This window comes from Anomaloglossus baeobatrachus, chromosome 1, assembly GCF_048569485.1.
Source record: "Anomaloglossus baeobatrachus isolate aAnoBae1 chromosome 1, aAnoBae1.hap1, whole genome shotgun sequence".
Lineage (NCBI taxonomy): Eukaryota > Metazoa > Chordata > Amphibia > Anura > Aromobatidae > Anomaloglossus > Anomaloglossus baeobatrachus.
In genome coordinates this window covers 765,752,403-766,329,118 of record NC_134353.1, presented here as the reverse complement: position 1 = coordinate 766,329,118, position 576,716 = coordinate 765,752,403, and the positions used below count along the sequence as shown (strand labels likewise).

General features: G+C 46.0%; 1 protein-coding gene across 1 annotated transcript; it reads right to left on the bottom strand.

The window, feature by feature from the left end:
- Window positions 1-129,294: 129,294 nt before the first annotated feature.
- On the bottom strand, window positions 129,295-410,580 carry KREMEN1 (kringle containing transmembrane protein 1). Its single transcript, XM_075324324.1, has 9 exons — window positions 410,330-410,580; window positions 276,438-276,600; window positions 236,202-236,293; window positions 189,970-190,094; window positions 181,550-181,703; window positions 173,552-173,884; window positions 153,296-153,454; window positions 152,461-152,545; window positions 129,295-133,518 (listed from the first exon to the last, which is right to left on the bottom strand). The coding sequence occupies exons 1-9, from the start codon at window positions 410,406-410,408 to the stop codon at window positions 133,359-133,361; spliced, it is 1,350 nt and encodes a 449-aa protein (XP_075180439.1). The 5' UTR covers window positions 410,409-410,580; the 3' UTR covers window positions 129,295-133,358.
- Between the last annotated feature and the right edge of the window lie 166,136 nt (window positions 410,581-576,716).

The following is a 576,716-nucleotide window of genomic DNA, read 5'->3' as shown; positions in this document are numbered from 1 at the left end:
TGCATGCAAATTACTTAGATTTTCTATGTTCAGACTCTTGAATGAGATTCAGTACAAACAAAAATATTTGAAATTGTTTGAAAACGGTAAATATACAATAAACTAGGAAAGAGTCAGCACATCTGTCAGTATGGAGGACCTAATAAAGGGGTTAACCGGCATATTTTGCTTTTTCTTTTTGTAATTTCACTATGGGGCTACATTGGGGCAGGTAAGTAGATAGTGACTACTTACCTGCCCTGCTGTCAGCCCCTCTCCCCCGGCTCAAAGCAGTTACGTGACCGCTCCTGCCGTGATTTTGCTGCTTCCTATGATTTCATGTTAACAGGGGCAGGACCATGTTGACATGCAAAATAGCCTCTGCATGTTGTTGCCCTGCTGGGCGGGTACAGTGCGTGGAGTCCCCGACCCCCTTCCCCGCACCCTCCCACATAGCTGAGGCAGCAGCTGATGCATCTGAGGAAGCTGGAGAGATGCATACAGAGCTTGCGTCTCAGCAACGCCTGGGAATCTGTCCTCTGTCAGCTGTGGCCCCTGGACCGGCAGCGTTCATCAAGGGGGTTTCAGCTGACAGCGCTTTATATCAGAGGAACGATTCCCCGGTGCTGCTCAGATGGGAGCTCTGTATACAGTTAATGCAATGGTCAGCCGCCGGCCAATCAGAGGCAGCAGCTGATCACTGCAGAAGCTGCATAGAGAACTCGTTCAGCGCCCGGGAATCTGTCCTCTGATATAAAGCGCTGTCAGAAGCAGGACACCGACAAAACAAGGACAGGTGAGAAGGATTTGTCTTTGTCTTGTTTTTTTGCGTGTGTGAAGTATGGCAGAATAGGGGACACTACTACATGATGGAAGAGGAGCAGGGAAGGGGCCATTACTATAGGATGAGCAGGATGGGGCACAGTTCTATAGCATGTGCACAAGGATGGGGCACAGTACTGCAGGATGGGCACAAGGAAAGGGCACAGTACTATAGCATGGGCACAAGGAAGGGGCACAGTACTATAGCATGGGCACAAGGATGGGACACATTACAGGTTGGAGGCATTACTATACGATGAGCACAAGGATGGGCATATTACTACATTATATGTGCCCATATTGTGCTGTCATAGAGGTCTGTGCTGAGCAGAATACTGACAACCAATGGCTGGGCAGAGGGCGGGACTGGACACTGAGGCCGGGTGGTGCCAGCTCTGACTGAGGTTTGGCAACCAAGGTTAGGAAGAAGTCATATTTGCTAGAGCTGAATGTAAACAAAGAGGCTGCAGAGATAAAGGGATGATTCAAGAGGAACAAAAGTTAGAAAACAAAAAAAAATATTGTAGGGGTGATTTTATATGACAATACAGCACAGATTCTAATCTAGTTAATACAGCACAGATTAGCTTAAAAAATTTTTTAGAGTGTATATCGGATAATTCCTTTAAGTAACATCATTAGCCTAATACCCTAAAAGATTGTCAAATGTGTCTAGAAAGAGACTATTTGGTTTTGTGGAGTCCCATGCTGCAAAATGTAGACCAACCTTTATAGGGATGTCCATGATTAAAACACTTATGGTCCATTCTATTTAATAGGTTGGGCGCCTTCAACAATTCTCCAAACACATATATCCCTGTTGAGATGTGTAGTATGCCATTGAACATTATATGGCACACTGACAAACCCCATCGCTCTTCACGATTCTTCAACATTTATGAAACCTCTTGAAGGGTTGTCTAAGAAATGTGATCACATAAAAATAAATGATACACAATTAAATATGAAACCTTTTTCTAAATACCTTTATTGAGAAAACTCTGAATTCCCCCCTCCTGTGTTTCTGTAACCTGTCTGTAATTTCTCCCTCCTGCTCACAGCTGGGTCTTCCTCTGTGCACTTACACATGTATAAATATGGAGGCCCAGGTCTGTTATGACCATGGTCTGGGTGTGACTCCATAAGTGTGACTTGCTTAGTGGACAGCAGAAATATACCAGAAATGTCCCATAAGTGACCAGAAAGAAAGTACCTTTGTTTAACTGTGCTTCCCTTTGCATTCTTCCAAACTTAACTTCACGACGTTATAGTCTTTGCTCCACTAATCCTCACTCTCCTTCACTATCCTCAAACTCCAGCACTCCCAAACAAATAATTATCTCCCCTTCCCTCTTACCTCCCCACCTGACTTCATCTGCTGTCCTGCTCCTAAATCTCAGAACTCTCCGACTGAAACGCTAGACGTGCCGGCCGCTCTCCTTCTCCCACCTACTCTCTGTCTCTGTGCGTCTCCTTACTGCTGGTGACATATCTCCCAATCCTGGATCCCCACAGCTGATACCCCCAATTTTTTGCTTTCCCATTATTCCCCACCTAGTAGAAATTACCAAAATCTCTCCAAACTAAAATCCATTCCCTTGATGCCCACTTCGCCGCCTCCTTTCTCTGGAGCGCTCTGGAATGCTTGTTCTGTGGGCAATGTACTACACATCATTCATGACCTTTTTACCTCTTTCACTCTATCCTTCCTTGGCCTCACCGAAACATGGCTGATTCCTTCCAACAGTACCTCCCCTGCTGTGCTGTGACTTCACAACTCCTCGCCCTGGCACTAGACAGGTTGGAGGAATGGTTTTTTTCCTTTCTAACAACTGCAGCTTAAACCTAATCCTATTTCTACTCTCACTTATCCTCCCTTCTTCTGAAGTGCACTCTGTCTGCATCTACTCTCCCTCCAATCTCCAAGTGGCCATCATATACCGATCCCTGGGCCCGGCCACTACCTTCATCAACCAATTCTCCACCTGGTTTCTACACTTCCTGCTGACATTCCCACAATCATCATGAGTGACTTTAACATCCACACTGACACTTCCCAGTCGGCAGCAGCCTTCAAACTCCTGTCTCTCGCTTCATCATTTGGTCTAACTCAGTGGTCTACCTCTACCACCCACAAAGATTGACACACTAGATCATGGGTCTCCAATTCCAGTCCTCAAGGGCCGCCAACAGTGCATGTTTTCAGGATTTCCTTAGTATTGCACATGTGATAATTTAATCACCTGCACAGTTGATGATTCCAACACCCATGCAATGCTAAGGAAATCCTGAAAACATGCACTGTTGGCGGCCCTCGGGGATTGGAGTTGGGGAACCCTGCACTAGATCTTATCTTCACCCGCCTCTGCTCCCTATCTAACCTCACAACCTCCCCTCTTCCGTATCTGACCACTACCTACTGGTCTTTTCAGCCCTGCTCTCCCCACCTATCACGGTCATCTTCTTTGGAGATTAGTGACAGGCTCAGGTTCGAAGTCTCTGTTATACCATCTGAGACTATATACATTTACTGTATTTATTTTTTTACTTTTGGCATACAAGGAGTTAATTTCGGTGTTTTTTTTTTGTCAGCAGCAAGCTCATTATTTCTGCTCCGGTGTTTCCACTGATGACCACTCCCAACAGGGATAAATACCCTCTGCTCCCAGCAGAGAGTGCAGGTTATTCAGAATTCATTCTGGAGCTTGGTTTGGAGCGTGAAGGAGGGTTTTGATGCTGCTGCTGACGTCACCGCTGTCCTTTGTTGTTTGGTGTGGAAGTTACCCTGTTGGGTTACCATCTCCTTACCTCATTTACCTTCTGTGCACCTTTATTGTAGCCCCTTGGTGTTTGTTTTTGGTGCACATAAGTTTTGTTGTCCCCCCTGTCTGTGTTTGTTGGTGAGGTTTTGTGACTACTGTCCTGGCCTGTAATTGGGTGATGGGTGTGGAGGGTGTTACAAACGGGCTCTGGACAGAAGATAGGGACACTCTGGTGGCTCAGAACTGACTACCATTGAATGTACCTCTGGGTTGAGGGTCAGCTCAGGGTGCTACCTAGTCTGAGGGCCAGCTAAGGGGTTCCTATCCAGTCACATTCTAGTCAGCATCGTGACACCACCTCCTCCCCTTGTCAAGCAACTAGCCTACCCCGCAGAAACCTTGCACATCTTGACATTCACACCCTCTTTGACTTTATCCTACCGTTGTCCTCCATATCTTTACTCCATGACACAGACAGTGCCACTGTTTTCTACAACAACACTCCCGCATCAGCTATTGATTTGGGTGCTCCTCTCATGCATGGCAAATTGCAACAAATCAATAGACAACCCTGGCACAATAGCCTCACTAAAAAGCTTCGGTAAGTGTCTAGGGTTAAAGAGCGGCGCTGGAAGAAAATGCACTCTCAGGAAGACTTCACCCCATTCAAAAATGCAATTCACACATTTCGTTTGGCCCTCACTTTTGCTAAACAGGATTATTTCCCCACCATCACTGAAAGAACTGAAAGAGAACTTACACACCTTCTCTCGAAATAGCACTTCACCACTTGAGCACTCGACCCCATCCCATCCCATGTCCTCTCCAACCTCACCACTACACTTATCCCAGCCTTAACTCATCTTTTCAATCTATCTTTAAGCTCTGGTACCTTCTCTTCTGCTTTCAAACACGCAACAATCACACCCATCCTATAGAAACCATACTTCGATCCGACCTCTACTGCCAGCTATCGCCCCAGATCACTGCTCCCATTTGCTTCCAAACTTCTCGAACAGCATGTCTATGCTGAACTTTCCTCCCACTTCTTATCTAACTCACTCTTTGAGAACCTACAATCCGGCTTCCGTAAACATCACTCTACCGAAACTACCTTGACCAAAATTACTAAAGACTTACTGTAGTTACTGCCAAAGCTAACAGACACTTCTCTATACTCCTCCTTATAGAACTGTCCCCAGCCTTTGACACTTTTTTAACACGTTGCGACATCGCTAGCAATGTGCAGGATGATAGCACCCGCCCCCGTTGCACATGCGATATGTGGTGATTGCTGCCGTAGTGAACATTATTGCTACGGCAGCTTCACGCGCACATACCTGCTCGGCGACGTCGCTGTGACCGCCGAACAATCCCTTCTTCAAGGGAGAGGTGCGTTCGGCATCATAGCGACGTCACCGCGACGTCACTAATCGCACGGCCAATAGAAGCTGAGGGGCGGAGATGAGCTGGACATAGCATCCCGCTCACCTTCTCCCTTTCACATTGCCGTTGGGACGCAGGTAAGGAGATGTTTGTCGCTCCTGCGGGTTTACACACAGCGATGTGTGGAGCTGCATGAACGACAAACAACATCGTACCTGCGGTCGACCCGACATTATGGAAATGAACGTTACACAGATTAGCGATATTGTACGCTTCTGTGCTCGTTCATCGTCGCACCTAGGATTTACACGTTGCAATGTTGCTACCGGCGCTGGATGTGCGTCACTAGCGACGTGACCCCGACGATATATCGGTAGTGATGTCGCAACGTGTAAAGCCCCCCTTACTCTACTCCATCTATACATTTGGCCTGGGACAACTCATAATGTCTTGTGGCTTTCAGTACCACCTAAATGCTGATGACACTAAGATCTACCTCTCTTGCTCAGATGTCACCTCTCTACTGTCCAGAATCCCAGAGTCAACAGAAAAGGGGGAAGCCAGCACTGTTTGAGAATGGCATGCAAACAATTAAGTGAAAATTCACATATTATTCCAAATGTACTATAATGCAAAATAAGATTTTTAGCAAATAATTGATCAATTTTTTGAGCCGCCCCTGGCACGTCACAGCAAATCTCGATAAGGGGGTCCTACGCTATATTTAATATTTACATTGTGCCATGTGGCCTCCTAAATTCATTAAAACCAGAACCATATTGAAGCAACACACATACCTGTAACATTTCAGAAACCGCTTCCATGTACTCAAGGAAAGGCAACTGCAAAAGAAGGCAGTCCAGGTCCCAGCATGTGCAGTGAACGCCATGCACGCCGGGACAATGTCAGAACTGACCCTCACAGTGCCAGACCAGGGTCCATGAATGAAGGCGGAACAGGTCCAAGTATAAGGTGCTTAATTAACAAAGCCTGTGGAGAAGTGGGAGGTGGTTGAATGTGAACATCCACCAGATTTAGATTTGCCGTGAAGTGGCGGGGTGGTTTAAAGAATTGATCAATTATTTACTAAAAATCTCATTTTGCATTATAGTACAGTTGGAATAATTTGAGAATTTACACTTTTTTTTTAATTTTTTGCATGCCATTCTTAAACAGTGCTGGCTCCCCCCTTTTCTGCAGAATCCCGGAGTGTCTATTGGCCATATCTTCCTTCTTCTCCTCTCGCTTCCTAAAACTCAATGTGGGCAAAACGGAACTAATCATCTTTCCCCATCTCACCCATGTTCCCTACCTGGTCTTTCCATTAGAATAAATTACACCATGCTCTCACCAATACCCGAAGTCCACTGCCTCAAAGTAACACTCGACTCTGCCTTGTTCTTCATACCATACATTCATACTCTCACCATCTCCTGCCGTCTCCAACACAAAAATATTTCCAGAATACGTCCTTTCCTCAACTCCCAATCTATGAAAAAGCTAGTGCATGCATTCATAATCTCCAGCCTCGATTACTGCAACATCCTCCTTTGTGGCCTCCCTGCTAATTCTCTTGCACCTCTCCAGTCCATCCTTAACTCTGCTGCCTGACTGATCCACCTTACTCCTCACTACTACACTGCTTCTCCCCTATGCAAATAATTTCATTGGCTCCCAATTCCCCACCAAATCCAATTGAAAGCACTAACACTGACAAATAAAACAGTCCCTAATCTGTCTCCTCCATATATCTCTGAACTAATCGCCTTATATACTCCAACATGTAATCTCCAGTCCTCTCAAGACCTCCTTCTCTTCTCCACACTTATCTGCTCCTAACCCAATTGTCTCCAAGACTTCTCCGGAGTATCCCCTGTCCTCTGGAATTCACTGCCTCAACACGTCAGATTAACTGCTACACTTGCAAGCTTCAAACGCAACTTAAAAACCTATCTGTTCAGAGATGTCTACAGTCTTCTTCCCGAATATCCTATAGAATGTAAGTCCTCAAGGGAAGGGCCCTCTTTCCTCTGTACCAGTCTGTCTATTGTGACTTGTATATGTATTTTGTATGTAACGCCTTCTCTTGTACAGCACCATGGAATCAATGGTGCTCTATAAATAAATATTAATAATAATAATTTAGCAAAAGTCTATGCTTTTAACTAAATAGTTTCTTCAGGGAGGAAGTACACGAACTCTAGTGCCACATATTGGAAGTAGCAAACCTAAAAGTCAAAATTTACCCTTTAACAAGCCTTGTCATATGACCTAGGATTTATGCCAGAACAGAGACTCAATTTGCAGACATGGTGTTTCAAAGTCATTGAACCTTGTCATTGCAAAGTATGATAGCTGATCCGGCTGTATGAGTGGCTAAGATGGGGTATAAAGGGAAAGCTTTTATCCTTGTGGAGACTGACACACCAATCCGGCATGCCAATAATGAGGACACTTCAAATAGTAGTACTCCTCTGGGAAATATGCAAATTATTTCGGGAAGTAGATGAACTCTAATGCCACCTAGGAGAAAAGCTCTCATATGACAAGGCTTGTTAAAGGGTCAATTTTGACTTTTAGGATTACCTCCCCTAGATGGCATTAGAATTCATCTACTTCCTCCCTGAAGTATAGCAATCTGACAGTCAGGTGACCAAAGTTCACACTCTGGGGCTCCCCCTAGTGAACTCAGTTGAACTCGCTACCGGACTGTCGGACTGTTGTGCCATCGTGTCCCACAATCCGACAGTCCAGCAATCTGGCAGTCAGCTCACCAGAATTCATCCTCGTGGCTCCCCCACTGCTCACAGTGAATGCAGCTGAACACATTGCTAGACTGTTGGATTGCCGGACACGGACACACAGCAGTCCGGCAATTGGCAGCAGGTGAATCAGGAGAAATGACCACACGAGACGTGTCTCTATCCGGGAGAAGCTCGGTGCTCTTCTGAGCCTTGTATTCAAAACATAGCATATATATATATATATAATATATATATATATATATATATATATAATATATATATTATATCTTACTCGGTGCATCCACGTTATCTATTAACCAACCAGCTAGTGGGCATAGTTCATTCCTTGTTTGAACAGTCTTAGCAACATTCGTTAGCAAAACATTCAAGTGTGTCTAGACATAGACGAGAGTCTATGAATAGAACAATGTCAGTTATTTATTTGAAACTACAGATGGGTATCGCTTCTATTCATGAATGTTAGTTACTTATTCATGAACTAAAACTTATTCTACTTAGCCCTAAGCATAATTTGTTTTGGTTATACATTCCATTAATATTTCAATTAGGTATATGTGGAGAAGCGATACATAAAGCATTCAAAGGACAGATTATCTTATTATATTACACTGGACAAACAATTCATAGCCTAGCCCTTCACAGGGGGAGCCCCCGAGTGTGAACTTCGGTCATCTGACTGTCGGATTCACTGACTGCTGTGCTGCCATGTCCCACAACCCAGTAGTCCGGCAGCGGGTTCACCGGCAGTCACATTTGGTACCATGGGAACCAGACTGTAAACTCCGGTGACCTGACTGACTTCATCGCTTCTCACAGCTGGATACCCAGCTGCACTCAGTGTATCCCAGGAGCTGTGGCGATTTGTTTTCATTTTCCATCACTGCAGCTTCTAGATGTAGCAGTCGGTATTGTTGTGAGGTTGTTTTTGGGGGTTAACACATAGGTAAAAGAGGGTGTGTTTTTTATTATTTAAAATAAAGGATTTTTGTGTGACTTGTGTTTGTTTTTTTTTCTATTTTTCTTGCAGGGTTGGCAATGGGGGGGGGGGGTTCTCATGGACAACTCTCTATTACAATCCCAAGGCTTAATAGCAGCTGTGATTTTTGACACATCACAGCTTACATCAACCCCATATATTACCACAATTTCCTGGAGCGGGGATTCATTGGGTATACGCCAGAGGGCAGCCACCATCCAGGCTGTCTGGACTTCACCCTTTTGGGACGTGGTTCAGTCAGCCCACCTCTCACCAGGGCCCCCCGTGTCTGGTGCCGGGATATGATCAAGCGGGTCAGAATCACTTCTCCTAGGGGCTTCTCCTTATACCTCCCACAGGTGTGGGTGTCTCTATACTGCTCTATGAGACTTTCCTGTAATTTCCTGTCTTCCTAAGCTTTTTACTAACTAAGCTCTTCCCTGCCATTGGCTCTCCCTAGCCTGAGAGCACCAAGGGAATTAGCTTTCCCCATGTGGCCATCTAGTGGCCGTTTACCATAACACACATTAAGTAATACCAAATACAAAGAGTAGAACTATTCATCACAGCCAGTCTGCAGGTCTGGGGTGGGCCGAGCCCTGCACCCCCCTACAGAGAGTCTAGTGGCACATGACTGCAAGTATGTAAATTGCACACACTCGGTCTTGGGACTGCCCACTAGCATGAGGAATACAGTGGAATCGCGAGAGTCTACATTGTACACTGTCAAAATTCAGCAGTCTGCAGTCACAAAGAGTGACTATATACTTTTCTTGTTAGACACAACTCCTTTAATAACTAACTACATTTGGGCAAGGAAAAATTAGGGATCAGAAATTCAACAAACAAACTGTTAAAGAATAGATCACAATAATTCTCACAGGTAATGAAAAAAAGATTTTGGCATTTGGGGTTAGCCAGTAGTAAAAGGATTTATTATGCTCAGTAATATAAATAGAATACTAATCTTGTATATGTGATGCCTTTTATTGGCTTTCGAGACCTAGGTTTTTTTTTTATATTCTTGTGTTTCTTCAAATACTTTGTTATACCTTAGCTGAAGAAGACAAAGATGTAGCTTTGTCATATGATCTTATTTTTGTTTGCCGTTAAAAAGCATCATATCAGCAAGATTATTGATTCATATTCCTTTCTGAGAGAAATAAATCTCCATAGCAGATGTTATACAAAACTCAATAAGCTGTTTCTCCACTAGATGGCAGTAATCTCCCAGTAGGGGAAAATATACATCTAATCATAAATGGAGAATACCCCTCTTATTTTATTAAGTTGGATTTTTACAGAAACAAAACTACAGTTATATGCTGGGAATGTTTCATTCTTCAATCAATAAACTTAAAGCAAATATTTTACATATTTTTTTCAACTGGCATGACACACTGACCTTTATTCCTTCCTTACTATAACATCAATCACTATTTTCCCCAAGTCAGCAAAACCTGAAAGCAAGTTACTATTTTGTATCAATCAGCAATATAATAAAACTGGTTGTGTAGCCAAACAATCTTGGAAAGTGCCTCCTCTGTACACATCTACATATGAAGATTGCCTTACAGCCCTATTTAAATGAATTTCCTGGATATTTACAGAATCTGGCATAAAAATGTGAGCGTTTATTTTGTGCTTTATCCCTGTCCCTCTAAAATATATATATATATATATATATATATAATATATTGCCTACAAGTAGTATTCAACCCCCTCCAGATTTAGCAGGTTTGATAAGATGCAAATAAGTTAGAGCCTGCAAACTTCAAACAAGAGCAGGATTTATTAACAGATGCATAAATCTTACAAACCAACAAGTTATGTTGCTCAGTTAAATTTTAATAAATTTTCAACAAAAAACTGTGGGTCAATTATTATTCAACCCCTAGGTTTAATATTTTGTGGAATAACCCTTGTTTGCAATTACAGCTAACAATCGTCTTTGATAAGACCTGATCAGGCCGGCACAGGTCTCTGGAGTTATCTTGGCCTACTCCTCCATGCAGATCTTCTCCAAGTGATCTAGGTTCTTTGGGTGTCTCATGTGGACTTTAAGCTTGAGCTCCTTCCACAAGTTTTCAATTGGGTTAAGGTCAGGAGACTGACTAGGCCACTGCAACACCTTGATTTTTTTCCCTCTTGAACCAGGCCTTGGTTTTCTTGGCTGTGTGCTTTGGGTCGTTGTCTTGTTGGAAGATGAAATGATGACCCATCTTAAGATCCTTGATGGAGGAGTGGAGGTTATTGGCCAAAATCTCCAGGTAGGCCGTGCTATCCATCTTCCCATGGATGCGGACCAGATGGCCAGGCCCCTTGGCTGAGAAACAGCCCTACAGCATGATGCTGCCACCACCATGCTTGACTGTAGGGATGGTATTCTTGGGGTCGTATGCAGTGCCATCCAGTCTCCAAACGTCACGTGTGTGGTTGCCACCAAAGATCTCGATCTTGGTCTCATCAGACCAGAGAACCTTGGACCAGTCTGTCTCAGAGTCCTCCAAGTGATCATGAGCAAACTGTAGACGAGCCATGACATGACGCTTTGAAAGTAAAGGTACCTTACGGGCTCATCTGGAACGGAGACCATTGCGGTAGAGTATGTTACTTATGGTATTGACTGAAACCAATGTCCCCACTGCCATGAGATCTTCCCGGAGCTCCTTCCTTGTTGTCCTTGGGTTAGCCTTGACTCTTCAGACAAGCCTGGCCTCGGCACGGGTGGAAACTTTCAAAGGCTGTCCAGACCGTGGAAGGCTAACAGTAGTTCCATAAGCCTTTCACTTCCGGATGATGCTCCCAACAGTGGAGACAGGTAGGCCCAACTCCTTGGAAAGGGTTTTGTACCCCTTGCCAGCCTTGTGACCCTCCACGATCTTGTCTCTGATGGCCTTGGAATGCTCCTTTGTCTTTCCCATGTTGACCAAGTATGAGTGCTGTTCACAAGTTTGGGGAGGGTCTTAATTAGTCAGAAAAGGCTGGAAAAAGAGATAATTAATCCAAACATGTGAAGCTCATTGTTCTTTGTGCCTGAAATACTTCTTAATACTTTAGGGGAACCAAACAGAATTCTGGTGGTTTGAGGGGTTGAATAATAAATGACCCTCTGAATAAACTTTTCACAATTTAAAAAAAAAAGAAATAACATTCTTTTTGCTGCAGTGCATTTCACACTTCCAGGCTGATCTACAGTTCAAATGTCACAATGCCAAGCTAATTCCGAATGTGTAAACCTGCTAAATCTGCAGGGGGTTGAATACGACTTGTAGGCACTGCGTGTGTGTGTGTATATATATATATATAATATAATATATATATATATATATATATATATATATATATATATATATATATATATATATATATATATATTTGTATTCTTCACACTTGACATAATTTTACAGCAGTCAGTATCTCCAACACCCAGGCACCGTCTGTGCTTCCTAAGCCTCTCTTTTCCTCACTACTCGTTATATCCACACAGGGGTCCACAACTGCACAGGGGTCTCCCCTTCATGCCAGGCAATCAAGACATACCCCACCAACAAGGGGCGCACTGACTTCCGAGAGTGAGGACTTCTGGACTTTCCTGCCAGTAGATACCGAAGCCAGGCTCCCCAGCCGCCAGACTAAACCCCTCTCCTTGGGGAACGCGGTTCCACAATCTGGACCGGATCCCGCATGTCGCACCCGTAGGGTTGACCCATAGGGTCAGAATCATCAAAATAGGGGGATTCTCACAGCCCCATCTTCCTGGGGACTCTCCTACTGTCTTGTTCACCAACTCTCTCTTATATATCCCTGTTCCCATCCTCCTTCTACCTACCCAGGTGCCATAAAAAAGAAAGAACAGGGGCGCTGCTGTGTGTACCAGGGTGATTGGGATGAAAAAAGACAGGTATGAAGCACTCACCTGCACTAGTTGTGCTGGCAGGCACAACACTGGAGGAAACGTACTACAAACACTGTGGATGCAAGGTCTTGAAGTGGCTCTGTTGTCCCCAGCTGCCGTTGTAATGCTGATGCTTTCTCACTGGTTGGTACTGGTACTGGCAAATACCATACAGACCCCGGAGATAGAGGGTCTGTATGGTATTTGCTGCTGCACTGATCACAGACTCCCAAATCTGAAAACCAGGAAAGTAATAAAAATAGTGTGATGCCCGGGCGCTGCAACAACCAAGTCCACTTGGGGCTAAAAAGTTTTTCCTTTATTTAAACACAATGCGTTTCTGAGATGGTCTGTCCCCTTCATCAGGTATAATCACATTCTCATGTATTATCCCCTATAAATAGTGTATATAGAGGTAATTAAATTAATCAATTAACATAGAATGAAATGCCATAGGGCGCTCTCTTACATCCGGCTTTTCGCCGGTTTGCCGGTTCCAGCGCACACCAGTACAGTGTATACAGTACAGTGGTAGCGCGACAAGCATGTGACTGGAGCATGTGACCTGGAAGTTACAGCGCTGCCACTGTACTGTATACACTGCACTGGCATGCACCGGAACCGGCAAACCGACAAAAAGCCGGATGTGTGAGAGCGCCCTTAATGAAACCATGGAGAGGATTTCTAGATACAAAAATACATGTGTAGCACCCAACGGGGCCTGCAGTGCTACCCGACACCGTGCCAGTAGTATTTGGGGGTTACCATGATTGGCCTGTCTCGACTCCGTGGCCCCTTCGGCTACATGAAAAGAGGGTGCAACGGGGGTGAGGATTTGCTTTACAGCTCTACCTGTGGTGCGCAGCCAGGAATTAGCCGCCGCTGTGAGATGTCGCTTTCCTCCGGGGCTGATGTTACCGCAGCTCAGATAGTCCAGCTCCCCACAGGTGTAGCAAGCCCCAGGGAGGACGGTGTCGACGAGGGAAGGCGTTGAAGTGCGGGGCGACAGTAATAAGAGGCTGAGGCAGCGGTTGCGGGTCCAGGTCTTTTTACTCACAGTTCTTTGGATGCTGCTATCAGGGTACCAGCCACTGCCGTGCTGGGCCCCAACCGATCCCGGATGAATCAGAGGTCACCACCAGTGTTATGGAGCATGTGAGACTTTCCTCCTTGCGCCTTGTAGTGTGGATCCCCGTGGCGTGAACCTACTTGGGGATCCCAGTGTCCTTGGCTTTAGTTGCTGTCCCGTACGCAGGCAGCACAAAACTTGTTATGGACCCGACCGTGGCTGTGGCTAATGTCTCTATATGCTGCTGGTGCTCCGGGACTTTTGGTGGTGGGCAATGGGACAATGCTTGAGCAGACTTTGGTTGCAGACTCCCTGTTTGATGTCATGTCTATGGGTATTCAAGCGTTTGCGCATATTTTGTATCGTGTGGCCTACATACTGCAGGCCACATGTGCATTCCAGCATATAAATCACGTATGTAGAGCTGCTGTCCAGGAATTGTTTAGTTAAAAAAAATTTCTTGAAGAAGGTGGACCTTAGTATTTTACCTTCTGGGCCTTTAAAAATATTTAAATCCAGAAACTGGATCTTGGTCTCTGAGTATGTCATTGTAAAGGACAGTCCCCAAGGGATCGTTTAGATCCAATGTAACTGCAAATTTTTTTTTAATTAACCAATTCCTGAACTGCAGCTTTACAGACGTGATTTATATGCTGGAATGCACATATGGCCTGCAGTATGTAGGCCACACGATACAAAATGTTCGCAATCGCTTGAATACCCATAGACATAACTTCAAACAGGGAGTCTGCAACCATAGTGTGTAGAAAGCATTTTCTAACCAAGTGTGACGCCCTGGACTAGCCAGGTAGTCACAGACACAACATCAGACACACCCCTTCCCCGGATAGGTGACACCAGTCACACAAAAGATCCTTGTTGCCACCCTCCAGGGTCTGATGTCCACACCAGGTGGGACGGAGCCAGGCGGTTGACTCCGCCCACCGAGGAGTTTACAGGCCTGGAGGCGGGAAAACACAGCAGTTCAGTTCAGTGCAGTTCAGTTCAGGAGAGTGAGGAGTTGAGCAGACAGTGAAGGAGTGAGGAGGGAAAGTCAAGGGCAGACCTGGGACCAGGCCTGCCACGGACTATCTAGGTGTCTGGGTCGGAGCCCAGGCACCTCCAGCAAGGTCGACAGACGGTGGTGGCTGTCTGCAGGAGTTGGTGTACGGTTGGTGGAACCGTAGGACCGGGGTTGGGCGGTGGCCCGCCGGTACCGAACCAGGGAGCCGATTGGAGCCAAGCACCAGGCAGGGTACTCAGACCCCGACTAGGCTAGAAGCCGCCCGGATAGTCAAATTTGCTGATTGCGGTCTGGACCTCAGGGGTTCATTCCCACCCAAGTCCTGATTGACGGCAACAGCCCAACCATCCCGGATAAGTGCCACCGCCAAAGGCAAGAGATCCAAAGGGCCAGCACCTGCGGGCAAATTGGTTCCCACGACACTTACATGCCGGGGAGCGGACTACCAGTGTCCAGGCACAGGAGTCATTAACAACATAACATCGGTGCAAGGGGAACGACAGCCGCCACCAACCCGTCCAGGGAGAACACCGCAGCCGGCTGTGGGCCCCGTCCATTCTACCGTTTGGGTTACCAGAGACTTCCTTATCTTGTGTCAGAGTGAGTACACCAGTGCCGTCAGGCACCGCACCGTGAACCTGAGCCCTGCACACCGGCTCTCACCTTCCCACGGGCCCCCGGGACCATCGCCCCCTGCCCACGGAGGGGTTAACACCAAGCTGCATAACACCGTCCCCAGGAGGCCTAGTCAACGGTAGCGGTGGTGTCCACCATACAATCACCACAACCCGTGGGTGGCGTCACGAACTTTATCAATTCCACCAAGCAACCACCCAAACCCCTGTGTGCACCGCTACTACCCCTTTCAGAGCAACGTGACCCCTGGGTCCGTGAGAGGCTCGAGCCACCACCCGCAGTACACGAGCACGGACCCAAGCAGCTCGGCGGCCGCAGCCGAGGCCGCGGGGCAGTACACATCGACTCTTCTGGCGTCACGAACAGGATTGAGCCAGTCCACTTACCTGTGGAAGTGCGCCTTGTAGTCCCCATCAGCGGCGTCCCGCTGAAAAATCTGAAGATCCGCCATCTTTGGCGCGAAAGTTTCCCGCTCGAGTCGTCTTCTCCGAGGTGCGAAAGTGAAGCCCCCCCCCAAAGAGAGAAGTGCTGTAGAAAGACCAAGGTGGAGCGGGTGAGCCGGCAGCTGCTGATGCTCGCGGGAGGAGAAAAAGGAACATGTCGGCGTTCCCGGACGGGAGCGGAGCGGCATCCGTCACCGGAGTGGCGGGGCCTGAAGGTAAATCAGTCAGCCAGCGAGCGGCTCCCGCTCCGGTCGCAGGAGCGGACGTCCTGGGGATGCCAGCAATCCCAGCGATGGTAACAGAGCAGGCACCGGTAGGCCGCCTGGCTGCGCCTGAGAGGCCAGAATTGGAAGGCAGCGACTCCGATAGCAGCTCGGGGGATGATACGGAGTCCATCTGGGAGGATGAGGCCCCGCTCGTCATTGGCGTCATGATGGTCGCGATCTGCAGGTATTGCAGGCAGCCAGGGCACTTTGCGGGTGCATGCCCTGAGAACGGTCGGCCTTAAGACGGGGCCAGCGAACCGCAAAAACTAACCCCTGAAGTTCTACAGTTCAAAGTTAACGTTTTAAAGTTGAAGTTTTAAAAGTCCCGTTCCTGCATCACTGTCTCTCTTTGTTGAACATCCCTGAGTTCCCATGGGACTCCATCCGGTACGTCGGGTGGAAGGAGCCGGACCCTGCCTGACTTGTTGAACGCCACCGGGGTCGGAGCCTTGGTGGGCGCCATCAGGGGTCGGAGCCCCTGGTGGAGGACAGCAGGGAGTTAGAAGAGCGAGGGCAGTTCTATAAGTGGAGCCCAGTTCACCATACCTGCATCGCAGGCAGTGGAAGACGGGGTCTTTATGGACAGTGCCACCGTGAGTGAGCGTGGCATTGGGGACCCGTGCTGCCCTGTGGTGGACAGGGGAAAGTGGCTGGAAGAGGCTGCGTTGGCAGCGGAGTTTTACAAGAAAGATGCAGTCCCTGTTGGGACCTACAGTTTTGTTTTATGGTAGCAGGACCCGGCTACTGAAGTGCCCATCCCTGTTGGGACTGATGTTGTCCCCGTTTTATAACCCCCTAATTACTGCATGAGAAATCATGAACAAGGCCGAGAACTTACAGGCCACCCAATAACTTTTGGGTTTGTAAATAATGCCCAACTGCCCTTCTCGCTATTGCCAGTCTCCGGAGAGGCTGGTTGGAGGAAGGACCCGCAGCAGAGCTGGCTGGGGTCCGGTCACCATCTGAACCGGTGACCATCCTCCGGGTCAGGGGTCCCCTTGGACGTAGGGCTTCTGAATGGCTGCCAGGTGCGAAGTACCGTACCCGTTCCCGCTTGGGTAGCCTGGGCCCGTTCCTGGACTGGGGAAAAGGGGTGCTGCCCACTTCTTAGGGGCAGCATCAAGGTCGCAGGTTGCTTGAGTGGGAAAGCGGAAGGACATGGACCCGTTCCCTAGATGTTTTTATTATTTGCAACGTTAAAAGTAATGTGCCTCCCGTAAGGGATGATTTGAATATGCATACTGTTTGTTTTTTCTGTTTTATATATTTTCAGAAAATAAAACCGGTGATCGACGGGCAGCCCGCGGACGGACTACCCCTTTCAGAGCGACGTGACCCCCGGGTCCATGAGAGGCTTGTGCCACCAACCACAGTACACGAGCACGGACCCGAGCGGCTCGGCGGCCGCAGCCGAGGCCACGGGGCGGTACACAAGTATCAAAAAAAATCCAGATTATCTTCAGTTAACCATCCTAGAACAAATACCTGATACACCCCTGACCAGTTTAGAAAACTGATCCAAAGAGAGACATATTGGATATACAAATTAGCAACCCCTAACCCCAGATGGCCTAAATATTATTATTATTAATTATTTATAGAGCACCATTGATTCCATGGTGCTCTACATGAGAAGGGGGTTACATACAGAATACATATACAAGTTTCAATGGACAGACTAGTACAGAGGGAAGAGGGCCCTGCCCTTGCAGGCTTACATTCTATAGGATTTTGGGGAGGAGACAGTAGGTGGGGTGTAGGTTGGGTGGCAGCTCCGCACGGTGGTGGGGCAGTGGGGTCATTGAAGGTTATAGGCATTTCTGAACAGATGAGTTTTCAAGTTCCGCTTGAAGTTTGCAAGTGTAGTAGATAGTCTGACGTGTTGAGGCAGCGAGTTCCAGGAGACTGGGGATGCTCAGGAGAAGTATTGGAGTCAGTTCCATGAGGAGGAAATGAGAGAGGGGGTGTAATACTATTGTATGTACTGAGGATTTCGATTGCGTTAGGGCAATGACAACCAGAGACGAGTTCTTGGTGCAAAAGACGTTTTATAATATGTAACCGCAATATGTGCACAGAACAGAATATACACAATAATATATATGTAACCGCAATATGTAAACAGAACAAAATATACACAGTAATATGTAACTGCAATATGTGCACAGAACAGTATATACACAGTGGAACATAAACACAGTAAATACCTGCTGGGTTCAGAGCAAAGGGGAATTCCCGGGGCCACGCACTGGACTCCCCCAGGGAGACCGCCAGAAGCGAACCCCTATACAGGGGCTGTCCGGCAATCACCCCAGAAGGCCCAAATGTACAGCAGCCGGGACACAAAAGGGCAACAGATATAGTCCAAAAAATGTCCGTACGTGATGTGTGTCCTAGGGTGGATATGAACGGAAGGGGCCCGGGCAGAAGTGCCGACCAGAGACGGCAGACAGAGTCCGAGCACAGTTGCATGAGAGGTGAAGTCCAGAGCTGGTGTCAGGTGTTTCAACCGTATCCAAACAGCAATCAGGAGATGAGAGCAGCAGGGCAGGAGTACACAGAAAGCAGTATACTCAGGCAACTAGACTAAGCTTAGGGGCGGGATTTTAAACAGATGAACAGGAAGTAGGGCAACAGAACAGAAAACTCCATGTTAACAAAGGGCAAGATCCTTCAAAAGAAAACTGGAAATCCCGGAACTCTGACAGGGGGAGAGAAGGAGATCTTGGGAGGACCGAAGATTACGTTTTGGAGTGTAGCGAGAGATTTTTTTTCAGAGATATATGGAGGCGACAGATTATCGATGGCTTTGTAGGTCAGCGTTAGTAGTTTGATTTGCATACGATGGAAGATTGGGAGCCAATGGAGGGATTTGCAGAGAGGAAAAGCGGGGTGGTATTGAGGAGAGAGGTGGATCATTCGGGCAGCAGAATTAAGGATGGACTGGAGAGGGGCGAGCGTGTAAGCAGGGAAGACCACAGAGGAGGATGTTGCAGTTGTCGAGGCAGAAGATTATGAGAGCATGCACTAGCATTTTTGTAGATTGAGAATTGAGGAAAGGGCGGATTCTGGAAATATTTTTGAGTTGAAGACGGCAGGAGGTGGTGAGGGAATATTAATACTGAACAACGCAAGTAAAATTTAAAATTAATTAAAAAAATTATCACAGTATCATCCCTATTATTATCTTTTTTTCATTTTAGGCTTTTATATAATACTAGAAGGTGGCCCGATTCTAACGCATCGGGTATTCTAGAATTTATTGTGTAGTTAATGTATGATTTTTGTTATATATATATAGATGTTGTTGTGTGTAGTTGCCAAGTGTTTGTGTAGGGCGCTGTAAATGTTCTGGGTGTTGTCTGGTTGGGGGTGTGTGAGAGCGGTGTTGTTTGTGTGGAGCGCTGTGCGTGTGTTGCGTTGTTTGTGGAGCGCTGTGTGTCTGCAGTGTTATCTGTGTGTGGTGCTGTGTGTGTTGCGCGGTTTGTGTGGGTGTGGGGTGCGTGTGTGTGTTTTGGGGGGAGGTATGTTTTGTGCAATGTGTGTGTGTTGTGCGGTATGTGCGTACATTTGTGTATGCTGCAGTGTTTGTGTGTTGTGTGTGTGCGGCGTTGTCTGTGTGTGTGGGTGTCTGTGTAGGGCGGTGTTTGTGGTTCCCAGTGTGTGTGTGGTGTATTGTGCGGTGCGTGTGTGGCAGTGTGTGTGTGTTTTGGGGGGAGGTGTGCATCCCCATCGTGCTCCATCCCCCATGCTGCGCACCCCCCATCGTGCTCCATCCCCCATGCTGCGCACCCCCCATCGTGCTCCATCCCCCATGCTGCGCACCCCCCATCGTGCTCCATCCCCCATGCTGCGCACCCCCATCGTGCTCCATCCCCCATGCTGTGCACCCCCCATCGTGCTCCATCCCCCATGCTGCGCACCCCCCATCGTGCACCATCCCATGCTGCACACTCCCCATCGTGCTCCATCACCCATGCTGCGCACCCCCATCGTGCTCCATCCCCCATGCTGCGCACCCTCCATCGTGCTCCATCCTCCATGCTGCGCACCCCCCATCGTGCTCCATCCCCCATGCTGCGCACTCCCCCATCGTACTTCATCCCCCATGCTGCGCACCCCCCATCGTGCTCCATCCCCCATGCTGCGCACTCCCCATCGTGCTCCATCCCCCATGCTGCGCACCTCCCATCGTGCTCCATCCCCCATGCTGCGCACCCCCCATCGTGCTCCATCCCCATGCTGCGCACTTCCTCATCGTGCTCCATCCCCCATGCTGCGCACTCCCCATCGTGCTTCATCCCCCATGCTGCGCACCCCCCATCATGCTTCATCCCCCATGCTGCGCACCCCCCATCGTGCTTCATCCCCCATGCTGCCCACTCCCCATCGTGCTCCATCCCCCATGCTGCGCACTTCCCATCGTGCTCCATCCCCCATGCTGCACACCCCCCATCGCGCTCCATCCCCCATGCTGCGCACCCCCCCATCGCGCTCCATCCCCCATGCTGCGCATCCCCATCATGCTCCATCCCTCATGCTGCGCACCCCCCCATCGTGCTCCATCCCCCATGCTGCGCACCCCCAATCGTGCTCCATCCTCCATGCTGCGCACCCCCCATCGTGCTCCATCCCCCATGCTGCGCACCCCCCATCGTGCTCCATACCCATGCTGCACACTCCCCATCGTGCCCCATCCCCCATGCTGCGCAACCCCCATCGTGCTCCATCCCCCATGCTGCGCACCCTCCATCGTGCTCCATCCCCCATGCTGCGCACCCCCCATCGTGCTCCATCCCCCATGCTGCACACCCCCCATCATGCTCCATCCCCCATGCTGCGGCGCACCCCCCATCGCGCTCCATCCCCCATGCTGCGCATCCCCATCATGCTCCATCCCTCATGCTAAGCACCCCCCATCGTGCTCCATCCCCCATGCTGCGCACCCCCAATCGTGCTCCATCCCCCATGCTGCGCACCCCCCATCGTGCTCCATCCCTTATGCTGCGCACCCTCCATCGTGCTCCATCCCCCATGCTGCGCACCCCCCATCGTGCTCCATCCCCCATGCTGCGCACTCCCCATCGTGCTCCATCCCCCATGCTGCGCACTCCCCATCGTGCTTCATCCCCCATGCTGCGCACCCCCCATCGTGCTCCATCCCCCATGCTGCGCACTCCCTATCGTGCTCCATCCCCCATGCTACGCACCCCCCATCGTGCTCCATCCCCCACGCTGCGCACCCCCCATCGTGCTCCATCCCCCATGCTGCGCACTCCCCATGGTGCTCCATCCCCCATGCTGCGCACCCCCCATCGTGCTTCATCCCCCATGCTGCGCACCCCCCATCGTGCTCCATCCCCCATGCTGCGCACTTCCCATCGTGCTCCATCCCCCATGCTGCGCACCCCCCATCACGCTCCATCCCCCATGCTGCGCACCCCCATCGCGCTCCATCCCCCATGCTGCGCACCCCCCATCGTGCTCCATCCCCCATGCTGCGCACTCCCCATCGTGCTCCATTCCCCATGCTGCGCACTCCCCATCGTGCTCCATCCCCCATGCTGCGCACTCCCCATCGTGCTCCATCCCCCATGCTGCGCACCCCCCATCGTGCTCCATCCCCCATGCTGCGCACTCCCCATCGTGCTCCATCCCCCATGCTGCGCACCCCCCATCGTGCTCCATCCCCCATGCTGCGCACCCCCCATCGTGCTCCATCCCCCATGCTGCGCACCCCCAATCGTGCTCCATCCCCCATGCTGCGCACCTCCCATCGTGCTCCATCCCCCATGCTGCGCACTCCCCATCGTGCTCCATCCCCCATGCTGCGCACTCCCCATCGTGCTCCATCCCCCATGCTGCGCACCCCCCATCGTGCGCCATCCCTCATGCTGCGCACCCCCCATCGTGCTCCATCCCCCATGCTGCGCACCCCCTATCGTGCTCCATCCCCCATGCTGCGCACCCCCCATCGTGCTCCATCCCCCATGCTGCGCACCCCCCATCGTGCTCCATCCCCCATGCTGCGCACTCCCCATGGTGCTCCATCCCCCATGCTGCGCACTCTCCATCGTGCTTCATCCCCCATGCTGCGCACCCCCCATCGTGCTTCATCCCCCATGCTGCGCACTTCCCATCGTGCTCCATCCCCCATGCTGCGCACTTCCCATCGTGCTCCATCCCCCATGCTGCGCACCCCCCATCGCACTCCATCCCCCATGCTGCGCACCCCCATCGCGCTCCATCCCCCATGCTGCGCACCCCCATCGCGCTCCATCCCCCATGCTGCGCACCCCCCATCGTGCTCCATACCCATGCTGCACACTCCCCATCGTGCTCCATCCCCCATGCTGCGCACCCCCCATCGTGCTCCATCCCCCATGCTGCGCACCCCCCATCGTGCTCCATCGCCCATGCTGCGCACCCTCCATCGTGCTCCATCCCCCATGCTGCGCACCCCCCATCGCGCTCCATCCCCCATGCTGCGCACCCCCCCACCGTGCTCCATCCCCCATGCTGCGCACCCCCCATCGTGCTCCATACTCATGCTGCACACTCCCCATCGTGCTCCATCCCCCATGCTGCGCACCCCCCATCGTGCTCCATCCCCCATGCTGCACACCCCCCATCGTGCTCCATCCCCCATGCTGCGCACCCTCCATCGTGCTCCATCCCCCATGCTGCGCACCCCCCATCGTGCTCCATCCCCCATGCTGCGCACCCCCCATCGTGCTCCATCACCCATGCTGCGCACTCCCCATGGTGCTCCATCCCCCATGCTGCGCACTCTCCATCGTGCTTCATCCCCCATGCTGCGCACCCCCCATCGTGCTTCATCCCCCATGCTGCACACTCCCCATCGTGCTCCATCCCCCATGCTGCGCACTTCCCATCGTGCTCCATCCCCCATGCTGCGCACCCCCCATCGCACTCCATCCCCCATGCTGCGCACCCCCCATCGCGCTCCATCCCCCATGCTGCGCACCCCCATCGCGCTCCATCCCCCTTGCTGCGCACCCCCCATCGTGCTCCATACCCATGCTGCACACTCCCCATCGTGCTCCATCCCCCATGCTGCGCACCCCCCATCGTGCTCCATCCCCCATGCTGCGCACCCCCCATCGTGCTCCATCCCCCATGCTGCGCACCCCCCATCGCGCTCCATCCCCCATGCTGCGCACCCCCCACCGTGCTCCATCCCCCATGCTGCGCACCCCCCATCGTGCTCCATACCCATGCTGCACACTCCCCATTGTGCTCCATCCCCCATTTAGCGCACCCCCCATCGTGCTCCATCCCCCATGCTGCGCACCCCCCATCGTGCTCCATCCCCCATGCTGCGCACCCCCAATCGTGCTCCATCCCCCATGCTGCGCACCCCCGATCGTGCTCCATCCCCCATGCTGCGCACCCCCCATCGTGCTCCATACCCATGCTGCACACTCCCCATCGTGCTCCATCCCCCATGCTGCGCACTCCCCATCGTGCTTCATCCCCCATGCTGCGCACCCCCCATCGTGGTCCATCCCCCATGCTGCGCACTCCCCATCGTGCTCCATCCCCCATGTTGCGCACTCCCCATCGTGCTCCATCCCCCATGCTGCGCACCCCCCATCGTGCTCCATCCCCCATGCTGTGCACCCCCCATCGTGCTCCATCCCCCATGCTGCGCACTCCCCATTTTGCTCCATCCCCCATGCTGCGCACCCCCCATCTTGCTCCATCCCCTATGCTGCGCACCCCCCATCGTGCTCCATCCCCCATGCTGCGCACTCCCCATGGTGCTCCATCCCCCATGCTGCGCACTCTCCATCGTGCTTCATCCCCCATGCTGCGCACCCCCCATCGTGCTCCATCCCCCATGCTGCGCACTCCCCATCGTGCTCCATCCCCCATGCTGCGCACTCCCCATCGTGCTCCATCCCCCATGCTGCGCACCCCCCATCGCGCTCCGTCCCCCATGCTGCACACCCCCCATCGTGCTCCATCCCCCATGCTGCGCACCCCCCATCGTGCTCCATCCCCCATGCTGCGCACCCCCCATCGCGCTCCATCCCCCATGCTGCGCACCCCCCATCGCGCTCCATCCCCCATGCTGCGCACTCCCCATCGTGCTCCATCCCCCAAGCTGCGCACTCCCCATCGTGCTCTATCCTCCATGCTGCGCATTCCCCATCGTGCTCCATCCCCTAAGCTGCGCACTCCCCATCGTGCTCCATCCCCCATGCTGCGCACCCCCCATCGTGCTCCACAGTCACACATCAGACAGTATACACGCACACATCTGATCGCATACACTCACACCCCACTTCTGCCTGTGCCTTCCGGTGGGCGGTTCCAGCAGCTGTGCTGCACGCCGTGCTCCTCTGCCTTCTGCCGACACGCACACATCCGATCGCATACAGGCACACATCCGATTGCATACACGCGCACACCTGATCGTGTACACGCGCACACCCAATCGCATACACGCGCACACACATTGACGATAACGCACATATGCGCTCACACACTCACAACATCCGGAGATACCACATGCTTCCGGCCATGTGATCCTCCGGCAGGTCCTGGAAGGTCTCTGCACGCAAAGTATCGCCGCCGAGAAGCAAGCGATATCACTGGATGTTGTTGTGTGTGGATGCGATCTGATGTGTGTGTGAGAGTGAGTGAGTGTGAGTGATGTGTGTATGTGTCTGTTCTTATGTGTGGGTGTGTGTGTGTGTGTGTGTGTGTGTGTGTGTGTGTGTGTGTTCCGCCGCTGCAGGACCTTCATGCGCTCACCTGCTCCCGGTCGGCATCTGGTGAGTATGATCGGGGGTCTTCTTTCTTCTGTCTTCTCTCTTCTGCACGTGTAGCGGGAGCCGGTGTACGCTGGTAACCATTCTACACAATATTACCCGATGTGTACCATGGTTACCAGCGTACCCTGCCCCCCGCACGCACGGGAGCCCACACCAGCGTACGTCGGCAACCCCAGCAATGCGAGGGTATGTGTCGGCTGGGTTGCCGGCGTACGCTGGTGTGGGCTCCCGGGGGTACAGCACTCACCTAAGAGTCAGGGCTCCGTGTCGGTTCGGGGAATGTGTGCGGGGGCGGAGCCAGGGCGGGCGTGCAATGCGTGAGGGGGGCGGGGCGTGGCCGAGTTGCCAATGCCTGCAGGGGGGCGGGGCGAGAGGCCAATCCGTGTGGGGAGCGGAGCCTGGGCGAGCGGCCAATCCGTGCTGGGGGGCGGAGCCGAAGCGAGGCGAGCGGCCAATGAGAAGCTTGTCGCGGTAACGACAGAATTTTGGAGCAAGACAGACAGACAGAATAAGGCAATTATATATATAGATAATCGGTATTTCCACATTTGCACATTTTTAGTACTGTAATCGGTGTTGTAAAATCATGTTTCTCTGGAGGTGAATTGTTCTATGAACGTGTTTATTCATTTTTAATATTTTTCCACATATTTTATATATCTATTGTCTATGTTATGGGGTGACTAGCAGATTACGATAAAGGTCGTGAATATCCCAATCGCCAGTCGGGGTCCACCATACCCCAAGATGGTAAAGGAGCTGCTGGCAACCCGTAGGTCAGGCAGATAACACAGAGCTTCGTGGGTCAGAAATAATATAAACCTGATCCAAGTTCAACGTCACTAGGACCAGGACTATTGTGAACCCTGTTCATGCCACAGGGTCCACACACCCAAACCAGGAACTCCCCTGTTAGCACCACAGGGTTCCTGGGGTACACTGTCCGTGGGCGTAGGGGTGCACACCGCAACAGTCGGCACCGCAGCCCAATTAACTCCACTGGGCTGCTACAACAGGACTGGAATGATAGGAGGGAAGCGCGGCACCTGCCCTTAATGTGTCGATTCACGAATCTTGGCATGACAGGCACCGGACGTTTAACCCTACCTACCGTTTCCAGAACTAGTGGTTGTAGCCGCAATGTGGCTCTATCATGGGCATATGTGAAGGAGAATGAAGACTGCGTACCATGGTGCAGTCTACAAGCCCCTTTATTACCTAGGGTCTGCCCCAAACCCAGTGTGAGCCACAATGGCGCCTCCAGGGGCTAATAGCGGAGTGCCACATAATCAGTGACGTCACCAGCGGCCTATCAGCAACCGCTATGTCACTGATGACACAATGGCAGCTCAACCCCAAACACCCTACCAGTCATCGTCTGATGACCAATGGTGGGGTGCAGGTCTAGGGGCGGGCCTCTGCGAGTCAGTCCAGAGTGGCCACATCATCAGAACACCTAACGCTATCCAGCCTATCGGGGCCTGCCACCTCACAGACCTACCCAGTGAAGTCCTAACTGGACTTAGCCTCTAATGCACTTAGTGCCTGAGCATGCTCAGTAACCTGAACAACAGACTTAGTCTGATTTATGAGACTATCCGCCTGAGCATGCTCAGTAGGCACAACACAGAACTTGGACACAGAACGAAGTCCAAGTACCAGAGGCTTTTCGCACAAAGTGTGTGAGCATGCTCAGTAACCTGAACTGAGTGTGACGCCTTGGCGCTGCCAGGCGGTCACAGGAAAAAAATTCACCCAACATAACACCATCCCACATCAGGTACCATCTGCCACAAAATCATAGCCACCCCCCTCAGGGTAGGAAGGACACACCAGTGGGCAGGACCAGGCGGATTGTGAGCGCCCACCTAGGGGTTTTGAGGATCCGGGAGAGGAAACCAGTCAGTTTCCAAGTTAGTTGAGTTTTGGAATTCAGGTGGAGAGGAGTCTGTGACAGTGACAGACTGTGGAGGTCAAGGCTGAACCTAGTGCAGGGTAGCCAGGGTAGTGGCCTTGGTCTACTGGCTAGGTGGCAAGCAGTGGACCGTGTCCAAAGGTGATGGGAGTCCGGTCGCGGGAAATCCAAAGTGGACCAGGACAGGGTTGAAGCCCGCCGGTACAGACAGCGGAGATCCGGTCCAGAAACCGTGCACAGGCGGGATACCTGGACCCTAGTTAGAAGACGGTTGCAAGTCCCTTCTCTAATTCACCAGGCAGGGAGCAAGGTTTCAGACATTGCTTTAGAAGTGTTCGCCCAGATGGAGCGAAACGGCAGCCCACCGTGGGGGATAGGGTATCCGCAAACACCCACTGAGATCCCAAGGGTCAGTTTTCGCAGGCACATCTCCCAACCAAAACATACCGAGAGCGGACTTCCCCATTCCATACGTTGTTCAGAATTGAGGAAAATTACAGAGTGCCGGAGGAAGGGACATCGGTACACCAGCCGCGTGGGGGACCCGAGTACACCCGAACGCGGCAGCCGGCCACTGACACCTTGGTTTACAACAGACTTGTGTGCAATTATTCAACAGTGAGTACACCAACATCCCCCGGTCCAGCCCGGCGCGCCATCTCCGGCCTGCATCACTCCCCGTGTCCTGGACACTGAGCCTCGGGGCAACCACCACTACCCATGGAGGGGTTAACATCGAGCTGCCATTCCATCATCCCTGGGTGCTCCCCAACAGCAGCGGTGGTACTCCATATTACCACACACCGTGGGTGGCATCATGAAGTTTCTACAGCAATCCCCGTACATATACATCCCCTTTTATTTGAGTGTCCGCGCGACCCGCAGGTCTGGAAATCCTTCTAGCCACTGCGGATCCGGATTCGAGCAGCCCGACTGCTGACGTGGGGGTGGCACACTGAGGACTTAGCCAGGACTTATCAGGCTGAGCATGCTCACCAGGTGAAACACTGGACATAGGCTCTGCCTGGGGCAAATCGACACACACATGCACCCTAGCCGCCTCTCCACACTTAGACGTGGAGGAAGAAGCAGCCAGCTAGATGACCGGAGGCACGGCCAAAATGACGGCCGGCGCCTGGGCATAGCAGGAACTGCAGCAAACTCATTGTGGCTACGGCAGCACCAATTTGTAACAGTCTATTTATTTATTTTTATTTATATTTTTTTTTCCCCAAAAAAACCCCAAAACATTTTTTAATATAATTTTTTTAGATATTTTTAGTATTTTTTTTACAGGATTTATCACCATTTTCGTATTATCTACATACAAAATCTCTTTTGGCTTACTTGTTCCATTCTTAAGGTTTAGAATGGAAATGATTTTGCTTTAAGCAGATGTGTATATTAGTATATCTATATATAATTGCCTTATTCTGTCTGTCTGTCTGTCTGTCTGTCTTGCTCCAAAATTGTGTCCTTACGGTGACACAAAGCTGATTGGCCGCTGGGCTCGCCATGGCCCCCCCCCCCGCACGGATTGGCCGCTCGCCTCGGCTCCGCCCCCCCCACGGATTGGTCGCTCGCCTCGGCATGGCCCCACCCTCCGCATGGATTGGCCGCTCGCCCCGGCCCTCCGCACGCATCGCCAGACATAACCTTGCGCTGCTGGGATCGTGACGGAGTCGGTGTACGCTGGTAACCATTATACACATCGGGTAACTAAGGTCCCTTAGTTACCCGATGTGTATCATAGTTACCAGTGTACACCGGCTCCGTCACGATCCCAGCAGCGCCAGACATAACCTTGCGATGCTGGGATCTTGACGGAGCCGGTGAACACTGGTAACCATTATACACATTGGGTAACTAAGGTCCCTTAGTTACCCGATGTGTATTATAGTTACCAGCGTACACCGGCTCCGTCACGATCCCAGCAGCGCCAGACATACCCTTGCGATGCTGGGATCGTGACGGAGCCGGTGAACGCTGGTAACCATTATACACATCGGGTAACTAGGGTCCCTTAGTTACCCGATGTGTATCATAGTTACCAGCGTACACCGGCTCCCGGTACACATGTGCAGGGAGCCGGCATTATACTCCTCTCCCCCCAGGACTACTCCTCCTATTATAGTCCTCCTATTATACTCCTCTCTGAGTATAATAGAACTATTATAGCATGGGGGATGGAGCACGATGGGGTGCGCAGCATGGGGGATGGAGCACGATGGGGAGTGCGCAGCATGGGGGATGGAGCACGATGGGGAGTGCGCAGCATGGAGGATGGAGCACGATGGGGAGTGCGCAGCATGGGGGGATGGAGCACGATGGGGGGTGCGCAGCATCGGGGATGGAGCACGATGGGGAATGCGCAGCATAGGGGATGGAGCACGATGGGGGGTGGGCAGCATGGGGGATGGAGCACGATGGGGGGTGCGCAGCATGGGGGATGGAGCACGATGGGAGGTGCACACCTCCCCCCAACACACACACACAACACACCACACACACACACTGGGAACCACAAACACCGCCATACACAGACACCCACACACACACACACAACACCCAACACACAAACACCACGGCATACATAAATATACGCACATACCGCACAACACACACATTGCACAAAACATACCTCCCCCCAAAACACACCACACCCACACAAACCGCGCAACACACACACACACAACGCTACAGACACACAGCGCTCCACAAACAACGCAACACATGCAACACACATACAACACCGCTCTCACCCCCCGCCACACCCAGACAACACCCAGAACATGTACAGCGCCCTACACAAACACTTGGTAACTACACACAACATCTATATATATATATAACAAAAATCATACATGAACTACACAATACGTAAATTCTAGAATACCCGATGCGTAGAATCGGGCCACCTTCTAGTGTGTATATATAGATATAGTAGGTATAAGAAAACCCGGTGTACCGCTTGCTCCACGTGTTGCCGTATATTCCGTAGTTCAATCCCTGGCGAGGCATGGAAGAGATCCTGGTGCAGACTCAGTGCGCAGACCACAAATAATCCAAAGAAGAAAGAGAGTCGCATTCCACGAAGATCTCCATGTTATTCCATCTTTATTTTATAAAAGCATGCAGGTACAGGCGGTGGGGAGGGTGAGACAAGCCATACAACGCCGGACGACGGCGTGCCGTTTCGCTAAATCTTAGCTTCCACGGGTCCAGTGCAGATTGCCAAGCAGTACCGCCCTCTTAAACACAGATGGTGCGGATACTACTTCAGCAAGTGATTTAAAATGCTAAATGCAGGTATACGATTAGTTGCCGCAACAAGAACAGGTGATTTTTTTAGAAGTGTTAATATATAACAATCTAATGCGCATATCTCCTTATATGGGAACATAGCAAAAAACAAGTAGGTTCTCGATATGTCATTTCAGGAACAGATCATGATCAGACATTCAGATAATATAGCTTAATACGTATCTTCTTTTTAGAAGTATAACATATAAATATATTCATAAATGATAAATTAACTACTTTTCATTAGAGACGGATCATGATCAGATAATACCATTCATAAAAGGACATCGCAGTCAGTGTGCCATATAATCATCACATTCGGTTAGAAAAATATACTTAGAGGAAAACAGATAGATCATCCCTATCGTTCAGACCTAGCGGTCCCATTGCGTTTAAATCCAAATTCAGTCTGGATTCTTTTTGTAGTAGCATACGGTGTGTATCACCACCCCTGCTACTGGGGTTACCCTTAAGCAATCCTGCAAAGGACATCAAACAAGGATTGCTGTTATGACATTCCTGCATATGTTTAATAAGGCGTGCTGAGCCTACCCCTGATGTTATAGATTTACAGTGTTCTCTAAAACGGACATACAGGGGTCGAATCGTTTTTCCAATGTAATAATAGTTACAAGGGCAGAATATGGCGTACACTATATAAGTGGATTTACATGATATAAAATCGTTAACCCTAAGGTATTCACACCCCACTTTTACAACATCCCCCGTTTTGTGAGCCGAGCAATTGGACAATTCCCGCATCTAAAATTACCCTTCATTTTTTTCCGATCCAGCCAAGTCTTTTCTTTTGTAAGTACAAATCTATTATTGACTAGAAGGTCACCCAAATTCTGGCATCTTCTATAGGATACCTAAGGGCCTTCTTTTACTAGATCTCTAAGATCCTTATCATTCCTTAACAGATGCCAGTGTTTTTTTATACTAGATCTCACGGTGTCGAACATGGAGTTGTACTTGAAATTAAAAGCGCATCTCTCTCCGGTGACCTTATTGGGCATTTTTGTGGGCATTTTTTTGGAGACCTTTTCAAGGGATCTATCATATTTAATGGTCGCAGTTGTAGTCCTATCTAAAGCGGCTTCTATGATCTTGGAAGGGTAACCCCGTTCAGATAATCGGGCCTTCAAATCAGAGGCTTGTTCTTTAAACCTAAGGGGATCATTATTTATTCTTTTTAAGCGCAAGAACTGACTGTACGGGAGTGAGGTTCTGGTATGGGATGGATGAGTGCTGCTATAATGTAGCAAATTATTAACAGCTGTAGGTTTTCTATGGACCTCCCTAAGGATAGTCCCGTCATTTACTGTCAGTTTCACGTCCAGGAAAATTAGTTCCTGGTCGCCAAACTGACTAGTAAATAGCATATTAAATATATTACCGTCATTTAAATAGGTGACAAAATGTTCAAACTCTTGCTCAGTACCATCCCATACCAGAAACACATCATCCACGTATCTTGCGTATGTCTTTATATGTTTTAGAAATGGGTTACCGGATCCATAAATCAATTCATCCTCTAAAGCCGCTAGATATAGGTTTGCAAAAATGCAAGCTGCGGGGGTACCAATTGCAGTACCCCCGCATTGCAAATACCATTGCTCTCCAAATGTGAAAGCATTGTGACTAAGCACAAAATCGAACGCTTCTGCCACAAAGGTCACGAGAGAGAGATCTTGTCCAAAGTTGGTCAGGACTTTTTTGATAGTCCGCACACCCAGGTCTTGGGGGATCCGGGTGTACAGACTCTCAATGTCCAGGGATGCCAACTGGAACCCGTCCTGCCACTGAAAATCATCCAGCATTTCCATGAAGTCGCCCGTGTCTTTTATATAGGAGGGAATCATTTTAGATAAAGGCTTCAAAAGCCATTCAAGATATTGTGAAAGGGGTTCAGTTATAGATCCTATGCCCGAAATTATTGGGCGACCGGGGGGGGAGGGGTGGAGGATAAATCCTTATGTATTTTAGGTAAATAATACCAATGTTCTTTTTTTTGGATAAACAGGTAATAGTTTTTCTGCAGTACTTTTTGTTAAGATGTTATTGTTCACCCATTTAAATAAGAAGCTTCTCAGTTGTTTTACATATATCCAAGTTGGATCGCTAGGTAATTTTTTTATACACATTGGCATTATTTAATTGTCTTTCAGACTCCATTTGATAGGCTTTTTTTGTAAATAGGACTATCGCACCCCCATTATCAGCCCTTCTAATTATTATGTCCCGATTGTCCTGCAGGAGTTTAAGGACTTTAAGTTCTTTTTGAATTAGATTGTCTGCGGGTGGTATATACCTAAAGGCCCCTTTACACACTGCAACATCGCAAACGACATCGCTGTAACGTCACCGGTTTTGTGACGTAATAGCGACCTCCCCAGCGACATGGCAGTGTGTGACACGCATCAGCGACCTGGCCCCCGCTGTGAGGTTGCTGATCACTACATTCTTTGGTCCTTTGCTTCCCGCTGTGCAGCATGATTGCTAGAAAGTCTCAGTGTGTAAAGGGGCCTTTACAGCGACTTTGTTAGCAACATCCCTTTCAAAAAGCTGCTTTACAACGTCCCCAATGACTAGCTAGGTTGTTCTGCAGGTCCGTATCGCTGTTGCGTCGTTTTCCAGGTTTGCCTGTTTGACAGCTCACCAGAGACTCAGAGACTTTGTAGCGATCCCAGACAGGTTGGGATCGCTGGTGGGATCGCTAGAAAGTCTCAGTGTGTAAAGGGGCCTTAAGGGCTTCCAGATCTCTAATCACCAGTTCCTGAAATAAATCCACGCTATTGCCTGGAGTTATAGGAGGAAAGAACGTGGATTTTAGACCTTTTTTAAAAGGGGTAGGTGGAGTGCGGTCAGGATTTTTTCCATTAAATCAGTAGAGACAGTCCCAGGACTGTCTAAACTAAGGAGTAAGCGCACATCCTTCTCCAGGGAGGGTGTGCTCTCTCGGCCTCCGAAGAAACCAAGTGGGCCCACCCTACATTGCCGCTCTCCTATAATTTCTGACTGAACACTTTTTTTCTGAGTGCTATAATACTTTTTAAGATGTAATTTCCTACAACCCTTATACAGGTCTATTCGAAAATCTGTAAGATTAAATTTCTCAGGAAGGCAAACATTCAGACCCTTCCTGAGCACAGAATACATATCAGCTGTAAGAGGAAATGTTGTTAGGTTAAACACTGTATTTTTACATTCAGTACTTATTCCTTCGTTTTTTCTTTCTACATCCATTTTCTCATATACAGGTGAGTCTGGCAGGACACTTGCCCTGTCAGATAACCCATATTCACATTATATATATAGATATGCATGTATTTTTTTATCTAGAACTCCTCTCCATGGTTTTATTTAGGCATTTTGTCCTGTGTTAATTGATCAATTTAACTAATTTAATTACCTCTAAACACACCATTTATAGGGGATGATCCATGAGAATGTGATAACACCTGATGAAGGGGACAGACCGTCCCAGAAATGCGCTGTGTGTGTTTAAGTGAAGGAAAAACCTTTTGGCCCCAAGTGGATTTGGTTCTTACAGCGCTCGGGCATCACACTATTTTTATTACTTTCCTGGTACCCAGGTGGCAGGACATACGCACTGCAACACTGCCACCTGGTGGCGAATTACACAAGGCATTTACAGTTATACACAGACCATTTGTGTGTCGGGTACAGATGCAGATGTGGGCCTATCCCTTAACCCCCCTACATTACTTTAATTACTACAGGTCACATAAGCAACCATCAGGTATACGGCTGGCAAAGTGGGCAATTGCCCAGCCCATGGCTTGCCAAGGATAAATCAGGAGTTATCTGAGATATAGGCAATTAAGCTTACACTTCATGCGTAGAACAAAAGTCACTTTGCAAGCGTTTAGGCTGTGTCCGCACTTTGCGTTTTCACCTGCGTTTCAGCTGCTTTTCCGCAGCATTTTGAACTGCAGCGTTTTCATGCCAAAAGGCATGTGTTTTGATTTCCAAGCAATGCCTATGGGAAATAGGGATTTCTTGTGCGCACTTTGCAGTTCAAAACGCTGCGTTTAATTTGCATAATTTGGGGCAAAAACTCTGCGTTCAAAGAAGCAGCATGTCAATTGTTTTTGCCATTTTGGCTGCGTTTTGCTAACATTGAAGTCAATGAGAAGTTGCAAAAAGCAAGCAACATCAAAATTCCAGCGTTTTGCATGCTTTTTAGCTGCAGAAACCATGTGTTTTGGACTACATAAACGCATGCGTTTCTGACATTAAAATAATGGAATGATATGTCCCTTTACACACACACATAGTCCGACAATTAAATTAATGAAAAATATTAATTTATAGTTATTTTAGCGATAAATAGTATAAACCGCTATAATTATATTAAATATAACTATTTTGGTTATGATTTAAATAATTATATTTGTGTTCCCTTTTTTCCCCTTTTTTCATAGTGTTTGACTGTTTAAACTTTATTTAGCAGTGTCTTTATGTTCAAAATGCATCTGTCTTTAAGCAATGGAAAAGCATGTAAAAAGCGCTAAAAACGCGGCTAAAACATGGTAAAAACGCACGCGTATTTTTCGCGTTTCTGTGCTCAAAAGCAACTTTGGCAAAAGCAATTTCTGTCAGAGGATGCATTTTGAACTGCAACTACCTCGATGCAAGGTGCGCACACAGCCTTATAGTGGAAAAAGAATTCTCTGTGTATCTTACCTTACAGCACCTTCGTGTGTACCTGACAAAGCAAGGTCTCCCTAAGGCATCATTCAGATGTCCATTATTCACGTATGTGTTCTACTTGTGATTTTCATAAATAGAACTTTTACCCATTATAGTATTTGGGGGATGTTTGCAAATCTGTGTTTTTTTGTGGCGTATGTGTCCATGAAAAAAATCACAGAGATATGTCTGTTTTTCAACACCAGTATCAGGGTGCAATCTGTGTGCTGTCCATGATTAACATTGCAAAGGATAGTAAAAGCTTTTGTGGTGCCCCTGAGGCTTCAGTCGCCACAGAGGTACTGCACCTCAGCCAGAGGTGTGGTATTACATTCCTGGGTACAGAAGAGGTCATCCATCAGTTCACACAAAACACAGACACTCACTTAGCATTGCACCATTGCAGTTACCATTGGAACGCACAGTCCAGATCAGGCTGGGGGGGTGGAGTCTAGTTAGTGGGGGCAAACTGTAGAGAGGGAGAGTCGAGAAGAAGCAGTGGAGGAGTGAAGACCTGTGGTCTGGAGCTGGTGCAGCTTGACCCAGGCATAAATCAGAAGGGGTCCTAGGGCCCACGGCGAGTGCGCCAAACCCCCGTGGATGCGTTTCACATACAGAACATTGGAGTGGAGGGACTTGGCCGCAAAAGGGGACCCAGTTCTTAGACTAGAGGAGAAGAACCAATGTGCTCATCTAGTAAAACCGGAGGCTTGGGTCACGTCAAAGTCCGATGCCAAACCGGCACACCAATCTGCTGGAAGGTGACCACATAGGACCAAAAGGACCAGGCTGACAGGCTCCCCTTGTGAAGGATCCGTAGACACCGTCTGAGGGCACTGTGTGCGTAGGCGCGGGACAGGAGGTTGAGTTGTCAGCGCAGGAAGACGACCAGGGAAGGAACACATGAAGGGTGCATCGGTATTGACCTCAGAACTATCCAGGATTGACTAGAGCCCATCACAGTGAACCCCAACATTCCAAAGGCAGCATTTGATTGTCTGGAAGTGATAATCTGGAACCTGCCTCAGTGAGTAAAAACCTTTGAGCCTGCATCCCTGTATTGCTCTGTTATTCGCATGTTCCTCCAGCCCTGCACCCCCGCCATCATAGACTACTACCCCCATCCACCCTGAGGCCCAGCTCTGCCTGTAGAGAGCTATACCAACCAAGCTGCGCCATCATCTGCCCTAGAGGTCCCATCCCGCAGCGTCGGCTATCTCTGGCCGAGTACCACAGGTGGTGTCACGACAAACTACCATCCCCATCATCTTCCCCTTTTAACTGAGACCGCTGGGGTCACGGAACCGGGCCTTGCCACCGCAGCGTCTCAGAAGCAGAACCGCGGCCTGGTAACGAGTGCCCCACGGCCCTGGTGGGCGAGACACTTTGTCATTTATTATTCCATATGTAATAAACACTTATGAAACACTGAAGGCAAAAACTCACACACTGCCCAAACACTGTTGAAACTCACATCTAAAATACTGATGATACTCCTACCCTTTTTTTTGCATATGTGAAAAAAACATTGATGTCTCAATGACACGGTAGTGTGTATTCCAGATTTGTGTTTGTGCATCACTTTTGCATCTGTACTGATGGCAGGAGGAAACCTTCCCACTAGAGAAGAGCAAATTGAAATTCAAATTCAACCTGAGCTTCAAAAATGCGCTGTCTGAAATCAATCCCCAGAGCACCCACCACCACCCCATCACTAAGACGTTTGACTGGATTTTCATCCCTTAACTCCGGAACAAAACTATGTGATAAAACATCAGTTTTTATATTCTTAGTACCAGGGAGGTACAAGTCACAGAGAAATCAAGCCAAGTGCAAAAGAGGGCACACCGAGCCTGTCTAGTGTTCAATCATTTAGCGAGGTCAACAGACAGTCAATTTTTGTGATCATTAAAGACCATTACTCTATGCCTATTCTCCTTCAACCAATTCATTGAAAGCAGTCTTAGCAGTTAAGAGTTCCCAATCACCTATATCATAGTTGGACTCTGATTATGAGAATTTCCTAGCAAAAAAACCCCCATAAGATGAAGGTAACCTTTCTTCTGAGAAAGAACAGCACCCATCCCTAGAGAAGAGGCATCTACCTCAACCACAAAAGGCAAAGCAACATCGGGTTCATTAAGCACCAAAACCTTCAAATAAGCTGTCTTGAGAGCCGCAAAGGCATCAATAGCCTCAGTTGACCAAGACTAAAAATCAATACCTTTCTTGGTCATATCGGTGAGAGGTTTAACTATCACAAAGAAATTATTAATGAACATACAGTAATAATTAGCAAAACCTAACAACCTCTGTAAAGCTTTGCGATTAGTAGGTTGTACACAATTAAGGACGATTTGTACCTTAATGGGATCCATCTGAAAACCTTTAGCAGACACCAAAGGACCCAAAAACTGAATCTTTTTCAAATCAGATTGACACTTCCCTAGCTTGCCAAATAAGTGATTGCCATGAAGAATTTGAAGTGCTTGTCAAACATGCTCCTGATGCTCCTCATGATAATCTGAGTAAATCAAGATGTCATCCAATTTTATCACTACAAAACTACCCACTAAAGAAGAAAAAATATCATTTATGATGTTCTGAAACATTGGTCAAACTGAAAGGCATCACCAAATTTTCAAAGTGACTCTCGAGTGTATCTTCTACTCATCACCCCTGCCAACATGTATAAGGTTGTATGATCTCTCAGCTTCAGTCAGACCCAGACTATGAATCTGCCCTAGAGAGCAGACTCCAGCTGGGATGGAGAAACACTGAACTGCTTTGGCAGTTCATGTATACTGTGACTTCACTGTGCAGTGGCTGCTGCTTCAGGAATCTCCAGCAATTGTTTTCTCTATTTGCTAGAAAACAAAATTGTGAACAGCAGGTGGCAGCATCACAGACTGAGGCTGCTTCCTGCTGGACTGTGAGGAGTTTGGAGCTGGGACACCCGACTGTCACAATAACTATGGATAGCGAGAAACTGGGGCTCCTAAGCTGTCCCTCAAGCTAGGGAACCCTATGCTATCCCTACCCTCAGGGATACTCCTGATGGTGGAGAGGCCTGAGTTTCCTTCCTGGCTCTGCTCCTGACCAGTTGAGCTGATTCCCCCTCCCCAAGAAGGGATGGGACAGAAGTGTGATGAAACATACATATAAAGACAGACAAGGGAAAACCACAACTCTGTCACACAGCATGCACACATAAATGTAAAGACAATAAGAGGTTCAGGAGGAAAAACAAGAGCAGGAAGGGAGCTACAGAGCAACAGGGGTAAACTCTACAACCACACCAAGCAAAAAGAACAACATTCACCAGAAAGTCTGGGACACCACAACTCACAGAAGAGCATAGACACACACCAGCTAGCAGGGGTGAAAGGTTTCCACCAACACAAATAGGAGTGAAGCAGATGTGATAGGCCTCCCCACAACATGTTACCAAAAGAGCAAGCAGACTAGCAGAGATTAACTGATGCCGGCCTAGCTATGAATCAGTACACAGCAGGTCGATGCTCGAGTCTACCTGTGTATATCCCAGACAACAGAGAAACCAACGGGTGTAATGTCAGAATCTGCAATCTGAACAGCGCCCAATGCCCCATGACAGTCAAATAAGTTTGTGCAAAACTCCGTGTGACACCGACAAGATGTGGGTAACCGGAAAGAAGCCCAGGACAGCAGGCTAGAGGCCCACCATCTGCTGTCCTTGCTGCTGTACCTATCTGTATAAGCTGTATCTGCCGTATCTGCTGCTGCACCCATCTACACTAGCTGCACTTGCATACCCGCTCCTGCATCTATCTATAGCGGCTGTGTCTGCCGCATCAGACATCTTTTTTGCATTTGTTTGATCTAAGACTGTCAGTGTCCACACCCTTGGTGCCAGCTATCATATTACCGAGTCTCTCCAAGTGGCACCTGGTGGATACTCACAGCCCAGTCCATCCTTACCATCAGAGGCTCTGGTGAATACCCAGTGTGTGCCTAAGTCACACCCCTTAGGTGTATCGTGTGCTGCGACCCAGTGGGTCCACTCCCGCTCGCACCTGTGAGCATTACCAGGCCCTGAAATCTGCTGGCTCCAGTGCTGTTCTGCTTACCGGCCTGCAGCAAGAGATGGTCCGGCAGCAAGAACAACAGGACCAGATTCTGTCAGTGGATACCTGTCTGCCCACCTTGACTCAAGCGTCTCCGTCTGCCTCGGTTCCGGCTGCAGTCCCTACTCCGGCAGCAACTCCGGCTCCAAGCTTCGGCCCTTGTTTGTCTACTCCTCTGCGGTTTGACAATGATCCCTAACAATCCAAGAGATTTTTTTTTTTTAAACTCGTTTTATTTAAGGTTAAGTAAATCATTACATTGAGGGATAAATCAGCAAAATGTACAGTAAAAAAAAAAAATACCTGTAAACTGGTTGATAATCAGAGTAATATAGCATCAATAATCAACTCAACGTCTGTTACTTTCAGCATGGCCTTAGTACATTAAACATAACAAAGGTGTCAGCTCGCGAGGCATATCCATCCTGAGGCAAAAAGCCCATGTTAACAAGGAAAGTGCAACCCAGGTTTCAGGGACCTCATCATAATCCTGATACAGTATATCTTGGATCACATGTTTCTCCTTTCCTCTCACCGGAGCATTATTGATTATTATTGCAATAGTACCGACTGTAAGTTATCAGCTAGGGAACCGGGTGATCCTCCGGTCAAGGGCGATCCCAGCCATCTACCCCATATTTTGTCGAATTTATGTAATGAACCTCTTGTCTTATAAACAAATTGTTCTGACGGGATTATAGCTTTTACCAATGCAATCCAAGAGGCTCTAGTTGGGGGATGAGTGCCCATCCAATTTAATATAATGCCCTTCCGGGCCAGAAACAATACCTTTTTTATTAATAAATTTTCATCTTGGGACCAGGAGTGTACATCCACCACCCCAAATAGACACAGGATTGGGCACATAGCAACCCCTTTTTGAAGTATGGTGGAAAGAGTCGTTACAACCTCACTCCAATAGGAGAGAATGGCCCGGCAATCCTATATCATGTGCCAGAAATCAGCACCGTCTCTCCCGCATCTCGGACAACCCACCCCCACCAAATTATTCACCTTTTTCATCTTATTTAGTCTCTGGGGAGTGATATAGCTCTGGTATATTATATATAACTGAATCAGTCTATTATTAATTGCGGGAGAGACCAGCGTGTGGGATTCGACAATGTCGTCCCACACTACATCATCAATTTCAGGAATCCTGGCACTCCACTTCTCCCGGATAGAAAGAGGACTGTTCATGGCCTTGGCCCGAATAAGGGAGGAGTATAATTTGGAAATAAGGCCGCCAGGGCCCTGTGATCTAATAATTCCAATGATTGGAAAGGAAGAGAACCTAACCCCACGACCAGAGAACTGAGCCCGAAAGGCGTGCCTAATCTGGAGATACTGAAACCCATGAGATTCTGGCAGATCGAATTCCGTACGCAGTTGTGCAAAGGGGCGGAGTTCACCATCCCGGACCAGTGATCCCAGGGAGACTATTCCTCGATTCCTCCATTCGCCAAACCCCGGCAGCCCACAAAAGTGTGGAAGGTCCAGGTTATCCCATATGGGTGTCTCAGTTGGTATATCCTGAAATCCGAATATGGCTTTAGCCTCTTTCCAGATCCTGGCCCCTAGTTTGTGTATCGGAAGGATGCGGCCCTCAGGGGCCCTCTTGTGATCTGTCAATAGTGGCCATAGGAGATCCACCCCTGTGAACTCTGCCAGGAGTCCCTCCGGAGAACCCCTTACCCCAGAAAGTGTCCACCGACCCAGATATTTCAATTGTCCGGCCAGGTAGTATATGTACAGATCAGGAAGGGCCATACCCCCCATGTCCTTGGGTCTCTGTAATTTGACCAACTGGACCCTCGATCTGGACGTGCCCAAGACAAAGGTGATCATTAAGGATTCCAGGGACCGAAAGAAAGAGCGAGGAATCTGTACAAATACATGCTGGGTAATATAAAGACACTTTGGTTGCACTATCATTTTAAGGATCTTAATCCTTCCCGCCACTGAGAGCGGGAGTTGGCTCCATCTATTAAATTTCTCCCCGAGGTGTGATAACAGGGGGGCAATATTTCTTGCTATCATCTCCGAAGGGCTTCCCGCCAGTATAATCCCAAGGTATTTAAATGATCCACTACTGGAACCCTACATATGCGGGTGTTCACCATTTCCTCTCTGTCCCGGGACAGAAAGAGGAGGTACGACTTTGACCAGTTTATTGACAGACCCGAGAACTCCCCGAATCGGTCAATTAGTTCCACGGCTCTAGGAATGGAGGAATCCGGATCAGATGCGAACAATAGCAAGTCATCTGCATACAGAGACAAGCGTTCATCTCCCCTACGGTGTCTCACTCCCCGGTAAATTGGGTCCGCCCGAATGCGCACCGCCAGCGGTTCCATGGCGAGGGCGAACTGGAGAGGGGATAGGGGGCATCCCTGTCTGGTTCCCCTCCCCAAGGGGAAAGTTTCTGACACCCCGCCGCCCACCTGAATGTTAGCAGATGGGGCTTTATATATAATCTCAATCCATCTAATGAATTCGTTGCCGAAACCAAATGCCCGCAGTACCTCCAACAGGTACGGCCATTCTATAGAATCAAAGGCTTTGGCCGCATCCAGGGAGACCAAAGCCCAATCCTCCTCTAACTTGGTGCCCATCTGTAAGACCACCTGCGCCCTCCTCAGGTTATCCGAGGTACTCCTACCCGGAATGAATCCAGACTGATCCTCATGTACTATCGAGGAGATCACTTTATTGAGTCTAGTTGCTAGAATTTTGGTAAGAATTTTGTAATCAGAGTTTAACAAAGATATCGGCCTGTACGAGCCACAATCCAAGGGGTCCTTATCTGGTTTCAATAGTAGAACGATGGTTGCCTCATAGAAAGAATCAGGCAACCGTCCCCTGCGGAACGAAGCCTCAACCGTCTCCAGGAGGGCTGGAGCCAGCTCCCCCTGATATTTGTCAAATATCTCTGGCCCAGACGCCCTACCCCTATTGAGGGCTCCTATCGCCTCCACTATCTCCTCCATACTAATGGGCTCATCCAAGGCCGATCTCTGGGCCAAAGTCAATCTGGGAAACTCCAGATCTCGTACGTAATCAGCGATCTCCTCCCTTGACACGGTCAGCCTGGACTCATATAGGTTCTTATAGAAGTCCAGAAACACCTCCAGAATACCATTGACGGAAGTGACTGATTCACCGCTAGGGTCTCTAATCTTAAGGACCGCAGGTGAGCTATTGGATTGGTGCACCAAGAACGCTAGTAAACTGCTAGATTGGTTCCCTTGCTCAAAATATCTCTGGTTCGTGAAGAAGACATGTCTCTTAGCCTTATCTTGCAAGTACAAAAGATATTTCCTCCCAGCCTGTAGCCACTGAGATCTATTTTCCTCAGAAGGGTCCGAGGTGAATCTATGTTCGAGCACTCTATTTTGATTGGCCAATTCCTCCTCCTCTCTGGCCGCCTGTTTCTTGAGATAGGAGATAGAGGAGTGACAGCATCCCCTCAGATACGCCTTAAGCGCGTCCCAATAAGCCGAGTGATTCTCTTCCACGGAGTTCGTCTCAGAGTGTTCCCTGAGCTGGTCAGGAATCCTATCATTGGTACCAAAGAGTGAGAGCCACCAAGGGTTAATCTTCCGCGACACTTTACGAGATTTACATCCTTCCCATTTAATGCTTACAAATACCGGGGAGTGATCTGATACTGATCTGGGCAGGTGACATACCGATTGTATATGGGCACAGACTCTTTCGTTTCCACAGATGTAATCAATTCGAGATAATGAGTTTTTCCCTGGAGTATAGCATGTATATTCTCTCAGTACTGGGTTGAAAAACCGCCACATGTCGTACCATCCCACCTCCTGTAGGAATGCACTCAGTCTAGTTTGTATCGTAGGGGAGATCGGGACCTGTCGGGTGTTGAATCTATCCAGTCCTGGGTTATTAATCAAATTGAAGTCCCCCATGCAGAGCACCAAGGCTTGTGGGAATTGTGAGGCAAACTTAGCTGCCTCATACAGAATCGAGATTCTCATCGCAGGGGGGATGTATATGGCTAGGATCACTATCATGACCCCATCAATATGAGCCTGGATAAACACATACCTCCCCTCATTATCCTTTATAATCTTACCCGGGTCCCACCGCAGTACTTTATGGATTAGTACCGATACTCCCCTAGAATATGAGGAATGAACAGAGTGAGCTGACCATTGAACCCAAGGCTTCTGGAGCACTCTAGTGGTCTCCAACAATAAATGGGTCTCCTGTAAACATACAATCTGAGCTTTGGATCTTTTGATATGTGCAAATACTGCCGCCCTTTTCCTGGATGTGCCCAGTCCCCTAACATTCCATGTCATCAAGCTTAAAGCCATTGAGAGATATCACTTGCTAAATTGAATGAAAAAAGTCAAAACTTAACCTACAGTAGAACTGGGGTAAACGTACCCTTAAATACAAACAATCGGCTGCACTCACACAGCCGATAAGAACTGGTCCAGTAGTGCGACCAGGAGAGATTTTCCCTAGCAACGACTAGGGTGAACCAACGTGGCTAGATGGAGTACTTGGTACGGGGGTGTCCTCAAACAAGGACTTAAGCTTCTCCTGCAGTCCAATAAATTGAATTACCCTGCAACATAAGCTTTAATCGTGCCTGAAAGGACCAAGAATAGGTGAGTATAGAAATAAGGGAGAGGAAAGACGAGGAAGAAACAGAGAGGAAAGAAAAGAAAGAGAGAAGAAAAAAAAGAAAAAAAAAAACAGGGAGGGGGGGGACGAAGTAGAAGTGTGAAAAACAAAAGAAAGAGGGAAAGGAGAGGAGAGAGAGAGGGGAGAAAATGAGATAAGAGGGAGGAAGAGGGAGGGAGAATATAGAGATATGAGGAAGAAAGGAGTAACGGTGGGCAAAACTGGGAGGAAACTGGGGGGAAGAGAGGAAGGGTAAAGGGGGAAGTTGGAGAGAAGAGCAGGGAGAGACTTAGAGTAGGAGGGGAGTAAGAGGACAAAGAGGGGGTAGGGGGGTGGGATGGGGAGGATGGGGAATTAAGCAAATAAGAGGGGAAGGGGGAGGGAAGAGATGGAAGTGTGAAGGAAATGAGAGATTTTGCAGGTAATCTTAAGTTATAAGATATTATGATGTATGGTAACCTTAGAAGCTGAATACAACTCTAAAAGCAAAATTCAACAATATGAACTTAAGTGCGTTGCCAACTGTTGCGAACCCAAAGGAAAGTCCCATGTTGGATCAAAAAAATACAGGATAACCCAAGTTCGCTGGAAAGTGTTCTTGGTGCCGCAACTGCGGTCTGGCCCAAGTCCCGCCTGATGTCAACTCAGACCGGTCCCACAAGCGACGCACCTGCGACCTAGTGATCCGGAGCTCAAACTGGGCTTAGCAATGATCGCAGTAAACGCAGGCCACATCGCATCCCAGGCACGACCTCAAGCTGCCCAGACCCGAGAAGGGCCGACCTGGAAACCGGCTCAATGGAAGGCCAATAATAATCGCACCCAGTAGCTCACATGCTTCCGGAGGGCCACAAGCGCATCAGCGCATCCTGATAAGTTCATCAGCTTCTCAACGAACTGGAACCAGGAGATCAGGGCGCGGGCGCAACTGCGATCCCGACCCCGCTCCACTCACATGACAGAAGAGGTGTAGAAAACAAAACTATTTCGTGCCTTTGATAACAAGGGACGCCGAGTACCTGCATAGGATGATCATAAAATGATCACAACAGCGATTTCAGACACGACGACCCAGGAATTAGGATCGCATTACCGACCTCACTCCGGAGAAGATGAAATAAGTGGATCAAAGCCGCGACGCCAACACAACAACGACCCTCCAGGCATCGCCTGTAACTGTAACGCATCAGCGCTTCCTCTTCAGTGTGTTGATCCAGTCAATCGCCCCCGCAGGAGAAGTAAAGAAAAGGGAGCGCTCTTGATAAACCACTCTGAGACGGGCTGGGAAGATCATGGAGTAGGCAATTTGATGTTCTCTAAGGCGTTTTTTCACTTGAATGAAGGATGCCCTCGTTTTCTGAAGAGACGCAGAGAAGTCAGGGAAGATCAATATGGAAGCGTTGTTGTGTAAGATCGGGCCCTTGCATCTCGCCGCACCAAGGATCGCATTTCTATCCCTGCTGCTCAGCAGTCGGGCCAGGAGGGGTCTGGGCTGCGCTCCAGGGGGAGGAGGTCTGGCCGGCACCCGGTGGGCTCTTTCTATGGCGAAGGCCGCTGACAGCGTCGCATCAGGGAAAGTTTCGGAGAGCCATGTTTCCATGAACTTACATGGGTCGCTCCCTTCTGCTCTCTCCGGCATCCCTAGGATTCTTAAATTGTTGCGACGCAGGCGGTTTTCCAGATCGTCAGCCCTCTGCGCCCAGTTGTTTGCCGTGCTTTCCAAAGAGGACAATCTGCCCGGCGTCGCTCTTGCGCCGTCCTCCAGCGTGGAGATCCGCTGTTCCGTCTCCGTTACCCGCTCTCTCAGATTTTGCAAATCCAGCCGGAGGAGACCCACATTGATCTTAACCTCCTCAATTTTACCCGTCAGCGACACTTTTTAATCCTGGATCGCTGCAAGTAATTGCGAAGTAACTTGCTGCAAGGTCAACTCCTGCGATTCCTTGGATCCGGCCTCCATGTTCTCCTCCTCCTCCGCCTCACTGGCTTCCCGCTCTGCCTGTTTGCCGGCGCCATCTTGCTGGGAGTCTCGGGCAAATTTCTTCAGCTTCTCAGCCGCCGCAGCACTGCGACCTCTACTCCATATTACCGCTCAGAATGATCACCGCACCACAGGTAATCCGTAGGTGTATTTAGGCACCAATTTCGGCAGGATTAATAGTATATATCAGCGTTGGACTGCGGAGCTGCTCTCAGATGCGACCGCTCATGCTGCCTGCTGGCCACACCCCCCACAATCCAAGAGATTTATAAATAAGTTGCCGTCATAATCTCCTGCCTCGACTACTGCAACATCCTCCTCTGCGGCCTCCCTGCTAACACTCTCACACCTCTCTAGTCCATCCTTAACTATGCTGTCTGACTCATCCACCTTACTCCTCAACACCACCCCACTTCTCCACTCTGGAAATCCCTCCATTGGCTCTGAATTATCCACTGTATCCAATTCAATCTACTAACACTGACCTACAAAGCTGTCCATAATCTGTGTACTCAGTACCTCCGAACTAAATTTCCGCTACACTCTAAGGCGGGATTTGCACGCTGCGACATCGGTAACAATGTGTTGCCGATGCTGCAGCGATAGTCCCGCCCCCGTCGCACGTGCAATATCTAGTGAAAGCTGCCGTAGCGATTATTATCGCTATGGCAGTTTCACACGCACATACCTGCCGTGCGACGTCCCTCTGGCCGGCGACCCGCCTCCTTCCTAAGGGGGCGAGTCGTGCGGCGTCACAGCGACGTCACACGGCAGGCGGCCAATTGAAGTGGAGGGGCGGAGTTGAACAGGATGTAAACATCCCGCCCACCTCCGTCCTTCTCATTGCAGCCGGCGGCAGGTAAGGTGAAGTTCCTCGCTCCTGCGGCTTCACACACAGCGATGTGTGCTGCCGCAGGAGCAAGGAACAACATCGCACCTGTCGCTGCACCGGCATTATGGAAATGTCGGAGGCCGCAGCGATGATACGATAACAACGCTTTTGCGGTCGTTCATCGTATCAAAAAGGTTTTACACGTTGCGATATCGACTGCGACGTCGGATGTGCGTCACTTTCGATTTGACCCCATCGACATCGCACGTGCGATGTCGCAACGTGCAAAGCCGCCCTTACACGTAATCTCCGGTCCTCCCAAGATTTTCTCTCCTCCTCACTCATTCGCTCCTCCTCCAATCGCCTCCAAGACTTTTTCCGAGCATCCCCTGTCTTCTGGAATTTGCTACCTCAACATGTCAGACTATTCGCTACACTTGCAAGCTTCAAACGGAACTTGAAAACTCATCTCTTCAGAACTGCTTATAGTCTCCAATGACCCCACTGCCTCACCACTGCCGGAGCTGCCGCCTCACCACTGCCGGAGCTACTACCCCACCTACTGTCTCCTCCCCATTACTCTATAGATTGTAAGCCCGCAAAGGCAGGATCCTCTTTCTTCTGTACCAGTCTGTCTTCTGTAACTTGTATATGTATTTTGTATGTAACTGCTTGTCATGTACGGCACCATGGAATCAATGGTGCACTATAAATAAATACTACTACTACTACTACTACTACTACTAATAATAATAATTAATAATAAAAAAATCAATGCTCCTTGCACTTTGAACTTTTGCCCCATCAATTGATCTCTGACTAGTCCAAAGTGGCTTTTATGATGTCACACCTGACCAGTGAAGCTCTTGTTAGGATCACTTATTTGCCATAATGAGTTGATCCAATTATCCAACTTTCTTGCTCCTTAGACACCACCAGGGGAGTCTCATCGTAGGCCAGCGTGCTGTTTGTTTCTGCAGCCTGTTTTCCAAACTGGGCTGGAACAATGAGGCACTGGTGGCTGCATTCTGAGAAGGACAGTCCGGTAGGATCAGGACAAACTGGCCGGCCATGATGTGCCTTTTTCCCTGGAAGACCTGGTATCTCTTGCTATCCACATCAATCTCAGGTTTCAAGAACGATCCAGAGAGATGAACCGTGGCAGGAGGTCGTTGTGCTTGGCTCCTTATTTACAGAGACATATTCCCATGTTCCCGATACTCTCTCAGAGGCCATGGAGGTGGATAAGGAGCATCCGGCAAAGCTCTGCAGAGAGATCTGTGGCACCAGAGAAGGGTGCTTCCACTGCGGACGTCCTGTTCACCTGATCAGTTTCTGTCCTAGAAAGCCCGGAAACTTCCAAACCTAGGGACTGTAGGATAGGCTACCTTAGGTAAGAATCAAGTCCTCTTCATCCTCATTCATATCCGTATCTAGTAGCAACACCCGATTCATTGAGTCAGCCTTTCTGGACTCTGGGAACTTCATACAGCAGCTATTATGGATCAGTATCGTATTCCCATCCATCGACTTCAAGTTCTCATTGCAGTGACATCCGTGGATGGAAAGCCTCTCAGTGAGGCTATCCAGTTCGTCACCGAGCAAGTTGAGCTTCGGGTAGGAATGCTGCACATGGAGTAAATAATTTTCCACATGTTACAACTGATGTCGCACCCTCTGCTATTGGGTCTGCCATGGCTTCAGATGCAGGAGCCTAGTTTGAACTTGAGATCTTGGGATGTACCCAGATGGGCTCAGTCCTGTCATGAAAAATGTCTCTTTACAGTCCAACCTGTCCATTGATGCTTCCTTAAATTATATGAACATTGCCAGTGCTGTATGCTGAAAAACAGCCCCACACCATGATGTTCTCACCTCCAAATTTCACGGTTGGTATGATGTTTTTGGGGTTATATGCATTGCCTTTTTTGCCTTCAAACATTGTGTGTGTTATGGCATCCAAAGAGTTCCATTTTGGTCTCATCTGACCAAAGTATATTTTCCCAGCATTTCACAGGCTTGTCTAAATGTTGCTAAGCAAACTTTAAACGTGCTTGAATATGCTTTTTGTTCAGCAATGGAGTCTTGCATGGTGAATGTGCATGTAGGACATGGAGGTTGATTGCATTACTTATTGTTTGCCTTGAAACAATTGTAAATGCTGATTCTAGGTCTTTTTATGTGGGGTCCTGGGTTCTCCCTGTGTTTCTGTGGGTTTCCTCCAGGTACTTTAGTTTCCTCCCATACTCCAAAGACATATTGATAGGGAATTTAGATTGTGAGCCCAATGGGCACAGTGTTGCTAATGTACAGTGCCTACAAGTAGTATTCAACCCCCTGCAGATTTAGCAGGTTTACACATTCGGAATTAACTTGGCATTGTGACATTTGGACTGTAGATCAGCCTGGAAGTGTGAAATGCACTGCAGCAAAAAAGAATGTTATTTCTTTTTTTTTTTTTAAATTGTGAAAAGTTTATTCAGAGGGTCATTTATTATTCAACCCCTCAAACCACAAGAATTCTGTTTGGTTCCCCTAAAGTATTAAGAAGTATTTCAGGCACAAAGAACAATGAGCTTTGGATTATCTCTTTTTCCAGCCTTTTTTGACTAATTAAGACCCTCCCCAAACTTGTGAACAGCACTCATACTTGGTCAACATGGGAAAGACAAAGGAGCATTCCAAGGCCATCAGAGACAAGATCGTGGAGGGTCACAAGGCTGGCAAGGGGTACAAAACCCTTTCCAAGGAGTTGGGCCTACCTGTCTCCACTGTTGGGAGCATCATCTGGAAGTGGAAAGCTTATGGAACTACTGTTAGCCTTCCACGGCCTGGACAGCCTTTGAAAGTTTCCACCCGTGCCGAGGCCAGGCTTGTCCGAAGAGTCAAGGCTAACCCAAGGACAACAAGGAAGGAGCTCCGGGAAGATCTCATGGCAGTGGGGACATTGGTTTCAGTCAATACCATAAGTAACGTACTCCACCGCAATGGTCTCCGTTCCAGACGAGCCCGTAAGGTACCTTTACTTTCAAAGCGTCATGTCAAGGCTCGTCTACAGTTTGCTCATGATCACTTGGAGGACTCTGAGACAGACTGGTTCAAGGTTCTCTGGTCTGATGAGACCAAGATCGAGATCTTTGGTGCCAACCACACACGTGACGTTTGGAGACTGGATGGCATTGCATACGACCCCAAGAATTCCATCCCTACAGTCAAGCATGGTGGTGGCAGCATCATGCTGTGGGGCTGTTTCTCAGCCAAGGGGTCTGGCCATCTGGTCCGCATCCATGGGAAGATGGATAGCACGGCCTACCTGGAGATTTTGGCCAAGAACCTCCGCTCCTCCATCAAGGATCTTAAGATGGGTCGTCATTTCATCTTCCAACAAGACAACGACCCAAAGCACACAGCCAAGAAAACCAAGGCCTGGTTCAAGAGGGAAAAAATCAAAGTGTTGCAGTGGCCTAGTCAGTCTCCTGACCTTAACCCAATTGAAAACTTGTGGAAGGAGCTCAAGATTAAAGTCCACATGATACACCCAAAGAACCTAAATAACTTGGAGAAGATCTGCATGGAGGAGTGGGCCAAGATAACTCCAGAGACCTGTGCCGGCCTGATCAGGTCTTATAAAAGACGATTATTAGCTGTAATTGCAAACAAGGGTTATTCCACAAAATATTAAACCTAGGGGTTGAATAATAATTGACCCACACTTTTATGTTGAAAATTTATTAAAATTTAACTGAGTAACATAACTTGTTGGTTTGTAAGATTTATGCATCTGTTAATAAATCTTGCTCTTGTTTGAAGTTTGCAGGCTCTAACTTATTTGCATCTTATCAAACCTGCTAAATCTGCAGGGGGTTGAATACTACTTGTAGGCACTGTATGTAAAGTGCTATGGAATTAATAGTGCTATATAAGTGAATAAATATTATTATATTTTTGTAGCTCTCCACAGGTGGTCATTGACTCTTGAACAACTCTTCTGATAATTCTTTCACTCCTCTGTCAGAAATCTTGCAGGGAGCACATGGTCATGGACAGTTTATTCTGAACTTATGTTCTTTCCACTACTGGATTATGGCCCCCAACGGAGCGCACTATAACCTTCAATCGTTTACAAATTCTTCTGTAACCAATACTATTAGTTTTGTGGCAATAAGCTTGTGAAGGTCTTGAGACAGCTCACTGGTTTTACCCATCAAGAGATGTTTCTTGTGTGGCACTACGTTTATGAGATATCTTTTTTTGTAGGCCATCAGTTAAGCCTACTGATATTATTTTACGCTAAGTGTCAGGATTGCTTTCTAATTAGTGATAGATTTCATGAATTTCCATTACTTTTTTTGCATCTCTCTTTCTTCATGTTTACTACTTTTTCCCTGTGCCATTTCTCATAATTAAGCATAACTTAATTTATTGACATCTATGGTCTGATTTCTTTGCCTTTGTGGATTGGATGGGTTGCTATTCACATCTGGTGAGAAAGTTATGTCAATATCATCTTTTGAAATATATCTACTTAGAAAATTGGTGATACAGTATGTTCAGTACTTATTTTAGCCACTGTATATGTACACAGTGATATTTCTGTGATGCATTTGTTTATACAACCAAGGTGGGGGCGCCAATGTTATAGCAAGAGAGTGAATTTACAAAAATCTGTATTTTCAAAAATGTTGATTTTTAGATTTTTTTTGCATTTTCGAGTAGAATTCAATTCCACTCAAATAAATTGGCTCACATCTAGTGGTCACGCCAAGTATTAATTTGATTAAGATTTCTCTTTTAATCAATCACTTTGCATTTTATTAATTGCTAGAAATAAACTATTAAAACTTCTATTTTTAAAGGTATTCTTTGCTGCATTTTTCCATGCCTGACCAAAACATTATTGTAGTTAAAATCCTGTTTCACTAGCACGATTAGTAATTATTATCATTATTATTATTATAGCGCCATCAATTCCATGGTGCTTTACATGTGAAAGGGGTATACATAAGAGGGACAAGTACAATAATCATAAACAATACAAGACACAGACAGGTACAGGAGGAGAGAGGTAATGCAGTAATGCAGATATAGATAATCAGCTCATTTAATTAATCATTTTTTTCTTTATCTTTTTGTCCTTAACAGCTCCATAAGTAATTGTACACATGGCCGTAAGCCAGCCCAAAGTCTCAGTAAAATCCATTCTCTAGTTGTGTACCTGGACTGGTCTAGACTATCCAATGTTCCATTCTAATTGGTCTCTTCCCCTGCATGTCATCTGACTCTAGGTCCTGGCTCCTCTCAGGTTAAGTGCTTCTCTTTTCTGAGGTATAAGTCCTCTTTTCATGAGTCAGAAATGTGATCTTTTCTCTCTTGTTTAGGTACAAAACATGGGACGGGGCAGAGAAGTCCCACAGTTCTCAATATACCATGCTTTTAACTCTTAATATGTGGGTATGTAGTATTTTAGACTGTTTAGTCCTGGTAAGACGATACGTTTGGATTTGCAGACTTTACTATTCACCTCTTTTTTTCACAAGGTGTTTTAAGACAAAAAGTAAGGCATATCAAGGAACAAGAGAACGTTTCAGAAATATCATCATGTAGAAATACGTGGAAATAGTGGTTACAGCCAAGAAATGCAAGCATTGTGGTAAATAAGGCAAAATGAAGCCTTCCAAGTGTCTATTATGTAAGCTGTTAGAATTCCCTTCCTGTGCATTGGTATTGAGGAGAGGGCAGTGTTTGTCTACACCCGGCCAGAACAGCCTTTTCTAGTCCAAGCGACACATTGTCAAGTTACAGTACATTAAAGGGCCTCACTAAGATTCACCGTGTCTGAGCCTTTCGTTGGCGCTATTTGTCGGGTCTCCCAGGTGTGTAACTGCAAAAACACCAAAAATGCAGCTGAACTCCAAAAGCTCCAAATATTCACAATAATTGCATCTAGGAATTATTGTAAATTCTATTATTCCTATTTTTACCATACATCAGTTTCTTAGTGCACATTTAGATTAAACTATGGCTCTGCTAACAACAAGGCGACCTCTTCAGATTGACCTCTATAGACTTATCTCTCTTTGGCTAAGGCCTCTATTATTAATTTGGCGTAGTAAGATATATTCTGCTCTAATTAAATAAGCCTTGAACAGAATGGAGTAATACAAAACCAACCCTTCTTTCTCCTGACATACTAAGGTACTAGAAATGTCAACCCCATCTATCAGACTTATGGAATATCCAGCACATGTGACTTATTCCGAACACTACAGGTTATCACCTATCCATAATATATTTGCTAATTGGTGGGGTTCTGACTTCTGGGACCCCCTATCAAAAAATTTCTCTAAGATGTCTTTTCTGAATGGAGTGGGGGTGACACAAGCATGCCTCTACTCAATTCATCCTTCATCATATTTGACTATAATGCTTTAAAGGAGAATATTGTAAAAATGGATATGCTTATTAATCGTTAGCACACATGTACCGCCCCAGCGCCAGCAGCCGGGCTGCTGCTCGGGTCCGGATCTGCGATGGCTCGAGGGCTCTCTGGACCCGGGAGGGGCTACGCGGACACCCGAAATGAAAGGGGGTATTTACAAGGGGTTTTGTCGTTAGAGTTCGTGACACCACCCACGGTGTGTTGTAAGATGTAATACCACTGCTGCTTTGGAGAGCGCCCAATTGTGATGGTATGGCAGCTAGGTGTTTAACCCCTCTGTGGGTAGGGGGAGAATACCCCGGGGCTTGGTGGTGGTGAGAGGGGAGCTCCGTTGGGGAGGAAAGGGGCACTGCGTACTCACTCAGTCCAATAACACTGACACCGACAACTTGTAAACCAGAATTCTTAGCACCGCTGTAGCAGGGAGGGAGTACGCTGGGATCCCGTGCCCGATGGTGTTGCTTGTTAGCCTGTGACCTTTTCCTTGGCACTTTCTTTACTGGTTGGCGCCTGTAGTGTAAAACTAGTCGGGTCCCGCTCACCCGTATGGCTAATGGAGTGAGCTTGCTCTCAGGGTTCATGCTTGGGATTTTTTGGACTATGTATTGGGAAAGTCCTATCCCCCTCGTTGCGCTAGTACCCCAATTTTGGAGCGGGTGGAGGACGAATCGTGAAGTCTTCACCCTCGTCGGGTAAATTACCAGGATGCTTGAAGCTTCTTACCGGCCTAGGGTCCATGTACCCCGCTGTGTCCTGGCCCGTGCCCAGAGATGGCTCAAGGCCACCGGCTGCCCTCCTCGGCAGTTCCTTGCCTCTTGACACGATCCTCTGCTACCGGGGTTCCAACTCCTTTCAGGCCCAGACCAACATCTGCCACCTAGTAACTGAGGAGCCCAGCTCCTAACCTCCTCCAACTACTTGTGATCTCTCCTCTCGTGAGTCACCACACGACTGATCTGCTCCTGACACTCCTGACCCTCCCTTACCAACCCCCCAAGCGGCCCTATTCCCTTCAGGCTACCCATTTGTGTGTCTGGTGGGTGTGGTGCAGAGTGTTTCTAGGATTTTGATTGGCTTGTTCTTAGCAACACCAAAGGCCAGGGACCCGTAACCAAGGAGGAGATGGACACCATGCAGAAGGGCAGATTGCACAATGTCCTGTGACGACCTGATAGACCAGGGCGTCACACACAGCCTGATGCAAAAAAGGATGCATGACTCAGATTTCAAGAAACACCATAGAGGCAATAAAAATTATCACCTTCCCAATCAATCCAGTAGCACTTTGCCTGGGGCATTGAGGACACGTGTTGTGAGTGAGCCCATTAAAACAGTGAGATTTATGTATACAGTTTTCCAAGTCATATGGTATAAAAAAAATGTGTGTGTCACGGGTGTGTCACGCCTGACAGGCAGTTTTGTAATTTCCTTGCTGTAAAAGGTTGCAGCGTTTAGCTACCCAAGCAACTCTCTGACTTTCCCTTTTCCCGTCTTGGGGTTTATCCCTTTCTCTTTAGGACCCTGCAGATTTCCTCACCTTTTCAGCTGTTAACCTACAGCACTTCCTTTTGTGTCTTTAACTACCCTCATTCCTCCTTACTCTATGCTAGTGACATGTCTAATACCCTTAACAATTCTTCAGTGCAAGCAGTCAGATTGTATTCATCTGGAGAAACTTTGTTGTTGTTGCAGTTCCTCTCCCTGAGTCATCTGGAGATAAGTTATTTGTTTACTTTCACCTGTGTGTGTTCTTTAGAGCTTAGTGGAGTTGACTAAGTGCTCATTCCATTTGTTTCCCTACTTAAGGCCTATTTCAGGGTCAGCCAGGGTCAGCTTGGTGCATAAGTGCGGAACCTATCTAGGGTGGTGAGGGAAACCAAAAGCCAGCTGTAGGTTTGGTCAGGGGGTCACCATCTCTCCCTTCCCTAGACACAGAGTTTCCCTCTTGCCATTCTCTTCGTTTTCCCCGTGACAGTGTGTTGTATTTTGAGGTGCTGGACAGTAGGCCTCACAACTGTAGCTAGGAAATGGTAATTTTTAGTTACACTGTGTAGACATTAATTAGGCAATTTGTACCTTTGAGGATTAATTTTGGTTTTGAAATCTATAGTGCTGTTCGTCATGAAACCTAAAAGTACAATATTGAAGAACGTAAAAATGAAGTTATATCTTTCTTAGGAAAATATCAATGTGTGTAGAATTATTGGACAACTGTTGGTCAACTATTAGTGTGCAGAATTATTATATAACTAAATTAAAATGTACATTTTCTCATCTCAGTTGTTTATATGTTAACTTTAGAATACTAATAAAACAACACAAAATGTGCAAATGTTCATTTCTGAAATTAAAAACAAAATAGCAGTGACTAATATAGCCAGCTTTACTTTTCAATAACAGCCATAAGCCTTCCATCCAGGGAGTCTGTCAGTTTGTTAACCTCTTCACGACACCTGACGTACTGGGTACGTCATGGATCGTGTCACTGTAATCCCCGTGGGCAGCCCGTGATGATCCGCGCATATGTCAGCTAATTTGAACAGCTGACATGTGCCTGCCAGGCACGAGTGGATGCACGTTCCACCTGCGCCTATTAACCCATTACATCTCGCTGTCAAAATCTGACAAAGAGATGTAACAGAGCGCCGCAGTAAGTATTCACTTACCCAGTGCCATCGTAAGTCACATGATGTGGTCACGTGACTTCCGATGGTTGCCATGGTAGCACAGGGTCATGTGATGACTTCTGTAGCTATCATGAGTCTATTTTCTTTAACTGCTGGCAGACTACAGTGTCTGAAAGGAGAGCTGCCTTTGTGCAGATCAGAGCAATGCTGCTCTGATCTACAGAAAGGAACAAGCAATCAGACTGCTGATCCTTGTAGTCCCCTAGGGGACCTAGTAAAATAAAAAAAAAGTTAAAAGTTTTAAAAAATTAAAAAAAATAAAAAAAACATTAAAAATTAAAGGGTTAAAAAAATAAAAAATATACTCATATTTGACATCACTGCGTTCAAAAATACCCGATCTATCAAAATAAAATCAATTAATCTGATTGGTAAACAGCGTAGCAGCAAAAAAATCTAAATGCCAAAATTGTTTTTTGGTCGCTGCAAATTGTGCGCAAAATGCAATAACAGGCGATCAAAACATAGCATCTGCACAAAAATAGTATTGTAAAAAACATCACCTTGAGACGCAAAAAATAAGCTACCACTGAGCCATAAATCCTGAAAAATGAGAACGCTGCAGGTTGCGGAAAATGGCGCACAACGTGCAACACATTTGTTGTACAAACTTATGATTTTTTTTTAACTATTTAGGTAAAAGGAAAGCCATACATGTTTGGTGTCTACAAACTCGTACTGACCTGAGGCATCACACAGATACATCAGTTTTAACATATGGTGAACACGATGAATAAAATATCCCAAAAAGTATTGTGCAATTTTTTTTGCAGTTTTTCCACACTTGAAATATTTTTGCTGTTTTCCAGTACACTATATGGTAAAACTTATGATTTCATTTGAAAGTACAAGTATTCCAGCAAAAAAACAAGCCCTTATAGGCCAAGATTGATGGAAAAATAAAAAGTTAAGGTTCTCGGAAGAAGGGGAGCAAAAAGAAAAACAAATGGAAAAACGGAAAATCACCCGAGGGTGAAGGGGTTAATTTCTTGACGATCAACGTTTTGGGACAGCACAGGCCACAACCTCACAGAACTGGACAGAGAGGTGACTGCTTTTATTCACCATATATCTCAGGTTTAATAATAACACACAAGTTCCCAACATAGTTTAGGTCAGGTGAGGAAGGGGCGCTGTCATTATTCTTTCATCTTTATGGTCTTTACTGGCAGCCAAGCAGTGGAGTACTTGACACATGCGATGAAGCATTGTCCTGCATAAAAATCATGGCTTTTTTGAATGATGCAAAGTTTTCCTATATCATTGCATGAAGAAAATGTCTTCTAAAAACTGTCAGTAGGTTTGGGAGCTGATTTTGAGTTCATCTTGTTTGCAAAAATGTCCAACTAGCTCATCTATAATTATACCAGCTCATGGCTGTACTCTACGTCAAACTTGCTGGCGGGAGTCAAAGTGGAATTCTATGCCTCAAGCCCCGATCCCATCCATCTGGTCTGTGAAGAGTCACTGTCATGTCATCAGTGCATAAAACCTGTTGAAAAATCTGTCTTCAGATATTTCTTAGCCCCGTCTTGATGTTTCAACTTATGTGAATTGTTCATTGACAGTCAGATTCAGCCTCCTTTACTTTGACCATGTCACTGAGCACCTAAGATCTTGAATTTCTGGGCACACCAGGGAGGTTACAGTTCTGGAATATGACGGCACTGAAGAACAATGGTTTCCTGGTCAATTCAGATTTGATTCTTCTCAAGTCTTTGGGAGTTAAAGTACATCTTTTTTTGTCAACAAACCTTTTGATTAGTCACAACAAAACAAAACCAATATTTTAACAATTTCAAGAGTGCTGCATCACTGTGACACTTTTAACAATGTTTTGACTTTTCAGGGTCTGCAAGCTGTAGTGGCCTGTTGTTAGACCATGCCAAGAACAGGGTCTAAAAGGCATTTTGTTAGTGTAAAGCCACTTTACATGTTGCGACATCGCTAGCATTTGCTGGCGATGTCGAGCGCGATAGCACCCGCCCCGTTGTATGGCCGATATGTGGTGATCACTGACATAGCGAACATTATCTCTACGGCAGCGTCACATGCACATACCTGCTCTGCGATGTCGCTGTGACCGGCGAAGCGCTTCCTTTCTAAGGGGGCGGTTCATTGAGCGTCACAGCGACGTCACAGCAGCGTCACTGAACCGCTGCCCAATAGAAAAGGAGGGGCGGAGATGAGCGGGACGTAACATCCCGCCCACCTACTTCCTTCCTCATTGCCGGCGGCTGCAGGTAAGGTGATGTTCCTCGTTACTGCGGTGTTACACATAGCGATGTGTGCTGCCGCAGGACCGACGAACAACATCGTACCTGCAGCAGCAACGATAATTGAGAAAAGGGGGGCATGTCACCGATTAGCGATTTTGAACGTGTTTGCGACGATTCAAAATCGCTCATAGGTGTCACACGCAACGACATCACTAACGCGGACGGATGTGCGTCACAAATTCTGTGACCGCAACGACATCGCTTTAGCGATGTCGTAGCATGTAAAGCGATAGGTCTAACGCATTGCAATACATTTTCATTGCAATGAGCTAGACTAGTGATTGGACTAATACAATTATCAGTTCCTTAAGTGGACTATCTAAAAAAGTAAAAAACTGTTTTAAAAAATTATAAATAGAAACACATAAAATAAAGAAAAAAAAATGAAAAAAAGTTATGCAAATAAATGCACATATTTATGCAATAAGAAAAATAAACAAAAAAAGTACACATATTTGCTATTTCCACACAGAGAATGACATGATATAGTAAACTATTGGGCTATGTGCGCACTTTGCGTCGAGGTAGTTGCAGTGCTAAACTCATCCTCTAGCAGAAATGTTTTTTGCCAAAGTTGGTTTTGACCTCAAAAACGCGATAAATACGCGTGCGTTTTTACCGCGTTTTAGCCGCGTTTTAGCGCGATTTACATGCCTTTTCATTGCTTAAAGTCAGATGCGTTTTCAATACAAAGACACTACTAAATAAAGTTTAACCATTCAAACACTATGAAAAAAACGGAAAAAAATGATAACAAATATCAAGATTATTATCAATCAAAACATGGCTTTTTATTATTAAAATGATAAGTTTGTGATAATAATTATGCATAAAATTAGATTTATTTATGGATTTTCTTAAAAATATTTGTCGGACTATGTGTGTGTGTAAAGGGACATATCATGCCATTATTATTTTGCCAAAAACGCATGCAATTAATTAGTCAAAAACGCATGTGTGACGCCCTGGACTATCCAGGTCGTCCCAGGTAGACACACAACAACACCACACCACCTTCCCGGTTAGGTAACACGAGCCAAACTAAAACCCTTGTCACCACCCTCCAGGTTTGATGTCCACACCCAGGGGGACGGAGCCAGGCGGTTGGTTCCACCCACCGAGGAGTTCACAGGCCAGGAGGCGGGAACCTAATTAGTCTTGCTCCGGCTCTGGAAGAGTCAAGTTCAAATTGAAGCTGAGTAGTTGATAGTGAAGGAGGGAGGTTGAGTACACAGGCAGACCTGCGCTCAGGCCTGCCAAAGACTACTGGTGGCTAAGTTGGAGCCCCAGTCACCATTGGCAAGGAAGCAGACGGTGGTGGCAACCTCCAGGAGACCGGGAAAACGACTGGTGGAACCATAAGGGACCGGGACAGAGTAGTGGCCCGCCGGAACCGAACCGGACAGCCAACTGGATACCGGAGCACCAGGCAGGGTACTCAGACCCAGCACAAAGCCCTGAACCGACAGGGCCGAGTCGAATCAACTGATTGCGGGCTGGACTCAAGGACCTACCCCACACAAGTCCCTTTAGAAGACAACAGCCCAACCATACCGGGTAACGCCACCGCCAAGACATAGAGACCCAAAGGGCCAGCGTCTGCGGGCAAACAGGCTCCTCCGGCATATAACAATCGGGGAGCGGACTACCGGTGTCTAGGCACAGGAGTCAAAACATTTACACAGAGGTGCAGGAGAAAGGTGGAGACCACCAACCTAGTCTGGAAGAAGCTACAGCTGGCTGCGGGCCCCGTTCATCACTCCGTTTGGTTTACCAGCGACTCCAGTGTTTTGTGTCAGAGTGAGTACACCAGTGCCATCAGGCACCGCACCGCACTGCACCGCAACACTTCACCCTGCACCCCGGCCCTCGCCTACCAGGCCCCAGGACCAACAACCCCTACCAACAAAGGGGTCAACAACTAGCTGCGCCATTACACTCCCGGGATCCCCGCACCTTCACCGCAGCAGTGGTGTCCACAATCACCACAACCCGTGGGTGGCGTCACGAACTGTCATTCCAAGTCAAACACCCAAATCCCCGCGTGTAGCGCCAACTCCCTTGCAGAGCAACGTGACCCCCGGGTCCGTGAGAAACTCGAGCCACCACCTGCAGTACGAGCACGGATCTGAGCGGCTCTGCGGTCGCAGCCGAGCCCGCGGAGCGGTACACATGTTTTCTGCTTAAAAAAAGCATGTAAAATGCTAGAATTTTGATGTTGCTTGCGTTTTGCAACTTCTCATTGACTTCAATGTTAGTGTGTCGCCCTGGGCAAGCCAGGGGACACAGATAACAACACCACTACACCCCACACTCCAGGTAGGCACACCTGCTAACCAGAAATCCTTGTTGCCTCCCTCCAGGAGTCTGTGATGCACACCAGGGGGTGGGCCAGGCGGTTGGCTCCGCCCACCAAGGAGCTCACAACTCTGGAGGCAGGAAGTAACCAGGCAGAAAGCTCAGGGAGGAGCAGGAGTCGAGTCAGGGACATGAAGGAGTGAACAGCAGAGTAGCCCAGGCAGGGGCTAGAGTAAACAACAAGAAGTGAAAGCGAAGGAAAGGAAAGTGAAAAAGGAGGAAAGCAAGAAGTGGAGACAGTGCAGAGAGTGTGCAAAGCCTGAGAGCCCAGCTGTGTGTAGGGCTAGAACAGCAAGGTCAGCGACGGCGGTGACTGTCCGGAGTGGGACAGTTCGGAAGTTCCTGGAAGGACCCCGTTGGCTGTGTGCCCGGTGGTCTGGAGCAGTGTTCCGAAGGACAGTCAGCACCAGGGCAGGGGCCTCTCGGACCCCGGCAAGGCTAGGAGTCGCCCAATTTGCCGAATCCGTCAGTGACGGGGACGCAGATCCCCCAACAACAAAGTCCCGATTGACGGCAACAGCCCGACCATTAACGGGGAGACACCGCCACCGCCAAGGCACCAGTTTCCCCAGGGCCAGCGCCTGCGGGCAAAGTGTAGAGCTCCTCCGGCCCAGATTGCAGTCGGGGAGCGGGTAACCGGAGGGAATCCACCGATACCACCAGACCACACAGGTGCAAGGAAGAGAGAAGTCACCGTCACCTACCGGGAGTGCAGGTGCAGCCGTCTGTGGGACCGTCCTACCAGCCGTTGGTTTACCGTACAAACTGTGTCCGTGTCAGGCTGAGTGAGTACCATAGTGCCGCAAGGCACAGCGCTGCCCCCGCGTCCCTGCGCCCTCCAGGCCCTACACTTTACATCTCTCCACCGGGCCCCGGGATCACCAACCCCTACCCACGGAGGGGCAACACAACACCTGGCTGCTCCCATCACCATCCCCGGGACCCCCACACCGAGCAGCGGTGGTGCAATCACCACAACCGTGGGTGGCGTCACGAACTATAACCCCAACAAACAACCCCCCTTTCACTCACGGGCGAGGAGTGCCGCTCGAGACACCCCGGGATCCGGCCCGCAGCTCGAGCCACCAGTAGCAACTGCCGGACCCGAGCAGAAGGGGTGAGCGCGGTGTGCTGACACCCTCCTCCCCGCCCGCGACAACTTGGCGTCACGAACAGGATCTTACCGCTCTGCCGTCTGGTAGAGGTGCGCCTTGTTACCGCCGGAGGTATCCGGCAGAAAAATTTCAGAAGCCGCCATCTTTGGCGCGAAAAGTTCCCGCTCGAGCGTCTTCTCGAGCAGTAGAGGCGCGAAGGCCAAAACCCCGCCCCGAGAGAGGAGGGGCCGGAAAGAGCTAAGGGGGACGCGATGGCGGCTGGCCGCATGTAGCTGCGGCTATAAAAGCAGGGACGCCAGGACTCTGCAAATATCCCGTTCCTGGAAACAAACGAACCAGCCGTCATGTGGATGCCGTCCCGCGACACCGTGCCCCCCGCGCCTGGGACCGCGGCGTGGGTGGAGATCCGGACCGCGCAGCTCTACCAACGGCTGCAGGTAAAGATGCAGCTCCTCATGGAGGAGTGGGAGACCGACATGGCGGACGTGGTGGCTGCTATGTGGAGACGCGAGGCAGAAGAGGATTTGGAGGAGCGGGTAAGTGACCCACGCCCCTGTATTCCTGAAGGATCGGCCGCTGCGGCTGAGGGGCCCGGCCGGCTCCCGCTCACCCTGCCTCTCTCCCCGCTACCCGCGATGGTGGCTGCCGCCCCGCCACTAGGCCCGCTACCTGCCCAACCGGTAGCAATACCCTGCCTGGCCGCTCCGGCGGACCAGCCGGCTGCAGACGTCCAGGACGGCCCTGAAATGCACCAAGGGGAACCGCTAGAACCACGACCCCTTAACAGCGTGGTGCCTGAAGTCCCAGTAGAGACTGTGCCAGACCCTGAACCCGGGACTGTGGCTTGGATGAAGGCCCGGGTGATACAATTCCACCAACGACAGCAGGATCAGATCTTTCGGATGCTGGAGCAGTGGACCAACGTGGTGGAGGAGCTGATTACAACTGTCCCGATGGGCGAAAGGGGAATAGATGTAGCAGAACCGACTGGTGACCCACGTCCCTATGTCCTCCCAGGACCGGCCGCTGCGGCTGAGGGGCCCGGCCTAGTCTCGGCCTATGCATCGCCCTTGCCGTCACTGATGGGGCGCCTCAACATAAGCTCACCTACTCTACTGTTCCATGCTACTGCAGATGGGGATGAAGTGTTGGATGCTGGAGACCAGGAGGCTGCGGCAGCTGGCGGCAACCCGCCTGACGCAGAAATAAGAAATGACGACTCCTGCCCCAGCTCCGGGCCCGCTGTTGCGGCTGAAGGAGCAATTGAGCGTTCCCGCTATGTGGGGGACCCTGTGGTTTATCATACTCCGAGTACCGGTGGAAATGGGTACCGGGTACCTCTGTCGCAGCAGGCATGTCAGTGCATGTTTGATGTGTTGGTGGCAGAGGATGGGTCCGCCTTAGTAGAGGAACTGGAGTAGGGCAATGGATGCCCGCAGCACCGTCCCCGTTGGGACCACCTGTCTGTTTGAAAAAGTTTGAAAGTTCTGCAATGAAAATGAAAATGATCCGAAGAAGTCACCTGATTTGTTGTTGATTTGCAACCGGCTGGAGCCGGCACCGTTGTCCCCGTGGGGACCGTTTAAAGTTTAAAAATGCATGGGAACTATCCATGGACAAGCCCGTGAACTCTGCAGGGCAACCACAAACGTTAGTGGCTTGTAAATATGTTGGGTACCGTTACCGTTTCCGCAATGCCGCCTCCGGAGAGGCAGGTTGGAGGGAGGGCCCTGAGCAGAGCAGGCCAGGGCCCAGCCACCAAAGGGACCGGTGGCCACCCTCTGGAGGGCAAGGACAGATCCCGCTCGGGTGACTTGTGCTGGACTGTGGGTCAAGGGGTGCTGCCTGGGTTTTAGGGGCAGCATCAGGGCCAGGTTGCTTGGGTGGGAGAGAGCGGAAACCGTGACCGTACACCGTTGAAACGTTTAAAGTAAATGTGCCTCCCGTCTTGGGAAGAGTTGATTGAAAATGCTTATGTTATGTTTAACCTGTTATCCCCTTTTTACAGAAAAATAAAACCGGTGTAGGACGGCAGCCCGCGGACGGTCTGCATTTTGCTAAGGGGGAATGTGTCGCCCTGGGCAAGCCAGGGGACACAGATAACAACACCACTACACCCCACACTCCAGGTAGGCACACCTGCTAACCAGAAATCCTTGTTGCCTCCCTCCAGGAGTCTGTGATGCACACCAGGGGGTGGGCCAGGCGGTTGGCTCCGCCCACCAAGGAGCTCACAACTCTGGAGGCAGGAAGTAACCAGGCAGAAAGCTCAGGGAGGAGCAGGAGTCGAGTCAGGGACATGAAGGAGTGAACAGCAGAGTAGCCCAGGCAGGGGCTAGAGTAAACAACAAGAAGTGAAAGCGAAGGAAAGGAAAGTGAAAAAGGAGGAAAGCAAGAAGTGGAGACAGCGCAGAGAGTGTGCAAAGCCTGAGAGCCCAGCTGTGTGTAGGGCTAGAACAGCAAGGTCAGCGACGGCGGTGACTGTCCGGAGTGGGACAGTTCGGAAGTTCCTGGAAGGACCCCGTTGGCTGTGTGCCCGGTGGTCTGGAGCAGTGTTCCGAAGGACAGTCAGCACCAGGGCAGGGGCCTCTCGGACCCCGGCAAGGCTAGGAGTCGCCCAATTTGCCGAATCCGTCAGTGACGGGGACGCAGATCCCCCAACAACAAAGTCCCGATTGACGGCAACAGCCCGACCATTAACGGGGAGACACCGCCACCGCCAAGGCACCAGTTTCCCCAGGGCCAGCGCCTGCGGGCAAAGTGTAGAGCTCCTCCGGCCCAGATTGCAGTCGGGGAGCGGGTAACCGGAGGGAATCCACCGATACCACCAGACCACACAGGTGCAAGGAAGAGAGAAGTCACCGTCACCTACCGGGAGTGCAGGTGCAGCCGTCTGTGGGACCGTCCTACCAGCCGTTGGTTTACCGTACAAACTGTGTCCGTGTCAGGCTGAGTGAGTACCATAGTGCCGCAAGGCACAGCGCTGCCCCCGCGTCCCTGCGCCCTCCAGGCCCTACACTTTACATCTCTCCACCGGGCCCCGGGATCACCAACCCCTACCCACGGAGGGGCAACACAACACCTGGCTGCTCCCATCACCATCCCCGGGACCCCCACACCGAGCAGCGGTGGTGCAATCACCACAACCGTGGGTGGCGTCACGAACTATAACCCCAACAAACAACCCCCCTTTCACTCACGGGCGAGGAGTGCCGCTCGAGACACCCCGGGATCCGGCCCACAGCTCGAGCCACCAGGAGCAACTGCCGGACCCGAGCAGAAGGGGTGAGCGCGGTGTGCTGACACCCTCCTCCCCGCCCGCGACATTAGCAAAACGCTGCCCAAATGGCAAAAACAATTGACATGCTGCTTCTTTAAATGCTGAGTTTTTGCAAAAAAAATATGCAAATTAAACGCTGCGTTTTTAACAGCAAAGTGCGCTCAAGAAATCACCATTTCCCATAGACTTTGCTTGAAAATCAAAACGCATGCATTTTGGCATTAAAACGCTGCAGTTCAAAACGCTGCGGAAACGCAGGTAAAAATGCAAAGTGCACACGTAGCGTTACACTAGTTAAACACTTCGGTGAACACCTTAAAAAAATAAGGTGTCAGAAACTATGAGAAAGTTGAACGTAACTAAAAGTGGTATCCCTGGAAATGTCATCTTGTCCCATAAAAAAAACAAACCCACACTCAGCTCTGTAAGTGGAAAAATAATAAAGCTATAGCTCTCAGACTATAGAGATGCAAAAATAAGGGTTTTTTTTTTATAAAATTGTTTTTGTTGTTGTGTAAAAGACTTAAAACATAAAAGAAAAATTATAAATGTGGTAACTGCTGTTAAAATGTTCATTCTGCTTCCTTCAGATCACAATACCTTTCGGTTGACATTTATCCTGTGCTCTATGCAAAACACTTACTGTATATCGGAGTTGCCATGTAAATCTCTAAAATATGTGATTCAGATGGAACCCCGTGACGCAACATTCATTGTAAAGAGACAGAGGGTTCACTTTGGACTGTATCTGACCTATGATCTAGTGTTGTCCATCTTTTTAAGTGTAGAAAAAAAACAGAGAAAAATTGTATAAAAATACCCTGACTATAAATAAATAAATTGCAAGTGCTTAATAACAGGGTACTTAGTAGATACATTTTTGCAAAAAGGTAAGAAGCTGTCCCACCTCGTCAAGGTGTACCCATCTGGGACGGTCCCTAACCAACTAAAGTTAAAAACATTTTCTATACCTGACTTGTGTCTATCAAAACTCCAATGTGAATGGTAACAAGTGGTCAGCTGGGTCCTAGATTAAATACACAGCAAAGTGGGAAGCAAATTGATTGCGCAGTCTCAGTATAAAGAGAGACAACCTGTTATTAAGCACTTGCAATTTATTTATTTATAGTCAGGGTATTTTTTATACAATTTTTCTCTTTGTTTTTTTTCTAGTCTTGAGGCTGCCATTCACATGCTTGTAATGTTGCATGTTTACTGAACATTTGTTACAGCTCAGTTTCTTTTGGTGTTTTTCATCTTTTTAAGTGTGCAGAAAAGTGCAGCCAACCACAGATTTATCTCCTTCTGAGAAGGGCACCAGTGAACAGAGGCTAGACAGCATAAAATGAATGGATCACTCGTGGATTTTATCTGAATAACATCATTTGGATGTATCGATGTAAACCTTCAATGTAAATGCTCAGCATAGAGGGCAGGATAAATGTGATCCAAAATGTTATGCAACATGTTCTCAAAAAAGTTTCAATTAATTTCACAACACAACAACCTCCCACTTAAGTCTGTCTTCTGTTAATGGAAATATCGGGGGTTTACACTTTACTAGTAGCAGAAAGGCGCTGGAAAAGCGCTATAGCTCCTCTTTCTCCCAACCCCCAAAATAAGCCCAGCGAAATCTCTGCTCCCAAATTTAAAGTGCCCTCTGATGCAACAATGTGTCTTAACCTTAGTTAGCCCCTACATGTTTGACAGTACTGTAGCAAGGAGAGTTTAATCTTCAAATATTTGACCTTCTTCTCCCAGAGACTACATATATTTGGCTTCTCAATCCACGGAACTAGCGAGATCAAAGCAATTTTTTTCATTTACTTGCACGGTTCAAAACTTTCATTATAAATACTCATGCTTTACTGTTAGAACACTTATTATGGGCACATGAGCATTATTTTTTTATTGGGTTTTATATCTTTTAATAAGCTTGTATTGGAGGTCATGTTTTAATTGGGATCTGTTCCTGCTATACCCTATATAGTGTCTCTACTCTGTTTCTTGCTGGCTGTATTGCAATTCTTCTTTGTAATTATAGCCAAGTCTCACACTGAGTGTATAGGCTTTCCCAGGTTTGGAGTCAGAATGTTTTTAAAATTGTACTAGAATTGAATAACATCACTTGCAGAGGTGTATTGCAAAGCTTTCTTGTAATTTTAGCTACATCTCACACTGAGTGCATAGGTTTTGCCCGTTTAGGAGTCTTAATGTGTTTAAAATTGTAATAGAATTGAATAACAATCCCGCCTCCAAGTCTCTTTCAGGGTATACTGCAATGCCTCCTTGTTATTTTAACTGAGACTCTCTCTGAGTGCATAGGCTTTCCCAGTTTAGGAGTCAGAATGTTTTTAAAATTGTACAAGAAATGAATCACAATCCCCTCTCTACATCTGTTCCAGGGTGTATTGCAATGAACCCTTGTCATTTTATCTGGGCCTCTCTCTCAATGCATAGACTTTACAAGTTTTGGAGTCAGAATGTTTTTTAAAATTATACCAGAATTTAATCAGAGTTTCTCCTCTACATTTATTGCTTGCTGTATTATAGTGCTTCCTTGTAATGTTAGCAAAGCCACACGCTGAGTGCATAGGCTTTCCTAGTTTAGGAGTCAGAATGTTTTTAAAATTGTACAAGAATTGAAAAACAGTCCCCTTTATATGTCGCTGCCAGTGAGTATTGCAATGCCTCCTTGTAATTTTAACTGGACCTCTCTTTGAGCGCATAGGCTTTTCCAGTTTTGGAGTTAAAATGTTTTTAAAATTGTACCAGAATTGAATCACAGTCCACCTTCTATGTCTTTTCCAGCGTGTACTGGAATCCCTACTTGTAATTTTAGCTATCTCTCATACAGAGTGCATAGACTTTTCCAGTTTGGGAGTCAGAATGTTTTTAAAATTGTACCAAAATTGAATCACAATCCCCACACATCTGTTCCAGAGTGTACTGAAATGCTTCCTTTTAATTTTAGCTAGGTCTTGTACTGAGTTCATACGCTTTCCCAGTTTGTGAATTGGAATGTTTTTTAAAACTGTACCAGAATTGCAATATCCTTTTGGATAGGTTTTGCACTTAGTGCATAGGATTTACTAGTCTAGGAGTTTCACTCTTTAAAAATGGTAAAAATATGTTGCCTGAGGCCCTCCTCTACATGTCTTCCAGGGGATATTGCAGTTCTTCCTTTATATTTTTGGCATCCCTTCCATTAAGTGCACAGGTTTTATGAGTGTAGGAGTCTCACTACCTAACCGTTTTAACAGAATGTGTATGAGGCCCTCCCTTGTATATAATACAGGGTGTATCGGAGTCCTACTCCCTTCCAATTTTTTCCAGTTTTTGCATTGTCAGCATAGGCTTTGTGAGTTTCAGAGTCCCTCCTTCACAAATTAAATATGATGTGCCTGACCATGTGACGCAGGCTATATGTCCAGATAAGTTGGTAAAATGCAATGTACAAGTACAAAACCACAAGAAAAATACTATATGTGAACTTAGCATAAGGGATTTTCCTCTTTTTTAATTTGCCTTATATATAAGGCATTTTACAGGAAACAATCTTTCCTACCATTTTTTTTTCCTGTAAAATCCCTTTTTTCTCTGTTTTGTGTGTTTTATTGTTTTATGATTTATTGTGAGTCCAAGAAAGTGGCTTAATTCTCTGACCACATTGTTCCCAGCAGCAACCTGGATGTCAAAGATGTGTCCAGGCATCTTCCCCATGTTGTTCCCATACCATTTGAGTGCTGTTTTCATCCATTTCAGTGCTTTTCAAACATTGTGAGAGCGTCTTCCTGAAAAATGCTCGAGTTTTCCATTGACTTCCATTATACTCGTTACTTGAGACAAGCACTCGAGCAGTTTTTTAATTCAAGTAACGAGCACCCAAGCATTTTAGTGCTCGCTCATCACTATTAAATACTTTTTTTTAAAAAATGAAATTCAGTGGTTGAAAGGCAAGGCTAGCAACTGAGGAGCAAAACCAAGGACAAATAGTACAAGAATTTTTACATGGTACAAAACTACACTTATATTATAATGTATCTCTTAAAATAGTTAAATATGCAGGTGTCGAATAATTACATCCAACAAATAACCTAATACTATTAAAGCGTTTTATATTAAGAGGTGGCCATAATCAGAGCCGCCATCAAGCAATACTGCCTTTACTACTACTTATAATCTTTATTGCTATGGCGCCAAAATATTCTACAGCACTTTACAATTCAGAGGTTCATATACAAACAAACATAATAGACAGTTTTAGAAGATACAATAATTAAATAAAGAATAAAGACAACCTGCTCCTAAGAGCTTAGAATCTACAATCGAGTAAGGTGGGGGTTACACAAAGTTCAAGTGCTTATTTACAACGATGGTCCAACCATCTCCAAAAAATGGCGGGATTGATAAAGGCTGCATGAACCAGTCATCAGCCAATCTTTCTAATGCTTTGGGTACAGTGGAGTTTGAGGGAGAATTAATATTCTAAGAAATAGTGGAGGGGATATGTATAAATTGACTTTGATTAGGGCACCCTAAAGAGATATGTTTTTAAGGAGCGTCTGAAGCTGTGCAAGTTGGGGATCATCCTAATTTCTTGGGGTAGAGCATTCCAGAGGACTGGTGCATCTCGGAAGAAGTCTTGGAGCCAGAAGTTGGAGTTTCGGATTAGTGTGGCTGTTAGTTGAAAGTGGAGCACTTTGTCACTTAAACAGTCCAGGTGATTTATTCACATCCTCCTGAACCCCGCAGTGTAATGGGCCACAGCCACTCTCCTGCAGGACAACAATGTCTCACTGTCGGTTTAAACTGCCGAGTTTCTATACAGTTCATTCTCTGGCGTCAGCCAGTCCAGATCACCTTTTCTGAGGGTGTTACATGTCAGTCGCTTTGTAGGTTTCTACGTCTGCCTTCATCCAGGCTCGACCTCCATGGAGACTCTCTCACTGGGCTCACTAACCAGGTCCTCAGACCAGCTTCGTTTGACAGCACCTGCTGTCAGTCCGGAGCCCCAGTAGACTCTGTAGCTCCCTGGACTGTCAGATCCCTTTACTGTCTCAGCATGCACATGATTTCCTGACCATGTGCTTTTAGTAAGATGGCTCCCACCTACTCACAGCGATCATGTGACAAACGACAGCTCTATTAAATCCCATGAGACACATGTATGGAAGGTATGTGGATGGTCAGTCCCGCCCATCACTTCTGACCATCCCATGAACCCAGCCCTGAATCTGTAAAACAATCTTCATGGAACTACAAGTCCCAGAGAAAGAAACATTCTGGGTTCAGATCGTAGAGAATTTCCGCTTCTTTGACACATACTGGCCATTTACCACATTGCCGGTTGCATCCTTACAAAATATATTTATTTATTTAGGCTCACATTGCTGCTCACTTTTCTGGTCCATTTGCTTCTCACCTTCATCATCCAGTATTTGTCACATGTTCTGATTGCTGCTGATTGCAGTGAACTCAAGTTGGGACAGTTCTGCATATGCGTGTGCAAGATTAGAGCATGTCTTGACATCATGACATCGTGCTCTTAGACATGCTTCTGGCAGTGAGAAGAAGATGCTGGGAGGATCGGATTGAGGAGCAGTGGAGGAGATGACAGAGAGGTGAGTATAAGGATTTTTTACATCCTAGATTTTTTATGCTCTGGGGCCTGAAAAGACAAATAAGAGACATTAAATCCACTGGGAATAACTTTTCTGTGAACTTTTTGGGAAAATCTGTGCGAACAGGTGAATTTGAATTTTGCCTGATCTGCTCATTTCTAAATTTTAGTAGCCTATATAGTCTAATTCTGTAGCGTGTGGTTAAATAGGCTGTTGGTTGCCATTTCTTTTTCCCTAGCCACATTGGTTCAGGTTATTTGGACATTTATAAAGCTTTGTTTGCATTAAAGAGCCCAAAATTGGTTCACTGCAGTCCTAGCAGACCTCAGAGTATATACGTATATTCTGAGTTCATCTCTTGCCCATCCAGAAATAGCTGATAACAAAGTGACCTTCTACTAGGATATCCAGTAACCATTGTTCGTAAGGATGCAAATTTCCAGCAACACCACACTATAAGATATATGAAGCATTTTGCAAAAGACTTTCAAATAAATGAGGATTTTGTGTAAAGGCCACTTTACACGCTGCGACATCGCGCTAGCGATCGCACCCGCCCCCGTCGTGCGTACGTCATGGGAAAATCACTGCCCATGGCGAACAATATCGCTAGTACGCATCACACGCACATACCTTCCTAACGATGTCGCTGTGGCCGGCGAACAAACTCTTTTTTAAGGGGGAGGTTCGTGCGGCGTCACAGAAGAAGAAGTGGAGGGGCGGAGAGCAGCCGCAGTAACGTCACTCCCACCTCGTTGCCGGAGGACGCAGGAATGCTGTTGTTCGTTGTTCCCGGGGTGTCACACGTAGCGATGTGTGCTGTCTCAGGAACAACGAACAACCTACGTCCAAAATGAGCAATGATATTTGGGAAAGGAACGACGTGTCAACAATCAACGATTTTTGCCATTTTTCAGATCGTTAGGTGTCACACGAAACGATGTCGCTAACGACGCCGGATATGCGTCACGAATTCCATGACCCCAGCGATGTCGTTGTGTGTAACGGGGCCTTAATAAAAGACAAAGCAAGGCCAAGATTAAAGATCCATGATCCAAAATAGACTCCTCCGCTAGTAGCACAAATTCCCAGCAGGATAAATTTAAATGGTTTTCTAGTCGAGAAATGCAGGTATAAATTACTATAAATAAAGTAGAAGTTCCGCTTTAGGAAAAAGGCATATGTATTTCACCATAATATTCCTGGGAACATTATCCTAATAGTAAACGGAATAATCCTCCACCTGACAATAGAGTTTAAAAAAAGACATTCCTTCCTTCTATTGCCCCACCCACCCCTCTTAACAAAAGCTGGAAGGAGACAGTGGCTGAGCATTCCATCTTTAATCATAGATACATTTCAAACACAAGTTCTATGTCTGAATGGCACCGGTAAGACAGCTGCAGAGCAGCAAATCCTCGTACCAAACAGCACAGTGTACACAGCGCAGTCAGCTTTGATGTTATTTCCAGTAACATTTACATCCAGTCCCTAGGAGACGCCTGGTAATAGGAGAGCGCACCCAGCGAAGAAGAGAAATTATTCTAAAGTCTTCTCTGCAGAAAGATGAAAACAAGACAAGAAGCAGCTCGCCAAGTTCTCTTTATATAATGCTGTCTCTATAGGATCTGTCAATCATAAATGAAAGGGGAGACAGACCATTTATAATACCCAATTGAAAACTTACACTTATCTGACATTTGTAACCCAAGGCTCAGCCAGAATTCCATTACTAACCAGAATTATGCAAAATATGGATTTCTAAATTATGTGAATAAAAGTTATAGCCAACTTGTATATGAAAGATTTATATGAAACTGACAATCATTCTTGACTTGCTATAAGTATAATCTGCTGGTTAAGATTATGCATACTCTTTAATATACTGCAGTATAAATAAAAACAAATGCAACACCAACTCATACTTGGCAACACTCACTCCAAAAGATTTCTAGTGTGTGATGCCAGAACGCTCCACCATCATCCTCATCGGATGTTGGTCCATCATCCAATCACAGTCAGAAGACTAGAATATGGAAAGTGAAAGATATTTAGAGGAGGTATGGTCTGTCAAAAAGGCCGTGGTTAGTAGGAAACTTTTCATGTGGAGTATGTTACAGAATCAATGTCATTATAATGGGAAAATCGAGGCTTCTGTGCAGTCTTGAACGATGCATGGTTTTAGACTAGCTGCTGCCTGTATTTCCAAAGCTCCCAAACTTGTGGGAATTTAACAAGAATATAACAAGAATAGTGTGATCAAGAAAAAACCTTAAGTGAAAAGTGATCCTATAAATGTAAAAACGTAATTGCTAAAAGAAAAGAAGGCAGAGGAAGATGTCAAGAATAGCTCTGGCAAACAGTCAGTTCACAGAAAAGCAAATTGCAGCCGATTACAACACTGGTGCTCCAACTATTATGTCCTAACCAGAGGTGAGCAAACTTGTTTGAAGAAGGTTTGCAAATCTAAAATTCGGCACGTACCTTGCCTATTTGGATTCAGGTTCGGATTCCCAAACACTTTTTTTTCAAATTGGTAAAATTCAGCCTTAGTTGGGTAACTGTTCCTATTTACACTATTGCAGAGACCATCCACTTCTGGCCCCATCATAGCCATGTCAAGTATTGGCATAGCAATGCTTTGCCAGGGAAATCACTGTAAAAAAAAAGGAAGCAAACTGGGTAAAGCAGGACATACTTACTAGTCTCCACATTGCTGTAACACTACTTCCCTGTCTGCTCATTATCCCTCATTCACTGTTTCCTCCGCCCACTGTCTGTAACAACATCTGTGATTGGCTGCAGAAATGTATAAATTGCCGAACAATCAGGTTCAATTGCAGTGTCAATTTAATAATGTGAATGTTCATACATACAGTTGTGCTCAAAAGTTTACATGCCCCGGTAGATATTTTGCTTTCTTGGCCTTTTTTCAGAGAATATGAATGATAACACAAAATCTTTTTTTTTCCACTCATGGTTAGTGGTTGGGTGAAGCCATTTATTGTCAAACTACTGTGTTTTCTCTTTTTAAATCATAATGACAACTAAAAACATCCAAATGACCCTGATCAAAAATTCACATACCCTTAATACCGGGTATTGCCCCCTCTAACATCAATGACAGCTTGAAGTCTTTTGTGGTAGTTGTTGATGAGGCTCTTTATTTTCTCAGATGGTAAAGCTGCCCATTCTTCTTAGCAAAAGCCTCCAGTTCCTGTAAATTCCTGGGCTTTCTTGCATGAACTGCGCGCTTGAGTTCTCCTCAGAGTGGCTCAATGATATTGAGGTCAGAAAACTGAGATGGCTACTCCAGAACCTTCACCTTGTTCTGCTGTAGCAAATAACAGGTCAACTTGGCCTTGTGTTTTGGATCGTTGTCATGTTGGAACGTCCAGGTATGTCCCATGCGCAGCTTTTGGGCTGATGAGAGCAAATTTGCTTCCAAATCTGACCACCGTCACTTTATGAGGTAACACAAGTGACCTCTTTTTGGAAACTACAGCTTTCAAACATTTTATCTAGATGTGTGTTGAGCACCTTGAACCCGTAGGTGCTTCAGTGACTTTTATAAAGTTGAATCATGAAAAAAAAGAAAAATCATATTTTTCAAACAAAAATGTTTCTTTAGCCCAAATTTTTCATTTTTACAAGGGTAATAGAAAAAATGTAACCATACAATTTGTTATGCAATTTTTTCCTGAGTATGCCAATACCCCAAATGTGGTGGAAAACTACTGTTTGAGCAGATTGCAGGGCTCAGAAGGGAAGGAGCACCATTTGACAGTTGGAATGCAAAAAATTGGCTGGAATAGACAGCGGACTCCATGTCGCATTTGCAAAGCTCCTGATGTGCCTAAATATTGTATACCCCACAGACGTGACCCCATTTTGGAAACCATACCCCTCAAGTAATTTATCTGGAGGTGTGATGAGCAGTTTGAACTCACAGATGCATCACAGAATTTTATAACATTGAGCCATGAAAATGGAAAAATATTTTTCCTCAAAAATGTTTACTCCCAAATTTTTCATTTTCACAAGAGTAACAGGAAAAAATGGACCATACAATTTGTTGTGCAATTTCTCCCATGTAAGGCTGCTTTACACTTTACAATGTATCGTGCGATCGCATTTGCGATCGCACACGCCCCCATCGTGTGTGCGGCACGGGCAATTTCTTGCCCGTGTCGCACAATGCTGTAACCCCCCATCACACGTACTTACCTTCCAAACGACCTCGCTGTGGGCAGCGAACATCCACTTACTGAAGGAGGAGGGACGTTCGGCGTCACCGCAACATCACACAGCGGCTGGCCAATAGAAGCAGAGGGGCGGAGATGAGCGGGACGTAAACATCCCGCCCACCTTCTTCCTTCAGCATTGCCGGCGGCCGCAGGTAAGCTGCAGTTCATCGTTCCCGGGGTGTCACACGAAGCGATGTGTGCTGCCCCGGGTACGATGAACAACAGGACGTTTGATTTTTAGAAAATGAGCGACACGTCAGTGATGAACGAGAAGTCGAGTATTTCTGCTCATTCAGAGCTGTCACATGCTACAATATCACTAACGGTGCTGGATGTGCGTCACTTACGATGTGACCCGCCGATATCTCGTTAGATATATCGTAGCGTGTAAAGCCCGCTGTAGTCAGGGATGAAAGTCTTGGCAACCTTGAAATTGTCCCAGAAAATGAAATATTTCTCTTAGTATATTATTGCACTTACACATGTTTTGTTATAAACATGTTTATTTCCTTTGCATGTATTGGTACACCTTTAAAGTGGAATTTTTTACCACCGTCCTTTTGCAAACTGCTCCACATTTCTCATGTTTGAAGGGTGCTTTCTCCCAACAGCAATTTTAAGATCACTCTACAAGTATTCAATTTGAGACAGGAGAAAATGCATCATAAAATGTATTACCGTATTTTCCGAAGTGTAAGATACACTTTTCTCCCCAAAACTGGGCGTAAAATGGGGGTGCATCTTAAAAAATAGATATGGCGTTCTGGAGCAGCGGTGGTGGAGTGGGGTCATAGAAAGCAGGGTTGGCGATACTGAGGGCTCTGAGGAGCAGTGGAGTGGCTCAGGAGGGTCACAGGATTGGCTCAGCAGTGGATCGGTGGTGGGCACTATTGATCTGCCACCTGGCTGCGGGGATGTCCCTGCAGTGGAGCGACCTAGGAGGGTCACAGGACAGGGTGTCTTGGCGGCAGGTGCATTGAGCTGACTGCAGGCTCTATTGAATTGCCCGCGGTTAATCCGATGAACTTAGAGAAAATGGCCGCAAAGGTGGCGCGTGTGCAGATTGACGCTATGGACTTCAAGAAAATGGCCACAGAGCCCTATCTACGTGCGCGATGCAACTGCGGCCATTTTTTTTGAAGGCTATCACATCAACTGCGGGCGATACAATGGAGCCCGCAGTCAGATCAATGGCACCGAGACACCCTGTTCTGTGATCCTCCACTGCAGTGACACCACAGGTATATAAATAGCGCCCGCCGCCGCAACACCATCGAGCCCACAATATCGCCAACCCTCCTGAGCCACAACACCCCCTCCTCTGAGCTCGCAGCATCGCTCTGCCTCTTGTGACCTTCCTGAGCTGCTCTACCACTCTGCCTGGTGAGCTTTAGGATTAAGATGCACTAGAATTATAAGATGGACCCTCATTTTAACATTAAAAAATATTTTTTCCTATTTTCCTTCTCTAAATTTGGGGTGCGTTTTATAATCCAGTGTGTCTTATAAAACAAAAAATACGGTACTTAATTCCTACTGAGTATCGCAGTGTAAAGTGGGCTTTACATGCTACAACAAATCTAACGATGTGTCGGCGGGGTCACGTCGTAAGTGACGCACATCCGACATCCTTAGTGGTGTTGTAGCGTGTGACAGCTACGTGCGATTGCGATTGAACGTAAAACCGTTCATCGCATACACGTCGTTCATTTCCTTAAAATTGCACGTCAGGTTGTTCAATGTTCCCGAGGTACCACACATCGCAGTGTGTGACACCCCAGGAACGATGAACAGATCTTACTTGCATCCCGCGGCTCCCGCCGGCAATGCAGAAGGAAGGAGGTGGGCGGGATGTTTACGTCCCGCTCTTCTCCGCCCCTCTGCTTCTATTGGCCGGCTGCCACGTGACGTCGCTGTGACGCTGAACGTCCCTCCCACTCCAGGAAGTGGATGTTCGCCGCCCACATCGAGGTCGTATGGAAGGGTAAGTTCGTGTGACGGCAAATAATTGTTTGTGCGACACGGTCAACAAATTGAACGTGCCGCACATACGATGGGGGCGGGTACGATCGCATACGATATCGTATGTGATATCGTAAGGTGTAAAGCAGGCTTTAAGCTCAATTTCAGAGTACAGATTTGGCTAGTGCCATTTTACAAACTAAACCTCTTAATGAAATCATGTAGAGGGGCAGAGAACATAATGACACCACATATGTTTCATAAAATGTTATACTATAGGGCAGTGAAGAAAAAATAATTACCGTATTTTTCGGACTATAAGACGCACCTGACCATAAGACGCACCCTGGTTTTAGAGGAGTAAAATAGGAAAATAAAATTTTAACCAAAAAATATGGTCATGACACACTGTTATGGGGCGAGGATCTGCTGCTGACACTGTTATGGGGGTAATGTCCCCAAATTCTTTACTAAGGTACCCCATTCTGATAAGGATCCTCCTGCCTTGTATATGATCCTGCTCATATACCCCCCATCCTGCTAATAATATACCCCCATCCATCCTGCTCATGATATACCCCCATCCATCCTGCTCATGATATGCCCCCATCCATCCTTCTCATGATATGCCCCCATCCATCCTGCTCATGATATGCCCCCATCCATCCTGCTCATGATATGCCCCCATCCATCCTGCTCATGATATGCCCCCATCCATCCTGCTCATGATATGCCCCATCCATCCTGCTCATGATATGCCCCATCCATCATGCTCAAGATATGCCCTCATCCATCCTGCTCATGATATGCCCCCATCCATCCTGCTCATGAAATGCCCCCATCCATCCTGCTCATGATATGCCCCCATCCATCCTGCTCATGATATGCCCCCATCCATCCTGCTCATGATATGCCCCCATCCATCCTGCTCATGATATGCCCCCATCCATCATGCTCAAGATATGCCCCCATCCATCCTGCTCATGAAATGCCCCCATCTATCCTGCTCATGAAATGCCCCCATCCATCCTGCTCATGAAATGCCCCCATCCATCCTGCTCATGAAATGCCCCCATCCCTCCTGCTCATGAAATGCCCCCATCCATCCTGCTCATGAAATGCCCCCATCCATCCTGCTCATGAAATGCCCCCATCCATCCTACTCATGATATGCCCCCATCCATCCTGCTCATGAAATGCCCCCATCCATCCTGCTCATGAAATGCCCCCATCCATCCTGTTCATGAAATGCCCCCATCCTGGTAAATGGCGTGTATCCTGTGGCACAGGAAAAAAAAAATAAACGTTTATACTTACCCTTCCTCACTCCCTGAAGCACCGATCTCTGTCTCAGCTGCAGCGCCGCTGTGTGGAGCCGTCACCGGTGTCTGCAGCATCGCGTCTTCCTGTCTGTGCCGGCGGTAAGCTGATGGATTCTGGTGGATACTAGCGGCGCGCACAGCGATGACGTCATCGCGGTGCGCGCCGCTAGTGTCCAGATCAGCTGACCGCCGGCACAGACAGGAAGACGCGATGCTGCAGGGGGGCGGCTCCACACACGGTGACGGGTGAGTACACTGATTCACTGCACCCCGCGCTGATAATGATGTACGGGGGGCAGTGAATACAGCCGCACATGATCTCTCCAGGCTGTAGTTGCCAGGGGTGATCACGGCCGGCTGCTAATTATGCACGCACCCCCCCCCGCCCATCACCCCGCCCACCTCTAAGCGCCAGTTTCGCTGAGAGATGATGGGCGGGAGGATGGGCGTGCATATGTAATGAGCGGGCCCACGTGGTCATGGCAGGCTGTTACAGCCTGCTCGTGCCGCCGATGACCCGCTGCACCGCGGCACCCTCATTCCCCTCAGCCTTATAGTCAGACCATAAGACGCACCCCCCACTTTCCCCCAACATTTGGGGGGAAAAAAGTGCGTCTTATGGTCCGAAAAATACGGTATATTGTTACCACTAAAATTTTGTTTTAGCCCCAGATTTTACATTTTCACAAGGGAAAAGAGGTACAAATGGATGCATAACTGTTGCACAATATTTTGTGAACATGAAAATACACCATATGTTACTATAGAGTACTGTTTGGCCATACAGTGACAATCAGAAGGGAAGAGCACTATTCGACTTTTGAAGAACTGGGTTTTTTAGGATAGTTTGTGGGCTCCACATACAGAGCCCCTAAGTGCCAGAAGAGCAGAATTCCCTCTCAAGTGTCCCCTATTTGGAAATTACAGACCTCTAGGAATTCACTGAAATTCACATATGAGTGTAATGAGGATTTTGACTCCATGGGCGTTTTCCAGAAACCAGCAGCAATGGATGTTGGAGAGTGAAAATGGAAATTTGTCATTGCATTGCCAAGTATATTGTTTTTCCCGTACATTGTGCCCAGCTTGACCTTGTGGAAACATGCACCCAATAAATAAATTGGGTGCTCCTCTGTTCAGAAATAAAAAACATGTGGATGCTAACTGCAGTATTTGCCCCTCATCAGTGTGGAGTAAGAAACTGGCTAGTGGGAGCAATGCCTAGTAGAAGACCACATAGGTACAGATGGTTGAACTCGGGGAGATCAACATCCAACACCGTGGAGACACCATCACGTGTTTCTCAATGCAGTGACACTAGAACAAGGCCCCCTGGGAAAATATGCAAAACAAGAATGCTGTGGAGACACCATCACATATTTCTCAACGCTGGCAAGAAACTAGCTAGGTCTTTCCCCGGGAAGGAACAACCACGGGAAGGGCAGTCTCCAGTCAAGGAAACCGCCTATACCAAAACATGGTATCCATCCACAGACAGCTGTTTCGGGGTATTTGCCCCTCATCAGTGTGGAGTAGGAAACTGGCTAATGGGAGCAATGCCTAGTAGAACACCACATAGGTACAGATGGTTGACCTCGGGGAGATCAACATCCAACACCGCGGAGACACCATCACGTGTTTCTCAACGCAGTGACACTACAACAAGGTCCCCTGGGAAAATATGCAAAACAAGAATGCTGCGGAGACACCATCACATATTTCTCAATGCTGGCAAGAAACTAGCCAGGTCTTTCACCGGGAAGGAACAACCACGGGAAGGGCCGTCTCTACTCAAGGAAACCGCCTATACCAAATACCCCGAAACAGCTGTCTGTGGATGGATACCATTTTTTGGTATAGGCGGTTTCCTTGACTGGAGACTGCCCTTCCCGTGGTTGTTCCTTCCCGGTGAAAGACCTGGCTAGTTTCTTGCCAGCGTTGAGAAACATGTGATGGTGTCTCCGTGGCATTCTTGTTTTGCATATTTTCCCAGGGGCCCTTGTTCTAGTGTCACTGCGTTGAGAAACATGTGATGGTGTCTCCGCGGTGTTGGATGTTAATCTCCCCGAGGTCAACCATCTATACCTATGTGGTCTTCTACTAGGCATTGCTCCCACTAGCCAGTTTCTTACTCCACACTGATGAGGAGAAAATACCCCGAAACAGCTGTCCGTGAATGGATACCATGTTTTGGTATAGGCAGTTTCCTTGACTGGAGACTGCCCTTCCCGTGGTTGTTCCTTCCCGGTGAAAGACCTGGCTAGTTTATTGCCAGCGTTGAGAAACATGTGATGGTGTCTCCGCTGCATTCTTGTTTTGCTAACTGCGGTTTAGGCACACTATGGGGCTCAGAAGGAGGGCATTTGGATTTGTGAGTACAGATTTCACTGGATTTCTTTTAGAGGGCGAGGAACCATAGTGCTTTTCCAGAGCCTTTGTGCTCCCAGTAACATGGAAACCCTTACATTACTGTTAACAGAAGACTTGCCAAAGTGGGGACTTGTTTTTTGTGTGTTGAGAAGAAGCTTTTATTCGTGGCATATTGGGGTACAGAACATTTTAGATCAGTTCATATTTATCCTACACTCTACACTGAACACTTATGTGTTGCCCCTGGGTATATCAGGGTGCCACAGGGAACCTACCCCCCATAGTTCCAGGTTCCTAAGAAACTGGTGTCACTACCATCAGCACCACAAATCCCAATCACACCTCACATCATGACCTGTCAGACACACCAGTAGGTTGGTCAAGCTGGAATAGGGCCACCCACCTAGTGGTCAGGCAGGCTGGTGGGAAGGACGAAGAAAAGAGAGTAGTGAGAGCCCTCAAAGAGTGAGGAGCTGGAGTAGTAGCTCCCAGGGAGCAAGACCAAGGTTGGGTCGCAAACGGTGGTCCGGGACCGGTGGCAGTGACATTGGAAAAGGGTGCGGTGGACATAGTCTAGGAGGACTATCGGCATCAGAAACCCAACAGGACTGACCGGTCTGAGCACGACGGGGTACAGGACCCTAGGTCAGGAACTGATTCAGCGTCCTGATAATTAACCTGGGAGGGAGAGTATCTTCACGAACTTCCCTAAGAACTCAGAGATTGAAGGCGTCAGCACACCGTGGGGGATAGGGTTTTCCAGTAAAGCAGCCCACTAAAATCCCAAGTGCCAGCCATCAAGAGCACAGCTACACTAAATATAGTGAGCAGGGCCCTAACAGCTTCAAGCCAAGGGGCCACAACAAAGAACTAAATTGTGCATGGAGGCGGCTCCAGATTACCAAGTGACACCGGTGGGAGCGGACACCTGGACCGGCTCCCCGTAGTGACTGTGATGCACAGAGACTTTGGTTTATCTTCGGTGTGAGTGTCTGCTTTATAATTCTCATCCAGCACCACAACTACCCACAGTGAGTACCCTGGTTCCCCTGCACCCTGCGCTCCCAAATATCCCACCAACATGCGAGAGGCCAGGGCCTTCCCTACCTGCGGAGGGACTGACACCTTGCTGGTCCACACCATCTGCCCCAATACTCCTTCCAGCAGCGACGATACTCCCACTACTGCAACCCGCAGGTGGCGTCATGAACTTCTCCCATGTTTCCTCTTTCAAGGATCGGAGTGTCTGCGGAGCCCGGGTCCGGACCCTTCGAGCCACGACCACCCCGGATCCGAGCACCCCGGTCTGCGCTGGGGCGGCACACTTACATTGGGGTTTCCATCTAAATATACAAAATATGAGATTCAGATGAAACCACAGATGAATCAATTCACTAATGAGGTAGCAGAGACACTTGGGACGCTATACAGACTTTGTTTAATGGTATCTGGTTTTTAAGATGCGCACAAAAGTGGTAATTAAGCCACACTTTTATGCACGCCTAAAAAGACGGGCATGGCTTGATCATAGGCCAGAGAGAGTCCAAAGTGACTCCTTCTGTCTCACTATTGGAATGAGTCACCAAAGTTCCCATCTGAATAACATAGTTTGGAGATTTACATGGAAACCTCAGTGTAAGCGATCAGCGAACAGCACAGGATAATTTAAGCCACATCTTACTGCGATCTTTGGGATGCAGAATAATCAAATCAACGTCAGGTCAAGAATTCCTTTTATTAATGTTTAACGCCATTCACAATACTGTGTAAGTGCATAAATGGCTTTGATCCAATTTAGGAAGAAGATGGCACTCACCAGATATATGACAGCTGAAGCACTTTGGAAGTGCGAAACGGCCGTCGTCGGACGTGTATAGCTCTCCCTCCCCACCCACCTGCCCTGCACATGTAACCTCCACATCCGAATAAATACGTGTTTACACAGCATATATCTGGTGAGTGCCATCTTCTTCCTAAATTGGATCATATATCGTCTTTTTTCATGTGCACCCCAGAGCTGTTTTTCTGATTCACACTGCTATATGGACTTGGCATGATTTGTATATAGTGCGGAGTGGTGCCCTGGGTCTCTCTCCTTTTATAAATTGATGCATAAATGGCTTTATTCTTCGGACAGTACAATTACAACGATACCAGATTTTTTATATTTTTTTGTTTGGTCACTATCACACACATAAACCCCTTTCTTTTTTTTTTTTTTCTTTTTTTTTACAAATGTTATTACATTGTTGCTCATAGCATACATTTTTTGTTTAAGGTTTTATGGTGACATAATGAATATCTCATATTACAATTGTTTTTGTGTTTTGTGTGGTGTAATACACTTATTAAGTGACATTTATGACTTTTTAGCCTTAGGGGTTAACAAGAGATATTAGATTAGCCAACGAGGAGCGGGGCACCATTTTTTGTGCTGTTTTTAGGGTGCCAACCTCCACAACCAAGTAACGCGGATATAGAGTGCCTTTCAGGAATACCATAGTGGATGCACAATCATCATATAGTGACCCCCTATCACTCTATTCCCCTATTAACTTTCATTCTCCACTTCATGTGTATATTTTATGAACTTTTTCTTGTTTTGGAATTTTTAATGTATCTATTAATTACTATTTCAAATTAAGAGAATATTTTCTTTGTAAGACTGATTGCTTTGGAATCCTTAAACTAGTCATAAACTACTATTACTCTGATTTTGTTTCCTATTACAATTACAACTTACAATGGACTCCAAGAAATTCAGTTCCTTAATGCTTTCTGGATGTTTGTGACTCAGACATCTATTCAAAGTATAGATGCATTCTTTGTGTTCATATGTGCAAAATGTCACTTTTTCCTTTACAGTATTGAGATTATAAAAGTGCTCGTCTGATTTGACAATGTTTATAATCCATTTTACATCTAGGATAGCACACTTGTCACCTTGGAAGTTTATAGTGACTTCATTAGATGTGAAATGCTTTACAGTTAACAATTCTTCTTCTAGACTGGGAACATACAATACGTCTTTTATTGGTATGTCAAAATTTTGTCTATTTTTACTGGAGCACATGAATATCTCATGTCGAGAACCATCTGCATTTATTCTGCTTCCATCAGTAAAATGCCTCCGCTCTTTGCCAGTCATTGCACTGGTTGCCTATCTGTTACAGAATCCAATATAAACTTATCACTCTCACTTACAGAGCTCTCCCCGGTTCCGCACCACCCTACATCTCGTCCCTCATCTCTTTCTATCACCCCAACCATGCCCTCCGCTCTGCGAATGACTTAAGACTGACATCCTCAACAATTCGAACCTCCCACTCCCGTCATCAAGATTTCTCACGAGCTGCGCCTCTGCTCTGGAACACACTATCAAGAGAAATCCGATTAATTCCCAACATCCACACCTTTAAGCGGGCCCTAAAAACGCATTTCTTTAGACTAGCCTATCAACTCACTGCCCTGATCTAATCTAGTCCCTTTCTGCCCTTCAAAAAATTTACTTCCAGTTCTCGTCCCCTGTACCTGTATAAATTCTCACCGACGGGTTCATGCAGCTGCTTTTGAATACCCTATTAAATCGATGGCTGGACCATATATAACAAGCTTTTCTCCCCCCCATTCACCTTCTGTGTCTCCCCTATTTCCTCATAGACTGTAAGCTTATGAGCAGGGCCCTCACTCCTCCTGGTATCTTAATTTTGTTATTTTGTATTGTCTCATATTGTCTGTACCTGTCCCCTCTTAATTGTAAAGCGCTGCGGAATATGTTGGCGCTATAGAAATAAAACTTATTATTATTAAGATAGATTGTATCCTTCTTATTTAATTCTGTGAAAAAAATGTCTATTAGTGATGAGTGGACACTAAAATTCTCGAGTGAGCAATACTCGAATCGAGTAGGTCAGGAGCTCGGATGGGCTCTATTCAAGTAGTAAGTACAATGGAAGTGAATGAAAAACTCAAACATTTTTCTGAAAGACCCATACATGAGGACTTGGGGGGCAGTAGAGTCAGTTGGAAAAAAGTGCGCTAATGGAATGAGAACAGCATGGAAAAGTTGCATGAGCACATTTCTGACTCCCAGATTGCTGATGGGAACAATGTTGTCAGAATATTCTTCCACTTTTACGGAATAACAATAAAACATACAAAACCGAAGATAAAATGGATTTTACAGGAAAAACTGTTAGGAAATATTCTTTCCTGTATAATGTTTTGTATATAAGGCAAAATTAAAAAGGAGTGATAAAACGCATCCTCCACCCTTAACCCCTTCACCCCCAGATGATTTTTTTTTTGTGCCCCCCTTCTTACGAGAGCTGTAACTTTTCTATTTTTCTGTCAAACTTGCCATATGAGGGCTTGTTTTTTGCAGGACAAGTTATATTTTTAAATGAAACCATAAGTTTTACCTTATAGTGTACTGGAAAATGGAAAAAAAATTCCAAGTGCGGAAAAATTGCAAAAAAAAGTGTGATTGCATAATTGTTTTTGAGGTATTTTATTTACTGTGTGGTAAAACTGATGAGTCGGTGTGATGCCTCAGGTCAATACAAGTTCGTAGACACGAAACATGTATAGCTTTACTTTTATCTGAAGGGTTAAAAAAATTCAGACGTTTGTCCCAAAAAAGTGGCGCACTTTTTGCGCCATTTTCCGTGACCCGTAACTTTTTTATTTTTTGGCATCTATGGCTCAGTTATGGCTTATTTTTTGTGTCTCAAGCTGACATTTTATTGGTACCATTTTTGCACAGATGCTATTATTTGATCGCCTGTTATTGCATTTTGCGAAAAATTTGCGGCAACCAAAAAATGTAATTTTGGTATTCGTAATTTTTTGCCGCTACACCGTTTACTGATCAGATTAATTGATTTTATATTTTGATAGATCGGGCATTTTTGAACACTGCGATACCAAATGTGTGTATATTTTTTTCTGTCTTAACCTTTTAATTTTCAATGGGTCAAATTGGGGGTGATTTGAACTTTTAGGTTTTTTTTTTTTTTTTAATTTTTGAAAACTATATTTTTACTTTTTTTTTTAATTTTAGTAGTCCCCTAGGGGACAATAAGGATCGGCAGTCTGATCGCTCATTTATTTCTTTTGATCACAGCTACACAGCTGAGATCACCATAAATACTCATCTCTTCAGAATAAGAAGAAAAGAAGTGCCATAAATGAGGGATCACCAAACAAATAAATCAATAATTATAAATAAGTTTATTACATGTTAAAAACATTTTTGTGTCACACAGCACCTATGGTGTGAAACAACCATAGCCAAACCATTAAAAACATTTAAAACATGCAAAAGCACACAAGAAAACCAGGTGATCCCCAAAATAAAATGGACCAGAATTGAATAAGCTGGCTAGTATATAAAACCAACACACAGTAAATGTTTTAAGGAAATACAAAACACACAATGAATTAGCAAAAAATACATTACAATAAATGCATTTAGATTTTTCCAAGTTGAGGCCCCCCTTTTTTTCTATTTGTCATGAATTTGGGTATTAGAGAGGCATTGTGGCAGAACCAGGCAGGCGTTTGGTGATCCCTCATTTATGGCACTTCTTTTCTTCTTATTCTGATCACATGCTTCTAGTGCCAGGGGTGATCCCAGGGGTTGGTGCCCTCCTCTCTTCTTAGTATATGGTATATTGTTGACAGTGTTTTACACTGTTCTGGAGTGTGGCACAATCCTATTGGTTATTATAATTAACATATTTTTCGGTCGGGCACAAAGTTTCAGCTTGAGGCCCCCCTTTTTTTCTATTTGTCATGGATTTGGGTACTAGAGAGGCATTTTGGCAGAACCAGGCAGGTGTGCTTTTGCATGTTTTAAATGTTTTTAATGTTTTGGCTATGGTTGTTTCACACCATAGGTGCTGTGTGACACAAAAATGTTTTTGACATGTAATAAACTTATTTATAATTATTGATTTATTTGTTTGGTGATCCCTCATTTATAGAACTTCTTTTCTTCTTATTCTGATCACATGCTTCTAGTGCCAGGGGTGATCCCAGGGGTTTGTGCCCTCCTCTCTTCTTAGTATAAAATACTCATCTTTTGTTACAAGCAGCACTCGGCCGCTTGTTACAGGAAGTGAGTCATGTGAGCTACAGGAGTCATGACCCTGTGCTACCATGATAACCATTGGCTCACAGTGATCACTTCACGGCGCCACTGATGGAGCCGGGTGAGTGAAGATTTACCAGGGCGGGGATTTAAATCGCGCTGACACATTTTGACAGCACAATTTAAGGGGTTAAGAGGCGTGGGTGGATTGCAGATCCACTCGTGCCTGCGAGGCGCATATGTCAGCTGTTCAAATCAGCTGACATTTTTGTGGATCACCAGCGGCTGCCCGCAGCAGCCGCAGGTGATTACAACTATATGGCTTAGGACGTAATGTTACGGCCCGCTGTAATTAAGGGTTTAATAGCAATTTCTCACCATATTTCCCTATCACCTATGACTATAGTAGATGACATAGTAGAGGGGGAAATACCACTGGTAGTAACTGGTAAATGTAATTTTAACATTTTACTACTATATCTGGGCATGTGGTATGTGACATTGTCAGACAGATCCTGTTTAATTTATGAAACTCACAAAGCCTATGCATGAACAATGCAAGAACTGACCAAAAATTAGAAGGAAGAGGGACATCAATACACCCTCTATTAGACATAAAGGCGAGCCTCATAAATATTCAGTTAAAGTTGTTAGATTTTATGAGTTTTGGAGTCTCACTACCATGCACAAACTGCAAGGGCTGCCAAAAATTAGAAGGAGAGAAAACACACTGGAAGACATGTAGAGGAGGGCCTTAGGAAACATGTTTTCCCCATTTCTAAGGAGTGAGACTCCTAGACTGGTAAAACCTATACAGGTATTGCAAGAGCTGAAAAACAGTTTCCACCATTTACATGTACATATGTAATAGAATTGTAGAGGTAAGCTTCATAGACACCTTGAAAAAATTATGAAGGGAGGCATCACACCCACCCTAGAAAAATTAAGAGCAAGGATTCCATGATAACCCTCTAAATCTTTTGGAAGATGGCCGCCTGTTACCTTTTAAAATGTAGAGCAAGGGCTTCCTGATGACCCTCTAAAAATTTGGAGCAAGGGCTGCCTGATGAACTTGTAAAAATTTGGAGCACGGGCCATTTGATGACCCTGTAAAATTTAGAGCCAGAGCTGTCTAATGACCCTCTATGAATTTTGAGTGAGGGCTGCATGATGACCCAGTAACAATTTTGAGCAAATTTAGGACAAGAAAAAGAGGAAACCATGAACTGTTTACCCCTTTTTTTTGGATGGGAAGGGTAACATGGATTACACAAAAAAAGTAACATTTGAATTTGTTTTAGGTTCTGCTGCTGTCATCGGGTGGAGTTAAGAACTGCATTTTCAGTTGACAGGTGGATGCGCCTATCAGTGATAAGGCCCCTGGTGGCACTAAAACACTCTCTGACCAAACGCTAGCAATAGGGCAGGCCAACACTTCAAAGGTGTAGAGCAGGGGTGGGGAACCTTTTTTCTGCCAAGAGCCATTTGGAAATATTTACCAACCTTCAGGGGCTACACAAAATTATCAACTTAAAAATTAATACTGCTGTATTTGGTCAAACAATGAATTAACTCACCCCTACCGTGGTGGCTGGAGCTGCTTCTCTTTGGTGCGGCTGTGCTGTTAGGTAATATTGGTATTGTATTGGTCTGGATTGCAGTCAACTCTTTGTGATAATAAGATTGGTAAATCATATACATCACATAGGAGACACAGGGACTGCTGTATATACATCACAGGAGACATGGGAGTAGATATATATCACAAAAAGGGCTGGGGGCATGTACAGCATAGGAATGGCAGGGGGCATATATATCACAGAAGGGCTGGGGATTATACATCACAGCAGGGGCTAGAGCATCTATACATCACTAGAGAGGCTGGGGGCATAGACATCACAGGAGAGGCTGGAGCATATACATCACTGGAGACATGTGGGCTACAGTATATACATCACAGAAGAATCTGTAGCATAGACATCACAGGTGAGGCTGGGGTGCATAGACATCACTGGAGACATGGGGACTACAGTATGTACATCACTGGAGAGCCTGAGCATAGACATCACAGGAGGATCTAAGGGCATATACATCACTGGAGATGCTGGGGGCATATACAGCACAGGAAATGCTGGGCATATACATCCCAGATAACGCTGGGCATATACACACAAGAGATGCCAGGACATATACATCACAGAAGGGCTGGGGCATATATATCACAGGAGGGGCTGGGGCATATACATCACAGAAAGGATAGGACATATATATATATATATATCACCAGAGGGTTGGGACATATACATTACAGGAGGGGCTGGGAAATATACATCACAAGAGGGGCTGAGGCATATAAATCACAGGAGATACTGAGGCATATACATCACAGGAGGGTCTGGGGCCAGGGCCGCCATCAGGGCATTACAACTGTGACTGTTGTACTGGGCCCGGTGAAGAGGAGGGCCCATCCAAGCCTGGGGTAATTATTTATCTTTATGAAACCTCGGCCCCCCCTCTTCACCAGGCCCCAGTCACAGCTGCAGCAGAGGGGCCCAGTGGTGTCGCTTCAGCCACTGCACACATGGCTAACTTGCACATGAAGCCCTTCTAAGGCATTGTATGCAAATTAGCCATGTGACCAGAAGCAAGGGGAGTGGAGTAGATCAGTGAGGTGGCGTGTCATCCTGCGGCCCCACCGTAATGAGGTCATCACTCTGCGACCTCATCAAGTGTTGCAGGAAACGGGGAGGTGGCGAGGACATAGCATCCGGCGGGCAATGGTAGGTGCTCCTTGAGCTGAAGATCCCAAGGGTGGTGGGGGGGCCCATCCAGCTGAAATGCATCGCAGCTCAGAGAGGATGCGGCGTGAAGTGGGAGCCAGGGAGGATGAGTAAAATGTTTGTTTATTTTATTTTTTGTGGCAGACAAACCTACAAGGAGAGGCCCTGGAAGGGGATATATACAAGAAGGAGGTCATATATACCAGGAAGGGGATGAAAACCAGAATGGAAACATTATACCAGAATGTGCCCAGGAGGGGGGTTATGTATACACCAGGAGTGGCCCTGGAAGGGGACATATATACAAGAAGGAGGTCATATATACCAGGAAGGGGATGAAAGCCAGGATGGGGACAATATATCATAATGTGCCCTGGAGGGGGATATCTATACACATCAGGAGGGGCCTTGGAGGGGACATATACAGTGCCTACAAGTAGTATTCAACCCCCTGCAGAATTAGCAGGTTTACACATTCGGAATTAACTTGGCATTGTGACATTTGGACTATAGATCAGCCTGGAAGTGTGAAATGCACTGCAGCAAAAAAGAATGTTATTTCTCTTTTTATTTTTTTTTTAAATTGTGAAAAGTTTATTCAGAGGGTCATTTATTATTCAACCCCTCAAAACCACAAGAATTCTGTTTGGTTCCCCTAAAGTATTAAGAAGTATTTCAGGCACAAAGAACAATGAGCTTCACATGTTTCGATTAATTATCTCTTTTTCCAGCCTTTTCTGACTAATTAAGACCCTCCCCAAACTTGTGAACAGCACTCATACTTGGTCAACATGGGAAAGACAAAGGAGCATTCCAAGGCCATCAGAGACAAGATCGTGGAGGGTCACAAGGCTGGCAAGGGGTACAAAACCCTTTCCAAGGAGTTGGGCCTACCTGTCTCCACTGTTGGGAGCATCATCCGGAAGTGGAAGGCTTATGGAACTACTGTTAGCCTTCCACGGCCTGGACAGCCTTTGAAAGTTTCCACCCGTGCCGAGGCCAGGCTTGTTTGAAGAGTCAAGGCTAACCCAAAGACAACAAGGAAGGAGCTCCGGGAAGATCTCATGGCAGTGGGGACATTGGTTTCAGTCAATACCATAAGTAACGTACTCCACCGCAATGGTCTCCGTTCCAGACGAGCCCGTAAGGTACTTTTTACTTTCAAAGCGTCATGTCAAGGCTCGTCTACAGTTTGCTCATGATCACTTGGAGGACTCTGAGACAGACTGGTTCAAGGTTCTCTGGTCTGATGAGACCAAGATCGAGATCTTTGGTACCAACCACACACGTGACGTTTGGAGACTGGATGGCACTGCATACGACCCCAAGAATACCATCCCTACAGTCAAGCATGGTGGTGGCAGCATCATGCTGTGGGGCTGTTTCTCAGCCAAGGGGCCTGACCATCTGGTCCGCATCCATGGGAAGATGGATAGCACGGCCTACCTGGAGATTTTGGCCAAGAACCTCCGCTCCTCCATCAAGGATCTTAAGATGGGTCGTCATTTCATCTTCCAACAAGACAACGACCCAAAGCACACAGCCAAGAAAACCAAGGCCTGGTTCAAGAGGGAAAAAATCAAGGTGTTGCAGTGGCCTAGTCAGTCTCCTGACCTTAACCCAATTGAAAACTTGTGGAAGGAGCTCAAGATTAAAGTCCACATGAGACACCCAAAGAACCTAAATAACTTGGAGAAGATCTGCATGGAGGAGTGGGCCAAGATAACTCCAGAGACCTGTGCCGGCCTGATCAGGTCTTATAAAAGACGATTATTAGCTGTAATTGCAAACAAGGGTTATTCCACAAAATATTAAACCTAGGGGTTGAATAATAATTGACCCACACTTTTATGTTGAAAATTTATTAAAATTTAACTGAGCAACATAACTTGTTGGTTTGTAAGATTTATGCATCTGTTAATAAATCCTGCTCTTGTTTGAAGTTTGCAGGCTCTAACTTATTTGCATCTTATCAAACCTGCTAAATCTGCAGGGGGTTGAAGACTACTTGTAGGCACTGTACAAGAAGGAGGACATATATACCAGGAAAGGGACAAAAACCAGGATAGGGACATTATACAAGAATGTGTCCAGGAGGGGGATACGTAGACACCAGAAGGGGCCCTAGAAGGGGATATATATACAAAAATGGGGATAAAAACCAGGATGGGGACAAAAATACCAGAATGTGCCCAGGAGGGTGATTTTATATATATATATATATATATATATATATATATATATATATATATATATATATATATATATATATATCCACACACACACCAGTAGGGACCCTGGAAGATGACATATATACAAAAGGTGGACATGTATACCAGGAAGGGGACAAAAACCAGGATGAAGACATATATACCAGAATGTGCACTGGAAAGGGATATACATACCAGGATGGTCCCAGGATGGGATATATATACCGGGATGGGGACAAATAAACTAGGATATATGTACCAGGATACCAGGAGAGTCCCAGGATGGGGACATATATTCCAGGAGGATGACATATATGTTAGGAAGGGAGCAATAAACCAGGATGGGACATACATGCCAGGAAAGGCCCAGGATGGGGACATATATACCAGGATGGGGATGTATTTTCCAGGAAGGGGACAGATATACCAGGAATAGGACATATATATCAGGAGGACATTATACAGAGGGGCAATGTGTGTGTGAGCATATATATAAAGGGGGCAGCATGTGTAGGGGTAGTATACAAAGGGGCAGTGTACCTGAGAGATATTATACAGAGGGGCAGTGTGTGGGGGGATATTATACAGAGTGGCAGTGTGTGGGGGGATATTATACAGAGGGCCAGTGTGTGTGTGAGGGGGATATTATACCAAGGACCAGTATGCGTGTGGGAATATTATACAGAGTAGCAGTGTGTGTTAGACATTATGCAGCAGAGCAGAGTGTGTTTGAGAGGGATATTATACAGAGGAGCAGTGTGTGTGTGGGGATATTATACAGAGGAGCAATGTGTGTGTGGGGATATTGTACTGAGGAGCAGTGTTTGGGGGGATATTATACAGAGGAGCAGTGTGTGTGGGGGGTATACAGAAGAGGAGTGTGTGTTGGGATCTTATACAGAGGAGCAATGTGTGTGGGGGGATATTATACATTGGGTAGTGTGGGAGAGATATTATGGAGAGGGGCAGTGTAGAGGGTATATTATGGAGAAAGGTGGGGCAGGGGGTGTATTATTAATTTTCTGAGGGAAATACTTCATTTTCTGGAACAACTTCAAAGGTGCTAATACTTTTGACCATGACTGTGTGTGTGAGTATATATATATATATATATATATATATATACAGTGCCTTGAGAAAGTATTCGGCTCCTTTGAATTTTTCAACCTTCTCTGACATTTCAGGCATCAAACATAAAGATAAAAATTTAAATTTTATGGTGAAGAATCAACAACAGGTGGGACACAAATGTGAAGTTGGCCGAAATTTATTGCTTATTTTAAGCTTTTTAAAAAATAAATAACTGAAAAGTGGGGCGTGCGATATTATTTGGCCCCTTTTAAGTTCATAGTTTGTAGTGCCACCTTTTGCTGCGATTACAGCTGCAAGTCACTTGGGGTATGTGTATATCAGTTTTGCACATCGAGAGACTGAAATTCTTGCCCATTCTTACTTTGCAAACAGCTGGAACTGAGTGAGGTTTGTTGGAGAGCATTTGTGAACATCAGTTTTCTGCTCTCTCCACAGATTCTCGATTGGATTCAGGTCTGGACTTTAACTTGGCCATTCCAACACCTGGATACGTTTATTTGTGAACCATTCCATTGTAGATTTTGCTTTATGTTTGGGATCATTGTCTTGTTGGAAGACAAATCTCTGTCCCAGTCTCAGGTATTTTGCAGACTCCAACAGGTTTTCTTCAAGAATGGTTCTGTATTTGGCTCCATCAATCTTCCCATCAATTTTAACCATCTTCCCTGTCCCTGCTGAAGAAAAGCAGGCCCAAACCATGATGCTGCCACCACCATGTTTGACAGTGGGGATGGTGTGTTCAGGGTAATTAGCTATGTTGTTTTTACGCCAAATATATCGTTTTGGCATTGTGCCCAAAAAGTTAGATTTTTGTTTCATCTGACCAGAGCACCTTCTTCCACATGTTTGGTGTGTCTCCCAGGTGGCTTGTGGCAAACTTTAAACGACAATTTTTATGGATATCTTTGAGAAATGGATTTCTTCTTGCCACTCTTCCATAAAGGCCAGATTTGTTCAGTGTACGACTGATTGATGTCCTATGGACAGACTCTCCCACCTCAGCTGTAGATTTCTGCAGTTCATCCAGAGTGATCATGGGCCTCTTGGCTGCATCTCTCATCAGTCTCTTTGTTTGAGATGAAATTTTTGGGAGACAGCCGGGTCTTGGTAGATTTGCAGTGGTATGATACTCCTTCCATTTCAATATGATCGTTTGCACAGTGCTTCTTGGGATGTTTAAAGTTGTGGAAATTTTTTTGTAACCAAATCCGGCTTTAAACTTCTCCACAACAGTATCACGGACCTGCCTGTTGTCTTTATTGGTCTTCATGATGCTCTCTGTGCTTTAAACAGAACACTGAGACTGTCACAGAGCAGGTGCATTTATACAGAGACTTGATTATGTGCCACCCCCGCGATGACTCGAGGGGTCTCCGGACCCGGGGGTCGCGCGGCCACTCGATGAAGGGGGGCTATGTACAGTGGGGTTAGAAGTTCGTGACGCCACCCACGGTGCGTGGTAAGATAAGGTACCACCACTGCTGTTAGGGACACCCGGTGGTGGTGGTAAGGCAGCAGGATGTTTAACCCCTCCGTGGTGTCACGGCCGGGCGGTCGGGCAGACCCAGGAGGTGGATCCACTGGACCGAACTCGAAGATGGTGGTAGGGAGTCCGGCAGCTGAAGCACTGATGGGCAGCAGAACAGTCCGTGCAAGTGAAGGCAGCGGAGGAGTCCCTGGGACCACGGAGTCACAGATGGTAGTCCTGGTGACGTAGCTCAGGTTCGGAAGCCGAGATGATATCAGGCGGGGTCCGGAACCTCAGGAGCGAGATGACGGGTCACCGCAGGGATCCGAGATGGTACGGACTGTCAGATGGCAGACGGACAGTGTGCGGGGTTCAGGATACGGCTGACTGGATGGCGAGGCAGGTACGGCTCTACAAAGAGAGATAGGTGAGTACAGGCACATAAACACCAGGAGACCTGACTCCTAGCTCAGGGAACACGAAGATCAGGCCCCGCCCCCTTGGACAATACACCCCTTTATACCCTGTACCTGATTAGCCTCATTACCTGTTAATGGACGCTGGCCCTTTAAGAAAGGGTCAGTGACCGCGCGCGCGCCCTAATGCGCATGCGCGCAGCCCGGGTGCCAGAAGCCAGGGAAGGAGGCTGAGAAGAGGACGCAGGAGAGCCGGCCAGGTCCCGGGAAGCCGTCGGGCGCCGGGATCGGGGACCAGGGGGCCTGGGACGGACGGAATCCGGGGGCTGAGGAGCGGGCAGCGTGGCAGGTGAGCCGGGGAGCGGGGATGAGGACCCGGGGAGCGTGACAGTACCCCCCCCCCCCACGCCCCCCACCCCGCAACCGGGACATGAAGGCACGGATAAGAGGAGTGCCCACGTTCTCCCTGGGCTCCCAAGACCTATCCTCAGGACCATACCCCTCCCAGTCCACCAGGAAGAACTGCCGACCTCGAACAGTCTTCATGGCCACGATATCCCTTACCGCATAGATGTCGTCATCGGCAATAGGTGGAGGGGCCGGACTGGCAGCATCGGAGAAGGGACCAAGGATAACCGGCTTGAGCAGGGAGACGTGGAATGAGTTGGGTATCCTCATCGTGGCCGGGAGCTGTAGCTTGTAGGAAACCTCATTGATCTTGCTGAGGACTTTAAACGGCCCAATGTAGCGAGGACCCAGCTTGTATGATGGTATCTTCAGGCGGACGTACTGGGAAGCAAGCCAGACGAGGTCTCCAGGAGAGAAACACGGAGGGTCCAGACGTCTCTTGTCGGCGTGTCTTTTCATCCGCAGGGAAGCACGCCCAAGGGACGATTTGACAGAGTCCCAAATGTTTGCGAAGTCACGGGCTACTGTATCTGCAGCAGGGACATCCGAAGAGGGGGATACAGGCAATGGGATGGAAGGCTGAAGCCCGTAAACAACATGGAAGGGAGAGCTGGAGGACGACTCACTGAAGTGGTGGTTGTGGGAGAATTCAGCCCAAGGTAGAAGGGCGGACCAGTCGTCATGATGGGCATTGACGTAGTGACGTAAGAAAGAGGTCAAGATTTGATTGACCCTCTCTACCTGGCCATTAGACTGAGGATGGTATGCAGATGAAAAGTCCAGAGTCACTCCCAGATGGTTACAGAGAGCCCTCCAGAAGCGGGAAGTGAACTGAGTTCCTCTGTCTGATACGATGTGTAATGGAAAGCCATGCAAGCGGAAGATGTGTTGTATATAGGCGTCCGCGAGTTCCTGAGCAGAGGGCAGTCCAGCCATAGGGACGAAATGGGCCATTTTAGAGAACCGATCCACCACGACCCATATGACTGTGTGTCCGGATGACAATGGCAAGTCCGTAATAAAGTCCATAGCTATGTGTTGCCACGGAACTGAGGGTATCGGTAGAGGCAGAAGACGGCCATAGGGCAGGTGTTTGGGCGTCTTGTTCCTGGCACAAGAGGAACAGGCAGAGACAAAGGCGGCGACGTCAGTGCGAAGGGATGGCCACCAGTAATGGCGTACAATCGCACCCCATGTTCTCTTCTGGCCTGCATGGCCGGCTGTTTTTGAGGCATGACCCCAGTGTAACACTTTTAGCCTGTCGGTCTCCGAGACATAGGTCTTCCCGGGTGGTATTTGGGCCAGAGTGACGGGAGCCACCGGAACAATCTTGCTAGGAGGGATGATAGGTTGGGTAGTCTCTTCCTCCTGCTCCATGGGCATGAGGGACCTAGACAAGGCATCGGCGCGTACATTCTTGTCCGCGGGTCGGAAGTGGAGCTGGAAGTCAAACCTGGCAAAGAATAAGGACCACCTGGCTTGCCGTGGGTTCAGTCGCTGAGCGGACCGCAGGTATTCCAGGTTCTTGTGGTCCGTGTAGATGGTCACGGGGTACACTGCTCCTTCCAGGAGGTAACGCCACTCCTCCAGAGCTAGTTTGACCGCCAATAATTCTCGGTCACCGATGGTGTAATTCCGTTCAGGTGCTGAGAAGCTCTTAGAAAAGAAACCGCAAGTCACCATCTTCCCGGAGGAGGATTTTTGCATGAGCACTGCTCCGGCTCCTGAGGAGGAGGCATCCACCTCCAAGGTGAACTGGCGGTTTAACTCCGGTCGGTGGAGTACGGGAGAGGAGGCGAAAGCTCGCTTCAAAGAGCAAAACGCGGCGTCGGCCGCAGGTGACCAGTCCTTTGGTTTAGCCTCCTTTTTGGTCAAAGCGGAGAGAGGAGCAGTCAGGGCGGAGAAGTGCGGGATAAACTGGCGGTAGTAGTTGGCGAATCCCAGGAACCGTTGGATTGCCTTCAGTCCAGAAGGAGGAGGCCAGTTGAGTATGGAGGAGACCTTCTTTGGATCCATCTGCAACCCAGTACCCGAGATGATGTATCCCAGGAAAGGAAGAGAAGACTGCTCAAAGACGCACTTCTCATATTTGGCGTAGAGACGATTCTCTCTCAGTCTTTGTAGAACCAGCTTTACGTTCTCTCTGTGGGTCTGGAGGTCCGGAGAGAAGACAAGGATGTCATCCAGATAAACTACTACACAGAGGTAGAGGAGGTCCCGGAAAATGTCGTTCACCAGTTCTTGGAATACGGCAGGAGCGTTACACAGACCGAAGGGCATCACGCAGTATTCGTAGTGCCCGTCGCGAGTATTAAATGCGGTCTTCCATTCGTCCCCAGAGCGGATACGAACTAGGTTGTAGGCACCCCGAAGATCCAGTTTGGTGAACACACGGGCTCCTCTGAGCCGGTCGAACAATTCGGGGATGAGCGGTAGGGGGTACTTGTTTTTTATGGTGATCTGATTCAAGCCCCGGTAGTCAATGCATGGGCGAAGGTCACCCTCTTTCTTCTTAACGAAGAAGAAGCCTGCTCCCGCAGGAGAGGAGGATCTCCGGATGAATCCCTTTGCCAGGCTTTCCGTGATGTATGTGGACATGGCCCTGGTTTCAGCTGGAGACAACGGATATATCCGTCCTCGAGGTGGTGTTGTTCCTGGGAGCAGGTCGATGGCGCAATCGTAGGGACGGTGTGGCGGAAGTACCTCAGACTCCTTCTTGTCAAAAACGTCCGCGAAGGACCAATAGGCCGAGGGCAGTTCCGGTAGGTTCTCTGGAGCCGGGGGACGTCGGATTGGTTGTAGGGACTTTAGACATCTCTCATGACAGGCAGAGCCCCAACGAGTGATTTCGCCAGTACCCCAGCTGACTGATGGTTCGTGTGTCCGCAACCAAGGAAGTCCCAGCAGGATTTGATGGGACATGTGTGGAAGGACGTAGAGAGCGATGTTCTCGGTGTGCAGAGCACCTATACGCAATTCCACCGGCTTGGTGATCCAGGAGATGGTATCAGAGAGGGGTCTCCCATCCACCGAGGCAATCACTAGGGGCTTATCGAGGGGAGTAACAGGCAGCTGGTACTTGTCCACCGTGGCCTGCTGGATAAAATTGCCTGTTGCTCCGGAGTCGAGGTATGCCTCAGCCGTGAAGCGCGTCTCTCCTGTTGACACTTGTACCGTCCACATAACTGGGTCTGAGAGAGTCCCAGCACCTAGGGTGGCCTCTCCTACCAACCCTAGGCTTTGGAGTTTCCCGGCCTTTCCGGACAGGAGCGTAAGAGATGAGTGCCCTCTCCGCAGTAAAAGCAGAGGCCTTTGGCGAGCCGCTCTGCTCTACGTTGGTCAGACTGTCGTACTCGGTCAACCTGCATGGGCTCGTGGACAGGAATCCCAGCTGTTGATGAGTGAGGCACAGAGGACTTCTGTGGAGGAGGGGAGTGCCGTACTGCACGTCTCTCACGATACAGCTCTTTGGAGCGTTCCTGGAAACGAATGTCCACTCGAGTGGCTAGGGCAATCAGGGCATCTAGGGTGGAGGGCACGTCACGGCCCGCCAACTCATCCTTGATGCGACTCGAGAGTCCTTCCCAGAAGGCGGCTGTCAGGGCCTCATTATTCCACCCGAGTTCAGAAGCCAAAGTACGGAAACGGATGGCATATTGGCCCACCGTCAGTGTTCCTTGACGTAGGCGGAGGAGGGATGAAGCAGACGCAGAGGCGCGTCCCGGCTCGTCGAAGGTGCTGCGAAAGGCCTGCAGGAAGTCTTGAAGGTTCTTGGTCATGGGGTCCTCCTTCTCCCACAAGGGGTTCATCCACGCCAGCGCCTCGCCCTCCAGATGAGACATTATAAAGGCGACCTTGGCTTGGTCAGAGGCGAACAGATGTGGCAGCTGCGTGAAATGAAGGGAACACTGGTTTATGAAGCCCCTGCAGGTCTTGGGATCTCCAGCATAACGAGGTGGTGACGCCAAACGGAGACGGGAAGCATCTGAAGAGGCTGCCACTGGTGCGGGAGCCATGGCTTGCCTAGCTGGGGACCTGGGTGCCGCAGGCGTCATTGATGCTTGTAACGTGTACAGGCGGGTGTCCACGGAGGTCATAAATTGCAACATGCGGGTCTGGACTTCATGCTGACGTTGGAGTTCCTCTTGCAAGGCCGCTAGTGCTGCAGCGGGATCCATGGCCTGATCTTACTGTCACGGCCGGGCGGTCGGGCAGACCCAGGAGGTGGATCCACTGGACCGAACTCGAAGATGGTGGTAGGGAGTCCGGCAGCTGAAGCACTGATGGGCAGCAGAACAGTCCGTGCAAGTGAAGGCAGCGGAGGAGTCCCTGGGACCACGGAGTCACAGATGGTAGTCCTGGTGACGTAGCTCAGGTTCGGAAGCCGAGATGATATCAGGCGGGGTCCGGAACCTCAGGAGCGAGATGACGGGTCACCGCAGGGATCCGAGATGGTACGGACTGTCAGATGGCAGACGGACAGTGTGCGGGGTTCAGGATACGGCTGACTGGATGGCGAGGCAGGTACGGCTCTACAAAGAGAGATAGGTGAGTACAGGCACATAAACACCAGGAGACCTGACTCCTAGCTCAGGGAACACGAAGATCAGGCCCCGCCCCCTTGGACAATACACCCCTTTATACCCTGTACCTGATTAGCCTCATTACCTGTTAATGGACGCTGGCCCTTTAAGAAAGGGTCAGTGACCGCGCGCGCGCCCTAATGCGCATGCGCGCAGCCCGGGTGCCAGAAGCCAGGGAAGGAGGCTGAGAAGAGGACGCAGGAGAGCCGGCCAGGTCCCGGGAAGCCGTCGGGCGCCGGGATCGGGGACCAGGGGGCCTGGGACGGACGGAATCCGGGGGCTGAGGAGCGGGCAGCGTGGCAGGTGAGCCGGGGAGCGGGGATGAGGACCCGGGGAGCGTGACACGTGGGTAGGGGTTTTTTGCCCCGGGAGCCCGGTGATCGTGGTGAAGGGGTGCCATTGGGGAGAAAAGGGTTTCTGCGTACTCACTCAGTCCAAGAATACTGACAACTACAGCTTGTAAACCAGAATTCTGAGAACCGGTGCAGAAAAGAGGGAGCACGCTTGGATCCGTGCCCTTGGTGTTGCTTGTTAGCCCGTGATCTTTTCCGTGGCACCTTCTTCACTATTTGGACCCTGTAGTGTGGAATTAGTCGGGTCCCGCTCACTTTATGGATAACGGAGTGAGCTTGCTCTCAGGGTTCACGCTCGGGATTTTCTGGACTGTGTTTGGGAAAGTCCTATCCCATCGGTGCGCTAGTACCCCGATTTTGGAACGGGTGAGGGATGAATCCTGAAGACTTCACCCCGTCGGGTAAATTACCGGGCTGCGTGAAGCTACTTCCCGGCCTAGGGTCTGCGTACCCCGTCGTGCCCTGGCCTCTGCCCGGAGATGGCTCAAGGCTGCCGGCTGCCCTCCTTGGCACATCCGTGCCCCTTGACATGATCCCCTGCGACCGGGGTTCCAGCTACTACCAGGCCCAGACGAATGTCTGCCACCTAGGATTCCACTAAGAGCCCAGCTCCTCACCCTTCACTCTCCACTTCACAACTCTACTCTCTCCTCTTCTTGACACTTCTCCCCTCCCCTTACCAACCCCCTAAGTGGGTGGCCCTATTCCCTTCAGGCCCCCCAATGGTGTGTCTGGTGGGTGTGGTGCAAAGCGTTTCTAGGATTTTGACTGGCTTGGCTCTTAGCAACACCAACAGACAGGGATCCGTAACCAAGGAGGATGTGGATATTGTGCAGAAGGGCAGATTGCACAATACCCTGTGGCGACCTGATAGGCCAGGGCATCACAATTACACATAGGTAATCATCATGAGTCATTTAGGACAACATTGGATCATTCAGAGATCCTCAATGAACTTCTGGAGTGAGTTTGCTGCACTGAAAGTAAAGGGGCTGAATAATATTGCAAATTTAAAATAAGCAATATATTGTGTTCAACTTTACAATTATATAAGTATATATATATCTACACATACATATATATATATATATATATATATATATATATATATAATACACACACCCACTTTTTTCCAAGAATGGCAGTGAGTGCGGAAGGTTTGAGGGGTGCAGGTGGAGCTGGGGTGGAGCCTGAGCGTAGTCTCATGGGGACCCCAAACTTTTGCCAGTATGAGGCCCTGAAATTCCTAGTGGGTCACAAACGGCACTAGAGGGCACCAACAGCACTGGGGGGGGGGGCATGGACAGTCCTGGGGGAGCACAGCCATCTGTAGGGAATCATGGACATCAATATGGAGGCATGCACAGCACTGGGGAAGTACAGACATCACTAGTGGGGCACAAACATTACTAGGTGACATGGACATCACTAGGGAGGCACTGAAAGCACTGGCGGGTACGGACATCACTGGGAGAGAACAGACGTCACTAGGACGGCATGGACAGTGTTGAGGGCACGGGCAGCACTGTGGGGCACGGACAGCGCTGGGGGGTGCACAGCACTTAGGAGGGCCCACATCACCTGGGGGCACAAAGCACTGGAGGGAGGGTACATAGCACATGGGTTACACAGCACTGAGCAGTCACACAGCATCGGCAGCTGGGAGGCATGTACAATACTTGCAACGTTCAGACTGCTGCTCCTCCTCTTCAGTGTGAGTGCATTGCATGCTAACCCCACCCACAAAGTATTCCTTCAGCATAGTGGGCAGCGCCTAATGGTATGCGCACGTGTGCCGCCCCTGCAGCCATAAAACCGCTCGGATCCGGGGGTTGCTGTGGCTCGAGTGACTCCGGACCCGGGGCTTCCGGCCACTCAAATGTAAAGGGGGCTATTTACAAAGGATAAGAGTTTGTGACGCAACCCGTGGTTCGTGGTAAGGGGACTAACGCTGCTGCCGATGGGAGTACCCGGGGCAGATGGAGTGGGGTAGCCAGATGACGTTCCCTCCACGGATAGGGGAGGCCCCGGGACTCTGGATTGTGGGGTGCAGGGGAGCGCAGGGCTAGGCGGTAGCAGGAGATGACCATGTACTCACTCAGATGGTGTCGGCGATGGAAAGCTGACTCTGACAACAAGGAAAACCAAGTCTCTGGTTGCCGCTGCCCTCTTGGGGGAGCCTGTCCGGGTATCCGTCCCCTCTAGTACTGCTGGGTGGTCCGGAGCCAGCCTCCGTGCACAAATTTGAAGTGTTCTGTTGGCCCGTTGGCATAAAGCTGTTTGGGCCTCGCTCCCTACTGTTTGTAGCGGAGCTGTGCTCTCAAGGGCTCACGCTTGGGATTTCAGTGGGCTGCTTGTATTGGAAAGCCCTATCACCCTCGTTGCGCTAGTGCCCCTGATCTCTGAGTTTCTTGGGGACAGTCCATAAAGTCACTCTCCTCCGCAGGAGGCAGACAGTGGTTGCTGCCTGCAGGAGCCGGGAAGATGGCTGGTGGAACCGTAAGGGACCGGGACAGGGTAGTGGCCCGCCGGTACCGAACCGGGGAGCCAACTGGAAACCGGAGCACCAGGAGGGGTACTCAGACCCAGAACGAGATCCAGAAGCCACTGGACCACGTCGAATTCACTGATTGAGGTCTGGACCTTAGGTCCTTTCCCGTCCCAAGACCCGAAAGATGGCAAGAGCCCACCGAGGGGGATAGAAAGCCACCGCACAGGCAGAGAGATCCCACGGGCCAGCGCCTGCGGGTAAAAGGGTTCCCCGATACACATCACGCCGGGGAGCGGACTACCGTTGCTGAAGCATAGGCAGTCAAGTTCTAACACAGAGGTGCAGGAGAAAGGCGAGAACCAGCAACCTGAGAAAGGGGCAAAGCGCAGCCGGCTGTGGGCACCAACCACCATCCTTTTTGGTTTACCAGAGACTCCGGTGTATCTGTCGTAGTGAGTACAACAGTGTCCTTGGGCCGCGCACCGCACCACACCACACCATCTTGTCCGCACCTCACAACCACTGGGCCCCGGGACCATCACCCCCTGCTCACGGAGGGGTCAACACCAGGCTGCATAACACCGTCCCCGGGAGTCTAGTTAACGGCAGCGGTGGTGTCCACATTCATCACAACCCGTGGGTGGCGTCACAAACGTACACCTTTAAACTCCACGGCCTCGGCCGTGAACCTTCCCCACCGAAATCCCTACACGTAGCGCCAACTCCCTTTCAGAGCAACGTGACACCCGGGTCCGGGAGGAGCTCGAGCCACCCACCGATGAGCACGGACCCGAGCGGCTCGGCAGCTGGCCGAGCCCCGGGGCGGTACACTTGTGCAACCTTGCCATGCTTCAGGGACGCTGCCAGGTTTTAGCCATTATCAAGCACAACTGTTTGGTTGTAGGTTCAGTGGTGATAGATACAGATCTGTCTGGTCTGTTATAGCTTTCAACAACTCTTCAGCAGTGTGCTGTTTGTCACCTAAACAAAGGGATGCAGGAATTGGTGTGGGAGGTGAAAGAAACCCTGATGGAACTAGGGCATTAGCATTGATAGCACATATGCCATTCAAGGGTTTGACTCAGTCCCTGCCTCCACAAGGTTCCCCACTCAGTGTGCCATCAGGAAAATGTAGCGTCCCTGACCACAAGCACTTGTCCATGTGTTGGTCATTAAGTTGACCTTCCCAGTAACTGCGTCGGCCAGGGCACAGGTGATGTTATAGGACACATGCTGTGTAAGGTGGGGATGGCACACTTGGAAAAATAGTTTCAGTTGGGACAGAGTACCACTCCATGAGGTTGCTGAAAGCTTCATTGTTCATAGGCCTAAATGGCAACATTTCCAGGGTAAGCAGTCTGGAAATATGCCAATTTAGTGTTTAGGCCTGTGGGTGGGTGGATGGGTATTTACATTTGTGTTCCAAGCCATGGGTTAGGGACAGCTGAATACTGCACTGGGACAAAGAACCGGACATGATTGCTGATGTTGCTTGCAAATGTGCAACGACATGTGCAGGACGGGAGGCATCTGTGCTTGCGTCCTTAACTGGGGATTTGCAAGCATGTAACACAGGGGAAGAGGTAGTGGTATCACCTGCAAACACTGATTGTGGACCCAAATGTTCAGCTTACCTAGTTGCGTGCTTTGATAACATGTGCCTGAGCATGCTGGTGGTGGACAGACATAGTGGTCAGGCCTCTGTTGATCATTGTACCACACAGATTGAAAATGACCATTCTTTTATTGTCTGCACTTTCATGAAAACAGCACTATACTAAGGAATACCTAACCCTTGGCCTGGAAAGTTGCCGTCTGTGGGTGCTATGGGGACCAGTTGCCCGCCTTCTCCCTCCAGCCATCCCATTGCCTCTTCCTGTGTTGTGGTGCTCTGGTTCCCTCCACCTCTGCACTGCTGTCCCCACTCTGCATGGCACCTTCCCGGTTTGGGTCAGCGACTTCATTGTCCACCATCTCATCTTCTACTTGCGCACTTTGGTCCTCCAGATTTATTAACTTAACAACACTACTTGTTGGCAACTGCGTCCCATCATCTACCTATTGAAACACTAATCACCATTCTCCACCTTCCGTCTTCTTCTGCTGCTCAAATATGTGGGCATCACTACACTCAATCTCCTCATGTCTGTCTTGAAACGTGCACAGAAAGAGGTCAGAATCAATAATTGGAAATGTAAAGAGCTCTTCAGAGTAGCGTGTGGGGTAACTTGTCTCCTGAGGCTCTCCATGGTGGGAGGAAGGAGTGTCACGGTGAGGATTGTGTGCTCCAGACTCCTGTCTACAGATACTGGACTATGTGGAAGACAGGATTGGGCTTGTAAACATGATGAACACATCTACCATCCAACTTATCACCTGTTTTCACTGTTCTGGCTTCAAGAGTGGAGTATCTTGCCCCACTGCAAAGTGGGACAGGAATTTAGGTCTCGTGGATGAGCATGTTGGTTCTCGCATAAGATTTGATCATGCGATGTGGCCAGCCAATCACAATAATGCCAGTAGTCAAAATGGCTACGGCATTACCTTGTATGGCAGGCAGTCCCGCATGTTGATTGGCTGTGTAAAACCGCAAAATATGTGGGGTAGAGATTTGAGCATGGTGCTCAATCACCCGCAATGCTCGATCCAGTATCAAGCAGTGGCAAGCACACTTGTTCATCACTAATGTCTGTCTATTCTCATGTGATTTATTGCTCTGAAGTTGATGCACAAACATGGGAATGATTATTTGTCACTTTAAAAGGCGCCATTCTATATATACACTTGGATCATAGGTTCAAGCTTTATCGTTTGGTAGGTCTTGTTTCAAAACTGTCTTTGTTGTTCTGCTGTCCATATTGTGTCTTCTTTAAAAGTTACTTGTTATGGCATCTGAAACATGCTCTATTTTTCTTCTTGTGTGACCTTGTATCCATCACTTTAAGAGCGATTCCACTGTCACTTTCGGTGGTGTCCTGCATAAATTCTTTTCTCCTCTTGTGCAGCTTTTGCAATGCATTCAACATACCATTAGCAGTGTTCTCTTGTCTGAAGCCCGCTTTACACACTACAATATATCTTACGATGTGTCAGCGGGGTCATGTCGTAAATGACGCACATCCGGCATCGTAAGGTACATTGTAGTGAGTAACAGCTACGTGCGATTGCGAATGAACAGTAAACATTCATTGCACGCACGTAGTTCATTCCTCATGAATTGAACGTCAGGTTGTTCATCGTACCCGGGGTAGCAGACATCGCAGTGTGTGACACCCTGGGAACGATGAACAGATCTTACCTGCGTCCTGCGGCTCCCGGACAGCAATGTGGAAGGAAGAAGGTGGGCGGGATGTTTACGTCCCGCTCATCTTCGCACCTCCGCTTCTATTGGCCGGCTGCCGCATGACGTCGATGTGACGCCGAACGTCCCTCCCACTCCAGGAAGTGGACGTTCGCCGCCCACATCGAGGTCATATGGACGGGTAAGTACGCGTGACAGGGCTTAATCGTTTGTGCGGCACATTCAACAAAATTGAACGTGCTGCACATACGATGAGGGCGGTTACGATCGCATACGATATCGTATGCAGAATCGTAACATGTAAAGCCGGATCAGTGGATGTGGATCAGTTGATCAATTTACAGCAATATGTTTATACTAGCTCTTGCTTGTCTCTTTTTCCAATCCCACTCTTATTAATCCGTGGTAACTCTGTAGTTATGTCCCACAAGCTACATCTGCCAAAGGGGTGTACATAGAAATCGTGGAACCCCATAGCAGAAGTCTTAATTTCCCCTCCACAAAAAAAAATAATATATATTCACTGGGGGTCATAGAAGAGCATATCTCACAACTTTGCAGCACTTACAAAGTAATTTTGACACTATTGAAGCCTCTTAGTGTTCCCTCATACTGAGATGCACCTATCATCGCCCCCATAAATTTGATGCCAACAAAAGTGCCCCAAAAATATTCCCACAGTGAATTATTCTATAGTACCCTCCACATTCACAGTATGATGATCCTACAGTACACCCCTGTCAGTGATTCCAGCATAATATTATGGCCCCCACACAGCCTTCCAAACAGTATAATAGCCTCCACACAGTGCTATTGTACCGCCCCCGTGCCAGCGGCCGAGCCGCTCGGATCCGGAGCTGCGGTGGCTCGAGGGGTCTCCGGACCCGGGGGGGTCCGCGCGGACACTCAAATTAAAAGGAAAGGAGGGGGGAATTATGTACAGAGGGATTTGGAAAGTTCGTGACGCCACCCACTGTGCGTGGTAAGATGGTGTACCACCGCTGCTGTTGGTGGGGGGAGCCCAGTGGCGGTGGTATAGCAGCAAGGTGTTTAACCACTCCGTGGGTAGGGGGATGGTGCCCCAGGGCCCGTTGGGGAGATGGTGATTGGGGTGCCGTTGGGTGGAGGAAAAGGGGTTTTTCAGTGTACTCACTCAGTCCAGGAATAATGACACAGACAGCTTGTAAACCAGAATTCTGAGCACCACTGCAGCCTGGAGGAAGCACGCTGGGATCCGTGCCCTTGGTGTTGCTGTTAGCCTGTGGCCTTTTCTGTGGCACCTTCTCTCTAATTGGACCCTTAAGCTTTAAACTTTTCGGGTCCCGCTCACCCATATGGCTATCGGAGTGAGCTTGCTCTCAGGGTTCACGCGTAGGATTTCTTTGGACTGTATGTGGGAAAGTCCTATCCCATCGGTGTGCTAGTACCCCAATTTTGGAGCGGGTTGGGGATGAATCTTGAAGTCTTCACCCCGTCGGGTAAGTTACCGGGATGCGTGAAGCTACTTCCTGGCCTAGGGACCAGGTACCCCTGCCCTGCAGACCGTGCCCCTTGACGCGATCCCCTGCGACCGGGGTTCCAACCCCTACCAGGCCCAGACCAACGTCTGCCACCTAATAAGCTTCATGATCATGAGCCCTGCTCCAGAACAGTGAGAGTCACATTTTTCACCTCCTCCTCCTCTCACTCCTGTTTCACTTCTCTTCACTTTTTCACTTTACGCTTACCAAGCCCCATATGGGCGGCCCTATTCCCTTCAGGCCCCCTAATGGTATGTCTGGTGTAAAGTGTTTCTAGGATTTTGACTGGCTAAGCTGTTAGCAACACCAAAGGACCAGTATCCGTAACCAAGGAGGAGTGGATACTGTGCAGAAGGGCAGGTTGCACAATACCCTGTGACGACCTGATAGGTCAGGGCGTCACACTATCACACAGTATAATAGTCTACACACAGCCCTCAAAACAGTATAATGGCTCATATACAGTCATCCAAAAAGTATAATTGAGCCCTGCAAATAGTATCATGGCTACCACACAGTGATATCACACAGTATAATAGACCCCACACAGCCATCCAAACAGTATAAGGGCCCATATACAGTTATTCAAACAGTATAAAGGACCCCACAGAGCCCTGCAAATAGTATAATGGCAACAACACAGTATAATGGCCCTCGCACAGCCCTCCAAACAGTCAAACAGTATCATGGCCTATATACAGCATCCAAGCAGTTTAATGGACCCTACCCTGCACACAGTCCTCAAAATAGTATAATGGACGCCACACAGCCATCCACACTGTATAATGCCCTGCATACAGTATAATGACCCCCACACAACCCTTGAAACAGTATAATTCCCCCACATAATATTCCAAATGGTATACAGTGCTGGCCAAAAGTATTGGCACCCCTGCAATTCTGTCAGATAATACTTCTTGAAAATGATTGAAATCACAAATTCTTTGGTATTATTATCTTCATTTATTTTTCTTGCAATGAAAAAACACAAAAGAGAATGAAACAAAAATCAAATCATTGAACATTTCACACAAAACTCCAAAAATGGGCCAGACAAAAGTATTGGCACCCTTAGCCTAATACTTGGTTGCACAACCTTTAGCCAAAATAACTGTGAACAACCGCTTCCAGTAACCATCAATGAGTTTCTTACAATGCTCTCCTGGAATTTTAGACCATTCTTCTTTGGCAAACTGCTCCAGGTCCCTGAGATTTGAAGGGTGCCTTCTCCAAACTTCCATTTTGAGATCTCTCCACAGGTGTTCTATGGGATTCAGGTCTGGACTCATTGCTGGACACTTTAGCAGTCTCCAGTGCTTTCTCTCAAACCATTTTCTAGTGCTTTTTGAAGTGTGTTTTGGGTCATTGTCCTGCTGGAAGACCCATGACCTCTGAGGGAGACACAGCTTTCTCACACTGGGCCCTACGTTATGCTGCAAAATTAGTTGGTAGTCTTCGGACTTCATAATGCCATGCACACGGTCAAGCAGTTCAGTGCCAGAGGCAGCAAAGCAACCCCAAAACATCACGGAACCTCCGCCATGTTTGACTGTAGGGACCGTGTTCTTTTCTTTGAATGCCTCTTTTTTTTCCTGTAACCTCTATGTTCGTGGCTTTTCCCAAAAAGCTCTACTTTTGTCTCATCTGACCAGAGAACATTCTTCCAAAACGTTTTAGGCTTTCTCAGGTAAATTTTGGCAAACTCCATCCTGGCTTTTTTTACGTCTCGGGGTAAGAAGTGGGGTCTTTCTGGGTATCCTACCATACAGTCCCTTTTCATTCAGACGCCGACGGATAGTACGGGTTGACACTGTTGTACCCTCGGACTGCAGGGCAGCTTGAACTTGTTTGGATGTTAGTCGAGGTTCTTTATCCACCATCCGCACAATCTTGCGTTGAAATTGCTCGTCAATTTTTCTTTTCCTTCCACATCTAGGGAGGTTAGCCACAGTGCCATGGACTTTAAACTTCTTGATGACACTGCGCACCATAGACACAGGAACTTTCAGGTCTTTGGAGATGGACTTGTAGCCTTGAGATTGCTCATGCTTCCTCACAATTTGGATTCTCAAGTCCTCAGACAGTTCTTTGGTCTTCTTTCTTTTCTCCATGCTCAATGTGGTACACACAAGGACGCAGGACAGAGGTTGAGTCAACTTTAATCCATGTCAACTGGCTGCAAGTGTGATTTAGTTATTGCCAATACCTGTTAGGTGCCACAGGTAAGTTACAGGTGCTGTTAATTACACAAATTAGAGAAGCATCACATGATTTTTCAAACAGTGCCAATACTTTTGTCCACTCCTTCTTATGTTTGGTGTAGAATTATATCCAATTTGGCTTTATGACAATTTTTTTTATTTTTTTTCATTGAAGACAAATTAAATGAAGATAATAATACAAAAGAATTTGTGATTGCAATAATTTTCAAGAAGAAACTGAGTATTATCTGACAGAATTGCAGGGGTGCCAATACTTTTGGCCAGAACTGTATGATGGCCCCCTAAATAATCCTCTTAATAGTATGATGACCCCCTAAATACCACTCCAAATAGTATGATAGCCCCTTATACAGCCCCCCAAATATCATGGTGGCTTTCTAAAGAAGGAGAATAATCGGAAAAAGTCCAGCTCGTCTGTTCCTTTTCTGGAGACCAGGAATCCTGACTGTGCATGGACCAAGGAGGAGGAAGCCAAGCTCCAAGATCATCAGATGAATGATCTTGGAGCTTGAGACAGAATAAGGATGTGATATCCGAAACGCGTCCTCCTGCTCTATACTTCTACCAGAGATGATGAACTTTTATCTATGACCAAATAAATTTATATATTTTTAAAGAAAAAATTATTCAACTTGATTGCTGGACTATACCTTTTTTCGGCCCTCCAAAGAACCCTTCAAACAGTATAATGCCCCCCCCAAAGTACTTATTGATTTAAGAAAAAAAAAATTAAAATACTCACCTCTCCTAGTTCCACTGTTGCTCCGGTTTCCACATCGCATTTTCTGAAGGCACAATATAGTGATGTCATCATGTCTGCTGCACTGAGACATCAGACACACAGGCACAATGATGGAGGAAGGAGGTGCCAGCGCTGGCACCGGGCTCCCCAACTCACGAGCCCCATAGTGGCCACCTGGTCTGTCGGCATTGACGGTATGCCACTATCTGGACCACAGCATTTCTGCTTTAAATCTCTAAAGATGATACTTATCATTATTGAATTTTCTGCCTCTTTTTTGTGTATATACTAAAGGCGGCGTCACACACAGAGATAAATCTTTGGCAGATCTGTGGTTGCAGTGAAATCATGGACATTTTGCTCCATTTGTACACAGCCACAAACCTGGCACTGATTGTCTACAATTTCACTGCAACCACAGATCTGTCGCAGATTTATCTCTGTGTGTGACAGGGCCTTAAGTTTCTTCAATTGTATGAAATGTTGCATTGCTCCTTCTTTCTGCCAACAACATTGTATTTGATTGTCACTCAGGAAACTTACCATCAATATTAGGCTCCTTTCACATTGCGTTTTTCTCTACGTCCACAGGTCCCGTCGGGGCATCCGTCCGGACCGCACCTCCCCCACTCTGCAAAGCGTGCTCCGGACGCATGCGCCCGACAGGGCCATTCACTGTTATGGAGCGAACTGCGTTAGCGTGTGCTATCTTTTGTGCCATTTTTTGCACATATACGTTTTTGCAGACGGACACCCGAACGTAGAGGAGTACGTTCGGGTGTCCGTCTGCAGAAACATATATGTGCAACAAATGGCACAATACAGAGCACACGCTAACGCAGTGCGCTCCATAACAGTGAATGGCCCTGTCGGGCGCATGCGTCCGGAGCACGCTTTGCAGAGTGGGGGAGGGGCGGTCCGGACGGATGCCCCGACGGGACTTGTGGACTAGAGAAAAACGCAATGTGAAAGGGGCCTTATTCTTAATTTTGTGTTGGGTCAGGTGCAAACTCTGAGACATAAGATGAAATCTGTGAGAGACAAATAAATGCAATAGCAAATTTCTCATAGGGCACATACCAAAACGATGTACATTTTTTACTTTATAAAAGGCATCTATCACCAACTTACACAATATATTATATTAATAATATACTGTATGTGTACTATATATTATTCAATATATGTCTTAGATCTGATGAAGCTGGTGTATTTAAAATCAGCTTAAAGAAAGAATAAAAAAATTACTCAAAAATGATTACACAGTCACTTTGACTAGGATTTTCAAGGTAAATACACCAGCCTCATTAGCTTTAAGAGATATATTTTATAATGTATACAGCTGGTATTGTGAATGAAATCTAGGGACAGATTTCCATAGAAGGGAATCTGTCACCAGGTTTTTGTTACTTCCTCTGATAGCAGCATAATATCGGTTCCGAGACCCTGATTCCAATTATGTATCACTTAGTTTACTGAGTGCAGCAGTTGTGCTAAAAATCAGAGTTTTTAAATGTAGCTCAGAAAGCTAACCCTGCGGACACCAAAGCTTTCTGAATACATTATATAGTGACAGTAAGCTGCTAATCGGTGCTGGGCATGGTTGGACCATGTCTCCCGCCACCTAGTACAGGCCATGTTAATCTTCTGCTAATAAAACACTCATTGTATGGAAACAACAGCACACAGCCTAAAGGCCCCGTCACACTAAGCAACATCGCTAGCAACATCGCTGCTAACGAACAACTTTTGTGACGTTGCTAGCGATGTTGCTGTGTGTGACATCCAGCAACAACCTGGCCCCTGCTGTGAGGTCGTTGGTTGTTGCTGAATGTCCTGGGCCATTTTTTAGTTGTTGCTCTCCCGCTGTGAAGCACAGATCGCTGTGTGTGACAGCGACAGAGCAACAACTAAATGTGCAGGCAGCAGGAGCCGGCTTCTGCGGAGGCTGGTAACCACAGTAAACATCGGGTAACCAAGAAGCCCTGTCCTTGGTTACCCGATATTTACCTTCATTACCAGCCTCCGCCGCTCTCACTGTCAGTGCCGGCTCCTGCTCTGTGCACATGTAGCTAGAGTACACATCGGGTAATTAACCCGATGTGTACTGTAACTAGGAGAGCAAGGAGCCAGCGCTAAGCGGTGTGCGCTGCTCCCTGCTCTGTGCACATGTAGCTGTAGCACACATCGGGTAATTAACCCGATGTGTGCTGTAACTAGGAGAGAAGGGAGCCAGCGCTCAGTGCTCTCTGCACGTGTAGCTGCGTGCGCTGGTAACCAAGGTAAATATCGGGTTGGTTACCCGATATTTACCTTAGTTACCAAGCGCAGCATCTTCCACGCGGCGCTGGGGGCTGGTCACTGGTTGCTGGTGAGATCTGCCTGTGTGACAGCTCACCAGCAACTCGTGCAGCGACGCTCCAGCGATCCCTGCCAGGTCAGGTTGCTGGTGGGATCGCTAGAGCGTCGCAGTGTGACATCCCACCAGCAACCTCCTAGCAACTTACCAGCGATCCCTATAGGGATCGCTGGTAAGTTGTTTAGTGTGACTGGACCTTAATACGTTGACACATCCCTAAAATCAGTATCTCAGCCCTTATCTCATGCTGTCCTCAGATTAAATAGCAAAAATTTGCTGACAAATTCCCTTTAAAAACATAAAATTCGGTCATGTCATGATAAATATGCTTTAATTATTAATTTAATTTTGCATTAACAAATATTTTTAAAATTCTGTTTGGATCACTCTAAACACTGCTATCCTGACTTGTGTCCCATGTTAAATATGCTTGTATATTGAGAGGGGTATAAGTGTGTCAGGGCAAGACTCCGTAAATAAGAACAGCATAGTTTCCTGGTGCTCCACTCTTGAACTATATAAAGGCATTTTCTACATGCCTGTAATTTTAAAGCACTGATACTGTGAAGTGATCGTTGACACTGTGTGCTAGTGAAGGCTTACAGTCTGTCAAAGGGTCTTAAGGTTCTTTGGCAGATTCTTAGGTCATTGAGTGAAGCATCCACTTCACAGAAAACTCATTGGGCCACTCATACTCCCAAAAAGCATGCCAATGCTATATATAACATACATAAATATATACGGTAATGGTGACCTCTGTCTCCCAGATTCAACTTGTAACCCCAAAAGTGTGATTGAGACGATCCTCAGAGATCAGCATGGCCCTATTAGTGTAAGCAACAACCAACATGGGAGAAACAAGTGGAGTCGCTATTCTACATGAAATAATCAGAATTAAAAGACAGGTTCCATCAATCTGTAAATTCCCTAACAGGCAGTAAATATAGTTTACTTTCTTCCAGTGTCTATAAAAAAAATAATTGATTTTTTTTTCAAGCTGGCGTGATGATACAAGGCGTTGTGATAGTAATTATCACTGTTTTACATCTCCCAGTAAATGCTGACAAAGAGTTCATATAAGTATTCAGCCTTAGGACAAATATCACTTATAATCTGTTTAATTAATTTTGATTTCATCATTTATCCAATGTATGTTTCATAAATTGTTCAGAAACCAGAAAAATGACAGTTGGTAATCCTGATTTTAAGGAAGAGAAGACATCATGCTTTTAATATTCAAAATTATAGGAGTTTTTTTTATTGGTACAACATAAAAATATGAAAAATGTAATCTGTAATTAAAGGTCACATCGAGAGCAAAATAATAAACAGGTGATAAAATGGGGAGAATCACTCTGAAGCTGTCTATATAGGCAACAGATACAGCCTCGCTCTCCTCGCATGGGTTGGGTGTAAGATATTCTTGATCCACATCATTTGATGTTCAATGGTTGCTCTTTTATTTACCTCTTGTAAAAAGTGTTCATTCCATGTCTTTGGACATATTACACCCAGCTGTCTATGTCCTCCCTCGAGCCTTGCCTCCAGGAATGCACAGATGGGAGTGTTTACTCTGAACAGGGATGTAGATCCATGTGCTTCTGGCTCCATACTGTCACCACACTTTAGCTCTTGAAGAATTAATGAGGTTGGAAGAAGCAATTATAAATGAACAGATGAGCCAACGGGAATCGCAGAAATGTTTATATGCTGCTAGAATAAGAAGATGAGTAGACGAAGAAGAAGGTAGACTTGAGATTCGTCAGTAGTTGCCATTCAGCTTCTAGTTGTAGAATGATATGTTCCATCTCATGCGTGTCAACATCAAAGAGATTGATGGGAAGGTCAAACAAGTGTAGAAAGATGAATGACCTCATAAGAATAACGATGAGGCCATACACACTAATCCTGCTCTAATCAAATACCGAGCAACGGGCCAATTGTTTAAAAATATTGCCTAGTCCACAGTAAATATGTTTTAATTAACTACTCAGCTTGTGTTCCGAACTTCAAGGATCAAAGCCTCGGATACATGAAGTTTGCTAACTTGAGAGTACTGATAGCAATATCTACTCTATAAACAGGATACAAAAGATAGCCATACACATCTGCATGAAGTTAGCCAAACTTGCCAATTCCTTGGACCGGCTCACCATTGTTATATACAGGGCTGGCTCCGGGTTTTTCAGGACCCTGGGCGAAAGAGTCTTAGTGGGCCCCATCCACACATAGACATGCACAAATACATACACATACAGCCATACGTACACATATTTAAAGAGAAATTTACAAAAACACATATAAATAGACATAAATTTAGACACACTCATATACACTGACATACACAGATATACACATCATACATGCACACACAGACACATTAGCGATATTTCTAATATTGGGAAGTCGGCAACAGCCTCATTCACATCCCCCACTGTCTCCATCCAGCTCATCCTGGGCATGTGTCTGTGCCACGCTGATTGGAGCCGTCACTAACAGACATGGCCGCACATGAAGCACAATGACACTGCTGTATATACATCGCAGGAGAGGCTGCAGACATACACATTACTGGGGGGCATACATATTACTGAGGAAAGGGGTATACAGCAATGGGGGGCATACAGCTCCAGAGTGGGGCATACAGCTCTAGAGGGGGGGGGAGTGGCTCTGGAGTGGGGGGAACAAACAGCTCTAAGGTGGGGGGGTGACATGCAGGTCTGGGGGTATACAGCTCTGAGGTAGGGGGTGACATACAACTCTGGGGGGTATACAGCGCTGGGGTGGGGGGAAATACAGTTCTGAGGGAGTATAGAGCACCAGGGTGGAGGAGACATACAACTCTGGGGGTATAGTAGTATGCAGCCCCCATATTCCTCCATATAGTGTTATGTAGCCCCCATAGTTTTGCATATAGTATTATGTAAAACCCATGTAGTATTATGCAGCCCCCATATTGCACTATGCAGCCCCCATATTGCACTATGCAGCTCCCATATGGCACTATACAACAACCATATGGCACTATGCAACCCCCATATGGCACTATGCAAGCAACCCCCATATAACAGTAAACAGCCCCCATAGAGCACAATACAGACTCAGATAGCATTAGGCACCCTCATGTAGTATACAGCCCCCATATAGCAGAATGCAGACCGATATAGCATTAGACACTCTCATATAGTATACAGCCCCCATATAGCACAATGCTGACCCATATAGCATTATTCACCCTCTTGTAGTATACGGCCCACATATAGCACCATGCAAACCAGATAGCATTAGGTACCTTCATGTAGTATACAGCCCGTATATCGCACAATGCAGACCCAGATAGCATTAGGCACCTTCATGTAGTATACAGCCCACATATAGCATAGTGCAGACCCAGATAGCATTAGGCACCTTCATGTAGTATACAGCCTCCATATAGCACAGTGCAGACCCAGATAGCATTAGCCACCTTGATGTAGTATACAGACACCATATAGCATAATGCAAATCCAGACAGAATTAGGCACCTTCATGTAATATACAGCCCCCATAGTTGTCTAGCCACAGTGATTGAATACATACTCACGTTTCCTCGTTCCCACACTGATCGGTCTCCTCAGCGCGTCCATTACTGTCGCTCGCTCTGACCTCACTGCAGGCGCGCAGTGATGACGTCACCACACTCCGCTGCTGAGCTGTCAAAGAGCCGACAGACACAGGGGGAGAATGGTAAGAGAGGGAGGGCTCCGCTCCATCTCATCATTCATTACTTTCAATTGTATCAGCAACTGCGATGCCGATACAATTGAAAGTGCGATCCACGGCGGGGGGGAGGCCAGTGACAGCGCAAGCACCGGGCCCCCCTGAGTAGCAATGAATTGTCCTGCCACTGTGAGTGGGCCTCCCTGGCAGCCCAGGGCCCCGGCATTTGACCAGGTTTGCCGGGTGCTGACGCTGGCCCTGGTTATATACATTAGATGTGTGCTAATGGTTGTTTGGTTAATTTTTTTTGTAGAAGTTGAGTTAAATTGGATCAGCATTTTGAATTATGACAAGACAAATCCTTTTGTTCTCACAAGGAATGAGCTGCCACCAGAGGTGTCAGCACCTTACTCTCCTCTCCCCATTGAGAATGCAAGCACAATTGGTTATATCTAGGCTGGAGTGTGAGGAATATTGGGAGGAATACTTGTCACCTGATTGAATATTTGGTCAAAATCTACTGAAAGTGGAAGTAGACCTTCATCTGCTACATTAGCTATAACCTACAGAAAATATCCTACCCACATGGGCATACTGTTTGAGGTACTTCAAAGCACTTTTTTTTTACACTGGATTTTTTCTTCTATCTTTTCTCGCACATACATTTGTATTGAAACTGACACACATTTTTGGATTTCCCATAGTTTGCTGCTTCATTGCATTTAGATCTTTCAATCATAGGAGAAAATACCTCTACCCTTTATTCTACAGTCTAATCCCCATAGTTTCAGAAAGTTGTTTTCTCTGATGAAGCCCCCTTGAGACTGGTTTGGGCAGCATAATTCCAGAGCCTGGCTGCATGAGAGCAGCCAGGTATGTTTTTTCCTGAATCTCTCTTGTGTTTCAGAGAAAATAGTTTAAAGATCTAGCTATGAGTGACAAGATGAGTCTGATGAGGTTTCTCCCTGCCTGTGTGTACATAGTGAGAGACTTGTCAAGCACTTAGGCAAGGCAAGGAGAAGCCACATAGGACACTACTATGTTCGCTGGTGTTGAGGCAGCGAGTGAGAGTGGACCCACTGGACCACAGGGTAGACTCGGGCTTACCCTGATGTGGAAGGGGGTCAACTAAGTGCCTAATGGTGAGGATGGGCTCGGCTGCCTATAGATGTCAGGTGCCACTCCCAGGGCTGTGTCCAGGACTGTGGCAGCTGACCCCCAGGGCAGCGACAGGCTCAAGTATGGATAGGCAGAGTCTGGTACAGACAGGATGGCAGGTGCGGGCAGGTATGAAGGGTACGGCAGGTACGGGTTAGTGGGCACAGGTACAGGTAACGGCACAAGATATACGGGACTTAACAATTATATAGCTAGATGGATACTAACTAACTGACTGTATTGCTCAGATACCTCCCCTAGTGGGAGGATGCCTTAAATATCTAGTGATCTATATCTATAGGCTGATAGGCACTTCTGAGTAATGGTGCGCTGGCTCTTTAAGAGCAGGGAAGGTACGCGCTCCTTAAGCGCACTGCCACGAGAGCTGTGCGGCGTCAGCAGGGCCTGGAAGCTTAAGGCAGCAGGAGCACACATACACAGCAGTGTGAAGTCGTGGAGGGCCTGGCCGCGGTGGTGAGTATGTTGGAGTTCCTGAGGGGACGCCGGCATTACAGATTCATTTTATTTCTTGGTGTGTTTCAGATATACATACCTGGATGAAATCGTGCAACCAGGCTCTGATTCATGCTGCCTGAGGTTTGGGCAGTATAAATCAAGAGACAGATTCTCATTAACTTTTTCAAGTAGAAAATAGTCACACAAGCAGTAAATCACCAAACTATTTTCATATCAAAGTGCGTAGAGACACCCTTAAGGAGTGGACCCATACTGAATACTTTAATGACAAGCGTATAAAGACTACTCAGATTCCTTGTTAGTTACACTTCAGTACATGATAATACTTTAACAAAATGGGACAGTAAATCCTTCTGTCATCATTTGACATGTATTTTTATTTCCAGACTATCGAAAGCACAATTAACAACTGTTGGAACATGTCTCTTTGGTTTACAATAGTGAACGGAAACACCTTTTCAGATAAACTGATACAATCTTTATTTATAAGAATTCTTATGTTTGAAAGAATATATCATTGTCTACATACAGTATAATGACCTGTTGGGGACATCTCTTAATATGAAAGTCTTGTTAAAATACTATTTCCAATCTTTGCCTCTTAAGAGCAGTTGTGGATGAATACTACAGCAAGAAAAATGTAGACTGAAATACATATTGATAAAATCTTATATTATTTAGCTTGAAGAATCCCATAAACGTCTTCTTTCCACTTCTTGGAAAAACACTTTTTTAATGTCGTTTTTTTCCAGGTGAAACCAGAAGTGAATTAAAAGGGAATACGAAATATAGAAGAAAGCCTTTTACTTCTCTCTTCTGGATGAACATCTGGCACTGACTAAAAAACTGCATAAAAAACTGCAGTGGTATTTTTCCAAAATACGCTTTGTGGGAAACCACACCAAACAAGTTACTGGACAGGGGGCTGGAGTTTCACTTAATAACTAAGGGAATAAAATCATAACTTTATTTGAATATTGGAGAGCAGCTTTCATTCATCTCTCTTTGCTTGTGTATATAGAGGGATTTTGGTCAAACACCTTGAAGTTCTGCACTCACCTTCTCAGGATTAATTACAGTGCTGTGCTTTGTTTATCCCTTTTGGAATACTGTAACATTAAAGTGAACGTGTCAGGTCCCTTATACCCTCCTCCAAGCCAGCAGTATTCACATTTGCACCTCAAAATTCCCTTACCTGGGTTTTTCATATGCAAATTAGGGCCTTGACTAGTTGAAAGGGCATTATTTCCCCAGACTAGTCTGCCCTTTTTCTATGTCTATGATGATAACATGATTTGCATGAGTTACCGCCATTTCAGCTCCTGGAAGTCTTGCACATGTGTGTGGCTCTCTTCAGAAGTGTCAATGCGCCTCAGAAGCCAGTGTACACTTCCCGGCTTCATTAGGCACAATGGACATGATCAGAAAACAACTTCTGCACTTCCCATCATGCACATTTGTATCTCTCTGAAGCCAGGACATATACACCCAGCTTAAGAGTCAAGCTGACGCTGCTGAATTGAGCCGTGCGCATGCGCAAGGTTTCCAGGCACTACGATGACGTCGGCTCATGGAAATCATGTTATCTTGTCCACAGTAGCATGATAATATGGAAAGCGGTCCAACTAGTCTGGGGAAACTACGCCCATTCGACTAGTCAAGGCCCTAATTTGCATACAAAAAACAAAGGTAATAAATTATTTTTTTTGTGCTTTGATTTTAGAGAATGATGTTATATCAGGCTGGTTAGGAAAGGATTTTGAGGTGCAAATGTGAATGCTGCTGGTTAGGATGGCATAAGGGACCTGACAGGTTCCCTTTAAGGCCGGTTTCCCACATCCGTCTTTTTGCCGTTTTGCCGGATTTGGCGCACGCTAGTACAGTGTATACAGTACAATGGCAGCGCCGCAACATCTGGGTCACATGCTCCGGTCACATGACAGCATGTGACCGGCACTTGTCGTGCTGCCATTGTACTGTATACACTGTACTGGCGTGTGCCGAATCCGGCAAACCGGCGAAAAGCCGGATGTGTGAAACTAGCCTAACTCATAATATCTGCCCATCATCACAATGAATCTACTGGATTGTATCTTATTGCTGAATTTTGTCTTATTCAATGATGTAAGGTATGTACAAAAATAATTCCAAAGCACATCATTCATCAGATTTCTGAATTTAATCAGCATACATTATTAAAGGGAACCTGTCAGGTGCAATATGCACCCAGAACGTTGAGCAGACATTATCTTATGCTAATGAGCATGCTGGAGACTAGTCCCAAGGGTGCTTCTCCCCTTAGCTAGTCGGGCCACATAGAATGTAAGCATGCCCCTGTGGGCGTACTAACATGCTAATGAATATGTCGCGACGCCGCACATACCTCACTGTTCATGGCAGCCGGCGGAGGATGGATGCGCAATGGGCATGATCCGAAGTCCTCAGCACTTCTGTTCATGTGCACTGTACCTCACTGAAGCCAGGAAGTTTACACCCGGAATCAGTTTAGTGTGTGTAATTCTCGAAGCCTCAGGTACTCTGGATCATGCGCAGTGCGCATCCATCCTCCACCGACCGTCATGAACAGTGATGTATGTGTGGCGTCACTGCGTATTCATTAGCATGTTAGTATACGCCCACAGTGGCGTGCAAGCATGCTATGTGGGCCGACTAGCTGAGGGGAGAAACGCCCTTGGGACTAGTCCCTGGCCGCATTAGCATAAGATAGATCTTTACAAATACTTTTTCTAAAGATCTGTTTATCTATGCTAGTGTATACAGGGACGGTTAGGCAGGGATTAGAAATATACACCCAGAACTGCTCATTGTTCTGGGTGCATATTGCACCTGACAGGTTCCCTTTAAATAAATCACATGTGACAAAACTTTCTTATTTAAAGAGTTTGACAAAATGGCTGTATTACCTTATAATTGGGGATGTGGTTGTGTTCATAGTTAGCCAATCACATTTAAACTCATGTTAGGCGTCCTTCACACATCCATGTCTACGGGACGTGTGGTGTCCATTTTCACATGTACAAAAGACACAGACACACAGAAAGCCATTAAAATCAATGGGCTTGCATACACGTCCGTGTTTTGACACAGACCATGTGTCGGTGTGGAGCACGTGTGTCTGTATGCTCCACTCTGTGATTTGTCTGTTTTGTGTCAGCAGCACAGGTGTAAAATTCTACTACAAAACACTGCACTCTCATTGACATGAAATAAAGTAAAGTAAATCAACAGATTCGTTTTTTTGCGTGAAAAAATAAGTGTATTTATTTATACAAAATTTGTGGGAGGGACTAAAGGACGTTTCGGCCCAACCTGGGCCTTCTTCATACCAAGTCACAATAGAAGCGCAATTTTCACTAGGGGAATCCTTCTTTTCTTATTACAGAAGTTATTATGGGTGCAAAGCCAGTGGAAAATTCCACCCAGGAGCAAATGGTTGAAATAATCTGTGTATAAGCCCTTGCTTGTTTTCACAAGTAGTTTATTCATGCAGTTTGCTCTATGAAAATGAGGGATTTTAGTGACTCGTGGTCCCTTCAATTTACAGTATGAGACTAAGGTCACATGCATGGAGCATTGGTTTAAGGATATAGAGGGCTTTTTCTCTGTTTGTTTGGAGGCATAAGCGTAGCGATGGGTAGTGAAGTCCCCTTTGTGGCCGTCTTCCCAGACTGTGGCACAGGTGTCACACTGATGTGACCCATGTGACATCAGTATAACACATACCGGAGAAAACACCTGTCCCTTAAAAAAAATAATTCTTAGACTTACCTGTCTCTGGCGCTGCTGTTGCTTCCGGGTCCCGCTCATTATGTTAATGCATATTCACTGCACTGACCGCAGACCTGGAAGTAACAGCAGCACAGGAGACAGCAGCATCAGAGACAGGTAAGTATACAAGTTTTTGCTGTCCGTGTACTATCTGGATGTCACATGGATAGCACATGAAAAGCACATGGAGAACATACACATGGACACTTGGACAAACATACTGACCTGCCCACTGACTGTCACACAAGTACGTTAAATCCACAGACGTGTGAAAGAGGTCTTAAATAGTAGTCAATACACAGCTGACAATTTATAGTGATTCTGATTAGCTACATATAAAGTTTAACTCTACTAGTAGGATTTTCTTGACTTGTTCTTTCCGTATTTTTCGGACATTATTCGGTGCATAAAATCCACCCTGCTTTTAGAGTAGAAAAATAGGAAAATAAAATTTTAAGCAAAAAACGTAGTCATGGCACACTGTTATGGGGCGAAGAGCTACTGCTGATACTGTTATGGGGGTAATGTCCCCAAATTCTCTACTAAGGTACCCCATCCTGGTAATGATCCTCCTGCCTTGTATATGATCCCCATCCTTGTATATATGTCCCTCATCCTGATAAAGCCCCCATCCTGATAAATACCCCCATCCTGGTATAGCCTCCATCTTGTTATATACCACCATCCTGATAAATACCCCCATCCTGATAAATTCCTTTATCCTGCTATATACCCCCATCATGCTATATACCCCCATCCTGATAAATACCCTCATCCTGCTATATACCCCCATCCTGCTATATACCCCATCCTGCTATATGGCCTGTATCCTATGGCACATAAAAAAATAAACGTTTATACTCACCTTTTCTCACTCCCTGCAGAATCGATCATCTTCCTCTCTGTGTCAGCAGCAGTGTTGCTGACCTGTGTGGAGCCGATCACCGTTCCCCTGCAGCATCTAGATGTCCTCCTGTCTGCCGGCTCGCTGATGTGTGTGGAGAGTGGTGCGCACAGCGATGACGTCATCCCTGTGCTCACCTTCTCTACACAGATTAGCGGGCCAGCAGACAGGAGGATACCGTGATGCTGCAGTGAACGGTGAGTATACTTATTCACTGTCCCCCGTGCTGATGATGATGCGCAGGGGGCAGTGAATATAGCCGCACATGATCACTACAGGCTGTATTTGCCAGGGGTGATCACACAGGCCGGCTATGCGTGCACCTCCCGCCCATAATCCCGCCCACCTGTCAGCACCGGCTTCAGCGCTGAGAGATGATGGGCGGGAGGATGCATGCATATGAAATAAGCAGGCCCACGTGGTGACGGCAGGCGCTGCTACAGCTTGGTCATGCCGCCGATGACCCGCTCCACTGCAGCACCCTCATTCCCCGTAGCTCTACATTCAGACTATAAGATGCACCCCCCCACTTTCCCCCAACATTTGGGGGTAAAAAAGTGCGTCTTATAGTCCGAAAGATACGGTAGTTGCATTTTACAGCAAAAGCCATGGTGCATAAACACATTACATCACAACAAAAGGCTCTCATTGTTGAAAATTGTCAGTAAGCAGAAGGGTACAACATTTTTTCCAAGGCATTAGATGTACCATGGAACACTGTGGAGGTATCAAGAAATTATTTAACCCCTTCATGAGCATGGACGTACCTACACATCTTAGAAGTCAAGTGCTTCCCTACCATAGGTACATCCTGGTGATCGCACAGGCATTGGCGCCGTGCCCACTATAGTCACCACCGGGGAATCAGCTTTCCTGGCAGCTGTCCCTGGCTGTTTTACCCCTTAAAAGCAGTGAAAGAAATAGATTGCGGCACCTAGGGGATTAGGAGAAGGATTGCGCTCCCTCTCCCATCTGATCAGGACCCTTGCGATGTAATTGTGAGACCCTGATTGTCATCATGATGACCACTTTATCACCTGAATATAGAAAGCCTAAGTGATCATGTCTGCAGGATGATCACTGAAGCTTTCCACAGTGCAACTCTGGCAGATGCAATATACTGCAGTGATCAAGCATTGCACTATATTAGTATACCATATACAGTAGGTGCTAGTGATGGGCAGACTCACAGATACCTGAGATCGGTGGGTCTAACCAGGTTAATAAAAAAGGAAAAAAACTGTTTGGACCCGGAATTGATCCCGGATATCTGACACATCAGTCTATGGGGACCAGAATCTGGAGCTTTAACATGGTGGTAGAACGGATGGGAGGATTGGAGCAGGCATGTTATACTTACCGAGTGTCCATGCGGCTCTAACGCTACTATCACGGTCCTCCACCTGTGACAGCAGGTAATCTGAACTCAGGTGGGGTCACTGAGTTTAATGAAGTATCCTGAGGCCAGGTTACCTGTGGTCACAGGTGGAAACCTCCAGGTGTGACCACAACTAACCTGAGTGACTTCACTGCTGACCACGGCTCAGTCTCTGCCTGCAGTTACAGTGTGCGGACATGTTCTTTGGCTGCTTGCTGTAATTTCAGATTTAGGGATTAGTGGCAGCTGTGGGTTGCCATTAACCCCTTATTACCCCGATTGCTACCGCACCAGGGCAATCAGGAAGAGCCAGGTAAAGTGATGGGGTGCACTCCTGCATTTCCTGGCAGAAAGGTATGCGACATTTCTGGGCAGCTGCAGGCTATTTTTTGGCTGGGGTGTTCCCAATAAACATGGGTCTCCCCAGCCTGAGAATACCAGCCCCCAGCTGTCAGGCTTTATCATGGCCTGGTATCAAAATTGGGGGTCACTGCATGCTGTTTTTAATTTTTTTTTTAAATAATTAATAAAAGAAAAGCTGCATTTGGTTCCTCCTATTTTATACACAGCTATGATAAACGCGGCTGGGGGCAGCAGCCTGTACCCATGGGCTTTCACTCTGCTGGGTATCATAATATCGGGGCACCCTAAGCCAATTTTTTAAATTTACTTATTTTCATATCATGATAGACGCACATAGCATCTGTGATTGGAAGCATCAGACACACTGTAACTCAGGGTGGGAAGCGTCTGACTGCATCCAATCACAGACGCTGGTGGGTGGGGAAAGCAGTGGATATGCATGAAGGCTTATTCATGGCCCTGGAAGCGAATGAGCGGCAGTGGAAGCAGTTACAGCTGTGCCAGAGCCTCAGTAAGTATGAAGCTCTTGCTCCTATCCCCCTATCCTTTCTACCACCATTTTTAATCTCCACATTCTGGTCTCCGTAGACTAATATGGGGACCGGCATGTGGCCAAATAACTAGTATTAATTCCGGGCCAGAACCGTATTTTATTTAAAATCTGGTTAGGTCCGCTGTTATCTGCGAGTCCGCCCATCACTAGTTGACACACACAAGTACATATTCATAGGTTTATTTCTTGGGAAGTTGAATGTAGTCTATTTGGAAGCACTGGAATGGGTACAGAGGCCTTGGTGTGTGTCTCATAGGCGTCTTGGTGGTGCGTTCCACGTTGTTAAGTGCATAGGTCAGACAAGTTTGAACGTATTTGGCTGACACATTATGGGTGTCAGGTCCAAGCATTCCTACATGAACAGTGTCCTGGAAAGTGGATTGGTCAATGTGGGCCAGTTGAATGGCCACCAAGGTCTCCCGATCTGACCCCCTTAGACTTTTATCTTTGGGTCATCTGAAGGCAATTGTCTATGCTGTGAAGATATAAGATGTGCAACATCTGAAACAACGGATTCTGGAAGCCTGTGCTAGCATTTCTTCTGTGGTGTTGCTATCAGTGTGTCATGATATTCAGTGGGGACATGGTCAAGACTGGTGGGGGCATGGCACTTGCGGCACTGGCCAGAGGGGCTGCACTGGCTTGACTGGGCTCTAGGGACTTATAGTATGCAAATGGATTAGGGGCTTAGGGATAGAAGGTTTATCAGTTTCTATGTGTCAACTGGTTAAGCCACATACAAAGTAGATCTCTGCCCAGTTTGTGTTCTGATTTCTGCATATGTAGCACCCCACGGGGCAGGTGTTTTAACCTACTCGTTGCCGGGCCAGGGGTGCAGATTCTCTGCGTCGTCATGGGGTGGCCTGGCCCGGTTCCATTGCCCCAAGGCATATAGGAAGGAAGATTGAAGGTTAGTAGGGAGGATGGAGGTAGTAGTTGGGAGGTAAGGAAAGTCTAGTAGGATCGAGACGCCACCTGTGGTATGTGGCCAGAGATGGGGACCGCCACTGCAGGGTCTCTCACCGGGGCAGATGTTAGGTGCAGCCGGGATGGTGTCGCTCCCTACAGGCAGAGCTGGATTATGGCTGTGGCGTCGGTTAAAGGAGAGGCAGAGACAGGGACTGCGGTTCAAGGTGTTTTCACGCACAAGTCTTTCAGACACTGCCCGAGGTACCGCCACGATGGGCTCCAGCCAATTCTGGATCCGTGAAAGGTTAAGTCCGGTGTGTGTGTGTCAGCCTGTGAGCTCTCTCCTCCTTTTGTGCCCTAAATATCGGATCCCCGTGGCGTGAAGCACTTGAGGGTCCCGGTGCCAGTAAAGTGTGTCCTGTTCTGTATGCTGATAGCGCGGTTCCATTATGGGGCCGGTCCTCAACCCCAGATCCTATGTGCTATTTGCTGCAGACTCATCGGATGGGTCTGGTGACTTTCTGTAGCCATACCCCGCGACCCTTGCAGAGTTGGTAGACAACTTGGAGTATGCCTGCCCTAGGATTCTGTATCCCGACAGCGCCAGTCCTGTGGAAGCAGCTGCCCTGCTTCTCCCCAGCGACTGTGTGTTGAATGTCTTGGCCCACAGAGGTGTGCACGGCATGTCCACTCCACTCTGTGCCTGAAGCTGAACTCCCTGTGGTTGTGGTGCTGTGTGGTCTGAGCTGATGCCCCCAGTTGCTGCCATCGGCTTGTTCCCTACTCTCACTAGGTCAACCTGCTCTTCCCACTGTGCTCATAACTCCTCCTGATGGTTGCTTCTCCCTGACCCTGAGTCCCCAGTCCTGAGGATTTGGGTAACCCCTGGTGTGGTGGCGTCCTGTAAACCCACCGCTGTAGTGGCCCCCTACTGTGATCCGACCCTGGCCCAGTCCCCATTGGGGAGGGCAACCCACTGTCTGTATGTTTGTATATGTGTAAACCGGCCTCAACCTTCCTTGGACCTAGGATGAGTGCTAGGGTAGATGCTGGGGTGGCCATCATGAGGTATGGGACCTCTTGCCCACTAGTTCAGTAACCCGGGAGGCAGGGCACCAACAGGGGAAGTGAGGAGCCATCTCACACAGCATTCAGTTAGCTCCTGGCGCAGCAAGCGGCAGGTCAGATGCAGAGAGAGACAAGCAAAGACACGGATAGTTCGGGGCCTGTGATCTAGAGCGGAAAGCTCAATCCGGGTTCTTAGGAAAGAAGGGGAATCTCAGGGTTCGCAAGGAGTGCACGGCCCAGGAGCTGGGGTGGAGGGAAACCGTCGAAAGGTGACGCAAAGAAGGAAACACTGGCCTCGACCTCCGAAGTATCCAGGATCGGCTGGAGCCCATCACAACATAGCTCGGTACTCCAACGGCAGTGTGTTTTCAGTAAGTAAAAGAACTTCAACTGCGCACTGTGTCATCCCATCACACCGGCGCTCGCATCCTCGCGCCTCTTTGCCATAGGCGACTACTACCATCTCTCTGCCTGTGCAGAGCTGGACCATCTGAGCTGCGTTGTCATCCGCCCCAGAGAAGTCCTGCAGCGGTGGCTAATACTGGACGCACACCACAGGGGGCGTCACGAACAACTACTCCCATCGTCCCCATCCTCAGCTTTATTAACACCACCAGAGTCATGGAACCGGGTAAGGCCACTGCGGCGACCCAGGAGAAGAACCGTGGCCCAGTGACTGGTAACCCCGAGACCCAGTGGGCGCATCATATTCCCAGTATAAGGAAAATTAGACACAAGTATAACTGAATATATCTGACCACTACAATACATAACTCGGCGGAGCAATGTTCCTGATACCTTATTTCTGATTTTTCAAACGTACACACTCAGCCAATGCAAGATCAAAATGTGGTAGCAGGGTGGGCTTACATTTTCCAACTTAAGGCCTTAAATGACCACCTGTCGGCTATATACAAGCTAATTAGCGGTTATTTAAAGGGGTTGTCCAGGTTTAGCAAGAAAGTCTGCAGACATGTGAATCATCTCAAAGTGCACAGTGCATGCTGTCAGGATTCTTCTGTGCCGGTGGTGAGACCAGGTGGTCATTTGATCGCAAGCATACGATATGCATACTTCAGGCTACATTCTGACTAGACATGTGTAACACCCCGGGGTCGAAGGGTTTTCACCCGACACGTTGCCGGGCTGGGGATGGAGATCCTCTGCGTCGTCATGGGCTTGCCTGGCCCGATTTTGTGCGCCGAGACATACAGGAGGGAGGGAAGGCGGTGGACGGGAGGAAGGATGGAGGATGGGGGTGGTCGTGACGGATAGGAAAGTCTTTCATGATAACGACGCCACCTGTGGTACGCGGTTAGGGATGGGCCGCCACTGCAGGTTCTGCTCTCTGGGGCTGATGGTGAGGGTCGCAGCCGGGATGGTGTCGCTCCCCACAGGCGGAGCGGGGTTACCTGGGGGAGGATGATGGAGGACGACGAGGATAGTGGTAATCCCCGTTGGCACCGCAGCGCTGGGTGACCATGACGGCAAATGAGAGAGAGAGACAGAGGCTGCGGTTCCAGGTCTTTTACTCACAGGTAGTTCAGGTGCTACCCCAGAGTACCAATCTCCACCACAATGGGCTCCAGACGATCCTGAAGGTCATGTCCGGGGTGTGTCAGCCTATAGGCCCTTCCTCCTTTGATGCACTAAGTATCAGATCCCCGTGGAGTGAAGCACTTGGGGATCCCGGTGTCAGTAAAGTGTCCCGTTCTGTATGCTGATATTGATACCCAGTCATGATAAACCCAACAGCCGAGGATGGTATTCTCAAGCAGGGGACACTCATCGTTATTGGGCCCCCCAGCCTAAAAATAGCAGCCTGCAGCCACCCAGAATTGTTGCATAGTTTTCTACCAGGAGATGCAAATTTGGTGCTGAACTGTCTGCATTATATTTCTGCACCATATTTGCATCTCCTGGCAAGAAACTGCAAAACTGAAGCCTTAATGGGAATATGTCATAAGAAAATTAATTATTGTTTTAATTAATATTTTATATGTAACAATTCTCTCTACAATTTAAAAATTGATCTTGCAATTTCACTTTCAACAGTAAATTCATCATGTTCTGTAGACCTCCATTTTAGAAGTAATCATCATCAACAGGCAGGATTCCAGTAAAATACCTAAATATAGCTAACACAAGATATCCTCATTTAGTGTTGGTAATGGTCACACTGACCTCTGCACAGGGCACATCTTATAGCTATAAAACCTTTTCACCTCTTAAAGGGATTATCCTGGACTTTTTTTTTCCCTTATAGGGCTACCTGCCTGTTCTTCCACCTTTAGAGTGGTCACGGACGCCATGTCGGTAAGTCTTCTGCTTCCTGCAATATTACATTAACACAGCAGTTCCTTCTCTTCCACTCTGCTCTGTCTACAGGTCCCTGCTGACAGCATGCTAGTTGACTACTGGCTCCTCGCTACCTCACTGTGGGAAACTGTCTTTCAATCAGCATGGCGTTGGCAATGATGGTTTGTCAATAGAGCAGAGCGAAAGAGAAAGAGCTGCTCTGTGGACATGAGGCCAAGGAGAAGCAGGAGAATCACCACCTGAGTTAGGAGAGATCGGAACAGGGCAGAACAAGGCGAAAGATAGCAACTTCTGGAGTGTAAGTTCTTAGCATCATAGTAAAAAAACCCCAAAAGTAATGAATTACTCCTTTAACCCTTTCTGCACAGTGGTTAGAAAACTCTCCCATAGATGTCAATGAACATCTCCTGCACATGGCTTATGTCCAAGTGGCTTCAATTCCATCTCGCTGCTTTGAAGTATATTTCTAAATGATATTGACATAAGATCAAGCAAAATTCCTCCAACCACAATCGAAGACACAAAATAGAACATAAAAAAAATCTGGAATAAGAAAAAAAAAAAAAAAAAGATTATAAAATAGTATATTTCAGTATCAGATTTTAATTGTTACAAAATATAAGTAATACATTCTCTTTGAATCCACAGCTTTTATTTTTATCTCATAAAGAGATCTTTGTGAATGGCCAAGGTATACAGTGATCCTCCAACAGCCTGTATTTTTAAATTTTTCATATTATTTAAAAAGTCTCTGCAATATGAGACACCTTAAGCTCATTTAATAGATAGTGACAAATCTACACATCATGTACAAATCATGTTGTCTTACGACCCAAAATTCACTCCAAAGTACTGGGCACTATGCCCTGATTCATTAAAGGGAATCTGTCATCAGGTTTTTGCTCTCCTGAGTGCAGCATAATTTAGAGATAGAGACCCTGATTCCAGCGATGTCACTTACTGAGCTGTTGTCTGTTATTTTGATAAAATCACAGTGTTTTCTGCTACAGTCCTAGCAGTTATTTAAATGTGGAGCTCCATAACCCCACCTTAAGGCCGCTTTACACGTTGCGATATCGTGACCGATATCGCTAGCGTGGGTACCCACCCCCATCGGTTGTGCGACATGGGCAAATCGCTGCCCGTGGCGCACAACATCGCCCAGACCCGTCACACTACTTACCTGCCCTGTGACGTCGCTGTGACCGGCGAAACGCCTCCTTTCTAAGGGGGCGGTTCGTTCAGCATCACAGCGACGTCCCAGCTGCGTCATTGAACCGCCGCCCAATAGAAGCGGAGGGGCGGAGATGAGCGAGACAAACATCCCGCCCACCTCCTTCCGTCCACATTGCGGGCGGGAGGCAGGTAGGGAGAGGTTCCTCGTTCCTGCGGTGTCACACGGAGCGATGTGTGCTGCCGCAGGAACGAGGAACAACATCGTTACTGCTGCAGCAACGATATTCGAGAATGGACCCCCATGTCACCGATGAGCGATTTTGCACGTTTTTGCAACGATGCAAAATCGCTCAAAAGGTGTCACATGCAACGGTATTGCTAAAGCGGCCGGATGTGCGTCACAAATTCCGTGACCTCAACGAGATCGCTTGAGCAATGTCGCAGCGTGTAAAGCGGCCTTTAATCTCTCATTGGCAGATTTCTGCCCATACACAATGGCAGCTTTCTGTTTACAATCATTGGTGGGGGTGGGATTATACAGAGCTAATGAGTATGCTGGCCTACCTAGCAGCAGGCCAAGTAGTCCTCTGATTAAACAGTGATTTTATCAAAACTACACTAAGCAGCCCAGTAAGTGCCACATTGCTGGGATCAGGCTCACTGCCCCTATGTTATGCTGCTGTCAGCTTAAGCGGCAACAACAGATTCCCTTTAAGACTGGTGTTTCGTACAACAGTCTAAAGGCCCTGTCACACAGAGATAAATCTGCGGCAGATCTGTGGCTGCAGTGAAATTGTGGACAATCAGTGCCAGGTTTGTGGCTGTGTACAAATGGAACAATATGTCCATGATTTCCCTGCAACCACAGATCTGCCAAAGATTTATCGCTGTGTGTGACGGGGCCTTTAATGATAGATAGGTGTGCATAATTAAGATGTGCAGAATTCATAAAAAGAAGCACACCATTTAATGAATTTGGCTTATGTAAACAGTGACGTACACCTCCCCAAAAATGCTACTCCAATCGGGGACTTGGAGAAACATTTTTGGCATAAGAAATGCTGCTCCTTTTGAATTATGTCGTTGGTGGATGTAGCCACTCCTTGTCCTTGCTGCTCCCCATTTCCTCCAGTTCTTGCACCCAATACTGGTGTGAAAACTACAAAACTTGTATAATTTTTGCATAGCCGCTGGTTGTGCAAAATAGTGTGCAACATTTCTCAGTGTATAATTTGTCTGGGGTAAACACTTTGATGAATCGGGCTCTGTGTGACTCCTGTATGTCTAAATTGCTGTTTGCTGTCTGATGGTAAATATAATCCGTCTCTAGAAGAAGAAATACCAACACGGGTCACAGGAATTGGGAGCGGGTCTTTGTCTCTTCGCTCCTGTCTAACAGCATGCTGGCATAACAAAAAGCTGGGCTTTCATTTCAAGTTAGGCAAACCATTGGGCAGAAATGGCATAAAGTGAGGAAAATTAAGTTCCTGCAACTATAGTTCTGATGAAGAGGAACTGCCCACTCAAAAACACAGTGGGCAGCAAATAACAGAGCATGAGAATCAGAACAGTTCAGGACATAGATTGGTATGTGCACCAAAAGTTTCAACTTGTTGTGGGGAAGAATGCCGAAAAGACCATCCGTTTCTACAGGTTTTGTGGAAAGGACCGGTACACTTTAAAGGGAACTTGTCACCCAATTTGGCGACTATAAGCTGCAACCACCACCACTGAACTCTTATATACAGTATTCTAGAATGCTGTATATATACAAGTGCCCAGGCCGCTGTGTAGAATGTAAAAAACACTTTTATAATACTCACCTAAGGTGGGGTCCGTACCGATGGGTGTTACTGCTCTCTGGTCCAGCGCCTCCTCTCTGCAGGGATCGCCGTCCTCCGACATCTGAGGCTCGTGTGCAGGATGCATCCTAAGTCATGCATTGAGGTCCTGCTCAGGTCAGATCAAAGTATTGTAGTGCTAATGCGCCAGCGGTCTTTAACCTTTCATCACGCCTGCGCATTACAGTACTTTGGTCTTCCCTCAGCAGAGAAGATCAAAATGTGCCTGCGCAGGACCGCAAGGTTGGCTTGTGTGGATGACAGACATGTTATGAACACTGGGCTGGGAAGGAGGATGGAGATCGCAGCAGAGAGATGGCACCGGACTGGAGTGAGGAGGCGCTGGACCGGAATTCAGCGACACCCATTGGACTGGACTGCCCCCTTAGGTGAGTATTATAAAAGTGTTTTTTAAGTTATACAGCCTGACCTAGGCACTTATATACAGAATTCTTGAATATTGTATGTAAGAGCCCAGTGGTGGTGGCCGCAGCTTATAGTCGCCAAATCTGGTGATATGTTCCCTTTAAATCTTCAAATTTTTTAAGAAGACTCACAATATTACATTATTGTATCTAAAATGAGATTTTAATGACTGAGGGTATTTCTTGGTTGATCATATGGTTAGGCAATAGGCACTTATGTAGAAAGACTGACGAGACTTTCTTGGAGGAAACCTAGAGAGACATTAATGACTATATAATCAGATAACCAATGGCTAGGCACAACATAAAAGATCAGAAGCTTTATCTGAACAGGCTTTATGAATTATGCAGACAAACATTTCCAAGACAGACAGTGATATAAAATGCAGATTTAAATTATAAACTGAAAAGCGGGTACAAATATGCACATTCTGATAATAAGTTAGCTAGTGGCCCCATAAACATTGACACTCATTTCATGCAGCATTAAAAAGAAAAAAAAGGAACAAAAGGAAAAAAAAAAAATCCAGAAAACGAAAACACCCATGCATGATGTAGGGCAATGAAGCTTCATGAATGGTCAGTCCCATGTAAAGTATCCATTCATTCTGTGCAAGAGACAATGTAAACTCTAGAATGAGGGAAACTGTTCTTGTTTGGCTCATTATGTGATGGTTCCAGCTTTGATTTATGTCGTTCAGAAGTTATGGAAAAATATACACAATACAAAAATCCACCTTTACTGTGGTTGCCCATGATGCAGTCAGAAATCCAGACAATATTTGGAGCTCCATATTTTAAGTTCAATGTTCATAAATATATTTAAAAAATATTGAGGACCTGAATGTACATCAGATATCCCTTTCAAATATGGAGTGCCCTGCTGTGCAGGGTGAAGCGTGATTGTATGCAACGCCTGCAGCATTAAGCTGTTGTTCCTTCTATCCCACCCCAATCACATGTTCTCTTTGACCTGCACTGAGAGTTAAGAGGTCCAAAAGACCTTGGAACATTTGGGATGTTCCCTATTGCTCTTTTAACTGGAGAATTTATGTGATCATTTGGGTCCCAAAAGCTTCTGGTCTGGACATTCACATCTCCTTGTTATCCATTTCAGAAGGTCATAAATATATAAATATATATTTATCAAACCAATTCTTAAAAACAGAGATGGTAGGAGTCTCCTAATGTAGCTCTGCAGATTTGAAACGTCTTGACCAAAGTGCAAATTATTCTCCTACTAATGGGTTGCGATCATCATGAGGGCCCTTGATCTTCTTTGGGAAAATGGAAATTGACGTGGAAGGTTTGTAAAATATGCTCCATATTTCTCCTGCAGATCCTCGATGGCAACTGTCAAAACTGGTGGGTGATGCCAACCTCTGAGACCTTAAGGAAAGAAAATAATTGTTAGACTTCAAGTGAAATACGAATTATGTATAATGTCCCTATTTTTCATAACCAGCCAAGGTAAAGCAGACAGCTGCTCGCTGGTATAATCAGGCTGGGAAGGCCCATGGTTATTTGGCCCTTCACAGTTTAAAAATACCTGCCTACAGCAACTCCAGAATTGCCAATCAGGGTAATATTTTTTGTGGTTGATGTCAGCTGTATATCAGCTGGCATCAAACCCAGTGGTAAGCAATGGAGAGGCGTCTAGCAGAAACGCTCATTATTAACCAGTAAGTATAAAGATAATAAAACACACATTAAAATACTTTATTTAAAAAACACTCCAACTCTTGCCCTGGTTCACCAATTCAATTAAAAAAATAAAAAAGAAAAAGCTATAAAGGTCCAAAGTAGTCCTCCAAATCCAAGATAGTCCACAAATGGGAATCCAAAAGGCATCAAAAGAGACAGGTAAAGAAGTAAAAACAAGAGAAAGTCCCTTGTTCACCAATTCATTATTAAAAAAAATCCCCACAGCTCTGACGTAATCGATGATGTTCAAACGATTCTGTCGCACAACCCATGAAGCTGGTTCTAAAAATGACGCTTCATAGATCCCTTCCAGTTAGACTGCACCCTGTGATACCCGGTGACTATGATGAGTGCAGCCTGATCAGCAGTGATCTATGAAGCGAGGCTCCATACAGAATCGATCGATATTGTGTAAATACCATGGACTGCGTCAGAGCTGCGGGGATTGTTTTCTAATAATAAATTTAATAAATAAGCCAGGGAAGGAGTAATAATAAATAAGTAATAATAATAAGTAATTATAAGTATTATAATATAATAAATAATAATAATAATAATAATAATAATAATAATAATAATAATATAATATAAGTATTATAATAAGTAGTAATAATAAGTAATAATAAATAAATAAGCCAGGGAAGGAGTCTTGCGAGGATAATTTGCATATTCCCAGTGCCTTCTGGGATAAGTGAAGAGTCACCGCGAGCTCAAGGAGAACCGGGTTTTGGCCGTTACAGCCGGAAGGAAGACTTCTGAAAGCCAGGGAAGGAGTCTTGCGAGGATAATTTGCATATTCCCAGTGCCTTCTGGGATAAGTGAAGAGTCACCGCGAGCTCAAGGAGAACCGGGTTTTGGCCGTTACAGCCGGAAGGAAGACTTCTGAAAACCGCGCGCCGCTAATTTTAGCCTGTCTTCTTCATTGTGAGCGTGAGTGAGCAAAGTGTGAGCAAAAGTAAGTGTGAGTAGAATTGTTTGTATTTAGTTGTTTAATTACTTAACATTTGTTTAGTGCTATCCCCATTAGAAAATGTGCTCCACTATTGCTAATGCGATCCAGTGTACATCTTGTCTCATGTATGCAGTCCTTGAAAAGCCGTTCGAGGGTGCATACTGTTGTTCGAGATGTGAGCAAGTTGCACATTTGGAAGCCCAGATACTGGATCTAAATGAGCAGCTGGCAACTCTGAGATGCATTAGCAATATGGAAAGGAGTGTGCTGCTCACTGAGCAGCAGCTTGCTGGGTCAGATGTGGGGGAGGATCGTAGTAGGGAGCGGCAGGACGGTGGGGTAGGTAGCTGGGTGACAGTTAGAAAGGGGGTAAAGGGAAAAGTGCTAGGAAGGCTAGTCCTGAACTGACACACCCCAATAGGTTTGCAAACTTGGCAGATGAGGGGGATGTCATTACAGGGGTAGCATTGCTGCAGCAAGGCATGACCTCTGAATGCCAGAGGAGTGTCTGCTCCAGTAAGGGGGGGAATAGGAGTGCAGGGCAGGCAAGACAGGTACTGGTAGTGGGGGACTCAATTATTAGGGGGACAGATAGGGCAATCTGTCACAAAGACAGGGATCGCCGAACAGTGTTGTCTTCCTGGCGCTCGAGTTCGGCACATCGCTGATCGGGTTGACAGATTACTGGGAGGGGCTGGGGAGGACCCAGCGGTCATTGTACACATTGGCACAAATGACAAAGTTAGAGGTAGGTGGAAGGTCCTTAAAGATGATTTCAGGGAATTAGGTTGTAAGCTTAAAGCATGGACCTCAAAGGTGGTATTTTCGGAAATACTACCTGTGCCACGAGCCACACCAGAGAGGCAAAGAGAGATCAGGGAGGTTAACAGGTGGCTCAGGAATTGGTGTAGGAAAGAGGGTTTTGGGTTCCTGGAGAATTGGGCCGACTTTTCAGTTGGCTACAGATTCTATGCTAGGGATGGGCTGCATCTTAATGGGGAAGGTGCAGCTCTGCTGGGGCAGAAAATAGCTAGAAGGTTGGAGGAGTGTTTAAACTAGGAATGGGGGGCGAGGGTATTCACTTTATAGAAGGGGAATGTAGTGCAGATAGTGACCAGGGCACAAGTAATGAAATTGGGGGTGGTACGGGGGGAAGGGTTAGGACAGTTAATACAGTAAGCAGGAATACAGGTACAGAGTCATACGTAACGTGCATGTACACTAATGCCCGAAGCCTCACAAATAAGGTGGAGGAATTAGAATTAATATTGTTGGAAGAAAATTATGATATAGTGGGGATATCAGAGACATGGCTGGATGAGAGCTATGACTGGGCTGTTAATTTACAGGGTTATAACCTATTCAGGAATGACCGTACAAATAAGCGAGGGGGAGGTGTGTGTCTATATGTAAAATCATCCTTAAAACCCATCCTGCGTGACAACATATGTGAGGGTACTGAGAATGTAGAGTCCCTATGGGTGGAGATAAGGGGGGGGGGAGAATGAATAATAAAATACTGATAGGGGTGTGTTATAAGACGCCGAATATTATGGAAGAGGTAGAGAATCACCTCATAAAGCAAATTGATAAAGCAGCGAGTCTCGGAGAGGTAATTATTATGGGGGACTTTAACTATCCTGATATAAATTGGGGAACAGAAACTTGCAGTTCCAGCAAAGGAAATAGATTTTTGATAACAATGAAAGATAATTACCTTTCACAAATGGTACAGGACCCCACAAGAGGGGGAGCACTACTAGACCTTGTACTAACCAATAGGCCAGACCGCATATCAAATATACAAGTTGGGGGTTACTTGGGGAATAGTGATCACAAAATAATAAGTTTTCATGTATTCTTTAGTAAGATGTCTAGTAGAGGGGCTACAAGGACACTAAACTTCAGGAAAGCAAATTTTAAATGGTTGAGAGATGATCTTAGTGCAATAAACTGGGATGATGTACTAAGTAATAAAAGTACACAAAGCAAATGGGAGACTTTTATGAGCATCCTGAATAGGGCTTGTGCAGAAAATATACCCTATGGGAACAAACATGATAGAAATAGGAGGAAACCCCTATGGCTAAATAGAGCTGTAAGGGAAGCAATAAAAGAAAAACAGAAAGCCTTAAAAGAATTAAAGAGGGTAGGTAGTGATGAGGCATTATATAATTATAGAAAATTAAATAAAATATGTAAAAAGCAAATTAAGTTAGCTAAGTTTGAGACAGAGAGACTCATTGCGAGAGAAAGTAAAAATAATCCTAAAATATTCTTTAACTACATAAACAGTAAAAAACTGAAAAGCGATAGTGTTGGCCCCCTTAAAAATAGTCTTGGTGAAATGGTGGAAGGGGATGAGGGTAAAGCCAACCTGCTGAATGACTTTTTTTCTACGGTTTTTATACAAGAAAATGCCATGGCAGATGACATGACCAGTGATACCATAAATTCACCCTTGAATATTACCTGCTTAACCCAGCAGGAAGTACGCCGCCGCCTCGAAATCACTAAGGTTGACAAATCTCCGGGCCCGGATGGCATACACCCCAGAGTACTACAGGAATTGAGTTCTGTGATAGATAGACCATTATTTTTAATCTTCTCAGATTCCTTAATAACAGGGCCGGTACCGCAGGACTGGCGCATAGCAAATGTAGTGCCAATATTCAAAAAGGGGACAAAAACTGAGCCGGGAAATTATAGGCCGGTAAGTTTAACCTCTACGGTTGGTAAAATCCTTGAGGGTTTCTTGAGAGATGCTATACTGGAGTATCTCAAGAAAAATAACCCTATGACAAAGTATCAACATGGGTTTATGAGGGATCGATCCTGTCAAACTAATTTGATCAGCTTCTATGAAGAGGTAAGTTCAAGTCTGGACCAGGGAAATGCAGTGGATGTTGTGTATATGGACTTTTCAAAAGCTTTTGATACGGTGCCACACAAAAGGTTGGTACATAAAATGAGAATAATGGGGATAGGGGAAAATATGTGTAACTGGGTTAAAAACTGGCTAAGTGATAGGAAACAAAGGGTGGTTATTAATGGTACGTACTCGGACTGGGTCTCAGTTCATAGTGGGGTACCACAGGGGTCAGTATTGGGCCCGCTTCTTTTCAACATATTTATAAATGACCTTGTTGGGGGCATGCGGAGTAGAATTTCAATATTTGCAGATGATACTAAACTCTGCAGGGTAATCAATACAGAGGAGGATAATTTTATATTACAGGGAGATTTATGTAAATTGGAGGATTGGGCTGAGAAGTGGCAATTGAAGTTTAATGTAGATAAATGTAAGGTCATGCACTTGGGTAGAGGAAATAACATTTATGATTATGTACTTAATTGTAGAACACTGGGTAAAACAGGCACAGAAAAAGACTTGGGTGTATGGGTGGATGGTAAACTTCACTTTAGTGGACAGTGTCAGGCAGCTGCTGCCAGGGCTAATAAAATAATGGGATGTATTAAAAGAGGTATAAGTGTTCATGAAAAAAATATAGTTCTACCTCTGTACAAGTCACTAGTGCGACCGCACTTAGAATACTGTGTACAATTCTGGTCACCGATATATAAGAAGGACATAGCTGAACTGGAGAGGGTGCAGAGAAGAGCGACCAAGATTATTAGAGGAATGGGTGGGCTGCAATACGAAGACAGGTTATTAAACTTGGGGTTATTTAGTTTGGAAAAACGAAGGCTTAGGGGGGATCTAATCACAATGTATAAATATATGAGGGGACAGTACAGAGACCTTTCCAAAGATCTTTTTACACCTAGGCCTGCGACTGGAACACGGGCGCATCCGCTACGTCTTGAGGAAAGAAGGTTTAATCATAATCACAGACGAGGATTCTTTACTGTACGAGCAGTGAGACTATGGAACTCTCTGCCACATGATGTTGTAATGAGTGATTCACTACTAACATTTAAGCAGAACCTGGATGCCTTTCTTGAAAAATTTAATATTACCAGTTATGTATATTAGATTTTATGACAGGGTATTGATCCAGGGAACTAGTCTGATTGCCGGATGTGGAGTCAGGATGGAAATTTTTTCCCCATTGGAACTTGTTTGCCACATTGGGGTTTTTTTTGCCTTCCTCTGGATCAACATGTTAGACTACGGGTTGAACTAGATGGACTTAGAGTCTCCCTTCAACCTTAAAAAAACTATGAAATTGGTGAAGGAGGGACTGTCTCTTGTTTTTATTTCTTTACCTCTCTCTTTTTAAATCTTTCAGATTTCCCTTTGTAGACTACATCGGATTTGGTGGACAGCTTTGGATCTTAATGGCCAGCTTTGGATCTTAATGGGTTTTTATAAACAAATTGGTAAACCAGGGCAAGAGTTGGGGAGCATTTTTTTAAAAATAAAATATTTTTGTGTGTTTTATCTTTTTACTTAACTGGGTTAATAATGGCAGTGTCTAAAAGACGCCTCACCAATACTAACCCATAGGCTTGATACCAGCTGACAATACGCAGCTGACTTCAACCCCCTTAAATAATACCTGGATTGCCACCGCAATCAAGGGCAATCAAGAATAGGTAAGGTGAAGTGCCAGAATTAGTGCATCAAATGTAATGTTTTAGGGCGGCCTATCACACTCCCTAATCAGATTCGATTCACATAGTCCCTCTACAACTTCTCACAACATAACTCCACATCAAACTCCATGGCACCCAAAGGCATCTCAAGGCTCTGGCCCACTGGTCCAGGAAACCATTATCTATCCCCCATTTCCGTGAGATGGCTGGATTGTCATTGTAAATAAACACTTGAACCTTGCCTCTCCCCCCATCTCATTGTAGATTGTAAGCTCTCACGAGCAGGGTTGTGTTTTTTCTTTTTTTTTCCTCTAAATATTGTATTTCTATAACTGTTACTTGTTTGTATATGATCCTCCTGAATTGTAAAGCGCTGCGGAATATGTTGGCGCTATAGCAATAAAGATTATTATTATTTATTATTATTAATGTTATAATTCTGGGGCAGCTAAAGGCTGGTATTTTTAGCATGGCCAAATAACTATGGACCTTGCCAGCCTGGTAATTTCAGCCTACAGCTGTTTGTTTACAATGGCTGGTTATCAAAAATAGGGGGCACCTCATGCTATTTTTTTTAAATTTATTTATTAGGGTGAAAAAGGCTAAAAACACCTTTTAGTGCCTTTCATGTGGCACTAAAGGGTGTTTTTAGCCTTGTTTGACCTAATAAATAATTAAAAAGAATTATGTGGAGTCCCCCCTATTTTTGATAATTAGCATTGGTAAAGCAGACAGCTGGGGGCTGATATTATCAGGCTGGGAAGGTCCATGGATATTGGCCCCTTCTCAGCCTAAAAGTACCAGCCTGCAGCCACCCTAGAATTGGCACATCTCTTAGATGTGCCAATTCAGGCACTTTGCCTGACTCTTCATGATTACCCTGGTTTAGTGGCCATCAGGATAATATTTTTTGGGATTGATGTCAGCTGTGATGTAAGCTGGCATTAAACCCAGGTAATGGAGTAATGGAGAAGCATCTATCAGTCATCCCCACTGCTAACTTGGTAAGTGAAAAGAAAAAAAAAAGAGACAAGAGAAAATAGTTAATTTGAATAAAAACTCCCCCACACTGTTCACCAATTTATTATCATAAATATTCCCATGAAGCTCTGTCATGGTCCACAATCCATGAATGCAGCTCACGCAACTGAATAGCAATAAAGCACAGCTATTCACAGGTGCTGGGTAGTGATGACAACGCACATCGGCGTTACTGGGTCTCGCTGAGTACAGCGTTGAGCGGGCGGCGCTGATGAGCGTTGTAGTCACTACCCTGTGCCTGAGACTAGCTATACTTTACTATTATTCCCAGTCACCAGAGCTGCATTCGTACATCGTGCACTACGATGGAACTTTGTGGGAACATTTTTGATAATAAATTGGTGAACGAGGGATAGTATGGGGGAGTCATTATTCAAATAAGCTATTTTTTTCCTGTGTGTGTTTTTTTATTTGCACTTACCGGATCAGTAATGGGGTGCTTGATAGTCGTCTCTCAATTACTAACCCTTGGGCTTGACGCCAGGTGACATTAGACAGCTAACATCAACCCCCTAAATTATTATCCCTATTGCCACATCTCCAGGGCAATTGGGAAGAGCTGGGTAAAGCTCCAGAATTGGAGATCTAATAGATACGCTAATTCTGGGGTGTCTGCAGGCTAGTATTTTTAGGATGGGTATGGGCAAATAACCATGAACCTTCCCAATCTGGTAATATCAGCCCCCAGCCATCTGCTTTATCTTTGCTGGATATCAAAAATGGGCTGAACATCACGTCATTTATTTAAATTAAATATTTATTTATTTATTTAGGTCCCAGCAGTGACCTGGGCATCAAAACGCCTTTCTCATGGTGTTTCCATCCATTTCAGCTATTTTCCTGCCTCCCCAACCCTCTAGTTAGGGTCTTTTGGAAAAATGCTTGCTCCCCATTGACTTTCATTACACTCGTTACTCGAATTGAGCCCGTCCGGGTGTCCGACCTACTCGATTTTAGTAACAACAGCACAACAATTTACATGAATATTTATCTCTTGAGTATTATATTGTAAAATATACTGTATTAATAGGACATGCTGAGATCTTATGAATTAATATGTACACCTCTCAAGAGCTACAGCTAATCTCCCTTTGTTATATTTTGTCCTTTTTGTGCGCATGTTTTAGATATTTTCTTCCTGAAGGCAGTGATTAGTTTTCATTACTGGTATCTGCAGGATTGCACATGCATGTTTGGGGGATATTGGGGGGGGTACTCATGTTCTGGACATGATATAGTCATTCAGAAAAGTAGTTCAACACAGCATTTGGACTCTGCTCAGAAAATCTGTGTCATGGATTACTGCACTATGTGCAGAATTATTAGGCAAATGAGTATTTTGATCACATGATACTATTTATACATGTTGTCCTACTCCAAGCTTGAGAACCAACTGCCAATTAAGTAAATCAGGGGATGTGCATCTCTGTAATGAAGAGGGGTGTGGTGTAATGATATCAACACCCTATATAAGGTGTTCTTAATTATTAGGCAACTTCATTTCCTTTAGCAAAATGGGTCAGAAGAGAGATTTGACGGGCACTGAAAAGTCCAAAATTGTGAGATGTCTTGCAGAGGGATGCAGCAGTCTTGAAATTGCCAAAATTTTGAAGCATGATGACCGAACAATCAAGCATTTCATGGCAAATAGCCAAAAGGGTCGCAAGAAGTGTGTTGGGCAAAAAAGGCGTAAAATAACTGCCCATGAATTGAGGAAAAATCAAGCATGAAACTGCCAAGATGCCATTTTCCACCAGTTTGGCCATATTTCAGAGCTGCAACATTACTGGAGTATCAAAAATCACAAGGTGTGCCATACTTAAGGACATGGCCAAGGTAAGGAAGGCTAAAAAACGACCACCTTTGAACAAGAAACATAAGATAAAATGTCAAGACTGGGCCAAGAAATATCTTAAGACTAATTTTTTTCAAAGGTTTAATGGACTGATGAAATAAGAGTGACTCTTGATGGGCCAGATGGATGGGCCAGAGGCTGGATCAGTAAAGGGTAGAGAGCTCCGCTCCGACTCAGACACCAGCAAGGTGGAGGTGGGGTACTGGTATGGGTTGGTATCATCAAAGATTAACTTTTGGGACCTTTTCGGGTTGAGGATGGAGTGAAGCTCAACTCCCAGACCTACTGCCAGTTTCTGGAAGACAACTTATTCAAGCAGTGGTACTGGAAGAAGTCGGTATCATTCAAGGAAAACATGATTTTCATGCAGGACAATGCTCCATCACATGCATCCAACTACTCCACTGCGTGGCTGGCCAGTAAAGGTCTAAAAGATAAGAAAATAATGAAATGGCCCCCTTGTTCACCTGATCTGAACCCCATAGAGAACCTGTGGTCCCTTATAAAATGTAAGATCTACAGGGAGGGAAAACAGTACACCTCTCAGAACAGTATCTGGGAGGCTGCGGTGGCTGCTGCACGCAATGTTGATCTTAAACAGATAAAGCAACTGACAGAACCTATGAATGCTAGGCTGTTGAGTGTCATAAAGAAAGGTGGCTATATTGGTCACTAATTTTTTGGGGTTTTGTTTTTGCATGTCAAAAATGTTTATTTCTAAATTTTGTTCTGTTACAGTTAGGTCCAGAAATATTTGGACAGTGACACAATTTTCGCGAGTTGGGCTCTGCATGCCACCACATTGGATTTGAAATGAAATCTCTACAACAGAATTCAAGTGCAGATTGTAACGTTTAATTTGAAGTTTTGAACAAAAATATCTGATAGAAATTGTAGGAATTGTACACATTTCTTTACAAACACTCCACATTTTAGGAGGTCAAAAGTAATTGGACAAATAAACCAAACCCAAACAAAATATTTTTATTTTCAATATTTTGTTGCGAATCCTTTGGAGGCAATCACTGCCTTAAGTCTGGAACCCATGGACATCACCAAACGCTGGGTTTCCTCCTTCTTAATGCTTTGCCAGGCCTTTACAGCCGCAGCCTTCAGGTCTTGCTTGTTTGTGGGTCTTTCCGTCTTAAGTCTGGATTTGAGCAAGTGAAATGCATGCTCAATTGGGTTAAGATCTGGTGATTGACTTGGCCATTGCAGAATGTTCCACTTTTTTGCACTCATGAACTCCTGGGTAGCTTTGGCTGTATGCTTGGGGTCATTGTCCATCTGTACTTTGAAGCGCCGTCCGATCAACTTTGCGGCATTTGGCTGAATCTGGGCTGAAAGTATATCCCGGTACACTTCAGAATTCATCCGGCTACTCTTGTCTGCTGTTATGTCATCAATAAACACAAGTAACCCAGTGCCATTGAAAGCCATGCATGCCCATGCCATCACGTTGCCTCCACCATGTTTTACAGAGGATGTGGTGTGCCTTGGATCATGTGCCGTTCCCTTTCTTCTCCAAAGTTTTTTCTTCCCATCATTCTGGTACAGGTTGATCTTTGTCTCATCTGTCCATAGAATACTTTTCCAGAACTGAGCTGGCTTCATGAGGTGTTTTTCAGCAAATTTAACTCTGGCCTGTCTATTTTTGGAATTGATGAATGGTTTGCATCTAGATGTGAACCCTTTGTATTTACTTTCATGGAGTCTTCTCTTTACTGTTGACTTAGAGACAGATACACCTACTTCACTGAGAGTGTTCTGGACTTCAGTTGATGTTGTGAACGGGTTCTTCTTCACCAAAGAAAGTATGCGGCGATCATCCACCACTGTTGTCATCCGTGGACGCCCAGGCCTTTTTGAGTTCCCAAGCTCGCCAGTCAATTCCTTTTTTCTCAGAATGTACCCGACTGTTGATTTTGCTACTCCAAGCATGTCTGCTATCTCTCTGATGGATTTTTTCTTTTTTTTCAGCCTCAGGATGTTCTGCTTCACCTCAATTGAGAGTTCCTTAGACCGCATGTTGTCTGGTCACAGCAACAGCTTCCAAATGCAAAACCACACACCTGTAATCAACCCCAGACCTTTTAACTACTTCATTGATTACAGGTTAACGAGGGAGACGCCTTCAGAGTTAATTGCAGCCCTAAAGGCCCTGTCACACACAGAGATAAATCTTTGGCAGATCTGTGGTTGCAGTGAAATTGTGGACAATCAGTGCCAGGTTTGTGGCTGTGTGCAAATGGAACAATATGTCCATGATTTCACTGCAACCGCAGATCTGCCAAAGATTTATCTCTATGTGTGACGGGGCCTTTAGAGTCCCTTGTCCAATTACTTTTGGTCCCTTGAAAAAGAGGAGGCTATGCATTACAGAGCTATGATTCCTAAACCCTTTCTCCGATTTGGATGTGAAAACTCTCATATTGCAGCTGGTAGTGTGCACTTTCAGCCCATATTATATATATAATTGTATTTCTGAACATGTTTTTGTAAACAGCTAAAATAACAAAACTTGTGTCACTGTCCAAATATTTCTGGACCTAACTGTATATTGGTTTACCTGGTGAAAATAAACAAGTGAGATGGGAATATATTTGGGTTTTATTAAGTTGCCTAATAATTCTGCACAGTAATAGTTACCTGCAAAAACAGATATCCTCCTAAGATAGCCAAATCTAAAAAATCCCACTCCAACTTCCAAAAATATTAAGCTTTGATATTTATGAGTCTTTTGGGTTGATTGAGAACATAGTTGTTGATCAATAATAAAAAAATCCTCTAAAATACAATTTGCCTAATAATTCTGCACACAGTGTATGGCCATTTAGATACCAGTCACTGCTCAAAATAGAGCACTTTTTATGATTTACTGTAAAAACAGAGGCTATATGAGATCATTGCACATGTAACATATTGTGTAGCACATTGACAATTACTGATTGCCAATAAAACAAAGAGGTATTAGGGTGCTGTATGTTTATACAGTTTATTTGAATTGTGCTCCAGAATCTACATGAAAAATTGTTTCAAATACTCTCTGAATAAGCTTGCTATTAACTTTAGCAGGAAAAACGCCTATAGTGCACATGAGGGTGTTTTTGCTAGAAAAAAACAAACGCTACACATTTCACTACTGAATAAAATGGAGAACAAAAACCAAACCCAAAAACAGTGGCAAAAAGCTTAGTTATTTTTTGAGAAGCATGGGTTTTTCAGTTAGAAAATTCCACATAAAAAAACCCCCACATGGACATACCTTTAGGTATACCGTAAATGTTTTGGGGTAATATTCTAGGTTGCCAGCTTATCTAATATTTTATATTTCCATGTTTGTATTAAATTTCAAGTTGGAATGTTAAATATCTACTGTAGTAAAGCAAATTCCCAGATTCCTCACACCTAGAGCTACACTCAGGGATCATGCGCACGTTGCGTACTTACATGCATTTACGCTGCGTACTGCACTGCAGCGTAAATGCATGCGTCCTGCGTCCCCTATGAAGATTGTGCATGACACGTGCGCACAATGCTTTCATGAACGCAGTGATTTGGGTGCTAAAATTTTGACCCAAATCTGTGCGTTCATAAAAGCAGCATGTCAATTATTTCTACGTTCTGGATGCAGCTCCCATCTGTCTATGGTGGGCGCAGCAGCCATAGCGCATGAAATCAACTTTTAACAAAAATACTGCATCCATTACACTGTGTTTCTGCAGGGATTTGAAGTGTACATGTGCTGTCAAATCGCTGCAGAATATTCAGCAGCTACGTGCGCATGAGCCCTAATCCATTTCTTTAGGATTCCATTGTCCCTGACAGATTCTATTCTGCTTTTGGTGCTTTATTATGGGTTTGTGTATTGGATGAGTATTTGCCGCAGATATTTCTGCACCAAAAACCAGAGTGGTAGGAAAAATTCTGAATAAAATAAGAGCAACTTTGACGTGTATTTTCATGCATTTTTGCTTGAATTTTCTCTCATTCATTTGAATGTGTGAAAAGCGCTGCAAAAACGGTGAATGAATTGACAGAACGCTGCAGATTTCAAAAAGAATTTTGATTACTTAAATCAGCAATGAAGAAATAAGCAACATGTGCGTAAGATTTCAGAAATATCCTTTCCTGATACTGTAAAGTGCAATCTTTTTACTAGACTGGTTTACATTACTAAAATGTAAACCAGCTAGAGCCCACTGTAAGCTGATAGCATTTTGTATTGATCATTTACAATTAATTAAATGGTTATTCCAAAAATATCAAGTTGTCTCATTTGTCTTGCTAATTGCTGGAAGGTCCTTAGAATTAATCTCAAGAATGGGGCTCTGGCAGGTCCAGTTTTAGTGGGAACCCTGTGGAAATTGCCCAGTTTGCCCTCCGATAATGCTGGCCCTGGGCTCTGGAACTACAAGAACAATTGGAGGTGCATATGCTTTCCTTTCCTTAATTCCTTATCAATAGTTCTGTGTAAATCGTGGATTATAGCGATTTGCTATTTTCAGCTATTTCTAAAGTGGGCTTTACACGCTACGAGATTGCTACAGCGATCTCGTTGGGGTCACGGATTTTGTGACGTACCTCCAGTCGCTGTAGCGATGCCGTTGCGTGTGACACCTATGAGCGATTTTGCATCGTCGCAAAAACGTGCAAAATCGCTCATCGGCGACATGGGGGTCCATTCTCAAATATCGTTACTGCAGCAGTAACGAAGTTGTTCCTCGTTCCTGCGGCAGGACACATCGCTCCGTGTGACACCGCAGGAATGAGGAAGCTCTCCTTACCTGCCTCCTGGCCACAATGCGGAGGGAAGGAGGTGGGCGGGATGTTACGTCACGCTCATCTCCGCCCCTCCGCTTCTATTGGGTGGCGGTTCAGTGACACTGCTGTGATGTCGCTGTACGAACCGCCCCCTTAAAAAGGAGGCGGTTTGCCGGTCACAGCGACGTCGCAGGGACGGTAAGTAGTGTGACGGGTCCAGACGATGTTGTGCGACACGGGCAGAGATTGGCCCGTGTCGCACAACCGATGGGGGCGGGAACGCACGATGGCGATATCGGTACCGATATCGCAGTGTGTAAAGCGGCCTTAAGACAATGAATGAAATGGAAGTCGAGCATGCACACCTCTGGATGGATCTGTCCTCACTGGGCGTCCCTATGGTTCAAACCCAAGTTATCTCCTTTCTTATAGATAGGATCCAGCTTACTAGCTTGAGAAAAACCCTTTAAAGAACTGTCTAAACTCCTTTGGTGAATCTTGTGAATAGTGAAATAATTTTGGAGTGAATTTTGAGAAGATTTGGCTTAACATTCATAAGCAAATAGTAATAATTTACTGAAAATCACTACAATGAACCTCCAATCAGGTAGCATGTCCGGGACTATATTTAGAGTATACACACAAAATGTAGTCATTGGCTTCCATTGACCTAAAGTGTTCCAGAAGGGTATGAATTTAGCACATGGTCACACAAGTAGGTACCAGCATAAATATTTTAGTATGCTGCATTTTTCAGTTTAAAGCCATCTTGCCATGAAATGTATAGAGTGCACAGCTTGATTGCAGTCTTTTTAGGCCCAAGCATCAGCAAATGTGATCACTAAAGAGGCACGATTTGTCTCAGAAAATACAGAATTTTGGCCAAGGTGAAGGAAAAGAGAGAAAATATTTCACGAGGAAGGAATAGCATTGACTCTCTTACTACGCCTGCACAATGAGATAAGGAGGACATGGATTAAAGTTCCTGGCCAATATAATACCTATCTCGTCCTTGAGACTATAAAGAAATGTCATTTCTGCTGAATTTATGTTTGAGCCATGCCTTATTATAATGGCCATATCAAAATAAACTGACTACTACAATATGAGTTGTAAATCCCAGGCAAGATGAGATTTATGCTCGTCTTATAATTCAATTAATTTGGTTGCCAGATAGAATATTAGCGTTTGCCAACATTATTTAAGGCACAATGCCTCATGAAAGAAGTGACCTCTTAAAGAATTATGTGGATTCTGTTTTGAATAAGAAGTAATGTGATCAAAATATTTTTACAGCATGCTACTAGTTTGAGCCAAAATAACTCACAGTATTTTCATTTTGGTCTATGGGATTCAGAATCCTTCCCGTAGACTCTTTGAAGAAAGAATTTGAGGAAGAAAACTATTGCATAAAACTATTATTTCATATTGAACTGGTCACTGTTTAACCAGTAAAAATAGCAATTAAATTCCATTATATTCATGTGAAGCTATAGAACTTAAGAGTTCTGCTGACAGCCTTTGCTTCTGAGCTCCCACTTATATGTAATCCCAGGATTGTGTATGTATTTTTACTAGTAAGAGCAATCTTTCTACCTTATGACCATCTTTCCTGTGTCATCTGCCATTGGGAGTCAGCCAGGGCACCCACCATACACATTATATAGTTGACCAAAATTTGTGGATCAGCCAGTTATATAGACATAGGAGACGTAGCTGCTCTATAAGTCAATGTTCAGGGAAAAATGTCCTGGGTAACTCGCCAACCAGACTACTGTATTGATAAGGGACAGAGTACAACTCCATGCTATGCTAATCTCTTTAAGAAGAATCTTAAACAGGTTATCCAGGCTTGTGAATCCTCACAGCGTGTACAGAGTGCACTGTCAGGATTCTCAAGTGCCAGTGCTGAGAGTGTGTTGTGACTGCAAGTATGGGATTTATTAACCAGAAGAGAGAGCTGGGAATCATAGTCTGCACATATAGTAATAAGGCATCAAAACTGAAATCTTGCATTTAAAAAAGTTTTTTTTATTTTACCAAAAAATATATTATTAGCAAGATTGTAAATACATTACATTAAATAGTAGTTAATTCACATACAGGTTAATACAAAAGGGGATCCTGACATAATGCACTATGGTCCAACACCAAACATGGCAAAATTACAATATCCTATAATGTTCATAGAAGAAAGCCTCACATATGGTACAATCATCAAAGACATATATTCCAATATCAAAAACATAAATGCGTTGTGGGCATTCAGAGAATCAAATAAGGATTAGTATGCATGCTGCCGTAGGAGAAGGGGAACTTCAAATGATCATTATAGTGACAAAGTCACAAAGTAAACTGGTTATTCCCCGACAACACATGCAGCCATACAAGGTTAAACATAATTACCCATGTTCAGGCGGATGCCAGTGTGGAAAACGTGCCCCGACGCGCACGTTTCGTTAGCTTCCTCGGGGGGCCGTGGTGATTACTCCTACGGCAGCATGCATACTAATCCTTATTTGATTCTCTGAATGCCCACAACGCATTTATGTTTTTGATATTGGAATATATGTCTTTGATGATTGTACCATATGTGAGGCTTTCTTCTATGAACATTATAGGATATTGTAATTTCTCCATGTTTGGTGTTGGACCATAGTGCATTATGTCAGGATCCCCTTTTGTATTAACCTGTATGTGAATTAACTACTATTTAATGTAATGTATTTACAATCTTGCTAATAATATATTTTTTGGTAAAATAAAAAAAACTTTTTTAAATGCAAGATTTCAGTTTTGATGCCTTATTACTATATGTGCAGACTATGATTCCCAGCTCTCTCTTCTGGTTAATACGATTGTTTATTGGGTTTAGTCTATCAGAATAAGTAATGATTTTACATTTTGTCCTTTTGCGTTTTATTCAAGTATGGGATTTATATGTGTCATGGGTTTGTCTCCCCTGCCACATGGCTAGGGTTTGGAGCCTTCTCCTGGGCCTCGTTTCCAGAGCCTGGACCCTTTAAATAGGATCATCTCTGGTGAACTGACGCTGGCTATAAGCTATGCTCTGCTCTGCTGTGATTGCTGGTCCTTGTAAGTATTTGATCGTGATCCTTCTCCCCTGTGCTCTCGTCCTCTGTCTGTGTCTCATCCCCTTGATCTCCGTCTGTCTTCCCTGACATACCTTCGTTCATTTCCTGCCCGCTTCTTGTTCTCTCCCCCTCCTACCTCCCCTATTTGGTTGCTTCCGCCGGAAATGACCTCGGCCTGACCCCGACCTTTCTCCTGCGCGTCCCTCCGGTGTTCTTCTGCTCCTCACGGTGTTCAACCTGACCTGTCTGACCATCCTCCTCACGCCTTGTGGCATCTGTCCCCCCTGCTGGTGCTGTAAGGTATTGCAGGAGCATACACTGTACTTCAGCTCCCCGGCTGATTCTGCACAGTACAGTTCTATCCATCAGGACTCCAGCTCCCTCTGCTGGTGTCCTGACAATATGATTTTGCATACCCTCTTCTGCAGCCGGCCTTAAATTGATGAGGGATAAACATCTTGAAAGTAGTCATTTCTGAAGATGGGTTTCTGACTTATCATTCATGACTGTAGTGTTTGTTAACGGGATGAACATTGAAATCTAGGTGATACCTACGAAGGAGCTAATTTGTATATTTTTCCTATAGATCATAGTCTGTACTCAGCCAGCATCTTCCGGTGCCAAAAATGATCGGAGCTGAGCAGCGGTTGCGTCTATTAACACCTTAAAAGTGGACATTGGCATTTATAGGGTGTGGTACACGGGCTCTGTTCCGATCCCCTTTGGCATGATTGCAGGGTGCCAATTGGTTGCCATGGCAGCTAAGAGCCCACTTAAATGGGTGGTTCACCCATATTTTTTATTGTCTATTTCGATATTATATTGAGAAAAAATGTTTCTCTCAAATACCTTGTGTTGGCAATAGTGACCGTGAGAGGCGCTATTGCAGACCGCTGTTCCCGCTCCAGTGACGTCACCGTCAAGTGCTGCACACGTCACATCTGTGCAGCCGGCTGCAGATTTCCTCACTCACTGAGCTGTGGGCGGTGTTTCACTGCTGTCACAGCACAGCGCGGTGTCACACGTACTGATGTGTGCTGCCGCAGGAACGAGGAACAACTTTGTTACTGCTGCAGCAACGATATTTGAGAATGGACCCCCATGTCACCGATGAGCGATTTTGCACGTTTTTGCAACAATGCAAAATCGCTCAAAGGTGTCACACGCAACGGCATCACTAAAACGACCGGATGTGCCTCACAAATTCCGTGCCCCCAACGAGATCGCTTGAGCGATGTCGCAGCGTGTAAAGCGGCCTTTAGTGTATAATATATAGTACCTAAAGTTACTTAAAAAAGTTCTTTAAAAAAATTAACAAAAACTTTAAGTCCGATATATAAAAATATAACATTTCTTAACCCGTACAGTAAATCCTGTAGTTGAAAAGAAAAAAAAAATAAAACAGAACTGCAATTATTATTTATTGTATCTCTGAAAAAAAGCTATAAAAATGATAAAAACACTGCATGTATCCCTCTAAAAATTGCAGCATCAATATACAGTATACACCATCTTTCCACACAAAAAAATAAGCCCTCATATAACTCAGTTGATAGAAAAGTGGAAAATGTATGAGTTTCAGAAAATGATGACAAAGTTTTTGAATGCTTTTTTTTGCCACTTTTCCCTAGAACGCATACCTGGGGCCTCGCAGGCCTACTAGGTTACTTGTTTTTTATGGTAGATTTCTATGGTTGCGCGTTCTTAAGTAATGAAGAAAGTGGACAATTTTGAGATTTGCGTTATTGTGCTCACCTGGAGAATCATGATATATCTACCATTCAATGTACGCCGTGGAAACAAAATCCCCAAAATAATGCTGTCGGAATTGCAGGTCTTTTTGTTTGTCTGTTCACTGCTCATGGATTTTTTTCCCGTTTTTAATTACAATGTACAATAAAATGAACGATGTCCCCCAAAACTACAACTTGTCCTGCAAAAACAAGCTCTCCTACATCTATATTGGTGGAAAAATAGAAATAAGAGTAATAAAAAACAAAAATGAAAATTAAGTGCGGCGGGAAGGGGTTAAGGAGAATCGGTGCTTCATCACAGTTCCATAGAAATAAATTGAGTGGCAGCATCACAGCAAGAAGGAATGGGGAATCAGGACACCTATTCTAGTGATTGTGGTGGTCCTAAGACCGAGTCCCAATGCAATCAGACATCTAATACCTTCTGGATAGGTGATGCTGATGATACGTTTATTCAGAAGGTAAACCCCTTTACAAGGTAGAAATATATATTAATATGATTAAATATTGCAGTATATCTTATGGTAATGTACCAACATTTTTCTGTCCTTTTAGCCTCTATAGCTTTACACTAACAAGAAATATATAAGCAAATAAATGACTTACTTTATATTTAGATGAAGAAGTGCTTTAACCAATATGGCAATGATGGTTAAAATGAGCAGAGCTGTCAGTGCGTAGATTGTCCAACCTACAAAAGAAAGAAAACATGATCTATACATATGGGCCAAATGGATATAATTCTTCTACCTTGAGAGATAAAGTGGTTGTCCACAACTTTAACATTGATGGCCTCTCTTTACGATAGGTCATCAGTGTTGAATCGGCTAGGGTCTGACACCCTGCACCCACACCGATCAGCTGCTCTCAGTGACAGAGGTGGCAGCAGGCGGACAAAAATGCTTAGTTCCAGAGCTGCTCCATCTTCTGATAGTGGTCATGGATGGGTACTGCATTACTGCCTCCTATTCATTTGAATGGGAGATGGATGTACAGTATCTGGCCGCTATCAGTTGACAGAGCAGTTCTGGAACTGAGCAATTCCGGCTGCCGCCAATGGCACCGAGAACAGCTGATCGGTGGGGATGTGGGGTGTCGGACAAAGTACGATCAGATATTAATGACCTATCCTAAAGATAGGCCATCAGTGTTAATGTAGTGGACAGCCCCTTTAAGTTAAGTGTCCCATTGAGGCTAAAAGCAGTAGTAATAAGAAAATGATGTGGATATTGACTTAGATATGGAGGAAATATGCAGCTGAATTTATGTTTGTTCATGTACTGACTCCCGAGGAGATGTGTACTGCTAATAAATTTTGTAGTGATCCGATCCACTGTAATTTGAATTAAAAAAAGTGAATGTTTTGCAGCTGATATTTTGTAGCATAACACTTGCAGATCCACATGTAATAGGAAGAATCAGATGGTTGGAAAAGTCTTACCTGGCACTTGCCCAGTTGGCCGGCTAGGGCTAGTTGTTATGACATACAGGATCTTTGAAGACCGTGCTGCGTTGATGCTGAGGTTGGCTGTTTGAGTTATCAGCTCTGTCTGTGTCTGGTTGGATGATTGAGGCTTTTCCATGCTTCTTTCCATGAACGCTGTCCAATGACGAATGAAAGGTCATCAGGAAGGTAACGTACAATAGATATAGATAAAGTATATATAGTACAGGGCTTACTAGTTCCACAGACTTATTACACAACAACATTCTTGTACCTAAGTGTACTCTTACATTACCACAGCTGTAGAAAACAAAACGGTGCAAAATCCAAAGCCGTAGATACTGTTGTGGAATTTCTTACAGAAAATATGTGAATTTGCTGCGTGTTTTACCCTTTGCACTGCAGAGTCTTAGGTGAGATGTTGGCACTCATGGAAGAGGTCAATTCAATATGGAGACTTATCTTCAAGGAAATGCCCCATGGGAAATAAAATATGCATAGTAGCTCATACCATTCACCAAACTGGAGAAGATCTCTGGTTTCGCTGCAACGAGCCACTCTTCACATGGAAGAGGGTGAAATATCTGCATAAAATGCTATAATGTGGAATCAGCCAATTTACAATGCGGATTTTCCTCACAGCACATGAGTTACAAGTCTGCTGCTGCAATACGCAATCGAAAATACCATTCATTCTGACCAATAGCTCATATACCGATAATGCCAAATCACTCATTGGCACACGGGTTCGTCTGGTCACAGATCCAGAGTTTTGTCCAGAAAGAAAGAAAGAATTCCCATGACACATTATGAGCTTGCTGTTGATTCATATGACATTTAGTCTCTTTTTTTTTTGCTATAGGTCTATTTGATAGAAAATATCTTTTTTAAAAAAGTTGTTTATGTTTTATGTATAGATAATTTCACTTTGCTATTTTATTCTTAAATTTCGGTATTCTTTGATGTTATTATCCTCTCCTTGGATTGGTGATCTATGCGTGTAAATTCTTGTCATGCAGATGATCTATAGCATATAAGGGCTAGTTAATGAGTGTATCCAGTCAATGGGCTCTCTGTCTGCACATGGACCCATAGCCAGTGTACATGTACAGATGTAAATCACTTGCAAGGCCACATCTTTAATATGGGATCCAGTTTTGGACTCCACATTTTAAAAAGGACATTCAGAAGTTAGAGTCAGTTCAAAGGCGGGTAACTAGACTACTACAAGGGATGGAAGGCCTCATATCATAATAGGTTGAAAAAGTTAGATATGTTTAGCTTAGAAAAAAAGTGTGTGGTCAATATAAAGGACTGGCACATGACTTATTTGTTCCAAAGACAATACTAAGGACCAGTGGGCATACACTGCGACTGGAAGAAAAGTGATTCCGGCAGCTAAATAGGAAAGGGTTCTTTACAGTTAGAGCAGTCAGACTGTGGAATGCCCTACCACAAGAGGTAGTAATGGCCGATACTATAACAGGTTTTAAAAAAGGGCTGGATGATTTCCTCAGTACACACAACATTGTTGGTTATAAATGACTTAGTGACCAAATGTAGAACTGGTGGAGGAAGGTTGAACTAGATGGACCTAGGTCTTTCTTTCAACCTAAGTAACCATGTAACTATATAACTATGATGATCAGCATTGAAATAAAAACTAAAATTCGCACCATGCACTGTTAAGATGTAAAATGGACCAGAATGATATAGGTAATATTAGCTCTGATGACCCTCTGGAATATGGATTGAGATATAATTTGCTAATGGTACTGGCCCATTTTTCTATATGGCTTTCTGATCCTGCACTAAATTGTAAATTTTTCAATGCATTAAGATGCTTTCATTTATTTTATGCACAAAGGATCCAATAACGATGTCAACTGTCTGTTCCCCTTGGTTGAGAGTTGAGAGGACATCATATCTAAGCTCTACTTTTCTCTATATATTTACCCATTCTTCTATCATTATTTGCATCTAATAATGGTACTGTAGCACCCACGGGGCAAGGGGTTAGCTTTTCTCGTTGCCGGGTCGGGGATGTCACGGGTGACCCTTTGCCCGGTTTCATGGCCCCAAGGTGTACAATAAAGAAGGGGGGAAATGGTGATGGAGGTTTGTCTCAAGAGGCCACCTGTGGTATGCGGCCAGGGAATAGTTGCCGCTGCTGTTGCTGTCCTCCGGTGCGGATGGTTGTAGCAGCTAAGATATTTCTGCTCCCCACAAGTGGAGCGGGCCCCGGCAGGGGTGGGATTCAAATTTTTAACAACAGGTTCTCTGTAAAACCTACCCATTTGAAAACCCACACCCATTTGTAACCACACCCATTTTGTTAGCAACACCCATTTTCACGCACTTTCCTCAACCAAAAAATACAAGTAATTTAAAGTATAATCTATTTCCTCTTCTTCCCCTCTTATACCTTCTCTCCTGTGCAGCACCAGATGTTCCAATCACTGTCTGTCATATTGTATTAAATGTTTTTTCTACAGTTTTTAAAAATGATTACTAAAGGAGCCCTGCTAAAATGGGAATGGGCGAACTTCCCCATACAGATCTCATCCCATGTGGCCTCTTTCCCCCTGCAGATCCCATCTCATGTGGCCTCTTTCCCTTGCAGATCCCATCCCAGTATGGCCTCTTTCCCCCTACAGATCCCATCCTATTATGGCCTCTTTCCCCCTATAGATCCCATCCTATTATAGCCTCTTTCCACCTACAGATCCCATCTTATTATGGCCTCTTTCCCCCTACAGATCCCATCCCATTATGGCCCCTTTCCCCCCTGCAGATACCATCCCATTATGGCCTCTTTTCCCCTGCAGATACCATCCTATTATGGCCTCTTTCCCCAGCAGATCTCAACCCATGTGCTCCTTTTCCCCTGCAGATCTCTGTCCCATATGGCTCCTTTTCCCATATAGCTCCCATCTTATGCAGTTCATCTCCCCATATAGCTGCCATCTTATGTGGCCTCTCCCCATATAGCCACATATAGTTCCCATCTTATATGGCCTCTCTCCCCATATAGCTACATATAGCTCCCCTCTTATGTGGCCCCTCTCCCCATATAGCTGCCATGTTATGCGGCTACTCTCCCTGCATCTTCGGCTCACTGAGCACTTACCTGCTCCAAGCAGCGACAGCCTCTCCTCTGTCTCCCGTCCTCCACGGCACTCTGCACACTGATGCTGAAAGGCGGCAGTAGGCGGAGCTACCTCCTCACACTGCCGTGACCTCTCTACAGCGTCAGCTCGTCGCTGCACGCCGGGTTAGGGAACAGACAGGCTCCACTCAACCCGGACATGCGGCGTTGAGCTATGGGGATTGATTTGTGTTAGAGTCTTAAAGAGACACTAACACAAATGAATACAGGGAGGAACCGGATCGCCAGAGCTGTTTCTTGCCGGTTCTGGGAACCGGCTGGTATTTTAACAACCGGTTCTTCCGAACCGGACAGAACCGGCTGAATCCCACTTCTGGGCCCCGGGGAGGATGATGAGGGGAGTAGTGATGGCAGGCGCTGAAGCGCAGGGTGCCGGCAGGACAGGCAGACAGTCTCTGCGTGCTCAAGGTTTCTTTTACTCACAGTCCTGGTTTACCCAGGAGATGCCAGTCACCGCCGTGATGGGCCCCAGCCGATTACGGATCCGTTGGAGGTCAGAACAGGTATAGTGGACGGTGGGCTCTTCCTCTTTGTGCCTTTAGAGATGGATCCCCAAGGCCTGAAGCTTCTTGGGGACCCAAGTTTTTGAAAAGTGTTTGCTCCCACCCCATATGCAGGTGCCGCGGGTCCATGGTGGGGCAGGACTTAGTTCACGACTCTGGACCCTATTTAGCACTGTGCTTTGGGAGCTGTGGTGGCCGGAGGGACATACAATCCCCCTGGTCTGCAGATTTTGGTGGGCAACCTGAAGTCTAATCCACCCTAGGATTCTGCACCCTGCTCCACGCCGGTCCCGAGGGAGCAATGAAGCTCTCCCCTTGGCAACCGTATTGACTCCGGCATCCCACCAGAACCACTGGTAAAACCAGTCTGCTCTCTTCCTCTCCTGCTGAAGATCCCCTAACTGTTGTCTTGCTCATCACTCCCCCTAGTGGCTGCTCCTTCCCCGGTTCCCTGTCACTAGTGGGTGGCAGCCCCCCCATGTTTGGTGACTGCCTTAAGACCCTACCCTAGCTGGTCCCCAGTGGGGAGGCCAACATAGTTGTGTGTATGAGTTTGTGTGTGGTGGAACCGGCACCGACCTCCTCTGGATCCAGGATGAGTACCGCACCTTAAGTGAGGTGCAGTACCCTGTGGCGACTGAAGCCTCTGGGGCGCCACAATTCCATAACCTACAGTTATATTATTATAATGCTAAATGTTTTATTAGTCTATACCTAGGAATAATTAATCTCTATTATTACTTAACGAACTCTGATGAAATATTACTTCAGACCTGATCATGGTGATACCACAAGGTACCTTTTGTGATTTTTTAACATCTTGATTACAAGCCCCTATCGTGAGGGTCCACAAAAAGGCTAAAGGAAGTCTTTCAGAACAAAATGAGTATCCAATCAAAACTTATTCCCAAGTAAGGGACATAGTCCTAATGAAAATTGTACCTTTATGGTTTTAATTCATTGGTAGATTGACTCAAATTCTTTCTTTATTAAAATATGCCAATTAAGTGCTGGGTGCACTCTTGGTTTGGCCAAGTGGTTCCTTTTCAGGTACCCAGGATCACCAGGTCATGCCAACCATGCCCCAAACACCTCATTAGTATTTTGGAATATAGAAGGATTAATGGCAAATACAGAATAGGATTTCGAGGTAAAATTTTTAATTAGGGCTATGTCACCTACAAGGTGCTGTGATTAGTTTTGACATTTTTTGCTCCCATTAAATCACACGTTCATTCTTCCAGTACCAGGCTAATATCAGCGCCCTGCTAATTACCTGCACTACTCTTAAGGGTACTTTACACACTGCAATATCGGTACCGATATCGCTAACGAGCGTACCCACCTCCGTCGGTTGTGCGTCACGGGCAAATCGCTGCCCGTGTTGCACAACGTCGCTAACACCCGTCACACATACTTACCTGCCTAGCGACATCGCTGTGGCCGGCAAATCGCCTCCTTTCTAAGGGGGCGGTTCGTTCGGCGTCACAGCGACGTCACTATGCAGCCGCCCAATAGAAGCAGAGGGGCGGAGATGAGCGGAACTAACATTCCGGCGGCCGCGATGTTGTTCCTCGTTCCTGCAGTGTCACACATAGCGATGTGTGCTGCCTCAGGAACGACAAACAACATCGCTACTGACCAGACAACGATAAATTGTAAGTGAACGGCCTCTCACAGACAAACGATTTTTGTCTCTTTTGCGATCGATTAAGGTTGCTCATAGGTTTCACATGCTGCGATGTCACTAACGACGCCGGATGTGCGTCACAAACACCAAGACCCCGACGATAAATCGTCAGCAATGTCGCAGCATGTAAATGGCCCTTTAGGGTACAATAAATAACTGTAACTGGATATTCACTATACACTAGGAAATACAGGATCGGAAAAAAATACTATTCCACAATGGAGCTGCACTGGGAATCAGATTACAGGAAAGGTACAGACTGAAGCCATCACAATCACTTCAACTTTGATGTGACAGACTTGGATAAAAGTATTTTATTAAACACTCAGACAAGACTGTTTGCACATTCCACGAGTATCTGTGTATATAAGTCTGTTCTTGTGGATAGTATAAGAGCAGTGGGCTAGTTAACCTATTATTGTCAGTATGGTGGTTGTATATTCCACAGTCCTGCTGCTTTCACTAGTGATGACAGAGCTTTACAAACATCACCATCAGTATATTTGGTCAAGGGGGTCATCTGATGTGCAGTAACCCTAGAGGCTTCCCTGAGCACCTCCACGGTGAGAACCACTACAGCCTTTATGTCTCTAATAAAATAAGAAATTGCTTTCTTTATCTTCTTTTCATAAACATATAGAATTGCCATCTATACTTGAAAGGTTTAGCATCTGACTAAAATGCATGTTAAAAATACAGTGGGCCCGGAAAGTATTCAGACCCCTTTAAATTTTTCACTCTGTTTCATTGCAGTCATTTTGTAAATTCAAACAAATTCTTTTTTTTGCTCATTAAAGTACACTCTTGACCTTGACAAAAAAGAAAAAACAAATGTAGAAATTGTTTGCAAATTTTTTAAACAATAAAAACTGAAATATCACATGGTCATAAGTATTCAGGCCCTCTAATAGTCGGGCCTTTATGGCAGAGAGGCCCCATTGAAAGCTTCTCCTCAGTGCAAGACATATGAGAGCCCGTATGTGTGGAGAAAACCAGGCACTGCTCATCACCTGCCCAATACAATTCTAACAGTGAAACATGGTGGTGGCACCATCATGCTATGGGGGTGTTTTTCAGCTGCAGGGACAGGACGACTGGTTGCAATTGAAGGAAAGATGAATGCGGCCAAGTACAGAGATATCATGGAAGAAAACATCTTCCAGAGTACCTCAGACTTGATCGAAGGTTCACCATCCAACAAGACAATGACCCTAAGCACACAGCTAAAATAACAAAGGAGTGGCTTCAGAATAACTATGTGACCATTCTTGACTGGCCCAGCCAGAGCTCTGACCTAAACCCAATTCAGCATCTCTGGAGAGACCTGAAAATGGCTGTCCACCAGCAAGCAAGAATGTCAGAGGATCCCCAAATCCAGGTGTGAAAAACTTGTATCATTCTCAAGAAGACTCATGGCTGTACTAGCTCAAAAGGGTGCTTCTACTCAATATTGAGCAAAGGGTCTGAATACTTATGACCATGTGATATTTCAGTTTTTCTTGTTTAAAACATTTGCAAAAATTTCTACATTTGTTTTTTTTCTTGCAAGATGGGGTGCAGAGTGTACATTAATGAGAAAAAAAATGAAGTTTTTTGAATTTACCAAATGGCTGCAATGAAACAGAGTGAAAATTTAAAGGGGTCTGAACAGTTTCCGTACCCACTGTAAAGGCTATAAATGGTTGGCTTTTGATCAGAGAATAGTGATGAGCGAGTATGCTTGTTACTACTCGGTACTCGCACGAGTATCACTGTACTCGGGCTACTCGGCGGGGACCGAGTAATCTCGCGATACTCGTGCTGTACTCGTGGTCTTCATCCCTGCATGTTGGCGCTCTTTTGAGAGCCAGCCCTCATGCAGGGATTGGCTGGCAGACCACTGCAATGCCACAGCCCTGTTAGTTGTGGAATTGCAGTGATTGTCCGGCCTGCACAGCGTGACCGAGCCTTTATACCGGCGGGCGCGCTGTGCTCTGCACACAGCCATCTCATATTCCATGCTTTCCACGCCCACAGGCGCCTATGATTGGTTGCAGTGAGACACGCCCCCACGCTGAGTGACAGGTGTCTCACTGCACCCAATCACAGCAGCCGGTGGGCGTGTCTATACTGTGCAGTAAAATAAATAAATAAATAATTAAAAAAACCGGCGTGCGGTCCCCCCAATTTTAATACCAGCCAGATAAAGCCATACAGCTGAAGGCTGGTATTCTCAGGATGGGGAGCCCCACGTTATGGGGAGCCCCCAACCCTAACAATATCAGTCAGCAGTCGCCCAGAATTGCCATATACATTAGATGCGACAGTTCTGGGACTGTACCCAGCTCTTCCCGATTTACCCTAGTGTGTTGGCAAATCGGGGTAATAAGGAGTTAATGGCAGGCCATAGCTGCCACTAAATCCTAGATTAATCATGTCAGGCGTCTCCCCGAGATTCCTTCCATGATTAATCTGTAAATTACAGTTAAAAAACACACACACCCGAAAAATCCTTTATTAGAAATAAAAAACACTAACAAAGTCCCTCATCACCAATTTATTAACCCCGACAAACTCTCCATGTCCGGCGTACTCCACAGTCCTCCAGCGTCGCATCCAGCTCTGCTACATTCAGGTGACAGGAGCTGCAGAATACACCGCCGCTCTGGTCAGCTTCACACAGCAACTGAGGTGAGTAGCGCGATCAGCTGCTGTCAGTCAGGTAACTCACGGCCACCGCTGGATCCAGCGGTGCCGCGATTAACCTCAGTGACAGCAGCTGATCGCTATACTCACCTCATTTGCTGCATGGAGCTGACCGGAGCGGCGGTGAGTAGCGTGATCAGCTGAGCTGTCACTGAGGTTACCCGCGGCCACCGCTGCATCCACCGCTGGATCCAGGTAACCTCAGTGACAGCTCAGCTGATCGCTATACTCACCTCAGTTGCTGTGTGAAGCTGACCGGAGCGGCGGTGTATTCTGCAGCTCCTGTCACCTACATGCAGCACAGCTGGACGCGACGCTGGAGGTCCGTGGATTACGCTGGACATGGAGGGTTTGTCGGGGTTAATAAATTGGTGATGAGGGACTTTGTTAGTGTTTTTTATTTCTAATAAAGAATTTTTCGTGTGTGTGTGTTTTTTAACTGTAATTTACAGATTAATCATGGAAGGAATCTCGGGGAGACGCCTGACATGATTAATCTAGGATTTAGTGGCAGCTATGGGCTGCCATTAACTCCTTATTACCCCGATTTGCCAACGCACTAGGGTAAATCGGGAAGAGCCGGGTACAGTCCCAGAACTGTCGCATCTAATGTATGCGGCAATTCTGGGCGGCTGCTGACTGATATTGTTAGGCTGGGGGGCTCCCCATAACGTGGAGCTCCCCATCCTGAGAATACCAGCCTTCAGCCGTATGGCTTTATCTGGCTGGTATTAAAATTGGGGGGACCGCACGCCGTTTTTTTTAATTATTTAATTATTTATTTCACTGCACAGTATACACACACACACCGGCTGCTGTGTTTGGGTGCAGTGAGACACCTGTCACTCAGCGTGGGGGCGTGTCTCACTGCAACCAATCATAGGCGCCGAAAAGCAGGAAAGCAGGGAATACGAGATTGTTTAATCTCCGGCTTTTTCAAAAGAGGAAAAGCCACCGGAGTTTAGTGAACAGCTGTGCAGCGCCGCGGCAGTGATCGGGGAATGGTAAGTAAGAGAGAGGGGGGAGAATAACCGATAGACTGTGAGAGGGGGACAGACAAGACAGAGAGAGACCGACAGAGCGAGACCAACCAACGGGAGATAGAATGAAAAAAAAAATGACCGACATCGCTAGTAAAAAGCACAAAACGTGCGTTTTGGACATCGGAGTGCCACACAATGTTTTCACATAAAATCTTTCATGTATTAATCTCAAAAAGTAACATACACCAGCTCTATCTCACTATTGGGTATGTGCCCTTAACATTTCCGCCATGAAAATTCATTTTGGTGTCATTTTGGAAGGTTTTCTGGTGAGTCCGTAAAAATGGCGTAAAACGCGGACAAAATTGTTCACAGCTGTGACTTTTGAGTGATAAATGCTTCAAGGGGTCTTCCCCATGCTGTTGCCATGTCATTTGAGCACTCTTCTGAGACTTTTGTGACATTTTTAGGGTTTCTACATGCTGCCGGGGGTCATTTCACAAAAATACTCGGGTCTCCCATAGGATAACATTGGGCTCGGTGCTCGGGCCGAGTACACGAGTATCTTGGGATGCTCGGCCCGAGCCTCGAGCACCCGAGCTTTTTAGTACTCGCTCATCACTATCAGAGAAGTCAATATGTCTGATACACTGGCAGAGGCAGCAATATGGAGCCTTCATCACATACCGTAGTAAGAATAATACATGTCACCACTCCCCCTGTCTGGCCACAATCTACTCACATTGTCTTCCCTTTCTTCTCCAAGTACACAATCACCCCTCCACAAACTATCATACCCACACAGAAATCTCAAACACCTTGATTTACACTCATGTTCTCAGTCCCTTCTCCCTCTTCCAGACATTGCTTATTTACAAGATGCAGATGCTCCTGCCACTTTACATAACACCATAATCTCTGCACCTCTCGAATCGCCCACTCCCTCATGCATACTAAAACTCACACGTTTAACAAGCAACCTTGGTACATGAGCCAGACTAAAGAACTGAGATGGGCATCCAGGATTGCTGAGGAGAGATGGAAGAGGTCTCATTCCACCAAACATTTCATCACATACAAATAGTCCCTCACCACTTTCAAGTCTGCACTCACTGTTGCAAAACAAACCTACTTCTCATCCCTCATATCCTCCCTATCTCACAACCCTAAACAGCTATTCAACCCTTTCAACTCTCTCCTCCATCCCCCGATGCCACTTCCCTCTCCATCGATCTTAGCTGAAGACTTTGCTTCTTTCTTCAAGCAGAAGATTGACAATATCAGAGCAAGCTTTGGCCCACAATCCCAAAAGCTCATCCTCATATCTACTCAGCCCACTTCCTCCAAATCCAGTTTCTCCACCATGACAGAAGATCATCTTTCCTCTCTACTCTAAAGATCACATAACACCATCTGTCCACTTGACCTACTCCCATCCCACCTCATCCACAATCTCACCACAGTCTTCAGCTCAACCCTCAATACAATAGGATAAAGAGTTGCACACCAGTCACAATGTATAGGGGAATAATGAAAAGCAGAACTGCTATGGGAATATTAGACTGAAAAATACAATGGACTATCTGAAAAAAGTGAAAAACATGAAAATGGTATCTGCGTAACTGCTATGAATAATAGGCATGAGAGATATTTAGCCATTGTATTGATCAATGCAAAGGAGCCCCAAAACCAAATGCCAATGTTATCTTATTGTTTAGTTGTATATTTTTGAGTCTTGCACCCTGTTCACACCATTGGTGTTCCAGACATACATTCTTTAGTTAGTATGCACTTTTTGTCTGAGAACCCTATCACAAACAACTGGTGTATTCCCTTAATGCTTTAAACACGCCTCCATCACACCCATCTTCAAAAAGCCCTACCTTGACCATTCCTCTGTGTCAAACTATCGCCCCATATCCCTTCTACTTTATGCCTCAAAACTACTGGAACAGCATGTCCATCTTGAATTGTCCTCACGCCTCTTTTCCTGTTCCCTTTTTAACCAGCTACAATCTGGCTTCCTACCACATCATTACACTGAAATTGCCCTAACTAAAGTCACCAATGATCAACTAACCACCAAAGACAAACATTACTACTCTGTCCTCCTCCATCTGGACCTGTCCTATGCCTTCGACACAGTGGACCATCCCTTTCTACTACAGATTCTCTCATCTCCGGGAATCACAGACTTGGCCCTATCTTAATATATCTATATGTAACCCCAGCACTCAAATGAAGTAAGGAAAGACAAAATTTTGGATGCAAGTGAATTTATTTTGACAGACTGCAAAAGGTGTTGCTCTAGTCGAGGTCCACTAACGTTTTGGCTTTTACGCCTTTCTCAAGGTAGTTGCGTTATGCACACAAACAAGACTGCGCGGGTCACATAGGATGACCGTATCAAAGAGGTAGAAGCAAGGTTCTTCACATTTTGGAGAAAACACTCGCAGTGGTGATGTGACAATGAGACGAAATATAGCTGTGAGAGAGCGCCTGCAGAGATTACCCAGGGAACGCGATATGTGCGGTGGTCATGACAGCAGCGGCCTGACACCTTTCTTCCTGTTCCCTTTTTAAGCAACTACAATCTGGCTTCCGACCACATGATTCCAACGAAATTGCCCTAACTAAAGTCCCCAATAACCTACTAACCACCAAAGCCAAGCATTACTACTCTGTCCTCCTCCTTCTTGACCTGTCCTATGCCTTCGACATAGTGGATCATCCCCTTCTACTACAGATTCTCTCATCTCCGGGAATCAAAGACTTGGCCCTATCTTAGATCTCCTCATACGTAACCAACCAAACTTTCAGATTCTCCCACGCTCACACCATTTCCTCATCTCGCTCCCTATCTGACAGTATCCCCCAAGGTTCAGTTCTTGGACCACTGCTGTTCTCCATCTACACCTTCAGCCTGAGGCAACTCAAAGTCCCACGACTTTCAGTATCACCTCTATGCTGATGATATGCAGATCTACCTCTCTGGACCTCACATCACCTACTTACTAACTAGAATCCCATAATGTCTGTCTGCTATTTCATCCTTTTTCTCTGCTCGATTTTTAAAACTGAACATGAACAAAACAGAATTCATAATCTTTCCTCCTCCTCATTCAACCCCCACAACTTAGTCCCACATGCTCGCTGCTTTGGGGTAACTTTAGACTCTGATCTCTCCTTCAAGTCACACATCCAAGCTCTTTACCTCCTGCCGCCTCCAACTCAAAATATTTTCCGGATTCGTACATTCCTTTCCCAAGAAGCTGCAAAACCCCTAGTGCATGCCCTTATTATCTCCCGTCTGGAATATTGCAACCCACTGCTCTGTGGCCTCCCTTCTAACAATCTTGCTTCCCTACAATCTCTTCTAAACTATGCTGCCTGAGTAATCCACTCCCCCCCCCCCCCCCGCTACTCCTCGATCTCTTCTCTCTGCCAATCCCTTCACTGGCTTCGTATTACCCAACAACTCCAGTTCAAAACCCTAACCATGACATTCAAAGCCATCCAGAACCTGTCTCCTCCATCCATACAAACATCTGTGACCTAGTCTCCTGGTACTTATCTGCACGTAACCTCCAATCCTCACAAGATCTCCTTCTCTACTCCTCTCGCATCTCCTCTTCCGCAATTGCATCCAAGATTTCTACATGCATCCCCCATACTCTGGAATGCTCTGCCACAACATATCAGACTCTCACCTACCTTGAAAAGCTTCAAAAGGAACCTGAAAACACACTTCTTTCGACAAGCCTACAACCTGCAGTAACCCTCAGTCTGCTATAGCGCTGCACAACCATCTCTACGCTCATCTACTGTATCCTCACCTATCTCTTGTAGACTGAGCCCTTGCGGGCAGGGTCTCCTCTGCTCCTGTACCAGTCTGTGCATTGTTTTGTTTATGATTATTGTACTTGTCCGTATTATGTGTACCCCTTTCCAAATGTAAAGTGCCATTGAATAAATGGCGCTATAATAATGAATAATAATAATAATGTCTAAAGTCCCCCATATATATTACATAAAAGTCAGCTGAACCTGCTGATTTCAGCAGGACCAAAGAGACCCTCAACAGATGATGTTAGATAAGAGAAGGAATTAAAGTTTCAACAGCCGTTTCTATTGTCTAGTGCAGTGTTTCCCAAACTCCAGTCCTCATGGCCCCCAACAAGTCATGTTTTCAGGATTTCCTTACTATTGAGCAGGTGATGGAATCATTATCAAGGCATCACCTATGCTATATTAAGGAAATCCTGAAATCATGACCTGTTGGGGGCTGAGAGGACTGGAGTTTGGGAACCATTGGTCTAGTGAGTAGAGGAGTCTGGCAGCAGCTCTCCGATACAAAACACAGGAATGCTCAGCCGAAATGAGCTTTCTTGTTTATGGGGGAAGAAGGAGAGACCAAACTATGGTTCTTCCGATCTCTAATGTATAAAAAACTTTGACCATAGTGTCAAAGACATAAGAGGGCCACTATGCAAGAACAGTATACGGCCCTTTACTTTCCTATATTTCATAATGATGCACAATTCCCCCTGCTTTGGAGGTAGAAATGGGCCCCATTATCTCTTGGACCCCTGTGAAGCTGCACTGGTTGTACTAATGATATATCCACCCCTGTTTAACTTAAAATATATTAATTTTCACTGTAGTTATCTCTGTATAAATTTTATATTTGGAAGTAAAAATGTAATGCCGCAACTAATAAATAATTTTAATGATTAATTTGATGAAACTCATGTTTCAGGAATCTTGAAATAATGAAAACATTTTAAATTCAGTTTGAATACGATAAATAATGAAATCTTCTAAAAAAAGCTATAGTTGATAACGCGTCAAAAAAATATAGAAGCTAGAGAAAAGTTTAAATGGTTTTAAAATAAAGATTATTGGATCTTAAACCACTGCGTGCTGGACTTCAGACTATCATTGGACTTTATAGAGTTGGTAAGGGCCCACAATCAGGAATGCCCTATTGTACTTGAAACATAGGTTTAAAACGAGGTCAACTCTGCTTGTTGTGAAACCCACCATCACAGCCATGTGAAAAGCTTCCTATAGACTGAAACATGTCAGAATACATTTTCTTCTGATGGTAACGCAACTCCCTGTTAACCAACCTGTGTTAAGGACACCAGGTGGGACTTAAAAGGCAGATCTTTATGCTTGGCTGGTTACCTGGAATGCTAACGCTCTATTCAATAAGGGATCATTCTACAGTCGTCTTACAATAACACCCTTAGATACCAGACAATAATGTTCCCTACAGCTGCCGGTTCCTTCATTTTTATAGGTTGGGAGGTGCTTATTGAAGGATAATTGACCTTACAATGGGAAAACTCACTCAAAGAGAAAAGAAACTTTACACCTTGGATGCTATTGAAAATGTCCAGCAACAGAAGATCTTATAAGTCACATACGCATTCTTCTAGTAGTAAAAGACCGGACTTGTTTCACTCCAATGCAGTTTGAGCAGCTGTTAAAACATACATGACAAACTGTCTAGTGCTTTAAAATAATGGCTGCAGATGCACATATAAAATCTATGTGTTCCACAGCCATCTGCTCAGATCCTATGTGACATAATTTATGCTTTAAAATTAGAGCTGGAAAGCAATATGCCTATTTGCATCACATATTACATATCCAATTTTTCTGTCTTATTTCATAAAAAAGAGCATGTTGGATTAATCTAAACCTAGAAGACACCTGTCATCTAACCTACTTTACAAGTTGTGTTTTGTTCTGGGCATATAGATGACTATACAGATTTAAATTCTGAGTTTAGAAAGATTTAGCATATTGTTACCTTCAGAATATCAACTTCTTTTAATCTAATTTTGGCTGAAGCTGCTATTAACCCCTTCCAACCGGTCGATTTTCCGCTTTCCGTTTTTGTTTTTTTTGCCACCCTTCTTCTGAGAGCCGTAATGTTTATATTTTTCTGTCAATATAGGCATACGAGGGCTCATTTTTTGCAAAACGAGTTGTACTTTTAAATGAAACCATAAGTTTTACCACATAGTGTACTGAAAAACGGCAAAACAATTCCAAATGCAAAAAAATAGCAAAAAAAGTGTGATTGCACATTTGTTTTTGAAATATTTTATTCATTGTGTTCACTATATGGTAAAACTGATGGGTTGCTGTAATGCCTCAGATCGATACGAGTTTGTAGACACCAAACATGTACAGTTAGGTCCAGAAATATTTGGACAGTGACACAATTTTCGCGAGTTGGGCTCTGCATGCCACCACATTGGATTTGAAATGAAATCTCTTCAACAGAATTCAAGTGCAGATTGTAACGTTTAATTTGAAGGTTTGAACAAAAATATCTGATAGAAATTGTAGGAATTGTACACATTTCTTTACAAACACTCCACATTTTAGGAGGTCAAAAGTAATTGGACAAATAAACCAAACCCAAACAAAATATTTTTATTTTCAATATTTTGTTGTGAATCCTTTGGAGGCAATCACTGCCTTAAGTCTGGAACCCATGGACATCACCAAACGCTGGGTTTCCTCCTTCTTAATGCTTTGCCAGGCCTTTACAGCCGCAGCCTTCAGGTCTTGCTTGTTTGTGGGTCTTTCCGTCTTAAGTCTGGATTTGAGCAAGTGAAATGCATGCTCAATTGGGTTAAGATCTGGTGATTGACTTGGCCATTGCAGAATGTTCAACTTTTTTGCACTCATGAACTCCTGGGTAGCTTTGGCTGCATGCTTGGGTCATTGTCCATCTGTACTATGAAGCGCCGTCCAATCAACTTTGCGGCATTTGGCTGAATCAGAGCTGAAAGTATATCCCGGTACACTTCAGAATTCATCCGGCTACTCTTGTCTGCTGTTATGTCATAAATAAACACAAGTGACCCAGTGCCATTGAAAGCCATGCATGCCCATGCCATCACGTTGCCTCCACCATGTTTTACAGAGGATGTGGTGTGCCTTGGATCATGTGCCGTTCCCTTTCTTCTCCAAACTTTTTTCTTCCCATCATTCTGGTACAGGTTGATCTTTGTCTCATCTGTCCATAGAATACTTTTCCAGAACTGAGCTGGCTTCATGAGGTGTTTTTCAGCAAATTTAACTCTGGCCTGTCTATTTTTGGAATTGATGAATGGTTTGCATCTAGATGTGAACCCTTTGTATTTAGTTTCATGGAGTCTTCCCTTTACTGTTGACTTAGAGACAGTTACACCTACTTCACTGAGAGTGTTCTGGACTTCAGTTGATGTTGTGAACGGGTTCTTCTTCACCAAAGAAAGTATGCGGCGATCATCCACCACTGTTGTCATCCGTGGATGCCCAGGCCTTTTTGAGTTCCCAAGCTCTCCAGTCAATTCCTTTTTTCTCAGAATGTACCCGACTGTTGAGTTTGCTACTCCAAGCATGTCTGCTATCTCTCTGATGGATTTTTTCTTTTTTTTCAGCCTCAGGATGTTCTGCTTCAGCTCAATTGAGAGTTCCTTAGACCGCATGTTGTCTGGTCACAGCAACAACTTCCAAATGCAAAACCACACACCTGTAATCAACCCCAGACCTTTTAACTACTTCATTGATTACAGGTTAACGAGGGAGACACCTTCAGAGTTAATTGCAGCCCTTAGAGTCCCTTGTCCAATTACTTTTGGTCCCTTGAAAAAGAGGAGGCTATGCATTACAGAGCTATGATTCCTAAACCCTTTCTCCGATTTGGATGTGAAAACTCTCATATTGCAGCTGGGAGTGTGCACTTTCAGCCCATATTATATATATAATTGTATTTCTGAACATGTCTTTGTAAACAACTAAAATAACAAAACTTGTGTCACTGTCCAAATATTTCTGGCCCTGACTCTATACGTTTACTTTTATATAAGGGGTTAAAAAAAAATCAGAAGCTTGTCCAAAAAAAAGTGGCGTACGTTTTGCGCCATTTTTCACGACCAGTAGAGTTCTCATTTTTCGGGATCTATGGCTCAGTGATGGCTTATTTTTTGTGTCTCGAGCTGATGTTTAACGGTACCATTTTTGCACAGATGCTACATTTTGATAGCCTGTTATTGCATTTTGCGCAAAATTTGTGGCACCAAAAACCGTAATTTTGGCATTTGGAATTTTTTTTGCCGCTATGCAGTTTACCGATCAGATTAATTGATTTTACATCGATCTTCCATATCTGCTGATCACAGCTACACTGCTGTCAACACCAGATATGCTCATCTCCTATCTCACACAGCTTTTGGCCGGGTGAGACAGGAAGTGAGTCATGTGAGCTACAGGAGTCATCACATGACCCAGTGCTACAATTTCAACCATCGGATCCACGTGATCACGTCACATGACTTCCGGTGTCGGGTGGTGAGTAAACGTAAACCGCAACCGCTATTATAATGCCTCTGTCACAGTTTCAAAGTGGCATTTAAGGGGTTAACAGGTACGGGCAGATCACGGATTTGCTCGTACCTGGTAGGTACACATGTCAGCTGTACAAATCAGCTGACATCTGCGGATCCCTTCTGACTGCCAGCGGCAGCCATGGAGGATTAACATTATTAGTAATTTCCCTTTCCTCCTCACAATTTCCAGTCTATCTGTAAGACAACTGTCTGCTGCAGTAGTACTCCACTACCAGTGCTGTCTGCATTAAGTGACTAGGAATGCTGAAGTTCACCCTTAGGGTATTCTCACACTGGAGTGTAAGGCTGGGATCACACGTAGCGACGCACCAACGATCCCACCAGCGATCCGACCTGGCAGGGATCGTTGGTGCGTCACTACATGGTCGCTGGTGAGCTGTCAATCAGGCAGATCTTACCAGCGACCAGCCATCAGCGACTCATGTAACGATGCTGTGCTTGGTAACCAGGGTAAATATCGGGTAACTAAGCAAATCACTTTGCTTGGTTACCCGATATTTACCCTGCTTACCAGCGTACACTGCTTACAGGCTGCCAGTGCTGGCTCCCTGTATATGTAGCTAGGTTGACATCGGGTAACTAAGCAAAGCGCTTTGCTTAGTTATCCAATATTTACCCTGGTTACCAGCATACGCTGCTTACACAGAGTCGGTGCTCGTTGGTCTCCCGCAGTCAAACACGCCGATGCGTGTTGCACAGCGGGAGACCAATGAGAAAAAAATGAACCAGAACAGTGTGTAACGATCAGTAATTTCACAGCAGGGGCCAGGTCGATGCTTAGTGTCACACACAGCGAGATTGCTGATGAGGTCACTGGTACGTCACAAAACCTGTGACTTAGCAGCGATCACGCTAGCGATCTTGCTATGTGAGAAGTACCCTTAAGTTTCCGGTCTGATTCCATCCCTGAAAAGTTGGCTGAGTGGAAACCGTATGGGTATTCTTTCGTTGTGCGAGTGTATGATTTTTTTTTCTCACCAGGCATCTGTATGCCATCCGTATCCAATGCGGTTTTTCCTCAGCAACTTTTATTCTACAGTCGTTTACAGGAAAATTTACAGTGTCCTATGCTGCAGAATGGTAATGTATCTGTAAAAAATACAGACAGCATATGGATGATCTGTGTGCCATCCGTTTTTCTCACACCCATGGACTTACATTGATTGATAGATGAGTGCAGTCAGAGCACGCTACGATTTTTTTCTTCATTCCAATTTAAGCTGAGGAAAAGCTTGCAGATCTGCTCTGTCTCTGACTAACATTGGTCCGAATGCAATGAGATTTTTTTTTCACACATTGCCCTCGTCCATTTAAACCCCAGTGTGAATGAACCTTTTATCTAAGCTCCTGTCTCCACTGTTGAAAATGGAAGGCTCCAGTGGAATGTAAACACTTCTGGTTTCTACACAAATTAATATTTAGAAAACCTTTCAGAGAAAAACAGTGTAAATTTATATCTTGTGTACTTTTATCAATTTTATAATTATTGGTAAAGGAATTGTCCACCCTGTTTTTTTGTGACAAAAGACCTACAATACCTAAAAAATAATAAAAAATCCCATACTGACCTACTGTTCCTTTAAAGGTCCACTGTACCACTGCCTGAGTTCCCCACCCATCTTCTCAACTCCTCTCTTGCGTGGTCGGCATACCACAACCTATGCTAATAAGTGACTTTTGGCAGTCACGTGCCAACCATGCTATAAGTGGAAGAGAGGAGCGCAGCGGGGGCACAGGCAGCGATTCAAGGGAGTTGTGGGGATCATTAGGTTAATATGTAATTTTGTAATTTGCAAATGTCACATAGATCCAGCAAACCGCATAAGGTGGTAAACAGATAAGTTGTTGTTATATTTCTGTTAGACTTTAAGCAGAGGACAAGAAAGCAAATGTATCGTTCTTTGATTTATGATGTCAATGAAACATATAATAACAGGCCCAGAACATTCAAACCCCAAAGTCTTAAAGGGGACTAACCACAAGGATTTTGCTATATGAAATAATGGCAGTTTCATACTGGCACTAGGACATTGTATACAAGCATACCTTTTGTTGAAAGATCGGATGCTTGGTTGCTTAAATATCTTTAATCAAAGTTACAGAAGCGGCACCTTTGATTGACCTGTGCAGCAGCCTTTGTGGGTCGGGTCTTCACTGCAAAGTCATCCTCCTGCTTCCTCTATGACATGCATCTCTCTATTTCTGCATCTCTTTATTGAAATATCGCACTTTGGCGCCATTGCTGCTGTGGTGTAGCACGATCTTTGGCACCATTTTATTGAAGACACTCTGGAGAATACTATGAGTGGCATCGACATCTGTGCAGACTTTTTTTTTTTTTTTTTACATTTGCGCTCATGCCCCTGCCTTTCATAGTCTTTTCTGCAGCGCCTTCAATAAAATGGCGCCTGAGATGATGGTACTCACATGCGAGGACACCAACACCATTTTAATTTAGACATTACTGTGGCAATACACGCATCATCCACAGCAGCAAGGGCGGTGCTGCGCAATATTTAAATAAAGGGGCAAGCCAGGAGGATGCAGGAGGAGATCTTTACAGTGATGACCCAACCCACAAAGGCCGCTGCACACGTCAATCAAAGTGCAGTGCATTTCTGTAACTTTGATTACAGATATTTCATCAACCAAGCATACAATCTTTCTACAACATGTATGTCTGCTTTCAGCATCTTAGTGCCAGTATGGCACTGTCTTTACCTCATATAGAAAAATCCTTGTGGTTGGTTCTCTTAAAAGACAAGTAAACACATAAAAATGACCCTATAATAATCATAACTCTTACCTTGGTATACAAGTGCAAATCCTTGTGCCTGATTGATGCGATCAGAGAAGAAGTACAAGATGACAAAATCTAATGAGATGTTGAAACTCTGTGATGGGTGGTTCCTGCCATCAAATCGTACCAATACCTGCTTGGTATAGCCATCCAAAAGTTCCACCATATCCCGTGAGTCTTTGATGTCAAAGAAGGTAAAGTTAAAACGGATTAATGTGGCTCCAGTAACTTGTATTGTCCAATAACAGGCTTTTCCTGATCCATATGAGTCTGGAAAATCCGGGGAGTAAATAACAGCAGCTTCCTTGGTGTAATTCCCACCGCATGCCCCAATAAGTGCTGCAAAGGGAACAAGGTGGTACATTTTACATTATTTTTCATGTATATACAAGTTGCACACCAAATTTATACAAATGTGTCCCTTTACACTGCATGCAGTTGTTATTGAGATGATGGTAAAGGCAAGCAAATCTGGCTAGCTCTGTCCCCCTTCCCTATAGAGCTATATGACTCCCTTTGTCTAAAATTGTAGCTATACAAGTGTGTGTAATATATATATATATATATATATATATATATATATATAAATATATCTATATATCTATATATACATACATATACATACATAAATAGATACATAGATCGATAGATACATACATGCTTAAAGTTTTTTTGTCGTAAGAACTTTTGATAGACAAGCATTAACAGGGGACTCCGATTTGATGTTAAATATGGAGCCCTTCTACTTTATGTACATTAATGATAATACTGCCGTGGATAAATCACATCAGATGTGTTTTTAATGCGATCTACCAAGATGTGTTTAATAAGTTGGCCTTTAAACCCCTGAGAATCAGTGGAGAAAGCTTACAATACACCAAATGCTTGGACTCACTTTGCCCTTTTTTGCTTAGCAAATGTTTATACAAACAAATGTTTCATAAAAATACTTGATGTTGAAATGTGCAGAAGAACCTTGACTTAACAATTGCATAACTCAAATATTTGAATTTATGTTTTTAATACTGAGGCGCACATTTAAAACAGTATGTTATATGTGCCAAAGATTATGGGCGCAAACACAAAAATCTGTGTCCAGACAAATGTTTTAAAAATGCCAAGAATGCAAAACTTGAAGAACCTAAAAAGTTCAAATATATTTTTCTTGCAGATTAAAATTGCTATCTTTCTTCCTATCTGAAAGCTACAATGAAATTGAATTGTATAAAATTATTTTAAAAAAAATTAAAAATGACTAATAAAAGATTAAAATACGTAAGAATAGACTATATACCTTTTAATCCGTTTGTGGGGTTATTCAATTTACAATATATTTTTGTTAAAAAAGTTATTGAAAATAATCCCATCACACGGACGCCCATCATTAATCTGTGGAAGAACCTTTAGTTACCACCCGGTAAAATGAAGCATTAGGTAGCACATATTGAAAGCCTGGTTACAGCTGTCGACGTCACCGCTGCAGTCTATCAACAAAAAAATGGAGTAGCGGCAGAGAGGGATCATTGGACCTGGGATATAAATAATATCTGAGTTCATTATTTTAACTTAGTTTAAGTCAGTGGCGATTAAAAACTTGTACGAGAAGATTAAGATGATATATTTTTTTCCTAGAGCGAGTCTTTCCATTTAGACATTCACTACTGTCTTCGCTATGTTCTTCTACTATGTTTCTGACACTTAACTTTAGGACAAATGTCTTTGCCCTGCTTATTGTGAAGCTGAAAGAATCTGCTACACTAGGAATGCCAAGTCAGGAAATAATTATATTTGGCAAAATTACCAAAATCACTGAGTGAGAAAAATGATTGAAATCCATTGTTCGCCACCCCACCCACCTCTACTAAACACCATACAACAATCTTCTGTTCTGGTTTCATGCCCTGGCCTTCAAGGCTGTGAACCAAGAACTAAATTCAGAGCCACATACTTGGCTTCCCGCAAATCGAAGGCGTGTGTGACCACAGCTGTGTCCTTCTCTTGAAATGTTCTTTCTCAATCTGACCCCTAAGTACACAATGGTCTGCCCACTCTCTCTAACAAGACTGCACCGCATTGTTCTCACAGGCAGTCCTTTCAGAGCCTGGAAGCAAGAAGCAGTAAATGTTTACTAGAAATGACGGTATATCTGTACCACAATCTGATGTGGCTTTTGGACACTAAGAAGCTCCAGAGGATTTATGACTAACCAAGTTTGGATTGAGGCTTCTTTCTATTGTCCGATGTGAAAGGTTACACATAATATTTATAGACGGGGAATAACTTTCGGCATACATTTCTCTATACACAATACTTGTATGTGTACTGTATGTATATTAACACCTAGACTTTTATTATGTAAAAAGGTACAACCTGTTCTTTATGTCCTTTCTCCAGTTGCCACTCGGCCCATAACATTGTTCACAGCTATTATATCTTTTCAGAGGCAGTGGTATGAAATGACGACAGCTCGGAAATGCTTCAGACCTGCTGCCGGCAGCTGTTGGTCTACATGCCAGGCTGGTGAGATATCTATTGTTAGATCTGCTCCCAGAGGTTGTAGCCTTTTTTAATTTTGTATGCAGGATCCACATTGTGATGCTGATCCTATGATCTCCTTTTGATGCATTAGAATTTATGCCTTGCATAAAATATAACTCTAGTAATGTTAATCCCAAAGACAGATGAAGAAAAAAGTCACTCAGTTACTACGGGGAAATTGCTGTAATAGTGATGCTAAGGATTGTTTCAATTTCGTCTTCAGGATTTTCATATCAGACATTTTTTATGCTATTGTTAAATGTTTAATGATAAACTAGAAACAAGTGGGGAGCGTTCCAATGGCAATATATAATCCTGCTTTCTGTAAAGTGACAATATTAGCCTATGATTAGTTACATGTATTCATCAGCTGCAGGTCTACCCAGTCTCCACAAAGGAGCAGTTTTGCTACAAAATCACAATGTATGAACAAGGACCTAAAGGGATTTTCTAATAACTTTGTCTAAAGGTACAGTCAGATGGATGTATAAGACGTACAACGATCACATCAAAATTCTCAGACTGGCCGAAGGCTCTCCAGACCCAGGCGTGACAGCTGCATAAAAATACATACTGTCACACTCGAGTCAGGAGAGTCGGCCGCCAGTCCAAGCATTGCGATGGGATCGTTGTCCAATTTATACGGCTGTCTGTCTGTGCCTTAATTCAGACAATTTCTTTTTGTCAGACATTTCCCAAAGAATAAGATAATAACATTGTGACTGGTCAAAAATCTCTTCCAGCCTAATAGGGATCCAGTCAGCTGATTCATACTGTCCAAATCACAGGCTGCAAATATCAACACCTGGCTGCACAATTGCAGTTAGGTATAATATTCTGTAAATTGCTTAGGCGTTTCCGAGAAGATATAATTAGAAGATCCGGTCAGCCCAGTTGACTGACAGGTTTGTTGCTATGAAATATTCAAAGTGCAGTCATGCAGCCAGGCTCTGTTTTGTGTTGCCTGTGGTTTGGGCAGCATGAATCAGCTCACATAGTCTCTCTTCTTCCCAGGAATTAACAGAGTTGTGTGAGATATGTAAAATGCTGCACACAGTCAGCAGAAGGTCTGAAACAATGGTTGCTGGCCTTACTGGTAGGGCTTATTCTCAAGACAGTATTTTTTAGGGTTTAGTCTCTGAGTGCTATACATGAAAAATGGACCTCACTCAGACTATTGTTATTCATTGAGGCAGTGGAGATCACCAATTTTCTTTCACTGACTGAAAGCATGCTCAATTCTCTGGAATTCTGATGAGACTCACCCATTAAAGTTTAGGGGTATGAGAAAAAAAAAGGGTTTTATGGATACGTTGCAGTTGTGTAACATAGGAAACTGTAAATGGTCTAGTAAATTATTAATAGAGGCTTTAAAAAATAGATGAAACTCTGAACAATTTTTGATTATATGGTCATGCGCCGCCCTCACGCCCACAGGAGCCGGGCTGCTCGGATCTGGACTCGCTGTGTGTCTCGAGGGATCATCCGGACCCGGAGGTCACGCGGACACGCCGAATGAAAAAGAAGGGGGGGGGAACGTATTTGTACGGCCATGGCCGTATTCAGTTTGTGACGCCACCCACGGTGTGTGGTGAAGTGGGACACCACCGCTGCTGTTGTGGGACACCCGGGGGAGATGTAGTGGCAGCCGGATGTTAACCCCTCCGGGGGTAGGGATGGTTGCCCCGGGGCCCAGTGTCTGTGTAGGGTATGGCAATGGCAGGGGCCTGCGCGCTCGGACGTACCAGGGGATGTTTGGTTACTCACAATTAAATTAATCACACGAGTCTTTTGGTAAACCAAGGTGCTGGTGGCCGACCGCCGCGGCCGGTTGTACTCTGGTCCCCCACCTGCGCTGGTGATCGCCGTCTTTTCCTCTGCACTAGTTTTGGCTGTGTGTTTGGACTTCCCGGTATGGAACACGGGAGTCTGCTCCCGGCTTTTTGTATACCTGAGGAGCCGTGCCCGCTGACGCTGACCCGTGGGATCTATGGGACCTGGCAGTTGCCCTATCCCTCTCTGTGGGTGGTTGTCTGCTTTTGGGACTTTGGTTGGGACAGGACCTATAATGCTGCCCTCAATCGGTTAATTAGCTAGGCTGTTGGTTCCGGTCCTGGCTTCAGGGTCCGAGTACCCCCTCTGTGCACGGTTTCCGGTCGGGTCTCCGGTGACGGTACCGGCGGGCTCCAACCCTGTCCCGGTCCACCTCGTATCTGCCGAGCCATCTTCCCGTCTCCTGCTGACAGAGACCTCCGTCTGCCACCTAGCCAAGGCACTAGGGCTCCGACCCCGTTACCGTTCAACTTGAACTTCTCCTCCGCTGATGCTACACCTAGCTCCAGCCTCCACTCCTCTCAACTTGAACTACAACTTCATCTGTTTGTTTTCCCGCCCCGGGCTGTCTAGACCCCTAGGTGGGCGTTTCCTAACTGCCTGGTCCCGCCCACTGGTGTGCCTGTCTTGCCCTGAGGGGGGTGACTAGTGTTTCAGGTCGGCTGTATGTGACCCTGTGGGGGATGGTGTTATGCGGGGGCCTAGTGTGTGACTAACTGGTTTTTCCAGGGCGTCACAGTCATGTGAATGAGCCCTTATACGGATTACATTGGCTGCAGACCTCACTGTCCACATATCAAATATGACTCCTGCAACCAATCACTGGCCCCATTAGTATATGGGCTGAGACTGGGGAGGCCAATGATTGGCTGCAGACGTCATGTGGGGCATATGGGCTGTGACAGCTACAGACAATATAAACTGTATACCAGGAGAAGCAGCAGGGAAACATCATTGAAACAGAGGGCAATTATTATATCATCTTTTTAGTACCATTGCTGCTTGTATGCAGCATTTTACATATCTCAGAGAATCCCTTTAAAGACTCCCCAAACCCACTTTGTCTTCACCCAGTTGTCATGCACAGAGTCCGGCATACGGCCAAACACACAACTTAAACGGTGAAAACACCATGACAAGACAAAGGGTACATCAGGGACACTTTAACAATGGTGGGCAGTAGCACTAGTGAGAGGGAAGATGGACACCTCCACTTACCTACCGCTGTACCCTGTACTCCTAGTCAGTCCCTATACAGGTTCCTCACCTGTGGCCAAACCAGAACCTAAAGCCCTGAGACGACCCTACAATAGTCCCTGGCTAAGGAGTGGGCAGGTGAAGGATGCTAGCCTCACCACTGCACTGAAACAACACACCAGGAAAGGAAGACAGATAGGTGGAAAAACAACAACAGTCAACACCAGGACTGCAGCAACACCAGCAACTAGAGAGAGTAACAGCAGCTCCGTCTTCCTCCAAGACCAGTATCCAAATGAATCAAGAATAACCAGCACCTTCTGCTGGTAGCAGAGGGTATATAAAGGGACTGGGAGTGGTCCCAAATTAGAAACACCTAGGATGGTAATTAACCTGCTAGCAGTCAAGGAATACTGCCATTAACCCTACAACTGCCAGAGGAAAGGAAAACACGAAATGTGCCACTTAAGTCATATAGCAGGGAGAGAACCGTGACACCAGTCACTAAAGAGACTTAGATCATTATTTTGATGGTGGCCCCAAGCCCACTGACATCTAGAAAATAGTTACACAGGATCAAATCACATACTCCCCCTTGGCACTAAACACTTTCTTATATATACTCCTCTCCACACATTTATACCAGTGTGGGTACTTCTTCTCAGCTCCACACCTTGTCTTTTTTTCTTCCTGTACCCACACCAATGTTGATACCTACTCCTGTTTAGCCTATAGCTGGGAAAATCACCTATCTATACTGTATATATAGGTGCATCTCAATAAATTACAATATCATCAAAAAGTTAATTTATTTCAGTAATTCAATGCAAAAAGGGAAACACATATATTATATAGAGTCATTACACACAGAGTGATCTATTCCAAGTGTTTATTTCTCCTAATGTTGATGACTATGGCTTACAGCCAATGAAAACCCCAAAGTTATTATCTCAGAAAATTAGATTATATAAGACCAACCGAAAAAATTATTTTTAACTCAGAAATGTTGGCCTACTGAAAAGTCTGTACAGTAAATGCACTCAATGATTGTTCGAGACTCCTTGTGCATAAATTACTGCATCAATGCGGTGTGGCATGGTGGTGATCAGACTTTGGCACTGCTGAGGTGTTATGGAAATCCAGGTTGCTTTGATAGCAGCCTTCAGCTCATCTGCATTGTTGGGTCTAATGTCTCTCATCTTCCTCTTGACAATATCCCATAGATTCTCTATGGGGTTTAGGTCAGGTGAGTTTGCTGGCCATTCAAGCACAGTGATACTGTGGTTATTAAACCAGGTATTGGTACTTTTGGCAGTGTGGATAGGTGCCAAGTCCTGCTGCTTGTCTGCAGAGGGAAGCAAGAAGTGCTCTAAAATTTCCTGGTAGATGGCTACACTGACTGGTCTTGATAAAACACAGTGGACCTACACCAGCAGATGACATGGCTCCCCAAACCATAACTGATTGTGGAAACTTCCCACTAGACCTCAAGCAGCTTGGATTGTGGCCTCTCCACTCTTCCTCCAGACTCTGGGACCTTGATTTCCAAATGAAATGCAAAATTTACTTTCATCTGAAAACAACACCTTGGACCACTGAGCAGCAGTCCAGTTCTTTTTTGCTTGGTCGAGGTAAGATGCTTTTGGTGTTGTGTATTGGTCATGAGTGACTTGATACAATGAATGCAACAGTTGTAGCCCATGTCCTGGATACGTCTGTGTGTGGTGGCTCTTGAAGCACTGACTCCAGCAGCAGTCCACTCCTTGTGAATCTCCCCCAAATTTTTTAATGGCCTTTTCTTAACAATCCTATCAATGCTATAGTTATCCTGGTTGCTTGTGCACCTTTTTCTATCACACTTTTTCCTTCCACTCAACTTTGCATTACTATGCTTGGATACAACACTCTGGAAACAGCCAGATTCTTTAGCATGGCCTTTTGTGGCTTACCCTCCTTGTGGAGTGTGTCAATGACTGCCTTCTGGACATCTGACAAGTCAGCAGTCTTTCCCATGATTGTGTAGCCTACTGAACAAAACAAAGGGACCATTTTAAATGCTTAGAAAGGCTTTGCAGGTGTTTTGTGGTAATTATTCTAATTTTCTGAGGTAATGACTTTTGGGTTTTCATTGGCTGTAAGCCATAATCATCAACATTAACAGAAATAAACACTTGAAATAGATCACTCTGTGTGTAATGACTATATAATATATGCGATTCCCTGTTTGTATTGAATTAATGAAATAAATTAACTTTTTGATAATATTCTAATTTATTGAGATGCACCTGTATATGTCCACTCTAATCTTCATTTATCAGCTGATTTTTTGTCTTTTATCATCCAGTTGCCTACATTAAAATTGAATATATGTATTTGTATTTTAAAAATAAATGCAAAAGAATCCTCAAAACATTATTATAATCTTTGGATGCTTACAGTCAAACAGGATGATACGCCCGTCCCCTCCGCATGGCTGTGTATGATCCCCAAAACAGACACTGTTGCAGTCTGTGCTTGGCGTCTCTCCATGTTTTCTGTAATCTGCATTATTGCCACAGAAGCAAGCAAACCCAGACTCTAGTCCTGCATACTGGGAAAGAGAAAAGAGGAATATATTAGGAGATTATCAACAAATACATGTGACATTATTGCATACTTAGGAATATACTCGTGATAATTTCCATTCATATTGGCATGCCATTAATAATGGTGGTAATGTCCAATTTTTTCCTTCAGAGAGGTGCAGCCTGCAGGGACCCGAAGCATTGCTCTGTTTAAATGAATGAGGCTGTGAAGAAGAGCAGCACTTAATGTTGTGGGCTTTTCATTTTTAGGATTCTGCAGCATCCTATTTTCCATTTTCCTTTTTTCCTTCCCTTCTTCCAAGAGCCTTAAAGAAGTGGTTCACCCATATTTATTATTGGCTACAACAATATTATGTTGAAAAACAAGGTTTCTCTCAAATACCCTGTGTTGCCAATAATACCTGTGAGCGGCGCTATTGCAGTCCGCCATTCCCCATCGCCTGACCCCCGGGCTCCATGACCTCGGGGATCTGATGATATCACGTCGAATTCCTGTTGACCTGACATCACCGCGGCCGGCCGCAGTCTCCATGAGTCACTGGGCTGTGGGTGAAGTTTCACCGCTCACCACAGCCCAGCATCCCTCCTGCTTGCGCGCTCTGCAGTGAAGGAAGAGTGAGCAGGGAGGTGCTGCGCTGTGACGCTGGGCTGTGCTGAGTGGGGAAAATGCCAGCAAAAGCCCAGTGACTCAGAGACTGAGGCCAGCCGCGGTGATGTCAGGTGAGCAGGAAGAGCGGTCCGCAAGAGCGCCACTCACAGGCACTATTGGCAATACAAGGTAGTTGAGAGAAAACTTGATTCTCAACATAATATTGTTGTGGCCAAAAATAAATATGCATGATCCACCCCTTTAACATTTTTATTTTTCCGTCAATATAGCCATATGAGGGCTTGCTTTTTGTGGGACAAATTATTTTTTTAAATTACTCCATAATAGTTTGTGACTTTTTTATTTTTCACTATATGGTAAAATTGACCAGGCAATATGATTTTCAAGGTCAGTACAAGTAGATTCAAAACATGTATAGTTTTTTTTATTTAAGTGGTAAAAAAATATAAGTACAGTTTTTTTGCATGTGTCGCCATTTTCCGTTACAAGTGAAAAGGTTTTGTTACCGTGTTAGCCAGTTGCAAAATTATTGAATGTTCTCAGTAAGAGGAACAAAATTATAATCTTGTGATACCTTTTAATGGCTAACTAAAATAACATAAAGTGATGTTACAAAGCAAGCTTTCGAGACATCTCAGGTCCCTTCCTCAGGCATGGTATGACAAAATATCTGAAGAAACACAAATATATGCACAAACAGAGCAGAGGGATGGCATAATAAAAGACATTTAAATAAACGCTTCAGTGCTTCAGCAGGACACAATAAAACCATATGAAAGTTGTCATATTAAAAGGCAACTTCAGATCACAGAGCCATCGCAGGGTCTGGGAATACAAATTCATTACAATGTTTAACTCTGTGGACACATGACTCAACCTGTCAGGAGGATTCATCGCCCATTACAAAATCTGAGGAGTCTATTCCAGAGACTGACCAGACCTCTGATCCTATATGGATATTGGGACAATAAAACTCTCACACCACTAATCAAAGCTAATTAAGGATTCATTTTCTAAGCTCGGTGTTTGTTTATTTAAATGTCTTTTGTTATGCCCTCCTCTGCTCTGTTTGTGCATATATTTGTGTTTCTTCAGATATTTTGTCATACCATGCCTGATGAAGGGATGTCTCGAAAGCTTGCTTTGTAACATCACTTTATTTTATTTTAGTTAGCCATTAAAAGGTATCACAAGATTATAATTTTGTTCCTCTCACTGAGAACATTCAATGATTTCGCCATTTTCCGTGACCCGTAACATTTTCATTTTTCAAGATCAGCAGCTGGGTGAGTGCTTATTTTTTATGCTCTGAGCTGATATTTTTACTGATGCCATTTTGGTGTAGATGTGATGTTTTTATTGATACCTATTGCATTTTATCGCAATGTTGTGGCAACCCAAAAACCCTAATATTGGTGTTTTGATTTTTTTTCTCATTATGACGTTTTCCCGATTGGAATAATTTATTTTAGGTTTGGAGAGACTGGACATTTTTAAATGTAATAATACCAATTATGTGTATGATTTTTTTTTAATGGGGCAAAAGAGTGCTGATTTGAAGTTTTGTGGTTTGTTTTTTTTCATATATTTAAAAAATGTTATTGTTTTTCCTTTTTACAATATTTAATAGTCCCCTTATTGGACTTGAAGCTTCGATTTTCTCATCACTTGTGCTATACAGAGCAGTGGATCAGCACAGCTCTTTACAGCAGAAATCACGATCTTCTATGAACGCCCACTCGCAGCCAACGTTCATAGGAGGATTGTAACAACAAATACAAGGGTCATCAGCTGACCCCTGGCTGTCATGTCAATGGATTGGTGCCCCACGATCCTGTCACGGGCACGCCGATAAGAGGAGGGTATGACGTGTCCCCCTACTGGTGCATGTTAAATCCAGCTATCAGAGATTGACATTTGGATTTCTCCAACCTATCCATGGCTGTTAGAGACACATGGTAACTGATTAAATCAGCTGGTTTGTGCAGGGAAAGATGTGGGCTTGGTGTGTGAGCCCAGATCAAAGCCAGAGACATGAATTTTGAAATATATATACATCAAAAGTTGTGAAGGGGATAAAGAGAACTTATCAGCACAATTTTGTAATGTAAATATATGGCGCTGTTATACTGATTAAATTGATACCTTTGGTGAACAAATCCACTTTGTTGTTGTTTTTTAATCAACGTTTGAAAATTTCAGTGCAGAGAGGCTGGACTATAGAGAGGGTCTTCTCTTCACTGTTTGTGATTCCCCAGCCCCTCCGCCTGAAGAGGAGATGTCAAACAGAGGAGGGAGGTCACTAAAAAGTAGTGACTTGTGATTTAAAGACTGAAAGTATACAGTGGGGCCGGGGAATCACAGAAAGGGAGGAGAAGACCCAGAGTACAGTCTGGCCCCTGTGCACCGAAATATCTTAAGAAGAAAATTTCAATTGGTGATTAAAGAAGAACCACAAAGTGGATTTCTTTACCAAAGGTATCAATTTAATCTGTATTAAAGTGTCATTACAGCCAAGTCTTTACATTACAAAATTGTCCTGACAAGTTCTCTTTAAATGTCAATAAGATAAGTAGTGATATATTGTCCAATTTGCTTCTACTGCCAATATTCACACATATAGATTCCCTATAATTATGAATGATATACATGGCCGCCCCACCATAAGCTATTTCTAAAACCGATATCTTCAAGCGTTTCAGAGTAGCTTTTGGGATGGTTTATGTATTGTCTATACTTTTGCTACACACCTGAAGAGTTACTGTTTAGATTTTTTTTAATCGATTTAAACTCTTTAATGAAAATGTTGGAGATATCACTTGAAAATGTTTTGGAATGACATTACACAAAAATGCAGTTTACGTTGAAAAGATTGAGAATGCAAAAAATTGCTGCACTTTTAAAATTAGCAACTTATAAATCAACGTTGAAATATTTACTTCTGGTAAATGTTCCCCACAGCCTAATGCTAAGAAATACGGCCTCCTCTGCATTGTGACTGTAAATGTCAAGTCAAGGAGGACACTATCGACATAGTGATTTACTCATGTACAATAAAAAAATGTCTGTCATCTTTACACCTGTCTTTATTTTAGCTTTAGGTAAAAAATAGCTTGTATGTGACAGTACAACTCTTAGGGTATGAACACAAGTAGTATTGCTTCATATGGATTTTGGCACATATTCCTCCCATTGATTGCAATAAGAAATATTCACTGTCATTTATGGATTTTCCTGCTTTGGATTTGAAAGCTTCTTAAAGGGAATTTTTCAGTTGGATCAACCTCCAAAGCCATCTACATGTACATACAGGTCCTAGAAAAGTTAATAAAATTATACCTTGATATCTACAACCAATGTCTTATTCTAGTTCTAGAGAAATCTGTTTTCCTTACATGTAAATGAGTTGTTAAAATCTATGGGGCAAACATAGATCTGAATAGGAATCTGCCTCCAGAGATTATTTGAAATGAAACGGGATGTTACCAGTGTGAGAAATGTAATGACTGACAACTTGCTCTCATAATTATATATGGCTCTTCAGGGAGATCGGAACTAACACAGCACAGCAGAGCTAATACAGTACAACAAATGTGAACTTTGTCTCATTAGATATATTTGCAGCAGCACTTGTCCTCTTAGAGTGCTGGTAGCTCTGCTGCAGAGCTGTGCCTGATTACAACTAACACAGTACAGCAGAGTTGAATCTTCTCTCATTCAAACACATTTGCTGTGAAGTCAGCTCTGCTGTACTACCCCTGCCCCCCACAATGGCTGCCTGTGAAAAGGAAACTGAGTCACTGTGATAGGACAACTGCCAATGTTTTTGTAATAAGGCAAGGACCACTTCTGCTGTACTGTTAGCTCTGATCTCATGACACACTCCCCTTTCATTTAAAATAAGATACATTTCCGATCTATAGATATTGCCAGATATTAATATGTTTAATAAGTTTATTTTTAACAAAACTGTGATCATTAGTGAGGTATGAGAAATGGTGATGTAGACTGGGGCTCTAAAACGACTATTCCTACTGACAAGTCACTTCATTGTTCCGGCTGTTTTACAACAGTTAGCATTTTATATGCATGAATCTTCTGTAACACCCCTGCAGTTTTGGTTCACCTGCAGCATGTGTGTGTAATGACTTTACAAACATCATCCATCACCACAATAACCGGCCTGAGTGAGTACCTGCATTCCCCCTGCTTCCAGCAAGCCTGTGCTCCCCTGCACCCCACTATCCAGAGTCCCGGGGCCTTCCCTACCCGTGGAGGGAAAATGTCATCTAGCTGTCCCCATTCCATCAACCCCGGTACTCCCATCGGCAGCAGCGGTACTCTCCGTTACCGCACACCACGGGTGGCATCACGAACTGTATCTACCCTGTAAATAGCTCCTTCTTCATTTGAGTGTGGCCCCTAGCCTCCGGGTCCAGAGACTCTCGAGCCATGTGTAATTACCCCTGGATCCGAGCGGTTTGACCGCTGCAGGGGCGGAACACCTCAAACTTGGCATCACGAACAGGATTCGGACAGGACCCACTAACCTGGGTGACGTGCACCTTAAGTGGGCTTTATACACTACAATATATATATATATCTAACAAGATGTCAGCGTGGTCACGTCGTAAGTGACGCACATCTGGCCTCGTTAGTGATATCGTAGCGTGTGACAGCTATGAACGAGCAGAAATACTCACCTTCTCGTTCATTGCTGACACGTTGCTCATTTTCTAAAAATCACACGTCCTGTTGTTCATCGTACCCGGGGCAGCACACATCGCTCCGTGTGACACCCCGGGAACGATGAACACAGCTTACCTGCTGCCACCAGCAATGCTGAAGGAAGGTGGTGGGTGTGATGTTTACGTCCCACTCATCTCCGCCCCTCCGCTTCTATTGGCTGCCTGCTGTGTGAAGTCGCTGTGACGGCGAACGTCCCTCCCCCTTCAGGAAGTGGATGTTCGCCGCTCACAGCGAGGTCGTTTGGAAGGTAAGTACGTGTCACGGGGGGTTACAGAATTGTGTGACACGGGCAAGAAATTGCCCGTGCTGCACAAACGATGTGATCACACGACAAATTGGAACATGTAAAGCAGCCTTTAGAATCCAAGCTGCGGTGTCAAAATCCCGTTCCCGCCAGTTTCTGCCATCTTTGGTGCCATAATGCCATCTTCCAGACCAAAAGCACGTGAACCTGAAGCCCCGCCCTTCGTCTTGAGATGGTCGCTGGAACCAGAAGTTCCCAGGGGTCCCCAGCGCGAAAGTGAGTGGCTGGAGAAAACCAAGGGGGCGTGACGGGATGTAGCAGCGGAAGTAGAGCAGGGACGCCAAGACTCTGCGATAAGGTTCCTGGACACCGCAGAGGCAAAATGTTTGCGCCAGTGGAGCAGGAATCCACCCATCCTGTACCAGGGACCGCTGCCTGGCTGGAGCAAGATCTAGCCCGGTTCTGTGTCCGGGTGCGAGTACAGTCCCTTCAGCAGCTGGTGGACTGGAAAGCGGAGGTATGGAGAATGGTGGCAGCAGTATAGGCCTATGAGAACCAGGCCATGCACGCAGAACAGCGTTGGGAGATGGGAATGCAAACCCCCTCAACTTTACTGACCTGCCCGGAGCCGGAACCTGTCTCCAATCTGGTTGTGGAGCACCAGCCAGTCCGGCTCCCTGAAGTTACAACACCGCCGACTACACTGCCTCCGATCCCTCTTGTGGACCCGACCTCCGGGATGTGCTGTGGATGTTCCTGCAATGCTGGTCCCGGAGGGTCTAGCGAACCTAACGGCCCTATGCAACCATAGCGCAACTACAGTAAGCTACCCGAATGTTTAACTGTTCTACTGTTGCAAGTTAAAGAATGACTATTCCAGGACTTATTGCCCTTGTTGAACCTTTCCATGTTAATTGGAGAAGGCCATCTGGACCTCCAGGTGGAGGGTAGCAAAGGAGTTAATATTTCAAGAGGCACCATCCTTGTTGAACCTTCTTATAATGCTTTGTTAAAAGTAGGAAGGCCATCAGGGCCCGGAGTGGTGTGCCACGAGGAGGTGGTACCAGAGGCCCTCAGTGGAGGATGGTGCAGAGGGTAACAGCTGTATGGGATTACCCGCTTTGTCTGAAGGACTGAAAGCAGCTGCACCCATCACCACGGACGACTACAGGGAACTCAGGACAGTGCACCGTGAGTGAAGGTGGCACTGGGGATCCGGGTGGTTGGGGTTGCGGGTTGAGCGAAGGAAAGCTGCAAGAGGAGGTTGCACCAGCAGCTGTTTCTTAATGTTGTTGTTTCTGCTCGGACTTCAGCTCCGTCACGGAATACAAGTAGGAAGCAGCGGGGTTAGGTTGTTTGGGTGGCGGGTTGAAGGGAATGTGGACGCCGTGAGTTTTCTTTTGCAACATTTAAGAATATGCCTCCCCTGTGTGGGATGAGAAACTGTCATTAAAAATGTTACCCCTTTTTCTCCTTACAGGAGGAGTTTTAATAAACCTCAGTGTGTCCTGCAGCTCGGGGACGAGCTACGTTTAACCAAGGGGGAATGTGACGCCCTTGCACTAGTCAGGGTGTCACAGGGAACTGCACTCCTGTCCTTATAGTGCAGAACCCACCCTCTTGGGTTACAGGTTCCACCCAGTGGTATTGCTAACAACTGCATTCAAATCCCAGTCCACACCCACACCAGTACAGAACAGACAAACCCAGTAAGTAGGTCTAGAGAGGAAAAGGCCGCCCCCTGAAGGGTTAAGCAGACTGGTGGGAGGTGACAAGTCAATGAGCTCCAGGGGAGCAAGGGGAGAGGAAGTGTAGTAAAAACTCTCAAATGGAGAGGGAACCGGGGGTTGGAGCCCCCAAGAAAAGTGAAGTAGTGGCCTGCATAGTGTGAGGGGCCGAGGAGTCAAAGCTACGGAGAGATCGGACTAAATTGGGACATAGCAAAAGCAATACTGTTGGGAGCGGATACCTGGACGTGCTCTCCTTCCCAAGCAGCAGTGGTGCACTGGGACTTCACCTGCAGCATGTGTGTGTAATGACTTTACAAAACATCATCTAGCACCACGATAACCAGCCTGAGTGAGTATCTGCATTCCCCCTGCTTCCAGTAAGCCTGCGCTCCCCTGCACCCCACCATCCAGAGTCCCGGGGCCTTCCCTACCCGTGGAGGGTAACATCATCTGACTGCCCCCCCATTCCCTCACCCTGGGTACTCCCATGGGCAGCGGCAGTACTCCCTGTTACCGCACACCATGGTTGGCGTCACAAACTATATCTCCCCTGTAAATAGCCCCTTCTTCATTTGAGTGTGGCCCCAGCCTCCGGGTCCGGAGACGCTCAAGCCACGAGTAACCATCCTGGACCCGATTTGTTTGACCACTGCAGGCGTGGCACACCGCTACTTGCACACTTTAACACTTGTGCTTACCAATGATGTGCCCCACTAAGTAAATATGGTAAAAATCTGCACCTATATACGGAATAAAAATTGCCCAACAGGTCAAGTAATGCTGCAGGTTTTTTATTCAACGCATGGGTAAGATATTATAAAATGTCAGCCAACGACCAAATAATAGAAGAAAAAGTGTGTTAGGTCCATGCCCTAAAAATAACAACATAAAAACCCCACTACATATTATATACTAAACATAGATGTTGATAGGCAAACCTTATAGCGTTGTCTCCGACACATAGTAATGCAGGTTTGAATTGTCTGCTTGTTGGACGTCTCAGTGATGCCGGTTAGAGGAGGTGGGTTCCCATGGTCTTTGAAGCATCCTAGGTTCCCAGGCACTACAAATTAATTAAAAGAAAGTTCAGTTTCTCAATAGAAAGCAATTAGCATTTAAAAGAGATCAGTCATCAGATAAAACTCTATTGTTATCTGGCGTTTAAAGATGCCTTACTGCATAGAAATTAGTGGGTGAAATTGGAACTTTTACATCGGTCCTCCAATTCTCAGATCAGGGAGACTGATATACTTTCTTTATACTTATTGTCAGACTTTTCTCTACGATTATCAGAATTGTAAAGAATCTAATGTTTTCTATTTGTCCGGTTTTGCAGATTTGTGATATTTCGGGCCTGACCTGTTGGTGTTTCGACACAACGTCTGTAGCAACCAGCACCCCCGAACAGAAAAAGACACTTTCTATTTAGTGGCTCTAGTGGTCAATGAAACTATAATGAAACAATACATTTTTAATACCCTCCATCTACTCAGGCCCGAATATTTTGAAAATGGTGGGTACATATGTAACTCACAAGACTTTCTGCTTACTAGTGACCACACTAGTTTCTATATGTAATTCCTTGTACATTTTTTGCCCCCATAGCAGCAGCGGACACAGACAGAAAAGGGCCCATGTAGGAGTAGTATATGGTCTTGATTATGACAGAAGCTGCTCCTTTGGCAGTAGAAATGGGCCCCTATGCGGCTCTACAGGTTGCACAGATGATATGTCCACCACTGCCCCATTGGCAATGTCAATAACCCCCATCACAACAATCACATACATCAAAATGTTAAAAATACTACATTTTTCAAAAAACAAAGCACTTTTTTCTTACGTATCTGTCTAATTTCAAATGTCACCAAACAAACAGCTCTACAAAGTCCTTCAGTCATCACAACATGACTAAATTATTTAACTACTATACCAAGAGACAAACAGTACAAAAATTATTGAATTTATTGACTCCATTTCTAGACCTACCATAATAGAAATGATCGATACTGATTCATAAATGGCTTCTAAAACTTTTTCTATGTACTGTACACACATTAGTTGCTAACTTTAAAGATGTTTGTTAGGCCGCTGATATAATCTGTAATTAGGCTGATAATTCCCCACAACATATCTTTACTTTACTAACCTTATCATCTGACATTGCAATTGATATTTTCAAGTAGCAGGTTCTCGCGACACTTGTAGCACAAAGGGACCAATTAATTGTAAAAGAACATCGCTATTGGCCCAAAGGTTACAGAGTGTATATTTCTGCCTTGAGATTAAGTGATATAAATGTCTAGAATAAACCAGACAGCAAGAAGAGGCAGCAACAAGTCAGAGTAAAGAACAAATAAGTAATAAAAATATCACATTCAAAAAAGTGCAATATTGCATGGACTAAATTCAGCTGAATGCAAGACATTTGTCAATTGATATACCACATATGAAAAGTCAGCTTGTGCAGTGGGAATATAGTCTGTGGAAATAGGGGACTACAGTTTATGTTGAGTTGTGCATTACTTTTCCTTCTGGGTATTTTGGTATATAAGTGCCCTATGCTATCTTTATTCCCAGGGATACCAATAATGGTGGGGATGCCTGAGTCTCCTTCCTGGGCCGGCTCCTGATCAGTCCTGAACGGTTTCCCCCTCTGCCTCCCCAAAGTGAGGGATGGCACAGAAGTTTAATGAAAACCACAGATAAAGACCGACAAGGGAAAAATTCAAAACTCAGTGTGCATACACATAGGTAAAGACAATAAGAGATTCAGGACGAAACACAAGAGATGGAAGGAAGCTAAAAAAAAAACAGGGGTAAACTTCCACAACCACAACAAGTAAATAGCACAATCTGGGACACCAAACCACACAGACCAACAAAGAAACTGTAGCTGGCATGGGTAGAAGATTTCAACCAGCTTAAATAGAAGGGAAGCAGATGTGATTGGCCTCCCTTCCATATGTAATCAAAAGAACCTAACAAGCAAACTAACAGAGATTAAGGCCCTGTGCGCACTTACCGGATTTTGCCGCGGATTTTCTGCGGATTTGCTGCATGTTTCGCTGCATAAAATGTTCATAACATCTCTGCAGTGAATCACCAGCAAATCCTATGGCAAAAAAAAATCCTGTGCGCACTAGTCAGATTTTGACAGCTGCATGTTTTGCTGCGGGATTCCCGCAGCAAAAACAATTGCATGTCACTTCTTTTCCGCACGTCGCTGCGGGATTTCACTAATCTAATGTAAAAATCACGCAGGGAACATCTTGCGGAAAAACCGCACCAAATCCGCATCAATTCCGCACCAAATCCGCAACAAAACGCGACAATTCGCATGCGGATTTGGGTGCGGATTTGATGCGGATTTTTTCCACAGGTGATAAAATCTTTGAGAGCCTGCGGAATTTACGCAAGGAAATTCATTTCCCAGTGCGCACATAGCCTAACTCTTGCTAGCCTGCCTATGATTCAGCTCCCAGCATGTCAATGCCCGAGTCTGCCTGTGTTGATCCCAAACTCCAGAGAAACCATTGAGCGGAGTGTCAGTATCTACAATGTGAACAGAACCTGATGCTGACATGACCGTTGGCGACGTTTGTGTAAAGCTGACTATAACAAAAATCTTTGTCCAGTTTCAAACACTGTTTAGTAGGAACAGCTGACCATATGATGTGCATGGGGGTCTCCCACCTCTCCCCTTAGAGATAATATAGGAGGACAGAAGGATCTGGCAATATAAGTTGAACCTTTTGTTCACAGGAGAGAGAAGCCACTCTGACAACAGTTTCACTGCCTACCCTCATTGAGCCTCCATGTTTATGGGGGACAATGAGAGAGACGGCTGTTGACCACATGGCTTTAACTGACAGTTATATCATGAGGAGTTGAACTTTAAGATGTTTGAGGCTGAGTCCACAGTTTTTATATAGTGTTTTCTGCATCTATAGTTTAGCCAAAAGCAGGAGAGAGGTCTTCTCAGTCAACAATATATGTAAAGCCTTATTAGGCCTCACATTTTGCATACAAATGCCTGCATGCAAAAATCACATCCATTTACAAAAAGAGAACTGGGCCCTAAGCAGTTTTCAAAACTTAACTACGGATGGCCTATGCTTGGACGCCTCGCCAATGAGAATAATTGAGAGCCTATAGTGCTGGAGTTGCGCTGCCGCAACGTCATGAGTTTACACAGGCACAGTGAGTGTATAAAAGGGACTGAGCTATTTTCCATAGAGAAGTGGAAACTGTCATGTGATGGTTTCTACTTTTGCCAATCTACCCCTGGAAGAACTCTCCAGGCACAGGGCAGCAGCAGCGGGAATTTTCACTTTTATAGCTATTGTGTCTGTACAGAACACAGTTAGCTGAGTGATACCACCACTTTCATTCCTTTGTTTCACCAGCGATATTGCCCTCTTTGTGTCCGCTTCTGTCCCTTTCTAGATTTCTTCATATACTGGACAGAGGCACCTCTATGAACAAACTGTAATGAAGGGTCACAGCACTCCATGGAAAGCCTTAAAGGGAATCTTTCAGCAGGATTTTGCTTCCTCATCTGAGCGCAACATTATGTAGGCAAAGAGATCCTGAATCCAACAATGTCTCACTTAGATTACGGGCTGCGGCTGTTCTGACACAATCAGGATTTTTAGATTTAGCCATCTAGCAGAGCTGAGAAAGTTACCCTGCCCACACCAGGCTCTAAATAGATATTGGATATAGGCAGTGGGGAGTTGGCATGCGGACTGCTGTGTGCATGAAATTGTAGTCTGAGCAGTGAGAAGTCCTGCTGCTTAAACAAACATAGCAAGTAAACAATAGATCGGACCTTGACAAGACAGGTATCCCTGAATTCTATGTTTTAACCCTAGCAGCAAGCTGTGTTCAGCTTACATAGCAAAAACCTGCTGAAAGATTCCCTTTAACAGCCGAGCCGCTCGGATCCGGACCTTCAGTGGGTGGCTCGAGGGTCTCCGGACCCGGGGGTCCTGCGGTCACATCGATCAAAAGGGGTTTGGTGGTTTGGGGACGTAGGTGTATGGCCGGAGCCGTGTTTGAGTTTGTGACGCCACCCACGGGATGTGGTGAAAGTGGACACCACTGCTGCAGTTATGGGGCACCCAGGGGAGATGTTATGCAGCAAGTTGTTAACCCCTCCGTGAGCAGGGATGGTGGCCCCGGGACCCGTTGGGGGTGTTTGGTGGTGCCAGGAGATGGGCGGCCGGAGGGCACTGATGTACTCACTATTAGTAAACACACGAGTCTCTGGTAAACCAAAGTGATGGTGGTCAGTGCCCGCAGACGGCTGCAGTCTTGTCCCCCACCCGGTTGGTGGTTTCTGCCTTTCTCCTGCACCTGTTTTGTGATGGTGGACTACCTGCGTTTGCAACTTCATGAGTCCGCTCCCCGGCTTGTGGTTGCCTGAGGAGCCCTTTGCCTGCAGACGCTGGCCCGTGGGCTCTCTGTGCCATGGCGGTGGCTTTCTATCCCTCTCGTTGGGCTGTTGCCTTCAGTCGGGACTTTGGGTGGGACAGGACCTATAGTCCTGGCCGCAATCAGTTAATTAGCTAGCCCCCAGTAGCTTCTGGACCTAGCTTCAGGGTTGGAGTACCCCCCTTTGTGCTCCGGTTTCCGAGTCGGTTCCCCGGGTTGGTACCGGCGGGCCACTACCCTGTCCTGGTCCACCTCGGTTCCACCGAGCCGTCTTCCCGGCTCCTGCAGACAGAGGCCTCCATCTGCCTCCTAGCCAAAGGTACCAAGGCTCCTACCCTGGCACATGTCAGTTAGTTTCAGGCCTGACACACGGGCCTGCTTCCACATAACTTCACCTCCACTAACAGACTCCAGACAGAAACTGAACTTTCCTGCCCCAGGCTGTCTGAGACTCCTTGGTGGGCGTCTTCCAACCGCCTGGTTCTGCCCCCTGGTGTGTCCATTAAGCTCTGAGGGGGGTGACTAGGGTTTTAAATGTTTGTCTGCTGTCACCTTGTTAGGGGACTGGTGTAGTGCGGGGCCCTATCTGTTACTACCTGGCTGGCCAGGGCGTCACATATATACTTCTGAATTTTTTCATGAGTACATTAATACCAGCATTAGTATAAAAGAAGTCATTTTAATCCTCAACTACACTATGCCTATGTGGCTTAATTTATTATTCAGAGATGACACACACAGATATGTGACCAATCAGTTTAATTAAAATATCTGTTGGGTGAACCAAAGTCATGAGTTATATGCAGACCGACCAGTGGCAAAACCAGATACACGTAAGAGTCTGCTAACAATCTGATAGCTAGGCCAACAGCAGAGAATCCGAAAATAAAATGGATCTGCCTATAAAAGAAGACAACATTATTTGTTATATTCAGTAGCATTCCAGTTTCTTCTCTTGGAATTATTTGAACCTTATGATGTTTTCATGCATATAGAAACCAAATGGATTGTGTTCTTGGGCAGATAATTGTGCGTGACTGTGGCAAGGTTGCCTCATTGGAAATGCATGGTCTGTATTGTGGTAGCCTAGCTTATATTAGTTGTTTGATGGATACCACTCTACTTTCCTATCCATGGCTATTACCTGCCCATAGTATAAACATCTTGATATGGAAGAGTTAGACTCTTGTTATAATGTACTGAATTTAATTATCATATTTGACTTGACTTTGACGTCCTTTATTCTAGGAAACACATTTTTAGTATTTGCTGTGAGTGCGGAATGCGTTGTGTCACTGCTGTTCAGAAATGCTATCTTCAGCCTAGACTGGTGCATTCTACATTGCTGGTCCACACCTTTTCTGCTAGAGGGTTTGAGATAATTCTGCTACATACCAGAGATTATTATATAAACAAGTAGATATGCTGTGACGCAGATGCTTTACAATGTGTTCATGAGATCATTTTGCAGCTCTTTTTTTATTAAGAAATTTTGACATACATCAATAGAATACAAGGCAGTAAGATAAACACTGAAGAGCAGACATCGCTGGCTCTGCATCTGAACTGGATTGAGTTTTTACACAGATACATAACTTTACATAGGAGGCCCAAAAGGATTATCACGCAAAAGAAGGAATCATGTAACAAAAGTGCATTTCTGTGTGATGGTTGAGCTGAGTTTAGTCTGAACCTGTCAGCACTCATGATCACTGAACCAAATCCTCCTCGAGCATGATAGGAAAACTTTCATCAATCTGCTGTGATCCTCACATACGTTTAGGAATCCTCCAACTCTTCTCAGATGTTGGTTACAGCAGTGACCTCCAAGTCTAATCACAGAAAAAAAGTCAACGATGTTTGGTCTTCTGGCAAGATCTTCTGACACAAAGCAGCATACCTCTGTCTCAAGTAACCTTAAATATTCTTTTGGTCAAAGATTTTAGACCGTTATATAGATGATGGAAAAGAAGACAGGTAAAGACATTCATACTTAAAAGGGACTGGTCCACCATCACAACTTGTGACCTAGGTGGAAAGGATTTGAAAACTGGTTTAACCATTGAATATTGGCGATTCATTTTGATGGTCCTATCCTTTTAAAGAAATTCTTCAGCAACCCCCAATAAGGCATGGAAATCGATCATCTATTTGGTGGGGCTGGACAATCATTAACAGAGTACAGGAGTATCCCTAAAATCCCCTGATGGCAAGAGAAAAGCATGAGAAGCATAACATAATTGTGCAGTTTTTACTGAAGTTAAGATGCCGCCAGTGGTCAATGAGCGGGCATGTGCATTATGCATTGGTGGACAACTTACTGAAGCATATGAATAGATTCTGGACTGACTGATGAAGCAGAGAAAGTAAAAAACATTAAATTACGTAAAAAAACCTACAAATCAATTAACTTTTCCAACGCATACTTCACACATGCTCATAAAAACACATCTGTTTCACGTTCCATTTTGTCCATCCATGTGTACTTGTGTGCCATCCATGTGCACATTTGTTGTCCATGTGACATCTTGTGTGACAAGTACTGCAAAAAATGCATGTCACTGAAATTAATGGTTGTTATGTGTTAAAGATCTGCAAATATGGTATATAGATAGATTGATAATAGAGAGATGATAGATTTTACAACTATTAGCCAAATAAATAAAAAATGATGTTGCGTCCCCCCATTTTTGAACAAAATCAAAGGTAAAGGAGACAGTTGTGAGCTGATATTATCAGGCTGGGTAGGTCCATGGTTATTGGACCCTTCCTAGCATAAAAACACCAGCTCACAGCCACTCCAGCAGTGGTGAATCACATTGGAAGCACCAATTCTGGTGTAGTGGCAATCAGGGTAAAGGTGCTGGGGGTTGATGTCAGCTGTGATTGTCCAAAAACCCAGCTGGTATCAAATCCTACTGTTAGTAACGGAGAGGTGTATATCAAACACCCCCATTACTAACCCAGCTATCAAAAAAAAGAAGCACACCAAAAAATACTTTATTGAAGATAAAGCACTCCTTATTCACCACTTTACAAAAAAAAGGGTTAGTAATGGGGGTGTCTGATAGTGATCAACATCTCTCCAATACTAACACTAGGACTTGACGTCTGCTGTATTTTTAAACAATTCACAGCTCATGTCAACCCCAAAAGCCATTATCTCGAATGCCATTGCACCAGCCAAGGTGAAGAACCAGAATTGGCACATCTACTGTGCTGCTCCACTTTTGGGGCAGCTGTGAGTTGGTATTTTTAGCTGGGAAGTACCCAATACCCATGGACATTCCTAGTATGATAATATTATTCTGCAGCTGTCTGCTTTACCTTTGCTGGTAATCAAAATTGTATTTATGTATATATTTGGTTAATAACTGTAAAATCGGCAGACTGAAGCAAGCAGTGCTCTAATATTTCCTGGTAGACGACTGCGCTGACTTTGTTCTTGATAAAACACAGTGGACCTACACCAGCAGATGACATGGCTCCCCAAACCATCACTGACTTTGGAAACTTCACACTAGACCTCAAGCAGCTTGGATTGTGGCCTCTCCACTCTTCCTCCAGACTCTGGGACCTTGATTTCCAAATGAAATGCAAAATTTACTTTTATCTGAAAACAACATATGGACCACTGAGCAATAGTCCAGTTCTTTCTCCTTGGCCCAGGTAAGATGCTTCTGGCGTTGTGTAATGGTCACAAGTGGCTTGACACAATGAATGCAACAGTTGTGGCCCGTGTCCTGGATAAGTCTGTGTGTGGTGGCTCTTGAAGTACCGACTCCAGCAGGAGTCCATTCCTTGTGAATCTCCCCCAAAATTTTTCAATGACCTTTTCTTAACAGTTCTATCAAGGCTGCGGTTATCCTGGTGGCTTGTGCACTTTTTTCTACCACACTTTTTCATTCCACTCAACTCTCCATTAATATGCTTGGATATAGCACTCTGTGAACAGCCAGTTTCTTTAGCAATGACCTTTTGTGGCTTACCCTCCTTGTGGAGTGTGTCAATGAGTGTCTTCTGGACATCTGTCAAACAAGTCAGCAGTCTTCACCATGATTGTGTAGCCTACTGAACCAGACTAAAGCTGGTGTCACACATAACGACGACGACAACGACGTCGCTGCTACGTCACCATTTTCTGTGACGTTGCAGCGACGTCCCGTCGCTGTCGCTGTGTGTGACATCCAGCAACGACCTGGCCCCTGCTGTGAGGTCGCCGGTCGTTGCTGAATGTCCAGCTTCATTTTTTGGTCGTCACTCTCCCGCTGTGACACACACATCGCTGTGTGTGACAGCGAGAGAGCGACGAAATGAAGCGATCAGGAGCCGGCACTGGCAGCTGCGGTAAGCTGTAACCAGCGTAAACATCGGGTAACCAAGGGAAGACCTTTCCCTGGTTACCCGATGTTTACGCTGGTTACCAGCCTCCGCTCTTGCTGCCAGCGCCGGCTCTCTGCACTGTGACATGTGGCTGCAGTATGCATCGGGTAATTAACCCGATGTATACTGTAGCAAGGAGAGCAAGGAGCCAGCGCTAAGCAGTGCGCGCGGCTCCCTGCTCTCTGAACTGTGACATGTAGCTGCAGCACACATCGGGTTAATTAACCCGATGTGTGCTGCAGGAGAGCAAGGAGCCAGCGCTAAGCGCGGCTCCCTGCTCTCTGAACTGTGACATGTAGCTGCAGCACACATCGGGTTAATTAACCCGATGTGTGCTGCAGGAGAGCAAGGAGCCAGCGCTAAGCGCGGCTCCCTGCTCTCTGAACATGTAGCACAGCGACCTTATGATCGCTGCTTCTGCTGTGTTTGACAGCTAAGCAGCGATCATAACAGCGACTTACAAGGTCGCTGTTACGTCACCGAAAATGGTGACGTAACAGCGACGTCGTTGTCGCTGTCGTTTAGTGTGAACCCAGCTTAAGGGACCATTTTAAATGCATTGGAAGCCTTTGCAGGTGTTTTGTAGTAATTATTCTAATTTTTTGAGATAATGACTTTTGGGTTTTCATTGGCTGTAAGCCATAATCATCCACATTAACAGAAATATAGACTTGAAATACATCACTCTGTGTGTAATGACTATATAATATATGTGTTTCCCTTTTTGTATTGAATTACTGAAATACATTAACTTTTTGATAATATTCTAATTTATTGAGCTGCACTTGTAAGTTTGCCAGCTAGCAATAGTTTCCTTTATCTTTAACTATTATTTAAAACATTACATTTACAAATATTAATATGTGTCTGTTAGGACACTGAGTACATAAACCACAGTGGGAGATATTTAGTAAGGCCTGCCAGCTTTAAGAAAAGCCACTCTGGTTTATGATGCACCTGATTTATTAAAAGTTGCACACCACATAATAAATTCATCATATCGCATACTGTGTGTACTCCAGAAATATAAATCTACACCAGCCACATGCTGTCACAGGTTTGTACTACAGCTTATGCCATTTTCTGGTGTAAACTATAGTAAAGATATGACGTGTGCAGTGGAGAAAGTTTAAACATTCATAAATTATGATGTCCTAATGACGTGCGACAATGTGTGAGGTTTTTTTTATGACCGTTTCTGGCAGGAAAAGTATAAATGAAAGTCACTCACAATGTCCAACAGGCAGTGAAAAGCAAATGTCAGGGACTTTGGTTGTACAAAAAGGTAATCTCTTGAAATTGCGCCAACAGGGATGATGTTGATTATAGGAAGTCCCAACCTGTGGTTTCTCTGCTTTTTTTAATCACTTGCATTTTTTTTCAATCACTTCCTTTTTTCTTCTGGTATTAACTGCAGTTTTCATCGTCAAATTCAACAAAACGTTGGGTGCAATTTGGAAATTTGGCGGGAAAAATGAAAAAAGGCCTTTCTTCCAGTCTTGAACTAGTTTCTTGTTTCCTGATGTGAAAAGTTGCATGTTGACGCAAAAAACTTGGTAAAAAATGCAACAAAATTTGGGTAAACTCAAGAATACACTTTGGGGACTGGAGTGAAGTTGCACCAAATTTTGAGACTTTTTAAAAAGTAGCAATCAATGAATAAGGCTAAAAAATCTGGAATTGCTACACTCTGCCCACAAAGCGGAACCCCCCCCCCAGGAGAACACATGTAAAATGGAGTTCAAAAAGGCACAAATTGAATAATGAACTGGGTGCACATAAAAAACCTATATAAAAACAAGTGCAAAGGCAATGATAACTTGTTGTCATAGTGTTCTGTCATCAACTGGGTCTAATGTTTTAAAAAATGTTTACCGTTAATGCACTTTTTTTCTGTTTGCAATTTTTTGTTTTCTTAAATTTAAAAATAATATTTTAGAGGAACAAGAATAAAATAGAAATGTGGAATATCAAAGGGAACCTGTCAGGTCCAATATGCACCCAGAACCACGAGCAGTTGTGGGTGTATATTGTTGATCTCTGCCTAATTGTCCCTGTGTACACTAGCATAGCTAAAGAGATCTATACAAAAAGTATATTTCTAAAGATCCTTTATGAGATGCAAATGAGCACAGGGACTAGTCACAAGGGTGTTAGTTCCTGTGCTCATTCTGCCCTCTTAGTATGTTAGCCTGCCCACAGGGGTCCTCAGGGACGTCCCAACATGCTATTCAGTTCCACTTTACCTGCGGTGATGAGCATAACTGTGTCCACTGGCACCGCTGAACTGAAGTCCCGACACCTCCGGTCATGCACGCTAGATCTATCTGAAGCCGGGGTGCATACACCCAGCTTCATACTGCGCATGACCGGAAGTGCCGGGATTTCTGATCAGCGGTCACAGAGGACACAGGTACGCTGGTGATGCTGCACTGAATAACATGTTAGCATGTCCCTGTGGGTCCCTGTGGGCGTGCTAACATACTAAGAGGGCAGAATGAGTGCAGGAACTAATGCCCTTGCCACTAGTCCCTGTGCTCATTAGCATATCATAAAGGATCTTTAGAAATACTATTTCTATATGTTTCTTTATGTATGCTACTATAGCCGGTTACAGTTAGGCAGGGATTAGAAATATGCACCCAGAACTGCTCCTGCTTCTGGGTGCATATTGCACCTGACAGGTTCCCTTTAATGGAATAAGTGTTAGTCATAATAGAGAATGATCTAATATTTGTGCCGATATAATAAGGTCGTAGCGGTATTCACTGCCCTCCAAAAATTCAGATAAACTCAGTGCTGATTGGCCAGAAAAGTGTCAGCATTGGTGACTGTCCTTGAGACGATATTTCTTCTAGCTGCTTATGAATGCCAGGCTCAACTCAACTCCTGGCAGGGGGGATAAAACCACTTAGTGGAAGTTTTTCTAGCTGAGAGGTCCTGCCGGGATAAAGCTATATGCCTCCACTCGTTCTAGCCTCCGTTCAGAACAGTTACTACATTATATCACCGTTACGCATCTACAACTAAAAGTAAATGACAGGTTACAGCAACGATAGGCTTTGCCTGCTTATTGTAAAATGTAATTATGGGTTTATATAAACAAATGCAGAATATAAGACTTGAATTACACCATGGAATTAAATGAAATCTGTTCTCCACTTATTATTCATCCAGATATATCTCTATAGCTGGTTTACGAAGGTGCTTTCAGGACACTAGAAATCGCATCCTCCTCTCTCATTCATTGACTATTTATTTAGTGTTGTGCAACATAATCTAGATGCATGCCATCCCGTTCTAAATAAACAATCAAGAGAGAACAATATTATATGTCGCTTTCATAGATAAGTTTGCTGATATAAGAATGTTATTGCACATTAGGCAAACCTCAAATGAAAACACGTTCACTGCCCAAACTGACAAACACAATTATTCTACTGTAATTGCAGAGTGGATATTCCACTAAAAACAAGGGCTGTGTACTTGTTACTTGTATATTTAGGGATATATTCTCATCTTTGCAATTCACTGAACAGACCACTTCCTAGTTAAAATATGTAGTTGTAAGGGGATGAAATGTAGTTAAGGGGATTTCTTCCTAAAACCAGTTAAACACCGTTCCCAAAGGGCCAGTCAGCTGAAGACCATAAATACTAAACGACCAATTTATTAATTAGAGCTCGAATATTTTGAAATTTAAAGGGAACCTGTCATCAGAAATTTGGCTTTCAACCTAACTGTTTCCCCCTCTGCAGCTCGTGGGCTGCATTCTAGTAAGGTTTCTATACTTTTTGTGCCCCCTTTTAAACCAAAATAAATACTTTATAAAACTGTACCTTTCGGTTTGAAAATCTTGTAAATTATCCATGGGGGCGGGCCGTGTGGCGTCCGTTGCTGTATCTTACGTCCCCCATGCTCCAAATCATCCCTCAGGACGCCGCCCACTGCGTCCGAGGTCCCATGCACGACGGGACACCTGGTGACGTGGTCGCACACACGAGAGTATGGGCGGCGCTGTGATTGCATCGTGGGTGCACTATCTCCTCTGTATGTCGCTCAGATCCTCCGCTTCTCCTGTAGTTGCCTGCTCCGCTCCTCCCATCTATTTCCTGCTGCAGGGTACGATGGGAAGGAGGTGACGTCGGGCCGGCGCAGAACGCTGGAGGCAGTGGGGAAAGGGCGGGCACGAGAGTATGGGCGGGCACTTGCGATGCAATCACAGCGCCGCCCACTCTCGTGCGTGCAACCACGTCACTAGGTGTCCCGGCGTGCACGGGACCTCGGGCGCAGTGGGCGGCGTCCTGAGGGATGATTTGGAGCATGGTGGACGGCGTAAGATACAGCAACGGACGCCACACGGCCCGCCCCCATGGATAATTTACAAGATTTTCAAACCGAAAGGTACAGTTTTATAAAGTATTTATTTTGGTTTAAAAGGGGGCACAAAAAGTATAGAAACCTTACTAGAATGCAGCCCACGAGCTGCAGAGGGGGAAACATTTAGGTTGAAAGCCAAATTTCTGATGACAGGTTCCCTTTAAATACAGCAGGTTTGGCAATTTTTTTATTTGCAGCAAAACAACATTTCCTGTAAACTCTAACTGAGTTGTGTGATAGTACTCCAACTGCCCTATAAAGATGTGTATACCTCTCTGAGGTTTTCTAGAACTGTATCCAATCCATTTTGCACAAACATAGCCTTAATCATGTAAAAGTGAGCTCACCATAGAAACAGATGGTAACCTGGTAGTAACCAACAGTGAATTTAAAAACGCAGTGCAATGACTTTTCATGCATTTAAAATTAACAAACAGTCCAAAAATTATCCCTGTTAATCCACATGTGATCAAACGGATCATTTTGTGCAGAACACTGACTAAAACTGATGGTGTCGTTGTCAGAGGTAACATCATCCTACTGTGACTAAGACAAGCAATGTCCCATACACTGCCAATGCTTTGAACTTTTGACTTTCAGGCTTGATATCTCACCATCCACTACAGCTTCCAATGTGAGACTACCATCATTTTATAGAAAACTATCTTGACTATCTCATACATAAATTTGACTTGCAGCTATTAAGTACATGATTGGTTATGAAGATTCTTGTAATGTCACTAGATTGTTACCGTTTTGATACTGGTGATGGAAAAATGTTTTTTCTTCCTATATACTACAAATTACAGCCGTATCTCACCTTCTCTAATAACTCAGTGTTATTAGGTTGATTCCCAAGTGAAAGGTCACTGGTTCAAATTGAAGACAGAGCAGCCATGAAGAACATTTCACAAGAAAAGAAAAACAGCATCATCCAGCTCATCGAAAGCGGTCTCATGGCCAAGAAAGTTGCCAAACTGCACCATGTGCCATGAAAGTTGGGAAAATACGAAAATAAGTCTGTCCATCTATTCACAAGCCAAGAGGTGGAAGTCCAGGCATAATATCAAATTCAATAAGTCACCTCGCCCCAAGGTTTATCAGTTCTGACTCGATAAACATGGCAGTGGAGGTGGCTTGTATGCTTCCCAATAGTGAAATCACATATATCTATGAACGCACTGTGCGATGCATGTTACACAAGTCTAGAATGGTGGCCTCAACTTAAATATTGTCATAATAAGTGTCGGCTCGAGTTTTCCAAAAACTATGAAAAGTGGGCAGGAGAAGATTGGAAACAGTTGACTTGGAGCGAGGAGACCAAATCAATAGACTAGGCTCTGATGGGTGCAAATGGATCTGGAAAAGCAAGGGAAAAAGGGGCTAATAGATCGAGAAATTAAAGGATCTGTCACAGAAGAATTCAGGAAGTGTTGAAAGCCAAAGGTGGATTTACAAAATACAAAAAAAAAGTTAATTAAATTTACACTTTTAGGAGCAAAACAGTAACAATGCAGTAATGTAAAAAAAATCTACATAACTAATCATATGCTAAAGAGTTGCAAGTCAAATTTCTATATGAGATAGCCAAAATGATTGTCTATAAAATGAAGGTAGTCTCCTGCTCAAAGCGGTTGCAGAGAAAGTTGTTGCACAGATGGCTTGGGCCAGTTATGGTGGTTAGGCTTCTGATGCTGCTGGCAGCTTCCACATGGTATACATTTTTTCTTTTACATTGCCTTACTGCTTCTCTTACCATATATGTTTTACAAGACTATAAGTATTTTTTGACAATCTTTTCAGCCCCAATTATTTAATTCTTGCCAGGACATAATAAAAAATGCTAGTTAAGTAGCTACATGTAAAGAAAGCAAACTGTTACAGTAAACCGCAGTATAGGTGTGGCATGCACGGTTGTTAAATTGGACTAGTAAAATTGATGTGCAAAAACAGACATGGTACATGGGCATAAAGGGAGCACAGTGTGGTGTATGTAGATGTAGAATTCAACTTAAAACAGATGTGCAAAAATGAATCTATTGTGTGCAACACAAACACCTGATAAATTAAACAGATAAGATTTAGATTTTAGGCAATTTTCTTTTCTATTTTTAAAAAGCAATTATTCTTCCTTCGCAAAAATGATTGCCCAAGAAATGTAAAAACTCAATAAAATTGCTTGTGACAATCATGCACAGTTTGAGACTGGTTTCAGAATTCAGCTTTTTTTCTATAAAAAAAACCTATTGTGCTGTCTTGTTTCTGCTTTCTAGTGCACAAGGAATGAAAAAAAGTGTAATTGTACTTTAAAGTCTGTAGGAAAAATGGTAACTACACCATTTCACTGTTCAATTACACTAAGTATGGAACTTCTGTTGCTAGTATCTCTCCTATCTGCCCTTAACAATTGAATCTGTTTTAGTCACAAACTACTAAATTACCTTCACTTTTTCAGTTATTTTACTTATTACTGTCAGAAATATTTGTCAAATTTTAGAGCTTCCTCTTCTCATCTCTATTAATGAATTTACAGCTTTGACCTACTCTCACTAGCTCAAAACCACACTGAAATGGCTGCTTTATTCCCTGCCTAGGCTTTTATGCAGACCAACATAATTCCTTTTGGTTAACTGTGCTATGGTATGTAATATGATAGCTGCAAGGCATTATGCGGAAGCCCAAAAGTTGTGCTTGAGGTCATGACAGTCTTTTGTTACTGATGCAAACCTCTGAAATTTGTGAAAAGGCCTTTTTTAGGCAATTCAAGTGAACTAAATTGCAAATGGTTCAAATTCACCATGACCTGCAAATGTCATACAATTTGAGTTGAATTCAATTTATATTGAATAAATTTAATTAGCTCTAGTAGCAATAAAACTCTAATGTGGCGGTCGTGTTCCTGCCCCTGAATACACCAACTGCGTCAATGTCTTATACTGTAATGTGAATAATATCTTGGGTTTTTTGTAAATATTGCCTTACGTGAACTGTAATGTAATGTGATATATTGTAATGTCCTACTGTGATATGTAATGTTGATTGTAATGTTGATGGTGGCATGTGTATTGTAGAGTATAATGTAGGATGTTTTGTAAGTTCTGCCCTGCAACACACACCAGGGACAGAAGTAGTTAAGTGTTGGGACTAGCCCCTAGTCAAGCCCATGACTACCGACCAGCTGCATTCTGAACTTGTAAACTCTGCTTTGAAGCTAGCCGGATTACTGGATCCAACCAGCTTCATTGCCCCTGCCCTTCTTTAGATGCAGAGGCAAAGTTACATCAAAGAGGGCACAGTTCGGGCCAGTGGCTCAGCCTTGCTCAAAGTCTAAAATGTTAGCAAGCATGCATTGTCCCCAGCAAGCCAGAAGCTTGGAGCTTATGAAGCAGTGCTCTCCTGAAGACAGAACATGGGACACCATTTCAGTCATGTTATGATTTCACCTGCAGCCTTTAAGGATTTGACACTGATGTAAAGGAATGTGGTATCCACCTTCACCCTGCAGAATTTGCCATGTGTTCGCTATTTCCTCTACACTAGTATGTTTACTTTCCTCTATACCGTATGTATACTCTGGTAAATTATAGCCTGTGTAATCTGCACTCCTGGAAGACCTGGTGCTTTCTGCTTTCCTCCCTTTCCACACTCAAATTTTCCCCCTATAAAAACTTTCTTGCTCCTCTCTGTTGGTACTTCTTACACAGAAAAACTGGGGAGTAGGGGAAGCTGACCTACATCAGAATTTTTTTCACAAAGTTTTGCATGTAGGAAACAAATGAACAATTTAAAAGAAATCTGTAGAACAGCATCTATTTCCTTTTAAGAGCTAATTAACAGGTAGTGCAAATCACCAATTTTCTATTCAATTTGCATTATGAGATTGCCACTGAAAAGAAATTATCCTTGGTATTGACTTCAGCTTCCGCTTCAAATTGTATTTTCTTATTAAGTTAGGCTGTGAAATGTCTTGCAAAGCAGCAAGTAAAATTTGTTACCGTAACTTCATGGACTGGCAATTATTATGGGCACAAAAATGAAAAATAATGGCTGGAACAATATTATACTATTACAAGTTTTACATACAATGGTGAAGATTTATCAACAAGGCAAAAAAATGGATAAAGGTAGAAATGGCGCATATACTGTAGCATCAAGTTTATAAATATGGTGCATGTTGCCTAAATCACTTGTTGCAACTCCTTATACCTTTTTGAAACTATGGACCACATTTATTATTTATCATTCCATTTTTTTTTATGAAATTATTTATTAGTAGATGGTTTAATTAATATCCCTGAATGTCACTGATGTTTAAAAGGAACCTGTCACCAGTATTTTCCCTTATAAGCTGCGGCCACTACCAGTGAGCCCTTATATACGGCATTCCAGAATACTGTATATAAGAGCCTAGGCTGCTCTGTATATTGGAAAATACACCTTTATAATACTAATCTAGGGGGTGATCTGGTCTCGGTCCGGCTCCTCCTCCATCTTGTGCGATCACCATCTTCCTGCCCAGCCCCGTGTGGATGACGTGTCTACATCATCTACACAGAGGCCTCCATTGCGCTCCTGCTCCTGCTCCTGCACACTTTGATCTGCCCAGCTGAGGGCAGAGCAAAGTACTGTAATGCGCAAGCGCGAGGAAAGGTCTACAATACTTTGATCTGCCCTCAGCCAGGCAGATAAAAGTGCGCATGCGTGGGAGCGCAATGGATCTCTCTGTGTGGATGATGCAAGATGCATCATCCACACAGGGCTCGGCAGGATAATGGCGATTGCACAAGATGGAAGAGGCGCCTGTCACAGGGTATGTACAGATGGAACAGTGGCTTCTAGTCTGACCCTAAGGCTGATGCCCCTGCTATGTCCCTTATCTAGAAGGTAGGCTCCATGGTAGCCAGGTTGAAGCTCCAAGTGTGACCTTGTCTCTTGTTCGAGCCCTGATACTACTCTCCCCCACCCTGGGAGTGGTCCGGAAACCCAGTAATCAAAACCCTACAAATAGGCAAAGACAAGGGTAAACGAAAACTCATACACACTGCACTGCATGAAGGGGGACAGTATGTGAACAGGGGAGTAACGCAAAAGGGATAGGGAATTAACGCACAACTGGAGGACACACCTGGTAGATCACCATATAACAGAATTACCACAGGAACCAGGAAGTAAAGCTATATCCAGCACTGAGCCCCAGTATCCACATCCTTATAAAGGGTAAAGGCAGCTGGTGATCAGCAGCAAGAGCTCCCAGCAGATGATTACAAGCCAGCAGGAATCAACTCCTGCAGTACTGGAGAGCAGTGAATCCGAAACCCATGACAGGCTGGGCAACTAAGTGATCCTAGGCTGTTTGTCGGACTCTGAAGTGTGAACTGAGTCTAGCTCCGCCATTACACCCGACGAGTGAAATGTTGAACACCACACGACAGCACCGGACCGAGAGCAGTAACACCCATCGGACTGGACCGCCCTCAAGGTATTATAAAGTTGTTTTTTACATTATACAGCACGGCCCGGGGCTCTTATATACAGCATTCCAGAATACTGTATATAAGGGCTCACTGGTGGTGGCTGCAGCTCATGAGGGAAAAACTTGGTGACAGGTTCCCTTTAATTATTTCTTTAGTTTTCTAATGTTGAACAAATAAAGAATGTAAGTGATCCAAGGTAGTGAAACAAATCATTAAAAAACAGTCTTCGAGTAAATGCAGATAGTATGAAATATTGATAGATTTCTGTCAGAAGCATTACAGGAAAAAAAAACATTTATGAGTGTTATTAAAGCAAAGTGTGACATCCGCTGAATATTTAACATGTGATGTATTTTAGCAGATTTTGATCTCTTCTGGTTGTTCATCTTGTTGGGTAGAAGCTCGATGGTGGGGGTCAAAGAAAGGACTGACTTCATACTAGTCACTTCCAGGCCAGTAAGTATTAAACAGGCGGCAACATGAGTTTCACATTAAGAATGGGAGGGAATTCTTCACAGACTCTCATACCCATTCCGTCTCTGGAGATATAGTTTCAGGGAAAAAAAAATAAAGCAGCTGCTACTTGTCAAGGAATTGTTCTATGTATTGGACTTTTGGATTATCCTAGTAAATATGAAAATATCCTTATATAACCTATAGGTTGTTCCTCTCTAATTAGCAGCTAAGGGTATAATGGCAGTTGGGATATCACTAAGGAAAATATTGAAATGCCTCCGATTATATATGTAGTCACCTTATATAGCTATATCTGTTACCTCATGTGCAGGGAATTGCAAAATAGTACTTAGGTATTCATGGTTATGACCACTCATATAGTGACAGGTAATTAGGTTAGTTGCTTGTGGTCATAACCATGGATATCTAAGCTGTAATGCCCTGCACATGAGGTAAGAGGACTAGCTAATCAGGAGAATTTGACTACATTTCTAATTGGAGGTATTTGCTAATATTATTATTACTAGAAGGTGGCCCGATTCTACGCATCGGGTATTCTAGAATTTACGTATTGTGTAGTTCATGTATGATTTTTGTTATAGATATAGATATATATATATATATATATATATATAGATGTTGTTGTGTGTAGTTACCAAGTGTTTGTGTAGGGCGCTGTACATGTTCTGGGTGTTGTCTGGGTGTGGCGGGGGGTGAGAGCGGTGTTGTATGTGTGTTGCGTTGTTTGTGGAGCGCTGTGTGTCTGTCGCGTTGTGTGTGTGTGTTGCGCGGTTTGTGTGGGTGTGGTGTGTTTTGGGGGAAGGTATGTTTTGTGCAATGTGTGTGTTGTGTGGTATGTGCGTATATTTATGTATGCCGCGGTGTTTGTGTGTTGGGTGTTGTGTGTGTGCAGCGTTGTCTGTGTGTGTGGGTGATTGTGTATGGCGGTGTTTGTGGTTCCCTGTGTGTGTGTGTGTGTGTGTTGGGGGGAGGTGTGCACCTCCCATCGTGCTCCATCCCCCATGCTGCGCACCCCCCATCATGCCCCATCCCCTATGCTGTGCATTCCCCATCGTGCTCCATCCCCCATGCTGCGCACCCTCCATCGTGCTCCATCCCCCATGCTGTGCACTCCCCATCGTGCTCCATCCTCCATGCTGCGCACTCCCCATCGTGCTCCATCCTCCATGCTGCGCACTCCCCATCATGCTCCATCCCCCATGCTGCGCACCCCCCATCGTGCTACATCCCCCATGCTGCGCACCCCCCATCGTGCTACATCCCCCATGCTGCGCACTCCCCATCGTGCTACATCCCCCATGCTGCGCACTCCCCATCGTGCTACATCCCCCATGCTGCGCACCCCCCATCGTGCTACATGCCCCATCGTGCTACATCCCCCATCGTGCTACATCCCCCATGCTGCGCACTCCCCATCGTGCTACATCCCCCATGCTGCGCACCCGCCATCGTGCTCCATCCGCCATGCTGCGCACTCCCCATCGTGCTACATCCGCCATGCTGCGCACTCCCCATCGTGCTACATCCCCCATGCTGCGCACTCCCCATCGTGCTACATCCCCCATGCTGCGCACTCCCCATCGTGCTACATCCCCCATGCTGTGCACTCCCCATCGTGCTACATCCCCCATGCTGCGCACCCCCCATCGTGCTACATCCCCCATCGTGCTACATCCCCCATGCTGCGCACTCCCCATCGTGCTACATCCCCCATGCTGCACACCCGCCATCGTGCTCCATCCGCCATGCTGCGCATTCCCCATCGTGCTACATCCCCCATGCTGCGCACTCCCCATCGTGCTACATCCCCCATGCTGCGCACCTCCCCATCGTGCTACATCCCCCATGCTGCGCACTCCCCATCGTGCTACATCCCCCATGCTGCGCACTCCCCATCGTGCTACATCCCCCATGCTGCACACTCCCCATCGTGCTACATCCCCCATGCTGCGCACTCCCCATCGTGCTACATCCCCCATGCTGCGCACTCCCCATCGTGCTACATCCCCCATGCTGCGCACTCCCCATCGTGCTACATCCCCCATGCTGCACACCCCCCATCGTGCTCCATCCCCCATGCTGCGCACCCCCCATCGTGCTACATCCCCCATGCTGCGCACCCCCCATCATGCTACATCCCCCATGCTGCGCACTCCCCATCGTGCTACATCCCCCATGCTGCGCACTCCCCATCGTGCTACATCCCCCATGCTGCGCACCCCATCGTGCTACATCCCCCATGCTGCGCACCCCCCATCGTGCTACATCCCCCATGCTATAATAGTTCTCCTATTATACTCAGAGAGGAGTATAATAGGAGGACTGTAATAGGAGGAGTAGTCCTGGGGGGAGAGGAGTATAATGCCGGCTCCCTGCACATGTGTACCGGGAGCCGGTGTACACTGATAACTATGATACACATCGGGTAACTAAGGGACCTTAGTTACCCGATGTGTATAATGGTTACCAGCGTTCACGGGCTCCATCAAGATCCCAGCATCGCAAGGTTATGTCTGGCGCTGCTGGGATCGTGATGGAGCCGGTGTACACTGGTAACTATGATACACATCGGGTAACCAAGGGACCTTAGTTACCCGATGTGTATAATGGTTACCAGCGTTCACGGGCTCCGTCAAGATCCCAGCATCGCAAGGTTATGTCTGGCGCTGCTGGGATCGTGACGGAGCCGGTGTAGAAGCAAGCGATATCCCAGGATGTTGTGAGTGTGTGGATGTGATGTGTGAGGTGTGTGTGAGAGTGAGTGTGATCTGATGTGTGTGTGTGTACTCACCTGGGAGTCGGAGCTCCGTGTCAGTTGGGCCAGAGCGAGCGTGCATTGCGTCAGGGGGGCAGGGCCTGCAGAGAGCCGGGGCGACAGGCCAATCCGTGTGGGGGGGCGGGGCCATGGCGAGCCCAGCGGCCAATCAGCTTTGTGTCACCGTAAGGACACAATTTTGGAGCATGACAGACAGACAGACAGACAGAGTAAGGCAATTATATATATAGATTACACCAACTACATATTGGGATAGGATGAAATACACCCTTTTAAGTTGTGATATTCCGGGATGCTTTACGTGACACTCAAGTTATATGGTGTTCTTGTTACTCAGTTGTTAACTGTGTTAAATACTTTAATGGACTTTATCTTCATAGCAAATCCTGAATATATAGTATTTGTATAAGCACAATTATTCCCTTTGTGAAGCACTCCTACCATGTTTCCCCGAATATAAGACCTCCCACAAAAAATAAGACCTAGCAGGAGTTTTCAGGGAGGCTTAAATATAAGACATCCCTCGAAAATAAGACCTAGCCGCGGTCAATAATGAAGTGTCATGCAGCGGTAAAAAAGTTAAAGACACTGCAGGACACTTCATTATAGACAGCGGACACCCCCTAAAGAAAGAAAGAAGAGAGAAGCCCCCCGATTATACTCACGCTGACTGGGAGCAGGTGAGCACATCAAGGTCCTGCGGCGGAACACACACGCACACACACATCAGATCACACACACACACACAAACACACATACACATACACACACACACACATAGACATACAGATCACATACACACACACATCAGATCACATACACACACACACTACAGATCGCATCCACACACTCACCACATCCAGCGATATCGCTTGCTTCTCAACGGCGATACTCTGCAGAGCAGTGACCTTCCAGGACCTGCCGGAGGATCACATGGCCAGAAGCACGTGGTATCTCCGGATGTTGTGAGTGTGTGCGCGCGATTGTACCGGTATGTGACATATCGTGAGTGTGTGTGAGTGTATGCGATCAGATGTGTGAGTGTATGCTGTCGAATGTGTGACTGTGTTCTGATGTGTGAGTCTTGACCAGACGCAGGGGAGCACAGCTTCTGGGAGATCACAGGGAGGAATGATGTGATGTGTGTGTGTGTGTGTGTGTGTGTGTGTGTGTGTGTGTGAGATCTGATGTATGTGTCAGTCAGATGCAGGGGAGCACAGCTGCTGGGAGATCACAGGGAGGAATGATGTGGAATCTGGTGTGTGTGTGTGTGTGTGTGATGTGATCTATGTGAGTGTCAGCCAAATGCAGGGGAGATGTGCAGCATACGTGCTGGGAGATCACAGGGAGATTTGGGAGCCATACAGATGCCCGGGGTTGGTAAGGATGACGATCCTGGAAAGGGGGGTCTGCTTTTTGTAGGGGGTTAACTTACCCCCAATCATGTCTCCTCGAGAATACGACACCCCCTAAAAATAAGATCTAGTGCTTTTTTCAGGACAAAAAAAAATATAAGACAGTGTCTTATTTTCGGGAAACAGGGTATAACATTGGTGCTAATCATCATCTTTTGTATATGTCCAGAAATCCTGACCAATATGACTATTAGGCATTAGCATGCATTTTCCTGCAGCTTGAATTTATAAATTGTACATTCACATACTCTGCTACAAATAGCCACCATCCTTCTCTGGTAGAGCGTTTTTCAATGACAATTTACTGTGTCCAGTGGACCGATCCTCTACTGCAGCTTTCAGGGTTGGTAATTAGAGAGTCAAGCTGTCTGGTTGCACATCATAATTCTACAGTTTCTACTTCTTCGCTTTTCATTTTCTCACTTCCGTTCACCGCTAATGAGGGTTACCTCATTTTGGAGGAAAATTTAAAGGAAGTTTTGTCTCCTAGGACACAGATTATGCTATAAAGACTGATCCAAGAATACTTTAAGAATCATCCCCATTGATAAAATGGCTAATTTACTGTATCAGGAAAAAGCATATATCTTAGTATTGTACCTTATTATTAAAATATCCTATGCTAATTATACGTGTCATTTCTAATGAACCTTGAAAAGTACCTTGAAGAAAAACTTTGTGTACAATATTCACAGTTAATGTGAATAACTTTGTAAATAGTTTCCTATACACTTACTTATTTAATCCATTCCATTCTACATTTGAATTGTGAATTTTCTCCATATTCCCACGCTATGGACTGGTTTCTTCCAAATTAAATAAACTTAAGAGTAATTATCTCCAATGAATGCAATATTCTTCTAATATCTCCATACTATGATTCCATCTGGTCATATGTGTTTCAAGTAAAATAATAATCTCAATCACAGATTGTTCTGCCATCAATGTTATTCTAATAAGCATCTAAAACTAACGAGATGTCGTTGGGGTCACGGAATTCGTGACGCAGATCCGGCCTCGTTAGCGACGTCATTGCGTGTGACACCGCAGGAACGACCGGTAATGATCAAAAATACTCACCATATCGTTGATCGTTGTCCAGTCGTTCCTATCCCGATTATCGTTGCTGTTGCAGGTACGATGTTAATCGTCGTTCCTGCGGCAGCACACATCGCTATATGTGACACCGCAGGAATGAGGAACAACATTGTATCTGCGGCCCCACGCAATGAGGAAGGAAGGAGGTGGGCGGGATGTTCGTCCCGTTCATCTCCGCCCCTCCGCTTCTATTGGGCAGCCACTTAATGAGGCCGCTGTGACGCCGCACGAACCACCCCCTTAGAAAGGAGGCGGTTCACCGGCCCCAGCGATGTCGCTAGGAAGGAAAGTAGTGTGACGAGTGTTAGCGATGTTGTGCGCCACGGGCAGCGATTTGCCCATGGCGCACAACCGACGGAGGCGGGTACGATATCGCTGCATGTAAAGCCCGCTTAACAATCAGAAGAATGCTACTTATTGTATCCTGATCTTTGTAGAGCCCAACTTTCACACCCATGAAGAACCACAATTTAACCACAATAAAGACATACAGTGGCTGAAATTAACATTTTGAGGTCGTTCATTCTTGCTTCGCCAGCCTACCATTTCTTTACTGTCAACTAGAGTTAAATAGTTTGTTGCTCATAATTACAGCGCATAAAGTAAAAATGTTGTCCACTGGTTTAGGCTCCGAGCCACCAACTCAATGACTGCATTGTACTCACACGGCTGGACTATCCCTTCAATGTTCCAAACAATTACGCCATGCGCCCAGTCTCTAAGTTAATAATAAACCCAAAGATCCACTAAAAGACATCCAAACATCAAGCTGAATTCGAGCCAATTACTTGGCAGTAACTTTTAGGTCTTATGGGTTAATTCACAAATAATTTCCTGTAAAGTGATTTTTCTCTGGAAACGCAACAAAAACTTTGTTGCTATATACATTTTACGGGTAATTATTAACACTAGTTATTTAATTTTAAATGATTTATGATATATTAAAGCTAAAAGTTAGAAATGAAGAAATAATACTTACACGCGTGGTCAAAATTGTTGGTATCCCTTGTTTAATGAAAGAAGAACCCACAATGGTTAAATAAATTACTTGAATCTGACAAAAGTAATAATAAATAAAAAAAACTATGAAAATGAACAAATGCTTTCAACCATGCTTTGCACAGGATATTTTAAAAAATAAAACTCATGAAATAGGCCTGGACAGAAATGATGGTACCCCTGAAAATAGTGTGACAAAAGGGAGATGTTAAATCAAGGTGTGTCCACTAATTAGCATCACAGGTGTCTACAATCTTGTAATCAGTCAGTGGGCCTGTATATAGGGCTACAGATACGGTACTCACTGTGCTGTATGGTGACATGATGTGTACCATGTGACGTCCCAGGGCTGTGGGGTACTCATCCCTGGGCGTGCGATGCGCAGGGGGAAACAGTCGTCTCTGGGGGGGTCGGTCCGATAAAAAAGGGGTGAAAAATAAAAAGGAAATAAAAATAAAAGAGTTCTCGACTACGCCACTTGCGGTGTGCAGCCAGGTTATTGAAGCCGCCACTGCAGAGTCCTGCTGGGGCTGGTGGAGTAGTGCATCTTAGGTGTTTTGGGCCCTCCGCAAGCGGGGGCAGGCCCCAGCAGTGGATAATGAGGGGGCAATGATAGGGGACAGTCAGTATATGTGTGCAGAAATGAGAAGGAAACAGTCCACACCGGTATTGCAGTTTCAATTTGCCTTTACTGGAGGCTGGTACCTGGACCCGCTGGTGCCAGTTACAGGTGTTCCCGCTCCCCCTGTTCTCCGTGCCAGCTGTGACCTGGGTTAGCTGTCCTCCATGCACACTTGTTGTTGATGGGCTCCCGTGGCCTAGAGCTTCTTGGGAGTCCCTTCCTTTCAGTCTTGGTTCTATTGCAGGCAGCCTGGACTACTTAAGGGGTTCAGTCCCTGGTGCCCTCTTTGCTGATGATGCTTCAGACTCTTTGGGTGGTGAGGGAACCTGGAAATCCCCTCACCTGGAAGAATTAACAGTTGACCATAAAGTGTCCTGCTGTCCTAGGGACTGCTCCCCACCTTGTGCTGAGTCCTGTGAACCTTGGTTCCAGACTTCCACAGGCATCCCGCGGTTCCTGGAGTATACCACTTCCACAGGTAACCCACGGTTCCTGGAGTCCTAATTCTGTACTCCACAGTCCCTCACTCCTGTTACAGCACTCCAGTGTTACTTCAGGTCTTTTCCCTTGCTTTCTGTACTTTCACTCTCCTTGACTTCTTCCTCCACACTCCTTCACTTCTGACTCTACACACTGCTACCTCACACTACTTTACATCACTCTACTTCCTCCCGCCAACTTCCCAACTGACCGCTCACCCCTCCCCCTAGCTGAGTCGCTCCCTACATATTGGGTGGCAACTAACCAATCAGTGCTCATCCCTTTTACCTGTTACTAGGTAGTCTCCCAGTCTGGTGTTGGGGTTGTGTATGGCCTGAAGGTGCTGGTGTGTTGACTGGCACGGATATTCTGGGGTTTGGGTTTCCACAGGTTACATTTTGTGGCACCTGATACCTCAGGGATGCTACAACCACATTCAACATGGACGAGAGGAAGCGAAGGAAAGAGTTATCTCAGGAGATTAGAAAGAAAATTATAGACAAGCATGTTAAAGGTAAAGGTTATAAGACCATCTCTAAGCAGCTTGATGTTCCTATGACTACAGTTGCACATATTATTCAGACATTGAAGATCCATGGGACTGTAGCCAACCTCGCTGGACGTGGCCGCAGGAGAAAAATTAATGACAAATCAATGAGACGGATAATACGAATGGTAACAAAAGAGCCCAGAAAAACTTCTAAAGAGATTAAAAGTGAACTTTAAGCTCAAGGAACATCAGTATCAGATCGCACCTTCCATTGTTGTTTGAGTCAAAGTGGACTTTATGGGAGATGACCACGGAGGAAACCATTGTTGAAAAATAATCATAAAAAAGCCAGACTGGAATTTGCCAAACTACATATTGACAAGCCACATAGCTTCTGGGAGAATGTCCTATGGACAGATGAGACAAAAATGGAACTTTTTGGCAAGGCACATCAGCTCTATGTTCACAGACGGATAAATGAAGCATATCAAGAAAAGAGCGCCATCCCTACTGTGATACATGGAGATGGCTCTGTTATGTTCTGGGGCTTTTTTGCTGCATCTGGCACAGGGTGTCTTGAATCTTTGCAGGGTACAATGAAATCTCAAGACTATCAAGGGATTCTAGAGAGAGATGTGCTGCCCAGTGTCAGAAAGCTTGGTCTCAGTCGCAGTCATGGGTCTTGCAACAGGATAATGACCCAAAACACACAGCTAAAAACACCCAAGAGCTAAGAGGAAAACATTGGACTATTCTGAAATGGCCTTCTTTGAGCCCTGACCTAAATTCTATTGAGCACCTTTGGAAAGAGCTGAAATATGCCGTCTAGAAATGGCAACCTACAAACACGAGACAACTGGAGCAGTTTGCTCTTGAGGAGTGGGCTGAAATACCTGTTGAGAGGAGCAGAAGTCTCATTGACAGTTACAGGAATCGTTTGATTGCAGTGATTGCCTCAAAAGGTTGTGCAACAAAATGTTAAGTTAAGGAGGAGGAGGGTGCCATCATTTCTATACAGGCATATTACATGAGTCTTATTTTTTTTAAATTCTGTTGAAGCATGGTTGAAAAGCAATGTCTTATTATATGCAAAATATGACAAATACCCCCTCATGCCCTTTCCTTCCCTACCTTTCCCTGAGTCTCCCCTGTCTAAAAGTCTTGTCAAACTTGTTGAAAATTTCTGAATTGTAACTTTACACTTTTATGTTTTAAAATGAAAACTCTTGCAAATAGATAAACAGTTTATAAAAAAAGAAAAGCAATGTCTGACCTTCATTTGTTCATTTTCATAGATTTTTTATTTATTATTACTTTTGTCCGATTCAAGTTATTTCTGTAGTTTTTCTTTTATTAAACGAGGGGTACCAACTAGAGCTGATCGAACGCCCCAAAAACCGGGACCGGCGAGTCACTGCCAGATTTTAAAAAGAGTCCGATCCGCTCCGGAATCTGGTGCCTTTATAAGTCATTGAGGACCGGATTAAAAATGTTTGTGGAGGGGATAGGGGGGTAACAGCGAGCGCAGCATACTCACCGAGGCGCTGTCATGGCGGCACTCTCCTTCCGGGTCACGCTTTTGCCTTCCAGAGCCGACAATTCAATATTCACCTACTTTGCCCGCCCACCGACGCATGTAATTGGTTGCAGTTAGATGTGCCCCCATTGTGAGTGGCAGCGTGTCAGCTGACTGCAACCACTAACAGGCAGCAGGACGGCCGGTAGGCGGGGAAAGCAGTGTATCCCTCGCAAGTGTGACTGCGTTTTTTTTATATATATATAAATAAATAATTTAAAAAAAAAACATACGTGCGGTCCCCTCAATTTTCATCCCCAGCCATGATAATGCTGGCTGGGGGCTAGTATATTCTCAGCCCGCAGCTGCCTGGTATTGCCACATCTATTAGATTAGATGTGACAATCCCGGTGCGATACTGGCCCTTCCCATTGGCCTGGTGCGGTGCCAATCGGGGTAATAAAAGGTTAATAGCACCGCATAGCTGCTACTAAACCCTAGGTTTGTGATTGCACAGGCGTCTATGAGATACCTGCATCACACAAACCTGTAAGTGAATGTAAATAATCACACACACACAGAAAAATCCTTTATTTGGAATAAAGTACAAAACATGCACCCTCCTTCAACACTTTATTAACCCCCAACACCCTGCAGCTGCGGCGTAATCCACATGAGGTCCCACGACGACACAACCAGGTCTGCTACATGTTACAGCTAGCAGCCATAGAGAAGACTGCCAGCTCTGACTGTAGCCTACGACTGAGCCGCAATAAGCGATGACTGTCAGAGGCTGGAGGGCGCGTCAAACTATAACCAATCACAGACAATAGGACGGTCGGTGGGAGGGGAAAGTATTGCAAGTGTCTGCGCTACTGTCAGAAGAGTGCTGCTGTGCTGGTGATTTCAGATTCATACGGGTCTGCGATGACATCACCCGACACGGCCTGCCACTGTCTGAACATGATCGTGCATGTACCTAGAAACACATGCACACTCCTGTCAGAAGTGTGCAGCTGTGCAGCGATGTCATACTCGCGGAGTCCCTCGCAAGTGTGACTGCGGCCTAAGAAAAACCACATGCGGCTTTTTTTTTTAATTTAAATAAATAATTAAAAAAAAAAAACAACGTGCAGTCCCCCTATTTTTAATCTCCAGCCATGATAACATCAGCTGGGGGCTGGTATATTCTCAGCCCGCAGCCGCCCGGTATTGCCGCATCAATTATATGTGACAATCCCGGTGCGATACCGGCCCTTCCCACTGGCCTGGTGCGGTGCCAATTGGGGTAATAAGAAGCTAATAGCAGCACACAGCTGCTACTAAACCCTAGGTTTGTGATGGCAGAGGCATCTATGAGATACCTGCATCACACAAACCTGTAAGTGACTGTAAGTAATCACACACAGAAAAATCCTTTATTTGGTATAAAGTACAAAACACACACCCTCCTTCACCACTTTATTACCCCCAACACAGACCTCCAGCTCCGGCGTAATCCACACGAGGTCCCACGATGACACATCCAGCTCTGCTACATGTCACAGCTAGCAGCCATAGAGAAGACTGCCAGCTCTGAGTGTAGCCTATTACTGAGCCTCGATAAGCGAAGACCGCAGCAGAGACTGTCACAGGCTAGGGGTGTGTCTGCCTGCAATCAATCACAGATGAGAGGATGGCCGGTGGGCGGGGAAAACATGGAAAGCTGTGTGTATGCGATGAACAGTAGAGGAAGTGAATGCGCGACCCGGAAGCAGTATGGGGCCATGACACCGAGTCTCAGTAAGTATGAAACTCTAACTTATTTCTTCTTTCCTTTATTTTTACTTTTATTGCCGAACCGGGATCGTGCACTTGGAATTCCACGCCTGAGTCCGGCACTCAGGGAGCGTTGAAACCTCGCGGATCTGGACTTTTACAGTACCAACACATTTGACCATGTGTGTATTATTGGTAATACTGGCACAATTGATTGCTATTCGACCATAAAGGCAACCATACGTTGCCATCTATGATGGCTGGATAGCTTTGCGACAGTTATGCCAGTGCAATCTACGTGTCACTCAACCAAAAGTTTTACATTTCCAATAGGCTGAAAAAAAAGGTACAAAATGAAATGCAAATATTATTATCTAATAATGATTTTATGATAAAAACAACAAAAGATACAGCAATAAACTAAACATTTGTTTGACACAAATGCAACATACATGTGACCAAAACTTTGCTAAGAGGGAATTGTTCAGGATACCTGCTGCATGTTTGGTAAGCGATCAGTCCTGTGTAAAATATAAAATCTGCACTGTAGGCTCATAATGAATACAAAGTAGGGAGAGACGTACAAAATGCTGCAGGCTACAATTTGGCAGATGTACACCGTTTTTGTATAAAGAGGTAATCATACCTAGCCAGCAATAAATATTATAGCATTCAGTAAAAAATGAGTGTTAGCCATTATTAAACATAGGCATAAATCCTTCTGTTCTTTTAGAAAATCGTTCTAAATGACATTTTCCCTTCATTTCTGAGACAGGGAGTGCTTCATTGTCCCTCATCCCACCCGATCACTATCATAGAGCAAATAAGTTGACATAGGTCATAGATTTGGCTCAAAACAATCAAACAGATTCTGCAGTGAGAGGCCAACAGCAGAATATTAAGGCTTCAAATCTGTCAATTTCAAAAGCCAAGTTGAAATAATTTTAAAGAAAGTCTAAAAAGTCATGTTTTGTTATTGTGGTGATGCGCCATTGGTGTTGCTAACCTCAAGTAAGCTGCTCTCAAGAGAAATGCGGGTGGTAGTGAAACATTGTTTTTGTTCTGACCATCTTTATTCAACTGAGCACATTTTCTGACACGGTTCTAGAAACATCAATAAAATATGCTAAAAATGCTATTCCCAACGTCCTCAATCCAAAAAATGCAGTTTCATTTTCATTGGATGCTGAACAACTGCTTAAAGAGGACCTGTCAGCACATCTGATATCTGCAAATAGTCTCTTCAGAGAAGGAGACAGGAACACTAATGCCACCTACTGGAAGTAGCAATACTAAAGGCCGCTTTACACGCTACGACATTGCTCAAGCGATCTCGTTGGGGTCACGGAATTTGTGACGCACATCCGGCCGCTTTAGCGATGTCGTTGCGTGTGACACCTATGAGCGATTTTGAATCGTCGCAAAAACGTTCAAAACCGCTAATCGGTGACATGCCCCCCTATTCCCAATAATCATTGCTACTGCATGTACGATGTAGTTCGTCGTTCCTGCGGCAGCACACATCACTGTGTGTGACACCGCAGGAACGAGGAACCTCACCTTACCTGCATCCGCCGGCAATGCGGAAGGAAGGAGGTGGACGGGATGTTACGTCCCGCTCATCTCCGCCCCTCCTCTTCCATTGGGCGCCTGTTTAGTGACGTTGCTGTGACGCCGAACGAACCGCCCCCTTAGAAAGGACGTCGCTAGGCAAATAAGTAGTGTGACGGGTGTTAGCGATGTTGTGCGCCACGGGCAGCGATTTGCCCGTGACACACAACCGATGGGGGCGGGTACGCACGCTAGCGATATCGGTAACGATATTGTGACGCCCTGGGCAAGCCAGGGGTCACAGGTCATCACACCACCACACCCTACACCCCAGTTTGGAACATCTAAGCTAATCCAAAAATCCTTGTTGCCTTCCTCCAGGAGCTGGTGTTCACACCAGGGGGTGGGCCAGGCGGTTGGCTCCGCCCACCGAGGAGTACACAGCTCTGGAGGCGGGAAAACCAGGCAGATGAGTGTTAGAGTTGAAAGTGAAGTCAGCTCAGGGAAGAGCTTGAGAACAGAGTCCAGCTAGGGACGGAGAGGAGTAAACAAGTAGTTCAGTTTAGGAGGTGAAAGTGAAAGGAGGGAAGTGAAGGAGTAAACAGTGAAGTGTAAAGAGAGTGAAAAGTGACAGAAGTAAAGCCTGAAGTTGGTCCGGCTGTGTGCCAGGACAGTGTCAGCAAGGTCAGCAGACGGCGGTGATTGTCTGGAGGGTTGACTGCTCGGAGGTTGCTGGAAGGACCGCGGATGGGTAGTGGCCCGGCGGTCTGGAGCAGTATACAAAGGACAGTCAGCACCAGGGCAGGGGCCTTTCGGATCCCGGCAAGGCTAGGAGTCGCCATAATTTGCCAAATCCGTCAGTGAAGGGGACGACTGTCTCCCAACAACCAAGTCCCGATAGAAGGCAACAGTCCAACCGTAACGGAGAGACACCGCCACCGCCAGGGCACCAGTTTCTCAGGGCCAGCGCCTGCGGGCAAAGTAGGGCTCCTCCGGCCCATATCCAAGCCGGGGAGCGGGTTACCGGTGGGAACCCATCGCAACCAACATCAACTCAGGTGCAGGACAGAGGGACCGTCGCCATCACCTACTGGGGAAAGCAAGTGCAGCCGTCCGTGGGAACCGTCTTTCCAGCCGTGTGTTTTACCGAGAACTGTGTCATCGTCTCAGGCTGAGTGAGTACCACAGTGCCGCAAGGCACAGCGCTGCCCCCCCGCGTCCCTGCGCCCGCCAAGCCCTGCATCACCCACCTCACCACTGGGCCCCGGGATCACCAACCCCTACCCACGGAGGGGCAACACAACAACTGGCTGCTCCATACCATCCTTCCCGGGATCCCCATACAGAGCAGCGGTGGTGTCAACCAAATCACCACAACCGTGTGTGGCGTCACGGACAATAACCAATCCCCACACCCAAAATCCCCTTTCACTCACGGGCGAGGAGCGCCGCTAGAGTCCCCGGGATCCGGCCCATTGCTCGAGCCACCGAGCAGCAGCAGGCCGCAGCAGCCGCGGCAGCCGGACCCGAGCAGCAGTGGGAGAGCGCGGCGTCCCCTCCTCCGCCCGCGACAATATCGCAGCGTGTAAAGTGGCCTTAAGAGTCCATATCAATCCTTTACAGGGCCTTACCACATGATTTTTTATTAGAAGTGGTGTGCAACGTGCCTACGGGCTGGAACTCCACATTGCAAATGTAGGCAAAGCTTTGTCAGCAGCAGAGGGCATTAGTTGAATACTAGCTACAACATGCCCATCGGTATTTCGGTCAGCATTCGCACATATGAACTGATGAGTGGTCATGGATGCCTAACACCTGTGAGGTTCTACAAAACTTTGTGGATTCAAACAAGATGGTGAGCGGTGATGGTGCCATAACTAGAGTAGCCGTCCCGGTTCTGTGTCTACTCAAACACTCACTGCTCACAATTAAAGATGAAGCTTTGCATGTGGACCAGGTGGAAATGGATGAAGTGCACAGGGTGATACTAACCAACCAAGCCTCCTCTAATATTCGCGGCACAAAATAGGTTATAATAAGGAGGAGATAGCTGAGGAGTAACAGGAGGAACAGGAGATGATTGCCTACACTACAGAGGATACTCCCCACACAAGCTTCATCCTCTCTGTTCAGCGTAGCTGGGCTAAAGAGGAGGAGGGAGAGGAGGAGAGGGTGGAGGAAGAGGAGATGGATAGTCATCTAAGACAGTTTCATTCAACCCTCCCAGCGCCCAGGCCCTGATGCGCAGGGTAGTCTGAAAAGGAGGGAACATTTTTTGAAGATGGTGAAAGAGTACATAATTGACCATACCAGCATCTTCTGTGATTCCTCTGGGCCTTACAACTATTGGGTATCAAAGCTGGACAAGGTCTGAAGTGGCCCAAACTTTTCCAACCTACCAGAAAACAGAAGCAGAACTTAAACCCAATTGAAATGTTCCTTTTTTCAGGTGTATTTGTGGCACCCCTGAGGCTCCAGTCGCCACAGACTATTGCACCTTATTTAAGGAGCTATATTCGCCTTGGGTAAGTCGGAAGTTAATCATCGATGTTCCACATTCACACTTTACATACAGCTTAGGAGCCTTCTCATGGGAGGGATGGCTCAGGGTAGATATGGGCGTGGCCATCACGATGCATGGGACTTCCCCGGTCACTGAAGGCAGCCACCTGGGGGAGGGGTTCCACTTGGGATAGAAGTAGAAGCAACTCACACAATCGTCAGTCAGTTCACCTGGGACACCAGTTCTGGGACACAACACGATCACGACTTTCTTCTCTTCTCTTCACGGGGCCTGCGGCTTGGAGTGGAGCATTGAGCCCAGGTTCCTCACGGCTGGAAGGGCAACTCTAAAAAAGGACTTTCTTCTTTCAAACACCGGTGACTGCTTCTAACTTATCCGAGGTCGACGGGGCACATCACAGCACGGGACCAATACTACCCGGGCAAGTGGCACAAAGAGTGAGTAAAGACACCTGGAACCACAGCATCTGACTCTAACTCTTATTACTGGCACCGCCGCCCCATGCCATGGCACCAAAGGCCTTCGTCATCACTACTCCCCTCATCATACTTCCCGGGGCCCGCTCCACCTATGGGGAGTGATACCATCTTCAGCTGCTATTGCCATCCGGCCCGGAGGACAGCAACAGCAGCGGCGGCTAAACTCTGGCTGTGTACCACAGGTGGCGTCACAACAATCATCGCTCTACAACCCCCATCATCCTCCATCCTTATTGGTGCACACCTCGGGGCACGAAGCCGGGCAGGCCACCACGACATCCCAGACCACCACACCGGCTCGGTGACGAGTAAAACAGGGACGAGACCCATGCCTGACTACCCCCTGGGTGCTACATATTTCCATGCACCACTTCTCACCCAAAAAAAAAAGAGTATACAGTGAAGGGTTTCTTCTTTTCTTGTCCTCCTCCACCCTATCAACAGGTACATCATGCGTCATCAGTCTCGCTCAAACGTTTAAGAGGGTAAACAAGCAGGCCTCACTGAAAAGTTTTAAGAGGGTCATAAGTGGCCCTCCATAAAATGTTTAGAGGGTCGTCAGGTTGCTCTTGCTCCAAATTTTAAGAGTAAACAGGCGGGAATAAATCAAAATTTTTAGAGGATCATCACACAGCCCTTGCTTCAAGTTATAATAGTAAACATGCGGAGCTCACTCAAAACTTTAAAGTGGGTGTCGGATAGCCCTCGTGACAAATTTTAAGAGTAAACAGGCATCCTACACTCATAATTTTCAGAGGGTCATTAGGCAACCCTTGGTACAATTTTTTAAAGGATAAACTCTAACTCCAAATGTGAAGAGTGAACAGACGGCATTCACTCATAATTTTTTAGAGGGTCATCAGGTTGGTCCTTTCTCCAAGTTTTTAGAGGGAAAACAGACAGCCCTCACTTTAAATTTTTAAAGGCTCATCAGGTGACCCTTGCTCCAAATTTTAAGAGGGTAAACAGGCGGGCCTCACTTCAAATTTGAAAAGGATAAACAGGTGGCCCTCCCCCCAAATTTTTAGATTGTGATCAGGTGGCCCTCGCTCCAAATTTTAAGAGGGTAAACGGGCTGCCCTTATTCAAAATTTTAAAAGGATATACAAGCACCTATTGCTCAAAAATTTTAGATGGTCATCAGATGGCCCTGGCTCAAAATTTTAAGAGGGTAAACAAGCGGCCCTTACTCATTTTTAGAGGTTTATCATGCGACCCTCGCTCTTAGTTTTGTTAGGGTGTGTATGATGCCTGTCTTCATCATTTTTTTCAGGATGTGTATGAGGCCTACCTCTACAATTCTCTTACATATATAAATGTATACCCCCTGGGGTAAATGTTTTTCAGCACTTGCACTTAGTGCATAAGCTTTACCAGTCTAGGAGTCCCACTACTTAAAAATGGGAAAAAATGAGGCCCTTCTCTACATGTCTTCCAGGACGTAGTGCAGTTCTTCTTAATAACTTTTGGCAGCCCTTGCACTTAGTGCATATGCTTTATGAATCTAGGAACAGAATGTGTATGAAATCCTCCTTTATGTTAAATACAGGGTGTATCGGAGTCCCTCTTTTCTCTATTTTTTGGCAGTTCTTGCATTGTCTGCATAGGCTTTGTCAGTTTCACTCCCACCTTCTTTGAGTAAACAGGATATGTCTAAACATGTCACACACACACCGCATACCCAAATAAGATAGTTAAATCTTGAAAATTACATTTACCGATGACTACTGGTGGGTATTTTTCACCTCTACTATGTCATATACTGTATTCAAAAGCGAAGGGAAATACAATTAAAGATTTCTCTGCTAAGAAGAAGTTACTAATATTTTTCCTGCAAAATCCATTTTCTCTTCGGTTTTGTATGTTTTAGGGTATGTGCACACATCAGTTTTTTGCTGTGCAGCCTAATCCGGTGCATTTCTGAAAAACCGGATGCGGCAACAGCTGTCGCCGGATCCGATTTTTTCCCCAAAGACTTTCATTAGCGCCGGATTTTGCCGCATGGCCGTGTGTTCTCTCCGGTTTTTGCCGGATCCGACGTAATTGTCTGATACGGCGGCCGGAAGAAACGCAGACCTAAACGTTTTTTGTCTCATGAGAAAAATCGCATCCCGCCGCATCCGGCGCAATGCGGCGTAATATATAATAGCTGTCTATAGACGCCGGCGGGATGCGAAACAAAACGGAATACATGGACGGATCCGTTTTTTTAAACTGAGCATGCTCAAACTGGCACAACACAGCTATATAAAGCCCTCACTCCTCACTGTGATGACTGCCTGCCGAACAAGACCAATACTGCCTGCTTCACAACCCTGCCAGCCTGCTGAAAACCTACCAACCATCCACCTGCAGCCAGCCATCCGCCAGCCAGGAGGTCCCTATTTTTGAGGCACGTTTGTTTTGTACTATTATTGTCCTTGTATTTTAATAAAGAGCCATGTAGCTCCTCCATTGCAGAAAGAAAAGAGATTACAAAAAGAAATATTAAACTTGTTCCAAAACCTTTGTATTTGGTGTATCATTTTAAGGTAACTTTACATGATTGGGTTATTTCTCAAACGAAAGTACCTATGGTACTTTGGGGGTCTTTGTTTAAAAAAACATGGTGTATACAAATGGGGAAAAATGTTTTGTTTTTTTTTTTTTTTAAATTAAGGGTTTTTTAAACCTTACATATGTGTTATATATGTAATAAAAGGGGGATTGAGGGTTTTAACCCCTTCACGACCGGCCAATTTTTCGCTTTCCATTTTTTTTTTCCGCCATTCTTCTTCTGAGAGATGTAACTTTTTTTTTCAGTCAATATGGTCATGTGAGGGCTCATTTTTTGCTGTACTTTCAAATGAAACCATATGTTTTACCATATAGTGTACTGAAAAACGGCAAAAAAATTCTAAATGCAGAAAAATTGCAAAAAAAGTGCGATAGCACTATTGTTTTTGAGATATTTTATTCACTGACCGCAAATCACCTGAGTGACGTCACCGATGTTTGTGTGGATAATTTATTCTCTGCCTGAAGTTCACAGTAGGCAGTCATTGTTCTATGACAGTTTGCTGTAACTTCAGATGTAGCAGAGGTTGAATCCTTGTGAGATCTCATGTGGCATATGTTGGACCTAGGTGTTTTGGGGTTTAATAAAGGGGTGAAAAAGGGTTTTTTTTGCATTTTATTTCAAATAAAGAATTTTTTGGGTGTTTGTGTTTATTTCTTTACACTTACAGATTAGTAATGGGGGGTCTCATAGACATCTTCCATTACTAATCTACGCCTTAGTGGCAGCTATGAGCTGCAATTAACCCTTTATTACCCTGATTGCCACCGCACCAGGGCAATCGGGATGAGCCTTGTAAAGTTCCGGGATTGTCGCATCTAATTGATGCAGCAATTCCGGGCGGCTGCAGGCTGCTATTTTTAGGCTGGGGGCCCAATAAGCATGGGTCTCCCTAGCCTTAGAATACCAGCTCCAAGCTGTTGGCTTTATCATGGCTGGGTATCAAAATTAGTGGGACCGCATGCTAATTTTTTAAATTATTTCTTTAAATAATAAAAAAATCGCATGCGGTTCCTTTTATGTTGATACACAGCCAAGATAAATGAATTGCAGGGGGCTGCGGACTGTAGCCATGGGCTTTATCATGACTGGAATCATAATATGGGAGGACCCTAAGCCTTTTTTTATCTATTTATTTTAACTCCAATCTAAAGTGACATGCAGACAGGGTCTGTGATTGGAAGCAGCTAGACGCTTTCACACAGACTGGGGGCGCTTCTGATTTCAGCCAATTACAGACACCAGTCCTACTGGTGGACGGGGGAAGCAGTGAATATGGATTAGCGATAATGAGCAACCGTGGAAGTGGAATGAGCGGCCATGGGAGCAATTACAGCCACACTGGAAACTCGTTAAGTATGAATCGTTTGCTCAAATTCACCTAACCCTTCTACCACCATTTTTTAAGCGCCAGATTCTAGTCCCCATAGAATTATATGGGGACTAGCATCCGGCCAGATATCCGGGATAAATCCTGGCCAGAAGCAGATTTTTTTTTTAAATCCGGTCAGATCCGCCGGTCCCAGTAATCTGCAAGTCCACCCATCACTATGTAAGGTGCATCCAGGCATCTTCCATATGCTGTTTCCATTTCATTTGAGCGCTGTTTTCATACATTTCAGCAATTTTCCTGCTCCCCCCCAGCTATCCTGGTAGGGTCTTTGGGAAAAATGCTTGAGTTTCCCATTGAATTCCATTATACTCATTACTTGAATTGAGCCCATCCGAGTGTCTGACCTGCTAGATTCAAGTATCAAGCACTCGAGCATGTTAGTGTTCGCTCATCACTAATTATAATGACTGTAATAATAGACTGTAATTTTTCATCTGCCATACAGTGGGGAAAATAAGTATTTGATACACTGTTGATTTTTCAAGTTTTCCCACCTACAAAGATTGTAGTGGTTTATAATTTTTATCGTAGGTATACTTCAACTGTGACAGACAGAATCCCCCCCAAAAAATCACATTGTATGATTTTTAAATAATTAATTTGCATTTTATTGCATAAAATAAGTATTTCATACAATAAAAACAGAACTTAATATTTAGTACAGAAACCTTTGTTTGCAATTTTAGAGGTCAGACATTTCATGTAATTCTTGACCAAGTTTGCACATACTGCAGCAGTGATTTTGGCCAACGCCTCCATACAGATCTTCTCCAGATCTTTGATGTGTTGGGGCTGCCGACGGGCAACATTGTTACAGCTCCCTCCAAAGATTTTCTATTCAGTTCAGGTCCAAAGACTGGCTAGGCCACTCACTCCAGAACCTTAAAGGCTTCTTTCAGAGCCACTCCTTAGTTGTCCTGGCTGTGTATTTAAAGTCATTGTCATGCTGGAAGACCCAGTCATGACCCATCTTCAATGCTCTTACTGAGGGAAGGAGGTTGTTGACCAAAATCTTGTGATACATAAACCCATCCATCCTCCCTTCAATGTGGTGCAGTTGTCCTTTCCCCTTTGGAAAAAAGCACCCCCAACGTATGATGTTTTTTACCCCCATGCTTCATGGTTGGGACGGTGTTCTTCAGGTTGTACTCATCCTTCTTCCTCCAAACTCAGCAAGTGGAGTTGATACCAAAAAGTTCTATTTTGGTCTCAACTGACCACATGCCTCCTTTGGTCTCCATATGATCAAACAGGCCTGACCATCCTTACCCTGCAAGAGAAGATTTTGCATGGAGCCCCAAACCAAGTAAGATTGACAGTCATCTTGTGTTTCCTTCAATTTCTAATAATTGTGCCAATAGTTGTTGCCTTCTCACCAAGCTGATTGCCTATTGTCCTGTGGCCCATCCCAGCTTTGTGCACGTCTACAATTTTTTCCCTAGTGTCCTTACACAGCTCTTTGGTCTTGGCCAAGGTGGACAGGTTGGAGTGTGATTGATTGATTGATTGTTTGATTAATTGATTAATTGTGTGGACAATTGTCTTTTATACAGGTAACTGGTTAAAACAATGTCCAATTAATACAGGTAATGAGTGCAGAGTAGGAGGGTTGCTTAAAGAAAAAATAACATGTCTGTGACAGCCAGAATTTTTGCTGGTTGGTGAGGGATCAAATACTTTATTCATGCAATAAAATGCAAATTAATTATTTAAATACAATGTGATTTTCTGGATTTTTTAATATTCTGCCTCTCACAGTTAAAGTGTATTTACAATAAAAATTACTGACCTCTCTATTCTTTGTAGGTGGGAAAACTTGCAAAATCGGCAGTGTATCAAATACTTATTTTCCCCACTGTACACTACCCTCTTTCTCATTAGATTATATCTGCAGTTTCTGTTCCTGCTCTAGCTTTCCTGTCATGAAAGATTAATTCTTAATCATTACACATGGCACATCCTAAACTGATGTGTTCTGGCATGAAGAGTCTAGGAGAAATATTTTGTTCTTTGTACCACATGAAAAACATGGAAGTAAAAAATGATACTAGAAGTGGTTTTAGTTTTATGCTATGAGAGAGGATCAAGGTTGATCCAAAATGTATATTATAGTAACACAAATATAGTCCGGTAAGCAATAAATGTCCAGGTCTCCATGAGAAGCCACAGGTACCCTCAGAGGTTCAATCTTCTTCCTTCTCTATTCAAGTTCCCAACAGACAGCCTGAATCTCCCAGGTAAGCAGAAAGTTTACAGTAGGTGGATCTCACACCCCCTCCCCCGACTTAGGAACAAAAGGCTGGCAGGCGAGAAATTAAACCTGCAAATGGGACAATGTACACATAAGGAATACAGAATGGTCAGTGAACCACACCCAAACATTAACCCACACAAAATGGTACACAATCCACAATATTCCACCATCACAACCTCCCCTCCTTCTGAATAAGTGAGTATGCCATGAGGTCTACACAGACCTCTGGCCATCTCACTTAAGTCCATGCTACTCAGCTGTGGATAGTCTATGGTTCTTCTTGCCGGGACAGTCCATTAGCATTCTGGTGTTGGCTTCCATGCTTGTATTGGATGGAGAAGCTGTAGGTAGTCCCTTGTACAGCGATAGGGTTGGAAGGACAAGCTTCCCTTTGTGTTCTCTTTCACTCAAACTGTCTTTCCTGCACCCACAAATCGACATTGTAGATCTCCCACATCATTTCCAAGGAGAGTATCTGAAGGCAGGCCACTCATCACCCCAACCACACATTGCTTGATCCCAAAGCCAAAGTCCAGATCTACAGTCACCTTTGGGATATTCTTCCTTTGTCCTCCAGCCAGTTCAATAACAATCCCTAGTCCGTAATGTATTGCCTCTGGCCGAACCACCCGGGGAAGTAAGTGCTTACTTTGATGGTGAAAGGAACTCGGGGCTGTGGCTCGCACCCCATAAACACCTAGTGGCCTACCATGAGCGTCTGAGTCATTAGGCAAGTCAACTTGAAGGGGTGAGAACTCTTCCCACCTTGTGTTTAGCTGTAGAGAACCAACAGGTCGATTTGGTGCCAGGTCATTCCTCAATCGACCAGCAGGGCAAGTGTTTTTCAAATGCCCAGGCTGCCCACATTGATAACATCTCCTCTGCGTCGGACTCCTTCTAATGTGCATTCTTGAGAAGGCAGTAGGAGAACCTGGTGACAAAGGCCGGAGGCCATACACTCCAACAGGGGCATCTATGTTGCAGGGGTCAGCGGTAAACTCCAGTGGAGGTGGTGGTAACTCTTCCTCAGGCAGGATGGAATGCACAAAATGTACTAAACAAGATGGAGGTGCATGAGGCTCCCTCCGAGTCCTTCAGGGACAATTGGATTGCAGGTGCCCAGGTTGTCTACACTCATAACATCTCCTCTCTGTGATCCCACCAGGGTGTGGTCGGAACTGTTGGGGCCCAGGATTGTGAGCTGTGGTTGTCATCGGCCTGTGGCTGGTTGGAGGGACAGATATAACTGGAGAGGGCCGGGGAGCAGGAGCAGGCTGTGGCTTATTGTCCAGAAGCCCCCTCCATTGCGGTCGGATAGTAAGGGCCTCATCAGCCAGGGCTGCAGCTCCATCCAAGGTGCACGGTGTGTGCTCTCTGACCCACTCCCGTATTTCTGAGGGATACTTGTAAAGAAATTGTTCTATAAGAAATACCTGTATAATGTCTTCCACAGTGAAGGCGTCTTCCGCTTCCAGCCATCTCCGACATGCCTGGGACATCTTATGAGCATAAATCCTAAATGATCCCCCCGTGGTGCATGGGAAGTCTCGGAACTGTGCCCTATGTGAGTCTGGGGTGATGGCATGATAATCCAAGATAGTCTGTTTTACAATGTTGTAATTCCAGTTCTGCTGTGAGTCAATGGTGCGATAAGCCTCTGCCAGGCTTCCGTTCAGGAGTCCCACTAAAAAACGCACCCAGCCACAGTGGGGAACCTCCATCATGACACAGTGCTGCTCAAAGTCCTTGAAGAACCCTTTCACATCTCCAGAAGCTTCATCAAATGGCTTGAAGTCCGCCCGGGTGATCTGCACCGGCTCCTGGATCGCCTGGTTTACACTCCAACTCACATCACTCCCTGTGTCGGACTCCATTGCTTCTTGCCTCCTCTGTGCTCGGCGAGCAGCCTGCTCCTTATATTCCTGAGATACACCGGGGCCAAGAGCTGCCATCTCTTCTTCGAACCACACCACCCACTGGCTTTTTGGGGCAGGGATCCCCATACCCAGTGACCAGTTGTCACGGGGTCCTTCTCCCATATCACACGATCAACAGAGCGAGTGATGGCGGTACAATCCAAAGAGCATTTATTCCAAGCAAAGCAAATGGTCGATAACATAATTCACAAAACAGAGAGTAAAATTAGTCCAGTAACACAAATATAGTCCGGTAAGCAATAAATGTCCAGGTCTCCCTGAGAAGCCACAGGTACCCTCAGAGGTTCAATCTTCTTACTTCTCTATTCAAGTTCCCAACAAACTGCCTGAATCTCCCAGATAAGCAGAGAGTTTACAGTAGGTGGATCTCATGCCCCCTCCCCCTACTTAGGAACAAAAGGCTGGCAGGGGAGGAATTAAACCTGCAAATGGGACAATGTACACATAAGGAATACAGAATGGTCAGTGAACCACGCCCAAACATTAACCCACACAAAATGGTACACAATCCACAATATTCCCCCCTCACAACCACCTCTTTTCATCTTCCTGACAAGGGCAAATTTTATAACTCCGACCAGTGTCACTTTCAGGTAATAACTCTGGTCCACGTCAACGGATCTCAATTAATTTTATGATACATTGTACTTTATGTTAGTGGTACATTTCTGACAATATTTTTTATATTTATTTGAAAAAATATCAGATATTCGGTAAAAAAGTTTAACATTTCGCAGTTTTAAAACTTTTAATTTTTATGCCCTTAAACCAGAGAGTTCTGTCATACAAAATAATTAATAAATAACATTTACCAAATATATACTTTATACCAGCATCATTTTTGAAACATAGGTTTTTTGTTAGGAAGTAAGAAGGGTCAGACGTTTATCAGCAATTTCTCATTTACCAACAACATTTACAAAACCAATTTTTTTTAGGGACCACATCACATTTGAAGTGACTGAGGGGCCAATGTGAGAAAATACCCAAAAGTGACATCATTCTTAAAACGGCACACCTCAAACTGTTCAAAACCACAATCAATCAGCTAACTAAACCTTTATGTGCTTCACAGGAATTAAAGTAATGTGGAAAGAAAAGGTGAAAATTGTATTTTCCCACAAAAATGTGCATTTTTTACAAGGGTAACAGGAGAAAATGCAGTAAACATAATTTGTTCTGCCATTTATCTTGAGTATGCTTATACCTCACATATGGTGAAAAACTATTGTTTGAGTGCACAGCAGGGTTCAGAAAAGGAGGAGCCCCATTTTGACTTTTGGAAAGCAAAATCAGCTGAAATAGATAGCAGCATAAGTGGAGCCGCTGATGTGCCTAAACAGGGAAAACCCGCCACAAGTGACCCCATTTTGGAAAACTAGACCCTTCAAGGAATTCATCTAGATGTGTGGTAAGCACCTTGAGGTGCTTCCCAAAATTTTCACAAAGATAACAGGAGGAAAAAGGACACAAAAATGTATTGCGCAATTTCTTCTGAGTACGCTAATATCCCATATGTGGTGGAAAACTACTGTTTGTGTGCATGGCAGGGTTCGGAAGGGAAGGAGCATCATTTTGGCTGAAATAGATTGCAGACACAATTGGACTCTTGGAAAACAAATTTTCCTAGAATAGTTTGAGGACTACTTATAAAGAGCCATAAGAGCAGAATCCCCCCTTAAGTGACCCCACTTTGGAAATTCTCTGGGTATTTACCTACATGTATAGTGACAAGCATTGCAATGGTTACACCTGTCAGTGTTGTTGACCATGCTACAGGTATGATCATATAGGCTACCATAGCTGGCAAAACTTAGGTTACCACGACTGCCATTGGGCCCTCATGATTACATTGCAGGGTTCCTGATTTGGTGGGAGAGAGAGAACGCCTGGCTTCAGCTGTGCAATAAATGACCTGTAATAGATTCTTCAGAGGTCATAGGCTGCCATTGTTGTTGGCAGTAAAGATTTCTTTTACACAGGATGATGATGCGCTGCGAAGAAAGATGTTTTTTTGTGCAGCAGAAAAAATCATTGCACCTGATGATCAAGCGTTTTTCTCATTTATCAGATGATCGGCAGCCTGTTTAGACTGGAAGAACATTGAGAAACAAGCATTGCTAGGAACATTGGTTCACAATAACTTTGCAGTGTAAAAGGACTTTAAAGGGAACCTGTCAGGTAATTTATGTGTTCTAACCTAGTAGCAGTGTGATGTGTGGCCTATTAACCCCTTCCTACCCATCCCTGTGTTGTAATAGTGTGTAATGTAAATGTATTAAAATATGTTTTATTACTATGTGTTCTGTATGTAAATGAGCAGGGGCTCTAGCCCCATGGGCGTTACATCGCCTCGTGGGTGTTTGCATGCTTTCCGTGGTATCATGACACCATGGATTTACTTGAGTGATATCCCGTTGCTTCTTGAGATCCCGAGCGTACGCACTTTCCATTCCTTTAGCCTTGTTATCTGGATGCTTGCTTCTCGCCTTCATACGCACACTGTGCATGCTCAGAAGATTCCTGCAGTTCCAGTCATGCGCAGTGCGCGTCTGAAGATGAGAAGCAAGCACAGGCTGCGGGAATGGTAAGTGCGCATGCGCAGTATCTCCAGGAGCTGACAGTGATGTTGCTCAAGTAAATCCATGGTATCATGCCCACAGGGCCGTGATACCACAGAAAACATGCAAACGCCCACAGGGCGATGAGACGAACATGGGGCTAGAGCCCCTGCTCATTTATATACAGAACACATAAGTAATAAAAAATTTTTATACATTCACATTACACACTATTACAACCCAGGGATGTGTAGGAAGGGGTTACTAGGACACACATCACACTGCTACTAGGTTAAAACGCATACATTACATAAAAGGTTCCCTTTAAAGTTCTTAATGAAATTTTAATAGCATGCTACATCTGCTCTGATATCTTTTCACTATAAACTTGCTGTTGACTTTTCAAACAGAGCAAAAAAAGAAAACAAAAGAAGAGTAGAAAACAAAAAAACACAATGATGTAATAAATGTAAAAATACTGAACAGTATATATTAATGTTGAGATAGGTGTTTAGGATTACACTTGTGCTGCACATAAAATAAATATCCAAGAAGAATTCCCAAATCTCACACAAAAATAGGATTAAGAGGAAGATCTCTCCAGTCTTACTTCTACAGGTTGGAATGTCACAATATTTCCAGTATACGCCATCCTCATGTTCTGCTATGTAACACCAGGGACTGACGTCACCATCTGGGTTCCTGGAAAAAATACAAACTAGAATTAATAAAATCAGCATAGTTGAAGTAAGACACTAAGCATAGAACACACCACCTTAGGCCAGGGTTTACACTAGTGTATATCATCCAGTGCAAGAGCATTGTATGCTATACACTAATGACAAGGCTCAAACTCTTCTGCGAGCATGAGCCGAGTGTCATTCACCTTGATCCGATTCTCTTGCAATCAAGAACCAGATCACAGGTACGAAGAAGGTGGAGAGGGTTTTCAGTTTCCCTCCCCATATGAAAATAAAACTATATGTATATATACAGTGGTTAGCACTACAGTCTTGCAGCGCTGGGGTCCTGGGTTCAAATCCCACTAAGGATACCAACTGCAAGGAGTTTGTATGTTCTCCCCGTTTGCATGGGTTTCCTCCTGGTTCTCCCACACTCCAAAAACATACTCACAGGGAACCTAGATTGTGGGCCCCAATGGGGACAGTGTTGCCATTGTATGTAAAGTGCTGTGGAATTAACAGCACTATATAAATGAATAAATTATATATATATATATATATATATATATATATATATATATATATACACATACACACACAGTTCTGGCAGAAATTAAGAGACCACTGTAAAATTTTCAGTTTTTCTGATTTTTTTCTATATAAATATATTTTTGAGTAAAATGTAAATTGTTCTTTTATTCTATAAACTACTGACAACATATCTCTAAATTTCCAAGCAAAAAACCTTGTATTTATTTTCTGAAAATGAGAGATGGTCAAAGTAGCAAAAAAATAAAGCATGGCTTTCAGACCTCAAATAATGCAAAGAAAACAAGTTCATAATCATATAGAAACAACAATACTAATGTTTTAACTCAGGAAGCGTTCAAAAATCAATATTTTATCGAATAAACATGATTTTTAATCACAGCTTTCATGCGACTTGGCATGCTTTCTACCAGTCTTTCACACTGTTTTTGGGTGACCCTATGCCACTCCTGATGCAAAAATTTAAGTACTTCTTCTTTGTTTGATGGCTTGTGACTGTCCATCTTCCTGTTGATTACATTCTAGAGGTTTTCAATGGGGTTCAGGTCAGGAGATGGGGTTGGCCATGATAGGGTTTTGATGTGGTGGTCCTTCATCCACACATTGATTGACCTAGCTGTATGGCATGGTGCATTGTCCTGCTGGAAGAACCAGTCCTCCGAGTTGGGGAACATTGGCTGTGCAGAAAAGAGCAACTGTTTTTCCAGGATAACCTTGTCTGTGGCTTGATTCATACATCCTTTGTAAAGTTTAATCTGCCCAATTGGACCATAGAGGACTGGAGTAAGGTAATCATCTCTGATGAGTAATTTTGAGCTTTGCCCAACACCTGGTCATCTAATAGTTAGATGGAGACCTAGAGAGGCGTACAAGCCACAGTGTCTTGCACCCACTGTGAAACATTGTGGAGGATTAGTGATGATCTGGAGATGATTCAGCAAGGCTGGAATTGGGCAGAGTAAACTTTGCAAATGGCACTTATGTGCCATTGAGGAAACTCTTAACTGTATATTCCCAGCATATTTATCATGAGTGGAGCCCCTGGCATTTGAGCTTTGAATTTTGTTAATATGATGATTCTCCTTTTTTTAATTGGTTTTAATCATGTAACAAATGGTACAACTAACATTGATTATTTACATTACATTTTTGTTTGTGGTAGTCATTTTTATAGGATTATATAAAGCAGAATAAATGTATAAGCGTTTCATATATACTTGTTCTTGCAGTTAGATCAACATCTGACTAAAAAAAGTTAAGAAAAAAGTAATGAAACAAATAAGTTCCCTGAGGATCAAAAACTACCACAAGAAGCATGTGTGACTTTAACCTTAAGCTGGTGTCACACACAGCGACAACGACGTCGCTGCTACGTCACCATTTTCTGTGACGTGCAGCGACGTCCCGTCGCTGTCGCTGTGTGTGACATCCAACAACGACCTGGCCCCTGCTGTGAGGTCGCCGGTCGTTGCTGAATGTCCAGCTTCATTTTTTGGTCGTCACTCTCCCGCTGTGACACACACATCGCTGTGTGTGACAGCGAGAGAGCGACGAAATGAAGCGAGCAGGGAGCAGGAGCCGGCGTCTGGCAGCTGCGGTAAGCTGTAACCAGCGTAAACATCGGGTAACCAAGGGAAGACCTTTCCCTGGTTACCCGATATTTACCTTCGTTACCAGCCTCCGCTCTTGCTGCCAGTGCCGGCTCCTGCTCTGTGCACATGTGGCTGCAGTACACATCGGGTAATTAACCCGATGTATACTGTAGCAAGGAGAGCAAGGAGCCAGCGCTAAGCAGTGTGCGCGGCTCCCTGCTCTCTGCACTGTGACATGTAGCTGCAGCACACATCGGGTTAATTAACCCAATGTGTACTGTACCTAAGAGAGCAAGGAGCCAGCGCTAAGCGCGGCTCCCTGCTCTCTGCACTGTGACATGTAGCTGCAGCACACATCGGGTTAATTAACCCGATGTGTACTGTACCTAGGAGAGCAAGGAGCCAGCGCTAAGCGCGGCTCCCTGCTCTCTGCACTGTGACATGTAGGTGCAGCACACATCGGGTTAATTAACCCGATGTGTACTGTACCTAGGAGAGCAAGGAGCCAGCGCTAAGCGTGGCTCCCTGCTCTCTGCACATGTAGCACAGCGACGTTATGATCGCTGCTGCGTCGCTGTGTTTGACAGCTAAGCAGCGATCATAACAGCGACTTACAAGGTCGCTGTTACGTCACCGAAAATGGTGACGTAACAGCGACGTCGTTGTTGCTGTCGCTTAGTGTGAACCCAGCTTTAGACTGGAGAAGAAGGCATACTTACAGAAGCACTATATAAAGGGCATACATATAAATATAAAGGGCATAAGTCCAGAAATCTTGACTAAAGGAACAGTAAAAAGGTAAAAAAATTAAGCATTTTGAAAAAAAAATAGTTAAGCGGTTATGAGTAGATTCTCAAAAACAAGTGATAAAGAACACAAGGTATGATACCCACCATCCAAAGTAATGCACAGTCTATATCATAATAATATATACATTACACAATATGTAGCATATAAAGTGGAAGAACATTATTAACACAATGAGCCACTGACCCTTCGGGGTGTGGAAGGTCTCTAACTTCCTGCATCAAAACTGCATTCTTGATCACCAGTTTTGAGGAGTTTCTCCATGTCATATTATCCACTCTTTTGGGTTTTTTTTTTGGGGTTGCTTTTGGCGATATTATATTTGGTCAAATGCCCTTCATGGGGTTTTGACTCATGTATGCTGTCACAGTCAGGGTACTTTCTTTCTATATCCAGGTTTCTCAAAACCTACCCTCAACTTTTTCTTCTGATTCCAGATCCTGTGTTTTGTCTTGTCTCTTGAAAATGACCATGAGAAGCAGATTCAATATGAGCTATTGAGTTCCAATGACAACAGGACAAGAATGGAAGAAAGTGGTTTATTGTCAACCTGATTCATAGTCAACTGATTCCTTGCTCAGGACAACCACAACACTTTTTTATATTTGGTTGTTCTGAGGAAGAAGTCAGATTGATTTTGAATCGTGTTGACAATAAACTACCGTACCTTCTTTAATTCTTGATCTGGGTCCTCATTGGAACTCAGCAGCACTGATTGAATCCACTTCCCACGGTCATTTCATATAAATATTTGTGGAGCAGCTGATAATCTCGCATTGACAGTTCTTGTGTCAACACCATCAGGTGAGCACATCGCTGTCACCCCCACGTTCATACTTGGATCAGACTCTATTGTGCTGTGCTTTTGTTGTCTATTAATTCATCATTAGAGAAATCATTAAAAGGACATTTCACAGGATAAAATATATAAAGCAATTATCTTTTTAGACTTGCTTTGAATATATTCATATCATGGGTTTTCAGTAGTGGTGTTACTAGGCATTGACTTACGGATTGTGGTTATAGGTGTTATAGGTTTGATTAAGACTTGAGTTGTTGACTGTATTGGTGTTTATACTGGTTTTCCGATAATACATTAAGATATTTCTTTAAACTTTTTTAAGGAGGCTTCTTCAGACACTTCAAAAGATGAAACCTTCATAATACACAGACTACGATACACAAGCATCTCATCTCATGATAAAAACCATATTTTGTGTAGATATTAGAAGAAAAGCTCTGGACTGGAGCCAAGTAACTGTGTATTCAGTATTTAGAAGTAATAATGTGGTCAGAAATTGATATTTTCCATAACTTAAACCTGAATGCAAGATACATACTGCTAGCACTTGTTTAAAAGAACATTCATTAATCAGGAATATAATAGAAACAGCAGGTAATGGCCCATACAAAATCTCACTTTGTATAGCTCAAGCCTTTTGTAAAGTACTTGAGTTACGCTGCCTACACAGCTGAAAAGGGTTTTCTCAGTACTGCGTATTGTTAATGTTTGTTTCTAAATAAACCTGTTACAAAATGCAGAAAGCACATTGATTGACATGCATCTTCAGTATGGCAGTATGGATGGTCAAACATCTGTAATATATGGCCATACATCTGTGGCTGATGGTCATGTGTCAACAATCAACTGGCAAGCATTTAGAAATGATGGACATACATCTATGGATGATTGATATGTATTAACTACTTCATCCCTGAAGCCTGTTTTCACCTTCCTGCCCAGGCCAATTTTATCATTCTGACCAGTGTCACTTTACGTGTAAATAATTCTGGAACGCTTCAATGGATATTTTTTGCGCTTATTTGGGAAAATATCAGAAATGTGAAGAAAATTTGACAATTTTCACACTTTGAAATTTTCTGCCCTTAAACTAGAGAGTTATGTCTCACAAAATAGTTAGTAAATAACATTTCCCACATGTCTACTTTACATCAGCACCATTTATGGAGTACAGTGGAACCTTGGATTAAGAGTAACTTGGTTTGAGAGCGTTTTGCAAGACAAGCAAAGCTTTATAAAAATGTGTAACTTGGTTTAAAAGCAATTGCAATAAGAGCAAATACTCACTGTGCACACTTCCGATTCTGTCCTTTCACCGCGATCTGATCCGCTCTGGAGGTAACTTTCTGTCCATATGTACTGTATACAGTATACCATTGTACAGTATATACTATATAGCATGTCTATCAATTTGCATTTGTGGATACAGTACTGTAATTTCTTTCTGCTATTGCTTGTACTGTAATCTGCCTGTGCAGTATTATATCCTACCCCACATTTGGCTTAGTTCTGCCCTTATTTGGGTTTTTTTTTGTGTATTGCACTAGAAGAAAGGTTGTTGTCATATTTATACATCATTTTTTTCTGTATAGTGTACCTCCCGCAAACCAACAATTCCATTGTAAGCAAACATGCAGTATTATTTGTTTTATACGTTTTTTACTGTACTGTACAGTATTTTGTATCAGTGTACTTTAATCATTTTATATAACTACAGTACAGTATTTTGTATTACTGTAATAAGTTTATATAAATACAGTTAATGTTTTTGGGTTGTGCCACGAATTGTCTGTGTTTCAATTATTTCCTATGAGAAAATTCGCTTTGATATAAGAGTAACATAGTTGAAGAGCAGACTCCCGGAACGAATTATGCTCTCGTAATCCAAGGTTCTACTATATATATATATATATATATATATATATATATATATATATATATATACATACATACATATATTTTTTTTTGTTAGGAAGTTAGAAAGGTTCAAAGTTTATCAGCAATTTCTCATTTTTCCAACAAAAATTTAGAAAACCATTTTTTAAGGGATCACATCATATTTTAAGTGACTTTGAAAGGCCTAGGTGGCAGAAAATACCCAAAAGTGATCCATTTCTAAAAACTGCACCCCTCAAAATGCTCAAAACCACATTCAAGAAGTTTATTAGCTATTCAGTTGCTTCACAGGAACTAAAGTAATAAGAAAGAAAAAATAAACATTTTACTGTTTCTACAAAATTGGTACTTTAGCCCCAAATTTAGCATTTCACAAGGGTAACATGAGAAAATGCACCATACAATTTATTGTGCTATTTTTCCTGACTATACCGATAAACCCATATGTGGTGGAAAACTACTGTTTAGGTGCACTACAGGGCTCAGAAGAGAAGGAGTGCTACTTGACTTTGGAGCTCAAAATTGGCTGGAATCTGCCATTGTAGTGCTCAGTACATTGTAGTGCCCATAGATTGTGCCCAGTTCATGCTTTTGGAGACACGCACCTCATAACTTAAGTAGAGTCTTTTCACTACAGAAATGCCAAACATACAGATGCTAAATGTGGTTTAGGCACAGTGTGGGGCTCAGAAGGAAGGGCAGCATTTGGATTCTGGGGGGAGCCATAGCGCTTTTCCAGAGCCTTTGTGCTACCAGCAAAGTGAAAGTCCCCTATATTTCCATTGACATTTATTTGTAGATTAAGCTGAAGCTTTAATTTTGTCATTTTATATAAACAGTTACTCTGGACTCTGTCTGACCTCTGTTCAGCGGTGTCCTTTACAGAAGTGCACAAAACTGTGGTCGACTGCGCTTCTATGCACCATTGAAAAGACGGACAGATTAAAGGCCAGAGAGAGTCCAAGGTGATTGCCTCTGTCTTATTATAGGGAATGTTCCATTAGGGGTTCCAACTGAATAGCAGATATTTCAAAGATTTACACGTAAACCCTGGTGTAAGCACTTTTCATAGAGCGCAGGATAAATGTGAGCTGAGCCTTACTGTGATAATTGGGAGGAAGAATTAACAAATTATCAGCAGGTGAAGAATTGCTTTATTTATTTTTTTACACTGTTCACACTGTGGTGTAAGTAATTAGGCGGCTTTGTTCTTCGAGTCAGTGGGATTACAGTGATACCAGATTTATAATTATTGACACAATTTTCGGGCACACAACTTATTTTTGATTACTTTCTATTCTGGTTTTGTGAGGCAAAATAAACATAAAACAAAAGTTCAGAAACTGTTCTTTTGTTGTTTATGCCATTCACCGTGTGGTAAAATTAATAAGATGATAGGTTTATTCCTTGAGTCTGTACAATTGCAGCAATACCACATTTATATTTTTTTTATGTTTTGCAAATTTTACACAATAAAACAATCTTAGGCCTCTTTCACACGTACTTCCCCGCGGTATGTATTTGGCAGTTTTCTCATGTATCGGAGACACGTACACATGTAGACCTATGTTTTCAAATGGAGTTGGACACACGTATGTATTTACGCACGGAACGTGTGTCCGTTCCGTACATACGTGTGTCCGTGTGTTTCTCACGGCAACATGTCCGTTTTCGCATCACGGGTGTCACATGTAATGCAAACGGGTCACACATAACACAAACGGACCACACGGATGTGTTCCGTGTGACACGCACCGGAGAAAAGACATGTCTGGGAGAAAAAACCAAACCAAAAAACTTTACTTACCTTCTCCAGCCCTGCAGTCTCTGCCGCTGCTGTCACTTGCTGCTGACCGCCGCTCATTATGCTAATTCAATATTCACTTCACTGCGGCCAGAAGCTGCAGCAGCGGGGAGTCGGCAAGGCCGGAGACTGAAGATCAGCACCACGGACAGCAAAGCCAGGGACAGGTGAGCAGAAAGTTCCCATTCTCCGTGTGTTATCCCGGATAACACACGGAGAACACACGTAGGCAATAAACACGGCTCACGAAGGGCAAAACGCACTTCTGACACGTCCGTGAAAAATGTGCGTGGTTTTTCACGAACGTGTGAAAGAGGCCTTATAGAAAAAAGTTGTTTTTGCTTAGATATATTTTAAGAGCTATAGTTTTTATATTTTTCTTCAGACAGAGCTCAGAGGGGGCACTGCTTTTTGTGCGAGACAAGATTAATTTTTCTGCGATACCATTTTTATTTCCACAAAATCTTTTGATTGCGTTTTATTCCACTTCTTTTGGTGGTATGATGAAAAAGTATTTTTTTGCCACTTATTTTTTCTTTTTTAACATTGTAACACATAAGGGATTAACTAGTGTGACAGTTTTATAAAACAGATTGATCTGAACATAACTATATAAATGTTAATACTTATTTGTTTATTTTTGTTTTTACATAAATATATATATTTATTGGTATATTATATTTTCAATTTTTTTTTGCTCTATTTTGTGATTTAAAAAATAAAATAAAAACATTAAACCTTTTTTTTACCTATTCCCATGATGGGATATCAACTTTCCCAGCCCTGATCGCTGTTCTAATACTCTACAATTCTTTTCCGTTGCAGAGCATTAGATCAGTGACTTTGACACAGGCACGTGATGGTGAATGTGATGGTTAAAAAACTATTCTATGAAACATAGTCTAGTCAAAATTTTGGAAATTGTTCTTGTGTTCACTGAGATATTGATTCAAATCTTACTTTTCAAATAGGGTGTACTCATTTATGCTGATCATTGTATATCTGTGGATAATTGATATGCATCTCTGATTGATGGCCATAAGCAGTTTACTTACTTAAAGGGAATTTGTCAACAGGTTTTTGCTACCTTATCTGAAAACAACATAACGTAAGGAAAGAGACTCTGATTTTAGTGATGTAGTACTAAATTTACTAAGCGCAGCAGTTGTGACACAGAGATTTTTAAATGTAGCATGTACTGTACCAGAGCTCAGATAGCTAACCCTGTCCACACCACAACTTTCTGTGCATATTGTCTATTGGCAGTGAGCTGCTTATCAGAGCAGCGGGCATGGTCAGACAGCTGCTCGAAAGCCCTGTGGTCTGGGCAGTGATAATTTCCTTGTGATAAAACCATCATTGTGTGGTAACAACAGCACACAGCCTAATAAATGACACATCATTGAAATCTGCGTCTCAGCCTCCATCTCCTGCTGTTTTAGATTACATAGCAAAAACCTGCAGACAGATTCATTTTAATCTTAAACACAGACACACAAGTGTAAGCAAATTTTTTTATGCAAAATGTAAGAACCTACATTTATTTTAGTTTAATGTTCATCTAGAAGAATTTGTCATGTATCCTGCCATCTTTCAAACAGGTGTTGGATGATAACCTGAAAATATGAATGAAGAAGACATCCAACTTGTGTAATGTAATTTTTAGTAATCTTTTGATGACTGTCTTTTGTATGGGTTAAATCATGGTACAAATTTTGTGTTCCAACCTTCTTAAATTACAACATGAAGGTGAAAACTGTCAAGTTTAAGTGGAGTATGCAACTTTGAAAAAAAAAATGTAAAAAATGTGCAAGTGTGACAAAAATCACTGAATGGCACTGGGAATTTAGGACACACTCCCACTAGGGGAGGTGACTGATTAACACTCTAGTTTAGCTAGTTAGTGTCCAGTGCTCTAGGCAGCTACATTGTGTGCAGAATTATTAGGCATGTTGTATTTTAGAGGATTTTTTTTTATTATTGATCAACAACTATGTTCTCAATCAACCCAAAAGACTCAAATATCAAAGCTTAATATTTTTGGAAGTTGGAATGGGGTTCTTTTAGATTTGGCTATCTTAGGAGGATATCTGTTTGAGCAGGTAACTATTAGGCTATGTGCGCACGTGTGCGCTCTGCACTGCACCTAAAAGGTGCGCTTCAGAGCGCAGCTGAAAAGCTCCGTTCTGAAGCGCATGGTGCCGGCAGAGAACGTGCGCTCTGCATGCAGCTCCTGCCATAGACAGAGCAGGGGCTGCCGGCAAAGCGCACGGAAGAAGTGACATGTCACTTCTTAGAACGCGCGCTTCGGGCAGCAGTCGAAGCGCAGCGCTCTAAGGCGCCACGTGCGCACGGCCCCTGCACAATCTCCATACATTATGCAGGGGACGCAGGACGCATGCAGTTACGCTGCGCTATATGTAATTACGCAACGTGCGCACATAGCCTTACTGTGCAGAATTATTAGGTAACTTAATAAAAACTAAATATATTCCCATCTCACTTGTTTATTTTCACCAGGTAAACCAATATAACTGCACAAAATTTAGACATACACATTTCTGACATGCAAAAACAAAACCCCAAATAATTAGTGACCAATATAGCCACCTTTCTTTATGATGACACTCAACAGCCTACCATTCATTGATTCTGTGAGTTGATTGATCTGTTTACGATCAACATTGCATGCAGCAGCCACCACAGCCTCCCAGACACTGTTCTGAGAGTTGTATGGTTTTCCCTCCCTGTAGATCTTACATTTTATGAGGAACCACAGGTTCTCTATGGCCTTCAGATCAGGTGAACAAGGGAGCTATGTCATTATTTTTCATCTTTTAGACCTTTACTGGCCAGCCACGCAGTGGAGTAGTTGGATGCATGTGATGGAGCATTGTCCTGCATGAAAATCATGTTTTTCTTGAATGATACAGACTTCTTCCTGTACCACTGCTTGAAGTTGTCTTCCAGAAACTGGCAGCTTCCAGAAACTGGCAGTAGGTCTGAGAGTTGAGCTTCACTTCATCTTCAACCCGAAAAGGTCCCATAAGTTCATCTTTGATGATACCAGCCCATACCAGTACCGCACCTCCACCTTGCTGGTGTCTGAGTCGGAGTGGAGCTCTCTGACCTTTACTGATCCAGCCTTTGGCCCATAGATCTGGCCCATCAAAAGTCACTCTCATTTCATCAGTCCATAAAACCTTTGAAAAATCAGTCTTCTTAAGATATCTCTTGGCCCAGTCTTGATGTTTTATCTTATGTTTCTTGTTCAAAGGAGGTCGTTTTTCAGCCTTCCTTACCTTTGCCATGTCTCTGAGTATGGCACACCTTGTAATTTTTGATACTCCATTAATGTTGCAGCTCTGAAATATGGCCAAACTGGTGGCAAATGGCATCTTGGCAACTTCGCGCTTGATTTTCCTCAATTCATGGGCACTTATTTTGCGCCTTTTTGGCCCAACACATTTCTTGCGACCCTGTTGGCTATTTGCCATGAAACGCTTAATTGTTCGGTGATCACGCTTCAAAAGTTTGAGAATTTCAAGACTGCTGCATCCCTCTGCAAGATATCTCACAATTTTGGACTTTTCAGAGCCTGTCAAATCTCTCTTCTGACCCATTTTGCCAAAGGAAAGGAAGTTGCCTAATAATTAAGCACGCCTTATATAGGGTGTTGATGTTATTACACCATACCCCTCCTCATTACAGAGATGCACATCACCTGATTTACTTAATTGGTAGATGGCTCTCAAGCCTATACAGCATGGAGTAGGACAACATGTATAAAAATTATCATGTGATCAAAATGCTCATTTGCCTAATAATTCTGCACACAGTGTAGTTGTCAGGTCCCCTTCTCTGTCCTGTCCATCCAGTCTTGTTGGTACCTCCTACCTGTTGGTCCTGCCCTGTTGATACCAGAGACTGTGCCTGTCCACCCTGACTTTGCCTCCAGCCTCAGCTACCCCGGTGGACCTTGCTATACCAGAGACTGTGCCTGTCCAACCTGGTCATGCCTCCAGTCTCAGCTACCTCGGTGGCCCTTGCTATACCAGAGACTGTGCCTGTCCACCCTGGCTGTGCCTCCAGCCTCAGTTTCCCGATGGCTCTAGCTATACCAGAGAGTGTGCCTGCCACCCTGGCTGTGCCTCCAGCCTCAGTTTCCCGATGGCTCTAGCTATAACAGAGAGTGTGCCTGCCACCCTGGCTGTGCCTCCAGCCTCAGTTTCCCAGTGACTCTTGCTATACTAGAGACTGTGCCTGCCCACCCTGGCTGTGCCTTCTACCTCTGCCACTCCGGTGGTCTCACCCTTGCTAGTGACTCTGCCTGTCCATTCTGGCCATGTCCCCAGCCTCAGCCATCTGGGCGGTCCCAGCCTTGCTAGTGACTCAGCCTGTCCGTCCTGGCCGAGCCATCTGCCTCTGACTCTCCTGTGCTCCCTGTCAACACTTGATACTCTGTCTGCTCCTGTGTCCGCCCTTGCCCTGGGGGTCAGCTGCCACAGTTCCGATCTTTGCCTCACAAAAGGGTAGGCTCAGGGTCTCCCTGTGGTCCAGTGGGTCCACTTTTGCTCAACACAGTACCTTCTCCAGTGGTAAGCGTTACACCACAGCAATCACATACCTTTCTACTAATGTATCATGGTGCAGCATTATCAGAAATACCAAGTTCAGAAGCCGGAAGACTGGGATCATCATCAGTGTTCGCAATGTATCTGTACCCTGAATAGAGGTTTTCTAAAGATTTAGATTTAAGCTTCAATAATGAACTGAAATGCAATATTATCACAAATTTTACCTTTTTATTAAAAACTTTAAATGAGAAGTAGGTACAAAATCAGATGGATAAACTGATGAAGCAATACCAAAGTGTCAACCTTGTGAAATGACTGATCATTTCTAGTCTGTTTCTTGTTCTCTATATTAAAATATGAGCTTTAGTGAAATTTTAAAGAATATCTAAAAAAGTAAAACATACAGTATAAAGACACACTGTTTTCTGCATAATATGCACAGTATACAGCGATAGGTTTTAACAGCAGGGAAGTCAGGAGGTTTCCCCATGTAGATAATTCCACACAGCTGCCTGCCATGAAGCTAAAGAAGGATATTTTTAATAGGATGCCATAACTCATTTATACAGCAATCTATGCATGAGTGTCTGGGCTAATCACTGACAGATGGGCATGGGATTACTATCATCATCACTCACATTAATAAAACCAACTGTATGGATACAAATGGTTAATGGTACCCAAGGTCAGATGGTGAATGGTGCTTTCAAATGAACAAGATCAAATAAAACTTTTATGACCTTATCTCAATATGTGTGTGAATACAAACCATTCATGACGAGCAGCATCACAATCATGGTAGTGATATTGTGCAATATTAATCAGAAACCTCCAGAGTTTGTGTGTCTAATATGCTCCAGATTTTATTCTTGCAGCTGAGATGGTGAATGATTTTGGCACTGTAAGTGACCCCACATTTTATGCTGCAGTTAATAGATAATTGCACCACCTTCTCAGGACTTCAATCACTTTAGGGTAGGTTTCTGTTGCTCATAATTGGTGTGCTGTTCGGCTTCTTGTTACACTGAATTAAAGGAATCCTGCCAGTAGATTCATGCCGCCCTTCTCAGATCGATGGACAGGTCTTCCCTTCCCTGCCTATGTACATGGAGAGACCTGTCAATCAAGCTGACCTGGGTGAGGAGTAGCTGGAGGGAGTTGCTCAGCATGACTTCTTGAGTCCCACTCTCATTAAACTATATTTTCCCTGAAATGTAGGAGCAATTTATGTAAAGGGGACGCCTGAATTTCATGCTCCACTCTGAGATTCTTAAAAGGTTCTCTTTAAACAAAGTAATGTTTCTTGGATGGGCACATCTCAGTTCCATAAAATGATACATCAAGGGAAACACAAACTTTGACGTATAGTGATGAATATATAAACATAATTATGGGGAAATCCTTAACGCCTTCACAACCTTGGAGTAACTGGTCATCTCCCTTGCTTTGATGCGCGCTATCACACTGAGCCTGTATCTTTCCATGCACATGTCAGCTGATCTGATCAGCAGACATGTGCCTCTAAGGCTGGAAACACATCTATGCGAGTAAAATCGGTTCGAGTGGGCTGAAAAAAACTCAGCTGATTTTAGTTCACGTTAGGTGCGAGTGCAACGCAAGTGCGATGCTATTTCTGAATAAATTAATGATTTGGCTAGCGTGTGTAATGCGTGTGTGTTCCTTTTTCTTCCTCAGCAGCTGTCATCTGCCATTGAGCTCTGCTACATGGCCGCTGACAGCAGACACAGCCAGAGCGATGTAGCAGAACTGAATGGCCGCTGACAGCAGTCACAGACAGAGCCGCACGATCAGAATGAAGTCGGATGAACGTCACCCGACTTCATTGTCATCCCGCGGCTCTGTCTGTGTGGCATGCCCTGATTTCGGTCACCAGTGAATATCTCACCGGTGACCACAAATCCCCTCAGTGACTGCAGTGATCAGCGCCATCAGCGGTGCCGTCACTGAGGTTACCCGCGGCCACAGCTGAAGTCCTCATGCTGAGAGCAGTGGCCGCGGGTAACCTGAGTGACAGCTCCGCTGATAGCGCGACTCACTTCAGTCGCTGTGGGGAGCTCACAGAGAGCGGTCGTGCTCTGTGACCGCTCTCTGTCAGCTTCTGATGTAGCAGAGCTGTCAGCGTCGAGGGACCTCCGTGGATTACGTCGGACATGGATGGGTTTTTTGTTTACTTAATAAAGTGGTGAACGAGGGTCTTTGTTATTGTTTATTATTTCAAATAAAGGATTTTTTCACTGTGTGTGTTTATTAACTTTAATTTTCAGGTTAATCATTGGGGGTGTCTCATAGACGCCTGCAATGATTAATCTAGGATTTAGTGGCAGCTATGGGCTGCCATTAACTCCTTATTACCCCGATTGCCAATGCACCAGGGCAAATTGGGAAGAGTCGGGTACAGTCCCAGAACTGTCGCATATAATGTATGCGGCAATTCTGGACGGCTGCTGGCTGATATTGTTAGGCTAGGGGGCTCCCCATAACGTGGAGCTCCCCATCTTGAGAATACCAGCCTTCAGCCATATGGCTTTATCTGGCTGGTATTAAAATTGGGGGGGGGACTGCACGCCGGTTTTTTTAATTATTTATTTATTTATTTTACTGCACAGCATAGACACGCCCACTGGCGGCTGTGATTGGTTGCAGTGAGACAGCTGTCCCTCAGCGTGGGGGCGTGTCTGACTGCAACCAATCATAGGTGCCGGTGGGCCGCTAAAACAGGGAATACGAGATTGTTTAATGAGCGGCCGGCTTTTTCAAAAGAGGAGAAGACGCTGGAGCAGTGTGAACGCCGCGCTGGTGATCGGTGAGTATGAGAGAGGGGGGAGAGGGATAGACCGACATGGACAGAGAGTGAGGGACAGAGATAGTGACCGACAGAGAGAGAATAGAGACAGACAGAGAGAGAATAGAGACTGAGAGGGAGAGACCGACTGACAGAGAATAGTGATTGACAGACATTGTGAGACATCACTCGTTTCCAGTATTTTAGGAAACATGCGAGAAATGTATTTAGAAAATCGGATGTCACTAGGATGGTGTGAGTGCCGTCCCGTGACAACCGATTTTTTACACGCTCCCATAGACTTGCATTGGAGAGACTCACAGTAGAAACTCGCAAAAAATCAGCATGCTGCGATTTTTTTCTCAGTCCGATTTGAACTGAGAAAAAAAATCGCAAATGCGAGCTGAATCATTCACTAACATGTGTCCGATTCCAATGTGAGATTTTCTCGCATTGCTCTACTGTGAGAAACTCGCAAGTGAGAAGCAGCCCTAACAGCCTAGGATGGATCAGAGATCCACATGAGTCTGTTAACCAGTTAAATCCCGCTGTTAATCTCTAACAGCGGAATTTAGCATGCACCAGTAGGGGGCCGCACCATTCCCTGCTCCAATCGGCACTCCGGTGACATCAACGCAGGGCATCATTGGGTTGTCATGACAGTAAAGGGTTGGATGATGACCCCGGTGTCTGTCATGACACTCTTCCTGTGAACGACAGCTGCAAGCCGCCTTTCATAGGAAATCGTTATTTCTGCAATACAGTGTAGAGCAGATTCACTGCTCTGTATAGCATAAGCAATCGGATGACTGAAACTTCAAGTCCCCTAATGGGACTAGTAAATACAATAAAAAGTAAAAAAAAAATTAGTTTATATTTAAAAAATATATAAAAATCCACAAAAAGTTCAAAACACCTCCTTTTTGCCCATTGAAAATAAAACAATTAAAAAAATAAAAAATGTACATATTTGGTATCGCCACGTTCAGAAATGTCCCCTCTAGCAAACTATAAAACTAAAATAATCAGATCTGTAGACAGTGTAACGACAAAAAATTAAAAACTCCAGTCATCACACAGCCCCAGTTCGCAAAAAATAGAAATGTTACAGTTCTCGAAATATGGCACCAAAAGCAATTTTTTTTTTTTTTACAAACCTTTTTTACAAACCATGCATGTTTGGTATCTATGTATCTGTACTAACCTGGAGAAACAAAATCCCAACTAAGGTTTAACATTACGTGAACATGGTGAATAAAAAAAAAAAATTGTGGAATCGCATTTTTTTTGCAATTTCACCGCACTTGAAAATTTACTGTCCCATTTCCAGTACACAATAGGGTAAAATGAATGGTGTCATTCAAAAGTACAACTTGTCCTGCAAAAAACAAGCCCTCATATGGCTATATTGATGAAAAAAAAGTTATAGCTCTAGGAAGGAGGGGAAGAAAAAACAAAAGTGCAAAAACAAAATCACAAGATGGTGTAGGGGTTAATGCGGGATTCACTAGTTGTCTCTTGAGCAGCTCACATCTTTGAGGTCTACTTTCTGGTTTAGGTAATTACCAAAATGATTTATATTTGCCAAATGCCAAAATAATGATAGAGAGCGAGAGATTGTTTTACAGCTTTCTTATTACTTTCTGCAAAGTCAAAAGTTTGCATAGATGTCATTAGAAAAACATATATATGTGTCTTTTTAGATAGTGTAAACGTCTGATTTCAACTGTGTAGCGATAACAGGGCATTTGAACAAGTACACAGGTCAGACAGTGCGAGCTGTGATGCTGGGTGCAAAGGACTGTGATATTACAAGATTGATGAGAGCAGCTTGATCAGAAGCAAAGATGGGGTGGGGGATATGAGCATCGACCTACTGTACTGAAATGAATGAGCCGAGACAGCTGACTGGTATGTTAAAAGTTAACTTCCCTCCTGGAATGTTATGATTGCATACACTTGGCAAGAGTCTGAGCAGGGACTAATTGTTGAGATCAATGCAAATTCATTAAAATGAGTTGTACACTTTAAAAGACTTAGATCTTCTGCGCAGGCTGCGCTTTTTTTGCTTCGTTTTTGTGCGTTTTTTGGGTGCAGTTTTGGTCTCACAACTGCATATATTTCCTTCTCCAGCAAAGTCTATGAGATTTCATTGTTGCTGTGCAAATGCAGCATTTTGTTGCTGCGTTTTGTCTTTGTGGTGACCACAAAGATGCAGCATGTCAATTTTTTCTAAATTTTTGACAGCGTTTTGGAGCCTTTCCAATCAATAGATTTGACTTAAAAAGCACTGGACAAAAATGTTGTAAAAACTGCAGTGGCAAAAAATGCATGTCAAGGGAGTGGTTTTTTTTTAACCAAAAACTTACATCTTTGTGGTCACCACAAAGATGCAATGTGTGCACATAGCCTAAAGCTCTCATTGCAGAAGAATTAAAGCACAAACAAAAAGCAAGTCAATTGCAAACTTGCTGTCAGTGTTCCGGGATTTCCAGTTTTCTTCTGAAGGATCTTGCCCTTTGTTAACATGGAGTTTTCTGTTCTATTGCCCTTCTTCCTTGTTCATCTGTTTAAAAGCCCACCCCTAAGCTTAGTCTAGTTGCTTGAGTATACTGCTTCCTGTCTACTCCTGCTCAGCTGCTTTGGTTTCCTGGTTGTTCTTTTGGATCCTGGTGAATCACCTAACACCGGCCCTGGACTCCACCTGGTCTCATCGAGCTGTGCCCTTGCTGGTCCCGGACTCCATCTGCCATCTCCGGTAGGCACTTGTGCCCGGTCCCTTCCGGTCCATATCTTCCCTAGGACCCGCGTTCCACATCCTGTACGGACATTTTTGGACGAAACCTGTTGCCCCTTCGTGTCCCGGCTGCTGCGCATTTAGGCCTTCTGGGGTGATCGCCAGACAGCCCCTGTACAGGGGTTCGCTCCTGGTGGCCTCCCTGGGGGAGTCCGGTGCGCGATCCCAGGAATGCCCCCTTGCTCCGAACCTGGCAGGTATATACTGTGTTTATGTTCTTTTCTGTGTACATATTGTTGGTTACATATTATAAAACTTCTTTGCACCAAAAGCCCGTCTCTGTTTGTCAATGCCCTAACGCGATCGAAATCCTCAGTTCATACAATAGTATTACGCTTGCTTATTTTCACACTATGTAACTAACTAAAACTATTTAATAACTTGAAAATATTACTTTAATTTTGCAATTCTATTACCAGGTAACCCCCTACTTGCATTTTTACCTAAAATAACTCAATCTTCAGAAGGTATTCCATATTCTGTATTCTGTCTTAGGGTTCATTCGCACGTAACTGCTGAATATTCTGCAGCGATTTGACAGCACATGTGCGCTTCAAATCGCTGTAGAAACACTGCATAATTGTTGCAGTTTCTCTGTACAGTCATGGCCAAAAGTTTTGAGAATGACACCAAAATTATATTTTCACATGATCTGTTGCCCTCTGGTTTTTAATTGTGTTTGTCTGATGTTTACATCACATACAGACATATAATTGCAATCATATTATGAGTACCAAAAGGTTATATTGACAGTTAGAATGAGTTAATGCAGCAAGTCAATATTTGCAGTGTTGACCCTTCTTCTTCAGGACCTCTGCAATTCTCCCTGGCATGCTCTCAATCAACTTCTGGATCAAATCCTGACTGATAGCTGTCCATTCTTGCATAAGCAATGCTTGCATTTTGCCTGAATTTGTTGGTTTTTGTTTGTCCACCCGTCTCTTGATGATTGCCCACAAGTTCTCAATGGGATTAAGATCTGGGGAGTTTCCAGGCCATGGACCCAAAATCTCTATGTTTTGTTCCAAGAGCCATTTAGTGATCACCTTTGCTTTATGGCAAGGTGCACCATCATGCTGGAAAAGGCATTGTTGGGCGCCAAACTGCTCTTGGACAGTTGGGAGAAGTTGCTCTTGGAGGACATTCTGGTACCATTCTTTATTCATGGCTGTGTTTTTAGGCAAGACTGTGAGTGAACCGATTCCCTTGGCTAAGAATCAACCCCACACATGAATCGTTTCAGGATGCTTAACAGTTGGCATGAGACAAGACTGGTGGTAGCGCTCACCTCTTCTTCTCCTAATAAGCTGTTTTCCAGATGTCCCAAACAATCGAAAAGGGGATTCATCTGAGAAAATGACTTTACCCCAGTCCTCAGCAGTCCACTCCCTGTACCTTTTGCAGAATATCAGTTGGTCCTTGATGTTTTTTCTGGAGAGAAGTGGCTTCTTTGCTGCCCTCCTTGAAACCAGGCCTTGCTAAAGCAGTCTCCGCCTCACAGTGCGTGCAGAAGCACTCACACCAGCCTGCTGCCATTGCTGAGCTAGCTCGGCACTGCTGGTAGTCCAATCCCGCAGCTGAAACAGTTTTAAGATACGGTCCTGGCATTTGCTGGTCCTTCTTGGGCGCCCTGGAGCCTTTTTGGCAACAATGGAAGCTCTCTCCTTGAAGTTCTTGATGATGTGATAGATTGTTGACTGAGGTGCAATCTTTGTAGCTGCGATACTCTTCCCTGTTAGGCCATTTTTGTGCAGAGCAATGATGGCTGCACGTGTTTCTTTAGAGATAACCATGGTTAACTGAAGAGAAACAATGATACTAAGCACCAGCCTCCTTTTAAAGTGTCCAGTGGTGTCATTCTTACTTAATTATGACTGATTGATTGCCAGCCCTGTCCTCATCAACACCCACACCTGTGTTAATGGAACAATCGCTAAAACAATGTTAGCTGCTCCTTTTAAGGCAGGAATGCAATGATGTTGAAATGTGTTTTGGGGCTTAAAGTTCATTTTCTTAGCCAATATTGACTTTGCAAGTAATTGCTGTTAAGCTGATCACTCTTTATGACATTCTGGAGTATATGCAAATTGCCATTAGAAAAACCTAAGCAGTAGACTTTGTAAAAATTAATATTTGTAGCATTCTCAAAACTTTTGGCCATGACTGTACAAAAAAAGCCGATTTCATGCGCTATGGCTGCTGCTCCCACCATAGACAGAGTGGGAGCAGCATCCATAGCGCACAGAATAATTGACATGCTCATTTTATGAACGCACGAATTTTGGTAAAAAGTTTAGCACCCAAATCGCTGCGTTCATAAAAGCATTGTGCGCACGTGTCATGCACAATCTTCATAGATTGTGCTGGGGACACAGGACTCATGCATTTATGCTGCAGTGCAATACGCAGCGTAAATGCATGCAATTATGCAATGTGCGCACGAGCCCTTAGATTTGTTTACTGTTTTTTTTTGCTCTAAAACCACATATCAATGAGAAAGGTGAAATCATTTTGCAATTTGTACAGTAAAATTGGCAGCTCTAAAGGTACCCCCCTGCCCAAGTATAAAAAATACCTGATGTTTGTAACCAGTTGTTGGTCCTCTTTAGTGACCGATAGTCTTCCCTGTAAGACTGTGCATGCAGATAGCTGTCCATCACTGAGTAGGACCGCCTACTGAACTCATACGCTTACAAACACCAGAGATTAAGTTAATACTGACTATTTTCTAACAAAGCTTTATATCATTCTACTCAGCTTCTACTTGTTAATACCAAGCTGTCCACAGATCGGGCTGCTTGTACAAACTGACATGCTCCCTTTAAGACAATGTGAAATCTCTATCAAAACCATCATCAGTTAATCCGTAAAATTTTTGGATCACCTTATATCCGTTCAACGTGACTTCTAATGTATATATGTAAAAAAAGTACATTATTAACCCCACATTTGTGTTTTTTAGACCCCTCTTACACCAACCTATCGTGTCACTTTCATAAATGTGACGCTAATAAAAGCTTTTAGGTTGACTTGATACATTTTACAGATTAGACAAAATCAGAATATGAGCTATTGTTTAAATCAGACTTTTGTGTTTCATGTTCTTTTTAAAATATTTTTAGCAATGTTATTTTTTTTTCACATAATAATGTGCATTAAAAATAAAAAATAGAAATCCTGCAATTTTCATGTTGGCCACTGGGGCATTTTTAGACTCTAAAGCCCACTTTAAACGCTGCGATATTGTTACCGATATCACTAGCGTGCGTACCTGCCCCCATCGGTTGTACATCACGGGCAAATCGCTGCCCGTGGCACACAACATTGCTTACACCCTTCACACGGATTTACCTTCCCTGCGACGTTGCTGTGGCCGGCGATCCACCTCCTGTCTACGGGAGCAGTTTGTGCGGCGTCACAGCGATGTCACACGGCAGCTGTCCAATAACAGAGGAGGGGCGGAGATGAGCGGCCGGAACATTTTGCCCACCTCCTTCCTTCCTCATTGCCGGTGGACACAGGTAAGGAGATGTTCGTCGTTCCTGCGGTGTCACACATAGTGATGTGTGATGCCACAGAAACGAGGAACAACCTGCGGCATGCCCCACCAACGATATTATGAAAAGGAGCGACGTATCAACGATCAACGATTTTTGACGTTTTTGCGATCATTGATCGTCGCTCCTTGGTGTCACACACTGCGATGTTGCTAATGACGCCGGATGTGCGTCACTAACGACGTGACCCCGATGATATATCGTTAACGATGTCGCAGCGTGTACAGCACCCTTAAGTTCCTGTTCTTTTCAGGAAATGACATAAGTACATGGACCCTATCTTTTCTATTGAAATGTCAAATAAATCTGTGTCAAGGTTATTGTGAAGGGAGGGGGAACTGTGATATCATTTATTATGATTGGTGGGTCCTGTGTTACCTGTCATCCTGTCTCTGACACTTACTGAAACCTGTTCCTCAAAAGACAAAAAGTATGAGTCTAAACAAGCCGCAGTAGTCAGTGTGAAAACTGCAAGATTGATCATTTTGGATTTTGGATTTTTAAAGGGCTCCCTCACATCTGCGTATAAATCCACCGACTATAATCCAATAAAAAATTGGATTACCCTATGACCCATGTTTATTCATCTGATCTATAAGTTTTTCCTCAGCCCTGAGAAAATGATAACACATCATACTACGTATGTTAGCGTAAAACGTCCGAGACTCGCTAATACAGGTCAATGGGTGCAAGAAAAAGAAAAAAGAACATACCGTATTTTTCGGACTATAAGACGCACCTGACCATAAGACGCACCCTGGTTTTAGAGGAGGAAAATAGGAAAATAAAATTTTAACCAAAAAATATGGTCATGACACACTGTTATGGGGCGAGGATCTGCTGCTGACACTGTTATGGGGGTAATGTCCCCAAATTCTCTACTAAGGTACCCCATTCTGATAAGGATCCTCCTGCCTTGTATATGATCCTGCTCATATACCCCCCATCCTGCTAATAATATACCCCCCATCCATCCTGCTAATAATATACCTTCCATCCATCCTGCTCATGATATGCCCCCATCCATCCTGCTCATGATATGCCCCCATCCATCCTGCTCATGATATGCCCCCATCCATCCTGCTCATGATATGCCCCCATCCATCCTGCTCATGATATGCCCCCATCCATCCTGCTCATGATATGCCCCCATCCATCCTGCTCATGATATGCCCCCATCCATCCTGCTCATGAAATGCCCCCATCCATCCTGCTCATGAAATGCCCCCATCCATCCTGCTCATGAAATGCCCCCATCCATCCTGCTCATGAAATGCCCCCATCCATCCTGCTCATGAAATGCCCCCATCCATCCTGCTCATGAAATGCCCCATCCATCCTGCTCATGAAATGCCCCATCCATCCTGCTCATGATATGCCCCCATCCATCCTGCTCATGAAATGCCCCATCCATCCTGCTCATGATATGCCCCCATCCATCCTGCTCATGATATGCCCCCATCCATCCTGCTCATGATATGCCCCCATCCATCCTGCTCATGATATGCCCCCATCCATCCTGCTCATGATATGCCCCCATCCATCCTGCTCATGATATGCCCCCATCCATCCTGCTCATGATATGCCCCCATCCATCATGCTCATGAAATGCCCCATCCATCCTGCTCATGAAATGCCCCCATCCATCCTGCTCATGATATGCCCCCATCCATCCTGCTCATGAAATGCCCCCATCCATCCTGCTCATGATATGCCCCCATCCATCCTGCTTATGAAATGCCCCATCCATCCTGCTCATGAAATGCCCCATCCATCCTGCTCATGATATGCCCCCATCCATCCTGCTCATGATATGCCCCCATCCATCCTGCTCATGAAATGCCCCCATCCATCCTGCTCATGATATGCCCCCATCCATCCTGCTCATGATATGCCCCCATCCTGGTAAATGGCGTGTATCCTGTGGCACAGGAAAAAAAAAATAAACGTTTATACTTACCCTTCCTCACTCCCTGAAGCACCGATCTCTGTCTCAGCTGCAGCGCCGCTGTGTGGAGCCGTCACCGTGTGTCGAGCCGTCACCGTTGTCTGCAGCATCGCGTCTTCCTGTGCCGGCGGTCAGCTGATCTGGACACTAGCGGCGCGCACCGCGATAACGTCATCGCTGTGCGCGCCGCTAGTATCCACAGCTAGTGTCCAGATCAGCTGACCGCCGGCACAGACAGGAAGACGCGATGCTGCAGGGGGGCGGCTCCACACACGGTGACGGGTGAGTACACTGATTCACTGCACCCCGCGCTGATAATGATGCACGGGGGGCAGTGACTACAGCCGCACATGATCACTCCAGGCTGTAGTTGCCAAGGGTGATCACGGCCGGCTGCTAATTATGCACGCACCCCCGCCCATCACCCCGCCCACCTGTCAGTGCCGGTTTCGCTGAGAGATGATGGGCGGGAGGATGGGCGTGCATATGTAATGAGCGGGCCCACGTGGTCACGGCAGGCTGTTACAGCCTGCTCGTGCCGCCGATGACCCGCTGCACCGCGGAACCCTCATTCCCCGCACCCGCAACCTTATAGTCAGACCATAAGACGCACCCCCCACTTTCCCCCAACATTTGGGGGGAAAAAAGTGCGTCTTATGGTCCGAAAAATACGGTAACCCAGACCATCTGTATGGCATCGTATGTTTACGGATGCATTTGTGTCGCCAGGGGTTAAGGGGATACCCAGAACTGGGCCAAGGGGTCGCTTCTGGAAAGGGGATCACGGTGTCGTGACCCGATCTGTGCTCCCTGGTTCCACAATAAAAAGGGGGGTTATGTTCGTGACGCCACCCGTGGAAGGTGATCAGAGATGACCACCGCTGCTGCAGAACCTCCGGGGGTGATGGAAGGCAGCTTGAGATGGGACGGCTCCCCATGGGTAGAGCCTTTTCCCCGGGGCAGGGTGTTAGTTTATGGGGGGAGTGCAGGACAGGAGCACAATAAACAGGCAGACTCACGGTTTTGCAGTTTCTTTGTCTTCTACTGATGATGGTATTCAGCAGAGTACTGTCCACGGAGTCTGTGAGGGGTTCAGGGTTTCTCCCACCCAGCCGGGCCGTTTTGGCTTCCTTGCCTGCACTGTGTGTCTGTGGCCCTGCTGCTGTGTGAACTAGGCAGCCGGCTCTGCTCTGCTCCTAGGTACCGACCTGACAGGCAACTCGAGTCCTTCCTAGTATGTTAGTATGTTCCTGAACTCTGCGTTTGTTGCTTGTGTCTGTGGTACAGATAGAGAATGTGGAATCCTCACTTCTCTGGTGGTAACTGTACAGTATGTAACCTGCAGTCTCGGATCCAGCATCCGTTCTGTGTGCTCCACTGGGGTGAGCTCTGCAATGCTCTGTCTCCCAGGAATGTTCCTCTGTGTACTCTGTCTCCTTTCCTCAGACCCTCGGCTAGGCCTGGAATTGGTCAGTGGATCCTGAGGTGAGCTAAAGCCAGCTTCCAACCTGCAGATCCTTTCTCCTCAGTTCTCTGCACTGAACTTCCAAACTGAAACTACTGACCATTTCCCCTCCCCACCAGAATATACAGGGAAGCAGCTTGGTATCCCCCTTCTGGCCAGGAGGTCTTGGTGTTGTGTGTGGGGAGTTAACCCTTTTTGTTGTTACTGTGGCAACCCTGGGGTGCCACATTCCCCCTTAGTGAAAAACAGTACTCCGGGACTGTGAAACAAACAAGTTATCATAACAATTATATATATACAGAGTCTCAAAAGGAAAAAATACAAAAACCTTAAAGCTCAAAAAGAGTCCAAAATATTCAAAAATATATAAGTGTTCATACAGTATAGTCTCTGTAGGTACTGGGCTTTTGGTCTTAACATTGCAATTATATAAACATTTAAACAACCAAACGCTTCTTACAGGTGTCTCTATTCTGGTCGTAAGTGCAGTAGGCCTCACGGCCCTCGGGCCACCAACATGTGATCAAGTTGTAACTCTCCGTGCTGCCACCTTACACCACTCTTCTCTCACCTTTTCTGTACACTAAATTGTTACGGTTTTTCATATAAACATTATAACATATGTACATTTTATATGCAATTCCACATTAGTCTTTATATCTTGCTGGTATCTGACCCTGAGTACTACGCTGTGACCTGCGTACTGCTGGTGTACTGGGTGTACTTAGCATAATGGTGTGAGTGGAAGTGTACCTATTTGGTGTTTCTGGTACTTGTGAGGATGGGGGGTTGACTGTAGGACTGGCAAGCTCACTGGGACCAGGAATCTGTTCTTCCTCTACGGTTTCGACTTCCAGTTCTTCTTGTCTTGAGACTTCTTGTGGTACGAGTTCTGATGCTGGTTCCGCCACTTGAGGGAAGGCGATCATTGGGACTACTACTGCTCCATAGTAATTTGGCCATGTTTTTGGGAAATCTCCTAAGACTGTATGGAATACATCTTCTTCCTTCTTGACAGGTTGTACCTGTACGGGTAAGGTGACTTCTGGTGTCTTCAGGGTTTCAGGACACGGTTTGAGTTGATCTCTTGACACGACAGCTGATGTCCTTCCTTCATCCTTACGGATGAGACACACTTTGGGATTATCCATACTGGATGGTAAGACTGTATATGGGGTGGTTTCCCACTGATTATCCAATTTGTTTGTGTGCCGTTTCCTCTTGAGAACTTGGTCACCAGGTTGCAATGGGGTTGCTAGAGCATGCTGGTTGAAGGTTCTCTCCTGTGTTCCCCTAGCTTGTTGGAGACTTTTCTCTACGCACTCTTGTACTTGGTGATACTGCTGCTGACGTAGGGTATCCCAATTGGATTCTTGAACTTCCGCATCTGGCTTCAGAATTCCCATATCTAAATCAATTGGCAGTTTACCGGGCCTTGCACGCATGAGGTAAGTGGGGGTGCAGTTTGTAGAACCCACCGGGACATGATTGTACAAGTCCACCAAGTCTGCCAATTTCTCTGGCCATTGATTTCTTTCTGACTCTGGCAAGGTCTTCAACAGGTCAATCACAATATGGTTCATCTTCTCACATAAGCCATTTGTTTGGGGATGGTATGCTGTTGTGCGGATCTTTTTACAGCCATACATGTTGCAGAATTCTTGGAAGATCTGTGATTCGAAAGCTGGACCTTGATCTGCAAGGACTTGTTCTGGGTAACCATGGGGTCTGCAAAAGTACGTCTGGAATGCTTTAGCTGCTGTTTTAGCTGTAAGGTCTTTCACGGGTACCACCACTAAGAAGCGTGAGTAATGGTCCACGATGGTTAAGGCATAGACATAGCCAAACCGGCTTGGTGACAGCTTGATGTGGTCTAATGCGACTAGCTCGAGTGGTTGCTTGGTTACTATGGGCTGGAGTGGGGCTCTCTGGTTCTGTTGATCCTTTCTTCTGAGGTTGCACGGTCCGCATTTTCTACACCAATCTTCAATTGATTTTCTCATGCCAACCCAGTAGAATCTTTCTCTTAAGAGCACTTCCAACTTTTTCCAACCAAAATGACCAGCACCGTCGTGGTAAGCTTCCAGAACCATCTTGACGTCTCTCTTGGGCACGATGATCTGCCAGACCAACTCATGTGTTTTTGGATTGGTGTGCCTTCTACAGAGCTTCCCTTGCTACAGGAACAATTTACCTCTCTCCTTCCAGAGATGTTGCGTCTCAGCTGGGGCATTCTGATTAGGGTAAGCACCTTGTTGTGTAAGCAGTTCTTTCACTAGCTTCACAGCTGGATCACTGTCTTGTGTGTCAGCCCATCCGTGGTGTGCTAATGGGTTGAGAGTTGCCTGCTGTTGTTTTTGGTAGACACTTGGTTGATACTGTCCCACCTTAGGATGGTGAAAGCTCAATTTCTTCCAGTCCCTCCGGTTCCTCTTCCACGTCCCCCGAGTGTGGCATCCGAGATAAGGCATCTGCATTCCCATTCTTGTGGCCTGCCCTGTATTTGATGACAAAGTTGTAGTTTGACAGGCGGGCTATCCACCGCTGTTCCAGTGCACCTAATTTTGCCGAGTCCAGGTGGGTCAACGGATTGTTGTCAGTAAAGATGGTAAATTCTGCAGCTGTCAGGTAGTGTTTGAAACGCTCTGTTACAGCCCAAACTACTGCCAGTAGTTCTAACTTGAAGGAGCTGTAATTCTCAGGGTTTCTTTCTGTAGGCCGGAGCTTCCTGCTTGCAAAGGCAATAACTTTCTCTTTGATTTCCTGCTTTTGAGACAATACTGCTCCTAGTCCTACGTTGCTGGCATCCGTGTACAAAATGAAGGGTTGATGGTAATCTGGATATGCCAGGATCTCTTCTCCTGTCAGTGCCCACTTCAACTTCTTAAAGGACTCTTCTCTCTCATCACTCCACTGGAAAGGAGGATTTCGGGCTGCAGACTTCTTTGACTGTCCTACCAGGATGTCTTGTAGGGGAGCTGCTAGCTTTGTGAACCCTTTTATAAATCTTCTATAGTAGCCCACCAGTCCCAGGAATTGCCTCACCTCTTTCACGCTGGTGGGTCTTGACCAATCTCTGATCACGGTAACTTTTTCAGGATCTGGTGCTACCCCTTCTGAGCTCACGATATGTCCCAGGTACTGTACCCTTGGCTTTAGAAGGTGACACTTTGATGGCTTGATTTTCATGCCGTATCCGGATAAGGCTTCAAACACTTCTGCCAGGTCTTGTAGATGCTGTTCATAGGTCTTGGAGTAGACTATGACGTCATCCAGGTACAGGAGGACAGTTTCAAAGTTCTTATGTCCTAGGCAGCACTCCATCAGTCGCTGGAAGGTTCCAGGTGCATTGCAGAGTCCAAACGGCATATAATTGAACTCACAGAGGCCCATCGGCGTGGTGAACGCTGTCTTCTCCTTGTCAGCCTCTGCCACAGGAACTTGCCAATACCCACTAGTCAGATCTAGGGTGGAAAAGTAAGTAGCGGATTTTAATGCAGCCAATGACTCTTCTATCCTAGGTAATGGGTATGCATCCTTGTGTGTAATGCGGTTGATCTGTCGGTAGTCTACACACATCCTCATGGTCCCATCTTTTTTCTTAACTAGCACTAGTGGGGCTGCCCAGGGGCTACAACTGTCTCTTATTACCCCTGCTTCTTTCATTCCTTTGAGCATGTCTTTGGCGCATTGGTAGTGAGCCGGTGGTACTGGTCTATACCTCTCCTTTATGGGTGGATGGTTACCTGTGGGTATAGTGTGCTCTACCCCTTTGATCTGCCCAAAGTCTAATGGGTGTTTGCTGAATATTTGTTCATATTCTTTCACTACCCTGTATACTCCATGCTTTTGATGGGAGGGTGTAGAATCGGTGCCTACATGTAGTTTTTGGCACCAATCCTCCAACTTTCCCTCTGAGCCATTGTCTTCCGCCTGACTTGATGGCTTCAAGGGCTCAACGGTGGTGATGGCATTGTTATCAACCGTATATAGCTTAGCCATGGTAGCATACTTTGGTAGGGTGACCTCATCTTCCCCACAATTTAGAAGGCGTATTGGCACTCTTCCCCTGTGTACCTCAACTATTCCTCTGGCCGTCAGTACAGTGGGCCTACTGTCTGAGTACACGGGTTCTACCAGGGCCTGATAGTCTCGCCCTCTGATGCCTATTGCGGCTCTACACCAGACCAGCATTTCTGTTTTGGGAGGACTTACAATAGGTATTGGGTCACTTACCCTTGCACTGCCAATTTCACCTCCTGACATTTCTACCTGCTGCTTCAGCATCAAGGCTTTAATTTCCTTCTGCAGGATTCTCTGTTGCCCAGGTTTGGCAGTCTCGGCGATCTGCTGCAAGACAGTAATTACCTCTGCAAAACAATTTTCAATCACATTCATTCCTAGCAGCATAGTTGGTTCTCGCCGGTCAACATCAACAATGACAATACCCTGATTCTGCAATTCTACTCTCCCAATCTTAATGGTCATTTCTCTGAAACCAACCTGTGGTACTATTTCACCATTGCTAGCCCATATATTCAATGCAACATTAGATGGACCACTGCTAACGTCTGAATCAGCCCAGTACCTCTTATAAAGGACATGCGGAATTGATGTTATTTGGGAACCAGTGTCCAGCAAGGCGTTGAGCGGAATGCCATCCAGCACGATGGGGATGACTGGACGTCCCCCCACATACTTGTCATGCCAGGGTGAGGGACCTTGAGAGTTCATTCCTGAGGAGCGGCCCGCCTCCCCAGGGGATCCCCATTTAAAGCACATTCACGGGCAAAGTGACCTGGCTCCTTGCAATGGCGGCAAATGGGCTTTCCATCCGGCTGGTAGCGGTCGCTGGGTCGTCCTCTCGTCGCTTGGTATCTCCAAGGCCTCATCCACGGGACATCCTCCTTGCTGGTCGCCAGCTCAATCTTGGGTGCAGACTTGGATCCACGCAGCTTCTGGACGATTCTAGCCATGGAAGCAACAGTGTCTGTCAGGGCATCAAGCCTTTGATGGAGAGCCTCATTAGTGATGGGCTCCAGGTGGTTAGCAGCAGCCGCTGACATGGCCGATGTCACCGGCACTACTGGCTGCTGGGGTGCCACTGTAAGGTGTTGAACAGAGTCTATATCCCGGGGCTCCTCTACCTGCTGGAGGCGGATGGCTCTATCCTTTAGCTGGGCAAATGTTAGTCCTGGATCCTGGATCACCATCATGCTCAGTTGTCCCCGGTGGGAAGGGGATGAGAGTCCATCCAGGAATTGTTCTATCAGCAGCTTATCTGCTCCAGGGGCTAAGGCAGGTTCTGCTAATTTAAGTGCTCTGAGCGCCTCCTGCAAGTTTAAGGCAAAGTCTCTTGCGCTCTCTCTAGGTTTTTGCTTGCATCCAAAGAACCTCATTTTAGCCCGGCTGCCAGCAGTGGATTCAAAAGCTGCTTTTAGTCCAGCTATTATATGCTCTACAGTGTCCTTTGCATCGTCCGGCCAGGATGTAGCCTCCCGCTGGGCATTGCCAGTTAACTGTCCCATAAGCATACCAACACGCTGGGCTTCTGTCAAGGGGTACATGCTGTAGTAGATTTTTAGCTTTCCGATAAAGTCATTAAGTGTGTTGGGCTCACCTGAGTACTGCGGCAGTCACACTGCATCCGGGGTGTACGGCATCAGGAACGGCATGATAGGTGCCGCTGCACCGCCGGGTACAACAGCGTCTCCCTGCTGCGACATCTTTGCGCCCCCTTAGTTAATTTCACCAGTCTTCTTGACAGCAAGCCTGGGACACTTTTCTGCGTTTTCGTTCGGGTCACAGCACTGAGCGCACCTCCTCTGCAAGCGGTGGGCGGAGTCTTAGTTTAGGCGCGATGTTTTCCCGCGCGTAGCAGCTAATGGCGCGATTAAAGATGGCGCCTGGAAAATTTTACCAATGATGTTTTTGGATTTTTCCAGGTATCTTTGCAAAGTTTAGAGTCCGTTCTTTGTTGCAACAATTCACAGTGCAAGTTTTTTATGCGATGCAATAAGTCTTTACAGGCACATGTCACCCGGGTTGCAGCCGGGTCCAGTCCGCATCCTGTTCGTGACGCCAAAGTTGTGTCGCCAGGGGTTAAGGGGATACCCAGAACTGGGCCAAGGGGTCGCTTCTGGAAAGGGGATCACGGTGTCGTGACCCGGTCTGTGCTCCCTGGTTCCACAATAAAAAGGGGGGTTATGTTCGTGACGCCACCCGTGGAATGTGATCAGAGATGACCACCACTGCTGCAGAACCTCCGGGGGTGATGGAAGGCAGCTTGAGATGGGACGGCTCCCCACGGGTAGAGCCTTTTCCCCGGGGCAGGGTGTTAGTTTATGGGGGGAGTGCAGGACACGAGCACAATAAACAGGCAGACTCACGGTTTTGCAGTTTCTTTGTCTTTTACTGATGATGGTATTCAGCAGAGTACTGTCCACGGAGTCTGTGAGGGGTTCAGGGTTTCTCCCACCCAGCCGGGCCGTTTTGGCTTCCTTCCCTGCACTGTGTGTCTGTGGCCCTGCTGCTGTGTGAACTAGGCAGCCGGCTCTGCTCTGCTCCTAGGTACCGACCTGACAGGCAACTCGAGTCCTTCCTAGTATGTTCCTGAACTCTGCGTTTGTTGCTTTTGTCTGTGGTACAGATAGAGAATGTGGAATCCTCACTTCTCTGGTGGTAACTGTACAGTATGTAACCTGCAGTCTCGGATCCAGCATCCGTTCTGTGTGCTCCACTGGGGTGAGCTCTGCAATGCTCTGTCTCCCAGGAATGTTCCTCTGTGTACTCTGTCTCCTTTCCTCAGACCCTCGGCTAGGCCTGGAATTGGTCAGTGGATCCTGAGGTGAGCTAATCAAGCTTCCAACCTGCAGATCCTTTCTCCTCAGTTCTCTGCACTGAACTTCCAAACTGAAACTACTGACCATTTCCCCTCCCCACCAGAATATACAGGGAAGCAGCTTGGTCTCCCCCTTCTGGCCAGGAGGTCTTGGTGTTGTGTGTGGGGAGTTAACCCTTTTTGTTGTTACTGTGGCAACCCTGGGGTGCCACACATTATTATTCTGTTACATGGTACACTGTAAATGGTCCTGTAAATTATTGTAGAATAATAGTTGCTTAGAAAATAAAACGCATTACATACGGATGTCATACGGCTACTGAATGAGAAAAAAAATTGTAGACTCACATAGCACTTGCATGACAAATGGAATATGGATTTCAGTTGTCCAACTATTGGATGAAAATCAAACTGATTTTTTATGACCAGATGTAAAGGGTACTTTACATGCTGCGACATCGCTAGCGATCTTGTTAGCGATGTGAAATTCTAGATCGCAAGTGCGATCTTTCGAGATCGCACATAGGTCATTTTACGCATGTGCGATCTAGAATTTCACATCGTTAACGAGATCGCTAGCGATGTCGTAGCATGTAAAGTACCCTTAAGTGAACCCTTATAAAGATTGTGATAAGCAAAAAAAATCCACATTGCCAAAAATGTAAAAGTGAATGTAACACAAAAAGCAGATTTTAACAGGTCATTGTTGTTGTCATGCTGATTACAGCTTCACTTTAAGATCATGTTGAATAAATCTCCATAGTTTCGTAAAGTTGAATATACAACTTCTCACTTTGAATGCTTTAGAATAGATTTCAGGATTTCAGCAGAAACAAAAAAGTCTGCATTAAATTTTACAGTGAAATCAGGTAATTTACCTGGACGTTTTTGCAGCTTTAGAACCTCCCCCTTTTTGTTTTGTTTTTATTGGAACAATGCAATTTCGAACACCGAAATCGAATCATTTATAATTAGTATCAGAATGTTATTCACACTCTATAGGATCAATACTATTTTTTAGCTTAACTGGAAAATGAGAAATTATGTTAAGAGATTTAAAAGGGTAAAACTAATGTCCTGATTTCAGGTTATATCAAAAAGCAAGAAATACAAAATAGAAGGGATTACAGAATCAGCACAATACAAAACCCACCAAGAAAACATATCTGTATCACAAAAAACTACGGCCCTTTATTATATATATATACTAGCTGTAGTACCCAGCGTTGCCCGGAATAGTAACTGTCTCTCTCCCTCTTTATCTCTCTGTCTGTCTCTCTCTCTAGCTCCCTGTCTGTCTCTGTCTGTTTCTCTCTGTCTGTATCTCTCCCTGTCTGTCTCTCTCCCTGTCTGTCTCTCTCCCTGTCTGTCTCTCTCCCTGTCTGTCTCTCTCCCTGTCTGTCTCTTTCCCTGTTTGTCTCTCTCTGTCTGTCTCTGTCTCTCTGTCTGTCTCTGTATGTCTCTTTCTCTGTCTGCCTCTGTCTCTTTGTCTGTCTCTGTTTGTCTCTTTCCCTGTCTGTTCGTATCTTTCTCTGTCTCTCTTTCCCTGTTTGTTTGTCTCTTTCCCTGTCTGCCTCTGTCTTTGTCTGTCTGCCTCTTTCTCTGTCTGCCTCTTTTTGTATTTCTCTTTCCCTGTCTTTCCATGTCTGCCTCTTTCTCTGTCTGTTTGTCTCTTTCGCTGTCTGCTTCTGTATGTCTGCCTCCTTCCCTGTCTGTCTCTGTCTGCCTCATTCCATGTCTATGTCTCTGTCTCTTTCCCTGTCTGCTTCTTTCCCTGTCTGTCTGTCTCATTCTCACTGTCTTTCCACGGACATATTACCTCACACATAAACTTCTCATATTAAGAATGTCCTTCATTGCCTATAGCAACCAATCACAGCTCCTTTTAATAACCTGTAGCTCCCAGCTCCATTGACTTTAATGCAACCAGTTTTTTGGTAAAGAACTAAAGCGTGGGGTTATATTTTCCCCTCAAAACATAGCCTATGATGTTCCCTGAGTCAACTGAGGTGTCTGTGCAAAATTATGTGATTGTAAATGCGATGGTACGCATTCCTTTAGCGGACATACATACACATAAACATACATACACTCAGCTTTATATATTAGATTTGTGTAAAGTGAAGCCATGCAGTCAGGACATCAATAACCACAATTCTGTTAAATTTGTAATGTAATGTGGCATCATATAGACATCATTGAGTTTTCTGATTCGTCAAAATTGGTCAGTGTGATCATTGTTTTAGATCTAATTTTCATTTCGTGTTAGGTCGGGGTTTCATTTTTTACCATGAGTTTCATCAATGAAAAAAATAAAGACATTGCCAAGCCATTGCATTGTTAATCAGAAAGTTGTAATTCATGTGCTGTACTTGATTTTCACGGATCCATACACTTGTATGGGTAATTTTGATTTGTGAATTATGAAAAATATGAATAGAACATGAAAAACGGACATTTGAATGAAGCTATAATCACATCATGCTTGGTCTACACAATTGGGAATTAGATAATCATGTCTAATTTCTTTAAAAACAAAAGAAAAGAAAAAACAAAATAGCATCTGTCTATGGGTTGTGTGCTATACTGCAGCTCAACCATATTCATTTGAAAGTAGCAATAACAGAGAAAAGCGAATGGACAGTTGTGTTGTTTCTAAAGAAAGACTAAAAGATGAGATTGTTCAGAAGTAAGCGTGGGAGTAATACCTACTAGTGATGGGCATACTCATGGATACCTGGGATCGGCGGGTCCAACCGGGTTTAAAAAACCACGTTTCGGGCTCAGAATTGATCCCCGATATCTGTCCGGATGCTGGTCCCCATATATGTCTATGGGGATCCAAATCAGATGCTTAAAAATAGTGGTTGAAGGGATAGGGGTATTAGAGCAAGCGCTTTATACTTACCAGTCTACGTGAGGCTGTAATGCTACTTTCAAGGCTGCTCATAATCCTTTATGCATATGCACTATTTCCCCCACCCACTGGCAATCCCTGCATCTCTGTTTGAAGTCAGATGCGTCCCCACCCTGTGTGACACTGTGTACGACAGCCTTCAATTAGAGATGCTGTGTTTGTCTGTATTGGTGTAAAAATAAATAAATAAAAAAACTGGCATAGGGTCCCCCCATATTATGATACCCAGTACAGATAAAGCATACGACTACAGGTTGCAGCCCCCAGCCATGCTCTTATCTTGGCTGTTTATCAAAATAAAAGGAACCGCATGTGACTTTTTTATTATTTAAATAAGTAATTTAAAATGGCGTGCTGTCCCCCCAATTTTGATACCCAGCCATGATATATGCAACAGCTTGGGGCTGGTATTTTGATGCTGAGGAGACCAATGCTTATTGGGCCCCCAGCCTAAAAATAGCAGCCTGCATCCGCCCAGGATTGTCACATCCATTAGATATGAGAATCCCGGGAATTTACCTGGCTCATCCCGATTGCTCTGGTGCAGTGAAAAATAAAGGGTTAATGACAGCTCACAGCTGCCACTAAGCCCTAGATTATTAATGGATGGCATCTTTGAGATTTCCCCCATTACTAACCTGTAAATGAAAAAAAAATAAAACACAAGAAAAATCTTTTATTTGAAATAAAATACAAAAAACCCCCTCTTTCACCCCTTTATTAACTCCAAAAACATCCAGGTGTGACGTACTCCACATAAGCTCCCACGAAGATTCCAGCTCTGCTACATTACCTGGTATTTTTGGTCGTCTTTCCTGAAGAAGAAGATAAGTTTACTTCAAAAAGCACTAAATAAATTAACTTCTATTTTCAATTCTGATTTTACATTGGACTCCTTCACCCACAGCAGCACAGGATTGATCACGTTTTTATTCTGGTCTTCCCCTGGATTTTTTAAATTTTCAGATTTTAAAGTCTATTTTATATGTGTTTGTTTGTGTTTATTCTTTTATATCTATCATAGTAGGCATGCCTTTTGGTTTTTCAGATGTTTTCGGCTAAATGATTAATTACGACTTCTTAAAAATGTAACCTATTCCCCCTTTGAAGGGATTTTATGTATTTTTGTGCTAACTTTGAAACATTTTAGCAGAACATTGGACTTTTTGAGGCCAAAAGTTGCAAAAAAAGTTAGAGACAGAAATAAAGAGATTCTTTCTATTTTGTGCAAAATTCATAAACTTCTGTGGCCTTTTTGAACATTTTAGTGAAAAAGACATGAATGAATATCCCAAGACACGTGACTTAGAAAACATAAATGATGTATTGGGTTTTATTGCATGAATAGAGGCTGGAATTTAAACATTTGTGGCCATTATGGGATCAACTGGTGATGATGATTTTCTAAACCATCAGTAAGGTTGAGCAGCACAGTCCGGAGGTGATGATGTAGTGATTGTAGAGTTGCTGCATGACATGTAGATCAGCAAGGACCAGTGTAGGAGGGTATGCTGGATGGTAGAGAGTCAACTGAAGCTGGAAGAACTGAATGTAGCTTAGCCAGATGTGTAGATTGTACAAGAAAAATAAGCAACTGGTATCTTGTTGGAGGAATGCAATTACTTGTAAACTTGTTCAAGAAAAATTGTAGCTGTGGTCAATGCCTACAAAACCTGTAATGACCTTGGATGTAAATTCTGAAAGCTGGATAGATGTCAGGAGTAGCTTGGAAGACAATTAGACACCTGGCTGTCACTGAGTAGATGTCGAAGTTAAAGCTAAATGTCTGACAAACATATAGTAGCATTGCACTATGCTAACTGCCTGAGCCTACCTTAAAAGGTCTGTGCTGATGACATCAGAGGTGCTTGCTAGGTCACCCAAGCTCAGAGGGAGTCTTCCCTAGGCTAATGAAACAAAGCGGTAGGAGCCGGAACAGGTTAGTAACATTGGGTATATGACTGAATTAACACCCTGAGTTTAATCCTTAAGAGGTGTTTCCAAACAGCTTTGGCTATATAGTGCATGTTCACTTCTTAAAACCCCAAACAAATAGTAAACTCAGAAAAATTTCTTGAAATGTGCCAATTCCTTAACCCATGTATGTTTAATAGGTATTCATCCACATTGGTCACAATATATGGTAGGGGCATATTTTGGGGTGGGGCATGTGCTTGATGCCATGGAAGTGGACAAAAAGCAACTCTGCTTTGATTAGGGTGCTTAAGATTAGCTATATATCTCTGTGTATATGTGGTCAGATTGCCAAGGATCCAATCATACAAATTGTCACCAGCACTCTACAAACAGTCTTGTAAACAGAAGACTATCCATTTGGAAGAAGCAGTTCCCATTAGAAATATGTATGTGTGGATTACAAGTTTTCCTAGGTTTATTAAAAGAAGTTGTGAACAGGGATAAATGTGTATAATACAATATAATAATTAAAATGGTATTTTATTACCAAGAACATTCTTAACCATGTTGAATATTTAACATTTTGATTTAGGTTGTCATCACAAGTAACAGTTATCAAGTATTTATATAATAATAATAATAATAATAATAATAATAATAATAAATTGTACTCAACAAAGTTTATAGTTAATGTCTATTATATCTGAACGTAAGAAATCTATCAGTTTTTTTTAGTTATACCCTAAGGCACGGGCATACGGATTCCCGGGGGCGGCAGTGCTGGGGCTGCCACTCCGGTCTTGTAGTCCGCCAGCCCTTTAAATCACCACATGCACTGTTTGTGCGTATCAATGGACTCTCCTGTTGGCCATTGCCAGCGTGCTCAGGTCTTACTTTGTGGGCAGGTTTAGCGCTCTGCGCTTCCATCCCACAGCAGCTTCAAAGCTTCCAGAGGTGTCTGCCCACCCCTCTGCCCTCCGGAGCTGTGTGTCCTGCGCCTGCCTTCCGGCGCCTGCCCTCCGGCACTGTGTGTCCGGTGCCTGCCTTCCAGCGCTAAGTGGCCCGTTCAGTGCTTTGTGGCCCCCCAGTTCTACGTACTACCCTGCCACCAGAGTTGTGTGTAACTATCAGTGCTGTGCCTCCTATACTGTGTATCACCCCAGGTTTGTGTCCCCCCCAGTGATGTCAGGGCTATGGAAGCACTGTGTGGAACCCCTCCAGTGCTGTGTGCATCTACCCCAAGTGATGTCCATGCCCCTTGGTGATGTCTGTGCTCTGCAAGTGCTGTCTGTGCTCCCAGTCCACCCAGTGATGTCTGTGCTCCCCCCAGTGATGTCTGTGCTCTCCCCCAGGGATGTCTGTGCTCACCCCAAGTGATGTCTGTGCCCCCTCCCCAGTGATGTCTGTGCCCCCTTCCCAGTGATGACTGTGCCCCTCCCCAGTGATGTCTGTGTCCCCTTCCAAGTGATGTCTGTGCCCCCTCCCCAGTGCTGTCTGTGCTACCCCAGTGATGTATGTGCCCCCCAACTGATGTGTGTTCCCCCAGCCCCTCTTGTGATGTGTACGCCCCCACCCCTCTTGTGATGTTTACACCGAGCCCCTCTTGTGATGTGTACGCCCCCCAGTACCTATTGTAATGTGTACGCCTCCCAGCCCCTCTTGCATTGTGTACGCCCCCCAACCCCTCTTGCTTTGTGTACACCCCCAAACCCCTCTTTCTTTGTGTACACCCCCCAGCCCATCTTGGGTTGTGTATGCCCCCCCAGCCGCTCTTGTGTTGTATATGCCCCCCAGCCCCTCTTGTGTTGTGTTTGCCCTCAGCGTCTCCTGCGACTTATACATCACATTGGAGATGCTGGGGACATATACATCACAAGAGGGCTGAGGGAATTTACATCGCAGAAGGGGCTGGTGGCATATATATGTCCCCAGCCCCTCATGTGATGTATGTGCCCCCAGTGTCTCCTGTGATGTATATACAGCAGTCCCAATGTTTCCTATGTGATGTATATACATCAGTCCCAGCGTTGCCTATGTGATGTAAATGGCCCAAGCCCCCCCAGTGATGTATGTGCCCGCAGTGTCTCCTGTGATGTATATACAGCAGTCCCAGTGTCTCCTATGTAATGTGTGTGCTTCCAGCGTATCCTGTAATATCTATACAGCGTCGATTATGTGATGTATATTATTTACCAATCTTATTATCACAAAGAGTTGACTGCACTCCAGACCGAGACAAACCTGAAAAAGCAGCTGTGAGAAGAAACATGATTAGTATTACCAAACATCACAGCCGCACCAAAGAGAAGCAGCTCCGGCCACCACATTAGGGATGAGTTAATTTATTATTTGACCAAAAATAGCAGGGTCATTTTCACATTGATAATTTTGTGTGGCTCTCAACGGTTGGTAGAAATTTCCAAATGGCCCTTGGCAGAAAAAAGGTTCCCCACACCTGCCCTAAGGCTATGTGCTCACATGGCGTTTTTTTTGCCTTTTTTTATGCATTTTTCCTGCTTATTTTAATCAAAAACAAGGAAAAAGCATCCCATGCTTCTTTTTATTGCACATTTTGTTGCTTTATCACTACAGGGGATTACAGCACAGCACTTTGCCTCACACACTGTGCATAAGGCATGGTGTGTGAGGCTCTCCATAACTCTCCGTAGCTCAGTAACCCAGGGTTCACCCTGGAAGCAATCGGGTCCCTATGATCACATTACAGTGACTCAATTGCCAGGGTGAGGTGAGCAATTCCTCTCCCTGTCTTCTGAATGCTGTGATTGCATTGATCACAGTATTCAGGGGTTAAACTGCCAGGAGCGGCGTGGGTACCGCTCCGGGGAGTGAGAGCTGGGTTCTGGTGATCGCGGGGGTACAACACATGAACCCCCGCTATCGCCATGACTAAAAAAAAAGCAAAAAGAAGCAGAAAAAACGCAAGTGGAAAAATACGCAAAAGTAATAAAAAAAATTTCAGCAGAAAAGATGCACACAAAAAAGCAATGTGGGCACATAGCCTAAAAGTATTTCAGATGAATTAAGCCTCATGTACTTATCACACTATTCCATCATCTATAACAACAGTTTGCCAGGAAATACTTAATTCTTTAAGACTGATATATGAGGGAGGAGGACAGATTCATACAGCAAGTTAAGACACATCAATTCCTCAAACTCATCAACAACCAAAGTTAAAAAAAACAGTTTTGATGGCCCATATTATTGAGAGAAGCCCATAATATCCAGATTACAAGGTTGTAGGTTGCAATATTTAGACAGTCTGGTGCACACTCCAAGCAGCAGACAGACAGCTAGCCAAACACTGCCGTACAACATACTATTGAAATAAGTTTATTTCTTTGTCTATACAACTTCACGCTGGCTTCCACTGCTGTAGTCTGCGTTAAATGCCAAAGCATGGTCTAAAAATATAATTTTTTCCTTCTGCACAGTTGGCAACTCTACATTTACCAATCACAGATGCCAGCTCTTCGGGGCACATACACAGCGATTACAGTGAATAGCTCTGGAAATGTCTAGGAAGAGAATTATGCCCAGTAGTAAAATGGTAGCAGTGTTAGTCTCTTTTATGATGCGTTTGATTGGCAAAATAACTTTGAGCAAAGGTCTGATGTGGCGCTCGCTTCCTCGGTGGAGCCCACTGCTGATTCATTTTGCAGGTGCCTCTCAGAAGGTTCATGGAAATCAATCAAGCCTGTTTGCCTACTTTTTAGTAGAAGAACAAAACAGAAACACTGATCACCTATGCGGAGTTTGTCGAAGAAGACATTTACAAAAATAAAATGTTTCTTTTATAACTATCTAAAATAATATATAAAATATATAATTGTGAATTCTTTACCCCAATTGGCTCGTTGGCTTTCATACCTGCAGTAGTTGTGATCTCCCAAACCTCCCTCACCATTGGGGTATTTTAAAGTATTGTACGGATGTTGAAACGTCTCGTTCCAGAAGAGGCAAGGTTTCCCACAGTCCAGAGATGTTTGGTTTTGGGTTCCTCTGTAATCAGCCCCATTGACGGTGTAGCATTCTGGAAAATAATGAAAAACAATTTAAAAGATCATAGAATTTTTCCCAAATAAATCTTATAGTCATTTTTACAGGTAAAATGGCAAGTTCACCACAAAATCCAGAATAATTGCACCTCATTCTTGCTTTTTGTATGTCTTCATATTACTGTATTAATCTGCACCACGGCACCCATCTGGCAGAAAACCTCCCTTAAGCCTGCTTTTCACGTTGCAATTTCGCATACGATATCGTATGCGATTTGCAACGCCCCCATCGTATGTGCGGCACGTTTAATTTGTTGAATGTGCCGCACAAACGATCAACCCCCGTCACACGTACTTACCCGTCCATTTGACCTCGATGTGGGCGGCGAACGTCCACTTCCTGGAGTGGGAGGGACGTTCGGCGTCACATCGACGTCACGTGGCAGCCGGCCAATAGAAGCGGAGGGGCGGAGATGAGCGGGACGTAAACATCCCGCCCACCTCTTTCCTTCCACATTGCCGGCTGGAGCCGCGGGGGGCAGCTAAGATCTGTTCAATGTTCCCGGGGTGTCACACTGCGATGTGTGCTGCCTCGGGAACATTGAACAACCCGACGTGCAATTCGTCAGGATTCAACGACGTGTATGCGATGAACGTTTTAACGTTCAATCGCAATCGCACCTGTCATACACTACAATGTACCTTACGATGCCGGATGTGCGTCACTTACGACGTGACCCCGCCGACACATCGTAAGATATATTGTAGCGTGTAAAGCGGGCTTAACATACCTAAATTATCTCATCCACTACCATATATTGATTCAATGAAAATAATGATGACCACACAAAATATTGACTTGTTGGAAAGAATTTGGCCATTTTTGCTTAGGGGTGTACTCACTTTTGTAGCCAGCGGTTGACATTAATAGTTGTGTTGAGTTATTTAGAGGCCCCTAATTTACAAACTGTGTACTGACTACTTTACATTGTATCATGGTGTCATATCTTCAGCGTTGTCTCATGAAAATATGTAATAAAATATTTACAAAAAATGTAAGGGTGTACTCACTTTTCGTATATATGTATAAACCTTAACAGAAATCTATCCACTGCACACAAAGCATATTATATACTTGTTACATCTTTGAGCTGTTACATTTATTTCTGTTTCTACAGAAACATTCTCAAAAACATTGAGGGAGAAGACTTGGTATATGTGCAATCAACTGATTTTAGACAAGACAGAGTATTACATGCAATCAAGAACTATAAGCTTATGTAGATGCCTTGGAATTTGCATCCATTAGTGTTTTTAAATATACAAGGAGAACTAAAGAATCTAAAATGTCAGTGATGACAGCTCAGCATTTAGACTTTGAGGTTTGGTAATGTTTACAGCAAAAAAAAGTTTATTCAACATGTCTACAGCTAATTAGGACATTCCAAAACCATGGGCCCATTGCTTTATCCCTTTGTTTTAAGCAGCAAGTTGTATTACTTGTTACACCCCTATGGCAGCATGTGGAGGAACACGTTCAGCTCCATTTTTTGGAAATGCAGGACTTCTGGGCCACTTTAAAATATTTTAAATCTCAACTAATCACTACAAACGGGTTTCCTTCTAAGTCACAGTCTGATTTTGTAGCGATAAGTATTTGGATAAATAATGCTATTGTAGGTTAGCTATATTGATGACAATTTACACATACACATATTTTTTATAATACAATATTCTTTGTCAAACTGTAGAAATAATGTTTGGATTTATAAACTAGCGTACAAAGGGGTTGTTTAACCCATGGCAAAAGGGCATTTTTGCTCCCTTGGCAAAAATCAGCTGATAGCCGGGGTGCTGGAAGCAAGACCTCAGAAGATCAGTGGACAATCAGCAACAGCATTTATGTGATCACTGATAATAGAGAAGAGAAAGAGAAGACTCCTCTGACCATAAGAGATTACACTTTACAGGTGAACGACAAAGACCCCACGGATGAGAAGAGCTTACACTTTACAGGTGAGTGAGACAGGACCCTGCTCACCATAAGAGCTTACACACTACAGAATAAAGCGAGGACCCTGCTAACCATAAGAGCTTACACACTACAGAAGAGAGAGGGGACCCTGCTGACCATAAGATCTTACACACTACAGAATACAGAGAGGACCCTGCTGACCAAAAGAGTGTATGTGACACCCCACGGAGCTCGAGATTGGAGCTTCAGTTCGTACACTGTATACTCGTTGCCGGGCCAGTGGTTTGCAGAAGTCATGGCCTGACCCGGTTCCGTGGCCCTGCGGTGCACAGTAAAGGGAGGCTAGCAAAGATTGTTCCTTTAGAGGTAGTCACCGGTTAAAGTGGTGACTGGGGTCCCAGCTTCCTCCGCTGCAGACCCTTCCTCCAACCTTTCCTCCTCCAGGAGTGGAATGGATGATGTCGACTACGCCACCTGTGGTGTGCGGCCAGGGATAAGGCTGCCACTGCAGGGTCCCTCGCTGGGGAAAATGTTGGGGTGCAGCTGGGATGATATTTACCCCCCACAGGCGTAGCAGTCCCCGAGAGAACGGGGAACTGGGAATCGCCGGATCACAAGGCGATGACAAACAGAGTCAGAGTCACTGGTTTGCGGGTTTCTGATTTTGTTTACTCACAGTTCTTTATGTCGCACCCAGGATGCGGGTCTTTACTGCAATGACTCCGGTCGTTCCCAGGCAGGACAGAGGTCAAAGTCCGGCAGAGCAGCCTGTGGGCTTTCTGCTTTCTGTGCGCTCGTGTGGTGGTCCCCTCCTTGTCTCTGGAGCTCTTAGAACCCTCTATTCTGCCACTTGAAGCTGCGCTGGTTCAAAGGGGGCAACAAAATCCTCCCCTCTGTAACCCTCTTCTCCTCCATGCTACATGACTACCGGTCTCAGGCTCTCAACCCCTTCCCGGCTGGCCACCTTTCCCATACTAAGTCTCTGCTGACTAATGGACCTGGAGCCTCCTAACTGGCATCTTCCTCAGCTTAGGGGTCCTCAGCCATCCACTCGCTGGGTCCCAGGTAAAGAAAGGGTGTATGAACCGGTCTGGACCTGTTAGTTCCTCTGCTCTGCCTCCCTGAGAAAGATGCTCCCAATGAGCTGGTCACTGCCTGTTCACTCTCAGTGCTTTCCCAAGGCGTTCTAAGGTAAACTGAAACTAAACTGTCCCTTTTGTAACTTCCTCCTGCACATGCCCCCACCTCAGCAATGTTCTCTCTGTCTGTGTGTGAGGCTGTGTGGAGCTAAAACAGACTTAACCTCTTCCTGCTCAGGGTGGATGGACATTATAAAATACATAAAAATACAATACCCTGTAACACTCAGTCTCAGGGGTGCTACAGCACTCCAGAGCAAAACGCAACACTCCTGGGTTGCAAGAGAAAAATTACACCGCAAATAAAAAGATTTTTCTTAGTCAACAAATAACACGTCCCTTTTACTGGGACCCAATAAAGGAAAGGAAGAAGTAGGAGGAAAAAGAAGAAAAGAAGAAAAGGAAGGAAAGGAAAAATTGGCAAAAATAAAAAAAAAAAAAAAAATCAACAAGTCATTAAACATTCTGGAACAGGACTCCTTGTGACGCTCCAGGGCTCTAAAGGTATCCAGGTTTGGGGAACTAGAACGGCAGTCCAATTCCTGTGCGAGCTGCTGTGCTGGGCTCACCCTCCGGCCACCACTCGCCAAGGCTTGCACCCAGTCAGTCCATGTCACCTCCCCATCTTCCCCTGGTCCTGGGGAGGCAGGGTTCCTGGCTCCTAGTGTGAATGTCCAACAAAGGGGGTGGGCACTAGTTTTTCACGCCCCGCTGCAATCCCACCCACGAAAGGTGGGCAAGTCCAGTCTTTGTTGGTGCGCATGGTGCCCATCCCATTCTCAATGGACACCATTTCACAGTCCCAGTCCGGTAGTCATGGTGCCCACGGCCGCGGGCACTCATATAAATTAACGACACAGTCCAGTAAAAGCATGCAGTACCCATTGAATTGGGTACGCAATCCTGTCAACTACGCCAGTTGTGACACCCTACGGAGATCAAGATAGGAGCTTCAGTCAGTACCTTGTATACCTGTCGCCGGGCTAGTGGTTTGTAGAAGTCATGCCTGACTTCGTTACGTGGCCCCATGGTGCACAGTAAAGGGAGGCTAGCAAAGATTGTTCCTGGAGAGGTAGTCACCAGTTACAGTGGTGACTGAGGTCCCGGCCTCCTCCACTGTGGATCCTTCCTCTGACCTTTCCTCCTCCAGGAGTGGAACGGATGATGTTGACTACGCCACCTGTGGTGTGCGGCCAGGGATAAGGCTGCCGCTGCAGGGTACCTCGCCGGGGAATATGCTGGGGTGCAGCCAGGATGATATCGACCCCCACAGGCGGAGCGGCCCCCGGGAGGCAGAACGGGGAACTGGGAATCGCCGGATCACAAGGTGATGACAAACAGAGCCAGAGTCACTGGGTTGCGGGTTTCAGATTTTGCTGTGCTTGTTCAAAAGGGGCAACAAAATCCTCCCCTCTGTAACCCTCTTCTCCTCCATGCCACACGACTACCATTCCCAGGCTCTCAACTCCTTCCCGGCTGGCAACCTCTCCCATTCTAAGTCTCTGCCGGCTAATGGACCTGGAGCCTCCAAACTGGCATCTTCCTCAGCTTAGGAGTCCTCAGTCATCCCCTCGCCTGGTCCCAGATAAGGAAAGGGTGTATGAACCAGTCTGGAATAGGTAGTTTCTCTGCTCTGACTCACTGAGAGAGATGCTCCCAAGGAGCTGGTCACTGCATTTCCACTCTCAGTGCTTTCCCAAGGTGTTCTAAGGTAAACTGAAACTAAACTGTCCCTTTTGTAACGTCCGCCTGCATGTGCCCCCACCTCAGGAATGTTCCCTCTGTCTGTGTGTGAGGCTGTGTGGAGCTAAAACAAACTTAACCTCTTCCTGCTCAGGGTGAACGGACATTATATAATACATAAAAATACAATACCCTGTAGCCCCCAGTCTTAGGGGCGCTACACGTAGACACTACAGAATACAGAGAGGACCCTGATAACCATAAGAGCTTACACTCTACAGAATACAAAGAGGACATTGCTGTCCATAAGAGCTTACACTCTACAGAATATAGAGAGGACCCTGCTAACCATGGGTGATTACATACTAGTGAAGAAAAAGAGTATTCAGCTGATTATAAGAGCTTAGACTCCACAAGCAAACAAGAGAAACCCTCACTGATCATGAGAGTTTACACGCTACAGGAGAAAGAGAGGAATCCACTGACCACATAGAGCTTACATTCTACAGGAGAGAGGGAAGTAACAGGTAACTTTGGATATGTAAAATGACTCTGCTGTGCAGACTGTGCACCACTGGAAACCGTTGATCTGTGAAGGTCCGGGCACTGAACACAGTGCACTGTACAAGGTATGATAATCTGTAATAGGTTATATCAATATCACCTGATGAAGGCGATGGACCGTCCCAGTAACACGTAGTATGAAATGAAGGATTTTCAACTGTACTGTGGTATAATGGTTGGCAGTGCCCGACATTGCTCATTTTTTTCTTTTAACCATATTTCTGATTACAAATGCCAGCTCAAGATGCAAAAAATAAACCATCACTGAGCCCCAGATCTGCAATTGTTTTTTTCTTTTAAAAACATTTTCAGTATTTTTTTTCACCCCTTAGATAAAAGTAAAACTGTACATGTTTGGTATCTGCGAACTCGTACTGACCTGGGGAATCATATTACAAGGACAGTTTTACCATCTAGGGAACATGGTAAATAATAAAAAACTAAAAATCAATTGTGTAATTGCACTTTTTTTTTGGCAATTTCACTGCACTTTAATTTTTCTTTTCTGTTTTCCAGTACAATATGTGACAGAATGAATGCTGTCATTCAAAAGTACAATTCGTCCAGCAAAAATACAAGCCATCATATGGCTATATTGATGGAAAAATAAACGTTATGGCTCTTGGAAGAAAGGAAGGAAAAAACAAAAAAGAAAAATAGAAAATCACCGGGTGCTAAGGGTTTAACAGATGCTCTTATAAAAATGAAACCGTAAAGAATAATGGGCCCCCAATAAATGGCTTAGATGATAAACAATCCTGCGAACAATATTTCTATTAAGTCAAAACATTATAAATAAGATATGTTTCCAAAGACGGCGGGGTCCTAAAGGCTCAATTCCCATCAAATGAAGTCTCTTCTTGCCACAGGTGCCTGCTATTACCAGCTGATGTCGGCAGCGACAAGTCGTCTTAAGGGTACTTTGCACGTTGCGACATCGCTACTGCGATATCGTCGGGGTCAAATCGAAAGTGACGCACATCCGGCGCCGGTAACGACGTCGCAACGTGTAAAGCCTAGATGCGCCAATAAACGATCGCAAAAGTGCCGAAAATCGGTGATCTGTGTAGCGTTGGACATTTTCATAATGTCGCACCAAGGAGATACGATGTTGTTCCTCGTTCCTGCGGCAGGAGCGAACAACATCTCCTTACCTGCCTCCACCGGCTATGCAGAAGGAAGGAGGTGGGCGGGATGTTTACGTCCCGCTCATCTCCGCCCCTCCGCTTCTATTGGCTGCCTGCCGTGTGACGTCGCTGTGACGCCGCACGACCCACCCCCTTAGGAAGGAGGCGGGTCGCCGGCCAGAGCGATGTCGCAGGGCAGGTAAGTGCGTGTCAAGCTGCCGTAGCGATAATGATCGCTACGGCAGCTATCACAAGATATCGCATGTGCGACGGGGGCGGGTACTATCGTGCTCGGCATCGCTAGCTGACGCTAGAGATGTCGCAACGTGCAAAGTACCCTTTAGGTTTGAACCTCAATCAGATAAAACACTATATATTGCAATATGTCAAAATGTCAAATATATTCTATCTGTTGACTCATTTAACTCTTTAGATTTGGCTGTGATTATTTTCAGGATTTCTCTGTAGACTGGTTGTGCTCATTTCCATTAATTTGCAATGGCAAAAATAGACAAAAAAAAAGTTTTGGAATACGGTAGTAATTCTTATAGTTTTTTCACTCTGACATTGCAGAAAATGAATGTTCAGTTCTCTGCCTTAGTATGCCAGACAGAAGTGACAACATGACACGAACAGGGCACAAATAAGAAAAAGGTGTTCTCCTTTAAGAGAGAAAAAGAGCCACGCTTGTAAAAAACATACATTCAGTACTCATGACTAAATGAATCTGCCCGAGTTAAACCTGATCCTGTAATTAAATTTCTTTTTAATGTTTTCCTTCTGATCTCTTGTTCTCCCGCCCAGAAAGTCTTAGGATAATGGATTCCATGTCCTCTTCTCACACATCTGCACTCCATCTATTCAGCAGGTTGTGAGACTTTTACCTGTGAGGTCCAGACGTATAGTTTTTATAACAAGCTATTCCATGTGTGGATGTTTTTCTGGGAGGGGATTGAGCCCTTTTGTTCCTGTAATGGATGAGCAGCGCACGGAGTGCAGAGCCCAAAAGAGATTCACTCCGGAAGTCATTAACAGCTCGTTTGCGCAATTTTTGGGAACTGAAAATTGCTGCCCAGAAGGCTGCTGCCACTGGGCAGGTGATTAAAGGGAACAAGTGCTGCGGTTTTCGAAGATTCATGACATTAATATAATTTCATTTATCCGGCAGCTTCGTAAGTTTGGATAACCTTATTCATATTCTGAACTATAAATGAATTTACTTTTACAAATTATAACAGAAAAAAAATGGAATTTGTGAGACTGACTCACGTTTTGTAGCTCCCAACCAATTAATTTCTATTAAGGGGTAAAAGCCCTTGTAGCCTGGCATGGTACCTGCTGTAGTCACATACATGGGCTTGTTCTGGCAGTAGATCAACAGAAGCGTTTTGGTCAATCTGGAGTAAAGTTATTATGGGATTTATACTTTCTACAAACTTTACGTAAATAGTCTGAGCCACTTCTTCTCCCCAAAGCCTCCTAGACTCACCATCCACTCTGAAGAAAAGCTAAACTTGGACTTTCTTAGATCGTGAGATGTCAGGTTATACTCTATTTTCTTATACCCAATGGAGAGGGGAGGGTATAGAAAACAGGCGGAGGGAGACACACACAGATTGTTTGAATCTTTCTAACAATTCTTTTACATTGTTGCCCCAGTGCTGGATTCACATCTATACTGCTCAGTTGTACTGTAGAGAAAGGGTCCCTAACCATTGGTACGCGGACTAGGACTGGGTCGTTGAGGGTTTTGTTGCCAGTCCACGGTGTTGCCGCAGACCAGCACTAAACACGGACAGTATCCTCTGTGGCGGCTCAAAGCACACTCTGTGGGATGGGTGCTGCCCCACCTCATCACGACCCACATAATTTTCTCTGCAGGGAGCCATGACATTTAAAATATCAGGGCTCCCGGCAGAGAACATTATACGGAGCGTGCTGGGACAGGGCGGTGGGCTGGCCTCAGTAGACGCGACTCCCAGCACAGCACATTATGTGGGGCTGGTCAGTGATTTCGATTCAGTGTTGTGGCTCTTGGCATAGCTCCATGCGGGGACCTGGTGTACCGCACTGTACACCGAGGTCACGCCAGCACCCCCTGGCCCGCAGCGCTGTTTGGTGTATAGCACTGCTATGTAAGACTCAATGTACAGTGGTTCTACTCTACTCGCAGAATTTGCTCAGACAAAAGCAGTGACAAGAACGTTATGTGTGTCCAGCTCTCTTTCCCCTCCTGCTAGCTGTATGTTCTCCATATCCCTGCCACCATATGACCAAAGCCCCACCCTGCTCTGCTGGGCCATGGAAAGATGGCCTTGCTTGAAGACAGTCCCTAGTACAAAAAAGGTTGGGGACCACTACTGTAAAGATTCTGTCTGTGTCATTGGCGGACATAGTAAAAAAAGATCCCTGTGCAAGAACACTATATGGACCCTTTGCAGCCCAACAGCTCATAAAATTATAAAATTGAACCTGCTTTGGAGGTAGAAATGGGTCCTGACCTCTTAGGCCCCTACAGCCTCCCAGGTTGCACCAATGATTTCTCTGCCTCTGGTCTGTGTACTAACTAAGGATTAAAGAGCAGGAATCAAGCTCTCTCTGTGTGCTGTGCTTTGTATGGGGACATCATAGAAGCTATTCCATTCCCACCAGCTCAGAGTCAATTGTAAATTAATAGGTAGAGATGGAAAAGGGGAAGGCTGGTGAGAATTCAAGTCATATAATGGACTGAAGCAGGGCTGTATTTTGCCTTCGTGCTGCCCTAGGCACTTTAAGTGGTTGCGCCCCTTATTGACAACGTAAAACTGAGTTTTCGCACACGACATCTGTTTAAGGCAGATCTACTCTGTAAAACACTTGAAAAAGTATCAATGAGAAACAAAGGGCACTAACCCCCCCCCAATGGGGATCACCACAGGCACATCAAAACATAGCATGAGTATAAAAATATTCCCACCGTCCCCACTTATATACTGTGACTGTCACACTGCCCCTAATAAACTACACACTGCCCTCCCTTATAAATGATATCCACAACACCTTCCTCAATTATGAAATATGATCTGCACACTGTCCTCACATCATGCTGCCCCCTCCTCACAGTGTCCCATGCATGCTGCCCCCTCCTCACAGTGTCCCATGCATGCTGCCCCCTCCTTACAGTGTCCCATGCATGCTGCCCCCTCCTCACAGTGTCCCATGCATGCTGCCCCCTCCTCACAGTGTCCCATGCATGCTGCCCCCTCCTCACAGTGTCCCATGCATGCTGTCCCCTCCTCACAATGTCCCATGCATGCTGCCCCCTCCTCAGTGTCCCGTGCATGCTGCCCCTCTCCATGAGCTCCTAATGCTGCCTTCCTCTTTTCCATAATGTCACCTCCATGCTGCCCCATTCATCCTAAGACCACCACACTAACGCTTATGCTGAGACCCCCCACACACACACTACCCCACTCTTGATATTGACTCCCCTACATTGTTCCACTTCATACTGAGCCCAGACATGCTGCCCCTTCTCCATAATGAGCTCCCAATGCTGGCCCCCTCTTATTCTGAGCCCTTACACTCCCCCCCATCGATATTGTCATTGCTCTATCCCTCAACCCTTGTCCTCTGTCTCTAGCATTGGCCCCTCTCTCCCATTCCCCCAGCAGCAGCCGCTCTCTCCCGCCTTCACCAGCAGCCTCTCCACCAGCATCAGCCTCTCTCTCCCCAGCCTCCCCCAGCATCAGCCTCTCTCTCCCCAGCCTCCCCCAGCTTCAGCCTCTCTCCCCCAGCTTCCCCCAGCATCAGCCTCTCTCCTCCCAGCCTCCCCCAGCATGAGCCTCCTCCAGCATCAGCCTCTCTCCTCCCAGTCTCCCCCAGCATGAGCCTCCTCCAGCATCAGCCTCTCTCCTCCCAGCCTCCCCCAGCATGAGCCTCCTCCAGCATCAGCCTCTCTCCTCCCAGCCTCCCCCAGCATCAGCCTCCTCCAGCATCAGCCTCTCTCCTCCCAGCCTCCCCCAGCATCAGCCTCCTCCAGCATCAGCCTCTCTCCTCCCAGCCTCCCCCAGCATCAGCCTCCTCCAGCATCAGCCTCTCTCCTCCCAGCCTCCCCCAGCATCAGCCTCCTCCAGCATCAGCCTCTCTCCTCCCAGCCTCCCCCAGCATCAGCCTCCTCCAGCATCAGCCTCTCTCCTCCCAGCCTCCCCCAGCATCAGCCTCCTCCAACATCAGCCTCTCTCCTCCCAGCCTCCCCAAGCATCAGCCTCCCTCCTCCCAGCCTCACCTTCCCCCTCCCAGCCTCAGCCTCCCTCCTCCCAGCCTCAGCCTCCCTCCTCCCAGCCTCCCCCAGCCTCAGCCTCCCTCCTCCCAGCCTCCCCCAGCCTCAGCCTCCCTCCTCCCAGCCTTCCCCAGCTTCAGCCTCCCTCCTCCCAGCCTCCCCTAGCCTCAGCCTCCCTCCTCCCAACCTCCCCAAACATCAGCCTTCCTCCTCCCAGCCTCCCCCAGCATCAGCCTCCCTCCTCCCAGCCTCCCCCAGCATCAGCCTCCCTCCTCCCAGCCTCCCCTAGCCTCAGCCTCCCTCCTCCCAACCTCCCCCAGCATCAGCCTCCCTCCTCCCAGCCTCCCCCAGCATCAGCCTCCCTCCTCCCAGCCTCACCCTCCCCCTCCCAGCCTCCCTCAGCATCAGCCTCCCTCAGCATCAGCCTCCCCCTCCCAGACTCCCCCAGAATCAGCCTCTCTCCTCCCAGCCTCCCCCAGCATCAGCCTCAGCCTCCCTCCTCCCAGCCTCCCCCAGCCTCAGCCTCCCTCCCTCCTCCAAGTCTCCCTCAGCATCAGCTTCCCTCCTCCAAGCCTCCCCCTCCCCCTCCCAGCCTCCCTCAGCATCAGCCTCCCTCAGCATCAGCCTCCCCCTCCCAGACTCCCCCAGAATCAGCCTCTCTCCTCCCAGCCTCCCCCAGCATCAGCCTCCCTGCTCCCAGCATCAGCCTCCCTCCTCCCAGCATCAGCCTCCCTCCTCCCAGCCTCCCCCAGCATCAGCCTCCCTCCTCCAAGCCTCACCTTCCCCCTCCCAGCCTCCCTCCTCCCAGCCTCCCTCCTCCCAGCCTCCCCCAGCCTCCCTCCTCCCAGCCTTCCCCAGCTTCAGCCTCCCTCCTCCCAGCCTCCCCTAGCCTCAGCCTCCCTCCTCCCAACCTCCCCCAGCATCAGCCTCCCTCCTCCCAGCCTCCCCTAGCCTCAGCCTCCCTCCTCCCAACCTCCCCCAGCATCAGCCTCCCTCCTCCCAGCCTTCCCCAGCATCAGCCTCCCTCCTCCCAGCCTCCCCCAGCATCAGCCTCCCTCCTCCAAGTCTCCCTCAGCATCAGCTTCCCTCCTCCAAGTCTCCCCCTCCCCCTCCCAGCCTCCCTCAGCATCAGCCTCCCTCAGCATCAGCCTCCCCCTCCCAGACTCCCCCAGAATCAGCCTCTCTCCTCCCAGCCTCCCCCAGCATCAGCCTCCCTGCTCCCAGCATCAGCCTCCCTCCTCCCAGCATCAGCCTCCCTCCTCCCAGCATCAGCCTCCCTCCTCCCAGCCTCCCCCAGCATCAGCCTCCCTCCTCCAAGCCTCACCTTCCCCCTCCCAGCCTCCCTCCTCCCAGCCTCCCTCCTCCCAGCCTCAGCCTCCCTCCTCCCAGCCTCCCCCAGCATCAGCCTCCCTCCTCCCAGCCTCCCCCAACATCAGCCTCCCTCCTCCCAGCCTCCCCCAGCATCAGCCTTCCTCCTCCCAGCCTCCCCCAGCATCAGCCTCCCTCCTCCAAGCCTCACCTCCCCCCTCCCAGCCTCCCCCAGCATCAGCCTCTCTCCTCCCAGCCTCCCCCAGCATCAGCCTCCCCCAGCCTCAGCCTCCCTCCTCCCAGCCTCCCCCAGCCTCAGCCTCCCTCCTCCCTCCCTCCTCCAAGTCTCCCTCAGCATCAGCTTCCCTCCTCCAAGCCTCACCCTCCCCCTCCCAGCCTCCCTCAGCATCAGCCTCCCTCAGCATCAGCCTCCCCCTCCCAGACTCCCCCAGAATCAGCCTCTCTCCTCCCAGCCTCCCCCAGCATCAGCCTCCCTGCTCCCAGCATCAGCCTCCCTCCTCCCAGCATCAGCCTCCCTCCTCCCAGCCTCCCCCAGCATCAGCCTCCCTCCTCCAAGCCTCACCTTCCCCCTCCCAGCCTCCCCCAGCCTCAGCCTCCCAGCCTCCCCCAGCCTCAGCCTCCCCCAGCCTCAGCCTCCCTCCTCCCAGCCTTCCCCAGCTTCAGCCTCCCTCCTCCCAGCCTCCCCTAGCCTCAGCCTCCCTCCTCCCAACCTCAGCCTCCCTCCTCCCAGCCTCCCCCAACATCAGCCTCCCTCCTCCCTCCCTCCTCCAAGTCTCCCTCAGCATCAGCTTCCCTCCTCCAAGCCTCACCCACCCCCTCCCAGCCTCCCTCAGCATCAGCCTCCCTCAGCATCAGCCTCCCCCTCCCAGACTCCCCCAGAATCAGCCTCTCTCCTCCCAGCCTCCCCCAGCATCAGCCTCCCTCCTCCCAGCATCAGCCTCCCTCCTCCCAGCATCAGCCTCCCTCCTCCCAGCCTCCCCCAGCATCAGCCTCCCTCCTCCAAGCCTCACCTTCCCCCTCCCAGCCTCCCTCCTCCCAGCCTCCCTCCTCCCAGCCTCCCTCCTCCCAGCCTCAGCCTCCCCCAGCCTCAGCCTCCCCCAGCCTCAGCCTCCCCCAGCCTCAGCCTCCCCCAACATCAGCCTCCCCCAACATCAGCCTCCCTCCTCCCAGCCTCCCCCAGCATCAGCCTTTCTCCTCCCAGCCTCCCCCAGCATCAGCCTCCCTCCTCCAAGCCTCACCTTCCCCCTCCCAGCCTCCCCCAGCATCAGCCTCTCTCCTCCCAGCCTCCCCCAGCATCAGCCTCCCCCAGCCTCAGCCTCCCTCCTCCCAGCCTCCGCCTCCCTCCTCCCTCCCTCCTCCAAGTCTCCCTCAGCATCAGCTTCCCTCCTCCAAGCCTCACCCTCCCCCTCCCAGCCTCCCTCAGCATCAGCCTCCCTCAGCATCAGCCTCCCCCTCCCAGACTCCCCCAGAATCAGCCTCTCTCCTCCCAGCCTCCCCCAGCATCAGCCTCCCTGCTCCCAGCATCAGCCTCCCTCCTCCCAGCATCAGCCTCCCTCCTCCCAGCCTCCCCCAGCATCAGCCTCCCTCCTCCAAGCCTCACCTTCCCCCTCCCAGCCTCCCTCCTCCCAGCCTCCCCCAGCCTCAGCCTCCCAGCCTCCCCCAGCCTCAGCCTCCCTCCTCCCAGCCTTCCCCAGCTTCAGCCTCCCTCCTCCCTGCCTCCCCTAGCCTCAGCCTCCCTCCTCCCAACCTCCCCCAGCCTCAGCCTCCCTCCTCCCAACCTCCCCCAGCATCAGCCTCCCTCCTCCCAGCCTCCCCCAGCATCAGCCTCCCTCATCCCTCCCTCCTCCAAGTCTCCCTCAGCATCAGCTTCCCTCCTCCAAGCCTCACCCTCCCCCTCCCAGCCTCCCTCAGCATCAGCCTCCCTCAGCATCAGCCTCCCCCTCCCAGCCTCCTCCAGAATCAGCCTCTCTTCTCCCAGCCTCCCCCCCAGCTTCAGCCTCTCTCTCCCCCCAGCCTCAGCCTCTCTCTCCCCCCAGCCTCCCCCCCAGCCTCAGCCTCTCTTCCCAGCCTTAGCCTCTCTCTCCCCCCAGCCTCCCCCCCAGCCTCTCTTCCCAGCCTCACCCTCTCTCTCTTCCCAGCCTCCCCCCAGCCTAAGCCTCTTTCTCTTCCCAGCCTCTCTCTCTTCCCAGCCTCCCCCAGCCTCAGCCTCTCTCTCTTCCCAGCCTCCTCCCAGTCTCAGTCTCTCTCTCTTCCCAGCCTCAGCCTCTCTCTCTCTTCCCAGCCTCCCCTCAGCCTCTCTCTTCTCAGCCTCTCTCTCTTCCCAGCCTCAGCATCTCTCTCTCTCTTCCCAGCCTCCCCCCAGCCTCTCTCTCTTCCCAGCCTCACCCCAGCCTCTCTCTCTTCCCAGCCTCCCCCCAGCCTCTCTCTCTTCCCAGCCTCACCCCAGCCTCTCTCTCTTCCCAGCCTCCCCCCAGCCTCTCTCTCTTGCCAGCCTCCCCCAGCCTCCCCTTGCATGATTACAGTGGACAAAAAGAGGCATCGCAATTTGCAACGATCATCAACTAACCTGTAAGGAGCCCATACATTCTAGGCTCTGCCTCTGCCTTACCTGCTCCGATGCCCGCCGCCCTGCTCTGGCTGGCTCCTCTTCTGGCTGGCTCCAGCTGCAGACGCGTCCTCCTCCACGGCGTGTGTCATCTGCAGCATTGGACGCTGCAGCACGGGGCAGTCAGCTGAATGTCGCGCCCGCGCGCCTCTGACCCCGGAAGTGCAGGCCACGGAACTTCCGGGGTTAGTCAGCTCACTATGCCTGGCGCCCGCCATGTATTGAGATAGACAGCAGAAGTGCGCCTCCCCCCCCCGGAACACAGCCGAGTGTAACGGAGGGAGGGACGGGGGGCGGGGATGTAAAAAAAAAAAAAAAAAAATTATAAAATTTTTTTTTTTTTTTTTTTTTTTTGCTGCCAGAAACTGCCGCCCCCCGCAACGTGCCGCCCTAGGCACGGGACCACGGGTGCCTAGTGGCAAATACGGCCCTGGACTGAAGTAGTGTTACGTCTTATAGACACACGACTGCCTATTCTGAAAAGTTACTTGGAGCTACAGTATAGTTCCTCTGTAAACGTAACAGTCAATGGAACCCGCCTTGTTAGCAGTTATCACAACACAGTTTGGTAATTGAGACCAAGGATGACAGTGATGACGATTTACTCTCTATTTTCCTGGTTAAGCTCTAGTCTCATGAGGGTCTGGACTTTGTCAGGCCCTTAATAAGTTCACTGTAAATGGTCTGCAGTTACATATACTAAAAATAAGACTGGAATAACTGGCTCAGCTGGGCTAAAACACAGAGCAATCTATAGACAATGCTGCAGAGAACAGCGCTTGATTAGAGATCCCACCTGCCTTTAATATGCAGATACAAACAGTAATCAGGAGCAGTTTACAGCCACAGTATCTGCACATTTTTCCTTCACATAAAATAAAACAGTGGCATATAACAAACAATATGTAGCATCCAGTAAACCTCACAGACAACTAATAACAATCAGTGCTTTACTGATGTGCTTTTGGCTCCATCCTTTACAGTTTGTGAATGATCTTCTGATGAGCAGATGTAGGTGGCTCAATCTTATATGATGAAATCTCGTATATACAGAAAACAATATACAGCTGTTCTACATAAGTGATATGAAAGTCACTGTTAATTATCTTCAAATTAATTCAGAATTTGCCTAATTCTTTGTCCCTTTTATTCAACCTCACTTCTACCATAGGTCTAGAACATTTATATATAATCTCCATTTACGATGGTACACCCAGTAATCGCAACATCATTAGTCAGCAGTCTCATCTTGAACGGAGCTGAGGTGAGTATGCTCAATATTCTCTCCATTCATTGTCTACGGGACTGCCAGAAATAGCTGAGTGCTGTACTCAGCAATCCCATAGACAATGGGTGGAGCAGAGGGGAACATGCTCAACATTCTCTCCATTCATTATCTATGGGACTGCTAGAAATAGCCAAGTGCTGTACTCAGCAAACCCATAGACAATGAGTGGAGCAGTAGCTGAGCATGCTCAACATCCGCTCCATTTATTGTCTTTTGGACTGCAGGAAATAGCTGAGTGCTGTACTCAGCAATTCCATAAACAATGGGTGGAGCAGAGGGGAACATGCTCAACATTCTCTCCATTCATTGTCTATGGGACTGCCAGAAATAGCTGAGTGCTGTACTCAGCAATCCCATAGACAATGGGTAAAGCAGTGACCGAGCATGCTCAACATCCTCTTCATTCATTGTCTATGGGACTGCTAGAAATAGCCAAGTGCTGTACAAAGCAATCCCATAGACAATGAGTGGAGCAGTAGCTGAGCATGCTCAACATCCGCTCCATTTATTGTCTTTTGGACTGCAGGAAATAGCTGAGTGCTGTACTCCGCAATTCCATAGACAATGGGTGGAGCAGAGAGGAGCATGCTCAACATTCTCTCCATTCACTGTCTACGGGACTGCCAGAAATAGCTGAGTGCTGTACTCAGCAATCCCATAGACAATGGGTAAAGCAGTGACCGAGCATGCTCAACATTCTCTCCATTCATTATCTATGGGACTGCTAGAAATAGCCAAGTGCTGTACTCAGCAAACCCATAGACAATGAGTGGAGCAGTAGCTGAGCATGCTCAACATCCGCTCCATTTATTGTCTTTTGGACTGCAGGAAATAGCTGAGTGCTGTACTCAGCAATTCCATAAACAATGGGTGGAGCAGAGGGGAACATGCTCAACATTCTCTCCATTCATTGTCTATGGGACTGCCAGAAATAGCTGAGTGCTGTACTCAGCAATCCCATAGACAATGGGTAAAGCAGTGACCGAGCATGCTCAACATCCTCTTCATTCATTGTCTATGGGACTGCTAGAAATAGCCAAGTGCTGTACAAAGCAATCCCATAGACAATGAGTGGAGCAGTAGCTGAGCATGCTCAACATCCGCTCCATTTATTGTCTTTTGGACTGCAGGAAATAGCTGAGTGCTGTACTCCGCAATTCCATAGACAATGGGTGGAGCAGAGAGGAGCATGCTCAACATTCTCTCCATTCACTGTCTACGGGACTGCCAGAAATAGCTGAGTGCTGTACTCAGCAATCCCATAGACAATGGGTAAAGCAGTGACCGAGCATGCTCAACATTCTCTCCATTCATTATCTATGGGACTGCTAGAAATAGCCAAGTGCTGTACTCAGCAATCCCATAGACAATGAGTGGAGCAGTAGCTGAGCATGCTCAACATTCTCTCCATTCATTGTCTATGGGACTGCCAGAAATAGCTGAGTGCTGTACTCAGCAATCCCATAGACAATGGGTAAAGCAGTGACTGAGCATACTCAACATCCTCTTCATTCATTGTCTATGGGACTGCTAGAAATAGCCAAGTGCTGTACAAAGCAATCCCATAGACAATGAGTGGAGCAGTAGCTGAGCATGCTCAACATCCGCTCCATTTATTGTCTTTTGGACTGCAGGAAATAGCTGAGTGCTGTACTCCGCAATTCCATAGACAATGGGTGGAGCAGAGAGGAGCATGCTCAACATTCTCTCCATTCACTGTCTACGGGACTGCCAGAAATAGCTGAGTGCTGTACTCAGCAGTCCCATAGACAATGGGTAAAGCAGTGACCGAGCATGCTCAACATTCTCTCCATTCATTATCTATGGGACTGCTAGAAATAGCCAAGTGCTGTACTCAGCAATCCCATAGACAATGAGTGGAGCAGTAGCTGAGCATGCTCAACATCCGCTCCATTTATTGTCTTTTGGACTGCAGGAAATAGCTGAGTGCTGTACTCAGCAATTCCATAGACAATGGGTGGAGCAGAGGGGAACATGCTCAACATTCTCTCCATTCATTGTCTATGGGACTGCCAGAAATAGCTGAGTGCTGTACTCAGCAATCCCATAGACAATGGGTAAAGCAGTGACTGAGCATACTCAACATCCTCTTCATTCATTGTCTATGGGACTGCTAGAAATAGCCAAGTGCTGTACAAAGCAATCCCATAGACAATGAGTGGAGCAGTAGCTGAGCATGCTCAACATCCGCTCCATTTATTGTCTTTTGGACTGCAGGAAATAGCTGAGTGCTGTACTCCGCAATTCCATAGACAATGGGTGGAGCAGAGGGGAGCATGCTCAACATTCTCTCCATTCATTGTCTACGGGACTGCCAGAAATAGCTGAGTGCTGTTTTCCGCAATTCCATAGACAATGAGTAGAGCAGAGGCTGAGCATGTTCATCAATGCTCCATTCAGGACAGGGCTAAACAGTCTGAATTCCAGCAAGTTATCACCTATGCTATGGCTATGGATTTTTGTGTTGAATAACCCTTTATGACGGCTCTATTACTGTTATATGCTATTTAGGACAAATCCCTATAGTTCACAGAAGCTACAAACATTAGAGTTATACAAGATTTGCTAGCAATATTAAGTCTATCAGGGGCAGTAAGACAGCCATGGAAATTTCTTCATAGAAGAAAAAAATAGATTGCCAAATTGTACAAGGAATGAGTCCAAAGCCGGCATACACTTTGTGAATTTGCTGCATGTACAGGTCACAATGACAGCTTTTTTCTTTTTTTTCTTTTACCATACATATGGAATACCTTGAAGCATAAACAAACTGGCACACCCATATATACAATAAAGTCCAGGTAAAAGCAAGCACTGCTTTAGTTGATCTTGACCACTTGGGTTTAGGACCTCAAAATTAAAGGGGTATTCCAGGGATATAAAAAAAGGTTGTACTGTACCTGCACTCATACACTATAAAGCTGAGAGGCCTAGTACACTTCTAGTATCTTTAGATCACATGTAATTTAGTTATACAGTAGCTGCTCCTTACCTCTCACTCCTTCTATTTGGGACGTCACATCAAATATCATTGTGCAGCTCCATGCTGTATCCATCAGCCTTCTATAATAGCTGTCTCCGCAGATCAAGAACAAGGGGCATGATGTCTTAGAAGCTCCATGCTGTGATTATCAGTTGCCTGATGCTTCTGCAGTCTGAGAACAGGGGGTGTGACATCCTAAACCTAGAAGCTCCATGCTATAAGTATCAGTCTCCTGATGCTTCTGCAGTCTGAGAACAGGGAATATGACCTCTTAGAAACCCCATACTATGAGTATCAGTCTCCTGATGCTTCTGCAGTCTGAGAAGAAGGCTTTGTGGCCTCTCCTCCTGTTTTCTGCATAGAGGAAGATGTAGAAGGTGGTTGTGTTGCCCCCACTCCTACTGAGTTTTATACTGTTCTATATGTATTATGTCAAGTGTGTTTTATGTGGACTGTGCTGCTGTGGGAAGATGCAGTTTCCCAATGTAGCAGAGACAAGACAGTATAGCGGCTGGTGCTGGCTAGTGCTGAGACCTGGTAAGGTCAACTGTATGCTGATCTAATGTTACTGTCTTGTAATTGTATTAATGATGTATATGGTACTGTAAAATATAATTTGTTAATAAATGTTTTAGTAATGTGTGGTAAAGTGTACACTGTGTGCAGAATTATTAGGCAAATGAGTATTTTGATCACATGATAATTTTTATACATGTTGTTCTACTCCAAGCTGTATAGGCTTGAGAGCCAACTACCAATTAAGTAAATCAGGTGATGTGCATCTCTGTAATGAGGAGGGGTGTGGTATAATGACATCAACACCCTATATAAGGTGTGCTTAATTATTAGGCAGCTTCCTTTCCTTTGGCAAAATGGATCAGAAGAGAGTTTTGAGGGGCTCTGAAAAGTCCAAAATTGTGAGATGTCTTGCAGAGGGATGCAGCAGTCTTGAAATTGCCAAACTTTTGATGCGTGATCACCAAACAATCAAGCGTTTCATGGCAAATAGCCAACAGGGTCGCAAGAAGCGTGTTGGGCAAAAAAGACGCAAAATACCTGCCCATGAATTGAGGAAAATCAAGCGTGAAGCTGCCAAGATGCCATTTGCCACCAGTTTGGCCATATTTCAGAGCTGCAACGTTACTGGAGTATCAAAAAGCACAAGGTGTGCCACACTCAGGGACATGACCAAGGTAAGGAAAGCTGAAAAACAACCACCTTTGAACAAGAGACATAAGATAAAACGTCAAGACTGGGCCAAGAAATATCTGAAGACTCATTTTTCAAAGGGACTGATGAAATGAGAGTGACTCTTGGTGGGCCAGATGGATGGGCCAGAGGCTGGATCAGTAAAGGGCAGTGAGTTCCACTCCGACTCAGACGCAAGCAAGGTGGAGGTGGGGTATTGGTATGGGCTGGTATCATCAAAGATGAACTTGTGGGACCTTTTTGGGTTGAGGATGGAGTAAAGCTCAACTCCCAGACCTACTGTCAGTTTCTGGAAGACAACTTCTTCGAGCAGTGGTACAGGAAGAAGTCGGTATCGTTCAAGAAAAACATGATTTTCATGCAGGACAATGCTCCATCACATGCATCCAAGTACTCCACAGCGTGGCTGGCCAGTAAAGGTCTAAAAGATGAAAAAATAATGACATGGCCTCCTTGCTCACCTGATCTGATCCCCATAGAGAACCTGTGGTCCCTCATAAAATGTAAGATCTACAGAGAGGGAAAACAGTACACCTCTCGGAACAGTGTCTGGGAGGCTGCGGTGGCTGCTGCACGCAATGTTGATTGTAAACAGATCAAGCAACTGACAGAATCTATAGATGCTAGGCTGTTGAGTGTCATCATAAAGAAAGGGGGCTATATTGGTCACAATTTTTTGGGGGTTTTGTTTTTGCATGTCAGAAATGTTTATTTCTAAATTTTGTGCAGTTATATAGGTTTACCTGGTGAAAATAAACACGTGAGATGGGAATAGATTTGGTTTTTATTAAGTTGCCTAATAATTCTGCACAGTAATAGATACGTACACAAATCTAAAAAAAAAAACCACCAAAAATATTAAGCTTTGATATTTATGAGTCTTTTGGGTTGATTGAGAACATTGTTGATCAATAATAAAAAAAATCCTCTAAAATACAACTTGCCTAATAATTCAGCACACAGTGTATTAGGCAGATAGGCCTTAGGGTAGAACATAGGTTGTAATAGAAGTAGCAGAGTGGAGAATCTTAAATAGGATGCTTTGTAAGGTAAAGTATAGGCATGTTATGTAGATAGACTTTGTAAGGCTAAAGGGGGCTTTACACGCTACGACATCGCTAATGCGAACTCATTGGGGTCACGGAATTGGTAACGCACATCCGGCCGCATTAGCGATGCCGTTGCGTGTGACACCGATGAGCCATTTTGCTTCGTTGCAAAAACGTGCAAAATCGCTCATCGGTGACATGGGGGTCCATTCTCAAAAATCGTTACTGCAGCAGTAATGAGGTTATTCCTCGTTCCTGCGGCAGCACACATTGCTCCGTGTGACACCGCAGGAACGAGGAAGCTCTCCTTACCTGCCTCCCGGCCGCTATGCGATAGGAAGGAGGTGGGCGGGATGTTTTGGGCGGGATGTTATGTTATGCTCCGCCCCTCCGCTGCTATTGGGCGGCCGCTCAGTGACGTCGCTGTGACGCTGCACGGACCGCCCCCTTAGAAAAGAGGCGGTTCGCCGGTCACAGCGACGTCGCTGGACAGGTAAGTATGTGTGACGGGTCTGGGCGATGTTGTGCAGCAGCGATTTGCCCGTGTTGCGCAACAGATGAGGGCGGGTACCCATACTAGCGATATCGGGACCGATATCGCAGTGTGTAAAGCCCGCTTTAGTTCATAATTCCGTTGTTTTGCATCAGTCACAATCAGTTGTGTGACTGATGCAACAGATGCGTTGCAGTCTTGCAGATAGTGGCACAACTGATATGACTGATGCTGCAAAAAAAGATCAGCTGGTTTTTTTTTTTTTTTACTGTTTTACCGGCGGCAGGTTTTTGTGAACGATCAAAAACTGGCTTCCGGGCGATCAGCTGATCATTCACAAAAGCTGGCTGCCGGGCGATCAGCTGATCATTCACAAAAGCTGGCTGCCGGCCGATCAGCTGATCATTCACAAAAGCTGGCTGCCGACCGATCAGCTGATCGTTCACAAAAGCCGGCCGCTGGCCGATCAGCTGATCGTTCCGGCCACTGGAACTGGAACTGAATTTACAGTCGATCATGGTTTTTTACTGTCCGCATGCTCACAGTAAAAAAACAATCCGCCGCACACAAAAAAAGTTACATTCAGCATTGCTCCCACCTGACGGTCAGGCAGTAAATGACTGATCCATCACGCGGCAGATGCAATGCAGGGCCATCAGTCACAATACGTCACTAATAGAAGTCTATGGGGAAAAAACGGATTCCTGCTAAATATTTTGCAGGATACCATAATTCCTCAAGGCGACGGATTGTGACTGATGCAAAACAACGGAAATGTGAACTTAGCGAAAGTAAGAGATAAAGCAGTATCAGATACTTTCTGGTTACAGAGGGAGCTGAGAGCACAGTTGGGAGGAGTGACAGATGACCAGAGGGTTGGTTGTAAAGACAAACCTGTAACGTAGCAGCTCCTGTAGTGAAGACGTAACCTTCTACAGCTCACCTTCTGACTAACTTAGAAGAGTTCAGGGACATGCGAGAAAGTTGAGAGACTAGAAGCCGTCCAAGAGAGTGAGAGGACCATGGGCACCGTGGAGAGAAGAACAGGGGGGAAGTGGAGGCATCGGCCCGTTATCTGGAAGACTAGATTCCAGGCAGCAGGATCAGCCAGACGGAGTACCCTGGAAAAAAGCTGCTGCGGAACCGAATAAGTGTGGCCATGTCTGTTGTGAAGGTGGGAGAATTAATAAACCATTTACAGTTATTTTGGCAAGAGTTCTCCAGTGTCATGTGTTTATTTGTGCCCCCTGTTTTCAGTTTGGGGAACCATCTGGAGACTGATACTCACAGCTTGGAGCTTCTAGGTCATCACACCCCCTGTTCTTGAACTGCGGAAGAAGCTTTTATAGGAAGCTGACTGATACAGCATGGAGCTGGACAATGATGTCCCATACGGGAGGGGAGAGGGGTGAGGAGCAGCTACTATTTTATTGATTTACAAGTGTAGACGTGTAGTAGGCACCTCAGCTTCATAGTATATGAGTGCAGGGATAGTACAAAGTTATTTTTTTTTATCTCCCCAGAGTACCCCTTTAACTTGATTGGTGCAGACCCTCCTTGGAAGTAACTAAGGTTCAACCATGCCAAAAACCTAGCTCTCAGAATTCACCCCTCCTTTAATCACTTACATTTACAGCTTTGTGTTTATTTTCCACCCATCCTTGGAATGCCTTGCCTTGCCTATCAAGCTATCACTCAATACTCTAAGGGTTCCAACAAACTATATGTTTTCAAGGTTTCATTCTGCACTTCCAAATAATGTTTTTCTCCTGTTTTTTCTGTACAAATATGCTCATTTATTGAGTTGCTGGAAGTTTGCAGTAAATCAGCTCTGGTTATGTATTCAGAGCAATTATAAGCCACCACACTCATAAAAAAACTATAAAAAGCTGTGTATTTATTATGCTACTCTCCAGAGAGATCATATACATTACAAATAAGCACAGGAACCAGTCTATGCAGGTCCCCTCAGATCACAGGGATTTCCCAAAATCACAACCTAGGGGCAGGTCATCAATATCAGATTGATGAGAGTCCAGCTCTCGACATCCCCATTGATAAGCTGTGTAAATGGGTTTTGTAACACGGGCGAAGGCTGTTGCCTTAAGAGTGAATACCTGCAGACAACATTGTTCCAACTACTTCATTAGTTATTTTATGCATGTACAAAATTATACCGACACACAAATATGTGTTAGATTATGCTTAACCTTAGGCGGGCTTTGCACATTACGACATCGCAAGCCGATGCTGCGATGTCGCACGCGATAGTCCAAACCCGTCGCAGGTGCGATATCTTGTGATAGCTGGTGTAGCGAACATTATCGCTACGCCAGCTTCACACGCACTTACCTGCCCTGCAACCGTCGCTCTGGCCGGCGACCCGCCTCCTTTCTAAGGGGGCGGGTCGTGCGGCGTCATAGCGACGTCACACGGCAGGCGACCAATAGCAGCGGAGGGGCGGAGATGAGCAGGATGTAAACATCCCGCCCACCTCCTTCCTTCTCATAGCAGCCAGGAGGCAGGTAGGAGATGTTCCTCGCTCCTGCGGCTTCACACACAGCGATGTGTGCTGCCGCAGGAACGAGGAACTACATCGTACCTGTCTCTGCACCGGCATTATGGAAATGTCGGAGAATGCACCGATGATACGATAACGACGCTTTTGTGCTCGTTAATTGTATCATCTAGGATTTACACACTACGACATCGCAAGTGACGCCGGATGTGCGTCACTTTCGATTTGACCCCACCGACATCGCACCTGCGATGTCGTAGTGTGCAAAGCCGCCCTTAGTGTCAGAAAAAAGTAACAAGGAAGGACGCTGGCACTGCTAATACAACCAAATCTATTGAAAGCGGAATCGAACAAAATATTCGGATTCCATCGTCAGATCATGCGGTGCTTGGCTTTTGAAATATATAGCTTGATTATAGAAGGTAGAATATGGAGGACGTATAAGACGGCACTCACCACTGGCATGTCAGTTAAAGGCAACTTTATTCGGTCATACAGTAGGATGGCAAAGCAGAGACATTGATAGAACAAGCAACAGCTGTTTCGCATGATTACATGCTTCTTCAGGCTTTCCCACCACAGCTAAGAATCCCCATTTATGTAGGATACCCTAATACTTTTATTAATACCAACAATAAAAAACATATCACGGGGAAGGCATTAAAAACACATAGACAAATATAATGCAGTAAAAACCTGAGTCATTAATAAATTCTATTTTTATAGAAACGGAGATAAATCATTACGATCATTTAACTCCATCAGTCCCAAAGGTTCTGTTTGTTTTTAATAAAATATCTTTTTTCTAAGTAAAATGTTATGCATGTCACTACCTTCTTTATGTACTTTCTCAAAATGTAATCCCATAAATCACATACAGCTCTGTAAGCCTGCCTCATCTGACTAATATGTATGGCAGAACATTTCTCGAGTTATAGTTTTACCTGATGAAGTCACTCTAAGGCCCGAAATGCATTGTAGCGTTTAAGGAAATACCATAAAATATTATTAGCGTATATGGATTCCTGGATGATCCCAGGGAGTGCGACATTTCCCGTACCTCGCTTTTTTAAGCAATATTTACCTTTAAGAAATAATAATTTGTGATCCCATACTGTAATGTCTTTATACTCTTTTGCGTCCTCTCCAGCCCAGGATATGTATGATCAGACCATGTCCCTGTACGGTCAGACACATACATTACACAGTACACAGCAGGGACACATAAATAAGATTATCTCAGCACAGGAACATTTTTTTCATCACATGTAATTCTGGAACTTATCTTTATTACAAGATCTATTGATTAAAATGAACTTTATTCATGGGAAATCCCCTTTAAGCTTTATGAATCAGACAATTGATGTTGTGCCTTTTGTATATAGTAGATGCGTAACAATAACATTATCTTCTCCCTTGTTTTCTGGCTTAATAACTATATTCCTATTGGAACTAAGCCATCATGGGGCTTGTTATTCAACTTTAGTTACATTTGGTTTATGCCGAGTATTAATGAACAATTAACTTAAGTTTAGCAAAAAGATCCAACGCAAAGGTGGCAGGCAAGGGGGATCACCTTCAATGACCTCACTGCTTCACCACCACCACAGCTGCTGCCTCACCACTGTGCGGAATTGCCTCCCCACCCCCGTGCAGAGCTGCCGCCTCACGACCGTGCGGAGCTGCCACCAAACCTACACCCCACCTACTGTCTCCTCCCCAAAATCCTAAAGAATGTAATCCCGCAAGGGCAGAGTCCTCTTCCCTCTGTACCAGTCTGTCTATTGTAATTTGTATATGTATTCTGTATGTAACCCCATTTTAATGTACAGCACCATGGAATTAATGGTGCTCTATAAATAAATAATAATAATAATAATAATAATTTATGGTAGATGGTATACCTCCAGTAATTGAATTGTTATTCAGTATACATGGTTCCTGTACCTAATCTCCCACCAAGGTAAGCAACACTTCTCTAACAGTTCCTAAAAAGTTGGTACTCATGTTGAAACCCAATTAATGAACTGCTTTTTCACCCATATATGTATCTTTATTCACATTACTGTGACCTTCCACAAATGTATACCCATTTCATATGTAAAATGCCAGGAATAAATGGTGCTATAATAATAAATAAAAATAGTAATAAGTTCATTTTATGGATATATTTATATAAATTCACCTAAATTTGATTAAGGCTATGTGCGCACTTACCGGATTTTGCCGCGGATTTTCCGCGGATTTGCTGCTTGTTTCGCTGCAGAAAATGTTCATAACATCTCTGCAGTGAATAACCAGCAAATCCTATGGAGAAAAAAAATCCTGTGCGCACTTGGCGGAATTTGACAGCTGCATGTTTTGCTGCGGGAATCCCGCAGCAAAAACAAGTGCATGTCACTTCTTTTCCGCACATCGCTGCGGGATTTCACTCCATTGACTCAATGTTAATCATGAAATCCCGCAGGGAATAACGCAGGCAGCAAATTCTGTGCGGTTCACTGCGTTTTCCTGCGTTATTCCCTGCGGTATTTCGCGGTTTACCTCCGGTAATGTGCATCGCCTGTCTGCGGTTTTGCAGGGAAGTGATGTCATTACAGGAAGAGGAAGCCGTGCAGAGTAAACACACACACAGATCACACACATACAGACATCACAGACACATAGAACATAGACACAGACACATAGAACACACAAAGAAAGAAAACGGAAATATAGAAAAAAAAAGAACGTGGGCTCCGCTGCATATTTACCTTCCAGCCGAGGTAAGCACACAGCGGCGGCCCGGTATTCTCAGGCTGGGGAGGGAGAGGGGCAGGGATAATGTCCCCCGCCTCATTCCCCCTCCCGCAGCCGAGAATATCAGCCGCAGCTGCCCCGGCACTGTCGCATACATTATGCGGCAATACCGGCGTGTCCTCGGCTCTTCTTGCCACCGTGTAGCAGTGGTGGCAAGGTAATACAAGGGGTTAATGGTGATGGGGGACCACCGCCTTTAACTCCAGGCTTGATCATGGCAGCGTCTATGTGACAGCTGACATGATCAACCCGTAAGTAAAGTGAAAAAAACACACACACAGAAAAATCCTTTATTTTAAATAAAACAAACAAGCCTCGTTCACCATTTTATTAACCCCCCCAAACAAAGCTCCGGCGTAATCCATAGGTCCGACATAATCCACAGCTCCGGCTCCGGCGTCCTGCACTGCTGACATCCAGCCGCGACTGTCACAGACACAGCGCTGAATGCAGCAGACAGCAGAGGTAATTACCGGTCATTTCCCACGGCCGGTAATGTGAACTCACTGCCGACCGTGGGAAATGCAGCGATCTGTCCTCTATCTATCCCTCTATCTATCCCTCTGTCTATCTATCTATCCCTCTATCTGTCTGTCTATCTATTCTTCTGTCTATCTACTATCTCAGAATTAAATGACTTTTTTTTTTTTTTTTTTCAATGTGCTTTATTGCATTGAATGCAATAAAGCACATCCCAACCCGCACGCGGCAAAACCGTGGCAATACCGCGAATAATACTGCGGTAAAACCGCGGCAAACCGCGGCAAACCGCATGCGGTTTTCGGGTGCGGTTTCCCGCGGTTTTTTACCGCGGGTGCGGTAATCTTTGAGAGGATGCGGAATTTTCACAAGAAAATTCCATTTCCCAGTGCGCACAGAGCCTTAATTAGAATTCATTGGTAATCCAAAAATGTTCTCTCTTAGACAATAGAGACAAACAATCCGCAGATAATTCCACATCTGAAATAATTACAATGGTAAAATTCTTTTTGACCCTCCAGTTAGTCACATGCTCCAGATTCGCCTAGTATGAAGGACAAAAACATATCAGAGAAGGTAAAATGCGAGCCTTTCATCTGGTCTCAGCCAGTCTCATTTGATATCTTGTTGCCTAATGAGTGAACCCTTCTTTGTAAGCAATGACCAAATGCACAAGGGTTAACTATGAAGATGTAGACCCATAATGAAAGATAGAAATACAGTATAAGCAGATGGAAACAATGTGTCATACGCCATAAAACAGTAGATATTTAGGATGGTTTTGAGACAAGGCCAACCGTCTTGAAAGCAAAATACCCCTTTTTAGAAAGGTCCCTACACTCAGCCACATGATGAGGTAAAACATTTAATTACAGGGGTCTGCTTTCTCAAACCCGTAATCAGTGGAGAGTTCGTTTCCGGCTGAATTTTCATCTCCAAATATTTTCTTTTGTGGGACAGTTTCAATAGGGTACCGTACATAATCTGTGATTACAAACCAAGAAAGACAATTTTCCACCTCGATAACTGCGTCACTGCTGTCCCTGGGACACCCAGCCTGAGAGGTAAAAATATTTCTGAGTCATTTTCATCCTGTTATTTTTATAAAAGCCATATGGCTCCGTGTAATCTCCTATTTGCACTGATGTTCTTTTTTTCAGTCTTTGTTGTCCATGTAATAAAAAGCACTGAAGAATAAAATGTTATTCAAAGTCTCATCACTTACTGTCAGGATGGTGCTATTGGCTGAGTTTTATTGGTTCACATTTCACTTTATAATGAAACTTTGAGATAAAAGCTTGAAATGCACTTCTCATAGAATAGAACAGGCCTTTGTGTCGAGGGTCAGTGTGACATCAAGTTACAGTAAGAACGCGAGAATCTGTGTAGAGGGACCATAGCAATGAATCAAAGCACATATTCAATTTTCTATGCTGACTCTTCTATGTAACCACTGATATATACTATATAACTCCTTCCACTAAATACATCCATCCCTTTGATTGTCTGACCTGTCTCCCTGTAGCTCATCCCCTTTGTTGTTCACACCTGGTAACTTTCATATGTAATTAAAGATGATAATTAAATTTGGAGTCATAGTTCTATGAGTGCAGCTCCATCAAGTGCACCGGTTTAAAGTGCCCAAATGAAATATACCAGAAATGTGCCAGAAGTGAACAGAAGGTAAGAGCTACAACCAAATACTAGCTGCACTTTCCTTGCCATTTTTGCTTAATAACTTTTAATTATTTTTACATATGCCCTTACAGTCTTGGCATCACTAATACATCATCTCCATCACTGTCCCCAAATCCCAACAGTCATCAAACAAATATATATCTCTTAGACCCGTCGAAGCCCCACCCTCAGGGGGGAAATGGCCATCGTGTAACGTGCTGTCCTGTCTCACCCCCTCCCCGCTTGCCGCAGCATGTAACCTCTAAGTATGAATAAAATACTTTGATCATCGCACAGCAAAACTGGTGAGTGCTCGTTCATTTTTTCTACCTCATTGCCTATAAAATATATATCTCTTACCCCCTCACCTGACGTCATTTGCTGACCTGCTCCTAAACCTCAGATCCCACCTTTAAAATGCAAAACAAAACATGCACTGTCCATGAACAATGCTTCCACCTCTAATCCAACTCGCTCTTGGACAACCTACAATATAGCTTCCGTTCCCACCACTCCAATGAAGCTACGTTAACTAAAATTATTAATAAAATTCCGCCAAAACTAACAGAAAATTCACTAATACTCCTTCTCTTGGACCTGTCCTCTGTCATCGACACAGTTTGCCACTTCCTCTTACCACAGATCCTCTCATCCCTTGACATCAAAGACCTTGTCCTTTCCTTCATCTCCACATACCTCACTAACCACACATGAAGGTCTCACATTCCCACACTACTTGCTCATTCCACCCTCTCATTGTCGGTATCTCTTAGGGCTCTGTCTTGGGACACCTACTCTTCTCCATCTATATTTTTGGCCTGGGACAACTCATAATGTCATATGGCTTTCAGTATCATCTACACACTGATGACATGCAGACCTACCTCTCTGGCCCACATTTCACCGCTCTGTTGTCCAGAATTCTAGAATTCCAGAATGTTTATCAGGCATATTCTTCTTCTCTCACTTTCTAAAACTTAATGTGTACAAAACTGATCATCTTTCCTCCATATCCCACTTAACTCTCCCAGCAGGCCTTGTATCACAATTAACAACTTAACGCTATCCCTATAGCAGAAGTCCACTGCCTTGGAGTAACCCTCGACTCTGCCCAATCCTTCTAGCCACATATCCCAGTTATTTTCACCTGTTATCTCCAACTCAAAAATATTTACAGAATTCGTCTTTTCCATAACCAATCTATTAAAATGTTAGTCCATGCCCTCATCATCTCCAGCCTCAACTACTGCAAAATCCTCCACTGTGGCCTCCCAACAAACACTCTCTGACGTCTCCAGTCTATCCTTAACTCGGCAGCCCATTAGTCCACCTCTCCTATTGCTACTTCTCCGCTTTCCAATCTGCAAATCTTTTAATTGGCTCACAATTTCCAGATACAGTTTAAACTACTAACATTGACCTACAAAGCCATCCTGATATCCCACACGTATTCTCCGGTCCTCACAAAAGCTCTCTTTTCCACTTTCATGCATTTTTGTCACCCAATCGCTTTCAAGATTTCTCCTGTACATCCACCATTCTCTGATATTCTGTGCTCCAACACATCCGATTATCCTCCACATTTGGAACCTTTAGGCAGAACTTTAAAACCCATCTTTTCAAGAAAGCATACAGCTTGCAATGATTTCGCTGTCACCTCACCACCACTGGAGCTGCTGCAACCTCCAAACCTACTGTCTCCTACTGTCTCCTTCCCCATTATCCTGTAAACTGTAAGCCTAAAAGGGCAGGGTCCTATCCCTTCTGTACCATTATGTTAGTCTGTTCATTGTAATTTTATATTTTGTTTATAACCCCATCGTGTACAGAACGATGGAATCAATGGTGTTTTAAAAATAAATAATAATTCCAAGCTCCAATTATGTATAATAGAGAAAAAGGTATGGTTTTTGGGCGCTGGTGACATCAAGTAACTGAGGACCGGAGGAGTGTAAAAAGAAGATTTACTGAAACAACAGATTTTTGAGTAAATTTAACACTTTCATCAGTTACATCGGAAGAACCAAAACTGTCACTCGTGGAGGAGTGTCCACCCCCCAGCAACATGGAAGTAAAAAGCCTGGAAAGCTGTGTTCTGCTGAAGATATAAGTTGAGAATGACCCTTTAAGGCTTTTAGAAATCCATCCTCTAACTCTAAAATGGTACTATAGATATGATTTGTCAATGGATGCCGATATATTAATGTTAACATATTAAGCTACAAATCTATTGGATTTTTTTTACTAGAAATGTAATTGAATAATTATTTTATATTGGCGAAGTAGAAGAAATAGTTTCATTATGTTGTTCGTCCCAGGTGTGAAGAAGAAATCTTATTTGCCACAAAAACCTCAGGCAATAAAAAAAAGTATCATATAATTATAATGCTCTACTACTATGCTGCTTCATGTACAATGGTACAGCAACAGTAGCTTATTACATTGTTTGGATTATTTATCTTAATGTTTAAACATTAGAATCAAACCGAAAAGATACATCATTAAACCCCTGAAGATTGAAGAGAAATGCAATCTTGCATCTCCACGGCCTTGCTTATTCACAAAAAAAGTTGGGCTCCTTGGAGCTCATAAAGCACCTGGGTAACAGCTGTCATCAGATTGCCTCTCTTCTAAGCTACTGATGGTTTTTACTACAATAAAATTTAAGTTGACCTAGTGCCACCACTGCAACCATGAGGCATCGATGAGGTAGTAGGGAATAAGTAAGGTCAATTTTGTTATTTTTGGATGAACCACAAAATAAATAATATAAGTGATTTTGCACAATTACTTTTAAGATTTTAAGGCTTTAACAGTGATTCTCCAGTTTCATAAAATACTGTCCCTAGGCGATGTTCAGTGTAATAAAACATCAAACTATTACTTCCCCGGACTTAGGCGGGCTTTGCACGTTACGACATCGCAAGCTGATGCTGCGATGTTGCACGCGATAGTCCCCGCCCCCGTCGCAGCAGCGATATCTTGTGATTCCTGGCGTAGCGAACATTATCGCTGCGCCAGCTTCACATGCACTCACCTGTCCTGCGACGTCGCTCTGGCCGGCGTCCCGCCTCCTTCCTAAGGGGGCGGGTCGTACAACGTCAGAGCGACGTCACACAGCAGGCGGCCAATCAAAGTGGAGGGGCGGAGATGAGCAGGATGTAAACATCCCGCCCACCTTCTTCCTTCCGTATAGCCGGCGGCGGCAGGTAAGGTGATGTTCCTCGCTCCTGCGGCTTCATGCACAGCGATGTGTGCTGCCGCAGGAACGAGGAACAACATCGTACCTGTCGCGGCCGGGTAATTTTGAAAAAGTCGGAGCCTACACCGATGATACGATAACAACGCTTTTGCGCTCGTTAATCGTATCATCTAGGATTTACACACTACGATGTCAAAAGTGACGCCGGATGTGCGTCACTTTCGATTTGACCCCACCGACATCGCACGTGCGATGTTGCAACGTGCAAAGCCGCCCTTAGTGTCCAGCACCAAGTCTGCTACCCTAGACTCTGTTTATCTACTGATACCATGTTAACAGTTTTGCGGCCAATTACTGAGCTCAGCATGTTCTGCTGACAAAGAATGCTTCAGTCACTGAGCTCAGTGATTGGCTGCATTGCTGTCAATGTGATATCAGAGCTGTAGACAAACAGAACGAGCAGTGGTGGAGACAAAGTGCTGGACCTGGAGAGGGTGAGTAAAGCACAATTTCTTTGTTTTTACGCTGAATTGTACCTGTAGACAATAGTTTTCTAAAACCAGAAACCTCTTTAAGGCCCCCAAACACATTCAAGAAAAGAAACCTGCTGTCAAAGTATAAGGAGGTCTTAGGATTCAAACTTACAGCTGTTGATTGAGGAAGGATCAGGCTAGTTTCTTATTTTTTGCACCCTGAGCAGTGCTCTGTATAGCAAAAATCATGATCTCCTATGAAATCTGGCCAAGGGGTGGCATTCATAGATGGATTATGATGTCAGGCCAATGCTGTCATGACAACCCATCAGTGCCCCACAATCACACGACGGGCAAACCGATGGGGGGCATCAATGACATTCTTCATGTCTGCCCTTGTTAAATGCTGCTGTCAGTGATTGACACTGGCATTTAACTAGTTAACAGCCACGGGTGAATCTTGGATCCATGTGCAGGTGTTAGAGGCACTTGATGGCTGATTAAATGAACTGTCAAGTATCGGGAAAGATGTCAGCTTAGTGTGTGAACCCGCATCAAAGGCAGGGACGAGGCTGATAACGTAAATATATTCCTGTAGGCCCCCCATTAAAGGGGTATTCCCATCTCCAAGATCCTAGCCTAATATGTAGTTGGTTTATTAATAATAATAATAATAATAATAATAATAGTAATAATAATATTAGAAAATACCTTCAATTAGAAATGTAGTCTAGTTGTCCTGATTCACTATGTTAGAGCATGTTCAGGGCATTGCAGGACCTTAGGAATCCAAGGTAACGACCATACATATAGTCACAGTTCGTTAGTTGCTAGTGGTCATAACCATGGATGCCTACATTCCTGCAATGCCCTGAACATGAGGTAAATGACATAGTGAATCAGAACTATAGTACTTTTCTAATTGGAAATATTTGCTAATATTATTATTTCCCTTACTATATTTGGGATTGGATCTTGGAGATGGGAGTACCCCTTTAAGGATGGCATACAAAACACCAGTCAGGGACTTAATGTTACCTAGATATACTTCAATACATTATGCTACATTCTACATAATAACTCTGTACTATAAGAGAAACGGCTTGGCTTTTCAATACCAGAAGGTTAGCCGTCTTGCAGCTCTTGTCTTCCAATGGACTGCATGCTTTTATTTGATTTGATAAAATAACCAGATGTGTTTATTCTAAAATGCCCAAGCCTAAAGAATAAAGAGACTCACATTCCACTCTAATTTACAACAGTCTTTTCATGTGAAACATGGATTTTGCATTTACATTTTTAGGATCTCGTGTGTGGGCTGTGAATGCATTTTCATTTATGCTAAACAATGTTACTTCAAATGTTTAAGTCTTTCGTAATGGTAACATAGTTTATCATATGTAGTTACAAATCAATGACTACTAATAATTGTCACAGTCAATGGGGAAGCCCTGTTAAAGCATTTCTGTTGTTTCAGTGACTTCTCATAAGAGGTAATACTATTTTTTCTCCATGGTTTAGTTCTTCTTTTCACTTTTTGCAGAGTTAGTGGGGAGTGACTATCTGTAGGGATGTCTCCCATATACAGCACACAGAGACATGAGGAAAGCCTACTCCGATCTCTTGTAGAAACCCTCACAAGTGGAGAAACATGCGTAGTGTAGAGAACAATGCAAAGCAGTGTAGCTGTGTCTCCACCAATGTGTTGCAATTAAGGGAATGTTACACGCTGCGATATCGCTAGCGATATCGCTGGTGAAAGCACCCGCCCCCGTCGTTTGTGTGTCACGCGCAAATCGCTGCCCGTGGTGCACAATATCGTTAGGAGTCATCCCACGGACTTACATGCCTAGCAACGTCGCTGTTGCAGGCGAACTGCCACCTTTCTAAAGGGGCGGTTCGTGCGGCGTCACAGCGGCATCACTAAGCGGCCGCCCAATAGAAGCGGAGGGGCGGAGATGAGCAGGACGTAACATCCCGCCCACCTCCTTCCTTCCGCATTGCCGGCGGCCGCAGGTAAGCTGCAGTTCGTCGCTCCCGAGGTGTCACACAGAGCGATGTGTGCTGCCTCGGGAACGACGAACAACCTGCGTACTCAACAATGCAAGATTTTGTGAAAAGGAACGACGTGTCAACGATGGACGATAAGGTATTTTCCATCGTTAACGGTCGTTCCTTGATGTCACGCGCAACGACGTCGCTAACGATGCCGGATGTGCGTCATGGAATCCGTGACCCCAGCGATATATTGTTAGATACGTCGGTGCGTGTAACGGGGCCTTTACTGAAGCCTTCAGGGGCAGCATGTGTGGCATGCCGTCACTCCAGATGCTCCCATCTACTTTCTTCATAAACTTCCATGTGCAGCTTTTAACCTAATCCTTCAGTGAGCTGAAATTTCATGGCAGATATTAATTGATCTTTTTTTAGAGTGAATGAGTTTATGATCAGTTTTGGACAGAGAAAAAGTGGCTTATAAGTGGAGCAGGTTTTACCGTTTTACACACACACACGCACACACACACACACACACACACACACACACACATCACGAGGTTTCTTATAATCCCTTGTGCTAATATTTTATAAAGAAGAAGAAGAAAGGCACATAACAGAACACAAATCAATTCCCATGTACACACTGATAAACTAGAACAGAAGAAATAATATAATAAATTAATAGCTCACAATAAAGTGATAAACTGATGTGACCTGCAAGGATTTGGTCACTAGTGATCGTGACCACTAAATTTTTTTTTTTTTTTACAGAGAGTTGGATGGGAACAAGATCAGAATACAGATTTATTTTAAAAAAATAATAAAGTTTTGCAACCAGACTGTGTTCATTAAAACACTTGATGAAATTCTGCTACAGAATCTCACGTGGTATAGATGTATCTAGCTGTAGCTGTGTGTGTCGTCTGTATGTTACTACTGCTATTCATGTGATGCCCAATAGAAGCTGTATGATTCCAAAGATAGGATTGAATTTCATCTTGGGAAAAAAAAAAATCAGAAAAAACTATCCAAAAAACTTATGCCATAGGAGAGGATCTAATGCCATCCTGGACACTAGATATACCGACACATGACGTGAGCTTTAATATGGCAAAGCTCATGTACCTTTACATTGTCTACTACCAATCTCTAGATAAGGATAAGAACAGCCATATTGTTGGCCATAACAAATGTACTAGTATCACCTTTCATTTTGTACACTGCAGTGGCAAAATAATAGCTTCATAGCTGAAAAATGAAAGGAAAGCTATCAACAGATTTTTGCTATTTAATCTATGAGCAGTACGATGTAGGGTCAGAGACTCTGATTCCAGTGATGTATCACTTACTGAGGTGCTTGTTGTAGTTTTAATAAAATGAGTGTTTTATTAGTAGGAGATTATCACTGCAGGACTAGCTGTCTTGTGCAATGTAGTCCTCCGGCTCTGTGTAACCACACCCCCACCAATGATTTGCAACCTTCTGCCTATGCACAGTATGCACTGAAAGCTGTGAATCAGTGTAGTGGGTTGGGTTACACAGGGCTCAGCATTCAGAGAATTGCTAGATCTGAAGTAGAGAAAATGTGATTTTATCAAAACTACACTAAGCTCTGCAGTAAGAGACACATCACTTTGATCAGGGTCTCTTGGCAATGAAGATTCTATCTTAATATATTCAATAAGTACTTTTTGTCAATTAACCAAGAATTTACATTTTTTATAAACGATATTAGTATCAATGTAATTGAAAATACAATTGTGAATCCATTTCAGTGACAATAAACCTCTGTCAAGACAAAAACATAATGGAACTCCTTTCTGATGCACATAATAGGGGTATATGGAAAATAAATCCACGTGAGGATAATGCCCAGCAGATACTAGCGAGAATACAAAGCTCTAGAAGAAGTAATTATATCAGCTTTCTGAAAGTTAAGGGATGCGACTTCACACAGCACTGGGGAATTAAGACAGAAGGATTTAAAGAAAGAGAAAGATCTAGAATTAAATGAAATGACAGATCACTCCATGAGAAAAACTGAAGGGATAGCTGACGTGAATTACAGGATGACGTAAGGAGGAGACAAAGTTTGAAGCCAATCTTGTAGTTTAAAAGCCAGCAGCAAGGCTTTTAGCAATAATGAGAATTGTAATTTTATTCTTATTGCTTTAACCCCTCGGTTATGTAAGAATGAAGAAACCATTTTCTGATGTATGTAAGAAATTTTGCATTTTTGGAAATCCAAGGGACAAGCTCATTAGAGGAATGGAGGGTGACACGTCCCAGAACCCTAAATTGTGTTACATCCTTGAGAGAATTATAAGTACTGTAGGAGAAGAAGAAAAATCGGCACATCCAGCATAACATGTATTCTTTCTTTATTTCCACATAAAATTAGAAAACGTCCATCCAAAAAATGAAGACCCTGACGCGTTTCCGAAGCAAAAGAGTGTCCTTAATCATAGGCTTTGATTAAAGGCGCTCTTCTGCGTCGGAAACGCGTCAGGGTCTTCATTTTTTGGATGGACCTTTTTTTAATTTTATGACGAAATAATGAAAGAATACATTTTATACTGCATGTGGCGATTTTATTTCTTCTCCTTCATGTTATAGTCCATCTGGCGGACATTTAATCGTTGCACTCCATGGATGTGTAGTGACTCATTCCATTAAATTTGTGCATATGTGCATGTATTATAGTGTGAGTATATTATTATACTCACCTACTGCCACTTTCTCTGAGATTCAGTGCCGTTCTGCTCCTCTTCTCAGTGACATCACCACTATTCAGACACTTCAGGTCACACTACATTCTGTGTGACCTGACTGTGGCTTTTACAATGTAGCTTATGTAGCATAAGAACGAGCCTCAGTGCAAGCCTCTATATGTTTACACTATAAAAGAGACTTCTGGGCCAAACATAGAATATAAAGTGAGCCGGAGAGTCTGAAGACCGGTGATGCCATTGAGAAGAGGATCAGAACGACGCTGGATCTTGGAGAAAGTGGTGGTATGTTAGTGTAATAAACCAGCAAGGGGAGCTGGAACACCAGGAAAATGCTAGGTTGGGATTCCCCACTAGATTGCACTAGACTTAACAAACCAGCAGGAGGAGCTGGAGTGACAGGAGTTTTGATAGCAATCCTTTACTAGAGGGCACAAGTCTCCCCAGTGGAAGAAGTGGATGGTCATACTGGCCGGAGTCAGAACCAGGAGGTTGACAAGGTACTAGGGGTCAGACGGAGACAGAGTCTAGGGAGAGCCGAGTCAGGAAGCCGAGAGGGAACGTCAAAGACTGGGGGAGCGCAGAAACCAAAGTTTATTTACAAGCCAAAGTCGGGAGAGCAGGTAATAGCAGGGAGTACAGGAGGATGGAACAACAGAGGAGGGAGGATGGAAGTCAGAGAGGAACGGAGACGGTCAGGATGGAAAGCAGAGGGGACAGAAAGTCAGTACGGGAGGCAGGGAAAACGTACACAGGCAGGTCAGAAGGCGGGGGAGCGGACACAGTCAGGACGGAGGGTAGGGAGGACGAATGTAATCAGGACAGGAAGCAGGATCAGAACCTACAAGAGGCCAGTGGCACACTGCAGAGCAGAATTATAACTGGCACCGCATGAACGTAAGTGCCCTAAAGATAAAGGCGCCGTGGTCCTGGGAACGAGGCACGGAGGGGGGCCCTACCCCCGTACACGCTCCAGGAAACACTGACAGCCAGGGTCATGACAGGGAGTATATTAATACACTCACAATACATACCATACACACATATAAAGAAAATCTTCATGGGAGGGCTTCTTTAAATGGCTATATGTAGTTTTGAATACCAGCCAGCCATGTGTTTATGGATGATGTTGGAGCATAAATCACAACTGAGATGACAGTTTACTACTGGAAGTTCTCACCTCTATGTATCACTCAGCGGACTATTACATAAGTGTGTACTAAATAACTGAGAAGGGAAAAAATGGAATCAGTGCAATAAGTAATTCTATATTTGCCTTCTATTTAAGCATGGGTTCTTGGATGTTTTATAGATGATGTATCTATACCACTAGTCTTTAATGTGGGTTGTAGGATTTTTTTTATTTCAAGCTACAAAGAAATTCCCATCTGTCATTTTCTAGTTCTGCATTCCACTGGTTAAATACTTGAGGAATATGACAAGCATAATGCCAGATATTTACATACTGGGCAAAATATTCATGCATTAAACAGATCACTATCATAAAAAAGGCAATTTATCAATGGCCAACAGCAAGAAATATTAACCTGATGTTACAAATCATTGTAAATCACGCATCATCCACATAAAATAAAAAAAAAGTTAAACGTGATCTTACCATTATAGTAAAATGTCTGAAATTCGATACCATAGAATATAATTGCAGTAGTGCAATGTTTACAATTTCAGTGTGATTTTACCTTAGATATAAATTCTTAATTGCTGCATATCCCTATAGTTCTATATCCATTATCTTAAAAAAAACTGACCCATCCCACAAAAAAATCTTAAAACCTCTAATAAATAAAAAAATAAAAAATCCCACAACGATGTCGAGACTGTGCCATTTGACAGCATTTGGTTTAGACTGGGAGCCAGCAACGCTTGGATATCATCTGGGGAACATTTTGCTCAGTGCAGTTTACTACACGCTTCATAATATCTTATTAGAAAATGCTGTACCATCTGTGAGTGATTTTGTAACCAAAAATAGCCCCTAAATTTAGTCAGTCGTCTTCATCAGCCATTTCCCAGAAATTGCAGGAGCTACAATGGCCGTTCACCTCCCACACCAGGAAACTCACCTAGTAATAGTAACAATAATATTAACGATACGAAAATATGTTTAATGCCTAGAAAATAAATCTCCCTGGTGTTCTATATGGTTTGTAGATAGCTGTTATTTGATTCTATACCATCATATCCATTATTTTTGGTTTATGATTTTTAGCAGGTTGTACTTAGAGGATACATTACAATGTAGCTTTGTGTCTACCCAAGTCTGAAAAGAAATGCTGGACTTTGAGACATGTATTACCACACGGTTTTGTTACTAATGTAACTTTACTTTAAATGTTCTTCGAAGAAAATTAGCTAATTACTGTATTAACCCAAGAAATATCAAGCAAAGTCAATTAAGAAGATGTGACAGATCCTGCTGGCTGCCAAAGCAATCTGATCAGATGTCAATGCCAAGTTGCCTTCAGAGCTGTCTGCATTTAGTCTTGTTCTGGATATTTCACCTGCTTAAGAGGTCAACTGAAGAATTTATTGAAACAGGAGAAGGTGTAAACCCTATGAGAGGGTCATGTGGGGTCTGAGAGTTGAGAGTTAAAGCTTTTACGCCAAATCTACTAACTTGCTCCAAATTTTAAGAGGTTGTTGAGTCAAAGAGTATTGATGACCTATCCTTAGTAGAGATGAGTGGACCCATGGAAGTTCAGGTTCACAGGGTTCCGCCAGACTTTAGATACAGTTCAGTTTGGGCACCGGACTTGACATGAACCCCAATGGGAGTCAATGATTGGGCAATTCGGCTCTCCGCCCACATAAAGCCAGCCATATAAAGAGCACCTCTGAGGGAGGATATGTGTTTTTTTTTACTTGTTTTTTTTTGTACACACTACATCTAAAAAATTTGATTTTACCACCAGATAGAACCATTCAGAGACTGCAGCAGCTCACACTAGGCCAAGCACCAAGCATACCTGAGCACAACGATGCTCAATTGAATGGTTAGCATATGTAAAGCACCCAAACGCTGAACTTGGACACTGATTTTTTGTTTTAAAAGTCCATGTTCGGTATGAACCCCAAACTTTACAGTTCGGGTTTGGTCATCTCTAATCCATAGTCATCAGGGAATTTCCCAGCTATTGAAATAAGATCAGTTTGGGTTCAACACCCGGCAACTCCAGTGATCAGCTGTTATAAGATCTGCTGGAACCAAGAACTAAACGCTGTGAATTCAATATGTTGCATCTGGGTACTACAGTATACACTGACAAGCAAAAGAGTAACAATGTTTTGAACTTTTGACTTCCAGGCTTCATATCTCACCATCCACTACAGATTTGAGCATGAGACTATCTTCATTTTATAGACAATCATCTTGGCAATCTTATACATAAATTGTGACTTGCAACCATTTAGCATAAAATTAGTTATGCGTATTTTTGCCAAATATCAACTAATGCCTCATATAAATTTTATATACATTTTTTTGCACGTATCATATATTTTTGCAGGATGCAGCTAAGCCTATTAATGTAGGTCTTGTAAACTGGGGTCTTCGGTCCTGTGTGGTGCACTTATATAGTGCTGGGCAACCCGCTTAATCTAATAACAAGGGTGTTATTAATAGGCTGTAAGCCAGACACTGTGCACATGTGTGAATGGCGCACAATACAAGTCTATTTGTGTGCAATTTTAATACTAAGCAATCACCCCTCCATGGAGTGTCAGTGTGTGATTGGTTGCTCCATCAGAGTTTTGCCCGTCATCATTATTAACACTGGAAGTCCCAGAGTGGGGTCATTTAACATTTCTACCTTTGGAACCCAGAGACGGGTCGAATGACCTGAAGGATTTTAGCTAACATCCTATAATCACTGTCTTTTGTTCTGTAATTAAGACCATTACTGTCGCACCACAGGAGGTTGTTGTTTTCCATTGAGTTTAGCCATTTAGTTTCTAGTTAGTTCTATTCAGTTTGGACTAAGGGGTACTTCACACACAGCGAGATCGCTACTGAGATTGCTGCTGAGTCACGTTTTTTGTGACCTCATTAGCGATCTCGCTGTTTGTGACACTGAGCAGCGATCTGGCCCCTGCTGTGAGATCGCTGCTCGTTACACACAGCCCTGGTTCGTTTTTTTATTGTTGCTCTCCCGCTGATAAGCACACATCGCTGTGTGTGACAGCGAGAGAGCGACAATCCTGAATGTGAAGGGAGCAGGAGCCGGCGTCTGACAGCCTGCGGTAAGCTGTAACCAAGGTAAACATCAGGTAACCAAGGTGGTTACCCGATATTTACCTTCGTTACCAGCCTCCGCAGCTCTCACGCTGCCAGTGCCGGCTCCTGCTCCCTGCACACGCTAAGTTAAGCGGTGTGAGATGGTAACTAAGGTAAACATCGGGTAACCATACCCAATGTTTACCTTAGTTACCAGTGTCCGCAGCTTCCAGACGCCGACTCCGTGCAAGCGCAGCGTCGCTTGCACGTCACTGCTGGCTGGGGGCTGGTCAAAGGTCGCTGGTGAGATCTGCCTGTTTGACAGCTCACCAGCGACCATGTAGCGATGCAGCAGCGATCCTGACCAGGTCAGATCGCTGGTCGGATCGCTGCTGCATCGCTAAAGTGTGAAGGTACCCTTAGGGTCATTTGACCCTCTTTCAGGGCTTCAGGGGGGAGCTCGAAATTTCTGGGACTTCTAGTGTTAAGGGGTTTTGCTGCATCCTGTTACTGTATCAGATTCTGTGGCCTGTGCAGGTAAACACTGTTGCCCTTTTGTGAACTATTCTTGAATTTTTGGGGGAAAATGTAATTCCTCTTTTTGTGGTTTAGCTGACAGCCGGGGGTCTGCTGAAGACTTCCATGCTTGTCATAGCAGCACTCCTTTGAAAACCTGCCTGTGACCGTGCTTCAAAGGAGAACGTGATTTTGACTATATGCAGCAATGATCATAGCTTCAAGTAAAGGGGACTATTAAGAACATTGAAAAATTAAAAAATATGAAAAGAGAAACAAAACATAAAAGTTCAATTCCCCCCTCTTTTGCCCCCATTCAAAATAAAGATATTAAAATAGATAAAAAAAATATACATATGTGGTATCGACACATTCAGAAAAGTAAAATCTATCAAAATATAAAAATAATTAACACAATCAGTAAACATGGTAAGCAAAAAAATTCAAGAAAGCCAAAATTCAGTTTTTTTAAACGTAACAAGTTAACAAAATGTTATATGCATCCCAAAATGATATCACTAAAAACGCTGTCTCACCCCACAAAAAATAAGCCATCACACGGTTCCATTGACTGTAAAATAACATTATGTAACTTGGAAAATAATGACGCAACCACCTCCACCCCCAATTTTTTTCTTTACAAACCTTGGATTGTTTTTCACCACTAAAATAATAAATAAAACTGGACATGTTTGGTATCCCCCTAAACGTATTAATGTATAAAATGTACACCATAAAAACAATTCCCAAAAACCCTTGTCAGAAATGTGTTCTTTTCACAATTTCTCCCCATTCGGATGTTTTTTCCCTCTTTTACATTAGCTATTTGGTAAAATAAATGGTGTCATTCAAAAGTACATCTTGTCCTACAAAAGCAAAGTATGTCTATGTGGATATAAATCTAAAAAAAGTTATGTCTCTTGAAGAAGGGGCGGAAAAATGAAAATGCAAAAACAAAAATTGGTCCCATTGCCAAGGGGGTTAGAAATTATGATAGTGTCCAGTCCCTTCAAAGTCAGACATTAAGTAAACAATTATTGCACCTCATTAGCTGTCCAGATACATTACCAGGACCAACCTCTTCTTTCTGATCCATGTGTGGAGTTCACAGTTCACAACAGCCAATTCCAGGTTTAAAGTGATTATCCCATAATCTATTATTTTTTTTTTGCAAAGTCCCTGTAGTCTAATAACCTCTCTAAAATAATCTAACCATGGCTCAGATACTCGCTGGCTCAATCTTTTATCCTTTTCTGGCTCCACCTAGGCCATAAATGTGTCTCTGTGCTGTTCATTAGTTACTTCTCCAATCTGCTCTGTGATCTGCTCATGAACACAGAGAAGATATGGTGCTGTTTCTAAAATGTAAAGTGGGCTTTACACGCTGCGACATCACTAGCGATGTCACGAGCGATAGCACCCACCAGCGTCGGTGGCGCCTCACGGGATGATCGCTGCCGTAGCGAACAATATCGCTACGGCAGCATCTCACGCAATTACCTCTTCAAGGACGTCGCTGTGGCCACCGAACAATCTCTCCTTAAAGGGGGAGGTTCGTTCGGCGTCACAGGGGCGTCACTAAGCAGCCGCTCACCTCCCACCCTCCTCATTGCGGGCGGCCGCAGGTACGGTCATGTTTTCCGTTCCTGCGGTGTCACACATAGCGATGTCTGCTGCCGCAGGAACGACGAACAACCTGCATCCTGCAACAGCAACGATAATTGGGATTAGAACGACGTGTCAACGATCAACGATTAGATGAGTAATATTGATCATTAATAATCGTTCGTGCATTTCACACGCAACGACGTCGCTAACAAGGCCGGATGTGCGTCACGAATTCCGTAACCCCAACGACATCTCGTTAGCGATGTCGTTGCGAGTAAAGCCTCCTTAATTCTTGTCTGCCCCATCACCCTGTATAAAGGACTCTAACCATCTATGCTCCAATCTTTGTCTTCCCATTAGTCACTGTCTCCTGGCTCTAAAATCTATATTGTTGCCTATTGCAACCAATCACATAAAAACTTTCATTTTATCACAATAGTTTAAAAAATGAAAGTTGAGCTCCGATTGGTTGCTCTGGGCAACAAAAACAGTTTCTTTATTAGACATTATTCATACAGGCCCAGTTATATTTATAGGTGGGAGACATCCAATATGACAAATATGGACAGGACTAGTCATTCCTGGTACGTCTGCGCTTACATTGCTTTTTCTATTACACAGAATGGGTGCAGTTGGACGTTAGCTGTTCCCCCTTTGATGGCAGCAGGCACACAGTGCCCATGTGTAACGGGGTGCCAGGGGCGCCTCTGGGCTTGTAGTCGTGGCCCCTTCTGTCAGGCTTACCCCTGGCTTCGCCGTCACTATCGGGACGGGAGATGTCTTGGTGGGGCAGAGTGTGGTGGTGCAGATGTCGTCCGGCGTACAAATACTCTTCAGGCATGGTTTAATGCAAATAACAAACATGTTTTATTCTTCGCAAGTCTCCACACGTGGCAGTAACAAAACACAGTGCTGTGGTGCTTCCTTTAGCTGAGGGAAAGCCTGCCCTAGCGTCCCCTCAAGTGGGTGACTTGCCTGACTACTCCTCTTCGCCCGGCTCCCACTTCTGGCTACCCACAGCCCGGACCCACACCGGACTGCTTCACCCTACGAGGTTCCGCCCGCTCCTTTTCTCTCCGGCTTCCCTGTTCTTCCAGCTCCCTTCTTTCTTTCTTTCTTTCTTTCTGCCCACTCAGCTCCACACTCTGCCCCTGGCTGTTTCTTCTCTCCCGTCCCGGACACAACTCCCTTCAGCACACACTTCCTTTCCCCCTAAGCTGCCGGCTCCTCCTCCCTCCTCTACAGTTTCTATGGGGACAGCATTAACCACTTCAGAGAAAACCTGTGCTTCCTTGTAAGGGGTCTGCCCACCCCTTACATACCTCCCCTCTTTAAGCCTAAGCCTCCCGGCAAGGCACAAATCTAAAATCACATTTTAAAACTAAACAAAGTCATTTTAATGAAACTGCGAACATGTTCACCTGAGGGCACCCGCAAGGGCACACCAGTCCAGCGCCCGGAGTTCCTCCTGGAAGCTCCCGGTCTTAGTCGTGCCCGGAGGCCGTCGGCAGGCACTCCCGGTCTTAGTGGAGTTTCTGCCCGGAGGCTTTTGCAGCACTCCCGGTCTTAGACGTTAGCTGGCAGGAACACAACTCGGCAAAAATCTTCTTAACGACGCGGAGGGAGCCCCTGGCTCAGTCCAGCATCAGGCTCTCTTCCGGGCTCAGCAACTTGAACGGTTACAAACAACACACCTTCTTCCGGCTCAAAACAACGCCGGTGTTGAACAAAAAACAGGCCCGCCATCTTCCGGTCTTGAAAAGTCACTCCGGATGATATGCACGTTGCCATTCGGCTCGTTGGGCCTGCACGTACTCCGACAGGGACTGTCCGGGCAACCGGCGCAGCCTCCGGAAGGGCTCGTAGTTGGCGGGTTGCTCCAACGTCTCGGGTGGGAGAGTTCAGCTAGCACCGGTCTTTGCTGCGACCGCCGCCGGTATTGGCATTCCTCCCACTCGATTTCCTGTTGCCACTGTGCGGCCTCTTGTGTAGTGGGCCGCTCCGGTCCTCCTGGCACAGCCGGTAGGTTAAGGGTGGGTCCTTCCGCAGCCGCAGTCTGCTTCGGGCGTCCTCTGCCCAGGCTAGTCGCTACTAGTGCGGCTACCGCAGCTTGCTGTTTTCCTGGAGTCTCCATCTTGCTCGGAGTCAGCGTTTCTGGTAATGGCGTCGGGGTCAGTGGAGATGCTGGAGGAAGTGGAGGCGGGCTTACTTTTCCCGCTCTTGGGTATACTCCACCCCCAGTCTCACACATCAGGTCGACCCCTACGCGGCGATTCTTCTTTTTCTCTGGAACACCGCCCACTTCACATATCTTCCTTCGTGCCCTGGGACCGGCACCTCCCCTCTTTGGGCGGAGTACTCCGAACTTCTTTTTCGGCACCGGCCAGCCCCAGGCTCTTCTTTTGGCGCCAATTCTGCGCGCGCTTTCTGTGTCTTCACAGACAACGGCCATCTTGCCACCATCTTGTGCCCGGTCCAACGCCTCAGGCACTGTTTCTTCTTCCCACCATGGGACTGGAAATCTTCGCTGAAAGTCCGGATCAGGGGCCCTTGGCACCACTTGGTCTCCATCTTCTTGGAGCGGGTCCCCTTGCATACGATCCGGATCCTGCCGACTACGCCACATGTAATGGGGTGCCAGGGGCGCCTCTGGGCTTGTAGTCGTGGCCCCTTCTGTCAGGCTTACCCCTGGCTTCGCCGTCACTATCGGGACGGGAGATGTCTTGGTGGGGCAGAGTGTGGTGGTGCAGATGTCGTCCGGCGTACAAATACTCTTCAGGCATGGTTCAATGCAAATAACAAACATGTTTTATTCTTCGCAAGTCTCCACACGGGGCAGTAACAAAACACAGTGCTGTGGCGCTTCCTTTAGCTGAGGGAAAGCCTGCCCTAGCGTCCCCTCAAGTGGGTGACTTGCCTGACTACTCCTCTTCGCCCGGCTCCCACTTCTGGCTACCCACAGCCCGGACCCACACCGGACTGCTTCATCCTACGAGGTTCCGCCCGCTCCTTTTCTCTCCGGCTTCCCTGTTCTTCCAGCTCCCTTCTTTCTTTCTTTCTGCCCACTCAGCTCCACACTCTGCCCCTGGCTGTTTCTTCTCTCCCGTCCCGGACACAACTCCCTTCAGCACACACTTCCTTTCCCCCTAAGCTGCCGGCTCCTCCTCCCTCCTCTACAGTTTCTATGGGGACAGCATTAACCACTTCAGAGAAAACCTGTGCTTCCTTGTAAGGGGTCTGCCCACCCCTTACACATGTCCACCCTATGCAGTGATAATGGTACAATCAAACCTGTGCTACCTCACACACAGTAAGGAGAATAGTAGATATCTTCTGAGCATTTGTGACCAGGGATGGCCGAACCTGAACTGTAAAGTTCGGGGTTCCTACCGAACACATAGTGTTTGTGCACACGATCCTGAACACGAGCTTACTGGGAAGCTCGTGTTACAGTTCAGGTCCAGGGGCAGGAAAAAAAAGCACATTATTATACTTACATGTCTCTGTCTCCCGGCTGCTTCTGCTTCCGCGTGAGATCATTGCTGTGCCCCCCGGTAACCACCACTGACTAAAGGACCTTCCATGACGTCATAGCCATGTGACCAGTCTGGTGTGAATGTTGTGCAGACATTGGCTTACAGACTGGTCACATGGCTATGATGTCATTGAAGGTCCTGTTAACTTCCGGGGAAACAAAGGAATAGAATCAGCTCACCCAGACATCATGGAGACTCCCATAGAAGACAGGTGCACGGTGAAGCCGGCCCGGCTGTGAAACTCCAAGAAGAAGAAAATCTAGCACTCGTGTCCAAAAATTGTATAAAATCTTGCTTTTTTATTTAATTCATAATAAAATGGAAATGTATCATATCCATAGAGTATAAAAAATCCCCATACAGATGAGATGAGATGTCAGGGGGGTACGCGTTTCGAGCTACATGCTCTTAATCTCAATCCACAACTTCCGGGGGTATTAACTCTTCTGATTTTTCTCTTTATAGGTATATTTTTGAGTAAAATGTAAATTGTTGTTTCATTCTATAAACTACTATTTCCAGAAAATAAATGCAACATTTTTGCTTGGAAATTCGGAGACATGTTGTCAGTAATTTATAGAATAAGAGAACAAATTACAGTTTACTCAAAAATATACCTATGAAGAGAAAAATCAGAAAAACTGAAAATTTGCAGTGGTCTCTTAATTTTTGCCAGAGTTGTAACTATATATATATATATATATATATACACACAAAATATATTTGTATAAAAATAAATCATTACAAAAAATGACGTAGCGCTCCACGGAATTTTTGATTCTCAGCGCAGATAAAGCGGATGACTATGGGCTGCCACCCCCATCTGCATGGCTTTACCTTGGCTGGCAATCAAAATACAGGAAGCCCAATAATTTTTTTTTAATTATTTAAAAAATAATTTAAAAAAAAAATGATGGGCTCCCACCATATTTTGATCGCCAGTCAGGTAAAACCAGGCAGCTGGGGGCTGGATTCTCCGCAGCCCGCAGCCGTCCCTGGAAATGGCGCACTGTTTCTTAGCACCATTTCCAGGTGCTTTACCCGTCTCAACTAGCGTCCCTGATGGTGGTGGCACGCTGGGTAATAAAGGGGTTAATACCAACTTTGCATTCTCAGCTGGTACTAAGCCCGAAATTCATGGTGTCACGCCAAATTAGACATCGTCACCATGACTTTCTAGTAAATAGTAAAAAAAACCACAACACATAGAATTTTTTTATTGGAAATAAAATAAAAAAAAAACATTTAGAGACTCAATCTTTATTTAAAAAAAATCCTTAGTCCGACATAGTCCACAGGGAGAGCAATTTCAGCTCTGCTTCATCGCTCTGTACAGACAAGTGTCTCTACAGAGCGAGAATCAGGCTGACAGTGAGGGTATAATTCCACTTGCGTCTCACATTGCATCACCCTGCACGGCCTGACACTCTCAGGACACGAGTACCTCAGCCGCATGGAAATACATGCAGCCGACCTGCTCCTGTCGGGAGAGTGTGTGTCGTGCAGGGTGATGCGATGCGACACTCGCACAGTGACAGGCAACGTTCAGTTAACAGGACCTTTGGTGACGTCATAGCCATGTGACCAGTCTGTAAGCCAATGTCTGTACAACATCCACACCAGACTGGTCACATGGCTATGACATCATGGAAGGTCCTTTAGTCAGTGGTTGTTACCTGGGGGCACGATTGGACGCAGAAGCGGCCAGGAGACAGAGTCTGCAGGACGGGTCTTGGGACTTGTAAGTATAATGACAATGTTTATTATTAACTATATTCTTTATTTTACAGCCCCCCGCCCCATCGCATAACTGTAAAGCCTGAGTTCGGTGTTCGGACGCAAGTTTATGTTATCTAAGAACCCAAACTCTATTTTTACAAAATGTTCAGGCGAGGCTCTCGATCACGAGCATTGGGGGGTTCACCCATGTGACCTATTAGGAAAAATTACAGGGCATTTCCAATAGCCTCCAGGAAGGCAAAAGCCTCTGACATGCAAATTGTTTGAACTGTGAGCATTTTGACAATTTTAATTACTTTACAATTTTAAGCCATTGAGCTATTATTGATTTTGTGCGAATTGGATTTGATGCACTATCTTTTTTTGCTTAGCAGAAAGACAAACAAGTGGATAGACAAATAGCGCAATCAGCTCCCAAATGGTTGAAAGGTCTCTACAAATTAGGCCAGGGTAACACTGGCTTATAGCATCCGATGTGAGAGAATTGGATGCAATATCCTAATGACACTCAGCTCAAACTCTGCTGTAAGCGTGAGCCGAGTGTCTTTCTACTGTGCTCCAATTCTCTCGCATGGCATAAAAAGCTCACAGCTATGGAGAAAATGGAGAGATTAATTTCTCCTTGGCTGACTCGGTGTATGTTGGATGACATCAATGCAGTCCCATGGTTCACATGCACCCATAGACTTGTATGGATGCACATGATCCATTATACTGTACACTGCCAGTTGCAGCATTCAAAAAAGAAATCTTTTTTCTCATACCAAATAGGCATTAAAAAAAGAAAACATTGATCTGCACTGCTCCATACTGTAACATTGCAGCAAGCGCTATCCGATAAAATATCAGATAGCACTCGTCCGTGTTATACGGTGATCTGAGTGAGCCATTCTTATGTAAGTAATTATTACAAATGACAATCAAATTGATGCATATAGCAATCCAATGTAGCCCTTTCAGACAATAGCCACTAAACACTTTACTCAAATCTCACCTTTAGGCTGGGTTCACACTAGTAAACTTTACAGTCCATATACAGACCGCAATGCCAGGTCTAGCATTAGGTCTCCTGATTGGCGATATACAGTGTGTCCACACATATACTGTCCACCGCCATTAACTTGAGAACGGCAGCAGCTATAGGCATAGAATTGGTGTCTAGGTATAGTAAAGTATCCATGCGCTACGCAATGAAACCACCTATTGCGCCACCTGGTGGAAAACAACAAAGTTAGCAATTTTATCTCAAAAACGGAATGAGATATAGAAAAAAAAATTGAATTACAAAGTTGTAGGGCATCATCAATTCAATACGAATCGACACCTTGCATACAGAAATGCTATGATTAGAATGTGTAAAACTCACAAGGCTGCGGACATGAAGCAATACCTCATGGAGACCTTCCTACAAGTCATTGGGTATGGTGGCTGCGTGGAGTGGCCTCTACGCTCACCTGACCTGACCCCATTGGACTTCATTCTGTGAGGTCAAATCAAACAGCAGGTGTATGCAACCCCTCCACCAACATTGCAGGACCTACGACGACGTATCACAGCTGCTTGTGCAAACGTGTCACCTACCATATTGAACAATCTGCAGCAAGATACAGTATGCTGTCCAGAGTCCAGATGGGCATTGCAGCTGACGGTGGCCACTTTGAGCATCAAAGTTAAATGAGCGCCATATGTGTGACCAGCATTCAATGTTTTGGGGGGGTCATGGGTTTCATATCATAGAATTTCTGTATGCAAGGTGTTGATTCGTATTGAATTGATGATGCCCTACAATTTTTTAATTCACTTTTTTTTCTATCTCGTTCCTTTTTCGAGATAAAAATGCTAACTCCGTTGTTTTCCACCAGGTGGCACAATAGATGGTTTCATTGCATAGCGTATAGCTACTTTACTATACCTAGACACCACATCTATACCTATAGCTGCCGCCGTTCTCAAGTTAATGGCAGTGGACAGGATATGGGTGGACACACTGTAGAATCGATTCACAGGACTCTGGTCCATCGGTGGATGGGCTGCCGGCAAATCTCCTTATTTCCCAGCATTCCCAACTCTTCTTTTTATTAATCAGCACAACATCTTATGTATCGATTCTATGAATGTAATTTACCAAAGCTTGAAATCAAAGGGTCTGTGAAATAAAATTATACTTGTTTTAAATGGAAATTGGCAATTTCATGCTGCCCAAACTACAGGCAGGAAGACTCCGAGACTGACTGCTGCATTTCAAATAGAGAAAAATATAGTTGAGAGAATGGGGACAATGTGACTAGTCCAAGAGGCAGGTCTATTTTTCCCCTCCCGCTCAGCCAGGCTGGATAGAACAATAATTATGAATTGACATTCTGAAGGAGCATTGTTCTCAGATCTGGAACATACCTTAGCTGTGTACTAATGATGGAATGAACCATTGACTAATGAAATCAAAGCTAAGTCTGAAGAAGCCATATAGCCTAAAGCAGAAAAGAAGGAATCCAGCTCGGTAGAAAATAATCCAATGGCTTTATAAGAAGGCTGCAAGCTGTACTCCTCCAAAACAGTGTTGTTTTCAGACAAATACTTGGCGCTTTGCTGACAATAACTGTGAAACTTAAGTAATATGGTTCAATTACCAGCAGACCCTCTGGGCACAGTGTATAATAAATGATAAAAAGAAACAGTTGAATTCAAAACATTCTCAAGTCCCTTCAAGTTCCTGGCGGGCCGCTTGTTCTCTGGACCTGCTGCTAAACTGTAAAATTAACCTACAATATGGTGTGCACATGAAATAAATTAACTAATGCATTTTTGAAGCTGGAGACTGTTCACATCATTGAGCCAATTGAATTAGTATTTGAGGGTGAATGTCCAGTATTCACATTATACTGCACTATTCTCAGCAGTAAAGTGGATTTTGGTGCAGATGATAGTGGGTTCTCTCATCCAAGAAAATTGGGGGATTGAAAATGACACTCTGATCAAACTCGGATCAGAGTGTCACTATAGTGTGGTCCAATTCTGTCACATGAGGAGAAAATGAAAAAAAACATTTCTCCATCTAGCTCATTGTGTCACTGCACAAAAATTGGATTACACTCAGATGTCATCCAAGTACAGTTCGCTGATATCCACACACTCATTGACTTGTGTGGTTGAGAGTGATATGAATATCGGTACTAACTCAGACATGCTGTGATTTTTTTCCCCATAGAGACTCTGTCCAAGGAAAAGATGGGATTTATGTACGGTCCCATAGACTAACATTGGTCCCAGTGCGATCCGATGTTTTACTGGATTACCCTTGGACCAAAAGTACGATCGTATGAACCTGGCCTTCTAGGCAGCATGCTATAGGGTCATGTTCTATCGAATATTACTTCATATTCAAAAAAACATTGTGTTCAATTAATAGCATCTCATACTTATCTGATATAATTATGTGGGGGAAGTGGGGGCATTTTGTTGCTCTCTCTCAAAGCTCTCACCATTGACTGCTGACTGTTAGGCTTCATTCACACATCAGTATTTTTGCCTCAGTGTTTGTATGCCAAATCTAGATATGGAACTTACAGAGAAAAAGTATAATTGAAAAATTGTGTGTTTTGGAGGCACTAATTATAACAATAAATACTGAACAAAAATACAGATCTGTAAATGACGCCTTACACAGATTATAAGCAGTCAATTCAGTCCTTTACCCCAACGGGTTTAATAATCAAATATTCTTAAAAGGGGAATAAGACATGTCTGTAGTTATAGAGAGAGTCCACACAAGTAAGGGAAAACTGAGAAAACATACAGGAGAGAATTAACCTAGGATCTGAGTGCTACAAGACAGCAGTGTTAACGATTGATCTCACACGCAACGTCTAATTACCAAAAAAAGGTACGATTGTAAAGAATAAAGCTGATCAATCACTTATCGGAAAATCCACATAAAAACATTAGTTTCTTCAAGTACTTAAAGAAATCCATTCTTTGTGTATTCAAAAAATAAAAATGAAAAACATGTTCTCCTGGTGAGTATTACACATTTCAAAGCAAACGCCTGGGTTTTCAGTAATAACTAGACTAAAAATATGGGTCAAACATTCCTTTTTTAAATATGTAACATACATGTAAAATTATATAGCAGTATTGCAGGTTACATGTCATGTGTTCACTGTTTGCATACATCTAGGCATATACAGAGCGCTGCTGTATTCTTTTGTTTGTGTTTGATGCGGTCACAGCAGTGAGCACCTGTTCACACTTGCTTCTTTCTGTTAGGTGTTGCTGGTCAGTTGTTGTTTATTTAAAATATGGGTTGAATGTTTGTTTGACCATAAACAAATTTTGCCAATTCCTGTATAAACATGCATGTCCAGCTTGGCCACATGTGCATGTTTACCACACTGAGGAGAAGAAAATAACCCGATGCGAGACCCCTAAGGAAGATGCATATATCTAAGGCCGGTGTCCCACTTGCAATTGCCTCATGTGTATCTCGTGTAAGTTTCGCGGTGCATCACCTGTCACGGACTCACACACTCCTCACAGGAGCGGGTCGGTTGCATGTATCTCTATGCAGCTGAGTTGCTCCTGTGAACAGAGTGTGAGTCTGGTCCGGGTGATGCAATGCGAAACGTGCGCGAGATACACGCGAGGCAATTGCAAGTGGGACACCGGCCTAACAAAGACAAAGGATAAAGCATGTTTGGGTTCCTTTTTTTTGCCCTGACAGCAAATGTCGGGGAACTCTCTAAAAGTGTTCATGATCATGTCATTATCTGTCAATTTGGTCACTATTGGTGGGATCAGTCAACTTGTCGGTCATGTGTATGGCTAGCTTTGGACTGGATGTTTAAACAAACATAGCCCTACAGGATGTAAAGACTGGAGTAATCGCCTGACAAAATTGTACTGATAACTTATTGGAATATCATGGGATTTAAGAGTTAAAGGGCTACTGGTCCTAACTTTACAAAGCAACATAATGGTACTACCTGAACCCTACGTAGAAATCTTGTCTTCACTATGTTGTATTATAAACAATAATAAGTCAAGAATAGTTGTTCTTCGAGTTGGAATAAACATTTTTGCAGTATCAGTAATTCTTGACACATAAAAAAGGAGATAACATAAGGGAAGGTTGTCAAGTTATAATCACCTTCCCTTTGTGCCCTAATTTCTTTCTCTAGCTTACTAATACGTATAGATATGCATTGATGACCAGCACTCCAAAGGTAAACAGTGTGGATAGGTCATGCCTTTTGGTGGCCCATATCTTACCACCAAGAAAAGGAAGCGGAATGTCCAGCGTCTCAAAAATGGATCAGGTAAGTAGATAAAAACATGTTTATTCCAAATTGTTTAAAAGTTCATTCACTGCTCATTATACCATCAGAAAAAAATGGACAGTGGGAGACAATTGCCTTATTCATGGATATTCTTCAACAGGGAGAATATGAGCATACAGTGCCTTGCGAAAGTATTCGGCCCCCTTGAATTTTTCAACCTTTTCCCAAATTTCAGGCTGCAAACATAAAGATAAAAAATTTAATGTTATGGTGAAGAATCAACAACAAGTGGAGCAGAATTGTGAAGGTGAACGATATTTATTGCTTAGTTTAAATTTTTGTAAAAAATAAAAAACTGAAAATTGGGGCGTGCAATATTATTCGGCCCCTTTAAGTTAATACTTTGTAGCGTCACCTTTTGCTGCGATTACAGCTGCAAGTCACTTGGGGTATGTGTCTATCAGTTTTGCACATCGAGAGACTGAAATTCTTGCCCATTCTTCCTTTGCAAACAGCTCAAGCTGAGTGAGGTTGAATGGAGAGCGTTTGTGAACAGCAATTCTCAGCTCTTTCCACAGATTCTCGATTGGATTCAGGTCTGGACTTTGACTTGGCCATTCAAACACCTGGATACGTTTATTTGTGAACCATTCCATTGTAGATTTTGCTTTATGTTTTGGATCATTGTCTTGTTGAAGGACAAATCTTCGTCCCAATCTCAAGTCTTTTGCAGACTCCTACAGGTTTTCTTCAAGAATGGTCCTGTAATTCGCTCTATCCATCTTCCCATCAATTTTAACCATCTTCCCTGTCCCTGCTGAAGCAAATCAGGCCCAAACCCTGATGCTGCCACTACCATGTTTGAGAGAGGGGATGGTGTGTTCAGGGTGATGAACTGTGTTGCTTTTACGACAAACATATCGTTTGGCATTGTGCACAAAAAGTTCGATTTTGGTTTCATCTGACCAGAGCACCTTCTTCCACGTGTTTGGTGTCTCCCAGGTGGCTTGTGGCAAACTTTAAACAACAATTTTTATGGATATCTTTGAGAACTGGCTTTCTTCTTGCCACTCTTCCATAAAGACCAGATTTGTGCTGTGTACGACTGATTGTGGTCCTATGGACAAACTCTCCCACCTCAGCTGTAGATCTCTGCAGTTCATCCAGAGTGATCATGGGCCTCTTGGCTGCATCTCTGATCGGTCTTCTCCTTGTTTGAGATGAAAGTTTGGATGGACGGCCGGGTCTTGGTAGATTTGCAGTGGTATGATACACCTTCCATTTCAATATGATCACTTGCACAGTGCTTCTTGGGATCTTTAAAGTTTTGGAAATCTTTTTGCAACCAAATCCGGCTTTAAACTTCTCCACAACAGTATCACGGACTTGCCTGTTGTGTTCCTTGGTTTTCATGATGCTATCTGCGCTTTAAACAGAACACTGAGACTATCACAGGTGCATTTATACGGAGACTTGATTACACACAGGTGGCTTACATTTATCATCAGTCATTTAGGACAACATTGGATCATTCAGAGATCCTCAATGAACTTCTGGAGTGAGTTTGCTGCACTGAAAGTAAAGGGGCCAAATAATATTGCACGCCCCCATTTTAAGTTTTTTATTTTTTACACAAATTTAAAATAAGCAATAAATATTGTTCACCTTCACAATTGTGTCCCACTTGTTGTTGATTCTTCACCATAACATTTACATTTTTTATCTCTATGTTTGAAGCCTGAAATGTGGGAAAAGGTTAAAAAAATTCAAGGGGGCCAAATATTTTTGCAAGGCACTGTATCCATGAATAAGGCTATTTCTTGACGAAATGTGTAGGTTGTCTCCCATTGTCTGTTTTTTTCTAATGGTATCACAAGCTGTGAATTAACTTTTAATTAATTTGGAATAAACATACGGTACATGTTTTTATCTACTTACCTGATCAATTTCTTGAGAGTGCTCCTCATCTGTCAATTTTCCTGCTTAATATTTTCAGCTGTATCTTATCCAAAAAGTCGTTCAAATACCAAGAACATATTCACATAAATCTCTTTTGGAACAACAGAACAGCAGAACAGAGATGGAGGAAAGCAGCTTACAGCCATCATCCATGTTTTGTTTGAAAATATATTGTTGTTCTGCGTTGAAGCCAGTCATTTTCATGTGTTTTGATTTTCAGGACATTATTCTGTTCCAAATCTTTATCTCCAATATGTCATTTCACAAATATGTATACATTTCAGTAGCCAACATAGTGTTTTGACATATTTGATATCTACAGCAGGACAATCCAATTGGCAAAGTACTTCTTCAGTACAGGGCGGTGTGCCTGGGCACAAGTGTGGGGTTTTTTGTGTCTCCCAGTAATAACAATATATTTTTTCCTCCAAGTAATTTCTTGTTAATAGCTTTTCATACATCATTTAGTGTTATGTTCACAATGGTGATTGATCTTCCTACAAGACATAATAGACTGTGCTTAATATGATTTTTTCTTTTTAATTAAGGGAGTTAACTACAATGTGAAGTAAATGCATTAGCGCCGTGACCTTATTTTGCCTTGATTACTGCATATAAGACAATGGTTTTGGCAGTGGTTTCATGGAAACACATGGATAGTTATACTTTACTATTATGTATGTTCATTTTAAGTTACAAATAATAAATTACCAATGCAAATACATAGATTGTGTGAACTGGAAAGAGAAAAGGTGCAGATAGGATCTTACCCAGGTGGGGGGGCAACATGAAGTTAGGGCGAGTATCGCTCACCTGAGGTAGTTGTGAGAGTGACAACTAGTGTGAGCGAGTAGTTAGCCATTCGTACTTGCTATGCTTTTAGAGAATACTGTCCATATTCGTTACAAGTAGCGGGTGCAATATTAGTCAATGGGAAATACCAGCTAAGTAGCGACTAACCCGAAAGCCGTACTTTTCGTGCGAGTAGCGAATAGTATGCCTTTCGGGTTACTCACTACTTAGCGCGTATTTCCAATTGACTTACATTGTGCCCGCTACTTGTAACTAGAGTTGAGCGCGGTTCGCGGTTCGACGTTCTCCAGTTCTAGGCTCGAGTGATTTTGGGGGCTGTTCGAGATCGAACTAGAACTCGAGCTTTTTGCAAAAGCTCGATAGTTCTAGATACGTTCGAGAACGGTTCTAGCAGCAAAAAGCAGGGCTTTTTACAGCTACAGTGTGCAGGAGCCATCGCTGGCAGCCTGCCAGAAGCTGGTAACCAAGATAAACATCGGGTATCCAACCAAAGCGCTTTGGTTAGTAACCCGATGTTTATCCTAGTTACGTGCAGGAAGCCCACACTTCCCCGCTCAGCTCGCTCCGCCCCCTCCTGCCCGCGGCATGTACACACGTACACACACACACACACTGTTACGGGGGGCTGTCTGATAATAACCGAAAGGAGTATCAGACAGTCAGGGTCCACCGTGCAAAGACTTTGCTGCAGACTATGGCAGAGTGCAATACCTCTGTTAACTCACAGAAGGATATAATAAGTAAGTAAAGCAATTCCTCCCTTACTTGGAGGGTGTGTGGAATGATCTCTGTTAATAATCACAGAGACAAAGGCAATGTGTGTGAAATGGCACCTACCTAGGTCCGCTCTTCTAGTGGTGCAAAAGAGACGAACAGCAGCGTAAGCCGCACAAAGCTCCTACCTGCGTTCGCTCCACTAGTGTGCGAGGACACGAACCACTAAATATGGCACCTGCCTAGGTCCGCTCTTCTAGTGGTGCAAAAGAGACGAACAGCAGCGTAAGCCGCACAAAGCTCCTACCTCTGTTCGCTCCCCTAGTGTGCGAGGATACGAACAACTGCCAGACGCAGTATAAGGAACGTTACCCTAGCGGCAACGTCCACCTACGAGTAGAATCACAAGGCCCAGCCAGACCATGTGCCTCAGGCACCTGCCTATGTCCGCTCCCCTAAGAGGTAAGGATACGGACAGCAGCCGAAGCTGTAAGGTATAAGAACGCTACCCTGCCGGTAGCGCTCACCTAGCATAGACAGAGGAATGCCTAGAGGAACGCGCACAGAGCGTCTACTCATATGCATGAACCAAGAGGACTGAGCACCATGCGGCGTGTGTCAGGGTCTTATATAGACTCTGTGCCCCATCCAAGATGGAGGACACCAGAGCCAATCCGCTGCCAGAACGACAGGAGTGACGTCATGCTGGCCTATCACCGAGCAAGACGTCACAAGCACATGACCAGCGACCAATCGGCATAGAAGGTGTCAGAGACATGTGACCTTGTGTCAGCGATGATGTCACCCGCACATGTGCAATGGCTCCAAGATTGGACTTAGTCTCCGGCGCTCGCACATGTGCAGTAGCAAGAAATCTGGACTTAGTCTCCAGCGCTCGCACATGTGCAGTAGCAAGAAATCTGGACTTAGTCTCCAGTGCTCGCAGCAACCGTAACAGTACCTCCCCCTCAAGGGCCCCCCTCCCGGCGACGCAGGTAATCGGCAACTAAGTCGGGAGCATGGACAGCCTCCTCAGGCTCCCAAGAGCGATGTTCCGGGCCATAGCCCTCCCAATCTATCAAGAAGAACCTGCGCCCTCTAACCATCTTAGAACCTACTATGGCTCGTACCTCATAGCTAGAGCGAGAGGAATCAGAGGCAGGAGAGTGCACTTCACGAGCGTGAGGTAAAATAGCCGGCTTTAGCAGTGAGACATGGAATTTGTCATGAATCCTAAGATGGACAGGTAACTTCAATTGATAGACTACAGGATTTACCTGTCGAAGAACCTCATAAGGACCCAGGAAGCGAGGAGCAAATTTGACAGAGCTCACTCTAAGTCTCACGTGTTTTGCAGAGAGCCACACAAAGTCCCCTGGAGAAAAGACAGGAGCCGGGCGACGAAACAGATCGGACACCGTCTTCATACGGTCCTTAGCTGCTTGGATCAACTCTTGAGTCCGATCCCAAACCTCTCTGGCATTAGTTGCCCAGTCGGCCACAAGAGGAGGAGGTGCAGCAGCGGGAAACGGTACCGGTACCCTAGGGTGTTGCCCATTATTGAGTACGAACGGTGTCTGCCCAGTGGCCTCAGCCAGCGAATTGTTAAGGGCAAATTCTGCCCAGGGTAGGAGGGAGGACCAGTTATCGTGGTTCTCAGCAACAAAGTGTCGAAGGTATATAATCATAGATTGATTGGTACGTTCAACCAAACCATTAGTCTCCGGATGGTATGCCGAAGAGAGATTCAACTCAATTTGCAGAAGGCTACAAAGATCTCGCCAGAAACGGGAAGTAAATTGCGGGCCTCTATCACAAATGATACGATCTGGCATCCCGTGAAGCCTAAAGACATGCTTGAGGAATAGTTTGGCTAGTACCCTGGAAGATGGGATTCTCGATAACGGTACGAGATGAACCATCCGGGAGAAATGGTCCGTAATGACCCACACAAATCTATGTCCCTGTGAACATGGAAGATCACCCACAAAGTCCATGCCTACCACCTCCCATGGTCTATCTGGCACTGGTAAAGGATGCAAGAGCCCAGCCGGTCTCTGCCGTAATGGACGGTTGCGAGCACACGAGTAGCAGGAACCGACATATCTCTTGACGTGGCTGGCTAAGTGTGGCCACCAATACCACCTCTCCAGTAACTCTCGTGTCCGCCTAATACCAAAATGCCCACCCACCTTTGAGGTGTGGGCCCATGACAGTATATCATTCTGTCGATCAGGCGGAACAAAGGTCTTGCCCGGTGGGATTTGGTCTAACGTCACAGGGGAGAGCGTATGAAAAACCCTGGAGGGAAGGATAAGACGAGGTTCGTCAATCTCTTCCTGGGTAGAAAGCATAGAGCGAGACAGGGCGTCTGCCTTGTTATTCTTACTCCCAGACAGATAGTTGATGGAGAAGTGAAAGCGGGAGAAAAACAAGGACCAGCGGGCTTGGCGAGGATTCAGACGCTGAGCGGTTTGTAAGTACGTCAGATTCTTATGGTCTGTATAGACCTGGAAAGGATGTTTCGCTCCTTCCAGCAAGTGACGCCACTCCTCCAAGGCTAATCTCAAGGCAAGCAGTTCCCTATCCCCAATGGTATAGTTTCTCTCTGCTGGTGAAAAGGTTTTAGCAAAGAAGAAACACGGCCTTTTTCTACCTGCACCGTTCTTTTGATACAAGACCGCACCAGCACCCACTGAAGAGGCATCAACCTCTAAGAGGAAGGGCTTACTCTCATCGGGTCTTTGAAGAACGGGAGCAGTTGAAAAGTGTCTTTTTACTGCCTCAAAAGCCTGAGATGTCTCAGTAGACCAGGCTTTGGGATTAGCACCTTTCTTAGTCAAGGCCACCAAAGGGGCCACCAAAGTAGAAAAATGGGGTATGAACTGCCTGTAATAATTTATGAATCCTAAGAAGCGTTGCACCGCCTTCAAGGAATGAGGTTCGGACCATTGCAGGACAGCAGAGAGCTTCGCAGGATCCATAGCCAGACCCTCTTGTGAGATAATGTAACCCAAAAAAGGCAATGAGGATTGCTCGAATACACATTTCTCGAGTTTAGCAAACAATGAGTGCTCCCTTAAACGGGAAAGGACACGAACGACATCCTGACGATGAGTCTCCAGATCAGGAGAAAAAATCAGGATGTCGTCCAGATACACCACTACTGAGGATAACAGTAAATCCCTGAACACATCGTTTACGAAGTCCTGAAATACTGCGGGTGCATTACATAACCCAAAAGGCATGACGAGGTATTCATAGTGACCGTCTCGGGTGTTAAAAGCGGTCTTCCATTCGTCACCCTTTCGAATTCGTACCAAGTTATACGCACCCCGCAGATCCAACTTCGTAAAAACTTGAGCTCCTCTCAGTCTGTCAAAGAGCTCCGAAATGAAAGGTAATGGGTATTTGTTCTTTATTGTGATTGCGTTGAGACCCCGGTAATCTATGCAGGGACGCAAATCACCCTCTTTCTTCCGAACAAAGAAAAACCCAGCTCCCGCGGGAGAGACAGACTTACGAATGAACCCCTTCTCTAAACTCTCTCTTATATAGGTCGACATGGCCTCCGACTCAGGTATCGACAGGGGGTAAACCCTGCCTTTAGGTGGAACCGAACCTGGGATAAGGTCTATGGCACAGTCATACGGCCTATGGGGTGGAAGAACCTCAGCACCCTGTTTGGAGAACACGTCAGCGAAATCCAAATAGGGTGTAGGTATGGGAGAGAGATCAGTTGATGCAACCGCAACGACCTTAGGTGGTAAGGGAAGACATCGGGACTGACATTTCGAACCCCAACTAATAATGCTGTCAGACTCCCAGTCAATGTGAGGAGCATGAGTCCGAAGCCAAGGAAGACCCAGAAGGACGTCGTCTATACCCTCAGGCAAAACAAGAAAAGAAATCTCCTCTATGTGACCCTGAGACAGGGAAAGGCGCAAGGGAACTGTCCTCAATGTAATGGAGTCAGACAACATAGTTCCATTAACAACACGGACAGGAATAGGCGCCTCTAACATGATAGAGGGAATATTGTGTCCCTTTACAAATCCTGAGGACACAAAAATCCCGTCAGCTCCGGAATCCACAAAAGCCATAATAGGCCATGTATTCTCAGATAACGAGAGCTGACCTGGGATACAACACTTAGAGGGTGCAGAAGACGTCTCTAGTAACCCCCCTCTAATGGTTACTAGGCCAGGGAGTTTCCCTGACGACTAGGACACTTGTTGGCATAGTGCCCAGCCTGACGACATACGTAACATATAGGAGGACCAGACTTGCGTAGTCTGGAGAACGTATGACCTAACTCCATAGGAGTGGGAGATGTTTCAGATGCTGAGGAAGATGGTAGTGGACCCTCAACAACTGGAATAGCCCGATGCTTAGGGCGTGAGGAAGAGACCACGAGTCTACGTTCCTTATGGCGTACATCGATTCTCGTTGCTACTGTGATCAAGTCCTCCAGAGAAGCAGGGACCTCACGAGTAGCAAGAGCATCCTTGACATAGCCTGCCAACCCTCTCCAGAAGATAGGAATCAACACCTTCTCTGGCCAATCTAGTTCTGCCACCAGAGTTCTAAAAGCAATGGCATAAGAACTAGTGGATAACGAACCCTGAGATAGATCTAACAGTCTCAGGGCCGCATCATGGGTAACCTGCGGACCCATGAATACCGCCTTAAGAGCATCAAGAAAGTCTTGATGTCTCAGAGTAACCACATCAGAGCGCTCCCATAGGGGAGTCGCCCATTCTAAGGCTTTGTCCTGAAGTAAGGAGATGATAAAGCCTACTCTGGACCTCTCCGTAGAGAAGCGAGAAGAGTTGACCTCTAGGTGTATCTGACACTGACTAATGAAACCACGACATGATCTGGCATCGCCAGAATATCTGTTTGGCAGAGCAAGTCGAGGATCATGTGCAGATGTCACCATGGTCTGAGGTTTATCCTCTATACTCTTGAGCCGTGACTCAAGTACTTGTATGTAACGGTGTAACTGCTGATATTCTGCCATAACTGCCAGACCCTTGGCTCAGTCCTAATGTTACGGGGGGCTGTCTGATAATAACCGAAAGGAGTATCAGACAGTCAGGGTCCACCGTGCAAAGACTTTGCTGCAGACTATGGCAGAGTGCAATACCTCTGTTAACTCACAGAAGGATATAATAAGTAAGTAAAGCAATTCCTCCCTTACTTGGAGGGTGTGTGGAATGATCTCTGTTAATAATCACAGAGACAAAGGCAATGTGTGTGAAATGGCACCTACCTAGGTCCGCTCTTCTAGTGGTGCAAAAGAGACGAACAGCAGCGTAAGCCGCACAAAGCTCCTACCTGCGTTCGCTCCACTAGTGTGCGAGGACACGAACCACTAAATATGGCACCTGCCTAGGTCCGCTCTTCTAGTGGTGCAAAAGAGACGAACAGCAGCGTAAGCCGCACAAAGCTCCTACCTCTGTTCGCTCCCCTAGTGTGCGAGGATACGAACAACTGCCAGACGCAGTATAAGGAACGTTACCCTAGCGGCAACGTCCACCTACGAGTAGAATCACAAGGCCCAGCCAGACCATGTGCCTCAGGCACCTGCCTATGTCCGCTCCCCTAAGAGGTAAGGATACGGACAGCAGCCGAAGCTGTAAGGCAGGGGTGGGGAACCTTTTTAATGCCGAGGGCCATTTGGAATTTTCTACCAACCTTCGGGGGCCGCACAAAACTATCAACTTAAAATTACCCTGCTATACTTAGTCAAACAATTAACTCATCATGGCGGCTGAAGCTTCTTGTTTTTGGTGCGGCTATATTATTCAATATTGATCTTATTGCTTCTCACAACTGTTTTTCCACGTTTGTGTCAGCTGGGACTGCTGTAAATACATCACAGGAGATGCTGAGGGCATATACATCACAGGAGATGCTGAGGGCATATACATCACAGGAGATGCTGAGGGCATATACATCACAGGAGATGCTGAGGGCATATACATCACAGGAGATGCTGAGGGCATATACATCACAGGAGATGCTGAGGGCATATACATCACTGGGGAGGGCTGGAAGGAATATACATTGCTGGGAGGACTAGACATCACTGGGGAGGGCTGGGAGGACTAGACATCACTGGGGAGGGCTAGGAGGACTAGACATCACTGGGGAGGGCTGGGAGGACTAGACATCACTGGGGAGGGCTGGGAGGACTAGACATCACTGGGGAGGGCTGGGAGGACTAGACATCACTGGGGAGGGCTAGGAGGACTAGACATCACTGGGGAGGGCTGGGAGGACTAGACATCACTGTGGAGGGCTGGGAAGACTAGACATCACTGTGGAGGACTAGACATCACTGGGGAGGGCTGGGAGGACTAGACATCACTGGGGAGGGCTGGGAGGACTAGACATCACTGGGGAGGGCTGGGAGGACTAGACATCACTGGGGAGGGCTGGGAGGACTAGACATCACTGGGAAGGGCTGGGAGGACTAGACATCACTGGGGAGGGCTAGGAGGACTAGACATCACTGGGGAGGGCTGGGAGGACTAGACATCACTGGGGAGGGCTGGGAGGACTAGACATCACTGGGGAGGGCTGGGAGGACTAGACATCACTGGGGAGGGCTGGGAGGACTAGACATCACTGGGAAGGGCTGGGAGGACTAGACATCACTGGGAAGGGCTGGGAGGACTAGACATCACTGGGGAGGGCTAGGAGGACTAGACATCACTGGGGAGGGCTGGGAGGACTAGACATCACTGGGGAGGGCTGGGAGGACTAGACATCACTGGGGAGGGGCTGGGAGGACTAGACATCACTGGGGAGGGCTGGGAGGACTAGACATCACTGGGAAGGGCTGGGAGGACTAGACATCACTGGGGAGGGCTAGGAGGACTAGACATCACTGGGGAGGGCTGGGAGGACTAGACATCACTGGGGAGGGCTGGGAGGACTAGACATCACTGTGGAGGGCTGGGAGGACTAGACATCACTGGGGAGGGCTGGGAGGACTAGACATCACTGGGGAGGGCTGGGAGGACTAGACATCACTGGGGAGGGCTGGGAGGACTAGACATCACTGGGGAGGGCTGGGAGGACTAGACATCACTGGGGAGGGCTGGGAGGACTAGACATCACTGGGGAGGGCTGCGAGGACTAGACATCACTGTGGAGGGCTGCGAGGACTAGACATCACTGGGGAGGGCTGGGAGGACTAGACATCACTGTTGGAGGGCTGGGAGGACTAGACATCACTGTGGAGGACTGGGAGGACTAGACATCACTGGGGAGGGCTGGGAGGACTAGACATCACTGGGGAGGGCTGGGAGGACTAGACATCACTGGGGAGGGCTGGGAAGACTAGACATCACTGGGGAGGGCTGGGAGGACTAGACATCACTGGGGAGGGCTAGGAGGACTAGACATCACTGGGGGAGGGCTGGGAGGACTAGACATCACTGGGGAGGGCTGGGAGGACTAGACATCACTGTGGAGGACTGGGAGGACTAGACATCACTGGGGAGGGCTGGGAGGACTAGACATCACTGGGGAGGGCTGGGAGGACTAGACATCACTGGGGAGGGCTGGGAGGACTAGACATCACTGGGAAGGGCTGGGAGGACTAGACATCACTGGGGAGGGCTAGGAGGACTAGACATCACTGGGGAGGGCTGGGAGGACTAGACATCACTGGGGAGGGCTGGGAGGACTAGACATCACTGGGGAGGGCTGGGAGGACTAGACATCACTGGGGAGGGCTGGGAGGACTAGACATCACTGGGGAGGGCTGGGAGGACTAGACATCACTGGGGAGGGCTGGGAGGACTAGACATCACTGGGAAGGGCTGGGAGGACTAGACATCACTGGGGAGGGCTAGGAGGACTAGACATCACTGGGGAGGGCTAGGAGGACTAGACATCACTGGGGAGGGCTGGGAGGACTAGACATCACTGGGGAGGGCTGGGAGGACTAGACATCACTGGGGAGGGCTGGGAGGACTAGACATCACTGGGGAGGGCTGGGAGGACTAGACATCACTGGGGAGGGCTGGGAGGACTAGACATCACTGGGGAGGGCTGGGAGGACTAGACATCACTGGGGAGGGCTGGGAGGACTAGACATCACTGGGGAGGGCTGGGAGGACTAGACATCACTGGGGAGGGCTGCGAGGACTAGACATCACTGGGGAGGGCTGCGAGGACTAGACATCACTGGGGAGGGCTGCGAGGACTAGACATCACTGGGGAGGGCTGCGAGGACTAGACATCACTGGGGAGGGCTGCGAGGACTAGACATCACTGTGGAGGGCTGGGAGGACTAGACATCACTGTGGAGGGCTGGGAGGACTAGACATCACTGTGGAGGGCTGGGAGGACTAGACATCACTGGGGAGGGCTGGGAGGACTAGACATCACTGGAGAGGGCTGCGAGGACTAGACATCACTGGGGAGGGCTGCGAGGACTAGACATCACTGGGGAGGGCTGCGAGGACTAGACATCACTGGGGAGGGCTGGGAGGACTAGACATCACTGTGGAGGGCTGGGAGGACTAGACATCACTGTGGAGGGCTGGGAGGACTAGACATCACTGGGGAGGGCTGCGAGGACTAGACATCACTGGGGAGGGCTGGGAGGACTAGACATCACTGGGGAGGGCTGGGAGGACTAGACATCACTGGGGAGGGCTGGGAGGACTAGACATCACTGGGGAGGGCTGGGAGGACTAGACATCACTGTGGAGGGCTGGGAGGACTAGACATCACTGTGGAGGGCTGGGAGGACTAGACATCACTGGGGAGGGCTGCGAGGACTAGACATCACTGGGGAGGGCTGGGAGGACTAGACATCACTGGGGAGGGGTGGGAGGACTAGACATCACTGTGGAGGGCTGGGAGGACTAGACATCACTGTGGAGGGCTGGGAGGACTAGACATCACTGGGGAGGGGTGGGAGGACTAGACATCACTGGGGAGGGCTGGGAGGACTAGACATCACTGTGGAGGGCTGGGAGGACTAGACATCACTGTGGAGGGCTGGGAGGACTAGACATCACTGGGGAGGGCTGCGAGGACTAGACATCACTGGGGAGGGCTGGGAGGACTAGACATCACTGGGGAGGGCTGGGAGGACTAGACATCACTGGGGAGGGCTGGGAGGACTAGACATCACTGGGGAGGGCTGGGAGGACTAGACATCACTGGGGAGGGCTGGGAGGACTAGACATCACTGGGGAGGGCTGGGAGGACTAGACATCACTGTGGAGGGCTGGGAGGACTAGACATCACTGGGGAGGGCTGCGAGGACTAGACATCACTGGGGAGGGCTGGGAGGACTAGACATCACTGGGGAGGGCTGCGAGGACTAGACATCACTGGGGAGGGGTGGGAGGACTAGACATCACTGGGGAGGGCTGGGAGGACTAGACATCACTGGGGAGGGCTGGGAGGACTAGACATCACTGTGGAGGGCTGGGAGGACTAGACATCACTGGGGAGGGCTGCGAGGACTAGACATCACTGGGGAGGGCTGGGAGGACTAGACATCACTGGGGAGGGCTGCGAGGACTAGACATCACTGGGGAGGGCTGGGAGGACTAGACATCACTGGGGAGGGCTGGGAGGACTAGACATCACTGGGGAGGGCTGCGAGGACTAGACATCACTGGGGAGGGCTGGGAGGACTAGACATCACTGGGGAGGGCTGGGAAAACTAGACATCACTGGGGAGGGCTGGGAGGACTGGACATCACTGGGGAGGGCTGCGAGGACTAGACATCACTGGGGAGGGCTAGGAGGACTAGACATCACTGGGGAGGGCTGGGAGGACTAGACATCACTGGGGAGGGCTGCGAGGACTAGACATCACTGGGGAGGATTATATATCACTGGGGAGGATTATATATCACTGGGGAGGATTATATATCACTGGGGAGGATTATATATCACTGGGGAGGATTATATATCACTTGGGAGGGCTGGGAGAAATATAAGGACATTGCTAGGGGTTCTGACATACCAGGGGGGCACAGGCAGCAGTGTGGAGGCCGCAGGGGCACAGGCAGCAGTGTGGAGGCCGCAGGGGCATAGGCAGCAGTGTGGAGGCGACAGGGGCACAGGCTGCCGTGGGGAGGCCACAGGGGGACAGGCTGCCGTGGGGAGGCCACAGGGGGACAGGCTGCCGTGGGGAGGCCACAGGGGGACAGGCTGCCGTGGGGAGGCCACAGGGGGACAGGCTGCCGTGGGGGAGAGTGAGGAGCACAGGCTGCCGTGGGGGAGAGTGAGGAGGATGAGACGCTGCACGGAGCACAGGCTGCAGTGGGAATGCACAAGGAGGACGGGACGCTGCACGGAGCACAGGCTGCAGTGGGGATGTGCAGGGGCACACACAGGCATGGGAGCACAAACACACCTGTCGGACGCTGAGGTAGTAGCTTCTCTTCTGTGGAAAAAGAGCGAGTTGAGCGCTTACTCCACCCACAAAGTACGTCCTCACGCTAGCATGAGGACGTAAGCCATACAGGGTTTAAAGGGCCAGCAGCAAGCAAGACGCTGCTGCCTCCCGAGCTCTGTGGACTGTGGAATGTGCCCGGGGGCCGCAGAAAAGGTCATGGCGGGCCGCATACGGCCCGCGGGCCGGAGGTTCCCCACCCCTGCTGTAAGGTATAAGAACGCTACCCTGCCGGTAGCGCTCACCTAGCATAGACAGAGGAATGCCTAGAGGAACGCGCACAGAGCGTCTACTCATATGCATGAACCAAGAGGACTGAGCACCATGCGGCGTGTGTCAGGGTCTTATATAGACTCTGTGCCCCATCCAAGATGGAGGACACCAGAGCCAATCCGCTGCCAGAACGACAGGAGTGACGTCATGCTGGCCTATCACCGAGCAAGACGTCACAAGCACATGACCAGCGACCAATCGGCATAGAAGGTGTCAGAGACATGTGACCTTGTGTCAGCGATGATGTCACCCGCACATGTGCAATGGCTCCAAGATTGGACTTAGTCTCCGGCGCTCGCACATGTGCAGTAGCAAGAAATCTGGACTTAGTCTCCAGCGCTCGCACATGTGCAGTAGCAAGAAATCTGGACTTAGTCTCCAGTGCTCGCAGCAACCGTAACACACACACACACACACACACACACATGGTCCCACTCGGCTTACCTGCGGTGATGAAGCCCCGCCATCCCGACCTCAGCGCTGTCACTGTCCTCCATGGCCGCCGCTTGTAACATCACCTCTCGCTTCCGACCCGAGACTGACTAGCGGTGACGTCACGGGCCTCTCGCGATACTTGGTGTGAAGGCGCTGGTCATTGAACTAAGTGACAGGGGCTGTCAGTGTGCTGGAGATCAGCGCAGGTAATGTACCTCGCTGACAGCAGCACTTGTCATGCCCTGCAGTGACCTGGGCTGACCCATTGATGTTAGCTCAGGTCACTGCACTGCTCTCCCAGCCAATGGGGAACATCCTGCTCTTCACTGACTGGGACAGTGTGGATCGTCATGGCAACCCCTTGGATTACACCAGACCTGCATTTGTTTTTCTTTCTAATAAATTGGTTAAAGAGGGAATGTTTTGGGGAGTGTTTTTTCAAATAAAAATGTGTTTGTCGTCTATTTTTTTATTACTTACTGGGTTGGTGATGTCGGGTATCTGATAGACGCCTGACCTCACCAACCCCAGGGCTTGATGCCAGGTGACATTACACATCTGGTATTAACCCCATATATTACCCCGTTTGCCACCGCACCAGGGCGCGGGATGAGCTGGGGCGAAGCACCAGGATTGGCGCATCTAATGGATGCGCCACTTCTGGGGCGGCTGCGGCCTGCTATTTTTAGGCTGGGGAGAGTCCAATAACCATGGACCTCCTTAGTCTGAGAATATCAGACCCCAGCTGTCTGCTTTACCTTGGCTGGTGATCCAATTTTGGGGGGACCCCTACGTGTTTTTTTTTTTTTAAATTATTTATTTAATTTAAAATAACAGCGTGGGGTGCCCTCAGTTTTGGATTACCAGCCAAGGTGAGGTTGCCAGCTGTGGTCTGCAGGCTGCAGCCGTCTGCTTTACCCTAGCTGGCTACAAAAATAGGGGGAACCCTACGTCATTTTTTTTTTCATTTTTTTGGCTAAATACAAAGCTAAGCACCCCTTAGTGCCACATGAAAGGCACCAAAGGGTGCAAAATTACAAAATGCAGGAGAGTGGGACATTATGTGTCTTTCTGCCATTATAATGACAGAAAAGACTGATATGAAGTGCACAAGCACAAGAAAATCACGAGAGCGCTCTACGCTGTGAAAAGCAGTACAAAATGGCACTGGAGTGAACATGTGACCGCCTCATGTAGGATGAAGCTATGGATCCTGGTTAAATTTATGCATTTACCCTCATTCAGTTTTTTTGCAGTACACAAAAAAAACGGAAGGCACACGGATGACAAACAGATGACATACGGACCGTCTACGGAACGGAAACGGATGCCACACGGATGCACCCGTGAAAAAAAACGGACTGTTTTTTGCAGACCACAAAAATGGATCGGTCGTGTTAATGTAGCCTTATTCTGATCTGCCGTTTATAAACAGCAGGCAGAAATAAGTGAATAACGCCCCCCAGCGTCAGAAAATCTCCGGGGTTTCAGGGCTAGCTGAGACCCTGGAGATCATGATTCAGGACGGTTTTTCCGGTCCCCGCTCACGTGATCACAGGTATACACCGTACACCGATGATCACGTTACAGTAAATGACAGCGCTGGTAAAAAATTATTTATCTCCCATCTGGCATGGACAAACACTTCTCCACTTCTTCTCCACTTTTTCTCCACTTTTTCTCCACTTTTTCTACATTTTTTCTCCACTTTTTCTCCATTTTTTCTCCACTTTTTCTCCACTTTTTCTCCACTTTTTCTCCACTTTTTCACCATTTTTTCTCCACTTTTTCTCCACTTTTTCTCCACTTTTTCTTCACTTTTTCTATATTTTTTCTCCACTTTTTCTACATTTTTTCTCCACTTTTTCTCCACTTTTTCTACATTTTTTCTCCACTTTTTCTCCACTTTTTCTCCATTTTTTCTCCACTTTTTCTCCACTTTTTCTCCACTTTTTCTACACTTTTTCTACATTTTTTCTTCACTTTTTCTCCACTTTTTCTCCACTTTTTCTCCACTTTTTCTCCATTTTTTCTCCATTTTTTCTCCACTTTTTCTCCATTTTTCTCCATTTTTCATCACATTTTTCTCCATTTTTCTCCACTTTTTCTCCACTTTTTCTCCACTTTTTCTCCATTTTTTCTCCACTTTTTCTCCACTTTTTCTACATTTTTTCTCCACTTTTTCTACATTTTTTCTCCATTTTTTCTCCACTTTTTCTCCATTTTTCTCCACTTTTTCTCCACTTTTTCTCCACTTTTTCTCCACTTTCTCCACTTTTTTTCCATTTTTCTCCACTTTTTCTACATTTTTTCTCCACTTTTTCTACATTTTTTCTCCACTTTTTCTACATTTTTTCTCCACTTTTTCCCCACTTTTTCTCCACTTTTTCTCCATTTTTTCTCCACTTTTTCTCCATTTTTTCTCCACTTTTTCTCCACTTTTTCTCTGTTCTTTTTCTATGGTCGGTCTACCCATTAGCTCTGCCATGCACAGTGTAGCTCTACACCTACTGCACATGTTACTTTATGATTGACATCTCTTTCGTACCAGAGCTGTCTAAGTCTACTCTGACCCCATATTTGTCATTACTATATTGTCCTTGTACTGTATTATGACATTTGTATCATGTGTTTCATTTCTTGCTGTGTTGCAATTTTTTTGCTGCATCCCAATTGTACCTCTACATTGTTCGAGTTTATGTTATTGTTCTCTCACTCTTATGTGATACTGATTATTGTCATTTTTCATGATTACATGCAGATAAGTCCAATCTGACGAAGGATCAGGCTGAAACGTCATTTGTAACTTGTTTTGGACAAAAACATATATGCTTATGAAAAAATTTTTTTTCTTAATACGGACCAATAAAGAGTGATTTTGCATTACTATCCATTGTGACTTACTGACTTAGTCTGGTACAAGTAAAATATATCTTTGTACCGTGTTAGCCAGTAGAGATAAAAAAATTGTTTAAAAGAACAGAGAGTTCTCAGTGGTTGATACCTTTTAATGGCTAACTGAAAAGATGGTAATAATTGCAAGCTTTCGAGACTACTCAGGTCTCTTCATCAGGCATGGTATAACACAAAATCTGAAGAGTCACGTATTTATACACAACAGGACTTAGAATAGTGCAGTAAAAAAAAAAAAAAAAAAAAAAAGAACAAGTTATATGAAACAGAACTATCTCTATGGCAGGGGGACAAGCTGTTCTAGCCATAAATACTGCTGCAGTTCAGTGTGAAAGTTTTATTGTCCTTTGATAAGGGTCTGGTCCAGGGCTGTGACACGCTCGGATGGTCAGATGTTCAGTCTTTAAGTCCAGGACAAAGGAATGACACCTTAACATGGGACCTATTTCTTATATGGCCCCTGCCCCCATCTCTCCTCCTGCTCGCCCACCACCACATTCCTTAGGTAAAAACCCCCATCCCTTACTCCTTAACCCTTTCCTGGATCTATCACTGCCTCAGTCATGTACGTTACGTCTATCTGCCTTCACTCTGCTTGACTGATGGACTAGTGAATTGCGCTCCTGGTAATCTAATAAATAAGACACCACACACTGCGTGACATGGATTAAAATTTTGGCCACAGCAGCCCTTTATTTTAATAAGAAAAAACATCAATAAGAAAAAACAAGATTATCGGCCCAGAGATGTGGTTGTTATAAATCCCAGCCCCATATCCCCCTCCGCCGTGTACACCTAGCTCAAGGGGGAATCTGGGAATCTGACCATCCGAGCGTGTCACAGCCCTGGACCAGACCCTTATCAAAGGACAATAAAACTTTCACACTGAACTGCAGCAGTATTTATGGCTAGAACAGCTTGTCCCCCTGCCATAGAGATAGTTCTGTTTCATATAACTTGTTCTTTTTTTTTTTTTTTTTTTTTTTTACTGCACTATTCTAAGTCCTGTTGTGTATAAATACGTGACTCTTCAGATTTTGTGTTATACCATGCCTGATGAAGAGACCTGAGTAGTCTCGAAAGCTTGCAATTATTACCATCTTTTCAGTTAGCCATTAAAAGGTATCAACCACTGAGAACTCTCTGTTCTTTTAAACAATTTTTTTGACTTAGTCTGGGAGATTTAGAGTGCCGAGGTTACTCACTAATTTTATCTATTATTACCTCTGAGCACCTATATACCAGTGAGCAGAGCTTCCTCTACAGTAGTTCTCCTGATTAGGCATGCCCTTACCTCATGAGCAGGGCATTGCAGCTTTGGTAGCAACCATTACGACATGGACTCTGCTGCTGTGGACCCGGGGAGAGTGAGTGCAGGTTCATTGCACCCACACTCCTCACATGAAGGGTCCGCACTCCTAGAAAATGGGGGATACATTCCCTGAGTGTCTCCCCCCCATATTCTAGACGGTCCAGAGTCATCGTGGGACCCCTTTATTTTTTTTCTTACAATAAATTGGTGAAAGAGGAAATGTTTTGGGGACTGTTTTTTCAAATAAATTTCTTTTGTCGATTTTTTTGTTTTTGTTAGTACTGACAGTTTATGATGTTGGGTATCTAATAGACGCCATGACATCACAAACTGCTGGGCTTGATCTCAGGTGACTTTACAGCTAGTATCAACCCGATTTATTACCCCGTTTGCCACTGCACCAGGGCACGGAATGAGCTGGGGTGAAGCGCCAGGATTGGCGCATCTAGTGGATGCGCTACGTCTGGGGTGCCTGCGGCCTGCTATTTTTAGGCTGTGAAGGCCCAATAACTATGGACCTTCCCACCCTGAGAATACCAGACCACAGCTGTCCGCTGGTGATCCAATTTGGAGGGGACCCTACTTTTTTTGTGTAATTATTAATATTTATAAAATAATTATAAAAAAAGAGCCTGGAGGGACCTCCACATTGGATCCCCAACCACGGTAAAGCTGCCAGCTGTGGTTTTCAGGCTACAGACGTCTGCTTTACCCTAGCTGGCTATCAAACATGGGGGAACCCAACGTCATTTTTTTTTAAACTATTTTTTAAATAGAAAAAATTAATGGGCTTCCCTGTATTTTGATTGCCAACCAAGGTAACGACAGGCAGATGGGGGTGGCAACCCATAGCTGTCTGCTTTATCTGCGCTGAGAATCAAAAATACCGCGGAGCGCAATGTCATTTTTTTTAAAGATTTATTTTTACAGCACTGTGATGTCCAGCAATCAAAATACAGGGAAGCCCATTTTGTTTTTAGTTATTTAAATAAATAATTTAAAAAAATATATATGGGCTCCCGCTGCATTTTTTGTATTGCTAGCTAAGGGTAATCCAAGCAGCTACTGGCTGCTAACCCCCACTGCTTGGTGTTACCTTCACTGGCAATGGAAAATCCAGGGAAGCATTTTTTAATTTTTTGGCCAAAAAACTACAAAAAAAGGACGTGAGCTTTGCCATATTTTTGTATGCTAGCCAGGTATAGCAGGCAGGTGCTGGAAGAGTTGGATACAGCACCAGAAGATGGCGCTTCTATGAAAGTGCCATTTTCTGAGGCGGCTGCAGACTGCAATTCGCAGCAGTGGGGCCCAGAAAGCTCAGGCCAACCTGTGCTGCGTATTCCAATCCCCAGCTGCCTAGATGTACCTGGCTGGACACAAAAATGGAGCGAAGCCTATGTCATTTGTTTTCTAATTATTTCATGAAATTCATGAAATAATAAAAAAAGGGCTTCCCTTTATTTTTGGTTCCCAGCCGGGTACAAATAGGCAACTGGGGGTTGGGGGCAGCCGTATCTGCCTGCTGTACCTGGCTAGCATACAAAAATATGGCGAAGCCCACATAATTTTTTCAGCAAAAAACTTCTGCATACAGTCCTGGATGGAGTATGCTGAGTATGCTGAGCCTTGTAGTTCTGCAGCTGCTGTGTGTCTGTATGGAGAAGAGCAGACAGCAGCTGCAGAACTACAAGGCTCAGCATACTCCATCCAGGACTGTATGCAGAAGTTTTTTGCCCACCAAAAAAATGACGTGGGCTTCGCCATATTTTTGTATGCTAGCCAGGTACAGCATGCAGCTACGGGCTGCCTCCAACCCCCAGTTGCCCATTTGTACCCGGCTGGGAACCAAAAATATAGGGAAGCCCTTTTTTTTTAAATTATTTCACTTATTTCATGAAATAATTAAAAAACAAATGACGTGGGCTTCGCCCCATTTTTGTGTCCAGCCGGGTACAACTAGGCAGGTGGGGATTGGAATCCGCAGCACAGGTTAGCCCGAGGTTTCTGGGCGCCTCTGCTACGAATTTCAGTCCGCAGCCGTCCCAGAAAATGGCGCTCTCATAGAAGCGCCATCATCTGGCGCTGTATCCAACTCTTCCAACAGCCCTGGAGCCGGGTGGCTTGTTGGGTAATCATGAGTTAATACTGGCTTTGTTTTACTAGCCAGTATTAAGCCAGAGATTCTTAAGGTCCAGTCACACTAAGCAACTTACCAGCGATCCCAACAACGATAGGGATCGCTGGTAAGTTGCTAGGAGGTTGCTGGTGAGATGTCACACTGCGACGCTCCAGCGATCCCACCAGCAACCTGACCTGGCAGGGATCGCTGGAGCGTGGCTACACGAGTTGCTGGTGAGCTCACCAGCAACCAGTGACCAGCCCCCAGCGCCGCGTGGAAAATGCTGCGCTTGGTAACTAAGGTAAATATCGGGTAACCAACCCGATATTTACCTTGGTTACCAGCGCACGGAGCTACACGTGCAGAGAGCAGGGAGCAGCGCACACTGAGCGCTGGCTCCCTGCTCTTCTAGTTACAGCACACATCGGGTTAATTACCCGATGTGTGCTGCAGCTACATGTGCACAGAGCAGGGAGCAGCGCACAATGCTTAGCGCTGGCTCCTTGCTCTCCTAGCTACAGCACACATCGGGTTAATTAACCCGATGTGTCCTGCAGCTACATGTGCACAGAGCAGGAGCCGGCACTGACAGTGAGAGCGGCGGAGGCTGGTAACAAAGGTAAATATCGGGTAACCAAGGACAGGGCTTCTTGGTTACCCGATGTTTACTGTGGTTACCAGCCTCCGCAGAAGCCGGCTCCTGCTGCCTGCACATTTAGTTGTTGCTGTCTCGCTGTCACACACAGCGATCTGCGCTTCACAGCGGGACAGCAACAACTAAAAAATGGCCCAGGACATTCAGCAACAACCAACGACCTCACAGCAGGGGCCAGGTTGTTGCTGGATGTCACACACAGCAACATCGCTAGCAACGTCACAAAAGTTGTTCGTTAGCAGCGATGTTGCTAGCGATGTTGCTTAGTGTGACGGGGCCTTTAATGTCAGGCACGTTTGACCCGGCCATTAAGAATCTCCAATAAAGGGTTAAAAAAAAGACACCACACAGAGAAAAAATACTTTAATAGAAATAAATACACAGACACATTAGAGACTCCATCTTTATTACCCCCTGTCAGCCCAATAAATCCCCAATAAACCAGCGCTGATAAGAGGTTTTTAATAGAGGCTTAAATTATAAGCAGCAATTTCAGCGTTCCAAGTGCCTTTAAATGAATTTGAAGAAACTGCACTTCAGGATTGTAGTGACGATTGTAGTGAGGATGAGGTGCCCCAGCCCATTACTTGATGGGCTGGGGCACCTCATCCTTACTACAATCCTCACTACAATCGGGAAGCAGCGTGCAGCCTTCACTCCGTGAGTGATCAGTGCTGCTAGCGGTAACAGCGGTAACGCTGACAGACGCGTTACCATAGCAACGGTGCTCCCGGAGCCGCGATTAGCGGTGACGTCACCGCTAACTGCGTTGCTATGGCAACGGTGATCTCCGTTAATGACCGGCTGTGTCAGCCGGTCCCTAACGGAACGGGGAGTCGACCGTGTGCTAGAGCATATCGCCGGTACACGGCGATACACAAATGTGCACCGTGTACCGGAGAGATGCACTCGCAGGTCCTACATGACGTGTCATAGTCATGTGACCAGTCTGTAGCCAATGAGATAATAGCCACGTGACTGGTCACATGGCTATTTTGACGTCACGATAGGTCCTGCTTCTCTGCTGGCAGTGCCGGTCACCGGGAGGATTCAGCGATCATCGGATGGAATAGCGGCAGGAGACAGAGTGCAGGAGGGATCGCGGGGACCGGTAAGTGTTATGGCAATGTTTATTAACTGTTTGTGTACATTTATCATGCATTTTTATGTGTTTGTGATTGCCTCCCATTATAGCCTATTGGTTCTAGTTCGGTTCGTCGAACGTTCGACGAACCGAACTCGAACGGGACCCCCGTTCGGCGAACCGACCTCGAGCCGAACCGCGACCGGTTCGCTCATCTCTACTTGTAACGAATATGCGAGTAGCAAACAGTACTCGCTAAAAGCATAGCAAGTACGAATGGCTAACTACTCGCTCAACACTAGTCACAACTATTATATGTGCATGGATGGAGAGATTTGGACTGCAGCAGTCCCTATACTAGATGAACAGGATGACTTATGGAAATGAAAGCGTTAACACTGCACTGCCATCCAGGAACAAAACTCCAAAGGTTCATTGAAGATCAAAAGTGATTTCTAGTCTACGTGTTTCGGAGCAGGAAAGCTCCTTCTTCAGGAATTACAGATGTGATTGATTCCTGAAAAGGAGCTTTCCTGATCCAAAACACTTTGAATAAAAATCACTTTTGATCTCCAATGAACCTTGAAGTTTTGTTATTGGATGGCAGTGCTGTGGTAGCCCTTTCATTTCCATAAATGATCCAATACAAATACCTAGTATACATCCTAAATGATAACCTACAAAAAAATGGAGCAACCACTTCTTGGGAAAGCCATGGAGAAACGTGCAACAGAATTTCAGGGGTTTTCCTGGACAGTTTAACTATTATATATTTATGTATGTAAAATTTTGGCATTTTATATAGTTAACATGAGATGTAATCTATATACTTTATATGTTGAGGTTTCTTTTATTACTTTGTCTTCAATGTATTACCGCTCTTACCCATAGACCTTGTACTGGCCATGTATGTTGCCCCCATATCTGATGCATTTTTTCATGAACTTTGATTCTATGTTACCCCCCCTATATACTTTATGAATTTTTATACATTATATATTCAATAAAAAAATTATATAAATGTTTGAGTAGTTATTTGATTTTTAGTAGGTTATTATATACAGTATGTTACTGCCTTAAATTATAGGATATCATCCGAAGGTCAGCAGAAAAATAAATCAAAGAACTGTGAGACTAAGCAACAGATGGGTTAAAAAGATAAAAGAGGGAGTAAAACCACCTTAATTATGGCACTGCTTTTCTCCCCACCCATTATTTATGGGGGGAGGCGGTGTGCGGGATGCTGTTTAAGTGAACAGGACTTCTTTCCAAACCACTGCAGATGGGAATGGTTACACAGACACTGTAGCCAGATGCACAGTCTCTAATTTAGACCAAAGCATATAATTATCAAGCAGAAAGTCTGTAATGAAAGATCGAAATGCAGAAAGGAAGGAACAACCACGACCCATCAGTGTCAACAGAACCAGGAGCTCACCCTACTCTACAAAGCAAATGTCTGGTGTCTGTGGAGTCCATAATGTGCCCCTAAGTGCTGTAATAGCCCCTCTGTGCGTGTGACGAGAGCACAACCATCAACAGCCAAATGGATCTAATAACAGTGATTTGTGTAATAGGTAAATACAGATGATTACTTAAAGCAGCAGACGGCAAGTTGCTCGTTTTTTTTTTAATTCACAGTTGGCAGACGTTTAATACCCAGAAATTAAATAACTGCTGCTGAAGGATTCATAATTACAGCACAGCTTCAGGTACAAGAGCAATTTATCAAAAGGTTTCTCTATGCAAATCAAGTAACAATAATTTCAAGACATTTCAATTACATGTATACACGAACACTTTCCCTTCAAGGTAAGCCTGAAAAAGCTAGTTCATCATAATCTTACATATGAAGACGAATGTGAAACCTTATACTACTAGGGTATGTTATGTAATGGATTCGATATGAACTGATCTCCAGCAAAAAAAATATTTGAAATGAGTTCCAGGTACTTGTATTTAATCAACAGAAGTATTGGGACACCTACACATTAAACCTTAAAAGGGATCTGTCATATGAAATTAATCAGCATATAGGGTTAATCTGCAGGTTACCAACACTCTAAAACGATCTGGCTGCAGCACTGAAAGCCCAGCTTCCAGGAGGAAATGAACATTATGTCTCCCTGCAGCCTCTGGCTTTCAGTTCAACTGTTGGGCACTAATTAATAATTATGGATCCATTTTCACATCCCATTTTAGTTCCATAGGCATTAATATGGAATTATTTAGTACTTGGCAGCTAAATGTCTTCGACTCTTCTGAGAAGGCTTTGTACAATATTTTAGGAAGTTTTCCCATTCATCCAGAAGAGCACTTGCGGGTCAGACACTGATGTTGGAATTCATTCCAAAGATGTTCATTGAGGTTGAGGTCAGGTTCTTCCACACCAAACGCACCCAATCATGTACTTATGGACCTTGCTTTATGCACTGAGACATAGTCATGCTGAAAAAGAATAGGGATTTCCCAAACTGTTCCCACAAAATTGGTAGCTACAATTATTCAAAAATGTCTCAGCATGTTGAAGCATTAAAATTTTTCTTCACTAATATTAAGGGGTTTGGACCAACCCCAGAAATGTACGGTTGGCACAATCAAGTCAGACAAGTAATGTATTGATAGCATTTGCAAAACCCAGCCTTGTCAACCAGGCTGCCAGATAGAAAAGCATGATTCGTACACTACACAACTGTTCCAGTGGTGTTGTGGTTTATCCCACTCTGTCCCTTGGCATGGTGCTTGGTGATATAAGGCTTGCAATCAGTTACTTGTCCATAGAAACGCCTGCTATAAAGCTCCCAGACCACAGTTTTTGTACTGATTTTAATGCCATAGGAGGTTTGGACTCTGCAGTTATTGAATCCACGGAACAGTGGTGACTGCTATACACTATGGGCCTTAGCACTAGGCAACTTCATTCTGTAACTTTCCTTGGTCTTCAGTATGTGGTTGAGTTGCTGTGGTTCCTAAACGCTTCTCATTTTTAATAATTCCGTTCACCTTTGATCGTAGAATATTTTAGGTGGGAAAAAAATGTCATGAATTAACTTGTTACCATGGTGCCATCATATTACTGGAACACTCTCAAAATCAGTGAGCTCTTTAGAATACCAAATTATTTCACAAATGTTAGTAAAGGTAGCCTACATGGTTGAGTGATTGAATTAATATGTATGTGGTAATGGGGCAGAAGGAAACAACCTTAATTCAATGATCATCAGATGTGTCCCATTACTCTGGTCCATTTAGTGTATGTAAGCATGAAAATAAAGTCAAGGGTTAACTGGAAATATATAAATGGTGTCATTTATCCTTTGGTTAAAGGTCTTGTTAATAGCACCATGACCGGAAACTGTTAAAAAGTACTTGTCCTCTCCACTGACATTCCTGTTTTACTCTAACTCATACTTGTATTCCCCATAAAACAACAAATCTAAAGAACATTTTTTTTAGCATTCTCCATTTACAAATGGGTGTTACCATTCCTCCTGTAGATGGGGCCTGACTCTACAGAGCCTAAGGGTATGTCACACACCATCATTTTTATTATAGAAGACACCTCAAAAAAACACTGGCGGTGTTATTCTTGAAGCATCTTTGTGATGTCTTTTGCTGAGTCTTTGAATCCAGCTTTTTTTAAACTACATATATAATATATGGATTGAAGCCTGATATCCAACATAGTATATAACATTTTAAAAAAAAATAATAAATATATATATATATATATATATATATATATATATATATAGCATAACATGCAGCGAGTGAAATAAAATTGCATACTTCACCAATTTTTTAAGTAAATATATTTCTAAGGGTGCCATTGAAATTAATTTCTCAACAGATGTCAGTAACAACCCGTACAATCAACACAGGCAAATAAATGATCCATAGATATCCATAACTTTAGTAATATGTAATAATGAGAAATGACATAGGGAAAAAGTATTGCACACAAGTAGAATGAGAGGTGCAAAAATTCATGGAAAGTCATGAAACCAGCTGAAATCTATCAGTAATAAGAAAGCAATCCTGCCACATAGTGAAAAATAATATCATCTGGTTCAACTGATGGCTTATAAAAACTGTCTCATTACCAAGGTGGCACACAAGAAACACCTCATGATCGATAAAACCACATGAGCAGTCTCAAGACTGTTTCAGTCTTATTGTTACAAAACATTGTGATGGGATTGGTTACAGAGAATTTCTTAACCGGGTCCCAGTGAGCACTGCTGGGGCCATAATCCGGAAGTGGAAAGAGCATAATTTCACCATAACCGAGCCATAACCAGGTGCTCCCTGCAAGATTTAAGATGGAGGAGTAAAAATAATTATAGAAAATTTGTCCAAGAGCCAAGAACAACCTGTAGAGATCTACAGAAAGACCTGGAATCAGTAGGTACAATTGTTTCAAATAAAACATTGAGTAATACACTCAGCCTTCATAGCCTGTATGCACGCTCACCACGCAAGACACTGTTGATGGACGCCTAAAGTTTGCTGGACAACATTTAGACAAGCCTGTGAAATACTGGGAGAATATAGTCTGGTCAGATGAAACCAAAAATGTAACTCTTTGCATGATATTATACACACCATGTTTGGAGGCCAAAAGGCACTGCAAATCACCCCAAAAGCACCATACCAATAGTGAAGTTTGGAGGTGGGAACATCATGGAGTGGGGCTGTTTTTCAGCTTAAGGCACTGGCAATTTTCGTATACATGAAGGAAGGATGGATGGACAAATGTACCGAGACCTTATTGCTAAAAATCTGCCGCCATCTATCGGGATGATAAGGATGAAATGAAGATGGACATTTCAGCAACACAATAATCCCAAACACACAGTCAAAAAAAACCTCAACTGGTTTCAGAAAAAAAAAAAATAATGCAGCTAGAATGGACAAGCCAATCACCGGACCTTAGTACAATAGAAAAATCTATGGAAGGAATGAAAAAAAGTAAATGTATACATGTTTAGTATCTACAAACTTGTACTATTATGAGGAACCATACTGACATGTCAGCTTTAACACATAGTGACCAGGGTGAATAGAACCCCCCAAAACAATCGTGCAATTGCACTTTTTTCACTATTTCTCCACACTTGGAATCCTTTTCCTGTTTTCCAGTACACTATATGGTAAACTAATGGTTTCATTCAAAAGTATAACTCGTCCTACAAAAACCAAGCTCTCATATGGCAATATTGAGTGAAAAATAAAAACGTTATGGCTTTCGGAAGAAGCGGAGCAAAAAACAAAAATGAGAAACGGAAAATCACCCAAGGGTGAAGGGGTTAACTTAAGGGGGCTTTACACGCAACGACATCGCTAACGAGATGACGTTGGGGTCACGAAATTTGTGACGCACATCCGGCCTCGTTAGCGACGTCGTTGCGTGTGACACGTACGAGCGACCACTAATGATGCAAAAGACTCACCAAATAGTTGATTGTTAACACGCTGTCCATTTCCCAAATGTCGTTGCTGATTTTGGACGCAGACTGTTCGTCGTTCCTGAGGCAGCACATATCGCTACGTGTGACATCCCAGGAACGATGAACAACACCGTACCTGCGTCCTCCGGCAACGAGGTGGGCGTGACTTTCATGCGGCTGCTCTCTGCCCCTCCGCTTCTATTGGACGCCTGCCGTGTGACGTCGCTGTGACGCCCCCTTAGAAAAGAGGCTGTTCGCCGGCCACAGCGACATTGCTAGGAAGGTAAGTATGTGTGATGGGTACTAGCGATTTTGTACGCCACAGGCAGCAATTTGCCCGTGACGTACAAACAACGGGGGCAGTTCATAAAAAACATAATTTAAAAAACTTTTTCCTTTTTCCTGCCCAATGTCCTCTCACAAAGAGAGAGACCTGTCACTCAAATGGTAGTGGGGCAGGGAGAAACCACTTTAGACCCACCTGTCAGACTACTCTCATTTCTGTCTTGCCCTCCGACGGCTTTTAGGCTATGTGCGCACTTACCGGATTTTGCCGCAGATTTTTTGCGGTTTTGCTGCATGTTTCGCTGCAGAAAATGTTCATAACATCTCTGCAGTGAATCACCAGCAAAACCTATGGGCAAAAAAAATCCTGTGCGCACTAGGCGGAATTTGACAGCTGCATGTTTTGCTGCGGGATTTCCGCAGCAAAAACAATTGCATGTCAATTCTTTTCCGCACGTCGCTGCGGGATTTCACTCCATTGACTCCAATGTAATCGTGAAATCCCGCAGGGAATAACGCAGGCAGCAAATTCTGTGCGGTTCACTGCGTTTTCCTGCGTTATTCCCTGCGGTATTTTGCGGTTTACCTCCGGTAATGTACATCGCTTGTCTGCGGTTTTGCAGGGAAGTGATGTCATTACAGGAAGAGGAAGCCGTGCAGAGAGTAAACACACACAGATCACACACACACAGACATCACAGAAATAGATCACAGACACAGACACATAGAACACACATAGAAAGAAAACGGAAATATAGAAAATAAAGAACGTGGGCTCCGCTGTATATTTACCTTCCAGCCGAGGTAAGCACACAGCGGCGGCCCGGTATTCTCAGGCTGGGGAGGGAGAGGGGCAGGGTTAATGTCCCCCGCCTCACTCCCCCTCCGGCAGCCGAGAATATCAGCCGCAGCTGCCCCGGCACTGTCGCATGCATTATGCGGCACTACCGGAGTGTCCCCGGCTCCTCCTGCCGCCGTGTAGCAGTGGCAGCAGGGTAATACAAGGGGTTAATGGTGGTGGATCGCCGCCATTAACTCCAGGCTTGATCATGGCAGCGTCTATGTGACAGCTGACATGATCAACCCGTAAGTAAAGTGAAAAAACACACACACCGAAAAATCCTTTATTTTAAATAAAACAAACAAGCCTCGTTCACCATTTTATTAACCCCTCCCGCACCAAAGCTCCAACGTAATCCACAGGTCCTGCGCTGCTTACATCCAGCCGCGACTGTCACAGACACACCGCTGAATGAATGCAGCAGACAGCAGAGGTAATTACCGGTCATTTCCCACGGCCGGTAATGTGAACTCACTGCCGACCGTGGGAAATGCAGCGATCTGTCCTCTGTCTATCTATCTATCCCTCTATCTGTCTGTCTATCTATCTATCCCTCTATCTATTCTTCTGTCTATCTATCTACTATCTCAGAATTAAATGACTTTTTTTTTTTTCAATGTGCTTTATTGCATTGAATGCAATGAAGCACATCCTAACCCGCACGCGCCATTTCCCAGTGCGCACATAGCCTTAAACCTATCTTGCTGAAATTATGCAGCCAGTATCTGATACATGCTGCACGTGGATTGGGCAGTATGTATCAGCTGTCAGGATCCCTTTAAAGGGTTAAATCAGAGATACCCAACCTGTGGCTTGGGGGCTACATGTGGCTCACAGCTGTCTGCCAGCATAATGTATTAGCACCAGGTGTAGCATATAGCTATGAAGAACAGGTCTCCAGATGGTGACTTTTGTGCATAGCACTGCACTGAAAAGCAGATCTGCATGTGGGCAAAGTAGAAACCCCTGGATCTTGATCTACTGCCTCTACTGCAGTCTAATTTCTGTAGAAAAGCTTTTGCTGTCATTACAGTGGTGATGGGGGCTCTGGGTGCCACTACTGTGAATGGAGCTGAATGTGGCATGTGACCCTCTCTTAGAGTTGAATGTGACTGGAGACCATCTGTCAGACCTGAATGTGGCATGAGACCCTCTCTGAGAGCTAAATGTGGCTCAGAACCCTCTCTCAGAGCTGAATGTGGCTGGAGACCTTCTCTTAGAGCTGAATATGGCTTGGAACCCTCTCTAAGGGCTGAATGTGGCACATGATCTTCCCTCAGAGCAGAATGTGGCTGGAGACACTCTTTCAGAGCTTAATGTGGTTTGGAACCCTCTCTAAGAGCTGAATGTGGCTCAGAATCCTCTCAGAGCCTTATGTGGCACGTGACCCTCTCTCAGAGCTGAATATGGCTCGGAATCCTCACAGAGCGTAATGTGGCATGTGACCCTTTCTCAGAGCTGAATGTGGCTTGAAACCACCTATCAAAGCTGAATGTGGCTCGAAACGCTCTCTCAGAGCTGTTTGTGGCTCACGATCCTCTTTCAGAGCTGAAAGTGGCTCAGAACCCTCTCTCACAGCTGAATGTGGCTCACGACCCTCTTTCAGAGTGTAAAGTGGCTCAAAACCCTCTCAGAGCTGAATGTGGGTGTAGGGTCTGACGGGGTGCATCACTTCCTTCTTTGGTGTTATTACAATACATACATTTTGCATCCCTCATCAGACTACAGGCATAACATGGCATATCAATGTTACCTGGAGTATTTCTTTAAGAAAAGGTTTCAAATGTATTCACATGTATGTCAGTAAATTTTGTTAAAGGATCTCAGAAATGGATATATGTTTGAGACTGCAGTTTTCATTAAGCTTTTCAGTCATTTATCCCATTGAAAAATACACAGTGAGATTCTCCACAGTCTCATACGGCTATTAGTAGATAACCAGACAACAATCAACTCCAAAGCCCGTGACAGTAGTATTTACATTAGGTGCAATGTCTCTTTAAAAAAAGAACAACGTGCAGAAGAAAAATCAATGAACAGCTGAAAATCACAAAAATAGTTAAATACACAGAATATATTAAAAATGTAATATGTTTTCTCAGTGACTTGATAGTGTGGCTGTCTGAATAGTTAGCAGATGCCTAGTACTGAATAAGTAGGTTGATAGATATACTGTTTCTACATACTATGAAGTAACTGAAACCTAACTATAATTACAAAGCGTGACAATCCTTCAGACGGAAGCAGCTATGGTGCCTGGTATGACTGCCAATACTGAGTGGTTACTATTATAGTGTGAATGTACATTGAAGTGTATCGAATGTTGAGGCCATATGCAATGTTACCATGCTCTCTCATTCCTGTACAAGTGTCACTTCCTTTGTAGATTCATTTATTGGAATGTACATTAGTCTGGCTGCACTCTGTGCGCTGAGCGCCAGTGATCTAAATGGAAGTCCTCCGTTAAATAATGCTTTGAAATTATTATTAGTCTCATGAGATGGCAAGTGGAAATAACTCTTCATGGTCCATTCAACTACAGGACACTAAAAGGGAATGTATCATCAGATAATAACTAGATCTCCTGGAAAAATGCTCGATTTTCCCATTATTCTCGGCACTCAAGTTGAGCCCATTGGAACGTCCAACCTGCTCGGTTCGAGTCCCGAACACCCTAGTATTGTAGTGCTCACTCATCACTACTAATAAACTATTTTTAATGAGGTTTTTGTGTTAAATGTATTTATTTATTAATTTTTTTTGCACATTTTTTTTCTATAATAATAATAATAATATTGGGGCTCACAATCTAAGTTCCCTATCTGTATGTTTTGTAGTGTGGGAGGAAACCGGAGAACCCGGAGGAAACCCATGCAAACATGAGGAGAACATACCAACTCCTTGCAGATGGTGTCCTTGGTGGGCAAGACTGCAATGCTAACCATTGAGCCACCGTATCACATTTTGTATTAAACGATAAATTAGATGTCTTTGACACTTTCATACCAGTCATTGGGGCTATTTTACTCTCATATTTCCTGCCTTTTCAGAAAGAGTTTACAGCAGTTTCCTTATCATCAGAGGCAGAATCACAGGTCCACCAATCACAATAGGTAATTTCACAAGTCCCCCTGTTACACCTCCTTTCATAATGACTTTTACACTTGTTCATTACATGGTTCAATAAAAAAGTAGGATTGGAGTCAGTCTAAATTAGTCCTAGTAGCCAGTGAGACACTAAGATTTCTAATTTTTATTTTAATACATATTGTAATAAGGAAATTAAAAAAAACTGTGACAAAATGTTTTTAAAAAAATAAAAAAAATCCTGATTTAAACAATAAGTCATTTTCGAAAGGCAGTTTTAAAGGAGTAGCAACAAGCTTCCTCCACTTCTTCCAAGAGCCATAACTTCTTTATTTTTCCGTCGATATAGTCATATGAGGGCTTGATTTTTGTGGGACGAGTTGTACTTTTGAATGACCCCATTTATTCTGCCATATAATGTATTGGAAACAGGGGAAAAAATCCAAGTGCGCTGAAATTGCAAAAAAAAAGTGTAACTGCACAATTATTTTTATTATTATTATTTACCATGTAGAGTATATGGTAAAACTGACCTGGCAATATGATCCTCCAGATCAGTCCAAGTTCATAGATACCAAATATGTATGGTTTTACTTTGATCTAAGTGGTGAAACAAAATTCAGCAGTTTGTAAAAAAAAAAGAATTGCACTTTTGTCGCCATTTTCTGAGACCCGTAGCATTCTCATTTTTGGGATCTGGTGCTCAGTGATGGTTTATTTTTTTGCGTCTTGAGATGGAGTTTTTAATTATATATTTTTTGGTAGATACAATATCTTCTGTTATTGCATTTTAGCACAATGTTGCGGCAACAAAAAAAAAATGCTATTCTGGCATTTTGATTTTTTTCTTGCAATGCCCTTTACTGATCAGATTAATTGATTTTATATTTTGAAAGATCGGGCATTTCTAAACATGGCAATACCAAAATATGTGTATTTTTATAATTATTGTTTTATTTTCAATGGGGCAAAAGGGGGTGATTTGAACTTTTAGCTTTTTTTATTTTTTCATATTTTTAAAAGCTTTTTTTCCCACAGATTGTATTGATTTTACTAGTTCCCTTAGGGCAGAGGTCCCCAACCTTTTTTGCACCAGGGACCGGCTTTAAGCAAGACCAGTTTTCCATGGTCCGGTGGGACATGGGCGGAGCTTTGGTCATGTGGGGGTGGGGTTATGGAGGGGTGGAGCTTAGTGCATACTTATAATATAATTACTACATTATAGCACTGCTATATGCACCAGACAGCGCTGTATGGGGAGGATGCTGGCAAGACTTCGGTGTACAGCGCTGCTAAGTAGCAGCACTGTACATTGAGCGTCAGTGTATACAGCACTGCTGCTTAGCAGCGCTACACACTGAACACCGGTACCGGGAGCTGCGTCAATGAGGCCAGTCTGCTGCCCCGCCCCGGCACGCCCCACATAACATGTTCTGCCGGGGCGAGTCAGTGAGGAGAGCTTGCCGCCCCACCCCGTTAAGTACATACCATGCTGTGCTGTGGAGGGCTGCGTCACAAAAACCCGCCCGATGCCCCGCCCCATCCTGCATAATGTTCTCTGCTGGGAGCTGCGAGCTGTCACGGATACGGCAGAGAACATTATCAATCCACACAGAGCGTGCTCTAACCAGGCGCAGGGCTGCAGAGCTAGCTGTCAGCGGCACCGCGGACTGGCCAAAAACCCCCAACGGCCCGGTCCTGGTCCGCGGACCGGCGGTTGGGGACCTCTGCCTTAGGGGACTTTATGCCTGTACTATCCAATCACTTCTACTGATCAGAGTGATGCTTCAGCATTTCTCTGATCAGCAGAAATGCTGATCTCCTGTGCGTGCCGGCGTTCTGCCGGCCTTTACAAGACGAGAGTCATGACAGTGACAGGAGTTATCAGTTGACCCTGCACTGTCATGACAACCTATTGGTGACACAATCACAGGGCTGCCAATGACAGCGGGAAATAGCAAGATCCCCCCAGAATGTGTTAGATTGACAGCGTAATCCAAGGGGTTAACAGGTGCCGATGGATCAGAGCCACCTGCACTTGTTAGCTGCACATGTTGGCTAATCTGATTAGCTAATATCTGCGGGAAAGATGTGGCCTCACCGCATGAGCCCACATCAAAGTGAGGAAGGCAGACCTAGGACGTATATATATGTTCTAGATCATTAAGGGCTTAATTATCATTTTAACATGGGTGACACAAATGTCCATTTTTTTAAGTTATCCTAAACATGACAAAGGGATAATGATGCGAGGGTTACTTTTTCATCTCTGAGTCTTAGCATTATGGCCAAAAGGCTATCAAGCTTCAATGAAAAACCACTGAACATAATTGTATTTGCCAAAACCTAGTGGACGTTGTTCATATAGATGTGAGACTTATAATTGTCATATAAATATATTGTACATTTTAAGTTATAAAGAATTTATTTATTCCTGTAGGTATACGTTTCACATCGTATGATGTTTTTGGGGCTGAATTTGTTTTGTCTTTACAAGCAGAAAATAATTTAGGGTGGGGTTGTCCTGGATTAGGCCAGGACAAAATTATTTTTCAATTACACTTGATTAAGCCTATTATTTCTGTGTTAGTGGTTGCGGTACACACGTGTCAAGACTTGCCTTACCACTGTTTTTCTTGACTGGAGAATGGCTGAATGGTTGGCAAACCCTGTAATGTTGTAGTCCCTATAAAGTCTTAAAATGAACATGTAATTTATATTCCCAATTTATATGTTTTAGCGTATATGTTATAAGAGAAAATACACACAAAATGTTAAAGGTATGATGTACAATTGAGCAATGCTAACACTTAGTGAAAAGCACGGACCTATCTTGTGTGCTCACTTTTCCCCTGAATAGAAGATGACATACGAACATTGTAAAAATTGAATAGTATTACTTACTAGATTTTAGTGATATATGTCTAAAGCCTATAATTCTGATATGAACACATTAGCTGTATTCACTGTGATCTGTAAAATGATATTTATAGTCCTATTCTACACAAATTTATTCAGCAAGGACGCATCAGATTTTTTTTTTTCACTAAATAGGAAAAAAGTGGCTTTTTTATGAACTGTTTGGGGATGGACACTGAATTAAGGTTTACAACCATCCAAAAATTAATTTACATAAGAAGATTGAGGTGTCGGACCAGCTTCCAAAAACTCTTATCAAGCCTCAAAGGGATTTTCCAAACTTATGGCGTGATGGCATATCTGTAGAATATACCATTACTTTATGATCAGAGGGGATCCCCACTGATCTCTAGAATGAAGGGGATGCAGACTTGTTGTAGCACCCATCCACCAATTCATCAAATGATGAATTCCACAGCACCATTTTAGTCCCAATTGGCTGGCAGAAAGATATAAGTGCATACAAAGCCAATTCATATATTTTTTTTATTTCAAAGAGTGAATTTTTTCATTTTGTATGGTTTACATACACTTGAATCAGTAAAATATACAGTATATCACAAAAGTGAGTACACCCCTCACATTTTTGTAAATATTTAATTACATTATTCATGGGACAACACCAGATATCACACTTTGATACAATGTAAAGTAGTGCACAGCTTGTATAAGTGTAAATTTCATGTGCCCTCTAAATAACTCACAAAGACATTAATGTCTAAACTGCTAGCAACAAAAAGTGAGTACATACCAAAATGAAAATGGCCAAATTCTGCCCCATAAGCTATTAGGTGTGAATATGAGCAGATGTGGTAAATTTGCTGTTATCATTCGCACAATTTCTGGTCACTAGAAGTTCAACATAGCACCTCATAGCAAAGAATTCTCTGAGGATCTGGAAAAAAAAGAATTGTTCCTCTACATAAAGATGCCCTAGGCTATAAGAAGATTACCAACACCCTTAGGGCTAAGCCACACGGCGAGAAAAACAGTGCGAGTGGAGTGCGATTAAACATCGCATTCCCCTCGGACCAATTCTAGCCTATGTGTCAGCACACATGGGCGATTATTTTCTCAGCCCTAATCGGACTGAGAAAACAATCGCAGCATGCTGCGATTGTAAGCTGAGTCTCTTTCTCTCGCACCCATTCAAGTGAATGGGGCGAGAGAAAAATCGCACTGCACTCGCGGTACATCGGTGTACTGCTAGTGCAGTGCGAGAATGGCAATAGCCGGCTACGCAGGAGAGAGGGAGAGAAATCCCTCCCTCCCCTCCTGAGTGCCAGCCCGCCCCCCGCAGCTGAGGTCTGCTCGCACGAACGGACCTCAGTTGCAAGGACACAAGCATGACACTCGGCTCTGCTGTACTGCCAGCACCAGCCGAGTCTCATGCAAGTGGATCGCAGTAGTGCCCGTGTGGCCCCAGCCTTAAACTGAGTTGCAGCATGGTGACCAAGACCATACAATGCTTTAACAAGAACAGTTTACACTCAGAACAAGCCTTGCCATGGTCAGCCAAAGAAATGGTGTGCACACACTCAGCATCATATCAAGAGTTTGTCTTTTTAAAATAGATGTATGAGTGCTGGCAGCATTGCTGCAGAGGTTAAAGGTGTGGGGGGGTCAGCCTATCAGTGCTCAGACCATATAGCACAGACTACATAAAATTGGTCTGCATGACTGTTGTCCTAAAAGGAAGCCTCTTCTAAAGATGGTGCTCAAGAAAACCCACAAACAGTTTGCTGAAAACAAGTAGACTAAGGACATAGACAACTGGAACCATGTCCTGTGGTCTGATGAGACCAAGATAAACTTATTTGGTTCAGATGGTGTCACGCGTGTGTGGCGACAACCAGGTGAGGAGTGCAAAGACAAGTGTGCCTTGCCTACAGTCAAGCATTGTGATGGGAGTGTCATAGTTTGGGGCTGCATGAGTGCTGGCGGCTATGGGGAGCTATAGTTCATTGAGGGAACCATAAGTGCCAACATATACTGGGACATACAAAAGCAGGGCATGATCCCCTTCCCTTGGAAACTGATTCGCATGGCTGTATTCCAACATGATAATGATCCCAAACACACCCAAGATGACAATTGCCTTCCTAATGAAATTAAGGTTAAAGGTGGTAGATTGGCCAAGCATGCCTCCAGACTCAAGCCCAATTGAGCCTCTGTGGGGTATCCTCAAATGGAAGCTGGAGGAGCACAAGGCCTCTAATATCAACCAGGTCCGTGATGATATCATGCAGAATGGCAGAGGATTCCAGTGGCTCCTTTGAAGCGCTAGTCAACTCCACGCCCAAGAAAGTTATGCAGTGCTTGAAAATAATGGCGGCCACCCAAAATAGTAATACTTTGGGAACAATTTGGCCATATTCCGAGGGCACACCAAAGTTACAATGTTATACAAGCTGTACACTGACTACTTTACACTGTATCAAATTGTAGCATCTTTAGTGTTGTCACATGAAAATATATAAGATATTTACAAAAATGCAAAGGGCTTTTTATGTATGTATATTTTATATATATATATTGTGAGGTAGCGCGGTCGGCTGCGCAGCAGAAGACACGGGATCCAGGCATCAAGGTTCACAGCACACGGTGTTTAATGTCCAAACAAAAAGTCCATAACAAAATACATGTGCCTCTCCAGCAGAGGGCTCAGGAAGTTCTGGTCACTTCCCCCACACCCGGCACACCTGCCCTCGTTCCTGTTTCCTTTTAACCCTTCCTTAAGCCTGTAGGGAAACAGCATTAACCCTATAGTGGATTTACTTTCTATCATGGAGTGAGCACAACCTGGGCGAGACATACCGGCCGTCATAGATTACCCCGGTCACAGTCTCACATACCCCCCCCTCAGTTCAAGCGTGCGGGGTTGAACTCCAGCCATCAAGCACGGGCCGCGGGACAAGGCATCGGCGTTGCCCTGCAACCTACCGGCCCGGTGTTCAACCGTAAACCGGAAGTTCTGCAGAGAAAGGAACCACCGGGTAACCCGGGCATTCCGTTCCTTGGCGGACCTCATCCAGACCAGTGGAGAGTGATCCGTCACCAAGCGAAACTGCCGTCCCAGCAGGTAATAGCGTAGGGACTCCAAGGCCCACTTGATCGCCAGGCACTCCTTCTCCACTACGCTATAATTCCGCTCGGGAGGGGTGAGCTTCCTACTCAAGAAGGTGACGGGGTGTTCCTCCCCCTGAACCACCTGAGACAGCACTGCCCCCAGGCCGACCTCCGAGGCGTCAGTCTGTACTATGAACTCCTTCCGGAAATCAGGGTTGACCAGAACGGGCTGTCCGCACAGGACCCCCTTCAGGGCCCGGAAGGAGTCCTCGGCCTGCGGAGTCCACCGCACCATGACGGACTTCTTGCCTTTGAGAAGGTCCGTCAAGGGGGCTGATAGTCCCGCAAAATCCTTTACAAACCTCCTGTAGTACCCCACGATACCCAGGAAGGCCCTAACCTGCTTCGTGGTCAGGGGTCTAGGCCACTTCTGGATCGCCTCAACCTTGTTAATTTGGGGCTTAATCACTCCTTGGCCTATCACGTAGCCCAAGTAGCGGGCTTCCGTGAGTCCCAATGCACATTTCTTGGGATTGGCTGTCAATCCGGCTGTTCGAAGCGCGTCCACCACCGCTTGTACCTGTTCCAAGTGGGTCTGCCAATCGGAGCTGTAAATAATGATGTCATCCAGGTACGCTGATGCATACGCCTGGTGGGGTTCCAGCACTAAGTCCATCAACCTCTGGAACGTGGCCGGAGCGCCATGTAACCCAAAAGGCAAGACAACATAGTGGAAGAGACCCTCCGGCGTAACAAAAGCTGTTTTCTCCTTGGCGGACTCCGTTAGTGGCACCTGCCAGTACCCTTTGGTCAGGTCGAGCGTGGTAAAATATCGCGCCTGTCCCAGCCTATCAATCAGCTCATCCACCCGGGGCATGGGGTAGAGATCGAACTTGGATATTTCGTTCAATCTCCTAAAGTCATTGCAGAACCTTAAGGAGCCATCGGGTTTTGGTATTAGGACAATCGGACTAGCCCATTCACTCCGGGATTTTTCGATGACCCCCAGGCGTAACATTGTCTTTACTTCCTCCGATATGGCTTGTCGTCGAGCCTCCGGCACCCGGTATGACTTCAGGCGTACCTTCAGGTGGGGCTCGGTGACAATATCATGTCGTATCAGACTGGTCCTACCGGGCAGCTCGGAGAAGACATCGGGGTTCTGCTGAACCAACCGTCTGGCCTCTCGCCTCTGTTGCTTGGTGAGGGCTTCTCCAATCCTTACTTCCGGTTCGTCCTCTCCGGAGGTCGCTGGAGCCGGATGTGAACGACCCGAAGAGGAGGGAGGTGGGGAAAAAACAGCCATCAGGCTTTCCCGTTCCTGCCAAGGTTTTAATAGGTTGACATGGTATATTTGTTCAGGTTTCCGCCTACCGGGCTGCAATACTTTATAGTTAACCACCCCTACTCTTTCCTTTATCTCGTAGGGGCCTTGCCACTGAGCCAGGAATTTGCTCTCCGCCGTGGGGATCAATACCAACACCCGATCCCCGGGTTTAAAGGTCCGCACGGTGGCTTGTCTATTGTAGCGGCCGCTTTGCGCGGCCTGAGCCTCCTGTAAGTGCTCCTTCACAATTGGCATGACCGCGCTTATGCGGTTCTGCATACCCAAAATGTGTTCAATCACACTTTTATGGGGGGTGGGCTCTTGTTCCCATGTTTCCTTTGCCAGGTCCAACAATCCCCGGGGATGTCGCCCGTATAACAATTCAAAAGGCGAAAACCCCGTGGATGCCTGTGGCACCTCTCGTATGGCAAACATCAAATAGGGAAGCATCATATCCCAGTCTTTCCCGTCTTTTGAAATCACCCTTCTTAGCATGGTTTTCAGGGTTTTATTGAAACGCTCGACTAAACCGTCCGTTTGCGGATGATACACAGACGTACGCAACTGCTTGATCTGGAGTAGCCGGCATAGCTCTTTGGTCACTTTAGACATGAATGGGGTCCTCGGTACCGAGGTCCAGGTACGCTTTTTGGGGTTCCCCCGTCAGATAGGGCGACAATACCTCAGCCCACTGCGGGGTCGGCAGCTTTTCCCGCTCGGCCACCCGCTCAAACACCGCCAGGAACGCTTCCACATCATCACCCGGGGTCATCTTTTGCAACGCTTGTCTCACCGCTTTCCGGACGCTGCCGTCGTCACCCGGTCCCGGGGTTGTTGCTGCCGGTCCGGCACGGATCGACTTGGCCAGGAGAACCATCTGTTCTTGGTGCCTTTTTTCCTGCAATTGTAAGGCTTGCTGCTGACGTGCATTGGCCTGCTCCATCTGTTCTTGGTGCCTTTTGTCCTGCACTTGCAAGGATTGCTGCTGACGTGCATTGGCCTGCTCCATCTGTTCTTGGTGCATTTTGACCTGCACTTGCAAGGATTGCTGCTGACGTGCATTGGCCTGATCCAACTGTTCTTGGAGTTTTTTTTCCTGCACTTGCAAGGATTGGAGCAGGTGTGCATTGGTTTGTAGCTGCTGTGCATTAGCCTGTTGCTGCTGTGCATTAGCCTGAGCCAAATGCTTTAGTATGTCCTCCATGGCGTCGCCGGGTTTGGGCTGTAGTATAGCCGCTCGAATCCAGGACATGCGCAGCTGGGTCACCAGGGATGGATGCTACACCTCACCGGCTGTCATGCCCGCCGATTCTCCACCATATGTGAGGTAGCGCGGTCGGCTGCGCAGCAGAAGACACGGGATCCAGGCATCAAGGTTCACAGCACACGGTGTTTAATGTCCAAACAAAAAGTCCATAACAAAATACATGTGCCTCTCCAGCAGAGGGCTCAGGAAGTTCTGGTCACTTCCCCCACACCCGGCACACCTGCCCTCGTTCCTGTTTCCTTTTAACCCTTCCTTAAGCCTGTAGGGAAACAGCATTAACCCTATAGTGGATTTACTTTCTATCATGGAGTGAGCACAACCTGGGCGAGACATACCGGCCGTCATAGATTACCCCGGTCACAGTCTCACAATATATATATATATATATATATGTGTGTATATATACCGTCGCATTTACGATCACGAAATTCTGCACAGACACCTCATGTGACCCAGGGAACGTCAGACTATGTTTTGACAGGGAAATTTAACCCTGCGCTTTACAGTTACTCTCCAAAAAACATGCCTCCATTAAAGTAAATGGAGCCTGGAACTACAGGTTATTAGTAGGAGCTGTGATTGGTTGCTATAGGAACAAAAGACATTCACAGTATAAGAAGCTTATATGTGAGGTAATAAGATGTCGGTGGGGAGACGGATAGAGAGAGACAGAGAGAGAGAGACAGAAAGATAGAGAGACAGACAGAGATAGACAGGGAAAGAGACAGACAGAGACAGACAGTGAAAGAGACAGACAAAGACAGACGGTGAAAGAGACAGACAGAGACAGACGGTGAAAGAGACAGACAGAGATAGACCTGGAAAGAGACAGACCTGAAAAGAGACAGATGGGGAAAGAGACAGACAGACATGCAGACAGGGACAGAGACAGGCAGACAGGGAAGGAGGAGACAACCAGAGAGACAGACAAAGATAGATGGGGAAAGACACAGACCTTGATAGAGACAGACGGGGAAAGAGACAGAGAAATAGAGACAAACAAAGAAAGAGACAGACAGAGACAGGCAGACAGGGAAAGAGACAGACAGGAAAATACACAGACAAAGAGACGGGGAGACAGACGGGGAAAGAGACAGACCTGGGAAAGAGACAGACCTAGAAAGAGACAGATGGGGAAAGAAACAGAGAGTAGAGACAGACAAAAAAAAGGGACAGACAGAGACAGGCAGACGGGGAAAGAGACAGACGGGGAAAGACACAGATGGGGAAAGAGACAGACGGGGAAAGAGACAGACGGGAAAAGAGACAGACGGGGAAAGAGACAGACGGGGAAAGAGACAGACCTGGAAAGAGACAGACCTGGAAAGAGACAGACCTGGAAAGAGACAGACGGAGCACATTACTTGGCCAATTTAGTTAAATCTGTGTGGAATATCTGTGGTGTTGAAATATATGTTGTGAAATGCTTCTATTAGCTTAGTTTTTGCATTTTAATAATTACCGTATATTTATATCTATTTGTTTTGTGGTTTTTGTGTGCAGAATACATTTTTGTTAATACATTCTCTTTTGTTAACAACAGTTTATTAACCCGGGCGAAGACGGGTAGTACAGCTAGTATATATATATAGTATATATATACTGCATATATGGTATATTATACATCTTTTTTTATTTGTATTCCTGAGATAAAAGTGTTTCTGCTAATGAAGAGTTGTGTCATGTAGACGCAGATGTCCTGTATTTTGGATATAAAATGTGTTGTAAACAGTATTACATTAAACTATATTATCTCATACACCTTATAATAGCTCCAGTTTGTATCGAATGACCAAAATACATATATTTGAAAAACTGAAAAATTGAGTGTTTGCACATATATTTTCACTTTTCCCATCAAAACAAAGCCACCAATTATCTCCATTTCCGTTTTTTTCATCTCTCCTGAAATGCAGAGTGGTTGAAATTAATTATAGATCTGGGCATGGAACAAAGGAATGTTTGCATTTCCTAGGGTAGCACAGCTGAAACAAGAACATCCATTGTCTTTTGTGTGGGAGTGTCCATTGCCGTGAAGTTTAATTTATAGCCATGCATGCATTCTATATCCCACATTGGATACCAGCGGCAAAACTGTATAGTGTCTACAGAAATAAATCTTACATAATTCACTTGGCACAAGTACATGGTATGCAGCAGATGTTCATGCCAGTCCTGGCATGAATAGGTAATATTATTTGATACCTTTGCTGCCTATAAAAGTTTATGAGGACACTTATTACAATTAAATTAATAGAGACGCAAACATAAATGACATGGCAAATATAGGATGAAGATAGAGTGGAAAACTCTTTCCTTGATTTCATCAAGCTAAAGATGCTTCAGAAAATGCCGGTGTTTTTCCTTTCCCGAAGTGTCTTTTATAGTGTCTTTTCAGTAGTTTTTTGTGAAGACTTTATGGAATAACTACTTACTACTAAACTTAAAGTGACTCATAAAAGTCAATAGATTACTGTTATGAACGTAAACACTCACACACAGGAAAATGGAAGACCTACTAAAGGGAGACGCTGCCTCCACACCCAACTGGTCACTATACAGACTAGAATGACTGTCACCACACAACTCAAAACATTGCCTTGGGTGTGACTCCCTAAAGGTCTATTAAGGGGTTTCTCATACCTCCTGACGGACCAGTGAGAAGACCACTACACACTGACAATAAGGGTAGAAGAAGGTGTGCAGGAAGAAACAAAAACCAAGGGTGAGAAAACTAAAACATGTTCATATAAGGTAGCAACGGAAAGCTAAAGAGAGCTACAAAGAAGAGCTAAAACCTCCCAGAAACCTAAAAGACATGAAAGGAAAAAGGTGCTGGGAAGGAAAACAAACCGACTAACTGCAAAAATTAAGCAGGTGTTTATCCAATAATGTAAACCACTAGCTAAAGGGTTAGAGCTTCAAAGCACAAGTCCACCTAGTGGTATACCCAGCAAAGAAGTAGAGTGAAAGGTGAACATGTAAGCCTCAACCCAGAATGTGATACGGGAAATGGGAGACACCTAGAGAGGAGTGAACCAAGAAAGAAGAACAAATACATCAGAATTTTGACAGGAAAAAAAGGCAATAGCTTAGCAGACAGAGGAACTGACCATGCATCAACAAACCACCGGATTGAATCCCCAAACTATGCTTCATTATTACAACCAAAATTGGAGTGTATGATTTGGCCTTTGATGAACACTTAACATAGTATATAGCGTATATAGCACAGAATGACTAGCAAGTGGTCAGCCATTGCATAGTAAGTTGTCATAGTCAGGTGACTTACAACAAAATGATAATTTTCTTCTTTAATACTCTTACAGCTAAGGACAAGATGATGGAAGGAGATGTGCTGTTTGGAGTTCTTATATCAAGGACTTTTTGTATTATTTTTTTAGAAACACTACTTATGAAATTGGCAAAAGTTCAAATGAAAGTAAGACAGTGCTCTACACATGTCCTTTATCCTGACAGAGAGCTCTAAAAACAGGTCAAGTACGTAGAAGTGTCTCTACATAAGAAGCAAGATCCACTCCTACAAAAAGAATTAAGGGAAGAGATGGGAAGAAGAATGAAGGTTGCCTATTGATAATTTTAAGATTTGTCTTTGGTATTATATCTGTTTCTAGGCCAACAAAAAATAATTTCTACTAACTGGAAACAGTGACTTGTGTAGTATTTCACGTTTTCTGTCCCTTTCAGAAATTTATATACTGTATATTAACCATTCTTCCATTACTACCACATTTATACTAGAGGAGTACATCTCATTATTTTGGCCTGATCTGTCAAATATTAATACATTATATACATGCTGCAACAGTTTTAAATATATGTTTAATACGTTTTATTTGAACAAGATTTTAATCTTTACTCTTTTTTTCCTTGCTCAAATATTTTATTGTTTTCATTGATATAATCAAGTTTACTTTTCAGTATATGGCCTCAAATCGAACCACATCATGTTACAGCAAACACAAAATAGGTCACTGGCATTTAATGTCATTATACAAGGAAAAGTAAAAATGAAAAATAAATAGATAATAAAAGGGAAGAGGTTAGGGATTGGAAGGCACAAAGAAAAAGAGAAGGTAGAAATCATGTGTTGATACTGTCATAATGTACTAGAGTACATCATTATCTGCGGAATAAAATGGCACTTGGCAAATGTTGAGCATGTTATATTACATTAAACATTTTTAACAATTTAGCTTGAGTATCATTCAAGATACTTGTAGATTGTTCATTGTCCATCAAGTTATCCAGATGGCGCAGAATGGTGTATTCCAAGCATGCACTATCATTTGTTTTGCCACTAAAAAGAGAAATATAAGAAGTCTGTATCGAAACAAGGTGAGTGTGGATGATTTGTGATGCAATATTCTTCCCAAAGATCCCTAGTAAGGTGAGTATGTGGTATAGTAGTGGCTAAATTATACACACACACACGCACACACACACAAAGACACACACACACACACACAAAGACACACACAGACACACACAGACAAAAGACCAGAAACGAGACACCAGTAGCCAGATCCACCATTTGTGTTGCATATCACATCTGGAGAGGCATCCCCCCAAAAAATAGGCTGAATAACCATAAACCATGTGTGCTATTCAAGGAGGTGGCCATTTATTACTCCATGAGGACTTTTTATGTAGATTCTATCGCATTAGCGTTTGTAGTGCAGGAAGAAACGGTGGCCCACAAAACTTTGCCATCAAGCCCTTTTCAGGCGTACCCACCAGATCCACTTTGCAGTTACATACAAATTACATGCCTGTGTATGTTGTTGTGGGAAATGCTGTTCAACAAATTGAAAAAAAAAATTAGACCCCTAGAGTGTAGAGATGACTGGCAAATATGTTCAAATGATGGGAAAGCATAGGGAGCGTCAAAACCAGGCAGGTAGAGTAGTTATTTACGCCAGGTGGGAAGGCCCTAATATGCCATAAAGACTGAAAAGGGAGTTGATGAGATGTAAGTTTGCCCAAGAATTTAAATGCACTCGGTGCATAAGGTATCATCAAGTAGCTTTATTTATCAATGTCTGAACAGTAAGAGGGGAGGGGCATCAATAGTAGAGCATCAATAAGCTGTTGAAATTCAAAAACGTTTGGAATTTCCAGAAAACTCAAAGGGGCATTTCAGCAGACAGATGCAATGCAGAAAGTTGTGCAATGATAGCCGCCTGGTAGTAAGCATGAAAACATTTTGACGCCAAAGCTACCATCCCAATTGTGTGACGTCAGGGTGATGGGGGGATATGAGGGTGTCTAACCTTCCCAATATAATATGCAAGACGCTTTTTCAGGAGACATTATTAATATGATGGGACAAAAATGGACAGGGTACAGAAAAGGCTGAGGATATTTGGGAGTACTGTCATTTTGACAACATTGGTTCTGCCTAGCCAGGAAGTAGTCAGTGAAGATCAATTGGACATAAGGGTGGAAATGGAGTGAAGCAGAGATGGGTAGCAATTTTGATCAGTTCTGCCCACACTTTTACATGCCATTGTGTTCAACAATAAAGAAAATATTAGCAATGTTTGAATCAAAAAGTCTCAAAAAGATGCCCGGGTGTCTTCTTTTTAGCCTTACCATCCTTTGACTTATAATGGAAGTATAAAGGAAAAAGCGCATCTTCTGAGCAGAAGACAGGTCGCTCACTTCATTTAACCACGTGGCCTATTTGGAAAACTGAAGCACCAAATCTTTTTTAAATAGACATCAATATATTCATTCTTTTAAGTATTTTATCACTTTTCAAGGGCGGTTTCGGAGCAGACCTGCTCTAAACCCACCTGATAAAAAAATATGAACATATCCTTATTTGGCTTACTTTGGCTCAAAGATGTATACGAAGTTTTGGTGCATGACATAGCACTTTAGGCATACCCCTTTTCTTATAGATTGCTCCCTTGTCAAGTGTGTCAGAAAAGGTCTTAAAGGGAACCTGTCACCTACTTACCTATGGGGCAGTCCCATACATTCCGATCCAATGGGCATCGCTGTTCTCGGGTCCGATGTCTCCTCTTCCCTTTTCGGTCGCCGTCTTGCATCGAGTGGATGACGCATCCTACATCATCCACACAGTGCCCTCCAAACGCACTTTGCTTTGCCCTGTTGTGGGCAGAGCAAAGTACAGCAATGCGCAGGCAGGGGCGTTCTTTGAACTTTCCATGCACCTGCACATTACTGTACAGTACTTTGCCCTGCCCTCAGCAAGGCAGAGGGAAGTGCACATGCACAGTAGCACAACAGAGGATATCCACATCATCCACATGAAGCAAGAAGGTGGACAGCAATCGGAGGGATTGAGGGAGGTGCTGGACCCGAGAGCGGCGACGCCTATCGGACCGGAACATATCGGACCACCCCGCAGGTGAGTAGGTGATAGGTTCCCTTTAAACATACTGTATAATAAATGTGGATCAAGATATGGAAAAGGGTTCTTTTGACAGAAGTTAAGCCACAATCTTCAGTGTGATTAGAAACTAATATGAACAATGTTGTAGCAACAATGTTTTATGAGACAATCATCATTACTAATCTTCAAATAATCAGCCATCCCTAGAGACAAAACCTTTTTTATTTTTTTTAATCAGTATTAACATCTTCTAGATGTGTCAAAAGTCTGTTTGAGATCACAACTCTTATTTCTTGTCTAACGCCATTCTCCAGCGGGCTATATGCAATAAGGGAAATGACAAGGTTTCTCGTACAATGCCTCTTTCTATCTGGCATAAAAATAACAGAAATGACGAACATTAAATAGCACAAAAAAAAGACTTCTGAGGAAGAACAGCGGTAATGCACTATTTTTAGACATATATTTTTAGAAACACCAGTTTCCCAGAAAATAATGAGGCCAGGAAATACTCATTAAAATGTGATATCTGAATAAACTTAGAGCCTGGCACATAATTGGCCTATGTAAAGATTCTGATCTAACTATCATCTTATTAAAGTTGGACCAAATTACAGAGACGGCAAAATAATCTGAGATCAAGTCATCCTGACACCGTCTGGAAATTTCACAGGCACAAACGACTAAATATAATTAACCAATAAAGGCTTTGGTCCAAATTAGAACATATAAAAATATACCACAACCTATTTACACTGCGGTGGTCTACTATGTGTAGATCTATGGTGCCACCGCATGGCATCATATTACAAACATAGTCTCTTGTCAAAGTAATGCTTGTAAAAGTGAAAATTTCCATAATACAGAAGTCCTATAAAAAAAGCCTCTGTGTAAATTTGGTGTCACATTAATGCTCTGTACCACCATGTGCATGAAGCCTAAACCATGCACCATATTGATTCATGCCTGAATATTTGACTACCAGTCCTGTAAGGGTGTACGTACCATTGGTGCAATCTGTGCACCACACAGAGGCATAAGGTGGGCCATTACCACCTCTAAAGCAGGTGGAATTGTGCATTAAGATGAGTTATTGGACTACAAAGGGCAAAAAAATGATTCTTATACAGGGGTCCTCTTATGTTTGTGTCCACTTATGCAGTGCTGCTAGATCTGTGTCAACTCAGTGGTCATGATTGTATGATGCAGCCTATGTTATGGAATATAGGGTAGAAATTATAATTCCATTGTCTGCCTGTTGATATTAACATTTCTTTGTATATTTATCAAAAATAGAATGTCTGCTTAGTATGAAAATGCTTTGGTGGTTCCTTCGTGAACAACATGTGCTAAAGAAGATACATGCCCAGCAGAGCCAAGCTGAAGGATGACAATGGACTTTATCTGGTCATGTCACAAAGATTCTTGACGTTGTCCCTGAGAGGGGGCCAGCTGGCTTTTTAGTTTTGTCTAACTATATAAAGAGTGCTGCTTATCTGATGGTTAGTGCTGTGCTCACACAGTACATCTAAGTGTATTGCTCTGTCACTTATTGTAATAAATTAAAAAGGTGGTCTGGCACCTAAAATGTATTTTCTAATTATATATCCTTACCCCCCGACAAATTTTGTAATTATCCTTATTATACAATTCTCTCAGTGTTTCCCTATCTAGCTAATCCCTAAAGGTGTTTTTTTTACTGCACTTCCTGTGATGTTTTGTTTGAGAAGAGAATGACCACCAAACACCAAACCTTGGGTTTGCTCATCTCTTGTTACCTTACTAAACAAAACAAAGTTTGGGATCTTTACGTGTGCATACCACCAACGCGAGCAGCGCTGTGCCCGGGTATGCTCGGTGATCAGCCCAGTGCGAGCCGCTTGCAGTGTTTGAATGGCTCACACTGGGGGTAACAATAGCGTGATTGGATGTAGTGTGCAACAAAAACAATGGAAAAACCCTACCCACCCACCCCCAGAAGTGATTTATGGCTGGCTGCATGTGAATGAAGACCCAAACTGCCCATTAATGACTTCCATTGGGGTTCAGGTTAAGTCCGGGTCCCAAACCAAACTTTAACTGAACTCTGGCTGACCCCACCAAACTGAAGTTCCACGGATTTTCTCGTCTCTATTAGTGAGGAATCATCTGGAACCCCAATTTGATGGTCCATACTAGGTACTACTGACCACACTTACATCAGTAAAGTTGTAAGGGAAACCAAATTGGATCCATGCTTCTCAATGTAATAAGATTAATATTATGGTTGGTAAGGATCTGTGCCAAAAACGTCCACTCGGGGAAAAGAAGACTAACCATTGAAAATTTCAAATTGAATTTGCTGCTCCACCTGTTCTTTTTTCTTTGGTGTATGTAGGTGAATGGAAAACCGCAGAAGAACTCTATTTGGTATTTACATCAAGAAATATCCAAACATCTCAACATCACATGTTGTTGGATCTGCTCCCGTGTTACGACCAACCACAAAGGAATTCTGATTGGTATCCCAATAACAATGAATGGTCTTAAAATCACAAGTTATAGCTATGATGTTGAAATAGACACAGATGACAATGGTCTTTTAGACTTGGGAACATATTTAGAACTTGCTTGTGTACTTTCTCCGCTCATTATATGCTTAGGGCCTATATATGTTAATCACATAGCCAAATTAAAAATCACTTAAAGGGTACTTTACACGCTGTGACATCGCTAGCGATCTCGTTAGCGATGTGAAATTCTAGATCGCAAGTGCGATCTTTGTAGATAGCACATAGGTCAATTTACGAATGTGCGATCTCGAAATTTCACATCGCTAACAAGATCGCTAGCAATGTTGCAGCATGTAAAGTACCCTTTAGTCAAGTTATGTTAGGTATATGTTGGAGAAACAAATTGCAGAAATGCTACACTGATATTTATTATGGTGTATAATGAAACACCATTTAATATGGTAAATGGTAATTGCAATAGTCAATGTTGGTGTGTAACTATGAAAACATTTTGTGCCCCCAGGTATGCCTGTCCAAGTGAAACAGAAGACATTGACAATTGGGACTGTAAAACCACATTGGTTGGACATCCATGATCAGGTTATTCCTAACGTACTTGGAGAAGGTTTATATTATATTTCTGGTAACTGAGCCTATTCATGGCTTCCCATTGAGCGTATGGTGTAATTGTACCATAAGAGGAATTGTACCTGCTATTGGACATCGTTCAATTATCAGAATACTCTGAAGACATTGCATTCAAAAAGGAGTTATTTACACAAAACGCAGATAAAGCCTGGGTATGGTTCAAATCGTGGACCGGTTAAGGAGTTGAAATAAATAAGCTAAATAAATATGCTAATATACTGGATGGAATAGTTAATGAAACAGTAAGTTCCATTCATGCTCCTAATGAGGAGGTTGCTCAGGTTAGAAGATAGACCTTCAGAAGAAAATGGCTCTTGACTAACTGCTAGCAATTTAATTTAAAACTTGTGCTGTTATAGTTGAGGAAGGCTGCTCCTGAATTGAAGATGTATGATTCAATTGAGAGAAACATAGATAAGGAAAAGGAGCTGCAACAAAACGCTAGAGATATAGCCAAGGAGGGATGAAATCCCTTCTCCTGGATGGGGTCTATTGGAGTCTGGTTAAACATTATACTCTCAGCTTTGCAAAAGCCCATAGTGGTAGTAATAGGATTGATTGTTCTCATCTTGATTGCCTAGAAATATTTAATGAGCTCTGTTTCTTATTGCAGTAAATTAATTATACATAGGAACCATAGGAAGGATGAAACCACACCTACAGAGGTGACTGTTTGACTGGCCAGCTCGACTACCCACCTCTAGTGAAGACCCTTTCAGCCTTTTGTTAGTGGGGTGGAGGACATCATCTCTGAAAATAGGGTCCCACAGCTGCACCCCAACAGTTTGAGCAGCATTGAGCTCAACGGGTTGGATAGCATCTCCATTAATCACTGAGGGTGATTTAAATCTTGAGGGATTATGCCAATGTGGTTCTTGTGTTGAGATGCAGGTCTGGACAGCTGTCATCATCCTATTAGATAGGTAAGAATGAATTTATGTGTGTGTAGGCTATAATAAGGATTGAGTGAATACTTAGATGAAATGTCATAAGGCAACCAGGAATGGATGTCTGATATCCCCTGATCTATGCAGACTAGATGCATATTTCATGTAGTATGGGCTGTCAACAGAATGCATTTCACAATAGCCAGGAACATAGGTGTCTGGCTTACATAATATGTTATACTGAAAATATCGAGAGGGTGAGATACTGTGAAAGAAATTATACATATATATGTTTTTTACTGTCCTGTACGTTTCGGACATGACTCCTTTCTTATAGACATACACCCTAAGCATTTGATTTTATCATGCATCTGATTTCTCAGTAAAGAAGACAGAATTTTTTATGGAAAATTTTGGTGCTGGACCTATCCTTTTTTCTAAAGAAGATCCATGCCCAGCTGAGCCAAGCTGAAGGATGACAATGGACTTTATCTGGTCACATCCCTAACATTCTGGACAGTGCCCCTCAGGAGGAGCCAGTTGTTTTTTAGTTGTCTTTCACTATATAAAGTGTGCTCCTTATCTGATGGTTAGTGCTGCGCTCACTCATTACATGTAAATGCATTAAGGTCCCTTTACACACTGAGACTTTCTAGCGATCCCACCAGCAATCTCGACCTGGCCGGGATCGCTGGAAAGTTTCTAACACTCACTGGTGAGCTGTCAAATAGGCAAATCTGGCCAACGACGCAGCAGCAATATGGACCTGCACAACGACCTCGCTGGAAAGGGAACGCTAGCACGCCTATGGGCTGGGTCGCTAACTATGTCGTTGTAACGGTGCCAAAAACACCGATATATGCTGCGCAGCGGGAAACAAAGGACAAACGAATGGTCCTCAACGACTTGTAGCAATCAGCGACCTCACAGTGGGGGCCAGGTCGCTGATGCGTGTCACACACTGCAATGTCGCTTGGTAAGTCGCTATTACGTCACAAAACTGGTGACATTACAGCGATATCGCTAGCGATGTTGCACTGTGTAAAGGGGCCTTTACTCTGTCACGTATTTTAATAAATTAGCTTTCCTTTCATTTGGAACAGCTGTCATCACATTGGTTTATTATCCAGAACAGAAGTTTTACTCCAAAAATAAAGGCTCAACATCTCCTTAACCCCTTAATGCATGGCAACATAGTTTTTTAAATACACCCTCGCCAAAATCCCAGGTTACCCAGTAAAGATATTGTATAATCTAGAAAAAAAAGTGTACGTATTTAAAAATGCTTGGTATCACCAAGTTCATAATGAAAGATATGTGTCATATGTGACGCCATGGCTGAGGCCAAACGGGGATTACTGCGTGTCCTCACATGACATTCGGCTCACACTCGCAGCAGAGAGGGAGCCGAGTGTCATGCGAGGGTCATGCGACTATAGTCCGATCATGCGATCAGATCACAGCTGCAGAGGGTGGGGGGGTGGCGTTGTGGAGGGGGGGGCCGACGCTGCAGAGGGGAAGGCTTTATCTCCCTATCTCCTTTGTTGCCAGCTATTGCGAGTCTCGCACCGCACTCACATTATACTGGTGTACCGCAAGTAAAGTGAGCTGCCCCATAGAGTAATATTGGTCTCTATCCTGCATTGTGAAAGCCAATAAAAAAAAATCCAATGCCAGAAGTACTGTTTTAATTTAACCTGCCTCACAAAAAATAATAACATTTAGTAACCGAAAGAGGAAATGGCACCAGTGAAAAAATACAGCTTGTCCTACAAAACATACAAAAAAAGCCTTCATACAGCCATCTATGGAAAAATAAAGTTATGCATTTTGGAATATGACAAATCACCAAAAAATGTTTGTTTTTTAAATTGATAATCCTACTAAATTGCATTATTTCCCTAAACTGAACAGTTCAACCACTTTCCGTTGCAACCAATTTCTGTATTTTTGTTTTCGTTTCTTCCTCCACTTCTTACAGGCGTGATAACTTTTTTTTTTTTCCCCACAGACGTATGATGGCTTCATTTTATAGGAAGAGTTGTATTTTTCAATTACATCATTCATGTTACCATATAGTATATTGAAAAATGGGAAAAAAAAATCCAAGAGTGATAAAATTGAGAAAAAAAAAAATTCTATATACGGTAATTCCCAATTATATGGTTCTCCTCATCAATACAGCTACACCGGTACCAAATTTGTCCAGTTTTTTTATTTAGTGGTAAAGAAAAAAACAGAAATATGAGAATAGAAAAATTGTTTGATTGTCTCTCGCCATATTCCGAGACCTGTAATGTTTTTATTTGTTGAAACATGAAGCTTTTTTTATTGGGCAAGATAATGTTTATATTGATACCATTTTGGGTAGATATAATAAATTTGTCATTAAAGGACTTAAACCTTGGATCATTTTGTATCACAATATTGCTGCATTTAGTAAAAATCACAGTCTCCTTTGCAGCCCGTCCACAGACAAGGTTTCAGTGGAGCTCTGTCATGATCGAAACAGGGGTCTTCAACAAACTCAATAGCTGTCATAGCCAACCATCAGCTTCAGGTCACGTGAACGCTGATGAACTCACAAAATGACATGCCTCCATGCCAGTGTGCTGTTAAAGGGACCTGTCATCAGAAATTTTGCTTTAAACCTAAAAGTTTCCCCCTCTGCAGCTCCTGGGCTGCATTCTAGCAAGGTTCCTGTAATTTTTGTGGCCCCTTTTAAACCAAATTAAATACTTTATAAACTTGTACCTTTTGCTATGTAAATTTTGTAAATCGTCCATGGGGGCGGGCTCTCTGTTGACCGTTGCTGTTCCTCCAGCAGATTTACGCAGCCCCCCAACGCTGAATTTCATATCTCAGGACGCCGCCCCTGGGCGCCCGTGGTCCCGCGCATGCGCTGTGCGACTGTAGCGGGACTGTGCACTGTGTGCACGTGTGACCGCTGGTGACGTTTTGCGCAGACACGAGGTTATAGGCGGCGCTGTGAGTGTCATCAGCAAGTGCCGCCCATAACCCCTCTTCCTCCAGCGTTCTGCGCAAGCGCTTGCTAGCCAGATGACCCGACGTCACCTCTTTCCCATCTTGCCCTGCTGCAGGGTAAGATGGGAAGGAGGTGACGTCAGGTCATTTGGCCGGCGAGTGCTTGCGCAGAACGCTGGAGGCAGTGGGGGAAAGCGCGTCCACGAGATTATGGGCGGCACTTGCGATGCAATCACAGCGCCGCCCATAATCTTGTGCTTGTGACACACGTCACCAGCGATCCTGGCGTGGGAGGCACCTCGGGCACAGTACGCGGCGTCCTGATGAATGAAATGGAGCGTGGGGGGATGGCGTCAATGTGCTGGAGGAACAACAACGGTCAGCAGAGAGCCCGCCCCCATGGACGATTTACAAAATTTACATAGCAAAAGGTACAAGTTTATAAAGTATTTAATTTGGTTTAAAAGGGGCCACAAAAAGTACAGGAACCTTGCTAGAATGCAGCCCAGGAGCTGCAGAGGGGGAAACTTTTAGGTTTCAAGCTAAATTTCTGATGACAGGTTTTATTTAATGCCACCGTCAGAGTTGAACAGTATAATTTAACAGGTTGGATTCGCAGGAGGAGCTCTACTCCACCCGCGGCTGTTAGAGGCGGGCCTCAGCTGTCAAACCACTTTCATACCACCGTATTTTGTCCACCAAAAAAAATCAGTTCAATGTTGCTAATTACACTTTGAGTTATTCAGAGACTAATCACAGTGGGATCTGTTTTTCTTGAAGATGGAGAATAATAAAAAAGTGTCTTCATATTCTCCATTCCTTCAGTCCATAAAAATCTGACTGTATTCGGATAACATCAGAATGTGGTCACATTTTTTTCATGGACCCATAGACATGAATTGCAGTATTTGGAGGCAATTTATTTCCTCTGACCGCTCGAACCATGAAAAAAAAATCAGACATGCACTGCTTTGTTGAATAATATGTTTGAGCGCGACCGATTTTATAATGGATATGACTCAGACTGAAAATACAGTTACCTGCATGATAACTAAAGCCTGCTTTAGGCTAAGTTCACACACTGCGTTTTTTGACGCTGCGTTTTTGTGCGTTTTTGGCCACTAAAAACGCACAAAAACGCACCCGCGTCGAAAAAACGCGTCAAAAAACGCATGCGTTTTTACCGCGATTTGGTGCGTTTTGGGGGAAAAACGCAGAAAAATGCAGGAAAGAATTGACATGTCCATTTTTTTTTTTCAAGCTCAAAAACGCAGCTTAAAAAAAAGTTGTGTGCGGACAGCAAAAATGAAAACTCATAGACTTTGCTGGGGGAGCAAAGTCATGCAGTTTTGAGGCCAAAAACGCACCCGAAAAACGTGCAAAAACGCTGCGAAAAACGCACTGTGCGCACATAGCCTTACACGCTGCAATGTATCTTACAATGTGTCGGCGGGGTCACGTCGTAAGTGACGCACATCCGGCATTGTAAGTACATTGCAGTGTGTGACAGGTACGTGCGATTGCGAATGAACGTTAAAACGTTCATCTCATACACATCATACCTTTCTTTAGAATTGCACGTCAGATTGTTCATCGTACCCAGGGTAGCACACATCGCAGTGTGTGACACCCCGGGAACGATGAACAGATCTTACCTGCGTCCTGCGGCTCCCGGCCCACAATGCGGAAGGAAGTAGGTGGGCGGGATGTTTACGTCCGCCCCTCCGCTTCTATTGGCCGGCTGCCACGTGACGTCGATGTGACACCGAACGTCCCTCCCACTCCAGGAAGTGGACGTTCGCCGCCCATATCGAGGTCGTATGGAGGGTAAGTTTGTGTGGCGCGGGTTAATCGTTTGTGCGGCACGTTCAACAAATTGAACGTGCCACACATACGATGGGGGCGTTGCAAATCGCATATGATATCGTATGCAAAATTGCAACATGTAAAGCAGGCTTAAGCCCTAAAACACAACCTTTTGGGTATGGGTCAAGCTCACCCTGTACGCCCGCTCCATACATCTGCTACCCACGGATGTCAGTAAGGGGTAATTGAAATCCAGAATTACTTTTTGTTTTCTAAGTTTCACCTCCCAAAAATTGTAATAAAAAACAATTAAAAATTCTAATGTGAAAGAAAAACTACCACTGAAAACTACATCTTACCACAAGAAAATAACCCTCACACAGCTCCTTTCAAAGAAAATTACAAGTATGGCTCTCCAAATACACAGCATAAAAAAAACTAAGTTGCATTTAGAATTTAAAATTCTATAAAGAGTTAATAAAAGTTTAGTAATAAGTTATACAAATCCCAACACGCTGCTACTGCTTCTTTTCCTCCAGGACTTATCATTCATTCTCGGTGAGATGGTGATCTTTATTCAGTGAAGAAGATAGATTTCACCAGCTCAGTAAAGGATGAGATGACAGAAGCTGTTAAAGGAAACCTGTCACCAGGTTTTTCCCATATAAACTGCAGCCAGCACCAGTGAGCCCTTATATACTGCATTTTAGAATACTGTATATAAATACCTAAGCCGCTCTGTATAAGATAAAAAACAGCTTTATTATACTCACCTGTGAGTTGGTGCGGTCCGACGGGCATCGCTGATCTTGCTCCGGCACCTCCTCTCTGCTTGCAATCGCCATCATCTTTCCCTGCTCTGTCATCCACACAGTGTCCTCCATTGCGCTCATGCACATTCGCTCTTCTCTCTGCCCTGCTGAGGGCAGAGCAAAGTATTGTAATGTGCAGGTGCGGGGAAAGGTCAAAGACCACCCGCACATGCATGCTACAATACTTTGCTCTACCCTCAGCCGGGCAGAGAGAAGTGTGAGTGCAAAGGGGTGCAATAGAGGACACTGTGTGGATGATGCAGGATGCATCATTCACGTGGAGCAGGGAGGGAGGATGGCAATAGCAAGAAGATAGGAGGTGCCGGATCAAGATCAGCGACGCCCATCGGACTAGAAGGCCCCAATATTGAATATAATAAAAGGGTTTTTTTATGTACTACAGTTCAGCTTGGGAACTTATACAGTATACAGTATTCGCGAATGCTGTATATCAGGGCTTACTGGTGGTGGCTATAGTTTATATGGGAAAACTTGGTGACAGGTTCCCTTTAATAAAAACATATAGAAAGGAGAGGTAGGACAGAGGAGTTAGTAGGTCATGTTCACACGTTGAGTATTTGGTAACCATTTTACCCCAGTATTTGTAGCCAAAACCAAGAGTTGTTAAAAAATGCAGAAGTGGTGCCCGTGCTTCCATTACACTTTTCTTCTGATTGTTCCAATCCTGGTTTTGGCTACAAATACTGAGGTAAAAAACTCACCAAATCCTCAGCGTGTGCTCTTGGCATTAGACAACTGGCTGCAGCAGGAAGCCCCCTATTGCTCTGCCTGTTGGGGTTGGAGTGGGTTGATTGTTAAGGAATGGTAAACCTTACCTTATACTAAGCCCATCCCATTGGAGTTTGCTATCTTGTAATTTAAAGGATCAGAATAAAATGAATGAGCTCTTTGCAGAATTTCTACATGGCCATTTGATTCAACATCATGCAAAAAATATACTTCAGGCCTGAAACACACATCCGTTAAACACGTGCGTGTTTGGTCCGTCTCCATGTGTACCGGAGACACGGACAAACATGCACCAATATTAATCTATCATTGAGGTCACACGTGCGTTATTCCATAAGGTCCGTGTGTCCGTGATGCGTATGTGTTTCCGTTTTGCATGGAAGCATGTCCGTTTTTTGCACGGAACACGCACACACGAACCCCATGAAAGTCAATGGTTATGTGCGCACAATAACGTGACATGGATGCATCTCTGCATGCTCTGTGTACGTTTTGTGCTTTTTTTGTAGCGATGTCGCTCATTCTTTCTTTTTCTGTCTATGTCGGTCAATCTCCCTCAGTCCGTCGGTCGGTCTCTCTCTGTCTGTCTCTCTTTCTGTCTTGTCTATCCCTCTCTCTGTCTGTCGGTCAGTCTTCCCCCCTCTCTCATACTTACCGATCCCCGATCACCGGCGCGGCGCTGCACGGCTGTTCACTAAACTCCGGCGGCTTTTACTATTTTGAAAAAGCCGGCCGCTCATTAAACAATCTCGTATTCCCTGCTTTCCCCGCCCACCAGCGCCTATGATTGGTTGCAGTGAGACATGCCCTCACGCTGAGTGACAGCTGTCTCACTGCAGCCAATCACAGTCGCCAGCGGGCGGGTCTATACTGTGCAGTTAAAAAAAGAAAAAAAAAAATTAAAAAAAAACGACGTGCGGTCCCCCCATTTTGATACCAGCCAGGGTAAAGTCACACGGCTGAAGGCTGGTATTCTCAGGATGGGGAGCACCACGTTATGGGGAGCCCCCCACCCTAACAGTATCAGCCAGCAGCCGCCCAGAAATGCCGCATCCATTAGATGCGACAGTTCTGGGACTCTACCCGACTCTTCCCGAAGTGCCCTGGTGCGTTGGCAATCGGGCTAATAAAGAGTTAATGGCAGCCCATAGCTGCCACTAAGTCCAAGATTAATCATTGCAGGCGTCTATGAGATACCTTCCATGATTAATCTGAAAATTACAGTAAATAAACACATACACCCGAAAAAATCCTTTATTTGAAATAATAAACACTAAAAAAAACCCTCGTTCGCCAATTTATTATGCCCCAAATACCCATCCATGTCCGGCGTAATCCACGGAGGTCCCGCGTCACTCCCAGCTCTGCTACATGAAGGTGACAGGAGCGGCAGAAGAACCCCGCCGCTCCTGACAGCTCCACGCAGCAACTGAGGTGAGTATCGTGATCAGCGATGATATCACTCAGGCTACTCGCGGCCACCGCTGGATCCTCCACCTGTGACAGCAAGTCACCCGAGTGACAGCAATGAAGTCACAGGTGAGTTGCGGTCATGGGGGGGGATCCAGCTAGCCGCGGGTAACCTGAGTGACAGCAGCGCTAATCGCGCTGCTCACTTCAGTCACTCAGGGATTAGCGGTCTCCGGTGAGTCCTTCACGGGTGACCGCTAATCGGGACGTGACACAAACAGAGCCGCGGGATGACAATGAAGTCGGGTACAGTTCACCCGAGTACATTCTCACTCTGTCTGCTGTCTGCGGGTATTCATCGTCATTTTACATCACACATGGAACATTTCACATGGAAAACACATTCACACGTCAGTTAAGTTTCACAGGCACACACGGACATTCCACATGCACACACGGCTAGCATACGCAGTTCACACAGATGCCACACGGACCATAAAAACGGACACAAAAACGGGACACGGACCATAAAAACGGACGTAACACACGTGCGTGTTTTTTCACGGATGTGTGTTTCAGGCCTCAGACTGACCAATAGCGTAGACAAGTTTTCTCTCTAATTTACCTTTTTCATACATCTCTGAGCTTAGCGGTCCCTTACACTAAAGTTACCCAAAAGGCAGAAGACTGCATACAGCCTTTCATGGCTGGAAAATGTGTACTATTTCAGTAATTACACAGATTACCACATGTAAAAACACATACACAACCCCTGTAGAAGCTCGAATCATGACTGTAGATCTTCAGCTATTCTAAGAATTTCAATTGTAAGATCCATAAAGTGATGTGTTGCTGTATAATTAAACTACTTTTAAAGAATTTTTTGCCCTTTTTTTCTCATGATTGCAACTCATTTTAATATTGAAAGGTTGCCACTTTTAAACATTTTTTTAATTTTTTTCCAAAACCAGTAGTAAATAGTTGAATGACCAATAAATCATCCCCTCATATTAATAATCAAAGCACACGTACCCTAAAGGCCTATATAGATGAGTCAATTTCTGCCTAAAGTATTGAGTCGATTGGTGCTCCTTTATGTTTCCTTTCAAATAGGCCAGCAAAACTGAAAGAGGACACAATGATTGTTTTAAAGGGAATAAACCATCAGGATTTTCCTATATAAACTAAAGCCAGTGCTATGCTGGCACCATCATGCTGATTCTATACATACCTTTATTTGTGAGATCGGATGTATAGTTTCTGAAATATTGGCAAGGAAAGTTTGTGAAATTCACTGTTATTTGATTGATAGCAGCTACAGAATTTCTTTTAGGTGGGTCAGGTTTTGCTACAATGACCATCATATAGAAACAAACCAAAAAAAACAATGGCAGACTTATTTTCCCCCCCATTTTTCTATACATTATATTGTAAAATGAATGTTGTTATTGAAAACAACTTTTCTTATTTAAAACAAGCCCTTATATGGCTGTGTCAATGAAAATAAAAATATTCAATTTCTTTAAAGAAGGGGAGGAAAAAAATGAAAGAGCAAAAACTGTAACTCACCAAATTTTGACTGAGTTATGGAGCTGTGCATTGACATTTTAACCCCATGCAAAAATATTCCCCATTTTATTATTCCTATAAAGCAATGTTCAATTCAACGAATGTTTCATCTTGTAAAAATAACCACACAGGTTTTCAAGGAATGAAAAAAAAAAGTTATGAATCTTTTATAAGGTTCAGATACCCCTAATTGCTGAAATCCCATATATGACAATTACTTTTGGGTACATGGACCAGTTTAAATTCAGGATTTCAATGCAGAGCTTGGATAGTTGATTTAATATTGGAAAAAAATTGTCAGTGAGATCCCCCTATACCACATATATGCTAAATCCATTGACACCTTTATATCTTTTATCTGTTGTTGCAGTCCCGTTAATGCTGTGCTTTAATTCATATGATGCAAAAGTAACAGAGCACTTTCTGAGACTCTTGCTCTTGAGGTGGTTTATCTGCACAACAACCAGACTCTTTAATCTAGTCGATAGCTCACTGTCCGATTTTCTTGCCTAGCACTTGACATCACACAGTGAGCTAGAGATCAAGCTAAAGCAGCTGGTGCTAGGCAGGGAAACATCCTTGGGAGGCAAAGGCTCAGGATGTGCTTTCTCCCACATTCAATATCTGATTTGTATATAAAACACTGATTTCTCAGGAATGCAGCAACAGATATAAGATGTAAAGGCGTCAATGGCTTTAGCTCTCAAAGACCTGCATGTGCATAAGTATGGTTTAGGGGATCTCACAGACAGCTTCCTCTTATTATTGTAAAAAAATAAAATATATGCAGTTTGGGGGTAGAAGAAGAGGGTTAATCTTTCTGACAGATTCCCTCTAATATTAGAAGCATTTTTGTATTACGACTATTGTGATTAAGTCGTCTTATTCCTGTGAGATCAATACAAGGAAATATCAATGGGGAATTTATAAGAATGTTGTAAAAAAGAAAAAGAAAAAAGAAACACTTTGGTCATTTGCATATGATTTACAGATAATTTGGATACAGAAAGAATATTTTAAGGTCAGAGAAAACATTTAAAGGTCAGATAGATATTCTGCTGGATGGATACGATTTCCATTAAATCAATTGTCTCTTTTCACACAACTATTTATACAGATATTGATCTTACTGGTGGCCAAATTATATGTGTGTAAACCTATTTGTAAAATTTAATTCCGCTTTTAGCCATTCGCAAAGCAGTAGATTTGTCGCTGAAGGTCAGATTTAAAGGTATACTATGAAGGGTCTCTGTCTGATGTAAGGAAGCAATGCAGTAATTATCCACCAGTTTATGAGTTTGCAATAAATGGTATACTACAGTGGAACCTTGGTTAAAGAGTAACTTGGTTTGAGAGCATTTTGCAAGACAAGCAAAGCTTTTTAAACGTTTGTAACTTGATTTAAGAGCAGTGATTTGCAATAAGAGCAAATTCCCACCGTGCACGCTTCCGATTCTGTCCTTTCACCGCGATCTGACCCGCTCTGAAGGTAACTTTCTGTCCATATGTACTGTATACATTACACAGTATACCATTGCACAGTACAGTATATACTATATAGCATTTCTATCAATTTGCATTTTTGGATACAGTATTGTACTCTCTTTCGGCTAACCAGTACAGCACAGTGCTTATACTGTATATCCCAATTCTATTGGAAGCTAATGTGCAGTTTAATTTGTTTTATGTTTTTTACTGTACAGTATTTTGAATTACTGTAATAAGTTTGTATATATACTGTAAATATTTTTGGGTTGTGGAACGAATTGTCTGCATTTCAATTATTTCCTATGGGAAAATTCGCTTTGATATAAGAGTAGCCTTGGTTTAAGAGCGCACTCCCGGAACCAATTATGCTCGTAATCCAAGGTTCCAAATGTCAAATGTTGTCAAATGTCCAAAAGGAGCAAAAATATTCTTTAATTAGGTCATCTGAGGTCACAGGCTGCATACCTGTAGGATGTTACCCTTCTTTCAAGCAACTACACAACAGTTGAAACATGTAATTCTTTATAAAGTGGAAGAAAAGGTGTTTTGTGCCTTCCTGCCTTTTGATCTAATCTAAGTTGCTCATTTTGCATGCCCCTTTGACCTATAGCCTGAAGGAGGCCTATAACAGGATCAATCATTACGGTCAGATAGTCACAGACATGACACGCCAGATACATCTTTAGTGTGCCCAGGAGGAAAGTATTTTAACAATACTCCGCTGTACTCATCCCTCCGACTCATCCAAACCTCATCTAACTAGACAAACTGGTTTATCTCTTCTGTTCACAATTCACTAAGCATTGAAACCTGATTAGGGTAAAATGGTTTCAGAGATTGAACACAAAAATGTAATGAAAACTGAAAAGTAGGTTCTTGAAAGATTTATTTCTATTCTGCCATCAGGCTCTCTTCATGACATTTTGTAACATTAGTTCTAAGAAACAGTCCTTAGACATGTAAAGACATGGGTACAAGGGCTGTTGCCGAAAATACTTATGGAAATCTAGGTTTATAAATACTATACGCACATGCACCTTAGTTATAAAACTGCAAGTCGTGGATATAGCGTAAAAAGACTGCTGACTGGAACCTTTATGGTTGTTAGAAGTGTTTAGTTTATAAAGCCATTCTCCTCTCCAAGTCACATCTCACCACCTTTGTGACTGACCCTGTCCTATCCCACCTCATCCCCAACCTTACTACGGTGTTTAATCCGGCCCTAACCAATGTTTTCAACTAATCATTAACCTCCTCTACTTCCAACTATCACCCTATATCACTAATCCTATTCACTTCAAAACACCTTGAACAGCATGTCCACCTCGATCTCTCCTCCTACCTCTCATCAATTGTATATTGATCAGTGATAATCTAGCTTCTTTTCACATTACTCTATTATTATTATTATTATTATTATTATTATTATTTAGAGAGCACCATTGATTCCATGGTGCTGTACATGAGAAGGGGGTTACATACAGAATACATATACAAGTTTCAATAGACAGACTAGTACAGAGGGAAGAGGGCCCAGCCCTTGAGGACTTACATTCTATAGGATTTTGGGGAGGAGACAGTAGGTGGGGTGTAGGTTGGGTGGCAGCTCCGCACAGTGGTCAGGCGGCAGCTCCGCACGGTGGTCGGGCAGCAGCTCCGCACGGTGGTCGGGTGGCAACTCTACTACGCTACTAAAACTATCGTAACCAATCATAAATAACTTGTTATCTGTCAAAGCCAATAGACAATACTTGGCAGTCCTCCTTTTCAACCTGTCCTTTCGCCATAACACTGTCTTTTATCCATTAGGATTTTCCTGGTTTTCCTCATACCTCAGGAAAATACACTTAGCATCTCTCATTCTCACACTACTTCCTCATCCCACCTCATCTCTATTGGTGTCCCTCAAAGCTTTGTTCTGGCACCCTTACTCTTCTTCATCTATACCTTTGGCATAGAACAAAGTGCCATAGTTTCTAGTGCCACTTATATGACACTCAAATGTAACTCCCTGGCCCAAATGGCACCTCTTCCAGATATTTCTATTAGGTATAGCCTCCTCATGCTCATCACACTTTCTAAAGCTCAATGTGAAGAAAACTGAACTCAACATCTTTCCTTCACTTCATCCAACCTCCCTGCAAGACCCATCTATCACAGTAAATGACTGTACACTTCCCCCTGTGTTATAAGTTTTTTGCCTGGGTATAACCTTTTGTTAACTCATTTATATAGTATGACGCCCTGGCAAAACCAGGTAGTCACAGAGGTTGTACAAATCTCTCAGGTACACTATTCTATCCTCCTTGGCATACCAACACAAAACCCCCACCCAGGTACACCACACAGCCAGTAAAGCCTAGTCACCCCCTCATGACAATAGGGACACACCAGTGGGTGGGACCAGGTGGATGGGAGCCCCCACCTAGGGGTCCTGAGGTGTCAGGGGAGGGAACACAACACAACAGTCCAGACAGTGGAACAAGACAGGACAGTGAAGTGGAGAAGGAGAGCAGAGCAGTCTGTGTCAGGGAGAGGAAGAGAGAAGAGTGGAGAGCTGAAAGGAGAGAGTTGGATCTCCCTGGAGAGGGTGGTAGTTGGGGTTGGAGCCTCGGACCACCGGACAACTGGACTAGCTACGCCAACTAGGTGGCAGTGAGGGCCACAGGTGACGGAGATCCGGTCGCGGGGAACCTGAAGTAGACCGGGGCTGGGTTGTAGCCCACCGGTGCCAAGAGAGGGGATCCGGTCCGGAGGCCTTTACAAGTGGACTAGTCCAGGCAAGAGAGAAAGACAAAAAGTGCAGGAGAAAGGGGCCCTGGCTGTATATCTGCGTGTAGGATCCAGCAGACCACTCCAGAGGCTCCCGGCATCCGGTCCCCTGGTTTACAACACGGACTCTGTGTGTTTACTGACCCTCCAAATCATCAGCAGCTCATCCAGCAGCACAACAACCGAACTGTGAGTTTCCTGCTCCCTGCAATCCCTCACAATACCCTGGGCCCCGGGACTACACCTCCCCTACCCGTGGAGGAGAATTCCACCTTGCTGCCCTGCTCCATCTGCCCCGGGCACTCCATACCAAGGCAGCGGCGGTGTCACCATCCATCACCGCACCCCACGGGTGGCGTCACTGACAAAGACTCTATCCCCTGCAAATAACCCCTTTTCACTCGTGGGCGTCGGACAGCTCCGCGAGCCCTGGAACCGGCTGCCACTCGAGCCACAGCCACCACCCGGATCCGAGCGCCTTGAGCGCCCCCCCGGTTGTGGTCTGTCCCACGCCCGCGACAATAGCACTATTCATTTCTTCAGCGCTTTACATACATCATCATTGTCCCTACTGGGGCTCACAATCTAAATTCCCTATCAGTATGTATTTGCAGTGTGGGAGAAAACCCGTGGAGAACATACAACCTCCTTGCAGATCTCCTCTAATCCTCTGTAATCAGCCCTGTTGATGGTGTAGCATTCTAGAAAATAATTAAAAACAATTTAAAAGAATTTCTAATTTTCCCAAATAAATCTTATAGTCATTTTTACAGGAAAAACACTAAGTTAAACTAAGACAAAATCCAGAATAATCTCAATCTTGCGATTTTTGTGCAGTTTCATACTACTGTATTACTCTGCACCACTGCATCTATTTGGCAGGAAACCTCCCAAACATACCTGACTTATTTCATCTACTACCATATGGTTATGGTAGAATTATCATATGATTTAATAGTATGCCTCAATATCTTTCATTTATTTTATTACCTTATACATAGCCATTTATTTCCATAGTGGTTTTCAGACATGATCATCATTGTCCTTATTGGGGTTCACAATCTAAATTCCCTATCAGTGTGTCTTTGAAGGATGGGAGGAAAGTGGAGGAAATCCAGAACACAACACAAGAACATACAAACTCACTGCAGATGTGGTCTTTGGTGGAATTTGAACCCAGTACTCTAGTGGTGGAAGACTGTAATGTTAACCACTGAGCCACCATGCCGCCCTACTCTTTTCTTCAAAATCGCACAAAGAAGCCCTTAACACTTCCTGCTGTCTCCAACTCAATAAGTTTCCAGCCATCTTCATCAATGTTATAAAAAGCTGACTAATTTTTCATTTATCTTTTTTTCAAAGAGGGAAAAGCACAACAAGCTACATTTATTCATCTTATTCAGCTTGTAAAAAAACTGGATTGGAATGGGTATGTACCAATACACTTCAAATGCATACAAATATGATACGTTTTTCCATTATATTCCATGGGAATATAAATACATCCCACTCAATTGTAAAGTGCTGCAGTATATGCTGGCGCTATATAAATAAAATTATTATTATTTATTATCTGTTTAAATACATTTATCTTACAATACAAATGGATACATGAAGTATACCACAAAACATGGTGTTAAACAAGCCTTGAGTGTCCGGTAGACCATCAGGGACAAAAAAAAATACAGGCTTGGCCAGGGAGGTCTAAAGAAATAGGGTTTGAGAACAACTATTGAAGAAGTATGGCCTCCCTTATAATGACTATATACTCATGAAAGTTGTTGGTCACATTTCTGAAAACACATAAATGTCCAATATTGCTTTTTCTCAACATTAAATATAATGAGTCAGTCTAACATATATAGCCAACTTAATGGAGTAAACAGTGTTGTGCAAAGTAAGGTGTTGAAAAAAATGCTGCATAGATTACTTTCAAAAATAAAAGTGTTGTTAATAGCGTATTTTTATCAACTAACAATGCACAGAGAATGAACAGCGCCAAAATGTAAAACCAATACTTGTTGTGACCATCCTTCCCCTTCCAAACTGCAGGAAAGCATCAATTCATCTTGGTACACTTACACAAACATTTACTTTATAGGATTATAGTCAGGTGTATGAGTGACCAATTATATCAAACAGGTAATAATGAGCATTTTCATACTTGGGTTAAACCACAATTATTAACTAAAACAGAAACAGCTGTGTAGGAAGCTTAAAACTGGGTGAGGAACATCCAAATTCTGCTACAGAGGAGAGGTTGTGGAAGACAATTTCATATCATAAATCAGTCATACACCATGGCAAGGTATTAGTAGTGCATCAGAAAGGTTTCTCCCAAAGTTTTCAAAGCAAACTTGGCCAAGGAAACTTAGTGCAGCAGATGAAAGACCCGTCATGCTTATTTCCTGTTAAAATCGGAAGATTTCCAGTGCCATCAGCTCAGAACTGGCAGCGACCAGTAGAACCCAGCTATACCCTTCTACTGTTTTGAGAAGTCTGACCAAAAGTGGTTTTAATGGTGGAATTTCAGCTGACAAAAGCATACCTTCACCTAGAAAACATGGCGAGCACAAGGCACATAAATTCAGGTGCTAGCAAAGGCGGTCCTCTACACTCCCTCCAGGACACACCAGCCTTACCAGGCATCCGACCAATCTCAATTAGATTATGGGACCAGAGTCACCACCCTGCCCTTTTACCTCAATTATATGGACCTTTCCATTAATTATATCTCCTGGACCATTGCTCTAAGGCCACTGGCCATCATGTATGCAGGACTGTAGGACGACATTTATTATAACAAATCTGAACTGCTCCCCCTGAACCTCTCAGTATATACCACTACTTTACATATAACTTCAACTGAAACATCCTCCTCAACCAGGGTTACCTCTTTGTCTGGCCTAAAAGCCTTCAGGTGAATATTGCCACAAGTCATCCTGAGCAACTCTATGAATGATAAAGCCTGATTGGTCGAAACGATAATGTCAGAGGTCACTATTTTGTTAAAATCCACTGTACATTTTGCACTTTATTAAAGAAATTTTTGCATTCCAATTTAAGTGTGTGGCAATATTTGGACTATTTTAAAGCATACATTCGACATTGAAACAAGACAAAGAGACTCAATTATTTACGAAAACAAAGAAACAGGGTAGCAGGCACTGGCTAGTTAAAATTTGTCTGGGATTACATGAAGAGCCTACACCCACAGAAGCTCAGTGGGTAGGTCTCCAAGATGTTTGGAACAACCTTCCTGCTCAGTTCCTTTAAAAACTGTGTGCACGTAGAAAATGAATTGGCTTTTTGTAGACAAAGAGTGGTCACGAGAAATTTTGATATTTCTTTTGTTCACTCACTTTACATTTTATTAATTGTTAAAAATAAACTATTAACACTTCCATTTTTTTTTAAAAACACCATTTGCAGCATTTTTCAACATCAAACAAAAACTTATCCATAGCACTGTATATATAAGTAGAATAAACATGGCTACTTTTATAAGGAACCAGCACAGTGCCAGTCCATGTTGTACGTCTGTTATTGCAACTGAAGGGAATGAGGATGATATGCAGTATCACACGGAGCATATGGACTCACGTAAAAGTGTTTTTTGCAAAAAGCTGCCAAGTTTTACTAGTTTTGCATAACATCTTTAAATTCACTTAAGTGCAGATTATGACATGTGCTATACTGCTATACCGCACCCGTATAACAATAGAGTTGGAAGCAGAAAACACCATGTAGAAGTCTTCACATGTACAAGGTGTACCACAAAAATGTCGTTACATTTTGACATATTTCATAATGTTACAATTTGTGCTGTTCCCCGCAAAAAATGTGAATCAGGCTCGCCTGCATTGTAAGAATGTGTAGAATATATACATCACATGGCTGCACATGTTGAAACAAAATGAAAACATTTGGCTGCAGAAGTCTTTGTAGTCTGACTCACATTTTCTCTATGGTGAGGATAATGATTTCTTTATGCTGCCCAAGTGTTCTGCTGTCAAATGTCAAAGAGTGACAGAGTATGAATGGAGTGGTCAGACACAATGAGTGTACATGAGAACGTGTCCCAGACATTCACATTACATCACATTACTGAAAACGGCTACAACAAACGTCATTCCATGATTCAGGGGCTGAAAAACAGGTCACAATCATTGTAGATTTCTCATAAATTCATTCAGTTGGTCAGTGAAGAAACAGATCAGTCACCACTTATGGATTTGTATCAATTCTTTTCCGGGAAATGCCATTTTGAACTGTTAGAAATGGGAATTCGGTTCATGTACACCGCCATGTTTCTATTACTAGAAGGTGGCCCAATTCTAAAGTATCGGGTAGTCTAGAATGTGTATGAGGGTTAGCAGATTGAATAATAAGGTAGTGAATGGACTGGATGGGTTAAGTTTAATTTAATATTCTTATAATTGTTTATTGGTTTTAAAATGACAAACAACAGAAGGAACAGTTTTAGTAGATGAGTCTAATGTTTAATGATGTCCATGGCTTGTAATGAAAGAAGGCCATGAACAGTGTAAAGTTAAGTAAAAATATACTGATGCTGTGATGTGGCCCAATGTTGGTATGTGCCCCCATTGTGGTACGGCCACCATCCTGACATGTGCCCCCATCCTGCGGGGTAATGTGTGGGGGGGCGGAGCCGAGCAGGGACATGGTGCTAAGGACGTCAGTGCTGGGGACTGCATGGCTGGGGACAGGTGACTATTCGTGTGTGTGTGTTCAGTGTATACATGCGGAGGGTGGAGTGCAGGGGGGGTGGAGCCCAGTGGGGTAATGTGTGCGGGGGGCAGAGTCGAGCGTTGGGTATGTGTTGGCTGGGTTGCCGGTGTGGGCTCCCGGGGGTGCAGCACTCACCGGGGAGTCGGGGCTCCGTGTGGGTGCGGGGAAAAGTGTCGGGCGTCATCCTGTCGGCCCATAGTTCGGGCTGTTCAGTTAGCTGAGCTGTTGGTCGAAGGCTCTTTAGCGCGCGCGGTGTGGCGACGGTTGACACTAATGACGTCAAGGAGCAAGACAGACAGACAGACAGAATAAGGCAATTATATATATAGATAATACTACAGGTACATGGGGTCCAACTGAAGGGCTATTGGTCTCTAATTCCAGACTCACACATATATGGAGGTATTTCTGTTGGTTGTTATGTGAATTATGTAATGTAATCATGGCCAGGTTGGCCATCTGGCAGTTCTGCCAAATGCCATATGGGCCAGTCCAGCAGTGAGCCACATCTGACAGTAATACTTAATATTTTTTCTTTGCTTTGCCACTCAATAGGGTAGGGTGCAGGCGGCTTCTGTCCTACAGCCTGTAAGAGGCTGGCACGATGTAGGTAACGTCAAGTGGCATGATGACATCATTTCATTACATGGATGGAGCTGGGCCGGGGATTGACGAGAAGGAGCGCTTCACTGCTCAGCTTGGGATTAGGTGAGTATTAGAATATTTTTTATTTCTTTGCCAGGAATTGTGGAGGTATAATTACACGGGTCTGCAGTGGTAAAATTGTTAGAAAAGTAAAAGGTGATTTTTATATACTTTCAAACTCAGTAAAAATACTGAAATAATAATAATGTATTTTTTTTATTTCTATAGCACCAACATATTCCGCAGCGCTTTACAATTCAGAGGGGATATGTACAAACAACATGAGACATTACAAAATAACAAAATTCAGATGCCAAGAGGAGTGAGGGCCCTGCTCATAAGCTACAGTCTATGAGGGAACAGGGGAGACACAAAAGGTGAATGGGGGGTGAAAAGCTTGTTATATATGGGCCAGACATCCATATAATAGGGGATTCAAAACCAGCTGCGTGGACTGGTAACCAGCCAGAATTTATACAGGTACAGAGTGTAAAAAAGTACATGAAGAGGAAGGAACCAGAAGATACAGGCGACCAGAATTGTAAGTAAATTTTATGAAGGGCAGAATGGGACTAGATTAGATGAGGGAGGTGAGGTGATAGGCTAGTCTACAGAAATGTGTTTTCATCAAATTCCATCATGTACAGTTTTTTCATAAACAGTGAATCCATAAGCTTTTCTTGGCCATACTTTGACCCCTTAACATGACAACTGGTGGATGATTTTGGAGTCATTAGATTGGTTAGAAATTAATGGACGCTGTGCTGTGATTGGCTGCTGTGGGCAGAGAAGATTTTCTTAACCCAGCATCTAAGCAGTGTGGTGGTGTCCATAGTATCCAATCATAACATATGTTTAATTTTACTTCAGCAGTATGAGAAAGGAAAGCTGCAGTATTTAATGGTTGTGGTGGATTAATATTCTGTTTCTAACAATGTGATCAAAATGGCTACAAGTTGGTGTTGCAATTCACCTGACAACTTTTACTACATTTGTGGTTGTTTTGTAGTGAAGAAACAATGTGTCACAAGGGTCTCCTATCATTAGGAGACTTGTGACAGTTCTGAGATCTTTGTCCCACATTACCCTGAAAAACTCTGATTTTAAACAGGTTTCCCTTCTATTGGTGCTGCAAGAGTTGATGTAATTTTTCTAGCTAGCAGCTTCTGGGTAGTTCTCCTCAGGTGCAGCCGGTTTGTGACCACTCTCATCCCCTTTAAATAGTCAAATGTTGCATCATATGATGCCGGTAATAGAATTCATTCTTCTCTAGCCACCATTGAGAAAGGAAGCTCTGGTACCCACTGGAGTCCTGCTGCTGCTGGAGCCTTGCTGTTGTAGTTCAGCTGGTGGAAGCCATGTCGCCAGCAGGCCTGGTGCTTGGCTGAAACTATAGAAGTTGGTTGTATATCTTTTTTCGTCTATATCCACTGTCTGTCCTTCCCCGTGTAATATTACTGTAGTGATAATGTCTAGTGCACTTATTGGCCTTGGCACTATATATGGTGAGAGAAGGGACAGTTGACAACAAGGCATATGATAGCAAAGATGGGAAGGACTCTTTTAGGGACGTTAGGGGAGCTTATTAGAGGTCATACGCAGGTTAGTGTCAGGAGGTGTCCCAATCCTTGCTCCCTATTTTCACAGCCTACCATCCCTGTTGATCCCCGTGTGTTTCGCCACAGGCCGGACAGTCATTGGTCCATGCACATCTATCATGCAGTGTGCCAGACATTCACCAGTCCGAGCATGACAAAATGAAAGAACATTACAGACTTTGTTAGAAAAGTGTATTATGTATGCTTTGGAGTAAAATTAAGTAATCAGAACAAGTTGTGGGCTCCACATGTAGTGAGTTCTGTTTTTGTAGAAAAATTACAAGAATGGTATCAAGGGTAAAAAGAAGCTTTCGTCTTGGCGTACTTAAGATCTGGAGGGAACCACAAAATCATAGTGATGACTGCTATTTTTGTACGTGCAACATGGAGGAATTCAATCTTAAAAATAAGAAGGAAATATTTTCACCCTGTGTCTCACGGTCCAGTAATACCTGTCCCTTCACCTCTGGAGAAACTTGAAGATGCACCTGATTCAGAACAGGATTCTGATGAAGACATTAATACTAGTCCCAGTGAAACACAGGTCTTTTACAGCTTGAATTAAATTATTTAGTCAGGGACTTTAAGGCGGTTTTCACACTTCCGTTGTTTTGCATCAGTCACAATCCGTTTTATGCCTGACGTGACGGATGCGTTGGAGATTGTGGTACAACTCTTGGGACGGATCCGTTAAAAAAACTCATCTGTTGTACTAGTTTGCACCTGGCAGAATCCAGCTGTGGCCACCAGTAACCTGAGTGACGTCACCGCTGACAGCACGACTCACTTCAGTTGCTCCGTGGAGCTCACAGCGAGTGTCGGTGTTCTACGGCCGCTCCTGTGAGCTTTCGATGTAGCAGAGCTGAAAGCGTCGTGGGACCTCGTGTGGATTACGCCGGACCTGGAGGGGTATTTGTGGATTAATAAAGTGGTGAAAGAGGGTGTTTTTTTGTTTTTTATTTCAAATAAAGGATTTTTCGGTGTTTGTGCTTATTTACTTTCACTACAGTTTAGTGATGTGGGGTGTCTCAGACACCTGCCATCACTAAGCTAGGACTTAGTGGCAGGTATGGGCTGCCATTAACTCCTTATTACACTGATTGCCACCTCACCAGGGCAATTCGGGATGAGTCGGGTAGAGTCCCGGGACTGTCGTATCTAATGGATGCGGCAATTCCGGGCGGCTGCTGGATGATAGTTTTAGGCTGGGGGGCTCCCTATAATGTGGGGCTCCCCATCCTGAGAATAGTGTGGCTTTACCTTGACTGGTATCAAAATTGGGGGGACCGCACAATATTTTTAATTATTTATTTATTGTACTGCACGGTATAGAACCACCCACCGGTGGTTGTGATTGATTGCAGTGAGACAGCTGTCACTCAGCATGGGGGCGTGTCTGATTGCAACCAATCATAGGCAATGGTGGGGGAAAGCAGTGAATACGAGTTGGAGTAATGAGCGGTCGGCATTTTCAAAAGCAGGAGAAGCCGCCAGAGCAGTGTGACAGCCATGCAGCGCCGTGACAGTGATCAGTGAGTATGAGAGAGGGGGTGAGAGGTAGAGACAGACCGACCCACTGACTAACAGAGAGAGAGAAAGAGAGAGAGAGAGAGGGAGAGAACAACCGACCGAGAGAGAGAGAGAGAGAGAGAGAGATAGATGTTCTAACCAGAAAGGAATTTACACATCTCAGCATGCTCTGTTGCTAAAAAAGGGAACCGTCACCCGAATCCGTCATTAGACGGATTGGACGGATTCAGGCGCCCATAGGCTTCCATTATAACCTACGACGGATGCCGACGGAATCCTGCGCACTGCGTTTTTTCGACGCAAAAAAAACGTTACATTCTGCATTGCTTCCGCCCGGCAGTCAGTCATTCTATGACTGATCAGTCGCATAGCAGATGCAATGCAGGGCCATCAGTCGCAATCCATCATTAATACAAGTCTATGGGGAAAAAACGGAATCAGGCAAAATATTTTGCAGGATACCGTATTTCCTCAAGGCGACAGATTTGAGACTGATGCAAAACAACGGATGTGTGAAAGCAACCTTTAAGCTTCCTAAATACTCTACAGCAGGGTTCCCCAACTCCAGTCCTCAAGGCCCACCAACAGTGCATGTTTTCAGGATTTCCTTAGCATTGCACTGCTGTTGGAACCAGCACCTGGGCAGGTAATTACATTAACACCTGTGCAATACTAAGGAAATCCCAAAAACCTGCACTGTTGGTGGGCCTTGAGGACTGGAGTTGGGGACCTCTGCTCTACAGAACCTTTAGGCTTTGGACTAAAAGTAAGCAACTTGCTAGCTTATGGTATTTGTTTTTCATGGTACAGAAGCAGGGAAAAGGAATTCCTTCTATACTTCTCTCAAGGTGGTACTCTAAAGTATTGCAGTGATGTTCTTGAGCTGATGGAAAAAATTAATGTTGAGTACAAAGTGAGTGAGTGGAGACTCTTTATTGATTAATCCAAAAAAAGTGTAAAAACTGCGCTGCTGTACAATGGCAGCTAGTATGCGTCAGTGCATGTATGACATTCTGTGCACCTGAATGAAAGCTATGAGAATTTAGACTTTCTTCTCAAAAAAGTTAACTATGAAGATCAAGGATGGTCAATATGTGGTGATCTGAAAGTGCTCCTGGGCAGCAAGGAGGATACACAAAGTACCTATGCTTTTTGTGTAAATGGTACAGCTGTGATAAGTCTCATCACAGAAGCCAAAAAAAGTTGGCCAACAAGAATATCTTTCCGACATTGACTGAAGAACATAGTGTCGGAAAGTTTGGTCGATCCCACTAAAGTTCTCCTGCCACAACTCCACATTAAGCTTGGACTCATGAAGCAATTTGTGAAAGCTCTACCAAAAAAAGGAGAGACTTTTAAGTAACTGTATATCAAGTTTCAGGGACTGTCCGAAGCAAAACTGAAGACGGACATTTCATTTTTGTGGGTCCGGATATTCGAAAACTCACGAAGGACAACGTGTTTGAAAATTAAACCTGTTGAGAAAAGGGATTGGGTTTCTTTTAAAGAAGTCATGAAGAAATTTCTAAGTAACAACAAAGATCAAAATTTAGGTCCATTGTGGAAAACATGCAGAAACGTTCCAAAGCCTTGGGTTGTCTAATGAATATGAATTTACATTTTTTACATTCCCATTCCCATTACTTTCCTGTAAATCATGGTGCTATTAGAGAAGAGCAAGCAGAAATATTTCTTTAGGATAGCAAGGAGATGGAACGACGATACCAAGGTAGATGGAATGTTTACATCATAGGGGACTACAGCTAGATGCTTCACAGAGAAGATGCACAGGCCTTCTGTAAGAAAAAAGGGATCAAGAGAAGCTTTGAAAAGAATAGGAAAAGGCGCAAGAATTAAATTTCCAGCAAAGTTGCAGAATAAACTCTCAATATATTTTTATAAGTAATATTGAGTAATTTTTTGGCTACAATAAATATGTTTTTTATTTATCCTGCTTGTAAGTAAATTCACATGTGTTTCGTTCAAAAATCATACGTCAAGGTTAAAAATTAGAGTGTTTTCTTTAAATTAAGGCGTGAGAAAACATGAGAATCAGTCAGTGGATTTGAAAAAAATGTCATAAACCCTAAATTTTGCATTGATGTGTTATTATAATAAGGAGGCCTATCAGCGCGCTATTGATAATACGCTAATATTATAAGGAGTCACAAAGAGTCACTATTATTATTATTATAATACTCTGAAAGGGGTACAATTGTTGTTGTTGTTATTATTATTATTATGATTATTATTATTATTATTATTAGGAGGCCCAGTAGAGTACTATCATTACTTTTAGGAGGCACAGGGAGTACTAGTTTTGTTTAAAAAAATACAAGGAAAACTACTAGTGTAAGGAAGCCCAAAGGTGCAGGTTTGGCACAATTATTATTACAATTAGGCCCAGGGGGCACTGTTATTGTTATAAGGAATCACAAGGAAATACTGCTATTATATGGAAGCCCATGTGACGGTTCAGCACTATCATTATTATAAGGAAGTACAGTGGGATTGGATAAGAAGACAACATAGGTAATATTATAAAGGTTCCCATGGGATATTTTTATAAGAAGGCAGAGGAAGCATTATTACTGTTTAGTTGTACAGTAAAGGCACTGTTACTGGAGGGGCACAAAAGGATGGTCGTTTTAAAAGTGGAGGAATGGGATTATAGTCCATAGAGACATCATTATGTGGTGGTCATGGTGTGGCAGTATTTTTACCTATATATAGTGGTACAATTGGTAATATTAGTCTTGCAGTGTCAAGCAGGGTCATATTTGTGATACCACTCATGCTGGGAAGTAGCTACAGGAGAGGATCATGGACCTGTGTGCTTTCAAATGCCAGGGATGGATTTCAGTTCCAAACCATCCCTGATATAACAACATTGGGTGAATAGTAACTATTCGTGTTCGGATAATGCTTACCGAATACCGAGTACTATTCCAGTATTTGGAACGTCAAGAAAAATGCTCAGGTTCCCCATTGACTTGCATAAGGTTGGTTAATCTTGACGAATACTGGAATAGTACTTTGTGATTTGTTATGAATAATCTGAACACAAATAGTTAGTATTCGCTCATCAGTAAACAACATGCTATATTACATTCCCTATTATCTTGTAATTTGGGGCCGAGCCCCTGGACTGCTCCTCCAGCACGCAATGACAGCTGTGCTCCTTTTGGCTTAACAAAAAATCATGCCCAAAACATTTATTTTTTTAAGAAAAATTGGGAAAAGTCCTTATTTTTATAGATAGTTAATGAATTTACAGACGTGTATGCAAAATTATAATTGTATTTATGGTTTCAGAAACCAGCACATTCCAGTTAGGTTTTATTTCACATACTTATTACCCAGTAATCATATTTTTGCTATGATATTGATGCTGATAAGAACCCACGCAAAATTACCCAGTGTGAATGAGACCTAATGATATGTGATTAATTGTATTCCATATTTTTCTCCACAGGATACTTTTTAATTGGACTAATAAAACACATCCATGTAGCTTAGACCTTTAAGTTCTTAATCCAAGAATTCACAGGTGTTTTAATCCTACTGGGAAATGTTTGGTATTGAAGAGGTTAATATGTCCTTAAAAACATTGAATGTCTATTATCAGTTAAGGATTAAAATCTGTTTTTATTTGTGACATACGTTTACCCCTTTCTAACCTGAACAGCAGGGGGGTCTCCTCCACATGTGCGGAGGAAATCTGACGTGAGCTTCTACGACCCTGAATGACATTATGCTACAGACGGAAAGCATGCTCGGTGGAAGGACAACAAAGGAAGGATCCATCGTCAGTACATATGGAAATCGAATAATTCTGAAATAATGGTGACTAGATACTACACAAAAGCCGTGAAAACATGAATTATGTTGGGGTAGTGAAAATATAAAGGAAAAATACTGCAGATTTTCTTTCACTTGGGGTAAATACTCAGTTTCCGGTACACCTGCCTACTGTGGCCAGTAAACAACCCCGATAAGCTATATACAAGCTGATCGCCAGTCATTTATTGACAGGCTGACGAGACTTTTCGCTAATTTTTCTTAATACGAGTCGTATAAAGCATCATCATTATTAGCAGCACATCTACTGCTTGCCCAGGACAATTTGCTGTCGATAAAATAGTTTTTAATGAGAGAATGAAAGATCCGATCACCTGACAAATGCTCCATCATCAGGCGTTTGCAGACATGTTTATACAAGTCAATAAATGGTGAACAGAGATCTAACGAAACACTCGTTACCAATTATCAGCTCGTCTGGGCCTTCATTTCTGTATTTAGATGGCCTGCTCATGATGGGGCTTGTTGGCAGCCCACGACACCTGGAGCTTCTAATCCACCAGTGCCAACCACTTCCTTAAGTGAATATTGTCTTGAGTGAAGCCTTTATTAGCATTCTATCATTTCCTTGCTGATCTGAACATGATATGAAACTGTCGGAGGTCAAAGAAGCGAATACTTCAGGCCGGCTTACACCTTACTAACCACAAAAACAAGCCTCTTGCATTTTGTTAGGTGTCCCAGAATAGAACAGCATCATTTATTAATGGTTACGTTACAAGCATCGGTTTTCCGGCATATTTAAAGAGTAGAACATGTTAATACATGTGCTCCAAGGCGCTTATAAAACATTCACTTGATGATACGCTGTATGGAGCTTTCATCTGTTAAACTGTATTGTAAACCGCCTGTCACACGCAGTAAACTGGGTCATTATTCTTACTTTGCACTGTTCTACAGGAGCTAACAATGCAGGCGTTCATATTTCACTATGCAAATACTGAGCCTCACGCGTCAAGCGCAAACCAACGATATTCATCAGACACAGAACCTATAGTCTGCAACTGTTTGACCCCGTCACCCATAGCAATCCTCAGATGACCGTCTGGTACAGAGCAACACATACAACCAGGTATCTTTACAGTATATACACATTGTTCCAAACAGCCTAATAAAAGCACTAAATTATAATTCACCTGTATGAAGAGCACACATCAGTAATACCAGGGGAGACAACCTGTGGCTCTACAGCTGCTGCGGAACAGACACATTGCCCGGTAGCCAACAGTGACCGACAGGACTTGTAGTTCTACAGTAGGTGCCAAACCAAAGGACACCCATGTTTTCATCCCATTCATATCACGATTATGTTCACAAAATAATTTTCCGTTCTAATAAAGATTGAGATGAGACATTGTCATCTTACCTTTGGTATTTAGAATTTACCCTACTCTAAGAGGTAAGTGGAGTTAAGTGAAATTGAATGAATTGGAATGGAATAAATGGCGCTATAATAATAAATAATAATAATAATAATTCTCATCGATATTGAAGGCAAATCAGTCTTAATAACAAACGACGCTGATCAATTCACCCTTATAAACAAATATATCAATATACAATTTTCCAAGATCAACCCAACCGAATAATGTCGTTGATGATATGTAATAAAGTCATTGATTTTACAGCCCAAGAGACAACAGTTCAATGCAAGCAACACCTGAGCTCCTAAATTCACCTGTAAGAGCTGTACAAGGAGCAGAGTACAATCGTCTCCATAGGAGAATTCTCTATAAAGGAGACAGTAAACTAAACTCCCCGGCTCCCAAAACCTGTCAATATCCAGCCTGCAATCCCAAAGCATATTGCTGCCTCCCTCCTTTCTCCCCCAAATCCTGCTGCACCAATGGCAGAAGTGGAGGCTGCTGGTCAGCTTTATCCCCTCCACCCTTCTGCACTCACCAGAATGAAAGAGATCAGAGCAGAACACCAGCACTGAAGGCAATAGCAGGATCCTGAATGAAAGTGTCCACAAATCCATTCCCCTTGCTGAGTTGAGCAGAATATGTGAGGAGAGTGACAGGCAGCACAGGATTCCCCTAGATGTATAGCAGGTTGCTCATTTGCTCAGATCCTGAGAGGGACTGGCTCAGCTTCGGGGATGCCTTTTATTTTCGGTTGTTGTTACGGATTGGAGAGGGAAAGCGAGAGATACTGTAGGATAAGGCAAAGGGGAACCCTACAGACGCTTCACAGCAACTGCAGTCAGATCCCAACCTAAGTAGTCATTCTAGGGACTGACTTAGGATCCTATTACCATGATCATGTGACAGGATACATACTGCGGAGAGACAAATGCTTTTTTTTTTTTCCTTTTTAACCAGTTCATTGTGAGTGACAATACAACTTCTACAAGCAATGTATGGAGCCTCCCGTCCCTCCTATATCTATTTCAGGTGTAACTTCAAAGGGAGGGAATAAATCAGTAGGTTGTGAATGGTGGAGGGGACAACCGATCGTACCCGAGACCGGTAAACAGCGCTGCGGAGGACAGACCTGCTCTCAGACCAGCCCTGGTGTAACACTTAAGGGGGGCGGTTGGTTTTATCATGACAAATGTCGCTTTAGTTTCCTGAAATTTTACAAATTGGGTTGACTATTATTAAAAGTCATGTAAAAGTTTAAAAAAACTACTTTTTTATATGCAATCATACTCGCTAAATATCACATGGTCACACAAGTGTATTTTTTATCCAGAAAACTCAGATTGCATACTTGTGTCCGTTGTTCACACCCATACGGCATCCGAATTTATACATCAACATTTTATAAGATACAATATCAAATACAGACTCATAGATTAAAAATGTCAATGTATCCTAAAAAATCGAATGCTGTACAGATGATCCGTACGGAATTCTATATTTATTCACTCCCATAGACTTGTTGGGTAGTCCGATCTGATATACAGAATAATGATGCTGCAATGATTTTCACAGGGACACATGTTCCATTGGAAAAAACTGTCATCTCAGCCCCATTGAATTCCATTGGTTAGTGTGCTGTTCGATTTTTTCTCAGACAGCACTCTCTGTATAATACGCTTGTCTGAACGAACCCTTATGGGTGCTTTACACGCTGCAACATCGCTAACGATTTATCGTCGGGGTCATGGTGTTTGTGACTCACATCCGGCGTCGTTAGCGACATCGCAGCATGTGACACGTATGAGCGACCTTCAACGATCGCAAAAGTGGTTAAAATCATTGGTGTTGGAGAGGTCGTCCAAACACCAAATATCGTTGTCTGGTGAGTAGCGATGTTGTTCCTTGTTCCTGCGGCATCACACATCGCTATGTGTGACACCGCAGGAGCAACGAACATCTCCTTACCTCCGTCCACCGGAAAAGAAGGAAGGAGGTGGGCGGCATGTTCCGGTCGCTCATCTCCGCACCTCCTCTGCTATTGGACGGCTGCCGTGTGACGTCACTGTGACGCCGCACGAACCGCCCCCTTAGAAAGGAGGCGGTTCACAGGCAACAGCGACGTCGCAGGGAAAGTAAGTAGTGTAACGGGTGTAAGCGATGTTGTGCGCCACGGGCAGCGATTTGCCCGTGACGCACCACCGACGGCGGCGGGTACGCTCACTAGCGATATCGATACCGATATCGCAGCGTGTAAAGTACCCCTAAGACTGGGGCAACACAGCAACTTTGGACGTACTCAGCAGGTGATCACTTTTGCCACTGCTATATCACAGCATCACACAAGTGAATGTTATAAGACTGCGAAAAACAAGTCACAAAGCATCCAAATCCAGTTTACATCTGTGTGACATCCGTTTTGTCTCTGTTTTCCCTCTGTTTTTTCATCAGATTTTTTTTTCCACTGAAGCAAGTAGACTGCCCAAACCTTTTTTTATCCATTGACTCTTAGCAATGGATCAAATAAAAACATATAAAACACTGATTGAAAACTGAAATACAAACAATGACTTCTGTGCTTCGTCCGTTTTAGGCTTCATTCACAGATCCGTGTGACGTGTCCATGTAATGTCAGTTTTTTCCCTGGATAACACACTGACTAATAGAGAGAGCGCAGTGACTCATGGATCCGTCTGCCCGGTCTGTGAGACTCAACATATCTTATTCTCATCTCATTGTGGATCATAGTTTGAAGTCTACGGGGATCCGAGTAAAACTCGGAAGACATACGGTACTTTGTACTACAAGGGTCTATTCAAGATTCATCTATTTTTACCTTATCTATTGTTAAGACTAGAGATGAGCGAACCGGCCGTGGTTCGGCTCGAGTTCGGTTCGTCAAACGGAGGTCTCGTTCGAGTTTGGTTCGGCGAACGTTCGACGAACCACTCGAACCGCATAGGAAACAATGGCAGGCAATCACAAACACATAAAAACACCTAGAAAACACCCTCAAAGGTGTCCAAAAGCTGACAAACAACTCACAATCACAACACAACACAAACACATGGGAAAGTGACAAGGACATATACTCATGCGAAAACAAAGGAGCTGGACAAGGAAAAAGAGGAGGAGACACAGATATGAGTATATGCAAGGGAACGTCGATGCCATTACTGTGCAACTTGAGCCCTGCTCATTTTAGGCTTCCAATCTGGATAAATTGCCTGAGCTCACCACGTACGCCTTGGGGATCTTGTTGTGTCCCGCAGCCAGCGTTTTCTTGGAACGTGTCCTCAGTGCTGCTGGGGGTGTGCTGATAGCTAAGCACACGCATCTGTCCACTGACAATGTGGACAGACTAACGTTCACCAAGATGAACAAGTCATGGCTCTCAGAGGACTTTTCTTCCCCTGGCTCAGCCAGGGGAGGCGAAAGGCACGCGTATTTTTGAGAGTGCTTCATGCAAAGGATCTTTTTCATCTTGAAAATGGGGTCAACTGATGCCAGTCAAGTGGGGTGTGTGTGGCCCAATTAGTGGAAACGAGGGAGACTGTGGTTGGAGTCCCCTTGCTTTTGAAAAAAGAACCAAGATGAATAAGTCATGGCTCTCAGAGGACTTTTCTTTCCCTGGGTCATCCAGGGGAGGTGAAAGGCACGTGTATTTTTGAGAGTGCTTCATGCAAAGCATCTTTTTCATCTTGAAAATGCGGGTCAACTGATGCCAGTCAAGTGGGGTGTGTGTGAACCAATTTTTGGAAACAAGGGAGACTGTGGTTGGAGTCCCCTTGCTGTGTTTTACATGCTTTTAGAAGGGCATGACATGACTTAGAGGTTGACTTTCAGCATCTGCAAACTGTTGGCTACCAAAATGCTTCCTTTCCAACCTTTTTAACCGAGGATTTTCGAGACCTTATGCCCATCGCAGTGCCCCAAGAGCCGATGCGCAGGCGCCACTCCTTCTCCAACAAAGGCGTGCACGCGCTACACCAGCATGTCACACCAAACATCACCGCTTCTTTGAGAAACTGTGTGACAGGGTGCATTTCACCACAGATACTTGGCCCAGTAAGCATGGACAGGGGCGTTACATGTCGCTGACTGGGCAATGGGTTACTATGGGGAGAGATGGAGAAGGGTCTGCTGTACAAGTCTTGCTGTCCCCACGAGTTGTATCAATCCTTCCTCTGTATGTAGAAGTTAATACACTGTTTCTGCCTCCTCAACCTCGTGTGGGTCCTTCACCTCGGCCCAAACCCTGTGTGGTCAGGGCACCCTTCCTTGTAACTGCGCACAAGGAATACCACACACCTCCTTACCATGCTGGCAGCAGAGCTCAATGCCATCATGTGGTCAAATGTTTACTTTGAAATGTATGGGACATGTGAGTCACACCGCTGAGAAGTTGTGGACGGTTAGCTCTGGAGACCAAGTTTCATCAATGGTTGTCTCCACTCAACCAGCAGCCAGGGAAGGCCGGGTGTGACAATAATGCAAACATGGGTGCGGCCCTTCGCCGTGACAATGTGACACACGTGCCTTGTGTGGCTCACGTATTGAACCTGGTTGTCCAGCAATTTTTAAAGCACTATCCTGGCCTACATGGCCTTCTGCAAAGGGCACGGTATAACGCCTTCCTTGATCCACACACTCAGATGGGCTGTAAAGGATAGGCTAGAGGGAAGCCACTCACCAAGCAGGACCCCTAGAACCCTGAAACCCTTTAACCCCTATACAGGGATTAGGAATTACACAGGGCCCAAGGGGATCAATACCTGTGTAAGGCTGCAGTTCCAGAGAATAGTAGTCAGGCAGGGACAAAACATTAATTGAGGTACAGGAACAGAATGGGACGGCCAGGACTTAATCAGAAAACAAGCAAGGTGAAATGCGGATCGGCCAACAAGGTACATAAACAGCAAGCAGGAAAAGTAGTTAGGTAACAAGCACACAAATCATAAAACTGAACTGGGGGTAAAAGTAACCAGAGGTTCATAGCTATGTCTGGCAGTGGTCTGCAGACAGGATGGGCATAAAAAAGGGTGTGGTATCTTTCCATTGGTTGTAGCTGAATGATGGTACTTCATCTGTGAGATACCCACCACCTACATTCAGCCAGAGATTCTGCATCTGTCAAGGTAATGCAGCCCAGTGGGTGAGCATAACCTGCGTCCACCTGCGCCGCTGGCATCGACTCCTCTACCATCATCAGCACTATGCATGAAAGGAACACGTTGTCACCTGGCGACCGGAGTACAAATTGACAGAGCGTACTCTGTTGATGACTTAACCGCATTGTGCGGCAATGATGCAAACCTGGCTGCGGACCATCGTCAGGGCAATGTGACACACGTGCCTTGTATGGCTCACGTGTTGAATCTAATTCTCAAGCAATTTTTAAAACACCATCCCGGCCTACATAGCCTTGTGCAGCGGGCACGCTCGCTATGTGCTCACTTCCATCGTTCGCACACAGCAGCTCAACAACTTCCGTCGCTACAGAAGTCTTTAGGTCTGGTGGTTAAACGCCTGAAATGTGATGTGCCGACACGCAGGAATTTGAATCTGCACATGTTGCAGCGTTTGTGCCAGCACCGCCGAACCCTGCTGCAATACGTTATGACATATAGCCTGGCCTAACTTGATCCAGAGGTGGTGCAGATCACGCTGCTGGAGTGGTGTCAGATCAAGGACCTATGCACCCTTCTACACAGTTTACAAATGTCGACGAAGATGTTTAGCACTTGCAATGCCATTCTCAGCGTGACAATTCTGGTCATCTACATGATGGAGCACACTGTAAGCATTATTCAGAGTCAGGTGTTGGGACAAGAGGAAGGAGAGGAAGTACAGGAGGAGTCATATGCGGAAGGGATAACAAGATCTACGAGGTCCAGATGGTCAGCGGCACCTAGGCGGCAGTCATGGTGGGGGAGAGGGATTAACAAGGGCGCATAGTATCAGCAAAAAGTGTTGAGGAAGGTGCAGGAGCCCATGAAGAAATGGAGGACGAACTGGCGATGGGCATGGAAGACTCAGCTGATGAGTGAGAGCTTGCTTACATTTCGGTTGTGCGAGGTTGGGGGGAAAGGGCAGAGGAAGGAGGCACGATTCTCACCTCTCTGCCACCAACACACCAAGGACTTGGTCCTCCTGGATGCACAAGACACATACATGAGCGCCTTCTTGCTGCACTACCTACAACATGACCCTTGGATTGTACAAATTCGAAGTAATGCTAACTACTGGGTTGCCACACTGTTAGATCCCCGGTACAAGACAAAATTTAGCGAAATAATTCCTGCCATAGAAAGGGACGCACGTATACAGGAGTATCTGCAGAAGGTGGTACGCAATCTTAGATCTGCTTTTCCACTAAACACCAGTGCTGCACAGAGTGAATCTCAACGCTTTGTCATGGATAGGAGGAAATGGTCTTACTTGTCCACATCTGAGGGACCGAGGGCTGGCTGCTGTGCTGAGATGGCATTGAGTACGGTGTCCCTGAAGAGTTGCACTTTTGGTCATATACAAAATGAGTTGAAAAAGGACAGATGCTGGTGGAAAGGGGAACAGGTGTGTTGGAAAGGGGAAAAAAGTTTTTGTCCGTGGGTTTGGTGGTTAAGCAAAAGTAACATTTGCTGAAGAAACACCATCTGCTATGGTGGGACTGGCAGATTTGGATAAGGTGGTATATACTATGTTACCGCTATATACCGAAAATTAATAAGAAAAGAAAGAGAAAGGTATATATCCCCATCAGCAGTCAGTGTCCACCGTGCTCCCAGATGGAAAAGGAGAGGTTGGCAACTGGAAGGTTAGGTGGAGGATACAGATCTGTGTGCTATGAAACTAATAGTAGCCTGAACCGAGTTAGACACCACTCGGATCTGGAGACTGGGAGCCCTGTTAGCGTCACAGGGTCCACACGCCCACCCAGCCCAGGAACTCCCTGTTAACATCACAGGGGCCATTGAGTACGCTGACCGTGTGCATTGGGGCCACACCTGTGGACAGCAGGCGCATCAGCAGCAGCAGGCCTGTTAATGCCACTGTTAATGCCATTTCCAGTATATACGGTGGATTCATTTTTCGTATGTTTATATGGTTCTGCATTGATATTGCTTGCATGCCTGCTATATACACACGTTTTTTGTCATTATATAATCTCTCTTTTCTGCCCTATCGGGCGTGTTATATATACATGTAATTTCTGTGTCTTTGACATACTTCAATCATGACATCTTCTGTCCCTTTATATGGATGTAGATTTTTCCTTCCATGCAGCATTCGGCTGCTGTGGTCATCGACTTGTTTACTCTTTATGTCTGCTGTTAGTACTATCTCATTTACATACTTGTGTCTCACTATCAGCCCCCCATGACGTCCAGGGCCTTCTCTTTGTTTACTATTTATCTGACCGGCACTGATGTTCCCTTGCTATACGCGGCCAATACTATTGTATTTACATAATCGCGCTTTACTTTGACGCCCCGCGACGTCATTGTCCCTCCTCTATTCATGACTCACCTGATTGGCATAGACGCGCCTCTGTCATGCGCTGCCTCCTCCCCCCTGCGGCCTGGCTCGGTCGGGTCCCTTTGGCGAGCGTGGGAATGAGGTCACTTCCTTCTCACGCTTGTCATCGCGAGATCCGGCGTGCCTTGCCGTTCGGGGGGGCGTGGCAACATGACACTGCGCGCGCCGATTTGCTAATGGGCGCCCACACTTTCCTACTTATACCCTTCACTCACAACCTGTAGCCACGCCTCCTGACGAAGCCTTTGGTGAAACGCGCGTCGAGGCCCCGCCCCCACGCCCGGACACATCCACCATTCCTGCTTTGACATGACGCAAGGTAACAGTGATTAGTTATTTATGCCCTCGTGCTCTTCGGGACTTTTTAGGGGGGTTTTACAGATCTCCTTTATATAATTCATCCTTCACACTGTCCCCTGTGACTTTTCTTGGGCCACTTTCTACCTTTTACCTTGTACCATCTTTATTACATTGCTGCCTGTCAGCAGGCTGCCATCTGGTGGTGTGTCCTGGTATTGCTGTGGGTTGTTTCCTGGCAGGCTGTTTCCATCTAGCCTGCCTCCACTGTGTGTCCTGTATCACCTTTGTATAAATTATTAAAATTTGTATTTCACTTTGACTATTCGTGGTCCTCTTTTTGGTGTATCCCCACCTTTACTCATTGAAATATTGGGGCTACATTTTTTAGGTTTTGCATTCTTGTGGACCTTTTCCGGTCATAGGAAAGGTTGTTTAGGTTATGTGATTTTCCACAGAATCCCATACAGGGTTCATGGATTTCAAAAAACGTGATAGACCCTGGGTATCACAACTCAGTGCTGTATTTGGTGAACAGGCCACGGTTGGCACGGAAACACAGAGTGTTATTGATTTAAAGCTTGAAATTAAGTCTCTTCTTAAGAAACGTGTCAAGGTGTGGTGGAACAAGGCTGCCCTAGAGAATTACCTGCAGAAAAATATAATCCCTAGAGGCCTGCGGGTACAACTTTTCCCTACTCTGGGTGTGCAGGATACCACTTTCTCTGATAGGTGGGAGGAGGCACTTTCTAAGTGTTCCCTTACTCTTCTGGAACTTCTTATTGGTGCGGACAAAAGAAGTTTGGACACTCTTGAGAAAGACATCGAGAACATCAGGTCCAAGCTTCAAACTGCTCTTTCTGCTGAGGACTTGAAAACCTTTGAGTGCTCCTTAGAGGAAACACTTGATAAGTGGGAACGTGATATCCAGGCCTCTAAGGCCAAGAAGTTCCAGCGTGATCTTAATGATTACCAGTGCAATCAGGTCTACCGCTGGCATTTGGGATCTAGGGGCGCCCCTCGCCTACAGTCGGCCTCCAGTGTCTCTTCTCTTTCGGAGGAAGAATGTTCCACTCGTTTTTTAGGAAAACGGCCAGCTCCTGGAGAGGCTCCTGGTCCTTTATCTCTACCAATAAAAACACCTATGGGGCGGGGACAACCCCACGGTTACAACACCAGGAAAAGGACCAACAGGAGATTTTATAGGTAATTAATTTGTCCCCACATGTACTTACATCATCACAGACCAGTGTTCTATCTCGTGGCCTTTCTTTTGCACCGGTCAGCAAATTTGATTGTTTTGAGGCCATTAAGGACCTGGAGCTCTTTGCAAGGAAATTAACATTCAAAAAGTATTTTTCTTCAGAGGTACCATCCTCTTTTTCTGATGTGGAGCTCCAGGCCCTTAGGGACCTTGAGTCCTTGGCCCAGGAGCATGATAGCCCTCCTAATTCCTCTGTTCCTATGCATCGATACCGCCACTCGCAGCATTTCCCGCCTAAATATGGTTGTCCTCAAATTGAGATTTTTGTACGGTTGGTCCGGGACGAGTTTTCTCGTTTGCGTACTCATATCCATCATGACAATTTATCTCATAGTGAAAGGGCGGCCATCCGTTCATTAAAAGGACTAACCGATATAGTGATAAAACCTGCGGACAAAGGCGGGAATGTTGTGTTGTGGCCGGTGCACATGTATGAGGACGAGGCGTTTAGATTGCTGAATGACAAACAGTGCTATAGGCGCTTACCTTGTTCCCCCTTAGCTTCTTTTTCTCAGGAGTTGGGATCCCTCCTTGATGACGGAGTTGAGGGCAGGGCTATCACACCTAAAATGAGGGACGCTTTGTATCCCACTTGTCCCACCATTCCTACCTTTTACCTCCTTCCCAAGGTTCACAAGGACCCCCAGTCCCCACCGGGGAGACCCATAGTCTCTGGGATTGGGGGTCTTTGTGAACCTGCTTGTCAGTTTATTGATTTTTATTTGCAGCAAAGTGTCCTGACCTTACCATCTTTTGTTCAGGACACCAATGATGTTCTTAGGAGGCTTGACGGTGTTGTCTTGGAGGATGATATGTGGCTTGTCAGTTGTGATGTGGAGTCACTATATACTTCTATTCGCCATGAACAGGGTGTAGCAGCATCCCAGTTTTTCCTTAATATGACCAACTTGGAGCCGGAGTTGAGGGAATTTATCATTCTTCTCCTCCGGTTCATCCTCAGTCGGAATTTTTTCGTGTTCAAGGACCGCCCCTTCCTACAGCTCCAGGGCACGGCTATGGGGGCTGCTTGTGCACCCTCATATGCCAACCTTTTCATGGGCCTGTGGGAAAGGGATACGGTCCTTGACACTGAGGGACATGGGGCTGTTGTCTCTTGGATGCGCTACATAGATGACATCCTGTTCATCTGGCAGGGCTCCACATCGCAACTTGACACCTTCCTTGGCCTCCTCAATCACAACAACAGGAACATTAGACTGACATGGAAGTATAGTCGAGACACAATTGATTTTTTGGACCTATCTATTTCTGTGACGCCTGATGGCTCATTACATACTGATATCTTCCGCAAGAGCACCTCTACCAACTCCCTCCTCCATTTCTCCTCCTCACATCCTTTGCAGCTCAAGCGCTCTATCCCAGTTGGGCAGTTTCTCCGGGCCCGGAGAATTTGCTCTGATGACACTATATTTCATCGGCAGGCATCGGTCCTGTCACGCCGCTTTTGTGATCGGGGCTATAGGCCTATAGACATCACTGCTGGGTACGAACGTGCTTGTAAGACCACAAGACAGTCTTTGCTCTCCAGAAACCGATCTCGGGATGGGTCTGCTGACCAAACTATTCGATTCATTACCATGTTTAACGCAGAATCCCATGAGATCCGTAATGTTCTGGAGAAACACTGGTCTGTGTTACTTACTGACAGGGACTTGCGCTTGGCTCTTACCCCACATCCAGCTATCACATGGCGTAGATCCCGTAACCTCAAGGATATGTTGACCAGGAGCCATTATATCCCTCCTCGTAGTAAATTCATCTTTGATAGTCGTGGTCCTCCTTGGGGCTCTACGCCGTGTGGTACATGCTCTGCTTGTCCGTTCATTCCTAAGAAATTTGATTTTCTGAGTTCTTGTGGTGGTAAGATCTTTAAAATTGTTCACTCCATTTCTTGTGGTACGGAGGCAGTTATTTACCATCTTACCTGCCCATGCGGTCTTATTTATATTGGCATGACTACACGCACTTTGCGTGTCCGTACCCAAGAACATGTGCGTGACATTAGGAATGCGGCCAAGTCTTTGGAACCTGAAAAATTAAAGACCATTCCTAAACATTTTCGGGCATGCCATGGATGTAGTCCCCGGGGCCTCTGTGTACGCGGGATTGACCGTGTTTACATTGGCTCCAGGGGGGGTGACGTCAAGCGCAAACTCCTGCAAAAGGAGACTAGATGGATGACGGTTTTGGGCACAGTTGCTCCATTGGGCCTCAATGAGGCGGTCAGCTTTAAATCTTTCTTGTAAACAGCGCAAATTTTATGGTGGGTATTTTTGTGTTCTTTTGGGGTTTTAACTTTCATTCTTTTTCTCAGGCGCCCATTCGCATTTTTGTTGCGGTCATGTCATCATCTGGGACGTCGGGGACAACTGCCTGGTCGAGTGCTGCCTTATATGGACTTCTCCCCTCCGCATCTTCATTTTGGATTGGACACAGTTCATATGATCATTCATTTTGTGCTTGCAACATTGTTATGTCATTTCTGATATTGATTACCTCTGATATGCATTTACCTTTAGCACTAAATGTGTGTATATATATATACATGCCTATGCCTTTATGATATCCATATGTTCCATGGTCTTTTTTGTCCTATTGGATTCCTATTATTATATATGGAATATGTATTTTTCCGCCCATTTACGTGTGCCTGTATTTATAGCTTAGTATGTCCTTTATGCACATATTTTTTGCTTATATGTCTTCCTTCTTTATCTAGGAGGTGACATCTATGCATGAAATTTCTGCATAATTTGACCTGGACATGTTCTGCCCTTGTTTTTGGACATGTACTATGACATGTACATGCCCTATGGCCTTTTTATTATACACTAATTTCCAGTATATACGGTGGATTCATTTTTCGTATGTTTATGTGGTTCTGCATTGATATTGCTTGCATGCCTGCTATATACACACGTTTTTTGTCATTATATAATCTCTCTTTTCTGCCCTATCGGGCGTGTTATATATACATGTAATTTCTGTGTCTTTGACATACTTCAATCATGACATCTTCTGTCCCTTTATATGGATGTAGATTTTTCCTTCCATGCAGCATTCGGCTGCTGTGGTCATCGACTTGTTTACTCTTTATGTCTGCTGTTAGTACTATCTAATTTACATACTTGTGTCTCACTATCAGCCCCCCATGACGTCCAGGGCCTTCTCTTTGTTTACTATTTATCTGACCGGCACTGATGTTCCCTTGCTATACGCGGCCAATACTATTGTATTTACATAATCGCGCTTTACTTTGACGCCCCGCGACGTCATTGTCCCTCCTCTATTCATGACTCACCTGATTGGCATAGACGCGCCTCTGTCATGCGCTGCCTCCTCCCCCCTGCGGCCTGGCTCGGTCGGGTCCCTGTGGCGAGCGTGGGAATGAGGTCACTTCCTTCTCACGCTCGTCATCGCGAGATCCGGCGTGCCTTGCCGTTCGGGGGGGCGTGGCAACATGACACTGCGCGCGCCGATTTGCTAATGGGCACCCACACTTTCCTACTTATACCCTTCACTCACAACCTGTAGCCACGCCTCCTGACGAAGCCTTTGGTGAAACGCGCATCGAGGCCCCGCCCCCACGCCCGGACACATCCACCATTCCTGCTCTGACATGACGCAAGGTAACAGTGATTAGTTATTTATGCCCTCGTGCTCTTCGGGACTTTTTAGGGGGGTTTTACAGATCTCCTTTATATAATTCATCCTTCACACTGTCCCCTGTGACTTTTCTTGGGCCACTTTCTACCTTTTACCTTGTACCATCTTTATTACATTGCTGCCTGTCAGCAGGCTGCCATCTGGTGGTGTGACCTGGTATTGCTGTGGGTTGTTTCCTGGCAGGCTGTTTCCATCTAGCCTGCCTCCACTGTGTGTCCTGTATCACCTTTGTATAAATTATTAAAATTTGTATTTCACTTTGACTATTCGTGGTCCTCTTTTTGGTGTATCCCCACCTTTACTCATTGAAATATTGGGGCTACATTTTTTAGGTTTTGCTGTTAATGCCACTGGGCTGCACAAGCAGGACTAGTAGGACAGGAGCTGGTCTTAACCGTTCTGCGTTACCAACTGTGGTGGCAGCCTGCATCGACGCCCTATTCCTGCTTACCTCTGGCCTAAAGCCGCAATGGGTTCAACACATGGAGGTGTGCTCTTTCGGAGCATAATAGAAGACTGCGCACCTCCTTGTTGGCTCCAGCCCATTTTATAACCTGGGTCCGTCCCAAACCAGGGTGGACCACAATGCACCTCCTCGAGACAAAAGCAGAGTAACACGTCATGAGTGGCATAACTAGCGTCCTATTTGGAACCGCAACTTCAATAATGACCTCATGGCTGCCACGACACAAACACCTCACCAGTCATCGTCTGACCATCAATAATGAGGTGACAAGTCATAGGGGTGGGCCTCTGCAAGCCATTTGGGAGTGGCCTGGCCACATCGTCAGGACACCTGATGCCCTGTGGTCTATATGGGCCCCCCACATCAGGGGCAGGGCCAAAGAGTTCATTACCGAACCTAGTCTCTGATGCAGTAAGTGCCTGAGCATGCTCAGTAGCATGAAATACGTCTCTGAAAAAAGACTATCAGCTTTAGCATGGTGTCTAGGCACAACACAGGACTTAGACCGGGCACGGAGTGCAAGTACCTGTGCAAAGAGGCTTTTCGTACTAAGTGTGGGAGCATGCGCTGTATCCCGAAATGAAGACTTAGCCTCAGGAATGGCACAGTCAGGCTGAGCATACTCACTAGGCGAAACACTGTAGTTAGGCTGCGGCTGGGGTAAATCGGCACACGCATGCACACTAGCTGCCTCTCCACACGTAGACATGGAGGAGAAATTGCTCTTCGGGTGTGGACTTGGAGATGCTGTCTATGAACAGAAGGAAAAGCTAAAGGTGTGTGTTACAGCAAGGAGCCACCGCGGAAACACTTCGTTCAATTGTGAGGGGAGTCATTTTGGAGTTTGGTGAGGAGTACCGTAATGCCAGTGAGCAGCATCCTGTGCCAAAGACCAACATTCTTACGGTGCTGTCTATACTGCTTACCGTGAGAGGAGCGTAAAATCTGTATTTCTGGCAACTGGACATCACAGTACCCGGGTACAGTAGGCTGTGCCCAGACAATAATGCAGGCACGCAACACTTTGTTTTATGAGCAAAACACATATCTGTTCTGGGTAGGCCGACTATATAGACAATAAGACTTGCTGCCTCTGCACTGTCAAATTGTCACGTACAGTTTAAATCATAGAGGGATAGCGACACATGTTTGCATTGACTGTTGCTTTTCAAGATTTCCATGACTGTGTTGCAGAGCTGTGTGGTTTGTATTCACACTGTTATCATCTGCCTTATCTGTGAGGCTTCAGCTAACAAGGGTATTCAGGGGGGTAATGTGTTTTGTCTATGTTTAGGTAGATAACTTGGAAGCTCTTGTGATGCGCCACTGGTAAGTCATGTTCGCACACACACACACACACACACACACACACACGCACACGCACAAACACACAATTACTGCTACGCAGAGGGATTAGCAGGTAGTAGGCAACAGAATAGATTGTTCAATTATTTAAATTGTATGCATGGTTCTTATTGTTTGTTTTGGTAAAGTTAAACAATCATTTATCAACCCAACTGCCTAGATTCCTTTTCCTGTTGCCTGGTTTTGCTGCATACTGGGGAGCCCACCCTGTACACGACTTAAAATGAAGCATAAGTCGCAATGTGAATTTCACTGTGCTACAATGCGGCCTAGCGTGCCTGTGCAACCACCACCATCAAGTGCATCTGCGTGCTCTTCATCCTCTGTGACTGTGGGGACAGGAGTCTCACATGGTTTTTTACACTGAACTTCCACCCCTTTACACGCAACAGGGAGTGTGATTGGCAGGTCATCACTTGTTTTGGAAGTGGAAACAGATGGTATTGTTGAGCTGTCAGACATCGAGAAAACCAACATTGGATGCAGGCTACATTATATCCACACCTGCACCTTCGTCACAGATTGCCTGGACTACCTGCAGTTAATAATTGCATTCCAGAAATGGAAAGGAGTGTAGAATGCACATGTGTTGTACCTTGCTTGGCAGCAAAGGAACACTAACTTAGTATTACAGACAATTTTAGGAAGGCAGAAAAAGAGTCAGCTCTTTGGGCAAATTAAATAGCGTGGCAAAAGTGGACAGGTGGGTACAGTGGCCGTGTTCTGTGGGTACCAGGACAGTAAAGGAAGCCTCACTTTCTATCCCTCCTAATGATCAAATGCAGCTAGGAATTCCCTGAGTTTGCTATAAAATTAGCGTAGCAAAATGTGCATGAGGGTGTCATGCAGAGCTGCTGCAAATAGCTTTTCACCAGTGGGACACTAATGGAAGTCCAACAGCCACTTTTAGGATGCCACTAAGTTTACTTAGTGTTTGCTAGTATAATGGCTTAGTATCAATGAGCTTGAGTGTGCAAAGGGCAGGAGGGTATAGTGGCAGGGTTGTGGGTCTGGGTACAGGAAAGGAAGCCTCCCTTTCTATCCCTCCTAATGGGGAAATGCAGCGAGGAAATCCCTGACCTTAGCTACACAGATGCTGTCATCTTGTGTAGCTGTTAAAATCTTTTTTTCACGGACCTGACTGTCACCCATGGCTCTGACCCTGCCGGTATTAGCCCTTACAAGGACTAATAGAAACTTCTATCCCTATTCTGTATAGCGCTGTGTATATAGCGTACACAGCAGTATCGGAGACAGGAGCTACGCCAGCGATGACTGACACCCAGACACAGAAGGCAGATAATGGCGTACTGGAGGAAAATGTCCATTTTTATAATGCAGGGACATGTGACATGGACATCCTATCACACATGCCGTTGCTTCTCTGGCTAAAAGTCCACTTAGCTGTGTGTGTGTCTGGGATTGGCTGACATGCTGGCCAGCTCCACTACACGCGCGCGCTTAGGGAAGGAAGACAAGGGAAAAAAAAAATGCGCTGTTCCCGCACACTATACACTGAAATTTCATAATAGTGTGAGTCACAGAGTGACTTACACTATTACAGCGGAAAGCCAGCTAGGAATTAGCTGGTCTTTTTGCTGCTAGAACCGTTCTCGAACGTATCTAGAACTATCGAGCTTTAGCAAAAAGCTCGAGTTCTAGTTTGATCTAGAACAGCCCCCAAAATCACTCGAGCCGCGAACTGGAGAACCACGAACCGCGAACCGCGCTCAACTCTAGTTAAGACTGCATCCACACATCTATGAGTGTTACCATCCAAGAAAAATGTGCCGATTTTTTCTCAGGTGTCATCCCAGATGTTTTATTTGTTTTTTTTTAAATCTCTTTTTTTATTGAAAAGGAGTGATTGCTTCCAATATAATAATAAGATCCCTAGAAAGTCACGCTTACTGGGAACGGACACCCAGATGTAGTAGTCTGCATCTGAATGTCCGTCTCTAGTAAGCGTATACTCTCGAAAATGGTGCATGAAAGAGCACACGGTGACTCCGTCTGCACCATTATAGTCAATGACCCTGTCTGAAACTCGTTTTGTGGGGGGTTCAGACAAAAACCAGACGGGACCACTGAGCGGGGGGAGGAACACAGTGTGAAAGGTCCTTTCCACAATTCAATAGATACCAAGAGGCATAAGAGCCCTGCTCACAAACCTACAATCTATGAGACATGACATAATTGACATGCTATTGACATGAATGTTATGATTGTTTAATCAACTCACATGGGAGAGATGGGTAAAACACTGACAAAAACTGATACTGGCTCAGCTGGTTCCAATACAGACTAGAGATTCGGACCCCGCGGTCCCTAGTGCTGCCTGCCTAGGCTAGAGTGGCCCTAACTCCAGACTAAACTATAGCACCCCAGACCTATGCCTCCTAAGGAACCGGAGGGCAGAGCAGAGTGCAATTTACCTACAGAAAGGAAAGAATGCTTAGAAAAGAAGAGATCCCAGATAGAGAAAACACAAACCAAGTAATATAAGTGAAAAGTTAATGTACATACTGCTAGGTAATATGCTGCCTGCTTCCTAATGGCAATCAGAAGATAAATGCAGGGTGAAGAGCAAAAACTGCAGAAAGATAGACCCCAACTGGTCTTTTATGGTCTTTCACTGACTGGCATAAATAACAGCAGTATGGCTGGACATCTAAATGCGAATATAACCAGAAGGGAGAAGATATATATAGCTGCACCCAAAATGTGATTAGACAGACAAACTGATATGTAAAAACACCTGTTAAGTTCAAAGACTAAAGCAAAGATAACAGATATTATTATTAATATTATTTATTATTATAGCACCATTTAGCTTTAGATGTGAAAAGTGGTATACACAATAGAGACAAGCAGTGCTTTTTTTGCGGCAGTATTACGGCATACTGGAAAATCTGAAGAGCACCTCTGGCTCTGTCCACATGACTAATTTGTAAACTATACAAATTAGCCATGTGTGGAGCGGAGGCACAAGCCAGAGGGGTATCTAGGGGGGAGCTGGCGGGGCGCTGTCGGGCTGCCTGATGTGGTGGTGTGGAAGTCTGCTGGGGTGGGAGCTGCTATTCTCTGAGCGCAGCTGTCAAGCTGACAGCTGCACTCATAGAAAGTGCAGCGCGCGGCTCCCACTGCTCAATTGTCCTTGTATTTGTCAGACGCGAGGACAATTGAATCGGTGATCCCTGGCACTGGCTTCCGGGTCAGCACGACGGCTTTCATGTGATCGGGTCAGCAGTCTGATCAGCCAGCGCCGCAGTGCGGAGGCGGCATAGAAACGCTGATAAGTGCTCCACTGTGGAGCTGAAGAAGACATGGAGGAGGAACATTATGGGGTGAGAGGGGAGTTTTTATGAAACAGTATGAGGGAGAGAGGGTGGGGGATGTTACGGGGGGCTGTCTGATAATAACCGAAAGGAGTATCAGACAGTCAGGGTCCACCGTGCAAAGACTTTGCTGCAGACTATGGCAGAGTGCAATACCTCTGTTAACTCACAGAAGGATATAATAAGTAAGTAAAGCAATTCCTCCCTCACTTGGAGGGTGTGTGGAATGATCTCTGTTAATAATCACAGAGACAAAGGCAATGTGTGCGAAATGGCACCTACCTAGGTCCGCTCTTCTAGTGGTGCAAAAGAGACGAACAGCAGCGTAAGCCGCACAAAGCTCCTACCTGCGTTCGCTCCACTAGTGTGCGAGGACACGAACCACTAGATATGGCACCTGCCTAGGTCCGCTCTTCTAGTGGTGCAAAAGAGACGAACAGCAGCGTAAGCCGCACAAAGCTCCTACCTCTGTTCGCTCCCCTAGTGTGCGAGGATACGAACAACTGCCAGACGCAGTATAAGGAACGTTACCCTAGCGGCAACGTCCACCTACGAGTAGAATCACAAGGCCCAGCCAGACCATGTGCCTCAGGCACCTGCCTATGTCCGCTCCCCTAAGAGGTAAGGATACAGACAGCAGCCGAAGCTGTAAGGTATAAGAACGCTACCCTGCCGGTAGCGCTCACCTAGCATAGACAGAGGAATGCCTAGAGGAACGCGCACAGAGCGTCTACTCATATGCATGAACCAAGAGGACTGAGCACCATGCGGCGTGTGTCAGGGTCTTATATAGACTCTGTGCCTCATCCAAGATGGAGGACACCAGAGCCAATCCGCTGCCAGAACGACAGGAGTGACGTCATGCTGGCCTATCACCGAGCAAGACGTCACAAGCACATGACCAGCGACCAATCGGCATAGAAGGTGTCAGAGACATGTGACCTCGTGTCAGCGATGATGTCACCCGCACATGTGCAATGGCTCCAAGATTGGACTTAGTCTCCGGCGCTCGCACATGTGCAGTAGCAAGAAATCTGGACTTAGTCTCCAGCGCTCGCACATGTGCAGTAGCAAGGAATCTGGACTTAGTCTCCAGCGCTCGCACATGTGCAGTAGCAAGGAATCTGGACTTAGTCTCCAGCGCTCGCACATGTGCAGTAGCAAGAAATCTGGACTTAGTCTCCAGCGCTCGCACATGTGCAGTAGCAAGAAATCTGGACATAGTCTCCAGTGCTCGCACATGTGCAGTAGCAAGGAATCTGGACTTAGTCTCCAGCGCTCGCACATGTGCAGTAGCAAGAAATCTGGACTTAGTCTCCAGCGCTCGCACATGTGCAGTAGCAAGAAATCTGGACATAGTCTCCAGTGCTCGCAGTAACCGTAACAGGGGAGGGAACTATCTGTGGACACACTATGGGGGGGACAGAGGGTGGGGAATGGGAACCATCTGTGGACACACTTTGGGGGGACAGAGAGTGGGGAGGGGGAAATATCTATATACATGTCGCGGGCGGGGAGGAGGGTGTCAGCACTGCGGTCACCCCTCTGCTCGGGTCCGGCTGCTGCTGCTCAGTGGTGGCTCGAGCGGTGGGCCGGATCCCGGGGGTTCTCGAGCGGCGCTCCTCGTCCGTGAGTGAAAGGGGATTGGGTTGTTGGGATATTGTCTATTGTCCGTGACGCCACCCACGGTTGTGGTGATTTGTTAGCACCACCGCTGCTCGGTGTGGGGGATCCCGGGAGTGATGGTGTGAAGCAGCAAGTTGTTGTGTTGCCCCTCCGTGGGTAGGGGTTGGTGATCCCGGGGCCCAGTGATGAGGTGGGAGATGCAGGGCTTGGTGGGCGCAGGGACGCGGGGGCAGCGCTGTGCCTTGCGGCACTGTGGTACTCACTCAACCTGAGACGTTGACACAGTTCTCGGTAAAACACACGGCTGGAAAGACGGTTCCCACGGACGGCTGCACTTGCTTTCCCCAGTAGGTGACGGTGATGTCCCTTTTCCTGCACCTAATGTTGTTGATGGTCTCGATGGGTTCCCACCGGTAACCCGCTCCCCGGCTTCAAGCTGGACCGGAGGAGCTCTACTCTTTGCCCGCAGGCGCTGGCCCTTAGAAACTGGTGCCCTGGCGGTGGCGGTGTCTCTACTGTAATGGTTGGGCTGTTGCCTTCAGTCGGGACTTGGTTGTTGGGGGATCGACATCCCCTTCACTGACGGATTTGGCAAATTATGGCGACTCCTAGCCTTGCCGGGGTCCGAGAGGCCCCTGCCCTGGTGCTGACTGTCCTTTGTACACTGCTCCAGACCGCCGGGCCACCACTCGTCCGCGGTCCTTCCAGGAACTTCCAAACGGTCACCCCTCCGGACAATAACCGCCGTTGCTGACCTTGCTGACTCTGTCCTGCACACAGCTGGACCAACTTCAGGCTTTCCACACTCTTTCTTTCCTGTCACCACTCTTACTGTCCTCCTTTACCACTTTACTTCCTTCACTTCCTAAACTGAACTTTACTCGAGCCCTGCCTGGGCTAAACTTCCACTCCTTCCACTTCCTCCTCCAAACTCTATCTCTCTTCTGCCTGGTTCTTCCCGCCTCCAGGGCTGTGTACTCCTCGGTGGGCGGGGCCAACCGCCTGGCCCACCCCCTGGTGTGAACATCAGCCCCTGGAGGAAGGCAACAAGGATTTTGGGTTAGCTTTGGTGTTCCTAACTGGGGTGTAGGGTGTGGTGGTGTGATGACCATTTTTAATAGTTCTTCCCATAACGGGAGGCACATTTCTTTAACGTTGCATAACGGTTCACGGTTACGGTTTCCGCTCTCTCCCACCCAAGCAACCTGGCCCTGATGCTGCCCCTAAAGCCCAGGCAGCACCCCTTGACCCACAGTCCAGCACAAGTTACCCGAGCGGGATCTGTCCTTCCCCTCCAGAGGGTAGCCACCGGTCCCTGTGGTGGCTGGGCCCCAGCCTGCTCTGCTGAGGGCCCTCCCTCCAACCTGCCTCTCCGGAGGCAGCATTGCGGAAACGGTAACGGCAAACAACTTATTTACAAGCCACTTAACGTTTGTGGTTGCCCTGCAAGTTCACGGGCTTGTCCATGAGCAGTTCCTCATGCAAAACAACTTTCAAACGGTCCCCACGGGGACAACGGTGCCGGCTCTGGCCGATTCAATCACTGTTAGACAATCTGGTTAAACTTCGGTAATCATTTTCATCATTTTCAAACTTTCAAACACTTTTAAACATAAATCCACACAGACTTCCTGACCCCCCCCTCTTTAAAGGACAGTCTCCCTGTACCTAAGTGGGGGTCTACCTAGGTTGGGACGGGTGGACCTTCGGGGTCCGGTGTCAGTGGGGCTATGCAGTGGGGCAGAGGGAACAACCGGTTCCTCCTCCCTTCTATCGTGTGGGGCAGGCAGAGGCATAGGGGAGCTGGGTACAGGTTCATCCCTGGGCACTGGCACTGGTTCTGGCTCACGGTCGACCACTTCTACCACTTCTTCATCCACAGGTTGTGGGAACAGTATCACTGGAAGAATCACCGCGCCGTTCTGTGTAGGCCAGTCTGCTGGGAAGTCACCCATCACAGTGTGGATCACCTCTTTTGCCTTCTCTGCTGGTGGAGGAACTGGTACGTCAGCCATTGCCCTCAATGCTGGTGGGCACCTTTTCAGATGGTCTCGGGAAACCGTGGCCAAAGTGCCCCCTTGGTCACGACTGATCTGGTAGGCCTTCCCATCTTCCCACCCTGTGGGTTGTATGACGTATGGGATTGGTTCCCATTGATCATCCAGCTTGTGGGTCTTCCTCTTCCGCTTTAACACCACATCTCCTGGCTGGAAAGGGCCTGCAGACGCTTTCTGGTTGAATCGCTGCTCCTGCTGTTCTCGACTTCGACTTAGGTTCTTCTCCACATACTCCTGAATCTGCCGGTATTGTGCCCTCCGCTGAGTTTCCCATTCAGCTGTCGAAGGGAGTGCTTCTGGGGACTCCAACCCTATTTCCAGGTCCACCGGCAGGTGGCCGGGACGAGCCCTCATTAGGTATGCTGGGGTGCACTTTGTCGAGCTGGACAGGATATTGTTGTACATATCGACCAAGTCGGGTAGCTTCTCCGGCCACAGGTTCCGCTCTTCCAGCGGTAACGTCTTGAGGAGTCCCAGGACCAAGTGGTTCATCTTCTCACACATGCCGTTCGTCTGGGCATGGTAAGGGGTGGTCCGGATCTTCTTACAGCTGTACAACTGGCAAAACTCGTGGAACACCTCCGCTTAAAAAGCCGGGCCTTGGTCAGTAAGCACTTTTTCTGGATATCCATGTGGGCGGCAGAAATAAGCCTGGAACGCTCGAGCAGCAGTTCGACCAGTTAGGTCCTTGACGGGGACAACCACCATGAATCTTGAATAGTGGTCTACGATGGTCAACGCGTAGGCGTACCCACTTCTGCTGGGGGTGAGCTTGACATGGTCTAGGGCGACCAACTCCAGCGGTTGATGTGTGATGATTGGGTGTAGGGGCGCCCTCTGCCTGGTCTCGTCCTTCCTTCTCAGCGTGCAAGGACCACACTCTCGGCACCAGGCCTCTACCGACTCCCGCATCCCACTCCAGTAGAACCGCTCTCTCTACACCATCTCCAGCTTCTTCCACCCGAAGTGTCCGGCACCATCATGGTATGCCCGCAAAACAGTCGCTACATCAGCTTGGGGAATAACCTACTGGCAGATTTTCTCATGGGTCTTCAGGTTGATCAGCTCACGGTACAGCTTCCCTTGATGTAGATAAAGCCGTTTCCGTTCCTTCCACAAGCGCTGGGCTTCAGCTGGAGCGGCAGGGTCCATTCCAACAGCACCTTGTTCCACCAGGGTCTTGATGAGGCGGACAGCCGGCGCCTGGTCTTGAGCTTCCTGCCACTCCTGACTGGGCCGTGGGTCCAGATCCACCCGTTGTTGGTGTATTTGTACCGTCTCAGTTGGTGGCTGGTGAAATGCAGGCAGCTCAATCTCCTCGAGGTCATCATCCTCGCCCCCTTCTTCTGACAAATGGGGCATTCGGGAGAGTGCATCAGCATTAATGTTGACACGACCAGCTCGGTACTTGATGGTGAAGTCGTAGTTGGCTAGCCGGGCCACCCACCGCTGCTCCAATGCGCCCAGCTTGGCTGTGTCCAGGTAGGTCAATGGATTGTTGTCCGTGAAAGCGGTGAATTTTGCTGCAGCCAAGTAGTGGGGGAACCGCTCGGTGATAGCCCATACCAATGCCAGGAGCTCGAGCTTGAAGGAGCTGTAGTTCTCAGGGTTCCTTTCAGTTGGCCTAAGCTTCCGGCTAGCATAAGCTATCACTTTCTCCTTCCCATCCTGGACCTGGGACAGGACTGCTCCCAGTCCCACATTGCTGGCGTCAGTATAGAGGATGAATGGGCAGCCATAGTCAGGATACGCTAAGACCTCTTCCCCAGTCAAGGCCGCTTTCAGCTGGCAGAAGGATTCTTCATGCTTTTCTTCCCACACCAGTGGGGCCCCTAGGGGTCTACCACCTTTGGTCTGTCCCACGAGGAGATCTTGCATGGGAGCAGCCATCTTCGTATACCGTTTGATAAAGCGCCGGTAGTACCCCACCAGACCCAGAAACTGCCTTACTTCCCTCACTGTGGTTGGTCTCGGCCAGCCCTGGATGGCAGTGATCTTCTCAGGGTCAGGGGCGACACCTTCTGCACTTACCACGTGCCCCAGGTATTGCACTCTGGGTTTCAGCAGGTGACACTTAGAAGGCTTCAATTTCATCCCGTATTTGGCAAGGGACGCGAACACCTCGGCCAGGTGCTCCAGATGGGTTTCATACGTCTGGGAGTAAACAATCACATCATCCAAGTACAATAGGACGGTCTCGAAGTTTAGGTGTCCCAGACAGCACTCCATCAGCCGTTGGAAGGTTCCTGGGGCGTTGCACAGCCCGAACGGCATACTATTGAATTCACAGAGCCCCATCGGAGTGGTGAAGGCGGTTTTCTCCCGGTCTTCCGGGGCCACGGCCACCTGCCAGTACCCGCTGGTGAGGTCAAGGGTAGAGAAGTAATTTGCAGTTCTCAGTGCGGCCAAAGACTCTTCAATACGAGGCAGTGGGTAGGCATCTTTATGGGTTATCTGATTAATCTTCGGGTAGTCCACACACATCCGCATGGTACCATCCTTCTTCTTGACCAGTACCAACGGAGCAGCCCAGGGACTACAGCTGTCCCGAATAACCCTGCCTCCTTCATATACCTCAACATGTCTTTGGCACACTGGTAATGTGCAGGGGGAATAGGCCTGTACCTCTCTTTGATAGGGGGGTGTTCACCGGTGGGGATGTGGTGTTGGACCCCTTTGATCTGCCCAAATTCTAGTGGATGTTTACTGAAAACCTGTTCATACTCCTGCACCACCCTGTACACCCCTGCTTTGTGATGTGTAGGAGTATCGTCAGTACCCACGTGTAGCTGCTGGTGCCACTCCTTTACCACCCCTTGAGGCGGGGAAGTGCTGGTGTTAGGTGGGGAGACTGAGAGACTGGCTTCGTGGATGGTGTGGGGATCCAGGGTGAGCAGCTTGGCAATGGTGGCATACCGGGGAAGCCTGACTTCTTCCTCCCCACAGTTCAACACCCTCACAGGCACTCTCCCCTTCTTTACATCCACCACCCCTCGGGCGGCCATTACAGTGGGCCAGTGCTCGGAGGGCATGGGCTCCATCATAGCAGGGTAGTCACGCCCCTGAGGCCCTACTTCTGCCCTACACCAAATCATCATCTCGCTCCTAGGGGGCACAGTCAATGGAGCAACATTCATCACTCTCACTCCACCAATCTCCCCTCCTGTTGAGCTTACATGCTGGTGATACATCAGAGCTCAGATCTCACGCTGCACAGCTCTCTACCGGCTCCCCGCCGCTGTGGTGGCTAGCTGTTGCAATAGGGTCAACACATCTGTCATGCAGTGCTCCATCACATTGGTTCCCAACACTATCTTCGAGTTATGATCACTGGGTTCATTCATGATCACAATCATACCCTGGTGTTGCAGTTCAGCTTGCCCCACTGTCATAGCCACTTGTTTATACCCCACCTGGGTCAATGGGAGTCCATTAGCAGCAATTAGCATTATACTATTATCTGGGGGTGCCAGCTCGTCTATTCCCCAATACTGCTGGTACAACGTGTATGGTATGGTGGTTACCTGTGATCCAGTGTCCAAGAGAGCCATCACTGGTATGCCGTCCACAGCCACAGGGATGATGGGGCGGGCCCCGATATATCGGTCCCGCCAGTCCGGGGGGCCACGATGTTCTACTCCTGAGGATTGGCCCGGGGCCCCAGGGGTTGCTCGTTTAACGGGCACTGTCGGAAGTAATGACCAGGCTTACGGCACTTGTAGCAGATTGGAGGTCTGCTCCGCGGGTTATTAGCATTTTTCCGCTGCATCCAGGGAACATCCTCGGGGCTGTCAGCAAGCTGTATCTGTGCTGGAGGCTGAGATCTGGTCAGAGGTTGTAGTGCAGCAAGGATCTTGGCGAGGTCTCCGTCCATGCGACGGACCTGGGCTGCCAGTTCTTCCACTGTGATGCTTGGGGCTGCAGGTATTGGAGAGGTTGGTAGGGTAGAGGCCGCCACAACGGGGGCCGTCTCGACGGGCCATGGGGCGGGTTCCAGGACTTCTGCAGCTGGGGGCTGTAGTGCTTTAATGGCCCGTTCCTTTAACACAGCAAAGTCCACATCAGGGTGTTCCAGGGCCCACAGCCGGAGTTGCTTGCGATCCTCAGGGGATCTCATCCCCTGCACAAATTGCTCTACTAACATCTTGTTGCTATCCACCTCATTGATAGGATTCACCCGCTTTAGCGTGCGGAGGGCGGTCTGCAGACGTAAAGCATAGTCACGGAGCCCAGGGGTTAGGCGATGGGGAAGAGCGGTCCGCAATCGCGCTGCTCACAGGCACCATTGGCAATGTAGAGCCCCTGAATACATCAGGGTGCTACAGGGAACTGCATCCTGTTTCCTCAGCATGCAGGACCTACCCCCCAGTTCCAAGTTCCCATAAACCAGTGTCACCTCCATCAGCACCACAATTCCCAATCAACACCTCCCATCATAACCTGTCAGACACACCAGTGGGTTGGTCCAGCTAGAAAAAGGACACCCACCTAGGGGGTCAGGCAGACTGGTGGGAGGGAAGTGAGAGAGTCAAGTGAGAGCCCTCAAAGAGAGAGGAGCTGGGGAGTGTTAGCTCCCGGGGAGCTAGAACGACCATAGTTGGGTCGCAGACAGTAGTCCGGGACCAGAGGAGTCGGGGACCGGTGGCAGTGACATTAGATAAGGGTGAGGAGGACATAGTTTAGGAGGACTGTCGGCACTAGAAATCCCAGAAGAACTGACCGGTACAGAAAATGCATACTAATTAAAGAATGTACGCTCTGGAACACCATGGTGTGAACAAAGTGCAAGACTCAAAAATATACAACTAAACATTAAGATAAAGACTTGCACACCAGTCACAATGTATAGGGGAATAATGAAAAGCAGAACTGCTATGGGAATACTAGACTAAAAAATACAATGGACTATCTGAAAAAGGGAAAAACATGAAAATAGTATATGCATAACTGCTATGAATAATTGGAATGAGACATGTTTAGCCATTGTATTGATCAATGCAAAGGAGCTTCAAAACCAAACGCCAAGGTAATCTCTATTTTTGGGGTCCCTAAGTTATGTGTAATCTCACCTGCAGTTAAAAAACTTGCTCTGTATGGGAAGCAAAGGACCAAGCTATATATGTGAAAGAAGACACATGGCTATGGGTGCAGCAGGGTTCTCAGACAGAAAATGCATACTAATTAAAGAATGTACGCTCTGGAACACCATGGTGTGAACAAAGTGCAAGACTCAAAAATATACAACTAAACATTAAGATAAAGAGTTGCACACCAGTCACAATGTATAGGGGAATAATGAAACGCAGAACTGCTATGGGAATACTAGACTGAAAAATACAATGGACTATCTGAAAAAAGTAAAAAACATGAAAATGATATGTGCAGAACTGCTATGAATAATTGGAATGAGAGATGTTTAGCCATTGTATTGATCAATGCAAAAGAGCCCCAAAACCAAACGCCAAGGTAATCTCTATTTTTGGGGTCCCTAACCTATGTGTAACCTCACCTGCAGTTAAAAAACTTGCTCTGTATGGGAAGCAAAGGACCAAGCTATATATGTGAAACAAGACACATGGCTATGGGTGGGGCAGGGTTCTCAGACAGAAAATGCCGATTCAACATCCTGGCAATTAACCTGCAGAGGAAGGGGATCTTCAGGGACCTTCCCAGAAAGCTCAGAGACTGAGGGCATCAGCACACCGCGGGGGACAGGGTTTTCCAGAGAAAGCAACTCATTAAAGTCCCAAGTACCAGCCCTTGGGAGCAGATATTCACTTAAAAACTGAAGAGCAGGACCTCATAGTTTCAGGCTAGAGGGACCCACACGGACATGAAACTGTGCATGGAGGCAGGCTCCGGATTACAATGTGACACCGGTGGGACCGGGTACTTGGACGGGCTTCCTGCAACGACAGTGGCACACAGAGAACTTGGTTTACTTGCAGCGTGTGTGTCTCCTTTATAATCATCATCCAGCACCACAACTACCCACAGTGAGTACCCTGGTCCCCTGCACCCTGCTCTCCCAAATAACCACCAACATCCCTTGAGCCCCGGGCCATCCCTAACTGTGGAGGGACTAACATCAGGTTGCTTAACTCTATCTGCCCCGGTACTCCTTACAGCAGCGGTGGTACTCCCATTACCACAACCCACAGGTGGCATCACGAACCTATCCCCTGTAAATACCCCCTTTCATGGATCAAAGTGTCCGCCAACCTGGGTCTGGGCCCCTCGAGCAACCACGATCCCGGATCCAAGCAGCCTGACCAAAACCGGGGTAGTACACCTTGAATCTTACCTGTCGTCACAAACAGGATAAGGACTGTACCCATTAACCCGGGTGACGTGCGCCTTGCAGAACTGTTTCAAACTGTGCTGTGACTGTCCGTTTGAATTGCCGCCATTTTTGCCGTCATTTTGGCGCCTAAAAACAACAACTGCGCCATCATCCCCAGCAAAAGGACGCGAAGCTGAAGCCCCGCCCCATGGGAGTAACAGGCTGTGAAGGCGGAGATTGGCGCAGGGACACCAGGACTCTGCACAAAAGTTCCTGGTAGAGAGAGCACCAGGATGTCGGTGCCAAGAGACTGGTCGCCTGAGCGTTCCGTTAACTGGATAGAAGAGGAGACAGAGCGGCTCTGTAGGAGGATGCGGATGCAGTTCCTGTTCCTGCTGGATGACTGGAGGATCGAGATAAGAAGTGTGGCCGCGGCGGTGCGGGCCCCTGAAGCGGAAGCCCTGCGTGTGGAGCGGGTAAGCAGAAGGCCAGTTCTGGTTGATCCGGCCTACCCGACCGCAGAACATGGTATGCCCCCTGCCACCGCGACAGCCATGTCACCTCCTTCACCCTCGGCTGAAGCTATAGCCGAGCCGCTGCCCCCGACACCGGCAGTGGAGCCTCCAGCCCCCGCGGAAGACGAGCAGGTCGCAACGCCTTGGGCCCTACCACCGGCCAGACCAGATCAGGCAGCAATGTCTCTGGTACCATCCCCAGCCAGACCAGATCAGGCCGCAATGTCTCCGGTACCATCCCCGGCCAGACCAGACCAGGCCGCCTCACCGGGCCTGTACCTCGTTACACAGTATCGAATGCAGCAGAGAGATCCAGGAGGATCAACAGGGAGTAGTGACCATTAGGGGAGGGGGAAGTATGTATTGACACAGTATGGGAGGAGAATTGGTGGGGAGGGGGAAGTATCTATTGACAGTATGGTGGGAGAGAGAGTGGGGAAGGAGAAGTATTTATGGACACAGTGTGGAAAGAGAGGATCGGGAGGGGGAAGTATCTTTGGACAAAGTATGGGGGGAGAGAGGGTGGGGAGGGGTATGTATCTATGGACACAGTGTGGGAAAAGAGGGTGGGGTGGGGGAAGTATCTCTGGACAAAGTATAGGGGGGAGATGGAAGTTCCTGTGGACACTGTGGAGGTAGAGAGGATGGGGAGAGGGGAGTATTTATGGACACAGTATGCAGAGAGAGGATGGGGAGGGGGAAGTATCTACGGACACTGTATGTGGGACAGATGGTGGGGAGGGGGAAAGTATCTATTGACACAGTTGGTTGGGAAGGGGGAAGTAACTCTGAAAGTATGGGGGGAGAGAAGATGGGGAGATTGAAGTATCTATGGACACAGTATGGGAAGAGAAGATGGGGAGGGGGAAGTATCTGTGGACACAGAATGTGCCACGGGATGGAATGGATGTAATGGGGAATAAGGGCTCCTGGACTGACCCTTAGTCTATTGGGCCCTAGCTATCCCTGTTCGCAGAATTACCTCTGAAGGTGAGGACATCTGGGCCACCACCCTGGCCCTGCTCCTATCCAGCCCTGATATAGTACCCCCTCTCCCACTACCCAAGGGGGGACTAGGAGCAGAGAGGTAATGCCACAGAAAATAGAAAAATGGGGGGGAATCAAAACTAAGGCGGGCTTTGCACACTACGACATCGCAGGTGCGATGTCGGTGGGGTCAAATCGAAAGTGACGCACATCCGGCGTCACTTGCGATGTCGTAGTGTGTAAATCCTAGATGATACGATGAACGAGCGCAAAATCGTCGTCATCGTATCATCGCTGCAGCCTCCGACATTTCCATAATGCCGGGGGAGCGACAGGTACGATGTAGTTCCTCGCTCCTGCGGCAGCGCACATCGCTGTGTGTGAAGCTGCAGGAGCGAGGAACTTCACCTTACCTGCCGCCGGCTGCAATGAGAAGGACGGAGGTGGGCGGGATGTTTACATCCTGCTCATCTCCGCCCCTCCACTTCAATTGGCCGCCTGCCGTGTGACGTCACTGTGACGCCGCACGACCCGCCCCCTAAGGAAGGAGGCGGGTCGCCGGCCAGAGGGACGTCGCACGGCAGGTATGTGCGTGTAAAGCTGCCGTAGCGATAATAATCGCTACGGCAGCTTTCACTATATATCGAACGTGCGACGGGGGCGGGACTATCGCTGCAGCATCGGTAACACATTGTTACCGATGTTGCAACGTGCAAAGCCCGCCTAAGTCACACTGTACCCAAGCACAGATGTATAGACAACAAATGGTAAAGGGGAAAACCAAAGCAGGGAAGAACATACAAGACAAAGGGTAACTCCACAACAACAACAAGCACACAGCAACACTTGTACCAGCAGCTGCGAACGACTCCCTCTCTCCATGGTAGAACTTCATAGAATGGATTTCTATCAACTGCTAGGAAGAGATGGCTGATGGGCCTTTTTAAGGAGGAAGGAAATGGCCACAAAAGGCTACAGCTTAGCTTCAATTAAGCAACTAGCAACAAGGGAAAACTGACCTTAACCCTTGCTGCATGAACAGAAAGCAAAATACATTTAATATTAGTCTCCAGAATAGGGAGAAAAGCTCAAATAGTAGTACCGTCAGAAATCTCTCACCACTATGAGATAATAATGACGGTATGGGGGAGAGTGGGTGGAGAGGGAGAAGTATCTATGGACAGAGTATGGAAACAGAGGATCTGGAGGAGGAAGTATCTATGGACACAGTATGGGGGAGAGGATGGGAAAGTATCTATGGACATAGTATGGGGAGAGAGGATGAGGAGGGGGAAGTATTTATTAACACAGTATGGGGAGAAAGAGTGAGGGGTGATGTATACAGACATAGTATATGGAGCGAGGGTGAGGGGTGATTGTATACAGACATAGTACATGGAGCGATTGGGGGAATGTATACGGACATAGTATGGGGAGTAGACAGGGGAATTATATTTTGAAGCCATAAAATAAAGTGCAAGGAGGCAAATTTGAGGATATCTCTCTCTCTCTCTCTTGATCCGACTCCCCATTCATTTGCATAGCCGCGGATTCCAGATCGGATCCGGACTTCGCCGGCAACCCGATCCGGATCCGTCGGACCCGGATTATAGCCGATCTGCTCAACTCTAGCCATAATATATCATTATGATTATGAGTGATACATGTAATGGATAAAAAAAAATAAGAAAAAAATGTATTCACTAACAGCCAGTAGAGATACTGAAACTGCTGAAAACATTAAAGAAGTGGTTCACCCATATTTATTACTAACTGTAGTACCCGGGCGTTGCCCGCGATAGTAACTGTCTCTCTGTCTCTCTCCCAGTCTCTGTCTGTGTCGCTGTCTGTCTGTCTCTCTGTCTGTCTCTTTCCTTGTCTGTCTGTGTCTATGTCTCTGTCTGTCTGTTTCTATCTCTCTGTCTGTATTTGTATCAGTTTATCTGTCTCCATTTCTGTGTCTGTCTGTCTCTCTCTATCTATGTGTCTGTCTCTATATGTGTGTCTGTCTGTCTCTTTCTCCCTCTGTCTTTATCTGTCTCTTTCCCCGTCTGTCTCTTTCCCCGTCTGTCTCTTTCCAGGTCTGTCTCTTTCCAGGTCTGCCAGGTCTGTCTCTTTCCAGGTCTGTCTCTTTCCAGGTCTGTCTCTTTCCTTGTCTGTCTCTTTCCCTGTCTGTCTCTTTGCCCTTCTATCTCTTTGGCCGTCTGTCTCTTTGCCCATTTGTATCTTGTATCTGTATCTCTGTATCTGTCTGTCTCTCTCTATCTCTGTGTCTGTCTCTATGTGTGTGTCTTTCTTTCTGTCTCTTTCCCCATCTGTCTCTTTCCCCGTCTGTCTCTTTCCCTGTCTGTCTTTGTCTGTCTTTCTCTTTGTCCGTCTGTCTCTTTCCAGGGCTGTCTCTTTGCCCATCTGTCTCTTGGCCTGTCTGTCTTTTTGCCCAGCTGTCTTTTTGCCCGGCTGTCTCTTACCAGGGCTGTCTCTTTCCAGGGCTTTCCAAGGCTGTCAATTTCCCCATCTGTCAATTTCCCTGTCTGTCTCTTTGCCCGTCCGTCTCTTTGCCAGTCTTTCTCTTTGCCCATCTGTCTCTTTCCAGGGCTGTCTCTTTCTAGGTCTGTCTCTTTGCACGTCTGTCTCTTTGCCCCTCTGTCTCTTTCCCCGGCTGTCTCTTTGTCCGGCTGTCTCTTTCCAGGGCTGTCACTTTGCCCGTCTGTCTCTTTGCCCGTCTGTCTCTTTGCCCATCTGTCTCTTTGCCCGTCTGTCTCTTTGCCCGTCTGTCTCTTTCCAGGTCTGTCTCTTTGCCCGGCTGTCTCTTTCTAGGGCTGTCTCTTTCTAGGGCTGTCTCTTTCTAGGGCTGTCTCTTTCCAGGTCTGTCTTTTTCCACGTCTGTCTCTGTCTGTCTCTATCTCTCTTTCCCCGTCTGTCTGTCTCTCTGTCTGTCTCTCTGTCTCTCTCTATCCGTCTCCCCACCGACATCATATTACCTCACAGTTTACACATTAGTACAGTTTACTTCATTCCTATAGCAACCACTGACAGTTGCTATTAATAGCCTGTATCTCCCACCTCCATTCAGTTTAATGGAGGCAGGATTTTTGCAGAATAACTAAAGTGCAGGGATAAATTTTCCCGCCAAAACATAGTTGTGAGGTAAATCCGGAGATATGACGATAAATCATGATATTCAAGTTATGTCAGGAAGCCCTCTCCTGGTGTCACCCCCCCTTTCCTTCACACAACTTGTTTAGCAACCCATCCCATGGCCATCTCCTGTGATATGGAAATTAGGTGATGTGGGAACAAAGGACACAGGATGACTCCCTGCCGTCACCCTGTAACAAGAGTTGTATCTCATTATAAGGCTCTGGAACTAGCCAGACAGAATGACTCCAGTAAAAAATGGTTCATATCTCGCAAGCCATATTTCCGATAAATATGGCAACCATAAAAATGGTGTCTCCGCATGCGGACGATGCCGGCACACCCTTTTTATGGGAGCAGGACATTGGGAAATGCCCCAGGCGTGATATCAGCCAATGGGGAACTGGCAGACAGGTCATGAGTCCCCTCGTTCTGTAGCTAAATTCATAACTGTCACAATGAGAGCATTGGCGTCCGCCTACGACGCTCCCAGGCAAAGTTATGGCCCATATTCCATGTTGTGGATTGTCCATAACTCAAGCCAGGGGTGGAGCAGTGCTCCCTCTGAGGTCACTAAGGTAGGAGGGGACCTGGATTTGCCCAGGTTGATAACCCTACTTCGGCCATTTTCCAGTGTTCTTTTCGCTGGGGGCACGTGTAGGAAACATCTGTGGGAAGGATCCTAGAAACCTGGGTACAGCGCCCCCCTGTGGCCAGACGCAACAAGGTAACTGCTGGAACTGTGTATGCCTGTTTGTAACCCATGCTTTGATTGTAACTGTACTCTGACATATGTATATTCTGTAGATTCCCTATTGTATATATTGTAGTTTCTAGTGTGCTTTAGGCTGATTAAATTATATAATTAATCTTGGGCTGTTCTGTTATCTCGATCTTGAATCCCACGTCTGTGTGTTCGGCTAATAGTTACCGTGAAGCGGTTGGTGGCAGCGAGTTTGTGCCAAGGATTATTGTGGGGAGGCCAGTGAGATTCGGGGAGATTTTATATATTCCGCCCGCGGAGGTCGGGGGAATATATACCCTACTCTCACCGGGGACCCTTCAATAATCGGCATAAGTAGTATAGCGGCCTCCTTGCTTATTGTCGGGCAAATCCATAATTGGCCTGACTATAAGAGGGGCGCTAGAGAGCGCATCACGTGCTCTGTCTGTCGGTCGGGAGGTATAAAGGAGGGGTGACCCCCACTTGTTACCCCCCGATTGTGACGTACTGGTAGCCAGCGCGGGGGATTTCTGAGTGACCCCCCCGGTGGTTTGTGACAATAGTCTATGACGTTCCCTGAGTCACATGGGGTGTCTGTGCAAAATTTCGTGATTGTAAATGCGACGGTGCGGATTCGTTTAGTGGACATACATACATACAAACATACATACACACATACACTCAGCTTTATATATTAGATTGGCCACAACGATATTATGTTGAGAAACAAAGTTTCTCTCAAATACCTTGTTTTGCCAATAGTGCCTGTGTGTGGCGCTATTGCGGACCACTTTTCCTTATCGCCTGACACCTGGGCTCCATGACCTCGGGGATTCGGTGATGTCACATCAACTTCCTGCTCACCTGACATCACCGCAGCCAGCTTGAGTCTCTGTGAGTCACTGGGCTGTGGGCGGAGTTCCACTGCTCATCACAGCATAGCACCTCCCTGTTCACTCCTCATTTGCTTGCAGAGCGCGTAAGCAGGTGACACGCTGGGCTGTGACGAGCGGTGAAACTCAGGTTAGGTGAGCAGGAAGTTGATGTGACATCACCGGATTCCCGAGGTCACGGAGCCCAGGGGTTAGGCGATGGGGAAGAGCGGTCCGCAATCGCGCTGCTCACAGGCACCATTGGCAATGTAGAGCCCCTGAATACATCAGGGTGCTACAGGGAACTGCATCCTGTTTCCTCAGCATGCAGGACCTACCCCCCAGTTCCAAGTTCCCATAAACCAGTGTCACCTCCATCAGCACCACAATTCCCAATCAACACCTCCCATCATAACCTGTCAGACACACCAGTGGGTTGGTCCAGCTAGAAAAAGGACACCCACCTAGGGGGTCAGGCAGACTGGTGGGAGGGAAGTGAGAGAGTCAAGTGAGAGCCCTCAAAGAGAGAGGAGCTGGGGAGTGTTAGCTCCCGGGGAGCTAGAACGACCATAGTTGGGTCGCAGACAGTAGTCCGGGACCAGAGGAGTCGGGGACCGGTGGCAGTGACATTAGATAAGGGTGAGGAGGACATAGTTTAGGAGGACTGTCGGCACTAGAAATCCCAGAAGAACTGACCGGTACAGAAAATGCATACTAATTAAAGAATGTACGCTCTGGAACACCATGGTGTGAACAAAGTGCAAGACTCAAAAATATACAACTAAACATTAAGATAAAGACTTGCACACCAGTCACAATGTATAGGGGAATAATGAAAAGCAGAACTGCTATGGGAATACTAGACTAAAAAATACAATGGACTATCTGAAAAAGGGAAAAACATGAAAATAGTATATGCATAACTGCTATGAATAATTGGAATGAGACATGTTTAGCCATTGTATTGATCAATGCAAAGGAGCTTCAAAACCAAACGCCAAGGTAATCTCTATTTTTGGGGTCCCTAAGTTATGTGTAATCTCACCTGCAGTTAAAAAACTTGCTCTGTATGGGAAGCAAAGGACCAAGCTATATATGTGAAAGAAGACACATGGCTATGGGTGCAGCAGGGTTCTCAGACAGAAAATGCATACTAATTAAAGAATGTACGCTCTGGAACACCATGGTGTGAACAAAGTGCAAGACTCAAAAATATACAACTAAACATTAAGATAAAGAGTTGCACACCAGTCACAATGTATAGGGGAATAATGAAACGCAGAACTGCTATGGGAATACTAGACTGAAAAATACAATGGACTATCTGAAAAAAGTAAAAAACATGAAAATGATATGTGCATAACTGCTATGAATAATTGGAATGAGAGATGTTTAGCCATTGTATTGATCAATGCAAAAGAGCCCCAAAACCAAACGCCAAGGTAATCTCTATTTTTGGGGTCCCTAACCTATGTGTAACCTCACCTGCAGTTAAAAAACTTGCTCTGTATGGGAAGCAAAGGACCAAGCTATATATGTGAAACAAGACACATGGCTATGGGTGGGGCAGGGTTCTCAGACAGAAAATGCCGATTCAACATCCTGGCAATTAACCTGCAGAGGAAGGGGATCTTCAGGGACCTTCCCAGAAAGCTCAGAGACTGAGGGCATCAGCACACCGCGGGGGACAGGGTTTTCCAGAGAAAGCAACTCATTAAAGTCCCAAGTACCAGCCCTTGGGAGCAGATATTCACTTAAAAACTGAAGAGCAGGACCTCATAGTTTCAGGCTAGAGGGACCCACACGGACACGAAACTGTGCATGGAGGCAGGCTCCGGATTACAATGTGACACCGGTGGGACCGGGTACTTGGACGGGCTTCCTGCAACGACAGTGGCACACAGAGAACTTGGTTTACTTGCAGCGTGTGTGTCTCCTTTATAATCCTCATCCAGCACCACAACTACCCACAGTGAGTACCCTGGTCCCCTGCACCCTGCTCTCCCAAATAACCACCAACATCCCTTGAGCCCCGGGCCATCCCTAACTGTGGAGGGACTAACATCAGGTTGCTTAACTCTATCTGCCCCGGTACTCCTTACAGCAGCGGTGGTACTCCCATTACCACAACCCACAGGTGGCATCACGAACCTATCCCCTTTAAATACCCCCTTTCATGGATCAAAGTGTCCGCCAACCTGGGTCTGGGCCCCTCGAGCAACCACGATCCCGGATCCAAGCAGCCTGACCAAAACCGGGGTAGTACACCTTGAATCTTACCTGTCGTCACAAACAGGATAAGGACTGTACCCATTAACCCGGGTGACGTGCGCCTTGCAGAACTGTTTCAAACTGTGCTGTGACTGTCCGTTTGAATTGCCGCCATTTTTGCCGTCATTTGGTGCCTAAAAACAACAACTGCGCCATCATCCCCAGCAAAAGGGCGTGAAGCTGAAGCCCCGCCCCATGGGAGTAACAGGCTGTGAAGGCGGAGATTGGCGCAGGGACACCAGGACTCTGCACAAAAGTTCCTGGTAGAGAGAGCACCAGGATGTCGGTGCCAAGAGACTGGTCGCCTGAGCGTTCCGTTAACTGGATAGAAGAGGAGACAGAGCGGCTCTGTAGGAGGATGCGGATGCAGTTCCTGTTCCTGCTGGATGACTGGAGGATCGAGATAAGAAGTGTGGCCGCGGCGGTGCGGGCCACTGAAGCGGAAGCCCTGCGTGAGGAGCGGGTAAGCAGAAGGCCAGTTCTGGTTGATCCGGCCTACCCGACCGCAGAACATGGTATGCCCCCTGCCACCGCGACAGCCATGTCACCTCCTTCACCCTCGGCTGAAGCTATAGCCGAGCCGCTGCCCCCGACACCGGCAGTGGAGCCTCCAGCCCCCGCGGAAGACGAGCAGGTCGCAACGCCTTGGGCCCTACCACCGGCCAGACCAGATCAGGCAGCAATGTCTCTGGTACCATCCCCAGCCAGACCAGATCAGGCCGCAATGTCTCCGGTACCATCCCCGGCCAGACCAGACCAGGCCGCCTCACCGGGCCTGTACCTCGTTACACAGTATCGAATGCAGCAGAGAGATCCAGGAGGATCACCAGGGAGTAGTGACCATTAGGGGAGGGGGAAGTATGTATTGACACAGTATGGGAGGAGAATTGGTGGGGAGGGGGAAGTATCTATTGACAGTATGGTGGGAGAGAGAGTGGGGAAGGAGAAGTATTTATGGACACAGTGTGGAAAGAGAGGATCGGGAGGGGGAAGTATCTTTGGACAAAGTATGGGGGGAGAGAGGGTGGGGAGGGGTATGTATCTATGGACACAGTGTGGGAAAAGAGGGTGGGGTGGGGGAAGTATCTCTGGACAAAGTATAGGGGGGAGATGGAAGTTCCTGTGGACACTGTGGAGGTAGAGAGGATGGGGAGAGGGGAGTATTTATGGACACAGTATGCAGAGAGAGGATGGGGAGGGGGAAGTATCTACGGACACTGTATGTGGGACAGATGGTGGGGAGGGGGAAAGTATCTATTGACACAGTTGGTTGGGAAGGGGGAAGTAACTCTGAAAGTATGGGGGGAGAGAAGATGGGGAGATTGAAGTATCTATGGACACAGTATGGGAAGAGAAGATGGGGAGGGGGAAGTATCTGTGGACACAAAATGTGCCACGGGATGGAATGGATGTAATGGGGAATAAGGGCTCCTGGACTGACCCTTAGTCTATTGGGCCCTAGCTATCCCTGTTCGCAGAATTACCTCTGAAGGTGAGGACATCTGGGCCACCACCCTGGCCCTGCTCCTATCCAGCCCTGATATAGTACCCCCTCTCCCACTACCCAAGGGGGGACTAGGAGCAGAGAGGTAATGCCACAGAAAATAGAAAAATGGGGGGGAATCAAAACTAAGTCACACTGTACCCAAGCACAGATGTATAGACAACAAATGGTAAAGGGGAAAACCAAAGCAGGGAAGAACATACAAGACAAAGGGTAACTCCACAACAACAACAAGCACACAGCAACACTTGTACCAGCAGCTGCGAACGACTCCCTCTCTCCATGGTAGAACTTCATAGAATGGATTTCTATCAACTGCTAGGAAGAGATGGCTGATGGGCCTTTTTAAAGAGGAAGGAAATGGCCACAAAAGGCTACAGCTTAGCTTCAATTAAGTAACTAGCAACAAGGGAAAACTGACCTTAACCCTTGCTGCATGAACAGAAAGCAAAATACATTTAATATTAGTCTCCAGAATAGGGAGAAAAGCTCAAATAGTAGTACCGTCAGAAATCTCTCACCACTATGAGATAATAATGACGGTATGGGGGAGAGTGGGTGGAGAGGGAGAAGTATCTATGGACAGAGTATGGAAACAGAGGATCTGGAGGAGGAAGTATCTATGGACACAGTATGGGGGAGAGGATGGGAAAGTATCTATGGACATAGTATGGGGAGAGAGGATGAGGAGGGGGAAGTATTTATTAACACAGTATGGGGAGAAAGAGTGAGGGGTGATGTATACAGACATAGTATATGGAGCGAGGGTGAGGGGTGATTGTATACAGACATAGTACATGGAGCGATTGGGGGAATGTATACGGACATAGTATGGGGAGTAGACAGGGGAATTATATTTTGAAGCCATAAAATAAAGTGCAAGGAGGCAAATTTGAGGATATCTCTCTCTCTCTCTCTTGATCCGACTCCCCATTCATTTGCATAGCCGCGGATTCCAGATCGGATCCGGACTTCGCCGGCAACCCGATCCGGATCCATCGGACCCGGATTATAGCCGATCTGCTCAACTCTAGCCATAATATATCATTATGATTATGAGTGATACATGTAATGGATAAAAAAAAATAAGAAAAAAATGTATTCACTAACAGCCAGTAGAGATACTGAAACTGCTGAAAACATTAAAGAAGTGGTTCACCCATATTTATTACTAACTGTAGTACCCGGGCGTTGCCCGCGATAGTAACTGTCTCTCTGTCTCTCTCCCAGTCTCTGTCTGTGTCGCTGTCTGTCTGTCTCTCTGTCTGTCTCTTTCCTTGTCTGTCTGTGTCTATGTCTCTGTCTGTCTGTTTCTATCTCTCTGTCTGTATTTGTATCAGTTTATCTGTCTCCATTTCTGTGTCTGTCTGTCTCTCTCTATCTATGTGTCTGTCTCTATATGTGTGTCTGTCTGTCTCTTTCTCCCTCTGTCTTTATCTGTCTCTTTCCCCGTCTGTCTCTTTCCCCGTCTGTCTCTTTCCAGGTCTGTCTCTTTCCAGGTCTGCCAGGTCTGTCTCTTTCCAGGTCTGTCTCTTTCCAGGTCTGTCTCTTTCCTTGTCTGTCTCTTTCCCTGTCTGTCTCTTTGCCCTTCTATCTCTTTGGCCGTCTGTCTCTTTGCCCATTTGTATCTTGTATCTGTATCTCTGTATCTGTCTGTCTCTCTCTATCTCTGTGTCTGTCTCTATGTGTGTGTCTTTCTTTCTGTCTCTTTCCCCATCTGTCTCTTTCCCCGTCTGTCTCTTTCCCTGTCTGTCTTTGTCTGTCTTTCTCTTTGTCCGTCTGTCTCTTTCCAGGGCTGTCTCTTTGCCCATCTGTCTCTTGGCCTGTCTGTCTTTTTGCCCAGCTGTCTTTTTGCCCGGCTGTCTCTTACCAGGGCTGTCTCTTTCCAGGGCTTTCCAAGGCTGTCAATTTCCCCATCTGTCAATTTCCCTGTCTGTCTCTTTGCCCGTCCGTCTCTTTGCCAGTCTTTCTCTTTGCCCATCTGTCTCTTTCCAGGGCTGTCTCTTTCTAGGTCTGTCTCTTTGCACGTCTGTCTCTTTGCCCCTCTGTCTCTTTCCCCGGCTGTCTCTTTGTCCGGCTGTCTCTTTCCAGGGCTGTCACTTTGCCCGTCTGTCTCTTTGCCCGTCTGTCTCTTTGCCCATCTGTCTCTTTGCCCGTCTGTCTCTTTCCAGGTCTGTCTCTTTGCCCGGCTGTCTCTTTCTAGGGCTGTCTCTTTCTAGGGCTGTCTCTTTCCAGGTCTGTCTTTTTCCACGTCTGTCTCTGTCTGTCTCTATCTCTCTTTCCCCGTCTGTCTGTCTCTCTGTCTGTCTCTCTGTCTCTCTCTATCCGTCTCCCCACCGACATCATATTACCTCACAGTTTACACATTAGTACAGTTTACTTCATTCCTATAGCAACCACTGACAGTTGCTATTAATAGCCTGTATCTCCCACCTCCATTCAGTTTAATGGAGGCAGGATTTTTGCAGAATAACTAAAGTGCAGGGATAAATTTTCCCGCCAAAACATAGTCTATGACGTTCTCTGAGTCACATGGGGTGTCTGCGCAAAATTTCGTGATTGTAAATGCGACGGTGCGGATTCGTTTAGTGGACATACATACATACAAACATACATACACACATACACTCAGCTTTATATATTAGATTGGCCACAACGATATTATGTTGAGAAACAAAGTTTCTCTCAAATACCTTGTTTTGCCAATAGTGCCTGTGTGTGGCGCTATTGCGGACCACTTTTCCTTATCGCCTGACCCCTGGGCTCCATGACCTCGGGGATTCGGTGATGTCACATCAACTTCCTGCTCACCTGACATCACCGCAGCCAGCTTGAGTCTCTGTGAGTCACTGGGCTGTGGGCGGAGTTCCACTGCTCATCACAGCATAGCACCTCCCTGTTCACTCCTCATTTGCTTGCAGAGCGCGTAAGCAGGTGACACGCTGGGCTGTGACGAGCGGTGAAACTCAGGTTAGGTGAGCAGGAAGTTGACGTGACATCACCGGATTCCCGAGGTCACGGAGCCCAGGGGTTAGGCGATGGGGAAGAGCGGTCCGCAATCGCGCTGCTCACAGGCACCATTGGCAATGTAGAGCCCCTGAATACATCAGGGTGCTACAGGGAACTGCATCCTGTTTCCTCAGCATGCAGGACCTACCCCCCAGTTCCAAGTTCCCATAAACCAGTGTCACCTCCATCAGCACCACAATTCCCAATCAACACCTCCCATCATAACCTGTCAGACACACCAGTGGGTTGGTCCAGCTAGAAAAAGGACACCCACCTAGGGGGTCAGGCAGACTGGTGGGAGGGAAGTGAGAGAGTCAAGTGAGAGCCCTCAAAGAGAGAGGAGCTGGGGAGTGTTAGCTCCCGGGGAGCTAGAACGACCATAGTTGGGTCGCAGACAGTAGTCCGGGACCAGAGGAGTCGGGGACCGGTGGCAGTGACATTAGATAAGGGTGAGGAGGACATAGTTTAGGAGGACTGTCGGCACTAGAAATCCCAGAAGAACTGACCGGTACAGAAAATGCATACTAATTAAAGAATGTACGCTCTGGAACACCATGGTGTGAACAAAGTGCAAGACTCAAAAATATACAACTAAACATTAAGATAAAGACTTGCACACCAGTCACAATGTATAGGGGAATAATGAAAAGCAGAACTGCTATGGGAATACTAGACTAAAAAATACAATGGACTATCTGAAAAAGGGAAAAACATGAAAATAGTATATGCATAACTGCTATGAATAATTGGAATGAGACATGTTTAGCCATTGTATTGATCAATGCAAAGGAGCTTCAAAACCAAACGCCAAGGTAATCTCTATTTTTGGGGTCCCTAAGTTATGTGTAATCTCACCTGCAGTTAAAAAACTTGCTCTGTATGGGAAGCAAAGGACCAAGCTATATATGTGAAAGAAGACACATGGCTATGGGTGCAGCAGGGTTCTCAGACAGAAAATGCATACTAATTAAAGAATGTACGCTCTGGAACACCATGGTGTGAACAAAGTGCAAGACTCAAAAATATACAACTAAACATTAAGATAAAGAGTTGCACACCAGTCACAATGTATAGGGGAATAATGAAACGCAGAACTGCTATGGGAATACTAGACTGAAAAATACAATGGACTATCTGAAAAAAGTAAAAAACATGAAAATGATATGTGCATAACTGCTATGAATAATTGGAATGAGAGATGTTTAGCCATTGTATTGATCAATGCAAAAGAGCCCCAAAACCAAACGCCAAGGTAATCTCTATTTTTGGGGTCCCTAACCTATGTGTAACCTCACCTGCAGTTAAAAAACTTGCTCTGTATGGGAAGCAAAGGACCAAGCTATATATGTGAAACAAGACACATGGCTATGGGTGGGGCAGGGTTCTCAGACAGAAAATGCCGATTCAACATCCTGGCAATTAACCTGCAGAGGAAGGGGATCTTCAGGGACCTTCCCAGAAAGCTCAGAGACTGAGGGCATCAGCACACCGCGGGGGACAGGGTTTTCCAGAGAAAGCAACTCATTAAAGTCCCAAGTACCAGCCCTTGGGAGCAGATATTCACTTAAAAACTGAAGAGCAGGACCTCATAGTTTCAGGCTAGAGGGGCCCACACGGACACGAAACTGTGCATGGAGGCAGGCTCCGGATTACAATGTGACACCGGTGGGACCGGGTACTTGGACGGGCTTCCTGCAACGACAGTGGCACACAGAGAACTTGGTTTACTTGCAGCGTGTGTGTCTCCTTTATAATCCTCATGCAGCACCACAACTACCCACAGTGAGTACCCTGGTCCCCTGCACCCTGCTCTCCCAAATAACCACCAACATCCCTTGAGCCCCGGGCCATCCCTAACTGTGGAGGGACTAACATCAGGTTTCTTAACTCTATCTGCCCCGGTACTCCTTACAGCAGCGGTGGTACTCCCATTACCACAACCCACAGGTGGCATCACGAACCTATCCCCTGTAAATACCCCCTTTCATGGATCAAAGTGTCCGCCAACCTGGGTCTGGGCCCCTCGAGCAACCACGATCCCGGATCCAAGCAGCGTGACCAAAACCGGGGTAGTACACCTTGAATCTTACCTGTCGTCACAAACAGGATAAGGACTGTACCCATTAACCCGGGTGACGTGCGCCTTGCAGAACTGTTTCAAACTGTGCTGTGACTGTCCGTTTGAATTGCCGCCATTTTTGCCGTCATTTTGGCGCCTAAAAACAACAACTGCGCCATCATCCCCAGCAAAAGGGCGCGAAGCTGAAGCCCCGCCCCATGGGAGTAACAGGCTGTGAAGGCGGAGATTGGCGCAGGGACACCAGGACTCTGCACAAAAGTTCCTGGTAGAGAGAGCACCAGGATGTCGGTGCCAAGAGACTGGTCGCCTGAGCGTTCCGTTAACTGGATAGAAGAGGAGACAGAGCGGCTCTGTAGGAGGATGCGGATGCAGTTCCTGTTCCTGCTGGATGACTGGAGGATCGAGATAAGAAGTGTGGCCGCGGCGGTGCGGGCCCCTGAAGCGGAAGCCCTGCGTGTGGAGCGGGTAAGCAGAAGGCCAGTTCTGGTTGATCCGGCCTACCCGACCGCAGAACATGGTATGCCCCCTGCCACCGCGACAGCCATGTCACCTCCTTCACCCTCGGCTGAAGCTATAGCCAAGCCGCTGCCCCCGACACCGGCAGTGGAGCCTCCAGCCCCCGCGGAAGACGAGCAGGTCGCAACGCCTTGGGCCCTACCACCGGCCAGACCAGATCAGGCAGCAATGTCTCTGGTACCATCCCCAGCCAGACCAGATCAGGCCGCAATGTCTCCGGTACCATCCCCGGCCAGACCAGACCAGGCCGCCTCACCGGGCCTGTACCTCGTTACAGAGCGCCCGGCCACTTCTACCCTGGCTGCGGAACAGCCGGTATGTCTTGTTGCTGCTGCAGGGGAGGAATCCACCAACATGCTGGTTCCACTGCAGTGCGGCCTCCCGGTAGTTGCCAGGGCCACGGGAATCCGAATGCAGGCAGTTCCTCTGGAGGAGGCGGAACCTGAGGTCCACGCCCCATACTGGCAAAGGCACCATCAGCAGCTGCTCACGGAAATGTCTGCCAGGGAGTAGCGTCGGGCAGAGGTTGCCGCCCGCACGCATAGAGAAAAGTTGCATTTGAGGAAGGCTACCTTCCGGGTCAGAGGGCCCCGGTACCGTGGCCTTGTTGAGCGGTTTGACCCCATTAAGGGGTGGGGGTTCATCTCTTAGCTGGGCCTTGCTGCTGGGGTGTTTGTCTCAGGAGGGATGTCATAGAACACCTCCCAAAGGGGCACCCCGACCGAAACCTGAAACCAGGAGATATGGTTTCATATTCCCAGCATTGTGGAGAGCGGGGCTGGTATGCCCTAGAGCAGACCTGGGCAAGGGGTGGCCCGCGGGCCACATCCGGCCTGCCTACTCTGTGTGACCGGCCCGCCTGGTTCAGGGCGTCCTTGCTGGCCGGTCACTGATGAGGGCAATCTGACCTGTTGTCCGGAGCTCCAGGCTCCGGGAGTCCCGTGGTCAGATTGCCCTCATCACACGCTGCGTGCCGGGCAGGGAACAGAGGACAGATCCTGCAGCGCCGCACAGTGTAGGCAGCGGAAGGCAGGGATTTCTCCTCTGTTCCCTGCCCGGCAACTTTTCACTGTGACACACGCGCGCCCTGATATCGTCAGTGCGGCGCGCGTGTGTCATTTCAAAAGTTCACTTCCGGCAGGAGAAGAAGCTGCAGCGGCGGGACCCGTACGGAGAGAAGCAGCTGCGGCGGCTCCTAGCAATACAGCATCGGCGCAGCCTGGGCATGTAAAAGAGAAGCCGCTCAGCGGGGGGCTCATACGGAGGTGCCTGAGGAGGGGACAATAAGAAGAGAGGTGAGTGGTTACTAGTAACCTGCGGGGACAATGGGGGGCTTGGGGGGTAACTGTTGACAAATACTTGGGGTGTAGTATATGGGAATGTAGTTTTACAGGTGTGGTATATGGGGGGGTGTAGTGGTGTAGTATATAGTGGTGTAGTTTTATAGGGGTGTAGTGGTGTAGTATAATACAGGTGTATATAGGGGTGTATTGGTGTAGTATAATACAGGTGTATATAGGGGTGTACTGGTGTAGTATATTACAGGTGTAGTATATAGGGGTGTAGTGATGTAGTATAATACAGGTGTATATAGGGGTGTAGTATATTACAGGTGTAGTATATAGGGGTGTACTGGTGTAGTATATTACATGTGTAGTATATAGGAGTGTAGTGGTGTAGTATAATACAGGTGTATATAGGAGTGTAGTATATTACAGGTGTAGTATATAGAGGTGTAGTGGTGTAGTATAATACAAGCAGCTGCGGCGGCTCCTAGCAATACAGCCCTAGCTCGCCCACAAGAGTGATGGTAGCAGAACCCGGCTGCCTTAGTAGTTACTGTTGTTTATATTGTGTTTGTTATTTCTCTTGAAAATCTGCGTAATTGAAAATGTTTGAACCAATGTTAATAACCTGAATAAGTCACCAGATTTAGAAGAGTTTTACAATTTTTGCACCCGGTGCATGGACCCTGTTTTACCCCCCCAGTATTAAAAATGGACCTTGGCCGCAGGACTGGCAGCAGCCAGCACGAACTTGTGCTTATTTTTTTAGTTGTACATAGTGTGCCTACCAGATTAGTCCTCTGAGCCACCAGGACTTCAATTCCATCACCATGGACCCTGCAAGGAACTTGGGGTGGTGCGACACCATGATTAGCGGTGGCACCAGGGGTTCAGGTGTTTTGGGTGGCGGGTTAAAGGGAAAGGGACAATGGGCTACAGCGGAGTAGGCTGAGTCCCTGGCTATCGCTACAACCAGTAGTGTTCCCAGATGTTCCAACATTGGACTACATATGGTTGTAATGTTTAAGTGTATTGCCTCCCATGTGTGGGAAGAGTATTCAATGTTTTCTGTTATTTTATTCCAGCTCAATAAAAGCTCTGGGGAGGAGGGATATTTATATATTCATTACAGATCGTTCATATGTGTGTCCTGTAGCTCAGGGATGAGCTACGTTTAACCAAGGGGGAATGCAGCGCCCCTGAATATATCAGGGTGCTACAGGGAACTGCATACCATTTTCTTAGGATGCAGGACCTACACCCCATGATTCCAAATTCCCAGAAAACGGTATCACCTCCATCAGCACCACAAATCCCAATTAACACCTCACATCATGACCTGTCAGACACACTAGTGGGTTAGTCCATATGGAAAAGGGCCACCCACCTAGGGGTCAGGCAGACTGGTGGGAGGGAAGTGAGAGAGTCGAGTGAGAGCCCTCAAAGAGAGAGGAGCTGGGGAGTGTTAGCTCCCGGGGAGCTAGAACGACCATGGTTGGGTCGCAGACAGTCGTCGGGGACCGGTGGCAGTGACATTGGATAAGGGTGCGACGGACATAGTTTAGGAGGACTGTTGGCACCAGAAAGCCCAAAAGAACTGACTGGTGCTGAGCACGACAGGGTGCAGGACCCTAGGTCAGGAGCCGAATCAACATCCTGGCAATTAACCTACAGAGGAAGGGGACCTTCAGGGACCTTCCCAGAGAGCTCAGAGACTAAGGGCATCAGCACACCGAGGGGGACAGGGTTTTCCAGAGAAAGCCACCCATTAAAGTCCCAAGTGCCAGCCCTTAAGAGCACATCTTCACTTATTAATTGAAAAGCGGGACCTCATAGTTTCAGGCTAGAGGGACCCACACGGACACGAAACTGTGCACTGAGGCAGGCTCCGGATTGTATGTGACACCGGTGGGACCGAGTACTTGGACGGGCTTCCCGCAGAGGCAACGACACACAGAGAACTTGGTTTATTTGCAGCGTGTGTGTCTCTTTTATAATCCTCATCCAGCACCACGACTACCCACAGTGAGTACCCTGGTACCCTGCACCCTGCTCTCCCAAATAACCACCAACATCCCCTGAGCCCGGGGCCATCTCTACCTGTGGAGGGACTAACATCAGTCTGCTTAACTCCACCTGCCCCGGTACTCCTTACAGCAGCAGCGGTACTCCCATGGCGTGGTGTCACGAACCTATCTCCTGTAAATACCCCCTTTCACAGGTCATAATGTCCGCCAACTCGGGTCCGGGCCCCTCGAGCCACCACGATCCCGGATCCGAGCAGCCCGACCAACACCGGTGCGGTACAGCAACACAAGGTATTTGAGAGAAACAATGTTTCTCAACATAATATCATTGTGGCCAATAAAAAATAGGGGTGAACCACCCCCTTAAACCGAAATGACATGAAGGTTGTATTATTTTAGATTACAAAAATTAGTACAGACAACTTGCAGCCTTGACTTGTGAAGTATATTAAACTAATGTACCACTTTTGTTTTCTTGCTCATATAATAGTATCTCACCAGTAATATTCTAGCTGTGAAATTTGTGTTATCTCAGTTGCATTAACCCTTGAGGCTATTTTCAATTTTTTTCAATTCTGACCAGTGTAAATTTTTGAGGTTATAACCCTGGAACGCTTCAACAGATGCCGGTACCTCATGGTAGTGACAAATAGGACGATATTTTTTGTGTTTATTTGTGAAAATATCGGAAATTTGGAAAAAATTGTGAAAATGTCTCAATTTTCAAACTTTGAATTTTTATGCCCTTATCCCCTTTTGTTATGTCACTCAAAATAGTTAACAAATAACATTTCACACATCTACTTTACATCAGCACAATTTCTTTAGGGACCATATCACATTTGAAGTGACTTTGATAGACCTATGTGACAAAAAAATACCCAAAAGTAACACCATTCTAAAAGCTGCACCCTTCAAACTGCTCAAATCCACATCCAAGAAGGTTATTAATTATTTAGGTGCTTCACAAGAACTAAAGTAATGTGAATGAAAATGTTACATTTTTCCACAAAAAATTTATTTAGCCCAAACTTTTGCATTTTCACAAGGGCAACAAGATACAATGCAAGTTGTTGTACACTTTCTCCTGAGTACACCGATACCCCAAGTCTGGTGGAAATCAACTGTTTGGACGCTTGGAAGGGAAGGAGTGCCATTTGAATTTTAGAGCGCAAAATTGTCTGGTATAGATAGCTGACGACATATGAAATTTGGAGAGCCACTGGTCTGCGTAAACAGTGGAAACCCCACAAGTGACCCTATTATGAAACTTAATCCCTCATGGAATTTATCAAGATGAGCACCTTGAACCCCCCCCTTTAATTTTATAACATTAAGGTATAAAAATGAAAAAAAATACATTTTTGCCACAAAAATGTTGTTTTAACCCCAAATCTTTATTTTTTACAAGGGTAACAGGAGAAATTGTACTGTAAAATTTGTTGTGCAATATCTCCTTAGTTTGCCAATCCCCCATATGTGGTGGAAAACTACTGTTTGGGCGCACAGCTGGGTCTTGGAAGGGAAGGAGTGCCTTTTGACTTTTTAAACTCAAAATTGGCTGGAATCATTACTGGACACCTTGCTGTGTTTAGAGAGCCCCTGATTTGCCTAAAAACTGGAAGCTCCCCACAAGTGACTCTATTTTGGAAACTAGACCACTCAAGGAATTTATCAAGATGTTTGGGGAGAACCTTGAACCCAAAAGTGCTTCACAGATTTTTATAAAATTGAGCCGTGAAAATGAAAAAATATATTACCACAAAAATGTTGCTTCAATGCCAAATCTTTCATTTTCATAAGGTTATCAGGAGAAATTGTACCATACAAATTGTTGCGTAATTTCTCCTGAGTACACCAATACCTCATATGTAGTGGAAAACTACTGTTTGGGCATAGGGCATTGCTCAAAATAGAAAGTGTGCCATTTGACTTTTTTAACAAGGAATTGTCTGGAATTGATAGCGGACACTATGCTCTATTTGAGTCCCTGATGTGTCTAAACAGTAAAAAAAAACACATGTGATCCACACAGTGATCCACGTTTTTTAAACTAGATCCTTCAAAAAATTTATCAAGATGTTTGGTGAGTGCCTTGAACCCCCAGGTGTTTCACAGAATTTTATAACGTGGAGGCGTGAAAATGAAAAAATATATTTCTACTACAAAAATGTTGTCTTAACCCCAAATTTTTCCTTTTCACAAGGGTAACAGGAGATGCACCATGCAATTTTTTTGTGCAATTTCTCCTGAGTATGCCAGTACCCCATTTGTGGTCAAATTTCAAAATACAGTACAAAGTGAAGAAAGGAAGGAGGTCCATATTTGAGTTCAGATTTAGTTGCCATGTCACATCGACAAAGCCCCTGAGGTGCCTTAACAGTGGAAACTAGACACCTTAATTAATATATCTAGATGTTTTAGTGAGCACTTAGAACCCCCAGGTTCTTCACAGAATTTAATAACATTGGGACGGCAGTAAAAAGACGTATTGGTGGACACTAAGGGGAACTAAGTCATGGGGAAAGTCTTGTTAAAAGATATTGAATTTTAGGAATGCTACACGCTATTGTAGTGCCCCTAAACCCATCAGGGTGCTACAAGGTTCTGCATCCCCACAAGGATGCAGGGCCTACCCCCTAGGGCCCCGGGAGACCAGTGCCCTTTAACACCAAAAACCCAGGTAATCCCAGTTTTTCCCCAACAATCCCCCATACAATGGTACTTAGCTAGGGTCAGATCAATGGATGGTCGCCTAGAGGTGGAGCCAGTCCAGTCCACTAGATGACCAGGTGGGAGGGGCAGTCTGTGCAGTGTAGTCAGTCAAATGTCAGACAGGTGAGGAGTGAAGGTGAAATCAAAGTGACGTACTGACTCGGGTTGACAGTGACATGGTACCCAAGAGAGTAGTTGCCAGTGGAGTACGGTGGAGTACTCCCGGAACTACGCACCGATGGGGTACAGGACTCTAGGGCAGGAAAGAGCTTCAAGCCGACCTGTTAACACCTGCACAGCGAGGGGACCATCAAGGACCTCGCTGACCCTAAAAATCCAAAGACTCAGTAGAAAAGGGAGAATTGGGGACAGGACCAGAGACTCCAACCCCACAGGGTTCACACTACCGTTAGGCGGACAGAAGTGGACAAACCACCGGACAGGGACCCGCAGTTGCTCTAAGCCATGGGGACCCATTTACCAGAGACAGGTGCAGGGGAAGAAGATACCAGATTACTACACTGGCACTGGGACGAAGCGGACCTAAAGGTGAAACCAGCCGGCCTCGGGTAACCTGTTACCACCTACCAGCAGTGAGTAAAAACCAGTTGCACTATACCTCGGTGTGGACTACTTTCTTCCAACGCCCGTCACATCACCCATCCTCTGGTGCCCGGCCCTGCTTGTGGAGGGCCTACCATCCAGGTTGCAAATACTACCAGCCCCAGTGGTGACATTCTACAGCGACGGCTCCCCATATATAGTTGCAACACCGCAAGTGACATCACATATGAACATTAACCGAAATCCCCTGTAAATACACCCCATTATAAAAAGAGCCCAAGGCACGGAACCGGGCCACGGCCACTACCGTGACATTCCCAAGAGAGACACTGCCCGGGACTGAGTACCCCATATCCCTGGGCGCGATACTATAGGTGGCACTAGAGTTCTTGTTCTCTTCTTCTCTTAAAAGGGTATTTACATATTATATTCCCTGGAGAGTATTATATGACCTTGTTGTTGGTAAGAATGATAAGGCAGATGACCCTAAAATGACACAAAGCATTAATGTGTAAAAAAAGCATACAATTAATTTCAAAGGGACATGGACCGGGCTGGCAATCTGGCATTCATGGTAAATGCCAGTTTAGTGCCCCAGCAGCTGCCCATATAGTGTTAGCACAACTCTCTGTGCTCTGACAGCTGATTATATGGGCCACAGCACTGTGATGTCCATGTCACCATCATCGTTTATACTGCCTCGCATTGCACACACCCAAATGGATGATCTCAATACTGCAAGTTTGTCCCATTCTGTTAGATCTTTTTCTTCCTAAAAACTTCCTTCTGCAACACTCGAGCATTTTATAGTAAGTTTATAGACATTTTCTGAGTGACAGCTGTGACCTTAACATCCAACTGCTGTCATTTAGCATTTATGTGGCATATATTTGAGCACCATGAAAGGAACGCAGTGCTTAAATGAGATGTGTCATAACATTTCAAAATACAAAATAAATTAATAAATAGATCTGTTTGACTTGATAAGGCTAGTATATTTTCTTTACAAATTGATGTTGTAATGACATTAAAATTCTGATAAAAAAATCCACTTGTGACTTTTAGGATCGCTACTTCCAATAGGTGGCGCTGCGCTAGAGTTTATCTCCTTTCCTGGAGAGACAATTTGAATAGTTCCTAGCGGGGCATGGCAGCTATAAGTCCCCTTACTGGCAGCCAGACTGGCTTGCAAAGTCTCCTTAAGGAGAATAGTGTTCCCCCGTGGTCCCCCCACATAGCTTCTCATGAGCCAGACCAGACACCCCATACTTTGCACTGATGAGGGGCAAGCACCCCGAAACACCGTGCCTGCAAATTGGGATTCTGATCTGGCATAAAATCCTAAGTCATATGCAAAGGATTTTTAAAAATCCACTTCTGACTTTTAGGATCGCTATGCTAGAGTTTATCTCCTTTCCTGGAGAGACAATTTGATAATAAAAGGAGCATTTTATCAGTACAGCTAATGAGTGAGAGACAACGTGAGTTGAAATGTATTTAAACATGGCCACCAGGCCTGACTGACAGCTGCAGCTCGTACTAAGCAGCATGAGATTTCAGCAGAAGTGATGAGGAACACTGAGGAACTGTCAGTCAGGCTAGATGGGCAGGGTTTAAACTCATTATACAGACATTCTGATTTTGATTTTTCAAAGTAAGCACAACAGCCACATCAGGTCTCAGAGATCTAATTTTGTATGTAATATTGATATAGTTCATACTGTGAAATCTGGTGACAGATCTGTTTTAAGGGAACATTTGTGCCCAAGTCCAAATCTGGACAGCATGCATATAGAGGCAGTTGACCTTTGATTTGATTTGATTTGATTGTGCTTTAGAACGGCAAATCTGACTTTATGTTCACAGTCTGGCTCTAAAAAGTAATCTGCTAGGAGTTCAGCTCAGGGAAGTGAAATATCTGAGTGCACCCCTAACATAGATATAGGGGTACCTCAGCAAATCACTATACATAGATTAACACTGATATTACCGCCATACAGGGACCATATAGTGATAGATAACAGTCTTGCAGAACATATAACAGATTGCAGTACAGTTATAGTGACTTACAGCTGACATTTTTTGTGATGGAGTTGTTCACTTTTCCCATCTTTTCCCTCTGGCCCAGACCAACCTAACAACTCATCTGCAGAGGTTGCAAAAAAAGACAGTTTTGACTTTTCCCCATTTCCAGCACAGTCCCCAATTGTTCCCAACCTGCAAAAACTCCCCATTCTGCTAATAGTCCAATGATGAGCCGCTGCCGCTGCATGTATCCCTATTACTGATCCTCTTAGTGGCCACATAATTTCTACCACTGTGCCTCTTACAAAGTAAAATGCCTCCCTTGTACCCTCTATGTGGTAAAATTGCCCCATTAATAAAAATGTTATTGCCCCGTGCAAGTGCCCTAGAAAATTGCAAATAAGCCCTTGTAGTGCCCGGTATAGTGTAGTGACCATACATTGTGCTTGACTCGTGTTTCACTTCTGGAGACACACATGTGGCGCCCTGGACTAGCCAGGTTGTCACAGATAACACACAAACACCCCCACCCCCATTAGACAGGGACAACAGCCAAACACAAAACCCTTGTTGCCTCCCTCCAGTGTCTGATGTCCACACCAGGTGGGGCGGGGCCAAGCAGTTGGCCCCACCCACCGAGGAGTTCACAGGCCTGGAGGCGGGAAAAGTGTCAGTTAGAAGTTGGAGTTTGAAGTGAGAGGAGTGAGCACTTGGGTGTCTGGGATGCATTAGAAGAGGTCTGGGGGCACGAGATGAAAACATCATTCTCCCTCTGTACAAATCACTAGTCAGACCACACTTGGAGTATTGTGTGCAATTTTGGGCGCTGGTGCTGAAGAAAGACATTACTGAACTTGAAAGGGTTCAGAGGCGGGCTACTAAAATAATAAATGGAATGGGTGCATTACAATACACGGAAAGGTTATCAAAATTAGGTCTATTTACTCTAGAAAAGAGAAGACTTGGGGGAGACCTAATAAATATGTACAAATATATCAGAGGGCCATATAGAGATCTCTCCCATGATCTGTTTGTACCAAGGACTATGACAAGAACAAGGGGGCATTCTTTTCGATTGGAGGAAAGAAAATTCCTACATCAGCATAGAAGAGGGTTCTTCACGGTAAGAGCAGTGAGGCTCTGGAACTCTCTTCCTGAGGAAGTGGTGATGGCCAACTCACTGAATGAATTTAAGAGAGGAATGGATGCATTTCTTGTTAGCAAAAGTATAGAAGGTTATAAATAGCATAATCTTACAGGTAGATAGAAGAGCGACCAAGATTATTAGAGGAATGGGTGGGCTGCAATACCAAGACAGGTTATTAAACTTGGGGTTAGTTAGTTAGGAAAAACAAAGGCTTAGGGGGATCTAATCACAATGTATAAATATATGAGGGGACAGTACAGAGACCTTTCCAAAGATCTCTTTACACCTAGGCCTGCGACTGGAACACGGGGGCATCCGCTACGTCTTGAGGAAAGAATGTTTAATCATAATCACAGATGAGGACTCTTTACTGTACGAGCAGTGAGACTATGGAGCTCTCTGCCGTATGATGTTGTATTGAGGGATTCACAAGTAAAATTTAAGCAGAGCCTGATCGCATTAATTGAAAAATATAATATTACCAGTTATGTATATTGGATTTTATGACAGGGTGTTGATCCAGGGAACTAGTCTGATTGCCGTATGTGGAGTCAGGAAGGAATTTTTTTCCCCATTGGAGCTTATTTGACACATTGGGGTTTTTTTGCCTTCCTCTGGATCAACATGTTAGGCTACGGGTTGAACTAGATGGACTTAGAGTCTCCCTTCAACCTTAAAAACTATGAAACTATGAAACTGACAGCAAGGTTGGCAGACGGTGGTGGCCGTCTGCAGGAGTGGTGGAGCAACGCGTAACTGTAGGACCGGGGTCGGGCATTGGCCCGCCGGTACCGACCGGCCACATTCAGGGCCATCGGACCCCGACCAGGCTTGGAGCCGCCATAGTCAAATCCGAATGTGACCGGAACCCCAGGGGTTTCCTAACAGCAAAAGTCCCGATTGAAGGCAACCACATACACTGTGAGGGTATACAGCTACCGCCTAAGGCTAGAGACCCAAGGACCAGCGCCTGCAGGCAAATGGTCTCCTCTGGTACCCATACACCGGGGAGCGGACTACAGTTGGGGATCCATAGTAGACAAACGAGAACATCAAGGTGCAGGGAAAGACAGCCGCCATCACCTGTCCGGGGAGAGACACAGCAGCCGGCTGCGGGACCCGTCCATCCAGCCGTTTGGTTTACCGAGGACTTTGTGCATCTCTTACTGAGTGAGTACACCCGTGCCATCCGGCACCGTGCCGCGCTGTCCCTGCATCCCTGCACCTCACCAACCCAGCCTCCCCGTCACATCACCGGGCCCCGGGACCACCGACCCCTACCCACGGAGGGGGGAAACAACGTCCCAGCTGCTCCATACCATCACTCCCAGGATCCCTGTCACCAGCAGCGGTGGTGCCCATCTTCACCACGACCCGTGGGTGGCGTCATGGACTAAATCCCCTAAACCAACCATCCCTTTCACTCACGGGGGAGGAGTGCCGCTCGAGTCCCAGGATCCGACCCACCGCTCGAGCCACCGAGCAGCCGCAGCAGCGCCGGACCCAAGACTTAGCGAGCGCGCAGCAGCGGCGGCGTCCTCCCTGCCCGCGACACACATACATACATTATACATACCTGTACATTAAGTGGGCCTTCCTCACTACAATAATGCCAAACATGTGGATGTTAACTGGGGTTTAGGCACATTGTGGTGCTCAAAAGTGAAGAGGTATTTGGATTTGAAAGAGCAGATTGCTGGGTTTCTTTTTTAAGGGGAGCCATAATACATTTCTAGAGCCTTTTGTGCTACCAGTAACGTGGAAATCACCTATATTTCCATTCACACATGACGAACCTGAGTAGGGACTTGGTATTTTTTTGCATTGACTTGAATGATGCTGGCAGTAATTTTGGATCAGTTCACATTTATCCTGCACTGAGCACTTACTGTACATCTGGGTTTACATCTCCAAAATACATGACTCAGGTGAAACCCCCAAAGGATCCTTTCACTATAATGAGGCCGCAGAGTTACTCTGGACTCTGTTTGGCCTCTTTTCATGGTGTCTATTTTTCAAAGGTGCACAAAACTGTTGTTGACTTCACTATTGTGCACGAATAAAAGAATGCATTAAAAGATGGACATTGTCGGGGTACAGTTCAAACAGGAGTTCAAAATTACTCTCTCTGCCTCACTGCAGTGAATTTTCTGTTAAGAATTTTTTTATGAATCATGTGTTTCAGAGATTTACATGTAATCCCCAGTGTATGTGCTCAGTGTAGAGAGCATGATAAATGCGAGCTGTGCCTTACTGCTTTTTTTGGAAGACAGAATAAACAAACCAAATGTAGTCGATGAACTGACTTTATGTATTTGGTTTTTACGCCGATCACCTTGCGGTATAAGTGATAGAGTGGCTTTATTCTTCAGGTCAGTGTGATTACAGCGATAACAGATTTATATAGTTTTTTTAGGTTTGGCTACTATCACAGTAAAAAAGCTTTTCTATAAAATAAAGGTTTTTAGCATCATTGAATTTTGAACGCTTTAGTTTTTTTATTTTTCTGCTGACAGAAACGTGAGGGCTTGTTTTTTGCCGGATGAGTTTGGGTTTTTATTGGTACCATTTTGGGCCACATAATATGTTTTGTTCACTTTCTATTCTGCTTTTTGTGGAGAAGAATCAGGAAGAAACAGCAATTAAGGAAATTGATTTTGTTTTACACAGTGCACTGTGTCGTAAAATTGAAAACATAGATTTAGTCATCGGTTCAGTACAATACAGTGATACCACATTTATAAAAAAATTTTTTACGTTTTGCCGCTTTTACACCATAAAAACAATTTTACAGAAAAAAAGGTTTTGCATTACTGTATTCTGAGAGCTATAGCTTTTATATTTTTTTTTCACTGAAATGGACAGCTTGCTTTTTATGAGACAACATGACATTTTCAGATATACCATTTTTCTTTATATATGACTTTTGATTGTGCTTTATTCCACTTGTGTTAGCTGTATGATGAAAAGACAGTTTTTGCTACTTTTTTATGGTGTTCACTGAAGGTGTTTACTGTTTACTGCTGTGACAGTTTTATAGATAGAGTTGTTCTGAATGTGGCGATACCAAGAATGGGTACTTTTCATATATTTTTGTTTCTACATAAATATATGCATTTATTGGTAGAATTTTTTTCTTTATTTTCTGCTTTATTAAAATAAAATATTTTATTTTTTTACATTTTAACTTTATTACTTAGTCCTTATATGAGGCATTACTTTTTATTGCCTTGATCACTGATTTATTGTATTGCAATGCAACAGCAATGCAATACATTGCACCTGTCAATGTTGCACTGACACAAGCCTTAGAGATCATGCTCCAGGCATGATCTTAGAGGCTTGTCACAATCTGAATGAGTCGGAGATCATAATTGTAATGATTGGCCCATGTGATTATGTTGTGGGGTCCTGATTGCTTAGAAGAGGAAGGGCACTCCCTCTCCAAGTCCCTAAATGCTGCAGTCACTATTGATCATAGCATTTGAGGGTTAAACAGCCAGAGAGAGCAAGGGAACCACTCTTGGTTGTGAGAGCCAAGTCAGCTGTCACATAAACCAATGTCCCTTCAGCGATCATGCAGGCACAGCTCCTGCTCCCCGCATGCTTGCCATGATGTACTTATACATCATAGGTCTGGAAGCTCTTCCCAATCATGATGTATAGGTATGTCATAAGTCAATTAGGGAATATGGGAGAAAGTGAACTGTCAGTTCTTTGTGCATCACCATTTTAGCAAAAAGTAATGAGCTACCAGATATTTCGTATAAAAAAAACTGAAAAGGAATCTCTCAACAAGCTTTTGGTACATACTCTGACACCACTATGATGTAGGGGAAGAGAACCTGATTCCAGCGATGTATCACTTAGTTTACTGTGTGATGACTCAGCATTTGGCCACTTGTGTGGGGAGTGAACTGTTCTTAATTAGGCCAGACGTATGTTTCCTTTTTTTGATAAACCAAGTGAAGTTAGCTTTTATCTCATGTGAAAAATAGAATGGTGTTCCAAACGTTATTCCTAAGTCCGAACTGGGTGCAAAAACCTAAAAAAACATCACTATGGGGAGATAAGGTATGCACACCAGTGACTATGTAAGGGGAATACATGAAATAGCAGAAACTGCTGTGTGAATACTGACTTGAAAAATCCAATAGCTATATGCAAGAGTGAAAATGTGAAAAATGGAATCTGCATTACTTACATGGTAAGTTTTTTAACTGCATGAGAGGACACACACAAGCTAGGGGCCCCAACGTAGAGAAATACTTTGGCGTAGTGTTGGGGCTCTATTGCATTGATCAATTCAGTAGCTAAATTTCTCTTGATTCATATGTTCATGGCAGTAATGCAGATTCCATTTTTCACATTTTCACTCTTACATATAGCTATTGGATTTTTAAGTCAGTATTCACACGACAGTTTCTGCTATTTCATGTATTCCCCTTACATAGTCACTGGTGTGCATACCTTATCTCTCTATAGTGATGTTGTTTTAGGTTTTTGCACCCAGTTCGGACTTAGAATGGTGTTCCAAATGTTATTCCTATTTGTTAGTATTTTTTCGTTTGTGAACCCTCCCCAACCACACCTATTGCCAATCCATATCATACGCATAAATAGCCTGGGTCTCAGCTTCCCATACACGGTAAGTTTTTTAACTGCATGAGAGGACACACACAAGCTAGGGACCCCAACGTAGAGAAATACTTTGGCGTAGTGTTGGGGCTCTATTGCATTGATCAATTCAGTAGCTAAATTTCTCTTGATTCATATGTTCATGGCAGTAATGTAGATTCCATTTTTCACATTTTCACTCTTGCATATAGCTATTGGATTTTTCAAGTCAGTATTCACACAGCAGTTTCTGCTATTTCATGTATTCCCCTTACATAGTCACTGGTGTGCATACCTTATCTCCCCATATTTATCTCATGTGAGACTGATCAGAGCTCTATTGTCTGTAAATGTGGATTGCCTTTTAAATGCGTATTGCCTCAGCTGTTCTGACTACATAATTCAGAGGAAAAATATGCAGTCAGATTGAACTAATAACCAATAAGAAAGCAGCCATCTCCATCAATCCTGTAAGAAAATGGAGTGATATAATAGGGCCTTGCTTTTGTCACTGGGAGTTATTTTACATGACCTCAGCCAAGGAGCTTTGGTTCCAGTTGGGGAATTACAGAACTGTTTCATTTTGGATATGCTACAGGATTTTAGCTTAGGAGCTACAGTTCCAGCTGGAGGATTACAGAATTGCTTCACTGCTCAATGCTGAGCACACAATTTTCTTGGAGAACAGAGGTTGGGTTAACTCAATTGCGTGGCTACATATCCCACTGTGCTCGGTTAGCTTCCGAAGCTTGTCGCCATCTAGTCTCAGTGGGTGCGATCCAAAAGCAGGATGCCACTGCCTGAGATAGTTGGCCCTGGAAGCCCCAAAGTCACAAAGATTCTAATCCCTGGTGAGCTAGCAGAAGGGTGAGACTCTGTCACTTGTATCATCTTGTGTTCTTTCCTGCGAATGTACGATATGTTTTTGCCTATTGGTGACCCAATAAAGTCTTACCAATGTGTGGTTCCCTCACTCTGTGTAGTCTGAGTAGTGTTTTGCCCACAAAGAAAGAGTGTGGGCATTCAGTGGGATGAGCCCTGGTACTGTGTGGTCTTTCTGAAAACAGCAAGGCCAGCAGATGAGAGCTGACCCTCGCGTCTCCACATACTGGTTGCATCATTTATGATAGAGTCACAGTTTTCTCTGTAGATTTAGCAGAGCTCAGATACTGACTTGTTTATAACTCGCCCACACCATAGTTTTCTGACAGAGCTGCTAATCAGAGCAGGGAGCTCATTCACACTTTCGATTTTTACATATGAGTGCTATCTGTGTTTTGGAAGCTAATGGTTCAAAATCCGAAGTGAAGAGAATTGTTAATTTGTTATTTATTTAATTGAGGGGAGCTATGTATATACCGTAGTATAAATACACATGCGCACACACACACACACACACACACACACACACACACATATATATGTGGAATATACAAGGACACATATATACACTGCATATATTATACATACATACATTATATATATATATATATATATATATATATAGTACAGACCAAAGGTTTGGACACACCTTCTCATTCAAAGAGTTTTCTTTATATTCATGACTCTGAAAATTGTGAATTCACATTCAAGGCATCAAAGCTATAAATTAACACATGTGGAATGAAATACTTAACAAAAAAGTGTGAAACAACTGAAAATATGTCTTATATTCTAGGCTCTTCAAAGTAGCCACCTTTTGCTTTGATTACTGCTTTGCACACTCTTGGCATTCTCTTGATGAGCTTCAAGATGTAGTCACCGGAAATGGTCTTCCAACAGTCTTGAAGGAGTTCCCAGAGATGCTTAGCACTTGTTGGCTCTTTTACCTTCACTCTGCGGTCCAGCTCACCCCAAACCATCTCGATTCTCGATTAGATTCAGGTCTAGTGACTGTGGAGGCTAGGTCACCTGGCGTAGCATCTCTTCACTCTCCTTCTTAGTCAAATAGCCCTTACACAGCCTGGTGGTGTGTTTGGGGTCATTATCCTGTTGAAAAATAAATGATGGTCCAACTAAACACAAACCGGATGGAATAGCATGCCACTGCAAGATGCTGAGGTAGCCATGCTGGTTCAGTATGCCTTCAATTTTGAAAAAATTTCCAACAGTGTCACCAGCAAAGCACCCCCACACCATCACACTTCCTCCTCCTTGCTTCACGGTGGGAACGAGGCATGTAGAGTCCATCCGTGCACCTTTTCTGTGTCGCACAAAGACACGGTGGTTGGATCCAAAGATCTCAAATTTGGACTAATCAGACCAAAGCACAGATTTCCACTGGTCTTATGTCAATTCCTTGTGTTCTTTAGCCCAAACAAGTCTCTTCTGCTTGTTGCCTGTCCTTAGCAGTGGTTTCCTAGCAGCTATTTTACCATGAAGGCCTGCTGCACAAAGTCTCCTCTTAACAGTTGTTCTAGAGATGTGTCTGCTGCTAGAACTCTGTGTGGCATTGACCTGGTCTCTAATCTGAGCTGCTGTTAGCCTGCGATTTCTGAGGCTGGTGACTCGGATAAACTTATCCTCCGCAGCAGAGGTGACTCTTGGTCTTCCTTTCCTGGGGCGGTCCTCATGTGAGCCAGTTTTTTTGTAGCGTTTGCTGGTTTTTGCCACTGCACTTGGGGACACTTTCAAAGTTTTCCCAATTTTTTGGACTGACTGACCTTCATTTCTTAAAGTAATGATGGCCACTCATTTTTCTTTACTTAGAATTTGTATTATGGCAAGAAAAAAGCAGTTAACAGTCTATTCGGTAGAACTATCAGCTATGTATCCACCAGACTTCTGCACAACACAACTGATGGTTCAAACCCCATTTATAAGGCAAGAAATCCCACTTATTAAACCTGACAAGGCACACCTGTGAAGTGAAAAGCCTTTCCGGTTACTACCTCTTGAAGCTCATCAAGAGAATGCCAAGAGTGTGCAAAGCAGTAATCAAAGCAAAAGGTGGCTACTTTGAAGAATCTAGAACATAAGACATAATATCAGTTGTTTCACACTTTTTTGTTAAGTATATCATTCCACATGTGTTAATTCATAGTTTTAATGCCTTCAATGTGAATCTACAATTTTCAGAGTCATGAATATAAAGAAAACTCTTTGAATGACAAGGTGCGTCCAAACTTTTGGTCTGTACTATATATATGTGTGAGAGTAGAGAAATTCGCTGCACAATCCAAGTTGAAATTACAAATGTTTTTTATTTTGAAATTTTTCCAAATCCAGGTACACACATTAATCTTTAGAAAGGCGCAGTGTATTTACAACGGTTAATGCGACAGATATACAGGGGTTGGACAAAATAATGGAAACGCCTAACGTTTTGGCATCATAATCTTCAAACATGTTATAAACATGCAAACCGTGACATATGTTAATGTTTTGTAGTTGATTATTTGTGTTATGTGATGTGTATGTAAATTAACTGTTTGTTTTGCAGAATTGTAAGAACATTGATGAGAACCTGATACCAATGGCAGACCTCTCTGATTTTCAAAGAGGCCAAATTGTTGGTGCTCGTATGGCAGGCGCTAGTGTAACAGAAAGTGCCCGAATGCTTGGCGTGTCAAGAGGTACTGTCTCCAAAGTAATGACTGAGTTTGAAAGAGAAGGAAAAACGTCCGAGCAAAGCACAGGTCCGGCCGAAATTCGAAGTTGACTGAGAGAGACCGTTGGACTCTAAAGCGAATTGTGAGAGAGCATCGCAAGACCACGGCTCCGAAAATCACTGCTGAGCTCAATGAATGCCTACAGAACCCAGTTTCCACGAAAACTATTCGTCGGGAGCTGCACAAATCTGGGTCCATGGAAGAGCTGCAATTAGAAAACCACTGCTCTCAATAACAAATGTGTCCAAGCGTTTAGAGTGGTGTAGAAACCTCCAGAATTGGTCCCTCGAGCAGTGGAAACGTGATATTCTGAGACGAATCATCGATGACCCTATTTCCAACCTCTGGCCGAGTGTACGTTTGGAGACAGACGAAAGAAGCATTCCATCCAGACTGCCTTCTCCCAACCGTAAAACATGGCGGAGGTTCTGTGATGATCTGGGGTGCTATTTTGTAGAGATCTGCCGGGCCAATGATATCCCTTCATGGAAGAATTAACAGCCGAGATTATTTAGGCATTTTGGGCGACCAAGTGCATCCCATGGTTCAAGCAGTGTTCCCGGAGGTGAACGCCATCTTTCAGGATGATAATGCACCAATTCATACAGCTAGAATCGTTAAAGCATGGCACGAGGAACATTCTAATGAAGTTGAGCATCTCATCTGGCCCCCACAATCCCCAGACCTCAACATTATTGAGCATTTATGGTCGATTTTAAACGATTTTACAGGTTCAAGTTAGACGTCGATTTCCGCCTCCATCCTCGCTCAAAGAACTGGAGGGTGTTTAAACTGCAGAATGGGCTAAAATTCCTTTGGAAACAATTCACACCTTGTATGAATCCATACCTTGGAGAATTGAGGCTGTAATCGCCGCAAAAGGTGGACCTACACCATATTAAACTAACTTTTGTTGATGTGTCCAAGTGTTGCCATTATTTTGTCCAACCCCTGTGTGTGTGTATATATATATATATATATATATATATATATATTAGCTGTACTACCCGGCTTCGCCCAGGTTAATAATTGCTGGTAACAAAATAGAATGTATTAACAAAAATGTATTCTGCAGACAAGAACCACAAAACAAATAGATATAAATGTAATTATAATGTCTGTTTCCCCCTCTGTATATATCTCTCTGTCTCTCTCTATCTCTTTGTCTGTCTGTCTTTTTCCCTGTCTGTCTCTGACTGTCTCTGTCTCTTTCTCCATCTGTCTCAATCTGTTTCCCTGTCTGTCTATCTCTGTCACTTTCCCTGTCTGTCTCTTTCCCTCTCTTTCCCTGTCTGTCTCTTTCCCTCTTTCACTCTGTCTCTTTCCCTGTGTCTGTCTCTTTGTCTGTCTCTTTACCTATCTGTGTCTGTCTCTTAACCTGTCTCTCTCATTCCCTCTCTTTCCCTGTCAGTCTGTCTCTTTTTCTGTTTGTCTCTTTGTGTCTGTCTCTTACCCTGTCTATGTCTCTTTCTTACCCTGTCTGTGTCTGCCTCTTTCCCTGTCTGTGTCTGTCTCTTTCCCTGGCTGCATTGTGACATGCCAACATTCCATTTAATGGTGTGGCTGCGCATTCTTCTGAAGTTCTGGCTGCACTGTGGCTCCCAGCTCCATTCGCTTTAATGGAGGCAGGTTTTTTGGTGAATAACTGTAAAGCGCGGGGTTAAAATTTCCCCTCAAAACATAGCCTATGACACTCTCGGTATCCAGAAGTGTGAGTGTGCAAACGTTTGTGGCTGTAGCTGCGACGGTGCAGATGCCAATGACATGCCCGGACATACACACACACATAGATACACACATTCAGCTTTATACATTAGATGTGTATGTATATATGTATATGTATGTATATATATATATATATATTATATATATATATATATATATTTATATATATATGTGTATGTCTGTCTCTTTCCCTCTCTCCCTCTGTCTCTTTCCCTGTGTCTGTCTCTTTGTCTCTTTACCTGTCTTTGTCTGTCTCTTTCCCTTTCTTTCCCTGTCTGTGTCTTTCCCTGTGTCTGTCTCTGTCTCTTTGTCTGTCTCTTTCCCTGTGTCTATCTCTTTGTCTGTCTCTTTACCTGTCTTTGTCTGTCTCTTACCGTGTCTGTCTCTTTCCCTGTGTCTGTCTCTTTGTCTGTGTCTGTCTCTTTCCCTGTCAGTCTGTCTCTTTGTCTGTGTCTGTCTCTTTGTGTCTGCCTCTTACCCTGTCTATGTCTGTTTCTTACCCTGTCTGTGTCTGCCTCTTTCCCTGTCTGTGTCTGCCTCTTTCCCTGGCTGCATTGTGACATGCCAACATTCAATATAAGGGCATGGCTGCGCATTCTTCTGACGTTCTGGCTGCACTGTGGCTCCCAGCTCCTTTCGCTTTAATGGAGGCAGGTTTTTTGGTGAATAACTAAAGTGCGGGGTTAAAATTTTCCCTCAAAACATAGCCTATGACGCTCTCGGGGTCCAGACGTGTGAGTGTGCAAAATTTTGTGGCTGTAGCTGTAACGGTGCAGATGCCAATCCCGGACATACATACATGCACACACACATACACACATTCAGCTTTATATATTAGATTATATATATATATATATATATATCACCTATCGTACCATCACCCATTCCCTGTAGACTGTGAGCCCTCGCGGGCAGGGTCCTCTCTCCTCCTGTACCAGTCTGTTATGTACTGTTAATGATTGTTGTACATATACCCTTTCACTTGTAAAGCGCCATGGAATAAATGGCGCTATAATAATAAATAATAATAATAATAATAATAATAATATATATCTGTATATATATATATATATATATATATATATATATATATCTGTCGCATCAACCTGATGCTGTTGAGTTAAGGCTACTTTACACACTGCGATATCGGTCCCGATATCGCTAGTGTGCGTACCCGCCCCCATCTGTTGCGCGACACGGGCATATCGCTGCCCGTGGCGCACAACATCGCCCAGAGCCATCACACATACTTACCTGTCCGGCGACGTCGCTGTGACCGGCGAACCGCCTCCTTTCTAAGGGGGCGGTCCGTGCGGCGTCACAGCGACGTCACTGAACCGCCGCCCAATCGCAGCGGAGGGGCGGAGATGAGCGGGACGTAACATCCCGCCCACCTCCTTCCTTCCGCATAGCGGCCGGGAGGCAGGTAGGGAGACGTTCCTCGCTCCTGCGGCGTCACACGCAGCGATGTGTGATGCCGCAGGAACGAGGAACAACCTCGTTACTGCTGAAGTAACGATAATTGGGAATGGACCCCCGTGTCGCCGATTAGCGATTTTTCACTGTTTTGCAACGATGCAAAATCGCTAATCGATGTCACATGCAACGGCATCGCTAATGCGGCCGGATGTGCGTCACGAATTCCGTGACCCCAACGACTCCGCATTAGCGATGTCGTAGCGTGTAAAGCCCGCTTTACTTTGTCAGAGCCAGGCAACTTATAATAGAATTATAGATTCCCTGGTTGTTCGTCATTGTCTACAGTATCTGGCTGGTGCGCTGGCGAGGTTATGGTACTGGGTGCCAGAATCAGATATCCATACAGAGCACCCGGATAGGTCTTTTCATTGCAGTTATCCTGAGAAACCGGGCCAGAGGGTCCTGAGCATCCAGAGACCTCTTGTAGAGGGAGAGGTACTGTCATGTGGTGTTCTGCTCTAATCTCATCAGGTATCTTGGCGTCTTCAGACACTGTTCACACTGCAGAATCTGACCTGACACCTGGTGCTGTTGAGTTACTCTGTCAGAGCTGGTCATCCACCAGTTTTGTGTTTACTGGTGATTGGTCTAGCAGGAGTAAATTCCTGCTTGCTTGTGAGTTGCTGCCGGGTCACAGGTTGCTGAAGACCTATCACAGCCACCTCCACCTTTTAAAAGATGGTGGAACCTGGACCTTTATGCCGATTATAGCTCTAGCTTTGCTCCAGCGATACCGGTCACTGTGCGTGGTGATCCAGTTGTTGGAGAACTGTTGTATGCTATTTGGTGTCTGATGGAAATATCCTTGTTGTTTATTTCCACCCTGTACTTTATTGCTCCCTGGGCACGTATTGTCTTTTCCCCTGTGTGTGCTTGTTTGAGTCTTGGTTTTCCCTTGTCTGACGGTATTAGTGGAATTCATTACTCCTGTCCCAGTCCTCCAGGGTGTTAGACCAGGGCTACTCAGAAGTTAGGGCTATGCTGGTGGTTCAGGTCTTGCTGCCATCTGGTGTACCACTGGAATAAGGGACAGTTTAGGGTTTCTAGTCTGAGGGTCATTGTAGGTGCCAATGTGATGCCCTGGACCAGCCAGGTAGTCACAGGTAGGCCCTTACACAAACACTTCCACCCTTAATAAAGTGACAGCAGCCAACCTACAAAACCTTGGCGCCTCCCTCAGGGTTTGATGTTCACACCAGGGGGCGGAGCCAGGCGGTTGGCTTCGCCCACCGAGGAGTTCACAGGCACTGAGGCGGGAAAAACAGTAGATGAGCTTTGACAGTGGAGTGGAGTGAAGTTCAAGGGCAGACCTGTGTTCAGGTCTGCCATAGTCTACACAAGGTGTCTGGGTTGGAGCCCAGTCACCTCTGGCAAGGAGGCAGACGGTGGTGGCCGCCTGCAGGAGCTGGGATTACAGCCTGTGGAACCGTAGGGACCGGGTACGGGCGGTGGCCCGCCGGTACCGAACCGGGGAACCGTTTGGAAACCGGAGCACCAGGAGGGGTACTCAGACCCAGTACGAGGCCCAGAAGCCACTGGACTGAGTCGAATCAACTGACTGAGGACTGGACTTGAGGTCCCTTCCCATCCAAGGCCTGACTGAAGATAACAGGCCCCTCAGAGGGATAGTGAGCCACCGCCAAGGCATAGAGATCCAAAGGGCCAGCGTCTGCAGGCAAAAGGGGTTCACATCAAACTGGGGAGCAGACTACCGTTGCTTAGGCATAGGAGTCATCATTTCTACACAAGCGAGGTGCAGGTAAAAGGCGGAAACCACCAACCTAAAAAGGGGAAAACCACAGCCGGCTGCAGGCACCGTCCACCATCTTGTTTGGTTTACCAGAGACTCCAGTGTGTCTGTCATAGTGAGTACAACAGTGCCTTCGGGCTGCGCACCGCGCCGCACCCACCGACACACCAGCACGCATCCAATCCCCCGCCTCAGCACCTCCCTCAGGCCCCCGGGACCATCATCCCCCTACCCATGGAGGGGTCAACACCAAGCTGCTCAACACCGTCCCCGGGAGCCTAGTCAACGGCAGCGGTGGTGTCTATCCATTCACCACAACCCGTGGGTGGCGTCACAAACTCAAATCCCCTACAAACAACCGCGGCTCTGGCCGTGGACCTCCCCACCGAAGTCCCTACGTGTAGTGCCAATCCCCCCTTTCAGAGCGATGTGACCCCCGGGTCCGTGAGGAGCTTGAGCCACCCACCGACGAGCACGGATCCGAGTGGCTCGGCAGCCGGCCGAGCCCCGGGGCGGTATGACCCTACTCCTAGTTCCCGTATTATACCTGTGAAAATTAGTGGGGTATATTCTATAAGAGAGCTTCGGATAGGAGTATTACAATTGATATAATTTCTGAAGCATTGTCTAAGTATATAGAGACAAATAAATGTGTCGAGGCTATTGAGACATTGAGACTATTTTAATATTATTAGTCACTCAAATATGGGTGAATTACTTAGTGCGCTTTTGTAGGTTCTTTTTACTATCATTAATAAAGGTTAAGTTTTACCCCTTTTTCCAGTGATTATACACATTACACATTACACATTACAATTTAAAGAGCCATATTTCATGTAAGTAAATTTCAAATGGGCAGCTATAAAAACAATAACTTGAGAACACATAACGAATAATGAGACATCACTTGATTAATGTCCCATGTGTTCTAAACTGGGAAAAGCTGTTTAAAGTTGTGAACAATGACTAATTATATCAGTCTACATTCCAAGCCACAAAGGGAATATACAACACATATTTTATATACAAATTCCAGTGAAAACAGATAGGCATGATTAACTGAACTAAGACACCATGGAAATCTATACAGTACATTCAGTATAAGTTGAGTGACCAAAAAAAGTGCAATTAAAACATATAAAAATTTCTCATGAGAAACTTTTTGCAAATGTGAGTGGTAAGCTTATTCATAATTGAATCAGTTACAGGCATGAGATCAGCCCAAAAGTCTGAATTAGAAGGGGATTACATTTTCTCACAGCATCACATATGCTATAAACACATTTATATAGTGTCTTTCTTAAGAATGGCTGCCATAGGAACATATGGAAGAATTTGGAAAATGCTTATAACCAAATTTCATTGCGTGATTTCCACTCCGGTAGTCACAAGATGCAAACATCCTCTGCCCTGCCATGAGATATTAAATGCAAAGCAGTTTCTGTCCCAGATGCTGTATTTGCATCATAGTAAAAAGAACAAACAAATCTATTTTGGAACAAATGAAGCCAGACATGTCACTTGAAGCAAGGATCACCAAGCTACGACTTGCGTACTTTGGACCCATTGGAGAGCAATTACTGGAGAAGGACATCATGGTACGAAAAATTGAAGGTGAAGAGGAAGACCACCAACCCGATGGCTTGATACTACCAAGATAACGTCGGAGAGGACCCTAGTGGACCTATATAGTCTTGCACAAGATCGATCTTCCTACAAAGCGTTCATCAATCAAGTTGACATGGCTCGAGATCGAGCTGAAGGCTGTTAAAAGAAAGAAAGAAACCAGATGCACAATTGGCTCTAGACCTCCAGTACTTTTAAAATAGTGGCTTTAAAATGAGTTTTACCTCCTGAGCCTCTGTTTGAAACCTTAAAAATGGTTAATAAATTATCAGTAGTCAATGATTTCATTGTAGAGATGATTCAATGTGACAGAGATAACTCAGTATGTAAGATAATGGAGTGTTTGGCCTTCTTCCTAATGTGCATGCTTACGCATGTTAACATTAATGCACACCATTACTTTATTTATGTGTGACTCCAGGCTAGACTCACACCTGTTGTGTCCTTATCTGCCATGTTGGGAAGGTGATTAAGCTTCAGTTTTAGTACTAAAAAAGTGATATCACTTTTTACCAGCAGACGTTCTGTTAATATACAAGGGTTGTGCCATAACCCCAAGAATGAGAATGTATGTATTATGCCCATATTTGAGAACATCACAGAGAAGCAGGCCATATTCCCAAATGCTAAGTGGTGCTGAGAGCCAAAGTCTAGATGCTGGAAACAAGTGATGGAAGAAACACAGGAGGGGTGACTGGCGAGAGAGCCCAACACTGGTAAGAGTTAGGAGACCAGAAACGGACGTTCCTAGGAGTGTGTTACAAGTGTGTGAAGGCCTGGGGAAGACTAAGGTACTAGTACAATGTGAAGGTTTGAATTGGTAGAGAACAGAAAAGTGTAAAATGGGTGTGAGTGTGATGCCCCAGGAGCGCTGATCCTGTTCGGGGATGCCACAGTGCTCCTTCAGCAGGACAACAGGTAGGTTGGGTTTTACTATCTTAGTCGTGACGCCACTCTCGGTTTTGTGGTCAGGATGATGGGTGACCGCCACTGCAGTTTAGTGAACGTTTGGGGCTGATGGTATTTGTAGTTAGATGGTGTGGCCTCCCGAGAGTGAGGCTGGCCCCAGCGGCTCGAGTTTGTGCGTGGGGAACAACAGGTCGCAGAAGAACTCAAGCACAGTCCGAAAAGTTTTTTAACTTGTTAACTCACTTTTTGGGTGTTCTGTGAGGTAACCCGGGCGATGCTGAGATAACCAGGTGAAACCAGGAACTCCTTCTGGCCGAATTGAGGATAACTGTCAACTCGCCTTCCTAGCACTCCTTTTGTTTCGGATAATCCCTTACTTGCCGTATCGTGGGAGTCATCCAGGGAAGTCGCTACTGCCTTTCCTCCCCTTTCTGGCCCGTTTGCCAGCAGCGTGAACCTTGGTGAGATGGCTTCTGGCACTGTCTCCTTATGGGTCCCCTTGTTACTGCTGAGGCTCGGACTCTGTGTCTTTGGTGAGGTACCTCCAGTACCCTCACCGGCAAGTTTAGCAGCTAGTTACACTTGAGGCTACTCTAGGGATCTGTTTCCCTGTGCATGCCTGGATACCTGCAGTCCCCGTACTCAGCCACCTCTCTGCAGGTGTCTTTCGGGCTGATTCACAGGTACCCGTTCTCCCCCGCCAACAGCTACTACGCTTGCAGAATCTGCCTAGTTTCTCTGCACTCCACTAGCAGATTGGCTCACTCCACTTCCTTTTTCTGACTGCATCTGCAAAACTAGTTCCCAGACTCTCCACTCCACCCCTTGACAAGAATTGTAAGCCAGCCCCCTTTTGGGGATGGCCCAAGGGTCCCATCTAATTGTGTTGGAGACCTGGTTGCTATGTGTCTGTGTGTACACACCCACTTCTGGCCTTAAAATTTACCTGGAAGCACTGCCCCAGCATGGGTGCAGTTCGCAGTGGTGCCTGACCAGGTCAGGGGCTCCACATGAGCATGATCCTCACTGTGACCTGGAGTGTGTATGAGCGGTGACATATGGCTAAGGACTGGAGGTGGCTGGTACCCAGATGCACCAAAGAAACATCAAGGTGGTAAAAGGCATCTTAAAGAGTAATTGTGATGCCCTGGACTAGCCAGGTTGTCACAGGTAGGGCCTTACACAAACACCGTTTCCCCCCCTAATAAGGTGACAGCAGCCAAACTACAAAAACCCTTGTCACCTCCCTCCGGATTTGATGTTCACACCAGGGGGCGGAGCCAGGCGGTTGGCTCCGCCCACCGAGGAGTTCACAGGCCCTGAGGCAGGAAGAACAGAGTAGTTCCCCGTGGGGAACACAGAAGTAGTCTAGTCTTGACAGTGAAGTGGAGTGAAGTTCAAGGGCAGACCTGTGTCTAGGTCTGCCATAGTCTACACAGGTGTCTGAGTTGGATCCCAGTCACCTCTGGCATGGAGGCAGATGGTGGTGGCTGCCTGCAGGAGCTGGGATTACAGCCGGTGGAGCCGTAGGGACCGGGGACGGGCGGTGGCCCGCCGGTACCGAACCGGGGAACCGATTGGAAAACGGAGCACCAGAAGGGGTACTCAGACCCAGTACGAGGCCCAGAAACAACCGGGCTGAGTCAAATCAACTGATTGAGGACTGGACTTAAGGACCTATCCCACCTAAGACCCGACTGAAGACAACAGCCCAACCATTAGGGTAATGCCACCGCCCAGGCATAGAAACCCGAGGGGCCAGCGTCTGCAGGCAAAAAGGACTCTCCCGGCACATACCAAGCCGGGGAGCAGACTACCGTTGCTCAGGCATAGGAGTCGATGTTTTCTACATAAGTAAGGTGCAGGAGAAAGGCGGAAACCACCAACCTGATAAGGGGAAAACTGCAGCCGGCTGCAGGCACCGTTCACCATCTCGTTTGGTTTACCAGAGACTCAAGCGTGTTTGTGATAGTGAGTACAATAGTGCCTTCGGACCGCACACCGCGCCGCACCGACACCCCAGCACACATCCACTTTCCCGCCTCAGCACTTCTCTCGGGCCCCCGGGACCATCATCCCCCAACCCACGGAGGGGTCAACACCAAGCTGCGCAACACCGTCCCCGGGAGCCTAGTCAACAGCAGCGGTGGTGTCCATCCATTCACCACAACCCGTGGGTGGCGTCACAAACTCAAATTCCCTACAAACAACCGCGGCTCCGGCCGTGGACCTCCCCACCGGATTCCCTACGTGAAGCACCAACCCCATTTCAGAGCGACGTGACCCCTGGGTCCGTGAGGAGCTCGAGCCTCCCACCAACGAGCACGAGTCCGAGCGGCTCGGCAGCCGGCCGAGCCCCGGGGCGGTACACATCGACTCTTCTGGTGTCACGAACAGGATTGAACCCATCCACTTACCTGTGGAAGTGCGCCTTGAAGTTATCGTCAGCGGAGTCCCCGTTGAAAAATTGCAGAATCCGCCATCTTGTCACCATCCTGTGGCGCGAAGTTTCCCGCCCAAGCCATCTTCTCCAAGCAAAAAGGGCGCGAGAGTAGAGCCCCGCCCCCTGAGAGCAGAGCAGTGCAGAAAGTAAAGAGAGGGCCCTGAAAAGACCAAGGGGGACGGAGGGAAGATGTCCGTACCTACCGGAGATGGCGGAGGGGCGTCAGCTGCGGGAGTGGCGGCGCCTGAAGACGGGAACATGGCAGCCTTCGCTCCGGTCGCAAGAACGGTGGAGGCCGCGGGTCCAGCGGTCGCCCAGGTAAGGCCAATCTCCTTGCCCTACGTGCCCGGTGCTACCTGGCTACTCCAGTACGATGGGAAGCCTGATGCCTTGCAGGTGTTCCGGAGAAACATAAATACGATCCTTGACTTGTATGCCATGACTGGCAGACAGAGTGCGATGGTAGTGCTAGGGCAGCTGACCGGTGCTGCCGAGCAGGAGACGGAGACCTGGGCAGATGCGGACCAGGCCTCGGTGACCACTATCTTTGAGAAACTCCAGACCGCCTTTGAAACCCGCACCGAGGCTGAGTTGCGGATGCAGTTCTACCAATGTCGGCAACGGCTCACGGACAGTATAAGAGACTATGCCTTGCGCCTGCAGACAGCCCTCCGGACGCTGAGGCGGGTGGACACCATCAGTGAGGCCGACAGCAACAAGATGCTAGTAGAGCAGTTCCTGCAGGGACTGGGGTCTGCTGAAGATCGCAAACAGCTGCGGTTATGGACTTTGGAGCACGCCAACCTAGACTTTACAGTACTAAAGGAGCGGGCCATCAAGGCCCTGCAAGCACCAACCATTGGCGCTCCTGATGCGACCCCTTGGCTGGTCGAAACCGTCCCCATCTCGGTAGCGCCCCCTTCCTTGGCTCTACCGGCCCCTGCCGCACCCGTCAGGACGGGAAGCGCTGGCCTCTCAGGTCTGACGCATGAACAAAGACCTCACCCGGATCCTCGCCGCACTCCAGCTACCGATGAGAGCCAAGCCCCAGAAGAAGATCCAGCTTGCCGACAGTCCAGAGGATGTCCCATGGATGCAGTGGAGGAAGAACAACGACCAGCGGTATGGGCCACCTGTTTACTACAAGTGCAACAAGCCTGGCCATTACTCTAGGCGATGCCCGTTAAACGAGCAACCCCTGAGGCCAAGGGCCAATCCTCAGGAGTAGACCCTCACGGCTCGACTGATTGGCGAGACCGGTACGTTAGAGGTCGCCCCATCATCTCCCTGGCAGTGGATGGCGTCCCGACCATGGCCCTGTTGGACACCGAATCGCAGGTAACGACTATGCCTTATTCATTGTACCAGCGATACTGGGCCGATAGTGACCTTGCCCCTCCCGATGATAGCATGGCCATTATTGCGGCCAATAGACTCCCTATGATCCAGGTGGGATTCAAAGAGGTGACCCTGACTGTGGGACGGACCCAGCTGAAATGCCAAGGGATGATTGTGGTGTTGAATGAGTCCAGTGACCGTAACCCGAAAGTGGTCCTAGGGACCAAAGTGATTGAGCACTATATGGGAGAAGTGTTGAGCCTGTTGCAGCAGCTGTCTGCCACTGCAGGAGGGGGTCGGCAGAGGGCACTACAGCGTGAGATCCGGGCCCTCCTGCATCAGCAGCAAGTGAACCTGATGGGTGGAGAGTTTGGTGGAGTGCGGGTGATGGACGCAGCCCCTTTGGTGGTCCCGCCGAGGAGCGAGATGATGATTTGGTGCAGGGCAGCAGTAGGCCCCCAGGGACGGGATTACTCGGCGATGGTGGAACCCTTGCCATCAGAGCACTGGCCCACGGTAATGGCAGCCAGGGGGGGTGATTGACGTCAAGAAGGGGAGAGTACCTGTGAGAGTGTTGAATTGCGGGGAGGAAGAGGTTAGGCTCCCCCTTCTACGCCACCATAGCTAAGCTGTTCACCATAGACACACACGCCATCCATGAAACCAGCCCCACTAGCCCTGCACCCAACATGAGCAGTGACACCCCATTCATGCAGTTAGAGGAGTGGTGCCGGGAGTTACATGTCGGCACTGAGTCTACCCCGATACACCATAAAGACGGGGTATACAGGGTGGTACAGGAGTATGGGCATGTTTTCAGCAAGCACCCGCTAGACTTCGGGAGGATTAAGGGGGTTCAGCATCATATCCCCACAGGCACACATCCACACTTTAAAGAAAGGTATAGGCCGATCCCACCAGCACACTATCAATGCGCCAAAGACATGTTGAGGAACATGAAGGAGGCAGGGGTCATTCGGGATAGTTGTAGTCCCTGGGCAGCCCCATTGGTGCTGGTGAAGAAGAAGGATGGTACCATGAGAATGTGTGTGGATTACCGGAAGATCAAATCAGATCACACATAAAGATGCCTACCCTCTCCCCCGCATCGAAGAGTCGCTGGCTGCATTAAAAACTGCTAATTACTTCTCTATCCTTGACCTTACCAGTGGGTACTGGCAGGTGGTGGTTGCACAGGAAGATCGGGAGAAGACCGCATTTGCTACCCCAATGGGACTCTGCGAGTTCAACAGCATGCCGTTCGGGCTGTGCAATGCTCCCGGGACCTTCCAACGGCTCATGGAGTGCTGCTTGGGGCATCTCAACTTTGAGACTGTTCTACTGTATTTGGATGATGTGATCGTATATTCCAAGACGTACAAGGCCCACCTGGAGCACCTGGCAGAAGTGTTTGCGGCTCTCTCTAAGTACGGGATGAAGCTGAAGCCCTCCAAGTGCCATCTGCTGAAACCCAAGGTGCAGTACCTCGGACACGTAGTGAGCGCAGAAGGTGTAGCCCCCGGATCCTGAAAAGGTTGCCGCTATCCAGAGTTGGCCACGATCGACCACAGTAAGGGAGGTAAGGCAGTTCCTGGGCCTGGTGGGATACTACCGCCGTTTCATCAAGGGGTATACGAAGATGGCCGCACCCATGCAAGACCTCCTCGTGGGACAGACCAAGAACGGGAGAGCCCCTGGGCCCCCATTTGTCTGGGGCGAGAATCACGAGGAGTCTTTTCACCAGATGAAGTCAGCCCTGACAGGGGAAGAGATCTTGGCCTACCCCGATTACGGCCTCCCATTCGTCCTCTACACCGACGCCAGCAATGTGGGCCTGGGTGCGGTTCTGTCCCAGGTACAGGATGGGAAGGAGAAAGTGATCGCCTACGCTAGCAGAAAACTCCGGCCAACGGAAAGCAACTCCGAAAATTACGGGTCCTTCAAGCTTGAGTTCTTAGCCCTTGTGTGGGCAATAACCAAAAGGTTCAAGCATTACCTCGTGGCGGCGAAGTTCACTGCCTACATGGACAGCAATCCGTTGACACATCTGGATACAGCTAAGCTGGGCGCCCTAGAGCAGCGGTGGATGGCTCGACTGTCCAATTACGATTTCACCATCAAGTACAGAGCTGGTCGCAAGAATACCAACGCGGATGCGCTGTCTTGGATGCCGCACCTACCCGATGAAGGGGTGGAGAACGATGACCTTGAGGAAATTGAGCTACCCGCGTTCCACCGCCCATGGGATGAGAAGCCCTGTGTTAACCAACAGCAGGTGAACCTTGATCCGCTGCTCAGCCAAGAGTGGCAAGAAGCCCAGGACCGAAAACCTACAGTCCAACTGGTCAATACTATGATCGCACAGGGCTCTTCCAGGATGGACCCCGCAACCCCCTCAGAAGCTCAGTGGTTGTGGAAGGAGAGAGACCGGCTGTACTTACATCAAGGGAAGCTGTATAGGGAGCTGATCAACCCGAAAACCCATGAGAAGGTTCGCCAGCTGGTGGTCCCCCAGGCCAGCGGGCCCAAGGTCCTGCAGGCCTACCATGATGGCGCAGGGCACTTTGGTTGGAAAAAGCTGGAAATGTTGCTGAGGGAGCGGTTTTACTGGAGTGAGATGCGGGAGTCTGTGGAGGGCTGGTGTCGAGAATGTGGCCCCTGTACACTGAGAAGAAGGGACGAGGCCAGCCAGAAGGCTCCTCTGCAGCCAATCATCACTCACCAGCCGCTGAAGTTGGTCGCCTTGGACCACGTCAAGCTCACACCCAGCCGAAGCGGGTATACCTATGCCCTGACCATTGTGGACCACTACTCAAGGTTCATGGTGGTTGCCCCCGTTAAAGACTTGACGGGCCGTACTGCAGCTAGAGCCTTCCAGGCCTACTTTTACCGACCGCATGGCTACCCGGAAAAGGTGCTCACGGACCAGGGCCCGGCCTTTGAAGCAGAGGTGTTCCAGGAGTTTTGCCACTTGTACGGGTGCAAGAAGATCCAGCCCACGCCATACCATGCCCAAACTAATGGGATGTGTGAGAAGATGAACCACCTGGTCCTGAACCTCCTCAAGACACTACCGTTGGAGGAAAGGAACCTATGGCCAGAGAAGCTGCCTGACCTGGTGGACATGTACAATAACATCCCCTGCAGTTCCACCAAGTGCACGCCTGCGTACCTGATGAGAGCCCGACCGGGACGGCTGCCAGTAGAAATGGAAATGGACATAGAAGCACCCAAAGCCCTGCCCTCCACTAACGACTGGGATGCCAAGTGACAGATGCAGTACTGACGGATCCAGGAGTATGTGGAGAAGAAAATGCGCCAGAGCCGAGAAAAGCAAGAGCAGCGCTTCAACAAGCGGGCTCCAGCTACCCCCTTTGTACCCGGTGATGTGGTGCTGAAACGTAAGAGAAGGACGCATAAGCTCGACGACCAGTGGGAAAGGACCCCATACGTCATACAGCCTAAAACGAGAAGACCTATTTGATCAGCCGCGACCAGGGGAAGACCACGGCTACTGTTTCCAGGGACCACCTGAAGAGATGCCCGGATCCCTTGAGACTGGTAGATGAGGCTCCGGTTCCCGTGCCGAGCGGGGAACAGAAGAAAGAGGTGATTCATACCGTGATGGGTGACTTCCCAGCAGACTGGCCTATGCATAATGGCGCGGTAATTGTTCCCGTGATAATGTTCCCACAACCCGTGGAAGAAATAGAGACGGTAACGCCTGCCAGCGAGCCACCTGAACAAGTGCCCAGGGATGCACCTATACCACGCCCCCGTAGGTCTCTACCCGCTATGCCTAACATACGGGAAGAGGGACCGGTTGTCCCCTCTGTCCCACTGCCTCCGCCTGACAACACTGGGCCCAGGAGGTCCACACGCCCCAACCTAGGTAGGCCCCCGCTTAGCTACAGGGAGACTGCCATCTAGGGGTGCAACATGTTGATTGTGTAAATAGCTGAATGAGTGCGCACCAATCATCCAAGACTTTTACCTGATTGAGATGAAAATTAAAGGCAGCGGATCCCGGCTGCCAAGTTGAAAGTTGAAAAAAAGTCCCCGTTGGGACCATACTGACTTTGTTTTTGACCCATTTTGAAAAATAGACACGGCTGAGAACTTGCAGGCCACTCAAAAACTATTGGGTTTGTAAATAATCCCTTGACCGGCCTGTCCCGTTTCACGACCTCCGGAGAGGCAGCTTGGAAGATGGGCCTGCGGGAAAGTGCTGGCCGAGTCCTCGTCACCACTGCAACTGGTGGCGATCCTCCGGGTCAGGGGTCCCCTGGACGTGGGGCCCCTGAGAGACAAACAGGTGTGAAACCCTGTACCCGTCCCGTAAAACAAAACCTGGGCCCGTTCCTGGACTGGGGAAAAGGGGTGCTGCCCATTTCTTAGGGGCAGTATCAAGGTTAGGTTTGTTTGAGTGGGCAAACAGAAGGACTCGGTCCCGTTCCCGTATTAATAAAAATGTTTGATTTTTGCAACGTACGGGAAAATTCAAAAATGTGCTTGAATTGTACAAAAGTTTATTATACTTGTAACCTGATTTAAATCTTTAAGTCTTTAAATCTTTAAATCTTTTTCAGTTAAAGCAACAAAAATAAACCGATGGTGGACGGGCATCCCGCAGACGGTCTGCATTAAACCAAGGGGGAATGTGATGCCCTGGACTAGCCAGGTTGTCACAGGTAGGCCCTTACACAAACACCTTCCCCCCCCCTAATAAGGTGACAGCAGCCAAATTACAAAAACCCTTGTCACCTGCCTTCAGGTTTGATGTTCACACCAGGGGGGCGGAGCCAGGCGGTTGGCTCCGCCCACCGAGGAGTTCACAGGCCCTGAGGCAGGAAGAACAGAGTAGTTCCCCGTGGGGAGCGCAGAAGTAGTCTAGTCTTGACAGTGAAGTGGAGTGGATTGAAATTCAAGGGCAGACCTGTGTCTAGGTCTGCCATAGTCTACACAGGTGTCTGGGTTGGAGCCCAGTCACCTCTGGCAAGGAGGCAAATGGTGGTGGCCGCCTGCAGGAGCTGGGATTACAGCCGGTGGAACCGTAGGGACCAGGGACGGGCGGTGGCCCGCCGGTACCGAACCGAGGAACCGATTGGAAACCGGAGCACCAGGAGGGGTACTCAGACCCAGTACAAGGCCCAGAAACAACCGGGCTGAGTCAAATCAACTGATTGAGGACTGGACTTAAGGACCTATCTGTCACGCTCCCGGTGTCCCAGCAGCCCTCCTTACCCACTGAGCCGGTTCCTGCATCGCACCACCGCTCCATACCCACTGATCCAGTCGTACCTGCATTGCACCACCGCTCTGTACCCACTGATCCAGTCGCACCTGCATCGCACCACCGCTCCGTACCCACTGATCCGGCCTCACCGTCATTGCACTGCTCCTTACCCACTGATCCACTCCACGTGTCCACCGGTCATGGCTGTCGCTCCGTCTCGTGCTCTCCTGTGTCCTGCTCCTGGTCTCATGAGTCTGACTCTGAGTATTAGCCTCAGGCCTCTGTATAGGACCAGGCCGCGCCCACTCTCCTGGTTTTATGGACCCAGCACACCTAAAGCAGGAAGTGACATACGGCTGTGCTGGATATATAAGACTGGCCTTTCCATAGGGGCGTTGCCTGATCAACGTGTCTAGAAGCTTTGTCTTTTGTGCTAGGTGCTCAGGCCCCCTGGTGCCGTGTCCTGTAGACTTCTTGTCTTTGCTCCCTGGTACCTGTGCCTGTTTTCCTTACCGTCCTGAAGAACTTTGTGACCCTGGTGACCTGTTTATACTTGTCCCTGCCACGCCTTTGCTCCGGCTGCCGTGTACCCTGCCCCCCGGTGGGGTGCATGGTCCAGTGGATCCACCTCCTGGGCCCACCAGTCCTCCCGGTCCTGACAGTTTGATCAGGCCATGGATCCCGCTGGAGCACAAACATCTGAGCTGGCCGAACTACGCCAGGAACTGGTGCAACAGCGTGACACCTTACACCGGATGCTGAAATTCCTGGCGTCCATGGACCACCGGTTATATACGCTGCAGACCGCTGCCTCGTCTGAGTCCACGCAGCAACCAGTCTCCGGCTCCGAACCAGTTTCCGCCACGGCCTCGCAACTTCGCCTCGCTGCTCCGCCTCGCTATGCAGGGGATCCCAAGTCCTGCCGCGGCTTCTTGAACCAGTGCTCCCTGCATTTCAAGTTGCTTCCTCATTTGTTTGTCTCAGACCAGGCTAAAGTGGCGTTCCTGATGTCGCACTTGGAAGGCGAAGCTCTAGCCTGGATTAACCCCCTGTGGGAGAATGAGGATCCAATGACCACTAACATCCGGGAATTCCTGCACGCTTTCCGAAGTACATTCGATGAACCCGGACGTACCACCACAGTGACCTCTTCGCTCCTCCGGCTACGCCAAGGGACCCTGACCGTCGGCCAATACGCCATCCAGTTCCGCACGCTCGCCTCTGAGCTGGGCTGGAACAATGAGGCCTTGACGGCGGCCTTTTGGGAAGGACTCTCTGGCCGCGTCAAAGACGAGCTTGCTGGCCGTGACGTTCCACGCACCTTGGACGCTTTAATATCCTTAGCCACCCGGATCGACCTCCGTTTCCAGGAGCGAACCAAAGAGGTATTCCGGGAGAAGCTACCACCCCGTCACGCCTTGTCCCCGCAGAGGCCTACCGCTCCTTTGCCCCTGCCTTCCTGTGACATGTTTCCGGAACCCATGCAAATTGACCGACTGAACCAAGCCAAGCAACGCCGTGCAGAACGGCTCGCCCTGGGCCTGTGCTTCTATTGTGGAGACGGGTCACACATGCTTCGGACATGCCCTGAGAAACCTGGTAGACCCCAGGCCCAAGGGATGGTGGGAACCGCTACCCTTGGCACCGGAATCCCCTCCGTTCCACTTACACAGACTGTCCAGGTGACGACGAAGAAGACCAGGTTCACAGCAGAGGCCCACATCGATTCTGGGGCGGCGGGTAATTTCATACGCCAGTCTGCAGTGGACCGATACCAAGTACCTGTGATCCCGCTTGCCAAGCCCCTCTGGTTCGCCTCCGTGGACGGCAAACTGCTATACGAACCTGTCCGATATACCACTGAACCAGTAAGACTCCAGGTTGGCACTTTGCATACTGAGACCATCACCTTCTTTGTGATCCCGAAGATGGCTCCTGAGCTCCTGTTGGGTCTGCCCTGGCTTCAACTTCATGACCCTGCCATTAGTTGGCACTCTGGCGCTATTAACCGCTGGGGGTCCTCGTGTCATGACCACTGCCTACAGCCCGTTCCTCGGCCCCTGTCACCCGAGCCTGCTATGCCGCAGGAAGAAGAAGAGGCGACGACTCAGTCCAGCGGTGTACCACAGCTCCTGGCACTTGTGCCTGTGGTGCCACCGGACCCAGAAGCAGAGTCGACGCAGTCCAGCGTCGTTCCACCATCCCTGGCACTTGAGACTTTGATGCCCCCTGCTACTGAGGATGACACACTTTCCTGTACCCGGTCCGAGACGCCCGAACCGGCCGCCCACGACTCCAGTCCTGCTTCTGACTGTCTTCCCTTATCCGTTGCCTCCGTTGCCGCTGACTTGGGTTCTCCGATACGGGACATAGTGGCCATGAAAACGGTCCGGGGTAGGCAGTCCTTCCTGGTCGATTGGGTGGATTGCGGCCCCGAGGCTCGGTCCTGGTTGTCCCGGAAGTACGTTGCTGCCCCTCTTCGGCGCGCCTACATGTCCCGGCCGCGGGGAGGGAGGCTTCAAGGGGGGGGTACTGTCACGCTCCCGGTGTCCCAGCAGCCCTCCTTACCCACTGAGCCGGTTCCTGCATCGCACCACCGCTCCATACCCACTGATCCAGTCGTACCTGCATTGCACCACCGCTCTGTACCCACTGATCCAGTCGCACCTGCATCGCACCACCGCTCCGTACCCACTGATCCGGCCTCACCGTCATTGCACTGCTCCTTACCCACTGATCCACTCCACGTGTCCACCGGTCATGGCTGTCGCTCCGTCTCGTGCTCTCCTGTGTCCTGCTCCTGGTCTCATGAGTCTGACTCTGAGTATTAGCCTCAGGCCTCTGTATAGGACCAGGCCGCGCCCACTCTCCTGGTTTTATGGACCCAGCACACCTAAAGCAGGAAGTGACATACGGCTGTGCTGGATATATAAGACTGGCCTTTCCATAGGGGCGTTGCCTGATCAACGTGTCTAGAAGCTTTGTCTTTTGTGCTAGGTGCTCAGGCCCCCTGGTGCCGTGTCCTGTAGACTTCTTGTCTTTGCTCCCTGGTACCTGTGCCTGTTTTCCTTACCGTCCTGAAGAACTTTGTGACCCTGGTGACCTGTTTATACTTGTCCCTGCCACGCCTTTGCTCCGGCTGCCGTGTACCCTGCCCCCCGGTGGGGTGCATGGTCCAGTGGATCCACCTCCTGGGCCCACCAGTCCTCCCGGTCCTGACACTATCCCACCTAAGACCCGACTGAAGACAACAGCCCAACCATTAGGGTAACGCCACCGCCCAGGCATAGAGACCTGAGGGGCCAGCGTCTGCAGGTAAAAAGGGCTCTCCCGGCACATACCAAGCCGGGGAGCGGACTACCGTTGCTCAGGCATAGGAGTCGACGTTTTCTACATAAGTAAGGTGCAGGAGAAAGGCGGAAACCACCAACCTGATAAGGGGAAAACTGCAGCCGGCTGCAGGCACCGTTCACCATCTCGTTTGGTTTACCAGAGACTCCAGCGTGTTTGTGATAGTGAGTACAACAGTGCCTTCGGGCTGCGCACCGTGCCGCACCGCACCGACACCCCAGCACGCATCCACTCCCCCGCCTCAGCACCTCCCTCAGGCCCCCCGGGACCATCATCCCCCTACCCACGGAGGGGTCAACACCAAGCTGCGCAACACCGTCCCCGGGAGCCTAGTCAACGGCAGCGGTGGTGTCCATCCATTCACCACAAACCGTGGGTGGCGTCACGGACTCAAATCCCCTACAAACAATCGTGGCTCCGGCCATGGACCTCCCAACTGGAGTCCCTACGTGTAGCGCCAACCCCCTTTCAGAGCGACGTGACCCCCGGGTTCGTGAGGAGCTCGAGCCACCCACCGACGAGCACGAGTCCGAGCGGCTCGGCAGCCGGCCGAGCCCCGGGGGCGGTACATAATCATCATTTTCATTCTTATTTAAATACAACAATAGTAAATATGAAGTTAACCCCTTAACGACCCATGACGTACTGGGTACGTCATGGATCGTGTACCGGTAAGCCCCGCCCCCTGCCGCAGGCGGCGGCGATCCGCCCACATATCAGCTGTTATCAACAGCTGACATGTGTGCCTGCTAGCCGCGGGTGGAATCGCTTCCACCCGCGGCCATTAAACCCTTACATTTCGCTGCCAAAATCCTGGCAGCGATATGTATATGGGCGCCGTCATGACAGTCACTTACCCCGCCTCCACCGGAAGTCACGTGACATGATCACGTGACTTTCGGCGGTTGCCATGGTAGCACAGGGTCATGTGATGACGCCTGTAGCTAACATAACTCACTTCCTCTCAATGCCGGAATACAGCCGGCATTGAAAGTGAAGCAGCAAATTTGCAGTTCTCAGCTCTGTAGCTGAGATCTGCAGATAGTGCAAAGCGATCGGATTGCTGATCGCTATAGCCCCCTAGGGGGACTAGTAAAATAAAAAAAAAAGTAAAAAGAAAAGTTTTAAAAAATTAAAAAAAAAAACAAAAAAACCTAAAACTTCAAATCACCCCCCTTTCACCCCATTGAAAATTAAAGGGTTAAAAAAATAAAAAATACACACATATTTGGTATCGCCACGTTCAGAAATACCCGTTATATCAAAATATAAAATCAATGAATCTGATCAGTAAACGGCGTAGCGAAAAAAAAATTCCAAACGCCAAAATTATGTTTTTTGGTCGCCGCAAATTTTGCGCAAAATGCAATAACAGACGATCAAAACCTAGCATCTGCGCAAAAATGGTACTGTTAAAACCGCCAGGTCGAGACGCAAAAAATAAGCCATCACTGAGCCTCAGATCCTGAAAAATGAGAACGCTACGGGTTTTGGAAATGGCGCAAAACGTGCGCCACGTTTTTTGGACAAGCTTGTGAATTTTTTTTAACCCCTTAGATACAAGTAAACCTATACATGTTTGGTGTCTACAAACTTGCACCGACCTGAGGCATCACAAAGATATCTCAGTTTTACCATATAGTGAACACAGTGAATAAAATATCCCAAAAACTATTGTACGATCACACTTTTTTTGCAATTTTTCCACACTTGGAATTTTTTTGCCGTTTTCCAGTACACTATATGGTAAAACTTATGGTTTCATTTAAAAGTACAACTCGTCCCGCAAAAAACAAGCCCTTATATGGCAAGATTGATAGAAAAATAAAAAAGTTACGCCTCTCGGAAGAAGGGGAGCAAAAAACAAAAACGCAAAAACGGAAAGTGTCCGGGGGCTGAAGGGGTTAAAGGGGTGCACTGTTCACAAGTTCTCATATTGCATTAATAAAATAGCATGAAAATAAAACAGGTTTGTAATTGAGTTGCTTTTTCTATATTGTGTTCTCCTACAATTAGAGCTTTTATCATTTATAGTGTAAAGCTCACTTCCATGGAGCCCTCTTCTGTCTGGACAGAGGGCATTGTAGGTACATTCAAGGAGAGGTTTTAACTCTAAATATCCCAGGCAGCTCTCTCAAGTCCATTGATTTCTATAGAGCAGTTAGCAGCTCACCTCCCATTCTGTCTTCCCTCTTCCTCTCATCTTCTGAAGAGAGATGAAGCTATAAATCACCAGCATGCAGCCTTCACAGCAGGTCTCCTAATCACAGCTCTCTGCTTTTCCTGTGTGGACCTATGTGCTTGTTCAAATGCCTTGTTATCTCTTTGTGAAAATAGTGAGGCAGACTCAGATCAAACCACCAATATCTGAATGTGTTATAGCAGAACTTTTGCTAGTTCTACTAATATTACAGTTAGATAGTTACACAGGTTGAAAAAAGACCTCGGTCGACCTACAGTAGTTCAACTTTCCTCCACCAATAATACATTTTGTCATTTGTAACCGACAATGTGTATATGTACTGCCCCGCGCATGGCTCCAGCCGAGCCGCTCGGATCCAGGCTCGTTGGTGCGTGGCTCGAGCGCCTCCGAACCCGGGGTCACTTCGCTCTGAAAAGGGATGCTGGCGCTTTTGGTGGGGGTTAGGTAGGTGCACGGCCGAAGCCGCGCTTGAGTTTGTGACGCCACCCACGGGATGTGGTGAAGGTAGACACCACCGCTGCAGTTACGGGGAACCCAGGGGAGATGATAGTGCAGCAAGATGTTAATCCCTCCATAGGCAGGGATGGTGGCCCCGGGACCCGTTGGGAGTAGCTGTACTCACTGTTATTGACACACACACTGTTATTGACACACACAAGTCTCTGGTAAACCAAGTTGATGGTGGTCGGTGCCCGCAGCCGGTTGCGTCTGGTCCTCCACCCGGTTCGGTGGTCTTGGCCTTTCTCCTGCACCGTGTTGTGTATTTGGGCTGCCTGCACTTCAGTGACGGGAGTCCGGTCCCCGGCTTTCTGAATGTCGGGAGAGCCCTTTTGCCCGCAGACGCTGGCCCGTGGGATATCTCTGCCTGTGCGGTGGCATTCTATACCCCTCGGTGGGCTGTTGTCTTCAGTCAGCACTTGGGTGGGAAAGGACCTATAGTCCAGACCGCAACCAGTTAATTAACTCAGTCCAGTGGATTCTGGACCTCGTTTCAGGGTCTGAGTACCCCCCTGTGTGCTCCGGTTTCCGAGTCGGTTCCCCGTTTCGGTACCGGTGGGCCACTACCCTGTCCCGGTCCACCACGGTTCCCCCGAGCCGTCTTCCCGGCTGCTGCAGGCTAAGGCCACCGTTTGCCTCCTAGCCAAAGGTGCCCGGGCTCCAACTCCGGCACCTGTCAGACTGCTGCAGACCTGGGCACAGGCCTGCTTCCACACTGACTACTGAATACTCACTACTCAACTCTTAAACTGATCTTACTGTTTCCTGCCTCAGGCCCTCTGAACTCCTTGGTGGGTGTCGCCAACCGCCTGGCTCCGCCCCCTGGTGTGTTCATCAAGCACTGAGGGAGGTGACTAGGTTTTAATGGTTGACTGATGATACCTTTTTGGGGGACAGGTGTAGTGCGGGGGTCTATCTGCATCACATATACTGAAGAAATCATCCAGCCTGTCATGAATCTTGCATGACTCTGCCTCTGCAGAACCGATGCAGGCATCTGTTCCAGGAAATGGGTCTCTGGGGAGGGGTCTGTTTGCATGGCCTAGTTCCTGGGGTCACACTGCCATATCTGGGCTCTGCTGCCTCCAGGATGCCGCCAGTGATATTTCCGGCTTGGTGATGTGCAACTCTGGTGAGAAGTGCTCTGCTCTGTTTCCCTGCTTCTCGGTACCTTTGTCCTGACCCCTGACCTGCCCGACCTGTATCTCTCCGGCCCTGTCTGACCTCCCTCACGCCTCCCCTGCCTGACCTCCATTCCTACAGCCCTGCCTGACTTCTGCTTTTCCTGCTTGCTCTATCCTCCATCTGTCCTGCCCAGTCTTATCTCTGTGTTCCCCCAGTTATCCAGCCTTCTGTCCTCTCCAGTGTCTCTCCTGTGTAGTTTGTTTCCCGGTATCTGACCTCGGCTCTTTTCTTGACTGTGACTAGTGTTGCTCCCTGTTTCAAGGCGTGACATCCCGACATTGATCCATTTCTGTTTGACTACTCTGATGTTTAGTTTGGCGACTTCTGGTGGGCTTCTGTAGTATTACACTTAGGTTAGTTTTCCTGCCTGAGTGTCAGTACCACCTAATGGTAGCCTGGCACAGCCTCATTTTATATGCAGACGGACATGTGACTTATCATACAATAGAAAGCTTCAGCATGCAAAAAATTGAATAAAGGATTTGTGCCACCCCCACGTCAAGCAGCCAAGCTGCTCAGATCCGGATCCGCGGTGGCTCGAGGGATCTCCGGACCCGGAGGTCGGGGTCGCGCGGCCGCTCGGAATAAAGGGGGAATATCTACACGGGGTGTTTTGTTTGAAGTTCATGACGCCACCCGTGGTGTGTGGTAAGGTGGAGTACCACCGCTGCAGTTGGGAGTACCTGGTGGTGATGGTGTGGGCAGCCAGGTGGTTAACCCCTCCACGGGTAGGTGGAATGCCCCGGGACTCAATGAGGGTGACTGGGAGGTGCCGTTGGGACGGTAAGGGTCACCTGTGTACTCACTCAGTCCAATAATGCTGACACCGACAATTGTGGTAAACCAAAGTTCTTGACACCGCTGCTGCTGGGAGGGAGCACGCCTGGATCCCGTGTCCGTTGGTGTTGCCTGTTAGCCTGGGACCTTTGCCTTGGCACCTTGTCTTCTAGTTGGTCCCTTTAGTGTGAAACTAACCGGGTCCCGCTCCCCAGTATGGCTAACTGAGTGAGCTTGCTCTCAGGGTTCACGCTTGGGATTTTCTGGACCATGTGAGTGGAAAGTCATATCCCCCTCGTTGCGCTAGTACCCCGATTTTGGAGCGGGAGGAGAACGGATCTTGAAGGCTCCGTCCTTGTCGGGTAAATTGCCAGGACGCCTGAAGCTCCTTCCTGACCTAGGGTCCACGTACCCCGTCATGCCCTGGCCCCTGCCCGGTGATGGCACAAGGCTGCCGGCTGTCCTCCTCGACAGTCCGTGCCCCTTGTCATGATCCCCTGCGACCGGGGTCCAGCTCCTACCAGATCCAGACCAACATCTGCCACCTAGTAGTTCCAAGGAGCCCAGCTCCTCACCTCCTCTCACTTTCACCTCCAACACCACACTGTTCCGCTCCTGACACTTCTGACCTCCCCTTAACCAACCCCCCAAGTGGGCGACCCTATTCCACTCAGGCCGTCCACTGGTGTGTCTGGTGGGTGTGGTGCAGAGTGTTCCTAGGATTTTGATTAGCTTGTTTTTGGCAACACCAAAGGTCAGGGACCCGTAACCAATGAGGAGGTGGATATTGTACAGGAGGGCAGACTGCACAATACCCTATGACGACATGATAGGCCAGGGCGTCACAGATTGATGCTCAAAAACTTGGTAAGTTTATTTATATGTTCACAGGCATGTGACTTGACCTTCAGTGATGGACATGTGCCTTAGGCAGCCAATAACACAGGCTCTTGTGTTTGAACCTTGCAGATGTTTGCTGCAGTGTGGTTGGCTGCATGAACATTCGCAAATAAAGATAAAAAAGAAAATGGCACGAAGCGCCTCTGGCTTCTCCTGAGTCCCCACCACCTCCACTCGTTAAACACATTCCCCCATTTATCACGCAGCACCACGATTCTATCCAAAAGCATAACATGTTAGTAGAAAAGCATTTTTTGAAAACACGATCAGTGATCGTACAAAACCGAACATTGCTAACTTTTCGAAAAATTGCTTTGGTTTCCAAGTCCGAATTGAACAGGCTAATTAAAATTGGCAAACCTTTATCAAGCAGGCTTGCTTATCTCTACTCTTTAGCTTAGACAAATAACTCTTGCATGCATTCAAAATGGGTTGCTTTTTCCATACATTTTTAAAAATCAGCCAAGGTAAAGTTGACAGCTGAGGGTTGCAGGCCACAGCTGTCTGTTTTACCTGTGCTAGTTATCAAAATAACAAAGGAGCCCACACCACTTTCTTTTAAATGTATTCCACATCCATATGTTTGCAGGGCTATTGCACCCATTTTGCCTCTTTTGTAGCCCCCTATCACTTACTACGACCATTTTACAGCACAGAAGTTCTGGTCTCCATTGACTTAAGGCCACTTTACACACTGCGATATCGGTACCGATATCGCCATCATGCGTATCCGCCCCCATCTGTTGTGCGACACGGGCAAATCACTGCCCGTGTCGCACAACATCGCCCGGACCCGTCACACGGACTTACCTTCCCTGCGATGTTGCTGTGACCGGCGAACAACCTCCTTTCTAAGGGGGCTGTTCGTTCAGCGTCACAGCGACGTCACTGAACCACCGCCCAATAGAAGCGGAGGGGCGGAGATGAGCGGGACGAACATCCCGCCCACCTCCTTCCTTCCGCATTGTGGCCAGGAGGCAGGTAAGGAGAGCTTCCTCGTTCCTGCGGTGTCACACGGAGCGATCTGTGCTGCCGCAGGAATGAGGAACAACTTCGTTACTGCTGCAGTAACGATATTTGAGAATGGACCCCCATGTCACCGATGAGCGATTTTGGATGTTTTTGCGACGATGCAAAATTGCTCATAGGTATCACACGCAACGGCATCGCTAAAGCGACCGGATGTGCGTCATAAATTCCGTGACCCCAACGAGATCACTTGAGCGATGTCGTAGCGTGTAAAGCCCGCTTTAGATTCTGGGTCCTGGGTCAAGTTTGGGTCAAGTCCGAGTTCCAAACCTAACTTTTAACTAACACAGCAAACCCAAACTTCCACGAGTCTGCTCATCCTTAGTTCAGACTTCAGGCAGTCATTCCCTGCAAAGAATTCTCTACAAAGTATTAAAAATAAACATTTTATTTATGGTAAAGTAAATTTGTCCACTTGCTTTTGAGCCCCAGAAGTGAGGAGATTTTGTAGAAAAATGGCTGCAATTCCCAAACCTTTAACAGAATACTTTTGTTCAACTCCTATAATTAAACCTGAAAATCTCCACTTCAATTGTTTAATTTTAAATAAAAAATAGGGCTATGTAGAGTCCAAATCACGAAGTTTCAGTCACTGTCCAACTATTTCTGGACCTAACTGTATGTCTTGGGCATTTGGAGAAAATGTAAAATATCAATCAAATTAAGCTGTTTGTAGCAGCATTTCAGGTTTTGGTACCAAACCATGGCAGTTATGATAGATCTACATCTGTTGTGTAAAAAGTCCTAATGGTTAATTCCATAATGTCTATGGACTGTCCAGCTGCTAATGGGATAAATGATCATTTATATATTTCCAGCTGTGCAACAAATGGGGTTTAATGAGGATTTTTATTATTATTAGTTTTAAAATTTAATACTTTAATTCTTAGAAACATCAGCACATATATTGAATTACACTAAAATAAGAATGTTCTGGAGGAATCACTATTACTTTCATCTTCTTTGTAATAGTCAATCTTAAAGATGGTTATCAATTTTTAAACGAAAGGCAATAAAATACAAATGATGTCTACAGGCATAAGTATAGATAAATGTTACTAAATAGTTAGAATTTATCTAATTTTTTCCCTTTATGTAAGTACATCCAGGAACAATTCTGCAACATATGCCCAAAAAATGTTACTCACCTGAATATATCATATTTTCAGCGCCATCTGAAGTCTGAAGGTTTCACACCACTATGCACAGTCACAATCACTTTTCGGATGGTTATGATTTTTACATGGGGTTTTCTGGCTGATGTTCGTTATACAGACAATATGCAGTATGGCGGTTCACGAGCCAATGATCTTTATTTCTTCAGGCCCACACTGCCAGCCTGTTCTGTTTGTTCTTCAATTAAAGGCTGATTCTGTTCTTATTTACTTAGTGCACATATTCAATTAAAATGGGTAAATGACACAAACATCTGCACACTGAGCTCGTATTTACTCATTTCTTGCACACATGGGACGAATAATTGTCCATTATGTCACTGGAAGTAGTTTATAAAAAAAATAAAAAAAAACTGTAGCGCTACAATAACATGCGAATCTTACTGTGCGTTCTCAACAGAAATGTTTTGTTAGTTATTTTAATAGAATAGTTTTGCCATGCTCCCTTTGAGTCATGCTGCAGTTATCATGATTTATTTATTTGTATATTTTTTGTGGGCATTGATCTGCCGTCTCCTTTGAATCGCCGGCGGTTGAAGCGATCAACTTCAAGAAAATGTACGCTGAGGCCAATCTACACACAGGCCGCCTCCACTGCTATTTTCGTGAAGTCCATTACGTCAACCGCCGGTGATTCAATGGAGCCCGCAGCCCGCTGGCAGAGCAATGGCGCCTGCGGCCACGACACCCCTGAGTCTGCAGCATTGCCGATCCTCCATCCACTTACCCTCCTGAGCTGTGACACTCCCTCCTCTGAGCCCACAATATTGCCAACCCTGCCTCCTGTGACCTTCCTGAGCCTCCCCCTGGTGAGCTAATATATGATGCATTAAAATTATAAGATAGACCCTCATTTTTACATGAAAAAGTATTTTTCAGAATGCCCTAACCATATCCGCAGGACATTCCGCAAATAAACTGCAGCATGGAAACAGGCAAAGTTGTGCCGCGGTTTTCTGGGAGATCCTGCGGAATCCGCAGGTCACTTTCCCCCGTGGGAAATAGCCTTAATGCGGGCTCATGCTGCAGTCCCACATTTTTACCTACACATTAGCTGATCTGATCAGTCGACATGTGCAGCAAACAGGCACAGTTGGATTGAAAATCCACCAACACCTGTTAACCAGTTTACTAGTTAATATCAATCTATGAATCTTCCATTGCCGGCCCCGAGACACAATCGCGGGGTGCCGACTAGTTATCATGACAGCCAAAGGTCAGCTGATGATTTCTGTCACTGTCATGACGAAGCTCCTGTGAATGCCGGCTGACCGCCAGCATTCACAGGTGATTAACATTTCTGCTGACTCAATCAAGTCAATTCTATTCTATTTGATTTCCATGAATCCACAGAATGGAGATGGTGGGCAAATGTTCTCTCTCATGCTACAGAGTTGGAGCACACTTAGCTTACACTCTGATCATCAGTTTGATCAGTGTCATTAGCATAATCAACTCAATTGTCTCAGAAAAGAGAATCTAGGGTCATGTGACCTTGCCCTCATTCTGATATTCCATATAATATTGGTAAGTAATAATCTTTTTTCAAATATATAAAAGAAGAGCACTAAAAATAAAACCATCAAAAAGTGTAAAATACATGCCATTTTAGTCAGACTTAGTAAGTGTGCATAGACACAATATGGCATTTTGGAACTCTGTGACACGCACCCAGGGAGAGACTTGTCACTCCCAGGGAGCAGGCGGGGAGAAGCCACCGCGGACCCACCTGTCCAACAATTTCCTCATGCAGCGTAGCCCAGGTCAGCTTTTAAAATATGTATTTCCCCATACCTAGCGTGACATCCTGAAGGAGAAAGAAGCAAATTTGTCTGATAAGCTATAATACAAAGTTGCTTATTTTCATGTGTACTATTGATTTATGAAATAAAAATTAAAATGACAGTTAAACTTAAACTATGTTTCTACCATTTTAACCTTATTCACAAAAACCGTTACTTTTCGCAATCACAAAAAATGATATTTTCCCATTGTCATAGATCTATGAGGGCTTGTTTTTTGCAGGGCAAGTTGTAATTGTGAATGACACCATTCATTTCTCCATACAATGTATTTAAAAACATCAATAAGATCCAGAGTGGGATAAAATCATAAAAAAGTGCAATTTCTCCACTTTTTTTTAAGTGGGGAGGGTTTCACGGTGGACATTGAATGGTAAACAACAACTTGGATACATGATTTTCCAGATCACTCCAATTACAGTGATACCAAATATACATCAATTTTGTTTCTATTTATGAGGTGAAAAAAATTTTGATTATTGAGCTTGTTAATAAGCTGATGTTTTTATTACATTTTTAGGGATGTGAGGTGACCAAAAAACACAATTCTGGAGCCTTATTATTTTTTTCTCTTTACAGTGTTTATGGACTTGGTTAGTGAATTCAAGTTTTTAAGAGATTGGACATTTAGGCGGGCTTTGCACACTACGACATCGCAGGTGCGATGTTGGTGGGGTCAAATTGAAAATGACGCACTTCCGGCATCGCATGCGACATCGTAGTGTGTAAAGGCTCGATGATACGATTAAGGAGCGCAAAAGCATCATAATCGTATCATCAGGGCAGCGTCGGCGTAATCCATGATTACGCTGACGCAACAGTCCGATGTCGTTCCTCGCTCCTGCGGCAGCACACATCGCTGTGTGTGAAGCCTCAGGAGTGAGGAACATCTCCTACCGGCGTCACTGCGGCTTCCGTAGGATATGCGGAAGGAAGGAGGTGGGCGGGATGTTTACATCCCGCTCATCTCCGCCCCTCCGCTCCTATTGGCCGCCTGCCGTGTGACGTCGCTGTGACGCTGCACGACCCGCCCCCTTAATAAGGAGGCGGGTCGCCGGCCAGAGCGACGGTCGCAGGACAGGTGAGTCCATGTGAAGCTGCCGTAGCGATAATGTTCGCTACGGCAGCTATCACAAGGATATCGCAGTTGCGACGGGGGCGGGCACTATCTCGCTCGGCATCGCAGCATCGGCCTGCGATGTCGCAGCGTGCAAAGTGCCCCTTAGTCCTTTTAGGGGTCTACAACCTGCGATCATCATCGCTTGGAATATATAGTGCGATAAAATAGTATTTATTTTTATAATTATTTTTTCTTTGCAAACTCAGATTATTACATTACCAGACCTTAGCACAGCTTTCAAGAAAAGCATCAGCATGTCAAAAGTTTCTCTGCACCACCCAAAGTAAGGCCCAACTTGTACATGTTTATTGTTTTCGATGTCCTTTTCTCCAGCCCAGGGCAGATTCCTGGAGACTGCAGTTGTCAGGCCCACTTTGTGTTCCACTAACCCCTCAATTCCTCTGTACAAAGAAAACATTCTCATGCAGCATTCAATATAGTTGAAATTCAGGATTACGTCCTGACGCTTGCAAAGGTACTTTGTGGATGGAGATGGCACGCTTTACACTCTCATCACACCAATGAAGTCATCAGCCCGAATGTCTCTTGTGTGATGTACAGTGCCTTGCAAAAGTATTTGCCTCCTTGAATTTTTCAATCTTTTTCCACATTTCAGGCTTCAAACATAAAGATAAAAATGTTAATGTTATGGTGAAGAATCAACAACAAGTGGGACACAATTGTGAAGTTGAACGAAATTTATTGCTTCTCCCCGACATAGGGTCCGTGTACCCTGCCGTGGCTTCGGTCAAGGACCAGTGATAGGACCAAGCTGCTGACCGTCCTCCTTGATGGGCACCAGGCACCTAGCCTCAATCCCCTGCGATCGGGGGTCCGACTCCTCTAGGTCCATACCACCGTCTGCAACCTAGTTTACTTCTCCCCTGGGAGCTCCAACTCCCAGCTAACTGAGGGCTACCACTTAACTTACTTGAAACCTCCCACCTCCCTGCCTGACCCCCTATGTGGGCAGCCCTATTCCTGCTTAATCAGCCCACTGGTGTGCCTGACAGGTGTGGTGCAAGATGTATATAGGATTTGTGAATGCTGGTGGAGGCAGTACCGCAGGTGAGGTTCCCAGAACCATGGGGGGTTGATTCCTGCACGGAACGGGCAGATTGTGCAGAACCTTGTGACGACCTGAATAGTCCAGGCGGTCACATATGCTCCAGCCCCAGTATATGCTAAGTGATGTACAAGGTGGCCATAAAATAACCTAAGGTGTTTGGAGCTTTATGCAGACTGACCCCAGGGATAGAAATTTCTAAAAATTGGTATGTATGCTATTCAAGGCATGGAGAAATGAAAGGCATCTTAAAAAAGAAAACTTTTCACACTGTGCTGTACGGGAGCCCCAATTGCCTGGAAACACTGCCTGCACTGCTGTTCCCAGCAGGGTTGTTCGTGCCCTATTCCACGATGGCAGTGGCAATGTTCTCTATAACCTCTCTGCGTCGTCGCCCAAGCCCTGGCTGTACACTCAGTAACTCTGTTGCCTCAAAATGTGTCGTCATCTGTCTCAGCAGATTGACAGGCATTGGACTGCTACGTGTGTGAAGGTCTTTCAAATGACGAAAGGCTCTCAGTGCAGCTGTAGCATTCCTGACGTTCTCATAAAACAACCACACAATCCGGCAAAGAGACAGGAATCTTGCAGATGCGTGTGACGCCCCGGCCTATCAGGTCATCACAGGGTATTGTGCAATCTGCCCCCTTCTGTGCAATATCCACCTCCTCCTTGGTTACGGGTCCCTCACCTTTGGTGTTGCCAAGATCAAGCTAATCAAAATCCTAGGAACACTCTGCACCACACCCACCAGACACACCAGTGGACTGCTTGAGTGGAATAGGATCGCCCACTTGGGGGGGGGGTTGGTTAAGGGGAGGTCAGGAGTGTTAGGAGACAGTCAGTGAAGCAATGACTCTCAAAAGGAGAGGTCACACAGTCAGTGAAGCGGTGACTCGAGAGAGGAGAGGTCAGGAGCTGGGCTCCGTGAACTACTAGGTGGCAGACGTTGGTCTGGGCCAGGTAGGAGCCGGACCCCGGTCGCAGGGGATCGTGAAAAGGGGCACGGACTGTCGAGGAGGACAGCCGGCAGCCTTGTGCCATCACCGGGCAGGGGCCAGGGCACGACGGGGTACGTGGACCCTAGTTCAGGGAGTAGCTTCAAGCGTCCTGACAATTTACCCGATGAGGACGGAGCCTTCAAGATCCGTTCTCCACCCACTCCAAAATCGGGGTACTAGCGCAACGAGGGGGATAGGACTTTCCACTACACGGTCCAGAAAATTCCAAGCATGAACCCTGAGAGCAAGCTCACCCAGTTAGCCGTACTGGGGAGCGGGACCCGATAGTTTCAGGCTAAATGGACCAACTAGAAGACAAGGTGCCACGGGAAAAGGTCACAGGCCAACAGGCAACACCAACGGGCAGAGGATCCAAGCGTGCTCCCTCTAAGCGTCAGCAGTGTCCAGACCTTTGGTTTACTACAGTTGTCGGTGTCAGCGTTATTGGACTGAGTGAGTACACAACTGACCCTTACCATCCCAACGGCACACCCCCGTCATCTTCACCGAGTCCCGGGGCATTCCTCCTACCCATGGAGGGGTTAAACACCTGGCTGCTCGCACCATCGCCACCGGGTACTCCCAATCGCAGCGGTGGTACTCCATCTTACCACGCACCACGGGTGGCGTCACAAACTTTTCCCACCATCCCCTGTACATAACCCCTCTTGGTTTGAGGAGCCGTGTGACCCCCGGGTCTGGAGCCCTCTCGAGCCACCGCGAATCCGGATCCGAGCAGCCCGGCTGCTGACATGGGGGCGACACACACGCTCACTGTACCGCTCACTGTACCACTCACTGTACCACTTTTTCTCTTGGTGGGGAGTTTTGGTATAAATTTTTTTTTAAGATGTATTCCATTTCCACATGCCTTGGATAGCATACATACCAATTTTCAGCCAATTCTGTCCACTGGGTCAGTCTGCACATGGCTCCAAACACCTTTGTTTATTATTAGTTATTTTATGGCCACCTTGTATATGCTGCAGTACCAGTATCTCCAATGTGATGCATATGCTCTAGTCCCAGTATCTACTATGTGATGCATATGCTCCAGCCCTAGTATTTCCTTGGTGATGTATATTCGCAGCCCTAGTGTCTATGTGTACATGCAGCACCTCTCATATTATTGAAAGCAGCTACCACACTCAACGATCCACAAGAATGTTTCTCAGCTTTAGAACATTGGTGTTACACAGCACACAATGGTGCCCCACCATTTCTGCCACCCCAGTTTCTTACACACCAGCTGTTCACATGTCCTATTATGGTCCATGCATGTGTGACGCCCTGGCCTATCAGGTCGTCACAGGATATTTTGAAATCTGCCCTTCTGTGCAATATCCACCTCCTCCTTGGTTACGGGTCCCCAACTATGGTGTTGCCATCATCAGCCAATCAAAATCCTAGGAAAACTCTGCACCCCACCCACCTGACACACCAGTGGACGGCCTGAGTGGAATAAGGTCGCCCATGTGGGGGGTTGGTTAAGGGGAGGTCAGGAGTGTCAGGAGTAGGTTAGTGAAGTGTAGGAAGTGAAGGAGAGAGTACGTCAGGAGCCGGGCTCCTTGGAAGTAACTAGGTGGCAGACAGTGGTCTGGGCCTAGTAGGAGCTCAGACCCCCGGTCGCAGGGGATCGTGACAAGGGGCACGGAACTGTCGAGGACAGCCGGCGGCCTTGTACCTTCACCGGGCTGGGACCAGGGCACAACAGGGTACGTGGACCCTAGGTCAGGGCGTAGCTTCAGGCAACCTGACAATTTACCCGATGAGAACGGAGCCTTCAAGATCCACTAGAGCAACGAGGGGGATAGGACTTTCCACAAAAACGGTCCAGAAAATCCCAAGCGTGAACCCTGAGAGCAAGCTCCCTCAGTTAGCCACACTGGTGAGCGGGACCCGACTAGTTCTATACTACCGGGACCAACTGACAAGTGAACTTAGTGCCAGGAGGAAGGTCACAGAACATCAGGCAACACCATCGGGGACGGGACCCAAACTAGCGCCCCTCAGCGGCAGCGGTGTCCAGAACTTTGGTTTACCAAGTTGTCGGTGTCAGCTTTATGTACTGAGTGAGTACGCAAGTGACCCTTCACCCCCAACGGCACTCCCCAACACCATCACCGTATCCCGTGGCATCCCCCCTACCCGTGGAGGGGTTAAAACACCTAGCTGCCCCAGGGTACACCCAGCTGCAGCAGTGGTACTCCACCTTACCACACACCACGGGTGGCATCACGAACTTTAGATATACAATCCCCTGTAAATACCCCCCTTTTGTTTGAGTGGCCACACGACCCCCAGGTCCGGACGCCCCTCGAGCTACCGCAGATCTGGATCCGAGCAGCCAGCTGCTGATGCAGGGGTGGCACATATGCACCAGGCCATAGTTGAGCAACTTTTTATCTTATCTAGCCCCCAGAACCAACTTTAAGTCAAGCGAAATCTGGTCCCTCTTGTCCCACCCTTCATCTCATCATCAAAGTTCATACCACATGTCCATGCAATCTTCAATGGTCGGCTTCTATTTTACAAACACATCAAGCCCCTGAAAGGTCCAGCTCTCCCAGGGGAGCAAGCTTTTTTCCCATCTCCTCACTTAGTTATTATCATTGGTAATTATCTAGGTATTTGGCCCAGTTGTTTCATAGTTGTTTGATATAGTAAAGGATTATGTTGTATTTATGTTGAGGATGGCATATTTATTGTTGGCCAAACAGCAAAAATACAAGTTGGACCTTTTACTTTGTTGACCACATTTTTGGATGAATTAGAGTGCCTTGTTTGGAGATATGTTTAAAAACATAACAAACAGATGGTTGCAGTTTATATTTTATTGTAATGTAACCCAATTCCTTCTCAACTAAGCCAACCAAAAAATACTCATATACAAATAACATATGTGCATAGATTAAAACAAATAAAAAATCATAATTATGAGTGCATGCCAACAGCGGCATCTGCCATGGTGCTCTGCTTCAGGAGATACAATATAATAAGCATACTGGTTTCAGACCCTCAAACCAGAGGCTCCCGATCTAGCTGACCTATCCTCAATGTGGAGGACTCAGGTGTGAGAAAAATCAAAATCTGTATGTGAACATACTTTTTCATGCAATACAAACTCCATTGTGTTACATTATTTGACTTCTTAAATATTTTATAGATCTCAACTTTGACTCTTCATTTGATTTCTTTGTCTTTGTTTTTACTTCTGCTATTAAATATTATGTTTAACCTTTGGAACAATTAACCACAGCATTATGCAAGTAGGCATGCCATTAGAGAACCAAAACCAACCGGCTATATCCAAAAATATATTACGGTATATGGAAGCTTCTTGGCATTAATGATAAATCATGCTTTATGAGATAAGTTATGCAATTAATTGTTCAGTATGATCTCTGATTTGTTTATATTCTATGTGTGTCGCCCTGGGCAAGCCAGGGGACACAGGTCACACACCACCACACCCTACATCCCAGGTAGGAACAACAAAGCTAACCAAAAATCCTTGTTGCCTTCCTCCAGGAGTCTGATGATGCACACCAGGGGGTGGGCCAGGCGGTTGGCTCCGCCCACCGAGGAGTTCACAGCTCTGGAGGCGGGAAAACCAGGCAGTCAGCTCAGGGATGAGCTTGAGTAAACAACAGAGAAAGCTCAGGGAGGAGTAGGAGTGAGGAGCTAAGTGGAGGAGTAAACAAGGAGTGAAAGTAGACAAGTGGTAAAGGAGGAAAGCAAGTGAGGTGACAGAAAAGAAAGAAAGCCTGAAGGGTCCAGCTTTGTGTAGGGCCAGTTCAGCAAGGTCAGCAACGGCGGTGACTGTCTGGAGGGGGACCGTTTGGAAGTTCCTGGAAGGACCCCGTTGGCTGTGTGCCCGGTGGTCTGGAGCAGTGTTCCGAAGGACAGTCAGCACCAGGGCAGGGGCCTCTCGGACCCCGGCAAGGCTAGGAGTCGCCAAATTTGCCGAATCCGTCAGTGAAGGGGACGTAGATCCCCCAACAACAAAGTCCCGATTGAAGGCAACAGCCCAGCCAGTATAGAAGAGACACCGCCACCGCCAAGGCACCCGTTTCTTAGGGCCAGCGCCTGCGGGCAAAGTGTAGAGCTCCCCCGGTCCAGCTTGAAGCCGGAGAGCGGGTTACCGGTGGGGACCCATCGCAACCAACTAGTACATCAAGGTGCAAGGAAAAGGGACATCACCGTCAACTACCGGGAGAGCAAGTGCAGCCGTCCGTGGGACCGTCTATCCAGCCGTTTGGTTTACCGCAAAAACTGTGTCACGTCTCAGGCTGAGTGAGTACCACAGTGCCGCAAGGCACAGCGCTGCCCCCGCGTCCCTGCGCCCACCAGGCCCTGCACCTCCATCTCCATCACCGGGCCCCGGGATCACCAACCCCTACCCACGGAGGGGCAACACAACACCTGGCTGCTCCGCATCACCATCCCCGGGAGCCCCGTATAGAGCAGCGGTGGTGAAATCACCACAACCGTGGGTGGCGTCACGAACAATAATCATCCCCACACCCAACAAACCCCCCTTTCACTCACGGGCGAGGAGTGTCGCTCGAGAAACCCCAGGATCCGGCCCACAGCTCGAGCCACCACTGAGCAGCTGCCGGACCCGAGCAGAAGGGGTGAGCGTAGTGTGCCGACACCCTCCTCCCCGCCCGCGACATATGCATTATGATTGATTCATTTTTTATATACTTTGATTGGCTTAAATTCTATTTAACATGATTGTTTTATGTTTTATGACTTATGATTGGATTATATTCCATTTCATGTTAAAATATTATTGATTATTTTCTACTACCAACTGTTACTATAATAAAGGGGGTACCCCAGATTTGGCCGCAATTGAGGCTTAATAGTGCACACTGGTAGACCTGTGTATTTTGTTTCCCCGGCCAGCCACTCCTTAACAGCAGAGGGAGATGATTTACTCTTTTAATTCAGCACTACCGAAATAAATTGTTTAGAATTGTCATATCAGAATCTAGAGTATGGCGGCCTCTTAATATGAGTGTGCTTCACATCCAAATTGTGCATGTCCCCACCTAAAAATGGAAATGTAGGGGGCAAATGACTTCCCCGTTTGCAGAAATCTGCATAATAAACTGGTGAACAGCAATGCTTACCAATGCTTGATACTCGATCGAGCACTGGGTTGCTTGGGCATGCTCAATACTCGATCAAGTATCCCTGGAGCCCAAGAGCCATGCTCGAGTTCTTGCCCTACATGTTTTGCGGCTGTTTTTCAGACACTAAACATGCAGGAATTTCCTGCCCATCAGGGTAGTGCCATAGCCATATTGGTTACTGACATTACTGTGACTGGCCTGTCGCAATGCGTGAATGGGTCTATTTAAGACCGAGTGACACGACGATTGCCTCAATCTACCCTGGATGTAGTGTAGGTATAGCAGCTGCAGGAGGGATAGGTTAGGATTAGAGGCATATAGGCAAAGATTAGTGCCTTCCTTGCTGCTGCATCCTAAAACCAAAAATTGTTTGTCAGGGCTTCATCTATTCTTTTCCCTATTAATACCGCTGTTTGATGCATTCACTATAAGGAGAGCTGCTAGAGGAGGGATAGGTTAGAATTACAGGCATAAAGGCAGGGATTACTTAAAATGAAAAGTCCATTGTCAGGGCTACATCTATTCTATTCACTATTAATACCGATGTTACCTACATTTACTGTAGAGCTAGCTGCTGGAAGAGGGATAGGTTTGAATTACATGCATATAGATAGGCATTAGAGCTTTACAGTCCTTGCTGCTGCTACCTAAAGCCATAAATTGCTTGTGAGGGCTATATCTATTCTTTCCCTATTAATACTGCTGTTTTATGCATTAAGTGTAGGGAGAGCTGTAGGGAGAGCTGCTGGAGAAGGGATACTACCCTCGGCTTCACCCGGTGACCTTTGCCTCCTCTACCGGTTGGACTCTGTTAACGTCTGATGTCTCTACCTGCCATCAGTACTCGGGCACCGTCATCACACCTGGCACCAGGAACTCTTTGTCCCCAGGGACTTCGTCATTCCAGCTTCTGGAAAGGACTGTGACCTTATCCCGCTTAGTGCTCCGGCAACCGTGCACCTAGGCCCTCTGGTGGGGTGACCGGACAGTCCCTGTATAGGGGTTAGCTCTGTGTTGCCTCACTGGGGGAGTCCAGTGCACGGCCCAGAGGATCCACCACCCGGGCATTACAACTGTACGGCTAGCTGCTGTAGGAGGGATATGTTTGTTTTAGACTCGTATAGGCAGGGATTAGAGCCTTACTGTTCTTGCTGCTGCAACCTAAAAGCAAAAGTCTTGTCAGGGCTACATCTTTCCTACTCCTTATAAATGCTGTAAAGTTTGCAGGCATATATCATGTTCCTAATTTAATATGCGCTATTGTGCAGTAAGGGATGGGGAAGTGTACACGCAGAGGCCATGGCCGAGGCTGTGGTTTAGTTGAAAGTGCACCTTCTATGGGAGCACAAGAATCACACTCATCCACAAGGCCTATCTTCCAAGAGTCCCTACCCACTAGAATCTCCTTCTAATTATTGGCATCCCTTACACATAGTGCTTAGACTTTATTAGTCTAGAAGTTCCACTCCTTATTAATGCAGAAAAAATATTCTGAGTCTCTCCTCTATGTGTCTTCCAGGGTGTATTGCAGTCCTTCCTTATAATTTTTGGCAACCCTTGCACACAGTGCATAATAGGCTTTACTAGTCTAGGAGTCCCACTTCTTAATAATGAGGAAAAAAATTGTATTCTGAGGCACGCCTCTATGTATCTTCCAAGGTATACTGTAGTCCCTATTTCTAATTTTTGGCAGCCCTTGCACACAGTGCATAGGCTTTATTAGTCTAGAAATACCACTTCTTACTAATGGGAAAAAAATATTCTGATTCCCTTTATGTTTCTTCCAGGGTGTATTGCAGCCTCTCCTTCTAAATTTTGACCGTCCTTGCACATAGTGCATATGCTTTGCTAATCTAGGAGTCCCACTCCTTAATAATGGGAAGAAAAATGTATTCTGAGGCCCTTCTCTATGTGTCTTTCAGGTTGTATTGTAGTCTTGCCTTGTAATTTTTTGCAGCCCTTGCACTTAGTGCAAAGGCTTTACTAGTCTAGGAGTCCCACTACCTAACAACTTTAACAGAATGTGTATGAGGCCCTCTTTTGTCTCTAATACAGAGTGTATCAGAGCCCCTCTTCCATCTAATTTTTGTCAATTCTTGCATTGTCCGCAAAGGCTTTGTGAGGTTCAGAGTCCCTCCTTCATGACTTAAATAGGATGTCTGACTATGTCACACACACCACATGCCCAGATAAGGTGGTAAAATGTAACAGTTACATTTACCAGTGACTACCGGTGGGTGTAGTTTTCATTTCCCTCTCTATCATGTCAGCCACTGTAGTCATAGACAACAAGGAAATATGGTGATTGATGGCCTGGCCATTAAGGATTTGTTTACACACTGCATTTTTGCAGAGTTTTTTGCAGCCTTTCTTTATGAGTTTTATGCAAATTAAAAACTGATTTTTACAGAACCAGCAAAAGCTAGGAGATTTCATAAATCTAATGCACAGAATTGTTTTCTTTTTCTGACTTAAATATAAAGCTGCTGCGTTTTTGAAAGAAGCATCCTGTCAGCTATTTCAGCGTTTTTGCAGCTTTTTTTGCAGCATTTTTTCACCACTGAAAGCAATTAGAAAGCACAAAAAAGATGTACCAACATAACCTAAGGGGTGGAGAATGCATTGTTCTCTTTTGTTTGCCTAATATATGTCATTTTACAAGCAGCAATGTTTCTTAACTTTTGTTTCTGTAAAATTCATTTTATCTTTGATTTGGCATGTTTTAGTGTCAGTTCGTAAAAGTGGCGTAATACTCTGGCAACATTGTTCCCAGGAATGACTTGGGAGTCCGAAATGCATTCAGGCATCTTACCCATGCTGTTCCCATTCTATTTGAATGCTGTTAACATCCATTTCAGCGATTTTCCTGCTCACCAGCCCTTCTGGCAGGGTCTTCCAGAAAAATGCTTGAGTTTTCCATTGACTTTATTGTACTCAGGGGGTACTCACTTCAGGTAGAAGAAATCAGATTCCGGCAGCTAAATAGAAAAGGGTTCTTTACAGTTAGAGCAGTTAGATTGTGCAATGCCCTACCGCAAGAGGTAGTAATGGCAGATACTACCCTGTTTCCCCGAAAATAAGACACTGTCTTATATTTTTTTTTGCCCTGAAAAAAGTACTATGTCTTATTTTTAGGGGGTGTCTTATTCTCGAAGAGACATGGTTGGGGGTAAGTTTACCCCCCACAAAAAGCAGACCGCCCCCCATCCCAGGATCGTCATAGTTACCAGCCCAGGGTGTCTGTATGGCTCCCAGATCCTTCTGTGATCTCCCATCAGGTACGCTGCACGCCTCCCCTGCATCTGGCTGATATCAGATCTCACACACACACACACACATACACACATCAGATCACACTCACTCACTCACACACAAACACACACCCACCCCACTTCTTCCCACCCACCCCACGATCCCAGCAGCTGTGCTGCACGCCATGCTCCTCTGCCTCCTGCCGACACTCACAGATCCGATCGCTTACATTCACACACAATCACACATCAGACAGTATACACGCACACATCTGATCGCATACGCTCACACACACATGTGTCGCCCTGGGCAAGCCAGGGGACACAGATCACACACCACCACACCCCACACTCCAGGTAGGCACATCACAGCTAAACTACAAATCCTTGTTGCCTTCCTCCAGGAGTCTGATGATGCACACCAGGGGGTGGGCCAGGCGGTTGGCTCCGCCCACCGAGGAGCTCACAACTCTGGAGGCGGGAACACCAGGCAGATTAGCCCAGGCAGGGCTTGAGTGCAGTCCAGTGAGGGACATGAAGGAGTAAACAGCAGAGAAGAGCTCAGGGAGGAGCAGGAGTGAGGAGCTAAGTAGAGGAGTTAAGAAAGTGAAAGTAGAAAAGTGAAAAAGGAGGAAAGCAAGTGAGGTGACAAGAAGGAAGGAAAGCCTGAAGGGTCCAGCTTTGTGTAGGGCCAGATCAGCAAGGTCAGCGACGGCGGTGACTGTCTGGAGGGGGACCGTTTGGAAGTTCCTGGAAGGACCCCGGTGGCTGTGTGCCCGGCGGTCTGGAGCAGTGTTCCGAAGGACAGTCAGCACCAGAGCAGGGGCCTCTCGGACCCCGGCAAGGCTAGAAGTCGCCAGATTTGCCAAATCCGTCAGTGAAGGGGACGCAGATCCCCCAACACCAAAGACCCGATTGAAGGCAACAGCCCAACCTGAAGCAGAGAGACACCGCCACCGCCACGGCACCAGTTTCTCAGGGCCAGCGCCTGCGGGCAAAGTGTAGAGCTCCTCCGGCCCAGATTGTAGCCGGGGAGCGGGTAACCGGAGGGAATCCACCGCTACCACAAGTCAACCATAGGTGCAAGGAAGAGGGACATCACCGTCACCTACCGGGAGTGCAGGTGCAGCCGTCTGTGGGACCGTCCTACCAGCCGTTTGGTTTACCGTACAAACTGTGTCCAAGTCTCAGGCTGAGTGAGTACCACAGTGCCGCAAGGCACAGCGCTGCCCCCGCGTCCCTGCGCCCACCAGGCCCCGCACCTCCCTCACCATCACCGGGCCCCGGGATCACCAACCCCTACCCACGGAGGGGCAACACAACACCTGGCTGCTCCGCATCACCATCCCCGGGATCCCCATACTGAGCAGCGGTGGTGAAATCACCACAACCGTGGGTGGCGTCACGGACAATAATCTTCCCCACACCCAACAACCCCCTTTCACTCACGGGCGAGGAGTGCCGCTCGAGAACCCCCGGGATCCGGCCCACAGCTCGAGCCACCACTGAGCAGCAGCTGCCGGACCCAAGCAGAAGGGGTGAGCGTAGTGTGCTGACACCCTCCTCCCCGCCCGCGACACACACCCCCCACTTCTCCCTGTGCCCTCCGGTGGGCGGTCCCAGCAGCTGTGCTGCACGCCGTGCTCCTCTGCCTTCTGCCGACACTCACAGATCTGATCGCATACACTCACACACACACACACTCACACACCAGACAGCATACACACGCACACATCCGATCGCATACACTCACACACACTGACGATATCGCACATACGCGCTCACGCACTCACAACATCCGGAGATACCACATGCTTCCGGCCATTTGATCCTTGGCAGGTCCTGGAAGGTCACTGTATGCACAGTATCGCCGCCGAGAAGCAAGCGATATCGCCGGATGTTGTGAGTGTGTGTATGCGATCTGATATGTGTGTGAGGTGTGTGTGTGAGAGGTGTGTGAGAGTGAGTGTGATCTGATGTGTGTGTGTGTGTATGTGTGTATGTGTGTGCGTGTGTTCCGCCGCTGCAGGACCTTGATGCGCTCACCTGCTCCCGGTCGGCTTCTGGTGAGTATGATCGGGGTCTTCCCTCTTCTTTCTTCTTTCTTCTGGGGGTGCCCGCTGCCTATAATGAAGTGTCCTGCAGTGTCTTTAACTCTTTCACCGCTGCATGACACTTCATTATTGACCGCAGCTATGTCTTATTTTCAGGGGATGTCTTATTTTAAAGCTTCCCTGAAAACTCCTGGGATGTCTTATTTTCGGGGGATGTCTTATTTTCGGGGAAACACGGTATAACTAGTTTTAAAAATGGTCTGGATGATTTCCTCAATACACACAACATTGTCGATTATAACTGATTTACTGAAAAAATATATAATTGGTGAAGGAAGGTTGAATTAGATGAACCTAGGTGTTTTTTCAACCTATGTAACTACTTGTTACTCGATTCGAGCCTGTCCTAGTGTTGCTCCCCTGAAGCCATCAGGAGGTACAAGGAACTGTATCCTGTCAAAGATGCAGGGCCTACCCCCAGGGACCCAGAAGACCAGTGACGGTAACACCAAAACACATATATAATCCCTGTTTTTCCATTCCCCAAGGACTGGTGACAGGCTAGGGTTGGACCCAATGGATCTCCACCTAGTGGTGGAGCCGATCCAGTCCACTAGACGACAAACAGGGAGGAGGGGTCAGACAGTCAGTAAGTGAAAGTGAGAGGAGACGGACGAGTGGTTGCTGAAGGAGTACGGTGGAGTACTCTTGGAACCATAGCACCGACGGGGTACAGAGCCCTAGATCAGGAAAATGCTCTAGGCAGACCTGATAAAATCTGCACAGTGAGGGGACCCTCCAGGACCTCACTGACCGTAAAGTCTGGGGGCACTAGCAGTTACAGGAGAACCAGGGACCGGAACAGAACACCAACCCTACAGGGTTCAAACTGCCTGCTGTACGGACTAAAGACTGAAAGACTACCAGGAGGGGACCCCCAGACGCTCCAAGCCACGGGGACCCACCAACAAGAGACAGGTGCAGGGGAAAGAAGCCACCAGGTTACCACACCAGAACTGGGACTAAGGAGACCAGTGGTGAGGACCAGCCTTCTTCGGGTTGCTAGCCATAACAACGCTGTGAGTAAAGAAATCAGTTACACTGCAATCCCTTGTGTGGCCTACCTTCTTTCCGCACCTATCTCCATCACTTACCCCCTGGGGCCTGGCCCTACTTGCGGAGGGCCCAACATCCTGGCTGCCGTTAACATCAGCTCTAGTGGTGAGAGACTATGCATAGGTGGCTCCATCTCCATAGCCGCAACCCGCTAGTGGTGTCACGGCAAAACCTTTATTATTACTCCGCTGTACATAACCCCTTACAAGCGACCCCCAGGGTCAAGGAACCGGGCAACGGCCACCCAGTGAACTGTCCCCATAAATATACGGCCCGGGACCGAGTACCCCATAGCCCTGGGGTAAGTCACTAGCATTCGACCTACTCGATTTGAGTATTGAGCACTCGTGCATTTTAGTGCTCGCTCATCACTAATGAGCACATTGCAATTGAAACTACTTTTCAATATAACCAATGATCCCAGACATGCACCCACACACAGTTGGAATAATTACTGTAAAAAATGATGTTTAAAAATAAGGCGTAAGTGATTGTCCATGGACACGCTTTACAGGGTAGGTTGCTGTAATAGTATGTTCACCAATTGGATTACCTTGGGCTACTTCTAAAAATGGACATACAGCAGATTGTCCTTACATTGTTTATACACATCAGTCCAAAATGTGTAAGACATACCATTCATATTTGCAAAAGGGCAACTTGTGGCCTTACTGTATTTGCTCTGGAAGACCTTAAAAATATCAACAAGCTATACTTATTAAAGATGATATCCAGTATTTTCTTTTTTATGTACCTAAAATCTTACTGGTAAGTAGTTATTAACAGAGGTAACCTGCCTGTTGTACCCTGCTCCAGCACAAGCGGTCACTGACTGCTCCTGCCAGCAATTCAGCTGCTCCATGTCTACAGAACAGCTCCTCTTCTTCTCGGCTGCTTTGTTGATGGGGCATGACTGCTGACATCATGCTGATTGACAACTGGCTTACTGTAGTTAGGCAGTAGAGTGACGGCTGTGAATTAGCATGATATCGACAGTTACACCTCATTTACAGAGTAGAGTGGAAAAGAAGCCCCTGCTCTGTCAATGCGACATCAGCGGAAGGACGAGCAATCTATAACCACTCTGTGACGGCAGAGATAGGAGCTGGGCACAAAAGGTAGGTAGTTAGCAACTACCTGCCTGTTGGTGCTTAGAGACATTTTAAAAATAAATTGCCATTTAATGCTTTGGGCGTCTTAGATTCCCAGTATGTACCACCAGCAGAAATTTCTAACAGTTGGAGGATGGAGTACATTCTTGAAGTAAGTTTCAGCACTTTAGTGTAACATCTAATAAGTTTAAGAGGTGGGTATGATGACCATGCCCCATTCCACCTATACCAAGCCCATATTGTTTGTTGAGACTGGTATTGCTAAAAATATTGTGACTTATTAAGTTGTCTACTACAGATTTATGGCTTAAAGAGCCTGGTGAATCGTCTTCATAGTCTACAAAAAGGGTTAATGAAGAAACACTATGCAAATGTGTCGCCCTGGGCAAGCCAGGGGACACAGGTCATCACACCACCACACCCTACATCCCAGTTAGGAACACCAAAGCTAACCAAAAATCCTTGTTGCCGTCCTCCAGAGGCTGATGATTCACACCAGGGGGTGGGCCAGGCGGTTGGCTCCGCCCACCGAGGAGTTCACAGCTCTGGAGGCGGGAGAAACCAGGCAGTCAGCTCAGGGACGAGCTTGAGTGAACAGCAGAAAGCTCAGGGGAGAGCTAGGGAGAGGAGTGAAGTGAGGAGTAAACAAGTGAAAGTAGAAAGAAGTAAAGTGGTAAAGGAGGAAAGCAAGAGTGGTGACAGAGGGAAAGCCTGAGGTAGTCCAGCTGTGTGCAGGACAGGTCAGCAAGGTCAGCAACGGCGGTGACTGTCTGGAGGGGGACCGTTTGGAAGTTCCTGGAAGGACCGCGGACGGGTCGTGGCCCGGCGGTCTGGAGCAGTGTTCCGAAGGACAGTCAGCACCTGGGCAGGGGCCTCTCGGACCCCGGCAAGGCTAGGAGTCGCCATAATTTGCCGAATCCGTCAGTGAAGGGGACGTAGATCCCCCAACAACCAAGTCCCGATTGAAGGCAACAGCCCAACCAGTGTAGGAGAGACACCGCCACCGCCAAGGCACCAGTTTCTCAGGGCCAGCGCCTGCAGGAAAAGAGTAGAGCTCCCCCGGTCCAGCTTGAAGCCGGGGAGCGGGTTACCGGTGGGAACCCACCGCGACCAACAAGTAAACAAAGGTGCAAGGAAGAGGGACATCACCGTCACCTACTGGGAGAGCAAGTGCAGCCGTCCGTGGGACCGTCTTACCAGTCGTTTGGTTTACCGTAAAAACTGTGTCCACGTCTCAGGCTGAGTGAGTACCACAGTGCCGCAAGGCACAGCGCTGCCCCCGCGTCCCTGCGCCCACCAGGCCCTGCACCTCACATCTCATCACCGGGCCCTGGGATCACCAACCCCTACCCACGGAGGGGCAACACAACACCTGGCTGCTCCGCATCACCATCCCCGGGATCCCCATACTGAGCAGCGGTGGTGCAATCACCACAACCGTGGGTGGCGTCACGGACAATAATCATCCCCACACCCAACAACCCCCCTTTCACTCACGGGCGAGGAGTGCCGCTCGAGAAACCCCCGGGATCCGGCCCACCGCTCGAGCCACCACTGAGCGGCAGCCGCCGGACCCGAGCAGAAGGGGTGAGCGTAGTGTGCTGACACCCTCCTCCCCGCCCGCGACACAAACATTAACTTAGTGTGATGTGTACCGCCCCGCGGGCTCGGCTGTGACCGCCGAGCCGCTCGAATCCGTGCTCGTACGGTGGGTGGCTCGAGCTCCTCACGGACCCAGGGGTCACGTCGCTCTGCAAGGGGGTTAGTGCTACACGCAGGGACTTCTGTGGGGAGTTCCATGGCCAGGGCCGCAGTAGTTTGGAAGGGATGTAAGTTCGTGACACCACCCACGGGTTGTGGTGAATAGATGGACACCACCGCTGCCATTGACTAGGCCTCCCGGAGACGGTGTTGCGCAGCTTGGTGTTGACCCCTCCGTGGATAGGGGAGTGATGGTCCCGGGGGCCCGAGGGAGGTGCTGAGGCGGGGGAGCGGGGACGTGCTGGGTGCTGATGCTGTGCGGCGTGGTGCACGGCCCGAAGGCACTGGTGTACTCAATATGACACAATACACTGGAGTCTCTGGTAAACCAAACGGGGTGATGAACGGGGCCCGCAGCCAGCTGCAGCATCTTCCAGAATAGGTTGGTGGTTTCCTCCTTTCTCCTGCACCTCCTTGTATGAATGTTTTGACTCCCATGCCTAAGCAACGTTAGTCCGCTCCCCGACTTGTATATGCCGTAGGAGCCTGTTTTCCCGCAGACGCTGGCCCTTTGGGTCTCTATGCCTTGGCGGTGGCTTTACCCTGTATGGTTGGGCTGTTGTCTTCTAATGGGTCTTGTGTGGGATAGGTCCTTAAGTCCAGTCCTCAATCAGTTGATTTGACTCAGCCCTGTCGGTTCAGGGCTTTGTACTGGGTCTGAGTACCCCTCCTGGTGCTCCGGTTTCCAATCGGTTCCCCGGTTCGGTACCGGTGGGCTACGGTTCCACCGGCTGTAATCCCAGCTCCTGCAGGCGGCCACCACCATCTGCCTCCTTGCCAAATGTGACTGGGCTCCGACCCAGCCACCGGAGTAGTCTGTTGGCAGGCCTGGACACAGGTCTGCCCTTGAACTTGACTTCTCTCTACTCTGCACTACGACTTGTGTGTTTGTTTTCTCGCCTCCAGGCCTGTGAACTCCTCGGTGGGCGGAGCCAACCACCTGGCTTCGCCCCCCTGGTGTGGACATCAAACCTGGAGTGTGGTGACAAGGGTTTCTAGGATGGCTGCTGTCACCTAATCGGGGAGGGGAGGGTGTGTGTGTGTGACTACATGGGACGACCTGACTAGTCCAGGGCGTCACAGTTGATAACATGAAGATGTCCCTCTGTGGAGATGCAATGCTTCATATTTATGTCCAGAACATTAATCAAAGCCACAGCTCATACAGAAGGGTTTAAAATGCCTGTATTGACATCAGAAGGCAACAGTCTTCTGCGAGTGCTGGCAGTGATTCATTTTTAAACAGTGAAAGTGCCATTTGAGAGCCATGGGATGAACTAAGAAGCGTCTCCTCCTCTTCTCTTCTCCAGCCTTACATCGCTGGTCCCCAAACTGTTGGGACACCAGCCATAACGTGACCACTCAGTCAGCAGGCATTATGGTGTAATTAGTAGAGCTTGGTGGACTTGCAAAAAAACGGGATCGGCAGGTCCCTGGTCATTTTCTTTAAAAACCCGGATCCGGTCCGAATTCCGGTACCCATATAAGTCTATGGGAGCCAGAATCCAGGGATTAAAAATGTTGGTGGAAGGGATAGGGGGATAGGAGCAGGCACAGTGTACTCATCGAACCTCCATGTCATGGCAGCAAGCTGCTTCCAGGTCACGCATTCACTTCTAGAGCTGCGTAGGTCTAGATCATGCACTAAAAGTAAAGGTAAACGCTAGACTGTATGGCCTCCTTCCAGGCATGACGTAATTTGTTACGTGATGGGGGCATGTTCAAAATGCAGCCTGGTTTAGAATAAACATTCTTTTTCTAAGTACACGTGGGCATGGAATTGTTTATAATAGAAGCGGGGGTTTGATGGGGGAGGGGGGCCTGCTTCATGAGCTTTCTGAGATGTGTCCTCCTATGCTCAGCCTGAGCGGCCTGCTTCATGAATCGTTCACAGAGAGGCCCAGGATGAGCTGCGCCCGCGATGTGTACTCCTCTGTTCAGCCTGAGCGTCCTGCTTCATGAAGCAGGCAGCTCCGGCTGAGCTACGCCAGTGATGTTTCCTCCTCTGCTCGTCTGACCTGCAGACAGCATTTTTGAGTGGAAGCAGTCAGACGCTGTTATAAAGGCTGGGCGCACATCTGACTGCAACCAATCACACACACCAGGCTGGCCGATTGGTGGGGAAAGCAGTGCATATGCGATGGGCAGCCCAGAGAGACTGCAGGAGCAGCGTACAGCAGGCCGGAGCCTTGGTAAGTATGAAGCACTAGTTTATTCTTATTTTCTGTATTTTTCCTTTATTTTTTTTTAATTTATCGAGTTCTGGATCAATCACCTGGAATCCTGGGCCCACGGTACGGCACCCGGGCAACTTTAAAATGTGTGGATCCAGACTTTTACAGTCCGGGTCCACCCAGCCCTAGTAATTAGGCATTTTCCATCTTACTGAAAATTAAACTATTGGTGCAAACACAAATACGACAATGCCAACTGAAGGGTTACAGAAGAAAATAGTGTGTTTGCAGCCAGGCGAGTGGTGAGGTGGCTTTGTTTTTGTCCAAAAGAAGGCATATCGGATTACCCATGGATGCAAAAAAGGGACACACGGATGCCGCGCAGATGAAAATTTGTTGAAATTGTCCTAGTTTTCTGGATGAAACTCAAACAAATTTCCATATACTTGTCCAACCAGCCTTTTAGAGGAGAATTCCTAACAACTTTCACCTGATCCAGCTTGCTCAAGGACATCATTCTGAAATTTAACAATCCAAATTAAGACAATTAACAAGTAGCAGAATAACTTCCAGGTCAAATTAAAATACTTTACATTTTTTTTGCGATTTTGCATATATTTTTTTTCAGACTCTGTATATGCGGTAATTCTTTTGGGTAAAAAAGCACCAAGAAATGCTTATTTGCACAACACCTTAAATACACAATAGCTATGAGTTTTTATGAAATCTAATTAACTTTTCTTAAGCCCTTCATCTATGGGTGATTTTACGTTTTGTTTTTTTTTGCTTCCCTTCTTCCGAGAGTCGTAACTATTTTATTTTTCCGTCACTCTTGCCATATGAGGGCTTGTGTTTTGTGGGACGAGTTGTACTTCTAAATGATTTTGTATGTCAGGCTCTCCTGACATACATATGTCCGTTTTCCTTACGAATATATACATACCAACAGATAATTACACCTTACATGTGGTAAGTGTATATTTGCTAAATTCCTCCTTCACTTTTGTCCTTTTACATGCTCTTTCTTTTCTGTTTTTTCCTGCCTCTTTTTTTCCTGTCTCTCTCGTTCCTCTCTTCCTATCTGGTCGGTTAGCCACCACGCCAGCTCACTGGCTTCACAGATCACGGTCAGCCTTAAAGTTCACTCCATAAGATCACTTCTGAACCAACTTTATTTGATGTACCTTATATACAGTGGTCCTTGATGGGTTACTCTTGGACCTCCTCTGACTTTTTACACATATGTACATAATGCATAAATGTAATATATATATGAATTGTATTACCTGAATTTTGTAAATCTTATTGATCTTTATATCATTTGTGTTTAGATAATAGTCCAGACTGACGAAGACCCAAAGGCCGAAACATCGACTTTTTTGGACAAATACATGTGTCATCTGTTATCATTTTTTTTTGATCAATAAAACTACCTGATTATGCAACCTGTTTCTATTCTTGTGGGGTACACAGTGTGCCGGAGTTCTCTTTCCAAATTTGATATAAATTTTCTCCTGAGCATCTGTGATTCAGTGACGCAGAGCTCTATCCCAGATATTGTACTTTTAAATGAAACCATAAGTTTTACCATACAGTGTACTGGAAAATGGCAAAAAAATTCCAAGTGCAGAAAAATTGCAAAAAAAGTGCGATTGCATGATTGTTTTTGAGATATTTTATTCACCATGTTCACTCGTATGGTAAAATTGATGTGTTGGTGTGATGCCTCCGGTTAGTACAAGTTTGTAGATGCCAAACATGTATGGGGGTTAAAAAAAATTCAGAAGTTTGTCCAAAAAATGTGGCGCACTTTTGGCGCCATATTCCGCGACCCGTAGCATTCTCATTTATGGCTCATTGATGGCTTATTTTTTGCATTTCGAGCTGACGTTTTTAATGGTGGAGATGCTACGTTTATATTGCCTTTTATTGCATTTTGCTCAAAATTTGCAGCAACCAAAAAAACTTAATTTGGGCTTTTGGAATTTTTTTGCTGCTACACTGTTTACCGATCAGATTAATTGATTCTATATTTTTATAGATCGGGCATTTCTGAACACGGCGACATGAAATGTGTGTATAATTTTTATTATTTTAACTCTTTAATTTTCAATGGGGTGAATGGGGGGGTGATTTGAACTTATAAAAGACTATAAGGATCAGCAGTTGGTGCATGAGCAAATGGAGGTCTCGGCTCAAGATCTCATCTGTAGAGTTGAGCGCGGTTCGTGGTTCGAGGTTCTCCAGTTCTAGGCTCGAGTGATTTTGGGGGCTGTTCGAGATCGAACTAGAACTCGAGCTTTTTGCAAAAGCTCGATAGTTCTAGATACGTTCGAGAACGGTTCTAGCAGCAAAAAGCAGGGCTTTTTACAGCTACAGTGTGCAGGAGCCATCGCTGGCAGCCTGCCAGAAGCTGGTAACCAAGATAAACATCGGGTATCCAAGCAAAACGCTTTGGTTAGTAACCCGATGTTTATCTTAGTTACGTGCAGGAAGCCCACACTTCCCCGCTCAGCTCGCTCCGCCCCCTCCTGCCCGCGGCATGTACACATACATACACACACACACACACACACACACACACACACACACACACACACACACATGGTCCCGCTCGGCTTACCTGCGGTGATGAAGTCCCGCCATCCCGACCTCAGCGCTGTCACTGTCCTCCATGGCCGCCGCTTGTCACATCACCTCTCGCTTCCGACCCGAGACTGACTAGTGGTGACGTCACAGGCCTCTCGCGATACTTGATGTGAAGGCGCCGGTCATTGACCTCAGTGACAGGGGCTGTCAGTGTGCTGGAGATCAGCGCAGGTAATGTACCTCGCTGACAGCAGCACTTGTCATGCCCTGCAGTGACCTGGGCTGACCCATTGATGTTAGCTCAGGTCACTGCATTGCTCTCCCAGCCAATGGGGAACATTCTGCTCTTCATTGACTGGGACAGTGTGGATCGTCATGGCAACCCCTTGGATTACACCAGACCTGGATTTGTTTTTCATTCTAATAAATTGGTTAAAGAGGGAATGTTTTGGGGAGTGTTTTTTCAAATAAAAATGTGTTTGTCGTCTATTTTTTTTTATTACTGACTGGGTTGGTGATGTCGGGTATCTGATAGACGCCTGACCTCACCAACCCCAGGGCTTGATGCCAGGTGACATTACACATCTGGTATTAACCCCATATATTACCCCGTTTGCCACCGCACCAGGGCGCGGGATGAGCTGGGGCGAAGCACCAGGATTGGCGCATCTAATGGATGCGCCACTTCTGGGGCGGCTGCGGCCTGCTATTTTTAGGCTGGGGAGAGTCCAATAACCATGGACCTCCCTAGTCTGAGAATATCAGGCCCCAGCTGTCTGCTTTACCTTGGCTGGTGATCCAATTTTGGGGGACCCCTACGTGTTTTTTTTTAAATTATTTATTTAATTTAAAATAACAGCGTGGGGTGCCCTCAGTTTTGGATTACCAGCCAAGGTGAGGTTGCCAGCTGTGGTCTGCAGGCTGCAGCCGTCTGCTTTACCCTAGCTGGCTACAAAACTAGGGGGAACCCTACGTCATTTTTTTTTTTTTCATTTTTTTGGCTAAATACAAAGCTAAGCACCCCTTAGTGCCACATGAAAGGTACCAAAGGGTGCTCCACTTTTTCTCCATTTTTTTCTCCACTTTTTCTCCACTCTTTCTCCATTTTTTTCTCCACTTTTTCTCCACTTTTTCTCCTCTTATTCTCCACTTTTTCTCCACTTTTTCTCCTCTTATTCTCCACTTTTTCTCCACTTTTTCTCCATTTTTTTCTCCACTTTTTCTCCACTTTTTCTCCACTTTTTCTCCATTTTTTTCTCCACTTTTTTTCCACTTTTTCTCCACTTTTTCTCCACTTTTTCTCCACTTTTTCTCCACTTTTTCTCCATTTTTTCTCCATTTTTTCTCCACTTTTTCTCCACTTATTCTCCACTTTTTCTCCACTTATTCTCCACTTTTTCTCCACTTTTTCTCCACTTTTTCTCCACTTTTTCTCCACTTTTTCTCCATTTTTTCTCCACTTTTTCTCCACTTATTCTCCACTTTTTCTCCACTTATTCTCCACTTTTTCTCCATTTTTTTCTCCACTTTTTTTCCACTTTTTCTCCACTTTTTCTCCACTTTTTCTCCACTTTTTCTCCACTTTTTCTCCATTTTTTCTCCATTTTTTCTCCACTTTTTCTCCACTTATTCTCCACTTTTTCTCCACTTATTCTCCACTTTTTCTCCACTTTTTCTCCACTTTTTCTCCACTTTTTCTCCACTTATTCTCCACCTTTTCTCCACTTATTCTCCACTTTTTCTCCACTTATTCTCCACTTATTCTCCACTTTTTCTCCACTTTTTCTCCACTTTTTCTCCACTTTTTCTCCATTTTTTTCTCCACTTATTCTCCACTTTTTCTCCACTTTTTCTCCACTTATTCTCCACTTTTTCTCCACTTTTTCTCCACTTTTTCTCCACTTTTTCTCCACTTTTTCTCCACTTATTCTCCACTTTTTCTCCACTTTTTCTCCACTTTTTCTCCATTTTTTTCTCCACTTTTTCTCCATTTTTTTCTCCACTTTTTCTCCACTTTTTCTCCACTTTTTCTCCACTTTTTCTCCATTTTTTCTCCACGTTTTCTCCACTTTTTCTCCACTTATTCTCCATTTTTTTCTCCACTTTTTCTCCACTTTTTCTCCACTTATTCTCCACTTTTTCTCCACTTTTTCTCCACTTTTTCTCCATTTTTTTCTCCACTTTTTCTCCATTTTTTTCTCCACTTTTTCTCCACTTTTTCTCCACTTTTTCTCCACTTTTTCTCCACTTTTTCTCCACTTTTTCTCCACTTTTTCTCCATTTTTTTCTCCACTTTTTCTCCACTTTTTCTCCATTTTTTTCTCCACTTTTTCTCCATTTTTTCTCCATTTTTTTCTCCACTTTTTCTCCACTTTTTCTCCACTTTTTCTCCACTTTTTTCTCCACTTTTTCTCCACTTTTTTCTCCACTTTTTCTCCACTTTTTCTCCACTTTTTCTCCGTTCTTTTTCTATGGTCGGTCTACCCATTAGCTCTGTCATGCATACTGTAGCTCTACACCTACTGCACATGTTACTTTATGATTGACATCTCTTTCGTACCAGAGCTGTCTAAGTCTACTCTGACCCCATATTTGTCATTACTATATTGTCCTTGTACTGTATTATGACATTTGTATCATGTGTTTCATTTCTTGCTGTGTTGCAATTTTTTTGCTGCATCCCAATTGTACCTCTACATTGTTCGAGTTTATGTTATTGTTCTCTCACTCTTATGTGATACTGATTATTGGCATTTTTCATGATTACATGCAGATAAGTCCAATCTGATGAAGGCTCAGGCCGAAACGTCATTTGTAACTTGTTTTGGACAAAAACATATATGGTTATGAAAAATTTTTTTTTCTTAATACGGACCAATAAAGAGTGATTTTGCATTACTATCCGTTGTGACTTACTGACTTAGTCTGGGAGATTTAGAGTGCCGAGGTTACTCACTAATTTTATCTATTATTACCTCTGAGCACCTATATACCAGTGAGCAGAGCTTCCTCTACAGTAGTTCTCCTGATTAGGCATGCCCTTACCTCATGAGCAGGGCATTGCAGCTTTGGTAGCAACCATTACGACATGGACTCTGCTGCTGTGGACCCGGGGAGAGTGAGTGCAGATTCATTGCACCCACACTCCTCACATGAAGGGTCCGCACTCCTAGAAAATGGGGGATACGTTCCCTGAGTGTCTCCCCCCCATATTCTAGACGGTCCAGAGTCGTCGTGGGACCCCTTTATTTTTTTTCTTACAATAAATTGGTGAAAGAGGAAATGTTTTGGGGACTGTTTTTTCAAATAAATTTCTTTTGTCGATTTTTTGTTTTTGTTAGTACTGACAGTTTATGATGTTGGGTATCTAATAGACGCCATGACATCACAAACTGCTGGGCTTGATCTCAGGTGACTTTACAGCTAGTATCAACCCGATTTATTACCCCGTTTGCCACTGCACCAGGGCACGGGATGAGCTGGGGTGAAGCACCAGGATTGGCTCATCTAGTGGATGCGCCACGTCTGGGGTGCCTGCGGCCTGCTATTTTTAGGCTGTGAAGGCCCAATAACTATGGACCTTTCCACCCTGAGAATACCAGACCACAGCTGTCCGCTTTACCTTGGCTGGTGATCCAATTTGGGGGGGACCCTACTTTTATTGTGTAATTATTAATATTTATAAAATAATTATAAAAAAGAGCCTGAGGGGACCTCCACATTGGATCCCCAACCACGGTAAAACTGCCAGCTGTGGTTTTCAGGCTACAGCCGTCTGCTTTACCCGAGCTGGCTATCAAAAATGGGGGGACCCCACGTCATTTTTTTTTTAACTATTTTTTAAATAGAAAAAATTAATGGGCTTCCCTGTATTTTGATTGCCAACCAAGGTAACGGCAGGCAGATGGGGGACCCATAGCTGTCTGCTTTATCTGCGCTGAGAATCAAAAATACCGCGGAGCGCTACGTCATTTTTTTAAAGATTTATTTTTACAGCACTGTGATGTCCAGCAATCAAAATACAGGGAAGCCCATTTTATTTTTAGTTATTTAAATAAATAATTAAAAAAAATATATATGGGCTCCCGCTGCATTTTTTGTATTGCTAGCTAAGGGTAATCCAAGCAGCTACTGGCTGCTAACCCCCACTGCTTGGTGTTACCTTCACTGGCAATGGAAAATCCAGGGAAGCATTTTTTATTTTTTTTGCCAAAAAACTACAAAAAAAAGGACGTGAGCTTCGCCATATTTTTGTATGCTAGCCAGGTACAGCAGGCAGCCACGGGCTGCCTCCAACCCCCAGTTGCCTATTTGTACCCGGCTGGGAACCAAAAATATAGGGAAGCCCGTTTTTTTTTAATTATTTCACTTATTTCATGAAATAATTAAAAAACAAATGACGTGGGCTTCGCCCCATTTTTGTGTCCAGCCGGGTACAACTAGGCAGCTGGGGATTGGAATCCGCAGCACAGGTTAGCCCGAGGTTTCTGGGCGCCTCTACTGCGGATTTCAGTCCGCAGCCGTCCCAGAAAATGGCGCTCTCATAGAAGCGCCATCATCTGGCGCTGTATCCAAGTCTTCCAACAGCCCTGGAGCCGGGTGGCTTGTTGGGTAATCATGAGTTAATACTGGCTTTGTTTTACTAGCCAGTATTAAGCCAGAGATTCTTAATGTCAGGCACGTTTGACCCGGCCATTAAGAATCTCCAATAAAGGGTTAAAAAAAACACCACACAGAGAAAAAATACTTTAATAGAAATAAATACACAGACACATTAGAGACTCCATCTTTATTACCCCCTGTCAGCCCTCCACGATCCTGCTCTTCTGTCTTCTTTCTTTCTAGTGTAGTAGTAGTGACAATTGTAGTGAGGATGAGGTTCACCAGCCCATCATGGGCTGGGGCATCTCATCCTCACTACAATCATCACTAGTGTAGTAGTAGTGACGATTGTAGTGAGGATGAGATTCACCAGCTCATCACTTGGGGCTGGGGAACCTCATCCTCACTACAATCCTCACTACAATCGGGAAGCAGCGTGCAGCCTTCACTCCGTGAGTGATCAGTGCTGGCTGTCAGCGGTAACAGCGGTAACGCTGACAGACGCGTTACCATAGCAACGGTGCTCTCGGAGCTGCGGTTAGCGGTGACATCACCGCTAACTGCGTTGCTATGGCAACGGTGATCTCCGTTAATGACCGGCTGTGTCAGCCGGTCCCTAACTGAACGGGGAGTCGACCGTGTGCTAGAGCATGTCGCCGGTACACGGCGATACACATATGTGCACCGTGTACCGGAGAGATGCACTCGCAGGTCCTACATGACGTGTCATAGTCATGTGACCAGTCTGTAGCCAATGAGATAATAGCCACGTGACTGGTCACATGGCTATTTTGACGTCACGATAGGTCCTGCATCTCTGCTGGCAGTGCCGTCACCGGGAGGATTCAGCGATCATCGGATGGAATAGCGGCAGGAGACAGAGTGCAGAAGGGATCGCGAGGACCGGTAAGTGTTATGGCAATGTTTATTAACTGTTTGTGTACATTTATCATGCATTTTTATGTGTTTGTGATTGCCTCCCATTCTAGCCTATACGTTCGAGTTTGGTTCGTCGAACGTTCGACGAACCAAACTCGAACGGGACCCCCGTTCGGCGAGCCGACCTCGAGCCGAACCGGGACCGGTTCGCTCATCTCTACTCAACTGTGCAAGCGCCACCTCTGGGTACCATTTTCCTTAAGTCCGCTGCTGGGAGATCAATGAGCAGGAAGCGGCGCATGCGTGGATGACATCTTGAGCCGAGAGCTCCATCTGCGCACGCACTGACTCCGGGTGCCATTATTCATTTTCAGGATGGCGCCCGCATCTCCAGCACAGCAACTTTCGGCTCGCGACCCCAGCACAACTTTGATCCAGTATATTGCCCACAGCTCCAGCACAGCGCAAATCCAGCACATCAGCCGCAGCCCCAGCCCAGTCCCCACAGCATCACCCTATTCCACCACCTCTCCTGCCTCCTGTGACCCCGCTCCACCACCGCTGCCGCCCACTCCTGGTAAGACACCACCAGATTGTAACACAAACCCCCTTTTTTTTTACCTTTTTTTACCTCTTAATTTGGGGTGCGTTGTTTAGGGTGCCCAGCAGAATATCATCTGTACCCTTAGGGAGAACCAAGTACGAAATGGTCTCCCTATGCCCAGATGACATGGCAAGGGTAATGGGCACTGTCCGGTGGTGAATAATCTTGGGTAAAAGGATCCATCCACCACACGGACTCTTACTGGCCTTGGCATTTGCACCAGCAGGATTGCATGCCACTGGGCAAAAGAGGAGGAGACAAAGCTATCCCCAGCCCCTGTGTCCACATGTGCCATTGTGCCCATGGACACAGGAAATGTCAGCCTAGAGGATGATGCCTGGTCCAGTTTGCCACCAGCTATGGTCACCGATCACGGTCGCTTAACCTGACGCTTTGGGCAACCGTTGGCATAATAACTAGACTGTCCACAAGCGAAACAGGAAGTACCCTTGTGACTTGATGACCGAGCTGCACCAACCCTAGAGATGTCCATAGGGACAGGAACGTCCTCTAAGGGAGGTGCAGTGGGAGAGTGTACTGTGACGCCCTGGCCTATCAGGTCGTCACAGGGTATTGTGCAATCTGCCCTTCTGTGCAATATCCACCGCCTCCTTGGTTATGGGTTCCCAACTTATGGTGTTGCCAACATCAGCCAATCAAAATCCTAGGAACACTCTGCACCACACCCACTAGACACACCAGTGGACGGCCTGAGTTGAATAGGGTCGCCCACTTGGGGGTTTGGTAAGGGGAGGTCAGGAGTGTCAGGAGTAGGTAAGTAGGAGAGAGGAAGTGTAAGAGTGAAGGAGAGAGGAGGTCAGGAGCCGAGCTCCTTGGAAGTCACTAGGTAGCAGACGGTGGTCTGCGCCTAGTAGGAGCTGGACCCCCGGTCGCAGGGGATCATGACAAGGGGCATGGAACTGTCGAGGACAGCCGACGGCCTTGTACCATCACCAGGCTGGGACCAAGGCACGACTGGTACGTGGACCCTAGGTCAGGGAGTAGCTTCAGGCAACCTGATAATTGACCCGACGAGAACGGAGCCTTCAAGATCCGCTCTCCACCTGCTCCAAAATCGGGGTACTAGCGCAACGAGGGGGATAGAACTTTCCACTAAAATGGTCCAGGAAATTCCAAGCATGAACCCTGAGAGCAAGCTCTCTCAGTTAGCCACACTGGGGAGCGGCACCCAGCTAGTTCTACACTACAGGGGCCAACTAGCAAGAGAACTTAGTGCCAAGAGGAAGGTCACAGATCATCAGGCAACACCAGTGGGAACAGGACCCAAACTTTCTCCCCTCGGCGGCAGCGGTGTCCACAACTTTGGTTTACCAAGTTGCTGGTGTCAGCTTTTTGGACTGAGTGAGTACGCAAGTGACCCTTTCACAACCAACGGCACCCGTGGTGTGCGGTAATAGCGAGTACCGCCACTGCCGTTGGGAGTACCCGGGTTGATGGAACAGGCAGCCAGATGACATTACCCTCCACGGTTAGGGAAGGCCCCGGGACTCTGGATGGTGGAATGGATTGCAGGAGAGCGCAGGCTCGCTAGGAGCAGGGGGTGATCAGGTACTCACTCGTAAAGAAAGCAGATGCTGACAACGTAGTAAACCAAGTCTCTGGGTGCCGCTACCCTCTTAGGGGAGCTCGTCCGGGTTCCGTTCCCTGCAGCACTGCCTGATGGTCCGGAGCCTGCCTACGTGAACGTTTTAGTAGTGTCCAAGTGGCCCATAAGCTTGGAGCTGTCCGGGCCCCGCTCCCCACTTTTTGGAGTCAAGGAGCTGTGCTCTCATGGGCTCAAGCTTGGGATTTCAGTGGGCTGCTTTGGTTGGAAAGCCCTATCCCCCTCTTTGTGCTAGTGCCTGCGATCTCTGAGCTTCGTGGGTACAGTCCACAAAGGCCCTATCCTCCGCAGGTTAATTGCCAGGTTGCTTGAAGCCTCTCTCCGACCTAGAGTCCAGTACCCCTACGTGCTTTCGGTCCCAGACCAGCTATTGTACTCGAGCTGCTGACTGTCCTCCAAGACTAGTCCAGGCACCCAGTCCCAATATCCCGCGACTGGTTCTCCGACTCCTCTGGTTCCAGACCACCATCTGCAACCCAATCTCCTCCTCCCCAGGAGCCAAACCCTCCCTCCTAGCTCCTCACTGCTTAAGGGCTACCACTCAACCCTCTCCTCACTCCCCTGGAGCCAACTGACTTGTCACCTCACACCTCCCTGCCTGACCCCTAGGTGGGCGGCTCTATTCCAGCTTAGCAGCCCCCTGGTATGCCTAACGGGGTGTGGTGCGAGGTGTGATTGGGATTTTTGGATACTGATGGAGGCAGTGCTGCAAGTTGGGAACCCAGAACCAAGAGGGGTTGAGTCCTGCACTGGGAGATAAAGAGTGGGCAGTACCCTGTGGTGACCTGACAAGTCCAGGGGCGTCACATTCTCCCTTGGTTAAACGTAGCTCGTCCCCGAGCTACAGAACAACCAGACGTTTATTTTGTTAACTGGAAAAGAGAAAAATAAGTTTAATTGACAATTTCACTTCCCTCACAGGGGAGGTACATTACTTAAACGTTACATTATAAAACTCGTAGAGTTCACTTTTATTAAGAGAACCCTTGGAATGCTACTGGTTGTAGTGGTAGCCGGTGGCTCAGCCTACTCCACTGCAGCCCCTTCCTGCGACAGTCCATTCCCATTGTCCCTCTCCCTTCAACCTGCCACCCAAACAACCTGAAGCCCGCCACTTCCTACTTGGTTCCGTGGCAGGGTTGAAGTCTTGGAGGCTCAAAAGACGACACTGGTAGGCGCACTGGGTGCCACTATATACAAAAGCACAAGTTTGTGCTGGCTGCTGCCAGTCCCGCAGCCATGATCCATATTTAACTTTTAAATAACTAGCAGAAAATCAGGGACTTTCCCGGGTAATCAACATTTTTGGCACTTTCAAAACATTACTTAGCATTTTCAAGAAAATAAGAAACTTAGAAAAATAACAAACATTAGAATTAGATAGCCGGGTCCCGTGACCACAACTCCTTGTGGTCACGTACCACAGAGGCTGGCAGGATCATCTCGTCGATCATCACTTACTTATTCACTTTTAGGGCATACCAGCCCCGCTCTCCACAGTGCCGGGTATAAGACACCATGTCTCCCGTATTGTAAGTTTGGAACCCAGAACCAAGAGGGGTTGAGCCCTGCACTGGGAGATAAAGAGCATGCAGTACCCTGTGACAACCTGACTAGTCCAGGGGCTACCCTCTGACCTGCAAACCAGCTGATGTTCGGAAGTATGCAGGTCAATACGGGTAGCCAGTCATGAGGCTTTCAAGGGTAGTTGGTAGCTAATGTATACTTTACATGCGAGGCCAACCCCTTCCAAAAATGTGTAAGGAGGGTCCTCTCTGACCACCCCAGTTCTGCAGCTAGTGTCCTGAACCTCACAGCATACTGACATGAGGAGGTACACCCCTGCTCCAAAGTCAGTAGCTGTAGGGTCGAGTCGTGAGCGACGTGAGGCCCCAGGAACACCTGCCGCATGGACTCCAAGAACTCAACGGAGTCCTGAACTATGGGGTCGTTCCTCTCCCACAATGGTGTAGCCCACTCCAGTGCTCTATCAGAGAGCAAGAAGATGATAAACCCCACCTTCGACCTTTCTGTAGAGAACCGTGCAGCCAGCTGCTCCAGATGGATAGAGCACTGATTCTCAAATCCCCTACATGCCTTGCTGTCCCCCGAAAACTTGTTGGGCAGCAAGAGGTGAGGGAGGGGTGGAGTGGGCTTGGTGGCAGACACCATTTCGTCCACTTGAGCTACCACATCATCCATATCAGCTGCAAGAGTAGACTGCTCCAGAGACCTAACTCTGGCCTCAAGCTTTTGTATAAGCTGATGTAGCTGCTGTATTTCTGCCATGCCAGCCAGACCCTGGCGCAGTCTTACAGTTATGGGGGGGCTGGCTGATTAGGAAAAGTTGGTATATATCCTAATCGCCAGTCAGGGTCTACTATGCTCCAGATGAAAAAGGAGCTGCTGGCAATCCGAAGGTTAGGTAGAGAATACAGAGCTGGGTGACTCTGAAATAATAGGGGTTTGATCCAAGTTTAATAGCACTTGGATCAGAAGACTTTGAACCCTGTTAGCATCACAGGGTCCACTAACAGAGCCCAGAAATTCCCTGTTCACGCCACAAGGGTCCTGGGATATGCTGTCCGTGTGCGTAGACGGCACAACGAGGACAGATGGTGCAGCAGCCGCAGCCTAGTTAACACCGCTGGGCTGCACTAGACAGACTGGTAGGACAGGAGCTGGCCCTAACTGTTCCGTGTTACTAGTGTATTGTGGCATCTGGCACTGACGCCCTAGCCCTGCCTACCTCTGTCCTAAACACGCAATGGGCTCAACACATGTAGGTGTGTTGTATCTGAGCATATGTGAAGACTGCACACCTCCATGTTGTCTCCAGCCCCTTTTATAACCTAGGTCCACCCCAAACCCAGGGTGGACAACAATGGCTCTTCCAGGGGCCAATAGCAGAGTGCCACATCATCAGTGACATCACCAGCGGCCTATATGGGACAGCCACGTCACTGATGACCTCATGGCAGCCACGCCCCAAACACCTCACCAGTCATTGTCTGATGACCAATGGTGAGGTGCTGCGTCATAGGGGTGGGCCTCCTCGAGCCAGTCCGTAGTGGCCACATCATCAGGATACCTGATGCGTACTGGCCTATCAAGGCCTGCCACCTCACAGACATGCCCAGTGAGGTCCTTACCGGACCTAGCCTTTAATGCACTAAGTGCCTGAGCATGCTCTGTAGCCTGAACAACAGTTTCAGAAATCAGACTATCTGCCTGAGCATGCTCAGTAGGCATAACACAGGACTTAGACACAGAACACAGTCCAAGTACCTGTGCAAAGAGACTTTTCGCAAGTGTGGGAGCATGCTCAGTAGCCAGAACTGAGGACTTGGCCACTTATTCTCCACTTTTTCTCCACTTTTTCTCCACTTATTCTCCACTTTTTCTCCACTTATTCTCCACTTATTCTCCACTTTTTCTCCATTTTTTTCTCCACTTTTTCTCCACTTTTTCTCCACTTTTTCTCCACTTTTTCTCCATTTTTTTCCCCACTTTTTCTCCACTTTTTCTCCACTTTTTCTCCATTTTTTTCTCCACTTTTTTGTCCACTTTTTCTCCACTTTTTCTCCATTTTTTTCTCCACTTATTCTCCACTTTTTCTCCACTTTTTCTCCACTTTTTCTCCACTTTTTCTCCACTTATTCTCCACTTATTCTCCATTTTTTTCTCCACTTTTTCTCCACTTTTTCTCCATTTTTTTCTCCACTTTTTCTCCACTTTTTCTCCACTTTTTCTCCACTTTTTCTCCATTTTTTCTCCACTTTTTCTCCACTTTTTCTCCACTTTTTCTCCATTTTTTTCTCCACTTTTTCTCCACTTTTTCTCCATTTTTTTCTCCACTTTTTCTCCACTTTTTCTCCATTTTTTCTCCACTTTTTTCTCCACTTTTTCTCCACTTTTTCTCCACTTTTTTCTCCACTTTTTCTCCACTTTTTTTCTCCACTTTTTCTCCACTTTTTCTCCACTTTTTCTCCGTTCTTTTTCTATGGTCGGTCTACCCATTAGCTCTGTCATGCATACTGTAGCTCTACACCTACTGCACATGTTACTTTATGATTGACATCTCTTTCGTACCAGAGCTGTCTAAGTCTACTCTGACCCCATATTTGTCATTACTATATTGTCCTTGTACTGTATTATGACATTTGTATCATGTGTTTCATTTCTTGCTGTGTTGCAATTTTTTTGCTGCATCCCAATTGTACCTCTACATTGTTCGAGTTTATGTTATTGTTCTCTCACTCTTATGTGATACTGATTATTGGCATTTTTCATGATTACATGCAGATAAGTCCAATCTGATGAAGGCTCAGGCCGAAACGTCATTTGTAACTTGTTTTGGACAAAAACATATATGGTTATGAAAATTTTTTTTTTCTTAATACGGACCAATAAAGAGTGATTTTGCATTACTATCCGTTGTGACTTACTGACTTAGTCTGGGAGATTTAGAGTGCCGAGGTTACTCACTAATTTTATCTATTATTACCTCTGAGCACCTATATACCAGTGAGCAGAGCTTCCTCTACAGTAGTTCTCCTGATTAGGCATGCCCTTACCTCATGAGCAGGGCATTGCAGCTTTGGTAGCAACCATTACGACATGGACTCTGCTGCTGTGGACCCGGGGAGAGTGAGTGCAGATTCATTGCACCCACACTCCTCACATGAAGGGTCCGCACTCCTAGAAAATGGGGGATACGTTCCCTGAGTGTCTCCCCCCCATATTCTAGACGGTCCAGAGTCGTCGTGGGACCCCTTTATTTTTTTTCTTACAATAAATTGGTGAAAGAGGAAATGTTTTGGGGACTGTTTTTTCAAATAAATTTCTTTTGTCGATTTTTTGTTTTTGTTAGTACTGACAGTTTATGATGTTGGGTATCTAATAGACGCCATGACATCACAAACTGCTGGGCTTGATCTCAGGTGACTTTACAGCTAGTATCAACCCGATTTATTACCCCGTTTGCCACTGCACCAGGGCACGGGATGAGCTGGGGTGAAGCACCAGGATTGGCGCATCTAGTGGATGCGCCACGTCTGGGGTGCCTGCGGCCTGCTATTTTTAGGCTGTGAAGGCCCAATAACTATGGACCTTTCCACCCTGAGAATACCAGACCACAGCTGTCCGCTTTACCTTGGCTGGTGATCCAATTTGGGGGGGACCCTACTTTTATTGTGTAATTATTAATATTTATAAAATAATTATAAAAAAGAGCCTGAGGGGACCTCCACATTGGATCCCCAACCACGGTAAAACTGCCAGCTGTGGTTTTCAGGCTACAGCCGTCTGCTTTACCCGAGCTGGCTATCAAAAATGGGGGGACCCCACGTCATTTTTTTTTTAACTATTTTTTAAATAGAAAAAATTAATGGGCTTCCCTGTATTTTGATTGCCAACCAAGGTAACGGCAGGCAGATGGGGGACCCATAGCTGTCTGCTTTATCTGTGCTGAGAATCAAAAATACCGCGGAGCGCTACGTCATTTTTTTAAAGATTTATTTTTACAGCACTGTGATGTCCAGCAATCAAAATACAGGGAAGCCCATTTTATTTTTAGTTATTTAAATAAATAATTAAAAAAAATATATATGGGCTCCCGCTGCATTTTTTGTATTGCTAGCTAAGGGTAATCCAAGCAGCTACTGGCTGCTAACCCCCACTGCTTGGTGTTACCTTCACTGGCAATGGAAAATCCAGGGAAGCATTTTTTATTTTTTTTGCCAAAAAACTACAAAAAAAAGGACGTGAGCTTCGCCATATTTTTGTATGCTAGCCAGGTACAGCAGGCAGCCACGGGCTGCCTCCAACCCCCAGTTGCCTATTTGTACCCGGCTGGGAACCAAAAATATAGGGAAGCCCGTTTTTTTTTAATTATTTCACTTATTTCATGAAATAATTAAAAAACAAATGACGTGGGCTTCGCCCCATTTTTGTGTCCAGCCGGGTACAACTAGGCAGCTGGGGATTGGAATCCGCAGCACAGGTTAGCCCGAGGTTTCTGGGCGCCTCTACTGCGGATTTCAGTCCGCAGCCGTCCCAGAAAATGGCGCTCTCATAGAAGCGCCATCATCTGGCGCTGTATCCAAGTCTTCCAACAGCCCTGGAGCCGGGTGGCTTGTTGGGTAATCATGAGTTAATACTGGCTTTGTTTTACTAGCCAGTATTAAGCCAGAGATTCTTAATGTCAGGCACGTTTGACCCGGCCATTAAGAATCTCCAATAAAGGGTTAAAAAAAACACCACACAGAGAAAAAATACTTTAATAGAAATAAATACACAGACACATTAGAGACTCCATCTTTATTACCCCCTGTCAGCCCTCCACGATCCTGCTCTTCTGTCTTCTTTCTTTCTAGTGTAGTAGTAGTGACAATTGTAGTGAGGATGAGGTTCACCAGCCCATCATGGGCTGGGGCATCTCATCCTCACTACAATCATCACTAGTGTAGTAGTAGTGACGATTGTAGTGAGGATGAGATTCACCAGCTCATCACTTGGGGCTGGGGAACCTCATCCTCACTACAATCCTCACTACAATCGGGAAGCAGCGTGCAGCCTTCACTCCGTGAGTGATCAGTGCTGGCTGTCAGCGGTAACAGCGGTAACGCTGACAGACGCGTTACCATAGCAACGGTGCTCTCGGAGCTGCGGTTAGCGGTGACATCACCGCTAACTGCGTTGCTATGGCAACGGTGATCTCCGTTAATGACCGGCTGTGTCAGCCGGTCCCTAACTGAACGGGGACTCGACCGTGTGCTAGAGCATGTCGCCGGTACACGGCGATACACATATGTGCACCGTGTACCGGAGAGATGCACTCGCAGGTCCTACATGACGTGTCATAGTCATGTGACCAGTCTGTAGCCAATGAGATAATAGCCACGTGACTGGTCACATGGCTATTTTGACGTCACGATAGGTCCTGCATCTCTGCTGGCAGTGCCGTCACCGGGAGGATTCAGCGATCATCGGATGGAATAGCGGCAGGAGACAGAGTGCAGAAGGGATCGCGAGGACCGGTAAGTGTTATGGCAATGTTTATTAACTGTTTGTGTACATTTATCATGCATTTTTATGTGTTTGTGATTGCCTCCCATTCTAGCCTATACCTTCGAGTTTGGTTCGTCGAACGTTCGACGAACCAAACTCGAACGGGACCCCCGTTCGGCGAGCCGACCTCGAGCCGAACCGGGACCGGTTCGCTCATCTCTACTCAACTGTGCAAGCGCCACCTCTGGGTACCATTTTCCTTAAGTCCGCTGCTGGGAGATCAATGAGCAGGAAGCGGCGCATGCGTGGATGACATCTTGAGCCGAGAGCTCCATCTGCGCACGCACTGACTCCGGGTGCCATTATTCATTTTCAGGATGGCGCCCGCATCTCCAGCACAGCAACTTTCGGCTCGCGATCCCAGCACAACTTTGATCCAGTATATTGCCCACAGCTCCAGCACAGCGCAAATCCAGCACATCAGCCGCAGCCCCAGCCCAGTCCCCACAGCATCACCCTATTCCACCACCTCTCCTGCCTCCTGTGACCCTGCTCCACCACCGCTGCCGCCCACTCCTGGTAAGACACCACCAGATTGTAACACAAACCCCCTTTTTTTTTACCTTTTTTTACCTCTTAATTTGGGGTGCGTTGTTTAGGGTGCCCAGCAGAATATCATCTGTACCCTTAGGGAGAACCAAGTACGAAATGGTCTCCCTATGCCCAGATGACATGGCAAGGGTAATGGGCACTGTCCGGTGGTGAATAATCTTGGGTAAAAGGATCCATCCACCACACGGACTCTTACTGGCCTTGGCATTTGCACCAGCAGGATTGCATGCCACTGGGCAAAAGAGGAGGAGACAAAGCTATCCCCAGCCCCTGTGTCCACATGTGCCATTGTGCCCATGGACACAGGAAATGTCAGCCTAGAGGATGATGCCTGGTCCAGTTTGCCACCAGCTATGGTCACCGATCACGGTCGCTTAACCTGACGCTTTGGGCAACCGTTGGCATAATAACTAGACTGTCCACAAGCGAAACAGATAGTACCCTTGTGACTTGATGACCGAGCTGCACCAACCCTAGAGATGTCCATAGGGACAGGAACGTCCTCTAAGGGAGGTGCAGTGGGAGAGTGTACTGTGACGCCCTGGCCTATCAGGTCGTCACAGGGTATTGTGCAATCTGCCCTTCTGTGCAATATCCACCGCCTCCTTGGTTATGGGTTCCCAACTTATGGTGTTGCCAACATCAGCCAATCAAAATCCTAGGAACACTCTGCACCACACCCACTAGACACACCAGTGGACGGCCTGAGTTGAATAGGGTCGCCCACTTGGGGGTTTGGTAAGGGGAGGTCAGGAGTGTCAGGAGTAGGTAAGTAGGAGAGAGGAAGTGTAAGAGTGAAGGAGAGAGGAGGTCAGGAGCCGAGCTCCTTGGAAGTCACTAGGTAGCAGACGGTGGTCTGCGCCTAGTAGGAGCTGGACCCCCGGTCGCAGGGGATCATGACAAGGGGCATGGAACTGTCGAGGACAGCCGACGGCCTTGTACCATCACCAGGCTGGGACCAAGGCACGACTGGTACGTGGACCCTAGGTCAGGGAGTAGCTTCAGGCAACCTGATAATTGACCCGACGAGAACGGAGCCTTCAAGATCCGCTCTCCACCTGCTCCAAAATCGGGGTACTAGCGCAACGAGGGGGATAGAACTTTCCACTAAAATGGTCCAGGAAATTCCAAGCATGAACCCTGAGAGCAAGCTCTCTCAGTTAGCCACACTGGGGAGCGGCACCCAGCTAGTTCTACACTACAGGGGCCAACTAGCAAGAGAACTTAGTGCCAAGAGGAAGGTCACAGATCATCAGGCAACACCAGTGGGAACAGGACCCAAACTTTCTCCCCTCGGCGGCAGCGGTGTCCACAACTTTGGTTTACCAAGTTGCTGGTGTCAGCTTTTTGGACTGAGTGAGTACGCAAGTGACCCTTTCACAACCAACGGCACTTCCCTACACCATCACCGAGTCCCTGGGCATTCCCCCTACCCGTGGAGGGGTTAAACACCTGGCTGCCCACTCCATCGCCCCCGGGTACTCCCAGCTGCAGTGGTGGTACTCCACCTTACCACGCACCACGGGTGGCATCACGAACATTAAATATACCATTCCCTGTAAATACCACCTTTATATGAGTGGCCGCACGACCCCCGGGTCCATACGCCCCTCGAATCACTGCGGATCTGGATCCGAGCAGCCTGGCAGCTGACGCGGGGGCGGCACAGTACCGCCCCAGCAGCGGTTGAACCGCTTGGATCCGGGTGTCACTACTCATGGCTCGAGGGTCTCCGGACCCGGGGGCTCAGGGTCACTCTAAAATGTGATGGGGGATTATTTACAGGAGATTAGATAGTTCATGATGCCACCCGTGGTGTGCGGTAATAGCGAGTACCGCCACTGCCGTTGGGAGTACCCGGGTTGATGGAACAGGCAGCCAGATGACATTACCCTCCACGGTTAGGGAAGGCCCCGGGACTCTGGATGGTGGAATGGATTGCAGGAGAGCGCAGGCTCGCTAGGAGCAGGGGGTGATCAGGTACTCACTCGTAAAGAAAGCAGATGCTGACAACGTAGTAAACCAAGTCTCTGGGTGCCGCTACCCTCTTAGGGGAGCTCGTCCGGGTTCCGTTCCCTGCAGCACTGCCTGATGGTCCGGAGCCTGCCTGCGTGAACGTTTTAGTAGTGTCCAAGTGGCCCATAAGCTTGGAGCTGTCCGGGCCCCGCTCCCCACTTTTTGGAGTCAAGGAGCTGTGCTCTCATGGGCTCAAGCTTGGGATTTCAGTGGGCTGCTTTGGTTGGAAAGCCCTATCCCCCTCTTTGTGCTAGTGCCTGCGATCTCTGAGCTTCGTGGGTACAGTCCACAAAGGCCCTATCCTCCGCAGGTTAATTGCCAGGTTGCTTGAAGCCTCTCTCCGACCTAGAGTCCAGTACCCCTACGTGCTTTCGGTCCCAGACCAGCTATTGTACTCGAGCTGCTGACTGTCCTCCAAGACTAGTCCAGGCACCCAGTCCCAATATCCCGCGACTGGTTCTCCGACTCCTCTGGTTCCAGACCACCATCTGCAACCCAATCTCCTCCTCCCCAGGAGCCAAACCCTCCCTCCTAGCTCCTCACTACTCAAGGGCTACCACTCAACCCTCTCCTCACTCCCCTGGAGCCAACTGACTTGTCACCTCACACCTCCCTGCCTGACCCCTAGGTGGGCGGCTCTATTCCAGCTTAGCAGCCCCCTGGTATGCCTAACAGGGTGTGGTGCGAGGTGTGATTGGGATTTTTGGATACTGATGGAGGCAGTGCTGCAAGTTGGGAACCCAGAACCAAGAGGGGTTGAGTCCTGCACTGGGAGATAAAGAGTGGGCAGTACCCTGTGGTGACCTGACAAGTCCAGGGGCGTCACATTCTCCCTTGGTTAAACGTAGCTCGTCCCCGAGCTACAGAACAACCAGACGTTTATTTTGTTAACTGGAAAAGAGAAAAATAAGTTTAATTGACAATTTCACTTCCCTCACAGGGGAGGTACATTACTTAAACGTTACATTATAAAACTCGTAGAGTTCACTTTTATTAAGAGAACCCTTGGAATGCTACTGGTTGTAGTGGTAGCCGGTGGCTCAGCCTACTCCACTGCAGCCCCTTCCTGCGACAGTCCATTCCCATTGTCCCTCTCCCTTCAACCTGCCACCCAAACAACCTGAAGCCCGCCACTTCCTACTTGGTTCCGTGGCAGGGTTGAAGTCTTGGAGGCTCAAAAGACGACACTGGTAGGCGCACTGGGTGCCACTATATACAAAAGCACAAGTTTGTGCTGGCTGCTGCCAGTCCCGCAGCCATGATCCATATTTAACTTTTAAATAACTAGCAGAAAATCAGGGACTTTCCCGGGTAATCAACATTTTTGGCACTTTCAAAACATTACTTAGCATTTTCAAGAAAATAAGAAACTTAGAAAAATAACAAACATTAGAATTAGATAGCCGGGTCCCGTGACCACAACTCCTTGTGGTCACGTACCACAGAGGCTGGCAGGATCATCTCGTCGATCATCACTTACTTATTCACTTTTAGGGCATACCAGCCCCGCTCTCCACAGTGCCGGGTATAAGACACCATGTCTCCCGTATTGTAAGTTTGGAACCCAGAACCAAGAGGGGTTGAGCCCTGCACTGGGAGATAAAGAGCATGCAGTACCCTGTGACAACCTGACTAGTCCAGGGGCTACCCTCTGACCTGCAAACCAGCTGATGTTCGGAAGTATGCAGGTCAATACGGGTAGCCAGTCATGAGGCTTTCAAGGGTAGTTGGTAGCTAATGTATACTTTACATGCGAGGCCAACCCCTTCCAAAAATGTGTAAGGAGGGTCCTCTCTGACCACCCCAGTTCTGCAGCTAGTGTCCTGAACCTCACAGCATACTGACATGAGGAGGTACACCCCTGCTCCAAAGTCAGTAGCTGTAGGGTCGAGTCGTGAGCGACGTGAGGCCCCAGGAACACCTGCCGCATGGACTCCAAGAACTCAACGGAGTCCTGAACTATGGGGTCGTTCCTCTCCCACAATGGTGTAGCCCACTCCAGTGCTCTATCAGAGAGCAAGAAGATGATAAACCCCACCTTCGACCTTTCTGTAGAGAACCGTGCAGCCAGCAGCTCCAGATGGATAGAGCACTGATTCTCAAATCCCCTACATGCCTTGCTGTCCCCCGAAAACTTGTTGGGCAGCAAGAGGTGAGGGAGGGGTGGAGTGGGCTTGGTGGCAGACACCATTTCGTCCACTTGAGCTACCACATCATCCATATCAGCTGCAAGAGTAGACTGCTCCAGAGACCTAACTCTGGCCTCAAGCTTTTGTATAAGCTGATGTAGCTGCTGTATTTCTGCCATGCCAGCCAGACCCTGGCGCAGTCTTACAGTTATGGGGGGGCTGGCTGATTAGGAAAAGTTGGTATATATCCTAATCGCCAGTCAGGGTCTACTATGCTCCAGATGAAAAAGGAGCTGCTGGCAATCCGAAGGTTAGGTAGAGAATACAGAGCTGGGTGACTCTGAAATAATAGGGGTTTGATCCAAGTTTAATAGCACTTGGATCAGAAGACTTTGAACCCTGTTAGCATCACAGGGTCCACTAACAGAGCCCAGAAATTCCCTGTTCACGCCACAAGGGTCCTGGGATATGCTGTCCGTGTGCGTAGACGGCACAACGAGGACAGATGGTGCAGCAGCCGCAGCCTAGTTAACACCGCTGGGCTGCACTAGACAGACTGGTAGGACAGGAGCTGGCCCTAACTGTTCCGTGTTACTAGTGTATTGTGGCATCCGGCACTGACGCCCTAGCCCTGCCTACCTCTGTCCTAAACACGCAATGGGCTCAACACATGTAGGTGTGTTGTATCTGAGCATATGTGAAGACTGCACACCTCCATGTTGTCTCCAGCCCCTTTTATAACCTAGGTCCACCCCAAACCCAGGGTGGACAACAATGGCTCTTCCAGGGGCCAATAGCAGAGTGCCACATCATCAGTGACATCACCAGCGGCCTATATGGGACAGCCACGTCACTGATGACCTCATGGCAGCCACGCCCCAAACACCTCACCAGTCATTGTCTGATGACCAATGGTGAGGTGCTGCGTCATAGGGGTGGGCCTCCTCGAGCCAGTCCGTAGTGGCCACATCATCAGGATACCTGATGCGTACTGGCCTATCAAGGCCTGCCACCTCACAGACATGCCCAGTGAGGTCCTTACCGGACCTAGCCTTTAATGCACTAAGTGCCTGAGCATGCTCTGTAGCCTGAACAACAGTTTCAGAAATCAGACTATCTGCCTGAGCATGCTCAGTAGGCATAACACAGGACTTAGACACAGAACACAGTCCAAGTACCTGTGCAAAGAGACTTTTCGCAAGTGTGGGAGCATGCTCAGTAGCCAGAACTGAGGACTTGGCCTCAGAAATGGCACAGGCTGACCATGCCCACTAGGTGAAACACTGGACTTAGGCTCTGCCTATGGTAAATCGGCGCGTGCATGCGCACTAGCCGCTTCTCCACACTTAGATGTGGAGGAGGAAGCAGTAAGCTGGAAGACCCGAGGGACAGCCAAAAATGGCGGCCGGCGCCTGGACGTGACGGAACCGTAGCCGGCCGCTTGCGGCTATGGCGCTGCTGATTCGTAACATGTGTCTTATAATCCGGTGCATCTTATACCCAAAAATATGATGTGTTTGCTAAGAATTTATTCATTTTTTATCTTAAAATAATGTGGTAAATAAGTCTTACAAAAATGGAGTTTTCCTTTAAATCAACCTCACTTCTCCCGGTAATATATCTTCCACAGGAATGTAGACTGTGCACACACTCAATGTTAGATTTTATTTACGCTGCAATCTGTTTGCAGCTATAATTTCTCATCCATACACAGACTGTGCTGGTAATGACTGACCCAGTTCTTTCTCCAGTTTTTACACTGACCTAATTCGTAACTTATATGATTATCTACTTGAAAGGCTGAAGAGGACCTTACTGTTCAGATGCTGGGAAGAGGTAAAGCATGCCTTATTCTCCACCTTGAGATGAAACTAATTGTTGAAGGAAAAAAATAAGGCAGAAATACCTCCCCTATTCTTCCCCAAAACTAATACTGTACATTTATCTTGTGGCATTGATATAATTGCAATAGTGGACTTTATGGAAGTTTCAAACTCTATGACTGACTTTTTGTAGATTTTGTGTCCTCCCTTTTGTTATTTTTATTATTAATGATGCACAAATACGTTAAAATAAAAGCTGTTCATCTCATAATGAGGCCATGAAATGCTTAAGAAGAGATATTAATGTCATAATAATGGGATAGATTTACAATATGTAATTAGAATACAATAATATAGCTACAACCGAAGAAGAGCAAGACTTATGAATAATAAACCACTTCCTTCAAGGTTAAATTAAGGTTAACTAAGGGTAACAAGAAAATGAGCCAGACAATAAAAGAAGGAAATGCCAAAAGTTCTAAAATACTTAGTGGAACATGGAAGATCGTGGAGTTAGGCTGAGTAGGAGATGGACAGAAAATGTAGAGGAGAGAAGGAAATGGGGAAGTGAGTACAAGGGGTTTTCCGAGAAATGTTATAAAATAAAAAAAATAAATAAATAATATACCTTTTTAATTTGTACCATTTTATCTAAATATCTTCATTTAGCAAAAAGGTATGCTTTAATTGGAGCTCTCTGCCAGTATTGTAAACATGGCAACTGCCATAAATCAGTGTGCATCCAGCCTAGATTATAGAGGATATGCAGTAAGGACGGGCTGCGTGAGGAACATCTGCTGAAGACATACATCAGGTCAAAGCAGTGTTCTGTCAGGCATTGTGAATGCACATTCTTCTGTTTAATCAACCTGACCGGAAACTGAACGGAATGGACTACAGAAGAAGATAAACACCTTTCTTTAGCTGACTGAGAATGAACATCTATCTCAGTCAGCCTGACAGTTTTAGTGCTGTGTAGTGAGTGTGTCTATCTTGCTCTAATGAACATCCTTCTCAGTCAGTCTGAAAAATTTAATGAAGTGCAGGGAGTATGTCTGTCTTGCTTTTCATGCAACCCATCCTACGACGACTAGCTGTAAACTGCTAGATGGAAATTGCCATCTTATGATCCTGACTAGTGATGGGTAGACTCGCAGATAACCGTGACCGGCAGGTCCCTGTTATCTGGTTTTCAAATTACGGTCTGAATTCTGGTCCCCATATAAGTCTATGGGGACCAGAATCCGGTAATTCAAAATGTTGGTAGTAGGGATAGGGGGATTGGAGCGCTTTACTTACTGAGCAATCATCATGGCGGTGCACTGCATCCAGGCCATGCATTCACTGTGTGTGTGTGTGTGTGTGTGTATGTGTGTGTGTGAGTGTGTGTATGTGTCACGCTCCCGGTGTCCCGGCACCACCCCTTACCCACTGATCCGGTCACGCCATCACAGCACCGATCCTTACCCACTGATCCAGTCTCAACGTCACGACATCACTCCTTACCCACTGATCCGGTCCACGTGCCCACCGGTCATGGCTGCCACTCCCGCTCGTGCTCTCCTGCGTCCTGTTCCTGGTCTCTTGAGTCTGATTCTTAGGCACATGCATGTGTATAGGGCGGGGCCACTCACCTTGTCTTATAGGCCCAGCACTCCTGAAACAGGATATGGCTGAGACAGGTGCAGAGTATATAAGACTCCCCTTTCCATGTGGGCGGCGCCTGATCAACGTGTTCTGTAAGCTAGGTGTTCAGGTCTCCTAGTGCCTTGCCTCTCTCTAATTCTGTGTCTTCCACAGAGCCAGCCCTGCTACCTTAACCTGGTCCTGACTACAGATTGCCCAGGAAGTCCTCCGGTGACTGGCGGCTGTGACTCTCATCATCTGCCTTCAGCCTGAACCTGTCTCCGATCCCCAACTTCACCTTGTAATCTCGGCCTTTACATCCAGCAGGATCCAGATCTCGCCTGATGTTCCTATCCAGTACCTGAACCTGGTCTCCGTCATCTGTGTTGCCTCCAGGAACTCTGTGACTCTAGAGACATCTTGCTACCAGTCCCCTGAAGGACGCTGACCTTGTACCACTAGTGCTCTGGCTACCGTGCATCTAGGCCCTCTGGTGGGGTGACCGGACAGTCCCTGTACAGGGGTTAGCTCCGGGTTGCCTCACTGGAGGAGTCCGGTACACGGCCCAGAGGATCCACTACCAGGACCTAACAGTATGCGATCTGACGTGTGAGTGTCGGCCAGAAGTGTGTGTATGTGATCTGATGTGTGAGTGTTAGCCAGAATGAGGGGAGGGTGGCGTGGAGCATACCTGCTGGGAGCACCCACCAGAAATCACAGGAGGACCTGGGATCCATGCAGACACCCAGGGTCTGGTAAATATGATGATCCTTGGAAGGGGGATCTGCATTTTTGGGGGGGGGTAAACTTTACCCCAAACATGTTTCCCTGAGGGGGCAAAAAACAAATATTAGACAGTGTCTTATTTTCGGGGAAATGGTATATAGAGAAAAAATGTTGGCCTGCCGCTAGACTTTTCTAATGCTGACAGCAGATTAAGTTCAGCTGTATTAAATATTATCAAACTCATCGGAGTTAAATGACAACGTTGTTCATATCATAATTTGAATATCACAAACCAGTGAGGCACACATTCGACATAATAAACTAATCGGTTAAGGTTATGCTAGATCTACAAATAACTAATAGACAATCAATGTTCATGGCTCATGAAACACACAGGAAGCCGGTGCTGAGAACTGAAAATCCAATTCACCATAAAGATTATTGATCTAATTTTATAACCAGCTAATGAAGCTTATGTGATTGACTTTAGTATTCTTACTGACTACAAATATAATCATTTTAGTAAACAATCTGGCCAGATGGAGAGCACATATGTGTCCCTTTACCGTTTATTAAAAGAAAAAAAAAGTGGGTTGCAGATTTTAGTTGGATACATTAGTAATATGAGTTTTTTAATGGCTCAATACACACTACAATGTGAATTGAGTAATTAATAAAACGTAATTTACAAATCTAGCTATACAGTATATCACAAAAGTGAGTACACCCCTGACATTTTTGTAAATATTTTATTATATATTTTCATTGGACAATACTGAAGATATGACTCTGTGATACAATGTAAAGTAGTCAGTGTACAACTTGCATAACAGTGTTAACTTTGTGTGTCCTCTAAATAACTCAATACACAACCATTAATGTCAGAACCAATGCAACAACAGTGAGTACATCCCTAAGTTAAAATGGCCAAATTGTGCCCAAACTGCCAATATTTTGTGTGGCCACCATTATTTTTAAGCATTGTCTTAACTTTCTTGGCCATGGAGTTCCAAAGATCTTCACAGGACCCAGAGGAATCTTCTTCCACTCCTCCATGATGACATTATGGAGCTGGTGGATGATAGAGACCTTGCACTCCACCACCTTCTGTTTGAGGAACCCCCACAAAATCTCAATAGGGTTTAGGTCTGGATACATGCTTGCCCAATCTCAGTTTCTTTAGTAAGGCAGTCATCGTCTTGGAGGGGGATTTGTGATCATTATCATGTTAGAATACTTTTCTGCTTCCCAGTTTCTAAAGGGAGGGGCACATGATCTGCTTCAGTATGTCACAGTACATGTTGGCATTTATGGTTCACTCAATTAACTGTAGCTCCACACAGCCAGCAGCACTTATGCAGCCCGAAACCATGAGACTCCCACCACAATGCTTGATTGTTATTGCTCACTTGGTTGTCGCCACACACACTTGACGCCATCTGAACCAAATAAGTTCATTTGATGTCTTCAGACCCCAGGACATGGTTTCATTATTCCATGTCCATAGTATGCTTGTCTTCTGCAAACTGTTTGCAGGCTTTCTTGTGGGTCACCTTTAGAAGAGGATTCCTTCTGGGACTGCTGCCATGCAGACCAATTTGATACAGTGTGTGGTGTATGGTCTGAGCACTGACAAGTTGACCCCCTACCTCTTTAATCTCTGCAGCAATGATAGCAGCACTCATACATCTACTTTGAAAGACAACCACTTGACATGATAGTGAGCATATACACTCAACTTCATTAGTTGATTATGGCAAGGACTGTTCTGAGTGGAACCTGTCTTGTTAAACCACTGTATGGTCTTGGCCATCATAGTGCAGCTCCCCTTTCACACTTGAGTCACATAATATCAGGGAGGGAAAATGGCTAATTGGGCACAATTTGGCCATTTTCACTTAGGGATGGGCTCGCTTTTGTTGCCAGCAGTTTTGACAGTAATAGCCATGTGTTGAGTTATTTAACCCCTTAACGACCTGTGACGGAAAGATCCGTCATGGTGCCCTGGTACTTAAAGACCCATGACGGATCTTTCCGTCATGACGAAATCGCGGGACCAGAGCCCCGGTGACTGCGATCAGTTCACACAAACCGCAGATTCGGGGATGAGGGGACCTGTACCGGACCTCAGGAGGCTGTGATTGGCTGACGAACGTCGCTCAACCAATCACAGCCACTGTAATGTTCCAGCCATTGAAAGTGGCTGAAACATTGAAATCCAGCCCTGACCAGTGCATCTGTAGCACTGGCCATTGGCTGGAGCTGGGTGACCTCACTGGATCACCCTCAAATAGCTCCAGCAGCTCTGATTGGAGAGATCAGCCTTGTAACCGATCTCTCTAATCACAGTGGACCTGTTGCCGGTAACCGCCCCCCCTCAGCTTCACTTGTCAGTCCTGCAGCACGCCAGCACAGTGAGTGTATATACAGTGCAATGGCAGGGCGACAAGCTCCAGCCCCATGCTATTATGTGACCGGAGCATGGGACCCGGAAGTTGCCGCGCTGCCATTGCACTGTATCAAACCGGCGAAAAGCCTCCCGATCCACCGCCGCCCTCCATCTGCCACCGCTCTCCCCGATCTGCTGTCCGCCCCCCCACCTCTCACCCTCGTTATCGCCTGCCCACCCCCTCACCTCCGTTATGTGCTGCCTGCCCCCTTCCCCTCATGATGTGCTGTCTGCTCCCTCACCTGTCACCCACGTGATGTGCGCTCCCTAACCTGTCACCCCCGTGATGTGCGCTCCCTCACCTGTCACCCCCATGATGGGTGCTCCCTCACCTGTCCCCCCTGTGATCTGTGCTCCCTCACCTGTCACCCCCGTGATCTTCTGGCCGCTCTCTCCCCACCTCTCACCCCCGTGATCTGTGCTCTGCTCACCTTTCACCCCCATGATCTGCTGCCCGCTCTCCGCTCCCCTGTCACCCCCGTGATCTGCGCTCCCTCTCCCACCTCTCACTCTCCCCGATCTGCTGCGTCCTTCATCTCCTGTGATCCTGCTACCTAGATCCATCCTGTAAGGTAACTATCCCCAATCTCACCTCCCACTGCCCTTCCCCCACATCACCCCCTTCCCCCCATCCTCTGCTGCTCCTGCATCCACTGCGCCCTCTCCCATCCGCCGCCACCCTATCCCAGCCGCCGCGGTCTCACATTCACAGATGCTCCCTTTATATGCCGCTGCCCCCCCATCCGCTGCCCCCCCATCTGCCGCTGTTCTGATCCATCCTGAAAGTATTGTTCGTTGCTCTTTTCTAACTATCCCCAATCGCATCTCCCACTCCCTCTCCGCCCCCCTCCTCCCCCACCTGCTTGCCGCCAAGTGCTGATCAGCTACGAGATTGGCTGATCAGGTACGTAATTGTTGCTTGAGTTTTTGCTTTTTTTTGTGCACCCCAAATAAAAAAAAAGACAAACTTGAACAATTAGGTACCTGATCAATCGTCCTGCAGTCGTACTCGACTTTGGACAGGACTTCTTTTTTTCATCCCACCTAGTCCCCTGCTTTTTGCAGAACATCCATGCGTGCGCCCTGATTTTTTTTTTATGCCATGGGGGTCTAGTTTCCAAAATGGGGTCACATGTGGGGGAGCTCCACTGTTTCAGCACCTCAGGGGGTCTCCAAACACAACATGGAATACGCTAATTATTCCTGACAATTTTGCGTTTGAAAAGTCAAATGACACTTCTTGCATTCCGAGCCCTGCTGTGCACCCAAACATTTGATTTCCACCACATATGAGGTATTTGTGTACTCAGGAGAAATTGCACCATATATTTTATGGTGCAATTTTTCTTGATACCCTCGTGAAAAAAAAGCTACCTGGTTGAAGTAACAATTTCGTGGTAAAAAATTTTTTTTTTATTTTCCCGGCTCAACTTTATTAACTTTTGTGAAGCCCCCAGAGGTTCAAAGTGCTCAATAAACATCTAGATAAATTCCATGAGGGGTCTAGTTTCCAAAATGGGGTCACATGTGGGGGAGCTCCACTGTTTCGGCACCTCAGGGGCTCTCCAAACGCAACATGGTGCAGCTAACGATTCCAGCTAATTGTCTGTTCAAAAAGTCAAATGACGCTCCTTCCCTTCCGAGTCCTGCCGTACGCCCAAATAGTGGTTTTTCGCCACATATAAGGTATCTGCGTGCTCAGAAGAAATTGCCCAACATATTATGGGGGTTCATTTAATCCTGCTACCCTTGTGAATATGCAATATTTGAGGTTAAATTAACAATTTTGTTGCAAAATGTAAAATGTTCATTTTTTCCTTCCACATTGATTTAGTTACTGTGAAGCACCTGAAGGGTTAATAACCTTCTTGAATGTGGTTTTGAGTAGCCTGAGGGGTGCTGTTTTTGGAATGGTGTCACTTTTGGGTGTTTTGTGTCATGTAGACCATTCAAAATCATTCCAAATGTGATGTGGCCCCTAAAAAAAGTGGCTTTGTAAATTTTGTTGTAAAAATGAGAAATTGCTCATAAACTTTGAACCCCTATAACTTCCTTAATTTTTTTTCCCCCAAAATTGTTGTTATGTAAAGTAGACATGTGGGAAATGTTATTTATTAATTATTTTTTGTCATATGTCTCGTTGGTTTTAGAGCATAAAAATTAAAAGTTTGAAAATTACAGAATTTTCAAAATGTTCGCGAAATTTCCATTTTTTCACAAAGAAACACAAAAAATATCGGCCTAAATTTACCACCAACATGAAGCCCAATATGTCACGAAAAAACAATCTCAGAATCACTGGGATCCGTTGAAGCGTTCCAGAGTTATAACCTCATAAAGTGACACTGGTCAAAATTGCAAAAAATGGCCGGGTCTTTAGGGTCAAAATAGGCTGGGGGCGGAAGGGGTTAAAGGGCACATCAAATTTACACTGTTATACAAGCTGTATACTGACTATTTTCAATCTGAACAAAATAAAATACTTACAAAAATGGGTGTTTTCACTTTTGTGACATTCTGTGTATATATATAATAATCAAATAAACTCGGCACTCAGAAATGCATTTTGGCTTGAATATTTATTTTAGGCAATCAAAATTTAATTGACGTTTCAGCTATAAACATTTAGCCTTCATCAGAAATCAAGGCCAAGATAGAACACATAAAACATAAACATTTATGGACAAACATAATGCTGAATATCTCAGCAAAATAAAGATGATGACACAATGTGTGTGTATTTAATATATAAAGCTGAGAGTATGTATGTATGTGTGTATGTATGTATGTTTGTGTGTGCATGTCCGCTAAAGGAATCCGCACCGTCGTATTTCCAATCACGACATTTTGCACAGACACCCCATGTGACTCAGTGAACATCATAGACTATGTTTTGACGGAAAAAATGTAACCCCGTGTTTTACAGTTACTCTCCAAAAAACCTGCCTCCATTAAAGTCAATGGAGCTGCGAGCTATAGGTTATTAATAGCAGCTGTGAGTGGTTGCTATAGGAATAAAATAAATTGTTAGAATAGGAAGCTTATGTTTGAGGTAATAAATGTCAGTGATGAGACGGATAGAGAGAAAGAGACAGAAAGAGAGACAGACAGAGTAAGAGGCAGACAGGGAAAGAGACAGAGAGAGACAGAAAGTCAAAGAGACAGAGGCAGGCAGAGACAGACAGACAGGGAAAGAGACAGAGAGAGGCAGACAGTCAAAGAGATGGAGGCAGACAGAAAAAGACAGACAGGGAAAGAGACAGAAAGAGGGAGACAAACAGTCAAAGAGATAGAGGCAGACAGACAGGGAAAGAGACAGGCAGACAGGGAAAGAGTCAGGGAAAGAGACAGAAAGGGAAAGAGACAAAAACATGAAAAGACACAGAGACAAGGAAAGAGACAGGGAAAGAGACAGAGACAGATGGGGAAAGAGACAGGCGGAGAAAGAGACAGGCAGGGAAAGAGACAAGCAGACAGACACAGACATAGAGAGAAACAGATAGACACAGAGGTAGAGAGTGACAGAGACAGACAGACACAGGGATAGAGAGAGACAAACAGACACAGAGAGAGACACAGAGACAGACAGACACAGAGAGACAGACAGACATGGATAGAGACAGACTGAGACAGACAGAGACAAACTCACAAAGACAGACAAACAGAGACAGACACACAGAGACACAAAGAGACAGACACACCACACAGAGACAGACACACAGAGACAGACACATACAGAGACAGACACACAGAGACTGGGAGAGACAAACAGAAAGAGACTGTGAGAGAGACAGAGACACAGTTACTATCCCGGGCAACGCACGGGTACTGCAGCTAGTGTATGTATATATATATATATATATATATATATATATATATATATATACAGTTAGGTCCAGAAATATTTGGACAGTGACACAAGTTTTGTTATTTTAGCTGTTTACAAAAACATGTTCAGAAATACAATTATATATATAATATGGGCTGAAAGTGCACACTCCCAGCTGCAATATGAGAGTTTTCACATCCAAATCGGAGAAAGGGTTTAGGAATCATAGCTCTGTAATGCATAGCCTCCTCTTTTTCAAGGGACCAAAAGTAATTGGACAAGGACTCTAAGGGCTGCAATTAACTCTGAAGGCGTCTCCCTCGTTAACCTGTAATCAATGAAGTAGTTAAAAGGTCTGGGGTTGATTACAGGTGTGTGGTTTTGCATTTGGAAGCTGTTGCTGTGACCAGACAACATGCGGACTAAGGAACTCTCAATTGAGGTGAAGCAGAACATCCTGAGGCTGAAAAAAAAGAAAAAATCCATCAGAGAGATAGCAGACATGCTTGGAGTAGCAAAATCAACAGTCGGGTACATTCTGAGAAAAAAGGAATTGACTGGTGAGCTTGGGAACTCAAAAAGGCCTGGGCGTCCACGGATGACAACAGTGGTGGATGATCGCCGCATACTTTCTTTGGTGAAGAAGAACCCGTTCACAACATCAACTGAAGTCCAGAACACTCTCAGTGAAGTAGGTGTATCTGTCTCTAAGTCAACAGTAAAGAGAAGACTCCATGAAAGTAAATACAAAGGGTTCACATTTAGATGCAAACCATTCATCAATTCCAAAAATAGACAGGCCAGAGTTAAATTTGCTGAAAAACACCTCATGAAGCCAGCTCAGTTCTGGAAAAGTATTCTATGGACAGATGAGACAAAGATCAACCTGTACCAGAATGATGGGAAGAAAAAAGTTTGGAGAAGAAAGGGAACGGCACATGATCCAAGGCACACCACATCCTCTGTAAAACATGGTGGAGGCAACGTGATGGCATTGGCATGCATGGCTTTCAATGGCACTGGGTCACTTGTGTTTATTGATGACATAACAGCAGACAAGAGTAGCCGGATGAATTCTGAAGTGTACCGGGATATACTTTCAGCCCAGATTCAGCCAAATGCCGCAAAGTTGATCGGACGGCGCTTCATAGTACAGATGGACAATGACCGCAAGCATACAGCCAAAGCTACCCAGGAGTTCATGAGTGCAAAAAAGTGGAACATTCTGCAATGGCCAAGTCAATCACCAGATCTTAACCCAATTGAGCATGCATTTCACTTGCTCAAATCCAGACTTAAGACGGAAAGACCCACAAACAAGCAAGACCTGAAGGCTGCAGCTGTAAAGGCCTGGCAAAGCATTAAGAAGGAGGAAACCCAGCGTTTGGTGATGTCCATGGGTTCCAGACTTAAGGCAGTGATTGCCTCCAAAGGATTCGCAACAAAATATTGAAAATAAAAATATTTTGTTTGGGTTTGGTTTATTTGTCCAATTACTTTTGACCTCCTAAAATGTGGAGTTTTTGTAAAGAAATGTGTACAATTCCTACAATTTCTATCAGATATTTTTGTTCAAATTCTTCAAATTAAACGTTACAATCTGCACTTGAATTCTGTTGTAGAGGTTTCATTTCAAATCCAATGTGGTGGCATGCAGAGCCCAACTCGTGAAAATTGTGTCACTGTCCAAATATTTCTGGACCTAACTGTATATATATATATACACATATATATATATATATATACATATACATATGTTAGGACAGGAGTGTGTCATACTTGACAGACAACTCTGTGGTGTCCGGCTGCAGACGGTCACAGCGTTTGGCTACACAAGCTGCTTCTTGACTTTCCCTTTTCCCTACTTGGGGTTTATCCCTTTCTCTTTATTACCCTGTGGGTTTCCTCACCTTTCAGCTGTTAATCATCGGCACTTCCCTTGTGTTTTTAAACACTCTCATTTGCTCTTGCTATTTGCTGGTGATAGACATAGAAACCTACAAAGGCCCTGGATGCAAGCAGTCGGTTTGTATCCTTCTGATGAAACTTTGTGGTTTTCGCATCTCTCCCTGAGTCTTAGTGGAGATAAATTGTTTATGTGCTTTCCCCTGTGTGTGCTTCCTGTGTCTTCTTAAGAGCTCAGTGGGGTTGACTAAGGACTCATCTTATCCATTCCACATCTAGGTCCCAGTTCTAGATTTAATCAGGGTCAGGTATCCTTCTTCCCTTTCCCTAGACTAAGGGTTTTCCTTCTCTAGACTGTCACCATATCCATGGTACTTTCCCATACCTAGTGTGAAATAATCATCACCCTCACAAATAGAAAAGAAAAAAAATAACTAACACTCGGGTTTTTTTATTATTGTTGTGGTTTTTTAAATTTTTTAATAGGGATCACATCACTGGTCTAGTTGAGTGGCTCCAGGGCCTGTCTCTGGAGGTAGCATACCTCCAGTTAGCTGTGCAGCAACAACAGGGGTCGCAGACTCCCGATCTTGGAGATTCTGTAGGTAGGCAGACCCAAGATTGCTCTCTCAGACAGGTTTGCAGGGGATAGACAAGTTGTTGGTGTTCAAAGAGGCCTGTAAATTGTACTCTAGGCTTCAGCTTTACTCTTCTGAGGATGAGGAACAGTTGATTGGGATTGTGATCTCACTGTTTCAGGGAAATCCACAATCCTGGTCTTTTTCTTTGCTACATGACTCTAATTGCCTCTGATAGGTGGACAGATATTTTGAGGTATTAGGTCTCATGTAGGATGATCCTGACCGAGTCTACTTGGTTGAGTCCAGGCTGCATCGCCTTCACCCCAGGGAGATCAACCAGTAGATACTTACTGTTCAGAATCTCATATATACAAATAGGGGTATGTTTTTTCACTGGTTGTTGACAAACTACCGCTTCTTCACTTTGGAAACTAGTTACCGTAACTGATTCCTGTTTCATAAATAGAGATATCAATTTTGGATGACATGATAAAAACCTTTCTAATGGTTTAGTCATTTTGAGAATAGCAAACCTATTGTAGAGCACAAAATGGGGAAAATATTGTCACTCCTAATTGAGACTCTATTACTTATTAACTTTCAAAATAGCAACGGCTTTTTCCATTTTCATCACCCCTTTATAAACACTATCAAAGCAGCAGGCATCTTCCCCAAAAAGGGTTCATTTTGTTACATTTTTTTTTTAAACATGTAATTTTCATTAAACATTAAACATTCACCAAACTTATCATAAAGGGTTCCAGTGGGGCCTTTTGATTACGGTATAATACAACTGCTCACAATCTCAAACACTAAAGATTCCATTAAATCCAGTAATGCAAACTATATTCAGTACATTTTGTTACATTTTTACTATACACAAAACCAAAATAGGCTGTTAGTTCAGTGTGTTGTTAGTTAAAACAGGTTACCATCTGATTTTACTTTGCCATTTAGGTTGAAGTCACTTGGACATTTCTCAGGCTGTGTTTGCATTAAAGGGATCTTGGTAATATGAAAATGCAATCCATTATACAGGCATCATGCTATAAAGCAGTTGGAGCAGTGTAGATTGATATATAATTTTATAAGAAAATGTGTAGTATAACCTATGTTTTAATAATTTAAATGTGACAGAAAGGGGGCAACTGGAAGGGAGCCCTTGCACTGGATTTAGACTAAGTGCACCCTAGGCTATCCCTCAACTCAGAGGCACGCTTGAAGGTAGTGAGGTCTGAGCCCCCAGCGTCTCCCTATCTACTGTCCTTGGACCTGATGATAAAACCCCCTTCACAACCCACCACCCAAGGGGATGGACCAGGACAGAAGTCAAGGGGTAACAACAATACACAAGCACCCCTATAACTAACACCAGGGAACAACAAAAGGTGTACAGGGAGGGGCAACAAAGGAAAAGATAAAATGACAAAGCGGGATACTTCACACACCAAAGCAGCAGATAGCAGCAACAGCAGCAGTAACAACCTTCTCATGGCTCCAAACTGAACTGAATAACCGGCACCCTCTGTAGGGAGCAGAGGGTGTTTATCCAGACCGGAAGACATCATCAGGGAAAACATCTGGGCAAAGTTAATGAGATTGCTGCTGGCAAGGAGAACTGACATTAACCCTGTGACTGCCAAAAGAAAAACACACATTAATGTGTAAGGCCTCAGATAATAAATGAGACTCCAACCCTGAGCCTTTCACTAATCTCCCAAAGAGACTACCGTGACACCTTTGCTCTTTCTGGGATTTAGTGTTCCGTGGGCGTTCCTATAAGTGAGTTACAGCTCTCTCTGTATGCACACTTAAAGCCACATATCTCTGGAATTGTATGGTGAATTTAAAAAAAAAAAATAAAAAATAACACTTAATGGGCCAGTGGGAATAAAGTAAGAGCTGAAAAATCAAAATCAAAATCTTTATTTGTATATAGCGCTAACATATTCCGCAGCGCTTTACATACATCAGGAACACTGTCCCCATTGGGGCTTTACAATCTAAAGTCCCTATCTGTATGTCTTTGAAGTGTGGGAGGAAACCGGAGCACCCGGAGGAAACCCACGCAAACCTGGGGAGAACATACAAACTCCTTGCAGATGGTGTCCTTGGTGGGATTTGAACCCAGGACCCCAGTGCTGCAAGACTGCAGTGCTAACCACTGAGCCACCGCCCAGAAACAGGTCATATTTGACTTGGTGACAGCCTCTCTTTAAAGCGTAACCGTCATTTTATTTTTCATTTCATGAATCAATAGTACACATGAAAATAAACAATTTTGTAACATATCTTTGGAGACATTTGTTTTTTTTCTCCTTCTGGATGGATTGTGGATTAATTCACGAAATTCTCAATTCCTGGGTAAAATTTGTCTTCAGTGAATACAGTTTTTTATGTTACTGAGATAGGAGATGACACTTTCTAAAAATAAGGTTCTATTGTAGATGTGAGAGGCGGAGAGGGGGAGGAGCAAGAGACAGAGATCCATCCCCTCGAGACTCCTTTCTGCATAGAATCTTATAAAAAAAAAACCTGTTGTCTCCCGTTTCGGTAATACAGTATAAAAATCTGTATTTGTGACACCCCTATATCAGGGTGTCACAGGAAACTGCCTCCTCTCCTTTCATGATGCAGGGCCCACCCCCCGTGGTTCCAGGAATTTAGATACAGTTGTCATACCATCTGCATCACCAATTCCAACATGTATCTCACACCATGACTGTCAGGCAGAATAGTGGGAGGAACCAAGTCAGCAGACAGGGTAGAGAGAGCACCTGAAGTGTGAGGAGCTGGAGTGAGTTGGAGCTCCTTGACGTGACTTGTGTTGGGTCGCAAGCAATGACCCAGGGCCAGAGGAGATGGTAGCCAGCCTCAGCTAACAACAACGACTGACTGGTACCGAGCACGACAGGGTGCCAGGACCCTAGATTGGCGAGAAGCTTTACGCTACCCAATAATTGACCTGCAGTGGAAGGGGGCCTTCAGGGACCTTCCCCATGAGCCCAGAGGTTGGGGGCGACAGCACACTGAGGAGGACGGGGTCTCCCATACAGACAGTCCGCTAAGGTCCCGTGTACCAGTTCACAAGGGCAAGGACTTTGCCTAATAACAGAAGAACCATTCCTGATAGTTCCAGACTATAGGGACTCTAGACAGAAACGGCACTGGATCACTAATGACACCTGGGGCACGGGACCTGGACGTGTTCCCTAGAAGCAGCAGTGACTCACAGAGACTTGGTTCAGCAGCGTGTGTGCCTCTTTTATTCTGTGGTACTGTGCATCCAACAGTGAGTAAAAGCCTGCCCCTGTACCCAGCCTGCCATCCCATCCACTCCACCCAAGCACCGGGGCCTCCCTACCTGAGGAGGGACCTGCCATCCAGCTTCTCCACACCATCTGGTCCGGTCCTCCATCCTGCAGCGGCAGTACTCCCCTTTACCGCAACCCGCAGGGGGCATCACAAATTCTCCTTGTAAATATCCCCCCCTTTTCATCGAAGTGGCCGCTGAGCCCCGGGTCCAGGGACCCTCAAGCCACAGCAAAACCCCCGGATCCGAGCAGTCCGACTGCTGCAGGGGTAGCACATATTCATTGAAGACAAATTTTACTCCAGAATTGAGAAGTTTGAGAATGAATGATCAGTCCAGGAGGAGAAAGAAGCAGATATATCTGATAGCATATATTGAGAAGTTGCTTATTTTTACATGTACTATGGATTTAAGAAATAAAATTAAATTGACGGTCATGGTTTAAATAAAAAAAGGTCAGTTCAAGACTTGTAATAGGAACTATTTAAGTCACATCAAGTTTCTGCTTTATATTTTGTGTATATGCCCCAAAAAAATCTTCTGATGTATAGTATAAATCCCTGAGAAATTCAATTCTAAGACAGAATAGTTGCATATATCAATCTAAAGGCCGCTTTACACACTGCGATATCGGTACCGATATCGCCAGCGTGCGTACCCGTCCCCATCGGTTGTGCGACACGGGTAAATCTCTGCCCGTGTCGCACAACATCGCGTGGACCCGTCACACATACTTACCTTCCCTGCGACGTTGCTGTGACCAGCGAACCGCCTCCTTTCTAAGGAGGCGGTTCGTTCAGCGTCACAGCGACGTCACAGCAGCGTCACTGAACCGCCGCCCAATAGAAGCGGAGGGGCGGAGATGAGCAGGACGAACATCCAGCCCACCTCCTTCCTTCCGCATTGTGGCCGGGAGGCAGGTAAGGAGAGGTTCCTCATTCCTGCAGTGTCACACGGAGCGATGTGTGCTGCCGCAGGAACAACTTCGTTACTGCTGCAGTAACGATATTTGAGAAATGACCCCCATGTTGCCGATGAACGATTTTGCACGTTTTGGTGTCACACGCAACGGCATCGCTACAGTGGCCAGATGTGCGTCACAAAATCCGTGACCCCAACGAGATCGCTGTAGCGATCTCGTAGCGTGTAAAGTCCCCTTTAGGGGTACTTTGCACACTACGACATCGCAGCTGCGATGTCGGTGGGGTCAAATCGAAAGTGATGCACATCCGGCGTTGTTGTCGACATCGGAGTATGTGAATCGTTTTTAATATGATTAACGAGCGCAAAAGTGTCAAAATTGTATGATCGGTGTAGTGTCAGGCATTTCCATAATGTCGCTGCAGCGACAGGTACGATGTTGTTCATCGTTCCTGCGGCAGCACACATCGCTGTGTATGAAGCCGCAGGAGCACAGAACATCTCCTTACCTGCGTCCCGGCTGCAATGAGGAAGGAAGGAGGTGGGCGGGATGTTTACATCCTGCTCATCTTCGCCCCTCTGCTTCTATTGGCCATCTGCCGTGTGACATCACTGTGACGCCGCACGACCCGCCCCCTTAGAAAGGAGGCGGTTCGCTGGCCAAACCGACGTCGCAGGGCAGGTAAGTCCATGTGAAGCTGCCACAGCGATAATGTTCGCTACGGCAGCTATCACAAGAGATCGCATGTGTGACGGGGACGGGGACTATCGCGCTACAATCGGCTTGCGATGTCGTAGTGTGCAAAGTACCCCTTAGGCTGCAATGCTAACATAAAATTATATATCATGTGGTAGTCTTTTATAAGTGGATTACCTCTGTTTTAAAACTGTAGTCAACTGTGTAGTTCAATGCAGCAAACAGTCAGTAGGAGAAAAAAGATGCCCTTATTGACATAAGATGCCATATGAACATTGGGGAAACATTATTATAATTATTTTAAAAAATATTATTATTATTATAATTATTATTCATATGGCATTCTGAAACCAAAGTACAGCGAAGTTAAGTGCAGTAGATTTAATAAGAGGCACATGGCTCTTAATTAATTTGTTTTATCTTAGGCTTTCTGTTTACCAAAAATTAAAAGGAGTATATTTCTGCTAAACCCTATGCATGTAATTTTCACACATGTGACTAACAGGGTTTAACAAAATACCCATTAATCCCCAGTAGGTGTAACTAAACACAGGAATCACAGAGGTCATGATACAACGGAGGTCCCTGGCGCTAGGGAGAGGGGAGTGGAGTCACCATCTGCACTCACGTGCGGCTGAACTCTGCACTCCCTGACCTCCCTATATGGGTTATTTCAACCCATCGCCAACCACGACCCTGGCTAGTGAGCAGGCCAACAAGATTACCAGTCTCACCACTACAATAGAGAGACACAAAGGTAGGAAAACAAACGGGGGATATAGACATGAAAATGGAAAACACTCAAGGCAACTTCAGGGCAGATGACACCACTGCTGAACATAACATGAAAAACTTCTTCCAGAGCATGCTCCTTCCAAAGTGGACCACATAGAAATGAGGATTCAGTTTTTATCACAGAGATCAGCTGCTCAGGCACATGATCTTAAATAGTGAAGGGAAGTGAGCTCAAACAGCTGCACCTGAGAGAAACATACAGCCAACAGCCAAGCAGGAAAGGGTGCTTAACCCTCACACCACCACTAGTAAGGAGATGTTATTCAAGTAACAGTACTAGATCTGCCAACAGCGAAATAATGTGAACTTTTGATAACGGACTCGCCTGAGGTCTCCCCAATGGTGGAAAACACTCATGACTAGAGTTGAGCGCGGTTCGTGGTTCGTGGTTCTCCAGTTCGCGGCTCGAGTGATTTTGGGGCATGTTCTAGATCGAACTAGAACTCGAGCTTTTTGCAAAAGCTCGGTAGTTCTAGAAACGTTCGAGAACGGTTCTAGCAGCCAAAAAACAGCTAAATCATAGCTTGGTTTCTGCTGTAATAGTGTAAGTCACTCTGTGAATCAAACTATTATCACATTTCAGTGTATAGTGTGCGTGAACAGCGCCTTCAGATCACTGCTGTTTCTATAATGGCGATCGCCATTTTTTTTTTTTTTTTTTCTTGTCTTCCTTCCCTAAGCGCGCGCGTCTTGTGGGGCGGGCCAGCATGTCAGCCAATCCCAGACACACACACAGCTAAGTGGACTTTGAGCCAGAGAAGCAACGGCATGTGTGATAGGATCTGCATGTCACATGTCCCTGCATTATAAAACCGGACATTTTCTTCACGGACGCCATTATCTGCCTTCTGCGTCTTTGGTGTCAGACATCACTGTCGCAGCTCCGTCTTCCTGAGTCCTATAGCCGATACAGCTGTATGCGCTGCATACACAGCGTTAGACAGCTTAGGGAGAGCACTTTATAGCAGTCCTTTTAAGGGCTCCAACCGGCAGGGTCAGAGAGCCATAGGTGACAGGTCCTGCAAACAGCAACAGCGTCTGTGTAGCCCAGGTCAGGGATTTCCTACCTGCATTTCACCATTAGGAGGGAATAGAAAGGCAGTCTTCCATTCCTCTACCCAGAGCACCACAATCCTGCCACTGTACCCTCTTGTCCTCTGCACACTCCAACTGATAACTAAGCCATTATACTAGCAAACACTCAGTGTACCTAGTGGCATCCTATACGTGGCTATTGGACTTTGCTATAGTCCCACTAGTGCAAAGACATTTGCAGAGCGCGTCTGCCTGCATTGCACACTACAACTCATTCTAACCAAGCCATTATACTAGCAAACACTCAGTGTACCTAGTGGCATCCTATACGTGGCTATTGGACTTTGCTATAGTCCCACTAGTGCAAAGACATTTGCAGAGCGCGTCTGCCTGCGTTGCACACTACAACTCATTCTAACCAAGCCATTATACTAGCAAACACTCAGTGTACCTAGTGGCATCCTATACGTGGCTATTGGACTTTGCTATAGTCCCACTAGTGCAAAGACATTTGCAGAGCGCGTCTGCCTGCGTTGCACACTACAACTCATTCTAACCAAGCCATTATACTAGCAAACACTCAGTGTACCTAGTGGCATCCTATACGTGGCTATTGGACTTTGCTATAGTCCCACTAGTGCAAAGACATTTGCAGAGCGCGTCTGCCTGCGTTGCACACTACAACTCATTCTAACCAAGCCATTATACTAGCAAACACTCAGTGTACCTAGTGGCATCCTATACGTGGCTATTGGACTTTGCTATAGTCCCACTAGTGCAAAGACATTTGCAGAGCGCGTCTGCCTGCGTTGCACACTACAACTCATTCTAACCAAGCCATTATACTAGCAAACACTCAGTGTACCTAGTGGCATCCTATACGTGGCTATTGGACTTTGCTATAGTCCCACTAGTGCAAAGACATTTGCAGAGCGCGTCTGCCTGCGTTGCACACTACAACTCATTCTAACCAAGCCATTATACTAGCAAACACTCAGTGTACCTAGTGGCATCCTATACGTGGCTATTGGACTTTGCTATAGTCCCACTAGTGCAAAGACATTTGCAGAGCGCGTCTGCCTGCGTTCCACACTACAACTCATTCTAACCAAGCCATTATACTAGCAAACACTCAGTGTACCTAGTGGCATCCTATACGTGGCTATTGGACTTTGCTATAGTCCCACTAGTGCAAAGACATTTGCAGAGCGCGTCTGCCTGCGTTGCACACTACAACTCATTCTAACCAAGCCATTATACTAGCAAACACTCAGTGTACCTAGTGGCATCCTATACGTGGCTATTGGACTTTGCTATAGTCCCACTAGTGCAAAGACATTTGCAGAGCGCGTCTGCCTGCGTTGCACACTACAACTCATTCTAACCAAGCCATTATACTAGCAAACACTCAGTGTACCTAGTGGCATCCTATACGTGGCTATTGGACTTTGCTATAGTCCCACTAGTGCAAAGACATTTGCAGAGCGCTTCTGCCTGCGTTGCACACTACAACTCATTCTAACCAAGCCATTATACTAGCAAACACTCAGTGTACCTAGTGGCATCCTATACGTGGCTATTGGACTTTGCTATAGTCCCACTAGTGCAAAGACATTTGCAGAGCGCGTCTGCCTGCGTTGCACACTACAACTCATTCTAACCAAGCCATTATACTAGCAAACACTCAGTGTACCTAGTGGCATCCTATACGTGGCTATTGGACTTTGCTATAGTCCCACTAGTGCAAAGACATTTGCAGAGCGCGTCTGCCTGCGTTGCACACTACAACTCATTCTAACCAAGCCATTATACTAGCAAACACTCAGTGTACCTAGTGGCATCCTATACGTGGCTATTGGACTTTGCTATAGTCCCACTAGTGCAAAGACATTTGCAGAGCGCGTCTGCCTGCGTTGCACACTACAACTCATTCTAACCAAGCCATTATACTAGCAAACACTCAGTGTACCTAGTGGCATCCTATACGTGGCTATTGGACTTTGCTATAGTCCCACTAGTGCAAAGACATTTGCAGAGCGCGTCTGCCTGCGTTGCACACTACAACTCATTCTAACCAAGCCATTATACTAGCAAACACTCAGTGTACCTAGTGGCATCCTATACGTGGCTATTGGACTTTGCTATAGTCCCACTAGTGCAAAGACATTTGCAGAGCGCGTCTGCCTGCGTTGCACACTACAACTCATTCTAACCAAGCCATTATACTAGCAAACACTCAGTGTACCTAGTGGCATCCTATACGTGGCTATTGGACTTTGCTATAGTCCCACTAGTGCAAAGACATTTGCAGAGCGCGTCTGCCTGCGTTGCACACTACAACTCATTCTAACCAAGCCATTATACTAGCAAACACTCAGTGTACCTAGTGGCATCCTATACGTGGCTATTGGACTTTGCTATAGTCCCACTAGTGCAAAGACATTTGCAGCACGTCTGCCTGCGTTGCACACTCCAACTAATTATAACTAAGTTGCATTGTCAGGGATATTTATTCTTTATTATTCTGCTGTTAATAAAGCTAGACCACCACTGCAATCTTCACCACCTCTCAATTTTTACTACCACATTTTCAGTCCACAATCTTGTCGCAATCAACATGAGTGGCAAAATGACAGATGCTGGTGGAAAGGGGAAGAGGCGTGGTGGAAAAGGCAAAAAAGGTTTTGTCCGTGGGGAAGGTGGCAAAGCTCCATTATCATCTGCTGAAGATAGACCATCTACCAGCAAAAGTAAGATGTCTACTACTTACCGTGGACAATCCGATGTGCTCCCTTTGTTACGGACACGAACAACAGGAACAAAGGTAGATGATGGGCAAAAAAGGAAAATGCTTGAATGGATCTCAAGTGGTCCAACAAGTGCCCTCTCTGCCACTTCAAGTACCGCATCCAAAAAACACCAGTCCTCTGAGTTGTCATCCCAATCAAACTTGCTTTCTCCCAGCTCTGAAGTCTCCATCAGCCCTGCACAGTATGGTGGAACTGAGATGGCTGAGTCTGCAGAGCTGTTCAGTCACACTATAGCCTGGGAATCAGAGGTCTGCTCCCAAGCTACAGTGAGTACAGAACAGGAAATGGTCTGCAGTGATGCCCAGAACCTTTGTGACTCAGATTCAGGCCGTGAGGACCAAGTTTCTGAGCATAATGTTGACCCTTTGTCACAAACTGTAACACCTGTGGTTATAGACAATGAGGAACATACTGATGAAGATGAGACGCAGATACCCGATTGGGATGACAACTTAAATATTCCGTCAGGGCAAGAAGAGGCTCGGTCTGAGGGGGAGGGGAGTGCAAACACAACAATTGATGATGACGTTCTAGATCCCACCTACTGTCAACCCCCAGTCAGGCACTCGAGGAGGTCAACAGAGGCGGTGGAGGAGGATGCAACCGACGACGAAGTTACCTTGCGCCTTCCTGGACAGAGTCGGAGCACTGGTAGCACGTCTACAACTGCATCCTCAGCCACCACTCTGCCTATGAGCATTATTCGGGGTGGATCAACAGGTCGCATGGCCTCTAAGCCTTGCCTAGCCTGGTCCTTTTTTCACATCGAAAAAGATCGCCCAACTCATGTGATATGTAACATTTGTCATGATTCTGTTAGTAGAGGTCAAAACCTCAGCAGTTTGACAACTTCTTCCATGAATCGTCACATGACTAAATATCATAAGTCCCGGTGGGAAGCTCACCGTGCTGCAATGCGGCCTAGTGGAGCGAACCATCCACCGCCCGCCCCTTCCACTGCATCCGCGCGCTCTTCATCTTCTAGGACTGTGGGGACAGCTGCCACACCTGTTTTTCCACGCAAAACTTCCACCACTGTAACCGCAACAGGCAGTTTGCTTGTAAGGTCGTCAGTTGGTTTGGAAGGGGAAACAAGTGAGTGTGTACAGCTCTCTCAGACATCGATAGCACCAACGTTGGATGAAGGCAACATCATGTCTCCGCCTGCACTTTCCTCACAAACCTGCATTTTTCAAGGGACACCCTACTCAACACCGTCTACACACAGCAGCCAGATCTCTGTCCCTCAGATGTGGTCAAATAAAAGGCCACTTCCTCCGACCCATGACAAAGCTAAGAGGTTGACTCTATCCCTCTGTAAGCTGTTGGCTACCGAAATGCTGCCTTTCCGCCTAGTGGACACACAGGATTTTAGAGACCTTATGTCTGTCGCTGTGCCCCAGTACCAGATGCCTAGTCGCCACTACTTCTCTAAGAAAGGTGTGCCCGCGCTACACCAGCATGTCGCACACAACATCACCGCTTCCTTGAGAAACTCTGTGTGTGAACGGGTGCATTTCACCACCGATACTTGGACCAGTAAGCATGGACAGGGACGTTACATGTCGCTGACTGGGCACTGGGTAACTATGGTGATAGATGGTGAAGGGTCTGCTGCACAAGTCTTGCCGTCCCCACGACTTGTGTGTCAATCCTCTGTCTGTCCAAGTTCCGCCACTGCTTCTGCATCCTCCACCTCATCTGGGTCCTCCACCTCCGCCCCAAGCCTGCCTGGTCAGGCCACCAGCGTTCTCACTGCGCAGAAGGAATCACGCACCCCTCATTACTATGCTGGCAGCAGAGCGCAACGGCATCAGGCGGTCTTTAGCTTGACATGTCTTGGTAATAAGAGTCACACAGCTGAGGAGTTGTGGTCAGCTTTGCGGTCCGAGTTTAATAAATGGTTGTCTCCACTCAAACTGCAGCCTGGTAAGGCCGTGTGCGACAATGCTGCAAACCTGGGTGCGGCACTTCGCCTGGGCAAGGTGACACACGTACCTTGTATGGCTCACGTGTTGAACCTTGTCGTGCAGCAATTTTTAACACACTATCCCGGCCTAGATGGCCTTCTGAACAGGGCACGAAAACTGTCAGCTCACTTCCGCCGTTCAAGCGCCGCAGCAGAGCGACTTGCATCGCTCCAGAAGTCTTTCGGCCTGCCGGTTCATCGCCTGAAATGCGATGTGGCGACACGCTGGAATTCAACTCTCCACATGTTACAGCGACTGTGGCAGCACCGCAGAGCCCTGGTGCAATACGTCATGACGTATAGCCTGGGCCAACGAGATGCAGAGGTGGGGCAGATCACCCTGATGGAGTGGTCTCAGATCAAGGACCTATGCACCCTTCTGCACAGTTTCGACATGGCGACGAATATGTTTAGCTCTGACAATGCCATTATCAGCATGACGATTCCAGTCATTTACATGCTGGAGCACACGCTAAACACTATTCGGAGTCAGGGGGTGGGACAACATGAAGGGGAGGAACTACAGGAGGATTCATATGCGCAAGGGACAACAACATCACGAAGGTCCAGACGTTCATCATCACCAACGCAGCAGGCATGGGACCATGGGGGACAGGGATCGACAAGGGCGCATAGTAGCAGGCGAAATGTTGAGCAAGGTGCAGGAGAACATGAAGAAATGGAGGACGAACTGTCCATGGACATGGAAGACTCAGCGGATGAGGGAGACCTTGGTCAAATTTCAGTTGAAAGAGGTTGGGGTCAGATGTCAGAGGAAGAAAGAACGGGTAGCACCTCTATGCCACAAACACAGCATGGACTTGGTCCGCATGGCTGCGCAAGACACATGAGTGCCTTTTTGTTGCACTACCTCCAACATGACAGTCGTATTGTCAAAATTAGAAGTGATGATGACTACTGGATTGCCACACTATTAGATCCCCGGTACAAGTCCAAATTTTGTGACATAATTCCAGCCATAGAAAGGGACGCACGTATGCAGGAGTATCAGCAGAAGCTGTTACTAGATCTTAGCTCGGCTTTTCCACCAAACAACCGTGCAGGTGCAGGGAGTGAATCTCCCAGTTGTAACTTGACAAACATGGGACGGTCTCGTCATCTTCAACAGTCTACCCGTACCAGTAGGACCTTTTCTGGTGCCGGTAACAGCAATTTTATGGAATCTTTTCATAATTTTTTTAGACCCTCTTTTGCAAGGCCACCAGAGACAACAAGTCTGACACATAGTCAACGGCTGGAGAGGATGATACAGGAGTATCTCCAAATGAACATCGATGCCATGACTGTGCAACTGGAGCCTTGCTCCTTTTGGGCTTCAAACCTACAAAAATGGCCAGAGCTCGCAACTTACGCCTTGGAGATTTTGTCGTGTCCAGCTGCCAGCGTTGTCTCTGAACGTGTATTCAGTGCTGCTGGGTGTGTGCTGACAGATAAGCGCACGCGTCTGTCCAGTGACAATGTGGACAGACTGACGTTCATCAAAATGAACAAGTCATGGATCCAGAAGGAATTTACTACCCCTGTGTCATCCTGGGGAGAGTAAATGCTTGTGGATTTGGAATGTGCTTGATGCAAATCAAAACATCCTGTTTGCAACTAGGGCCCAAGTGCTGCCACTGATGGGGTGGGTGTCTGTGTGGCCCAATTTTTGGAAAAAAAGGGAGACTCCGCTTGGAGTAACCCTTGCTTGCTGTGTTTTTAAAAGAAGCCAAGATGAACAGAGCTGGGATCAGGAAAGACTTTGCTACCTACCCCGGTGTCATCCTGGGGACGGCTAAGAATAGCGTATTTTTGAATGTGCTTGATGCAAATCAAAACATCCTGTTTGCAACTAGGGCCCAAGTGCTGCCACTGATGGGGTGGGTGTCTGTGTGGCCCAATTTTTGGAAAAAAGGGAGACTCCGCTTGGAGTAACCCTTGCTTACATTGTTTTTAAAAGAAGCCAAGATGAACAAGTCATGGGTCAGCAAAGACTTTGCTACCTACCCCGGTGTCATCCTGGGGACGGCTAAGAATAGCGTATTTTTGAATGTGCTTGATGCAAATCAAAACATCCTGTTTGCAACTAGGGCCCAAGTGCTGCCACTGATGTGGTGGGTGTCTGTGTGGCCCAATTTTTGGAAAAAAGGGAGACTCCGCTTGGAGTAACCCTTGCTTGCTGTGTTTTTAAAAGAAGCCAAGATGAACAGAGCTGGGATCAGGAAAGACTTTGCTACCTACCCCGGTGTCATCCTGTGGACGGCTAAGAATAGCGTATTTTTGAATGTGCTTGATGCAAATCAAAACATCCTGTTTGCAACTAGGGCCCAAGTGCTGCCACTGATGGGGTGGGTGTCTGTGTGGCCCAATTTTTGGAAAAAAGGGAGACTCCGCTTGGAGTAACCCTTGCTTACATTGTTTTTAAAAGAAGCCAAGATGAACAAGTCATGGGTCAGCAAAGACTTTGCTACCTACCCCGGTGTCATCCTGGGGACGGCTAAGAATAGCGTATTTTTGAATGTGCTTGATGCAAATCAAAACATCCTGTTTGCAACTAGGGCCCAAGTGCTGCCACTGATGTGGTGGGTGTCTGTGTGGCCCAATTTTTGGAAAAAAGGGAGACTCCGCTTGGAGTAACCCTTGCTTGCTGTGTTTTTAAAAGAAGCCAAGATGAACAGAGCTGGGATCAGGAAAGACTTTGCTACCTACCCCGGTGTCATCCTGGGGACGGATAAGAATGGCGTATTTTTGAATGTGCTTGATGCAAATCTAGCTGTGAAGTGTACAACTGGGGCACAACTGCTGCCACTGAATGGGTGGGTGTGTGTGGGGCCCAATTTTTGGAAAAAAGGGGAGACTCCGCTTGGAGTAACCCTTGCTTACATTGTTTTTAAAAGAAGCCAAGATGAACAAGTCATGGGTCAGCAAAGACTTTGCTACCTACCCCAGTGTCATCCTGGGGACGGCTAAGAATAGCGTATTTTTGAATGTGCTTGATGCAAATCAAAACATCCTGTTTGCAACTAGGGCCCAAGTGCTGCCACTGATGGGGTGGGTGTCTGTGTGGCCCAATTTTTGGAAAAAAGGGAGACTCCGCTTGGAGTAACCCTTGCTTGCTGTGTTTTTAAAAGAAGCCAAGATGAACAGAGCTGGGATCAGGAAAGACTTTGCTACCTACCCCGGTGTCATCCTGGGGACGGCTAAGAATAGCGTATTTTTGAATGTGCTTGATGCAAATCAAAACATCCTGTTTGCAACTAGGGCCCAAGTGCTGCCACTGATGGGGTGGGTGTCTGTGTGGCCCAATTTTTGGAAAAAAGGGAGACTCCGCTTGGAGTAACCCTTGCTTGCTGTGTTTTTAAAAGAAGCCAAGATGAACAGAGCTGGGATCAGGAAAGACTTAGCTACCTACCCCGGTGTCATCCTGGGGACGGTTAAGAATAGCGTATTTTTGAATGTGCTTGATGCAAATCTAGCTGTGAAGTGTACAACTGGGGCACAACTGCTGCCACTGAAGGGGTGGGTGTGTGTGGGGCCCAATTTTTGGAAAAAAGGGAGACTCCGCTTGGAGTAACCCTTGCTTGCTGTGTTTTTAAAAGAAGCCAAGATGAACAGAGCTGGGATCAGGAAAGACTTTGCTACCTACCCCGGTGTCATCCTGGGGACGGATAAGAATGGCGTATTTTTGAATGTGCTTGATGCAAATCTAGCTGTGAAGTGTACAACTGGGGCACAACTGCTGCCACTGAATGGGTGGGTGTGTGTGGGGCCCAATTTTTGGAAAAAAGGGGAGACTCCGCTTGGAGTAACCCTTGCTTACATTGTTTTTAAAAGAAGCCAAGATGAACAAGTCATGGGTCAGCAAAGACTTTGCTACCTACCCCAGTGTCATCCTGGGGACGGCTAAGAATAGCGTATTTTTGAATGTGCTTGATGCAAATCAAAACATCCTGTTTGCAACTAGGGCCCAAGTGCTGCCACTGATGGGGTGGGTGTCTGTGTGGCCCAATTTTTGGAAAAAAGGGAGACTCCGCTTGGAGTAACCCTTGCTTGCTGTGTTTTTAAAAGAAGCCAAGATGAACAGAGCTGGGATCAGGAAAGACTTTGCTACCTACCCCGGTGTCATCCTGTGGACGGCTAAGAATAGCGTATTTTTGAATGTGCTTGATGCAAATCAAAACATCCTGTTTGCAACTAGGGCCCAAGTGCTGCCACTGATGGGGTGGGTGTCTGTGTGGCCCAATTTTTGGAAAAAAGGGAGACTCCGCTTGGAGTAACCCTTGCTTACATTGTTTTTAAAAGAAGCCAAGATGAACAAGTCATGGGTCAGCAAAGACTTTGCTACCTACCCCGGTGTCATCCTGGGGACGGCTAAGAATAGCGTATTTTTGAATGTGCTTGATGCAAATCAAAACATCCTGTTTGCAACTAGGGCCCAAGTGCTGCCACTGATGTGGTGGGTGTCTGTGTGGCCCAATTTTTGGAAAAAAGGGAGACTCCGCTTGGAGTAACCTTTGCTTGCTGTGTTTTTAAAAGAAGCCAAGATGAACAGAGCTGGGATCAGGAAAGACTTTGCTACCTACCCCGGTGTCATCCTGTGGACGGCTAAGAATAGCGTATTTTTGAATGTGCTTGATGCAAATCAAAACATCCTGTTTGCAACTAGGGCCCAAGTGCTGCCACTGATGGGGTGGGTGTCTGTGTGGCCCAATTTTTGGAAAAAAGGGAGACTCCGCTTGGAGTAACCCTTGCTTACATTGTTTTTAAAAGAAGCCAAGATGAACAAGTCATGGGTCAGCAAAGACTTTGCTACCTACCCCGGTGTCATCCTGGGGACGGCTAAGAATAGCGTATTTTTGAATGTGCTTGATGCAAATCAAAACATCCTGTTTGCAACTAGGGCCCAAGTGCTGCCACTGATGGGGTGGGTGTCTGTGTGGCCCAATTTTTGGAAAAAAGGGAGACTCCGCTTGGAGTAACCCTTGCTTGCTGTGTTTTTAAAAGAAGCCAAGATGAACAGAGCTGGGATCAGGAAAGACTTTGCTACCTACCCCGGTGTCATCCTGGGGACGGTTAAGAATAGCGTATTTTTGAATGTGCTTGATGCAAATCTAGCTGTGAAGTGTACAACTGGGGCCCAAGTGCTGCCACTGAAGGGGTGGGTGTGTGTGGGGCCCAATTTTTGGAAAAAAGGGAGACTCCGCTTGGAGTAACCCTTGCTTGCTGTGTTTTTAAAAGAAGCCAAGATGAACAGAGCTGGGATCAGGAAAGACTTTGCTACCTACCCCGGTGTCATCCTGGGGACGGATAAGAATGGCGTATTTTTGAATGTGCTTGATGCAAATCTAGCTGTGAAGTGTACAACTGGGGCACAACTGCTGCCACTGAAGGGGTGGGTGTGTGGGGCCCAATTTTTGGAAAAAAGGGAGACTCCGCTTGGAGTCACCTTGCGGTGTTTTACATGACTTTAGAAGGGCGTGCCATGCCTATATCTGTGTGTCCTCCTCTTTTTCCTTGTCCAGCTGTTTTGTTTTCGCATGAGTACATGTCCTTGTCACTTTCCCATGTGTTTGTGTTGTGTTGTGAGTTGTTTGTCACCTTTTGGACACCTTTGAGGGTGTTTTCTAGGTGTTTTACTGTGTTTGTGATTGCCTGCCATTGTTTCCTATGGGCTCGAGTTCGGTTCGTCGAACGTTCGACGAGCCGAACTCGAGCCAGACCCCCCGTTCGGCGAACCGCCTCGAGCCGAACCGGGACCGGTTCGCTCATCTCTACTCATGACAAAATTAACCCTAAAAGTTAAAAACTCTTGAAAAAATGTAGACTTTCTATCCAGACAATTGGTAAATAGAGTTTAATAAAAGTCCCCTGGATTTCACAGAAAAAAAACGTACGGTAATTTATAATAGATGCACCTGTACCTTATATCCTGTAAGATTTTTTTAATGCTTAACTTCTTAACACAAAATTATGTACATCTGGGGTTGCGGTAACTTACCACATGCTGCTGTACATTGGAAGGAGGTGGTTGCGTTTACCACAAGCACCCAATCAGTAATCTGTAAGTGAAAAGAGATAAACACAAACACCGAAAAAATCATTTTCGGAAGTAGAGTGAGTGGCCTGGAAGCAGTATAGAACCACACGGAGACCGGAAGTATAAAGCGCTTGCTTTATTGTTATTTTCTTTCTTCTTTCTTTGATTTTCCTTTTTTATTATCTAGGTGGCCAGACCGGATTGTTATCCGGAGTTCCTAGAGAATTCTGGGCCCGGGGTCGGTGCTCGAGTTCTTGTGAACCCGCGCAGATTCGGACTTTTACAGTCCGGGTCCGCCCATCACTAGTCTTTGGCTAATTTCATTACATGCAAGTGTCCGTGAGATTCATTTTTTATGTTTTTTTCCTCCATTGTTCAGGAATAATTTGAGGAACATGAAAAATAGTTTATGGTGTTGACTTGTAATAAAAATTGATCTGAGCTGATCAATTACCTCAGTCCTTTCCTCAGCAGGTCAAAGCAGATTGTGCGGAATGATGGGTTTCCACACAATATTAGATTTTAATGTTATGGCTGATTAGTTTATCTATGAGCTAACATTTTTGGATAGTGTATAAGTTTATCATATTGTTGCCATTAGCTTTGCTTTATAGGTCATTTGACCCACGTACATTTAAGAATTGTCACTTCTTTTTTGGTTGCACCTCAACATTTTTTTTTTATTCTCAAATCATTAGACCATCTTTCTAAGAAGTGAGGAGGAAACGAAATGTGTTCTTCCTCGCACACTAATAAAATATTTCTTTCATGTTAGAGAAAAGTTCAATGATGTTTAAATATTGTAATAAACACATTTTTTTAGTTTATCCTGAACTTCTTGTCTTTTCAAGATCTACACTTAAAAAATAAAATCCACACATCAAAGAACATTTCCAGAGGATCATTGCAATGTATTTAAAGGGTTATTTCCATCTCCAAGATCCTATCCCAACGTGTAGAAGGTGTAACAATAATTAATATTAGCAAATACCTCCACTTAGAAATTTGGTATATTTCTCCTGATTACCTATATCGCTTATCTCATGGGCAGGGCTTTTGTCACAATGGGAGTTTTTGCATAACGAAGGATAGGGGCCCATATGCTGTCCTTATGCTAGGGTGTCCTGTGCTACCCCTAATTTCAGGAACCAGATAAAAATGTGGAGAGTAACCTGCGCTACTGTAAAGGAAGAAAATATCCAAACCAGCAAGTAATGAAGATGGGTGGTTTATTTCTACATGTTTCAAAGTGCATCCTCACTTCTTCATCAGGAAATCCACCAAAATACCAGTAGCTTTTCTGTGGATTCTCTGATGAAGTGAGGAAACACTTTGAAACACGTAGAAATAAATCACCCCTCTTCATTACTCGCTGGTTTGAGCATTTTCTTCCTTTACAGCAGCGCAGGTTACTCTCCCCCTTTTATCTGTTTCCCGAACTTCTGCTTCACCCTTTTGGGTTCGTGGATCCTGCAGCAGCTCTTCACATTCACTTACGGGTTGTGGTTTGCACAACCACACAAGCTGAGCAATCACTTTTTGTCATCTCTTCTATGTAAATTGGTACATTTTTATCCACAGCTTTTTGCAATCCCTAATCTCAGGCATGCTCTGAATGGTTGAGATGCCTAAGTCCCTTCCTGGCCCTGCTCCTGTACAGACCTAGTCTGATTTGCCCTCTCCCTCTCCTACCAGGGAAGGATGGGCAGGAGGGTGATGTTAAACACAGATGAAGACAGACAAGGGAAAACCAAAACTCTGAAACAATGCCCACTCTCACACACACACACACACACACACACACACACACACACACACGCACACACACAGTGACACACACAGGATAGGACAAGCTATAAAAGACAACAAGAGTATACACAACCAAACAAATTCTAAAAAACTACAAGGACATAAAAGTGTCGGACACCATACCACATGAGACCAACTAAGACAAGCTATAGCTGGCATAGAAGGACGTACCCAGCCAGTGTATATATATACGGGGAGCATATGTGATAGGTTCCCTCACAACAGATGATCAAAGAGAGCAAACAAGCAGACTAGCAAAGATTAATTCTTGCTAGCCTACCTATGAATCAGCACACAGTAGGTTGACACCGAGTATGCCTGTGTTGCTCTTAGACACCAGAGAATCTCTCTTTCGGAGTGTCAGAATCAGAAATCTGAACAGGAGCGGACGCCACCATGACACTTGGCAAAATTAGAGAAAATCTTCATGTGACAGAATTGCAGCTTAGGTATCCATGGTTACGACCACTCAAAAAAAGTGACTGTTAGTTGCTAGTCGTTGTAACCATGGATGCCTAAGCTACTGCAATGTCCTGTGCTTGATGTAAGAGACACAGCTAATTAAGAACTATAATATTTTTATTATTACACCTACTACATATTAGGATAGGATTCTGCAGATGGGAATGTGCCACCCTGGCACAGACCGGGATGCTCGGATCCGGCATGGTTATGGCTCGAGGGGTCCGGACCCGGGCTCGGCACTCTCTCCGATCCTTGAAAGAATGATTATTTACAGGGCAGAAGTTCGTGATGCCACCTGCGGGATGCGGTAATGGGAGTACCGTCGCTGCTGGAAGGAGTACCGGGGCAGATGGTGGGGAGCAGCAAAGTGTCAGTTCCTCCGCAGGTAGGGAAGGCCCCAGCCTCTGGGGTTTTTGGTGAGATATGTAGGAGCGCAGGGCGCAGGGGAACTAGGTTGCTGACTGTGGGTAGTCGTGGTGCAGGATGAGGATTATAAAGCAGACACTCACACTGAAGATAAACCAAAGATTGTGCATCACAGTCTCTACGGGGGAGCCTGTCCAGTTGTCCGCTCCCACCGGTGTCACTGGGTAATCCGGAGCCGCCTCTGTGCACAAGTTAGTTTTCTGTGTGGCCCCTTGACGTGAAGCTGTTGGTACCCCACTAACTATTTTTGTAGTGTAGCTGTGCTCTTGATAGCTGGCACTTGGGATTTTAGTGGGCCGCTTTACTGGAAAGCCCTATATCCTGCAGTGTGCTGTCGCCTTCAATCTCTGAGCTCCTAGGGAAGTTCATAAAGAGACTCTCCCTCCCAGGTTAATTATCAGGATGGATGAACCTGCTCCTGACCTAGGGTCCTGTACCCCATCGTGCTCGGTACTGGTCAGTTCTTTAGGATTTCTGATGCTAATAGTCCACCTAGACTATGTCCGTCGCACCCTTCCAATGTCGTTGCCACCGGTCCCTGACTCCTCTGGTCCCGGACCACCATCTGCGACCCAACCTTGGTCTAGCTCTCCGAACTTCTCCCAGCTCCTCACTCTTTGAGGGCTCTCTCTCAACTCTCCTAAACTGACTGGAACTTCCCTCCCACCAGTCTGCCTGACCCCTAGGTGGGTGGCCTTTTTCCGCTTATCCAACCCACTGGTGTGTCTGACAGGTCATGATGTGAGGTGTCATTGGGATTTGTGCTGATGTTAGTGACACCGGCTTCTTAAGAACCTTGAACCAGGGAGGGTAGCTCCTGCACCCTTGGTAAGGGTTGCAGTACCCTGTGGCACCCTGATATACTCAGGGGAGCCACATTCCCTCTTG

Excerpts from the sequence above, each read along its gene's own strand:
- KREMEN1 (XM_075324324.1), bottom strand. The coding sequence starts at position 410,408 with ATGGATTTGTGGACACTTTCATTCAGGATCCTGCTATTGCCTTCAGTG. Across the intron at positions 276,601-410,329 it reads CTCTGATCTCTTTCATTCTG|AATGCTACACCGTCAATGGG; the intron begins GTGAGTGCAGAA and ends ATTATTTTCCAG. Across the intron at positions 190,095-236,201 it reads TGACATTCCAACCTGTAGAA|TGCCTGGGAACCTAGGATGC; the intron begins GTAAGACTGGAG and ends ATTAATTTGTAG.